This window comes from Heptranchias perlo, chromosome 10 (assembly GCF_035084215.1).
Source record: "Heptranchias perlo isolate sHepPer1 chromosome 10, sHepPer1.hap1, whole genome shotgun sequence".
Taxonomy (NCBI): Eukaryota; Metazoa; Chordata; class Chondrichthyes; order Hexanchiformes; family Hexanchidae; genus Heptranchias; species Heptranchias perlo.
The window spans coordinates 7,651,513-8,156,649 of record NC_090334.1 but is presented as its reverse complement, the minus strand read 5'-3'; the positions used below and the strand labels follow the sequence as shown (position 1 = coordinate 8,156,649).

At 43.5% G+C, this 505,137-nt stretch overlaps 5 protein-coding genes across 6 annotated transcripts in view; 3 read left to right on the top strand and 2 right to left on the bottom strand.

Moving 5' to 3' along the window:
• The first annotated feature begins 2,494 nt into the window (after nt 1–2,494).
• On the top strand, nt 2,495–96,550 carry rad51 (RAD51 recombinase). Its single transcript, XM_067990969.1, has 9 exons — nt 2,495–2,576; nt 17,932–18,069; nt 34,521–34,638; nt 71,381–71,472; nt 72,111–72,205; nt 82,808–82,921; nt 86,971–87,100; nt 91,229–91,350; nt 95,509–96,550. Exons 1-9 carry the CDS (start codon nt 2,496–2,498, stop codon nt 95,630–95,632), a joined length of 1,014 nt encoding a protein of 337 aa, XP_067847070.1. The 5' UTR covers nt 2,495; the 3' UTR covers nt 95,633–96,550.
• Nucleotides 96,551–182,396: 85,846 nt separating this feature from the next.
• Nucleotides 182,397–186,901, top strand: cyp1c2 (cytochrome P450, family 1, subfamily C, polypeptide 2). Its single transcript, XM_067991189.1, has one exon. The coding sequence runs from the start codon at nt 183,027–183,029 to the stop codon at nt 184,590–184,592; it is 1,566 nt and encodes a 521-aa protein (XP_067847290.1). The 5' UTR covers nt 182,397–183,026; the 3' UTR covers nt 184,593–186,901.
• A 10,035-nt stretch (nt 186,902–196,936) lies between these two features.
• On the bottom strand, nt 196,937–434,554 carry rmdn3 (regulator of microtubule dynamics 3). Of its 2 annotated transcripts, XM_067991187.1 has the most exons (12): nt 434,205–434,554; nt 422,595–422,781; nt 414,197–414,343; nt 401,529–401,724; nt 398,888–398,990; nt 384,175–384,235; nt 265,858–265,933; nt 249,327–249,404; nt 231,535–231,633; nt 210,207–210,260; nt 205,026–205,106; nt 196,937–204,065 (listed from the first exon to the last, which is right to left on the bottom strand). In XM_067991187.1, the coding sequence occupies exons 1-12, from the start codon at nt 434,392–434,394 to the stop codon at nt 204,009–204,011; spliced, it is 1,329 nt and encodes a 442-aa protein (XP_067847288.1). In that variant the 5' UTR covers nt 434,395–434,554; the 3' UTR covers nt 196,937–204,008. The 2 variants fall into 2 exon arrangements, with proteins under 2 accessions (XP_067847288.1, XP_067847289.1); XM_067991188.1 differs by lacking the exons at nt 196,937–204,065; nt 205,026–205,106; nt 210,207–210,260; nt 231,535–231,633 and adding an exon at nt 243,854–244,464.
• A 42,655-nt stretch (nt 434,555–477,209) lies between these two features.
• Nucleotides 477,210–493,713, top strand: gchfr (GTP cyclohydrolase I feedback regulator). The gene is made up of 3 exons (XM_067991186.1): nt 477,210–477,389; nt 484,295–484,389; nt 492,457–493,713. Exons 1-3 carry the CDS (start codon nt 477,354–477,356, stop codon nt 492,590–492,592), a joined length of 267 nt encoding a protein of 88 aa, XP_067847287.1. The 5' UTR covers nt 477,210–477,353; the 3' UTR covers nt 492,593–493,713.
• The window catches only part of dnajc17 (DnaJ (Hsp40) homolog, subfamily C, member 17), a 177,440-nt gene continuing 162,824 nt past the window's right edge, over nt 490,522–505,137 (bottom strand). Inside the window, exon 11 of the mRNA XM_067991183.1 lies at nt 490,522–497,954. Coding sequence (XP_067847284.1) covers nt 497,841–497,954 — 114 coding nt within the window. The 3' untranslated portion in view covers nt 490,522–497,840. The remainder of the gene's footprint in view (nt 497,955–505,137) is intronic.

Sequence of the window (505,137 nt, the reverse complement as noted above, 5' to 3'; positions counted from 1 at the left end):
TGGCTGTGCCGTGCACTGCTCCCCTCTCCCAGCTCAACATGAACTGTGGAGCTTGTGATGTAAAGTCAGGGCGCTCAATTCCTCCAGTGCAGTGAGAATCCTCGGTCTCCGTCCCTTTGTACCCCTTTTACGCATCAGTAGAAACAATTTTTCACTGTTTGCCCACAGTAAAGTCCCCAGGTTTCACTCAGCCCTTTACTGGCTGCTCCTCTCTCGGTGTTCCTCCCACTCACCATGTTGCTGGTGCTGCTGCTCTCAGGTCTGCAGGAAATGATGGGCACTCTGCCCACACAACCCTATTGCATTCCCCAGTTGTCTCCCTGTCCAAGGCCCAACCTCCATTTCCTTGTTGCCCTTTCTCTTCTGAGCCCCCATCCCCAAGCCTGATTCTCCAGTCTGCCTTTCTCCCCCCCCCCCCCCCCCCCCCCCCCCCCCCGTATCCCAATCTTCCTCCCCAATCTCCCGCCTCCCCCGAGTCCCGGTCTCTCGACCTCCCCTCCCTTCCCAATCTCCCTCTCATTAACCCCTCACCCCGAGTCACAATCTCCTGCCTCTTAGTCCCTGTTCACGCAGCTCTGCACACCTCCCCACTCCATGTCTCTCCACAAACCGCTCCTGTTTCCAGTCACTCCTGAGCTGTAATCTCTGTCCGTGCCGGAGCGGGTGCTACTGCAGTGCAAAGTTCAAGGGCGTGACACTCCTAGGCTGTAGAAAGCAGTGCCTTGGAGTCTTGGCATAGCACACAGTGAGCCAGATGGAACTGTTCTGAGGACTGGATGTTTGGCACCCCTGATCTAAAACATACCATGTGATTTATTTACGCTGCATTTGGGAAAAAAAACCTGCATTGATATAGCACCTTTCACAACCTCAGGATGTCTCAAAGCGCTTCACGGCCATTGAAGTACTTATGAAGTGTGGTCACTTGCAGCCAATTTGCGTACGGCAAGGCCCCACAAGCAACAATGAGTTAGATGACCAAATAATCTGCCACAGTAGTATTGTTTAAGTGTTGGCCAGGACGTGGGAGAACTCCCCTGCTCTTCGAATAGGACCATGGGATCTTTTACTCCACCTGTGAGTGCAAATGGGGCATCGGTTTAACATCTTATCCAAGAGAAGGCATCTGTGACAATATAGCACTCTCAGTGCTGCACTGAAGTGTCAGCCAAGATTACATGCTCAAGTCTTTGGAGTGGGGCTTAAACCCACCATCTTCTAAGTCTGAAGTGAGGGTGCCACCTCTGAGCCATTGCTGAAGTTAATATAGAATAGGTTGTAGAATTAATTTTTATGTATTTTGTGTATACTAGGAGCAATTTTCTTCAATATTTCAAAATAGTTCAACTGTTGTGTGTAAAAGAATACATTCAAAGTAGGAGGAAAATATTTGAACATTACTACAACCACTACCATCACCACTTTAGGATGTTTTTCTGTGCTGTAGGCGCTGTATAAATGCAAGTTATTTTGGAAATATGGGTACATTATCTCATATGGCTGTTTGCTAAACAAGATCCATCAATTTGAAATAGTTTAAACAGCTTTAAATGATGAAAATAATTGGTAAGGTAGATAGGAATGATTTTTCCCTCTAGTAGTTGAATCTAGAGCAAGAGGACTTAATCTTAAACTTCGAACTAATCCGTTTAAATTCAACTCCAAATTTTTAAAAGGAGATAGATATTTGGGAGAGAGGGTTGCAAATTGGGATTGAAGATGCTTTTGGTAACACAATGGCCAAGCAGGCATGGATGAGCTGAATACCATACTTCGGAAGATGTGTTGGTTATAGGGCTATTTTCATACAGTTGCTCTTCATTCCAATTGACTGATTCCATTAGTTTTCTAATGACCAAGCTTAGACGAACAGATCTGTAATTGCAGCTGTGGTTCTGCTGTCTTTCTTGAATGAGAACATTTCCCTGTTTTCCAGCTGTTGGAACCTCCCCACTGTTCCTCAACATGAGTCAATGCTTCATGAATCTCTGTTGAACTTATCTAGAATTTCTGCACCAATAATATCAGTCATAAAGCGCACACAATGTGTGTTTCAAGTTGGACGGTATCTGGTTAGTGACCTCCCGGTGAGGACTTGCAAGTAGTAATGATTTAGCATGTTTATTATCTCCACATTCTCATTTTTAATTTCCAGTGCATCCCTTAGGTTTTTGATTCCTCCCTGACCACCTCATTCCATGTCATGATACAGTGCAGTGAAATTACTAATGAAGTCCAAAAAGCATTATTTGTTTTGAGTAGGTCTGGTAGTGGTACGTTTACATTAATAACTCATTTTATTTGAGATTGCTTATAATACTCCTACTACTCTGTCTCTCTTTTTTTGTATCAATTGTTTTGAGTTGAAAGTAAACTTGGTTTGGTACAGGGGATGGTTTGTGGAAACAATTTGATCTGATAGAACTGCTGAAATGATGGTGCTGTCTCCATAATTCTTTGACCGTTATAATTTTATTTAACTTTGTAGTACCAAAATGGCAATGCAAGCACGAACTGAGGAAAATGCTGCAGTTGAAGAGGAAAGCTTTGGGCCACAACCTATATCTCGTTTGGAGGTAAGTTTTTTTTTAAACAATCTTGAGATTGTTGGAAGGAGATTAAATTTGACCCTATTTTTTTCTATCCCACGTACGTCAGTTGCATTTCTCTTCTTGTAGTTGGGTAAGTTTTGCTCATGGCTCTGTCCTTCAGGTGGATCTATCTAATTCTTCAGTCAGTGTTCTCATTTAAGATTTCAGTAAAGTGTAATGGTGGGCATGTGACATTTTCCTACTATGTCCACTTAAGTGTGGTAAAGCGCTCAGGAGTTCAATTTAAAACTGCACTCTGCCTTTCCAAGTTTTGGAGAGCATCTTGAGCTGTGTTACACAAGGATGAAGTACTGGTAATTATAAATTTGAAAAATTCACTCAAACCTCCAACCCTTTTTTTTTGTGTGGCCCCAACTGTCATGACACCTCTGCTGATGTCATTGTGATAAACTGTTCCTCCACTTCTGTCTTTGAAGCCCCTGTTTCAACAAATCAGTCACTGCTTCTTGTGCTCTGGGACAATCCCCATCTTTGCTCCTATGTCAGGCAGTCACAAACTCAAATGTAACTGGTGCACAACTGGTGTAGGCGTCTATTGCCAAATTTGACTCGACCATATCAAGCATTATTGTGCTATGCTCTCTTCAACCAAATCCACCTACCACTTTAGGATCATACTGGAAGGCAAAGTCGACCCAAGGCGGCTTCTCTCCATGTCTAACTGCCTCCTCAAATCCCTTTTCTCCTGTCCTTCCAATCTTTACCTGCAATACTAAGTGCAAAGGGGCCATGGAATTCATCGTGATTGAAACCATTTTTGCAACTGCTTCTGCCACCTTCTTCCTCCCCATTTCAGCCTTGTTCCTCTGGCACTCTGCAGTTTCTCTCCCATTTCCCCATTGCTCTCTCCACACATCTTTTTCATGAGACCCACCTCCAGCTTTCTTGATCACTCAACCTCCCCAACCCTGTGAGAACCTATTGTGGCTCTTATTGTTAATGGGTTCCTTTGCTCAGGCATTGTCCCTACCATTTTGAAAAGTGCCATCACCCCCTTCTCAATAAACCTACCTTTGACCTATTTCTAACTGCCACCGCTTCTTTAGCTTCTCTCTTTTCTACGGTTCTCAAACATGCTATCAACTCCCAATTGCCCATCTGCCTTCAGGCCTTCGCTCTGCACTTGTCCAATTGATGGATAACAACAACTGTAATTTAAATAACATCCTTCATGTGGAAAAGCATCCCAAGGTATTCTACAGGGATGTGAGGAATATGGGCACTGAGCCACAGGAGAGATTTGGAGGGGTGACCAAAAGCTTGGTCAGGGATGTAGGTTTTAAGAAGGCAATGAAGATAGAGGGGTTGAGGGGGGATTTAAGAAGGGAATTCCAGACTGGGGACTTCGGCTTCTAAAAGTGCAGTCACCAATTATTGGACAAAACAGGAGCAGATGTCGGAGGAAAAGAGTTTGGGGTGGGGGGGTGGTTGTTGGACAGGAGGTTATGGAGATGGGGAAACGGGTGAGGTCATGGAGGGACTTAAAGATGAGGGCAGGAATTAAAAAAATTATGATAGGGCTGGAAGCCGCATGTTGATCAGTGAGGGAGGGTGCGGGGGGTGCTGCATGGGTAAGTTGGACTTGGCTTAGGATGGGATATGAACAGCAGCATTTTGGGAGAACTGGAGTTTATGGATGATGGAGGGTGAGTTGCTGGCAAGGAGAGCATTGGAGTAATTGAATCTGGAGGTGACAAAGGCATTCATGAGGGTTTCAACAGCGGATGGGTTGAGCTGGGATGGAGGCAGTTCAGTGTTGTGGAGATAGGTGGCACATGGAGAAGAAATGGGGCTGGAAACTTAACTTGAGGTCAAACTGGATGCTGAAGTTGCGAACAATCAGTTGAGTAGAGGAGACTGAAAAGGAAGAGGCATGGATGGCAATAATTGGCTAACATAGAAACATAGAAAATAAGAGCAAGAGTAGGCCATTCGGCCCTTTGGGCCTGCTCTGCCATTCAAAATGATCATGGGTGATTGTCTAACTCAGTACCCTGTTCCTGCTTTTTCCCCATATCCCTTGACTCCTTTAGCATTAAGAAATATATCTATCTCCTTCTTGAATACATCTAATGACTTGGCCTCCACTGCCTTCTGTGGTAGAGAATTCCACAGGTTCACCACCCTGAGTGAAGAAATTTCTCCTCATCTCAGTTCTAAATGGCATACCCCATATCCTGAGACACTGACCCCTGGCTCTGGACTCCCCAGCGATCGGGAACATCCTCCCTGCATCTAGTCTGTCCAGTCCTGTTAGAATTTTATATGTTTCGATGCGATCAGATCTCATTCTTCTAAACTCTAGTGAATATAGGCCTAGTCGACCCAATCTCTCCTCATATGTCAGTCCTGCCATCCCAGGAATCAGTCTGGTAAACCTTTGTTGCACTCCCTCCATGGCAAGGACATCCTTCCTCAGATAAGGAGACCAAAACTGCACACAATACTCCAGATGTGGTCTCTCCAAGGCCCTGTATAACTGCAGTAAGACATCCCTGTTCCTGTACTCAAATCCTCTTGCAATAAGGCCAACATTTTTTTTATTCGTTCATGGGATGTGGGCGTTGCTGGCGAGGCCGGCATTTATTGCCCATCCCTAATTGCCCTTGAGAAGGTGGTGGTGAGCCGCCGCCTTGAACCGCTGCAGTCCGTGCAGGTGCAGTTCACCTTCCTAACTGCTTGCTGCACCTGAATGCTCGCTTTCAGCGACTGGTGTACAAGGACACCCAGGTCCCGTTGCACCTCCCCTTTTCCCAATCTATCACTATTCAGATAATCTGCCTTTGTCTTTACCAGAAAAGTGGATAACCTCACATTTATCCACGTTATACTGCATCTGCCATGTTCTTGCCCACTCACCCAACTTGTCTAAATCACATTGGAGCCTCTTTGCATCCTCCTTACAGCTCATCCAAATCATTGATATATATTGTGAATAGCTGGGGCCCAAGCACTGATTCCTGTGGTACCCCACTAGTCACTGCCTGCCACCTGGAAAAAGAACCCTTTATTCCTACTCTCTGTTTCCTGTCTGTCAACCATTCTCAATCCATGCCAGTATATTCCCTCCAATCCCATGTGCTTTACTTTTGCACACTAACCTCTTGTGCGGGACCTTATCAAAAGCCTTCTGAAAATCCAAATACACCACATCCACTGGTTCTTCCCTATCTATTCTACTAGTTACCTCCTCAAAAAAAACTCCAGTAGAGGAGAGGGGGTGGATCCATTGTTCTTGGTCCCCAGCACAAATTCTGTACGCTCACCATCGACTACATCCCTCCCTCCCCAACTGTGTGCAGTTTTGGTCTCCTTATTTAACATAATTGCTTTGGAGGCGGTTCAGAGAAGGTTCACTCGACTGATTCCTGGGATGAGGGGGTTATCTCATGAGGAAAGGTTGGACAAGTTGGGCCTGTATACACTGGAGTTTAGAAGAATGAGAGGTGATCTTATTGAAACATATAAGATCCTGAGGGGACTTGGAGGGGTAGATGCTGAGGGGAGGTTTCCCCTTTTGGGAGAGACTAGGACTAGGAGCCACAGTTTAAAAATAAGGGGTTTCCCATTTAAGACTGGGATAAGGAGAATTTTTTTTCTCTCAGGAGGGTTGTGAGTGTGTGGAACTCCTTTCCCCAGAGAGCGGTGGAGGCAGGGTCATTGAATATTTTAAGGCTGAGTTAGATAGATTCCTGATTAACAAGGGAGTCAAAGGTTGTGGTAGGTAGATGGGAAAGTAGGGTAGAGGTCACAATCAGATCAGCCATGATCTTATCAAATGGCAGAGCAGGCTCAAGGGGCCGAATGGCCTACTCCTGCACTTAATTCGTATGCTCGTATGTACATATGTTCATAACTGCTGTATCGGGCCCCTTCATGTGGTAGGTTCTCATTGACTCAAGTTGTTAGTAATTTCCATTCTGTATTTATCTATTTCAGCCTGTTCATTTAAATTATGTGCTGCTTGTATTTGCTAAAGACTTTAAATGCTGATCATTGCATTGTAGGGGCTGTCTGGAGATAACAAATGAACTGATCTTAAGGCTGCGAGACATTGCTGGCTCAGAATGGTTTGTCCAAATATGTTATGACTTTAAAAGATTCATTTTATGCTTTCTGAGGCATTAATCGTAGTATGTTACAACACAGAAGGAGGCCATTTGACCCATCTTGCCTGTACCGGCTCTTTCCCTATAGCCCTCCAATTTTTTTTCCTTAAAGTATTTATCCAATTCCCTTTTGAAAGTTATTATTGAATCTGCTTCCACCACCCTTTCAGGCAGTGCATTCCAGATCATTACAACTCTTTTTAAAAAAAATAAATAAATTTCCTCATGTCGCCTCTGGATCTTTTGCCGATCACCTTAAATCTGTGTCTTCTGGTTACCGACCCTTCTGCCGCTGGAAGCAGTTTCTCCTTATTTACTCTATCAAAGCTGTTCATGATTTTGAACACCTCTATCAAATCTTCCCATAACCTTCTCTGTTCTAAGGAGAACAACCCTAGCTTCTCTGATCTCTTCATACAACTGAAGTCCATCATCACTGGTACCATTCTAGTAAATCTCTTCTGTTCTCTCTCTAAGATCTTGACATCCTTCCTAAAGTGTGGTGCCCAGAATTGAACACAATACTCCAATTGAAGGCTAATCAGTGTTTTATAAAGGTTTAGCATAACTTCCTTGCTTTTGTACTCTATGCCTCTATCAACTTGTCCTGCCACCTTCAAAGATTTGTGTACATACACCCCCAGGTCTCTCTGTTCCTGTACCCCCTTTAAAATTGTACCATTTAATTTATATTGCCTCTCCTCTTTCCAAAATGTATCACTTCACTTCTGTGTAAATTCCATCTGCCTTGTGTCTGCTCATTTCACCAGTCTGTCTATGTCCTCCTGAAGTCTGTTACTATCCTCCACATTGTTTGCCTCGTTTACGAGTTTCGTGTCATCTGAAAACTTTGAAATTATACCATGTATACCCAAGTCCAGGCCATTAATATATATCAAACAGTCCTAATGCTGACCCCTATGGAATACCACTGTCTACTTTCCTCCAGTCTGAAAAACAACTGTTCACCACTGCTCTCTGCTTTCTATCCCTTAGCCAATTTTGTATCCATGCTGTCACTGACCCTACAATCCCATGGGCGTTAATTTTGCTTACAAGTCGATTATGTGGTACTTTATCAAATGCCTTTCGAAAGTCCATATATACATCAACTGCACTACCCTCATCAACCCTCTCCATTACTTCATCAAAGAACTCAATCAAGTTAATTAAAAATCCATTAACAAAGACATAAGATTCTAAAAAAGATAATTTTAATTTTAAAAAAATATTAATGAAAATAGTCTGACTAAGGAGCTAAATTAACAAATAAAAATGCTATCACTTACCTGGGGCATTGACAGAATGTAAAGCATGGACTGAGAAAATGCTGTTCAGTCCATTGTATATCATTCAGTGATTGAGCTCAGTAAGTCCTGCTAGCTAGTTACTCCAAAGATAATCAGGGCTCGCTGAATAACCCTCTCCCCAATCAATTTGTTGATTTTTCGGTATTTTGTTTAATGAAGATTATCGATCATAATTCTTTCAAACTTTTGAAAGAAATACTGATGGGGTGACTTGTTTTTTGCCACATCTTTTCCTAGTCTCTACCCAAATCCTCTTTTTGATGGTTTGTTGGAGGGAATGGTTTTTCGGCTAGGCATAAAATTGAAATGGTTCCTGTTCATCATGGTCACGTCTGCTGTAAATTGCCACTAAAGCCCATATTGAAAATCTCTACCCCTTTGTGGGTATTTTTGATTAGATTTCTAATGTATTTACACAGTGTGCTGTGAACTGGTCTTTCGTGCTACTCATTTGAGCTGCGGTTTCAGGAGTGCTGTTGACAGCACAAAGTTAATTTGTTCCACCTGCAGGATAATGGACTGACTTCCTGACTGATTACTAGGAATTTCAGACGTTTGCATTGGAACTATTGTAATAAGAAAATTAATGTTGTTGAAATTTTTAAGTAACCTTGGGGTTAGAGTGCCAATTTGTATGGACTGTTAATCCTAAAGTCTCCAGAGTACCTAGCAGCAGAAGGTTTAACGTATCTTAAAAGATAAAGCCTCAATGCATCTGTAGAATCATATCTAATTACATGAATGTAATTGAATGTTTAATTTTGTAGACATAGCCATTTTGGCTCATTTTAAGTTTGTGAACTTTGTGTAATTTGGACTTGTCACTGAATAACAGTTTTTAGTTCAGAGTCGAGGGTGTAATTTAGAATGTTTGGAAGATTTTGTCTTTAAGTTGAAAATCGGTGCTTGGAGGATTTAAAATCCCCCCCAGGAAGGTAAATTCAGGATGAAAAATAATAATTAGTGTGTGGAGGGGACTTTTGCAAAATTACTTAATCCATAAGAAAATTAAATTTAGTCAGTGTTCCAAATCCCTACCTATTTAACTAATAGTTCTAGGATAACTGCCCCTATACAAATCTAACTAATTCTGGGATATGTATCCAAGTACTTAACTCTGCCTCTCTGCATAAAATCTATTTTGCCAGGAAATAAGGGAGCACCAACAGTGTAGTCCCTCTTCTGTCAATAGGTTATATTATGAGGTGGCATTTAACGATGAATAAATGGTAACCTGAGAATGTAATTGTCAAGTTATTAGGTTTATACTCTAGATACTTCCCCCTCATTCAGCTTCACCAATCACCCCCATAAGTAGACCCCGTCTCTCATATAATCCAGAATGGATCTTTATCTGTCCTGCATTTAGGTAAGTGATTACAAGACCCAGAAGTTGTAACAGATTTTTTTTTCTAGACATAGGCTACTATAAAGTAGCCTCTTTTTGAAAGATAGACCAAGACCAAGGGTCAGCTTTGGACCAATGAATGAAAAGTAAACAGTGTAACACTAAAGTGTACATCACTATAAAACAACAGTAACAACTTTCATTTATGTAGTGCCAAATAGTAAATTGCACACATTAAAGCATTTACAAATTTGGGTCTGGTGTAGATACCTTGGGTTCAGTGATGTAAATTGCTCCCATAAGTGGATCTCACACCCTTTGTGCCTTTATAGACTCTCGCTGCCCAAAATCTACTGATACGACAGCATAACTCTGTGTGACAATAGTGTCCCCTTGTGATAGGAACCAGATATTCCTATCTTTCACACATGCCCCACATGCCTCCCCAATCCTTTCGAAGGCAGACTAAGAAGACATTGAGTAGGATTAGGCCAGATACAAATAATTAAGTTGCTTTATTTCACAAACAGCAAGGAACATGGAGAACAATGAATTGAGTCTAATCATAACTAATCAGTTAAACTCATCTTTGTATAATACAAAATAAGGAACAGGGTACACTTCCTCACATCAATTTTCTTGTTTGACTTAAACAAAATAACTATTAATGACCTTCCCGCCGCCGCCTTTTGAGTCTGGCCAAAACATGTCCTCGTAGTCTTCTGTTTAAAATTTGACTGACTTTGCAGCCTTTGTTGGACCTGACTGTTGGTGAGTGTTTTGGTCTTTTTTTTAATCTCAGTATTCACAGTCAGAAGGGGAAGTTTGCCTGACACCCAAGGCTGGGTGCCCAGGACCAGAGACTTCCCAGCATGATAGCTGTGAGATGTTTACTGAGAGAGGCTAATGAATTGCTTATTATTACAACTTCAATATCTATTGCAGTAGCATGTTAACCACCTTTCATCTTACTTTTTATAAAAGTAACTGCTAAAAATCCAAAACTTTAAAATTAACTTTTTTTCCAAAAATGGAAATGGAAAAATGGTCAAAGAAGAGATTTGTTACAAAAATTAAGGCATGTATTACAGGGAAATACGATATGCCTAGGAGGTAGAGATAGCTATAGGACTGAAAGCAAGTAGTAAGGGTAAATAGATTTTTTAGATTGTTTGGGTATGGTTAGTGGTATGACCCAGGGATCTGCTGGGACCTCTTGTTTTTCATCAATATAAATGACTTGGATATGGGCACGAGGAACAATATTGAAGTTTGCTGATGCCAAATTAGGGAGTATAGCAGCGGGAAGAAGCATGCAGGAGCATATAATTTAGTGGAGTTGGCAGGTAGGTGACAGGTGTAGAGAAATGTGAAGTTGTACATTTTTGAGGGGAAGGACAAAGTGAAAGGAAGTAAAGCTTAAATGGTAAACTCAATGTTTGAACCCTTCCAATCAAGTTTCCGCCCCTGCCATAGTACTGAAATGGCCCTTATTGAAGTCACAAGTGACATCCTATGTGATGTGACCATGGTAAACTATCCCATCTCATCCTTCTTGACCTGTCTGCAGCCTTCAACACGGTTGACCACACCATCCTCCTCCAACACCTCTCCTCCGTTGTCCAGTTGGGGGGGACTGCCCTCGCCTGGTTCCATTTCTGTCTATCCAGTCGTAGCCAGAGAATCTCCTGCAATGGCTTCTCTTCCCGTTCCTGCTCCCCCATTACCTCTGGAGTTCCCCAGGGATCTATCCTTGGCCCCCTACTATTTCTCATCAACACGTTGTCCCTCAGCGACATCATCCGAAAACACGTCCGGTTCCATGTGTGCGCTGACGACACCTCGCTCTACCTCACCACCACCTGTTTTGACCTCTCCATTGCCTCTGATTTGTCACGTTGCTTGTCCCACATCCAGTATTGGATGAGCAGAAATTTTCTCCAATTAAATATTGGGGAGACCGAAGCCACGAACCCCGTTCTCCAGACATCGACTCAATTCCTCTTTCTGGCTGCTGTCTGACGCTGAACCAGACTGTTTGCAGCCTTGGCGTCCTATTTGATCCTGAGCTGAGCTTCCGATTCATATCTTCTCCATCGCCAAGACCGCTTAACATTGTCTAACTCCGCCCCTGCCTCAGCTCATCTGCTGCTGAAAACCTCATCCATGCCTTCATTACCTCTAGAGTGGACCATTCTAATGCTCTCCTGACTGGCCTCCAACCTTGCACATGCCGTAAACTTGAGCTCATTCAAAACTCTGCTGCTCGTTTCCTAACTCGCACCAAATCCCGTTCACTCATCACCCCTGTGCTCGCTGACCTACATTGGCTCCCGGTCTGGCAACACCTCTATTTCTGATTTTGTTTTCATATCCCTCCATGGCCTTGCCCCTATCTCAAACCTCCTCCAGCCCTAAAATCCTCTGAGATCTCTGTGGTCCTCCAATTCAGGCCTCTTGCACATCCCTGATTTTCATCGCTCCACCATTGGTGGCTGTGCCTCCAGCTGCCTAGGCCCCAAGCTCTGGAATTCCTTCTCTTAAACCCCTTTGCCCCTCTACCTCTCTCTCCTCCTTTAAGACGCTTCTTAAAACCTACCTGTTTATAAAGGCTTTTGGTCATGTCCTAATATCTGCTTATGTGGCTCAGTGTCAAATTTTGTTTCTTAATGCTCCTGTGAAGCGCCTTGGGACGTTTTACTACATTAAAGGCGCTATATAAATAAAAGTTGTCGCAAAAATAAATAAAATACAAACACTGAAAATAATGAAATTACAGAAAATGATGGAATTACACAGAAGGTCAGTCAGCATCTTTTAAAGAGAAAAGATATGTTAACATTTTGTTATCCTCCATCAGAGCTGAAAACCAGATGATAAGGAACCATTTTAGTAGAAAGGAAAGAAACAGACAAAAAAAGAGTAGGGGGAAATAATAGATAATCCAGTGATAGAGAGGGACTTAATGGGTTGAATGACCTGCAAATACTCAGTAGAAGACTGTTGGATGATATAAAAGATCATTGGTGGAATGAGGGAAAGATATATTAAAAGAATAAAAACGAGCAAATAATTGAGGGTGAAAAGATGTGGGAGAGGCCCACACAAACAAAAGGGCTAGAAAATAGGGGAAATAAGATAGCGGTAAAAGAAACTGCAAATGTAGATCTGCAACGAAAACCAAAAATGCTGGAAAAACAGTCCTGGGAAGAGAAAATCAGTGAAATATCAGGGGTGCAGATCCCCCACTACCTTCAAAACCACCCCTGCTGTAAAGAAAATATATAGCTGCAGTCTGAAGTTACTACGGTCAATGTTCAGGCGATAGAGTTGTAGAGTTTTAGAATCAGGAGAATGATGAGGTAGTGTTCCTGAAGCTTGAGTTGAGTTCAGTTAAATCAGTGTAGGAGACCAAAGGCAGAGATCAGAGTGGGGATGGGGAGTTAAAGTGATGAGCCATTGGGCAGTCAGGGTTACATTTGCAGTCAGAACTGAGGTGTTCAGCACAGTATTTGGTCTTGCCAATGTAGAGGAGACATTACAGTGAGCAGTGAAAAAACTATACTAGATTGGAAGATATACACACAAATTGTTTCATGTGGATGAAATATTTAGTTCCTGGGTAGTGGTGTGAGAGGGGGCCAATAAAAGGTCTGTGACAGGGTAAATCCATTACCTAACTTGTGTGCATTTAGTTTTTCCGGGCTATTTGCTGTCTGAGTGACGCCCTCCTTTGGGAAGGAGAGAACTTGCAATTGTTCAGGTGGCTGCCGAATGATGCTATCAGCCTGGACAAAAAGAAGGCAATTGCTTCTTCCCCAGCTGCACAGGAAGATGCCAGAGGAAGGACAGCTGGATGTAAGTGTGGTGGAACAATGAGATGTTTGTGTTTAGTAGAATCATGTTGAAACTGATGGAAGATGATCTGGTGAATTCAGGGGCTTATAAGGTGGAACATGAGACCATGTGAGAGACAGGAGGGGGTGTGAGAGCAGAGGCTTAGGAAATGGAATGGACCCAGTTAAGGTTCCTGTCGACTCACTTTGCTTTCCAGAAGGACTGTTCATTTTACTCTTGTGGTGTAGAAACCTCAGCTGAGGAAAAAGGACAATATTTTAGAAACACTGGTCTGGAAAGTTGAGTCATCCCTGTAGATGAGATGTAGAAAAGGAAGCTGGGTGGGAAGAAACATAATCCATGTAGGATTTGGATTGGAAGATGGTGTTTTCCATATCCTGTTAAAAGACAGGCACAGTTGGTACATATGCGGGTTCAGCAACTTTTATGTGGTGGAAGTGAGTGGAATTGAAAGAGATATTGTTCAAGGGTTGAAGTTGTTAAAGCAAGTTCAGTCAAGCGGTCGTGGATGGGAACTGGTTGGACTGCTTTTCAAGGAAGAAGCGGAGGGCCCGGATGAATGATTACGTCCATGGTGAAAAGGAGACAATTAGTAAAATCATAAAAGCAGCAGAGGGGTCACAGATGTAGGTGGGGTAGGGACTGGGCAAAGCAGGGATGGGAAGAGTAGAGTTAAGAAGACAAAATTAGTTTAGTAGGGTGGGGATAGGCTGAAACAGTAAGATCTCAGAGGTAGTGGAAATCTGGAACTCGCTCTAAAAGGCTGGATCAGTTGAAATTTTAGAGCCTGAGCCGATGAGGGTGAGCCTGAGCCGATGAGGGTGAGCCTGAGCCGATGAGGGTGAGCCTGAGCCGATGAGGGTGAGCCTGAGCCGATGAGGGTGAGCCTGAGCCGATGAGGGTGAGCCTGAGCCGATGAGGGTGAGCCTGAGCCGATGAGGGTGAGCCTGAGCCGATGAGGGTGAGCCTGAGCCGATGAGGGTGAGCCTGAGCCGATGAGGGTGAGCCTGAGCCGATGAGGGTGAGCCTGAGCCGATGAGGGTGAGCCTGAGCCGATGAGGGTGAGCCTGAGCCGATGAGGGTGAGCCTGAGCCGATGAGGGTGAGCCTGAGCCGATGAGGGTGAGCCTGAGCCGATGAGGGTGAGCCTGAGCCGATGAGGGTGAGCCTGAGCCGATGAGGGTGAGCCTGAGCCGAGCTAGGTAAATGGAGTTGCGATACAGATCAGCCATGATCTAATAGAATGATGGAACAGCTCAAGACGTTGAATGGCCTACTCCTGTTTCTATGTTCCTGAGGTGAGATCAGTAATAGTCGGGAAAATCATGGCTGGTGGTCACTAATGGAGTCATGGTCCAGGGGATGTAAAGATTCTTTAAAAGTGGAGGGACAGAGAGAACTAAAGTGAAGTTGCATATATCTTTAAAAGTGGGAGAATAGCTAGAAAAGGTCATAAAGGCAAATGGTGTTCTAGGTTTTATACATTGGGCAATGATCGTGAAAGCAAGAAATTATGCTAAATTTGTACAAGACTTGATCTGGCCACAGTGGGAGTATTACGTGTAGTTCTAAGCATCCCATTATAAAAAGGCTGTTGGGGCCACAGAGAGGCTATGGTGAAATCACCAAAATCACTCTAGCAAGCAGAGGTTGTAGTTAAAAAGAAAAAAAAAACAAAGGCATTGCACTTACATAGCACCTTTCACTACCTCAGGACATCCCAAACTGCTTTAGAACCAATGAAGTATTTTTGAAGTGTTTGAGGGATAAATGTTGGCCAGGACGCTGGGAGAATCATAGAATGATGCAGCACAGAAGGAGGCCATTCAGCCCATCATACCTGTGCAGGCTCTTTGAAAGAGCTATCCAATTATTCTTATAACCCACAAATTTTTCTCCTTCAAGTATTTACCCTTTTGAAAGTTACTATTGAATCTGCTTTCACCACCATTTCAGGCAGTGCATTCCAGATCATCATATGCTGTATTTAAAAAAAAATTCTCATCTCGCCTCTGGTTCTTCTGCCAATTACTTTAAATCTGTGTCCTCTGGTTACTGACCCTTCTGCCACTGGAAACAGTTTCTCCTTATTTATTATATCAATTCCCTTCATGATTTTGAACACTCCTATCAAATCACCCCTTAACCTTCCCTGCTTTAAGGAACTCCCCTGTTCTTCGAATAGTGCCGTGTGATCTTTTACCTGAGAGGGCAGATGAGACCTTGGTTTAACATCTCGTCCAAAAACGGCACCTCCCACAGTGCAGCACTCCCTCAGCACTGCACTGAAGTGTCAGCTTAGATTATGTGTTCAAATCTCTGGCGTGGGACTAGAACCTGCAACCGTCTAATTTGGAGGTGAGACTGCTACCACTGAGCCGTGGCTGACACCTTGAAGACTTTTTTTTTTCACTAGAACAGAACAGCTTAAGGGGGTATCTAATAGTTTTTTCAAGATTATGTAAGGTTTTGCGAGGGTAAATAGTGAATAATTATTTCCACTGGCTGGCAAATCAGTAACACAGGCAGAGTTAGAACTATTACTAGAAGAATGAAGGGAGGGAATACTTTAATGCAAGTGGCTGTTGAGGCAGACACTATTACATGATTTAAAAAGATTTGTATAAGTATTTGTAAAGGAAGAATAAAGAAGGATATAGGGAAAGAGTTTGAAAATGGAAGAGTAGATGGCTTCAGTTTAACAGCTAGCCTTCTCCTATGGTGTAATTTATATGATTCTGTAAGTGCAGTTTTTTTTACTGTCGCTTATTGGTATCAAAATGCCAAATAAGCCTAGTAACAATACAGCTGATGTTCCTCCTGCATGTGAGCCTCTGTATACAGAAGTTCAAACACAAAACTGTGGAAAGGCTTGTTTTTTCAGGCCGTTGTTCTCCCAGTAGCCGCCAGGGTCAATTTTATGAGACATCTGTTTCAGATTTACAGGATAATGTTTGGAGAACGCTGGGAGCATTTCAATGTTGTGTGCTTTGAGTTAGGATTTATAATGTGCTGACATGGAGGTCAATTTTGTGTGCCGTTTCAAAATAAATATACGGATGAACAAAAGAAAATATTTGGGCAATATAAAGCCATAATGTACTGTTGATCAATGTTGGATTATATATGAAATACAATGTATTGAAATTCCAAGGACTGTTGAGTGAGAAGTAGCAGCAATGGTGAATTCTTGCTCTCCTGTAGAAATGTTGAGATTTGACTGTGTAGTGAAATGATGCTTCACAATGAAATTTAGTTCAATTCTTACCCAAATAATGTCAGATGGTGATGTTGAGATATATTTAGGGTTAAAGAAATTCATAGTGGATTTATTTTATTTATAATTGCTTAGGGCAGCAGCTTGATCCTCACATAGAGGGACTCCTCACGGTGCTTTATGGAACTGGGAGGTAGATGATGACCAGGCAATGGGAAAGATATGAATGGTTGGTGGGGGTGGGGTTGGGTGGCGTAAGAATGGTTGAATAGAGAAGCTTTCGGGAGGTTTTTGAAGGAGGGGAGAGGTTAAAAAGGTGATGCAAATAGATGCCTTTTTTATGACTCATCTATGTGCATTTATAAGACTGATATCCCTGTAGGGAATGGCATTGGATTTGTAGTTTCTTTTGTATGCTTGCTTCCCCCCCCCCCCCCCCCCCCACCCCACCACCACCAGCCTTCAACAACACCAACGTATTACATAATGCATTTAACTTGGTAAAAATGTCCCAAGGTTCTTCACTGGAGCGTTATTAGACAAAATTTGATACCGAGACACATAAGAGATATTAGGACAGGTGACAAAAAAACTTGGTCAAAGAGGCAGGTTTTAAGGAGTGTCTTAAAGGAGGAGAGTGAGGTAGAGAGGTTTAGAGGGGGAATTCTAGAGGGATGTGAACATAAGGATGAGAATTTTAAAATAGAGGTGATGCTTGACCGGGAGCCATTGTAGGTCAGCGAGCATAGGGGTGATGGGTGAACGGGACTTGATGCGAGTTAGGATACAGATAGTAAAGCTTTGGATGAGCAGGGTGGAAGGTGGGAGCATTGGAATAGTGGAGTCTGGAGGTAACGAAGGCATGGATGAGGGTTTCAGCAGCAGATGGGCTGAGGCAGGGATGGAGATGGGCAATATTACGGGGGTGGAAGTAGCCGGTCTTGGTGTTGGAGAGGATATGGGAGTCAGAAGCTCAGCTTGTGATCAAATAGGATGCCGAGATTGTGAAGGGTCTGGTTCAGTCTCAAACAATGACCATAGAGGGTGATGAAATCGGAGGCTAGGGGACTGGGACTGAAGACAGTGGCTTTGGTCTTCCCAATATTTAATTGGACGAAATTTCTGCTTATCAATATTGGATGTCGGACAAACGGCGTGACAAATCAGAAGCAGTGGAGTTGCTTTTTGATTCTTTAGGTTCACTTTCTATCCTAAAGTTTCTTAACTTGAGAATCTGACCTTTTTTAAAAACGGAGTGAATGTGACTGGGGATGACCGTCCGTTTTTTTGATGACTCGCATGCGCAGGGCTCCTCTGCCCGTTTTATTTTCTGATCCCCAAAGCACTACAGGACGTAGTAGTGCTATATAACTGTAAGTAGTTGCTTTTATTATGTGCATTGCGATTCAGCTTTAACTTGTAGTTAATGGATTTTAAAGATAGATCTAAAATTGAACTGACTTTGCTTTTATTCTCAGCAAGGTGGGATCAGTGCTAATGATGTGAAAAAGCTGGAAGAGGCTGGTTTCCACACAGTGGAGGCAGTGGCCTATGCCCCAAAGAAGGAACTGCTAAATATCAAGGGCATCAGTGAAGCTAAAGCAGAGAAGATACTGGTAAGAGTGGAACAAAGCCCTGTATCCATTTCAAAATATGTTTTTTTTATATAAAAGAAGTGAGGCTTGAAAGGACTTGCTGCCCACCTGTTCCTCCCTGAATACTGTCTAATAATTTTGTGTACAGCTAAAAAGAAAAGGAAGTTCTGGATTTATATGCCAGCTATTTTTGTAAAGTTTTCAGCTCACATACTGACATTGAAACAAACTTAATTAAGTTGGACATAGCCTTAGTATCAATAGGGAATTCAGGAGAAACTTTACCCCAAGAGTGGCTAGAATGTGGAACTTGCTACCACAAGGATTAGTTGAGGTGACTAGCATAGATGCATTTAAGGAGAAGCTAGATAAACACATGAGGGAGAAAGGAATAGAAGGATATGTTGATAGGGTGAGATGAAGAAGGGTGAGACGAGGCTCCTGTGGAGCATAACAACCGGCATGGACCTGTTGGGCCGAATGGCCTGTTTCTGTGTTGTACATTCTATGTAATATTGAACCCACACAACTAAGACAATCACTTAACGTTTACATTTTTGTACTCCCAATGCCTTCCTTTTTTGCCATTGCACTCTCCTTTCACGCACTCCTATTTTTAAGTGTGTGTGTAATATATATATCTCTATCTATCGATCTTTGCCTAAGATTTGCATACAGAAAACACAGTGAAAAGCCTGATTAACAAACACATGATTTACTACAAAATATGAACTGTAAAAGTGTGAACATGGTCTGAATTACCTTAGTGTAAAGCCATTTGAGCGTGCATAAGCATGACTTATCAATATTTGGTCTTGCTCTGCAAATTTAGATTTTATAATTAAACTTATCCAGCAGTTTGTCCATCCTCTTTGACTTAAGAGAAGAGTCTTTGCAACTGGATATGTTATCTGTAATTTACTGTTTTAGTTGTAACAAACAAAAAAAAATGTAATTGGAATAGCATAAAATTTTAACTTCCTCTTTATAGTCTGCCCCTCCAATCACCAGCTATGTCCAATTTAATGTTTCACCATTTACATTGCTTGCATCTCCAGAAGAGCAGGTGCTGTGCATACATGGATAAACTGGAGGCTGCATGTCTTGAGTAACAGCGTGGATCTCTGTGCCTGCAACATTAGCATTGGACTTTTCACATTTATTTGCACACATGTTGAAATTAAGGGAAGTGAAGCGAGAAGACCCAAAGAACAAGTATTCAATGTTAATGCTAAGCTCTTTAGGTGAGTGGGAGAATAGAAGATAATCTGCTCATTATATTTTGTTTCTTGAGGTAATGGGGCTTCCTCTGGGGGGACAAAAAGCCACCAGATCTTAACATGTTGTACTCGGTAATCAATCCTACTGATTCAGGCTTGTTGAAATATAAGGTATCCTTAATTCGATTGCAGTCATCTTCTCCAAACAGAATCACTCTGAAATGGATGCCGCAAAAGACTCAGCAGAAATACAGTTCATATTAGGAGACCTCAAATTGGTGGCATTGGTTATTGGGTATAGCATGTCAACATCTATTGGCCTTCTGAAACCCCAGAGTGAACTACTTTATTTCAGGAGGGAGAATGAAGAGGTACAAACGTGGGTTCACCTTCAGGCTCTGGAAACAGCTTCTCATACAGATTTTTGTCTATTTCTCTGACCTTGATTTAATATTTGAATGGAGCGGGAGGCACTTCACAGGGTTACAGCTTCAGAGAGCAGGATACCCTTCTTAGGTTACCCCTCACATAGCAACTCCGTGCAATCTGTTGGATTGAATGATAGCTGTCGTACTTTCTCATCAGATAGTGAACCCCAATGCTAAATTCATTTAAATGCCATGCCTTGATTAGTCATATTATAAGAGCCTTCCGCTCCAGCCTCAACTAACTTGATGTTATCAAAGTATCAAAGAGGGGTATGTCCTGAAGTAAAACATTCTAAATCTGCAAATGCAATTAGGCAGCAATCTCAATTTGTGAAAATTATTGTCCTTTACATTTCAGTAGCAAAACAAAGGCAGTTCCAGACGGACCAGGATAGACTGAGAGGGTTTCAATGTTATGGGCATCTGATTCAGGGTATCTCTGTTTGAAAAGGGTGACTGCAGTCAGGCGAGGGGTACCTTGTGTTTCAGCAAATCTAAATCAGCGGAATTGGTTACTGGGTTCCGAGATCTAGTGGCTTTCTGGCGTGCCTCTTCACTCTATGATCCAGAGTTCTAACAGTCATGAGTAACCAAAGAAGCAGAGTTAGTGGGGGAAAAAAATCTGTTGTTCTTTGCTCTTCATGAGATATGTAATGGTGTGCAATGGAAAACTGTTGAACAAAATTGCAGATGATTTTGAATTTTTTTAACATGGGGGAATGAAGAATGGAGGGCTGCTTCTGTGAACACTGCAATTAAGTACTTTTTAATGCTTGGTATAAAGTAATTTAAGTTTTGACTGGTGTCCACTTTTGGGTGGAATTTGAAACAAATAGATGTGTTTTTGGTAAGAGAGCAAATATTGATTATCCTCCTGGGGGGGGGGGGGAAAGAAGGTGTGGTCTCGTGATCAAGGTCCTTCCATGGTGGAAGGTTGAAACCATGTCAACCCTCTGTAGTAGATTTCATAATCCAATATTTGAGCCAGGCAAGTCTGCTATAGCTGTTGCTCAATCAGCTGGCTCATTAACAGGATCAGGAATGTTAGATTGGTCACAGAGAGCTGTGATTCCTCCCATCTGTTCCTCGATAACCCCGCAAACCACTGCCCCAACAGGTAGGATAGTCCTGGCTTGACGAGCGTTGGGAAGCTCATCACTTCTCTTTGCTGTTAGGCTACATCGTCTTAGCTGGTTAAACTCAAGTATTAGCTCTGTGTGCACTTGGGTTTGAGGGGTGTTGACTTGAGCCTTGGCTCTTGCTAACCTGTGTCTGAAGTGTCTGGACTTGGGCAAGAGAGTGGGTGCAAATAGGAATTTAACTAATGCGGATTTCCTAGTAGCTTGGCTTGGAGAGTCCTAAATATAATGGGTTTCTGAGTGCATCAGACACCTGGCTGGCCGAAACACACATTCTGAAGAGAGGGCTATGGTGGGAAAGTAGATAGATGGGGTTGATGTATGAAAAAGTTATAGAATTGTTGGGCCCTAGGGTCCTTTCCTATTGCTAAAAAATCTTGTACCCTTGTGCCTTTTCCCCCCAACAAATCACTTCTGGCCCATTGCTGCCACAGAACAGACACTTGAGTTCTTATTTGCTTTGATTCCTACTTGAACCAATGAAATAGAGAGAACTTGCATTTATATAACTCCTTTTCACATGCTAATGGTTTCCCAAAATGCTTCAGAGCCAGTGAAATAATTTTGAAGTGTAGCCACTGTTTTAGAGGCAAACACGATAACCAATTTGTGCACAGCAAGGTCCCACAAACACAGCAATGAGATAAACGAGCAGTTATCTGTTCTTGGTGCAGGATAAATGTTGTCCAGAACACCTGAAGAAATCCCCTGCTGTTCAAATAGTGCCATGTGATTTTTCTTTTTACATCCACTTGAGAGGGGAGCCTGGGGATTAAAGTCTCATCTGATAGTTCAACACTCCCTCAGTACTGTACTGAAGTGTCGGCCTAGGTTATGTGCTCAAGCCTCTGGAGTAGGGTTTGAACCCACAACCTTCTGACTCAGAGGTGAGTGCTACCACTGAACTAAAGGCTGACACTTGGTGCCAATAGAACATCTACACACCGGAAGCAGCAACGACGACTTGCATTTATATAGTGCCATTAACGTAATGAAATGTCTCACCGAGCCACATATGGAGATATTAGGACAGGTGTGAAGTAGATTTTAATGACCGACTTGAAGAGAGAGAGGTAGAAAGGCAGAGAGGTTTATGAAGGGAATTCCAGAGCTTAGGGCCTAGATAACCGAAGGCGCTATTGCCAATGGTGGGGCGAAGAAAATCGGGGATGCACGAGACCAGAATTGGAGAATGCAGAGTTCCTGGAGAGATTGAGGTGGAGGAGGTTACAGGGATAGGGAGTGGTGAAGCTGTGGAGGGATTTTAATAAGGATGAGAATTTCAAATTTGAGGTATTGCCAGACCAAGAGCCAATGTAGGACGGGGATGATTGGCGAACAGGAATTGAGTGCGAGTTGGGATACGGGCGTCACTTTTGGATGAGCTGAAGTTTAGAGGGTGGAGGATGGGAGGCTGGCCAGGAGAACATTGAAATAGTCGAGTCTCGAGGTAATACAAGCATGGATGAGGGTTTCAGCAACAGATGGGCAGGGGTGGAGTTGGGGGATATCAGAGGTGGAAGTAGGTGGCCCTCGGTGATAGAGGATATGGGGTCGAAAGCTCAGCTGAAGGTCAAGTATAACGCCGAGGTTGCGAACACTATAATTTAGCCTCAGACAGTGGCTGGGGAGGGGGATGAAATCAGTTGGTACGGAACAGTTTGTGGTGGGGGCTGAAGATGATGGCTTCGGTCTTCCCAGTATTTTAATTGGTGGAAATGTCCATTCATCCAGTGGACACGCAGCATGCCAAATCATAGGCGTTGGTGGGGGTGAGGTAGAACTGGTTGTTGTCAGCGTACATGTGGAACGTGACGTGTTTTCGGATGATGTTGCTGAGGGGCAACGTGTAGATGAGAAATAGGGGGCCAAAGTTAGATCCTTGGGGCCTCCAACAGTGCGGGAATGGGAAGAGAAACCATTGCAGGAGATTCTCTGGATAGACGAGTGGAACCGGCGAGGGTAGTCCCACTCAGCTGGACAACGGAGAAGTGTTGGGGGAGGATGATGTGGTTAGCCATGTCATAGGCTGCAGACCGGTCGAGAAGGATGAGGAGGAATGGTTTACCACTGTCACAGTCACGTAGGATGTCATTTGTGACTTTGATAAGGGCCGTTTCAGTGCTGTGATAAGGGCAGAAACCTGATTGGAGAGGTTCAAACATGGTGTGGGAAAGATGAGCACAGATTTGGAGAGGAGAGAGAGGTTGGAGATAGGGTGCTAGTTTGCAAGGGCAGAGAGGTCATGGGTGAGTTTTTTGAAGAGAGGGGTGATGACAGCAGATTTGAAAGGAAGGGGGACAGTACCAGAGGAGAGGGAACCGTTTACAATATGAGCTAACATGAGGGCCAGGAAAAGAAGTTGAGTGGTCAGCAGTTTAGTGGGAATAGGGTTGGGAGAGCAAGAGATGGGTCTCATGGACAAGACAAGCTCGGAGTGGGCGTGAGGGGAGATAGGAGAGAAACTAGAGAAAGATGCGAGTTAAGAACTAGGGCAGGGAGATGGGGCAACACAATATTGCCTTCATTGCTTTCCTCTAACTTGTGGTTTCATGGATGCTTGCACTGAATCAATTGTTAGTGGCAGTAAGTGGCCATTATTGGTGGGTTGCACAGTTCAGTTGTGGGACGTTATACGTGGTTTCGTAGACCGACCGAAATGTTTTAAATATGAATTCTGTCTTTTGTGTTCTAAATGGATGATGCTACTTGTGAATTTGTTGAATGTTTTCCACAAGTCAAGGGTTACTGCACAATTCTTGAATGATGAATACAGGCCTCCATCAATAGCAGAATAAACATAATATTCAGTAACTCCGTATGTGAGTATTGTGAGGCGTGGTTAAATTTAAACAAACTTCTGTGGTTTGTCTGGGTTGTTTTTTGCAAGTTACAAAATATGTATTAACGTCCAGGAATGCCTAGCTTGTTCCTCACAGTGGTGCTCATCCTTCCATCAATTGGTGTGTTTCTCCCAAATGGTATACAGAGATAATGTTTGCACATGTGTGCTGGTTATTACGGCTTCACCTTGGTGGGGTGGTTTGTGTTTGTTTAATTTAGATGCTTTCTATATAATTTTGGAGGTTCTAAAATTTGTAGGGCAGCTGTGTAGCATCATTGGGTTTTCTAATTTGCTGATGGTGAGATTGGTTCCAGTTGACTTGTTGCCTGACTAATTTTTATTCCAAATTTCTCTCCTCCCCCTCTCTTGAAAATGTTGATTCTCACTAGAATATGGTTTGAAAGGACTTCATTTTTCAGGGCGAGGCAATAAATGGAGCCTGGCCAGCACCCTGTGAATATTTTTTTAAAGATGTGTACCTGGGCTGTGTGTGTTGACAGGCTATTTAGATATGTCTCTGAATGGCTGCGATGCCCATGTGATTCTTTTTTTATTGGGTACCAATGCACATGCACTTTCCAGCAGAGATCGTTGGTTAGACACGAGAGGGGTAATTTTGACTCTGTGCGATTAGTGTAAAACAGGTGATAGCGAATCAGCAGCCCACTTTACATCTCTCCTCCTTTTTATTTCCATTGGAGAGATGTAATACGGGCTGCCGATTTGCTCTCCCCCATTTTACAGTACCTCACTAACTCAATTACACCCAGGCGTGAAAACTACGAATGATTTATTTAATTTTCCCCTGTCTAGTCTAGGGGTACTCATGCCAGTTATAGCACTGAAACTGTTGTCATCTGGGGCAATTAACTTGAATGTTTGAAACATTATATTTTGTGTGCATGAGATGGGAATGTATTATGTTGTCTGGAACTTGTAAAAATTTAGAATAATTTTTTTAAAATTTACTAAATTGTGATGAGTTTGAAATTTTGAGATTCTTTTCGTGACAGGAATTTTGATTGGTTTACTGGTCCCATTACAAGTTTCCACTGACTCATGTAGGTTGAAAGATTTCGGCCCTTGTTATATCTTTAGGGCTGTTTCTGGGAATACGTGCTGGTTGACCCGAGATGCATGTTAAACTCTTGCTAGGTGCAAAGCATTGAACAATTCCATGTGCTAGCTACCTGCAGCAAGTTAAGTTTCCAAGTCATTTCATTTTCATGTGATGTCCCATTGTAGCTCCCCTATGACTCAGAAAATGGTACTTGGAATGTGTCAAAGTACGTTTATTTCTTTTTATGTTTCATTTCCTCTGATTAAAGTTTATTTTTTCTTGTACTGATGTAATATGTATCCTGTAGAAAATTAATGTTTGCAAGCTAGGATCTCCTGATGATTCAGGCAATCTGTCAAGAGTAGGTGAACCATACCAACCAGCTTTGATATGCCTGGTCAGGGCTGAGTTAATGGATCTCGGGTGGACTGCTGTATGAACATGACAATATTACTGGGATAGGATGGGGAAAGTTAACCATAGTTTGTTTCTGATTGCTACATATCAATCCCTGCTGGAAGCATTTGCAGTGGACATTTGGGGAGGACAGAATCGGGCTTGGTTGTGATGCCCCGAATCAAGCAGCCTGCTGACACTCACTGTCTAGACTTGCACGTGAATGATGAACACCCCTGGGAAAGGGGTAGAGGGGAAGAAGGGGAAAAACAAATGAAAAAGGATTCAGGAACTGTCCCTCTAGATTGGAAAATTGCACATGTCACTCCGCTTTTTAAGAAAGGAGAGAGAGGGAAACCGGGGAATTATAGACCAGTTAGCCTAACATCTGTTGTGGGGAAAATGCTGGAGTCTATAATTAAGGATAGGGTGACTGAACACCTCGAATTTTCAGTTAATCAGAGAGAGCCAGCATGGATTTGTGAAAGGTAGGTTGTGCCTGACAAACCTGATTGAATTTTTTGAAGAGGTGACTAAAGTAGTGGACAGGGGAATGTCAATGGATGTTATTTATATGGACTTCCAGAAGGCATTTGATAAGGTCCCACATAAGAGACTGTTAGCTAAGTTAGAAGCCCATGGAATCGAGGGAAAAGTACGGACTTGGTTAGGAAGTTGGCTGAGCGAAAGGCGACAGAGAGTAGGGATAATGGGTAGGTACTCACATTGGCAGGATGTGACTAGTGGAGTCCCGCAGGGATCTGTCTTGGGGCCTCAATTATTCACAATATTTATTAACGACTTAGATGAAGGCATAGAAAGTCTCATATCTAAGTTTGCCGATGACACAAAGATTGGTGGCATTGTAAGCAGAGTAGATGAAAACATAAAATTACAAAGGGATATTGATAGATTAGGTGAATGGGCAAAACTGTGGTAAATGGAATTCAATGTTGACAAATGTGAGGTCATCCACTTTGGATCAAAAAAGGATAGAACAGGGTACTTTCTAAATGGTTAAAAAGTTAAAAACAGTGGATGTCCAAAGGGACTTAGGGGTTCAGGTACATAGATCATTGAAGTGTCATGAACAGGTGCAGAAAATAATCAATAAGGCTAATGGAATGCTGGCCTTTATATCGAGAGGACTAGAGTACAAGGGGGCAGAAGTTATGCTGGAGCTATTCAAAACCCTGGTTAGACCGCACCTGGAGTACTGTGAGCAGTTCTGGGCACCGCACCTTCGGAAGGACATATTGGCCTTGGAGGGAGTGCAGCGTAGTTTACTAGAATGATACCCGGACTTCAAGGGTTAAGTTACGAGAAGAGATTACACAAATTGGGGTTGTATTCTCTAGAGTTTCGAAGGTTAAGGGATGATCTGATCGAAGTTTATAAGATATTAAGGGGAACAGATAGGGTGGATAGAGAGAAACTATTTCCGCTGGTTGGGGATTTTAGGAGTCGAGGGCACAGTCTAAAAATTAGAGCCAGACCTTTCAGGAGCGAGATTAGAAAACACTTCTACACACAAAGGGTGGTAGAAGTTTGGAACTGTCTTCTGCAAACGGCAATTGATACTAGCTCAATTGCTAAATTTAAATGTGAGATAGATAGCTTTTTGGCAACCAAAGGTATTAAGGGATATGGGCCAAAGGCAGGTATATGGAGTTAGATCACAGATCAGCCATGATCTTATCAAATGGCAGAGCAGGCAAGAGGGGTTGAATGGCCTACTCCTGTTCCTATGTTCCTATGAAGATATTGGGAGCTTGCTTTGTGTTTTTCAGCATACAGAGCTGTAATTTTAAAAAAAAAACAATTTTGTCATCTGGTTATGGGCATCTTGCCAATGGCACTAATTATAGGAAATGCCAGTAATACTTGTTGCATCATTTTAATAAAAAAGACCACATACCTTAACTTAAAAATGCTAATCACTGGAGTTGAAGTGGAAGTTATTATCGAGCTGTGTGGGTTCCTGTGCAAAGCTGACTGGAATTAGTGTATAATGCAAAAGCTTCTCTATTCACAGCAGTAATGTCCAACCATATGTTGAAGAAAGATCCAGTATATTTTTTGAAAGGCTACCTGCAGTTCATCTTGTCTGTGGATCAGGGCATTAGAGATTGCAACTCTATGGGGAAAGGGGAGTGAGACGACAACCTGAACTTCTACCTGATTCTGATGTAGTTGTGTTGGTTTGCTGGGAAAGAAGAGAAGCTGGGAGTAAGTTTTCTCGAACCATACCTATCTGTATAAAAATTATGCATGTGGTGTGCACTACCTATCCCCAAATGTTAATTTCTGTAAACTTTTTTTCTATGTCTACATTTATCATGGAAACTTCCTATGTGAACATTTTATAATGGAAATCCTAAGGAAACATTTTAGAATGGGTAAAATCCGATGTTAACATTTCACATCACATTCTATTGATGAACAAGTCAAATCACTCAATTTTTTTTGAAAACATTTTCATCACTTTTTTTCCTTAATGAAATTTCTAATGTCTGGAATAAGATTTTTACACTTGGAATCCCAGAAGGTACAGCACAGAAGGAGGCCATCATAAACTGGAGCCATCCACTCTTTTCTCTCATTTCCCAACTCTTTCCCCATGTCCATTTATATTCTTCCTTTACAAATACTTATCTAATTCACTTTTAAATGATGTTACAGCTTCTGCCTCAGCAGCTACTTATGGTAAAGTATTCCATGTTCTAATAACTCTGTGTAAAGATTTTTTTCTGACCCCTAGTAATATTACTGACTCTGCCCCCATGTTGCTGGTACCCTCTCAATTTTTCATAATCTTGAAAAATTCTATTAGATACCCCCTAAACATTTTCTTTTCTGGTGAAGACTCCTCAATTTTTCCAAGTCGTTTTCAACTAGAGCCTCTTCTAGTTTAATTTGTGATTCTTCACCGTATCCTTTCCTTGGCTCGAACAGCCTTTTTATAAGGGGATGCTTAGAACTGTGTGTAATACGCCCACTGTAACCTGACCAATGTCTTGTACAAATTCAGCATCACTTTCTTAATTTCCCGATCATTGTGTAAAAGTCCAGAATCCCATTTGCTTTTATGGCCTTTTCAAGCTGCTCTTCCACTTTTGAAGGTCTGTGCATCCGCACTTTGGTTATTTCCATTCCTCCATTTTTAAAGAATTTTACCATCCCTCTGGACCACGACTTGACAAATAAACTCCAAGCCATCATTTTCCAGACTATTGTCGATATCTCCCCTTCCCCAGATTATCCTTCCCTCCACTGCCTTTAACCCGGCATAGCCTGCTTCTACCTCCTTCTTAAGGTACATGAACAGAACTGTCCTGGCACACCAACTGTCCCTATCCCACCAAACTAATTTTGTCTTGACTCTATTCTTCCTGTCCCCGCCTTGTCCAGTCCCAAATCACCGACATTGGTGACTTCTTTTCTGATTTCAGATTCCACAGTCCCAATTGTCTCCGTGGATATGTACCGTCCCTCACCAGGATGGTCTCTAGGCCCTGCACTACTTCCTCGAAAAGCTGACAATCAGTACCCATTCACTACCCTTCTATGCTTGGCTGAATTTAGAATCATAGAAGGAGCTATTCGACCCATCGAGCCCATGTTGGCTCTTTGTAAGAGCAATCCAGTTAGTCCCATTCCCCCGCTCTTTCCCCATAACCCTGCAAATTTTTTCCCTTCAAGTATTTATACAATTCCTTTTTGAAAGCCACGATTGAATCTGCTTTCACCAACCTTCCAGGCAGCGCATTCCAGATTATGACTACTCGCTTCGTAAAAAGGTTTTTCCTCATGTCATAGAGTCATAGAGTCATAGAGTACGGATAGAGGCCCTTCGGCCCATCGTGTCCGCGCCGGCCACGATGGGCCGAAGGTTCTTTTGCCAATCACCATAAATCTGTGTCCTCTGGTTCTCAACCCTTCTGCCAATGGGAACAGTTTCATTTGTGCTTGTCTTTTAAATCCACTCACTTCCTCCGCATAAAAGGTGTCACTGAGAGCCTGCATGTTTCCATCTGTGCCTATCTTTTTACAGAATGTATGCGAAGCACTCTGTTCCAATCCTAGTCATATCTCTTCCTGGATTCTCCCTCTGTTACATTGTTGGTGCAGGTTTCTCCTCACTTTGATCTTGAAAATTTCATTGGGTGAAAATTGCAAATATAGCTATTCATCACCTTGACATGATCTTCCCTTCTCAGACTTCTCTCTCTCTCCATCAGTGATAATAGGCTTTTAACATAGACCTATTAAAAGCCTCCTGATTCCTACAGTTACCTGGATTATGCTTCTTCCCCCTCATCTTGCTGTAGAGAATCCATCCCTTTCTCCATCTCCATCTAACTGCACTTTTGCCACTAAAATAAAAAAAAGTTAATTATTTCACAATAACATGATTAATCTTATCCATTTAATTCTCTTTTGTCTATCTTATATGAAGGCCACAGCTTCTTCTAAAAGACTGGGCTTTGATTTGATATTTTTGCCCAGATAGATGGCTGGGTTACCTGAAGACTGATCCTGTAGTCTGAGGATGTGCTTTCTGCATAATTTCACAGACTGAGTCAGTAGCAGTTAGCTAGCCAAATGATAAAACACTTCTCTCTGTCTCTAACCAAATCTTTTTTGCAAAATTATTTCAAGTAAATCTAGAGACCAAATTTCAAGAACTTTATTCTGGTAAAATTTATAGCAGAGGTTGTATTTGTATGAGTGAGAGAAAAATTGACAAACTATACAGACTACATCTTTTGCAGCTTTTGTTAGTTTTGGTTTTGAATGATCATTACTCTGTAAACTTCAGAGAGTGCATTTAGCTGAAGATAGTGTCTTTCTTCATCCTAATTTGTATTTTTAAAAATAACATAAATGAGCTGAATTTGGAAAACTAACAAAGCCTCTAGTTATCACCTGTTTTGTTAATTTTAAAAAATGGCAACTTTCTAATTACTGACACCAGTGAGACATGAGAGAAAATACATACACTTCCAGGAACAAATCTCAAAAGTAAAGTTGGCAGATCTCTTTAGAAAGTTGCAAATCAGTGCTGCGAAAACTGGTATGTCTGTACCCTCCCCCCTCTTTGTTGACAGACACCAGGAATCCACTTGTACAAGGGAATATGGGGTTGGGTCACAAGTTCTGCTGAACCCCAAGTTTCCCTCCACAATGATGACAGAACAAAGGATCTCCTCATGCATCCAGACAGCAGCTGCCCCATTGCAGTACCCTCCTCCCCCAAGTACCACCATACCCCGTGACTCTGTTCTCTTCTCTCTCTCTCTTCCCCCCCCCCCCCCCCCCCAAACTAATGTTACCTACAATGGCTACCCTAGTGCTGCTAAAAAGCGGGCACCGTACACAGTTTGGGATATTTTGCATACCATCATGTAAGATGACAGTATAGGACAAGAAATAAAAACTGAATTTGACTTATTCAGTCAATTTAAATTAGTGACCCAGAAAATACATAAGTGTATTGCATGGAATAACACCCCTATCATTATAAAATAACATATTCTCTAACTCTGAACAACGCCACAGGAGATCTGCTTGTCTATTTTGGGAGAAAAGTCTTGCTCCTGGTACATATCGATCACACTTGGATGTTTCACTTGCAAAATTATCTTTAAGAGTGAATAAGAGCCAGTCATTTTCCACTGGTACTTGTGACTTGGGAAGGAGCCAGCAGCTGCTGATCAACAGAAACAATTATGTGCTAATTCTAATAATCCTCAAGAAACTTAGCTGGTACATATCCTCCCCCCTTATTTTGGTGGGGGAAATGTAGGTGCTAATATTTTCACAATAAGGATAACATGTTATTACTGTTTATGCAGCTGAGTTTGTGATATCCTAAATACTTCACGAGTGGTTTGAGAATTGGTTGGTTATTATGTTGATTTGATTGTTGCTGGGACTTCGTGTGAGGTGCCCACAACTGGAATGCAGACCTGATTCTGTTGGCGGCATTTGTATCATGCTTGAGCTCTGGACAATTCTTCAATTTGCCACTTCATTTTGTTTCATGATTCCTCATCACTTCCTTTCTCCTTCCCAGCACTCGAGCTCAGATCTTCCAAATCATGCATGGGGATGTCATTTGTCTACATCCCTATGAAGTTGTAAAATTTATGGAACGGATAGCCCAATGTTTAGCATTTCATGGAAAATACAATACAAATTTAATTAGTAAACAGCCCTGTGGGTTTACTTTAGAGGTCTAAAGTTAGGGTCAGCTTGGTTCAGTGGTAGCACTTTTGCCCGAGTCAGAAGGTTGTTGGGTTCAAGCCCCGCTCCAGGACTTGAGCAGATAATCTAGGTTAACCCTTGAGTGCAACAACAACTTGCATTTATATAGTGCCTTTAACATAGGAATACGTTCCAAGGTGTTACACAAAAGCATAATCAGACAAAAATTGACACCGAGCCAAAGGAGGAGATATTAGGAGGGGTGACTGAAAATTTGGTCAAAGAGGTACCGGTACTGAGGGAGTGCTGTCAGGTGCTGTCTTCCTGATGACTTGTTAAACTGAGATTTCCACCCCCCCCCCCCCCCCCCCACCTGTTCAACTAGACATAAAAGGTACCATTGCATTTTTTCGGTTTTCCCAGTATTCTGGTCAGCATTCATCCCTCAACCAATGCTATCAAAATATCACATTGAACGATATTTTCCTTATCTCTACTCACTTCCTCCAAATAAAAGGTGTCGCTATGGGATACCACATGGGTCGTAGCTATGCCTGCCTTTTTGTGGGATACGTAGGACATTCTTTGTTCCAGCCCTACACAGGACCCCTCCCTCACCTCTTTTTCCGGTACATTGATGACTATCGGTGCCGCGTCCTGCTCTTGCTGTGAACTGAAGATGTCATTAACTTTGCTACTAACTTCCACCTCAACTTTACCTTCACATGGCCCATCTCCAATTCTTCCCTTCCTCGACTTCTCTATCTCCATTTCTGGGGATAGGCTGCCAATCAATGTCCACCAACTCCCACAGCTACCTTGAATATACTTCCTCCCACCCCACTTCCTGAAAGGACTCTGTTCCATTCTTTCAGTTTCTCTATCTCCGTCACATCTGTTCTGATGCCACCTTTCACACCAATGCTTCTGAAATGTCTTCCTTTTTCCTCAGCCGAGGATTCCCCATCACCCAGGTCGACCGGGCCCTCCACCACGTCTATCCCATTTCCTGCACTTCCACCCTCACCCATTCCCCTCCCTTCCAGAATCATGAAGGGCTTCCCCATGTCCTCACCTTCCACCCCACTAGTCTCCACATTCAAAAGATCATCCTCTGCAATTTCTGCCACCTCCAGCGCGATGCCACCACCAAACACATCTTCCCCATCTCTCCCCTTTCAGTAGTCCGAAGGGACCATTCCCTCTGACACCCTGGTCCACTCTTCCATCACCCCCAACACCTGCTTCCCTTCCCCCTGCACCTTCCCATGCAAGCGTAGAAGATGCAAACCTTTCACTTTCTCCCTTACCACCATCCTGGGCCCCAAACACTCCTTCTGAGTGAAACAGCGATTTATGTACTACTTCCAACTTAGCATACCGTATTCTCTACTCAGTGCCATCTCCTCTACGTTGGGGAGACCAAACGCCAATTGGGTGATTGCTTTGCTGAACATTTCCGTTCAGTCTGCAAGCGTGACCCTGAGCTTCCGGTCACTTGCATCTTTAATTCTCCATCCCACTCCTCTGTCCTCTGCCTCCTCCACTGTTCCATTGAAGCTCAACGCAAGCTCGAGGAACAGCACCTCATCTTTCAACTAGCCACTTTACAGCCTTCTGGCCACAACATTTGAGTTCAACAACTTTAGATCTTAATCACTGCTCCCATTCTGCAACCATTTAAACCTCTTCTGGACCCATATTCTGTTTCCATATTTGTCCTGTTATGCCTTGCACCATCATCCCTTTTGTCATTTAAACATTCCTGTCCTCCACCCTATCACAAACCTTTCCCTTCTGTTCTTTTCCTTGGCTCTGTACTTACATAAAAGCTGTTCATCACCAGCATCTTCCAGTTCTGATGAAAAGTGAAACGTTAATTCGATTTCTCCCCATAAATGCTGCCTGACCTGCTGAGTGTTTGCAGCATTTCTGTTTTTATTTTAGATTAATCATAGAGCACAGGAGGAGGTTGTTCAACCCATCGTGCCTGTGCTGACTCTTTGAAAGAGCTATGCAATTAGTTCCACTCCCCTGCTCTTTCCCAATGGTCTTGCAATTTTCTCCCCTTTAAGTATTTATCCAATTCCCTTTTGAAAGTTACTATTGAATCACCCTTTCAGGCAGTGCATTCCAGATCATAACAACTCGCTGCATTTTTAAAAAAAAATTCTCCTTATCTCCCCCATGGTTCTTTTGCTAATGACCGTAAATCTGTGTCCTCTGGTTACTGACCCTCCTGCCAGTGGAAACAGTTTCTCCCTATTTATTTTGTCAAAGCCCCTCATAATTTTGAACACCTGTTAAATCTCCCCTTAGCCTTCTCTGCTCTAAGGAGAACAATCCCAGCTGGTCTAGTCAACTGGTTGTTCACCTCATTGTTGTTAGTGAGACCTTACGGTGTGCAGTTAGACTGTCTTGTTTGCCTACAAAGAGCAACCATGACTACACTTTTAAAGTAATTCCCTGGCTGTGAAGTGCTTTGTGGCATCCTAAGGACATGAAAGATGCTATTTTTTTCTTGTTACAAAATATAGGCAAGAACTATTCATGCTTTCTCCTTTAACAAACCAAAGCCTTGTCACTTCTAGCCTAGAGCTCTGACTCCAACTTGGGTTTTCTGTGATATTTGTCCCTGATCTAAAAATGCACTCTGAGCAAAAATGACCTATTTTGTGACTTAGGAATATTTTGAACATCCCAAGTATAGTAAAACCTCTGTTTACAGTCCAATGGACATGTTGCGTTCCAAGCAGGCAGCTCTTGGAAATCCTATAAATCTTGTTTGAGAGTGATGCTATATTAGTCTGGCTCTAGTACATTTAATAAATGCATGATCATATTAACAAAGTAGGCTAAGTACACCTAAGGGCAGAACATCATTGCTAAAACCAATATTTTATCAGATTTTAGTCTTTGAATCCAATATTGGGCTCCTGAAAACTTGGATATAGAAATCTAGTTTCTGGATTTATTTGTGATCCGAAGGGTATTTCTGTGCCCATGGCAGTTAATCTTTGCTGAGGATGGTAGAGTTTGTGCACTTTAGTATTTATAAAGGTGAGATTTTTAGCTTTTATTAACACTTCATTATAAACCTTGTGGTTGAATTTGAATGTCCTCCCATATTGCGCACCTGTTCGCTTGTCACATCTTTGCTTTCTTTTCCTTTAGGCTGAAGCAGCTAAACTTGTGCCGATGGGCTTTACTACAGCTACGGAGTTCCATCAGAGGCGCTCAGAAATCATCCAGATCACAACGGGATCTAAAGAACTTGATAAACTTCTACAAGGTGTATATTGCAACTTTATTTTAAAGCTTCTGTGCATTGGGGGTAGTAAGGGGAGAGACACTGAATTGTGGGTTTGTCCATTCTCTGATTTCAGAAAGGAGGATCATGCATGATTCACTTGATGGAGTTCTTTGAGGTGGTGACAGATATGTTGGAGGGGGGAAGTGCAGTGGATATGGTGTACATGGGCTTTCAGAAAGCCTTTGATAAACTACCACACAAGAAAGTATTGGAGATGATCAAGGAGTATGGAAGTAGAGGAAGGGTAGCAAATTGGATTTAAAAACTGATTGGAAGCATGGTCACAGATTAGGAATTAAGGGGAATTTATCAGAGTTTGGAAATTTATAGCAGTGTCCCACAGAGTTGTGTTCTGGGATTGCTTCTGCCACGATGTACATCAATGATTTGGATATAAAGCTAGAGGGAGTGGTCAAATTTGCAGATGAAATCCCGTCTTCGCACTGAGGACACCATCCAACGTGTTGTGTGGCACTACCACCGTGCTAAATGGGATAGATTCAGAACAGATCTAGCAGCTCAAAACTGGGCATCCATGAGGCGCTGTGGGCCATCAGCAGCAGCAGAATTGTATTCCAGCACAATCTGTAACCTCATGGCCCGGCATATTCCTCACTCTACCATTACCAACAAGCCAGGGGATCAACCCTGGTTCAATGAGGAGTGTAGAAGAGCATGCCAGGAGCAGCACCAGGCGTACCTAAAAATGAGGTGCCAACCTGGTGAAGCTACAACTCAGGACTACATGCATGCTAAACAGCGGAAGCAACATGCTACAGACAGAGCTAAGCGATTCCACAACCAACGGATCAGATCAAAGCTCTGCAGTCCTGCCACATCCAGTCGTGAATGGTGGTGGACAATTAAACAACTAACGGGAGGAGGAGGCTCTGCAAACATCCCCATTCTCAATGATGGCGGAGTCCAGCACGTGAGTGCAAAAGACAAGGCTGAAGCGTTTGCAACCATCTTCAGCCAGAAGTGCCGAGTGGATAATCCATCTCAGCCTCCTCCCGATATCCCCACCATCACGGAAGCCAGTCTTCGGCCAATTCGATTCACTCCACGTGATATCAAGAAACGGCTGAGTGCACTGGATACAGCAAAGGCTATGGGCCCCGACAACATCCCAACTGTAGTGCTGAAGACTTGTGCTCCAGAACTAGCTGCGCCTCTAGCCAAGCTGTTCCAGTACAGCTACAACACTGGCATCCACCCGACAATGTGGAAAATTGCCCAGGTATGTCCTGTCCACAAAAAGCAGGACAAATCCAATCCGGCCAATTACCGCCCCATCAGTCTACTCTCAATCATCAGCAAAGTGATGGAAGGTGTCGTCGACAGTGCTATCAAGCGGCACTTACTCACCAATAACCTGCTCACCGATGCTCAGTTTGGGTTCCGCCAGGATCACTCGGCTCCAGACCTCATTACAGCCTTGGTCCAAACATGGACAAAAGAGCTGAATTCCAGAGGTGAGGTGAGAGTGACTGCCCTTGACATCAAGGCAGCATTTGACCGAGTGTGGCACCAAGGAGCCCGAGTAAAATTGAAGTCAATGGGAATCAGGGGGAAAACTCTCCAGTGGCTGGAGTCATACCAAGCACAAAGGAAGATGGTAGTGGTTGTTGGAGGCCAATCATCTCAGCCCCAGGGCATTGCTGCAGGAGTTCCTCAGGGCAGTGTCCTTGGCCCAACCATCTTCAGCTGCTTCATCAATGACCTTCCCTCCATCATAAGGTCAGAAATGGGGATGTTCGCTGATGACTGCACAGTGATCAGTTCCATTCGCAACCCCTCAGATAATGAAGCAGTCCGAGCCTGCATGCAGCAAGACCTGGACAACATCCAGGCTTGGGCTGATAAGTGGCAAGTAACATTCGCGCCAGATAAGTGCCAGGCAATGACCATCTCCAACAAGAGAGAGTCTAACCACCTCCCCTTGACATTTAACGGCATTACCATCGCCAAATCCCCCACCATCAACATCCTGGGGGTCACCATTGACCAGAAACTTAACTGGACCAGCCATATAAATACTGTGGCTACAAGAGCAGGTCAGAGGCTGGGTATTCTGCGGCGAGTGACTCACCTCCTGACTCCCCAAAGCCTTTCCACCATCTACAAGGCACAAGTCAGGAGTGTGATGGAATACTCTCCACTTGCCTGGATGAGTGCAGCTCCAACAACACTCAAGAAGCTCGACACCATCCAAGATAAAGCAGCCCGCTTGATTGGCACCCCATCCACCACCCTAAACATTCACTCCCTTCACCACCGGCGCACTGTGGCTGCAGTGTGCACCATCCACAGGATGCACTGCAGCAACTCGCCAAGGCTTCTTCGACAGCACCTCCCAAACCCGCGACCTCTACCACCTAGAAGGACAAGGGCAGCAGGCGCATGGGAACAACACCACCTGCACGTTCCCCTCCAAGTCACACACCATCCCGACTTGGAAATATATCGCCGTTCCTTCATTGTCGCTGGGTCAAAATCCTGGAACTCCCTTCCTAACAGCACTGTGGGAGAACAGTCACCACACGGACTGCAGCGGTTCAAGAAGGCGGCTCACCACCACCTTCTCGAGGGCAATTAGGGATGGGCAATAAATGCCGGCCTTGCCAGCGACGCCCACATCTCGTGAACGAATAAAAAAAAAAAATGATACTACAAAGGCGTAGTAAATAATTCCGTGAACCAATGGAAGCAACAAGGAGATATTGATAAGATGGTGGAATGTGCAAAAAAAGTGGCAGATGGAATTCAATTTCGGTAGAGAAAAAATAAGTTACAATTATACTTTGAATGGAGGAGGCCCATCATTTCAAGAGACTCCTTACCCTAAGGTGCTAGACGGACAGCTGGTCTTCTCCTGTCCAATGTCTTCCTATGTTTGTATGTAAGGTTGGGTGACAAAGGAATTTGGGGTTCAGACTCAAAAGACATTACAAGCAGCACCTCAAGTGGATAAGACCAATTTAAAAAATAACAAATGGACTACTTTATGGCAACTGGTATAGAATGTAAAAGTCAGGATGTAATGGTAAATCTATTTCAACCATAGTAAGACTACAGTTGGAGTACTGAGAGGTTTTTGGATCTGCATTATTGGAAAGATGTTGAGGCAATAGAAAGGGTACAGCACAAATTCACTAGGATGCTGTGTGGTATGAGGAAATATGAATGCGAATAAAAACTTGGAAAATTGGTGCTGTTTTTGATGGAACAGAGAATATCATGGTGATTTAATAGAGGTGTTGGAAGTTATGAAGGAATGGGAGAGGGTACATTGAAACTGACAGCTTTTAGTGTTGGTGGATGAAGGAAAGAGGGGTAAAGGGATATGGAAATAGGGCAGGCACATGGGATTGGGATTATTGCTTGTGTGGAGGATAAACACCGACCGGCTGGACCAAACAGCTTGTTTCTGTGTTGGATTATCTATGTAATTCTTCTCACTCCTGAGATCCAGGTCCAAGTATTACCCAGATGGCTGATCTCTTTCTGGTAGCTGTAAGTGTCTTGTGTGAATTGAGTTTGGGCGGTCTTAGTATAGTCCCTTATCATAAAACACTGATTAAAAATTTGTGTTAAATTGAAAATCTCATAGAGATGCTGTAAGGATTGTTGACGTGGGAAATGGAATGTTACAATGGTGTAGGTAGGGGTTGTTTAGTGTCTAGGGTTGAAGTACAGGGCAGAGTGATGGAAGCTTTACTATTTATCTAGGTCAATTGTAACATGAAGAGAAGATCCAAAAAATTATTTCTAAGTAAAACTTCTGTTTCAATTCAGAATAATGGAGTTGTTAAAAAATGTTGTTTAGCTGTGAGTATTGTAGCACTACTGGAGTTGGAAGAGTTAAGGCATGTGGTTAAATTACAGTACACTTTACTCTCTCCTGAATCAGAAGGTGGGTTCGAGTCCCACTCCAGGGACTTAAGCACTTCATTGCAGTACTGAGTGAGTGCTACACAGTCGGGGGTGCAGTCTTTCAGATGAGACGTTAAACCGAGGTCCCATTTGCCCCCTCAGGTGGATGTAAAAGATCCCATAGCACTATTTCAAAGTCGAGCAGGAGAGTTCTCACTGGTGTCCTGGCCAACATTTATCCCTCAACCAACATCACTTTTTTTTAAAAAAACAGATTATCTGGTCATTATCACATTGTGGGAGCTTGCTGTGTGCAAGTTGGTTGTCGCGTTTCCTACATTGCAACAGTGATTACACTTCAAAAGTACTTCATTGGTTGTAAAGCGCTTTGGGGCGTCTTGAGGTTGTGAAAGGTGCTGTATAAATGCCATTTCTTTTTTTTTCTGTATATAGTTTATGTACTACTTGACCAGAAGTGCTTTGTGCTTATGCATAGTGGGATGGGGCAACATTCTATAGCACTAATATTGTTTGCCTTGATGAGCTTCAAATCTCACCAAAAATTTAGGAAAATTAAGAGTGCTTATAAGCTTTTGTTGTTTAGCTGCTTGTAGAGAGGTCTTTTTATGTTGTGCATTTTAAGGTTTACAGGTATTGACATCCAGAAGGCTTTAAAATGTTAATATTCTTATTGGTTTGTACATCTGGTTTTCTGTGGATTCTGGATCAATGCACAAATGGAATACAAACCAGTAAGTTACAGAAGGCCCTTGCTTAGGATTCAAATAAAATCTTAACAGATTGTTGTAATTTACTTCAATATGTTTTAGTGTAGTACTTTATAGCAAGCTTTAAATTTTTTGTACCAGCAGTTGGGAAGTTTTAAATGGAGGTGCAAGCATGATTGTAATATTTGGTTAATTGCTTTTCGAACAAATTGTTTGGGCTGGTAGAATTGTGATTGATTTCTTCTCGTGACGCTATGATTTAAGTAGTTGCAGCAGGAAATTTGATGTACTGCTTTTAAATCACCATTTGAATATTCACATGCAGTGTATTAATCCTAATATGGGTATCTTGCTTTTTTTTTAAACAGCTGGAAAATGCAAAATTTCTCATTTTAATATTGCATTTGTAATTGTTATTCGGGACACTGTACACAAACAGTCTCAAGTAAATATTGTACCTATAAATATCATTTGTAACAAACTTACAAAAATAACAATGCATGGAACATGGGTTCAATTATCCCAAATTTTTATATTTGGAAATTATAGGCTGAATTTTAAATGACTTTATGCTCAGATCTTGAGCCATGTCGGTTCATTTGCCTGACTCCTTACTGATGTTTATGCTCCAGTGGGTTTGGGTGGGGGAGAGGGGGTGGTGGTGTGAAGAGTGGAGGAGGAGGAGAAGTAGAAAGAAAGAAAAGTAAGGACACAACATTTTGATTACAGCAAGTAAAGAGTAGCCTTTCTTCCACCAATGCTTACCACATATTTGATTGTGGTTGAAGGAACATGCCTGTTCCGCCACATAAGACATTACTTGTGCTGGCATGCGGGCTACATAAAGAGTGCACATGTTCATCCTTCTAACTGCTTGCTGACTTACATTGGCTCCCGATCCAGCAACGACTTGATTTTAAAATTCTCATCCTTGTTTTCAGATCCCGCCATGAACTCGCCCCTCCCTATCTCTGTAACCTCCTCCAGCCTTACAACCCTCTGAGATCATAGAATCATACAAAATTTGTGGCACAGAGGGAGGCCATTTGGCCCATCTTGTCCACACCGGCAGAAAATGAGACACCCAGCCTAATCCCACTTTCCAGCACTTGATCCGTCGCCTTGTAGGTCACGGCACTTCAGGTGCACAGCCAGGTACTTTTTAAATGAGTTGAGGGTTTCTGCCTCTACCATCCTTTTAGGCAGTGAGTTCCAAACCCCTACCACCCTCTGGGTGAAAACATTTTTCCTCAGCTCCCCCTCTAATCCTTCTACCAATCACTTTAAATCTATGTCCCCTGGTTATTGACCTCTCTGCTGAGGGAAATAGGTCCTTCCCACCCATTCTATCTCGGCCCCTCATAATTTTGTGCACCTCAATCAAATCACCCCTCAGCCTTCCCTGTTCCAAAGAAAACAACCCCAGCCTGTCCAATCTTTCCTCATAGCTAAAGTTTGCCAGTCCTGGCAACAACCTCGTAAATCTCCTCTGTACCCTCTCTGGTGCAATTATATCCTTCCTGTAATGTGGTGACCAGAACTGTACACAGTACTCAAACTGTGGCCCAGCCAGTGTTTTATACAGTTCCAGTATAACCTCCCTGCTCTTATATTCTATGCCTCGGCTAATAAAGGAAATTATTCCATATGCCGCCTTAACCACCTTATCTACCTGTCCTGCTACCTTCAGGGATCTGTGGGCATGCACTCCAAGGTCCCTCACTTCCTCTACACCTTTCAGTATCCTCCCATTTATTGTGTGCTCCCTTGCCTTGTTTGCCCTCCCGAAATGTATTAACTCACATTTCTCCAGATTGAATTCCATTTGCCACTTTTCTGCCCACCTGACCAGTCCATTGATATCTTCCTGCAGTCTACAGCTTTCCTCCTCACTATCAACCACACGGCCAATTTTTGTATCACCTGATCTCTGCACTCCTCCAATTCTGGCCACTTGCATGTCTTCGATTTTAATAGCTCCACCATTGGTGGCTGTGCCTTCAGCTGCCTAGGCCTTAACCTACTGAATTCCCTCCGTATACCTCTCTCTCCTCCTTTTAAGATGCACCTTAAAATCTACCTCTTTGACCAAGCTTTTGGTCATCTGTCCTAATATCTCCTTATGTGGCTCAGTGTCATATTTTGTTTAACGCTCCTGTGAAGCACCTTGGGATGTTTTACTATGTTAAAGACGCTATATAAATGCAAGTTGTTGTTGCCTAAATAGATTTTTTTTTTAAAAGAGCGTTTGGGCACATAAAATATAACTAGCTGCCAAACTGACTGCAGAATATCTAATCACATACAAGTGTCTATTTTGCAGATTTCAGTCAAGATGACTAAATTACCTAATTCATAATTTTCCGATTTAAATGTGTATTTGGAGTGCGATTTTAAGTAAGAGCATCCTAGTTTTTAGTTTTATGCTGATTCGAACCAAAATGTGGGGTAGTTCACTTTGAGGCAATAATAATTGCAACTACCAAATAGTTTTCTGCATCGTATGGGGCTACTATCTCCACAGGTGCCAAAGCCCGCATCCCTGCCGTCTACATAGAGAATCTGTAGCTTTTTGTACAACCGGATTTAAAGTTTATTTAAATAGGCCTTTCCAATAAATCCAGCTGGAGACTTTTGTATTGAAACCTTCCATATGACTGCTCTGTAGTTTTAAAATTGTACAATGTTCTAATGGATTAAATTTTTAGATTTCATATTTATTTCCAATTTGAGTGATGTTTCAAAAATAAGCAGCATTTTATTTATGCAATTTTAGTTGAGGCTAATTTTGTGGTTCTACTTCCAATTTGTTTTCCAGTGAATGCATATGCAAAGCACAATGGTTGCATGTAGCTTTGTAGAAAGTTCGAATCATAGAAAGTTACGGCACAGAAGGTGGCCATTTGGCCCATCGTGTCTGTGCCGGCCATTGTTTATTGAAACAACTAAGCATTTTCAAAATTCGCCCTCCCCATTCCCAAACTTCCTTGATTTTGTCAATGCTGCTTTTAACTGTTCTCCAGGTGTTTCACCCATTCTCTTGGTTCTGCTTGCCAGGTAAAAATAATCTTGTACCTCCAATTGGAATGACATTTTTGTTTCTGCGTTCTGTTAGTCGATCAAGGCTTGCATGATCATCTTCTCTTGGTTTACTTATCTTCAAATTCATTAGATGCTAGAATCCTGCTTCAAGGCATGTAACGGAATTATGAATCTTTCCATATGACTTAACCCCAAGAGTAAACTATCTCATAACTTGTGTACCAGTTTCTCGTTTCATGAAAATTTGACGATAGCACCAGAACTATCTCCCAGTTGGACCTGTATGTCACTGACAATTCTGCTGCGATTAATCATTCCATTCTAAGTTTGATGAAGTTATTTACAACCCACAGGATTTTATCAAGTGTTTTGGGTTAAATGTTTCCACAAATAAAACACAGTAATGCTTTTGCGACTTGAGCTTCAACCATGCTAGAAGTAATGTCTAGGATAATTTTTTTTACACTGCTAAGCTTTTGCAGAAATCCACAATTGCCAGCTTTGGTGCTAGGGCAGTTGTTTTCAAACTTTTCTTTGGTTGGGACCACTTTAAAGTATTGGCACACTCTCAAGGACCTGTTCTGACATCTGAAAGTTACTCAAAGGATAACTGTGGTGTCATTAAGAAAAGGTTTTTGTTATTATACAGCAACAGAAATAACATTTGTAAATTAACATATGTAAAAATACATTTTCGATGAGATAGATGGAGATCTTGTGAGCTGAGGGACTTGCTGGTTTGAAAGCCTATGATATATATTTTGCAGTCAGTGGCCCAGCTTCACAGATGTGCCTGGTTTAGGATCCTAGCCTGTTGTGTTTAGAGTGCAAATGTCTTGTAGGAGTCCACAATTCAGCCTTGATGTAGGGGGTTATAGTATACTGCAGTCCAAGTGATACTACTTTGTAGGTATGTCTGGCTCAGTATATCAGATTTTTGCTTAATCTGCAACCTAGGCCCCAAGAAATACCATTTACAGCAACAATGAACCAATGACGTAGGAAGGAAAAGGGTTGGAGCAGTCAGGAGTTTCAGGAGCTAGGGAGGAAGTTAAAGCGCAGGACATCAAAGGTAGTGATCTCTGGATTATTCCCAGTGCCACTAGTGAGTTTAGGAATAACTGGATAAGACAAGTTAATGTGTGGCTGGAGAAATGGTGCTGAAGGGAGGGCTTCAGATTCCTGGGGTATTGGGACTAGTTCTGGGACAGGAGGGATCTTTTCAAGATGGATGGGTTGCACCTTAACAGAGCTAGGACTAATGTCCTTGCGGGGAGGTTAACTAGAGCTGTGGGGGAGGATTTAAAGTAATTTGCCAGGGGGGTGGGCATGAAACATTAGAAAGGAGAAACAAGATATGCAGATGACTGGGAGAGAATAACACTAGAGTAAAGAATAGTTAATAGAAGGGATCGGACAGGACAAATGCGAGGCAGTTGAAGACTGGTTTGGAGTCCATGTGCGTAAATGCATATAGTGTGGTAAATAAGGTTGGTGAACTGCAGGCACAAGTCACCACATGGGACTATGAAACAGAGTCCTGGCTCAAAGAAGGGGTGGATTGGGGACTTAATATACCTGGCTACAAGGTATTCAGGAAAGATAGGGAAGGAAAGAAAGGAGGCGGTTGGCTGTATTGATCAAAAAACTATTAAAGCACTGGAAAAGGACGATGTCGTTGAGGGGTCAAAGACAGAAGCTATTTGGTTAGAATTAAGGAACAATTGACCCAGATACACTACTGGGCGTATACTGTATTTCCTTCCCACTATTTGGTGGCCTAGAGGAGCAAATTTGCAGATAAATTACAGAAAGATGCAAGAACTATAAGAATAGTGATAATGGAGGACTTCAATTATCCCAATATGGACTGGGATAGTAACTGTGTGTGTGTAAAGGGCAAAGAAGGTGAGGAATTCCTAAAATGTATAAGAGAACTTTTTTCACCAGTGTGTTTCCAGCCCAATGAGGCAGGAAGCAGTGCTAGATCTAGTTCTGGGGAATGAAGTGGAGCATGTTTTAGTGGGGGAGCATTTGGGGAACAGTGATCATAATATCATTAGGTTTAGAATAGTTATGGAAAAGGACAAGGAACAATCAAGTGTAAAAATACTTAACTGAAGGAGGGCTAATTTCATTGAGTTAAAAAAGGACCTTTTCCTGGTGGATTGGAATCAACAGTTGGTAGGTCAAACAGTAATTGAACAATGGGAGGCCTTCAAAGAGGAGATGATTCGGGTGCAGAGTCGACACGTTCCCACGGAAAAGAAGGACATCCGAAGCTCAAGCTCCCTGGCCTAAAGATACAGAGATTAAAATGAATCAGAAAAAAGAGGCTCGTGACAAATGTAAGGTTCATAACACAGTAGAGAACCAAGCTCTCATTCTTCTAAACTCCAGTGAGTATAGGGCTATTCTGCTCAATCTTTCCTCATAAGACAACCCTTCCATGCCCGGAATCAACTTCGTGAACCTTCTCTGAACCGCCTCCAATGCAAGTATATCCTTCCTTAAATAAGGGCACCAAAACTGTACGCAGTACTCTAGATGTGGTCTCACTAGCACCCTGTACAGTTGTAGCAAGACTTCCCTGCTTTTATACTCCATCCCCCTAAAAATAAAGGCCAATATTCCATTTGCCTTCCCAATTACCTGCTGCACCTGTATGCTAACTTTTGGTGTTTCACATATGACGACACCCAAATCCCTCTGTACCACAGCATTCTGTAGTCTTCGTTTTATATAATATTTTGCTTTTTTATCCTTACTAAAGTGGATGACTTCACATTTTCCCACATCATACTCCATCTGCCAAATTTTTGCCCACTCGCTTAACCTATCTATACTCCTTTGCAAACACTTGTCCTCCTCACAACTTACTTTTCCACCTACCTTTGTATCATCAGCAAATTTGGCCACAGTACACTCGTTTCCTTCATCCAAGTCATTGATACAGATTGTAAATAGTTGAGGCCCCAGCACTGATCCCTGTGGCACCCCACTAGTTACAGATGGCCATCCTAAAAATGACCCCTTTATCCCCACTCTGTTTTCCATTAATTAGCCAATCCTCTATCCCTGCTAATATATTACCCCCAATACCATGAGCTCTTACCTTGTGCAGTTACCTTTTATGTGGAACCTTATTGAATGCCTTTTGGAAATCAAAATACACTATATCTATTGGTTCCCCTTTGCCCACCTTGCTCGTTACTTCCTCAGAGAACTCTAATAAATTTGTCAAACACGATTTTCCTTTCAAAAACAATGTTGACTCTCCTTGATTTTTTTTGAGTTTCTAAATGTCCTGCTATTACTTCCTTAATAATCGATTCTAGCATTTTCCCAATGATGGGTGTTAGGCTAATTGGCCTATAGTTACCTGCTTTCTGTCTCCCTCCTTGAATAGGGGCGTTACATTTGCAGTTTTCCAATCTGCTGGGACCTTTCCAGAATCTAGTGAATTTTGGAAGATTACAACCAATGCATCCACTATCTCTGTAGCCCCTTCTTTTAAGACCCTCGGATACAAGCCATCAGGTCCAGGGGACTTGTCAGCCTGCAGACCCATTAGTTTGCCTGGTACTTTTTTTCTAGTGATAATTGTTTTTAGATCCTCCCTCCCCTTTGCCCCTTGATTATCTACTATTATTGGTATGCTTTTAGTGTCTTCTATTGTGAAGACAGATACAAAATATCTGTTCAATGTCTCTGCCATTTCCTTGTTTTCAATTATTATTTCCCCAGTCTCATCCTCTAAGGATACTTACTTTAGCTATTCTCTTCCTTTTTATATTGTAAAAGCTGTTACTGTCAGTTTTTATATTTCCTGCTAGTTTACTCTCATATTTCATTTTCGAAGCGCAAGTATGTAAAAGATTGGCAGTACTCAACGTAGGAAAGTCACCCGGTCCAGATGAGGTGCATCCTAGGTTACTGAGGGAAGTAAGGGTAGAAATTGCAGAGGCTCTGGCCACAATCTTCTAATCCTCCTTAGATATGGGGGTGGTGCCAGTGGTCTGAAGAATTGCACCCTAATTGGGAAAAAAGGGGGAGGGATAAACCCGGCAATTATAGGCCAGTCAGCCTATCGGTGGTGGGGAAACTTAGAGACAATAATCTGGGACAAAATTAATTGGCACTTGGAAAAGTATGGGCTAATAAATGAAAGTCAGCACGGATGTGTTGAAGGAACATCATGTTTGACTAACTTGATTGAGTCCTTTGATGAAGTAACGGAGAAAGTTGATGGTAATTCGGTTGATGTTATTTATATGGAGTTTCAAAAGGCATTTGTTAAAGTATCACATAGACTTGTTAGCAAAATTAAAACTCATGGGATTAAAGGGACAGTGGCAGCGTGGATACAAAATTGGCTAAGGGGCAGAAAGCAGTGGTGAACGGTTGTTTTTCAGACTGGAGGGAAGTATACAGTGGTGTTCCTCAGTGGTTGGTATTAGGACCATTGCCCTTTTTGATATATATATTAATGATCTGGGCTTGGGCATACAGGGTATAATTTCAAAGTTTGCAGATGACTCAATTTGGAAATGAGGTAAAGAATGTGGAGGATAGTAACAGACTTCAGGAGGACATAGACAGACTGTTGAAATGGGCAGACACATGGCAGATGAAATTTAACGCAGAGAAGTATGAACTGATACATTTTGGTGGGAAGAATGAGGTGAGGCAATATAAACTGGTACAATTTTAAAGGGGGTGCAGGAACAGAGAGACCTGGAGGTGTACATACACAAGTCTTTGAAGGTGGCAGGAGAAGTTTGAGAAGGCTGTTAAAACCCAGGATCCCATATGCTTTTTTTATGAACAGAGGCATGACCCTGCAACTTCCCTTCCTGGCTCCCATGTTAGCTAATATTGTTAACTGTTCCCTCTCCTCACCCTCTCCCCTTCAAATCTGCCATCATCACACCCCTCCTCAAAAAAAAACTCACCTTTGATCCCTGTGTCCTTGCAAACTACCACCCCTCTCATCTCCAACTTCCCTTTCCACTCCGAAGCCCTTGAACGTGTTGTCGTCTCCCAAATCCGTGCCCATCTTTCCTGCAACTCCATGTTTGAATCCCTCCAATCGGGTTTCCGCCCCTGCCACAGTACTGACACGGCCCTTATCAAAGTCACAAATGACATCCTATGTGACTGTGACCATGGTAAACTATCCCTCCTCGTCCTTCTTGGCCTGCCTGCAGCCTTTGACACGGTTGACCGTGCCTCTCCTCCGTCGTGCAGCTGGGTTGGACTGCGCTCGCCTGGTTCCATTCTTATCTATCCAGTCATAGCCAGAGAATCATCTGCAATGGCTTCTCTTCCCGCTGCTGTACTGTTACCTCTGGAATCCTCCAAGGATCTATCCTTGGCTCCTTCCTATTTCTCATCTGCATGCTGCCCCTAAGTGACATCATCCGAAAACACGTCAGATTCCACAAGTACGCTGACAACACCCAGCTCTACGTCTCAACCATGTCTCTCATTTGTCTCATTGCTTATCTGGTGAGCAAGAATTTCCTCCAACTAAATATTGGGAAGACCGAAGCCATTGTCTTTGGTCCCTGTTCTCCAGCCACCGACTCCATTCCTCTCCCTGGCCACTATTTAGGGCTGAACCAGACCGATCGCAACTTTGGTGTCCTGTTTGACGAGATGAGCTTCTGACCCCATATCCGCTCCATCATCAAGACCGCCTACTTTCACCTTTGTAATATCGCCCGCCTCCGCCCCGGCCTCAGCTCATCTGCAGCTGAAACCCTCTTAGGAACATAGGAACAGGAATAGGTCATTTAGTCCCTTGTGCCTGCTCCGCCATTTGATAAGATCATGGCTGATCTGTGATCTAACTCCATATACCTGCCTTTGGCCCATATCCCTTAATACCTTTGGTTGCCAAAAAGCTATCTATCTCAGATTTAAATTTAGCAATTGAGCTAGCATCAATTGCCGTTTGCGGAAGAGAGTTCCAAACTTCTACAACCCTTTGTGTGTAGAAGTGTTTTCTAATCTCACTCCTGAAAGGTCTGGCTCTAATTTTTAGACTGTGCCCCCTACTCCTAGAATCCCCAACCAGCGGAAATAGTTTCTCTCTCCACCCTATCTGTTCCCCTTAATATCTTATAAACTTCAATCAGATCACCCCTTAACCTTTGAAACTCCAGAGAATACAACCCCAATTTGTGTAATCTCGCCTCGTAACTTAACCCTTGAAGTCCGGGTATCATTCTAGTAAACTTACGTTGCACTCCCTCCAAGGCCAATATGTCCTTCCGAAGGTGCGGTGCCCAGAACTGCTCACAGTACTCCAGGTGCGGTCTAACCAGGGTTTTGTATAGCTGCAGCATAACTTCTGCCCCCTTGTACTTTAGATATAAAGGCCAGCATTCCATTTGCCTTCTTGATTATTTTCTACACCTGTTCATGACACTTCAATGATCTATGTACCTGAACCCCTAAGTCCCATTGGACATCCACTGTTTTTAACTTTTTACCATTTAGAAAGTACCCTGTTCTATCCTTTTTTAATCCAAAGTGGATGACCTCTCATTTGTCAACATTGAATTCCATTTACCACAATTTTGCCCATTCACCTAATCTATCAATATCGCTTTGTAATTTTATGTTTTCATCTACTCTGCTTACAATGCCACCAATCTTTGTGTCATCGGCAAACTTAGATATGAGACTTTCTATGCCTTCATCTAAGTCGTTAATAAATATTGTGAATAATTGAGGCCCCAAGACAGATCCCTGCGGGACTCCACTAGTCACATCCTGCCAATGTGAGTACCTACCCATTATCCCTACTCTCTGTCGCCTTTCGCTCAGCCAACTTCCTAACCAAGTCCATACTTTTCCCTCGATTCCATGGGCTTCTATCTTAGCTAACAGTCTCTTATGTGGGACCTTATCAAATGCCTTCTGGAAGTCCATATAAATAACATCCATTGACATTCCCCTGTCCATTACTTTAGTCACCTCTTCAAAAAATTCAGTCAGGTTTGTCAGGAAAGACCTACCTTTCACAAATCCATGCTGGCTCTCTCTGATTAACTAACTGAAAATTCGAGGTGTTCAGTCACCCTATCCTTAATTACAGACTCCAGCATTTTCCCCACAACAGATGTTAGGCTAACTGGTCTATAATTCCCCGGTTTCCCTCTCTCTCCTTTCTTAAGAAGCGGAGTGATATGTGCAATTTTCCAATCTGGAGGGACAGTTCCTGAATCTAGAGAACTTAGAAAGATTATAGTTAGGGCATCTGCAATGTGCTCACCTACTTCCTTTAAAACCCTGGGATGGAAACCATCTGGTCCTGGGGATTTGTCACTCTAGTGCTATTATTTTCTTCATTACTGTTGCTTTACTTATGTTAATTTTATCAAGTCCCTGTCCCCGATTCAATATAAGTTTTCTTGGGATTTCCGGCATGCTATCCTCTCTTTCTACTGTAAATACTGACACACAGTAATTGTTCAACATGTCCGCCATTTCCCCGTCGTCAATGGCAATATCCCCACTTTCAGTTTTTAAAGGGCCAACACTGCTCTTGACCACCCTCTTTTTCCTAATACAACTATATAAGTTCTTCGTATTGGTTTTGATATCCCTTGCAAGTTTCTTTTCATACTCTCTTTTTGTAGCCCTCACTATCTGTTTTGTGACCCTTTGTTGATCTTTGTATCTTTCCCATTCGCCAGGATCTGTGCCATTTTTTGCCTTTTTGCATGCCCTTTCCTTATGTCTTATACTGTCCCTTACCTCTTTAGTTGTCCATGGCTTTTTTTTTGGCAAGTAGAGTTCTTGCCCCTCGGGTATAAACCGATTCTGTATCACGTTAAATGTTTCTTTAAACATTTCCCACTGATCATCAGTCGTTTTACCCATTAACAGATTTGCCCAGTTTACGGTGGACAGTCTCTGTCTCATCCCATTGAAGTCGGCCTTACCCAAGTCTAGAATCTTAGCAGCTGATTCACTTTTTTCCCTTTCAAACACTACATTGAACTCGATCATGTTATGACCACTATTGGATAGATGTTCACGCACAGTTAAGCCGTTAACTAAATCTGGTTCATTACTCATTACTAAATCTAGTATGGCTTGCCCCCCTTGTTGCCTCTAGGACATACTGCTGTAGAAAACTTTCATGCCAGTCTGAAGGTAACTGTTCTCCTGGCTAGCCTTCCATCTTCCACCTTCCATAAACTGAGCTCATCCAAAACTCTGCTGCCCGTAGCCTAACTCTCACCAAGGCCTGTTTTCCCATCACCTGTGTACTCGCTGACCGCCATTTGTCTCCCGGTCTGGAAACACTTGGATTTTAAAATTCTCATCCTTGTTTTCAGATCCCTCCATGGCCTCGCCCCACCCTATCTCTGTAACCTCCTCCAGCCCTACAAACTTCCAAGATATCTGCGCTCCTCCAATTCTTGCCTCCTGCACATCCCTGATTTTAATCGCTGCACCATCGGTGGCTGTGCCTTCAGCTGCCTAGACCCTAAGCTCTGGAATTCCCTCCCTAAACCTCTTCGCCTATCTACCTGTCTCTCCTCCTTTAGGACGCTCCTTTAAACCTACCTCTTTGACCGAGCTTTTGGTCACCTGTCCTAATACCTCCTTATGTGGCTCGGTACCAAATTTTGTTCGATAACGCTCCCGTGAAGCGCCTTGGAACGTTTTACTACGTTAAAAATGCTATATAAATGCAAGTTGTTGTAGTAGAATACCAAAGCAAGGAAGTTATGCTAAACCCTTATAAAATACTGGTTAGGCCTCAGCTGGAGTATTGAGTTCAATTCTGGGCACCACACTTTCGGAAGTATAGACCTTAGAGAGGGTGCAGAAGAGATTTACTGGAATGGTACCAGGGATGAGGGATTTCAGTTATGTGGAGACGAGTAGATGGACTTGTTCTTCTTGGATCAGGGAAGGTTAAGAGGGGCTTTGATAGAGGTGTTCAAAATCATGACTGGTCTTGACAGAGTAAATAAGGAGAAACTGTTTCCAGTGGCAGAAAAATCGGTAACCAGAGGACACAGATTTAAGGTGATTGATGAAAGATCCAGAGGAGACATGAGGAAACATTTTTTTACGCAGCGAGTTGTTATGATCTGGAATGCACTGCCTGAAAGGGTGGTGGAAGCCGATTCAGTAGTAACTTTCAAAAGGGAATCGGATAAATACTTGAAGGAAAAAAATTTGCAGGGCTATTGGGAAAGAGCTGGGGAGTGGGACTAATTGGATAATTCTTGCAAAGAGCCAGCACGATGGGCCGAGTGGCCTCTTTCTGTGCTGTAACATACTATGACAACAAATCTTAATAACCTTAGTGGATACTATGCTGGAAGGCTTTTAAGAGACCAAAGAAAGTTTTGAAAAAAAACTTTGGCTCCGAAAGGCAGCCTGTTTTCATTTATGGCTCAACATATTGGCATTTGTAAAGGCAAAGCCATTTAATGCCAGAGGCTGCTTCACAATTGGGTTTAAGAGATGCAGGCTGGGAGAACAGCTGACAGTTTTTTGGAGGCTGCTGCTGTTGCCACCACCCCCTCCATCACCATCTCCCTGTAACTGACTTGACTTAGTATTTTCTCTACCTGCCAATTTGCATGCAAGTGAGAATTTGATGTGTAGGATGGGTTGATGAGGGAGACTTGTTATTGCAGCCTTTTAATTATTTAAAGAAATGCCAAACGTAAAACTCTGACTTTGTTATGGACTCCCAGACAATTGTCCGGCAGGTTTATTGGGTATACAGTGCATGACTCTTAGCGAGCCCCTGCTCCGCCAATTACTTCCCAGTTCCGAAAGATTTGAGTTGACACCAATTTGTTAGTGACAAGTACTTCATTGCAACGAACGATTTAATGCACTTAATATTTAAGCAGCAGTTTACAGAATGGAAACTGGAGGTATTACCCACTTCCACACTGGGTAGAGCTTGTGCCTTGGCCTTTCGTCTCTCACTGTCCTCTCAGCCCCCATCCCTTGGATCCTGCAGATCCTACCTTCTGCAGACTTCAGACTACACAGGCCAGAATTTACATCTGCCCGGACAAGTCTAGTCTACCCTGAACCTTTGTTTGAGCTGTATCTTTATACGCTGTTAGCTGAAGATCATGTGATACGCTGACTTAACATCATCAATTTGATGAGGAGGCCAGACTTAACCATCAACTTGCTGAAAAGGTCCTGGCTGACGGTGCCAACTTAACATCAACTTGCTGAGGAGGCCTGATTTAGACTCCTCAATTTTGATGAGATTAGGCTGTTAATAGTTAAGTGTTCTAGACAGTGGCAAGGCACTTAATGTTACCCTTATTTCTTTTGGGGAATGCAGCTTGCCCTTTTCACAACATGCTAGATTTTTCTTGTGGGGTTTAAATACATGTTGTCCAAGCTAACTACTTTAATATACTGAATAAATGTGGTTACCTAAAATAAATGTGGTTAATACAAACGTATGATTAATATAATACATGTGGTTATATATTAAATGCATTTCATGACTACATACATTGCGTAAAACAATTCTTTGATACTGGTTACGTTTTTAGTACACAATGGCATAGTCTTAACAGGTTGCAAGTATAAGTCATCTTTTTGCTCTGGATTGACCCAAGTTTGGGCTTCAAAATTGTTGGGGTAGGAGGAGGGAAAAGAAAGCCTTTAATTCCATATATTTTGAATTTCACCATAACCACTGGGATATGTTTGGTAAGGATGTGGCTTTCAAAGTCTCTGGCCCCGATATTAACGGGAAGCTGGGGAGGGTTTGGGGGAGGCTGAAATTGGCCAAAGAAACTGGCAAGGCTGGAAATGTGGTGGCCCTGCTGATCTTCATGGCAAGGCTGGCTCCCATCCGGCAGCCAGCTAAATTGACAGCCTGGCAGGTGGGAGGGAACACTTGAAGTAGGAGGCCACACCCGAGGACCTGTGGCGACGGTCCTTGGCCCTGGGAAGGGGGCACTAGCTCTCGGCGGCGATCGGGAGGGCTGGGGGCAGGCTGTCCATCAGGAGGGCTGAGCTGGCGATTGGGGGGTGGGTTGGGAAGCTGAAGGCACTTTGGGGCGCCCTGAAGTCGTGAAAGGCGGTATATAAATACAAGTTCGTTCTTATAATCTCACAATAGCATATGATTTCATGTAAAATATAGTGAGAACAAATCATAGAATCATGCAGCAGAGAAGGAGGCCATTCGGCCCATGTCTGTGCCAGCTCTTTGAAAGAACTATCCAGTTAGTGCCACTCATTTGCGTTTTCTCCATAGCCCTACAAATTTCTCCTTTTTGAAGTGTATATCCAATGTATTCTGTTCATAAACATTACCAAGATCTATGGCATATACAGTAGTTTATTACCCATTGACATTTGTGGTATATGAATATCTTTGCAAACTTCTTTTGTAATTAACAGAAAATGCTGGAGAAGCTCAGCAAGTCAGGCAGCATCTCTGGGGAAAGAAATAGTTAATGTTTCAGGTCAAAGACCTTTCGTCAGAACTTCGACCTGAAACGTTGACTCTGTTTCTTTCTCCACAGATGCTGCCTGACTTGCTGAGCTTCTCCAGCATTTTCTGTTTTTATTTCAGATTTCCAGCATCCAGCAGTATTTTGCTTTTTCTTTTGCAATTAAGTTGTTTTCAGAGTTTGTACGGAGTCACTTAGGGCAAGCGTCACTGAGATTGAAATGGCTGAATTGTCTTTGTGTCGTTTGAATCCTCTATTTGGGGCTGATTCCCCTCACCCATTTCCCATCTGTATCCTATGACTGCAGTGGGATAATTCTGCTGTAATTAGTAATCAAGTGAGGAAAAATAGTAATATGCATAGAAAAATGCATTTGCAATGAATAGAAGGGCGCAGGTTACATTTTGAAATCAGTAAAGACGTGATGTCTTTTTTGAGTTCACGTTGGCAATTATATAGGGCTGTGCAGTCTGCCACCAAGATTTTAAGATATAGGATTCTATGTTGTCTGAATGGGCTACCACAGCTCTTATGAAAGATGTCAACACATAAGGTTATTCTCCAGGATTCTTTTAAATTTTACATGGAGGATAACAAATAACTGGGATTGTTACCAGGCTGCAACATTGATGGGGTTCAAATAAATGAGTCTAAACCACGGGAACAAAGTTTGCAAGTTAATGAATATTGTCCAAACCCAGAGCACGTTTCACCCGTGAAAAGTTTTGATATTTGTTAATTTTATGTTTTTTTTCTTTAATCATTTTCAGTTTAAGTTTATTTTAAAATTATTATTTCTCCCCACTGCTGCTGCTGGCCCCTCTGTTAATGAATGAATATTGCTATGTGGCTTTGTACCACATGACTGCAGTAGGGGGATTTTACAAGATTTGATGGTAGACCAGTCACTGACCAAGGTTTACTGTGCTATAATACATGTGTACTAGGAAACTCTTTGTTTTGTTAGATTATTCACAAAAATGTGTATACCTTCCGAACTCTCCAATTCACTGGATCTTTTGTTTAGGGTGGCCAAACCCCACCTCGGTGATTTCATGATGATTAATGTCTCCTTCAACTTTCCCGAAAGTGCAGTTATTTTACTGTTTGCCATGGCTTTGTAATTAGAACACACAACTTTGATATGAGTCACTTCATTTTTTCCTCTTTCCTCCCCTCTCCACATGTATGTCTCCACACTGGAATGGGAGGGTAAGTTTTGTTCTTGTGTGAATATTTTGCTGCAAATATTTGGTTTACTGTATTGGTTATATTTTTTGTGAAGTGAGTTGGGGACTTGATTGAGAGTAGTATGTTTTAATTTCTTCAAAATGAATGTGGTTGTTATCCATTTTGATTGTGAGGTGATGAAAAACCACTGAAGTAGGAATTTTATGTTTCTTGAAATTAATACTTTTGGAGTGGGAGTTAGAAGGGGTGTTTACATAAGAATGGGGAGGATCTTGAAATTTGTGGGCAGAAGCTCATGGAATGGTGTATACTTATTTTTTTCAGGAATATCTGAGGGTTTTTTTTGTTTTTGCTGGAAAATGCACTTGGCAAAGAAGGAAAGGGTATTTCAAAATGTGTAATTTCATGGATGGTTTGTCTTTTTTCAGAAACAGCCATGTAATTTTCATGTACTGTAGATCCTTCCAACTCAAAGAATGGAATGAAGATTTTTGAATAAATCACTAGAGTTTGGGTCAAATTTAATTACAAAGACACATTTATTGTACAGTGTGGTAACCAATGTTTCTTCCCAGGATGTCATCTTTGGAACAGTTTGATGGGAAGCTCCCTATTTTGTTAGATGTATTTGGTCAAAATTCAGCTGCATGGTCACTGGCAGCATTAAAATCATATTCATGAAAAGGCATCATCCAACATACTAAACAATACAAATCACAAGGTCCCAGGTTCAATCCTCAGCCTATGCTGAGTTGGCTGATCTTAGGGCAGCAGTTGGGAGACTATAGTAAGCCTCGTTATTGCTGTGCTTAATGAAATTCAACCTGATTGCTGTTCATTGACTTCTGCTGCAAACTATACATGTATGGACCTAGAGCCAGATCTGCTGCAATGCCTTAGGCTGCAAGTGTCTGCAAGCTAGTCAATACTATGTTCATATTAAAAGCCACTGGACCAAAATGCTACAACATTGTTGCTGCCTGTGGAACCATGTCACCATAAGAGGCCAGTGCCTTTAGGTGGGAAAAATTAAACCAAATGTGTATATTCACATAATAATAGGACCAGTATCTCATTACCTGGAGGGATGGGAAGAGGCAGCTTGTGCACTGTTTCATTGTTTGCTTTTTATCTCAGTACAGTACCATTTGAACAGTTTTACTTGGCGATAGAGGGAAAACACTTGTAAGATTGAAGAGTTCCACTCTACAATCTTGCACTCTACATTTAAATTGGCTGACTGGTGTACGGTTCATGAAAACACAATGAAGTTCCTTGCAGTAACTTTAATAAAATGTTCAGTGGAGTTTATGGAATACGATTGAGATGTAGTCTTCTGGGATCGGCTTAGAGAATTTTTTTTTGCTTTTCCTGGTCCAACTGCTGCTTTCACCCTTCTATTTGAGATAGTGAACAAATACCAGTCCATTTGGCGGAGAAGAATTCCATGCTTCATGCTTCCCCTTCTGTCATATCTTGATACTATGTCTTAATTCAGTCATGCCTGCCATTCTGCCATCTTAAAAGCTTGCTCATCATACCTGTCAGCTCAATCAGTCTGAAGCAACTTGAGCCAACCTATTTGTATCTTAAATGCACTATTAAAGCTGCTAGATCCAACTTTATTGAAAAGCATTAACTGCTGTCTTCCTGCCCCTCCAGCTGTCACTTGTTCCCTTGTAACATGTTTTTGTCATTTGTGTAGTGCCTCCTTTTTCACTTCTCTTGCAGTCTGGTGGTTCATGGCTGCCTCAAGGAAAACTGACCTTTTTGAGTTACTTTTCTCCTCCAATTCCAATCCTGATGATTGTAGTAAAGAACTTCTCTCCATGCTGTTTGACCAGATTATTAACTATCTAGACCTGGAATTTCTGTGGTGTTCTACTGATCATCTGCTACAATTGCAGTGGAATCCTGAAGGAACACATTTTCTGGCCATTAACACTCCAGGGGTTCCACCGCTTTGCAAGAGGACCCCCATCGAAATTCTACATGCCGGACTTGAAGAACTCTAGTCCCAAAGGCATGAAGACCGTGTGCCTTTGAGCATTTCCCTCTTGCCACCTCGTCAATCTTGCTTCAAGTCCAACTTTCCTTCTACTCGGAAGTTTGCTTGTGTTCACCCGGTTATTAAAAAAGGTGATTCTTGCTCTTCAAACTACTATTGTATTACCCTTGCACCCGAACTGTCTAAAGTTATTGAAGCAACTGTTAACTCTCAAATTATCCATCACCGTAGAAGACCTGGCCTGATCCACATCACCAGCAAAGGTGTCAAACCTGACCATTTCATTGCTTATCTTGTCGCTCGTTTGAACACTTCAGTGAATTATCTGTCATTGCCTTGAGCTTCTCCAAAGCCTTTGATACAGTCTGGCATGGTGTACATCTCAACAAGTTATCATATAGCAGCACCCCCCCCCCCCCCCACCCCCGGCTAAAGCTATGCTCTGAGTTTCTTCTCTGATCGTTTCATCCGTAGCTGATTGCTCATACTATAATTCTTTGCAAATTTTTTCCTCTCTGCCCCCTTTTTCTTCTCATGCTGCCTACCCCCAACTTTGTCCCTATTTTATCAATACTGCAATCATTAGTGCTCCTCTGAATTTTCCTCATTTGTTCTTCAAGCACCAAAAATGCTGTCATACATGCCATTTCTCTTTCAGCGAAAGTTTAAAAACCAAGACACACTTCAGTGCTTTACTCTTTTTTTTCCCCCATGGCCATAATAATATGGAACTCATTACCTCCCATTTCTTTCCTTTCACAAAGCTTGGCACCACCTAATTGCTCTTTTTGATTTTTACCTACATTTAAAATTCTTTTCAACCTTAGGGGTGTCATATACTAAGGATCTTGGCCTTTCATCCTGAATTTTCAATTTAAAAAAAAATCACTGGGCTTATTTACTGCAGTGGCACCAATATGCTATGGGAATATGGCACTTGAGCTAATACGCTTTACCGTGTCATTATACATCTTGTGCTCTTAATTCATGACCTCAAATTACTACCACCAGTGCTTCACAGCTCAAAATACACTCTCTAGACACAAGTTGTGAACAGAACCTATAATCCATTTGTACTGATGGGTGTTTGCCCATAATTTAAGATGGCATGATATAAAAAAAAATTGAGATGCTCAGAGTTATGTTTTTATTGAAATCACTGACAATGTTGGTATTAATCAAGCAAGCACCTGATGAGGGGTTTGTTACGTAATACTACTGCAGTCTTTTGTACTACATACATGGTTTGTGTTACCATTTTTGAAGAACTATGTATTGTAATTTATACAATGTTTTTTAAAAAAAACTTTTGCCCAATTTCTTATAAGCAAAGCAATGGTTCCAAGAGGCTAACAGTCACAGGTACAGTCATGGTGATTTTTTGGAAATAGTAGAAATAATCCTGTGTCCTCATGCTTAGATAGGAAGAAAAACAAGATGACCAGGAATCTGTTAAAACAATAGGTCTTTTCCTGCACAGTTACCACCAACATTTGGTGAAAAATGGCAGTAAAATCAATCCTGGTAAATATGTTCTCCGACCCCTCACATGGTCTAGTAAGATTAGTGAAACACAGATTGATGACTGGGAAAGTCTTTGGGCATATTTGTTGGTAATTGGTTAATAAGAGGTCAGCCATTTAGAACAGACGAGGAAAAATTTCTTCACTGAGATTGTGAATCTTTGGAATTCTCTGCCCCCGAGGGCTGTGGATGCTCAGTCATTGAGTATATTCAAGACTGAGATTAACACATTTTTGGACACTAAGGGAATCAAGGGATATGGGGAAACGGCAGGAAGTGAAGTTGAGGTAGAAAATCAGCCATCGAGCTTCTTGTGTTGTTGGAGGTGCACCCATCCAAGCAAGTGGAAAGTATTTTGTTATGCTCCTGATTTGTGCCTTTATAGATGGAGAGACTTTGGGGAGTCATAAGGTGATCCACTAGCTGCATAATACCCAGCTACTGACCTCCTCTAGTAACCATGGCATTATGTGGCTGTTCCAGTTGAGTTTCTGGTCAATGGGGAGCACCAGGATATTGATGGTGGGGACTCAGTGATAATGCCATTGAAGTGGTTAGGCTCTTCCTTGTTGGAGATGGTCATTGCCTGGCACTTGTGTGGCTCCAATGTTACTTGCCATTCATCAGCCCAAGCCTGGGTGTTGTCTAGGCCTTGCTGCACGCAGGCTTGGACTGCTTCCTTATCTGAGGAATTGCGAATGGAGCTGAACGCTGCAGTCATCAGTGTGGAAAATTGCCCAGGTATGTCCTGTCCACAAAAAGCAGGACAAATCCAATCCGGCCAATTACCGCTCTCAATCATCAACAAAGTGATGGAAAGTATCGTCGACAGTGCTATCAAGTGGCACTTACTCACCAATAACCTGCTCACCGATGCTCAGTTTGGGTTCCACCAGGACCACTCTGCTCCAGACCTCATTACAGTCTTGGTCCAAACATGGACAAAAGAGCCAAATTCCAGAGATGAGGTGAGAGTGACTGCCCGTGACATCAATGCAGCATTTGACCGAGTGTGGCACCAAGGAGCCCTAATAAAATTGAAGCCAATGGGAATCAGGGAGAAAACTCTCCAGTGGCTGGAGTCATACCTAGCACAAAGGAAGATGGTAGTGGTTGTTGGAGGCCGATCATCTCAGCCCCAGGACATTGCTGCAGGAGTTTTTCAGGGCAGTGTCCGAGGCTTCATCAATGACCTTCCCTCCATCATAAGGTCAGAAATAGGGATATTCGCTGATGATTGCAGTGTGGCAAGTAACATTCTTGCCAGGCAATGACCATCTCCAACAAGAGAGAGTCTAACCAACTCCCCTTGACATTCAACGGCATTACCATCGCTGAATCCCCCACCATCAACATCCTGGGGGTCACCATTGACCAGAAACTTAATTGGACCAGCCACATAAATACTGTGGCTACAAGAGCAGGTCAGAGGCTGGGTATTCTGTGGCGAGTGACTCACCTCCTGACTCCCGAAAGCCTTTCCACCATCTACAAGGCACAAGTCAGGAGAGTGATAGAATTCTGTCCACTTGCCTGGATGAGTGCAGCTCCAACAACACTCAAGAAGCTCGACACCATCCAGGACAAAACAGTCCGCTTGATTGGCTCCCCATCCACCACCCTAAACGTTCACTCCCTTCACCACCGGCGCACTGTGGCTGCAGTGTGTACCATCCACAGGATGCACTGCAGCAACTCGCCAAGGCTTCTTCGACAGCACCTCCCAAACCCGCGACCTGTACCACCTAGAAGGACGAGGAGCAGGCACATGAGAACAACACCACCTGCACTTTCCCTCCAAGTCACACACCATCCCGACTTGGAAATATATCGCCGTTCCTTCATAGTTGCTGGGTCAAAATCCTGGAACTCCCTTCCTAACAGCACTGTGGGAGAACCTTCACCACACGGACTGCAACAGTTCAAGGCGGCTCACCACCACCATCTCGAGCAGTTAGGGATAGGCAATAAATGATGGCCTTTCCAGCAACGCCCACATCCCATGAACAAATAATTTTTTTAAAAGCCCAAATTCTGACCTTCATGATGAAGTAGCTGAAAACGATTAGCCGTGAGGAACTTCTGCAGCGATGTCCTGGGCTTGAGACGATTGGCCTGCAATGACCGCAACCACCTTTTTGTGCCAGATATGACTCCAGCCACTAGAGATTTTCCCCCTTTATCCCATTGACTTCGGTTTTACCAGGGCTTCTTGCTGCCACCCGGTCGAATGCTGCCTTAATGTCAAGGGCAGTCACACTCACCCCATGTCTCGTGAAAATTTGGAGTAGGCTGATGGGGCGGTAATTGGCCGGGTTGGATTTCTGCTTTTTGTGGACAGGACATACCTGGACAATTTTACACAGTTGGGTAGATGCCAGTAGTGCTGCTTAGCTAAGGACATGTCTAGTTCTGGAGTAAAGGTCTTCAGTACTGCAGCCAAGATGTTGTCAGGGCCTGTAACCTTGTCAGTGTCCTGTGCACTTAGCTGTTTCTTGATGTCATTTGGAGTGAATCAAATTGGCTGAAGACTGGTATCTGTGATGGTGGGGACATCAGGATGAGGCTGAGAAGGATCCAATCGTCACTTCTGGCTGTAGATGTTTGTAAATGCTGCAGCCTTGTCTTTTGCACTCACGTATTGGGCTCTGCCATTGTTGAGGAAGGGGACTTTCCCGTTAGTTGCTTAATTGTCCTCCACCGTTCATGGCAGGATGTGTTGCTTGTGCAATCACTTAGTTCTGTCGACAGCATGTTGCTTTTTCTGTTTAGCATGCATGTAGTCCTGTGCTGTACCTTCATCAGGTTCGTCAGCTCATTTTTCAGGTATGCCTGGTGCTTCTCTCTGCATGCTCTTCTACCTCATTGAACCCGGATTGGTCACTCAGCTTGATGGTGATGTAGGAGTGAGGGATACGCCAGGCCATTAGGTTACAGATTGTGGTGGGATACAATTCTACTCCTGCTGATTAAGAAAATATTCTCATTTGTTTTTCTTGGATGCAAAGTGCATGACATTGCACTTCCCCACACGGAACTCTATCTGCCACAATTTTCCCCACTCACTTAATCTGTGTCGGGGTGGGGGGGGGAGGGGAAGAAGAGAGCAGAATAGAAAGGTTGCAGTCATACGAGATTCGATAATTAGGGAGATAGATAGTGTCCTCTTCGTCGCCACCAGGTCCCTTCTGAATACTTGGTGGCCTACTTGATGCAAGGGGAAAGGATTTGTCTGAGCAACTGGAGAGGAAGTTGGAAAGGGAGGGTGAAGATCCAGTTGTCGTGGTCCATGTTGGGACCAAGTGACACAGGGAAGAAAAGGGAGGAGGTCTTGCTAAGACAATATCAGAAGTTAGGAACTAAATTTTTTTTTTTGAAGTGGTCCTCACTGATGGTAATCTCGGGATTACTATCCGAACCACCTGCTAATTTGCATATGGATAGACAAACCAGGAAGGTGAATGCAAGGCAAAAGGAGTGGTGTGGGAAAGAGGGGTTCCATTTCACAGGACACTGGCACCAGTACCAGGACAAGAAAGAGCTGTACCACTGGGGCGGGCTCCACTTGAACCAGCATGGGACAAGTGTCCTAGCGAAATGGATAAATGGGGCTGTGGGTAGGACATTAAACTGGTAAGACGGTGGGGGGAGGGACCTGGTGAAAATGACAAGTCTGAAGATAAAAGAAATAGATGAGAGTAAAGGTCAAACCAAGGTAAGGAATGAGGGTAACATAAACAATCAGGGAACAAATACAGTTATAGAACAGAAGTACAAAATGACTTAAAAATAAAGTGAGAGGAACAATTATTAAAAGCAAATTAAATTGCCTGCACAGCAACGTGCACAGCATCCAAATCAAAACGGGGGAATTAGAAACAATAATTCGTAGCGAGGAGCCAAATGTAGTAGAGACAACTGAAACATGGAGAACAGGATTGTCAGTTACATCCTGCAATATTTAACTTATTTAGAAAGGATAGGAAAGGAAAAAGGGAGGGGGGTGGGGTAGCTGTACTAATTAGAGATAACATAATGGCAATAGAAAAAGGGACATAAGTAATATAGAAACAGAATCCATATGGATTGAGGTAAAGGTTAAGAAGGGATCGATTATGTTAATAGATATAGTCCACAGACCACCTAATGGCAGGGAAGTGGGGGAAGATATATAGGAGCAGGAGTAGGCCATTTGGCCCTTCGAACCTGCCTATATATAGGTAAATCTATGAAATGAGTTTTAAAAAAAAATTGAATAATAATCATAGGAGATTTTAACTACCCCCAAATGAACTGGCAAGAGGAGGTAGGGAAAGGGGAATGGAGTTTTTACAGTGTGTACAGGATTCCTTTCTTACACAGTATGTGAGAAGCCCAACGAGAGAGGAATCACTGCTGGATTTAGTAGTGGGGAAATGAACCAGAGCAGATAAGGGAAGTAAGTGTTGGGGAACACCTAGGCAAAAGCGATCATAACATAATGTGGTTTAAAATAATAATTGAGAGAGACACATGTAAGGCAAAGACCAAAGTAATGGAGCAAAAAAGCTAATTTTGAGGGGATGAGAATAGAACTAGAAGGCAAACTGGAAAACATTTTTGACAGACAAGGAGGTGGAACAGCAGTGGGAAATATTTAAAACGGTGATTAAGAGTTCAGGAGAAATGTATTCCTCTTTTTAAAAAAAACACAATAATGCAACACCATGGATGAATAATAAGGAGGATAAATTGAAACTTAAAAAAAGGCATACACTAAGTACATGGACAATAAAGGAGAGGATGACAAAAGGGAATATGAAGAGATTAGGAAAGAAGTCAAAAAAACAATTAGGAACTGCAAAATTAAATTGTCAAGGACTATAAAAATAAATAGTAAATTATTCTATAGACACATAAATAACAGAAGGAAAATCAGGATTGGGAGAGGGCCACTAAGGAATGCACAAGAAAAACTCGCAGGTAATGACAGCGAAATTGCAGAAATAGTGAATAGTTACTTTGCCTCAGTATTTACCAGGGAGACAAACAAGGCATGACATTAGAAGAAGTGATCAAAAAAGACATAGACATTTAAGATAGAAAGGGGTGAGATAATTGATCAATCAGCAACGTAGGCCCTAAGCTCTGGAATTCCCTCCCTAAACCTCTCCGCCTCTCTACCTCTCTCTCCTCCTTTAAGACACTCCCTAAAACCTACCTCACCTGTTCTAATATCGCATTACATGGCTCAGTGTCAAATTTTGTTTGATAACACTCCTGTGAAGCGCCTAGGGACGTTTTTACTACATTAAAGGCATTATATAAATGTAAGTTGTGTTGTTAAAACCCCTGGTCCAGATGGATTGCATCCGCGCATATTAAAAGGAGTTAGGGAAGAGACAGCAGAGGCACTACTACATGTTTATAAAAATTCATTAGACAAGGGACTAGTGCCATAGGACTGGCGGACAGCTAATGCTATTTCTATATTTAAAAAGGTTAGATAGAAAAAGTCCAGGGAACTATAGAGCAGTTTTTTTTTATTCGTTCATGGGATGTGGGCGTCGCTGGCAAGGCCAGCATTTATTGCCCATCCCTAATTGCCCTTGAGAAGGTGATGGTGAGCTGCCTTCTTGAACCGCTGCAGTCCGTGTGGTGACTGTTCTCCCACAGTGCTGTTAGGAAGGGAGTTCCGGGATTTTGACCCAGGAACGGCGATATATTTCCAAGTCGGGATGGTGTGTGACTTGGAGGGAAACGTGCAGGTGGTGTTCCCATGTGCCTGCTGCTTTTGTCCTTCCAGGTGGTAGAGGTCGCGGGTTTGGGAGGTGCTGTTGAAGAAGCCTTGGCGAGTTGCTGCAGTGCATCCTGTGGATGGTACACGCTGCAGCCACAGTACGCCGGTGGTGAAGGGAGTGAATGTTTAGGGTGGTGGATGGGGTGCCAATCAAGCGGGCTGCTTTATCTTGGATGGTGTCGAGCTTCTTGAGTGCTGTTGGAGCTGCACTCATCCAAGCAAGTGGAGAGTATTCCATCACTCTCCTGACTTGTGCCTTGTAGATGGTGGAAAGGCTTTGGGGAGTCAGGAGGTGAGTCACTCGCCGCAGAATACCCAGCCTCTGACCTGCTCTCGTAGCCACAGTATTTATATGGCTGGTCCAGTTAAGTTTCTGGTCATTGTTGACCCCAAGGATGTTGATGGGGGATTCAGCGATGGTAATGCCGTTGAATGTCATGGGGAGGTGGTTAGACTCTCTCTTGTTGGAGATGGTCATTGCCTGGCACTTATCTGGCGCGAATGTTACTTGCCACTTATGAGCCCAAGCCTGGATGTTGTCCAGGTCTTGCTGCATGAGGGCTCGGACTGGCTCATTATTTGAGGGGTTGCGAATGGAACTGAACACTGTGCAATCATCAGTGAACATCCCCATTTCTGACCTTATGATGGAGGGAAGGTCTTGATGAAGCAGCTGAAGATGGTTGTGCCTAGGACACTGCCTTGAGGAACCCCTGCAGCAATGTCCTGGGGCTGAGATGATTCGCCTCCAAAAACCACCACCATCTTCCTTTGTGCTAGGTATGACTCCAGCCACTGGAGAATTTTCTCCCTGATTCCCATTGACTTCAATTTTACTAGGGCTCCTTGGTGCCATGCTCTGTCAAATGCTGCCTTGATGTCAAGGGCAGTCACTCTCACCTCACCTCTGGAATTCAGCTCTTTTGTTCATGTTTGGACCAAGGCTGTAATGAGGTCTGGAGCCGAGTGGCCCTGGCGGAACCCAAACTGAGCACCGGTGAGCAGCTTATTGGTGAGTAAGTGCCGCTTGATAGCACTGTCGACGACACCTTCCATCACTTTGCTGATGATTGAGAGTAGACTGATGGGGTGGTAATTGGCCGGATTGGATTTGTCCTGCTTTTTGTGGGCAGGACATACCTGGGCAATTTTCCACATTGTCTGGTAGATGCCAGTGTTGTAGCTGTACTGCAACAGCTTGGCTAGAGGCGCAGCTAGTTCTGGAGCACAAGGCTTCAGCACTACAGCCAGGATGTTGTTGGGGCCCATAGCCTTTACTAAGTTAGCGTAACTGGTAAGAAAGATAATGGAATCTTTACTCAAAGATGTATTGGAAAAACAACTAGAAAACGGAAATATAATAAAGACTAGTCAGCATAGATTTTAGAAGGGAAAGAAAGTCATGCTTGACCAACCTTATCGAATTCTTTGAAGAAGTAACAGAGCAGACGAGGGTAATGCAGTAGATGTAATATATTTGGATTATCAAAAGGCCTTCGATAAGATACTGCATTGTAGATTCATGGGGCTCTATTTTAGCACCCGCTATCGGGTGCGTTCCTGGGGTGGGGGGGGGGGCTCCAAAAATCGGGGGATTCCGGAGCGGGTCGGGAGCCTGGGTCCAACCCGCCCACTTCCGGGTTCCCCAAAGACGGGCCAACGTTCGTGCACAGCCCCCGCATGTGGGATTCCCGCAGGCAATTAAAGCGGTGGGACGCCACTTGACAGTATTTATCTTGCTATTTCAGGTCGTTAACAGACCTGATTAAGGGAATATTTCAGGAGGGGTGGGATTTTAAAAACAACTGGGACTGTTTCCCATACTGGGCAAACAGCCCCAGTTGAAATGGACATGTTGCAGCTATCAGCCTGCAAAGGTCCATTTGACGGGTGTGGGGGAGACGCTCACTCATTGCAGGAGGCCACTCTGTCACTTTGGACAAAGTTTGGCCTCCACCACCCTCCTCCTAACAATCAAATTCACAAACTTGCACACTTACCCCGGGGTCCAGACACATGTACCTACCTTGCGGACCCCCTCAGATGTTCATCTTCAGGATGGGGGCCTCCGTAGCTGCAGTCATGACCTCCTCGGAGGGCGAACAGCATCACCAGCCTCGCCGGCCACGCCGTCTACCTCTAACACTTGGAGCTCCACAACACAGTGCTGTGACACATCCACCTGCACAGCAGGAGGGAGGGCAACCGCAGAGAGAGATGCGTCGCAGAGGGCACTACCCTCGCCACAAGGTCCACAGACCGAGGCTCAGCTTCCTGGACCTCTCTGAGCAGCAGTGCACACAGAGGCTCAGAGTCACTCAACATAGTCGTGGACATTTGCAGCCTCCTTCATGCCGAGCTGCTCCCGGCTGGCCCGAGCACCATCTTCTTGCCTGTCGCTGTCAAATTCACCACTGCCCTCAACAACTTCTCCGCATCCTTCCAGGGTGCCACCGGGGACATCGCCGATGTCTCTCAGTCGTCTGCACAAAAGAGCCCTGCAAATACACCTACACCCACCCTGCAGTGACACAATGGGTGGCATCAGGTGTGGGTCTTCATTGTGATCCTTAGGAAAGGGCATTATTGCACAAACCAGACAAGATTCGCAAAAACGTGGCAGTAGTGGTGCCAATATAATATGTAATGTGAGTTGCTCAGAAATATAAGTAAAAACCATGACAAACCCTCAAACACCCTTGTGCATCCCCTTCATGCTCACGACACATTTGCCTTACGCTTCCTACTGCACATATGTGATGCATGCCCTGTGGCTGCAGCACAGGTAGTGGCAGGTTGAGTGAGGCTGACTGTGAAAGAGATGCAAGAAGGGGAGTAGGGAAAAACCGGGGAACTACAGGCCAGTGAGCCTAACATCAGTGGTAGGAAAATTATTGGAAAAAATTCTGAAGGACAAAATTAGTCTCCACTTGGAGAAGCAAGGATTAATCAGGGATAGTCAACATGGCTTTGTCAAGGGAAGATCATGTCTGACTAATTTGATTGAATTTTTTGAGGGGGTGACTAGGCGTGTGGATGAGGGTAACGCAGTGGATGTGGTATACATGGATTTCAGTAAGGCCTTCGATAAAGTCCCCCACAGGAGACTGGTCAAGAAGGTACGAGCCCATGGAATCCAGGGTGCCTTGGCACTTTGGATACAAAACTGGCTTAGTGGCAGAGTGGCATTATTGTTCAATATGTATAAATGCACTTTGGATACAAAACTGGCTTACTGGCTTAGTGGCATTATTGTTCAATATGTATAAATGCACTTTGGATACAAAACTGGCTTACTGGCTTAGTGGCATTATTGTTCAATATGTATAAATGCGTAGGCTTCAAGGAGATCTTGAAACATTTGCCTGAGGAAGGAGAAAATCTCCGAAAGCTTGTGAATTTAAAATAAAATTGCTGGACTATAACTTGGTGTTGTAAAATTGTTTACAATTAGTGGCAGAAGGCAGAGGGTGATGGTCGAAGGTTGTTTTTGTGACTGGAAGCCTGTGGCCAGTGGGGTACCACAGGGATCGGTGCTGGGTCCCTTGCTGTTTGTGGTCTACATTAATGACTTGGATATGAATGTAAAAGGTATGATCAGTAAGTTCGCTGATGATACAAAAATTGGTAGGGTGGTAAATAGCGAGGAGGATAGCCTCAGTCTGCAGGACGATATAGATGGGTTGGTCAGATGGGCGGAACAGTGGCAAATGGAATTTAACCCGGAAAAGTGCGAGGTGATGCACTTTGGAGGGACTAACAAGGCAAGGGAATACACAATGAATGGGAGGACCCTTGGCAAGACAGAGGGTCAGAGGGATCTTAGTGTGCAAGTTCACAGATCCCTGAAGGCGGCGGAACAGGTAGATAAGGTGGTAAAGAAGGCATATGGGATACTTGCCTTTATTAGCCGAGGCATAGAATATAAGAGCAAGGAGGTTATGATGGAGCTGTATAAAACACTGGTTAGGCCACAGCTGGAGTACTGTGTGCAGTTCTGGTCGCCACACTACAGGAAGGATGTGATCGCTTTGGAGAGGGTGCAGAGGAGATTCACCAGGATGTTACCAGGGCTGGAGCGCTTCAGCTATGAAGAGAGACTGGGAAGATTGGGTTTGTTTTCCTTGGAGCAGAGGAGGCTGAGGGGGGACATGATTGAGGTGTACAAAATTATGAGGGGCACAGATAGGATGGATACTAAGGAGCTTTTTCCCTTCGTTGAGGGTTCTATAACAAGGGGACATAGATTCAAGGTAAAAGGCGGGAGGTTTAGAGGGGATTTGAGAAAGAACTTTTTCACCCAGAGGGTGGTTGGAGTCTGGAACTCACTGCCTGAAAGGGTTGTGGAGGCAGGAACCCTCACAACATTCAAGAAGCATTTGGATGAGCACTTGAAATGCCATAGCATACAAGGCTACGGACCAAATGCTGGAATATGGGATTAGAGTAGACAGGGCTGATGGCCGGCGCGGACACGATGGGCCGAAGGGCCTCTATCCGTGCTGTATAACTCTATGACTCTGAGATAGAGCCATGAGATTGTATGAGGATTGGGTTGAATGGTAGTGGCAGGATGAGTACTGGCGAGGTGAGCAAGTGCAGGTAAGATGAGAATGAGGTTTGAGTGGGTGTGAGGAGTGATGTGACAGAGTAGTGTTGGCAGTGCAGAAGGAGATGTGGGGTGGGGGTGGTGATGTGGTCGACGGAGTGTAAGGGAATGAGTAAGTGTACTCACTTTGGCTGACCTACTTAGGTCATTGCAGCGCCTCCTGCACTGTATGCAGGTGGGTGATATGTTGGTGGTGCAGGTGACCTCCGCCACCTCGAGCCAGGCCTTGGTGGCAGAGGCAGGCCGCTTCCTCCCGCCCGCCGGGGGGGGAAGATCTCTGTCTTCCCCCTCCTCCTCCTCACCCCATCCAATTCCCCCTCCTCCTCCTCACCCCATCCAATGATACCTGGAGTGAGGCATCATTAACCTGGGAGCAACCTTCCCCCTGAGTTGTTCCATGCTGTATTTTTCCCTATTTGTTGCAGCATCAGTCAGTGGAGGACTGCCCCTTTAAATAGAACTCCTCCAGCTGACAGACCATACTGCGCATGCGCAGTCCGCCTGACGCGCAGCTCAGCAGTGGGGAACCCGGAAGACTAGGTAAGTGGATCCAATTAGGCTGCGATTGCGTTCGGGGCAGACTGATTTCGCCGGGCGCGCTACCCAGTCGCCCCCCCCCCCCCCCCCCCCGCCGCGAACCCGCAGCGCTGGTAATATAGAGCCCATGGAGTCAGCGACAGGTAGCAGAGTGGATAGCAAGCTGCCTACAAAATAGAAAAGAGATTGTCGGGGTTAAGGGTAGCTACTCAGACTGGCAAAAAGGTGGGAAATGGTGTTCCACAGGGATCGGTGCTGGGACCACTGTTGTTCACAATTTACATTAACGATTTGGAATCTGAAGTACAATTTCAAAATTTGAGTGACTCCAAATTGGGGGGCATAGTTAATATGAAGGGAAAATGCAAGAAGACATTAATAAGCTTGCAGAATGGGTGTGTAATTGGCAAATGAATTTCAATATATATGTGTGAGGTGGTGCATTTTGGTAGGAAAAATAAGGAAGCCATATACTGATTGGATAATAGTCTAAATGGGGTAGAGGAGCAAAGGGATCTCTGGGTGCAGATACACAAATCACTAAAAGTAGCAACGCTAGTTAATAAGGCCATAATAAAACAAACTAAGCACTGGGGTTCATTTCTAGAGGGATAGAATTGAAAAGCAGAGAAGTTATGTTAAACTTATATAGAACCTTGGATAGACCACTCTTGAAGTACTATGAACAATTCTGGTCTCCATATTATAAAAAGTTAGAGGCATTGGAGTAGGTGCAAAAAAGATTCACAAGGATGATACCAGAACTGAAAGGGTATACTTATAAGGAACGGCTGAACATGCTGGGGCTCTTTTCTCGAGAAAAGAGAAGGCTGAGGGGTGACCTGATAGTGGTCTTTAAGATAATGAAAGGGTTTGATAGGGTAGATGTAGAGAAAATGTTTCCACATGTGGGGGAGTCCAAAACTAGAGGTCATAAATATGAGATAATAAATCGAATAGGGAATTCAGGAGAAACATCTTTACCCAAAGAGTGGTATGAGTATGGAACACGTTACCACAAGGAGTAGTTGATGCAAATAGCATAGATGCATTTAAAGGGAAGTTGGATCAGCAGACGAGGGAGAAAGGAATAGAAGAGTATGCTGATAGTTAGATAAAGTAGGGAGGGAGGAGGTTCGTGTAGAGCATAGACCAGCTGGGTTGAATGGTCTGTTTCTGTGTTGTAGACTCTATGTAACTCCTAACTTAGTGTCATCTGCAAAGTTGGATATACAACTCTCAATTCCTTCATCCAAGTCATTGATATATGTGGTGAAAAGCTGAGGCCCCAGTACAAATCACTGAGGAACACCTTTTGTAACATCCTGCCAATCAGAGTACATTCCCCTTATTCATGTGGAAGCGGATCTCATGTCTGTTGATGATGCTGCCTCGTGGCAACATGTCGATGAGGAAAAAGCGGAGACCAAGGATGGATCCTTGGTGGACTCTGGGAGTGACTGTGCAGAGGCGGGAGGAGAAGCCATTGCTGGAAAAAGCTCACTGTCTAGGTTTACATATGGAGAGTGGCAACTTTGGCGAGGTACTATTGCATGACTGGTATTTGTGGAACTGTAAACTAGCACGAACCAGTAGAGGAGAGATGGTAAAGGCAGCTGCGTTTCTCATGAACGCTTTGTAGTTCTGTCACTCAGGTCTTATTTTCTTTTTCAGATTTTATTTTGCGCTCTCTCCATTTTCATCTCTGCACATAACAGATGCAGGTAATCTGTTTTGGAGCTACCTATCAGCAAAAACAAAAAGCCATTTATATACATTTGCTATACCATTTTGGATTCCTCAAGCACTGTCATAATGCACAATTAGCGGTTTGAAAATGGATTCCAATTTTTTTTAAACGAGAAATGAATGTGATTTGGTCCTTTCTGGATCAAGATCTTGTTTGTATCGAGACTGTGATACTATGATTTGTGCTTTGTGTTGCAGGTGGAATTGAGACAGGTTCAATCACTGAGATGTTTGGAGAGTTTCGCACTGGGAAGACCCAGCTCTGTCACACACTGGCAGTGACGTGTCAGGTACCTAATGCATACATTTTTAAATTCCTCATTTGACCACCTTGATAAAATGACTTCATCTTTCTCAATTATCCTGCCTATTAAGATTGCCACCTCTTTTCCCCCACCTCCACGAAGCATTGTATTTGATTTGACATATTTTAGGTTGCGAACAGTTGGCCAACATCTATCCTTTTCTTTCTGCCAGTGCCACTCTGAGCCTGCATATCTGCTGTACTCAGCTTATTTATAATGTTTACTTTAAAAGAAAGTGCCTGCTCTCTGGGTAGGTGTTTCTACTCCACTTGACATTTGCTAAGGACCTGCTCATAATGATATCTCTCTTTATGGGGCGAAATCTGCCAGTATCCTCATGGGAAATCCAGAGATTTTGTTTTATAACATTACTACCCAAATAGTTGCAGAGCATTGTATATAGCCTGTGCCTCTGCCATTCCAGACTAACTATGGAGGCACTAGTATCTCATGGCAGTGACACCTTGTTCAGTGTGGAATACCATTGCAGTGGAGCAGCCCTCTTCAGTACCTCCCAGTTAAAGGTAGTTACAAGGAGATGGAGGCTGTTGATGGTAAGGGAGAAAATCTTTTTCTACTTTGTTGATAGCTTATTCATTTTCCCCCTTTTTATTGACTTGCAGTTACCGATTGACCGTGGTGGTGGAGAGGGAAAAGCTATGTACATTGATACTGAAGGTACATTCCGCCCAGAACGCCTTCTTGCTGTTGCTGAAAGGTTTGTATTGCAGCTGTAATTGTTTTCAAATCTATTAGAATTTAGCAGTCATCGAATTAGGGCCATCACATGAGATTGGATGAATTTTCTGAGTTAATAGTCTTATCATTATGCTCCCCCATATTCCTTGTTAAATTAGTCAGTACCAGAGCAGCACATAAGAAATGTTACAGGTCAGTTTTGGCCTCATTACTTGCAGTCTATATTGTGCCTTGGAGTAATGAGACACACCAGAACTCATGAGATGCACCGTCCCAATACCCCAGGCTCTGTTCTGATCAAGACATTGGGCCCGATTTTAGCACCCGGTCCCGGGTGCGTTCTCGGCGGGGGGGGGGGCCTCTAAAATCCAGGTTTCGAGGAGCGGGACCGGATCGCGCCTCGATCCCGCCCACTTCCGGGTTGCGCGCTGACGTGCGGGGGTGCGTGCGTTGGCCCCGCTGGTGGGAATTCCGCAGGCAATTAAAGCCAGCGGGGTTCCACTTGAGTGTATTTATCTTGGTATTTCAGGTCATTAAATGACCTGATTGAGCTGTTTATTTAACAGGTGTGGGATTTTACAGTGAAATGAGACTGTTTCCCATACTGGGGGAAACACTCACTCTCAACAGACGTGTTGCAGCCAGCAGCCTGTGGCAGCTGCCAAGGTGCATTCCACAGGTGGGGGGGGAGAGCCTTCACCAACGCAGGAGGACACTCCGTAACATTGGGCAACGCCTGCCCTCCACCACCCTCCTCCAAGCAAGAAGATTCACCGGCGTGGAAGTCCAACCCCTGTGCGAGGACACACTTTTCTAGCGTGCACAACCCCGCAAACCTACACCTGCCAGATGGGTGCTGCGTTGACATCCTCGGAGGACGAACAGCATGACCAGCCTCAGCAGCCTCGCAGTCCACGCCGTCCGCCTCAGAGACGTGCATCCCCACAACATGGTGCTGCGGCACATCCACCTGCAGAGCAGGATGGAGGGCATCCGCAGAGAGAGATGCGTCGCAGGAGGCACTACCCTCCGCACAGGGTCTACAGACCGAGGCTCAGCTTCATGGACCTCTCTGAGCAGCAGTGCATACGGAGGCTCAGAGTCACTCGCCAGGTCGTCGCCGACATCTGCAGCCTCCTCAATGACGAGCTGCTCCCAGATGGACCAAACAGCATCTTCTTACCCGTTGCCGTCAAAGTCACCACTGCCCTCAACTTCTTCGCCTCCGGATCCTTCCAGGGTGCCACGGGGGACATCACCGGGGTCTGTCAGTCGTCTGCACACAAGTGCATAAGGCAGGTCACCGATGGGTTGTTCCGCAGGGCCTCGACCTACATCAACTTCGCCATGGATGAGCGCAGCCAGACGGAGAGGGCGGTTGGATTCCATGCTGTGGCTGGCTTCCCACGGGTGCAGGGTGTAATCGATTGCACCCAGATAGCAATACGGGCACCTCCACATGAGCCAGGGCTGTTTATCAACAGGAAAGGGTATCACTCCATGAACGCCCAGCTCATTTGTGACCACCGCCAGAGATTCCTGCACGTGTGCGCCAGATACCCTGGCAGCTGCCACGATGCCTTCGTCCTCAGGGAGTCCACCGTCCCGCCCCTCTTCCACGCACCCAACACCGGCAACGGCTGGCTCCTCGGCGACAAGGGATATCCCCTGCACACGTGGCTTATGACACCTCTGAGGAACCCCATTACCGAGCCACAGCGTCGGTATAATGACAGCCACATTGCTACCAGGTCTACAATTGAGCAGGCTATAGGGCTGCTCAAGATGCGCTTCAGGTGCCTTGATCGTTCCGGGGGAGCACTCCAATACACGCCATTCAGAGTGGGACGAATTATAGTTGTCTGCTGTGCCCTGCATAACATGGCACTACAGAGAGGGGTGCCGCTGGAGGAGGCCCCATGCACACCTGCCACCCACATTGAGGACGACAATGAGGAGGAGGAGGAGGAGGAAGAGGGAGAGGAGGAGGAACGACCCATGCGCCGAACACCGGCTCACCTGCGTGCTCGTCAGGCCAGGGAGGCACTCATATGCCAACGGTTCTCCTAACATCACACTGTGTGAGGCGTTCACATGTCATAACGTGCACAGACGAGGGTCCATACAGGCTCCCTCCACAGAAGAGTGGTGCCTGTACACCTGCACCCACTGGATTATGCCCAATGGGTGGGACGGGGTGGTCGTCGTCATGATGAGGCGCACGGAAGGGACATATTGCACAAGCTGCAGAATTATGGACAAGAGGTGGCAGCATTGGTGAGAAAAAGTGAGTTTATTTTGTGGTGACATTCAAAGAGTGGAAATTTTTTTTAAAAATTGGACAAACACCCTGGTGCAATCTCTGTGTGCTCACAGAACTTTAGGCGTTCGTTTTCGGGACCCCCTACGTGGTGCTACCCCTGTGGCTCCAGCAGAGGTGGTGGCAGGTTGCTCCTGTTCGTGCCCTGACCGGGTAGATGCTTTGGGCCGACGCCCCCTGGGTTTCGGTGCCCGTGAGGGCACCTCCACAGACTGCTCCTCCTGCACCTGTGCAGGGGCAGACTCGGCCACCTGGAGAGGATGGACTATTGCGGGCACTGGTTGAGAGGGGGGCAACGGGTGAGACTTGGGGGCGCCTTGAGTAGCGTCCACACTTCCATTTCCCCGTTCACCATCTTCCCTCTCATGGCCAAGGCCCACATCACCCCTTCCACCCTGCTGGACGGCAGTTTGGATGACGTGGGTGAGACCTTGCAAGGCCACCTCCAATGTATCTGTCAACCTGTTGATGGCGGCAGAATGTTGTTCACCCTGAATCCGAACAGCCGTTGTGAGGGCCTGGATGGACTCATTGGTGAGCTGTGCGTGACACTCGAGGGAGGCTAGCCTGTCCTCCACCGCAGACGTTCCCACACCTACCCGCGACACTATCTCAGAGATGCCTTCACGTCCCTGCGACACTATCTCGGCGATACCCTCCTGCACCTGTGCCACCATTCCCCTCATGCAGGAGTTGGACTCCTCCATCCTCCGTGCGATTGTGGAGAGTGCGCGTGGCACCTCTCCCAGTACCTCAGCAATGTTCTGGTGCCCCTCGACGACTCTCCTTTTGACAGGTGGCCCCCTGGGTTCAGCATCTGGGTCCGGCTGAGCAAAGCCTGGAGAAGAGTGCTCCCACCGACGCGGACCCTCCGCGGCTGACCCTGCCACCAGGGTCTGCTCATGCTCACGTGTGCGCGGTGACTCACCATGTGCAATCCCAACTAGCTGAGGGGGGGGACCCACCGAGGTGTGTGTATCTGCGCTCGTGGATGCAAGGCTCATGTGTGACGATGCACCCTCCGAGACGGGCATGTCCTCTGAGGAATCGCCCTCAACCGAGACGTCGATCGCAGACGGTCCTGCAAGAGAACAGAGGGAAATATCAGGCATGTGACCAAATGTGGCGGTGCGGCATATGCCATGTGATGCTAAGATCATTCACGATCATGAGTGATGAGTGCCAGCTTTCCCTCACCGGCCGTTTCGCCAGAACCAGACTCGCCATCCGCCATCGACAGGCAATGCGACGTGCGGCTGATCTCCAGTGCCTCGACCTCGGCGTCTGTCAGGGCCACCTCGTGTGGCGGGCCCCCTCCGGTGCGTGCCCTATCGCGTGCGTTCCTGGCCCTCTTCTCCTGTGAGGGCAAAACACAAAAACGTTATTGAGTGATGATTACAATGTGAGACGCTTCAAGCATTGGTGTGATTGGGTTGAGCGTGTGCCAGATGGATGGGAGGATGCGTGTGCCACATGGCCATCCCATTGTATGGGCATTGGGGTGTGTGGTAGTGGTCGAGTGGGGACAGGGACGGTGGGTACGTGCAGGCACTGTGAGGCTGATAGTTGGGTGGCTGTGAGGATTGGTGCGGGAGCGCAGTGCTGTCAGTGGAGATGGGGTTGTGAGGTGTTTGAGGTGATGTGGAAGACGGAGTGACGCAGAGTGTGTTAGTGTACTCACTTTTCCGGACCTGGTGAGGTCATTGAATCTCTTGCGGCACTGAATCCAAGTGCGGGTGGTGTTTCCCCTGCTTGTGACCTCCGCGGCCACCTCCTCCCATGCCCTCTTGGTGGCGCTGGCAGGGCACCTCCTTCCATCCGTGGGGAACAGCGTCTCCCTCCTCATGCAGACCCCGTCCAGCAGCACCTGGAGGGCGTGGTCCGTGAAACGGGGAGCAGCCTTACCCCTGTGCTCCTCCATCCTTGATGGAGTGTAGTTTGTGGCTGGAGGGGCTTTGGTGGACTGCCCCTTTAAATAGAGCGCAACCATCGCTCAGACGTCAATGCGCAGGCCGCCGGCACGCAGCTGAGAAGCGCGGAACCCGTAACTGCCGGCTAATTACATCAATCATCCCGCGATCGCGTGCGCAACGCACTCAATTTGGCCGGCGCGTTTTCCTCGAGCCCGCCTGACCACCCGCTGCCAACCCGCACCCCTGGTAAAATCGGGCCCATTATCTCTGTTCCCAGGGACAGCTAACCATAATGAATGTCCTAAATGTACTGAGCCACGGTAAGGGTTAGGAGAGATGATGGAAATTCTGGTGGAAAATAGGTATTGAGTAGAGGGCCGTAGCAAGGCAGAGAGGTTTATGAAGTTGCAGAGTTGGGCCAAAGTTGCTGACTGCTCTGCCACCAATGGACCAGCAGGGGAGTACTGGCGGCAAGAGTCAGAGGACTGAAGGACACTGGACGAAGTTGCAGAATTAGGTCCATGAAGGGATTCGTAAGCAAAGACATTGATTTTTGGATTCCATGCGTTGGGGGACGGGTCCAGTGGAAGTTGGGAATGATAAGGGTGATCAATAAATAGAACTTACTGCAGGACAGGATGTGGATGGTGTATCTTGGGTAAGTCGTAGGTTATGATGGGTGGAACTCTGTCGGAGGGCTTTGAAGGGGGTAATATTCTGGCATGGGTGGAGGATTGGTTATCTAACAGGAAGCAGAGAGTTGGGATAAATGGTTCGTTCTCGGACTGGCAACCAGTAGCCAATGGTGTTCCGCAGGGGTCGGTGCTGGGTCCCCAACTCTTTACAATCTATATTAACGATTTGGAGGAGGGGACCGAGCGTAACATATCAAAGTTTGCAGATGATACAAAGATGGGAGGGAAAGTAGAGAGTGAGGAGGACATAAAAAACCTACAAGGAGATATAGACAGGCTGGGTGAGTGGGCGGAGATTTGGCAGATGCAATACAATATTGGAAAATGTACGGTTATGCACTTTGGCAGGAAAAATCAGAGAGCAAGTTAATATCTTAAAGGCGAGAAACTGGAAAGTACTGCAGTACAAAGGGATCTGGGGGTCCTAGTGCAAGAAAATCAAAAAGTTAGTATGCAGGTGCAGCAGGTGATCAAGAAGGCCAACGGAATGTTGGCTTTTATTGCTCGGGGGATAGAATATAAAAACAGGGAGGTATTGCTGCAGTTATATAAGGTATTGGTGAGACCGCACCTGGAATACTGCATACAGTTTTGGTGTCCATACTTAAGAAAAGACATACTTGCTCTCGAGGCAGTACAAAGAAGGTTCACTCGGTTAATCCCGGGGATGAGGGGGCGGACATATGAGGAGAGGTTGAGTAGATTGGGACTCTACTCATTGGAGTTCAGAAGAATGAGAGGCGATCTTATTGAAACATATAAGATTGTGAAGGGGCTTGATCGGGTGGATGCGGTAAGGATGTTCCCAAGGATGGGTGAAACTAGAACTAGGGGGCATAATCTTAGAATAAGGGGCTGCTCTTTCAAAACTGAGATGAGGAGAAACTTCTTCACTCGGAGGGTAGTAGGTCTGTGGAATTTTCTGCCCCAGGAAACTGTGGAAGCTACATCATTGAATAAATTTAAAACAGAAATAGACAGTTTCCTAGAAGTGAAGGGAATTAGGGGTTATGGGGAGCGGGCAGGAAATTGGACATGAATTTCGATTTGAGATTAGGATCAGATCAGCCATGATCTTATTGAATGGCGGAGCAGGCTTGAGGGGCCGATTGGCCTACTCCTGCTCCTATTTCTTATGTTCTTATGAAGAAGTCAATTTTGGGGTATTGCAAGATGGATAAGAGTTTCAGCTGTGGTGGGGGTGAGGGAGGGGTGGAGGTAAGCAGTCTTGGTGTTAGATCAGATGTGATATTTGAAGCTCAGTTCTGTGTTGAACGGAACCAGCTGGTTCAGCCTGAAGAAACAGCTGCTGAGGTGGGATGGAGTTGGCATAAGGGTATGGAGTTTTTGGTGGGAGGTGAATAAGATGGATTTGGTTTTCCCAGTGTTCAATTGGAGAAGGTTCTGGTGCATCCGCAATTTGATGTCCGGTAGTCTGACAATCCGGATGGAGAAGTAAAACTGAATGCTGTCAGCATACACAGAGACTTCCCCTCCCCCCACCCCCCCCCCCCCCCACCCCTGCCTGTGGACAATGTCTATGGAGCACATGTAAATTAAGAGAACGAGGAAGCTCAGATGGAACCTTGAGGTACTCTAGGGGTTACCATCCTAGATTAGGAGAAGCCATTACTGGAAATGTGCTGGTTGCACGAGTAAGACTGGAACCAAGCACGGGTAATTCTCTGGAGGTGGGCCACAGAAGAGGAGGAGGAGATAGAGGGTTTGTACATTTTAAGGTTGAGAAGATAAGCAGGGATTACATGCCATGGTCATATTCACAGAGGATGTCATTAGTGACAGGGCCGTCTCAATGCTGTGGGCATGGTGAAAGTGGGATTCAGAAAGGGAATTTTGGGAGAAAGATGCATATGCTGATTGGTGATGATATATTCTAGGAACTTGGAAAGGAATGGAAGGCTAGTTGTGAGGGATTGAGGCTATGATTTTGAGAACAATATGTTGGTTTTGAAGAGGTGGGGTTGGTGTCGACTAAGAAAGTCATTCACGATGTAATATTGGGCCAAGGAAAGGAAGTTGAATGGTTAAAATTGTGTTGACAAGGTTGAAGGAGCAGGAGGTGGGTCTCGTCCTAGGAAATGAGCCTGGGGAGGATTGTGGTGCAGTTTAAGTGAGGCAGGTTTGGGGCTGGGGGGTGGAAGAGGGGTGGAAGGGGAGGCAGTGGCTCTTCCTGGGAGCATGACTCTACATTGCTGCATTTGTTTTAGTCTCTGGCCATGAGGATTGGATTTAATGTTATTTCTGCTGGTTGTATTTGTGTTTAAGGCCTGGCTTTAAATTTCATTTTGTGGTGAGGCTTTTCTTGCCTCTGCTGCTTAGGACAAATGCAGTAAGAGGTTTCAAAAAAGGGAAAAGCACTTCCATATTGACAAGCAGCATCATGTTTGTTACTTTAAATCCCTTAAGTTCTGCTTGGGCTAGTATAAGCGGACAGACTAGAATTTTTGTTTGGAGGAGAGGATACAGTGGCAACAAGAGTTTGGAACCAGAACTCAGGCTTTTTTTCTTTGAATCCACTGGTCCTTAGAATCTTCAACAGAAAAGGATAATGTGTGTATTAGCTAGGTATTGAATAGGAGATCGGCCTTTTCAATTGTCTTTGCCCAGCCAATGGAGATTGGATATGTCATGTCTTTCATGCAGCTCCAAGCTGCTTTGTAAATGTCAGAGATGAGGTTCATTGGTGAGCAATTCCACTGCAAATCATACACAACTATATTTTAGTAATTATTTTCACAGCACACATGCCTTCCAATTATATTCAGGACCAGCATTGTTGTGGCTGCTGAGTCTCAGCGTGTGCAGTTAGAGGAGGCGCTAAAGTTGCATGACATTTATATGGGTGAGGAGGTTGACAGTAGCGTGTAATTTGCAACATCAGTTTCTGGAAATGTATTATATATACAGACGAGGACAATCCTTTCCTGATCGGAGACTTAGTGGAGTAGATAAACAATATATTTTAATGTTCACACTATTGTGGAGAAGATTGAGTTGGTTAAAATCTGGGCAGTGTAAACTTAAAATTGGAATTTTCCTATGCATGGAAGGGAAAGAAAATTCTTTGCTTTTGGTGAATAAATAAAGGCGGCGAGTGGGAGCTAGGAAAATGTAGCATTGCAATTAGGTCATGTCTAAAAATTCTGCTGGAAATGCAAAACTCCTGGATAAATCAAATTAATATTGAATCTAACAAATGTCAAATTTAGGGCCAGGATGTTTGAGAAGAGGAAAAAATGGCTGGTTTGATAATTTCTCCCAAAATTTGACTTTAATACTTCAGTCAGCAATAAACTTTTTTGTTTTTATGTTGAACTTTAGCAACAATATGAAGCCAAGTGCTGAATTCCAAATCTAATCTTCCTCTCTTTCTTTCAATCCTCCAAATATCAAATCTGTACTCTGCCGAGGAGTGTGAACTGTAAAGTTCTTTTAAATCTCAGATTTGGGTGAAGCCTTGTTGCATATTTACTAATGCTTAATTTTTGGACTGCTGGCAGCACTACCAATTTTCAGTCTGCCTGGGCTGACCACTGTTTTTAAAGTTTGCAGTTCACTCACAATGCGATGTTGAAACAATCACTAATGTTGCAGTAATAAGGCCACTCTGATGTAATGAACAGCTTTGTTTATATTAATCCAACATTAAAAACATTTTATAAGAAAACTATAACGAAATAAAAATTCTGGCATTTTCCTATTCTCTTCCCCATTTTCTCTCTCTCTCTCTCTCTCTCTCGCTCATCTACCCCATTTCTAATTTACCGTGTTTTGTCTATCTTTCAATTTTTTTTCTTTAAATTTTTTAAAAACTCTAGTGGATCTTCTGTGGCATTGCAAACAGTCAAGATCAACTGTAGTGTTCAGGTGAAGCCGGATTAGAGGACGGGTGTTAATTGGCCCACAGTCTGCAGATGTAATTCCATCCCTATTTTAAAGTCATACATTCTATCCTTAGTTTTATATTACCTTCAGAAATTCCTATGTCCACATCAATAATGCAAACTGTATGTAAACTTGTCACACTGTAATCGCCCCATTCTTGTCAGTGGTGGCACTGCATTGCCTCTATTGGGGAGAATAGTGTAATTATAGCGTGACAAGTTTACAATGGCAGTTTCCATTATAAATGTGGACATAGGCACTTATAATAGAAAAAAAGTTGATGGGAAGTGCACATGGTCTATTGGGTTCCGATGTCTGATTTGGGAAGTGAAGTTTCTAATTAGCTGAAATTATAGGAAGGATATAAAAGCAATTGAAAGGTGCAGCATAACTTCACTAGGATGGTATGCGGGATATGGGGTTACTATTATGTAGGGAGACTTGAGAAGTTGGAGCTTTTCTGTTGGAGAAGAGAAGGTTACGGTGTGATCTGATAGAGGTATAAATACTGATGGATTATTTACACCGGTTAGTGAGATAATAACGAGGGCACAGAAAGGAGTAGAGTTTAATTAAATGATTTTCAGGGCTCACAGAAAAAGGAAGAATCCTATCCTGAACGGACAAACCGCAGTAGTAACATGGACTTCAGAATCCTGTTTCTCGGCTAGTTTTGAACCCATGTGGATTTTTGATCTTGCCTCCTTCCAGGTTGTTTTTGCCAGACCTTCAATTCTCTTCCCCTTTTCCTCCACCTCCCACAAGTCTTTGAGATCTTCCTTTTGTCCCTTTTACTTACCTACCTACCTACCCACTCAGTCCACTCGTGCCTCTGACTTTGCCTGCACTGTCCTCCCAGTGAGGGAGAGCTGGGCCAGTGCCATTGAATCAAGGCTGCCAAATTTGTAGCATCACTATGTACCTCAGACAGTTTTATATGGATTTATCCCGCAATTGAGAGCACAGTAACTTGAAGGTGCTGCGAGTGAGTTATGTAGGTCCCATTTACAAGTATGATAAATTCCATATGCTTCACTAGTCCATGGGTTATGGATGTATTAATCTCGGTTATATTGTACATGCGGCGAGTGTTTAAATGCTTCTGATTGCTGCAGAGAATTTTGTCCACTATCTTGTACATCCCATTATTTAAGGTTGGAGTTGGAAAGTGTGCAAGGTACAGTGCCAGCAATAATACTTCATAACCATGGAACAAATTTTAATTTGTAGTTCCTTGACTTTTTGTTGGTCTAAATGTTAACAAAGATGTCAATATTTCTGCCTGGCACCAGACTTGTTGCTAATCTCTAGTAACGGAAACACTTAATGCCTCAGCCATTTCTGCGCCCAGCTTTAAAAATAAATATATTTTACAGTGCCAGTGAATCATTAAGATGGAAATACAGATTAATTATTAAAATTATTTTTAAGCATTGATGGGAACTGAGTGGAGTAGGAAAGTCATAGAGATCTACACACTAATTAACTTGTGCAATTATTGTAAAATAGTGCTCTGCAAAACTTTAACCAGTGATTTTTGTAATGGAGAAAATAAATCCAAAAATACAGTGTGCTGGTATCGCTAATGGCTTTAATGTGAAGTAGCTGGCATAAAGTTTTATTACAAGAAGCTGTAAATGACACTTGCAGGCCATAAAAACACGTATGAAGGTGTGTGCCAGTTTTTGCAATATGCAAGTTCATCAATTTAGTGACTGCTCACATTGCGATAATACTGCTCTTGTTTATCTTATGTGAGTCTAAGCCTTATTTCTTACATCTTTCAGGTACAACCTTTCAGGAAGTGATGTCCTGGACAATGTTGCATATGCTCGAGGTTTCAACACCGATCACCAGACCCAGCTATTATACCAAGCATCTGCCATGATGACAGAATCCAGGTACCAACTTTTACAATATAAATTGTTCAGTGAATACTTTCATTCAGACCATTTAAAATCTCAGTTACTGAAGTGGAGTTCACTTCATTAATTACCATTAGCTTTTATGACCTAGTAGTAATCTTAGCCTATTAACTGTATTGGAGTTGCTGTTACTCAAGTTAATTACACATGGAAGATCGCATATTCTACCAGGGAAAGCATATTCAAATATTTACCACGTGGATCAGGTTTACATTTAAACTTTATTCTACACATAAATCACTCTCCTGTTTCAGGATCCCTTTTTGTTCACATGAGAAATAAGTCCATATAAATCTTAGAGTAGATATGTTTTAAATATGGTAGTTGTTATGACTGGAATTGAGTGAGTATGGCAGTTGGGTCTTTCACCTGAATTTGAATCCGGTGCAGATTGGTGAAATGAAAGTCTCCACTAAATTGCTGGCTTTAATTGTCCTATACGAACCTTTCTTAACCCAGGTCCCAGTGAGTCCAGGTCTACCATATAGTGAGTGCAAAAGACAAGGCTGAAGCGTTTGCAACTATCTTCAGCTAGAAGTGCCGAGTGGATGATCCATCTCGGCCTCCTCCTGATATCTCCACTATCACAGAAACCAGTCTTCAGCCAATTCAGTTCTCTCCACGTGATATCAATAAACGGCTGAGTGCACTGGATACAGCAAAGGCTATGGGCCCCGACAACATCCCGGCTGTAGTGCTGAAGACTTTTGCTCCAGAACTAGCCGTGCCTCTGGCCAAACTGTTCCAGTACTGCTACAACACTGGTATCTACCTGACAATGTGGAAAATTGCCCAGGTATGTCTTGTCCCACAAAAAGGTGGACAAATCCAGTCTGGCCAATTACCGCCCTATCAGTCTGCTCTCAATCATCAGCAAAGTGATGGAAGGTGTCGTCGATAGTGCTATCAAGCGGCACTTACTCACTAATAACCTGCTCACCGATGCTCAATTTGGGTTCTGCCAGGACCACTTGGCTCCAGACCTCATTACAGCCTTGGTCCAAACATAGACAAAAGAGCTGAATTCCAGAGGTGAGGTGAGAGTGACTGCCCTTGACATCAAGGCAGCATTTGACCGAGTGTGGCACTAAGGAGCCCTAGTGAAATTGCAGTCAATGGGAATCGGGGGGAAAACTCTCCAGTGGCTGGAGTCATACCTAGCACTAAGGAAGGTGGAAGTGGTTGTTGGAGGCCAATCATCTGAGCCCCAGATCATTGCTGCAGGAGTTTCTCAGGACAGTGTCCTAAGCCCAACCATCTTCAGCTGCTTCACCTATGACCTTCTCTCCATCATAAGGTCAGAAATGGGGATGTTTGCTGATGATTGCAGAGTGTTCAATTCCATTCGCAACCCCTCAGATAATGAAGCAGTCCCTGCCCGCATGGAGCAAGACCTGGACAATATCCAGGCTTGGGCCGATAAGTGGAAAGTAACATTCGTGCCAGGCAATGACCATCTCCAATAAGCGAGAGTCTAACCACCTCCCCTTGACATTCAACAGCATTACCATCGCCGAATCCCCCACCATCAACATCCTGGGGGTCACCATTGACCAGAAACTTAACTGGACCAGCCACATAAATACTGTGGCTACAAGAGCAGGTCAGAGGCTGGGTATTCTGCGGCGAGTGACTCACCTCCTGACTCCCCAAAGCCTTTCCACCATCTACAAGGCACAAGTCAGGAGCGTGATGGAATACTCTCCACTTGCCTGGATGAGTGCAGCTCCAACAACACTCGAAGCTCGACACAATCCAAGACACAACAGTCCGCTTGATTAGCATCCCATCCACCACCCTAAACATTCACTCCCTTCACCGGCACACCGTGGCTGCAGTCTGTGCCATTTACAAGATGCACTGCAGCAACTTATCAAGGCTTCTTCGACAGCACCTCCCAAACCCGCGACCTCTACCAGCTAGAAGGACAAGAGCAGCAGGCAAATGGGAACAACACCACCTGCACGTTCCCCTCCAAGTCACACACCATCCCGACTTTAAATATATCGCCGTTCCTTCATAGTTGCTGGGTCAAAATCCTGGAACTCCCTACCTAGCAGCATTGTGGAAGAACCTTCACCACACGGACTGCAGCGGTTCAAGAAGGCAGCTCACCACCATCTTCTCGAGGGCAATTAGGGATGGGCAATAAATGTTGGCCTTGCCAGCGACACCCACATCCCATGAACGAATATTAAAAAAATCTCCATAATTTGGCACAAATATTCAATAAATTTCAGACAGAAAACATAAAATAGCTAGTACAGGAAATTATCAATATTCACGCAGTAGCAGATGCTCTTTTGAGGTTAGGATCAAGGTGCATTGATGCTTTACTTTGCATCTGTCTGCAGTGTATCTCACTTGGAAGTATTTGAAATTGAAAATGGGTGCCACGTTAAAAATGTTTTATTGGCCAGTGCTGGATTGCTCATGAAAATGTATTCCCATCCTCTCCTGTCCTTGCACTCCCCTGAAAATAAGAGTCTTGAAACTCATTGATGGATTGTTAATTCTGAGTGAGTGAATAGAAAATCAGTTTATATGTTGGAACTCTGGTTTAGATCAAGTCTAACAGGAATTAATTACTAGTAGGAGGAACAGTGGGGTGTATAGTAACATTTACATTGCATGACAGGAAGAAGGGAAACTTAGTTTCAAGTTAATGGCTGCTTGTGAGCTCCTGTTTTGGAGAAGTTGACCGGCAGTAAACTATTGTATTATATTCAAAGTGCAGCTACAGTTCGGCAGACCGTTATCAATAGTGCTCTCGGACTCTGCACAGAGACTTCTCAAAAGTAATCTTCTGCACCTCTCTCCTTTTAATTATTTGCTCATCAAGGTGAGTGGTGTTTGTATTGGGCAGTGGAACACATTGCCATTTCAGGCATCTAGTGTCAGCATCAAACACTCCCAGGTCAGGTATAGCACGGCCAGCTGCAGAGTAAAGAATTGAAACTGAAAACTTAGAGGGGGACCTGGGAGTGATGGTAGACTCATTACGTTGTATGTCTAGACAATGTGGTGAAGCAACCAAAGCTAATAACATACCAGATATGCAACTAGAGGAGTAGAGTACAAGTCTCCAGCACTTAAGTAAGACTTAAAATGCACTGGTCAGACTTCAATTGGAATACTGTGTTCAATTCTGTGCAACATGCCACAAAAACATATTTTTGGAGAGGGAACAGAGAAGAACTACAAAACTGATCCTGTCTAAAGGACATGTACCATGAGGAAGGATTAGAGAAAATGAGGGAAATTGGATGTATACTTGAAAAAGAAAAAATTGTAGGGCTATGGGGAAAGAGTAGGGGAGTGGGACTAATTGGATAGCTTTTTCAAAGAGCCAGCCGGGGCATGAAGGGCTGAATAATTCTATGAAATTTGAGATCTGTAGTCTAGAAAGAAGGCATTCAAGGGGAGGGGGTGGGTCATCCCAGTGCAGTATATACAATATTAAATGGTAGCCATGATGTGGAGATGCCGGTGATGGACTGGGGTTGACGATTGTAAACAATTTTACAACACCAAGTTATAGTCCAACAATTTTATTTGAAATTCACAAGCTTTCGGAGGCTTCCTCCTTCCTCAGGTGAATGTTGTGGAGTCACCTGAGGAAGGAGGAAGCCTCCGAAAGCTTGTGAATTTCAAATAAAATTGTTGGACTATAACTTGGTGTTGTAAAATTGTTTACAAATATTAAATGGTATATACAAGGCAGACCCAGAAAATTACCTGAAGTGAGTGGAATAGGATCAAAAGACATAATTTCAAATGAATGAAATGCAAGCTTTTTTACTTGAAGGATGATAAATACTTTGAATAATTTCCAGACCGGGCAGTGGAGGCCAAAACCAGTGCATTCAGAATGCAGCTGGATAAGAAAATTAGAATGCTACAGATATGAATTTTGATGGGGAAATTAGCTTTTCCTTGACTACTTTTCTCCTTTTTATTGTCAAGAGTTCTGCTATGGTTGCTGAATGCAATTTTTAAAATAAAATCATCTTCCCACTTTGTAGATATGCCTTGTTAATTGTGGACAGTGCAACAGCCTTGTACAGGACAGACTACTCTGGGAGAGGCGAACTTTCGGCTAGGCAGATGCATCTTGCACGGTTTCTACGAATGTTGTTGCGTCTGGCAGATGAGGTAAGAAATAGTGCGTTATTAGGTGGGATCAAAATAAAAGAGAATACAAGAAGGCCTAAGAGAGGTTTATAGTGCATGTGTGTAAACTCATGAAGCATAGTAAACAAGGTTGTTGAGTTGCAGGCACAATTAGCCACATGGGAATATGTTGTCGTGGTGATAACGGAGACCTGGCTCAAATAAGGACAGGATTGGGTACTAAATATTCCTGGGTACAAGGTATTCAGGAAAGATAGGGAAGGAAAAAAAGGAAGGAGGGGGTTGGCAGTGGGAGAATAGGGAGAATATTGCAATGTCGGAAAGAGGGGATGTCCTGGAAGGTTCAAGGTCACAATCTATTTGGTTAGAGTTAAGAAACAATAGAGGTGCCATTACACTAGGTGTATTCTATAGGCCACTAACTAGTGGGAAAAGATATAAAGGAGCAAATTTGCAGAGAAATTAGAGAGGAGGCGCAAGAGCCATAGAATTGTGGTAATGGTGGGCTTCAACTATCCTAATATAGACTGAGATATTAATAGTGTAAGAGGAAAAGAGGGCGAGGAATTTCTGAAGTGTGTTCAGGAGAACTTTCATGACCAGTACGTTCCCGGCCCAACGAGGAAGGAGGCATTGCTGGATCTAGTTCTGGGGAATGAGGTGGGCCAAGTGGAGCAAGTATCAGTGTGGGGGGGAGCATTTAGGAAACAGTGATCATAGTATCATAAGGTTTAGATTAGCTGTGGAAAAGGACAAGGAGCAATCTAGAGTAAAAATACTCAGTTGGGGGAGGGCCAATTTCAGTGGGATGAGAACGGATCTGGCCCGGGTAAATTGGAATCAAAGATTGGCAGGCAAAACTGTAATTGAACAATAGGCGGCATTTAAATAAGTGATGGTTCAGGTACAGTCTAGGTACATTCCCACGAGGGGGAGAGCAACTCAAGCCAGAGCTCCCTGGATGACTAAAGAGATGGAGAGTAAGATGAAGCTTAAAACAAAAAAGGGGTGTATGACAGATGTCAGGGTGATAATACAAGTGAGAACCAGGTTGAATATAGAAAGCTCAGAGGGGAAATAAAAAAAAAAAGAAATGAGGGGCAAAGAGAGTGAGAATAGACTGCCAGCTAACATAAAAGGGAATCCAAAAGTCTTCTATAGGCATATAAACAGTAAACGGGTAGTAAGAGGAAGGCTGGGGCCGACCAGGGACCAAAAAGGAGATCTACTCATGGAGGCAGAGGGCATGGCTGAGGTACTAAATGAGTACTTTGCATCTGTTTTTACCAAGGAAGAAGATGCTGCCAAAGTCACAGTAAAGGAAGATGTAGTTGAGATATTGGATGGGCTAAAAATTGATAGAGGCAATCGGAAGGCTAGCTGTAAATAAAGTAGATAAGTCACCCGGTCAGGATGGGACGCATCCTAGGTTGCTGAGATAAGTAAGGATGGAAATTGCGGATGTACTGGCCATAATCTTCCAATCATCCTTAGATACGGGGGTGGTGTCAGAGGACTGGAGAATTGCAAATGTTAAATCCTTGTTCAAAAAAGGGTGTACGGATAAACCCAGCAACTAGAGGCCAGTCAGTTTAACCTCTGGTGGAGAAACTTTTAGAAACGATAATCGGGGACAAAGTTAAGTCACTTGGACAAGTGTGGATTAATTAAGGAAAGCCAGCATGCATTTGTTAAAGGCAAATCATGTTTAACTAACTTAATTGAGTTTTTTGATGAGTTAGCAGAGAGGGTCGATGAGGGCAATGCGATTGATGTGTACATGGACTTCCAAAAGACGTTTGATAAAGTGCCGCACTATAGACTTATCATAAAAGTTGAAACCCATAGAATAAAAGGGGCAGTGGCAGCATGGATACGAAATTGGCTAAGTGACAGGAAACAGTAGTGGTGAACGGTTGTTTTTCAGACTGGAGGGAGGTATATAGTGATGTTCCCCAGGGGTCAGTACTAGGACCATTATTATTATTATATATTAATGACTTGGACTTGGGTGTACAAGGCACAATTTCAAAATTTGCAGATGACCCAAAACTTGGAAGGGTAGTGAACAGTGAGGAGGATAGTCATAGACTTCAAGCAGACAGGCTGGTGGAATGGTCGGACACGTGGCAGATGAAATTTAACGCAGAAAAGTGTGATGTGATACATTTTGGTAGGGAAAGCAAGGAGAAGCAATATAAACTAAAGGGTACAATTCTAAAAGGAATAGAGAGATCTGGGGGTATATGTGCACAAATCTTTGAAGGTGGCAGGGCAAGTTGAGAAAGCTGTTTAAAAAAATGTGATCCTGGGCTTTATAAATAGAGGCATAGAGTACAAAAGTATGAAAGTCATGATGAACCTTTATAAAACACTGGTTCGGCCACAACTGGAGTATTGTGTCCAGTTCTGGGCACTGCACTTTCGGAAGGCCCTAGAGAGGGTGCAGAAGACATTTACTCGAATGGTTCCAGGGATGAAGATCTTTAGTTACATGGATAGACTGGAGAAGCTGGGGTTGTTCTCCTTGGAACAGGGACGGTCGAGGAGATTTGATAGAGGTATTCAAAATCATGAAGGGCCTAGACAGAGTAGATAGAGAGAAACAGTTTCCATTGGTGGAAGGGTCAAGAACCAGAGGACATAAATTTAAGGTGATTGGCAAAAGAACCAAAGGCAACATGAGGAGAAACTTTTTCACACAGCGAGTGCTTAAGATCTGGAATGCACTGCCTGAGGGGGTGGTGGAGGCAGATTCAATCGTGGCTTTCAAAAGAGAATTGAATAAGTACTTGAAGGGAAAAAATGTTCAGGGCTACGGGGAAAGGGCGGGGCTGTGGGACGAGCTGGATTGCTCTTGCAGAGGGCCAGTGCGGACTCGCTGGGTCGCATGGCCTCCTTCCGTGCTGTAACCTTTCTATGATTCTACGACCGAGGTTGGTAGGGATCAAGTTGATCTTGATATTTTGTGGGGGTGGAGGGATAGGCAGAGAATGTTTGTAGGAATGGGTGGGAACAGAAAAGTGCAGCATAACTTTGCTTTGAGTTGGGAATCAGTGCTAGCCAGCTTGCTAACATTTTGTGTGAATGTTAGCCTTTCAGGGGGCAACTTGTGGATGTTGGGAATTCCCAATATATGGAATCTAAATGTTTGAAAAATGGAAAATATTCCAGTGTTCAGAATCTTTTCCCTACACCATTTTTTTTTGTTTCTTGTTGGGGAAAAATTCCATGAATGTTCTCCAGAACCATAAGCATTTACGGCACAGAAGGAGGCCATTTGATCCATTGTGTCTGCAGCAGCTCTTTCCTAGACAATTCAAAACAATCCTACTGCCCTGCACTCTCCCCTGTATCTTCCTATGCTTCAAATATTTCTCCACTTTTCACCTGTGATACAATGATCTCTGCCTCAGCTAATCCCACTGGCATACTCCAACTATTCCGCATAAAAACATTTGCTCAACCTCTCTGCTTACTCTGTGATAGTTGACCCTCATCCAAAGGAAATGGCCTTGCCCCAGTTACCCCATCGAAACTCTTCAGAATTTTAAATCTTCTGTTTTTTTGTTTAAGTGAAGGACAATTGCTTGGGTATACTCAAGGGATTTGATTGCTAAATTGCAAGAACCAAGTTATTAATTTGTACAGGCCATCCAAAAACACGCTTTATAGGTTTGTACAGGTGCATTTGACCATTGGGTTTTGCAATAGTTTGCAATACAACGTAGTGGGAGGAAGATTTTTTTTTGATGCAAGATTGGTACTAGACCAAGAGCACTGAGAAGTGCGTTTTTACTGAAAATTCACTAGCCCTGCTTTCCTGCAGTTCAAGTCGGCACACTTGCAGTCAGCGGGTCAGCTATGCAATGTGTTTGTAGTGCCTGAATCCATTGCCAATTTAATGGAACTCACTCTTTTTAAATACAGATCTGTGCTACAGGGTTCTGTAATTTTGTGTTAATGGCTCTGCTGGCAAAAACATTTTTGTTTACTTTGGCTTTCTGAAATGTTAATATCTCCATTGTGCATAAATTTGGTGGACCCAAAAGAGACATGGAAACTGAGAGAATATTGTGATTTCTATAAATTGTATTAAAATTGGAGTGGTGCACATCACATCTTAACATGAACTTATTTTTCTTCTAGTTTGGGGTAGCTGTGGTAATAACTAACCAGGTTGTGGCCCAGGTCGATGGAGCAGCAATGTTTTCTGCTGATCCGAAAAAGCCAATTGGTGGAAACATCATTGCTCATGCATCTACAACGAGGTAAGATGGAATTATAAGATGGTAATCAATTTACAAAAAAAGCACATCCTCTTTTTCAGTGAATGCTATGTTCACGGACAGACAGATTTGTTTGAGCAGAGCTGATAGGACATTTGGCTGTTTGCCTGTGCCAAACAATTTAAAAATGAAGTTTCACTAGTCTCTAGATGGTAGAGTTTACTCTGATTTAAAGCTTGCTTTGCACTGGTTGCAGTTAGAATGCAACTTGCAAAGTCAAAGTGGTATGAGATTATCATAAAATTGTCCTTCCAATTATTAATTTCAATTATTTGACCAATCTTCTCCCATTGTTTCTCCTCCATTCCTGGAACCATTGGGACTACCTTGCTGAGATATGGTTCCATGGATGTCAGTCGCCCTCTGATACCTCACCCAAGTGGCCATTCTTCATGCGTGAGCCTTAATGCTGAATATCGGCAGACGATTTCGCAATAGGGGATAACACTTGATCCTGTTGCTTGATAACTGCTGGATGGTGATTTAGGTGGAAACTTTAAAAATCTTTTAAAACTTTTTTTTTGACACATTAAATTGCGTTGCAACAGCTGCAAACTCAAAGGGACAAAAAAGAAAAACTAGAAATGAAAGAAGAGGTCAACGGCTCTATATGTATAGAATAGCAATGTTGCAACAATAAACTGAAGTACAGGTTCATAACAGTCAAACACCTGAGGCAGGATTCTGCTGATGAACAGTGAAGTACAAATATCATAAAAACTAGGAAGAGGAAAAATTGAATGTTTTGACCAGCACTAATCTGAAGAGGCCTATTAAGCTCTGCTATAGACAAAAGTGGCTGTATCCCAGGACAGCAAATCATGGAGTTTACACCAGGAAAGATCTTAAAGATTTTCAGGCTCTAATCAGGGGGCACCAGTATTTGGGGCAGATAAGTGGTTATGAAGGATACGCCAGAGGGTAACAAGTAAGTGCAGCTAGGTAATGCTTTGGGCAAGACCTCCCCTGCCCTCCATCTCTCCCTCATGTTGTGATATTTGGGGTAAGAGTATAGACTGCTCTGAAACCTCACCATTGCTAAGTCTAGTCCCTGGAGAAGACCCAAAGGTCATCTGAGCATGATCTTGTGCAATCTGCCACTTCCTTATGTGCAACAACTCATAATACGAAACCATTCATGAATAAAATTAGATGTAGAAGCATAGGATACATAATTCAATCTGAGTCACCTTTTTATAATTGCTTCCATACCAAGCACGATAGCACCAGTGCCCCTCTCCAGAGAACTGGAAGACAACGGTGCTATTAACAGGAAGCCAATTAAATGTCCCATTTAATAATCCAGTGGAATTACATAAGTAGATCCGAGATATAATGCAGAGGGTTGCAGGCGCTGGATACCTATGATGGACTTGACTTGCATTGTTAGGGCTCAGTATGACCAGACTAAGGAACACGTTCAGAAGCTATGAGTGGTAGCGAACTAGTGTGATCTGCCTGTAAATGCCTATAAATGACTTCATTACCAATTAAACCAAAAATTTAATTACAGAACAGATGAGGTACACTAGGATTTTTGTGACTCCCTAGTGCTGTTATCTAGTTGTTGCAAAAAAGATTATTCACTATGGGCAGAGATTCCAGGAACTGCCTAAGAAACGGTAAAACATATTGTTTAAGACCCATGCCACTTGTGTTTTGTTTTGGTAATGTTTATTATCTACCCTTTGAGAAATCTGGCATGCAAAGGGTCAGAGTTTCATTGTGGGATTAATTGTACCTTTGGGTATTATTACGTGCTGTGGCCCTGTTCTGCATTAAACATGTCCCCATCTTGCTATGACCTTTCTGTTTCCTCTTCCCCTTCTCCACCTCCTGCAGCTCATGCTTCTATGAATGTGACAGAAGCACACACTCCCTCATGATAATTAAATGTTTTCCTCACCCAGTAAACTATTGGAACTGTAACTGATGCATTTCATCACAGCACTATTTTGGTGCTTGTGTTCACTTGTTGCAGATGTCTGTCTGAATTGTAATGCAGTTTTGTATAGCATAAACCTTCTGTGTTTTTTCTCTTTCTTGAAGCACTATGTAGTGTCCCCATTCAAGCAGTTTGACCTGTCCTCAAGCTGTAATCAGTGCCAGTATGAAACCAACTGCCAGAAAGTGCACAACACGATCAACTATGATTGAACTGTCACATTTTCAGCGTTGAAGTGCCAGGCCTTCACCTGACGCTTCCCAGTGAAAATGCAGCCGCGATTGGTAATGCAATGTGTGGAGAGCTGTGGACAAGAATCAGCCTCCTACTACTTCATGGTATAGTGTTTGGTGATTTGAACCTGCTGTTCAACACCCATTTTAAGTTTTAGTGAATGGAGTATTTGCAGTGGAATGCAAATGAGAAGGACTTTGTGACTCTGTTTATCAGGGCTACCCCGTCAACCTCTCCCTTGCCTCTCCATTTCCAAGTTCTTGATCTCGATGAGGCTATCTAACTTACCATCCATTACTCCTTGTCATAACCTCTGCTGTTGACCTACTAAGTAGTGTGTTTGCACCAAATCAGCCACCACCTGCCCCTCATTGCCATCATCTGCTGGCACAGGGTCAATTTTCATAAGAATGCTAATGACTGCTCCGCCGTTCTACTCCTTCTCCTTGACTACCTCCATGCTGTCAGACTTTATGTCCAACATTATCGTGGATCAGTCACAACTTCCTCAAACTGAATATCAGGAAGACTGAAATCGTTGTTTTTGTCGTCTGCGACAAACTCTGTTTCCTTGGTACTGTCTTCACTTCTCTCCTGGCCCCCATCAGCCAGACCATGTCAAACTGTGTCCACCTGTTCAACCAATCCATTACCAAGACTGCTTATTTCCAACTCTGCAACATTGTCTGCTTCCACTCATCAAAGCCCATCTGCCACTGAGATGCTTACCTATGCTTTTGGCGCTCTCTAAACTCTCTCTCTCTAATGTCTTCCATGCTGGCTTCCCATCTTCTACCCTCCACAAACTCCAGAAGTTCCTAAAGGCAGCTGCCTAGAACCTATCCTGCACCAAGTCCAGCTCACCCATAATGCCCCCCCCCCCCAATGCCCCCTCCCCAGACCCACATTGGTTCCCAGTCCCCCAAAGCAAATTTAAAGTCCTTGTCTTCAGATCCTTTGTGGCCTTTCCCCACTTTATTTCTGCAACTTCCTTTCGGTTTATATCTCCTGTCGCACCCTTTGGTCCTCCAACTTTGGCCTTTTTCTATTCCCCCTTCCCTTTGTCCCACCGTTTTATGGAAGAGCCTTCAGCTGCCTTGTTCCCACTCTCTGGAACTCTCTTCTGAAACCCCCTCAGCTTCTCCCCTCTCCACCCTCCCAAAAAAATCTTTTCAAAACTCATCTTTTCAACCAGGCTTTTGGTTAACCCTCCGTGTTCATTTACTTATCTTTTTTTACTTTTTTCTCCCTCCTCTGCCTTTGGAACATTTTCTACTTTAAAGGCAGTATACAAATGCATTTTGTGTTCTCTCAAGACATCATCACTTAACCACATCAGGACCATCCAGCTCGAAAGCTTCACTGTCTCACTGGGGAACCTGGGACTGACAACATTCATGCTCTTGTTTCTTGCCAGTTTCTTCTCCTCTTGAAAACACTCACATCTTGTTAAGGAATGTGCACTTTGGTATTTTATTAGTATTCATTTACTATTACCTAAATATCGATATATTGACAGATAGTCCACCATCGAAGTTGAGCCTGATCTTGTCCTCAACTGATATCCACATGTGGATTTCCAGCAAAGGTTGCTGGATAACGATGGGAGCAGGGACCCTGGCTGATATTCCTCTACCCAACTTTACATGGCTGAGGCCAATTGTAGCGTCCTTCTGTTTCTCTGATTGATTGAAAGCTAACTCGGCATCTATTAGGAATTGAACCTGGAACCGTCATGGTTCCAATGGCTCAGCTGCTCACTGAATTAACTAGCTGACCCATTGGAGGACCATTTTAAGCTGCTTTTTTGAAGCAATAGGAACTAAATATTCTTGTAAATAGAGAATAAAGAGTGACGAAAAGGTGTTGCCTAGATTCTTTACAAGTGACAAAGACTTTAATGGTAGGGACAACTGCCAGATAATTGCACATTGTCTACGTTTTCTTTATTTTTCTTTCAGGTTGTACTTGAGGAAAGGCCGAGGTGAAACACGAATCTGTAAGATTTACGACTCTCCCTGCCTGCCCGAGGCAGAGGCTATGTTTGCTATCAATCCCGACGGGGTTGGGGATGCTAAAGATTAAATGTGAATGACCCTTCCTCGTCTTGTACTGGAAGCTACTGACAGCAAGCAAACATCCCCTGGACAATCAGTAATGCTATGTGCCGACTTCACGCTAACCTGCTGAGTGTTGTACGGGCGTGGAACTTTAGAAGGCTTTCAGCTTCAGGGAATAAAGCCCCACTCAATTGCTATCTGATGTTTCGGACAGATCTAATATTAAATTGGGGGGGCCGTAGGGAGGATTGATTTATTCTGACCCCATGTGTATAGTGTTTGGATGAGGTGAAAGGGGGTGGAGCAAACTACGTTGAACAGAGATTCATTGAGTGTTTGTGTTAAATTATTTCCAGATTGACTAGCTGCAGTTTCAATGGCGGTAACTTGAGTCTCTGCTGTGATGGATCACCACTGTGGAAGCCATTGGTAGCAAACTGGAAAATCTGTTGAACGCATAAGGAATGATAGCTGGTACTGCATGTAAGGCTATTTGGGTTTCTGAGCATTATAGATGAGAAGTACCCTTTTGGAGATGGGAGAGAGAATGAACCACATAGCAACCATGGAACATCCATAGCAAATTGGCTCACATGCCTATCCTAATTGTGGGTCACTGAATCTATCTGCTGCAATAAACAGACTGATAGAAAGCAGGTGTTCTCTCTTTTGGCTTTGTTTCTTTGATTTGTTTTAAGTAACAAGAGATCTGTTGAGGGTGTAGAATGGGTACACCAAGTGCATAATTTTGTTAAACTGGGTAACAATGAAAACACATACTAATTTAACAGAGGAATTTGTAATGCTTCTGTTTCTTTTTAGTGTACCCTTAACAGGTTGCCGTTTACCTTCCTTTTATAAGCAAGGCTAAAAAAAAATTCTTGAATGATGGAAAACTTGAAATTCAGAGAAATAAACTATTTTGACAATTAATTTCTTTAAATCTGTGCAGTTTTTACTTCGTTCAAATATGCTCTTCAAGCTGAGGGATGTTGTGATGCAGAGTGAAGCAATTTCTCTTTCAGCCACATAGTATTTCCGGTCAGGATAGCATGGTTCTGCAGAGTAAAGCTTCCTCCACTTTTCCCCATTAAAGTGTCTCAGTCCCAGCCATTGAAGAGTGCCCTTAACTCTAACTGTGCATTTATCCTCTAACTGTGACATTTATCCATGTCCCACATCAGCCAAACTGTGATTTCTGAGTGAGGTGGTCAATTGAAGGACAGTTTTGTGCCTTGTATCCATGCCACCTAGGAACTGGATTGCAATTGCTCAAATTCATTTCACTTGAGACCCTTGCAACAAGCAGATACAAGATGATTCATCCCATCAGACTGAGCAGGAATTAAAACCAGATCCCAAAGGTGAAAGACCAGTGCCTAATCTGTTTCAACAATTTGTATAGATTTAGCAATGGGCCATTTTCATTTGGTAGAATCTACTCTTAAGTATTTTGATCATTTTCTGCTGATCAGATTGATTTGTTCAGACAGACACATTGACATATTGCAGTGCTCTATGCTCTTTTGCAATTGGTCATTTGTGTCTTCTGCAGAGGAGTGGTCTTGTTGAGATAAATCTTACCTTTTGGCTTTTGGCATACTCAGTGGACAGCTGACAATACAGGTGTACTTGCACAGAATTTAGAGCACAGAAACAGGCCATTCGACCCAACTGGCTCAGGCCAGCGTTTATGCTCCACACGAGCTTCCTCCCACTCACCTTCATCTGGGATGAGAGGGTTGTCCTAATGAAAGATTGATTAGAATGGGCCTATATTCTCTGGAGTTTAGAAGAATGAGAGGTGATCTAAGAGGGCTTGACAAGGTAGATGCTGGGAGGATGTTTCCCCTATTAGGGGACATCGTCTCAGGATAAGGGATCAGACATTTAGGACTGAGATGAGGAGGAATTTCTGCACTCAGGGTCGTGACTATTTGGAATTCTCTACCCCAGAGGGCTGTGGATGCTCAGTCGTTGAGTGTATTCAAGACTGAGATAGATAGATTTCTGCACTCTAGGGGAAGCAAGGGATATTGGGATCGGGCGGAAAAGTGGAGTTGAGGTCGAAGATCAGCCATGATCTTATTGAATGGCGGAGCAGACTTGAGGAGCCGTATGGCCTACTCCTGCTCCTATTTCTTATGTTCTAACCCGATCAGCGCATCCTTTTCTCCTCGTGCTTATCTAGCTTCCCCTTAAATGCTATTTGCCTCAACTACTCCTTGTAGTAGTGAGTTCCACAATCTTACCACTCTTTGGGCAAAGAAGTTCTCCTGAATTCCCCATTGGATTTATTGGTGACTCTAGTGCCTCTATATCCATTTTATAATATGGAGATCAAAACTGTGCATAGTACTCCAAGTGTGGTCTAACTAAGGTTTAATACAAGTTTAACATCTCTGCTTTTCAATTCTATCCTTCTAGAAATGAACTCCAGTGATTTGTTTGCTTTTTTTTCAAATGGCCTTATTAACTTACGTTGCTACTTCTAGTGATTTGTATATCTGCACCCCTAGATCCCTTTGCTCCTCTATCCTATTTAGACTCTTTATTTCCCAAGCATTATCTATTTTCAGTTGCAAAATGGGTGCGGTAGTATAGTGGTTATGTTACTGGACTAGTAATCCAGAGGCCTGGATTAATAATCTGGAGATTGAGTTTAAATCCCACCAGGGCAGTTTGTGAATTTGAATTCAATTTTTTTTAAAAATTAAATATATCCGGAATAAATAGCTGGTATCAGTAAAGGTGACCCTGAAGCTATTGGATTGTCGTAAAAGCCTAACTGTTTCACTAATGTCCTTTAGGGAAGGTAACCTGCCGTCCTTACCCTGTCCGACCTACATGTGACTCTAGATCCACAGCAATGTGGTTGATTCTTAACTGCCCTTTGATATGGCCTAGCAAGCCACCCAGTTGTATCAAACCACTACAAAGAAGTATAAGAAGAAAACTTGGCTTCGACCTAGGCATTGGATTCGGACGTGACTAAGGGTGAATGGCCTCCTCCTGTGCTGTACCTATTATGATACTCTCTGGGGACTTGTGTCAAAGTTGGAGAGCTGTCCCACAGATTAGTCAAGCAATAGCCTGACATAGTCATGCTCACAGAATCATATATATCAGCTAACATTCCAGACTCCTCCATCACCATCCCTGAGTATGTCCTGTCCCACCAGCAGGATAGACACACCAGAGGAGGGCACAGTGGTATACTGTCAGGGGAGGAGTGGCCCTGGGAGTCCTCAACGTTGACTCCGGACCCCATGAAGTCTTGTGGCATCAGGTTAAACGTGGGCAAGGAAATCTGCTGATTATCATCTACCTCCCTCCCTTAGCTGATGAATCAGTACTCCTCCATATTGGACACCGCTCAGAGGAAGCACTGAGGGTAGCAAGGGCACAGAATGTACTCCTGGGTGGGGGACGTCAATGTCCATCATTGGAGCAGGAGAGAACAGGCAGTGGCAGAACATCACGAGAGGTCCGAGGAGTGGGAGAGGACAGGCAGCGGCAGAACGTCGGGAGAGGTCCGAGGAGCGTCGGGTCTGCAACAAACAGGAAATGATGGTCAAAAAGTGATGTCACAACACAAAGAAGGAGTGGTGAGGGTAAGCCAGTGAAATTATTTAATTTATAGATTAGTGTTTTTAGTGGTTGGCATTTTACGAACATAAGAAATCGAATCATATAAGGTTACAGGACGGAAGGAGGCCATTCAGCCCATCAAGTCCGCACTGGCTCTATGCATGAGCAGTCCAGCTAGTCCCACTCCCCTGCCCTATCCCCTTAGCCCTGCACATTTTTTTGTTTCAAGTACTTATCCAGGTCCCTTTTGAAGGCCATGATTGAATCTGCCTCCACCACCCCCTCGGGCAGTGCAATCCAGATCCTAACCACTCGCTATGTAAAAACTTTTTTCTTCATATCATCTTTGATTCTTTTGCCAATCACCTTAAATCTGTGCCCTCTGGTTCTTGACCCTTCCACCCATGGGAACAGTTTCTCTCTATCCACTCTGTCTAGACCTTTCATGATTTTGAACAACTCTATCAAATCTCCTCGCAACTTTCTCTGTTCCAAGGAGAACAATCCCAGCCTCTCCATTCTATCTACGTAATTTAAGTCCCTCATCCCTGGCATCATTCTGGTAAATCTCCTCTGCACCCCCTCTAAGGCCTTCACATCCTTCCTAAAGTGCAGTGCCCAGAACTCGATACAATACTCGAGTTGTGGCCGAACCAATGTTTTATAAAGGTTCATCATGACTTCCTTGCTTTTGTACTCTGTGCCTCTATTTATAAAGCCCAGGATCCATTATGCTTTTTTATCCACTTTCTCAACCTGCCCTGCCACCTTCAGCAATTTGTGCACATATACCCCCTGGTTCCTCCACCCCTTTTAGAATTGTGCCCTCTAGTTTATATTGCCTCCTCATTTTTTGTACCGAAATGCATCACCTCGCATTTTTCCGCATTAAACTTCATCTGCGACATGTCCGCCCATGCCACCAGAGTGTCTATAATCTTCTTGAAGTCTATTACTATCCTCCTCACGATTCACTACCCTTCCAAGTTTTGTGTCATCTGCAAGTCCAAGTACTCCCAAGTCCAAGTCATTAATATATATCAAGAAAAGCAGTGGTCCGAGCACCGACTCCTGGGGAACACCACTGTACAACTCCCTCCAGTCCTTAAAAAAAACAACCGCTCACCACTACTCTGTTTCCTGTCATTTAGCCAATTCTGTATCAGTGTGGCTATTGTCCTCTTTATTCCATAGGCTGCAATCTTAATAGCAAGCCTACCATGTGGCACTTTATCAAACACTTTTTGAAAATCCATATACACCACATCAACTGCATTGCCCCCATCTACCCTCTCTGTTACCTCATCAAAAAACTCTATCAAGTTGATCAAACATGATTTGCCTTTAACAAGTCCGTGCTGGCTTTCCCTAATCAATCCACACTCGTCCATGTGACTGTTAATTCTGTCCCGGATTATCGTTTCCAAAAGTTTCCTCACCACTGAGGTTAAACTGACTGGCCTCTAGTTGCTGGGTTTATCTTTAGTACCTTTTTTGAACAAGGGTGTAACATTTGCAATTCTCCAGTCCTCTGGCACCACCCCCGTATCCAAGGATGTCTGGAAGATTATGGCCAGTACCTCTGCAATTTCCACCCTTAGTTCCCTCAGCATCCCATCCCATTAGGGTGCATCCCATCCGGACCAGGTGACTTATCTATTTTAAGTACAGCTAGCTATTTTAGTACCTTTTCTTTCTCAATTTTTAGCCCATCCAGTATCTTAATTATATCTTCCTTTGCCGAGACTCTGGCAGCATCTTCCTTGGTAAAGACCACTGCAAAGTACTCATTTAATACCTCAGCCATGCCCACTGCCTCCATGAGTAGATCTCCTTTTTGGTCCCTAATCAGCCCCACCCCTCCTATTATTACTTGTTTACTGTTAACATGTCTTTATAAGATTTTTGGATTCCCTTTTATGTTGGTCGCTAGTCTATTCTCATGCTCTCTCTTTGCCCCTCCTATTTCCTTTTTCACTTCCCCTCTGAACTTTCTATATTCTACCTGGTTCTCACTTGTGTTATCAACCTGACACCTGTCATATGCCGCTTTTTTCCGCTTCATCTTATTCTCTATCTCCTTTGTCATCCAGGGAGCTCTGGCTTGAGTTGCTCTACCTTTCTCCCTTGTTGGAATGTAGCTTGTCTGTACCCGAATCATCTCTTTAAAGGCCGCCCACTGTTCAATTACAGTTTTGCCTGCCAATCTATGATTCCAGTTTACCTGGGCTTGGTCTGTTCTGATCCCACTGAAATTGGTGCTCCTCCAATTGAGTATTTTTACTTCAGAATGGACAGAGTCTTTTTCCATAGCTATTCTATAACCTTATGAAACTATGATCGCTGCTCCCTAAATGCTCTCCCACTGACATTTACTCCACTTGGCCTGTCTCATTCCCTGGAACCAAATCCAGCAATGCGTCCTTCCTCATTTGACCGGAAACGTACTGGTTGAGAAAGTTATCCTGAGCACATTTCAAAAATAGGAGCATGAGTAAGCCAAACGGCCCCTCGAGCCTGCTCCGCCATTCAATAAGATCATGGCTGATCTTCAACCTCAACTCCACTTTCCCACCCTACACTCATATCCCTTGATTCCCCTGGAACCCAAGAATCTATCGATCTCAGCCTTGAATATACTGAACAACTGAGCATCCACGGCTATCTGGGGTAGAGAATTCCAAAGAGTCACAAACCTCTGAGTGAAGAAATTCCTCCTAATCTCAGTCTTAAATGGCTGACCCCTTATCTTGATATTGCCTCCTAGTTCTAGACAATCCAGCTAGGGGAAACAACCTCTCAGCATCTACCCTGTCAAGCCCCCTCAGAATCTTATATGTTTCAATGAGATCACCTCTCATTCTTCTAAACTCCAAGAATATAGGCCCATTCTACTCAATCTCTCCTCGTAGGGCAACCCTCTCATCCCAGGAATCAATCTAGTGAACCTTCATTAGAATCATAGAATCATAGAAGTTTACAACATGGAAACAGGCCCTTCGGCCCAACATGTCCATGTCGCCCAGTTTATACCACTAAGCTAGTCCCAATTGCCTGCACTTGGCCCATATCCCTCTATACCCATCTTACCCATGTAACTGTCCAAATGCTTTTTAAAAGACAAAATTGTACCCGCCTCTACTACTGCCTCTGGCAGCTCGTTCCAGACACTCACCACCCTTTGAGTGAAAAAATTGCCCCTCTGGACCCTTTTTTATCTCTCCCCTCTCACCTTAAATCTATGCCCCCTCGTTATAGACTCCCCTACCTTTGGGAAAAGATTTTGACTATCTACCTTATCTATGCCCCTCATTATTTTATAGACTTCTATAAGATCACCCCTCAACCTCCTACTCTCCAGGGAAAAAAGTCCCAGTCGATCTAACCTCTCCCTATAAGTCAAACCATCAAGTCCCGGCAGCATCCTAGTAAATCTTTTCTGCACTCTTTCTAGTTTAATAATATCCTTTCTATAATAGGGTGACCAGAACTGTACACAGTATTCCAAGTGTGGCCTTACTAATGTCTTGTACAACTTCAACAAGACATCCCAACTCCTGTATTCAATGTTCTGACCAATGAAACCAAGCAAGCTGAATGCCTTCTTCACCACCCTATCCACCTGTGACTCCACTTTCAAGGAGCTATGAACCTGTACTCCTCAATCTCTTTGTTCTATAACTCTCCCCAACGCCCTACCATTAACGGAGTAGGTCCTGGCCCGATTTGATCTCCCAAAATGCATCACCTCACATTTATCTAAATTAAACTCCATCTGCCATTCACTGGCCCAATTTATCAAGATCCCGTTGCAATCCTAGATAACCTTCTTCACTGTCCACGATGCCACCAATCTTGGTGTCATCTGCAAACTTACTAACCATGCCTCCTAAATTCTCATCCAAATCATTAATATAAATAACAAATAACAGCGGACCCAGCACCGATCCCTGAGGCACACCGCTGGTCACAGGCCTCCAATTTGAAAAGCAACCCTCTACACCCACCCTCTGTCTTCTGTCGTCAAGCCAATGTTGTATCCAATTGGCTACCTCACCTTGGATCCCGTGAGATTTAACCTTATGTAACAACCTACCATGCGGTACCTTGTCAAAGGCTTTGCTAAAGTCCATTTAGACCACGTCTACTGCACAGCCCTCATCTATCTTCTTGGTTACCCCTTCAAAAAACTCAATCAAATTCGTGAGACATGATTTTCCTCTCAAAACCATGCTGATTGTTCCTAATCAGTCCCTGCCTCTCCAAATGCCCGTAGATCCTGTCTCTCAGAATACCCTCTAACAACTTACCCACTACAGATGTCAGGCTTTTCCCTGCCGCCCTTCTTAAACAAAGGTACAACATTTGCTACCCTCCAATCTTCAGGCACCTCACCTGTAGCGGTGGATGATTCAAATATCTCTGCTAGGGGACCCACAATTTCCTCCCTAACCTCCCATAACGTCCTGGGATACATTTCATCAGGTCCCGGAGATTTATCTACCTTGATGCGCGTTAAGACTTCCAGCACCTCCCTCTCTGTAATATGTACACTCCTCAAGACATCACTATTTATTTCTCCAAGTTCCCTAACATCCATGCCTTTCTCAACCGTAAATACCGATGCGAAATATTCATTTAGGATCTCACCCATCTCTTGTGGTTCTACTTTCTCCCTAGTTACTCTTTTGCCCTTTATGTATTTGTAGAAGCTCTTTGGATTCACCTTTGCCTTATCTGCCAAAGCAATCTCATGTCCCCTTTTTGCCCTCCTGATTTCTCTCTTAACTCTACTCCGGCAATCTCTATACTCTTCAAGGGATCCACTTGATCCCAGCTCCCTATGCATGTCATATGCCTCCTTCTTCTTTTTGACTAGGGCCTCAATCTCCCGAGTCATCCAAGGTTCCCTACTTCTACCAGCCTTGCCCTTTACTTTATAAGGAATGTGCTTACCCTGAACCCTGGTTAACACACTTTTGAAAGCCTCCCACTTACCAGACGTCCCTTTGCCTGCCAACAGACTCTCCCAATCAACTTCTGAAAGTTCCTGTCTAATACCATCAAAATTGGCCTTTCCCCAATTTAGAATTTTAACTTTTGGGCCAGACCTATCCTTCTCCATAGCTATCTTAAAACTAATGGAATTATGATCACTGGTCCCAAAGTGATCCCTCACTAACACTTCTGTCACCTGCCCTTCCTTATTTCCCAAGAGGAGGTCAAGTTTTGCCCCCTCTCTAGTCGGGCCATCCACATACTGAATGAGAAATTCCTCCTGAATACACTCAACAAATTTCTCTCCATCCAAGCCCCTAATGCTATGGCTGTCCCAGTCAATGTTGGGAAAGTTAAAGTCCCCTACTATTACCACCCTATTTTTCTTGCAGCTGTCTGTAATCTCCTTACATATTTGCTCCTCAATTTCCCGTTGACTATTTGGGGGTCTGTAGTACAATCATTGGACCGCCTCTAAGGCAACTATACCCTTCCTTAGATAAGGAGACCAAAACTGTGCACAGTATTCCAAGTGTGGTCTCACCAAAGCCTTGTACAATTATAGCAAGACTTCCTTACTCTTGTACTCCAACCCCCTTGCAATAAAGGCCAACATGCCATTTGCTTTCCTAATTGCTTGCTGTACCTGCATGTTAACTTCCTGTGTTTCTTGCACGAGGGCACCCAGATCTCTCTGAAAACCAACATTTATTAGTTTCTCACCATTTAAAAAATATTCTGCTTGTCTATTCTTCCCACCAAAATGAATAACCTCACATTTCCCCACATTATACTCCATCTGCCATCTTTTTGCCCACCCACTTAACCTGCCTATATCCCTTTGCAGACTCCTTGTGTCCTCGCAGCTTACTTTCCCACCTACCTTTATATCATCAGCAAACTTGGATACATTACACTCGGTCCCTTCATCTAAGTCATTAATATAGATTGTCCACAAAAAGCAGGACAAATTCAATCCGGCCAATTACCGCCCCATCAGTCTACTCTCAATCATCAGCAAAGTGATGGAAGGTGTCGTCAACAGTGCTATCAAGCGGCACTTACTCACCAATAACCTGCTCACTGATGCTCAATTTGTGTTCTGCCAGGACGACTCAGCTCCAGACCTCATTACAACCATGGTCCAAACGTGGACAAAAGAGCTGAATTCCAGAGGTGAGGTGAGAGTGACTGTCCTTGACATCAAGGCAGCTTTTGACAGAGTGTGGCACCAAGGAGCCCTAGTAAAATTGAAGTCAATGGAAATCGGTGGGAAAACTTTCCAGTGGCTGGAGTCGTACCTAGCACAAAGGAAAGATGGTAGTGGTTGTTGGAGGCCAATCATCTCAGCCCCAGGACATTGCTGCAGGAGTTCCTCAGGGCAGTGTCCTAGGCCCAACCATCTTCAGCTGCTTCATCAATGACCTTCCCTCCATCATAAGGTCAGAAATGGGGATGTTCGCTGATGATTGCACAGTGTTCAGTTCCATTCGCAAACCCTCAGATAACTAAGCAGTCCGTGCCCGCATGCAGCAAGACCTGGACAACATCCAGGCTTGGGCTGATATGTGGCAAGTAACATTCGCGCCAGACAAGTGCCAGGCAATGACCATCTCCAACAAGAGAGAGTCTAACCTCCTCCCCTTGATATTCAACGGCATTACCATCGCCGAATCCCCCACCGTCCTGGAGGTCACCATTGACCAGAAACCTAACTGTTCCAGCCATATAAATACTGTGGCTAGAAGAGCAGGTCAGAGGCTGGGTATTCTGCGGCGAGTGACTCACCTCCTGACTCCCCAAAGCCTTTCCACCATCTACAAGGCACAAGTCAGGAGTGTGATGGAATACTCTCCACTTGCCTGGATGAGTGCAGCTCCAACAACACTCAAGAAGCGCGACACCATCCAGGACAAAGCAGCCCGCTTGATTGGCACCCCATCCACCACCCTAAACATTCACTCCCTTCACCACCGGCGCACAGTGGCTGCAGTGTGTACCATCCACAGGATGCACTGCAGCAACTCACCAAGGCTTCTTCGACAGCACCTCCCAAACCCGCGACCTCTACTACCTAGAAGGACAAGGGCAGCAGGCACATGGGAACAACACCACCTGCACGTTCCCCTCCAAGTCACACACCATCCCGACTTGGAAATATATCGCCGTTCCTTCATCGTCGCTGGGTTAAAATCCTGGAACTTCCTAACAGCACTGTGGGAGAACATTCACCACACGGACTGCAGCGGTTCAAGAAGGTGGCTTATCACCACCTTCTCGAGGGCAATTAGGGATGGGCAATAAATGCTGGCCTTACCGGTGATTCCCACATCCCACGAACGAATTTTTAAAAAAAGCCAAAAGTTGTGCTCCATGTTGGAACCAATGACAGGAAAGAAATGGGTTGAGGAAAAAGAATAAAGAGCAGGATCTCAAAGGTGGTAATCTCTGGATTACTCCCAGTGCCATGTGCTGGTGAGTACAGAAACAGAAAGATAGTGCATGTGATTGCGTGGCTGGAGAAGTGATGCAGGAGGGAGGGCTTCAGATTCCTGGGGCATTGGGACCAGTTCTGGGGCAGGAGGGACCTGTACAAGCCGGACGGCTTGCACCTGAACAGGGCTAGGACCAATGTCCTTGTGGGGAGGTTAACTAGTGCTGTGGGGGAGGGTTTAAACTAATGTGGCAGAGGGAACCAAGACATAGCAGCAGAGAGGAGAGACAAATTGCAAAGAAAACTAGCAGGGACAAATAGCAACAGAGTAAAGAATAGTGTAGAAAGAGCAGTAATTAGATGGAGAAAAATATCAAAGCAAACTAGCGTGGTGTTGGAATGCATGTCTGTTAATGCAAGGAGTGTTACAAATAAGGTTGATGAGCTGCAGGCACAAGTTGCCACAGGGCATTATGAAACACTGGCTACAACAGAGACCTGGCTTAAAGATGGGCAGGAATGGGAACTAAACACTCTTGTCTACAATGTATTCAGAAGAGATAGGGAAGAAAAAAAGCAAGGGGGGGGGGGGGTGGCGGTGGGTGTTGGCAGTATTGATCAAGGATAATATTACAGTTCTGTAGAGGGACGATATACCAGGGGGTTCAAAGACTGAATCGATTTGTGTTCCTTAACTACAACCAAAAGGAGCTTTTATGTTGCTGGGTTTTTACTATAGACCCCCAAATAGTGAGAAGGAGATAGAGGAGTAAATCTGTAGGCAAATTTTAGAGAAATATAAAAATAATAGAGCAGTAATTTTAGGGGATTTCAATTACCCTAAATAGACTGGAGAAAAAACAGAGTAAAGGGCAAGGAGGGTGAAGAATTCCTAAAATGTGTACAGGAGAACTTTCTTAATCAGTGTGTTTCTAGCCCAACGAGGAAGGAAACAATGCTGGATCTAGTTCTGGGGAATGAAGTGGAGTGTGTTTCAATGCGCGAACATCTTGGTAATAGTGATCATAATATAATTAGGTTTAAAGTAGGTACGGAAAAGGACAAAGAAAAATCAACGGAGAAAATGCCCAACTGGACAACAGCTAATTTCAGTGATTTGAGAAGGGATCGAGCACAGGTGGACTGGAAACACAGATTGGCCAAGAAAACAGTAAATAAGCAATGACAGGCCTTGAAGGTGGAGATAGTTCAGGTACAAACCAAGCATATTCCCACAAGAAGGAAAGATAGGGCATCCATAGCTAAAGCTCCCTGGATGACAAGGGAAATAGAGGTTAAAATAAAACAAAAAGGAGGTTTATGACAAATGTCAGGTACAGAATACAGTTGGAAACCAGGCAGAATACAGAAAGTACAGGGGGAAATTGAGAGGATAGAAGAATGGCAAAGAGAGAATATGAGAAAAGATTAGGGGTAACATAAAATGGGACCCAAAAGTCTTTTATAAACATATAAAAAGAAAAAGGTTAGTTCAAGAAATGGTGGGGCCGATTCGGGTCAAAGAAGGAAACCTTGTGGAGGCAGAGGGCATGACTTTGCATCTGTCTTCACAAAAGAAGAGGATAAAGTTAATGTTGCAGTAGAGGAGGAGGGAGTAGAGAGATTTGGATAAGATAAAAATAGATAGAAAGAAGCTGCTAAATAGGTTGGCATCACTCACAGTTAACAAGTCACCCGGTCCAGATGGGATGCATCCTAGATTGCTGAGGGAAGCAAGGGTGGAGATAGCAGAAGCTCTGACCACAATCTTTCAATCTGCCTTGGATATGGGAGTGGTGCAAGAGGGCTGGAGGATTGCAAATGTTACACCCCTATTTGAAAAAGGGAAGGGGGATAAACCTGGTAATTGTGCCAATCAGTCTAACGTCAGTGGTGGGAAAACCATTAGAGACCATTGTCAAGGACAAAATTAATTCTCACTTGGAGAAGCACGGATTAATAAGGGACAGCCAGCGCGAATTTGTTAAAGGCACATCATGTCTGACTAACCTGATTGAGTTCTTTGATGAAGTATCAGAGAGAGTTGATGAAGGTAGTGCAGGATATGTTGTGTATATATGGACTTTCAAAAGGCACTTGATAAAGTACCACGTAACAGATTTATTCAGAAAACAGAAGCACAAGGGATTAAAAGGGCAGTGGTAACTTGGATACCTAATTGGCTAAGGGATAGGAGGCAGAGAATAGTAGTGAATGGATGTTTTTCTGACTGGAGAGAAGTATGTAATGGGGTCCCCCAGGGATTGGTATTAGGACCATTGCTTTTCTTGTTATATATAAATGACCTGGACTTGGGTATCGGGAGTATAATTTTGAAGTTTGCAGTTGATACAAAACTTGGAAACATAGTAAAATAGTAGCAGACTTCAGGAGGACATAGACAGACTGAAATGGATAAACTCATGGTAGATGAAATTTAATGCAGTTAAGTGTGAAGTGATGCACTTTGGGAGGAACAACATGGAGAGGTAGTATAATCTAAATGGTACTATTTTGAAGGGGGTGCAAGAGCAGAGGGACCTGGAGGTGCATGTTCACAAATCATTGAAGGTGGCAGGTCAAGTTGATAAAGTGGTTAAGAAAGCGAATGGGATATTTGGCTTTGTAAATAGGGGCATTGAAGGAAACAAGGAAGTGACGCTAAACCTTTACAAATCACTGGTTAAGCCTCAGCTGGAGTATTGTGTACAACTCTGGGCACCACACTTTAGGAAGGATGTCAAGGCCTTGGAGAGGATGCAGAGGAGGTTTACCGGGATGATACCAATGACGAGGGACTTCAGTTCTGTGGAGAGATTGGAGAAGCTGGGATTGTTCTCCTTACAGCAGAGAAGGTTAAGGGGAGACCTGATACTTACTGGTATTCAAAATAATGAGGGGTTGTGATAGAGCAAATTGGGAGAAGTTGTTTCCTCTGGCAAGTAGGTCAGTAACCAGAGATCAGAGATTTAAAATAATTGGCAAAAGAACTAGAGGGGAAATGAAGAGAAATGTTTTCACACACAGGATTGTTAAGATCTGGAACGCACTACCTGAAAGGTGGTGGATGCAGATACCATGGGAACTTTCAAAAGATAATTGGACATGTACTTGAAGAGGACTAATTTTCAGGGTTATGGGGAAAAAGCTGGGGTGTGGGATTAAATTGGACAGCTCTTTCAAAGAATTGGTACAGGATCCATGGGCCAAATGGCTTCCTTCTGTGCAGCAAGATTTTATGATTCTAGGAACCCATTTGATATAGTGTTGGTTTATTTGGTTAAATTTACTCATGCTTGCAATAATTGCATGGTCAAATACTGCTTTTTTTTAAAAAAACTTTTTTGTTTCCCAAATGAATGCTTTTGTTTTCTATAGTGTTTTGTGGAAAGGCTGCTAAACATGTTTTTTTCATTATTTATAACTGTGACTTTCTGGTTTGGCACATTGTGTGAAGTTATTAGATGTTAGATGCTATAATATACTGAAATGCAATTTCCAGGGGCTGAGCAAAATATTGAGCTAAATATTTATTTTGATTACCCAAATAGTCGACTGAATTCCCTATTGTCATATTAGTATTGGTATTCATCTTGTTAGATGTGCTTTAGCAAGTATGTTTAAGATATGTTGTATTATTTATGCTATGAAACTGATTTCTGTTATGTGTGATAAGTAACACTGTTGAAAATAATATGCAGCAATACTGCCAAGTGACTTATTTACAGTTCTTTCTACAGGTAAAAAATGCTGTTAGAACTGGCTGGTTTGGTTATCACTTTCTTTCCCTGGAGTTTCTGATGTTTGCATTTTAAAATGTTCTTCATCTTTATGAATTGGTGGAGCAATTTTTTTTTTACAAATGAATGTCTTGCATTGAAAGTGTATTACTGGATTGCTTACCTCTGACCATGGTGCGTGGCATTTTCAGGTTCTCCTTCTGCTTCCCCGTCACTCAGTCTTTTTTTAAAAAAAAAACAATTTGTGAAATGCAACAAAATTGGCCACAATCCTAACATGACATTGACCATCTGCAGTATATTTGTGCATGCATATCGAGGTGAGGCATTCCAATGGCAGACCTGTGCACCCGTTCCCCACAATACACCACAATTCCACAATGTTGAGCAGCGTGACTTCACCAACACAACATCTAGTTTTTCCGCTCTCCGGTAATCTTGTAGCTGCTCAGGTTCACATGAAACAGGAACACACTGGCATTTTAAACCTGAATGTCTGTGATGGTGTTATCCGAAAGTAATATAGTCTCAATTAACATTATGTTACATTGGATTGCTGTGCACTGGTGCAGAGAAATGCCACTTTGGACATTTGTATTTCAATTGAAAATGAGTGCATCTCAGTTTGTGCTACTTTGAAATTATAATTTGCCGTCACATCCATCTCCATTTTCCCTAAATAGTACTTAATGCAATTAGGGGGCAAATGCAAGGGTGGTAGGTTTACTAGGGAGCAAGGCAAAGAGCGGAAAAGCTTTGAGTTATCAAGGAGGTGTAAAATTAAATATAATGCCTAATCACATACCTTGTTTTATGTTTCACTTGCACTTAACTGACAATTTAAGTCTTACTTCACTTTCTTACCATAAAGTAGCCATTGACAAAGAATGCTATTCCATGAGAATGTCACCATTATACTAATTTGAATAGCTTTTCCACAAATGAAGCTTTAGAATTGCTGATTTTAAATTGCTAATAAAGTAATGTACAGTGCAAAAATGATGATTCAGCAGGATTCACAACATTGAAGCCCCAATACACAGCGCCACAGAATGGTCGGTCATCGTCTGAGTTCCTGTTCTCAGCTCTGTAGAAGTGCCGCGTGGCCTTCCCATAGGGATAAAGGGAAGTGGGGGAGATGGGATTGAGGGAGTTGTTTCAGGTCACTTTCAAGTACTTCCTGGCAACTGGCTTCAGAGTGGCATTGACAGACCTGCCTTCTCAATGCAAATGAGATGTTTTGTGGGCAACTAAAGAAGGGAGAAAAATACTTCAAAAGGAGGGAGTCGCACCTTTCCAAACTAAAAGCGCTTGTCCAAACAGGTGAGTGTTACTTTTTATCCTTAAAAAATGTTTGATATATGTGTAGCGTCTGAGATAATTTAGTTGTAATAGTTTAATTTTTTTAGCATTTTGCCTGGAATAATTAATTATAAACTGGATACTTATTGGAACATTTATAAATGCATTCTGTACCTAAAGACCCATATATATCCATTTGCTGCAATTTAAACTGCATATATTTGAATACTTGTATCTTTTAGAGGTTCTTTCCTAATTTTTCCATGACTATGGAAGATCACTAATCAGGAATTTAAACACCAAAAATTTTCTAGTGTCCTGAGGATTTAAATCCTAGTGTAGATTAATACAACTAATGTGTTCCCTGTCAACATACTGCCAGATCAGTTCAGTATAAGCTGGAAGATGTTATGCTAAACCTGTATAGTGCCTGGTCAGACCATACCTTGAGTGCTGTGTTCAGTTTTGGTCACCAAGCAGAAGTATACAAAGAAATTAAGTTGCGTAAATAAGGTAAATCTGGAGCACTACTTTAGGGTATACCAAGCTACTAGTACAACAGGTCATAGGTTAAAACTCAGAAGAGGGCACTTTTGGGCACATATTGGGAAGAAATTCACTGAAATAGTGATCAACACTTGGAATAGTCTTCTGGGTAGAATAGTGGAGGTAAAAACCTTGTTAAATTCAGAATACAGTTGCATTGAGAATGCAGTTAGATGACCAGATGTGTTTTGGAAAAGGAACCAGAGCAGATAAGAGAAGTAAGGGTTGGGGAGCATCTAGGCAGTAACAATCACAACATAATAAGATTTAAGGTAATGATTGTCTTACTTTTGACTCTCTCAAAGACCAAAGTAATAGATTGGAAAAAGGGGGATGAGGATGGAACTAGGAAAGGTAAACTAGAAAAAAAATATTGACAAACAAAGAGATAGAACAGCCGTGGGAAATATTTTAAAAGTGATCAATAGAGTTCAGGTAAAGTATATTCCGCTAAAAAAAAACAAATTAGCCAAAAATGAGACACCATGGATGAATAAAGAGATAAGGGTAAAATTGAAACTAAAGAAAAAGGCATACACTAAGTACATAGTCAATAAAGGAGAGGATGATAAAAGTAAATACGAAGAGGTTAGGAAAGAAAGGATTCGATGGGCCGTATGGCCTCCTTCCATGCTATAACCTTCTAAGTCAAAAAAACAATTAGGAAGGCAAGGAGGAATTATGAAATGAAATTATCAAAGAATATAGAAAGAAATAGTAAATATTCTACAGACACGCAAATAAAAGATAAATTAAAATAAGGATAGGGCCACTAAGGGATACTCGAGATTAACTCACAGGTAATGACAGTGAAATAGGAATGACTGTTGTTCACCATTTTTATAATTCCTCTCGTTCTTTTGCCAATTATTTTAAATCTATAACCTCTGTTTACCAACCCACTTGCCAGAGGAAACGGTTTCTCCCGATTTGCTCTATCAAAACCCCTCATTATTTTGAATACCTCTATTAGATCTCCCCATAACTTTCTCTGCTCTAAGGAGAACAATTCCAGCTTTTCCAATCTCTCCACATAACTGAAGTTCCTCATCCCTGGTAAACCTCCTATGTATCCTCTCCAAGGTCTTGATATCATTTCTAATCTGTGGTGCCCAGCATTGTATACAATACTCCAGCTGAGGCCTAACCACTGATTTTAAAGGTTTAGCATCACTTTCTTGTTTTTGTATTCAATGCCCCTATTTACAAAACCTATTATCCCATAAGCCTTCTTAACTGCCTTATCAACTTGCCCTTCCACCTTCAAAGATTTGTGAATATGTACTCCCAGGTCCCTCTGCTCTTGCACCCTCCTCAAAATAGTACCATTTAGATTATACGGCCTCTCCATGTTGTTCCTCCCAAAGTGTATCACTTCACACTTATCTGCATTAAATTGCATCTGCCACGTGCTTGCCCATTTCACCAGTCTGTCTATGTCCTCCTGAAGTCTGCTACTATTCTCTATTAGTGACTACTAATAGTCACTATTTACTACGTTGCCAGGTTTTGTGTCATCCGCAAATTTTGAAATTGTACTCCCTATACCCAAGTCCAGGTCATTTATATATAACAAGAAAAACAATGGTCGTAATATCAATCCTTGGCGGACCCCACTGCATACTTCTCTCCAGTCAGAAAAACATCTGTTCACCACGACTCTCTGCCTCCTAGCCCATAGCCAATTACATATCCTAGATACCACCGTCCCTTTAATCCAATGTGCTTGGATTTTCTGAGCCTTTTGAAAGTTCATATATACAGCATCTACTGCACTACCTTCATCAACTCTCTCTGATACTTCATCAAAGAATTCAATCAGGTTAGTCAGACATGATTTGCCTTTAACAAATCCATGCTGGCTGTCCCTTATTAACCCATACTTCTCCAAGTGAGAATTAATTTTGTCCTTGACGATGGTCTCTAGTAGTTTCCCCACCACTGATGTTAGACTGGCCTGCAGTTACCAGGTTTATCTCTCCCCTTTTTTGAATGGGGTGGAACACTTGCACTCCTCCAGGCCTCTTGCACCACTGCCATATCCCAGGAGGATTGAAAGATTGTGGTCAGATCTTCTGCTATCTCCGCCCTTGCTTCCCTCAGTGACCTAGGACACATCTCACCTGGACTGGGTGACTTGTTTTTAACCCATCCAATATGTCTACTTCCTCCTTTACTGCACTAATAACTTCATCTTCATTGTGAAGATAGATGCAAAGTATTCGTTCAGTACCTCAATCATGCACTCTGCCTCCACAAGAAGATTTCCTTCTTTGTCCCTAATCGGCCCAAACTGTCACTTTTTATATGTTTATAAATGATTTTTGGGTGCCCTTTTATGTTACCCACTAATCTTTTCTCATGTTCTCTCTTTGTCCTTCTTATATCCTTCTTCAATTTCCCCCTGCACTCTGTATTCTGCCTGTTTTTTTACTGTATTCTGTACCTGACATTTTTTCTGTTTAATTTTAACCTCTATTTCCATTGTCATCCAGAGAGCTCTAGCTTTGGATGCCCTTTCTTTCCCCCTTATGGGAATATGCTTGGTTTGTACCCGAACTATCTCCGCATCCCGTCTTCCACCTTCCATAAACTTGAGCTCATCCAGAATTCTGCTGCCCATATCCTGACTTGCACCAAGTCCCGTTCACCCATCACCCCTGTGCTCGCTGACCTATATTGGCTCCCGGTCCGGCAACGCCTAGATTTTAAAATTCTCATCCTTGTGTTCAAATCCCTCCATGGCCTCTCCCATCCTATCTGTAGCCTCCTTCAGCCCTGTGAGATCTCCGCATTCCTCCAATTCTGGCCTTTCGTGCATCCCCGATTTCCTTTGCCCCTCCATTGGCGGCCGTGCCTTTAGCTGCCTAGACTCTAAGCGCCAGAATCCCTCGCCAAACCTCTCCGCTTCTCTACCTCTCTCTCCTCCTTTAAGACACTTGTTAAAATCTACCTGTTTGACCAAGCTTTTGTCCTAATATCTCCTTATATGGCTCTGTGTCAAATTTTGTCTAATAACGCTCCTGTGAAGGGCCGTGGGACATTTTACTACGATAAAGACGCTATATAAATTCAAGTACTTGTTGTACCATTCTAGAAAATCACCTGCAACCTCTCCAAGGCCTTGACATCCTTCCAAAATGTGGTGCCCAGAATTGAACGCAATACTGCAGCTGAGGCCAACTTTATAATGGTTTAGCATAACTTCCTTGCTTTTTTACTCTCTTCCTCTGTTCATAAAGCCAAGGATCCCATGTACTTTTTTTAACAGCTTTATCAACTTATCATACATGTGGAAACCGACCCCATTTCTTCAGATTATATCGTCAATGGGCAGCATATAGATGAGGAAGAGGAGAGTCTCAGGATAGATCCTTGGGGACCTGCAGAGATAACTGTGTGACACAGGAAGAGAAGCTCGAGATATAGATGCTCTGGCTGGGGAAGAGTGGAACCAATTAATGGTGGTCCCACTGAGCTGAACAATGGAGGAGAGGTGTTGGAGGAAAACGGTGTGGTTAACCTTGTATGGATGCTGCAGAGAGGCTGAGGGGGACGAGCAGAAAAACACTGGGGAAAATAGCTGTATAATTTTTAAAAGGCAATATCTCAATTTATATGATAGAAACGACCATTGTAGGACCTTATCTCTTTTAAAGAGTTAATGTTTCCTACAGGACTCAACAACCATCGCATGATTAGATAATTAATCAGAACAGTTGTCTGACTGATTTTACAGCACTTAATATTGTTTCAATATTGAACCTTGATATATTGGATGCTGAGTTGGAGAGCTCACTGATTTTGCCATTAACCCATGGTTTAACCAATATGCCTATCCTCAAAAACATTTTTTGATGTTTTGTTGCCTTCCAGCAATCTAATCTGATCTAAGCAGATGATGCGTTGAAGCTGTGTTTGATCCTATTAATCTGGTCTGTGGGCACCACGTAACCTGTTCCTCAGTTGGTCAGTGAGCCTCACAAATCTGTCTCTCATACTCATCCAGTAGTCTAATTAGTCCATGGCAGGCATATGACCCAGGGAAATGGAGATGTGCCATATTTTTAAACTCTTTTTGAACAGTAATAGTAACTGCTGTTCCACTGTGCGACTTTTTGGCCCCATTCCTGCCTCAGCCTTACTGGCCTGGTGCTCCAAAGTTTTATTTCTTTGGCCTCCTCATTTTCTCCTGGCTCACTCTACTGCTTGATATGTTCCTGCCAGTTATAAGTTGGTCCTGGATTTTCCCCAAATGTTTTAGCTCCACTTTCAGCCCAGATGCATCCTCTGCCTTCTGAGTGCTCCAGCAGGTTTGTAACCCCAGTCTTCCTGCTCTCCGCAGCTCCTCCCAAGAAGGCACCAGCAGTCACCTTGCCTGACTCTTTCATTCTTCAGGCCTACTCACACTTGAAGTTCCCCAAGCCTAGTCCCTGCTGCCGCCGTAGCCTTCCTGCTCCCTTCCAGTCTTGTGTCCACCTTCTCCCGCCCATCCTCATGGTTCTCATTGGAAATGTTAGAGGCGTGGCTTCAAATCTACCATAATAGGAAGACCATCCAGCCGGTAGTTCAGGTTCATTTCAAGCCAGTCCAACAGAGGTTGACTACTCCCTCGCCCATTCTCTTCTAATCCCCCTGCTCTCCCAGTCCAAGACACACCATATTTCCTCCAACCTGCAGTTCACAAGATGGGTTCTCAGCCCCTCTTCACCACAAATCCAATCCGGCCAATTGCCGCCCCATCAGTCTACTCTCAATCATCAGCAAAGTGATGGAAGGTGTCGTCAACAGTGCTATCAAGCGGCACTTACCAATAACCTGCTCACCAGTTTGGGTTCTGCCAGGACCACCCGGCTCCAGACCTCATTACACCCTTGGTCCAAACATGGACAAAAGAGCTGAATTCCAGAGGTGAGGTGAGAGTGACTGCCCTTGACATCAAGGCAGCATTTGACCGAGTGTGGCACCAAGGAGCCCTAGTAAAATTGGAGACAATGGGAATAAGGAGGAAAACTCTCCAGTGGCTGAAGTCATACCTAGCACAAAGGAAGATGGTAGTGGTTGTTGGAGGCCAATCATCTCAGCCCCAGAACATTGCTGCAGGAGTTCCTCAGGGCAGTGTCCTTGGCCCAACCATCTTCAGCTGCTTCATCAATGACCTGCCCTCCATTATAACGTCAGAAATGGGGATGTTCGCTGATGATTGCAGAGTGTTCAGTTCCATTCGCAACCCCTCAAATAATGAAGCAGTCCGAGCCCACATGCAGCAAGACCTGGACAACATCCAGGCTTGGGCTCATAAGTGGCAAGTAACATTCGCGCCAGATAAGTGCCAGGCAATGACCATCTCCAACAAGAGAGAGAGTCTAACCACCTCCCCTTGACATTCAACGGCATTACCATCGCCAAATCCCCCACCAACAACATCCTGAGGGTCACCATTGACCAGAAACTTAACTGGACCAGCCATATAAATACTGTGGCTACGAGAGCAGGTCAGAGGCTGGGTATTCTGCAGCGAGTGATTCACCTCCTGACTCCCCAAAGCCTTTCCACCATCTACAAGGCACAAGTCAGGAGTGTGATGGAATACTCTCCATTTGCCTGGATGAGTGAAGCTCCAACAACACTCAAGAAGCGCGACACCATCCAAGATAAAGCAGCCCGCTTGATTGGCACCCCATCCACCACCCTAAACATTCACTCCCTTCACCACCGACGCACAGTGGCTGCAGTGTGCACCATCCACTGGATGCACCGCAGCAACTCGTCAACTCTTCTTCGACAGCACCTCCCAAACCCGCGACCTCTACCACCTAGAAGGACAAGAGCAGCAGGCACATGGGAACAACACCACCTGCACGTTCCCCTCCAACTCACACACCATCCTGACTTGGAAATATATTGCTGTTCCTTCATCATCGCTTGGTCAAAATCCTGGAACTCCCTTCCTAACAGCACAGTGGGAGAACAGTCACGACATGGACTGCAGCGATTCAAGAAGGCAGCTCACCACCACCTTCTCAAGGGCAATTAGGGATGGGCAATAAATGCCGGCCTCGCCAGCGACGCCCACATCCCATGAACGAATAAAAAAAAACATCAATGTACACGCCTCTTGCATTTTGCTTTAAATAAATGTGCACTTAATTTTGTTGGGCTTTTTCTACAAAGTGAGACCAACAAGTGCTAAATGCTAGAATTTTTTTATACTTTGAATACATTGCGCACAGTAAATATATATTAATCTGCGAGAATGCTACAGGAGATTAAAGCATAAATGGCCAACAGATGTTGTGCAAGTCAAATACAGCTCTTTAACAACAACAACTTGCATTTATATAGTGCCTTTAACGTAGTGAAACGTCCCAATGCGCTTCACAGGAGCGATTATCAAACAAAATTTAACACGGAGCCACATCAGGAGATATTAGGACAGGAGACCAAAAGCTTGGTCAAAGAGGTAGGTTTTAAGGAGCGTCTTAAAGGAGGAGAGAGAGGCGCAGAGGTTTAGGGAGGGAATTCCAGAGCTTAGGGCCTAGGCAGCTGAAGGCATAGCCACCAATGGTGAAGCGATGAAAATCGGGGATGCGCAAGAGGCAAGAATTGGAGGAGTGCAGACATCTTGGAGGGTTGTCTGGCTGGAGGAGGTTACAGAGTTAGGGAGGGGCGACGCCATGGAGGGATTTGAAAATCAGGATGAGAATCGAGGTGTTGCCGAACCGGAAGCAAATGTAGGTCAGCGAGCAGAGCAGAGGAGTGATGGATGAATGGGACTTGGTGCAAGTCAGAATACGGGCAGCAGAGTTTTGGATGAGCTCAGGTTTATGGAGGGTGCCAGGACAGCATTGGAATAGTCAAGTCTAGAGGTAACAAAGGCATGAATGAGAGTTTCAGCAACAGATGAGCTGAGGCAGGGGTGGAGGCGGGTGATGTTATGGAGGTGGAAGTAGGCAGTTTTGCTGATGGAGAGGATATGGGATCAGAAGCCCATCTCAGGGTCAAATAGGACGCCACGGTTGCAAACGGTCTGGTTCAGCTTCAGACAATGGCCAGGGACAGGGATGAAGTCGGTGGATAGAGAATGGAGTTTGCGGCGGGGACAGAAGACAATGGCTTCGGTCTTCCCAATATTTAGTTGGCGGAAATTTTTGCTCATCCAGTACTGGATGTCGGACAAGCAGTGTGACAAATCAGAGACAGTGGAGAGGTTGAAGGAGGTGGTTGTGAGGTAGAGCTGGGTGTCATCAGGGTACATGTGGAACCTGACGCTGTGTTTTCGAATGATGTCGCCGAGGGGCAGCATGTAGATGAGAAATAGGAGGGGCCAAGGATCGATACTTGGGGGACTCCGGAGGTAACAGTGTAGCAGCGGGAAGAGAAGCCATTACAAGAGATTCTCTGGCTTCGACTTGATAGATAAGAATGGAACCAGGCAAGCGCAGTCCCACCCAACTGGATGACTGAGGAGAGGCGTTGAAGGAGGATGGTTTGGTCAACTGTGTGAAAGGCTGCAGACAGGTCGAAAAGGATGAGGAGGGATAGTTTACCACGGTCACAGTCACATAGGATGTCATTTGTGACTTTGATAAGGGCCGTTTCAGTACTGTGGCAGGGGCAGAAACCCGATTGGAGGGATTCAAACGTGGAGTTGCGGGAAAGGTGGGCACGGATTTGGGAGACGACAACACGTTCAAGGACTTTGGAGAGGAAAGGGAGGCTGGAAATGGAGCGATAGTTTGCAAGGACAGAGGGGTCAAGGGTGTTTTTTTTTGAGGAGAGGTGTGATGACAGCAGATTTGAAGGGGAGCGGGACAGTGCCTGAGGAGAGGTAACCATTAACAATATCAGCTAACATGGGGGCCAGGAAGGGAAGTTGGGTGGTCAGTAGTTTGGTGGGAATAGGGTCGAGGGAGCAGGAGTGACTAAAGTATGGGCCTTAACACCATTCTAAACTAGACCAGTCGGCAGAGATTGAAATCAGTCACAGCTAGTCTTTGCCTTAGAGACATGAGCAAGATTAGCGGGCCTTATGACAGCCAATGGATGTGCAAACTTGATTGGCAGCTGTGACGGCACAATGTGCAGTGTGGGTGAGTTCATTTGTTTACTAAACAGATAAGTAAATGTGTATTGTTGTCATAGAACTCCGACATTGTGCTATTTCTCCAAAGCAACTAATTGTGCTCATCTAACTGCTTAGTCAATGAATGAATGAACTGTCCCAGACGGCACCATTTGTGCCATTTCCTTATCCGCCAAAAGGACAGTATTAGATACCTTTTCCAAAATATTGAATAGTAAGTTGCCCCCTCCTTTCCTGCTGAGGTGCACCTCTGTAATTTAAAAGGATAACCAAAAAAAAAATGTTGTTTACTTAAGATTAATTTCAGGCCTAAAAATAGTCTTCAGTGTTTTGTGCTTAAATGAGTGTCCAATGAGTTTTAAAATATGTATTGGTGAAGCTGTTAAGTGACTCACTGTTTTGTGGTTTAATTCATTCATGGGATGTAGGTGTTGCTGGTAAGGCCGGCATTCACTGCCCATCCCTAATTTCCCTTGAGAAGGTGGTGGTGAGCCGCCGCCTTGAACTGCTGCAGTCCATGTGGTGAAGGTACTCCCACAGTGCTGTTAGGTAGGAAGTCCCAGGATTTTGACCCAGCAACGATGAAGGAACGGCGATATATTTCTAGGTGGTAACGGCTGTGGGTTTGGGAAGTGCTGTCGCAGAAGCCTTGGTGAGTTGCTGCAGTGCATCTTGTAGATGGTACACACTGCAGCCACGGTGCGCCGGTGGTGAGTGAATGTTTAGGGTGGTGGATGGGGTGCCAATCAAGCGGGATGCTCTGTCCTGGATGGTGTCGAGCTTCTTGAGTGTTGTTGGAGCTTCACTCATCCAGGCAAGTGGAGAGTATTCCATCACACTCCTGATTTGTGCCTTGTAGATGGTGGAAAGGCTTTGGGGAGTCAGGAGGTGAGTCACTCACCACAGAAAACCCAGCCTTTGACCTGCTCTTGTAGCCACAGTATTTATGTGGCTGGTCAAGTTAAGTTTCTGGTCAATGGTGACCCCCAGGATGTTGGTGGTGGGGGAATTTGACTATGATAATTCCGTTGAATGTCAAGGGAAGGTGGTTAGACTCTCTCTTATTGGAGATGGTCATTGCCTGGCACATATGTGGCACAAATGTTACTTGCCACTTATCAGCTCAATCCTGAATGTTGTCCAGGTGTTGTTCCATGCGGGCATGGACTGCTTCATTATTTGAGCGGTTGTGAATGGAACTGAACACTGCAATCATCGGCGAACAGTCCCACTTCTGACTTTATGATGGAGAGAAGGTCATTGATGAAGCAGCTGAAGATGGTTGGGCCTAGGACACTGCCCTGAGGAACTCCTGCAGCAATGTCCTGGGGCTGAGATGATTGGCTTCCAACAATCACTACTCTCTTCCTTGGTGCTAGGTATGACTCCAGCCAAAGTAGAATTTTTCTCCTGATTCCCATTGACTTCAATTTTACTAGGGCTCCTTGATGCCACACTCGGTCAAATGCTACCCTGATGTCAAGGGCAGTCACTCTCGCCTCACCTCTGGAATTCAGCTCTTTTGTCCATGTTTGGACCAAGGCTGTAATGAGGTTTGGAGCCGAGTGGTCCTGGCGGAACCCAAACTGAGCATCGGTGAGCAGGTTATTGGTGAGTAAGTGCCACTTGATAGAGCTGTTGACGACACCTTCCATCACTGATGATTGAGAGTAGACTGATGGGGCGGTAATTGGCCAGATTGGATTTGTTCTGCTCTTTGTGGACAGGACATACCTGGGCAATTGTCAGGTCGATGCCAGTGTTGTAGCTGTTCTGGAACAGCTTGGTTTGCATTAGATGACTCTTAATTACTGAGCTCACTGAATTCAGACTCCATCTCTCATTTTGCTTAAATGATTCAAACCCAGATGTAGGATATCTATCATCCATCGTCTGGAACGGATTACAAAATGCACTAAACAGGCAGGATACTTGTGAACTGGGGAGAAATATGACCTCCTTTGCTATTAGCATTAACTTATTGCTACAGTTTGATTATCTGGCTCTTGAGCTCTGAAAGGTTATGTATTCCTAAACTGCTGTGTAAGCTCAGATCTTTTATATCATTTGGTTCATCGATTCCTGCAAGATATTGTCATGCCAGAAGTACTAACAGCGAGAGCAAATTTTACAAGTAGAATGGATGTCAAAATTGACCTTGACTTTTAACTTGTATATTTTTGTATGAGTTCCCAATAAAAATTTCTCTTTAATTCAAGAACAGTTTTATTTCCTGAGCATGTCTAGCTGACATGCTCCACTGAATATGCAACGCAGGGTATAAATACTGTTTCTTTCCCCTCTAATACCTCTAATATCCAGACCAGATGGATGGATGCCCTTTCCCTCTTTTTCTGCTGACTTCAAATGACTGCTTTGCGTGAGCCGCATTGTCAGACTTGGTTCAGTGGGTAGCACTCTCGCCTCTGAGTCAGAGGGTCCTGGGTTCAAGTCCCACTCCATAGATTTTAGCACGTCATCTAGACTGACACTTCAGTGCAGTACTGAGGGAGTGCTGCACTATCGGAGGTTCCGTCTTTCAAATTTGTTAAACCAAGGTCCTGTCTGCCCTCTCAGGTGGACGTAAAAGATCCCACGGCATTATTCAAAGAAGAGCAGGGGAGATCTCCCCGGTGTCCCGGCCAATATTTATCCCTCAACCAACATCACTAAGAGAAATGATCTGGTCATTATCTCATTGCTGTTTGTGGGACCTTGCTGTGCACAAACTGGCTGCTGCGTTTCCTACATTACAACAGTGACTACACTTCAAAATTACTTCATTGGCTGTAAAGCGCTTTGGGATGTACTGAGGGCGTGAAAGACGTCATATAACTGCAAGTTTGATCTTTCAGATGGGATATGTAACCTTTCTAAAAGAAGAAAACTGACAGACTGGGTGTTGTGGTTGAAATATGGCCCTGAATTTCCTTAGACCTACTGTTGCTGTACCACCATAACTTCGTCAGAAATGCAGTGGCAGAAAGTCTGAGGCCATATTTTTCCCCGCATTTCATATGGCTGCTGCTGTGTAAATGGGACTGGATGTGCAATTTTGTGGAGTCCAACCCCATTTATATTTCCAAAACCCCATGAAATCAGTTTGGTTCATGATCACAAAGTACAGACGGGAACCCAGCTAGTTCATCCTTATGTAGAATCCTACAATTTCCCTGTCCCTCTCACTGCATTTAAATGCCTCTTGAAAACTCCAAACTTTTGGCCTCTACTATCCTACCTGAAGACCATTCCAGCTATTAATCACTGTGTGTGAAGAAGTACTTCACATCAATTTTGAACTTACCTTTTACCAGCTTGTACCCATGTCCTACAATTATAGCTTAACTTGAAACAATGCTCCAGATTAACCTTTTTTATGCCACTTAGTATCTTACATGTCACCTCTCATTTGGTTCCTTTCAAGGATGAAGAGTCCAAGTTCTTCTAATTATTCCTCCAAACTCATTCCTCTAATACTCGGGTTGAATATTCAAACAGATTTCTTTTTTGAGTGAAGAAATTGGTATGTGCACACGGATAGGAAGTGCTTTGCTCTTGTGAACAACGGTTTATGAGAGCGTTGAAAGAGACGTGAGAGATCAATCAATTATCTTTATCCATCAAGGTTAGTCCCACATTCCACAATAGGGTTTACTGTGGACATTGTCAACTGCAGGATTTTTAAGCATTGATTCCTCCTCTGACCATACTGCATGTGCTGTCGTTATAGGAAAATATCATTCAATCAGATTACCACCCTGCACTTACTGATTTTCCAGAGTATGGACTGGTACAAGAGGCCAGCCTGTTTATCTGAACTCCCTCCGGAGATGTGATGTGTGCTCTGTTGGTTTCTATTTGCAGTGGGCTGTTTTTTTTCCTCTTAACTTTTGTGGGAGGAAAGTCTATTGGTAAAAATCAAATCAAAAGTTGAAAAAGAAAAGTAGCACTATGAAGTCTTGGGAAATAACTGCTGAGTTACAAATCCAGTCCTGCTACAGGTTTAGTAAATCCAAACATTTGTTTCGCTTTGTGAATTGTAGTATTTAGGGTATGTGGAAACTTGCTAAATCGAAACCCCCACCACACAGAAGGCTGAAGGATGCAATGTTAGGCTCCATGCTGTTACCTGGGACTTGAAGAGCAATTAAGTAGCAAGACATGTCTTTATTCACCACTCACATCACATAATTCTGACTTCATCATCCTTATGTGAGTGTTAGCTTGGATCAGTTGGTAGCATTCTGTCCTCTGAGTCAGAAGGTCATGGGTTCAAACCCCACTCTGGGAATTGATGACATTATCTTGGCTGACACTTCAATGCAGTATTAAGAGTGTTCCAGTAATTTAGTAAAAGGATGTAAAAGATCGCATGCAACTATTGAAGAAAAGCAGGAGTTCTCCCATGTTGTGGCCAAAATTCCACCCTAAACCAACATCATCAAAAACAGATTAACTGGTCATTCATCTCATTTGCTGTTTGTGGGATTTTGCTGCTTACAACTTGGCTCTTGTGCTTGACTAAATAACCACAGAAATTGCAAAAGTCATTGGGTGTGAAATGCTTTGGGATGTGCTGAGGGACATGTTGACATGTATAATTGCAAGTTCTATTTTTCAGAATCATCTCATCCTGCTGTTAATTCACCTTCGTGATCTGTATCGAAGTCAATTGGTGTATATGGCAATAAGTGGAGATATTTAGGTGTGATTTACTAATTATTTGAGTTGGGGAGAGAATATGCAACACAAGTTTTTTTTTTGTCTAATTATTCCACTCCCCCAATTTTTTTTCTTAACTTCACTTCTGTTGAACGTGATTATTTACTATATGGGCTTGGTTCCACAGGCAATGACACCCATCCATCCAGTGCCTCACTGAAAAATGTGTTAGTCAGCTGTTCAACTGTGGGTGGCCATTGCGGTCAAACCCAACCTCCTTAAACTCAACATCTACATTTGAGCATTTTGAGCTGGAATTGCTTGATTGAGCCCAACTGCAGTGCCCTCAGTGCGATTGATTAACACTGGACCGATTACTGATTATAGGACCCATCCAGTTTCAGTTAATAAAAAATTGATACTTTTTTTTATATGAACCTGTTGGCACTGGAATATTGAAACAGAGCTGCTGTGTTAAGATTTCCTTTGTCTTAGCTTGAGAACTGTCTGAAGTATATACCTCTGTCTAGAGACATTGCCTGTCAATAACTAGTGGAGTCAGTTAACTTCATTTTTAAAAGGAAATAATTGATGGCTGAGTCATGGGGCAGTACATAAGCTGGGATTTGAATCTAATAAAGTTATATCTTGTTTGTCCAGGCTTTTTGTTGAAGCTGATCATTCTGCTGGTTTCTGTTATTTCTGGTCTATCACTGCAAGAATTAATTTGAAATAGAATAGCTTTTGGATTAATTGTGAAAGATATCCTTTTATCTTCTATGTGCAAGCTTAGACATCAAAAAAGAGCCTCAACCAGGCTGTTGTCCCAAGTTCTTCAGTTTCCCTATGTTGCTATGCAGCCATATGTCTTGGGGGACTATGAGATGCTTCATGAGGTTAATTTCATAGTAAAACTTTTCATCAAGGACTAAGGTTCAGAAGTTACTGAAGAGACCTGCTATTGTTTTGGCACAGTGGTAGCACATACGGTATTTGTTTATCTACTGGTTTATTCTCACTTCTGCATTATTTTACTAATTACAATAAATTCAAATTGGTATTTTAGCCTGTACCGTCAATGTGGTGGTTGCTCCAATTTTGAGGGATGAGGCATATACAGAGGTATCCTGTACTATTTCCCATGTATACTCCTAATGGCATGAGGGTTCATTGTTCACAGTGTGGTCTATTATCCCAGATATCTCCTGTATGAGCTCATTTCAGTTCATAGGAAGGATGAACTTGGCTGTAGAAGTTGACTTTTACAGAAACCACGGATTATACGGACCTTCCATCTGGCAATAAATCCAAGTCCCAGAGATGAAAGGCTGTTGTACTCAACTTACAGACACACAGAGCCCTAATTTTTTTCCAAAATCAAAATATATATATGTAATATGTATTTTCTATGTGGTGCATGTTTTGTCAATCATACTTTGGATGTCACATTTTTGTATATGCAAACTTTGTGTCAAACTTTAAGAAAAGTATTAGAGAGAGAACGAAAGCCAGTCATTTGCAATCTACAGAAACATTTCCAGCAACAGAAGATACCGTATTGATCCAGGAGTTTGAATTACTTTCTCATGCCCCAGTTACTACAAAGATAGGCATTCTATTTTAAATACATTCATCCAGACTATTTCAAACAATGTGAACAGTAAAGATGCCAGGACTTCTCTTCGTTTCCCATTTAGCCAATTTACTGAATCCTCTTTTATCTTGGTGCTTTCTCTTTAGTGTCTGCTCACTCATGAGAGGTTATTAAATGTCTTCTGAGAGTCTGCTTGTTCACCAATTTTGTTACATCCTTAAAGAGCACCAATAAATGTCATGGGCATGACCTGCCTATGGTAAATTTATATTGCTTTGGAATTATTGCCTTTTCTTATTAAATAAACTTGAATTGCTCCTAACAACAGACACCAATATTATTCCTACTATGGATGTCAAGCTAACAGGTTCATATTTCCAACCTTTTTATTAAAAAAAACTAGAACATTTGTTATTTTCCAATCATCTGGTAATTGCTCAGCATTAAATATTTATACTGCTGGTCCCAGTCACAATATTTGATGCCCCGGGCTGGCTGCTTTTTGTAATGGTTTCACTACATTACACAATCAGTTACAGAATACCTTAGGATTACCATTAGAGCTCAAGAACGTAAGAAATAGGAGCTGCAGTAGGCCGTACGGCCCCTCGAACCTGCTCCGCCATTCAGTAAGGATCATGGCTGATCTTCGACCTCAACTCCACTTTCCCGCCCGATCCCCATATCCCTTGATTCCCTTAGAGTCCAAAAATCTATCGATCTCAGTCTTGAATATATGCAACGACTGAGCATCCACAGCCCTCTGGGATGGAGAATTCCAAAGATTCACAACCATCTGAGTGAAGAAATTTCTCCTCATCTCTGTCTTAAATGGCTGCCCCCTTATCCTGAGACCATGCCCCCTAGACTCTCCAGCCAGGGGAAGCAGCCTCTCAGAATCTTATAGGTTTCAATGAGATCACCTCTCATTCTTCTAAACTCCAGAGAATATAGGCCCATTCTACTCCATCTCTCCTCATAGGACAACCCTCCCATCCCAGGAATCAATCTAGTGAATCTTCATTGCACCGCCTCTAAGGCAAGTATATCCTTCCTTAGGTAAGGAGACCATAACTGTGCACAGTACTCCAGGTGTGGTCTCACCAAAGCCCTGTACAATTGCAGTAAGACTTCCTTACTCTTGTACTCCAAACCCCTTGCAATAAAGGCCAACATACCATTTGCTTCCTAACTGCTTACTGTACCTGCATGTTAACTTTCTGTGTTTCATGTACAAGGATACCCAGATCCCTCTGAACACCAACATTTAATAGTTTCTCACCATTTAAAAAAATTCTGTTTTTCTATTCTTCCTATCAAAGTGAATAATCTCACATTTGCAGACTTTTTGTGTCCTCCTCACAGCTTACTTTCCCACCTAGCTTTGTATCGTCAGCAAACTTGGATACATTACACTTCGTCCCTTCATCTAAGTCATTAATATAGATTGTAAATAGCTGAGGCCCAAGCACTGATCCTTGCGGCACCCCACTAGTTACAGCCTGCCAACCTGAAAATGACCCATTTATCCCTACTCCTTGTTTTCTGTCCGTTAACCAATCCTCTTTCCATGCAAATATATTACCCCCAATCTTGTGTAACAACCTTTTGTGTGGCACCTCACCGAATGCCTTTTGAAAATCCAAATATGCCACATCCACTGGTTCCCCTTTATCTACCCTGCTAGTTACACCCTCAAAATAGATTTGTCAAACATGAATTCCCTTTCATGTTGACTCTGCCTAATCATATTATGAAGTGCCCCGTTACCACGTCCTTAATAATGGATTCCAGCATTTTCCCAACTACAGATGTCAGGCTAACTGGCCTGTAATTCCCTGTTTTCTCTCCCTCCTTTCTTGAATAGCGGGGTTACATTTGCTACCTTCCAATTCTAGAATCTAGGGAATTTTGGAAGATCACAACCAATGCATCCATTATCTCTGCAGCCACCTCTTTTAAAAACCCTCGTATGTAGGCCATCGGGTCCAGAGGATTTGTCGGCTTTTAGTCCCGTTAATTTCTCTCGTACTTTTTCTTTACTAATACTAATTACTTTAAGTTCCTCACTCTCATTAGACTCTTGGTTCCCCAATATTTCTGGTATGTTTTTTGTGTCTTCTACTGTGAAGACAGATACAAAATATTTGTTTAACGTCTCTGCCATTTCCTTAGTCCCCATTATAATTTCTCCTGTCTCAGCCTCTGGTGCAAGTATAGGTTAGGTAAGGTCTGTAATAGTAGGTGCTTCATTCCATCCAAGAGCCTTTTAAAAATAAAGTTTTAATGTAATTCTGTACAAACTGAACATTTTTTTTAGGTACACCTATTCAGGAAATTTGTGAACAAAATTTTTTGGGCTCTAAACTAGCTAATTGGAGCTCCTGCTGTGAGAGGGTTCAGTGAGTCTTGTAATTTATGTTTTATAGAAAGAACCTCGCTGCATAGTACATACCTGTAGGTTGTGGCCTTGCATGCACTGTAAACTGTATTACATTTTAAACCTTCTATGCTAGGTGAAGCTGTATATTTGTTTTGTTATAGGAATATAGATTGGCTATGTCTTTGTCATCTCCAGACTCGACTATTCCAATCCTTTCTTGGCCGACCTCTTATCCTCCACCCTCTGTAAACTTCAGCCCAAAATTCTGCTGTCTGTATCCAATGCTGCGCCAAGTCCAGCGAGGTACCAGCAGTGGCAGAGTGAGTGGACCTGAGCGGCAACAGAGCGGCAGTGGGCCCATAAAGAGCGGGGGAGGAGGCCAGAGGTACGAGCGGCGGCAGAGCGGAGCGGACCTGAGCAGGGGGAGGAGCGGAGAGTAGGTTTTTTTTAAGCTGTTGGTGTGGCACTGTATCAGGTAGAATTTCTCTCACTGAGTCTCCAGTCATCAGCATCTTGAACAGATCATTTCTCATCTTCCAGGCCTGAATGGCTGCAATGTCCAAGCTCAGTATAAGTATGCCTCATAAACATGTCGTTCCAGCCACGACGCAAACATCAGTCCTCCTCAGTGACCCTGAAAAAACTCATTCCCAACAGCAGTTACCTCCGAATTCTTATTTTTTGTGTCTATGAAACACTGCAAAATATATTTCCTTTTTTCTCCAAAAATTAGTGTTGTTTGTAAATATTCTGCCTGGTTGTATGGTTAACACTGGGAATTGCAGTACCATAAAGCAGGGTGAAACTCCAATGATGCATCTACCTCACAATATTTATCAACAATAGAAATCCCCAATACTTAAGGCTCAAATGAAATTTCCACCTCCAAACCCTGGGCCCAGAGGGACAAGGCCATACCAGGCAGACTTCTGCCTGAGATTTTTTCTTTTCACTGTCTTTTTTTATTCAGAGAAACAAATACACATGCATGTTTTGTGATGTCACTGTAAACAGGAGGACATGGCACATTGAGCTGTTGGTACAGGTAAGTACGTGGTCAAGGTGGCTTGATAGCCTCTGGTTTGGCTAGATCAGAGGGATTGAAAATAGTAGCTGCAAAAAAAGGGGATCTCACATGGTTGGGTTTGTGGGCCCAGTCAAATGGAAGAAAATCTTTGTTGGACTGTGGCATTGTTCAACGGTGGAGGGCAGTCTGGATGTATTTGGGAGAGATATCTGGGCTGTCCAAGAAAGGACTCCAGATTCCCGAGTTCCAGGCAGAGCCTGCGTATTACCTATTTTGACTAGCATTGGCCCCTCTGGTGTTTTACTCCCATGTGAGAGCAGGAAGGACTTTACTGCATCACTATGAGAGAATACTTCTTGTTACAATTGATAGTGACAGATGCACTGGATCTCATTGAAACTTGTAATTTTAAATGACTAATTTTGTGGGTACATTTTAATTTTAGCATGGAATATTTAATTTTTGTAACTTCTTTTATATCTTATAGATGTTTAAATTGCTACAAAAATCAAGACAGTGGCTGGAACCGCATTGGGGAAAATAAATTGGTTCAAATTGCAGTGTTTGAATTGGCTGCTTTTCTGTGGCATCTGTCTTCATCTATATTTTATCTGATCAGTATGGTTAAAGTTTCTTATTTGAATCAATCAGAAAAATCTGTTGCTTGATATTTTTTCCTTTCTATGGACATATTTAATGTGTGACCCTTACACATTTTACGAGCGGTGTGTTTTCTGCAGGACCTTTATATGGACATTAACATTTCAGATGTGAACCCTTCGTCGGAACTGGAAGATACGTAAGTCCAGGTCTGGAAAGGAGGGGAGAGCAGCAGACAAGTCAAGATTCAAGTATGCTACCTCCTATAACAAGGGAACAGGTCATGGGTTGAATCTTTTTGAACACATGAGTTTAAGTTTCTTCGATTGAAAACTACACTTACTTTCAGCTTGCAGAGTGGGTGAACTACAAGTCCTTATTGTAGATCAGCTGTATTTGGCATTCTGACAACACCGTGCTTAGGACTCAGCTGAAGTTTTTATCTAAGATGCCTTCTGGTTCCATGTTGGTTAAGCAATCATCCCGTTGTTTTACCCACCATCCCACAAATTAGAACTGGAATGTTGCTTCCAGTATGTAGATGCTTGCATAGTTCTGTAATTATGTCTCAGTCATGCAGCAATTTAGGAAGTCTCAACAGTCATTCATGTCATAGAATTACACAGCACAGGAGGCGGCAATTCGGTCCATCGTTTGAAAGAGCTATCCATCATGTCCTGAGATGCGAAGATCCAAGGCAAACTACTGATTAAGCAGTGTTAAGCGAAATGGATGGTGAGTGCAGCCTACTCTGTTACCAGGGAAGAAACTCCGAGGGCAGGGTATATGTGCTTCATGGCTGCTTCCTGGGCTTAAGTTTAAAATATTGTTAATAAGGATTGTAAGATATTCTCGAGAACCTTCCACAAGTTCAATAGCGATGAGGAAGGCCATTCAGCCTAACTAGGCTCACCCATCCAGAATGAAGCTTCCTTTAACCTCTTTCCCCTCCCACACCCCACAAAAATCTTTCCAGAATCTGCATCTTAAATGATTCCAGAGCTTCTTCCTCTAGTATCCTACCCAGAAGTCTGTTCCATGTGTTGATAACTGTGTGAAGAACTTGGTCCTGACGGTAGTTCTGAATTTGCCTTTCATTAGTTCTGCCTCTTCAGCTCCGTCAACCTCCTTTCCCTTCATCCACACAAATTATTGGACTTCCACTTGCTCTGTTTCCACCTCATAATAGACCTGCAGCTTGTCCATGTTTTTACAGTGTACTTCTGACTGTTAAGTCAATAAACAAAACTCAAAAATGTTTTTTAAATACACTATAGCCTTATGTACAGAGCCACACAGTTATAGTGCAGTAAGGAGAGACAGCAGGCAGACTGGCTCACACACCATTAACCTTGGCTTCAGCTAGCTGTAACCCCTGACCTGCCCACCTCCCAAGTGAAGTGGTGACTAATTCCCATGGATAAATATGCATTTTGGGACATGTTTGTATTATTTCCGGATTACATCCTCATAAATCATTACTTACAGTGCTGATTGATGCTGAAGGACTACCCTTCTGCAACTGGAAAAATATCAGATTTTTCAGCAGGACGATGAGATTCATCTGCTACATTACATTGATATATTACATCATATGAGTGTTTCACCCCACAGGAGTTGGAATAGTTTCAACAAATATGGGCAGCTTGTTTAAAGGGGGTATTTTTTGAGATTGGTATATTCTGGGCAAAAGTAGGGTGATTTTTAGAGACCTGGATATGCCAAAATTTGGTAACATAAAAGAGGCATCCAAGAGAAAACATATGATTTTTGGTCAGTGTCAATTATGGGCACTGATATAGAGCATTGGCTCAGAATAAGGTAAAAATTGAAGGAGCTTGAGAATCCTTAGGCTTAGGGACCCTAAAAGAATGCTGACATTACCCCTTGCGAAATAGTTCAAGACCACTGTATTGCAACATGCTGAGGGTGGAACAATAGCATTCATTATAAAGTATCCTGTTATGTCCTAACAGTGCAGGTGACTTGATAAGACATTGTGCAACTGGAACATTCTGTGGTTTGGAGATGATTGTCTGGTTGAATTGTTTACTGGACATTGTGCAACTGGAACAGGTTAATGATTACCTTGACCTTTAAGTCATAGAGTCATACAGCACGGATAGAGGCCCTTCGGCCCATCGTGTCCGCGCCGGCCATCAAGCCCTGTCTACTGTAATCCCATATTCCAGCATTTGGTCCGTAGCCTTGTATGCTATGGCATTTCAAGTGCTCATCCAAATGCTTCTTGAATGTTGAGGGTTCCTGCCTCCACAACCCTTTCAGGCAGTGAGTTCCAGACTCCAACCACCCTCTGGGTGAAAAAGTTCTTTCTCAAATCCCCTCTAAACCTCCCGCCTTTTACCTTGAATCTATGTCCCCTTGTTATAGAACCCTCAACGAAGGGAAAAAGCTCCTTAGTATCCATCCTATCTGTGCCCCTCATAATTTTGTACACCTCAATCATGTCCCCCCTCAGCCTCCTCTGCTCCAAGGAAAACAAACCCAATCCTCCCAGTGATTTGAACCAGGGCATGACTTGTGTACATGTACCACTTATGATTGGCTCCTGATAATCTGCTGTTATGCTAATATTCTAGCTGTAAATGTATAAGAATGCAACACATTGAATGTAAATTTGCTTTTCTCTGCTGGATTCAACGGACTCCGGTAGGAGTCACTGGGGTGCACGAGAGTAAAGCCCCGCGGAAAATAAAGATGTTTTTAATTCTGAGGGTGTGTTCGAGTCAGTGTTTGCTGAACCAGACTGAGGGAAAAGAACCCAGATCAACAAGCTAAGAGATATGACTAGTGCATATGAACATGACTAGATTAATATTTATTTACATAAAACTAAATATTTGACATGATTTTCAACAAAATTACAGTGGAATTCTGAAATGTACGTCAGGGAATTTTTTTTTGGCTGTGTAGCTCCCTCTCGAGCTGGATCCTGGCCATAATAGGATTGTCAGTTCGACCAAAGAAATCAGCTTTTTATCAGTCTAATTTTTTTTAATGCAGCCTTTGTTAAATTTGCACCAGGAGACTGTGGGTAGTGTCCTGTCCTTTGTTAAATTTGAACCAGGAGACTGTGGGCAGTGTCCTGTCCTTTGTTAAATTTGCACCAGGAGACTGTGGGCAGTGTCCTGTCCTTTGTTAAATTTGCACCAGGAGACTGTGGGCAGTGTCCTGTCCTTTGTTAAATTTGAACCAGGAGACTGTGGGCAGTGTCCTGTCCTTTGTTAAATTTGAACCAGGAGACTGTGGGCAGTGTCCTGTCCTTTAACTTCTGCAATTTTTTTTTAAACTTGAGAAACCAAGATCAAAGGCCAATGACATAATGCAGGACACCACCAAGTCCTGAAAAAAAGTAAAAGAGAAGAGACAGAAATCAGGAAGAAATAATCTGATGATGCCAAGCTTGGGCTTCATGACTGTTGGAATGAAAATCTCCTGTCTCTCAGCTGGCTACAAGAATTATACGTGACTGGTTTAGAGTAGTCCCAATCTAGTTCCTAGTGGGTGGTGACTGATAACACAGCACAACCCATAATTTGGCGCTATTTGTATTTATTCATTATTATCACAGGACACAAGGTTAGCTGGTGCGGGGAATGGAAAGCATTGCACTGGTGAAGTAATAGCTCCCTTCCTGGGGTCATAACTTCTCAGCCATATAGGACAAGCAACAATATGTATTCCATTCTACATCACTGACATTGCTTCACCTTATTGTATGGAGAATTCAACTCCAAAAATACATTAATTATTTACTGCAATGCTAGGATACGTATCATTGTTGTGTGTTGACCTAATAATTCTGCATGTTACTGGAACAACTTGCTTGGTTATGGAGTGACAGAGCCCAGGCTTGTGCTGACGATTCTCCACATGGTGAGTTTCTGGTGTCAGTTGAGCCATTCGAGGGTGACAGTAAGCAGATTGTAAGAGGCTTTAGTTCGCCCCCACCAGCCCTCCCATCCTTTACTCATGAGCAAGAGAAAAAAATGAGAGTGCGTGTCAACCCCGGTTGACTCTTGCATGCCTCCTCACAACTAGTTACAGATAGTATTGGCAGAGACCAGGAACAGCTTGTCTTGGTCAGGAATGGAGTGTGGTGGCGGGGGAGTGGACTCAATGACGGGGAGAAAAAAAATGCTTAAAAACAAGAATAGGTTTTACAGTGTAGGAGATTAGATATTGTGTAGACCCTTAGTCATCAATATACCTCATGTTGCTGTGCAAAAATGGGAGAATCCTTTGTAAAGCCATATCAGCTGTAAATCAAGAGTTCTGTAATGTGTTTTGATTTTTCAATGCGGTTGAACGTTTGCTGTACCTGAAGGCATGTTTCTTTTTTAACAAGTATTAGTTTAAATTATATTTTGTGTTTTCTGTGTTCTAACTACTGATACTTTAAAGTTACAGCTGCTTGAAAGTTCTGAACATCCTTACACTCCTAAGGTGCCAAGATAACTTAAATTCTACTGCTTGTCCTTGTGGCTATCAGTGTGAGTTTTATCTGTTCTTGATTGGGGCATAAGGTGGGACTACCCTATGCAAACGTGATAGCCCCTTGGAGGGGAGTTCATTTCGGTGCAGTCCCCCTTATAGTGTAGTATAGAACACAGAGTGGTGGTCGTGATGTCACAGGGAGGACTGCTACTCATTTTCCTGACTTCTCTGTAGACTGGATGGGGAGAATGTGTAGAAGGTAAGAGTTCCTGAATCCAAGCATTGGATGGCAGAGAGAATATAGAGGATAAGAGTCCGTGAATCCAAGACTGAACATTATAAATTACAACATTAACCGTTAGCGTGCTGGCAACTTTGTTCTGCCTGAGGTAATTTGTTTAAGGTTTGAACTCTCACATTGGCCCAAAAAAAACCCTTAATTTGGATTTTTGTGTGTCTGTTACTTTATGTTTAGGGGGGGGGGCCACAGGTTCAAACTAGTAAAAGACTAATTTGGGACAGATGTGAGGCAGTCTTCTCCCTAAGGTTGTTGTGTCCTTGAATCACAAATCTATCTTATATAAAAGTCTTGCATCAAGCACTTTCTTTGTCCAATGTCACGCTATTAAATTCCATAACTCATGGAAATTTCAGTGTCACACTTGCGCTTGATTGGTTGAAATTTCATCTTCACAAAACAGTGACAAATCACAAATGAATAGGTATGGAACATAGCAATCAACATGTAGCAAGCAGGAACAAAAACCTTTCAGAAAGCTTCCAATCAACCACTGGCAGCCAGCAGAAATGACCGATATCCAGGAGCAGAAAGCAAAACAAGGCTATTGTTCAAAGTTCAAAATACTTTTGAAAGTCCTTTCAGCTGCCATCTTGTTTTCTCCAGTAAGCTGAGGATTTACTACTACAAATAATGGCTAGGAATTTCCTTCAAGCTGTTCCCTCTCCGCCGGTGTAACTTCGCCAGAAGTGCAACAAAAATCCTGTTTTATAACATAGAGGTGAAGAAAAATACTAAATTTACAAAAAAATGTTTAAACTTAATCATAAAACAGCATTTGCTCTATTTGAAATGTGTCTAATAGTATCTTTCATTGGATGTTGCTGAGAAGTGTGTGGGTTGAGTTGATAGGATTTGCAGATAATATTTCTTCTGACAGAGAGTAAAACTGGCCGTTCACACTGTGTCAGGACTTGCTGCTTGTAAGCCTACCCCGCACCCCCCCCCCAACTCCTGTAACTCAGTGGAGAATTATTGGAAATGGAGCAGAACAATTTTTAGGAGCAGTAAAAGTAGTTATTTTTTAGTAGGACCCACGGCGAAGAATCACTGAAGAGACTACACGATAACATCAACAAGTTCCATCTCACCATCAAGCTCACCATGGACTACTCCTCAGAATCGGTTTCTTTCTTGGACACACGAATCTCCATCAAAGACGGGCACCTCACTCTACCGCAAGCCCACGGACAACCTCACGATGCTCCACTTTTCCAGCTTCCACCCTAACCACGTCAAAGAGGCCATCCCCTATGGACAGGCCCTGCGAAAACACAGGATCTGCTCAGACGAGGAGGAACGCGATGGATACCTACAGACGCTGAAAGACGCCCTCGTAAGAATGGGATATGACGCTCGACTCGTCGATCGACAGTTCCGACGGGCCACAGCGAAAAATCGCATAGACCTCCTTAGAAGACTAACACGGGACGCAACCAACAGAGTACCCTTCGTCGTCCAGTACTTCCCCGGAGCGGAGAAACTACGCCATGTTCTCCGCAGCCTTCAACATGTCATCGATAACTACGAACCTCGCTGAGGCCATCCCCACACCTCCACTACTCGCCTTCAAACAGCCACCCAACCTCAAACAGACCATTGTTCGCAGCAAATTACCCAGCTTTCAGGAGAACAACGTCCACAACACCACACAACCCTGCCACGGCAACCTCTGCAAGACATGCCAGATCATCAACACGGATACCACCATCACACGAGAGGACACCACCCACCAGGTACATGGTTCATACTCCTGTGACTCGGCCAACGTTGTCTACCTCATACGTTGCAGGAAAGGATGCCCCGGAGCATGGTACATTGGCGAGACCATGCAGACACTGCGACAACGGATGAACGGACACCGCGCAACAATCGCCGGACAGGAGGGTTCCCTCCCAGTCGGGGAACACTTCAGCAGTCAAGGACATTCAGCCACCGATCTTCGGGTAAGCGTTCTCCAAGGCGGCCTTCGAGACACACGACAACGCAAAATCGTCGAGCAGAAATTGATAGCCAAGTTCCGCATCCATGAGGACGGCCTCAACCGGGATCTTGGGTTCATGTCACGCTACACGTAAACCCACCAGCAAATAAAAGTTATCTGTTTTTAATACAACTGATCATTCTCTGTCTTTCTCTTCCTTTTGGATGTTTCTCCCTCTCTCTCTCTGTCTTTTGTTCTGGCCGTTTGTATATTCGGTGGTCCTGTAGGTAACACCTCTCTGTCTGAGCACTTTGATTGCCTTGACAACGGGCAGTTGGAAAGATTATCTGTAATCACCAGGTATTGTTCTCTGACTATAAATGCGAAACGTTCAAGGAATCCCACTCACTCACCTGATGAAGGAGGTAATCTCCGAAAGCTTGTGATTTTCAAATAAAACTGTTGGACTATAACCTGGTGTTGTAAGATTCTTTACATTATTCAACCCCAGTCCATCACCGGCATCTCCACATCATTATTTTTTAGTATAACACCAAAACAAGATATATGATCTCCAACTTTCCTGAAAAAAGTGTAATTGTTTATTTAGCAAATACAGCATGTTATGGCCAACAAATAAAACTTTGCAATTTGTATTGTTTAAGCTTTATTTTTTAAATGTAATCTAAATAACCACAGGTGAATTTCTTTTATCAACAGGGAGAACTCAAAAATGACCAACAATCAAAATGATTAATGTAAACAGTGCAAATTCTAGAACGATAACATTTATTAAAATTTGGGAGGAGGTCCTGAGTAAAAGTCCTTACTTTAGATATGTTTATTTAAGCAGAACCTTTTAGTAACATTAAATGCTGTTGCAGTGGTAATTGGTTTTTAAAAAAACACAGCTACAAATGAGCTTAATCTTGAGTTTTATATATTGCCTGATCTTCACTATGAAAATTCATGCAGGAATCCAAAGAGCTGCTCCTTTAAGTTACTTGAGGAAATGAATTTATTATTTATTTATTTAATTAAATGTGATATTTATTTATCTACCTACAGTGGGTAAGGAAAACACTATTTTACAGGAACTAATCAAACAGCACTTATGGTGCTTTCTGTGAGGAGGCCTCTTATAAACTTATTTCCATATTCTCTCAATGGAAATGCACACGCTCCTTGACCTTTGATTCACTGTAGCAAAGCCACAGGAAATCTATGTCTTTCTATACATATATATTTTTATACATATGGCACCACATCCATCCATCTGCATAAACACCCACTCCCTCTACTACTGGTTGTTAATTGTATCCATATGATTTATATCAATTAGTGTTAATTGTATTCAGGTGGTATCAATTGGGGACTCTCCTATCCATTTATATGAGAGCTTATCTAAGGTTTGGAGAAGGTAATGTTGAGCTCTGTGAATAAAGGCTTGGAAGCAACTGAAGACCAGGCTCTAGTATTCTATTCACCACCTGGGTATCCAATTTATTACACAGGTGCACCGTGGCTGCAGTATGTACTATCTACAGGATGCACTACAACTCATCAAAGCTTCTTTGACAGCACCTCCCAAACCCACGACTTCCACCATGTAGAAGGACAAGGGCAGCAGGTGCATGGGAACACCATCACCTCTAAGTAACACACCATCCTGACTCGGACATATATCGCCGTTCCTTCATCATCACTGGGTCAAAATTCTAGAACCCCCTACTTAACAGCGCTGTGGGAGCACCTTCACCACATGGACTGCAGAGGTTCAAGAAGAAGGCCCATCACTGCCTTCTCTAGGGCAACTAGGGATGGTCAATAAATACTCCCCTCCCAAGAATGAATTTTTAAAAATTGTACATATAGGGTGTATAAGAATCACACTCTAGACATCAAGCTTTGTTCAATACAAAACAGTCTTAAAATGCTGGGTGCTTCTGATCTGCAGCATGGAACTGATGAGTGCATACCATTCTGCTAAGTTCCCTGATCAAAAAATAATTAACTTCTCACCTGAATGTATGTTTAACAATTATATTTTGTGGCCATAAAGGAACACGGCTTCACCTTAGCAGAAAAATACATGGTATAAGACTCCTGCCCTTACAATCAGTGCATCACCCAACTTACTGTAAGCATTCGACCGCAGATCCACTGATGTTCTTAAAATATTTTAGCAGATCTCCTGTGGCAGTGCTCACCACGGTGAGTTGAAAGAGTGTGATGGGGGAAAAGATAACGGGTAAAGTGTTGCAGGATGTAAGTGCAACACTTACAGGAAATGTGCACAATACGCCAAACTTTTAATATTATAGATAGAAGTAGGGGATATAGTTTTGCATAGGAATGATGGGTTTAGTTGGTACATCTCATTTTTAAAAGCGGCATGCTATTGTAATCCAGTGACCAGACTGCCAACAATCCGCTTTGAAAGCTGTGTAGATGAAAGAATGACTATTGGTTAGGACTGTGGTATAGATATTGAGGGAGTATCTGGTTTATCAAACAGATGTTGGTAGCTACAGTGTATTTTCTGAAGAGTTGGAATTGTTTGGCATAGTGGGAATGCCCCTTAGTAGCGTGATGTGATGAGCCCTAGCCAACGTGCAAAGTTCATCAACATCGGGGAAAACTTTTCACACATTGAAAAATGGAGATGATTTGAGAACCCCTGCCATCTGCAGCTGCAGAATTGAAGTTACGGGATCTTTGCCCCATTAACACAACAGAAAGATTTGAAGATTTTATGTGCTTAGGGATCACAGCTATGGCAACAGTACATTGAAGGATGTGCAGCAAGTTCCCATAGCTCTGAATCTCAATGTGTCACTTTTGCTTATTCACTGTAACTGTGGTCATCACAGGTGCTTTGTGGATAGGAGCCAAGAGTTTGACTGTTGGGAGAAGTAGGGTTGCCAACTCTAGTTGGACGTATTCCTGGAGGATTCATCGCATGACCTCCTGCTTCCAACTGCTCCGCCCAGTCAAACAGCCTTTTATCCCCATCTCCAATATTTTAATAAATCATAAATGAAAGTGTTCAAAAAATTTTTTTAAAAACACAATTTTTTTTAATGCTCCTATGATTTTGCTCACAGCAGTGCCCAGGAGATTAATCTTTAATTCCTGGAGACTCCAGGACAATCCTGGAGGGTTGGCAACCCTAGGGTTAAGCGGTTGCTGGATGGCTGAAAAGAACAAAGTTCTAGGCTCAGTGAACCTACAGTGGTGGGTTGTAACAACCAATTAAAAACACAAAATCTATAAACCCTTTAACTAAAGAGATTTTTTTCATATCTTACGGAGCTATTTTCTGTTGCACCACTAGACTATATAGTTGTATATATTTTTAATACATAACTTAATGAGTTTAATATTATTTCCATAAGTTTACTGGTATAGACAAGGCCATAGGCTATTGTGATGAGCCATGATATCTCAGAAATTTGACCTTGATGGTGGCTGGGACCAAAAACAAAAAGACCTGGATAAATTATATTGGGACAAGTCGCAGCTTTCTCACAACCTAATATTTGCCCCTCAGACTGTTCAGTAGTGGTGGTTGACTCTGCCTTTGAACGGTGTATAAAGGATAGAATTCCAGATGCTGGGAGAGTGTGTGTGAAGCCCCACTTCTGGTACTTTGTTCAGATTGCTAGGATCAATACAGGATGTTGAGGTGAAGCTGCATCAGCTCTTGTTCCTGCACTGCAGGTGGAGAACTGGTCTAAGTACAGAATGACTGTTGTGCTGCTAGATGACTCGCAGGCCAGCTATGTTCCGCTGGTTTTATAGACCAGTCCACTGAGCTGCATGGCTTTGGACCATACTGATATCCAGGAGGTGCCAAATAGATTACAATGAATAAAATAAACTTTTAAAACCCTGAAGTTGTTGTTCAAGATGAATTGGGCCGAGAATTCCCCTTTCCATTTGTTTTTTTCCAGCCAGTTGTTTATCCACATATAGTTCAATTAGAATTACTAAGCCAATGAGCTGAATGGAGAAATGGATGGGTAACACTGGGCAATCTTTCCCAACAGTTACTGACTTTAATGCTCTTGGCGCTGAAGGACCGAATGATCCTTAACTACCCTTTTTCTCACTATATCCCTTTTTCTCAAACTCCCTTCATCATCTCTTGAATCAATTTTATATTGTCTGCTTCAATGGCTTTCCTGGTAACTTACTCCATAGGTCCATTACCTCATGGGTCTAAAAGTTCCATTGGACATTCTTACTCATTTTTCATGTGTGTCTCCTGGTATTTGAATTGAAGGAGGAAAAATCAGAGGGAAAGTAGTGCAACTCAAGTCTGAGATCGCTAGATTTTTGTTAGGTAAGGGTTTCAAGGGATATGGAGCAACAGCGGGAAAATGGAGTTGAGGTGCAGATCAACCACTATCTAATAGAATGGCGGAGCAGGCTCAAGGCACTGAATGGCCTATTCCTGTTCCTCTGCTAGTAACTCCTGTCCGAAACTGAAAGTGACATAGGCAAAGGGCTTGGGGGCAGCTTGGCCATGAAAAGTGGGAAAACAAATTTCTCTTGAAGATCAAAGAGTCTTTATTATGCTCACTTTTAACGCTTGTCGTCTTGAAACCATCCATTTCTTATACTTCAGACAGTTAGAAACTCTTAATTTACTTCTGACATGTCATAATCAATGAGCATCAACCTCACATCCTAGATACACTGTGTTTTATTTGGCATTCAGGCCAGTTATCTTTAGACCTCATTTAAACTTTTACCCAGCATTGTCTCAGAATTCAATCTTGAATCTTGTGGCTGAAATTCTTTCTGCTTCTGCAATTCTTGGAGATAAAACGCAGTGTTAACTGCTTAGATATTTCCAGAACTCTAGTATACTGCACCAATAGGTCTGAGACATTTGCATAGACCCATACAGTTATTTATTTTATTTGGTGATCAAACTTTTATATAATGCACCCCAATGACTCGGTCTGTAAAGGCACTGCCTGGCCAGTATTAAGCCATATAGACCTGGAATGCTCCAGATTTGATACTTGGTCTGTGCTGAGAAAGCTGATCTCAACCAGGGTGGCAATGAGGAATTGTATTTAGCCTTCATGTCCTAGGATAGGGAAGAGAAAAGAAGTCAGCCAGAGTTCATGTGCAGAAATTGGGCAAGGGCAGGTTTGGTGATGATGCCCTCCATGGTCTAACAGACGGACAAGACACGTGGATGAGTCTCACGTGAAGAATGGCCATTTGGGCAAGTTGCTGGAGGGCATCTGGCACCTTTGGAGCTGTGTCTTGGGTCTAAACAGCACCTTCAGGACAGGAGCAGGGGTAGCAGCTTTACACAATGATTCCTGTTTGTGAAATGTACATCTTTGCACAGTGGACGGACAGATCGATAGCCATCAGATTCCAGTCTTCCATGGCTACCTCTTGGGCCAATGCAAATGGAGTTGGTCTAGATTCCATTTGTACAATGCCAATAAGGAATAATCTTTATGCCTTTTACTAAACAACACGAGGACTTAAGTTCTAAAGACCTTGGGTTTTAATATAATTCTGAATGACCTAACCTCTACTGTTGTACACTCCTGCAGATGTAAGGGGCAATGAGCAAATTAGGAAGAATGTAAGATTACCTGTGATACAGTCTTCCTCGTGTTTGCAATGTGGTTTATCTTTGCTATACATCTCACCAATGACTCTAGCTTCGATTGCAGTGTTAGATCGGAGTATTTCATTATTTTCTCTCCACCCCCACAATTTCCTCCCCTCTTCTCAAAGCAGTGACTTTTTCTGGGATACAGTTGGGCGGGTGGCAGCCCACTAAATTGCCGTTCTTCACGTGTGAGTATTGATGGTGAGCTTTGGCAGGCCGTTTTACCAGGAGGGGCCTAGGAGCAACGGAAAAAATTGCAGGGCTATGGGGAGAGAGTAGGGGAGTGGGACTAATTGGATAGCTTTTTCAAAGAGCTGGCACAGGCATGATGGGCTAAATGGCCTCCTGCTGTACTGTAAGGTTCTGTGAATGCAGCTGAGTCTAAATTTAGAAGAAAAATTAGTATTAGCTGGGACCAAACTCTGGTTCCAAAGACAAAAAGACTATATAATGACTCAGTCCCTACTCTGCATGTAATGAAGCCGTTCCACTCGGACTGACTTGGGAAGCAGAAGAATACGATAAAGGACTGACAGTAAATCTGAAGGTCTAACCCAATTATTCTCATTGTCAAATTACAAGTTGACCGCCGTGAGATCAGGTTGGAAACAATAAACATGACTGCACGTTGCTAGTGTCAATGAATCCACTCAGACTTTAGTTCAGCTTAGCGTACGTGTTTGTCTATCATAAACTGAAATTTAAAATAAATAGCTAAATCCTCTCCCCAGCTGCAGGCTGTCACCCTTCACACTGCACTTTCCTTTCCTCCCGTCTTTGCAGGCAGCTGTTTCATGTGATTTTAATGGATGCAAAGTCTCCTGACTGGAAAATTGGAAAGCATAATATCCCCAAGTTGACGCAAAATGGTCAGTGGTTCACTCCGCCCAGACCCAGACCAGTTTGTTCCTGTACTCGTTTACCATTGCAATGCAGCCAGGCTGCCAATGCTGTGCTGTTTCCCCTCACCTTCTATCCTTTTCTGTTGACTCCATGGTCCGATTTTGTTTTCTGAATTGTGGTTCATGGCGATATGACCATCTGGACAGTTTTGGTGCCAGTAGCCAACCCTCAGTACAGAATTAGTGCATCTACCAGCACGCCTTCATATGAGTGTCCCTTCTCAGTACCACTCTCACATCAGATGGGACATGGGGCTTCCATCCCCACCAAAACCCATGCTCCCCTCTCTACTGTCGGTACAAATTCTGAGCTGTTCACTATGCAATAATATCCCCTTGATGGATATACTGGACCTTTCCCAGCAGCTGCTTATATCATAGAATTACAAATAGTTAGGGGAACAGACAGGCGATTCTGCGGCCGCAGGTTTGAGTCCAGGATGGTATGTTGTCTCCATGGTGCCAGGGTCAAGGATGTCATTGAGCGGCTGCAGAACATTCTGAAGGGGGAGGGTGAACAGCCAGAGGTCATGGTCTGTATCGGTACCAACGATATAGGTAGAAAGAGGAATGAGATCCTGCAAGAACATTTTAGGGAGTTAGGAAAGAGATTGAGAAGCAGGACCTCAAAGGGAGTACTCTCCGGATTACTCCCAGTTCCATGCACTGGTGAGTATAGAAATAGGAGGATAGAGCAGATGAATGCATGGCTGGTGAGATGGTGCAGGAGGGAGGACTTTAGATTCCTGGGGCATTGGGACCAGTTCTGGGGGAAGTGGGACCTGTACAGGACGGACGGGTTTCACCTCAACAGAACTGAGACCAATGTCCTTGCGGGGAGGTTCGCTAGTGCTATCGGGGAGGGTTTAAACTAATTTGGCAGGGGGATGGGCACCAGGATGTAGCATTGGAAAGGAGAAACAAGGTGCACAAAGGATTGGGAGAGACAGATAGCACTAGAGCAAGAAATTGTATGGGATTAGATGGGATCAGATTAAGAGAGAGTACAAGAAGGTCTAGGATAGGTTTACAGTGCATGTGTGTAAACCCATGAAGCATGGTAAACAAGGTTGGTGAGCTGCAGGCACAATTTGCCACGTGGGAATATGGTGTTGTGGTGATAACAGAGCCCTGGCTCAAAAAAGAGCAGGATTGGATACTAAATATTCTTGGATACAAGGTATTCAGGAAAGATAGGGAAGGAAAGAAAGGAGGGGGAGGGGGGTGGCAGTATTGATTAAGGAGAATATTGCAGTGCTGGAGAGAGAGGATGTCCTGGAGTGGTCACGGACAGAATCTATTTGATTCGAGTTAAGAAACAATAGAGGTGCCATTACACTACTGGGTGTATTCTATAGGCCACCAATCAGTGGGAAGAATATGGAGTAGCAAATTTGCAGGGAAATTACAGAGAGGTGCAAGAGCCATAGAGTAGTGATAATGAGGGACTTCAACTATCCTAATATAGACTGAGATAGTAATAGTGTAAAGGGTGAAGAGGGGGAGGAATTTTTGAAGTGTGTTCAGGATAACTTTCTTGATCGTTACATTTCCGGCCCAATGAGGAAGGAAGCATTACTGGATCTGGTTCTGGGAAATGAGATGGAGCAAGTGTCAGTGGGGGAACATTTAGGGAACAACGATCATAGTATAATAAGGTTCAGATTAGCTATGGAAAAGGACAAGGACCACTCTAAAGTAATAATTCTCAATTTGAGGAAGGCCAATTTCAGTGGGATGAGAACGGATCTGGCCCGGGTAAATTAGAATCAAAGATTGGCAGGCTAAACTGTAATTGAACAATGGACGGCCTTTAAAGAGGAAATGATTTGGGTACAGTCTAGGTACATTCCCACAAGGGAGAAACGTAGGGCAACTAAAGCCAGAGCTCCCTGGATGACAAAAGAGATAGAGAGTAAGATGAAACAGAAAACGTGTATGACAGATGTCAGGTTGATAATATAAGTGAGAACCAGGCTGAATATAGAAAGTTCAGAGAGGAAGCGAAAAAGGAAATCAGAGGGGCAAAGAGAGAGTGAGAATAGACTGACAGTTAACATAAAAGGGAATCTAAAAGTCTTCTACAGGCATGTAAATAGTAAACGGGTAGTAAGAGGAGGGGTGGGACCAATTAGGGACCAAAAAGGAGATCTACGCATGGAGGCAGAGAGCATGGCTGAGGTAATAAATTAGTACTTTGCATCTGTCTTTACCAAGGAAGAAGATGCTGCCAAAGTCAAGGTAAAAGAGGAGGTAGTTGAGATACTAGATGGGCTAAAAATTGATAAAGAGGAGGTACTAGAAAGGCTGGCTGTACTTTGGTCCAGATGGGATGCGTCCTAAGTTGCTGAGGGAAGTAAGAGTGGAAATTGTGGAAGTACTGGCCATAATCTTCCAAACATCCTTAGATATGGGGGTGGTGCCAAAGGACTGGAGAATTGTAAATGTTACACCCTTGTTCAAAAAAGAATGTAAGGATAAACCCAGCAACTACAGGCCGGTAAGTTTAACCTAGCTAGTGGGGAAACTTTTAGAAACGATAATCCTGGACAAAATTAACAGTCACTGGACAAGTGTGGATTAATTAAGGAAAGCCAGTACGAATTTGTTAAAGGCAAATCGTGTTTAACTAACTTGATTGAGTTTTTTGATGAGGTAACAGAGAGGGTCGATGAGGGCAATGCGGTTTATCAAACGCCTTTTGTGTACATGGACATTCAAAAGGTGTTTGATAAAGTGCCGCATAATAGGCTTGTAATCAAAGTCGAAGCCCATGGAATAAAAGGGGCAGTGGCAGCATGGATACGAAATTGGCTAAGTGACAGGAAACAGAGAGTAGTGGTGAACGGTTGTTTTTCGGACTGAAGGGAGGTATACAGTGGTGTTCCCCAGGGGTCAGTACTAGGACCATTGCTTTTCTTGATATACATTAATGACTTGGACTTGGGTGTACAGGCACAATTTCAAAAACTTGGAAATGTAGTGAACAGTGAGGAGTATAGCGATAGACTTCAAGAGGACATAGACAGGCTGGTGGCATGGGCGGACACATGGCAAATGAAATTTAATGCAGAAAAGTGTGAAGTGATACATTTTGGTAGGAAGAACAGAAGAGGCAATATTAACTGAAGAGTACAATTCTAAAAGGGGTGCAGGAACAAAGAGAACTAGGGGTATATGTGCACAAATCCTTGAAGGTGGCAGGGCAGGTTGAGAAAGCGGTTAAGAAAGCATACAGGACCCTGGGCTTTATAAATAGAGGCATAGAGTACAAAAGCAAGGGAGTCATGATGAACCTTTATAAAACACTGGTTCAGCCACAACTGGAGTATTGTGTCCAATTCTGGGCACCGCACTTTCGGGAAGATGTGAAGGCCTTAGAGAGGGTGCAGAAGAGATTTACTAGAATGATTCCAGGGATGGGGGACTTTAGTTACGTGGATAGACTGGAGAGGCTGGGATTGTTCTCCTTAGAGCAGAGAAGGTTGAGAGGAGATTTGATAGAGATATTCAAAATCATGAAGAGTCTAGACAGATAGAGAGAAACTGTTCCTATTGGCGGATGGGTCAAGAACCAGAGGACGCAGATTTAAGGTGATTGGCAAAAGAACCAAAGGTGACATGAGGAAAAACTTTTTCACGCAGCGAGTGGTTATGATCTGCCTGAGGGGGTGGTGGAGGCAGATTCAATTGTGGCTTTCAAAAAGGAATTGGATAAGTACTTGAAGGGAAAACATTTGCAGGGCTATGGGGATAGGGTGGGGGAGTTGGACTTTTTTTTTTATTCGTTCACGGGATGTGGGCGTCGCTGGCGAGGCCAGCATTTATTGCCCATTCCTAATTGCCCTCGAGAAGGTGGTGGTGAGCCGCCTTCTTGAACCGCTGCAGTCCGTGTGGTGACGGTTCTCCCACAGTGCTGGATTTCTCTTGCAGAGAGCTGGCACGACTCGATGGGCCAAATGGCCTCCTTCTGTGCTGTATCAAAATAAAAACTGGGTCGGGTACTGCCAGTACCCCTGCCATTGCTCTTTTGCCAGCTCCATTGCTTCATTGTAAATGCAGCTCTGGTAACTTACCACCATGTCTTTGGTCACATGCATAGAGGTAAAAACCCTTCATTAACACTAGTGATGCGTTATTTACCAAGTCGGCAGGAATATCCCTAAATTACGAAGGTATGAAATTGACGGGCAAGAAAAGACCAGCTGGTCCATCAAGCCTACCCCACACCATGAAGGCCAGACCATTGGGGCTAAACACTTCTTCCCACCCCCGCAGCCATGTAATCTCCTGGGAGAGGCAAAAAAAACGGAAAAAACCCAGGGCCGGTAAGGGTAAAAATACACTGGAAAATTCCTCTCCAACCCCCTCAGGCGATCAAAACCAGTCCAGGAGATCACATGGACCAAGTGTTATCTATGAAGACACTTACCATCTATATGATGTGATCTCTGCCCCAGTCAGGAACCAGTCCAGCTCTCTCTTGAAGGCAGCAGAGAGTCAACTCCCACCACACCAGCTGGCAAAGTATTCCAGAGGCTCACTAGTCTCCGGGAAAAGAAGAACCGCCCAACATCCAGTCTATTCCTACTCTTCCAGAGTTTAAACTCATGTCCCCTGGTCCTCCCCATCTGTTAAACTGGAATAATCTCTCAATAGAGACACTATCCAGCCCTTTAATTATTTTATAGACCTCTATCAGGTCACCGCTACGCCTACGCTGCTCTAAAGTAAATAATTGTAAACAATTTTACAACACCAAGTTATAGTCCAACAAATTTATTTTTAATTCCACAAGCTTTCGGAGGCTTCCTCCTTCGTCAGGTGAACGGTATGGACTGCCAAGGTCCTTAAGCCTATCTGAGTAGCTGAGGTTCTTTAAGCTGGGAATCATTCTTGTAGCTCTCCTCTGGCCCTTTTCCAAGGCCACTATATCACTCAGCATGTAGGGGGACCAAAACTGGTCACAGTACTCGAGATGCAGTCTGACCAGTGACCTGTATGGTGTCAAAATGGTGTCCATTGATTTATACTGAATGGTTCTATTAATACAACCCAATACCCTGTTAGCTTTAGCTACAGTTTCTCTACATTGGTCATGTACCTTTAGTAATCTTTCAACTCCTGCAGTATTGTTCCATGCAAATGATACGTGTATTGGCCCTACCAACATGCATGACAATTGCACAGATTTTGGTGTCATCTGTAAACTTACTTACCATACTCCCAACACCACTGTCGAGGTCATTAATAAAGACCATGAAGAGTAGCAAGCCCAGTACCGATCCCTGGGGGACACCACTAGTAACATGTCTCCAAACTGAATCATATCCGTTAACTACAACTTTTTGGCTGCGGGATTGGAGCCAATTGATAATCGAGTGTTTCAAATTTCTATTGATACCATAAGATTCTACCTTGTGAAGTAACCCAGTGTGAGGGACCTTATCAAAGGCTTTCTGAAAGTCCAAGTAGACAATGTCTACCGCATTGCCCTCCTCCACTACCCTAGTGACTACAACCACAACCTCTGACTCAGGCAAGAGTGCTACCAACTGAGGCGAGGCAATTTTAGCTCGGTCCATTGGAATACTATACCATGGAGTGAAGGGGATGTGGTTTGAATAATCAAAGTTCCTGGTACAATGTTCAGATCACAATTCCATGAGGATGGTAGACACAATCTTGCTCCAAAATGAATCCTTGATGGAGGGTGCTGTCCACAGCAAAAAAATACATGTTCTGCAAAATGGAAATAGACACAATTTTTGTTAATGACTGATGGAAATTATGAGCCACAGACTCTGATCTCACACAACGGGGTATCTTGACTCTCACAAAGCTGCCCAGCAGCTGCTGAAAATCCCCGTAAAAGGACAAAGCTCCTTCTGCTGGTCATGTCAGCTGTCTGGAGAGTCAATGTTTTATATCTAGCATTCCTCCACACTTGGAATCCAAGGTAGAGTCTCTCTCAGTTTGGCAGGAGTTTGTGCTTCCCACACACTCAGTTTTAAACATCTTCCACGCTCTATTCATCCTTCTCTAACAGCGCTGCCCTGTCAAGGTCCATGACATGGTTGCACTCCTCTGCGTGAGAAAGCCTGCTGCATTCTTGTCTGATAGTTTTCGGAGACTGTTATTTCTCTGCTATCAGCCATGCTGTTGACATTTGCAATTCACTGTCAGATTATAAAACGCTTCCCAGGCGACTACAGTTTTTAAGAATCTCAACAAGTATGTCAGTCTGGTTTTCTTTTCTTAACTCCCTCTCGCCCCCCCCCCTCCTTAGTTACTTTCCTGTAATGCCTTTCCCCTGTGCTCCCCAGACACTCAGACTGTAAAGCAGACAGACGGTTTCCATAGATAACATCACAGGTGCTCCTTAATTATCCGGCCAGGAAGAGTGATTGAGCAATTCGGGAAGAGATCCCTATCTGCTTCTCCCTGGATGTTGTTGGTTTGCTCCCTTCCCTCTTAGATGATCTTATGGAGACCCCCATCCATTAAATGGTGACCTTGGCTCAGTGGTAGCACTCTGGCCTCTGAGTCAGGAGGTCAAGGGTTCAAGCCCCACTCCTGAGACTGAGGGAGTGCTGCACTGTCGGAGTTTCCGTCTTTTGGAAGAGACGATAAACCGAGGCCCCGTCTGTCCTCTCAGGTGGATGTGAAAGATCCCACGGCACTGTTTCGAAGAAAAGCAGGGGAGTTCTCCCTGGTGTCCTGGGCAATATTTATCCCTCAACCAACATCATTAAAACCGATTATCTGGTCATTATCTCATTGCTGTTTGTGGGATCTTGCTGTGCGCAAATTGGCCGCCGGGTTTACTACATTACAACAGTGACTACACTTCAAAAGTATTTCATTGGCTATAAAACGCCTTGGAACGTCCTAAGGTCATGAAAGATGCTATAGAAAGTCTGTCTTTTTTCTATCAGGACCATTAACACACTGTTGTAGCTAAGGCACTCCCACTTATTCATTTCCCAAAGGAATCTAGAGTGACGTATGTTTTCATGTGTGAAATCTAGACTGCGAAAATAGTATTTACTAAATTTTTAATTGGTGTTTTTTAATTAACCTTACATTCTCATGGGAGGGGAAGTAATTTCTGATCTGAAATCAGCCTAGATTGATGGAAACACGGCTGCCCTAATCATGTTATTGTGCAGTATGTAATTTTTTATGTGTTTCATTCCTCAGTCTTGATATTCCTCACACCTTGTTGCGCACAAAATGAACCAACCCCAAAATCACAGAAGTGCACCAGGAGGCCCCAGATCCATCCTGATCTCAGCTGGAGTGTCAGTGGGAAAGTCACAGTTGGCCTGGGTGTGGGAGGGAAGCCTCTCATCCTTGAGGTTTATGCAAAGGAACTATGTAAAGGAGGACAGACCTGTGCTGAACGGTGATGGCCCACCTTGACATTGACTGACTGGGCTTAAAAAAGAGAATAGTCACTTGGGCAAAGTGGCAACTGGGGGAATGTACCTCTGTAAAGGTCAGTGCCTTCAGGTGAGGAATGTACCTCTGTAAAGGTTAGTGCCTTCAGGTGAGGAATGTAAAATAAAGGCCATACTTAACTCTCAATCTGTCAAAAACAAACATTCTTACAAATTGAAAAGTACAGCTCTAGATTTATATTCACTTTAAGTGCACAGAAGGTAATTGTGGTTTCTGTATTACACAAGCCCTTTAAATTAGTACCATCTGCTTAGTTAGTGCGTGGTTCAGGCAGAGATTTGCAAGTGGTGACGTTCAGTAACTGCTCCTCGATTAAATAAGACAAATGGGAGGTGGCCCACAGTGAAGCAGGCAAAATATCTGACCGGGGGGGAGTTAAGGAAGACAGCGGTGCCCCTAGGCACTGCAACCCGAGGAGTGTTACTAGCGTGAAGCCTGCAGTGAGAACACCTGCGGGCACTGAATAACCAGTGCTGGACTGGAACCCCAGAGCACAGAGAGGTTACCTGATAAGTTACATGTGTATAACACGGTCTAACCAGTAATCATCCCTCAACAGCCAGCAAGAAGAGATTCACACAGGCTGTTTCTACTGACTCTTTAAATCCTTTTTGTTTCCTGTCCCGTTTTATCCCCTCAAGAACAACTTGCATTTATATAGCACCTTTACATAGTAAAACGTCCCAAGGCACTTCACAGGAGCGATTATCAGACAAAAATTGATATCGAACCAAAGAAGGAGACATTGGGACAGGTGACCAAACGTTTGATTAAAGAGGTAGGTTTTAAGGAGCGTCTTAAAGGAGGAAAGAGAGTTAGAGAGGCGGAGAGGCTTAGGGAGGGAATTCCAGAGCTTAGGGTCTAGGCAGCTGAAGGCACGTCCGCCAATGGTGGAGTGATGGAAATCGGGGATGAGCAAGAGGCCAGAATTGCAAGACCGCAGAGATCTCGGAGGGTTGTACGGCTGGAGGAGATTACAGAGATAGGGAGGGGTAAGGCCATGGACACTGAAACCCTCTTTTACATCCTTCCTCTCCACAACCTGCCCAGTCTTTAAGTGTGAGCCTGGACCATTGGTCTTGGGAGTGTATTTGTCTCTCGGAACATTGGCGGTCATCCCAACTGGAAGATGCATGTGTTGATGGGTGAGGCCAGGATCGATTCTGGCTATGATGCCCGGCATGGTTTGATAGCTCACCCAAAACTCAGCCGTGCATGTTCATACAGGAAGAAAATCCCACTTGGGTAAAGGAGCAAAGGGCTGCCTGTAACCATGGGACCGTATCCCAGCACCTTCAAGAGAAGAGTGTAAGAAAGACACAATGGGATTAAATTGTAAACTGGTTCTTTTTAACAGGGTCATGATTTTCTTTTCCAGTCAGGGCACAGAGGAAAGCTTTCCCTCCAAGAGGCTGAGAGAGAAAGGTCATTCTAAATGACCGACCCACCTCAGTTAACCAATGGTGTGCACGTGGCTCCTCTCCAGAGGCATTGAAGCTGTCCAGGGAGGAGGGAAGAAACTCACTTCCCAGAGGTCTGAAGGCAAATGGCCAGAAATAAGAAGTAATGCAGCGAGCGATGGATCACTCAGAGGCTGTTTGGATTCTTGTGGTGTTCCCTTACAGACCAGCCCAAACAACTGGAAGGCTGACCACGAAGGACAGGCAGCACTGAACAGGAGGATTTGATTTTATCTAGCCATGGGTTTTCTTTTTCCTACTGCTCTCCTTCTCAGCTGGAAGTGTGGAGTCCTTCCTGGGCACGGTCGTACAGGCACCAAGTGGCCATGTATAAATGAGAGTAGACAGTGAGCAGCACAGACTACTCAATCATGGAGGTCACCACAGCCGAGCCCAACCCTGTTTTCCTCTAACATCACCATGAAGCTTTTGGGTATGGTACCGCAGTGGTTAGGTTACTAGACTAGTAACTCCAGAGAGTATGAGTTCAAATCTCACTGTGGCAGTTTGAGAATTTGAATTCAGTTTTTTAAAAATCTGGAATTTTTTTAAAAAGCTGGTATCAGTAAAAGTGACCATGAAACTGCCAGAATGTCATTAAAAACTCAACTGGTTCACTGATGTCTTTTAGGGAAGGAATCCTGCCGTCCTTACCCCGTCTAGCTGATATGTGACTCCAGTCCCACACCAATGTGGTTGACTCTGAAGTGGCCTAGCAAGCCACTCAGTTATGTCAAGCTAGAAAGAATAACAGCATCATGAGAGCACCTTTACCACATGGAGTGCAGCTCTTCAAGAAGAAGGCCAATCATCACCTTCTCAGAGCAAGTAGGGATAGGGTAATAAATGCCAGCCTTGCCAGCGCTGCCCACATCCTGATAATGAATGATTGAAAAAAACCTCCTCTTGCAGCAGGCTCATGGGATATCGATCAGAACCAGGAACTTTTGGTCTGTATGGATCATCTACTTGCTGCCTTAACCAGCTGAGTCAGTGGGGGTGGCCTATGGTTATCCTTGCTTTAACAATAAAGTACAGAATTACATGGGTTTAGAATTCACTAGCTGGTAAATTCATGATCTTGGCCAAGCTGTCTGGTGGGAGTTGGGGGGGATGGGTAAATAGGAACATAGGAATTGCTAAACTAAAGAGACCACGTTCCCCTTCTACCATCCTGATAGTCCCATGTTACAACGATAATGGAGTTGTTGACTAATCGTAGCAATCAATCTCTATCAATTAGTCTACAACAGACCCAGACATGAGGTGAGGAAAACCCCCAGTAGGGGAGAGCTTTGGGAACCATAGGTCCAAAATCACCTGTTCCTCCCAAGCACTTACAACATGTCATGTCTCAAATTACTCATAAGAACATAAGAAATAGGAGCAGGAGTAGGCCAATCGGCCCCTCGAGCCTGCTCCGCCATTCAATAAGATCATGGCTGATCTGATCCTAACCTCAAATCTAAATTCATGTCCAATTTCCTGCCCGCTCCCCGTAACCCCTAATTCCCTTTACTTCGAGGAAACTGTCTATTTTTGTTTTAAATTTATTTAATGATGTAGCTTCCACAGCTTCCTGGGGCAGCAAATTCCACAGACCTACTACCCTCTGAGTGAAGAAGTTTCTCCTCATCTCAGTTTTGAAAGAGCAGCCCCTTATTCTAAGATTATGCCCCCTCGTTCTAGTTTCACCCATCCTTGGGAACATCCTTACCGCATCCACCCGATCAAGCCCCTTCACAATCTTATACGTTTCAATAAGATCGCCTCTCATTCTTCTGAGCTCCAATGAGTAGAGTCCCAATCTACTCAACCTCTCCTCATATGTCCACCCCCTCATCCCCGGGATTAACCGAGTGAACCTTCTTTGTACTGCCTCGAGAGCAAGTATGTCTTTTCTTAAGTATGGACACCAAAACTGTATGCAGTATTCCAGGTACGGTCTCACCAATACCTTATATAACTGCAGCAATACCTCCCTGTTTTTATATTCTATCCCCCTAGCAATAAAAGCCAACATTCCGTTGGCCTTCTTGATCACCTGCTGCACCTGCATACTAACTTTTTGATTTTCTTGCACGAGGACCCTCAGATCCCTTTGTACTGCAGTACTTTCCAGTTTCTCGCCATTAAGATAATAACTTGCTCTCCGATTTTTCCTGCCAAAGTGCATAACCTCACATTTTCCAATATTGTATTGCATCTGCCAAATCTCCGCCCACTCACCCAGCCTGTCTATATCCCCTTGTAGGTTTTTTATGTCCTCCTCACTCTCTACTTTCCCTCCCATCTTTGTATCATCTGCAAACTTTGATATGTTACACTCGGTCCCCTCCTCCAAATCGTTAATATAGATTGTAAAGAGTTGGGGACCCAGCACCAACCCCTGCGGAACACCACTGGCTACTGGTTGCCAGTCCGAGAATGTACCATTTATCCCAACTCTCTGCTTCCTGTTAGATAACCAATCCTCCACCCATGCCAGAATATTACCCCCAATCCAGTGATTCTTTATCTTGAGCAATAATCTTTTATGTGGCACTTTGTCGAATGCCTTCTGGAAGTCTAAATACACTACGTCCACTGGTTCCCCTTTATCCACCCTGTACGTTATATCCTCAAAGAACTCAAGCAAATTTGTCAGACATGACTTCCCCTTCGTAAAGCCATGCTGACTTTGTCCTATTAAATTATGTTTATCCAAATGTTCCGCTACTGTCTCCTTAATAATAGACTCCAAAATTTTACCCACCACAGATGTTAAGCTAACTGGTCTATAATTTCCAGCCTTCTGCCTACTACCCTTTTTAAATAAGGGTGTTACATTAGCAGTTTTCCAATCTGCCGGGACCTTTGCCGAGTCCAGAGAATTTTGGAAAATTATTACCAAAGCATCCATAATCCCTACTGCCACTTCCCTCAAGACCCTGGGATGTAAGCCATCAGGTCCAGGGGATTTATCCGCCTTGAGTCCCATTAATTTACTGAGTACCAATTCCTTAGTGATTTTAATCATATTTAGCTCCTCACCCCCCAGAGCCCCCTGTTTGTCCAGTGTTGGGATATTCTTAGTGTCCTCTACCGTAAAGACTGAAACAAAATATTTGTTCAGCATTTTTGCCATCTCCATGTTTCCCACCATTAATTTCCCGGTCTCATCCTCTAAGGGACCTACGTTTGCCTTAGCCACCCTTTTTCTTTTTATATAACTGTAGAAACTCTTGCTATCTGTTTTTATATTTTTTGCAAATTTATTTTCATAATCTAACTTCCCTTTCTTAATCAATCCTTTCGTTACTTTTTGCTGTCTTTTGAAGACTTCCCAATCTTCTATCCTCCCACTAAGCTTGGCTACCTTATATGTCCTTGTTTTTAGTCGGATACTATCCTTAATTTCTTTACTTAGCCACGGATGGCTGTCATTTCTTTTACACCCTTTTTTCCTCAGTGGAATATATATTTTTTGAAAGTTGTAAAATATATTATATCCCAAAATGTTATTTTCTGAAAGAAATCTATCTACTTTTCATTTGAATGAATCAATACTAATTATTTCCACCTTCTCCCTAGGGAGCCTGTTCCATAGATTGACCACTCACTCACTGAAATATTGTTCCCGCAGATTAGTTATGAATCTACCCCCTTCAAGCACAGGCCGTGTCCTCTGGGTCTACTGTTCTGAACAAGGTGGAATGCCACAGTAAAGGTGTGAAAATTGAATGATATGCTCATTCACACCACATTCGTGCTTCTCCCACTGGCTGGTTGCCGAACGGCATAGGAGCAGCCAAAGGCACAGGTCACATGCTATCCTTTCCCCTCTGGGCACTGGCTTCACTTGGTTTGGCCATTTTTCATTTTTTTTTCTGATCTTGCCGTCTTTAAACTTTCTACCAACTTATTACCGACCACCCCAAAATTCCGACCTGGGCCAAAGCTTAAATGAAGTAGATCCCCTGGTTGGGAGACTGGAAAGTGGGACAGTGCCTGGATTCCACCCTATTAGCATCCTACAATGTGTCAGCCTTGGTTCAGTGGGTAGCACTCCGGCATCTCAGTCAGAAGGTTGTGGGTTCAAGTCCCACTCCAGAGACTTGAGCACAAAATTTAGACTGACTTTCCAGTGCAGTACTGAGGGAGTGCTGCACTGTCGGAGGTGCTGTCTTTTGGATGAGACATTATATCATAGCCCTGTCTGCCCTCTCAGGTGGACGTAAAAGATCCCATGGCACTATTTTGAAGAGCAGGGGAGTTCTCCCCAACGTTTTGGCCAATATTTATCTCTCAACCAACACCACTTAAAAAGAGTATCTGGACATTATCTCATTGCCGTTTGTGCGAGCTTGCTGTGTGCAAATTGGCTGCCATGTTTCCTACATTACAACAGTGACTACATATCAAAAACACTTCATTGGCTGTAAAGCACTTTGGGATGTCCTGAGGATTTGAAAGCCGCTATATAAATGCAAGTCTTCCTTCTTCCTATTACAAATGTTTTCTGGGGGGTGGGGGGGGAGGCGGAATTGGTGAATCTTCTGCCTGCCCACCCCCAATGTCAAGGGTGTTGGGGGAGTTCCCGGGCTTGCCCAGAATTCTGCCCAGCACGCCCTTTAAAGAGCTCATCCAAAACTCTGCTGCCCGTATCCGAACTCGCACCAAGTCTCGTTCACACATCACCCCCGTGCTCATTGACCGACATTGGCTCCCAGTCCACCAACACCTCGATTTTAAAATTCTCATCCTCATGTTCAATCCCTCCATGGCCTCGCCCCTCCCTATCTCTGTAACCTCCTCCTGCCCTACCACCTTCCAAGAACTCAGTGTTGCTCCAACTCTGGCTTCTTGCACGTCCCACCCTTACCAGTGCGATGCACACACCTTGCGTATTCCTGACCCCTAATTTGGGACAGAGTCTGTGTCTCTCTGCTCAGGCAGACTTAGGGTCCCCACTTTTATTTCAACACTAGAAGATAAGCTGAAGCAGTATTTCAGGGCCCTGGAGTTTAAATTCCCTCCCAAACTGCCTGTTCCGTTCTCTTACTTCTCCCCTTCCTCCTGAAAATTAGTTTATAGTCTACTTCTGATGACTTGAAGGCATTTTTTTGCATTAAATATAAGGCTGCATACCATGACACCACAAGTCCCAGCCAGAGTGGAGATGATTGGGTAATTCCTCTGTCAATCACGCCTGGAGACCGCACTGCTGTAAGTGACTGAGATTGATTTTAATGCACATAATTTGTATTATATAACCATCCTCCGCTCACTGCAATTGGTGGAGAAATAATCCTGCTTTTATCGAGAGACTCTACTGTGGTTTCAGTCATGAGTTCTGTTTGGTGTAGTTCGTAGAGATTCTGTTTGAATAGACTCTGCTTGCTCTATGCTGAGTAAATAGATTCTCTTCGCTGTAAAATTCATTGTTTTCTGTAAAATAAACTCTGCTCTAAAATATACGGTTTTCAGTAAAATGACTGTTTGCTGTAAGTCCCATCCTGCCTTCAACTCGTGGACTGACTCGGTGCGACTCGTGGACTGACTCGGGGCGACTCCTGGACTGACTCGGGGTGACTCGTGGACTGACTCGGTGCGACTCGTGGACTGACTCGGTGCGACTCGTGGACTGACTCGGGGTAACTCGTGGACTGACTCGGGGTAACTCGTGGACTGACTCGGTGTAACTCGTGGACTGACTCGGGGTAACTCATGGACTGACTCGGACTGACACAGTCATTGACTGACACGTCGATGTTAATACTCATTGCATTAAAAAAAAGTTAAATTAACTAAGCAGCATGAATAACGCAGCAAGGCGGGAATTTAGTGCTTTGAAAAATGAGGGATCAATCATTTGAATTAAGAGCAGTAGATTATCAATTCCCAGTCTCTTCCTGCTTTTCTGTCCCCCTCACTCATTCCAACAATACTTAGCTGAACCCAGAAGCTTTCTCTTCTACGTGCTTCGCCAATAAGAATTTGTTCCATTCACACCATCTGGCTGCTCTGCGCAGTGCAAGTCCCACCAAAGACACGCTCTTACTCAACTCTGTGCCAAGCATTTCCAGATGAAGAGCTGTTAGATAAACAGAGGAATGAATTCCTGTTGTCAGGCTGACAGCCGTCACCCTGACTCATCGCCAGCTCTTAAAGGAGTCAGCAGAAAAGTACTCCAGAGGAGAACCTACCAGCATCCGATTGCAGTCTGGGGCTTGACCTATCGGGATCCATGGCTAGTTTCTGTGCCAATTCAGTAATGTTACATGAATTACATAGAATGTACAACATATATTCAGGCCATTCGGCCCAACCGGTCCCTGCTGGTGTTTATGCTCTACATGAGTATCCTCCCTCCCTACTTCATCTCACCCTATCTGCAAATCCTTCTATTCCTTTCTCCCTCATGTGTTTATCTAGCCTCCCCTTAAAGGCATCTGTACTATTCACCTCAACCACTCCTTGTGGTAGCAAGTTCCACATTCTAATACTCTGGGTAAAGAAGTTTCTTCTTGGATTTATTAGTGACTCTCTTATATTTATGGCATCTACTTTTGGACTCCCCCACAAGTGAAAACATCTTCACTCTGACTACCCTATCAAGCCCTTCATAATTTTAAAGACCTCTATTAGGCTACCCCTCAGTCTCCTTTTATCTAGAGAAAAGACCCCCAGCTTGTTCAGTCTTTGGTGATAGTCATAACCCCTCAGTTCTGGGATCATCTTGTAAATCTTTTTTTGCACCTTCTCCAGTGCCTCTATATCCCTTTTGTAATATTCAGACCAGAACTGTGCACAGTACATCAAGTGTAGTCTAACCAAGGTTGTATACAAGTTTTGAGAGTTCAGGAGAACTCTTGTTTTGTGATTGACCCCCTGTTGCGATTTTCTTTTGTTTTGGGAGAAGAATGAGATCTGTTTTCCTCTCTCGACCCTTCCTGTCTTGATGTTTCTGTTCTTGCTGCGGTTCAGTTCCTTTCCCATACATTGTCTGCGTACCTCACTCATCACGCACAGCGGGTGTCAGCTGAATATTTGGCTGTTCCAAGGTGTCGTAGCTGAGCGTGCCACCATGCTCTCACATGCACTTTCCAGGAGGGGTCACTCGGTGCCGATCAGACATGGGAGCTCTGGTTAACTCCTCCGCCCTGAGGTTAAGTGTATTTACTCCTATTGGCAGCCTAAGTGAGATCAATTACCTCAGCAGAAACCAGGATTCGAAGCTGGGGTTTTCTATTCTATATAACTCAGTATGACACTCATCCACTGAGCTATATATCCCCCTCTTTTCTCTTTATCTCCTCTATGTAACATAATATTTTCAACAAATGCTGCGCACACAAAATGTGCTAAGCAGAGGCCTGAGAGTTGAAATATTTCAACTAGTTAGCATTGGCAAACAAGAAGGGATATTGTGTCTCTAATGAGGTGCCACCGATCTCAGTTCAACCTTTTGGGTTACTTGCAGAAAGCACAGGCCGAGTTGAAACTGTTACTCACTGGAATGACAAACGGCACAAAGCTGACTATGAGGGAAACTATTAGTCAGTTTGTTGAAGTGTTATCCAATTAATTACACCTCTTTGATGCAAAGGACGAGAGCTGCACGGAATGGAATCCTCGAGGAATAAAGCTGGGCTATTGCTGGGGATACTGCGAGGAATCCTGGCTTTTCTACATCTTATCAATTGTTGTTTATTTTTAAAAAGGTTATTTCCTATATATCCTCTGCTCTTTCAGACTTAGATTAACTGCCGTTTTCCTGTTAGAGGGTATTTGTATTTGTTTAAATTGTCACCTTTCCAAAAATGTTGGCCCCCAAATTCCAAAGGTTTGACAGTCTATAAATCCTCAAAATCTATCAGATAGGTCAACGAATCATAGAATCTTACAGCATGGAAGGAGAACCATTCAGCCCATCATGCTTGTGTCAGCTCTTTGAAAGAGCTCTCCAATTAATCCCACTCCCAGCTCTTTCCCCATAGCCCTGCAAGTTTTTCCTTTTTAAGTATTTATCCAATTCCCTTTTGAAAGTTACAATTGAATCTGCTTCCACCGCCCTTTCAGGCAGCGCATTCCAGATCAGAACAACTTGCTGCGTAAAAAAATTTCTCCACATCTCGCCTCTGGTTCTTTTCCCAATTATCATAAATCGATCTCCTCTGGTTACTGACCCCCCTGCTAGTGGAAACAGTTTCTCCCTATTTACTCTGTCAAAACCCCTCGTAATTATAAACACCTCTGTTAAGTCTTGAGCAGATGGTGGTGATGGCCCTTCTTCTTTAATTGAGTGGCTCACTCATCCATTCAGAGGGAATTAAAGGTCAACATGTTATGTGGAGTCACATCTAGGCCAGACCGGGTAAGGACGGCAGGTTTCCTTCCCTAAAGGGCATTAGTGAACCAGTTGGTTTTTTATGACAATCCGACAGCTTCATGGTCACTTTTACTGAGACCAGCTTTTTTGTTATTTCCAGATTTTTTTAACTGAATTCAAATTCTCAAACTGCCATGGTGGGATTTGAACTCATATTCTCTGCATTATTAGTCTAGGCCTTGGGATTACTAGGCCAGTAACAGAATCGCTATACCACCGTACCCCAAATATACACCTACTGTAAAGGGACACGGAAAGTTGCACACAGCTGCCCTTCAGCAGCAGAATAATACATTGGCCATTACATGGTGTCATCCTCTTGTATTTAAACAGCATGTGATCTGATTTACCACCAGCAATGGGAGATCTGCTAGTACTAAGTCTTGATATCTGGTGAGTTCTGTCACACTCCAAAGTGTTATACTATGTTAGTGATACAAAACAATCTTTTTTTAAAAATCCAGGCATTTCCAATCTCCCGGGAAAAAGAAATTAACTTCCAACTAAATTCAGGGGTCACACTTCTTTTTAAGTGTATAAAGCTACAACAACCTTTCTGGCCTCAAGATCTGCTGAAAGCAACTAACCTCTACTTGACCTTAAGTAAATACAGCAAATACACTTTGTGGCCTTAACTAGAGACACTGTTACATATAGATGCACTTTAGCAGCAGAATAAATATGGAAAAACTTGCATTTATATGGGGCCTTTCACAACCTCAGGACGTCCCAAAGCGCTGTGCAGCCAATGAAATACTTTTGAAGTATAGTCACTGTTGTAAGTGTAGGAGACGCAGCAGTCAATTTGTACACAGCAAGCTCCCACAAACAGATAATCTGTTTCTTTTATAGTTCGTTGAGGTTAGTTGAGGGATAAATGTTGGCCAGGACAGCAGGAGGAATCCGTTGCTTTTCTTTGAATAGTGTTATGGGATTATTTATGTCCACCTGAGAGGGCAGACGGGGCCTCAGTTTACATCTCACCCAAAAGACGGCACCTCTGGCAGTACAGCACGCCCTCAGTACTGCACTGGCGTGTCAGCCTAGATTACGTGCTCAAGCCTCTGGAGTGCAACCATCCTGGTCCAATCCTGCAGCCTTCCTTTAAATGGATTTGCATTATTTGAAAGGACTGATATTAGTGAGGAGCTGGATGGGGGAGAGGTGCGGATGTTACAATGACGATGCACACACTCTGAGGGTTTATTTGGACTGGGCACCAGTGATTTCACCACAAAAGTTGCTTCTTTCTCAAAGCAAAGGTATGGGAACCTCCTTCTTTACAGGGTAGTTTGTGGTTGTGTTGCTGTTGGGATTTTGTCAAGTTTACACAAAGAATGGATCACAAATCCACCAGAGAGACCAACACACATTGTGCTGTCCACTTGTTGATCAGACAAGACCTGAGAGGATTCCTGGCCATGGATCAAGAAAGAGTCTTTGCAATCCCACGGTAAGGCTGACCCAATCACTCTTGTATATTATCAGGCACCGGGTCTTGGTGTATGCCCACTGTGGTGCGATAAAGCAGCAGGGAATCACCTGTAGCACTAGCTCATCAAAAGCTAAAATAAAATCACTGAGGTCTGTGCTCAAAAATGTGGTCTTAGTACTTGAACAGTGCAGCTGGAACTCAGTGCTCACATAAAACAGGAACTGAATGGTTAGTCCGTTCAGCCGTTCCTCGTCTTTAAAGGGCTTTGAAGTTGCAGGTAGCTGAATGTTGAGCCAGAAATGTCATGATTTATTTCATGGTGTCCTTACCAACTTGGCTCAGTGGGTGGCGCTCTCACTGCTGATGTCAGAATGTTGTGGGTTCAAATCCCACTCCAGAGACTTGAACACAAAATCTAGGCGAGCATTTCAGCCCAGTACTGAGGGAGTCCTGCACTGGTGGAGGTGTTGTCTTTAGGATGAGATGTTAAACCGAGGCCCCGTCTGCCCTCTTTGGTGGATGTGAAAGATCCCATGGCACTATTTTGAAGAAGAGCACAGGTGTTCCCCCCAGGTGTTCTGGCCAATATTCATCCCTCAACCAACCTCACTAAAACTGGTCATTATCACATAGCTTTTGTTCGCTGGTGGGCTTACGTGTAGCGTGACATGAACCCAACTTCCCGGTTGAGGCCGTCCTCATGGGTGCGGAACTTGGCTATCAATTTCTGCTCGACGATTTTGCGTTGTCGTGTGTCTCGAAGGCCGCCTTGGAGTACGCTTACCCGAAGGTCAGTGGCTGAATGTCCCTGACTGCTGAAGTGTTCCCCGACTGGGAGGGAAACCTCCTGTCTGGCGATTGTTGCGCGGTGTCCGTTCATCCGTTGTCGCAGCGTTTGCATGGTCTCGCCAATGTACCATGCTCTGGGGCATCCTTTCCTGCAACGTGTGAGGTAGACAACGTTGGCCAAGTCACAGGAGTATGAACCGTGCACCTGGTGGGTGGTGTCCTCTCGTGTGATGGTGGTATCTGTGTCGATGATCTGGCATGTCTTGCAGAGGTTACCGTGGCAGGGTTGTGTGGTGAGGTGTGGTTCCGCACCCATGAGGACGGCCTCAACCGGGATCTTGGGTTCATGTCACGCTACACGTAACCCCACCAGCGAACAAAAGCTATCTGTTTTTAATATAACGGGTCATTTGCTGGCTTTCTCTGCCTTCCGGATGTTTCTGCCTCTCTCTCTCTCTTTTTTTTTTTTGTTGACTGTATATTCGGGGGCTCTGTAGGTAACACCTCTCTGTCTGAACACAGTGATTGCCTTGGCAACGGGCAGTTGCAAACACTATCTGTAATCACCATGTATTGTTCTGTGATTTATAAATGCGTAGGCTTCGAGGAGTTCCTGACATTTACCTGAGGAAGGAGGAAGCCTCCGAAAGCTTGTAAATTTCAAATAAAATCGTTGGACTATAACTTGGTGTTGTAAAATTGTTTACAATTGTCAACCCCAGTCCATCACCGGCATCTCCACATCATGGCTACACTTCATTGGTTGCAAAGCATTTCAGGACATCCTGAGGTTGTGAAAGGCGCTATAGAAATGCAAGTCTTGCTTTTTTTCCCCTGTGCTGCAGGTATTCTGGCCAATCCTGAGCTTTAATATGTATGTAGTTTGTTGTGAGAGAGAATTGAAGAATGAAAATTAGCGATCAAAAAGCATTGCTTCGTTTCCCCAATCCCCTCACCCCGCCCCCCGCCCCGCAAAAAGAAATCGTTAATTTGGGAGAACTACTGGTTTCAAATAAAAAAATTGGAAGATTGGGAATTCTGTTGCAAGAATCAGAACATTGAAATTACAGTCAAAAAAAGATTGCTGTGTTTTATCCAGCCCCCAGAAAATACACCACCACATTTGGGGAAATAATATACAATTCCTGCTTTCCAAGGAAGCAAAGGGCTTGGAGTCGAAGTACACGTAATAATAAAATACTGAACTGAGGAACTTCGATTGACTGGATTCCCGAGAGTGTGAATCTCATGAAGATTGTGATGATCAATATGGAACCTCACTGCAAAACCGCTGACAGAACCCAGACAAACCTGATCACTCAAAAAGAGCCCTGAATATTGGCCTATGACAAGTAATTACACTGAAAGTGCCGGGGAGAACTGACTTGTCATAACTTAAGCCGCAGGTTAACCCAATAATCCATTATTTGTACAGCGGAGAATTAGAGCAAAAATTGTAGGGGTTTGTAAGCATTGTGGGTATATATTGCTTCTCTCTTTGCCAAATCTGATTGTAAAATCATTTCTAAGTTGTAACAGGGACAGAGACCCTCTTCCCAATTCACCCTGATATTTTTCTTTCCCCCCATAAACAGCAATGAAATCAATGTCCAGATCATCTGTTTTTGGTGTTGGTTGAGGGATAAATATTGGCCAGGGCACCGGGGAGAACTCCCCTGCTCTTCTTTGACTAGCACTGTGGGATCTTTTACATCCAAGTGACATCTCATCCGAAGGACGGATTCTCCGACAGTGCAGCACTCTCTCAGTACAGCACCGAAGTGTCAGCCTGGATTTCCTGCTCAAGCCTCTGAAGTGAGACTTAAACCCACAACTTTCTGACTTAGAGGCAAGAGTGCGACCACTGAGCCATGGCTGACACCTCACTCAGTAAACAACTCTGCAGTATGTGGGTACAGGAGATTTCAGGAGACTGAGCGAAGCATTGATAAAAGTGATGACTACAACTTTAATGATGGATGATATTCAATGGCGGTTCCTACTTCAGTTTGTGATAATAGAGAGAACTGTCCCCCTAATTGATAATGGTGAATAGCGAATAATCGGGAGTCCCCAAATGTTGATCTTACATGTTAGTAAAGCAAAAACCTGGGTTTGGGAATGAACATAAGCACAATACAAATTGAATTTAACCCTTCTTGGGTTGTGAAGTTAATTTCAGTCAGACAGGAGACATTGGTACCATGAGGTGACTTTTCCTGTAAAACTTTGTACACAAATAATCTGTCAGATAATCGGCGCCGAAAGAAAGAAAGAGTCTGTATTTCTGTCATCCCTTTCACAACCTCAAGACGTCCCAAAGCACTTTACTAACCAATGGAGTACTTTTTGAAGTGTAGTCACTGTTGTAATGTAGGAAATACGGCAGCCAATTTGCGCACAGCAAGATCCAACAAACAGCAATGTGATAATAACCAGATAATCTGTTTCAGTTATATTGGTTGAAATTGTCCAGTACACCGGGGAGATCTCCCCTGCTCTTCTTCGAATATTGCCGTGGGAGGGCAGACGGGGCCTTGGTTTAATGTCTCATCCGAAAGACGGCACCTCCGACAGTGCAGAACTCCCTTAGTCCTTGCATTGAAGTGGCTGCCTGGATTTTGTGCTCAAGTTCTAGTGGAATACAGGGTTAAATTTGGCTTAAGAGAATCTGGCTCAGAGGTCACCGCACACAGTTTGCAGAGATCCTGATCCTCCGCTCCGGATCCTCCGCTCCCGATCCTGATCCTCCGCTCCGGATCCTCCGCTCCGGATCCTCCGCTCCCGATCCTCCGCTCCTGATCCTGATCCTCCGCTCCTGATCCTCCGCTCCGGATCCTCCGCTCCCGATCCTCCGCTCCTGATCCTGATCCTCCGCTCCCGATCCTCCGCTCCCGATCCCGATCCTCCGCTCCTGATCCCGATCCTCCGCTCCCGATCCTCCGCTCCTGATCCCGATCCTCCGCTCCCGATCCTCCGCTCCTGATCCTGATCCTCCGCTCCTGATCCTCCGCTCCTGATCCCGATCCTCCGCTCCTGATCCTCCGCTCCTGATCCTGATCCTCCGCTCCCGATCCTCCGCTCCCGATCCTCCGCTCCCGATCCTCCGCTCCTGATCCTCCGCTCCCGATCCTCCGCTCCTGATCCTGATCCTCCTCTCCTGATTCTCCACTCCCGTTCTGCTCCTGATCCTCCGCTCCTGATCCTCCTCTCCTGATTCTCCACTCCCGTTCTGCTCCTGATTCTCCGCTCCTGATCCTCCTCTCCTGATCCTCCGCTCCTGATCCTCCGCTCCTGATTCTCCGCTCCTGATTCTCCGCTCCTGATTCTCCGCTCCTGATCCTCCTCTCCTGATTCTCCACTCCCGTTCTGCTCCTGATCCTCCGCTCCCGATCCTCCGCTCCGGATCCTCTGCTCCTGATTCTCCGCTCCTGATCCTCCGCTCCTGATCCTCCTCTCCTGATCCTCCGCTCCCGATCCTCCGCTCCTGATCCTGATCCTCCACTCCTGATCCTCCGCTCCGGATCCTCCGCTCCTCATTCTCCGCTCCTGATCCTCCGCTCCCGATCCTCCGCTCCTGATCCTGATTCTCCGCTCCTGATTCTCCACTCCCGATCCTCCGCTCCCGATCCTCCTCTCCTGATTCTCCGCTCCTGATTTTTTGCTGTGTGCTCACACTGAACGAGACTCTACACTGGGATTCCTACAGTCGCTCAGAAAAGAAATATGGGAGTTGAGACGAATCGAGGCACGGGAGCTGCTTAACTTTGCTTAGGGCATGATTTGTGCAGGGAATAGAATCAATTACTGGGAAGTCTGACAAAAAGTAACAATCTCCAGGCATGTTTCTAAATACAGGAGGCAGTTTTGGGGCAATTCACCATAGGCACAAAATGACAATTTGAGAACGGGGAGTGACGTACACACTACATTGGGAACTGGGAGTGATGTACACACTACATTGAGAACGGGGAGTGACGTACACACTACATTGAGAACGGGGAGTGACGTACACACTACATTGAGAACGGGGAGTGACGTACACACTACATTGAGAACGGGGAGTGACGTACACACTACATTGAGAACGGGGAGTGACGTACACACTACATTGAGAACTGGGAGTGACGTACACACTACATTGAGAACGGGGAGTGACGTACACACTACATTGAGAACGGGGAGTGACGTACACACTACATTGAGAACGGGGAGTGACGTACACACTACATTGAGAACGGGGAGTGACGTACACACTACATTGAGAACTGGGAGTGACGTACACACTACATTGAGAACGGGGAGTGACGTACACACTACATTGAGAACGGGGAGTGACGTACACACTACATTGAGAACGGGGAGTGACGTACACACTACATTGAGAACGGGGAGTGATGGACACACTACATTGTATAGAATATGAAGGGCTTTTCATTTACAGTCTCTTTTTCTTACAGTCCTTAGAAACTTTTCACAAATTTTTTTCAGCAATATAATCCAGGTAAAAGTCAAACTTAAAATGTGGAACTCGCTACCACATGGAGTAGTTGAGGCGAATAGCATAGTGCATTTCAGGGGAAGTACCGGCATAAACCAGTTGGACCGAATGGCCTGTTTCTGTGCTATAAATTCTATGTAAAAAGAAAAATGAAAGGAGCATTTTGTTGATGAAAGTTGAGGATGAAAGTTAGTTACAATCAGCCTGAAAATTACACTGTGTAATATTATTATTGTACCAATGCTTCATATGTTCATATCAAATTCATCTCTCCATTGAATGGAGAGTTAGCCCATTTGTTGAGAAGTTTCCAGGGCTCTCCCAGTCGATCGATGGAACAAGCTGCCAGCTGGTGTAGTGAGTGCGGATTCGCTGCGATCATTCGGAAGGGAGCTGGCTGTGGCCGACATCACTACATATTTTAAAATAGCAGATTGTTTTATATTTTCATTCTTGGGATGTTGGCGACACTGGCAAGGCCAGCATTTATTGCCCATCCCTAATTGCCCTCGAGAAGGTGGTAGTGAGCCGCCTTCTTGAACCGCTGCAGTCCGTGTGGTGAAGGTTCTCCCATAGTGCTGTTAGGAAGAGAGTTCCAGGATTTTGACCCAGCGACGATGAAGGAACGGCGATATATTTCCAAGTCGGGATGGTGTGTGACTTGGAGGGGAACGTGCAGGTGGTGTTGTTCCCATGTACCTGCTGCTCTTGTCCTTCCAGGTGGTAGAGGTCGTGGGTTTGGGAGGTGCTGTCGAAGAAGCCTTGGCGAGTTGCTGCAGTGCATCCTGTGGATGGTACACACTGCAGCCACAGTGCGCCGGTGGTGAAGGGAGTGAATGTTTAGGGTGGTGGATGAGGTGCCAATCAAGCGGGCTGCTTTGTCTTGGATGGTGTTGAGTTTCTTGAGTGTTGTTGGAGCTGCACTCATCCAGGCAAGTGGAGAGTATTCCATCACACTCCTGACTTGTGCCTTGTAGATGGTGGAGAATCAGCAGGTGAGCCATTTGCTGCAGAATACCCAGCCTCTGACCTCTAGTAGCTACGGCATTTATGTGACTGGTCCAGTTGAGTTTCTGGTCAATGATGTACCAATGAGGAGATTGTCCGTTACAGGACCCCGATTTACATGTATCCAGGAGGCTTCTGCCTGAATCACGCGGGCTCCTCAATCAGCGGCGTTAAAACAGCCGCAGGGCAGTAAAGGAGTGGGAAGTGTAACGATTGGATTTTAATGCCCTTTTCACCCGGTTTGTGCTGAGTGGAGGGAGTGAGAATTCCTTCTGTGATTTCTGTGACATGCTGGTTTCTCAAAATTGAGCTGCTTTTATTTTTTAGAGAGCTCATTTTAAAGTGTTAATCAGTCGATGAGGTCACTGACACTCGCGTGTAGTGTGAAATCTGGTACTGGAGGAAGGAAGGAATTTGAGTGTCCAGATGTTTTGGTTGTAAGATGTTTGGTAAAGAGTGATGTCAGACAGGAATGAGGTTTTGGAATCTTGTTGCACATTAAAATGGCTGTTTGCTAGTTGTGAAAGTTTAATAGGGAAATGTAGAGAAAATGTTTCCGCTTCTGGGGGAGACCAGAACTAGGGGTCAAAAATATGAGATAGTCACTACTAAATCCAATAGGGAATTCAGGAGAAACTTCTTTACCCAGAGATTGGTCAGTATGTGGAACCTGCTACCACAAGGAGTGGTTGAGGTGACTAGCATAGATGTCTTTAAGGGGAAGCTGGATAAACCCATGAAGGAGAAAGGAATAGAAGGATATAAGGATATGCTGATAGGGTGAGATGAAGAGGGAGGGCAGAGGCCCGGGTGGAGCTGTTGGCTGTTTCTGTGCTGTACATTCGATGTAATTTTATGTAATATTTTGAGTTCTGGTTCCACAACTAAATATCTCGTCTTTGTAGCTTTAATGGCCAATCCCGTTAGATGATGCTGGATTCCCGCATTAATGGAAAAATGAAGGTTTCTTTGTTTTTGGTTCTTCCTGGATCTTTGAAGGTTTTAGAGGGCCGATTGTAAATCCCCCACCCTCTCCCCCCACCTCCAACCTGACAGGACCGGTGCTGGTGGGGGTTAAGATGACAGGGTGGGTTTCACATCACGTTCCTGACGTGTTCCCTCTCGTCATCCACCCCCCCCCCACCATAATTTACATCACTTCAGGCACAGGAAGGTCACCCGTGTATGACCCACCAACAATTACAAGTGGCAGCAAGGATCCAAGAGAGAGCAGCAGGGGTTACTGGGGTTACCGAGGGGTCACAGAGAGAGCAGGAGGGGTTACTGGGGTTACCGAGGGGTCACAGAGAGAGCAGGAGGGGTTACTGGGGTTACCGAGGGGGTCACAGAGAGAGCAGGAGGGGTTACTGGGGTTACCGAGGGGTCACAGAGCAAGCAGGAGGGGTTACTGAGGGGTCACAGAGAGAGCAGGCGGGTTACTGGGGTTACTGAGGGGTCACAGAGAGAGCAGGCGGGGTTACTGGGGTTACCAAGGGGTCAGAGAGAGAGCAGCAGGGGTTACTGGGGTTACTGAGGGGTCACAGAGAGAGCAGCAGGGGTTACTGGGGTTACTGAGGGGTCACAGAGAGAGCAGGAGGGGTCACTGGGGTTACCAAGGGGTCACAGAGAGAGCAGCAGGGGTTACTGGGTTACTGAGGGGTCACAGAGAGTGCAGAAGGGGTTACTGAGGGGTCACAGAGAGAGCAGGAGGGGTTACTGGGGTTACCGAGGGGTCACAGAGAGAGCAGGAGGGGTTACTGGGGTTACCGAGGGGTCACAGAGCAAGCAGGAGGGGTTACTGAGGGGTCACAGAGAGAGCAGGCGGGTTACTGGGGTTACTGAGGGGTCACAGAGAGAGCAGGCGGGGTTACTGGGTTACTGAGGGGTCACAGAGAGTGCAGAAGGGGTTACTGAGGGGTCACAGAGAGAGCAGGCGGGGTTACTGGGGTTACCAAGGGGTCAGAGAGAGAGCAGCAGGGGCTACTGGGGTTACTGAGGGGTCACAGAGAGAACAGACGGGGTTATTGGGGTTACCGAGGGTCACGGACAGCAGGAGGGGATGGGTTTGGGTTACTGAGGGGTCAGAGAGAGAGCAGGAGGGGTCGGGCTGAGAGAGTGGGCAGCACTCTCTGTTAACATCAGCATAAGAATGTAAGGATTTGCAATTTAAAATGTCCAAATTTGCAAAAAGAAATAGCTGTTTGACAGGAGGCCGGGTCCAATTCCCGCCTCCTGCGCTCCAACCAGTGATTTCTTTTCTATCAGGACCTCCCTGGTACCCCGGGGAGTACCCAGAATTCACCCTGTCGGAATCCCGGCTGTGAACCCACCTCTCACCACATGGTGGTGCTGTCCCACAGAACAACAGGGGATTCCCTCGGTTTCAGCCCATTGATTGGGAACGAGTTGCTGGTCCAGGAGCTCGCTCTGATTCTCAAACTGGTGCTGGTCCTGAGCTCTCCATCTCTGTCAGTGCGGCTGGGCACAGGTTAGCTGCTTCCCCGCGGAGAGGCAGGGAAAATACCCACAGGTGCTACTTCCATTTAAAAGTCAATAATTACAAAGATTTACAATAGAGATAGCCTTCAAAAAAGGATTCAGATTGTGACTCCCTTCTTTAATAGGGACCCTGATGGAGAGACTCCCCTCTTTAAAATGGACCCTGATGGAGAGACTCCCCTCTTTAATAGGGACCCTGATGGAGAGACTCCCCTCTTTAATAGGGACCCTGATGGAGAGACTCCCCTCTTTAATAGGGACCCTGATGGAGAGACTCCCCTCTTTAATAGGGACCCTGATGGAGAGACTCCCCTCTTTAAAATGGACCCTGTGGAGAGACTCCCCACTTTAAAAGGGACCCTGATGGAGAGACTCCCCTCTCTGTACAGAAATGATTACATAGGAACAGGAGGAGGCTATTCAGCCCCTCGAGCCTGTTCCGCCATTCAATGAGATCATGGCTGATCTGTATCCTAACTCCATCTACCCGCCTTGGCTCCATATCCTTTAATGCCCTTGGCTAGCAAAAAAAATCTGTCAATCTCAGATTTAAAATTATTAATTGAACTAGCACCTACTGCTTTTTGTGGGAGAGTGTTCCACATTTCTACCACCCTTTGCATGAAGAAGTGTTTCTTAACTTCTCTCCTAAATGGCCTGACTCTGATTTTAAGGTTATGTTCCCTTGTCCTAGATTCCCCCATCAGTGAAAAAAGTTTGTCTCTAACTATTCCTAACAATTCCTTTCAAAATCTTCTCTTGCAGTGATTCTTCAGCATAGTTTTCAAGTCTGAAACTTGGTACAACAAAGGGTGTCCAAGTTCACTTTAATGTGAAGGAGGGACTGAAGCCAAACTTGTTTAAGCCCAGGAATGGATATCAGTGAATAAGATCACATGGAGTGTCAGAGGATAATTGAAAAAATCAACCACAGTGACTATGACGAGTTTTGATAGAGTAGATAGGGTGAAACTGCTTCTACTGGCAGGAGGGTCGCTAACCAGAGGACACAGATTTAAAATAATTGGAAAAAGAACCAGGGGAAAATGAGGAGAATTTTTTTATGCAGTGAGTTGTGATGACCTGGAATGCACTGCCTGAAAGGGCGGTGGAAGCAGATTCAATAATAACTTTCAAAAGGGAATTGGATAAATACTTGAAGGGGAAAATTTGCAGGGCAATGGGGAAAGAGCAGGAGGAGTGGGACTAACTGGATAGCTCTTTCAAAGAACTGGCACAGGCACGATGGGCCAAATGGCCTCCTTCTGTGCTGTATCATTCTATGATACAATGATTCTATTCTATGACTGGGCAAGCCCAATTGTACCCGTGGTAGAACCTGAACAGAATGGTTTGGAAACCATTTCTGAAAGTGAAAGCACTAAAACCAATAGCAAAGAGAGTCTGGTTTGTGGCTTCAAAAAAGAACAGTGGAAATTGTTCAATCCAGAGGGCAAGAAGTGACATGACCGGGAATTTCTCCTTAGGTTCCAGTTCATTCCCGACAGTATCCAGAAACCAAATGGTTTGCCAGAAATCAGCGCTCTAGTTCTTGACCAGGTGAACCAGACCAAACTAATGACAAGACCTTTGGACCCCTCACCAATGCTGTTCAGGGGCCCAGACTTCATGCCAACCTACGCAGATTTCGGAAGGCGGTCACAAGTTCCTGATCCTAAAATCCAAAAAAACACGGGAACTGTTTCAAAGAGTGAGAAACACCCTCAACAAGCTCATACCACATGTTTCATCAGTTAAAGAAGCAGGTTCAGGAGTTGACAATTGATACTCAGGAAGTAACGGTTACCAGCTCCTCAGAATGGTTTAGATCATAAAATCTTACAGCACAGAAAGAGACCATTCAGCCCATCGTGCCTGTGCCGGCTCTCTGAAAGAGCTACCAATTAACCCCACTCCCCTACTCTTTCCCCATAGCCCTGCAAATTTTTCCTTGACAAGTATTTATCCAATTCCCTTTTGAAAGTTACTATTGAATCTGCTTCCACCGTCCTGTTGGGCAGTGCATTCCAGATCATCACAACTCTCTACGTAAATAAAATTGTCCTCATCTCACCTCTGGCTCTTTTGCCAATGACCTTAAATCTGTGTCCTTTGGTTACCGACCCTCCTACCAGTGGAAACAGTTTCACCCTAATTACCCTATCAAAAGCCTTCATGATTTTGAACACCTCTATTAAATCTCCCCTTAACCTTTTAAAAAGATGTTTTGCCTATTCCCACGTGTAAGGAACCAACTACCTCCCAGGATATTGTGAACTCTCCAGTAGCGTCTCTGTGAATGTTGTGAACCCTGGCAGTGTTGAAACCGAACCTGAGGTGGTCCCATTTACTGCTCCTGTTATTAATCCCACCTCGCCCATTGTCAGTCCTACTCCAAGATATCGTCAAAAGTCAAGGAAGCCTCCAAATCATTTCGACTTACAGATAGTTAGAGTGTAGTGATTTTCATTAAGATTCTAGTGTTGGCAAAACCCATCTTTCCTGTGTGCGACTGGGAGAGCGCTATGGTTATTTTTTTGATCATGTCAGCGGAAGATGTTGAATAATGATAATATTCATAATAATAATAAAAATCATGAGAGGTTTTGATAGAGAAGATGCGGAGAAACTGTTTCCACTGCAGGAGGCTCGGTAATCAGAGGACACAGATTTAAGGTCATTGGCAAAAGAACCTGTGGGTTGAGAAATTTTTTCACGTAGTGAGTTGTGATGACCTGGAATGCACAGCCTGAAAGGGTGGTGGAAACAGATTCAATAATAACTTTCAAAAGGGAATTGGATAAATACTTGAAGAGGAGAAAATTTGCAGGGACAGAGCAGGGGGGATGGGACTAATTGGATAGACAAATGGCCTCCTACTGAGCTGTAAGATTCTATGATTTTATGTAGTTGCTGAATGTCTTTACTGAATGATTTTTTTAGCTGTTACCCAGGCTCATTCTTGGAAATGATTATCTTCACCCAGTAATTCTGAGGGGCGGGGGTGGGGATGGGGGTGGGAGTGGGAGTGGGGGTGGGGGCGGGGGCGGGGGCGGGGGCGGGAGCGGGAGCGGGGGCGGGGGCGGGGGCGGGGGTGGGGGTGGGAGTGGGGGTGGGGGTGGGGGTGAGAGTGGGAGTGGGGGTGGGAGTGGGAGTGGGAGTGGGGGTGGGGGTGGGAGTGGGAGTGGGGGTGGGGGTGGGAGTGGGGGTGGGAGTGGAGGTGGGAGTGGGGGTGGGAGTGGGGAGTGGGAGTGGGGGTGGGGGTGGGAGTGGGGGTGGGAGTGGGGGTGGGAGTGGGGGTGGGAGTGGGAGGTGTTGTATTGCGGGGGAGGGTTAAAGGTGATATGTATGGTGTGGGCATATTATTAACTGAACACTAGATGCCCCCCCCCGATGGGAGTAGCAATTACACTCCTCATATTAATTTATTATTCTTTGGCAGAATATTCTAGCGGGTCTGGAAATAAAGGCAGTTAGTTATTAACACAGTAATTATAGCAGTTATTCGAACGTAACAGTAACAAAATCGCAGTAACTCACAATTCCTGAGCGTCCAGTTTTAATCAGTGCCAACGCCCAATCACCTCACACATAATCTTTTGAAGTATCTCACGCAAAGAACAGGTTATCCCCAAAAGCACGGAGCCCACAGAGACTCGAGCAAAGAAGGACTCAGCACTGATGCAGGTCAATCTTGATAAGTTGTTATTCTTTGATTGTGTTGAAAAATAAGTGTCAGGCATCCAAAAGCCAAACGAAGGGGCAGTTTATTGTGATACCCTTTTGTGTTCCTGTAAGAGCCTTGTGGCACAGCAGTTAAATAATCTTCACTGCCGGTGGTACTGCATGGCACATGGGTACCAACTGCCGCACCTCAGTCACCGCCTTCCTCGTGATCTTGAACCTCTTGCTTTACCCTTTGGTGACTGTGTTATGGGACATCCACTGCCTAATTGCTCCTGTGCTCTCTGCTATCCTTTTCCCTCTTGCTGCACTGTGATATCTCTGCCAATGGCCATTAGACCCATGCTCTCAGGCATAAACTATCATTCAATTCTCTCACTGTTCGATATGGTTCAAGATATTAAGTCCTTGAAGACAGTTCCCCCAATTATTTTTTCAACACCTTCTATCTACATGTAACTGAAGTGTCAGCCTTGACTCAGCGGGTAGCATCCTTGTCTCTGAATTAGCAGTTCTTGGGTTCAAGTCCCACTCCAGAGACTTGAGCACATAATCTAGGTGGACACTTCAGTAATGCTGAGGGAGTGCTGCACTGTCGGAGGTGCTGTCTTTCGGATTAGGTGTTAAATTGAGTTTAATTCTAAGTTTAAGTCTATCCTCTCAGGTGAATGTAAAAGATCTCACGGCACTATTCAAATAAGTACAGTGGAGTTCTCCCAGTGTCCTGGCAAACCTTTATCCCTCAACCAACATCACTAAAACTGATGATCTAGTTATTTATCTCGTTGCTGTTTGTGAGACCTTTCTTTGTTCAAATTGGCTGCTGTGTTTGTCTGCATAACAACAGCAACTACACTTCAAAAGTATTTTGTTGGCTGTGAATTGCTTTGGGACGTCCTGAGAATGTGAAAGGTGCTATATAAATGCAAGTTCTTTCTCCTTTTACTTGTCTCACACACGTCCATCTGAAACACACCAGATTTAATACCTTCTTACAGGGGCAAAACACTGTTAAAAATAAAGGAAAATCCAGGCCTTAAACTTGCAAATCATAGAATCGTAGAAAGGTTACAGCACGGAAGGAGGCCATTCGGCCCACCAAGTCCATGCCGGCAATCCAGCTAGTCCCACTCCCCCGCACTATCGCCATAGCCTTGCAAATTTTTTCCCTTCAAGTACTTATCCAGTTCCCTTTTGAAAGCCATGATTGAATCTGCCTCCACCACCCCCTCAGGCAGTGCATTCCAGATCCTAACCACTCGCTGTGTAAAACAATTTATCATCATCTCGCCTTTGGTTCTTTTGTCAATCATCTTAAATCTACGTCCTCTGGTTCTTGACTTCCACCAATGGGAACAGTTTCTCTCTATCTACCCTGTCCAGACCCTTCATGATTTTGAATACCTCTATCAAATCCCCTCTTAACCTTCTCTGCTCTAAGGAGAACAAACCCAGCTTCTCCAGTCTATCCACGTAACTGAAGTCCCTCATCTCTGGAATCATTCTAGTAAATCTCTTCTGCACCCTCTCTAAGGCCTTCACATCTTTCCTAAAGTGCGGAGCCCAGAACTGGACACAATACTCCAGTTGTGGCCGAACCAATGTTTTATAAAGGTTCATCATGACTTCCTTACTTTTGTACTCTATGCCTCTATTTATAAAGCCCAGGTCCCCATATGCTTACTTAACCGTTTTCTCAACCTGCCCTACCACCTTCAACAATTTGTGCACATATACCCCAAAATCCCTCTGTTCCTGCACCCCTTTTAGAATTGTACCCTCTAGTTTATATTGCCTCTCCTCGTTCTTCCTACTGAAATGTATCACTTCACACTTTTCTGTGTTGAATTTCATCTGCCACATGTCCGCCCATTCCACCAGCCTGTCTATATCCTCTTGAAATCTATCACTATCCTCCTCACTGTTTACTACCCTTCCAAGTTTTTCAAATATTTTTCAATCTGCAAGGTTCCCTGTTCGAACACTAATTAAACTCTGATTGCTATGAGCCTATGGTCGCTTAACAGTTAGACTTTGTGGCCTTAAAGGAACTGGTGGGGGAATCCAGAACAAGGGGGCACAATCTTAAAATTTAAGCTAGGCCAATTAGGAGTGAAATCAGGAAGCACTTCTTCACATAAAGGATAGTGGAAAGTTTGAACTCTCTCTTCCAAAAGGCTGTGGATGGTGGGTGACAATTGGAGATTTTTATTAGACAAGGGATACGGAGCAAAGGATAAATGGAGTTGAGGTACAGATCAGCCGTGATTTAATTGAATGGTGGGACAGGCTCAAGGAGCTGAACAGCCTACTCCTGTTTCTATATTCTAGATCTTGCTTTAGTATTGCACATTACGTGGTATAAAACTCCTGTCCGAATCAATTATTAAATCAGTCAACTTGCCATGAGCAATGCCACGGGAGATCTTCTCGCTTAAATAAAAATATTCAATATAAGCAATAGAAATGGAGAGAAAATAAACAAATGGGCAATTAAGTTAATCACAATAACTGAGAAGTTTTTGGACCCCATAAAGACTCTTTGAGTAAATTTGAAGCCTGCTATATTCCTGAGGCATCACAGACCGTAAAGGTCCACACCTTTAGTCTTTGGTTTGTGCTGTTAGCTGATCTCAGCTGTTTGTGATCGGCCTCAATATCACAGCTAAGCTGCTGCGCAGTGACTCCTGCTAGGATGTGTGTGTGTGTGTGTGTGTGTGTACACACTTGGTGCAGTTAGGATCGGACTTGGGCCACAGTTGAATAGCCTGCAGCCCAACCACCGCCCAGGTTCATGCACTGGGAATGGCGAGTTGGCAGACAACACTGGTGGAATGTTATCTTCGCCGGAGTCATTGCCTTCAGGAGCAGCAGGGAAAAAACTGGGATGGAGGGGGCGGGGGAAAGGAGGAAGTCATGATGGTGACACTGCTGATTAAAGCTTTGGAGCTAATACAATTTGTAACCCTTTTAATTATTGATTTAAAAGTTTACAATTTGTATTAGAATCAAAATTATTGATAAAGAGTAGTGAGAAGGAAATCAAACCCATCCTCAGATTATTACACTTACACACATATACACACACATATACACACACAGACACACACAGACACACATATACACACACAGACACACATATACACACACAGACACACACAGACACACACAGACACATATATACACACACATATACACACACAGACACACACACAGACACACACAGACACATATATACACACACATATACACACACATACACACACAGACACATATATACACACTTAGACACACATATACACACACACAGACACACATATACACACACATATACACACACAGACACACATATACACACACACAGACACACATATACACACACATATACACACACAGACACACATATACACACACATATACACACACAGACACACACATACACACACAAAAACACATACTCACTTACCCATACACACATATATACACACATACATAAAAACACACACATACACACTTACACATACACATATTTACATACACATACACACGCATGCATACACACATATACACACACATACACACACTCACATTCTCACACACACACATATTCACACTCACACACATTTATTTATATATAAAATGTATTGGAAGGTTACAAAATAACCACTGGGGATTTTAGAGACATTCTTTTTCCAGAACTAGTTCCTCGCTAGTTTTTCTTGTGGGCTTATTTTGTTTGCCTTTCCAAATTGTGTTCATGTTATAAGACCCTTCGGGGACTCAGAAATAAGTAGAAGCTGGACAACGAACCATCTGATGGAACGAGCAGACTGCCGTGTCACCCCCAGAGAGAGAGAGAAATTGAAGCAATAATGGATGTGCGTGTGTGCATCTTTGCCAAGTTGAGGAGAAGCTGGACTGTGCAGGGACAAGACTAAAAGTCAAGTCCATCAATCTCGCGACCTGTCTTCAGTCTTGCCAAGGCTGCACACACACACATTCATCTCTGCTAAACTCCAGTCCCACCTTAAACATTATTCATTCCCATCTCGCATTCACATTATTCCCTTTTTTAAAAAAGTTACTTTCTCCCTTTTTCCCCTGTTAGCCTTTCCTCAGTCTGTACACTGCCCATGTCTTCCCTCAGCAGTGCCCTTAAACTACCCATTGAGAGGTGCTCCAGAGAAGCTCAGGGACATCAGCCCCTCTGGTTTTGCCTCCCTTCCTATGTGGAGATGCTGGACTTCTACTTAGCACCTTCCTATTGTGATGTGTCTGGAGATCAGGAGTTACGTGGCATTAGGGATCATGGACACAAGCTCATTGCTCTGCAGCACCACATTCCTCCGACTACAATACATTGAGTCATTTTTAGTTCGTATTTTTCCTGTAAATGTTTGATTAATTTTGCTCTGCTTCCCATCTTCTGATTCATTTCTCAGACAGAGTGGGCTCTGCACTGATGCAGAAAAGGAAGTAACCACCTCCTCGCTTACGAACATACGAATTAAGAGCAGGAGTAGGCCATTCGGCCCCTCGAGCCTGCTCTGCCATTTGATGAGATCATGGCTGATCTTATTGTGACCTCTACCCTACTTTCCCGTCTACCTACCACAACCTTCGACTCCCTTGTTAATCAGGAATCTATCGAACTCAGCCTTAAAATATTCAATGACCCTGCCTCCACCGCTCTCTGGGGAAGGGAGTTCCACACTCACAACTCTCAGAGAGAAAAAATTTCACCTCATCTCCGTCTTAAAAGGGAGACCCCTTATTTTTAAACTGTGACCCCTAGTCCTAGTCTCTCCCAGAAGGGGAAACATCTTCTCAGTATCTACCCCTTCAAGTCCCTCTAGCCTCTCCCAATGCTGCCCTGCATCCAGCAACTGGATAGTGTGTGGCAGCAGCTCAGGTTGACTGGCATTAGGATTTACCCTTGGTTTCCCAGGGGGATGTGGTGGGCACTGCTTGGCACCGCTCACTTCCCACCCATGATGGCACAGTTGAGATTAGGAACCAATCACATGTGGAATCCCAATTGTGACCACGGGCTACATGCAAGTGTTTTTTTTTGGGTTAAATTTTGTGCTCATAAAGGTGCTCGGTGTTAATTCTGGAAAATGAAACTGTTCCAGCATCAGATCAGGTGCAGAATAAAACCCCCTGTAATCTGCTCCAAAAATGTGCCCTAACCCCGACCTCAGACTAGTGTTCCCTACTGCACCAGTGTGACATTGTCCACACTAGTCGTCATTGTGGCCGAACTAAGCAAGATTGCCAATTTAACGCTGAATTAAGGAGAGTTCTATGCTTTGCATCAATGCCCATCAGGAACTGGGCGGAGACAGTTCTCAAAATCATTTGTACAGCCAGCAGAGAGTGAGTCAATGGAGAGTGTCTGACCAACTAATCTACCTCTATGCAACTTTTCCTTTTTAGCAAAAAGACCTAGGCAGTTGTGCTTGATGAATGGCCAACTCCTATTCCTACATTACTTCAAGGTGGTTCCCCCTCTTACCCCGATGAGGTTCTCCCCATCTGCATTTCTATAGCACAATTCACAATCTCAGGATGTCCCAAAGTGCTTTACAGCCAATGAAGTACTTTTGAAGTGTAGTCACTGTTGTAATGTAAGAAATGTGGCAGCCAATTTTTGCACAGCAAGATCCCACAAACAGCAATTAAACAAATGACCAGATAATCTATATTTAATGATGTTGGTTGAGGGATGAATATTGACCAGAACACCAGGGAGAACTCCCCTGCTCTTCTTCAAATATTGCCATGGGGTCTTATACGTCCACCAGAGAGGGCGGACGGGGCCTTAGTTTAGCATCTCATCCGAAAGATGCCACCACCGACAGTGCAGCGCTCCCTCAGTACTGTACTGGGAGTGTCAGCCTGGATTATGTGTTCAAGTCTCTGGAGCGGGACTTCTGACTCAGAGGCGAGACTGCCACCCACTGAGCCACAGATGACACCTTGTTGCTAATTATCTACACCAAAAAAAGAGATTTGCCCCACCAGGCCAGCCCTATCTCTTCGGGACATAGGAACAGATGGAGGCCATTCAGCCTCTCGAGCCTGTTCCGCCATTCAATTTGATCAAGGTTGATCTGTACCTCAAATCCATTTACCCACCAATCAGCAGTCAAAAGTCAAATTATAATGTAAGTTAAGGAAATTGGTGGATCAGAGAGTTAAAAGCTGTACTTTTACCTCAGGTCTAAAGAAAGTGTGGCATTTATACACCACATCCTGCATTAACACCCAGAGTGCTTCATATACAATGATACAATTGTTTTCCAGTGCTGTCACTGTTATGTAGGTGAACACAATAACTCGAAGGTTTATGGACAGATTGTGTTGGGAGTAAAAAGAAAAATGGCAAATGCTGAAAATCTGAAATAAAACCAGAAAATGCTGGAACTGCTAAACACCTCCGTCTGCAGATTAGCATCTGGGGTTCGACCCTTGGTCAGAACTGATCGGGATGGGGAGAGGGTGCTCTTCTCTCCTGTGTTTGCTAAAGGTCTGAGTTCCTACTTCAGACAAAACCCTTCAAACCAGGCAACCAGGATCCCCAGATCTACCTCTCCAATAAGTCAATGGCAGCAGGCTGGTTAAATGCCAGTAGCTCTCTCTCTCTCTCTCTGCAGCTTCAGAACTTCGAGTACAGAATCTGCAAGATGTCATCTGTCGTTTGGTTAGTAACACTCTCGCCTCTGAGTCAGAAGGTATCGGTTCAAGTCCACACTCCAGCAAAATCTAGGCTCACATTTCAGTGCAGGCTGAGGGAGTGCTGCTCTGTCAGAGGTGCCATTTTTCAGATGAGATGTTGGTGGACATAAAAGATCCCATGGCACTATTTTGATGAAGGGCAGGGGGGGTCCTGGCCAACATTTATCCCTCAACCAACACCTAAAACAGATGATCTGGCCATTATCACATTGCTGTTTGTGGGAGCTTGCTGTGCGCAAATTGGCTGTCACGTTTCCTACATTACAACAGTGACTACACTCCACAAATACTTCATTGGTTGTAAACGCTTTGGGGCGTCTTGAGGTCGTAAAAGGCGCTATAAAAATGCAAGTTCTTTCTTACAAGAACTGCCTGTAACTAACTCCAGCTACTTTAGGAAATGCGTTAAACATCATTGTAAACTGACAGTTCTGGGTCGCATTGTAGGCTATTTCTTGCATAATGAATATATCTCGCACATGATGGTCATTTTTTTCTACCTAGTCTTTATTTTGAAACATTTAAGGGTGAAGAGGGCTGGTGTATGGTTCGTACTAATGTTGCCGCTTTAAGGTGATTCTTAGGCTGGCGTTGCCTCTTTAAGAGGAGGTACCGCTCTCCCTCTCTCGGGAATCAGAGCCAAAAAAGATCACGCTTATCTTGGGGGAGAAAGGGGAATTTTCTCTCCTTCGTTTTAATAATGGATTTAGCAACCCAATAGCCGTTTATTCCCATTGGTTTGACATCACGTAACAGGATGAATGAAGTTAGACAGTTTGAAAGGGAGGGAAATCCGCGGGTCCCCGCACTCTTTAAATGGCAAGAAAAAGCCCAGACGGAATCCAGAGCGGCTCGGAGCGGAGCACTGACCGGCTCGGGGAGAGGGACCTGACCCGGGGAGAGTCCTTCCAGCTCAAGGCAAGCCGGCCCCTGCAACAGCCGCAGGGACAACAGAGAATTCTGCAAAAAGATCGAAACAGCAGCAAAACAAGAAGGGAAAAGGGAGCAAATGAGTGGAAAACAACTATAATATTCCCATAAAGAAAGGATCAGAGTCAGGGAAGAAGTGCAGAGACTGGGCAATCGTCTCCAAAGCGTTCCAGAGGACCTGGAGCTGCAGGTCGGTGTGTAAAAGAGTTTGAGATTTGAGCAAGAGACTGAGACAAGGTGAGATCGAGACATTTGCAAGAGAGTGAGAGCCCAGCAGAGGACCTGCACCAAGAAGCTGATCTCCAGCCAGCCCTGGGACCCTCCCCTGAACCCGAACCCATGGATCCTGTGCTGGGACTGGCTGAGGAATGGAGGCTCCAGGTGCAGCCCGCTTTGCTGCTCTCCTTGGTCCTCCTCGTCTGCCTGGAAGCCTGTAGATGGCTGAGGCACTGGAGGCGGGGGCCGAGGACACTCCCGGGCCCCTTCCCTTGGCCGCTGGTGGGCAATGCCATGCAGTTGGGCAGCTCGCCCCACCTGACCTTCACGAAGATGGCCCGGCGCTACGGCGACCTCTTCCAGATCCGCCTGGGTCTCCACGACATCGTGGTGCTGAACGGGGAGGCCACCATCAGGAAGGCTCTGCTCAAACACAACGTCCAGTTCGCCGGCCGACCTAACTTCGCCTCCTTCCGCCTGGTGTCGGGAGGCAAGAGCATGGCTTTCGGCAGGTACAGCAGCCAATGGAAGGTCCACCGGCGCCTGGCCCACTCCACCGTCCGGGCTTTCTCCACGGCCAACACCCAGACCAAGCGGCTCTTCGAGCAGCATGTGGTGGGCGAGGCTTGCGACCTGATCCAGGTCTTCCTGATGTTGGGGGCAAACGGCCGCCACTTCGAGCCGTCCCAGGAGCTGACCGTGGCCACGGCCAATGTCATGTGCGCCCTGTGCTTCGGCCGGCGCTACAGCCACGATGACCTGGAGTTCAAGAAGCTCCTGGGCAGGAACGACAAGTTCGGCCAGACGGTGGGAGCCGGCAGCCTGGTGGACGCCATGCCCTGGCTCCAGGCTTTCCCCAACCCCGTCAGGAGCGTCTACCAGGACTTTAAAGAGCTCAACCGCGAGTTCTTCGAGTTTGTCAGCAGCAAGATCGTCCAACACCGGGAGACCTTCCAAGCCGGTACCACCAGGGACATGAGCGACGCCTTCATAGATGTGATAGAGCATGGGAAGGTGGACGAGGATGGGCTCACCAAGGAACACGTTGAAGGGTCGGTCACCGACATCCTGGGAGCCGGCCAGGACACCACGTCCACAGCCCTGAACTGGATCCTTTTCCACCTGATCCAATACCCGCACCTCCAGACCAAACTCCAGGAGGACATTGACAAGGTGGTGGGCAGGGAGAGGCTCCCTGGAGCCGAGGACAAAGCCCGCCTGCCTTATCTCGATGCTTTTATCTACGAGATCATGAGATTCACCAGCTTCGTCCCAATGACCATCCCCCATGCCACCACTTCCCATGTGGACATCAACGGCTACCACATCCCCAAAGACACGGTGGTCTTCATCAACCAGTGGTCTGTCAACCACGACCAACACAAGTGGAAGGACCCCGGGACATTTGACCCGACCAGGTTCCTGAATGAGGACGGGAGCATCAACAGGGACTTGACGAGCAGTGTGATGATCTTCTCGGTGGGCAAGAGGAGATGTATCGGCGAGCAGCTGTCCAAACTCCAGATATTCCTCTTCACGGCGATCCTAGTCCACCAATGCATCTTTGAGGCGAATCCTTCAGAAGAACTGAGCATGGACTGTTCTTATGGGCTGACCATCAAACCGGTGTCCTTCACCGTGTTGGTCAGACTGAGGGACAAGTACCGCGGGATAGTATCACCAGCATAAAGACAGAGAGATAGAGAGAGATTGAAGAGATGGAGAAAACGGAGTGTCCTCCAGACAGCAACAGAGGAATGAGGACTTACCAGACCAATATATCACGATTGCTACTTGACAATTCACCAAATACAACTTCTCACATTTGGAAGAACATTAATCCACATTTAGCCTTGTTCCTAGCTGTCAGTATTGGAATATGCTGTTTATCAGGCTAGCTAGAAATGTATTTTTAAGTAAATTATGGGATATGTTTGATACGAGTCACTTAAATTACACTTAGAGAGAGATTCTGCGTTAACCGGCCAAACGCCCCCTTTAAATTAGCGAACAAAGGAATTTCATTCCTGCGGGTCCCGGTATTATTGATGCGAATATCACAGGGACCCGGGCTCACTCCGAAATGTTCAAAAAATATCGAAACACATTTTCAAACCTCTCCTGACTCGCTGTGATTTCCGAACACACGGGGAGGCGTGAGGGAGCGAGGGGGCCCCCTAAACATTCAACAGCCCTGTTGCCTTTTCATAAATCGTAAACAGTTCATTTAAAAATTAAAGTTAAATAGTATTAAAAAAAAAGCATATTGTATTTTTTTAAAGTAACATTTTTGTAGTGCCCGTTATATTGGAAGCACGCAAGCTACTGAGCTCGAACTGTGATCCCGGTCATCAGACACCAGCTTAAAGCCCACACTGACAATTTTGCTGTGTTTTGTGGCCACGTATTCCCGAGTGTTTCCCTCTTCAGTCACTCTGTTCCGGCTTGGAGTGAATAGACAGCATGACAACTCTGAGAGGCCGATGCTGCCTTATATTTCTGTTCCTTCTGCTTTAGTTCTGTGGGTGGGGATGAGGCGAGTCCCAGAGTTTTGGTGGAGATGTTTTTGGATGTTCTTCGGGGTAGTGAGAGGAGTGGTGAGGGCAATTCTACTGCCCATCTTGCTCTGTGCTGGGTGATGCTTCAGTTTGCACTCACACTGGATGAGGGACATAACTAATTACTCTTTGAAGACTGCTTGATCTCCCGATCCTTGGTTCACCTGAAATTCATACTGAATCTTTCAGCTATCTCCAGGTGAGCCTGCTGAGCTGTCTTTAACACCATATTTTTTTTTTAAAATGTTTAACCTTAAAGAGTTGATGGGACAGCCAGTTGAAGGCCAGTGAGCAGAATGCTGCTCGCTCGATTGGGGAATGGTGAGGGTGGGCTAGTCGAACTCTGCCTGTGTGCTCCTTACCTGTACTGCAGTCATCCCGATAACCAGCAAATGACCTACACAGAAGTCCAGGAAAAGAGAAACAAAACAGCAGCTGTCAGCACCTCAGCCCTGCCATTGCTCTCTATGTACAGCCTTTGAATGTGTATACATATATAAGGATAAAATATGTATACATATATAAGGATGAAATGCGTATAGATATAAAAAGGTAAAGTGAAAATGTGGAAATTGAAATGAAACCTGAAAATGCTGGGGAAAGCCCATCAGCACCTGAAAAAAGGCAAGTTTTTCAGTGTTAACCCTTTGTCAGAGCTCCAATTCTGACGACAGACTGAAATCCTAACCTATTTTATTCCTCTCTTTTCAGATGCTGACAGACCTGTTGTGTATTGCCAGCATTTTCTGTTTTCACATACACATACACACAAATACACCCCCCACCCCAGTTGCTGTGATGTATTTGACCCTATTGGACGCTGTGAAGTCAATACAACAGAAATGTAACTAATCATTAAGATGTGAAGACGAGCAAGGTATAATTGGACCACATAGAATCATAGAAAGGTCACAGCACTGAAGGAGGCCATTCAGTCCATCGAGTCTGCGCTGACTCCATGCAAGAGCAATCCAGCTAGTCCCACTCCCCCGCCCTATCCCCATGGCCCTGCATATTTCTTCCTTTCAAGTACTTATCCAGGTCCCTTTTGAAGGCCATGATTGAATCTGACTCCACCACCCCCTCGGGCAGTGCATTCCAGATCCTAACCACTCGCTGTATAAAAAAGTTTTTTCTCATGTCACCTCTGGTTCTTTTGCCAATCACCTTAAATCTACGTCCTCTGGTTCTTGACCCTTGCCTTCTTGCTTCTCTGCCTCCTGAAAACCTGGTTAATTTGTGTTTTGTTTGCTCCACTCTGCATTTAGTCACAATGCCTCCTGAATACTGCACCAGATTGATGTTATACACTATGTATATGTTTCATATAATTGACTGTCACTGTACGTGACCATACGTGTAAATTATTCTACTAATTAATGTATTCCACTGTATTACTGCCACCGTGAATATTAATAACACAAATGTATTTTTATATCACATTCCTGAGAGTTGGTCTGATTTTTTTAAGTGTATTTCTTGGCCTGACAGTATTCTACAGTAAATAACTGCTATTTAATGTTTTTCTGTCATTGACTATAATCAGCACCCTCCCCTGATAGTTTAGAGGGTCAGTAGTTTGGAGGGGTCCAAAGTTTGGTGGGTCAGTAGTTTGGTGGGTCAATAGTTTGGGGGATCATTAACTTGGAGGGTCAATAGTTTGGGAGTTCAGTAGTTTGGGGGGTCAGTAGTTTGGTGGGTCAATAGTTTGGGGGATCATTAACTTGGAGGGTCAATAGTTTGGGGGGTCAGTAGTTTGGTGGGTCAATAGTTTGGGGGATCATTAATTTGGAGGGTCAATAGTTTGGGAGTTCAGAAGTTTGGGGGGTCAGTAGTTTGGTGGGTCAATAGTTTGGGGGGTCAGTAGTTCAGGGAGGTCAGTTGTTTGGTGGGCCAATAGTTTGGGGGATCATTAACTTGGCGGGTCAGTGGTTTGGTGGGTCAATAGTGTGGAGGGTCAATAGTTTGACAGGTCAATAGATTGGAGGGTCAGTGGTTTAATGGGTCAATGGTTTGTGCGTCAGTAGTTTGGAGGGTCAACAGTTTGGGGGTTTAATGGTTTGCAGGTTCAATAATTTGGGCATTCAATGGTTTGGGGTCGATTGTTTGGAGGGCCAATGGTTATTTTTTTTTATTCGTTCATGGGATGTGGGCGTCGCTGGCAAGGCCAGCATTTATTGCCCATCCCTAATTGCTCTTGGGAAGGTGGTGGTGAGCCACCTTCTTGAACCGCTGCACTCCGTGTGGTGAAGGTTCTCCTATGTTGTTAGGTAGGGACTTCCAGGATTTTGACCCAGCGACGATGAAGATTGGTCAATAGTTTGGGCGTTTAATGGTTTGGGTCAATAGTTTGGTGAGTCAGTGGTGGAGAGTCAGTAGTTCGTGGGTTCAATAATTTGGGGGTTTAATAGTTCGGTGGGTCAATGGTTTGGTGGTTCGATAGGTTGATAGTTTGGTGGGTCAATAGTTTGTCAATGGTTTAGTGGTTTGATAGTTTGGCAAGTCAATGGTTTGGTGGATCAGTGTCTTGGTGGGTTGTTGTAGCCCTGCTGTGGTCCTGAGCAATATGGTCACAGACTGGTTTCCTGATGAGTTGGCTGATCTCAGTTGGGTGGCAGTATTGGTGCTATAATTGGGCTCAGTGTTTCTGCCCTGCAGAAAGTGGCCAGGATTCCTGTTTCTTATTGCCACCCAGTGTGCCCAAGCTCACTTGTGTAGTTGTCATGTGAGGTCAGAATGTGGCTCAGATGTCAGGCCCCCACCCCAGCTCACATTTACTGTGAAGGTTTGTACGTGAAGAGTAGCCTCATTTGACTGAGGTAAAAAAAGTGGCCCCTGGAACTGTAACCAGGCAAGAGTCAGTGCCTTCAGTACACCAGGAAACATATTATCTGGTACAGCAATAACCTGGTATTACTATAACAACAGTCACGGAACACCGTGTGTCTGCAGGTCTGATATCATTCATCGCCCTCATTTCATTCGTCAAATGTCACGGAATGTTCCAGCACAGAAACAGGCCATTCGGTCCATTAAGTCTGCACCTATGTTTTTCTCAACATTCTCGTCTAATCCCACTCTCCCCCTCACTCCCCCCCTCACTCCCCTTTAATATTCCTCTTTCTCAGGCAACTACCTAATTCTTTTAAAAAGTTATTTATGGGATGTGCTTCAGTGACGGTCTGCGGCAGAGAATTCCACATTCAAACCATCTTCTGCCTAAATTAATTTTCCGCACATCCTCTTTAATTCTTTTTGTCATTATCTTGCAGACCAGTGGAAACAATTTGTCTAACTTCTCCAGTATCTCTTCATATCTACAATCCCTCATCCCTGGTAAGAACCTACTGAATCTATACTGCACCTTTTTTATTGCTTTTAAGCTGTGCCTGTAATAGGGTGCACAGTACTCCAAATTCAGCTTAACTAAGGTCCTATACAAATTCATGATGTGGAGATGCCGGTGATGGACTGGGGTGTACAAATGTAAGGAATCTTACAACACCAGGTTATAGTCCAACAGTTTTATTTGAAAATCACAAGCTTTCGGAGGCTTTCTCCTTCGTCAGGTGAGTGTCGAGATTCATTGAAAATTACCACATATATAGTCATAGAACAATGCCCGGTGATTACAGATAATCTTTCCAACTGCCCGTTATCAAGGCCATCAAATGAATAGTGTTCAGGCAGAGAAACCTTAGATGCCCCAGACAAATTCAACATTACCTCCTTGCTTTTGTATCCAAGAAACAAACCCATTTGTTTCATTTAATGACCTATAATTGAGCTGCCACCTTTAATGACCCATGTCTCCACACACCAAAGTCCGTCTGCTCCCCTATTATTAAAATCTAAACATTTCCTTTTCCTATTCTTACCAACAAATTGGAATACTTGGTATTTTTCTGCATTGAACTGCACCTGCCACTTACCTGCCCACCCTGCTAGCCTATGTCTTTCCCTAGTCTTTTCACAGTCACCTTCGCAAGTTGCCATACCCTCAATTTGGTGCCATTGACAAATTTTGATGTTATTCCGAGTTCCTAAACTCAGATCATTCATGTATAAATTGATAAACCAAAGTTTCACACTCCCCAACTCTGTAACCTCCTCCAGCCCTACAACCCTCCGTTCCTCCAATTCTGGCTTCTTGTGCAACCCCGACTCCCTTAGCTCCACCATTGGCGGCTGTGTTTTCAGCTGCCTAGGCCCTAAGCTCTGAAAATCCACCCCAATCTCCAAACCGCTCCATCTCCCTACATTTCTCCTCCTTTAAAACACACCTTAAAACTTACCTTTTTGACAAAGCTTTTGGTCACCTGTCCTAATATTTCCTTATGTGGCTCAGTGACAAATTTTATTTGATAATCGCTCCTATGAAGCACCTTGGGATGTTTTACATTATTAAAGGCGCTCTATAAATGCAAGTTGTTGCTGTTGTTTTTGTGTGGCTGTCAGATGGGTTTGGAGGCCAATCATCTCAGCCCCAGGACATCATTGCAGGAGTTCCTCAGGGCAGTGTCCTTGGCCCAACCATCTTCAGCTGCTTCATTAATGACCTTCCCTCCATCATAAGGTCAGAAGTGGAGATGTTCGCTGATGATTGCACAGTGTTCAGTTCCATTCACAACCCCTCAGACAATGAAACAGTCCGAGCCCGCATGCAGCAAGACCTGGACAACATCCAGGCTTGGGCTGATAAATGGCAAGTAACATTTGTGCCAGAAAGGACCATCTTCAACAAGAGAGAGTCTAACCACCTCCCCATGACATTCAACGGCATTACCATCGCCGAATTCCCCCACCAGAAACTTAACTGGACCAGCACATAGATACTGTGGCTACAAGAGCAGGTCAGAGGCTGGGTATTCTGCGGCGAGTGACTCACCTCCTGACTCCCCAAAGCGTTTCCACCATCTACAAGGCACAAGTCAGGAGTGTGATGGAATACTCTCCACTTGCCTGGATGAGTGCAGCTCCAACAATACTCAAGAAGCTCAACACCATCCAGGACAAAGCAGCCCACTTGAATGGCACCCCATCCACCACCCTAAACATTCACTTCCTCCACCACCAGCACCATGGCTGCAGTGTGTACCATCTATAAGATACATTGCAGCAACTCGCCAAGGCTTCTTCGACAGCACCTCCCAAACCCGCGATCTCTACCACCTGGAAGGACAAGGGCAGCAGGCAAATGGGAACAACACCACCTGCATGTTCCCCTCCAAGTCACACACCATCCCGACTTGGAAATATATCGCCGTTCCTTCATCGTCGCTGGGTCAAAATCCTGGAACTCCCTTCCTAACAGCACTGTGGGAGAACCTTCACCACATGGACTGCAGCGGTTCAAGGCGGCTGCTCACCACCACCTTCTCAAGGGCAATTAGGGATGGGCAATAAAATGTTGGCCTTGCCAGCGATGCCCACATCCCATGAACGAATAAAAAAAAGTGACTACAGTTCAAATTGACTGTAAAGCTAATGAAGCAGTATTGATCAGGTGACATCAAGCCTGGGTTTAAAAACGGTCGTTAATTGGAGGAGGGGTGAAGCAGTTCACAAAAATACACAAAGACATTAACTCTTATACTACATCTTGCACTTTATTACAAAACGTATATCCTTTGAATTGTCAGAAGGTACATGTTCCGACTAGCCTTAGTCGGACTTGTTGCCCTAAATGCCTGTTTGAATGGGATGTTTTTTTGAATGTGTAGTGTGAGATCTGGACAGTTGGGGGCAGCAGCGGCCTGTAATACAGACAGCTGTCAGATAAGGAAGGATGGTGAAGAGGGAGTGCTGATATCTGGGTGTGAGGCCACATTACAGCATCTATCAGATTCTAAGCTACCATAGCCAATGAGATACGGCACAGAGCAGAGACAAAAAAAATCTGCCAGCAAAAGAAAAACTTGATTACATTTTGCATTTTGTTACATTTTGACTGCTGGCATGAGGCCATTCAAGTTCCAGAATGACCTTGCCCCTTCAATTTCGTTAGCCCAAAAATATTTGATTTGAAGAGGGGCTCTCCCCACCAGAACCCCATTAAACATGGGTTCTCCCCACCAGAACCCCATTAAACATGGGTTCTCCCCACCAGAACCCCATTAAACATAGATTCTCACCATAACGACCTTTTAAAACCCAGGGGGCTATATTTTCCTCCACTACTCCATCCCGAATCATGCAGGATTGTGGGGGAAGCAATGTGAAAATGGTGTGGTGAGATGGACCACAGACAGCTGGACCCCCCCACCATCACGAGTCAATGTCAGAAGAGGGAGGGCCCAGGCTCTCAGACCATCCTGTTCCTATCTGACCTTCTTACCAGTGCTCCCTGGGACTGCCTGGGCAGTGGTGATCATCGCCCCAATGTTTGCAAATGGAGGGAAAGAGTGTAGCAGAGGCCTCCTCTCTCTCTCTCCTCTTCGACACCCTAAAACTGCACTTTCTAAGACATTTTCTTGGCCAACACCTTAAAGCATCTTCCCTTTTCCTCTCTGTAGCTCCTTTGCCACTTTTAAATAACCTTTTCTGGGTCTGCAGCACTGCTGGTATTTCCCTCCCTCACAGTGGCAGGCTCTCTCAGTGGAAGTGATCACACTGGATGCCCAGCCCTGCTTGACAATTGACCACTGTTCCAAGAAAATGGGCTAGGGTTAAAGCGGGATCAAAGGAACAGTCCTCACCTGTCGCAGGCAGGACAATCCTGCCCAGGGTTTCCCTATCAGCACCAATTAGCCCTATTCTGGAAACATGAGCACGTAACCTAGGCATTGACTGAGATCAGGTCAGTGGGGAACCCCTGGAAAGAACGAGCACTGTCTTGTATTGGCACACTGTCAGTTATGTCATAAATTATCCCAGACCATACATGTGAAACAATTTCCTATAGAAAAGGGGGAGAATTGAAGGGTGAGGTGGATGCTTTAATTGCTAGCTGAGGAGTGGTACTGGCAGATGCTACCTGGCTGCGCACCGTCAGCTGGACTAGATGTTCAATGGGGTATTTACCATATAAAATGGAGGGGGAATTTAAAATGGGTAGACCAGAGAAAATATAAATGGTTTTAAAAATGGTCAGCGGATAATGCACTTATTGGTGTTAAACTGATCTACACACATGCTGAGTTCCCTGATCTCAGCCAAGGTGGCAGTACGGGTTGCTACAGCTGTCCTCGGCGCTTTGGGCTGGGGGAGGAAAACTGATGGACAATGGACACTGGGCCCATAGCATGGGCTGGTCTATGATGACCTCCCCCACTCCCCATGGAACTACCCCATCTGGCAGTTAATGCTTTCAGCACAGAGGAATGTTCAGTTGCACATCGATACCATAAAGCTGGTGCTTATAGAACCTCATTCCATTCGCTAGCATCTCCTCGAGGAAGGCTGGTTTGGTCAAAAATTAAACGGAAGTGGATTAAAACCCAGTTTGTGCAAGCAGGGACCAAAACTTAGCACCGCAACAAATCCCCAGTCACTATATTGGGCCGGATCTTGCTGGAGCAGGACATCTCCCGGCGTGCCCCGTTAGACTTTTTTTCTGCACCCTTCAGCTCAAAAATGTTTTGAACTGTAACTTGTTGGAAATGTGAGCTGATAACAGCGCGGCGAGGGCAACTAGGCAACTGGGACATCAGTGAGACCAACAGTCTAGCTCCTCAACCAGTGAGATTTAAGGATTGAGAAAGAAACAGAGGAACGATGGAGAAGGAGGGTGATTTAGAGTCAAATCAGGGTACAAAAAGAGAAATAAAGAGGGAAAGATTGGTTTGAGAGAGAGAGTGAAAACGAGACAAAGAAAAATTGTAAAAATTAAAAATTTGACATTTTTAAAACCTTTAACAACAATTTATTACATGCAGGAATTAGATTGAACAGTTTAAATTGTTCAATTTCTGGGCAAGAAGCTGATTGGCATTGCATTAACAATTATCACATTGTTAATTACCAGACTTAACTTTCTGTAGTGAGCTTAATGGGTAATTAATGTGCAAATCCAGCAAGTTCTTAAAAATAACAGGGAGGCTAAGGGAGAGATGCCATTTGTGTGAAGCAAATGGTGGAGCAGCGTAACTCACCCCGCAACTCACGGCCTATCTCTTAATCCCCTGTGCTGACCGATTTACACATTAATAACGGTGTGCGTCGTTAATGCACTGGTATTTTTCTAGTGAGATCCGGCTGAGTTACAGGCGAACGTGTAGATCTCTGGGTGGCTGGGGGCAGGTTGAGGTTCCCAAGAGGGTTGACCTGCAGAGTAATATATGGGAGTAACGCAGACAGGATAACCTATACTGTGCCCACCATCCTGGAGAAACTTTCCTGTGAAAGCAACTCTGCTATTAATCAGGACTGAGACCTGCTCCAGTCTCTGGCTGCTCGAACTCCAATAATAAAAAAAGGAAACAGAAGTGTTATTTGTTTTATTACTCATTCACTGCACTGATTGCGCCCATAAAATAGTTACTATTTTGCAGGTCCAGGAACAATGGTTTATTTTAGAACCAGTTTTGGAAACAGGCTTTCAAAGTACATTCTGTGCTGGCGAATGTGATTACTTACACGATTTCAATATTTTTCTTGTTTTTTCATTGCTGTCTAACCTCCACACATCCTTTTTGGAGCAGGGGTGGGCTGAGGGGGAAGAGAGCGTACTGGACATGCTGTGTCTTCTAGTCTCTGGTGAGAACTAAACAGCCCACTTGTGTCTTGTGGGTTGTCAATTGGACATGTACTGAATGGCTGAAAAATAGGGTCAGAGGCCACATCTGCTGACTACGCCAGTCAGCCTCAACTGAGCACGGCACTTGGCATAAAGTCCATTATTAATACACTCTGAATAACAGAGTAAAACTCAAAACAATTCCTAAATATCATCTGATGCCTAAGGTGTCTTAATATATACTAAAACAGGCCGTTGTGTGTATTATTCCCCCCCAAAAATTACAGAGATAAAAACAAAGAACACTGGGAATCAGACAAAAAGAGAAAATGCACACAGCAGGTCAGCAGCATCTGTACAGAGAAAAGATAAGCTAAGGTTTGGTAGTAATCCTCCCTTCTGAGTATTTGAGGCTATGGTTTCAAGACCCACTCTGGACTTGAGCACATAATCTAGGCTGACACTTCAGTGCAGTACTGAGGGAGTCCTGCATTGTTGGGTGTGCAATCTTTTGTGTAAGACATTAAATCGAGGCTCTGCCTGCTCAGGTGGATGTAAAAGATCCTATGTTACTATTTGAAAAAGAGAAGGGGAGTTCTCCCAGTGTCCTAGCCAATACTTATCTCAACTACACCACCAAAACCAATTAACTAGCTGTTCATCTGACTTGCTGCTTGTGGGACCTTGCTGTGCGCAAATTGGCTGCTGAATTTGCCTATATAACAGTGACTGCAATTCAAAAGTAACTCGTCGGCCATGTAACGCTTTGGGATGTCCCGAGGATGTGAAAGGTGTTATATAAATGCAACTTCTTTCTTGCATTAGAACTGTGGGGCAGACTGGGGAACACCATTGTAGGTCTCAGCAAAACAAAGAGGACAGAAGACCTACTTCTTTTCCAGGGATCAAACCTAGCGCATACGGTTCAACTCCACAGGCACTTACCCACTTCTGTGGGTCTCTTAATAAACTTACACCGGGAACTTCCTCAGGGGTTCTCCTGATCAGCAATTGTAACTTCGGTGGAAAATAGACGGAATAAACGGGAATCCCGCTGAAGTTATGGCAGCCATTTGGAAGATCCCCAAGGAAATTCCCGGCATTTGGTTCAAAGGTAAAACAAATGTTGCATCTACTTTTCTAGTTTTATTGGTGAGATGGGCTCCCCTCTTTTCACTCCACCTTGTTCCTTTTGACAGAACGATCAGGCTGAGACTGTGTAACAGCAGAAGCACCATCCAGGCATAAATTGAATGTTATAACATTTGTCACAATTGTCTGCCACCCTTTTCTTCTCTCAGTTTTCTCCCCTGCCATTCTTAAATCCTGAAGTTGACTCAGGTTTTATAGATGCCAATATCCATTCTTCACATCTGAACTTGTCAGCAGGATATTTGATTCTATTTCATCCAGCCTCCACACATGCACTTCTTAAAAAAAAAAGTAAAACTCAGGATATTGGGATTGCTGGCAAGGCTGGCATTTATTGCTCATTGTTAGTTGCCCTCAGTAGTGGTTCAATACAACTGAGTGTCTTGCTAAGCCACTTCTGAGGACAGTTGAGACTCTACCACAATTAAGTTTAGGGCAGGTTTCCTAAAGGACATTACTGAACCCCTGCTCTTTTATGACAATCCGACAGCTTCATGATCACTTCCACAAGCTTTTTAGTTCAAATTCTCAAACTGCCATGGTGGGATTTGAACTTATGCTCTCTGGATTACCAGTCCAGTAACATAACCACTACATTATTCCACAGGGGCTGCTGGATGGTAATCAGGAGCAGAGATCCTGATCCTCGATTGTCCTGGCCCCTGCCCTCAGGGGCACTGTGGCCAATTAACCTCTCTATTGCCACCCTGGCTAAGACCACCTAATTTAGCATAGCCCAGGGACGGAGCCTGAGACTCTTGTGGTCTGTGTGCAATGCCTGAACTGGAGGGGATGGTCAGAACTTAAAAGCTTGTTGCTCGGTAGTTGCACTATCAGTGGTCAGGAGGCTCCAGGGTAAAAATTGGACTTTGTTGCACCTGGCGTATGAGCATAAAACGGGCACAAGACCTAATGTCGGGGCCAAGCCTCCTGCGCTACAAGGATACCTGAAAAACATCTGACATGAAATCAGGTCAGACCATTTTGCGGGCATCTTTGGCGGCACCAAAAACAGGGGTTACGTCCCTTAAATATGTAAATAAGGGGCCTAACGCATATTTTAGATCCCTAACAGAAATTCAACGGCGATGAGTGAGACAGGCATCATGCCTGTCCCATTCAGGATTCTTATGCGGCCGTCAACTTAAGTTGGGTTTTGAGATTTTAAAATAATAAACCTTCCTGTGGAGCCGGAAGGACCAGGAGTTCTTTCCCCGACTCCACTGTCGTCACTATCATCCCTTTCCACCACTGCCAGCTCCACTCCCCCATCCTGGGACTTACCTTTGGGTCGCTACTGGTAAGGCAAACGACCAGACATTCATGCTCCTCAAATGCATGACAGGCACCGGCAGCTCGTGCATAAAATGTTAATGAGGTCTGAGGCCCAATTTCGAGCCGTCCTCGGGCCTCTCGCACACATGTCTGGGCCTGAAATTGGGCAGAGGCCAATTTTCAAAGTTCCATGTTGGTGATGCAGGACAATGTTCATACTGAAGGACTATCAAGTTAGATGTGATCAAGTTTATCAAATGATAATTCAGTGTACTTCCAGGAAATAACAAAGTTATAATCGTGGATTAGGGAAAACCAAGACAAAAGTATCAGAAAAAGTTGTGTTACCTGTTGATAAAGTAACTACACCTCAGACCTGTGAGATATTTATTGAATATATTGGGGATATTAATGGGAGACTGGTTAAATGTTTCTACTCCATTAACAAGGCTGACTGTAAATGAGATATACGACAGCAGTAAAGTGACAATCTTATTCATTTCAGTACGCAAGATTTTAATCGTGTATGTTAATTAGTGTTACTGTGCAGGAGAGGTGGAAGTTATTGCCACTGAGGGTGGGACAGGCAGGATATTCTCAGGGGATTATGTTAGCGAGGGCTGCGTTTGCTGCTGTTATTAAACTAGCTGTGTGGAGGGCTTTGTGTGAGCCCTTCGCTCACTAATCATAGACCCCATTAGATGCATTTTTGTGTGTTCAGGAAACTGAAGGATTTGGTGGTCAAGTTGTATAATACAAAAGAAAATCTATGTGCAAAAATTAGACATTTGGGGATAAGATGTGTCATTTTTCCTTTGTGGTTAAAAAGAACAGAGAGCAGGCACATGATGCCATGAAACTTTACGAGCAAGTATTAGGAAATTTGGGTGCCAGTTGGTGAGGAAATGCTCTTCCTGCTCCCTCAACACTTAGATTTTTTTAAAAAACAGGCTTTTTCCAACTGAACGAAAATAGTCTCAATTTAGTAGCACCAGTTAGTGAGGACATCATACAATAAAAATACACACACACACAAAAAGCACAGGCATTTCTTTTAAATACAATTTAAAAAAAAGGACCAAACAACTTGGATGAATATAAAAGAATCACAAAAAACATTCTTGCTAACGGTGGAATGTAAATTACTGTACAAAAAAATATAGCTTTTTAAAACGAAAAATTTGATCAAGATTTGATTCGGTTGAGACGAATGTTCCAGTTTCAACTGCAAATAAAAACATTGTGTTTAAACAGTGGCTAGAAGCAATCTCCATTTGGACATGATCTGGTGACTGGCTGAGGATATTAATATGCAACCTGTTGCTTCATCATCAGAGAACTAAATGTTTTAATTAAAAGAAAACAGAAAGGTAGAGATTCTGTGCTTGAAAGAGAAGGGGCTAAGTAATTCAATAGCGTTAAATAGAAGGTGACGTGCTCACCACCGCCTTCAGAGTTACTTCATTTTTTTAAAAACTGAATGCCAGAATCTATCTGGTAGATTAGTAGTCAGGGATGGGGATCTCATGATGTGCTGCAATCTGTACAGGATGATCATTGTTCCGAGAACTCTATAAACCGAGTGATGGGTTACACAGCAGTGCTTTAAAAAAGTGCATTACAAGCTGAACAATGTCAGTACTGTCACCAACATATTGCACTACAGCCAATACCCACCAGTAATTCATCCCAATACTGCTCTGTCCAGGCACAACTCACGTTTGGAAGAACAGAATCGATAATTGTGCTGCTGCGTGTTTGTCACAGTATAAGTGGACAGAGTGTGGAAATTTCACCAACATCCCCACCCCCCCAGTTTATTGAAATGCCAGTGACAGCACTCAATGTATTAGAAAGTGGAACATCTACAGCTGCAATTATTATGTACTCACTTCCTAAGATTCAAAAACTGGAAATTCAAAATACTTGGTGCTAATTTTAACTCTTGCAAAACAAAAACAAGAGACTGCATGATGCAAACATACCTCATAAGAGTTTAGAAGATTCCATCACAATGCTACTGAATAAGCAGAGTGTTATCCACTGCCTCTTGTGTGTATGATCAGTTCTGCTCTCAGTTAATTCGAGTTTTAGAACCCCTCTGGGTCCTAATGCAGCAGCTTTACAATGACAGCAGTCAATGTATCAAGATTGTGCCCTTCTAACCAGAGTCAGAATCTACCCTGCAGTCCTGGGCAACAGCATTGCATTACTTGGCCCTGAACATGACTAATACCCGAGCTCCTCACTATTATCTCATGTGTTTGGCACTGAGCAGCAGTTGCTTGTTAGATGGCAGATAAAGACACTTTATTAAGACTAATTTAATCAACTGTGACCAGTCGTCATTCAAGATTTTATCAATTGTAATTTTCACTTTTATTTATCTCCTCCATTTCACAAATTAGCTTCTCCTAACTTCTAAAATTCTCTCCTCCATTCCTCCCCACACCACAGCACTCTCTAGTCTTGGGTGGCCTTACGTTGGAAGATAAGATGGTGTCACATGTGGACTTGGTCTGAAGTTCCCTACCCTTGTTGCTGCTTGTTCCCTCCCTCCCTCCATTGGCTCACCTTGTGGGGGACCTTTGAAGGAGAATCTCTGTTGTACTACCCTGTGGGACAGTGTAGCAACATGTCACTGCGCTTCATTTTAACAAGATGGAATGTGCTAGTACAGTTTGTCGAATCATCGGAACCCCTCACCATGTCACTGCCTTGTGACACACAGCATAACGGCTGTTATCAGAGGCATCACCCATTACAAGGAGAGCTCCATGTGTTTCCATATAGAAGAAGCATTCCCTGAACCACGCACTGACAGCTAGACCACAGAGAGTTGGCTTGAAACACTTTGGAACAATTGCCGCTTTGAGTGCATTATCAATCTACACCCCCTCGTCCAAAGGGCTGTTTCTCTTATACCATATATCAAAGATAACTGCATCTATCGTCTAGAATATTAACTCATCTGCCACACAGACACATAGCAACCTTTTTGGTATATAGAAAGACGTTAGCTGGCTTGCTGTATGGATAAAGGCCCCACATTTCAACACTGGACCTAGTAATTTGCAACTCAGTCTGTTCCCCTTTCATGATTTAACTCCTCCCTGTCCCCAATGATGCTGATTCTCCTAATGTGTCTGTCACTCTCAGAGTGATATCCCTCAGCTGCTGACTGTGTCTACTACTCCAGTTTGATATACCTTTGTGACACCGTCACGTTCAGTTTCTGTACACAATCTAGATTCCATGTGTTCTGCACCCACTGACATTAATCAAACTTGTTCTAATAGAAAAATTTATGTGTGAGAAATGTTATCTTCAAACTTTACACGGGAAAGTTTGTGGTTAGTTTGGCTGTGGGCTTTGGGCCTGTTTAGCTCAAAACAGTCGAGACATCTGAACCAATGCCAGTATTCTGATCACTGAGGTTCAGGCACCAAGAGGAATGAAAACTTTGTGTTTAAAACTGTAAAAATTAAATCCCAATGACTCCTTTCACAAATACCTTGCACTCTCCCTTGCCACCCTCTCACCCACATCTGACCACCGATCCCAGTACCATTGGACCAGACTCTCTCTCTGGTACAGTAAGCTTTTTGTAGTACACACCAAACCAACTGACCCACGTGCAGTTCAGAAGGTGGTGCCAAGATCTATTCTCGGAAGGTTCTTGTCCTTCGAGTTAATGCTTCTTGAGATCCAGTGACATTTCTTCCTGCTCTTAAAATTAACAGAACAATTCAATGGTTTGAACACGCATGGGACAATCTTCTGAGTTAATGCTGCTGGTGGGAATCTCTCCCACTGGCTGCGTATTATCGGGAACCAAGGGCGCGCTACCCTTGATTTTACAGCTACTAAAATTAATGGTTGGAAAATTGTGCGCAGCGTGTCCACGGATTCCTGATATGCATGACCTCCTGGCAACACGAACTTGGGAACTGCCTGCTACAGTGCCACAGAGTAATAGGACTTGCAGTTATGCCTCAGCTCATGTGCAGAAAATGTGGGAGAGGAGTTAAAACGGAGGGCCGTGCTTGCCCACAGTATGTTGTTTCTCTGCCTCTTCTCTCCTCCAGTAGTTTTTAGCTCATTCAAGTGACATTGACTTTAGAGGCACTGGTAGAAACCTAACAGCAGGTAGCTTAGCCATTCAAATGAGTCGGAAATATAAAAGGGACAAGTGCCTGTTCAAATCAAAAATATAAACAATTATATTAGTGATAGTGAGCTGTACAGAGGTTTGCTGCCCTGCTCATTTCCCACTATTTTCAGTGGGAGAGAATTTGAAGATTCGTATTATATGTAGGATGCTGGTAGGTCTATAATATTACATATACCAGTATATCTCCTGTGGCCTTGCTCACAGGATAAGCAGAGAGTTAGGAGAAAACAAGAGCGCAGGGTTGAGGCAGGGAATATGTAGCGGTCAAGTGTTGAGGCTCATAAGACAGAAGGTGGCATGAGAAGAGGACACGGAACAGGGGGACGGGTCAGGGATAAAGTGGACAGCTGGTCAGACTCGAGGGTGCAGAGCGAGTGACTAGCAAGGCTCAAAGCCTCTCAGGAAGGAGGTCCAGGAGGTGAGCAGTAGGGAAGTTGAGGGTGCCCAGGAGGGAAAGACAAACAGTGGTGGTGATCAGAGGGTTGCAAATATGTTGTTGGGCCTTAGCGAGAAAGAAAAACAACTTTATATGGGACCTTTCACAGTAAGTTATTACTTTGCTACTTGTTTTCCATGGTTGGTAGGTCACTGTGTAGATTTAGGCAGTGAAGAGGAGCTCAACATTCTTTCTCCTTGTATCTGACTGGTTCACTGTATTCTACAGTTAATAACCTCCCAACCACAAAAGTCAAAATGTTTTTTTTAATGTTATCTGTTGGGTTGTTTTTCACACTGGAAACACTGCAACAATTAGAAAGCTGGGGTATGAAGACTATACTGAACCAATCAGAAAGCTCTTACACGAGATTTCAGAGACAAAAATATGTAGATAACTAAGATCATAGAAGCTGTAATCCAAATTAGGAGTTTTTGTTTATGTTACCAGAAAGTGGAAGGTAAAGGCAGCCTTCCACTCCCTCTCCAGCAATAATTATTTCAGTAATGAGTTCTGGTGGAGTTTTCAAACTAGGTGGGCAAACAATGCTGCCGAACATGGAGCTGGGAGAGACGTGATGTGGTTAATATCATCATATAAACAGCAGCCACTGAGAGTTAAAACTGCTGCATGTTAGATGAAAAGTTATAATAAAGCTGTTATTTGCAGTAAATTAATATAAAGGTAATCGTGTGTTTTGGGACCACGGGAGAGATAAATTGAACATGCCCTGAAATTTAATACGTCGGATGGATTTTCTGATTGTCTACTTTCCCTCAATTGATGAGCATTTTTGGCTGCTGTTCATGATATCATGAATTATTCTTTGAAAACTCAAAGTGCCTTTGTAGTATTGCAAAATGTGCATGTTGTCTATTCTTTCCCCATCAGGCAACAGAGGTGTCAGTTACTGATACAGCAGCAGAATTTCTCATTCAGTATAAATGCTGTTGGTGACAGTGCAGATTGATGTTGGGCCTGCTGCTGAAGTGTTTCGCTGTAGATTTAGTACCTGTGTAACATGTGCGTGAGAGGGTGTACTTGTGCTTGGCGAGCTGGGCAGCCCTGTTGGGAGAGGAGCTCCCTTGTCAATGGAACTCCTAACATTCCCCCCCTTAAAAACTAAGTAAGTTGCGGTCCAGGCCTTATTGAGAACAATTTCAGATGGTAAAGCAATTTAAAATGAAAACAATCAATAGATTCCTGTTCCCGCATGACAGGAGCCCAAGAAAACCCAATCAGCTGCTTGTTTAAGTACAAGGGCCCTGACCTTGTGTGCTTATATGACTCAAACATGGCCTACAGAGCAAAGCAGCTGCTCTGCGTCTGTGTGACCACTTTATCTGCCAATACAGCTCCTGCCAGTGCTTGTAAATGAAAACAGTGCCTTTGGTGGGTAGAAAAGCATTACTAAGCTACTCTCTGCACTGAGTTATTTGCTAACTTGCCAATATTATGTGACAGATGCAGGTTTGAACAGCTGCAAAGGGCATTTAATACATGCCACATTTCAAATATACTTGAAGTGTAAACAGAAATCTTTCTCCCAGCTCAAGGTAACAGCCACTGAGAATTTATCTGATTCTCCATCGTGGAATTGAGACAGATGGCAGAATTCTGGCCCTGTCTCAGCCAGGAACAATTTACTGTGCTAACATGCTATGATATCAAGATTGGACAATGGTAATAAGACAGTCTTACACTTAAGTCAAATTTAGATATAGTAGCACGAGTTCTTGCTACGAAATGCCAGAATACACATCTCTCTTCCATCTGTGCCAACTTTCTCCCTTCCTCTCCTGAAGGTATTGACTCGGGCAGTTCCATGAGTGCCCCTTCCATACCACACTTAAATGGCAAATCTTCACAAATGCGTCTATATGGTAAAAGCTGGCAAGCCAAGGGCAGACATGGTCTGATCCTGATCCTGTTCTCACCGGATGTCCACATGCATGCACACTTCCAGCAGTGATCAATAGCGTAGACATTAACTGACTTTTCCTCTCCTTAGCCCAGGGCCTTGAAGGCCAATTGTCGCATTGCCACTGCTGCTGGATCTGAGCTCAGTTAATGCAACAGAGCGAGAATCAAACCTGGCTCATTCTGCTCTGAATGACTGCTATACACTCACTTCGCCAAATGGCCATTGGGTAGGTTCCATCTCAATATTAATGTTTATGTGATCTCACTGCTGAGCCAAAGGGAGCACACACCAAACATACATAGTCACTTTGTTAGTCACAAAGGTGCACAAGCACTATAAATGGCGGTGAGGTAAGTACACTAATAATACAAACTCTCAAAGTCACAGAGACTTCTGAAACACCTCTTCTGTGGCTTTGGAAACTTGTAAGCAGTATACCCTTGAAAATAGATAATGTCTTCATTATAACTGTGTGTACATGTTATGTACATATATCTAAATAAATAGCAGGAAACACCCTTAAAATTAGCCCACTTGAAGCACTTGTTGAAAGAATGTGAATAGGAGCCATGGAAAATTACATTTTTTACATAAAGGAGGCAAGTCACACTCTTCACACGGAATGGGAAGTCTCTGCTGCCAAAGAAAAATAAAACTATCAACTCATTGGGATCCAATGTCTATCTCCTCTAATGTAAGGATTTGAGAAAAGAGTGGCCCTTTTTGGGATTTGGAAAAAATTCTCAACCTCTGACCAAGCTAACATGATTTATGATATTTGTGGTTATTCAGTGACAGAATAAAATACCACAATAGCTGGAGAGGTTGGATTTAAAGTTGAACTTGTTTACATAACACAAGGACGTTCTGCAAAGACCCTCTCGCTCCTTCTGGTTAACAGGGCAGTGCTTAGCTGCGGACGAGGACATTTAGCATTTCTTCCAGCTCCTTCTGCGCATCTGTGTCCTAGATGAAGAGAAAGAATAGGCCTGTGATATATGGAGACAAGCAAAGGTATGTGTTAGAGTGACAGGAGACTGACTACCTTTCAGAAAATTTACACATAGCCAAGAGACAGGAGGGAGCCAGCAGAGGGCAGGCGCTTCCTCACAGGGGTAGGATGGTACTTGGGAGACTGGAAACTTCAAGACAACCTCGCATTAGCTGGATCCACCTCTCCTTCCCCCCACCACCCCACCTTATGGAGTTATAACACAGTGGATACTTGCAGCCCTTCAGTTTCAGGCCACTCTTTATGTAAGCCCGATTCTGCAATTTAGCCAGTTATTTGCCCATCCAGTAGGAATGGGTGGAAAATCACAACTGAGCTGTTCTTGTCCTCGCCCATGTCTACACATGCACACTCTTCCAGCAGAAGTTACTGGAAAGTGATCAGGAAGGGTTAGCTTGTCTGATTTTTCCTCCTCTTGGACACTGATGTTGGTTATAGTGCCCCTAATTCAAGGTGAGATCAGCTAACCAGGCACAGACCAAGCCTGGCCTGTATGGCTCAGTACCACATTTTGTTCGAATCCCATTTTAAATGTACACTTCTCTTGCTTAGGTCCATGGCAAGCATCATTCCTTGGGCAGGAGCCCCTTCTCTGGGCCTCTGCCAGCGTCCCTCTAGAAAAGATGAGAATGTGGAAGGGATGCTCAATATCACTGGTACGGCACAATGAAAAATAATAGTGGAGTGTTCAAGGAAAGATACATTAGTATTTCAAAACTGGTTTCTATATAGAACTTTAAAATGAAGTCCAAAGTTGCAAAACTGTCCAGAAAAGCTTTACTATGAAATTAAGATGGGCCTGTATTGGCACAACTCATCTGTAAATAAGAATTTCTGCCCATCTCAATAGCATGAAGACTTTTTAAAGAGTTTCACACAAACAGGATGCTAATACTGTGCTGAATTATTCTTACCTCTTTAGATTTGATAGGGAACTTAGATGCTAAGTCCAACCAATGTAGGGCAATTGCATTGTTCCCAAGATCCCTGTAGCACTGTGAATACCAGAACAGCGGCATGTTAAAGATGCATCAAGTAGAATGGACTTCTTGAGAATGCTAGGGCTAAAATTGCAGCCTGTATTTTTTGAATACCCATACATCTTAAGGGAGTTGATAAATAAGTGAACAAGCCAGACATCAGAGTATGAAAAAAAAAGGAATGCTGGAATAGAAACAGAAAATGTTGGAAATACGCAACAGATCAGTCAGCATCTGAGGAGAGTACAGACAGGTTTGGGGCGTGCAACCATCAGCAGATGAAGAGTGCACACCCAAAATGCTATAACCTGTCTTTTCTCTTTACAGATGCTGACTGATCTACTGTGCATTTCTAGCGTTTTCTGTTTTTATTTTTGGCAAATGTGAATTTGCTTTTACTTCAGTGGGTACTTTTAATAATAGCCTGTAAAATGTAAAATTATGTCAGTTCCTTGATATACTGTAATAGGGGAAATCATCAGTGCACAGTAAGGGTTTTTAATCTAAGGAAGGGGACATGCTGTGTATGATCTTATAGGACTTTGTGAGGAACTCACTGGCATTACCAAACCCAAAATACGTAACTGGATATTCTAGGCTTTCCCTGTATTACATGAATCGAGAAACAGGATGGTCAAAAATGCCATTAATTATGTGATACAATTTCTGGCTTCATGCTCGCTCTCAAGGCTTCTCATTTGCTCCACTGGGTTCAGTCACATACTCACGTCCCTTATATTGCCCCTAGTGAAACAGAGCAATTCCGATTTCTGGCACCATTTGGACAACCTCACTGGTTCGCACTCTTCGGAGACAATCCAGATTGGTATCTGATGTAGCTCTGGCTGGTCAGCTGTCTGCTGCCAGCTTGTGGGAAACTAGTTCACTGAAATTTCCAGCCCTGTTCCTCTGCACTGGTCTGTGGCCCAAACATAAGTCTAACTGAATTCATTTTAGTGATACATACGTGAGATGAGCTATTGTGTCCTCACTGCTGCGATTGACCAACACTGGCATTCTTTGAAGAACAGTTAAATCCCAGTATCTTCAATATATTACTGTACTAAAGCTTCTCTTGGATTAAATATTTTGATCATTTAGAAACATAGGAACAGGAGTAGGCCATTCAGCCCCTCGTGCCTGCTCCGCCATTTGATAAGATCATGGCTGATCTGTGATCTAACTCCATATACCTTGCCTTTGGCCCATATTCCTTAATATCTTTGGTTGCCAAAAAGCTATCTATCTCACATTTAAGTTTAGCAATTGAGCTAGTATCAATTGCCATTTGCGGAAGAGAGTTCCAAACTTCTACCACCCTTTGTGTGTAGAAATGTTTTCTAATCTATCTCCTGAAAGGTCTGGCTCTAATTTTTAGACCGAGCCCCCTATTCCGAGAATCCCCAACCAGCGGAAATAGTTTCTCTCTATCCACCCTATCCATTCCCCTTAATATCTTATAAACTTCGATCAGATCACTCCATAACCTTCTAAACTCTGGAGAATACAACCCCAATTTGTGTAATCTCTCCTCGTAACTTAACCCTTGAAGTCCGGATATCATTCTAGTAAACCTACGCTGCACTCCCTCCAAGGCCAATATGTCCTTCCGAAGGTGCGGTGCCCAGAACTGCTCACAGTACTCCAGGTGCGGTCTAACCAGGGTTTTGTCTCTTATTTCCCTAAGCCAAGTACTCAATTATTTAGGCCCCCATTACCTCTTTTAGACAGGAATGTTGACAGCCCAGCCTAGCCTGATCCCCGTCCTTGCCCAGTATCCACATATGCACACTTTCCAGAAGGAGTCATTAGGTAAAAAGAACTAGCACCTCAGGACATCCCAAAGTGCTTCACAGCCAATTAAATACTTTTGAAGTGCAGTCACTGTTGTAATGTAAGGAAACACTGGGGGGAAAATTGGATAGGAGCCATTTTTGGGCACAGGTAGCGTGATGTGCTATTACCCCATGCCCAATGACACCTGTGCAGGTAGGACTCAAGTTTGGGCCCACCCGAGGACTTACCTGCAATCAGCGTTCCTTTCCAGGCCCTGCACGTGGAATGAATGCAATTCGCACTTTCCACCAGCAGAGAGAGCGCAATCTCTTAAAGGGAGTATGTTTCTTAGAAATCTCTTAAAGGTAGCTGGTACCCGTTATTTGCTGAAAATAACAGTCTACTCTCTGTACGGAATCTGAACGGAGATCAGACATTGCATATGTAAAACACAGATGCAGGTCCCGTCCCTATGTTTACACACTGATCGGTTATGTTCAAACATTGAATAAAGGTTGTGCATTACTAAATCCCACATCCTCCAATCTGCACGCCAGACCTCACCGATCTGAGTTGGTACCAGGCCTGCGAGAGTGCATGCACCAAGGTTCTCTGCTGATGCACTAGAGACCTTGGGTGCAAGAGATGGACAGAAGGAGGGGCATCCTATATCCGCGGGGGGTGTGGGGGGCAAGAGGCCCTCCAGACATATACTCAAAAGGCAGTGGGAAGCAGCGGGGGACAAAGTCAATGCCAGGCCCACGGCATCATGAACATGGATGCAGTGCAGGAACAAGTTCAATGCTTTGACATGAGTGGTCAAGGCGAGTGAGGTCAACTGTCAAGTGGTGTCTCCTACCAACTGCACCATGCACTACACACCCCATCACCCACATACCAATAAACTCTTTCCATCAGTACTCAACTCTTACCACCAGATGCTTCCTCTCACCCTTACACATTACCACTGTTTCAATCCTCCCACCCACAACTCACAGGCCACACACATTGGCAGCTATTCAACCATGACAGGCACATCACCCAGACACACGTTCCGCTTTCTTGCAGGAGAAGGTGGCGCATATCAAGAGGCAGCAAGTGGCAGTGGCATTTAGCCCCTCGAGCCTGTTCCGCCATTCAATGAGATCATGTTGGACCAGTGACTTAACTCCATATAGCTGCCTTAGCCCCATATCCCTTAATACCCTTGGTTCACAGAAATCTATCAATCTCAGATTTAACATTCACAATTGAGCTAGCATCAACTGCCATCTGCAGAACAGCGTTCCAAACGTCTCCCACCCTTTGCATGTAGAAGCATTTCCTAACTTCACTCCTGCTTGTCCTGGCTCCAAATGTTAGGTCAAGTCTCTGCGTATTCAAATCTAGGAGACCTCCAAAAACAGTTACAAATATCTCCACAGCCAGAAGCAACTAACCTGTAAATCCTACATAGTCCCTTATGGGGGTCCTCCAGGCACTCTAAGACATGTTCAGATGGTCGGGGTTAAGACTGTGTGTTGAGTTGAGCGTTAGACACCATTTTGGGACTTATCACTTTAAATCAGCGTTGCACACTGATTGAAGCCATTTTCGCCCTACCTTACATGATTCCAGCATTCGTTATCTGCGTCTGCGCTAACTCCTATACCAAGATGGCCTCTGGCGCACGTCATGCTGGAAACGTGCGTGCGCCGAAACAACGGTCGCTACACGGCCCAATTTAGCGCCCACAGCAGCCAATTTGCACACCTAAGGTCCCACAAACAGCAATCAGATAAACAACCAGATAATCTGTTTTGGAGATGCTGGTTGAGGGATAAACGTTGTTCAGGACACTGGGAGAACTCCTCTGCCTTTCTTTGAATAGCGCCATAAGATTTTTTATGTGTATCTGTTAGGGCAGGTGGGGTCTTTGTTTAACATCATCCAAAACACAGCATATCCCTCAGTACTGCACTGAAGTGTCAGCCCAGATTAAGTATTCTGAAGTGGGACTTGAACCCATGACCTTCTGACTCAGAGATGAGAGTGCAATCACTGAACCAAGGTTGGCATTTAGTGATCAGGAGTGACAACTCTGGCTGATCTTTGTATCTCCATGAGTCTGGGGTGATGAGGCCAAATGCAGTGCCCCTTCCACTGCCCGACAGCAACAGTACTATCGTTTGAAGAACAGTTAAACCCAGGCAACAAAGACATTGGTTTCACTATATTACTGGACAAACATTTTTCTCCAAGTAACAATTTGTTACTGTTTAGAATTGTGTAAAGAAAAGTAATGGGGTGGGGCATGTGCATAGTAACAGGGAATTTAGAATTATGGTATGCACTTTGTCCCATGCATACAAGCAAACATTATTCACAATATGGTTTTCATGATTCAGGGCACCTTGCCAAGTCTCAAAAACATATTTCTTATATAAAGAGAGTTCTATGGTACTTGATGAGATAACTCAGCACATACTGAAGATCGAACCTGGGACCTTCCTCCAGTGCAGAACTGAGGGAGCTCTGCACTGTCGAAGGTGCCATCCTTCGGATGAGATGTTAAACTGAGGCCCTGTCTGCCCTCTCAGGTGAGTGCAAAAGATCCCATAAGACTATTTCGAAGAAGAGTAGGGGAGTTCTTTCCAATGTCCTGGCCAATATTTATCCCTTAACCACTAAGTCAAATTATCTGGCCATTATCTCATTGCTGTTTGTGAGGCCTAACTGTGCGTGAATGGCTGCCATGTTTCCGACATTAGAACAGTGACTACACTTTTTTCCTGGTCTGTATGTCTCCAATGCAGAATGACTGAAGAAGATTTTGCCACCGATGGGACACAGAAGTGAGAGTGCTCAGGAACATCATTCACCTATAGCTCCTGCAGGAAAAAAAAAGCCACCACGGAAACTTAGGAAGGTAATGGAAAGGGGAGGACAAGATGACCTCCCGCAGGCAACCCCTGTCGCTCCTGTAAAACCAGAATGTGTGTTAGAAGGATGCAGGTAAGGATGGCATGGTTAGCTTTGCTTCCTTCTTACAAACTTAGTCTGGTGAAACAGAGAAGGCCTGGTATATACATTACTTAAAAACTCTAATGACAACCAACACCTGGTTAGGAAACTACTGCTGTAACCAGGATAGGTCCATGAAACCTCAATTATCATTATTAATACGGTGTTGTAGCTCTTGATCAGGTAGCTTTTAGTTCCTTTACTTTGGATGCAGTTGTATCTGTTCAGTTTCTATAAGTGAAAGGCAGTAATTTTGTGCCTTAGTCAGCTGGCACCCTATAGTTCCTTGGGTTACTCAACTAGTAACTCTACCCAAGAATTTGGCAGCTAGATTACCTTTGCAATGTAGACCGTGTTGGATTTGCTGTAACCTGGACGCAATTCTTCAGCCTGTAAAACAGATGGTAGCAATAACAACACCTGTTTACTAACAATGGCTGGTCTTACATGGATTGTGACTATAACTTTTTTTTGGTGATGAATTTAAGCTCATTAAAATTAAAAATGTCAGAAGGGAACAGTTTTCATTTTTTGCACCTTGTATGAACATCAAGTAATCCCAGGACAAGAATCACATGAGTAAGATGTAGATGATGCTCAAACATAGAAACATAGAAAATAGGAGCAAGAGTAGGCCATTCGGCCCTTTGGGCCTGCTCTGCCATTCAAAATGATCATGGGTGATTGTCTAACTCAGTACCCTGTTCCCGCTTTTTCCCCATATCCCTTGATCCCTTTAGCATTAAGAATTATATCTATCTCCTTCTTGAATACATCTAATGACTTGGCCTCCACTGCCTTCTGTGGTACAGAACTCCACAGGTTCACCACCCAGAGTGAAGAAATTTCTCCTCATCTCAGTTCTAAATGGCATACCCCGTATCCTGAGATACTGACCCCCGGCTCTGGACTCCCCAGCGATCGGGAACATCCTCCCTGCATCTAGTCTGTCCAGTCCTGTTAGAATTTTATATGTTTCGATGAGATCACCTCTCATTCTTCTAAACTCCAGTGGATACAGGCCTAATCGACCCAATCTCTCCTCATATGTCAGTCCTGCCATCCCAGGAATCAGTCTGGTAAACCTTCGTTGCACTCCCTCCATGGCAAGGACATCCTTCCTCAGTAAGGAGACCAAAACTGCACACAATACTCCAGATGTAGTCTCACCAAGGCCCTGTATAACTGCAGTAAGACAACCCTGTTCCTGTACTCAAATCCTCTTGCAATGAAGGCTAACATACCATTCGCCTTCCTAACTGCTTGCTGCACCTGAATGCTCGCTTTCAGCGACTGGTGTACAAAGACATCCAGATCTCGTTGCACCTCCCCTTTTCCCAATCTATCACCATTCAGATAATAATCTGCCTTTCTGTTTTTACAACCAAAGTGGATAACCTCACATTTATCCACGTTATACTGCATCTGCCATGTTCTTGCCCACTCACCCAACTTGTCTAAATCACATCGGAGCCTCTTTGCATCCTCCTCACAGCTCACATTCCACCCCAGCTTTGTGTCGTCTGCAAACTTGGAAGTGTTACATTTAGTTCCCTCATCCAAATCATTGATATATATTGTGAATAGCTGGGGCCCAAGCACTAATCCCTGCGGTACCCCACTAGTCACTGCCTGCCATCCAGAAAAAGACCGTTTATTCCTACTCTCTGTTTCCTGTCTGTCAACCAATTCTCAATCCATGCCAGTATATGCCCCCAATCCCATGTGCCTTAATTTTGCACACTAACCTCTTGCGTGGGAGCAACAAGAGTACGGTAGCATAGTGGTTATGTTACTGGACTAGTAATCCAAAGGCCTGGACTAATAATCTGGAGTCGTGAGTTCAAATCCTGCCACGGCAACTGGGGAATTTAAATTCAATTAATTAAAAATAAAATCTGGAATTAAAATACTAGTATCAGTAACGGTGGCCATGAAACTACCGGATTGTCGTAAAAATCCATCTGGTTCACTAATGTCCTTTAGGGAAGGAAACCTGCCGTCCTTACCTGGTCTGGCCTATATGTGACTCCAGACCCACAGCAATGTGGTTGATTCTTAATTGCCCTCTGAAATGGCCTAGCAAGCCACTCAGTGGTAAAATCTTGCTTAAAAAAAGTCATAATAAGAATAAAACCGGATGGACCACCCGGCATCGGACCATTAGGCACCGGACATGACAAAGGCAAACCAAGCCCTGAAGACCCTGCAAAGTCCTCCTCACGAACATCTGGGGACTTGTGCCAAAATTGGGAGAGCTGTCCCACAGACTAGTCAAGCAACAGCCTGACATAGCCATACTCACAGAATCATACCTTTCAGCCAACGTCCCAGACTCTTCCATCACCATCCCTGGGTATGTCCTGTCCCACCAGCAGGACAGACCCACCAGACGTGGCGGTACAGTGATACACAGTCAGGAGGGAGTGGCCCTGGGAGTCCTCAACATTGATTCCGGACCCCATGAAATCTCATGGCATCAGGCCAAACATGGGCAAGGTAACCTCCTGCTGATTACCACCTACTGCCCTCCCTCAGCTGATGAATCAGTCCTCCTCCATGTTGATCACCACTTGGAGGAAGCACTGAGGGTAGCAAGGGCACAGAATGTACTCTGGGTGGGGGACTTCAATGTCCATCACCAAGAGTGGCTCGGTAGCACCACTACTGACTGAGTCCTGAAGGACATAGCTGCCAGACTGGGCCTGTGGCAGGTGGTGAGCGAACCAACACGAGGGAAAAACTTACTTGACCTCGTCCTCACCAATCTACCTGTCGCAAATGCATCTATCCATGACAGTATTGGTAGAAATGACCACCGCACAGTCCTGGTGGAGACGAAGTCCCGTCTTCGCACTGAGGATACCATACAACGTGTTGTGTGGCACTACCATCGTGCTAAATGAGATAGATTCAGAACAGATCGAGCAGCTCAAAACTGGGCATCCATGAGGTGCTGTGGGTTATCAGCAGCAGCAGAATTGTATTCCAGCACAATCTGTAACTTCATGGCCCAGCATATTCTTCACTCTACCATTACCAACAAGCCAGGGGATCAACCCTGGTTCAATGAGGAGTGTAGAAGAGCATGCCAGGAGCAGTACCAGGCGTACCTAAAAATGAGGTGCCAACCTGGTGAAGCTACAACTCAGGACTACATGCATGCTAAAAAGCGGAAGCAACATGCTATAGACAGAGCTAAGCGATTCCACAACCAATGGATCAGATCAAAGCTCTGCAGTCCTGCCACATCCAGTCGTGATTGGTGGTGGATAATTAAACAACTAACGGGAGGAGGAGGCTCTGTCAACATCCCCATCTTCAATGATGGTGGTGTCCAGCACATTAGTGCAAAAGACAAGGCTGAAGCATTTGCAACCATCTTCAGCCAGAGTGGATGATCCATCTCAGCCTCCTCCCAATAACCCCACCATCACAGAAGCCAGTCTTCAGCCAATTCGATTCATTCCACGTGATATCAAGAAATGGCTGACTGCACTGGATACAGCAAAGGCTATGGGCCCTGCCAACATCCTGGCTCTGGTGCTGAAGACTTGTGCTCCAGAACTAGCTGCGCCTCTAGCCGAGCTGTTTCAGTACAGCCACAACACTGGCATCTACCCAACAATGTGGAAAATTGCCCAGGTATGTTCTGTCCACAAAAAGCAGGACAAATCCAATCCGGCCAATTACTGCCCCATCAGTCTACTCTCAATCACCAGCAAAGTGATGGAAGGTGTCAGCGACAGTGCTATCAAGCGGCACTTACTAATTACCTGCTCAGTTTGGGTTCCGCCAGGACCACTCGGCTCCAGACCTCATTACAGCCTTGGTCCAAACATGGACAAAAGAGCTGAATTCCAGAGGTGAGGGGAGAGTGACTGCCCTTGACATCAAGGCAGCATTTGATCGAGTGTGGCACCAAGGACCCCCTAGAAAAATTGAAGTCAATTGGAATCAGGGGGAAAACTATCCAGTGGCTGGAGTCATACCTAGCACGAAGGAAGATGGTAGTGGTTGTTGGAGGTCAATCATCTCTGTCCCAGGACATTGCTGCAGGAGTTCCTCAGGGCAGTGTCCTAGGCCCAACCATCTTCAGCTGCTTCATCAATGACCTTCCCCTCAGATAATGAAGCAGTCCAAGCCCGCATGCAGCAAGACGTGGACAACATCCAGGCTTGGGCTGATAAGTGTAAGTAACATTCGGGCCACACAAGTGCCAGGCAATGACCATCTCTAACAAGAGAGAGTCTAACCACCTCCCCTTGACATTCAATGGCATGACCATCACCGAATCCCCCACCATCAACATCCTGGGGTCGCCATTGACCAGAAACTTAACTGGACCAGCCATATAAATACTGTGGCTACAAGAGCAGGTCAGAGGCTGGGTATACTGCAGTGAGTGACTCATCTCCTGATTCCCCAACGCCTTTCCACCATCTTCAAGGCACAAGTCAGGAGTGTGATGGAATACTCTCCACTTGCCTGTATGAGTGCAGCTCCAACAACACTCAAGAAGCTCGACACCATCCAGGACAAAGCAGCCCGCTTGATTGGCACCCCATCCACCCACCCTAAACGTTCACTCCCTTCACCACTGGCGCACTGTGGCTGCAGTGTGTACCATCCACAGGATGCACTGCAGCAACTCGCCAAGACGTCTTCGACAGCATCTCCCAAACCCGCGACCTCTACCACCTAGAAGGACAAGAGCAGCAGGCTCATGGGAACACCATCTGCACGTTCCCCTCCAAGTCACACACCATCTCGACTTGGAAATATATCGCCGTTACTTCATCGTCGCTGGGTCAAAATCCTGGAACTCCCTTCCGAACAGCACTGTGGGAGAACCTTCACCACACAGACCGCAGCGGTTCAATAAGGTGGTTCACCACCACCTTCTCAGGGGCAATTCAGGATGGGCAATGAATGCTGGCCTCGCCAGCGACGCCCACATCCCATGAACGATTGAAAAAAAAATCTTATCAAAAGCCTTCTGAAAATCCAAATACACCACATCCACTGGTTCTCCCCTATCTATTCTACTAGTTACATCCTCAAAAAACTCCGGTAGATTTGTTAAGCATGATTTCCCTTTCATAAACCCATGCTGACTTTGTCCATTCCCGTTAATGCCTTTCAAGTGTTCTGTTATCACACCTTTTATAATAGACTCTAGCATTTTCCCCACTACTGATGTTAGGCTAACTGGTCTGTAATTCTCTGTATTTTCTCTCCCTCCTTTTTTAAATAGTGGGGTTACATTTGCCACCCTCCAATCTGTTGGAACTGTTCCAGAATTTTGGAAGATGATCACCAATGTATCCACTATTTCCAGGGCCACTTCCTTTAGTACTCTGGGATGTAGATTATCAGGCCCTGGGGATTTGTCAGCCTTTAGCCCCATTAATTTTCCGAGCACTATTTTTTTAAATTAATACTGGTTTCCTTCAGTTCCTCCCTCTCACTAGTCCTTTGGTTCTTGAATATACTTTATCTCCAATCTCAGAAGGACACCAATGGACATTTTTCATTTCCCCTTCAGCCTCTGAATTCATAGTATCATAGTAATATCATGGTATGTTACAGAACAGAAGGAGTCCATTCAGCCCACTGTGCCTCTTTGAAAGAATTATCCAATTAGTCCCATTCCCTTGCTCTTTTCCAATAGCCCTGTAATTTTTTTTCCTTCAAGTATTTATCCAATTCCCTTTTGAAAGTTATTATTGAATCTGTTTCCACCACCCTTTCAGGCAGTGCATTCCAGATTGTAACAACTCGCTGCTTAAAAAAATATTTCCTCATGTCGCCTCTGGTTCTTTTGCCAATCACCTTAAATCTGTGTCCTCTGGTTACCGACCCTTCTGCCACTGGAAACAATTTCTCCTTATTTACTCTATCAAAACCCTTCATGGTTTTGAACACCTCTATCAAATCTCGTCTTAAACTTCTCTGCTCTAAGGAGAACAACCCCAGCTTCTCCAGTCTCTCCACATAACTGAAGTCCTTCATCACTGGTATCATTCTCGTAAATCTCTTCTGCACCCCCTCTAAGGCCTTGACATCCTTCCTAAAGTGTGGTGCCCAGAATAGAACTCAATACTCCAGCTGATACCTAACCAGTGTTTTATAAATGTTCAGCATAACTTCCTTGCTTTTGTACTCTTTGCCGCTGTTAATAAAGCCCAGGATCCAATATGCTTTTTTAACAGCCTTCTCAACTTGTCCTGCCACCTTCAAAGATTTGTGTATATGTAACCCCAGGTCTCTCTGTTCCTGCACCCCCTTTAAAATCGTACCATTTAGTTTATATTGCCTCTCCTCATTCTTCCTACCAAAATGCATCACTTCACACTTCTGTGCGTTAAATATCATCTGCCATGTGTCTGCCCGTTTCCCTAGTCTGTCTATGTGTCTTCCTGAAGTCTGTTACTATCCACCACATTGTTTACTACATCTGAGTTTCGTGTCATCTGCAAACTTTGAAATTATATCCTGTATACCCAAGTCCAGGTCATTAATATGTATCAAAAAGAGCAATGGTCCTAATATACCGACCCTGGGGAACACCACTGCACACTTCCCTCAAGTCTGAAAAACAACCGGTCACCACTACTCTGCTTTCTGTCCCGTAGCCAATTTTATATCCACGCTGCCATTGTCCCTTTAATCCCATGGACTTCAATTTTGCTAACAAGTCTATAATGTGGTACTTTATTAAATGCCTTTTGATAGTCCATATATACACCATCAACCTCACTACCCTCATCAACTCTCTCCGTTACTTCATCGAAGAACTCAATCAAGTAAGTCAAACACGATTTCCTTTAACAAATCAGTGCTGACTTTCATTTATTAGCCCATACTTTTCCAAGTGCCAATTAATTTTGTCCCGGATTATTGTCTCCAGAAGTTTCCTCACCACCGACGATAGATTGTCTGCCAGGTTTAACCCTCTCCCCTTTTTTGAACAAGAGTCTAACATCTGGAATCCTCCAGTCCTCTGACAGCGTCCCTATATCTAAGGAGGACTGGAAGATTGCGGCCAGAGCCTCCGACAATTTTCATCCTTACTTTCTCCAGTAACCTAGGATGCATCCCATCTGGACCGGGTGACATTCCTACTTTGAGCACTGCCACCCATTAAGTACCTCCTATTTTTATCCTATTTTTATCCTATCCAATATCGCTACTACCTTCTCTTTTACTGCTACATTAGTAGCATCCTCTTCTCTAGTGAAGACCGACGTGAAGCATTCATTGAGTACCTCAGCCATACCCTCTGGCTCACAAGATGATCTACTTTTTTGTCCCTAATCGGCCCCACCCTTGCTTTGACTACCCTTTTACTATTTATATGTTCATAAAAGACTTTTGGGTTCCCTTTTATGTTAGCCGTTAATCTATTCTCATATTCTCTCTTTGTTCCTCTTATTCTCTTTTTTGTATCTCTTCTGTACTTTCTGTATTTAGCTTGGTTCTCTACTGTATTAGGAACCTTACATTTGTCATAAGCCATTTGTCATGATTAGGCACTTTACAAACTTCCAGACTCAACATTGATTTCAATTAACTTCAGATCATAACCACTGCTTCCATTTTTTTGGACAGCAGGTGCTGGTAATGGTTCTGCTGATTACAACTTCCTTTGTTTCTTTTCTTGCCCATTAACAACGCTCCTTGCCTTGCACCTTCATCCCTTTTGTCATTTAATTATCTGCCCTCCACGCTATCCCAGACCTTCCCTTTTGTTCTTTCCTCCCCTCCCCTTCCTCCCTCCCCTTTTGCCTGGCTCTGTACTTGCTTGAAAACGGTTAAATCTATAACTTCTTCCAGTTCTGACAAAAGGTTATCGACCTGAAATGTTAACTCTGTTTCTTTCTCCACAGATGCTGCCCGACTTGCTGAGTACTTCCAGCATTTTCTGTTTTTATTTCAGAATTCCAGCATCCGCAGTATTTGCTTTTGATTCGTCATAAGCCGCCGTTATCTGTTTCATTTTAATCTCTATATCTATAGTCGTCCAGGGAGCTCTATCTTTGGATGCCCTTTCTTTTCCCCTCTTGGGAATGTGTCTACTCTGAACCCGAACCATCTCCTCCTTGAACGCCTCCCATTGTTCAATTACTGTTTTGCCTATCAATTTTTGATGCCAATCCACTAGGTTAAGATCCCTTTTTAACTCACTGAAATTTGCCTTCTCCAGTTAAGTATTTTTACACTTGATTGTTCATTGTCCTTTTCCATAACTATTCTAAACCTAATGATATTATGATCACTGTTCCCCAAATGCTCCCCCACTGAAACATGTTCTGTTTGCCCCACCTCTTTCCCCAGAACTAGATCCAGCACTGCTTCCTTCCTCATTGGGCTGGAAACACACTTAACGAGAAAATTCTCTTGTATACATTTCAGGAATTCCTCCCCTTCTTTGCCCTTTACACTGTTACTATCCCAGTCTATATTGGGATAATTGAAGTCTCCCATTATCACTATTCTATAATTCTTGCATCTTTCCATAATTTGCCTGGAAATTTGCTCCCCTATATCCTTCCTACTATTTGGTAGCCTACAATATACACCTAGTACCATAATAGCTCCTCTGTTGTTCCTTAAATAGATTCTGCTATTAACCATTCAACAACATTATCCCTTTCCAGTGCTAGGAACATAGGAACAGGAGTAGGCCATTCAGCCCCTCGTGCCTGCTCCGCCATTTGATAAGATCATGGCTGATCTGTGATCTAGCTCCATATACCTGCCTTTGGCCCATATCCCTTAATACCTTTGGTTGCCAAAAAGCTATCCATTTCACATTTAAATTTAGCAATTGAGCTAGTATCAACTGCCATTTGCGGAAGAGAGTTCCAAACTTCTACCACCCTTTGTGTGTAGAAATGTTTTCTAATCTCACTCCTGAAAGGTCTGGCTCTAATTTTTAGACTGTGCCCCCTACTCCTAGAATCCCCAACCAGCAGAAATAGTTTCTCTCCATCCATCCTATCCGTTCCCCTTAATATCTTAGAAACTTCGATCAGATCACCCCTTAACCTTCGAAACTCTAGAGAATACAACTCCAATTTGTGTAATCTCTCCTCGTAACTTAATCCTTGAAGTCCGGGTATCATTCTAGTAAACCTACGCTGCACTCCCTCCAAGGCCAATATGTCCATCCGAAGGTGCAGTGCCCAGAAGTGCTCACAGTACTCCAGGTGCGGTCTAACCAGGTTTTGTATAGCTGCAGCATAACTTCTGCCCCCTTGTACTCTAGTCCTCCAGATATAAAGGCCAGCATTCCATTAGCCTTCTTGATTATTTTCTGCACCTGTTCATGACACTTCAATGATCTATGTTCCTGGACGTCCACTGTTTTTAACTTTTCACCATTTAGAAAGTACCCTGTTCTATCCTTTTTTGATCGAAAGTGGATGACCTCACATTTGTCTACATTGAATTCCATTTGCCACAGTTTTGCCCATTCACCTAATCTATCAATATCCCTTTGTAATTTTATGTTTTCATCTACACTACTTACAATGCCACCAATCTTTGTGTCAAAGGCAAACTTAGATATGAAACTTTCTATGCCTTCATCTAAGTTGTTAATAAATATTGTGAATAATTGAGGCCCCAAGACAGATCCCTGCGGGACTCCACTAGTCACATCCTGCCAATGTGAGTACCTTCCCATTATCCCTACTCTCTGTCGCCTTTCGCTCAGCCAACTTCCTAACCAAGTCCGTACTTTTCCCTCGATTCCATGGGCTTCTAACTTAACTAACAGTCTCTTATGTGGGACCTTATCAAATGCCTTCTGGAAGTCCATATAAATAACATCCATTGACATTCCCCTGTCCACTACTTTAGTCACCTCTTCAAAAAATTCAATTAGGTTTGTCAGGCACGACCTACCTTTCACAAATCCACGCTGGCTCTCCCTGATTAACTGAAAATTCTCGAGGTGTTCAGTCACCCTATCCTTAATTATAGACTCCAGCAATTTCCCCACAACAGATGTTAGGCTAACTGGTCTATAATTCCCCGGTTTCCCTCTCTCTCCTTTCTTAAAAAGCGGAGTGACATGTGCAATTTTCCAATCGAGAGGGACAGTTCCTGAATCTAGAGAACTTTGAAAGATTATAGTTAGGGCATCTGCAATCTGCTCACCTACTTCCTTTAAAACCCTGGGATGGAAACCATCTGGTCCTGGGGATTTGTCACTCTGTAATAGTTTTGATTATGGTGGATAAATTAAATAGAGGGGCTGGAGGGCTCAGGTGGGGCGAAGTTTAGACGTTTAGATTGATAGAGAAAAGACAAGGAAGTAGTACAGGAAAGTGATGGGGGTAATGATAAACAGAGTGTGTCAGGAAGGGACTGAGCGTACAAACATAAGAGTCCACCAGCAAATGGGGCTGGGGTAGGAAAGAATGGTAAAAAGACAAAATTAAAGGTTCTTTATCTGAATGCGCACAGCATTCGGAATAAGATAGATGAATTGACAGCTCAAATAGCAACAAATGGGTATGATCTCGTGGTCATTACACAGACATGGTTGCAAAGTGACCAAGTTTGGGAGCTATATATTCAGGGTTATTTCGGAAGGATGGGAAAAAAGGTAAAGGTGGTGGGGTAGCTCTGTTAATAAAGGATGAAATTGGTATAATAGTGAGAAATGATCTTGGCTCAGAAGATCAAGATGTCGAATCAATTTTGGGTGGAGGTAAGAAATAGCAAGGGAAAGAAATCACTGGTGGGAGGATTATATAGGCCCCCTAACAGTAGCTACACTGTAGGACAAAATATTAATCAGGAAATAAGGGGGACTTGTAAAAAACGGTAATGCAATAATCATGGGTGATTTTAACTTTCACATAGATTGGACAAATCAAATTGGCAAAAATAGCCCCGAGGAGGAGTTCACAGAATGTATTAGGGACTATTTCTTAGACCAATACGTCGGGGAACCAATCAGGGAACAGGCCATTTTGGATCTGGTAATGGGTAACAAAACAGGATTAATTAATGATCTCAAAGTAAAGGATCCCTTGGGAAGCAGTGATCATAACATGATAGAATTTCACATCCAGTTTGAGAGCGAGGATCTTGGGTCTGAAACCACTGTATTAAACTTAAATAAGGGCAATTATAAAGGAATGAGGGTGGAATTGGCTAAAGGGAACTGGGTAAACAGATTAGATGGTATGATGGTGGATAAGCAGTGGCAAACATTTAAAAAGATATTTTATGACTCACAACAAAAATATATCCCTGTGAGGAGGAAGGACTCCACAAAAAGGGTGAACCAACCATGGCTAACTAAGGAAGTCAAGGATGGTATTAGGTTAAAAGAAAAGGCATATAACATGGCAAAGATTACTGGTAAGCCCGAAGATTGGGAAATCTCTAAAAACCAGCAAAGGATGACTAAAAGAATAATAAAGAGGGAGAAAATAAATTGAGAGTAAACGAGCAAGAAATATAAAAACTAACAGTAAAAGCTTCTACAAGTACATAAAAAGGAAGAGGGTAGCTAAAGTAAACATTGGTCCCTTAGAGGATTAGACTGGGGAAATAATAATGGAAAACAAGGAAATGGCAGAGGAATTGAACAGATATTTTGTATCTGTCTTCACAGTAGAAGACACTAATAATATACCAATAATAATAGGAAATCAAGGAGCAAAGGGGAGGGAGGAACTAAAAACAATCACTATCACTAGAGAAAAAGTACTAGGTAAACTAATGGGTCTAAAGGCTGACAAGTCCCCTGGATCTGATGGCTTGCATCCGAGGGTCTTAAAGGAAGTGTATACAGAGATAGTGGATGCATTGGTTGTAATCTTCCAGAATTCACTAGATTCTGGAAAGGTCCCAGCAGATTGGAAAACCGCAAACGTAACACCCCTATTCAAGAAGGGAGTGAGACAAAAAGCAGGTAACTATAGACCAGTTAGCCTAACATCTGTCATTGGGAAAATGCTAGAATCCATTATTAAGGAAGTCGTAGCAGGACATTTGGAGACTCATAATACAATCAAGGAGAGTCAACATGGTTTTAAGAAGGGGAAATCATGTCTGACAAATTTATTAGAGTTCTTTGAGGAAGTAACGGGCAGGGAGGATAAAGGGGAACCAATGGATGCAGAATATTTGGATTTCCAAAAGGCATTCGATAAGGTGCCACATAAAAGATTACTGCGCAAGATAAGAGCTCATGGTGTTGGAGATAATATACTGGCGTGGATAGAGGATTGGCTAACTAACAGAAAACAAAGAGTCGGGATAAAAGGTCATTTTCAAAATGGCAATCTGTAACTAGTGGGGTGCCGGAGGGCTCAGAGCTGGAGACTCAACTATTTACAATATATATCAATGACTTGGATGAAGGAACAGAGTGTCTTGTGGCCAAATTTGCTGATGATACAAAGATAGGTGGAAAAGCAAGTTGCGACGAGGACACAAAGTGACTGCAAAGGGATATTGACAGGTTAAGCGAATGGGCAAAAATTTGGCAGATGGAATATAATGTGGGAAAACGTGAAGTCATCCACTTTGGGAGGAAAAATAAAAAAGCAAAATATTATTTGATTGGAGAAATACTACAAAATGCTGCAGTACAGAGGAATCTGGGTGTCCTCGTACATGAAACACAAAAAGTCAACATACAGGTGCAGCAAGTAATCCGGAAGGCAAACGGAATATTGGCCTTTATTTCTAGGGGGATGGAGTATAAAAGCAGGGAAGTCACGCTACAACTGTACAGGGTGCTGGTGAGACCACACCTGGAGTACTGCATACAGTTCTGGTGCCCTCATTTAAGGAAGGACATACTTGCATTGGAGGCAGTTCAGAGAAGTTCACTAGGTTGATTCCGGGTATGGAAGGGTTGTCTTCTGAGGAAAGATTGAACAGGTTGGGTCTATACTCATTGGAGTTTAGAAGAATGAGAGGAGATCTTATTGAAACATACAAGATTCTGAGGGGACTCGATTGGATAGATGCTGAGAGGATGTCAGCCCTCATGGGGGAATCTAAAACTAGGCAGCATAGTCTAATAAGTGGTCGCCCGTTTAAGACGCAAATGAGGAGGAATTTCTTCTCCCAGAGGGTCGTGAATCTTTGGAATTCTTTACCCCAAAAAGCTGTGAAGGCTGAGTCATTGAATACATTCAAGGCTGAGTTGGACAAATTTTTCATCAGCAAGGGATATAAAGGATATGGGGAAAAGGCGGGAAAGTGGAGTTGATGTAAAAATCAGATCAGCCATGATCTCATTGAATGGTGGAGCAGGCTCAAGGGGCCGAATGGCCTACTCCTGCTCCTATCTCTTATGGTCATGGTCTTTCTTTGATCAATACTGCCACCTCCCCCTCCTTTTTTTCCTTCCCTATCTTTCCTGAATACCCTGTAGCCAGGAATATTAAGTACCCAATCCTCCTCTTCTTTGAGCCAGGTCTCTGTTATTGCCACTATATCGTGGGCCTGGACTAATAATCTGGAGTTATGAGTTCCAATCCTGCCATGGCAGCTGGGGGATTTTAATTTAATTAATTAAATAAAATCTATAATAAAAGAAAACTAGTATCAGTAATGGTGGCCATGAAACTACCGGATTGTCGTAAAAACCCATCTGGTTCACCAATGTCCTTTAGGGAAGGAAGCCTGCCGTCCTTACCTGGTCTGGCCTATATGTGACTCCAGGCCCACAGCAATGTGGTTGATTCTTAATCGCACTCTGAAATGGCCAAGCAAGCCACTCAGTTGTACAATCTCGCTACCAAAGTCATAACAAGAATAAAACTGGACGGACCACCCGGCATCGGACCACAAGGCACCAGATACAACAAAGGCAAACCAAGCCCAGTCGACGCTACAAAGTCCTCCTCACAAACATCTGGGGACTTGTGCCAAAATTGGGAGAGCTGTCCCACAGACTAGTCAAGCAACAAGCCTGGCATAGCCATACTCACAGAATCATACCTTTCAGCCAACGTCCCAGACTCTTCCATCACCATCCCTGGGTATGTCCTGACCCACCGGCAGGACAGACGCACCAGAGGTGGCGGTACAGTGATACACAGTCAGGAAGGAGTGGGCCTGGGAGTCGGCAACATTGATTCCGGACCCTATGAAATCTCATGGCGTCAGGTCAAACATGGGCAAGGAAACCTCCTTACCACCTACCGCCCTCCTTCAGCTGATGAATCAGTCCTCCTCCATGTTGAACACCACTTGGAGGAAGCACTGAGGGTAGCAAGGGCACAGAATGTACTCTGGGTGAGGGACTTCAAGGTCCATCACCAAGAGTGGCTCGGTAGCACCACTACTGACCGAGCTGGCCGAGTCCTGAAGGACATAGCTGCCAGACTGCGGCAGTTGATGAGCGAACCAACATGAGGGAAAAACCTACTTGATCTCATCCTCACCAATCTACATGTTGCAGATGCATCTGTCCATGACAGCATTGGCAGGTGTGACCACCGCACAGTCCTCGTGGAGACGAAGTTCCGTCTTCGCACTGAGGACACCATCCAATGTGTTGTGTGGCACTATCATCGTGCTAAATGGGATAGATTCAGAACAGATCTAGCAGCTCAAAACTGGGCATCCATGAGGCGCTGTGGGCCATCAGCAGCAGCAAAATTGTATTCCAGCACAATCTGTAAACTCATGGCCCGGCATATTCCTCACTCTACCATTACCAACAAGCCAGGGGATCAACTCTGATTCAATGAAGAGTGTAGAAGAGCATGCCTGGAACAGTACCAGGCATACCAAAAAATGAGGTGCCAACCTGGTGAAGCTACAACACAGGACTACATGCATGCTAAACAGCGGAAGCAACATGCTACAGACAGAGCTACGCAATTCCAAAACCAACGGATCAGATCAAAGCTCTGCAGTCCTGCCACATCCAGTTGTGAATGGTGGTGGACAATTAAACAACTAAGGGGAGGAGGAGGCTCTGTTAACTTCCCCACCCTCAATAATAGCAGAGTCCAGCACGTGAGTGCAAAAGACAAGGCTGAAGCGTTTGCAACCATCTTCAGCCAGAAGTGCCGAGTGGATGATCCATCTCGGCCTCCTCCCGATATCCCCACCATCACAGAAGCCAGTCTTCAGCCAATTCGATTCACTCCACGTGTTATCAAGAAACGGCTGAGTGCACTGGATACAGCAAAGGCTCTGGGCCCCGACAACATCCTGGCTGTAGTGCTGAAGACTTGTGCTCCTGAACTAGCTGCGCCTCTAGCCAAGCTGTTCCAGTACAACTACAACACTTGCATCTACCCGACAATGTGGAAAATTGCCCAGGTATGTCCTGTCCACAAAAAGCAGGACAAATCCCAATCCGGCCAATTACCGTCCCATCAGTCTACTCTCAATCATCAGCAAAGTGATGGAAGGTGTCGTCGACAGTGCTATCAAGCGGCACTTATTCACCAATAACCTGCTCACCGATGCTCAGTTTGGGTTCCACCAGGACCACTCGGCTCCAGACCTCATTACAGCCTTGGTCCAAACATGGACAAATGAGCTGAATTCCAGAGGTGAGGGGAGAGTGACTGCACTTGACATCAAGGCAGCATTTGACCGAGTGTGGCACCAAGGACCCCCTGGAAAAATTGAAGTCAATGGGAATCAGGGGGAAAACTCTCCAGTGGCTGGAGTCATACCAAGCACAAAGGAAGATGGTAGTGGTTGTTGGAGGCCAATCATCTCAGCCTCAGGACATTGCTGCAGGAGTTCCTCAGGGCAGTGTCCAAGGCTCAACCACCTTCAGCTGCTTCATCAATGACCTTCCCTCCATCATAAGGTCAGAAATAGGGATGTTCGCTAATGATTGCACAGTGTTCAGTTCCATTCGCAACCCCTCAGATAATGAAGCAGTCTGTGCCCGCATGCAGCAAGACCTGGACAACATCCAGGCTTGGGCTGATAAGTGGCAAGTAACATTCACGCCAGACAAGTGCCTGGCAATGACCATCTCCAACAAGAGAGTCTAACCACCTCCCCTTGACAGTCAATGGCATTACCATCGCCAAATCCTCCACCATCAACATCCTGTGGGTCACCATTGACCAGAAACTTAACTGGTCCAGCCATATAAATACTGTGGCGACACGAGCAGGTCAGAGGCTGCGTATTCTGTGGCGAGTGACTCACCTCCTGACTCCCCAAAGCCTTTCCACCATCTACAAGGCACAAGTCAGGAGTGTGATGGAATACTCTCCACTTGCCTGGATGAGTGAAGCTCCAACAACATTCAAGAAGCTCAACACCATCCAGGACAAAGCAGCCCGCTTGATTGGCACCCCATCCACCACCCTAAACATTCACTCCCTTCACCACTGGCGCACTGTGGCTGCAGTGTGTACCATCCACAGGATGCACTGCAGCAACTCGCCGAGGCTTCTTCGACAGCACCTCCCAAAACCGCGACCGTTACCACCTAGAAGGACAAGAGCAGCCGGCACATGGGAACAACACCATCTGCACGTTCCCCTCCAAGTCACACACCATCCCGACTTGGAAATAAATCGCCGCTCCTTCATCGTCGCTGGGTCAAAATCCTGGAACTCCCTACCTAACAGCACTGTGGGAGAACCTTCAACACACGGATTGCAGTGGTTCAAGAAAGCGGCTCACCACCACCTTCTCAAGGGCAATAAGGGATGGGCAATAAATGCTGGCCTTGCCAGCAACGCCCATATCTCAGGAACGAATAAAAAAAAAAGTCCTATTTGGCGACTTGTGCTTACAGCTTTGTGGTGGAGACCCATATCCAATAGGAGACTTCCCAAACTCATTTCATTTTGGACACTTGCAGCTTAATGGAAATGAAACATCTATATGGTTAATCTGGGATGGATTTAAACCCAGTCTCATTGGTGGAAAGCAAATTAGCGTATTCTAAACGCACTGTGCCACCCAGTCCCAAAGGGTGGAAAGTGTGTACTTTTATAATTTAGCTTAATTCTACATTTTATTTTTCCTGCATTTACATTTTCTCCCTTATTGTGTTTGGTAAAGATGCTAAAGCAACACTGATCCCTCTAACAGGAGGGAGAACAAACATGGAACAACTTTATTGGTTCATACCAGTGGTGGCAGTATTGTCCAAGTGCTGAGTAGTGTCAGAACTTCATAAGAGTGAAAAATTTGAAGTTCACATTAACAAGTGACTTAGTAATAGTCCAAAAGGGTCAGTAAGTGATTGGCATTTAGAGAATGCATTAATAGAACGTCATCTGTGTTTTAGGCCTTAGCTTGAGTACTGCATACAGTTCTGGTCACCACATTACAGGAAAGATCTGATTGCACTAGAGAGGGTACAGAGGAGATTTATGAGGATGTTGCCAGGGCTGGAGAATTTTAGCTATGAGAAAAGGTTGGATAGGCTGGGGAAGTTTTCTTTGGAACAAAGGAGGCTGAGGGGAGATTTAATTGAGGTGTATAAAATTATCACAGGACTAGATAGAGTGGATAGGGAGGATCTATTTCCCTTAGCAGAGCGGTCAGTGATCGGGGGCATAGATTTAAAGTAATTGGTAGAAGGATTAGAGGGGAGCTGAGGATAAATTTTTTCACCCAGAGGATGGTGGGAATCTGGAACTCACTGCCTGAAAAGGTGGTAGAGGCAGAAACCCTCAACTCATTTAAAAAGTACTTGGATGAGCACTTGAAGTGCCATAACCAACAAGGCTACAGACCAAGTGCTGGAAAGTGGGATTAAGCTGGATAGCTCTTTTTCAGCTGGCACGGACACGATGGGCCAAATGGTCTCCTTCTGTGCCGTAATTTTCTATGATTCTATGATCTGTCAGTTGCCAGATGGTCTTCATTAAAATCGTGCTGGCAGATGAGAGTGCCTGGCATTAAACCTGCATCTTAAACAAAGAGCATCTTAGCACCAAGTAACGCACGTAGTGACTTAAGTGACTGGATGGATAATGGGAGAGTCTGGTATTGTGGACCCATAGGCCAGGGAATAGGCCGAAAAATGTTGTAAGAATATACAGTTACAACAGTAAATTTGTGGGACTTGAGATTTTCACTGGTTCCAGGCCAAGGATACAGACTCTTGGTATTTGAAAAGGAAGAATATGAAGGGATATGGGGAAAAGGCAGGGAAATGGAATTAGTCTCAACAGCACCGGTTGAAGAACTAACACTGGTACGGTCTTGCAAAATCACAGACTATTAAACAAATTGGAAACAAACTAGGGTGTAGTAAAGATTAAAGAAGTTGATTTGACTCAATTAAGTCTAATGGAAATATGAATACATATAGGCCACTCAGCCCTCAAGCCTGCTCCGCTATTCAATTAGGTCATGGCTGATCTGCAGCTCAACTCCATTTACCTGCCTTAGCTCTACATCCCTTGATACCCTTACCTAACAAAAATCTATCGATTTCAGTCTTGGAAGCTCAATTTGTCCCAGCAACCGCAGCCTTTTGGGGGAGAGAATTCCAGATTTCTACTACCCTTGAAGTGAAAAAGTACTTCCCAATTTCCCACCTAAACGTCCTAGTTCTCATTTTAAGATCATGTCCCCTCGTTCTTGATTCCTCCGTCAGTGGAAATAGTTTCGCAGTATCTACCCTATCAAATCATTTTAACATTTTAAACACCTCGATCAGATCACACTTCAATCTTCTATACTCAAGGGAATAAAAGACAGAACTGAACATAGTACTCCAGATGAGGTCTGACCCAGGCTCTATACAAATGAAGCATAACGCCCCTTTGTAATCCAGCCCCCTTGAAATAAAGGCCAACATTCCATTAGCCTTTTTGATAGCATTTTGTACCGGTCTATTTTAAATTATTTCTGTACTTTGACTCCCAAATCTCATTGCTCATCTACAGTTCCTAGTATCTCACCATTTAGAAAATTTTCCAATTTATCTTTCTTTGGTTCAAAGTGGATGACCTCACATTTGCCCACATTAAACTCCATCTGCCATAGTTTTGCCCGCTCACTTAATCCATCTATGTCCCTTTTCAACTTACTGCACTGCTTGCTATCCATCCTAATTTAGTGTCATCTGCAAATTTGGATATACAATTCTCTATTCCTTTGTCCAAGTCATTAACAGATATGGTTAAAAGTTGAGGCTCCAGAACAGAACCCTGGGGACACCACTTGTCACATCCTACCATAGAAACATAGAAAATAGGAGCAAGAGTAGGCCATTCGGCCCTTCGGGCCTGCTCTGCCATTCAAAATGATCATGGCTGATTGTCTAATTCAGTACCCTGTTCCCGCTTTTTCCCCATATCCCTTGATCCCTTTAGCATTAAGAAATATATCTATCTCCTTCTTGAATACATCTAATGACTTGGCCTCCACTGCCTTCTGTGATAGAGAATTCCACAGGTTCACCACCCTCTGAGTGAAGAAATTTCTCCTCATCTCAGTTCTAAATGGCATACCCCGTATCCTGAGACTGTGACCCCTGGCTCTGGACTCCCCAGCGATCGGGAACATCCTCCCTGCACCTAGTCTGTCTAGTCCTGTTAGAATTTTATATGTTTCGATGAGATCGCCTCTCCAGCTCCAACAACATTCAAGAATCTCGACACCATCCAGGACAAAGCAGCCCACTTGATTGGCACCCCATCCACCACCCTAAACATTCACTCCCTTCACCACTGGCGCACTGTGGCTGCAGTGTGTACCATCCACAGGATGCACTGCAGCAACTCGCCGAGGCTTCTTCGACAGCACCTCCCAAAACCGCGACCGTTACCACCTAGAAGGACAAGAGCAGCCGGCACATGGGAACAACACCATCTGCACGTTCCCCTCCAAGTCACACACCATCCCGACTTGGAAATAAATCGCCGCTCCTTCATCGTCGCTGGGTCAAAATCCTGGAACTCCCTACCTAACAGCACTGTGGGAGAACCTTCAACACACGGATTGCAGTGGTTCAAGGAGGCGGCTCACCCACCACCTTCTCAAGGGCAATTAGGGATGGGCAATAAATGCCGGCCTCGCCAGCGATGCCCACATCCCATGAACGAATAAAAAAAAATTCTTCTAAACTCTAGTGAATATAGGCCTAGTCGACCCAATCTCTCCTCATACGTCAGACCCGCCATCCCTGGAATCAGTCTGGTAAACCTTTGTTGCACTCCCTCCATGGCAAGGACATCCTTCCTCAGATAAGGTGACCAAGACTGCACACAATACTCCAGATGTGATCTCACCAAGGCCCTGTATAACTACAGTAAGACATCCCTGCTCCTGTACTCGAATCCTCTTGCAAAGAAGGCCAACATATCATTCGCCTTCCTAACTGCTCGCTGTACTTGAATGCTCGTTTTCAGCGACTGGTGTACAAGTACACCCAGGTCTCGTTGCACCTCCCCTTTTCCCAATCGATCACCATTCAGATTACATACCTTTTATCCCCACTCTCTTACTCCTACCTCCAAAGCAATTGCCAACCCAGGTCAAAAGGCTACCTCCAATTCCATATGCTCTTATGTTTGCCAATAATCATTTGCTAGGAACCTTATCAAATGCCTTCTGGAAGTCCATATAGAGAACATCCATAGACACTCATTTGTCTATCTTATTAGTGACCTTCTCAAAAAATTCAACTAGATTAGTCAGACATGACTTACCTTTAACAAAGATATGCCGACTCTCTCTGATCAGCTCATATTTGGTCAAATGCTCAGTCACACTATCCTTAATGACAGATCCTAGTAGCTTCCCCAAACTGATGTTAGGTTTCTCTCAAATACCCTTCTTAGATAATGAAGTGACATTAGCAATTTTCCAGACTAACGGCACAATTTCTGAATCAAGATTATAATTAACATCTTGCAATTTACTCACTCACTTCTTTCAATATCCTGGGATGGAAACCATCAGCTCCTGGAGATTTATCTATCTTAAGTCCCATTATTTTCCCCATTACCTTTTAAAAAAAAACTAATATTGAATACAGTAAGTTCCTCCCTTTGCTTTATTTTTAGTTTCTGTTCTATCACTGGTATTTTATCCTCTTCTTCTACTGTGAAAACTGGTACAAAGTATTCATTTAATAAAACTGCGATTACCATGTTATCTATTACTATATCACCTGCGTCTGTCTTTAATGGGCCCAAATCTCCCTTGGCCACTGTTTTACTCTTAATATCGTATGCTGCACTATTGTAGCTCCCTACTTTCCACTAGATGATGCTAGTTGTTCACACACCATCCAATGACAAGAATAATTTACCTCCGATGTGCATTAGTGTCTGGTCTAGACGGAGGTTGTTTGCCTTAGACCTTCAATATTTTGACACTATGACCCCGATGTTTACGGGGAGGTGAGGAGGGAGCGGGGGAGCATGTTTGCAGGAGTGGGGGCAGGTAACCCGGAAATCCTGGGAACGCAGAGGTCCTACCAATTTTAACGGAGGGAGAGAGATCGCCCGGTGGGGGGGGGGGGGGGGGGGGGGTTGGCAGATAGCGGGTTAGGTTGACGGGCTGGGGGGGAAGCACTCCTGCTACTCCTGGACAATAATGCCCTTGGCTTTTGGCTCAGATGTTTGGAATTTTTTCAACAGTTTTTTCACATCAGTACCTGCACGTTATTACCATAGATACAATATAGAAACTTTGACACTTGATTCAAACCAGATCTCACCTTTAAAAAGTTTTTCAGAGCCTCAGCAATGGTGGAACTTGGAGGTGTTCCAAAGAAAGCTGCGGCTGCCTTCTTTTCGATCCAACTTATTTGTGCTACCTGCAAAAGAAAATTAAAGTGTTTGTAAAATTATATAATGCGATATACATATATAATGTAAACAGTTCACTTATTTTATAAGGCAATCTGTGGCACATTTAACACAAAACTGAACTGCTGAAATGGGAAATTCTTTCAAAAACATGTATGGAATGGATGTAAGAGTTAATATTGCTGTGAATTAAATATAACTTTTTCTCATGTACTCGGGTCTTTGAAACTCCAGTTCATGACTCCATGGAAATGTGTCGGTTATATTTTCACACTCTGCATGGCCAAAGCAGTAGGCACTAAAGGTTGCATAGCTAAAGTGGAGTAAGCTAAGAGCTCTTTAAGAGAAATTTTCTATGCAATGTCTTTATAATTTGTCTTGTACTCCCATTAATGCCTGGTTCTTAAACTTCTACATATTGTTTAATGTGTAAATTTATATTACAGTGACTTACATTGGCTCCCGGTCCAGCAATGCCTCGATTTTAAAATTCTTATCCTTTTTTTCAAATCCCTCCATGGCCTCGCCCCTCCCTATCTCTGTAACCTCCTCCTGCCCTACAACCCTCCGAGATCTCTGCACTCCTCTAATTCTGGCCTCTTACTCATCTCCAATGTTCATCGCTCCACCATTGGTGGCCATGCCTTCAGCTGCCTAGACGCTAATGTGTCCTTTAGTTTTTGATAAATAGGTTGGACTATAATGGGGCAGATGTTTCCACATAAATCTAGAATCAATGCAATTCCGCAGACAAGACTTCTTGGAGGGGTAATCTCACACAGTTTGGGTTTGGCACTTTAAAGAGTGCCCAGGGCTTCCCTTTGACAATTTGGACACTTTTTAAGTCGACCTGGAGTAAATTGAATTGTGCAGACACTGCTGCCTATGCTCTCTAAATGGTGAAATTTTAACTGCTGGGAGAGAAGCTCTGTGCAAGCTTGTAATCACACATGGACTGGAGAACAGTAGTTTCAGGAAGGCAATGTAGACTGCATACTGTCAGCTCAGACTGCCACAGCTCAAGCCTCAGGAGGGCACTCCCTATTGCAGCAGTGTCATTTTTTCCCCCGAATCTACCACACCAGCCATTTTACCTTTCTGAGTCTGCTAATTTATGAGCGGCTTCATCCTACGGAGTTGAGATCACCAGGAACCAGGAGAATGCTGTAAACTAAGTACTCACTTAAGACCCTTACAGTCAGCAAAGAGAGACTTCCATCCTATCGGTTTGGGCTGGACTGAATCCCAGGTGAAAGAACAACTTGTCAACAATTTACATAATGGAGAACAGCATGGCGAGCTCTTTGTCTCAGTAGGCTATCAAAGGGAAAGGACAAGCAGAAATGAAACACTTTTCCAAAGAGAAGTGGTGGCTGGAAACAATGGGGGGCAAGTTAACTCTAGCAGTTTAGTTTGGTTTGGTTCAGGCAGGCCTGGGAACAGCGAGTGCTATAGGGAGAATCCGAAGAGGATAATAATTTCAAGTCAATGAATGAGGCAAAAAAACGAAAAACAACAGTGAAATTAAACTGAACACTTGCTCCAAATAAGGGAATACCACTTTGTAATAAACATTTTTTTGTTAAAACAAGAATAAACAGCATGACCCGTCAGAGTACGTTGGATTGGCTGCTCCAGCTCGAGAGTGCCCTTGCTCAGAGTTCTTATTATTTTGATTTAAAGTTTCAGCAAGGATCTCCCAGTGTGTTATTACATCAGAGTTCGAGAATGGACAATTCAGGCTGGGCAGCTCCAGATACTTGGACCAATTTCGGCAATTTGCCCATCACAGTCCACTTCTGTTCCACATCAGCCCTACCACAGTGACAGGCAGCAGTATAATAAAACACTAATTGCTTTTAATGACCTCTTTTCACTCAGGGTAAAGTAGCTCACTCTACAGCTTTAAAACCACATTTTTGGTAAAATTTCAAATCTTAGTTGTACCACAGAAAGCAATTCTGTAAAATAATGAATACTTGTTCTGCAATCTTACATAAATAAAAAAAATTCCACACAAGGTCTAAAGGGCAAATGTCACATCCGTTTGTTTTCTAAATTTTATTGAAAAGAAATGAACAGTACGTTATGTTGTATTATATTTTAATATGCTAATACAAAGTTTCTCCTCTTTTCTCTTGCAGACACTTGCCCAAGTAGCCATTCTTCACATATGGTGCCAGACAGTGTTAGTAGTGCATCAGACCTTGGGAAGGGGCTAAAAAGAAACATTGAAGAAATTCAATGGTCCAGCTTGTAATTTATAACAGATTATGGACACCATTCTGGAGGGAAAATAATATGTCCCTCTGTATTGTACTGAAAACTGGACCCTGACAAAGATGCTTTCGGAACATGCAGTGCAAGAATGATGTTGGGGATTAGTTTGGAAGACCGAACGAGCAGCTCCATAAAATGAGGAATGGCAACCTGCATTCAGTAACAGAGCGTGCTGTGTAAAAAGACTGACGGGTAAGGTACGTGTGCGGCATGGCTGAAGATTGTATCCTCGAATGGTGATAAATGGGTTCTGGCTGTGAAAACACCACATGGGAGCTGAGCCTGTATGAATTTGTATAGGAAGATATTAATGGTATGACAACAGTGGGCTGGCAGAGGGAGAATGTAATGGTGAAATCTGTAGTATCTATAGCTCGCTTGGAAAAGATAGCTGACTGAATATTCTTCTGTTTGTCATTAGTAAGTTTCATGACCAGCTCGATACCCAACCCGTCAATTCTCACTAAGTTTAGTAACTTATTTTTGATCACATTGCTGTAAAAATAAAGAAATAAATAAATAAAAACAGAAGGAACTTGTATTTATGAAGTACCTCATCACATCATTCAAATATCCCAAAACCTTCACTTAGAAGTGCAGTCACTATTCTTATGTAGGCAAATGCAGCAGCCTTTTTGCATTCAAGGCCACACAAACGCCTCTGAGATGAATGACCAGTTAGTCTATTTCAGGTTGTTTGTTAAGGGATGAATACCAGGTCACAGGGAGAACTTTTCTTCAGGGCAGCGGAGCATCGCAGGAGGGGCCCGGCGTGAATTTAAACATCGTGGGGGGGCCCGGAGTGAATTTAAACATCGCGGGGAACCCGAGCAGAGAATCGTGGGACTCATTTACACTGATTAGAGGTCAGCGAGGGCTTCATATCTCCCCGAGTGTGCCTGCTGATTGCCAGTGTAGATGAGGAGAGTTTTTGCTCCAATTTGTTCCTGACATAAACTGAACACTTTGGGGTAGGTTTCACAATGAGACAAATTCTGAGGCAGTCTTTTTGCTGCTTTCCCACTGTCTCCTTTGCGTATCTTAGCCTCAACTTAAGCTGTGCCAAAAAAAGAAAAAAGGTACCCACACATCTAGCCTCTGTGTGTAAACACAGCTAAATCATTTTTTAAATATCCATTAAGCTGCCCTTGTGACATGCAGCGAAAATGGGGCAGTTCAGTTAACCCCTCTATGGAGTTGCACACTGAGTCCTGACAATCAAAGCAATGATTAAATAAAGTTAGAGAACTCTATAATATTATGCTTGGTTGGAGTCCAACATACCTCATAAGTTATTTTACATTGCATCATCCTAATACGTGACAGTTTTGATGCCAAGATACTTAACAACTTGGTGCTTTACATAATTGAGATCTCCAAATCAGAAAAAAACGCCTGTGTTAATGGTTTTAGAGTAACCTTTACCCTGTGATGGCAATTAGCAGCTGCTTTTATTTCATTCAAACCCTCAGGAGATCTTTTATCCAATTCCTTTTCTACAGAAAGGTAATGACACAAGCGTCTCAGTGAAAATGGATACCATAAGAAATCAAAGCACACAAGCTGTTCAGAGAAATACACGTACGTACATCTTTGGCCCTTTTTCTCATCTCCTACTCTTCCAAAAACATCAAATGTGGCTGGAGTATAATTCCATGGGCGCTGGTCACCAGTCAGTACCACACCAAGTGACAATTCTGCATGCGTGAGCCTAAGCAGTGAATACTGGCAGGATATTCGGTTGTCAAGGACCCCACAGCCAAACCCAATACTGTCTTCACCTGATGTCCACACATTCACTTTCCAGCAGGTGGCACCAAATAGCAATCAGAAGGGGGCTGTCCCTGGCTGATCTTCCCTTCCCTGGCCCAGTGGTTCTGAAATCCCCTCTGCCGTTCCAACCGAGGTCAACTACTATATATAGTAGGTAGTGTGGTGTTATGGTACTGGACCAACAAGATAGTTTTATGACCTTCAACTGGACCTATAATCAAATTACAGTTTTATTACTTTTGAAAATTCCCTCCCACTCCCATCTCTCCTAAGAACATAAGAAATAGCAGGAGTAGGCCATTCGGCCCCTCGTGTCTGCTCCCCCATTCAATAAGATTACGTCTGATCTTCAACCTCAACTCCACTTTCCCGCCCGATCCTCATATCCCTTGATTCCCTTACATTCCAAAAATCTATTGATCTCAGCCATGAATATACTTGATGTGGAGATGCCGGTGATGGACTGGGGTTAACAATTGTAAACAATTTTACAACACCAAGTTATAGTCCAACGATTTTATTTTTAATCCCACAAGCTTTCGGGGGCTTTCCCCTTCCTCAGGTGGTGTGGAAAAGACCACACCACCTGAGGAAGGGGAAAGCCCCTGAAAGCTTGTGGGATTAAAAATAAAATCGTTGGACTATAACTTGGTGTTGTAAAATTGTTTACAATGAATATACTTAGCATCCACAGCCCTCTGGGGTAGAGAATTCCAAAGATTCACAACCCTCTGAGTGAAGAAATTCCTCCTCATCTCAGTCCTAAATTCTGAGACTATGTCCCCTAGTTCTAGACTGTCCAGCCAGGGGAAACAGCCTCTCAGCATCTACCATATCAAGCACCCTTGGAATCTTATATGTTTCAATGAGATCACCTCTCATTCTTCTAAACTCCAGTGAGTAAAGGCCCATTCTACTCAACCTCTCCTCATAGGACAACCCTCTCATCCCAGGAATCAATCTAGTGAACCTTCATTGCATCGCCTCGAAGGCAAGTATTTCCTTCCTGAGGGTAAGGAGACCAAAACTGTACACAGTACTCCAGGTGTGGTCTCACTAAGGTCCTAGACAATTGTAGCAAGACTTCCTTACTCTTGTACTCCAACCCCCTTGCAATAAAGGCCAACATACCATTTGCCTTCCTAATTCCTTGATGTATCTGCATGTTAACTTTCTGTGTTTCATGTATGATGTCAGCCAAATCTCTCTGAACACCAACGTTTAATAGTTTCTCACCATTTAAAAAAAATGTTCTTCTATTCTTCCTACCAAAGGGATTAACCTCACATTCCCCCACATTATACTCCATCCGCCACCTTCTTGCCCATTCACTTAACCTGTCTATATTCCTTTGCAGACTCTGTGTCCTCCTCACTGCTTACTTTCTCACCTAGTTTTGTCTCGTCAGCAGCAAACTTGGATACATTACACTCAGTCCCTTCATCTAAGTCATTAATATAGATTGTAAATAGCTGAGGCCCAAGCACTGATCCTTGCGGCATCCCACTAGGTACAGCCTGCCAACCTGAAAATGACCTGTTTATTCCTACTCTCTCTTTTCTGTCCATTAATCAATCCTCTATCCATGCTAATATATTACCTCCAAACCCATGAGTCCTTATCTTGTATAACAACCTTTTATGTGGCACCTTATCGAATACCTTTTGAAAATCCAAATATACTACATCTACTGACTCCCCTTTATCTACTCTGCTAGTCACATCCTCAAAAAACTCTAATAAATTTGTCAAACATGATTTCCCTTTCAAAAAACCATGCTGACTCTGCCTAATCACGGGTAACAGTGCCCTGTTACCACTTCCTTAATAACGAATTCCAGCATTTTCCCGACGACCGTTGTCAGGCTAACTGGCCTGCAGTTCCCTGTTTTCTTTCTCTTTCCTTTCTTGAATAGCGTGGTTACATTTACTATCTTCCAATCCACTTCTAGAATCTAGGAAATTTTGGAAGATCACAACCAATGCATCCACTATCTCTGCAGCCACCTCTTTTAGAACCCTGGGATGTAGGTCATCAGGTCCTGGGGATTTGTCAGCTTTTAGTCCCGTTAATTTCTCTAGTACTTTTTCTTTACTAATATTAATTACTTTAAGTTCCTCACTCTCATTAGATCATTGGTTCCCCACTATTTCTGGTATGCTTTTTGTGTTTTCTACTGTGAAGATGGATACAAAATATTTGCCATTTCCTTATTCCCCATTCTAATTTCTCCTGTCTCAGCCTCTAATCTCTTCCTTTTTGTAGAAGCCCTTACAATATGTTTTTATATTTCTTGCTAGTTTACTCTCCTATTCTATTTTCTCCCTTACAATCAATTTTTTGGTCATCCTTTGCTGGTTTCTAAAACCCTCCCAATCCTCAGGCTTACTACTCTTCTTGGCAACATTATAAGCCTCTTCTTTTAATCTAATGCTATCCTTAAATTCTTCGCCTGAAGGTGCCTTCTCTTGTCCCCCCTGCATGTTGCCCAAGTGACCATTTTTCATATGCGAGTCTAGACAAGTGCTTGCAGGTAACTTGATTGTGGAGGCGGTCACAGCCCAGCCCGACTTGGTCCTCACTTGACACCCGCGTGCAACAGGAGTCGCTGAACAGCAGCAAGGACCCTGGCTGATTCTTCCCCTTCCTAGATCAGGGCGCTGAGGCCAACAGTAGCACCCCCAACTGATGAGATCCACTAACTCAGAACAGACCAAAAATCAAACCTTGGATCTTTTAAGCCCATATGGCTTAGTACCACACTAGACAATGCGTTTACTCACTAAGCTGATCAGGGAGCTCATTTTTGCCATTTAAATTTTTAAAAAGCCAATGCATATTATTGTTGCATTGAGAAAATGATAACACCTGGTGCTACAATTATAATGATTGATCACAGCAAAAGGCTATTGTTGTACCTGCAGAATATTCTTGTTTGCAAAAACATACAAGTCTCCAGTTTGAAAGCAGAGTCGTTATCAGCATGGTATATACAGGAAGAATCTTCTACCATCTCAGTGGTGCTTGAAGCTGGGAAGTTAGCAATCCCTGCACGATGGTATTAACTGGGTTCAGGAATAATCTCCCTGTGACTTGACCTAACAAGCTCTGGCACTGCCACATGTACAAGTTACACGTGCTGGATTCATGGTAATCATTGGGGATGGCATCTGGCCTTGTATCTCACCACAAAAAGACACAAGCATCAAAGGTGTCAAGCATAGAACAATGCACAAAAACGTAAGAAACAATCTAAATGTAATGAGTTGGCTTTCACTGCTGTTTGCGTTAAACAGCTGCAGGCTCCATCTGCAGTTCAAGCCTTTTAAGTTGTGTGAACTTAGTACAATTGCCAGTCTCACTCTTCAAAGACGGCAAAAAATGAGACTGAATTTTCTGTAATTCACCCTTTTATTTATCAGTTGTACTAACGCAAATGCAGCTTCTAAGTTCTATCTCAGGCATTTTTTCGTATTGTTCTCTGATTGGGAAGATATGCAGGCTAGTGCCCTGCTCCTAACCCTCCATTATGCACTTGATGAGGCCCATAAGGATTCTATGGGAGCACTTTACTCTCTGGTTTCCTCTTCTCTCCTGTGCAGAAGAACTCAGGACCTCAACTCGGGATTATCCCAATGGCTCCGCCAAGATTGAGATGTTGCCATGTGGGGAATTGTGATCTCAAACCCACATTCTACCAGTGCACTGTTTGCTAAACGTCACATGCTAGCCTACAATTTTTGTCCTTGGATATTGTCCGTCCCCTTTGTTCACTTCTATGCTAAAATGCACGACCAGTGCCGACACACAATCCAAGTGCATCCCAGTCGAGACACGACAACAAACACAAATAAATTTCAAGTTATTTTTGCTTGTTTAAAAACGCCACAAATTTGGAATGCTGGCATTTTAAACTGTGCAACAGAGCAATAAAGACCAAAACCGGAAGTGTCGATAATGTAATACAATGCTCCTAAATGCATGATTTCAAGACTCAAAACTTTTTAATATTGACTTGGTGGTAGAAGAGGAGATGAAGTGCGTCAGGTAGTGGCAGGTATTAAAAGCTTAATAATTATAGGAGGAAGAGAACGACTAAGGCAGATCATAAGTTTCAGTTTGAAGGTCCTAGGATTAAGGAGGAGACTGTGTAATGAGTCTCGATTTCAACACAGGGAGAAAAAGAGGGAAGTAGAAAGCATATTCGGAGTTTAGGAGGAACAAGAGGGGAAAGCTTATAGGAGCACTGCCTGTACTAGTGTTGGTAAAACAGTGAGACAAAATTGATTGTGATGAAGAGGTTAGAGGTAAGGGGGGGATCGCCAGTCAGTTGACAAGCTTTCTTATCTGTCCGGTTCAGGAATATGACAGAGGTGGTAGAAAACCCTCCCAAGATAGGGGAGTGGTATATGGGATGGACTTGTGGGTTTATAGAAAGTTAAGAATTGTTGAGAGGAAAACGTGTTTGGTATGAAAGAGGAAGCCGAGTTTCTTGGATGCAGCTTCAGCTGTGGGAGTTCTACTTCCAGAAGCAAAATGCTACAGTAAGAAATATTAAATTAAATATCGCTAATACAAGATCAATAACTCTTGATTAGTGAACATGGAGAGTGCTAGGTTGGTTTTTCACTCCAGAGAAATAACCTTCACAATACATTGTTACTACACCAATTAATAGAAATTGCAGTTTTAAATTTCTCATGTCTATAGGTTTTAGTGCACTGTCAAAACCAGTGTGCACGCCAGAGAAAACACAGCTGTAATCCCTAGACTCTCATGACCAGGCAGAATGATTCCGGCTACAAGCTTAAGAGCCGATCCATTACATGTCTATCCAGAATTTTTGCCCTCCGAGAACAACAAAATAATTTTACATCCTTTGAGAAATGGCTCCAAGTTTACGATTTGTCAGCTTACACAATGAAGGAGCGGAGACAAGTGGTGCTCCGTTTTATGGGCCTCTGTAGGCCCATTACAGGGATACTGTCAGTTTTCTACATTTGTATATAAATCTCAGCTAACAGTTGTAACAGTAATACAATGTAACTTTATTATATAGAGCTGCCTGAGAAATTACAGCCATTTCAACACGTATATTACTGAGGTCTTTTGGGTAAGGCTACATGCTGGAATTTAAAATAAGTTAAAAAAAAATTACACCAGAAAAGAACTCAATTCACAAATACTTTTTGTATTTTAAAAGGAAACTTAATATTTTCATTGCAGTAACGAGTAAACTTAAATTTATTTGTGCAGAAGCTGATATTTATTCAAGCTTTTACAATCTTTCAATGCAAACTTAGATTTTATCCTTTGTTTTAACTACATACATTAAAAAAGAATTTCCATTTCCATTTTTTAATTCCCTCCCACTTTATGCATGTGTCAATCCCAAGGTAACCGAGCAGGCATGTAATCTATGCCAAGACTTGTGCCGGCTTTGAACTGTAACCTGCCAAAAGTAAGTGCATGGAAGTGGCCTGGGTTGTTTTTTTCAGTTATTTGTCCTCTCTCTTCCTATAGGTAACTGCCTCATTTCCATGTGGCATTGCCTTCCAAGGGTCCAGGTGAAATTAGCAACGTCATATGGGGGAAAATTGGGTGGAGCCTGATACCCTCCTGATCCAAGTGATGGATGTCAATGTATCTTAATTTTTAATCTAATTGCTGGTGGTGTTGCTGAGTTGCACTGTTGCTTATATAATTGTATAATCTCGGTGACTCAATACAAAGAACTGAAACCTGTGTGAAAAAAAAGTAGTGTGCTGAGATGAAGTGTCACCAGCAGGGTGATCATTTGTAATGGTAATTCTTCTGTTGTGTTTCCCAGGGCCACAGATCACCTGCATACATGCGACCTGCTCCCTTTTTTCTGCCAATGGTAGTCCAAGCTGGTGCTGGGTTCGGGGTTGGGGGGGGATAAATGAGGCTACGACAGTAGCTTGGGGACCCCTTTCCCTTCAGATATCAGCCTCCACTCTGTCCCTCGCACAGCAACAACTTCCATTTATACAGTACCTCTAACATAATAAACAGCCCAAGGCATATCACAGAATAACCATACAGGAAACAGGCAATGAACCTATAGGGTTGTCGTGAGGAGAGATTGAGTAGAATGGGCCTATACTCTCTGGAGTTTAGAAGAATGAGAGGTGATGTCATTGAAACATAAGATTCTGAGGAGGCTTGACAGGGTAGATGCTGAGAGGTTGTTTCCCCTGGAGAGTCTAGAACTAGGGGGCATAATTGCAGGATAAGGGGTTGGCCATTTAAGACTGAGATGAGGAGGAATTTCTTCACTCAGGGGGTTGTGAATCTTTGGAATTCTCTACCCCAGAAGGCTGTAGGTGTTGAGTCATTGAACATATTCAAGGCTGAGATAGATAGATTTTTGGACTCTAGGGGAATCAAGGGATATGGGGATCGGGCAGGAAAGTAGAGTTGAGGTCGAAGATCAGCCATGATCAATTGAATGGCAGAACAGGCTCGAGGGGCTGTATGACCTACTCATAAAAATAAAAATTATATAGATTTTTTTTACAGCACAGAAACAGGCCAATTCGGCCCAACTGGTCTGTGCCGGTGTTTGTGCTCCACACGAACCTCCTCCCACCTTGCTTCATCTTACCCTATCAACATATCCTTCTATTCCTTCCTCCCTCACTTATCTAGGTTCTCCTTAAATGCATCTATGATATTTGCCTCAACCGCTCCATCTGGTAGCAAGTTCCACATTCTCACCCCTTTCTGAGTAAAGAAGTTTCTCCTGAATTCTTTATTGGAATAATATAGTACTCCTGCTACTATTTCTTATGTTCTTACCAGGAAAGGAGAGGTTAAGAGGGGTGACCAAGAGCTTGGTCGAAAAGATGGGTTTTGAGGATTTTTTTTTCAGAAAGAAGAGATGGAGAGGTTTAGGCAGGGAATTCAGAGAGTAGGATCCAGGCGGCTGAAGACCTTGCCACCTGTGGTGAGGCAAAGGGAGAAGTAGATACACCATACAGGGTGAAACACATTTCTCAATCACAATTCTGAGGGAACCTATTAGATTTAATTGCTGTCCTTGTTCTTTGGGATAATATGAACATTCATAAGATCGATTTTGTCACCTAAAAAAATTTGGGTGGCACTAAATTTTATATAAAGAATGGAAAGATAAATGAAAAACTGATGCACTTGAAGACAATTCCCTGGTATTTTATTGGGTGTATTTGGAAATGCCTGTTTGAATGGATGATCAAATCTGCCAACCACGGAGTTAAATGGCTGAGATTGAAGACTGTTTTCTCTGACTTTTAACTTAAAGGAACATGAAAAATACACAGTGTTCCACAATCCAATTGACGATCCAGTGCGTTCACCAAAATCTCTGTTTACTGCAGTAAGCTCTGGAAATCACGTTCATTTAACAAATGAGTTCCTTTCTATTAGTATGTACAGTTGGTGTAGCAAAAGCTGAAGTTCCGTGGATGAGCTGAGAAATTCAAATTAAAATGAGACTTTAATAAAAGGCATAGGACGAATCCAGGACTAATAAAGCAAAAGAAAATCAAGTGGAGCATAGAAATAAAGAAAAGATTAGAAAGGCAAAGAGATGGTATGAAGAAAGATTGGTAGGTTACAAAAGGAAAGAGTAAAGGATTTTATAATCACAAAAACTAGAAGAATAATTAAAGAAAGGGTAGGGCTGATTAGAGATGAAAAAGGAAATCAGTTCAGAAGGAATGGCAAGAGATGCTAAATGAGTACTATGCCTCAGTTTTCACATAAGAGTGTGGCAGTGGGAACGAAGGGTGCAAGATGGGGGAATGGAGCAATTAGATAGGTTAAGTATTGAAGTAGCACTGAAAAAACTGAAAGAACTCAATATGGAAAGGTACTGGATGTTGAGGCAAGTCAGAGAGGAAATAGTAGAGGGGCTGACTGCAATATTTCAAATATCCTTGGATATGGAAGTTGTGCCAGAGAATTGAATGTTGCCAATGTAAAATCTCTGTTCAGAAGGGGATTAAGCCAGGTAACTATAGTCAGCTTAAAATCAGTAGTGGGAAAGCTTCTAGATACCATAATACAGAATAAAATTAGTACTCACTTTAAAAGACTTGATGTGGAGATGCCGGTGATGGACTGGGGTTGACAATTGTAAACAATTTTACAACACCAAGTTATAGTCCAGCAATTTTATTTTAAATTCACAAGCTTTCGGAGGCTTCCTCCTTCGTCAGGTAAATGTTCAGGAGCTCCTTGAAGCCTACGCATTTATACATATAGAACAATACATGGTGTTTACAGACTGCCCCTGCAACTGCCCGTTGCCAAGGCAATCACCGTGTTCAGACAGAGAGGTGTCACCTGCAGAACCCCCGAATACACATTCAACAAAAAAAAACAAACAGGAAAAAAAAGAGAGAGGCAGAGACATCCGGAAGGCAGAGAAAGCCAGCAAATGACCCATTATATTAAAAACAGATAACATTTGTTCGCTGGTGGGGTAACGTGTAGCGTGACATGAACCCAAGATCCCGGTTGAGGCCGTCCTCATGGGTGCGGAACTTGGCTATCAATTTCTGCTCGACGATTTTGCGTTGTCGTGTGTCTCGAAGGCCGCCTTGGAGTACGCTTACCCGAAGGTCGGTGGATGAATGTCCATGACTGCTGAAGTGTTCCCCGACTGGGAGGGAACCCTCCTGTTTGGCGATTGTTGCGCGGTGTCCGTTCATCCGTTGTCGCAGCGTCTGCATGGTCTCGCCAGGGTCTGCTCAGACGAGGAGGAACGCGATGGACACCTACAGACGCTGAAAGACGCCCTAGTAAGAACGGGATATGACGCTCGACTCATCGATCGACAGTTCCGACGGGCCACAGCAAAAAATCGCACAGACCTCCTCAGGAGACCAACACGGGACGCAACCAACAGAGTACCCTTTGTCGTCCAGTACTTCCCCGGAGCGGAGAAACTACGCCATGTTCTCCGCAGCCTTCAACATGTCATCAATGAGGACAAACACCTCGCTATGGCCATCCCCACACCTCCACTACTCGCCTTTAAACAGCCACCCAACCTCAAACAGACCATCGTTCGCAGCAAATTACCTAGCTTTCAAGAGAACAGCGTCCACGACACCACACAACCCTGCCACGGTAACCTCTGCAAGACATGCCAGATCATCGACACAGATACCACCATCACACGAGAGGACACCACCCACCAGGTGCATGGTTCATACTCCTGTGACTCGGCCAACGTTGTCTACCTCATACGTTGCAGGAAAGGATGCCCCAGAGCATGGTACATTGGCGAGACCATGCAGACGCTGCGACAACGGATGAACGGACACCGCGCAACAATCGCCAAACAGGAGGGTTCCCTCCCAGTCGGGGAACACTTCAGCAGTCATGGACATTCATCCACCGACCTTCGGGTAAGCATACTCCAAGGCGGCCTTCGAGACACACGACAACGCAAAATCGTCGAGCAGAAATTGATAGCCAAGTTCCGCACCCATGAGGACGGCCTCAACCGGGATCTTGGGTTCATGTCACGCTACACGTTACCCCACCAGCGAACAAATGTTATCTGATTTTAATATAATGGGTCATTTGCTGGCTTTCTCTGCCTTCCGGATGTCTCTGCCTCTCTCTGTTTTTTTTTTCCTGTTTGTTTTTTTTGTTGAATGTGTATTTGGGGGTTCTGCAGGTGACACCTCTCTGTCTGAACACGGTGATTGCCTTGGCAACGGGCAGTTGCAGGGGCAGTCTGTAAACACCATGTATTGTTCTATATGTATAAATGCGTAGGCTTCAAGGAGCTCCTGAACATTTACCTGACGAAGGAGGAAGCCTCCGAAAGCTTGTGAATTTAAAATAAAATTGCTGGACTATAACTTGGTGTTGTAAAATTGTTTACAATTAAAAGACTTGGGTTAATTAAGCACAGCCAGCTTGAATTTGTAAAAGGCAAGTCATGTCTAACAAATTTAACAGAATTTTTTATTGAAGAAATAACATAGTATATTAATAAAGGAAACAGTTATGCTGTATATTTGGATTTTCAAGAGACGTTTGATAAGCACAGGAGACTTGCTGATAAAATTAAAGGGAATGTGACAGCATGGATGAGAAGTTGGTTAAAGGTCAGAAAACAGAGAGTAGTAGTTAATGGACGCTTTTCAAACTGGAGGGATGTAAACAGTGGTGTCCCCCAGGGGTCAGCATTGGGACCAGAGAAATTGGGATTCTTTTCCTTACTGCAGGGAATGTTATAAGGAGATCTGATAAAGATCTCCTTAATAAAAATTATTTCAGTTTTTGATAAAGGAGAATAGGCTGCTGGACAATACTGTGAATCACAGAAGCCCCCAATTCTGCTAGACTCTGCTCCATAGATCCTTAACCCCTGCCCGTTCCTGGTGGATTGGAAGAACTCTTCCCCAGAACTATCCTCTCCACTCCCAGATTCCAGAATTTCATCTCAGTGCTCACAAACTAGATCCCAGGCCCTTGGACCTCGCTCCCCAATGCACCCAAATGTCCTAGTGGTTCAGGAATGTTCCTAGAACAGAGCTCCCCTCCCAATGCTCCCCAACTCTGGGGCCCCAAAGCATTCCATATCCCATTACCTACAGACCCCCAGACCTTATCCCATTACCCGAGACCGTATCCCATTACCCCCAGACCTTGAGACCGTATCCCATTACCCATAGACCGTATCCCATTACCCCCAGACCGTATCCCTTTACCCCCAGACCGTATCCCATTACCCCCAGACCGTATCCCATTACCCCCAGACTGTATCCCATTACCCCCAGACCGTATCCCTTTACCCCCAGACCGTATCCCTTTACCCCCAGACCGTATCCCTTTACCCCCAGACCGTATCCCTTTACCCCCAGACCGTATCCCTTTACCCCCAGACCGTATCCCTTTACCCCCAGACCGTATCCCTTTACCCCCAGACCGTATCCCTTTACCCCCAGACCGTATCCCTTTACCCTCAGACCCCGAGACCTTGTCCTCTTACCCCCAGACCCTGAGACCAGAGACCTTGTCCTCTTACCCCCAGACCCTGAGACCAGAGACCTTGTCCTCTTACCCCCAGACCCTGAGACCAGAGACCTTGTCCTCTTACCCCCAAACCCTGAGACCAGAGACCTTATCCCATTACCCTCAGACCCCGAGACCTTATCCCATTACCCTCAGACCCCGAGACCGTATCCCATTACCCTCAGACCCCGAGACCGTATCCCATTACCCTCAGACCCCGAGACCTTATCCCATTACCCTCAGACCCCGAGACCTTATCCCATTACCCTCAGACCCCGAGACCTTATCCCATTACCCTCAGACCCCGAGACCGTATCCCATTACCCTCAGACCCCGAGACCTTATCCCATTACCCTCAGACCCCGAGACCTTATCCCATTACCCTCAGACCCCGAGACCTTATCCCATTACCCTCAGACCCCGAGACCTTATCCCATTACCCCCAGACCTTATCCCATTAACCTCAGACCCCGAGACATTGTCCCATTACCCTCAGAACCCGAGACCTTATCCCATTCCCCCCGGACCACGAGACCTTATTCCAATACTGCCAGACCCCAGGGCTCCTGCTCACTACTGCCTCCAATGCTGATAACTCAGTGTCCCTGATAATACTACATGACCCCCCGGTCCTTAGAAAACCTGCAACTGACCATGAGCGACACCACAAGAGGTTTACTGGTAAATTATGAAAATCTATCTACAAAAATAAAAATCTGGAAATATGTCATTGTTGGAGGTGAATCATAGGCAATGAGAAACAGATGGTTGCCATAGGTGGAAATCAATGACTGACCAACGTACACTGATGCAGCATGCATGCCATTAAACTGAAAGTAGGGGTTTCCCATTTTTGTTGCCAGAGTGTTAGAGCTATAATATTTGAATATAAACTGCAGTCTTGAGAATTCTACTTAAAATGTGGTTTAAACAGTGTCAAAAACCAGTAGCTTTCCCCCCTTGTTCTGGATGCAATTAGTAGGTGGTTGGTTTTGTTTCATTAGTACTGTGCACTCTGTTGACCTCTGGTGATGTTTCATCCCAGCAATATTAATAGCTACCACATTACAATAACAAGTGTCCCCAGGACCCATCAATGATGTATTTGCACTGCTACTGTGGCAATTAGCAGGATCTGGCGTTGCTCCAGAGCTGCTACAATACTCTTCACAAATATGCAGCACTCTAGGTTTATAACCCATCCGGTAAATTTATCATCGCTCAGTAAAATTAATTTTCAGATCTTCAAAAATTGTTGAGGGTTTTCCCTTGGTTAAATCATTACATTTTGAACTTTGTGATTTTTTTTGGTGTAAATGTTAAATTAATTCTATCGAATATGCAAGTATAAATAAGATGGCAGACACCAAAACACTAGATAACCTACATTGAGTGCTGTCTTCCTCATTCTTTAAATGAATATATGTCTGCACACAAATGAGTAGACTCTTATCCCAATGCCGTAGGCACCAATGGTACAGTGTCCAAACGGGTGGTGCCATACTGGTGCACTGCAAGCACATGATCTTCTCCAAGCCCTGCTGCACATAAGTTTGTTCTAGTATTGGATCTCAGGCCTTTTGAAAGGAGATGTCGGCCGGGAGATGAAGCTGATGCACATCGATAGCAAACAGTAAGAGAAACTGAAAGTTGCAGGTGGTCCAGTTCAGAAAGAAAACAAAGATAGACAGGGAGGGAGATTTTTACAAGTAGGTTCAATTACATCCAAAACAAGACTCTACATTTGGTAGGTAATCTAACATTCTTCCCTATTTGCTCAACCAACATATACAAATTTATTTATGCCATAGCAACAGCGGATGAAGAAAAACTCATGAGCAGTTTGCCATATCATGGCCAGTATTAGAAGCCAGCTGCTTAATTTCAACAAACTGAGAAATATGGGCTCTTCTCCATCTAAATCTGGTCACAAAAAAATTCTGGGCATGAGAGGAATCGGTAGAAAGGAGCAAAACTCTCTCAGCTAGGAGACTGAGAGATGACTTAGCAGGATGACTTTACATGCAGCAAAATCTCAACAGCCATTTGTTGTGGAAGATTGGACTTTTGGTAACATGTCCAAAATCAAGAACAGACGAACCATCCGTAATCCAGATAGACCTTGTACCTGCCATTGTGGCTGCCATGTCATTCTCCATGGTTATGAGGTAACAGAACAAGAGAGGCTGGTGCAAGTATTCATACATAATGGTCAAGTAAAAATCCCTCCATTTGCTTATGTACATTTTTGTTGCTGTTTTATTTGTATTTAGTGTCGATGGAAATTTTATTTTTGTGAGGACAAGAAAGAGATATCAGGAAGACTATAAGCTAAATACAGACACAATGAGCACTGCCATCTTAGAGTAGATTGCCACATTTTAGCCTATAAATACCGACGTGGCAAAAAAGAAATGGACACCTAAAACGATGTGGCATGCTGGAGATGAACAGCCTTTACTCGTATTTTTTGTGTAACACGTGATAAGATGCTTACTGACGGGGAAATATTATACTGCCAAACATAACCAGCTACTGTCAGCTACGTACACTACATGATGCACTGCAAAACACCCCTCCCCATTACGCACCACTAAAATCTTACCTCGTAGCACCATCTTCCCAACAGGTAGTATAAGGAAGCATCATCTTGCTTCAGCTGAATGGCCTTATCAATGTGCTCCTAGAAAAATATTAAGAAACAGGAGTTAGATTGTAAATTTGCTAATACTGCAGCTGAGAAGTCAGCAGAACACGGCCTGATTAGACTACAGACTAATGCAGATACATCCAAAATCTGAATATATAGTTCAGTTCAACATCCCTATTTTTGTACTTCCTTTTGCTCTAATTTTTTTTCCTCCCCATATACCCTCTGCACAAAATCTAGGCTGCAGTACTGAGGGAGTGCTCCATTGTCGGAAGTGCCGTCTCTTGTATGAGATGTTAATCCGAGGCCTTGTCTGCCTGTTAAAGTGAATGTAAAAGATCCCATGGCACTATTTGAAGAAGAGCAGGGGAGTTCTCTGCAGTGTCCTGGCCAACATTTATCCCTCAATTAACATGTCAAAAAATAGATTAACTGATCATTTATCCCACTGCTGTTTGTCAGAACTTGTGCACAAATTAGCTGCCACATTTGGATACACAACAACAGTGACTACACTTCAAAAGTAACTCATTATGAGAAGTCTTGAGGTTGTGAAAAGCCATATATAAATGCAAGTTCTATCTTTTCGTTATTTCTTTGCACATTTCCTGTCCAGCTTAAAAGGTAAGTGAATTGACCTAGAAGATTACAGTGTAGCATGAGGTTGTTCAGCCCAGTGTGTCTGTGCTGGCTCTTTGCTACAGCTGTACAAAATTAATCCTATTTCCCTGTTCTCTCCCCACAGCCCTGTATCTTTAACAGTTTCAAATATTTATCCACTAAAAAGATGCAATGGTTTCTGCCTCAGCCATTCCCTGTGGCAAGGGATTCCGTAGTTCGACAATCCACTGTGTAAAGACATTTCTCCTAACCTCTCTCATCACTGTCTCTCCTACCAGAGGTAATAGTCTTTCCCTATTTACCCTTTCAAAACTGTTCATAATTTTTTTAAACTTCTATTAAACCATCTCTTACCTTTCTCTGCTCCAGAGTTTCAGTATCTCAAGTCTCTCCACAATTATATTTTTCCATCCCTGGTATCATGTTAGTGAATCTATGATGTATGCTCTCTATTGCTTTAATTTCCTTTCTACAATGGGGTTCCCAATACTGCAAGCAGTACACTGACCTAATCAAGGTTTTGTCCAAATTTATCATTACTTCTTTACTCTTGTACTCCATGTTATTATTTATAAAATCAAAATATTACTACAACAACATCTTGCATTTATATAATGCCTTTAATGTAGAAAAACATCCCAAGGTTCTTCACAGGAGCCTAATCAGATAGAAATTGACACCAAGCCAAAGGAGGAGATATTAGGAGGGGTGACCAAAAGCTTGGTTAGAGAGGTGGGTTTTAAGGAGGAGAGTGAGGTGGAGAAGAGGAGGGATTTAGGGAAGGAATTTCAGAGGGTGGGATGTAGACAGCTGAAGGCATAACCGCCAATGTTGGGGGGAGAGGGAGGATGGGATACAGAAGAGGCCAGTCGGAGGAACAGATAGTTCTTGGGGGGGCAGGGGTTGCAGGGCTGGAGGAGGTTACAGAGATGGGGAGGGTGAGACCATGAAGGGATTTAAACACAAGCATGAAAATTTTAAATTGGAGGTGTTGAGGGACTGGGAGCCAATGTAGGTCAACAACGACAGAGGCTATAGGTGAGTGGGACTTTGTGTGGAAGAAGAGATATACAGCAGAGATTTAGATGAGCTGAAGTTTACACAGTGTGAAGGATGGGGGGCCAGCCAGGAGAGCACTTGCCTTTTTATGGCCCTAATCTACCTACACTTACATGGAATTAGGTATTTCAGTCCCTAGGTCTCTCTCCATCCAGTCCTCCTAAAAATTCTTGCGGCCAGTTGATGAGTAGTGTATGCAGAATCTTATGGGATCACCTGCCAACCTTTAAAGTGGAGAATGGATCTTCCGATTTTTCCTCCTCGTTAATGAGACTTTAGTTACATGGATAGACAGGAGAAGTTGGGGTTATTCTCCATGGAACAGAGAAGGTTAAGAGGAGATTTGATAGAGGTATTCAAATCATGAAGGGTCTAGACAGAATAGATAGAGAGAAACTGTTCCCATTGGCAGAAGGGTCAAGAACCAGAGGACATAGATTTAAGGTGACTGGCAAAAGAACCAAAGGTGACATAAGGAAAAACTTTTTTACACAGCGAGTGGTTAGGATCTGGAATGCACTGCCTGAGGGGGTGGTGGAGGCAGATTCAATCATGGCCTTCAAAAGGGAACTGGGTAAGTACTTGAAAAGAAAAAAATTGCAGGGCCACGGGATAGGGCAAGGGAGTTGGACAAGCTGGATTGCTCTTGCATAGAGCGACGCGGATTCGATGGGCCGAATGGCCTCCTTCCATGCTGTAACTTTTCTATGATTCTATGGAAAAGTAACCTTACCCTGAGGGCACAGCAATGGTTGGGAACTCACCACATCTAGTCTATGGCAACACTGCAAGGCTGATAGGGACTGTAAAAATAGGCAACAAAAAAGGAATTCGGAATCTGAATTGGGTGTACTGATTAAAAAAAGTTACTGAGCTGAAACAACAGGATTACTGAGTCACTCTAAATTATTTTACCTCTAAACACCCCAGTTTCTAACTGGATTCCTAAACCAAGAATAAATACATGGAACAATTCCCACAAACAGGCTCTCCTTGGCCATTGGCAAATGTTCTGAAGTGGCTTACGAGATTTTCTAGACATGCTACTAATTTTCTCAGATGGCCGTTTCATTGCAACCTGCATACATGTCATCACAGGGTTCATGTGGAGGAGGCTCTAACTCAGGAACTGAGTGAAAGAAAGAAAAAACAGGTTGAAAGAGAAGCCAAGAGAATTGGAAGGAAAGTGGGAGTGGGAGAGAAGAAGCAAAGTAACTGTGAAGGGAGCCAGAAGAGAACCAAGGGGAAAAAAAGCATGATTTGTAAATAGTACAAGTGTCAAACTTGGATTCTATGGTTCTATGGATTAATATATTGTGTGTGTGTGACTGGACACAAACACAAGGACAAAAACAACGTCCATTTACGCACAGGAAAGTACATAGAAAATACAGAAAAAAAATACAAGTCAGATCGGATTGTAATCTGCAAGCACTGACTATTCTCCTTCGATTCCCCTGATAAAAGAAACAGCACAGCTGACGGACGTCTCAACTTCTGAGGCAGTTATTCAGGGACACAGCCAGGCTAATAAAAAGACTTGCATTTATAAAACACCTTATTATGTATCTGAGAAACATCCCAAAGCACTTTATATATTAATATTGAAGTGTAGTCATTGTTATATAGGGAAATGCAGCAGCTAATTTGCACACAGCAGGGTCCTACAAACAGCAATGAGATGAATGAGCAATTCATCTGTTTTTGGTGGCGTTGGTTGAGGGATGCATGCTGGGATAAGTCCTTGCTTTTTTAAGCCCACCTGAGCAGGCAGACAGGGCCTTGGTTTAACATTTCATCACAAGATGGTGCATTTGACAGTGCAGCAGTCCCTCAGAACTGCACAGAAGTGTCAGCCTGGACGACATTCTCAAGTCCTGGAATGGGGTTTGAATCACAACCTCTAGCTCGAGAATGGAGTGCTACCAGCAGAGCCAAGCTGACACTTAATCAAGGATAAAGGATTAAAATCAAGGACACCCAAAATGCATGGTCTAGAAACTCCAAATGCCAGAGAACCTGCATTAGACCCTTTTCAAACTTTGTTAAATGTTCTCACATTCATTTTTATGGCATTCCTCTTGTTTTGTTTTTCTTTCACTACCTTTTCTGTTTTACACATCAAATGTTAAAAAAAAACTACTGTAGACACATCCCCAATTCAGTCTTTTACCTCAGAATTCAAAAGCAGATGTGCAGGTTAACAACATTATGGAATTAAATGGCTACAACCCAACTGGGCTGTAATCCTCAAATGAAATGAGTGAAAAAATTGAAAAAACTCAGAATAATATTTTAGGTGTTCCATACATACAGGAGGTGTACCCAAGATAACAAATGCTAACCCTGCCATCCTAATGGCATCTAAGTGAGATTGCCAATTTGGTGCCAATTAGAATAGTTTTGTCCTGAGTTTATGCCCACAGGCTGCCAAGTTTATTTCACACAGGACTCTTGTAGGAAGCAGACTTTCAACCCATCAACTGTTTATATTTATATAGCGCCCTTTACGTAGTACATGACCCAAAAGACTTCACAGAGGAGAAACAGAGGCTAAACAGTAAGTCCGAGAAGGTAAGTGAGGTGGCCCTTGAAGGTAGGGAAAGAGGTAGCAAGGTGGAAGGTTTCGGGTTAGAGTTCCAGAGGGTAAAGCTGAGATGCTATGAAGCTCTGATACTGTCAGAAGATCAAAGGAGGAAACCTGGGATGTAGGGCTGGAGGAGATTGCAGAGGCAGAGTGGGATGTTGCCGTGATTTGTGGATGTTGCCATGATTTGTAAATGAGGATGATGATTTTGAATTCAATGGACTGGGGAAATGGGGAGCCATGGGAGATTAGCAAGGACAGGGGTGATGGGTGAATAGAACTTAAATGTGGGACAGGATGCTGTCAATTTTGTATTGTTTGGAGTTTGAGGACACTGGTGAGGGTGATGGAAAAGTTGATCTGGAGGTAACAAAAGCATGTATTAGGGCTTCAGTGGCAATGGGGGCAAGGTAAAAGCGGTGTTAGAACTTAGCAGTCTTTGAGCTGAGTTTCAAACTCCACATCCTTCCCATCAGAGTCTAACAAGACACTGAGATTGCATGCCATAAAGAGTGTAGTGAGCAGTTGGGGAGATGGACAGAGTTAGGGGACAAGGGAAAGGAACTTTTGTCAAGAACTGAAGAGAATGACTTTGGTGTTGGCAGTGTTCAAGTTATAGAGAGTTCTGGTTAATCCTCGACTTGATATCAGACAAGCATCTGGTCATCAAGTCAAGGATGGAAGCAGGGAGATGCAGCTGGGTGTTTTCAGCATGCATGTGGGAGCTTCTCTCATGTCTACAGATCATGTTGACAAGGCTCAAGTCAGGGAACAGATGAAATAGGTGAAGCCATTGCTAAAGATGTAGTGGCTACATTGATGCAGGTAGGAGAGGTACCAAGAGAAGGCAGCCCCAAAGACATGGACCATGGAGGAGATGTGATATGGGGAGGTTGGATTTGGTTGACTGTGTTTAATGGCATGGAGAGGATGAGCAGGATAAAAAATAGATAGCATGCCATAGTCACTTTAAGGAGGATGTTGTTGGTACCTTCTACCACGGCAGTCTCAGAGCTTCAGTGCTGTGTCCCCTTTCTTATGTACACTAAAATATCAACAATAACTAGATTGTAGCTGCTGGGATTAGTATAATGCATTTACCTTGAACTGTAGTATCTTTGTTTTAATTCATTCTTGGGATGTGAGCACTGCTGGCTAGGCCGGCATTTATTGCCCACCCCTAGTTGCCCTGAGAAGGTGGTGGTGGGCTTTCTTCTTGAACCGCAATTTGTAGCGGCTTGAAAGAAATGAGTGGCTTCCTAAGCCACTTCAGAGAGCAGTTCAGAGTCAACCACATTGGTGTGGACTGGAGTCACATATAGAACAGACCGGGTAAAGATAGGTGGATTTTTATGCCAATCCAACAGCTTCATGGTCACAATTGCCAGTACTATTGCTTATTTCCAGATTTTCTTAAGAACTGAACTCAAATTCTCAAACTACCATTTTAGGGGTTGAACACATGATCTCTGGATTATTAATCCAGGCCTCTGGATTACTAGGCCAGTAACATAACTACTACACTACCATAGCAGCTCTACTCTCCAAGAGACAAACCAGGGAGATTGAAAGGTAGAATTGATGCTAGTCCAACTAATACCTTATTGCTAGCACTAGGAACCTTTTTTGTGTTATACAAGAGTGTAGATAAGAACATAAGAAATAGGAGCAGGAGTAGGCCATAGGCCTCTCGAGCCCTGCTCCACCATTTCAATAAGATTATGGCTGATCATCTACCTCAAACTCCACTTTCCCGCCCTATCCCCATATTTCTTGATTCCCTTAGTGTCCAAATATCATCGATCTCAGTTTTGAATATACTCAACGACTGAGCATCCACAGCCCTCTGGGGTAGAGAATTCCTAAGATTCACAACCCTTTGAGGAAAATTTTCCTCATCTTGGTCCTAAATTGCTGATCCCTTATCTCGAGACCATGAAGCCTATTTTTAGTCTCTCTTGCCAGGGGAAACAGCCTCTCAGCATTTACCCTGTCAAGCCCTCTAAGAATTTTATAAGTTTCAATGAGAGCACCTCTCATTCTTCTAAATTCCAGAGAATACAGGCCGATTCTACTCCATCTCTCCTCTCATAACCCTCTCATCCCAGGAATCAATCTAGTGAACCTTCGTTGCACCCCATCTCAGGCAAGGATATCCTTTCTTAGGTAAGGAGACCAAAACTGTACCTATATAATTGTAGCAAGACCTCCTTACTCTTATATTCCAAACCCCTTGCAATAAAGGCTAACATACCATTGGCCTTCCTAATTGCTTGCTGTATCTGCATGTTAACTTTCTGTGATTCGTGTACAAGGACACCAAAATCCTTCTGACTACCAACATTTCTTATTCTCTCACCATTTAAAAAATATTATGCTTTTCTATTCTTCCTATCAAACTGGATAATTTTACATTTTCCCACATTATACTCCATCTGTCACCTTTTCGCCCACTCACTTAACCTGCCCATATCCCTTTGCAGCGTCTTTGTGTCCTCCTCATAGCTTACTTTCGTCAGCAAAATTGGATACATTCGATCCCCTCATGTAAGTACAGGGGATCTGATAGCAGAATTTCCTTTAGCTCATTGGCTTATTGGAGCTCCATCTCTAGAGACCATGCCTGCAGTCCAGCATCACAACTTCAAGTGTCCCTATTTTATTTACATAAAAATTATGGTACCAACCATATTAAAAGGCAAAAAAAGTTGAAATCTGCCAAGACTAAAAAGTCTCATCCTTGATTCCACTGCATAAATGGTGGGCCCTACACCTTTGGTGTTTTGAACAGGCTTTGGACTAAATGACAGAATGCAAATTATTTGCAAATGAATATGTAACAAAAATGTGAATGGTTTGATAATGCTCCAGTGAAGCACCTTGGGACGTTTTACTACGTTAAAGGCACTACATAAATGCAAGTTGTTGTTGTTGATTGTAAAGTATTTTTTTCCCGAATGTCAATTTTCAATCCTTTCCATCATCATATCTGTCCTACACACTCCGTTCCCTGGGATGTGAACTCTTCTCAGAAATGCAGATTCAATTCTGGTTCCAGACTCAATAGAAAAGGTTTCTGTGGTGAGATGCAACACTGCATAGTTTTCAGCATTTTCTTTTCATCAAGTTTATATATAATGACAAAAAATAAATGATATGTTTAACACACACAGTTTTTCTTGTATCTAAACAATGAGAGTCATTGGAATCTTGGTCTGTATCTGTCCAAAGGGATGTTTCCAGTGAGAAGCCTGTGCTCGCAGGGAGCACTGGTGGGAAATCGTGGGCCCACAGTGTCTACGTTTCTGTCCATTTAAATTAATGGTTGGAAAACCAGGCACAGCAGGTCTGCAATTTCTCCACTAGCACCCCTGTGAGCACTGCTCCTCACCTGAATGTCCTATTGGGGATCAGCCCTGATGTGCTGACACAGCTTCTACAGCTGGCAGCTCAGCAAATAGAAAAGATGCTGCTGTTGCCTTCAGTCAGAATTAATGTTGGCAAGACTGTGGGAAGTTGGTCACTTCCAGGCTGTTCGTTCTGATATTAAAGACGGGGAGACAACACGTCCAATCGGCCCTGGTTTTTACATTAAACTTATCCAAATACTTACTGGAACGATTGCAGCCAAATGTGATCTGTCTTCCTAACTTTGAAATAACTCATTTGGCTGCTCCTTAACCGTTGCCACACCAGTGATTGAAATTTACCACTCTAATTAGTGCGTAATTAGACATCCTGCCACATAGACATCTGATTGCTGAGGGAATTTTCTTTAAATTGGAGTAAGTCACATTATTGTATATAGTTAAAATAAATTAAGACTTCTATACTGCCTATTATAATTTTATTTTATATGTGGGTTACAATAGCAAGTTGCGACCCTGGATGGTTTTAACATCCAGGATAAACATTCTTGCAGGAAGTGTCGCCAGCTGCATTCACTGAGGATCAGAGTTAGAGTTACTGAGCTGGAGGAGCAGCAGGAAACACTGTCACATATGGGAGACGGAGGGGTTTCTGTAACACACTTTCTAAGAGGTCACAAAATACAGTGCTTTATTCATGGCATGTTATATTCTTCTTTGTTCGGTCTTTTGCTTGGGGTACCATTGGGCTAAAAACTAATTTTAGAAAATAACCCAGTCTGTTTGATGCCCAATAGACCATGACTAGTATGGGTAATGGGGAGGCATTAGCTTGTAAATGCCTTAAGTTGAAACCCTTTTTACCTGTTTATTCAAAGTGGACTGTTACAACTAGGTGTCAACTGGATTGATGTAGCAACTAATAGGTTTGCAGTGGTCCATCCTAACATTTTTGTTAACTGGTTTGTGTTTGTGTACATTTGTAGTAAGCTATTTAAATCCAGACTTGATTTTGGGTTCTTGAGTTATCACTTCGGAGACCATTTGTGGGAAGATCAGTCATTATCTGTGAAATCCTATGACAATGTGATCCAATCAGGAGAGATGCATATTTGATTTTCTTTGTTCTCTGGTTGAACTTCAAAGGAGTTAGAAAATATATTATGGATAGGCTTGCTCCAATTCAGCAGTCCTATCAGAATACATGAGAGGGTTCGTGGATTAGTAGTGAAGCCCCCACATTAATTTATTTTCAGGGACCTTGTTTCAGATCCAGTTTTAGTGCTAAGAAGCATTATTTTATTTTATTTTCTGCATTCTGAACAGGAATATAGTTAGGTTTTGTATATTACTGCAAATCTGCAAACTATTTGATAGTTGATGACTTGACAAGAGTTTATTCTACCACCTTTCAAATTCAAGGTGATTATGTTGCAGCCTGTGATAGATCCAGTAGGCCAAATACAGTTACAAGTTTCTGTTTGGCCTTGGGGCTTGCTAAAATTATCCAGATATTGGGCGTGTAAAGGAATAGTTCAGTTTGTAGAGGGAGGGATCACTAATGGGAGTGGCTTATGGTGCTGAGCATGAGGAAAATATCCAAGGTTAAAGCCTAAAACCCAATAGTGATCACTCCAGGGGCAGACAGAGTGATAAATGATTGGAAATAGGTAGTCTGCCTTCAAGACGATAGAGAAATAAGTAGCGCAGGGCTCCCTTAAGGGCGTTGTTAGAACAGAACGTAATCTCTGCTCGGACCACCACCTTGAAACACTAATAACTAAGCACATTGTTCTTATGGGATTCCTGGCCACTTACAGTCTCATCCCACTTCCCGAATAGTGCACACTGCAAAATGGACTTGATTAAGATTGCTATTGTATATTTTGGTTTATATATCTGATCCATGGAGGGAGAATGACAGGCTGGACTCAAGACTGCTGTCAATATCATTTTGATATCACCCCTCCCTATCTCTGAAACCTCCTCCAGCCATACAACCGTTTGAGATCTATGCGCTCCTCCATTGCTGGCCTCTTGCGCACCCCGATTTTAATCGTTCCATTATTGGCATCCGTGCCTTCGGCTGCCTAGGCCCCAAGCTCAGGAATTCCCTCCCTAAACCCCTCTGCCTCTATCCACCTTTAAGACTCTCCTTAAAACCTTTGTCTTTGACCAAGCTTTTGGTCACCTGTCTTAATATCTCCTTATGTGCCTTGGTGTCAAATTTTGTCCGATAATCGCTCCTGTGAAGCACCTTCTGAATTGAAAGAGTACATATTGTGACAATCTTCCACCGTTTTACTTCAATGAAAGCTTGTTCCTAACATAGAATTTCTCAATGAAGGTTTTACACTGGTTCTAAAATTGGTTAAGTGGAGGAAACAAAAACTTACAACTACTGAGTAAGTTTATGATGTAACTTTTTACCACGTTAAAGGCGCTATATAAATACAAGTTGTTGTTGTTGATACAGAAGCAGAAGAGCTCAACTCAACTCTGTACTGATCTGAACTCAGTGAATCGGAAACACTGAAACCAAACAAACAAAATTTGGGCACAGCAGTGAAAAACTAGTTTGTGGCCATGATAGGCCAGGACTCAATAGAATTAATTTTTTTTAAAATATATATCTTCAGGCATTTTGGGGCAGTTATTCTATTCAGAACGTTGGGTGCAATTTGTCACTGAGCTCCTCATGCTGAATAGGCCAATCCACTGTTGCATAACTTACCACTGATGGTAAGTTAAAGCCATTAATCAGGCTATATTGAAATGACTTGAATTCACCACTCTAATAAGCAAAATAAAGAGTTTGACTTATAAAAATAAAATGAGTGCTACAAAAGATGAGAAACGGTAACTAAAGAGTAGGCACAAAGGAGACATTTCAGTGACACTGCATTTGTCCGAGTGAAACAATAAAACCAAATTAAATGCACCTTTTTGGAAACAAACAATTCTGTCCAATACACAGTCAGCACAATTGCTGGGCACCAGAAGAGCACAGCTTGCAACAGAGGACTTCTAAGAGCCCTGAGCACTAAATCTGCATTGCCTATAACAGCGCAGGTAAGTGCCAAACTGAGGCCTGGGTAGTAGTGTTGCAACGTTGCCTAAAACAGAGAGCACTGAAGTGGCCTGAGTAATTGTGCTTTTTAAAAAAAGTTAAAGTTTCTAAAGTTGTTACTATGACAGAAGCAGAGCTCCCTCCTGCGGCTTATTCTAAAGTTTCTGCATTAAATTTTTCTCTTGAATTTATAGCTAGGAAGCATTGCAAACTTAGAATGGAACACTATTAGCGGCTTCTGAAGAGAGGTTCTGTTGTCCTTGTCTTGGGAACCAAAGCGAAAGCAAATACACTGTCTGGAGTTACGGATATTTTCATGGGAACCTTCAGGCCCAGCCGGTCTCCGGAAGAGATGTTGCTACATGTTCAGTACATTGGGGAGTTTCTCCTGGCTTTGAAATAGTGAATATGTTGTAGTGAATAGTTAGTTGTAGCTCTAACAGATAAGCCTCAACACAAGTTTTATTCTGCAGGACACAAGCCATGTGCTTCAATTTGAGAATCCGACAAGATGCAAGAGCTCACCCTAGGTCTACTATGATGTTGCCTCCTCAAAGTATTATTTCGGTATGCAAGACCAGGATGAGGAGTGAACTGCTGCTCGTCAAATGATTGTCATGGTACCTTTGGGGATAGCGACTACAACAAAATCGCATGCAGCATGATCTGAGATTCAGAAATACCGAAGACTAGGAGCTAGCTATTTAATTTCAAAAGATTTGAGGGAATGGCTTAAGCAAATTAATTGAGCAGGAGTGAGGGGTTTGTTCAACAACATTCAGTAGAGGACACATAGAATTCTTTGAAATACATGAATAATGTTGAGCATAAAGGAGAAATACATATCTAAATGCATTTAAGTGTCAGCTTGGCTCAGTAGTACTACTTCCATCTGAGTAAGATGGTCATGGGTTCAAGCCCCACTATAGATTTGAGTTCATAATCTTGTCTGACACTCCAGTGCAGTACTGAGGAAAAGCTGTGTAATCAGAGGTGCCATCTTTCACGAGTGTTAAACTGAAGCTCTCCGCTGCCTGCTCAAGTGGACGTAAAATATCTCATGGTACTATTTGAACAAGAGCAGAGTGTTTTCGCAGTGTCCTGGTCAACATTCCTCCCTCAACCAAAACCATAAAACAGATCAACAGGTCATTCACTCATTCGCTGTTTGTGGGACTTACTGAGAGCAAATTGCCACCTTAGTCTACACAACAGTGACTGCACTTCACAAACAAATTCATTGATTGTAAAGTGCTTCAGGACATTCTGAGGACGTGATGAGGTGCCCTATAAATGCAAGTTCTTTCTTCTATCTTTCAGCAAGCATAGACAAAACAAATGAAATCATAAATTAATTAATAAATTCATCACAAGTGAAATGAAGAGGAAGAACAAACTTTACAAATCCTGCAAGGGGAAAGGAAGTAATTCATTGGGGTGGGCATAAGGACATGCAGAAACATGTGCAAAAAGTGGTCAAAGAGGCACAGAGAAACCTGGAAATGCATAGCTGCAGATGCAAACCATAACACTAAGAACATTTTTTTCGGTACTGTAACAGTAATAGTAGTTAGAGAAGAGGCAAGAACCCTATCAGATGCAAGCTAAGGATGAGTACACTAAAGGGCTAATTCTGTAATCCCAGCCCAGTGCTGCACTCACAGAGCGCATGGATCATAGAATCAGGGCTACAATGTTGATCTCAGACACACACTCCCTTCTCCACTGAGATGCTGAATCAAAGGAATACCTCTTGAATGATTACTTCCTTCAAATATTCACAATGTAACATATGAGCAACATGCCAATCAAAAACTGCAATAACTAAAGTAGAATTGACTGATCTAAATATGATAAAAATCCCATACAAAATTAAAAGGGTCAAAACAAATACTGTTTTGTTTGAGAGGTGGCATTTATTCCAAAGTACTAAGAGGGACAAGGACGAAGATTTGTAAGGCATTTATGGCCATTATATGAGAGTCGATGAATATTGAGGAGGTAGCAGTAGATTGGAAACAGGCTAATGTGGTGCCCATTTTGAAAAAGAATGACAATGCAGATTGCAGGAAACTACAGACCCATTACTCTTACTTCAATACCATAGAAAATAATGGAATTGATCAGGAGAAAACTTGCAGATTACTTGTATAATAATCTAGTAATAAGCAGTAAATATGGATTCAGAAAAGGAAGATCCCTTCTGACTAACCTCCTTTACTATTTTGAGTAAGCGATATTCCCAAGCAATTGTGGAAAACTCGATGACATAGCACTTAGACCTGCACAGTGGCGGCTGGTGACCCTTTTGACAGGTGAAGCACAGCTATACATGCCTAACCAAGCTAGTTTGTTTCCATGGTAACAGGCCCTTCCTGTGGAATCCCATCAACCACCTTATTTTTTAATATTTTATATTATAACAGTATGTTTGAAAGAGTCCGTGTAAGTGCATTACTCAAGGGATGAATTAAATACCTTTCTATGTTTAGCCACATTGGCCTTGGATTCTCTTAACATTAAAGACAGCGTATAAGTTGACAGAGGGGTCAGAACACCAGTACTAGATTCTAGCACCAAAATCCCATCCAATTTCACTGGCCATAATCCAATACTGTGGCTCAGAATTTGCTGATTACAGATTAATAATATGGAAATTAGCAACCTCCTTCTCACAACTCAGTGGCACTGACATTCGGAACTCCCTCGAGTACTCCGAAGGCCAGTACTTGAGGATGGTGAGGCTAGCATCAAGTTGCACAGTGCCACTGCATCCAGAGGGTGACCCTGAATAGGAAGCTTCAAGTGGTGGGCTGTTGAAAAGCTCAACAACTAGGTCTGTAAATATAAAATGCAAACATAATTTTAGGAAAATGTTAAAATTCATGAAATTCTTCAAACATTATTTCTTCATTTCTTTTACATGTGAACATGTACATTTTTAGTGAACAAAAATACTTTAAAATTATGATTTTACAGAGCTTATTGTTTTTTTTATATTCTTAAGAAGTAATGTAGCAAAGTTAACTGCAATTTGTGCCTATATATTTTGAAATACAAAAAACATTTTTATTTACCTTTGAAATGTCATAACCGTGGACCTTTTTATCACTTCATTATCCAGTGCCTATTTCATCTCCTTCTGCCAGTTCTCCATTCAAATCTCAGATTTAAAATTTCTAACACAGTGCCTGTTCATTCTTGTTTATGGAATGGTCTATCAAAGGTGGTACTCTGCTCTGCTGGGCTTTGCTTTCATTAATATATATTTGTACCGTGGCTTGTGCCAGTTGAAACAGGCAATTTATTTTCTTCACAAAAATGTTGCCGTTAAGTTTTTTAAATGCCTATTCAGAACACAAGGCTACGGACCAAATGCTGGAATATGGGATTAGATTAGACTGGGCTTGATGGCCGGCGCGGACACGATGGGCCGAAGGGCCTCTATCCGTGCTGTATAACTCTATGACTCTATGACTCTATAACACTACAGTATTAAATTGCAATGAAAATTACACATTAGACCAAGGGGAAAAAAATCTCATTAGTATTGCATCATAATGTATTTGCAAAGTTTAAACTTTTGTTTTATACTGAAAATCCTCCCAGGTATTAAAAATATTAAACGTGTCTGTCAGCAGCAATAAAGCCTGGATCAATAATAACTGCAGTATTGGTGGTTTTGGTGGTTTCAGGTATCAAAATACACAACAGGCTTGATAAACTTAATTGTATCGACCCCCTAGCAATTGCCTAGACTTATGTATCTGGTTTGTGCAATTACCGTTGTGATAATGCCACACCACAAAGGGTGAGTTTAAAAGTGCCTTTCCAGAGCACAGATTCTGACAAATTAATAAGTATGTACGTCTGAGCCCCGTTGTCCATGTCAAATATTGTAATTTGTGGTTTCAGGTTTTTGCCACTAGAGGTCCTCCATGAGCTAGGTAAAGAATGCTGCCTTCAGTAAAAGGAAAGAAATACCACATCATTTCAATTAATTCCACAGGTCCCTCAGAGTTGTGTCACTATTTTCTGCTTAGACTGAGCACCCCCTCCCGCCGCCACCCCAGAAAATTGAGACATATTGGAATTTGCGATGCATGGCCAATTTAGATCACGTTGGTTTCAAACAGAATTTGAGGTCAACTGAGCAGCAGCTACCATGGTTAAAGACCCAGTGCGATGGGTTTGGCAATTGCTGACTTGCTGCAATAGTGTAACTGTGAAGCCGTTATAAGGTCAACTCCAAAGTTTACCTCGAGATATTTATCTTGTAACATTTGCACCACATAAGTGCCAGGCAATGACCACCTCCCCATGACATTCAATGGCATTACCATCACTAAGTCCCCACCATCAACATCCTGGGGGTCACCATTGACCAGAAACTCAACTGGACCAGCCACATAAATGCCGCAGCTACTAGAGGAGGTCAGAGGCTGGGTATTCTGTGGCGAGTGGCTCACCTCCTGATTCCCCAAAGTCTCTCCACCACCTACAAGACACAGGAGTGTGATAGAATACTCTCCACTGGTTTGGATTGGTGCAGCTGCAACAACACTCAAGAAACTCGATACCATCCAGGACAAAGCAGTCCGCTTGATCGGCAGCCCATCCACCATCTTAAAAATCCGCTCACTCCATCACCAGTGCACCATGGCTGCAGTTTGCACTATCTCCAGGATGCACTTCAGCAACTTGCCAAGACATCTTCAGCAGCACCTCCCAAACCCACGACCTCCACCACCTAGAAGGACAAGGGCAGCAGGTGCATGGGAACACCATCACCTCTAAGTTCCCGTCCAAGGCACACACCATCCGACTTGGACATATATCGCCATTTCTTCATCGTCGCTGGGTCAAAATCCTGGAACTCCCTATCCAACAGCACTGTGGGAGTACCTTCACTGCATAGACTGCAGCAGTTCAAGAAGATGGTTCACCACTACCTTCTCAAGGGCAACTAGGGATGGGCAATAAATGCTGACCTTGCCAGCGATGCCATCTCCAGAGAATCAATTAAAAAAAGGTCAGTGATTATAATGCACTGAACAAAGTCCATCAATGCAGCATACAGTGCCTTATAAAATGTTTTAGTATGCACAATAATAGAGGTGGTGTCACTAGATTGCTTTTTTATGTCCATGAAGCAGCATAACAACAGAGTACCACGTGAGAGAGCTGTAAGCAAGGATAGGTGCTCTGTGAAATTGATTTCAACGGCTTTTAAGAGCACAAGCTGGTCCTGGAGGCATGTCTGATCTTATCAGGTGACCTAATATATATCGAATAACTCAGGTCAATTAATTAATGGTAAACACTGCAATTGAACTTCTGTAAATAACTGACAGTCTGTCTAAAGGCAGAAGTTGTGTATTAGGATTCTTTCTTGATATTCTGTACAGTCTTTCTGGACTGACTTATAATGTTCAAGTACAGCTGCACTAGCTCCTGGCTTAAGCTGTAGAAACCTCTGTGGCAGTGTTCTTGTCATAGTAATGTGTAGCATTGACAGCTTAACCACATCTCTGCGATGTTGTAATGTATAAATTCTGGCATCAAATTAACCAATCCTCACCTAGTTTACTGCTTTAATGTCTTTGGACGCTATCAAGTCCAGCAGCAATGTGTGAGTTTTGTCTGCTGCCTGCCAAACATGATTACAGTATTCTGTCACAAGGCAGAAATTGGTTTTGCAGAACACTGTTTCTACACTTGGCATGTCCAATTCCTTAATGTCCATATTGAGGATTAAGAATCTTTCAGAACTTGGCTTACCTTGAAAATAAATCCGGCCCGGATTCGATTCTGGATGGTCTCGTGGTCAGCCTGTCGGCCAGATAGAATAGCATACCTGAAACACAAAGCCACCAGGTCACATGTATTGAAAAATACAACTATATAGTACATAGCTTTCCTTTAGGTTGATTCAGTTTGTTCATTTATAGACTCTGCACATTTGGGGAGGTTGACGAGCAACCATGATCAAACAGATAACCTAGACTCTAGTTAAGAACATAAAGTTTAGTATGAGAAAATGCTATTTGCCCATGAAAGCTCATCCCACCAAAATCCTAAATCCCCTACGATAGCATCCCTAATCTCAGGCAAGTTCTAGCTTTCCCAGCAAACTGTTTCAATAATTTATCACCGAGTTACAAAATTCTTCCAATGTGTATTTTAAAACTATTTCTCACTAATCAAATTAATATCCTCTGGTCAAACTTTCCTGGGATTATATTTCATATTTTGTAAACCTCAACGTGGTCTCCTGTTAAGATCTACAACCTAGAAAGAAGACTTAAGATTTTCTAATATTTCCTCCTAGCCCGTCCCCTTTACATCTAGAATCAGTCTACTTTTCTCTGCACCGTCTCCAATACTTGTATCTGTTTTTTGTGGTGAGGTGACTAGATTCAACACAATACATCGAGAGCTGCTATAGCTAAAATACCCTTTCACCTAGATTTCGTATGCATAAAATGCCTTCAGGAAGGTATTGCCCTACAGTCCAGTTTGTTCTGCTACTTACTTTTGCATAATCAGTGTAATTTCACATCTGTGTGACATTCTGGGAATGAATAGAATACCAAACTATCGTGCATACACAAACTGTCAGACATCCCAATATTCAAGGGAACAAGCTGGCTTGCCAGATTTTTCCCAGTTGGAAAAACAACCATGAAGACAAATGTCCTGAAAGTAGTAGGAAGGCGATGCCCTTGGCAGTGTGGAAACATGCCTTCAGAAAAGGAGTAAAAATAAAACCGGAAAAAAAATGCTGGGAACATATTTGGTTTCTCAAAGTTCAACCCATCATAAGTTGGCTGAACAAATACATTTTACAGATCTGGAGAGGGAGCTCTGAGCAGCTAATCATCCGTGTTAAGGATATACATTGCGTGGATTTCTTGTAGTAGGAATTGTGCTGCCAACACCAACAAGCATTTGGTAAAGTCTCTTGGGTGCTGTTGCCAAACCAAAATTCAGAGATTTGTTTTAACACAAGAAACAGACACCATTCAATATACATTTTGTGGGGTGAAAGAAGAAAAATAATTATTGGTCACAGAAGTTACATTTCACAACAACTTATTCCAGAAAAGAACATTACGCAAAGATTACAACTATGTAAAAATAACGATGGGGCTTCTAGTTCATCACTGCAAACTAACTGGAGCTAAAGTTAAATTTGCATGACCCCGTGGTTGTTTCAATGACAGTTACGAAGTGCTGAATTTAAAACTATGGTCTAAGGATCATAAGACAGCATAATAACTTTTTAAATTTATGATCAGAGTGATCATGCTTGCTGTTTCCAAAAGAAGACCGTTACCTCAGGTCACAGATAATGGGGTGAGAATTGGTGGGGTCAATGATGAAAACAGCTGCAACTTTGCAAAGCTCTTCATAACTTACAATCTTACTGCACATGTCGCTGATGGAGTTTTTTGTGCAGCTACTTTTCAGTCAGGAGTTAAGGAAAGATATCAGTCTTGGGGAAAATTAAATTGCAACTGTCTAGACATAATTCTTCGAACATTTGATTAAAAAGATTTGCCATTTTTTGAACTTATTGCAAACTGGAGACATACTTAAAAATGAACAGAGAGCTTTAATGTGTCCTAAGATATAGGCCAAGGGTAGAAGATAATGACGGACATCTTTGAGAACACCATTAGTGGCTTTAATAATGTGCATAAGACCTTAAGGAGATAGGAGCAGGAGTAGGTCATTTCGCCCCACGAGCCTGCTCCGCCATTTAATGAGATCATGACTGATCTGATTTTTACCTCAATTCCACTTTCCCGCCCTTACCCCATATCCTTTGACTCCCTTGCTGATCAAAAATTTGTCTAACTCAGCCTTGAATGTATTCAATGACTCAGCCTCCACAGCTTTTTGGGGTAAAGAATTCCAAAGATTCACGACCCTCTGGGAGAAGAAATTCCTCCTCATTTCTGTCTTAAACGGGCGACCCCTTATTCTGAGATACTGTCCCCTAGTTTTAGATTCCCCCTTCAGAAATATGCATTGTATAGTAAAATGACACACACTAACAGTCTACTCTTCATCCAAAGTCACTTAATTCAAATTATCTGGTAATTCAATTGCAGATGTTAGCATTGCTTATTTCAAATTATTGGAAAATTCAATTTTTTTAGTTCAGAAATTACTTTGAATTATCAGTAGTCTATATATAGAATGTATAAAATACATACACTAGTCCGAAAAATGAATAAACAATATAGAGAGACACATAACATCTGTGCTAAGGCAAGCACAAACTATACAGTGATTCAACTGATACCACAATATTAATAGAGACATCATTTGGATATTAAAGAGATAGTTTCCAACAGGAATGTCAGAGCTCTGCATAGAATCACTACAGTCCAAAATAACAGTCCAAAATAACAAATGTATAACAGAACTCCTTTCTGCCTGCAAAAACATATGTGGGAGGAATAATATGGATGTTCATCGAGCTATCAAATAATGGTTGTAAAGTATAGATGTAGGAAAGGTGAATGCAGAATGACCAAGATGAATGCTAGAAGCTGTAAAAAAAAAACAAAAATGGCATTACAAGCAAACCTATTTAATTGACTGGACATACTCTCTCTCTCCCTGCAAGTGATTCATATTCATCCCACTGCATCCAATTTTTCATCTTTGCTGAGACAAGATTCTAAGGCCCACCTGAGAATACTCTGTTTTCTGACTGCTCAAGTATTTTGGTTGTCTTTTTTCCCTCTCATTTCTTTACTGGTTATTTGATCTTTCTTCCACTCGATGAATGTCTCGATCACACTGACCTTTTGATAAGTCCGTTTCAGTTCAGAACCATGTTGCAAAAACAGCTTATAATACTTGCCACATGGTGAATTAAATTTTCTCTTAGTCGTGAGTTTTCTAACTTTTTTCTTACCTCCTACCTTGTAGGCACCAACTCATACTGGGGTACAATTCTGCATTCGCTGGCAGGCCTCCAATACCCTATCTAAGGGGCCATTCTTCATGCGCAAGCCTAAACAGCAAGTGTTGGCAAGTTAATCAACTGTGGAGGATACAACAGCTGAGCCTGATCCTGATCTTGCCCGATGTGGACACAAATGCACTTTTCAGCTGGAGTCACTGAACAACGATTAGGAGCAAGAGGAATACAGATAGTGATCTGTGTATTCTGTTCTTGAACTGGTCAGACAGACTGAACTGCTCTTTTTCCACTCCTATGTCAGTACCCGGGCTTCCTTTCCCTGGCCAAGAGGTATTTTGGCCAATTGCAAACCTACAACCTTCCTGGTCTGCATGGGTTCCATTATTATCTTATTACAACTCTGAAGCATCTTGGGACGTTTTCCTATATTAAAAGGTGCTACATAAATGCAAGCTGTTGTTAGTACAGCATGGAGGGGTTCCTTTACATACTTGGCCATTCCAGTCCAATGCTGCGTAGCTAACTACTTAATCCAAGTCCTTATGTGAGAGGTTTTGGCAAAGAGGCATGCCTGCTGTGAGGTTGACTCTCCTTCAGAGTGCTCAGTGACCGTCTAGTGTAGGCTGGAGCCCTGCCTACCTGCAGCCGCTTCCCCTTTAAGCCTCATCTACCTCAGCTCGGTCTTGGATCTCGCATATGGGCTGGAGAAGCCCTTGCATTGCATATCTAGTTCTGAACCATAAAGGGGTGCAGCTTGGTCACATTTTAGTCACCATGATCTTGACATGCATTAGGACTTGGTTAAAATGGAAAAGGCCAAACCGCCATTTATCTCTTTTCAGCCCATTGCTGGAGGGCTGTGTCCTTGCTGACAACAGCTTGCATTTATGTAGCACCTTTTAATATAGGAAAACGTCCCAAGATGCTTCAGAGTTGTAATAAGATAATAATGGAACCCATGCAGACCAGGAAGGTTGTAGGTTTGCAATTGGCCAAAATACCTCATGGCCAGGGAAAGGAAGCCCGGGTACTGACATAGGAGTGGAAAAAGAGCAGTTCAGTCTGTCTGACCAGTTCAAGATCAATCAGGACTCTCAAATACTGATATGAATCAACATCAAGGATAGATGCCTTTTGTATTCACCAATAAATACCTTTGAAGCCACCACTTAACCTATGAAAGGCCAAAATACTGCATTTAAGGCATCCACCACCAGATGTCACTGGTTAACCCAACGTCCAAGATGGTGAATACAGCATACCAGATTCTCAGGTGAGCCTGCCAGCAACACATCATCATCTGCGAAGAAATATTTTCAGAAATGCCAAGAACAGAAACTGCAATGCTGTTCCTTACCATGACATATATCACATCACCGATGGGTCACATTGGTCCTCTTTCAAGAATTTTTTTAGAATTTGGTTTTAGGTATGACAACGAGGTAGGATGCAACAGACAGGAAAAACGTGCACACATACCTTGTTAAATCAATACTAGTGGATCTCCTGTGGCAATGCTCACAGTTTAGAGGATGATAGAACAGGAGTTTTATATCATGTAATACAAAATGTGAGATATAGCTGACATAGAAACATAGAAAATAGGAGCAGCAATGGGCCATTCGGCCCTTCAAGCCTGCTCCACCATTCAATATGATCATGGCTGATCCTCTATCTCAATACCATATTCCCTCTCTCTCCCCATACCCCTGGATGCCTTTTGTGTCTAGAAATCTATCTATCTCCTTCTTAAATATATTCAGTGATTTGGCCTCCACAGCCTACTGTGGTAGAGAATTCCACATGTTCACCACCCTCTGAGTGAAGAAATTTCTCCTCATCTCAGTCCTAAATGTCCTACCCTGTATTCTGAGACTGTGACCCCTTGTTCTGGACCCCCCAGCCAGGGGAAACATCCTCCCTGCATCCAGTCTGTCTAGCCCTGTCAGAATTTTATATGTTTCAATGAGATCCCCTCTCATTCTTCTAAACTCGAGTGAATACAGGCCGTGTCGACCCAATCTCTCCTCATACGACAGTCCTGCCATCCCAGGAATCAGTCTGGTGAACCTTTGTTGGACTCCCTCTATGGCAAGTATATCCTCTCTTGGGTAAGGAGACCAAAACTGCACACAATACTCCAGCTGTGGTCTCACCAAGGCCCTGTATAACTGCAGTAAGACATCCTTGCTCTTGTACTCTCATCCTCTTGCAATGAAGGCCGATATACAATTTGCCTTCCTATCTGCTTGCTGCACCTGCATGTTTGCTTTCAGTGACTGGCGTACAACAACACCATAACTTCACATTTATTCACATTATACTGCATCTGCCATGTATTTGCCCACTCACAACTTGTCTAAATCGCCTTGAAGCCTCTTTGCATCCTCCTCACAACTCACGATCCCATCTAGTTTTGCGTTGTCAGCAAACTTGGAAATATTACATTTGGTTCCCTCATCCAAATCATTGATATATAGTGTGAATAGCTGGGGCCCAAGCACTGATCCCTGCAGTGTCCCACCAGTCACTGCCTGCCACCCTGAAAAAGACCCATTTATTCCTACTCTCTGTTTCCTGTCTGTTAACCAATTTTCAATCCATGTTAGTATATTACCACCAATCGCATCTGCTTTAATTTTGCACACTAACCTCTTATGTGCGACTTTATCAAAGGCCTTCTGAAAATCCAAATAAACCACATCCACTGGTTCTCCCTTATCTATTCTACCAGTTACATCCTCAAAAAACTCCAGTATGTTTGTCAAGTATGATTTCCCTTTCATAAATCCATGTTGACTTTGTCTAATCCCATTGATATTTTCTAAGTGTCCTGTTATCACATCCTTTATAATACTCGCATTTTCCCTATAACTGATGTTAGGCTAACCTGGTATTCTCTCTCCCTCCTTTTTTTAAATAGTGGGGTTACATTTGCCACCCTCCAATCTGCAGGAACTGTTCCATAATCTATAGAATTTTAGAAGATGACAACTAATGCATCCACTATTTCCATGGCTACCTCTTTTAGTACTCTGGGATACAGATTATCAGGCCCTGGGGATTTATTGGCTTTCAGTCCCATTAATTTCTCCAGCACTTTTTTTACTAATACTAATTTCCTTTAATTCCCCCTTCTCACTAGTGCCTCGGTTCCCTAGCATTTCTGGGAAGTTATTTGTGTCCTCTTCTGTGAAGACAGAACCAAAGTATTTGTTTAGTTGCTCTGCCATTTCCTTGTTCCCCATTATAAATTCTCCCGTTTCTGACTGTAAGGGACCTACATTTGCCTTCACTAATCGTTTTCTTTTTACATACTTGTAGAAGCTTTGACAGTCAACTTTTATGTTCCTTGCAAGTTTACTCTCATATTCTATTTTCCCCCTGTTAATCAATCTCTTGGTCCTTTTTTGCTGAATTTTAAACTGCTCCCAATCCTCAGGCTTGCTACTTTTTCTGGCAACTTTATATGACTCCTCTTTGGATCTAATACTATCCTTAATTTCTTTTGTTAGCCATGGTTGGGCCGCTTTTCCTTTAGTGTTTTTGCGTCAGAAAGGAATGTATAATTGTTGCAATTCATGCATTCGTTCCTTAAATGTTAGCCATTGCCTATCCACCGTCATGCCTTTTAATGAAGCTCCCCAATCCATCATAGCCAACTCACTCCTCATACCTTCGTAGTTTCCTTTGTTTAGATTTAGGACCCTAGTTTCGGAATGGACTATTTCACTTTCCATCTTAATGAAGAATCCTACCATGTTATGGTCACCCTTCCCAAAAGGACCCCGCACAACAAGATTATTAATTAACCCCTTCTCATTGCACAATACCCAATCTAGGAGAACCTGTTCCCTGGTTGGCTCCTCAATGTACTGGTCTAAAAAACCATTGTGTACACACTCCAGGAATTCATCCTCCACAGTATTATTGCTAATTTGATTTGGCCAATCTATATGTAGATTAAAGTTACCCATGATTACTGTAGTACCCTTGTTAAATAAACAGAGCCTCAGGTCATGTAAGAGCTTAAATGTCATTAAATGTGAGAAAAAATGACAATGCACAGATTACACAACTGCTGTAGTTTTTGTTTTGAGTTCTATAAACTTCTTTAAAAAAATGTACAGGGCTGAGGGGGAGAGAGAGAGAGAGAGAGACTGCAGTCAGAGAGTGGGGGGGGGGTAGGGGAGAGAGGGAGAGGGGGATGGAGAGAGAAAGAAAGAATACAGAGGCAGAGAGAGAGAGCACTTCTTCATTTAATGTTAGTTCGATTATTTAAAAAGTTAAATTTTAAAGACAACTAATTATCTCACCTGTTTTTGTTGAAAGTTAGTAAAGATTGATGTTAATCGCTTACAACGGTGATAGTTATTCTAATTTATAACACCTATGAGGCACAGGGGGAGAAGGGAGTTGGGGAGAGAAATTGAAAGAGAGAAAAAGAGGTTGATTTCAACTTTAATTCTTGCTAACATCTTTCATTATTTTGATCATTTCACAATGTTCCTGATTAGAGGCACGGTACCATTTTTAAGATTGCAAGGCAACATAGTAGCATTGCAAGCAAACAGTATCACAAAAGGCAACAGCGTTAATAGCTCCATTATGACATCAGGTACGCAAGAGGGACAGGCTATCTTCCAACTCAGCATGGGCAAAAAGCACAGGAGATTCACTAGTCTCAGTAAACAGTCTGCATCTGCTACATTCTAAATATCACATTTTGTTTCATATGCAAAATAATCTTAAAAAGATAGAAAGGTAGTAATTGACCTCAAGCCTGAAATTTACAAACCTCTGATTGGTCTCAGCAGTTCATTTGTATCTATAATGACCTAAATTTGCTTATTAAGAGCAGTGACCTTGAACAGAAAGGCCAGGTTAGCAGCTAAACATCACAACTGTGCTCCAGACCCCAACTTTATGGGCAGTAATCACCAGGCATTGTTCTGGGATTTTAAAATGCGAAGGATTCGAAAATGTCATTTCCATACCGTTCACCTGACGAAGGAGGAAGCCTCCGAAAGTTTGTGGAATTAAAAATAAATTTGTTGGACTATAACTTGGTGTTGTAAAATTGTTTACAATTGTCAACCCCAGTCCATCACCGGCATCTCCACATCATGAAAATTGCAAGTTTGTTGATTCCTGGTTACATCAATGGAAGATGCATGTTACCCTTCCTGTTCTGTTTCACATGCCCTATGATGCCTGAGTTTTATAGTTAGTCCAATCTGTCAATGGATTGGAAATGAGAAACCAATGCGCACTTTCTTGTGGATTTACAGTTTTCCTCATTTTCCTTCTTACATCTATATACAGGTCACTTTTCTGGAAAGCGCAGCAATTCTTAGGGAAATGGCAACACCAAGTAGGCTGAACCATATTGTTCAGCAGTATAAGCCAGCTGTAGAAGGTAAAATCACAGGGCCAGGCTATGAGGAATTCACCCTGTGTAATTCTAATATTCAAACTCTGGGCTCCTATGTACTCAGAACTAGGAAGTGAAACACTCGGTGAAAGAGGAATTGAGATAGTTCAAAAAGCTTTCAGTATTTCAGGGGAACACCAGTCAAGTCAAAAAGAAGCTTCCACAGCTGGTGCTTCATTGCACCATTAAATATTGTAGTAAATATTGGCACTGGTTATCAACATCATTCCCAAGGCCTTGATGTACAAGTGGAAAATAAATTATACCAATGCATTTGGGTTAAATCATTCTGTTTCAATGAACAGTCATTTCCCATACTTTAATCTCCTCGTAGAATCACAGAATGATACAGCACAGAAGGAGGCCATTTGGCCCAACGTGCCTGTGCCAGATCTTTGAAAAAGCTATCCAATTACTCCCATTCCCCTGCTCTTTCCACATAGCCCTGTAAATTTTTGCCCTTCAAGTATTTATCCAATTCCCTTTTGAAAGTTATTGATTGCCTGAAAGGGTGTTGGAAGCAGAATCAGTGCAGTCCAGATCATAACAACTCGTTGCTTAAAAAAAAGTTCTCATCTCGCCTCTGTTTTTTTTGCCAATTACCCCAAATCTGTCCCCTGATTACCGACCCTTCTGACACAGGACACAGTTTCTCCTTATTTACTCTATCAAAACCCTTCATGATTTTGAACACCTCTATTAAATATCCCATTAAACTCTCTACTCTAAGGAGGACAACCCCAGCTTGTCTAATCTCTCCACGTAACTGAAATGCCGCATCCCTGGTATCATTCTGGTAAATCATTTCTGCACCCGCTCTAAGGCCTTGACATCCTTCCTAAAGTGTGGTTCCCAGAATTGGACACAATACTCGAGCTTCCCAGTCCAACTTGCTAACAACAGAGCAGGTCATAATCATATATACTTTTTGCAATTGCAGACAGTACTGAATCTATTGGACACAGACGCAGAGAAGACACATTATGTGCAAAGAAGTTAAAGAGTCTTAACGGACTTCTTAAAGTCCTACATGTTTACTTGGCCTTTCATTCAGGTTATGGTCATCACAGAAAAGAAATGTACCTTTAAATCTTTGTTGCAAGCATGAATATTACTATGTGAATTAAGCTGCAACAGTGAGAAGTAGCAGTTACGAGCAATATTAAAGGCACGGATTTATTCCAGTCCCATTGATCACGTTAGATCTTATCAAAAAGTACAGTGAAACCTGGACAAATGGACACCTCCAAAAAACGGACACCTGCAAAAAAAGGGACACTCATTGGCAGTAATAAATAATTTATATTGTAAAACATAAAGTTGCAGCTTGAAACAATGGACACTCGCAAATTACGAACTACAGACAGTCTTCAATGCACCAAGTCCGCTTGAAACACAGGTAAGTGGGAAGTGGCGGAGGGTGAAAAAACACGGCTTTTGTCTAATGGAGATCTCTTTACCCAGCATCCATAGTGGCAGAGAAACCATTATCTCTGGGACTGATTACTTGCACGGCTCTGTCCCAGGGATAGAGCGGTTTCCTCTGTCACTATGGATGTTACCCATTGCGCAAAAGCCGGGAACCGTATCGGGCAACATCAAATCTATCAAAAGTTGGGGGGGGGGGGGGGGGGGGCTGGAGGACAGGGAGCCTGGGGGAGGAGATGGAGGCCGGGGGAAGAGGCGGAGACTGAGGAATGGGCAGGGGGGGGAAAGAAAAAGAGATGGAGACTGGGCAATGTGGGCTCAGGAGAGAGATGGAAACTGGGGAATGGGGAGGGGGGCGTAAAATGGAGACTGGGCAATGGTGTGTGGTGGGGGGGGGGGGGAAAGAGATGGAGAGAATGGTTTCCTCTCCGCCTGCTCACTGGTGGCCTCCTGGTTCGTGGACCTTCTTGCATAACATCTGCTGGCTCGAGATACGCAACTACAGGAGACCCAACCTTTATAAGGTACATTAAATCCAATAGTATTTGTAGAAGTCATGTGATCAGATGTCACGATCTGACGTCATGAAATTTGACCTCATATGGTCAGATGTCATGTTGTCACATCGCAAGATCATGCCACCAGAGTTGGCAACCCTACTCCACTAGTATGGCAGGTACTGATGAGCTGCTAAAAGCCCCCTACCCACTCCCTGTACTTCAAACATTAGCAGCTGTAGCACACGGAGGGAGGGGGCCCCGGACAAGGGTCTGCAGGATATTAATCTCCCCCAATTTGGCTGGGCTCTCTCAAGCACTCTGGCCGTACAGCAGCCACCTTGCCCTGTACAGGCTGCCAATGTAGCAGATCCCAGGATCAGGACATCTCTCCCACAATGGAAAAGGACCCCGGGATGGCAATGAACTGGGAAACCCAATGAACAGAAAATGAACTGAAATCACATCCTGCTGGCATGGCTCCAGACTTCGGCACGGTCCTAGGTGAAGGTGAAAGATAGGAATGCTGCAGGAGATACGGCCATTCCCGGGATATTTGGCACATCTGGTTTACTGCACGTATAATGACCATTTTGAAAATAGGGACACCTGCCAATAAAGGACTCCTGATGCAAGTCCCTTAGGTGTCCCTAATTTACAGGTTTCACTGCATGAGTATCAATAATAGTAAACAAGAATATGTGTAGTATCTGCATTTCAGATGTGCTCTGTGAATCGCATTTCCACAGAGGCCATTTGAGTTTGTACCACCCCAACTCTTGGGCAAACAATACTACCTGCAGGTATTGAAAGGGTCAAGCTAGAAGGCCTGTAGGTAAAACATGATTTTTTTGATAAAACCAAGAGAACTCTATTTGAGTTCCTTTAAAAGTACTGTACAAATATAAAAGAAGTAATTCACATTGTTGAATTGCTGTGCAGGGTTTCAATGCAAACTTTCACAACATTTTCAGCTCATAGTCTACTCCAAGACAAAAAAAAATGTAGATTCAGTGCAGTGATTCTGCTCTGCAAAGGTTTGCAGTGCCAAGCTAGTTCTAGCTGTGATTCACAGGCACAACCTGCGGGCTACAAATGCTGACTCTAATTGGTTAATATAATAGTGAAACAGAAATCAAAATTCAACTGCTAATATTTTTTCAGCTTTGCATAGCGTAAGTGTGGAATGAATTTAAAAAAAATATTAAAATATTTGGAGTTTTGTACTTTCTGATCAGCACACAATCATTTGGCAGCAGTGCCTGATCCCTTAGACACATTCCTATTGGACCAACAGCACAGGAGGACTAACACTGGAACTACTCCTCTGAACATCAATCACCATTAACTTGTCCACTAAGCTGAAGCTAGCAACTGCAGAACTGACATCAGCACCATTTATAAACAGTGCATGTTATGAGGTACCAATCTCCTATCCCACTTGGTCAATGTTAATGGAAACTAGCTTTGGAAAGAAAAATCATGCATTCACCAAAGCTGTGATTTAGATGAAAAACTTCACAATCTGGTTCCCCATTCTTGGCCTACAGCCTTACACATGTATAACCCAGACACCATGACAGAGCACTTATCAACACACCTCACTGAGGAAGATCATGAAGTAGGATAATGCGGCCAAAAAAAAAATCAAATGGACACTGATGCAACTGGCAGCCATAACGATGGGCTAAAATTTGGTACATGGCCCTGGAGTCAGAAAGGCTGCTACTTGAATTCTAGCCTAGGTCTGTAGAGAGGACTAGTGTCTCAACAGGAAAGCCTCCTCCTTTATGCCATGCTGGCGACTCCCCAAAGGTTTTGCTTGCGGTTTCTGAAGGCCTCCAACATCTTCTCTCATTGGCATCAATAGAATCCATATCGATGCTTCAGTTGCAAAGGGAACAATAAAATAAGCAGCTAAGCCAGCCAGAGGACAATTCCCTGAATTATGGTCCTCAATCAGTAAGATAGAATGGTTTTGGAGGGACCTTGAGTTGTCTATGTTGCAGCCTGAAGCTGCAATTTCTTTACTCCTACAAGTAGCCTTTGAATTTTTCCCCTGGGCTCTGGTTTCGGTCTAGCTTTTGGAGCAAACTAGAATTCACATTCTTTACATTAATATCAAATTTATTAGCCATTGGGTATCTAAATTTCACATTCAAATATGAAACTTTCCTTTAGTTGAAAGCTGGCCAGAAATTTGACACATGGCCAGTAAATGTGTGCCATACAGTTGGATACAGTTAAATTACAAGCAGTCAAACATTACTGGAAGGTTAAATATATAAACAAATAGACACATGTACAGACCATATATATATATATATATATATATATATAAAAAAAGGGTTGGTGTACAGGCAATTCAAGCTGTACAAAGAGGAAAATATTCAAGTTGCCAAAAAAAATTCAACAGCGACAAGTTACTAGATCAGAACTATTTCGATTAAAATAAAGGAAGACAATGAATGTAGACAGAAAATTACTCTTCCCCCTAATCTTGATATTTAGTCATTTACAAAAAAAAAATCACTTCTCAGGAGATGCGTAAAGAGTAACTGACTAAGAGCTGTACTAAGGGGTCCCTGACCTACAAAAGTACACAAATGGGGCACAAGCTCATGTTATTTATCATTTAAACAGGGGAACCAAATCCCTAAAACTCAGGCAACGTTCAGCTTTAAACACAGTTCAGCTCCATGTCACTGGGAAGTTTCTCAGTTTAAAACACTCTGCTCTGCTCCTGTTCACATTTCATTAATGCATTTTGAAAGCATCCCTCCCTTTCCTGGGACTGTGATTTCTTCCGTGTGGTGTTCAGCGCAAAAGGCGTTGGGATGGGGGGGTGAAAGGGGGAGGGGTGAGGGAGCTTTAGCACTATTTTATTTCGCAGGAGGATGATACAGAGGATTGGGGGGGGGGGGGTGGGGGGGGGAGGTGGCGGGGAAGGAGAGGCAGGAGCCAGCGAGTCTGCACGGTTGCACAGCTGAGATCCCACTGTGCTGTATACAATACCCTGCTCTGAGGCTTGCACTTTGGCTGACTCTCTATACTGGTTCTGATCGCATTTAGTGCGCCCCATGAGCTGCCCAAATGTAAGAAATACTGCTCTCCATAGCCTTGCACCTCCAAGGTAGCAGTGCGGGTCTCTGCCAAGGTAAACATCAGCCTCCTCTTATTCAGTAACTCTTGTGTATGGCCATGTACATTAGCTGCCAGAACGGACCGCCAACAATCACAAAGCAAAAAAAATATGTTTTCTACAAAATAAATGCTCAAACATACTTGCTCCCCAAAGTGCAATAAAATTTTCAACCTCGCCATAGATACCAAATTGATTTCCGTTAACCCTTTGCAGCCCAGTACCCTAAACTTACACAAAAAAAAATCAATACTTTATATAGTGCCTTAACGTGTCTCTCAGAAACTTTTCAAAGCAATACTGTGAGGTGTAGTAACTGTTATATAGGCATATCCAGCAATCATTTGCATACAGCAAAATCCCACAAACAGTAACGAGATGAGAGTTAATCTGTTTTCTGATGCGGTTGGTTGAAGAAGAAATGCTTTCCAGGACACTTGGCTCTTCTACAAATAGTGCCACTGGAAAAGGCAGACAGGTTAACACCTCACCTGAAGGAGGGCACGTAACGATGTAGTACTCCCTCAGTAATACAACTGGAGTGTCATCCTGCTTTATGTGCTCAAGTCCTAGACTGGGGCTTGAACCCACAACACACTGACTTGGAGGTACGCATGCTACCAATAGAACCAAGTTAATACTTGACAAAGTAGTCTTGTTGTTGGTGTTAAGCAGAGGTGATGTGGAGATGCCGGTGATGGACTGGGGTTGACAATTGTAAACAATTTTACAACACCAAGTTATAGTCCAGCAATTTTATTTTAAATTCACAAGCTTTCGGAGATTTCCTCCTTCCTCAGGCAAATGTTTCAAGAGCTCCTTGAAGCCTACGCATTTATACATATAGAACAATACATGGTGTTTACAGACTGCCCCTGCAACTGCCCGTTGCCAAGGCAATCACCGTGTTCAGACAGAGAGGTGTCACCTTCAGAACCCCCGAATACACATTCAACAAAAAAACAAACAGGGAAAAAAAACAGAGAAAAAAAAACAGAGAGAGGCAGAAACATCCGGAAGGCAGAGAGAGCCAGCAAATGACCCATTATATTAAAAACAGATAACATTTGTTCGCTGGTGGGGTAACGTGTAGCGTGACATGAACCCAAGATCCCGGTTGAGGCCGTCCTCATGGGTGCGGAACTTGGCTATCAATTTCTGCTCGACGATTTTGCGTTGTCGTGTGTCTCGAAGGCCGCCTTGGAGTACGCTTACCCGAAGGTCGGTGGATGAATGTCCATGATTGCTGAAGTGTTCCCCGACTGGGAGGGAACCCTCCTGTTTGGCGATTGTTGCGCGGTGTCCGTTCATCCGTTGTCGCAGCGTCTGCATGGTCTCGCCAATGTACCATGCTCTGGGGCATCCTTTCCTGCAACGTATGAGGTAGACAACGTTGGCCGAGTCACAGGAGTATGAACCATGCACCTGGTGGGTGGTGTCCTCTCGTGTGATGGTGGTATCTGTGTCGATGATCTGGCATGTCTTGCAGAGGTTACCGTGGCAGGGTTGTGTGGCGTCGTGGACGCTGTTCTCTTGAAAGCTAGGTAGTTTGCTGCGAACGATGGTCTGTTTGAGGTTGGGTGGCTGTTTAAAGGCGAGTAGTGGAGGTGTGGGGATGGCCATAGCGAGGTGTTTGTCCTCATTGATGACATGTTGAAGGCTGCGGAGAACATGGCGTAGTTTCTCCGCTCCGGGGAAGTACTGGACGACAAAGGGTACTCTGTTGGTTGCGTCCCGTGTTAGTCTCCTGAGGAGGTCTATGCGATTTTTTGCTGTGGCCCGTCGGAACTGTCGATCGATGAGTCGAGCGTCATATCCCGTTCTTACTAGGGCGTCTTTCAGCGTCTGTAGGTGTCCATCGCGTTCCTCCTCGTCTGAGCAGACCCTGTGTATTCGCAGGGTCTGCTCAGTTCCATCCCACCATCAAGCTCACCATGGACTACTCCTCAGAATCAGTTTCTTTCTTGGACACACGAATCTCCATCAAAGACGGGCACCTCAGCACCTCACTCTACCGCAAGCCCACGGACAACCTCACGATGCTCCACTTTTCCAGCTTCCACCCTAACCACGTCAAAGAGGCCATCCCCTATGGACAGGCCCTGCGAATACACAGGGTCTGCTCAGACGAGGAGGAACGCGATGGACACCTACAGACGCTGAAAGACGCCCTAGTAAGAACGGGATATGACGCTCGACTCATCGATCGACAGTTCCGACGGGCCACAGCAAAAAATCGCATAGACCTCCTCAGGAGACTAACACGGGACGCAACCAACAGAGTACCCTTTGTCGTCCAGTACTTCCCCGGAGCGGAGAAACTACGCCATGTTCTCCGCAGCCTTCAACATGTCATCAATGAGGACAAACACCTCGCTATGGCCATCCCCACACCTCCACTACTCGCCTTTAAACAGCCACCCAACCTCAAACAGACCATCGTTCGCAGCAAACTACCTAGCTTTCAAGAGAACAGCGTCCACGACGCCACACAACCCTGCCACGGTAACCTCTGCAAGACATGCCAGATCATCGACACAGATACCACCATCACACGAGAGGACACCACCCACCAGGTGCATGGTTCATACTCCTGTGACTCGGCCAACGTTGTCTACCTCATACGTTGCAGGAAAGGATGCCCCAGAGCATGGTACATTGGCGAGACCATGCAGACGCTGCGACAACGGATGAACGGACACCGCGCAACAATCGCCAAACAGGAGGGTTCCCTCCCAGTCGGGGAACACTTCAGCAGTCATGGACATTCATCCACCGACCTTCGGGTAAGCGTACTCCAAGGCGGCCTTCGAGACACACGACAACGCAAAATCGTCGAGCAGAAATTGATAGCCAAGTTCCGCACCCATGAGGACGGCCTCAACCGGGATCTTGGGTTCATGTCACGCTACACGTTACCCCACCAGCGAACAAATGTTATCTGTTTTTAATATAATGGGTCATTTGCTGGCTCTCTCTGCCTTCCGGATGTTTCTGCCTCTCTCTGTTTTTTTTTCTCTGTTTTTTTTCCCTGTTTGTTTTTTTGTTGAATGTGTATTCGGGGGTTCTGAAGGTGACACCTCTCTGTCTGAACACGGTGATTGCCTTGGCAACGGGCAGTTGCAGGGGCAGTCTGTAAACACCATGTATTGTTCTATATGTATAAATGCGTAGGCTTCAAGGAGCTCTTGAAACATTTGCCTGAGGAAGGAGGAAATCTCCGAAAGCTTGTGAATTTAAAATAAAATTGCTGGACTATAACTTGGTGTTGTAAAATTGTTTACAATTAAGCAGAGGTGACAGAGTGCATCAAGTTAGTCGTTTACAGTGCACTCCCATGAAGCATACATAAGGATTTCTACAATCTAACAGATTTACAAAACATTTGTAAAAATGCAGTTTTTATATTTATACACAATAATAGCATTTAGGGCAGCGTTAGCTATAATCTAGATAAATTTACAAAAGATTTACCATTTGCAATAGCATGAACTGCAATTAGATGCACTTAACCACTTATATAGAAGTAAATACGTTCCATTTGTCCTCCAGATGTTTTCTTCTTATCCTCAGTTTCGTAGTTATTTTTTTACCTCCTTCCTCAGTCAAAATAGGTAAGTAAGCTAATCTCAAATCTCCATCAACATCACTCTAAATAGGCACTAACAGGAGGTGTAAGTGTACTTTGCAATAGCTTTCCGTTTGATTGTACCTCCTACTTTCCCTCCAAGGAAGGTCCTCTACCTCATTTTCAGATCCATCTCTCAGAGCTTTGCTCTAGCCTCGTGCACCCTCCACCTCTGGATTACTGCTTGTTCCACACACCACCTTTGGAGGTTCATCTTTTAGTCACTCTGCCTCTGCCCAATGGCGCACTCTCCTAAAACCATAGTGCCCTGCTATCTCTCCCTCCTTTCAAAGATCCCCTAAAAACAGATCTCTATGACTGCCCTTTCAGACTCTTCCTTAATCTTTCCTAGTGTCTTCCTCTTCTCTTTGAGAAGTGCTCTGAGGTACGAGAGACACTGTATAAAAGTAAGGTGCTTTTCCTCCTCCCAGTGATACAACCAAGATCATGATCTTGAAATGTAGAAAACCGCATAAGTACAATACACGGCATCACCCTGAAAATATGGGATTTTAATAAACAGTACACCTAGATCCAGCAGGTTGTATTGTAACATGTGTCTAATGTAAGGTGGTCTTTGAATCTCTGCAATGATCATGGTATAAACAATTGTAAACAATTTTACAACACCAAGTTATAGTCCAGCAATTTTATTTTAAATTCACAAGCTTTCGGAGGCTTCCTCCTTCCTCAGGTGAACGATGTGACTCTGCTGGTGACTGCGTTGACTGGTGTGAAATTGAACCATACAGAATGAGTCAGCTGGGACAGCGATCTGGTGCTCTAAATGGCCTCAGTGTCCTGGGTGCGCCCTGGGATGCTTTACTACATTAAAGGTGCTATATCAATGCAAGTTGTTTCCACATCGTTCACCTGAGGAAGGAGGTAGCCTCCGAAAGCTTGTGAATTTAAAATAAAATTGCTGGACTATAACTTGGTGTTGTAAAATTGTTTACAATTGTCAACCCCAGTCCATCACCGGCATCTCCACATCATGGTATAAACAGAGGAGGCATTTTTTCCTCACACAGACAGCCCAACCAAGATCGACAGAAACCCACGTTCTAGAGGAAACCCAATGCAAATGGCAGGTGACATTAGGACCTAAGTTCAGTTTCCCAGGGAAGAGTTCAGCACTCTAGTATGTCCCCAAAAAAGGCATTCAGAAAAACTATTTCAAAAGAAGGGTGCTCTCTATCATATGGCAGGCCCTCGATAATTGCTAACATAGCCTATTCTATGTCCCATTCAAACAGAACATTACAAACTGCACAATTATTAGTATCCATGATGTGGAGATGCCAGTGATGGACTGGGGTGGACAAATGTAAGGAGTCGCACAACACCAGGTTGTAGTCCAACAGCTTTATTTGAAATCACAAGCTTTCGGAGCTTTGCTCCTTCGTCAGGAAAGCTTGTGATTTCAAATAAAGCCGTTGGACTATAACCTGGTGTTGTGCGACTCCTTACAATTATTAGTATGGAATTTACAGGGCCCATAGCAGCTTCTAGAAATCGACATGTAAATTATTGCACAATCAGTCTGGAGCAATCCATCACAATTAATTAATCTCCCAGTGTAAATGCCATCACAAATCAACATGAAGTGCGCAAACAGCTGCCTCGGGCAAAACAACTATAAATACACATTGAGCTGCTCCAAATGACTCTGCTGGTGACTGCGTTGACTGGTGTGAAATTGAACCATACAGAATGAGTCAGCTGGGACAGCGATCTGGTGCTCTAAATGGCCTCAGTGTCCTGGGTGCGCCCTGGGATGCTTTACTACATTAAAGGTGCTATATCAATGCAAGTTGTTGTTGTTAAAACATAAGTAGCAGCAGGAGTAGGCCATCCGACCCCTCGAGCCTGCTTCGCCATTCAACAAGATCATGGCTGATCTTCTACCTCAATGCCATTTTCCTGCACCATCCCCATACCCCTTGATGCCTTTAATATCTAGAAATCTATCGACCTCTGTTTTGAATGTACTCAATGACTGAGCCTCCACGGCCCTCTGGCGTAGAGATTTCCAAAGAATCACCACCCTCTGAGTAAAGAAATTTCTCCTCATCTCAGTCCTAAATGGCCTACCCTTTATTCTGAGACTGTGACCCCTAGTTCTAGATTCCCCAGCCAGGGGAAACATCCTCCTTGCATCTACCCTGTCGAGCCCTGTAAGAATTTTGTATGTTTCAATGAGATCAATGTTAGGGAGTTAGAAACAAATGAATTCAGCTATGATTCCCGCTACTGATTACTGAGTACTGCTGGTAAGTGTATGCGTGTAAATGCCAAGTGAAAGGAGGGTTTGGATCTGCTGCAAAGCCATCCACAGTATCGGAACCATACCCTAGTAGAAGGCAGTGCCTTCAGGGGAGCAGGCAAGAAAACCTTTGTGGGAGAGGAAGGAACAATATTACAATAAAAACCAGGCCGAAACAACAGACCACCACATAAATAGAAACAAATATATTGTAAGAAAAAAATATATAACCAGTACCTAGGAGTAATTTGAAGCCAGTGATCTAATTGAAGCAAAGAATATTTATAAAGCATTCCAGCTTTGTTCTCATGGTTTGGAATGCAATTTGAATCCCTTGATTATTCTCCATAATCACAATGTCAATCACTGTTTATTGGGAAGACCGAAGCCATTGTCTTCGGTCCCCACCACAAATTCCGTTCCCTTACCACCGACTCCATTCCTCTACCTAGCCACTGCCTAAGGCTGAACAAGACTGTTTGCAACCTTAGCATCCTACTTGACCCCAAGATGAACTTCCGACCCCATATCTGCTCTATCACCAAGACTGCCTACTTCAACCTCCGTAACATCTCCCATCTCCGGCCCTGCCTCAGCTCATCTGCTGCTGAAACCTGTAACCATGCTTTTGTTACTTCCAGACTCGACTATTCCAATGCTCTCCTGGCCGGTCTCCCATCTTGAATCCTCCGTAAACTTGAGCTCATCCAAAACTCTGCTGCCCGTATCCTAACTTGCACCAATCCCATCACCCCATAGCTCAATGACCTACATTGGCTCCCGGTCCGCAGCACCTTGATTTTAAAATCTTTATTCTTGTTTTCAAATCCCTCCATGGCCTTGCCCCTCCCTATCTCTAACCTCCTCCAGACCTACAACCCTCCGAAATCTCTGCATTGCTCCAATTCTGGCCTCTTGCACATCCCCGATTTTAATCGCTCCACCATTAGCAGACGTGCCTTCTGCTGTATAGGCCCTAAGTTCTGGAATTCCCTCCCTAAACCTCTCCGCCTCTCTCTCCTCCTTTAAGACTCTCTTTAAACCTAACTCACCCATCCTAATATCTCCAAATGTGGCTCGGTGTCAAATTTTGTTTGATAATGCTCCTGCGAAGTGCATTGGGACTTTTTACTATGTTAAAAGCGCTATATAAATGCAAGTTATTGTAGTTGTTGTTGTGACTGATACATCCAGAATGTTGCATAAAGACACTTCAAAAATATTCCTGACAAATTGCTCATGGTTTCAACAATAAACTAAAGAATGTTTCAGATTTGAGAGGTTTGCCAGTGATATTCCTGTTTAGCCTTTATTCGACTTGTCTATTTGGTGGAAATGCAACTGTCGGTCAATAGTACAGAAGCCATACAATAATATTTTAGGTTGTTAGTCTAATGAAGGAAAACTAAGACCCAACTCTAACCCGTAACACACCAAATCAATATAGCTGTTACACTTACATGCAAATCCCTGATTTTCACTTAAAAGACCAAGTTTGTTACTTCAGAGGCAAAGAACCAAAGTGCAAAAGAAGTGTATTTAAGGCAACATTCAATCTCCAACAATTCCCACATTACAACAGTGAATATACTTCAGAAGTACTTGATTGGCTGTGAAGCGCTTTAGGACGTTCCGTGGTCGTGAAATGCAAAATTTTCTTTTAGAACCAACTCAATGCAATTTACAGCCAACTGGAAAAGACAGAAAATCAATGTGAAGCACGAGAGTGCTGAACAATCCCGGATTACTGATTACTCTCTATGGATGATTGCGTGTGTGCGTGTGTGAGCTGAGCTTTCAGTAATGCAGACACAAGAGGTCAGCCAATCTTTTTAATGAGCTACATTCATCTTTAAGTTAATCAGAATCCTGTCTAGTCACTTGGATATTTGAAACGGATATGGACAACATCACTCATTTTACAGTACCCATTTGGAATTGGAATGGGTAACTCAACTATAGGCATTCGCCACATAACATGGTGACAAGCCCGTACCATACTGCCAGCTATTAAAATCAACATGCAAACAGTGAGACTGTGGCAGCAAAACCATCCTCACAGCTAATGCGATGATTTCATTACTGCCGCAGTTAGAGTGCAAATGCAGCCTGAATCCTCAATCAACCTTTTTTTTAATTCGTTCATGGGATGTGGGTGTCGCTGGAGAGGCCAGCTTTTATTGCCCATCCCTAATTGCCCTTGAGAAGGTGGTGGTGAGCCGCCTTCTTGAACCGCTGCAGTTCGTGTGTTGAAGGTTCTCCCACAGTGCTATTAGGAAGGGAGTTCCAGGATTTTGACCCAGCGACAATGAAGGAACGGCTATATATTTCCAAGTCGGGATGGTGTGTGACTTGGAGGGGAACGTGCAGGTGGTGTTGTTCCCATGTACCTGCTGCCCTTGTCCTTCTAGGTGGTAGAGGTCGCGGGTTTGGGAGGTGCTGTCGAAGAAGCCTTGGCGAGTTGCTGCAGTGCATCCTGTGGATGGTACACACTGCAGCCACAGTGCGCCGGTGGTGAAGGGAGTGAATGTTTAGGGTGGTGGATGGGGTGCCAATCAAGCGGGCTGCTTTGTCCTGGATGACACTAGAGTGAAGTTAAGCAAGACTCCGAAAGAAAGAACTTGCATTTATACAGCGCCTTTCACGATCTCAGCATGTCCCAAAGTACTTTACAGCCAATGAAATACTTTTGAAATATTGTCACTGTTGTACTGTAAGAAACGCGGCAGACAATTTGCATACAGCAAGGTCTCATAATCAGCAATCAGATAATAACCAGGTAATCTGTTCTAGTGTTGTTGGTTGAGGGATAAATATTGGACAGTACATCGGGGAGAATTCCCCTGCTCTTCTTCAAATAGTGCCATGGGATCTTTTAGGTCCACCTGAGAGGGCAGATGGAGTCTCCGTTTAATGTCTCATCCAAAAGAGAGCAGAAGGGACCTTGATTTAATGTCTCATCCGAAAGGCAGCACCTCCGACAGTGCAGCACTCTACTGCACTGAAGTGTCAGCCTAGATTATGTGCTCATTTCTCTGGAATGGGACTTGAACCCACAACGTTCTGACTCAGAGGCAAGAGTGCTACCCACTGAGCCTTGGTTGATACGGTCTCACACTGCTTCAATTTGTTTTTTATTCATTCTCGGGATGTGGGAGTTAATAGCAAAAGTGGGCATTTATTGCCCATGCCAAGTTGCCCTGAGATGGTGATGGTGAGCCTTCTGAGTGGTTTGCTAGACCACTTAAGAGGGTAGTTAAGAGTCAACCACAATGGTGTGCGATTGGAGTCACGTATAGGCCAGACAGGTTTCCTTCACCAAAGGACATTACTGAACTAGTTGAGTTTTTACGACAATCCGACAGCTTCATGGTCACTTTTATTGATCCCAGGTTTTTAAGCTGAATTCAAATTCTCAAACTGCCATGATAGGATTTGAACTTACATTAGTACTCAAGGCCTCTTGATTACTAGTCCAATAACATAACCACTCCACAACCAAACTCTCAATAAAGGCATAACACCTGATTTATGCTCCACAGGTTTAGTGTCGGCGCAAAGCCAAAATTGCTTTGCACTGACTGTGAGCTGGTAGTGTGAATGCACTGTAGTTCAATAACTGGTGCCTTTAAAAAAGAACTATTAGGTGGGACAGCAAAATCCAGACAGAGTAACTAGTGACAATGTCTCACTAAATTGACCCTAATATTTGCTTAGAGTACAAAAGATATGAAAAATTTCTCTCTCAATTTTCGGTCCTCTCCTTACTGAGATACGGCTCCAGAGTCACACTCACTCAATTGGCCATTCTTCATGTGACCTAAACAGTGAGCAATGACAGGCTTCTTTGATTGTGAGGGAGGGGGCGGTATGGCCAATAACAGCCAAGCTCACAATGCACTTTGCAGCGAGGGTCGCTGTGAATTTTCAGGAGTGGGACCCCTGTCTCATATAGCTTTCCCATAACCTAATTTGTACTCTTAAAAGCCATGGCTCTGCAGATCATGAGTCAGATAACTGGAAAATTATAGTGAAAACGGTGGATATTTCCCCTCCTTTCTTGCAGAGAAACTGCAGGCTATTGTGAATATTAATTGGTATTCTCAGTAACGAAATCTGATAGTTTATTTTTTCTTTAAAATGTTTTACTGAATATGAAATTATTTCAGAATTAGGTCCTCCTCCCCTCCAGTTCACACTGGCACTCTCCACCCCCCCCACCCACCCCTTCCCTAGTTTACGCTGGCACTCTTCTCCCCTTCCCTAGTTCACACTTGCACTCTTCTCCCCTTCCCTAGTTCACGCTGGCACTCTTCTCCCCTTCCCTAGTTCACGCTGGCACTCTTCTCCCCTTCCCTAGTTCACGCTGGCACTCTTCTCCCCTTCCCTAGTTTGCGCTGGCACTCTTCTCCCCTTCCCTGGTTCACGCTGGCACCCTTTCCCCCCCCCTTCCCTAGTTCACGCTGGCACTCTTTTTTCCCCCCCCCCTTCCCTAGTTCACGCTGGCACTCTTTTCCCTCTCCCCACCCCCCCCTTCCCTAGTTCACGCTGACACTCTTCTGCCCTTCCCTAGTTCACGCTGGCACTCTTCTGCCCTTCCCTAGTTCACGCTGGCACTCTTCTGCCCTTCCCTAGTTCACGCTGGCACTCTTCTGCCCTTCCCTAGTTCACGCTGGCACTCTTCTGCCCTTCCCTAGTTCACGCTGGCACTCTTCTGCCCTTCCCTAGTTCACGCTGGCACTCTTCCCCCGCCTTCCCTAGTTCACACTGGCATTCTTCTGCCCATTCTTAGTTCATGATGGCATTCTTCCCCCTTTCCCTAGTTCACGCTGGCATTCTTCTGCCCTTTCTTTTTCACATTGGCATTCTTCCCCCCTACCCTCGTTCACGCTGGCATTCTTCCCCCTTTCCCTAGTTCATGCTGGCATTCTTCCCCCTTTCCCTAGTTCACGCTGGCACTCTTCTCCCCTTCCCTAGTTTGCGCTGGCACTCTTCTCCCCTTCCCTAGTTTGCGCTGGCACTCTTCTCCCCTTCCCTGGTTCACGCTGGCACTCTTTTTCCCCCCCCCTTCCCTAGTTCACGCTGGCACTCTTTTCCCTCTCCCCACCCCCCCCCCCCTTCCCTAGTTCACGCTGACACTCTTCTGCCCTTCCCTAGTTCACGCTGGCACTCTTCTGCCCTTCCCTAGTTCACGCTGGCACTCTTCTGCCCTTCCCTAGTTCACGCTGGCACTCTTCTGCCCTTCCCTAGTTCACGCTGGCACTCTTCTGCCCTTCCCTAGTTCACGCTGGCACTCTTCTGCCCTTCCCTAGTTCACGCTGGCACTCTTCTGCCCTTCCCTAGTTCACGCTGGCACTCTTCCCCCGCCTTCCCTAGTTCACACTGGCATTCTTCTGCCCATTCTTAGTTCATGATGGCATTCTTCCCCCTTTCCCTAGTTCACGCTGGCATTCTTCTGCCCTTTCTTGTTCACATTGGCATTCTTCCCCCCTACCCTCGTTCATGCTGGCATTCTTCCCCCTTTCCCTAGTTCATGCTGGCATCCTTCTCCCGCCCTCTCCTTTCTTCAGTTGACAATGATGCTTTTTTCACCCTGTTCATTCTGGCATTAACTCAATCTTACCCTCCAGTTCATATTGGTACTTTTCTCTCCTTTTCCTTCACACTTCATGCTACCACACTCCCCCCCCCCCCCACCCCCCACCCCCTGTTGCTCAAGGCTCCTACCTGATACTACTGCTGCTCCAGGTGATTGAACACTGACTATCACTGAGTAGGTACTCGTGGCTCTGCAAAACTATAGTGAGATCAGGAACTTCCATTTTCTGTGTGGAGCAAAGTTCGATCCCTGGAGCAGCAGCATCATCATCAGGAAGTTGCTGGATGGGCAGAGGATCATTCTTACCCGGCCGTGGAAGGGGGCATGTGATTTTGGTACAGCAGCACAATTTTTAGGAATTCCGTGATAAAAACACGACAGCAATTTTTCCAGTGTCACTGGTGATGGTCGCATTCAATTTTCTGCTTAAAAGTGACAGAGTTCCAGAGAACTGCAGCGTCTGGGAAACAGTTGCATGCGTAGAAGAAACGATATGTCAAGCTTCCCTCAGTGCTCTTCCGTGAAGACTTTTTGGATGGATATAGAATACTCAAGAGCAACTATGGCAATTCTCCTTTATACAAAATCGCAAATTATTAAGGGAGCGATTTTTAAGAAGTATTTTCCTCAATAATTTTGATATATTTGCACAGATGTGGGTCAAACAAAATCTGGTAATGTGTGGGAGTTAGATACTGCTATGAACAATTGGGGAAGGGGAGGAGCTGTGCAAGAGGATCCCACGGTCCGCAGCTTATTCAATAGGTTGTGGAGGCACTTTTATTGCTGTACAAACTTCAGGTTTCACCCCCCTGCCCCCACCCCATGTTTTTTAAATTTTCGCAGCGCGAGTTCAAATGCTGATCAACTGCAACACAGAATGTTGATTCCGAACTCTGAGATGGATGCAGGCAAAACATGTTGCCATGCTGTGAGGAAACTCTGCTCTTACAGCTGAGAAAATACTTGAGAATATTTGTTCAAGTAGATAAGTATTTGAGAACACCCAAGTTTCAGTCGTGTTGACAGAAGTATCACTATGAGCCTAGTATTGACGTCAAGCCTGTTCTGTTTAAATGCTTTTTTGAAACACAGCAATTAATCGGCACAGCAGGACAGCCATACAGTTTTAATGACTGCCTATCAGATTTTTTTCCTAGAAAATGGTCAAACAGCAATGCCAAGTTTTAATAAGTTGGATACAATTTCACAACTGGGGAGAAAAAGTAATAAGAATTCTGCATTTTTTCTTTTCAAAGCATCAGTAATTCAAAGGAAATCATTTGTGCAAAATTATTGAATACACACCAAAATTATCTGATACATGTACTTAACAATTCAGTACAGCACAATAAAATTAATTTGATAACACATGAAGGAGTATCCTCAAAACAGAGATCCACCACGGGCTGCCATACGTTGAATATTTCTGTATTTACACAGGTAGCATCTTCAAAGCAGAGATAAAAAGAAAAGCCACAAATGCTGGGAACACAGCGGGTTTGACAGCCTGTGAATGTTAAAAAGAGGCTATTGATTTAGGTGGAGACCCTGGCCTAAATTTTCCGGTTGGCCCCCCCGGTGATTTTTTTTGGCAGATCTGGGCAGGCATGGACAGAAACATGCTTGAGGACACACTCCACTGGGCCCCAAGCTACCCCTTTCTCTAAGGGCGTGCCCAGCAGCCTAAAAAGTGCCCATCATGGTGTATGCAAATGTAATTAAAATTAACAGAGTACTGCCTCCGCTGTTTGCCCCGAATGAACATTAGACACTCGATCCATCCTTTAGCATAACATCGTCAGAGAGGGTTCGGCGGTTCCAACAAAGAGGGGCCTCTGAAAACGATCGTGTGCACAGGCCCCATCAGCATCAGGTAAAATTCTGAAGGCAGTTCATCAACCAACCTCTTCCTTCTGCTGTGGTAGACCACTGATACCTTCTATATCAAATCTTCACTTCCCGTCTGGCAGGACTTCCCAGTGGAGGTCAAGGAGCTCATCTCCTGTATGTAAATGACCCAGGGCCAGAAATACAGGTGGATCAGGGAGCATCCCGAGGACGGGCGGAAGTCTTGCTGTGCCAGAGATACATCCCCATTGGAAAATCCAGGATCCTATGTCAGCACAGACAAAAGAGTTCCATCAGAGGGAAAGAACCATTGTCTGCTGTTGGCCCTTCCCTCTTTGTTTTGCTCTCTCGTATAAAAAGGGCTGTCCTGTTTGCCCTATGCTAATACTGATTAGTTTCTTTCTCAAACTGTCTTTTCACTCACAAGTGCTGACTGACTTCTTGTGTTCCAACATTTGGAGCTTTTACTACCTAAATTCCTACCATTTAGCTGTGAATAAGGTGTGAGAGATTCATCTATTCTAAGGGTATCAACACCTCCTCATTGCTTAGAACAGCCCCTCCAGTCCTCACCCAAGAGTAAAGATAAACCCATGAAAAGAACTGCGAACTGGAATACTGTTTTTGCAATTTTATATATCCTCACTGTTTGATCCTGTTTTCACTTGCATAATTTAATGTCAAAACTAAGGAAATATGGCTGGCTTTTTTGTACCTCTTTGGTAACTACAGTTGGAATAGAATGAATTTCTCAGCACAGCTTTTGCTGGAGAGGAGGGGAGGGGCGGGGGGGGGGGGTGGAGAATGAGAAACCATGTTTTAATTTGGTGGTATGGTGTAGAGGGATTACCTCTACATCTACACCTCATTCTTCAGATTGAGGCATCACTAACACACCTAGCTGGTTGTATTCCAAACAGCTAAAAATTGAAAAGGACAACTTCCTTTTGAGACATCATCCACACGGCCGTCACCAATTCTACTTAGTACTAATGCAGGCTTTCACATCTCCAGGATTCCAGTTCCTTTTGACGAAAATACTGAAGAGGAAGAAGGGAACAACACTGAATTATGTCTTGTCCCAAGCAAGGAAATGAGGCTTCGAGGAGACCCTGTGAAGGGTACAGTGAAGGGTCCTGGAGTTCAAAAAAAGGCAAACTTGTTGTTCTCCTTTCTCAACATCCCCCACACACTACAGGAGACTGACCAAATATTATAATTAAGAAAGGAGGGAGGTGGTTCACAAGAGCCGATATTTTGACTACTAGAATAGATCTGGCAAAATTTAAATTAGCTGATCTAATCAGTCCTGTTTCATAAACATACATGAATTACTCCATGCAGCTGCTCAAACATATTTTCAATCTAGACCTTGTTGAAACATTCCCATGATGTAAGGGAGGAACCTTACGGAGTTGCCGCTTGACCAAGTCTGAAATTTTCCTACCTGCCAGCTGATCCCAATGAATTGGTGGTTAGAAAGGATCTTGGACAGTCAACACAAAAGTTATAACCAAGAGCTGACCAACACCGATGAGCTGGCAAAGGTGAGGGCTGAGGTAGGATGGTTCAATCAAGATCGGACTCAATAGGCTACGACTCAAAAAAGCACTGGCGAATAATGGCATAAGAACTTTGCAGGCAAAAACTGCAATTGGAAAAACTTAAGCAGCTTGAAGAAACTTCAATTTTATAAGTTCAGAGAATGCAGAAAAGGATCTGGAACTGATTATACCAATAAAAGCCTGATTAACGGAGATTCAAACATTTTCTGTTATGGGAGACAACAGATCAATCTGCTGCCAACAATAATGGAAAATGAACTGATGATAGCAAACTAAAGCAGGGGCTCTTAAACAGCAGAGAATGGGAAGACCTCATGGCCACTTAAGGAATGACTTTCTTAAAGTGGTAATGCTCTAGATGATTTTTCCCCATAGGATGAAGGCCTCTGTGGAACCTGAACAAATTAGACATACTCCTCAGTTGAATCAGCCCAAGTTTTCTTAGAAATGGTCTGCATTTGTTAACAACGGCCCCTGGCCATGCATAATGTTTGGGCAGCCCCTGCATAGTATGGAGGGAATCAACTGGGCCAGTGAGCTTGTTTTCTTACTCTCTTCCCCCAACTACCATGTGGGTCCAGTGAACTCCTGCACCCATTTTCTCTCTTCCATTTTTTAAACTGCTCCACTTCAATCAATCTCCTCAGTTATTGTAATTCCGGTGACACCTTTAATACTACGATGTATCTATTGCTTCTGCAAGACAGTTTCAAGACACAAATGTAGCATTTTAATGCACTCAATTCTGATATATATGCGGCTGCAGTGTTCCCTGATTGTAGAAAATTTACATCACAGAAGGAGGCCATTCGGCCCACTGTGTCCGTGCCGGCTGAGAAACGAGCTACCCAGCCTAATCCCACTTTCCCGCATTTGGTCCGTAGCCCTGCAGGTCATGGCTCTTCAGGTGCACATCCAAGTATTTTTTTAAAATGAGTTGAGGGTTTCTGCCTCTACCACCCTCTCAGGCAGCGAGTTCCAGACCCCCACCACCCTCTGGTAGAAGGATTAGAGCGGAAATGAGGAAATTTTTTTTTCACCCAGTCACTTTAAATCTACGCCCCTGGTTATTGACCCCTCCGCTAAGGGAAATAGGTCCTTCCTATCCACTATATCTAGGCCCCTCATAATTTTGTACACCTCAATTAAATCACCCCTCAGCCTCCACTGTTCCAAGGAAAACAACCCCAGCCTATCCAATCTGTCATCATAGCTGAAATTCTCCAGTCCTGGCAACATCCTCGTAAATCTCCTCTGCACCCTCTCTAGTGCAATTACATCCTTCCTATAATTTGGTGACCAGAACTGTACACAGTACTCAAGCTGTAGCCTAACTAGTGTTTTATACAGTTCCAGCATAACATCCCTGCTTCTTTATTCTATGCCTCAGCTAATAAAGGAAAGCATTCCATATGCCTTCTTAACCACCTTATCTACCTGTCCTGCTACCATCTGGGATCTGTGGACATGCACTCCAAGGTCCCTCACTTCCTCTACACCTTTTAGTATACTCCCATTTATTGTGTATTCCCTTGTCTTGTTTGATCTCCCCAAATGCATTACCTCACACTTCTCCGGATTGAACTCCATTTGCCACTTTTCTGCCCATCTGACCAGTCCATTGATATCTTCCTGCAGTCTACAGCTTTCCTCCTCACTATCAATCACACGGCCTATCTTTGTGTCATCTGCAAATTTCTTAATCACGCCCCCTATGTTTATGTCCAAATCGTCAATGTATACCACAAAAAGTAAAGGACCTATTACCAAGCCCTGCGACACCCCACTGGAAACAGCCTTCCAGTCGCAAAAACACCCGGTGACCATCACCCTTTGCTTCCCGCCACTGAGCCAATTTTGGATCCAATTTGCCACATTCCCTTGGATCCGATGGGCCTTTACTATTTTGACCAATTTGCCACTTGGGACCTTGTCAAAAGCCTTGCTAAAATCCATGTAGATTACATAAATTGCACTACCCTCATCAATCCTCCTTGTCACCTCCTCGAAAAATTCAATCAAGTTAGTCAGACACGACCTCCTCTTAACAAATCTGTGCTGACTTTCCTTGATTAGTTCGTGCCTTTCTAATTGACAGTTTATCCTGTCCCTCAGAATTGATTCCAATAATTTGCCCACCACCGAGGTTAGGCTGACTGGCCTGTAATTACTCGGTCTATCCTTCGCTCCCTTTTTAAACAATAGTACAATATTAGCAGTCCTCCAATTCGGCACTACGCCTGTATCCAGTGAAGTTAAAAGTTAACAGCCTGGGATACATTTCATCCGGCCCTGGTGATTTATCCCCATAACACTTCCTCTCTCACTATGTTTATCCCATCCAATATTTCACACTCCTCCTCCTTAACTTCAATCCCTGTATCATCCCTCTCCTTTGTGAAGACAGATGCAAAGTATTCATTAAGAACCATACCCACATCTTCTGCCTCCTTCGATTTATTAACATTAGAAGTTTGAAAATATAATGTAATTGTGTGCCTTAGTGAATGTATGTAACGAGTTCTCCACTTCAGATTCCTGACAATATAAATTTATAAGACAAAGATTTTTTAACGACAAAACAGAAGAAAGCCTCTGTACATGCAAAGGAAGTGAATCATTCAGGATTTCATTGCGCACACGTATTTCTCACCTGCTGTCACTCTATGGCTCTGGATTCCCTCCAATCAGACACAGCCCAAGGTAATGTTTTGATATTATTTCCAGAAATGTTCTGTATGAACACAGCAGGAGAGAGAGCGAGCTATCAGGGTCTTTCTCACGAGTGAGAAATTACGGTAACTCAATACCAGCCGGTGTTTTAGTGAAAACTTCAGCATTCTCTCTCAACCAGTCAAGGGTGTGAGCCAAAGACTGCTCAACATTTCCTGAAGTAAAATTGTCAGTTCTCTCCTTGCCTTGATAACTTACCCAAGAGGGTAAAAGAAAAACAATTAAATTACATTGTCCTCCAGCACGTCTGTTACCTATCACTCTATGTCGGGGAGGGAGACACAAGATCATGGCGAGGGGCTTTGTGGGGGGGGGGCTGGTGGCACAGATTCCTTGAGGGGCCACGAGGAACAGCTCCTCCTGGCCCTCGAGAAAGCCTTCCAGAATGAATACATTTCACTTACCCTGGCCTAGCCACAATGCTGCTTCACTCCAGGTTTCACTGGCAGCTTTGGCACTATACAGATCTCCCGCGATTTGGTTAAAATTGTGTTGCGATGACGACTTTCACATTTTAATTAGGCCTCTGCCTCCCGTGTGGCCTCTGTGCTACTGGAATCCTGACAGTTCAAGTGGTGGGGGTCAGGAATGCTACGGGAACACAGCGGCTACTGCCCGGCCATCATTTTAACCAGCACCCCCCCAACCCCCTCCCGGCCAGGCTGGCTGGGTTAAAATTGGGCCTTATATTTCTTACTGGTATAAAACAGACACTAAGCACAGCTGTGGGTTATAAGTGGATGACTTGGTTGACAGGGTAACGGTGTACATTGTGATACTGAACCTGAAGATATACTGCATTACTTGACATACTACAGTGTTATAAAGTTTTCTGCCATAACAGATTATGGGTTAATACACTATTCAGTATAAATTACAGTAGCGAAGTGAGGACTAGTAAAAAAAAGTTATATTATACAATTGCAAGTAATGTTGGAAGCCTAGATAGCAAATCAAACTCTAAGGTTTCTCCAATTTGAAAATGGTATGCAGGTGACCAGTTTATACTGAGTCACACAACTTTATGTTGCACCTCCAACATTTACTTATAACATAATTTCTCTTTCTTCTCCCTTCCATAGAAGGAGGTATAATATAAAGACTAAGTTTTCTATCAATTAGTAACAATCATGGGGTCTGATTAAAGCAAGCGAGTATAGGGCTTGGTGCCAGTTGGCCACTCTCTTAACCGGTCACAAATTAATTCTGATGAAAGAATTCAGAAGCAAAAAGAAAAACATTGCTGCAATGAATTGTTTCTAATTAATTAGCCATCAGCTATCACTTTGACAAAGTTACTTTGGCGGTGCTGCCTGTGCAGATACAGCTAATACATCCATTCTGCTCAAGTGAATTCTAAAACCTAATGTCAAAACCTGATGTAGATTCCAAGACATTGCGTGTTAAGTTTTCTATTCAGCATGCATGCTAGGTGTGTAACTTTGGACTGATATACAAAAACTAGAAGCTATCAGGAAGTGTCTTAGTGAGAGCTGCTGACAGTACGGTTAAAGAAATTTCTTGTTGTTTGAGCATTGCATTTCATCAAAAATACCGGATACTCGGCACTTCCAGTGCGTGCAACCAAAAAGTGCTGTTAGTGGGCAATTTTCCCATGCGGCTGACTTCCCAATCGCTGCCACGCCACCACGGCCAGGCATCAACACAGGCCAGGTACTTTCCCAGTGGGAGAGAGCCATGCTTAGGTCACTTACACACACCTTCATAGTTGGTTTCAAAATATAAATCACTCAATTGCATAAAGAAGTCAAACTAAGTAAACAGCAGGGCAAGAAATTTCTTTCTTTTCATTAAGTCAAGCTACCTACTCGTCAAATTTGATACACTGATCCAAAATAAACTCATTATCCAAGTCACAGATCTTAAGAACCAGTTCTTTCACACTCCCTGACTGCTGTAACATGGTATTTCTATCATACGGAGACCAACACAAACAACAACAGGACTCATCATGACCAGAATGTAAAAAAAAAGTCAGTATGATTGCATTTATATAGGGCCTTCAACATAGTGAAACATCCCAAAGTGTTTCACAGGAGTGTTATCAAATAAAATTTGACACTGAACCACATAAGAGGTTATTAGGACAAGTGACCAAATGCTTGGTCAAAGAGGTAGGTTTTAAGGAATGTTTCAAAGGAAGAGAGGCGGAAAGGTTTACGGAGGGAATTCCAGAGCTTAGGGCCAAGGCAGCTGAAGGCACGGCTGCCATTGGGGGAGCGAAGAAAATCAGGGACGTGCAAGAGGCCAGAACTGGAGGAACGCAGAGATCTCGGAGGGTTGTAGGGCTGGAGGAGGTTACAGAGATAGAGATAGCAGTTGATGCAAGCTTTACGTTGTAAGCATAAAAGCTTTATTTTAAATGTACAATCCAGATAGAACTACATGCTTCTTTAGTGGAATGTTTATATAATTAAGAACAATCACAAAAAAAACTTGACATCAAATTCCTGTGTAACTGTGAACAAGAAAGTTTTCTTTAATGTTTTGCATTACATTAATCGCCCTGTAATTTTAAAACTCTGAACACACAGGGAGCAGTCTGTAACTACAGTGAATACTGATTCCCTAGAATGTAAGGTTACCCACGTACCATTAGTCTTCCCCATCTATATCAATGGCACACATGCACACGTCTTGTAATCGGGTACATCTATTGCTTCTCATATGATTATATTGGCTACACTTGAAAATGTTAACTATGCCTACTATATGTCACACTTGCACCTGTTTGATTGTCTCAAATATCATTCATAAATCACAAATGTACAAATTTGTTTTAAAAAAAGCCAGTCATTTCATGCTGACCTCAATAACCTGGTAGTTCCTCATGAAAAGCTAGGAATTTATAAGCAGCTGCCAATCTACAGCAATTTTTCCCCCAAATTCCTTCAGCAAAGCTTGAGTAAACTCAGGATGGTGTCTGTTTACAGCCCACAGGGAGTACACGAGCTCGATTACAGTTTTATTTTGCGGTCTTAAAAAGGGACAGGTAAGGTTAAACATAGAGTCAATGCAGCAGCAACCAGCATAATCCAAGGCATTCCTATTAGAGATATCAGAGTACTTCACACCTTATCCAATATTGTGGTTTTTTTGCTATAAAACGTACTAATGTACGTTGAGCAATGATATAGGAAGTCCACTAGCTGTTAGAAAGAAACCCAAATTCAACATACTAACAGGATATTGGAAAGCAAACATGTGAGAACACATTTCCCTGTGTAAAATTCATGCTGAGTGTTCAGCTAATCTTCCACACAAAGTTACATCTAAAGCTTTGTTTTTGGACCACATCGAAGATTCTTAACTGGAGACAGCAGCTCTTACTATATTTTGGTATCTCAACATAATAAAGTAAATAGCAGAGTAGCCGAGGTCAGAAAGAGAACTGTAAGGGTATGGATTAAGTATGATCAAATGGAATATGATGGCTCCTATGCTGTTGAAACCAAAGAAGTGTAATCTATGGAAAGCAACGTATCAGGGTTGTCTAGTAGGTTGTCTTTTTTATTTGATTTGTCTTGTGGAGACAGAATTATGCTGTAGTTTCCTTTAATTACCCTTGAAAGTCAGAGACAAGTTATAAAGAACTTTCCCTCTGGAGACTAAGTAGGGTTGAGTACACTATAGGGCAGATTTTACATGATCTGCAGTAAGAGGGTGATTGATGGCGTGAATAGCCTTTCTCACTCCTTGCTTTCTTATTATATGCTGAGGGCCAACATTTCATGTATACCACCTTCGGCACTGGTGCATATAAAGGGAAGATCAGGTGACGATTGAAGCAGTGGGAGAGGTATTGTTAACACTGTTCAAGCTGTTGAGGTTGGGGGTCAATTGAAAATTTCAAAACTGAGATTGATAGATTTTTGTTAGGCAAAGGTATTATGGGTTATGGAACCAAGGCGGGTAGATGAAGATAAAGTATAGATCAGCCATGATCTAATTGAATGGTGGATCAGGCTTGAGGGGCTGAATGGTCTACTCCTGCACCTAGGTATGTTCCTATAAATGCTCCTGGTATGTATATAAAAAGTTTTTTTTTTAAATGTGCCTGCCTATTAAAAATAGTTAATTTTTAAAATCTGGTTAAATTCTGCTTTGTGAACAGGTATGCGATTGTGTCATGGAGCCAAAGCTGTATTAGGCCAGATCGTGCTGGAAAAATAACTGCATGTTAATGACGCACGCCGTTATTAATGTGCAAATCGGCCAGCAAGTTCAGGGGATTAAGAGATACGCTGTGAGCTGTGAATCTCTAGATCTTGCTGGTCGATTTACGCCACTCCACCATTTGCTTCGCACAAATGGTATTTCGCCCTTAGCTTTCCCATTATTTTTAAGAACTTATGAACATACATACGAATAAAGAACAGGAGTAGGCCATTCGGCCCCTCAAGCCTGCTCTGCCATTTGATAAGATCATGGCTGATCTGATTGTGACCTCTACCCTACTTTCCCATCTACCTACTGTAGCCTTTGACTCCCTTGTTAATCAGGAATCTATCTAACTCAGCCTTAAAAATATTGAATGAACCGCCTCCACCACTCTCTGGGGAAGGGAGTTCCACACACTCACGACCCTCAGAGAAAAAATTTCTCCTCATCTCCGTCTTAAATGAGACCCCTTATTTTTAAGTCTCTCCCACAAGGGGAAACATCCCCTCAGCATCTATCCCTTCAAGTCCCCTCAGAATCTTATATGTTTCAATAAGATCACCTCTCATTCTTCTAAACTCCAGTGTGTACAGGCCCAACTTGTCCAACCTTTCCTCATAAGATAACCCCCTCATCCCAGGAATCAGTCGAGTGAACCTTCTCTGAACCGCCTCCAAAGCAATTATGTCCTTTCTTAAATAAGGAGACCAAAACTGCACACAGTATTCTAGATGTGGTCTCACCAATGCCCTGTACGACTGTAGCAAAACATCTCTACTTTTATATTCCATTCCCTTTGCAATAAATGACAACATTCTATTTGTGATTCATATACTAGGACACCCAGATCCCTCTGTACCTCAGAGTTCTGCAATCTCTCTCCATTTAAATAATAAGCTGCTTTTCTATTCCTCCTGCCAAAGTGGACAAAATCACATTTTCTGGATTTGCACATTAATTGCCCATTAAACTTGCCACAGAAAATTAATTCTGGTAATTAAGAGCATAAGTACCTTTTTAACAATGTGATAATTGTTAATGCAACACCAATCAACTTCTCTGGCCCAGAAATTGGACAATTTAAACTGTGGAGTCTTATTCCTTCAAGTAATAAATTGTTCTTAGAGATTTTTAAAATCTCAAATTCAAAAATTTTTACTTTTTTTTTTGCTTACTTTTCCTTTGTCACCTTTTTCTCTCTCTCTCAATCCAATCTTTCTTTCCCTCTCTTTAGGCCCGATATTAGGAGGGAGGCGGGTTGCCAGCGGTGGGTTGACTGGGCACGTGGGTAACCCGCCCAATAAAATCGGTGGGTTCCCCACGCGATCATAAGTAAATTGAAGCCACTTACCTTGGCTTCCGGGTTTCGCGCTGGAAAGCTGCGCAGCGGGCGGACTGCGCACCCGCATCATAGGCTGTCAGCTGAAGGAGCCCTATTTAAAGAGGCAGTCCTCCACTGACTATTGCTGCAGAATGGAGCCAAAATTACAGCATGGAGCAGCCCAGGGGGAAGGCCGGTTCCAGGTTTAATGATGCCTCACTCCAGGTCCTTCTAGATGGGGTGGGGAGGAGCGGGAGGACAGAGATCTTCTCTCCAGCGGACGGGAGGAAGTGGCCTGCCTCTGCCACCACGAAAGCCTGGCTCGAGGTGGCAAAGGAGGTCACCAGCACCACCAATATATCACGCACATGCATACAGTGCAGGAGGCGCTTCAATGACCTAAGTAGGTCAGCCGAAGTGAGTACACTTACTCATTCCCCTACACTCCGTCTGCCGCATCACTACCTCACATCTCCTTCTGCACTGCCAACATTACTCTATCAAATCACTCCTCTAACCCACTGAACCTTCATCCTCATCTTACCTGCACTTACTCACCTCGCCAGTACTCATCCCAATCCTCCTACAATCTCATGGCTCTATTTCATACTCACCCTCTGATGCATCTCTTTCACAGTCAGTCTCACCCAACCTGCCACTACCTGTGCTGCAGCCACAGGGCATGCATCACATATGTGTGGTAGGAAGGGTAAGGCAAACATGTCGTGAGCATGAAGGGGATGCACAAGGATGTTTGAGGGTTTGTCATGGTTTTACTTATATTTGATTTCTGATCAACTCACATTACATATTATATTGTTACCACTACTGCCACATCTTGGCCATTCTTGACCGGCTTGTGCAATAATGCCCTTTCCTGAGGTTCTCCATGAACACCCTTGATGCCACCCATTGGGTCACCCTACAGTGGGTGTATGTGTAGTCGCACGACTACTTTGTGAAGGTCCCTGTTGTGCAGCACTGTGTTGTGTAGCTCCACGTGACAGAGGTGGACGGCATGCCTGGCGAGGCTGGTGATGTTGCTCATCCTGCAATGGAGTGATGAATGCAGCCATGGACCTCTCCTGCCCCCATCCTGATGGTGAGAGTGAGAGGGGGTCCACAAAGTAGGTAAATGTGTTTGAACAGCAGAGTTTAGGGTATGATTTAATAATTTGGAGTGTGGAGACAACGGTATGGCAGACAAAACTTTGTCTGAGATGACAGAGTGCCCTGCTGCAATGAATGAGGGTTTACTCCGCACCTGTTAAATAGACCTTTGCAGCTGCCACTGGCTGCTGACTACAACATGTCTGTTTAAACAGGGAGTGTTTCCCCCAGCATGGGAAACACGCTCTGGGTAGTCCAAAATCCGAATCCTCCTAAAATCTCCAACCAATGAGGTCTGTAAACGACCTCAAGTACCCAGATAATGATCTTAAGTGGGATCCCAACGGCTTTGATTACTGGTGGGAGTCCTGCATGCGCACCGATTCACATCATTGGGGAACCCCAATGATGTGAATGGTGGTTTGGAGCCGGGCTCCGGACCCGCTCCAGGAATCCCCAATTTTAGGAGCTCCCCGCCACGAACGCACCCGCTTGGCCATCTGAAAATTGACTCCTTTATTTCTCTTTCTGTGCCCGATTTGACATTGAATTCACCCACTCTAATTCACCCTCCTTCTCAGTCATTTCTCAATCCTTAAATCTCATTGGTTGAGGAGCTAGACTGTTGGTCTCGCCGTTCTGAGGTCCCAGATGCCTCGTTGCCCTCACTGCGCTATTATCAGCTCACACTTCCAGCAAGTTATGGTTCAAAACATTTTTGAGCTGAAGAGTACAGAAAAAAGTCTAACTAACAGGAAACGTCACAAAATGCCCATTTCCAGCAAGATTCGGCCCATGTTTGGATGTGCTGGTGACCTGATGTAAAGAGCTTGTACTAGACATTAACAGAAGGTCTCAAGACAAACAGTGGTGATATGAAGTACAGTAAAGCATCAAGATTCTGGTCAAGGAGTCTGAATCTCCAAGTGAAGCAACATAAACCGGTTTGTTTATGAGGCAGAACTCAACACTTTTACACTTTTACTTTTTAACAAGCGATTTCCCCCCCTCGTGTTCTAAATGCATGAACTATGCTGAGCATGGTTTCACAGGCACCCTGTGCTGCCTTGTCTATGTGGATATTCTTCATGTGTGAGCCTAGACAATGAGTGTCAATAAACAAAACTACTAAACTGTAGGACCATTGTAGCAGAGTCTAATCTTGTCCTCGCCAGACGTCCACATGTGCACATTCCAACAGGAATCACTGGATAGTGTTAGGAGTGGTAGTCCTGACCCAGAGACACTGAGCTCAATTGTATCACCCTACCACCAGCCCAGCTAAAACCAGGGATTGGGATATTCCTGGTCTGTGCAGCTCAGCTTTTATTAAGTATTTGCTAGCTAAGATATTGAGGGAACTTCAGCCAACATTCTAAACATGTGTCCACTCAACATTAATAAATACATTTTGTTGTGCAAGTACCCTAATCAATTAAAGCCGTATTCATCCAGCGAATCATCTTTAAAACCCTGCCAACACATCAAAGTATTTTTGAAGGCTGGATGCCAAAATCAAAATTGCCAAATCCGTGGAGAGTTTTGGGCAGTTTTGTGCTGTCAGCTCATGGCCATCACAAATTAGATTCTGCCAATGACAAGGAGACTTTTCATCACTATGGGATGGATTCGAGCTCAGAGATTAACCAGAGGAAAGCACTGCACAGCTTGCAAAATATTTTCTGACATACCTTCCCCAGCTGAGAGTATGGGATGAAGACCTGCTTCCCAAGACATTGTCAATGCTGCACTATAACTGGTCAACCCAAGACATGTGAAAGTCATTGCTGACTCTGATTTCACCATCTGTGGGAAGTGGCAAGTCTCCACTTAGCTCCCCATAAGTGAGATCAGGAACTAGAAGAAAAAGTGCTGAAAATACTTAGCAGATTGAAAGGCGATGGGCATCTGCACAACACATTAACCGATGTTTTCTGTTGTCAGATGCTGTGCATTTCCAGCAATTTCTGTTCTGATGTCAGATTTTTTTTTTAAACTTTGATCAAGAGCTCACTCTGTGGAGAAAGTCGGGCATGAGTATCTGGAAGTAGCAATTCCTCAAAGGTTTCTTGTTAAAAAATTGTGGATAGAAAAAGGTTATATAATGCCTTTCACGCCCTCAGGACATCTCAATGCGCTTTACAGCCAATTAAGAACTTTTGAAATGCAGTCACTGTTACTATGTAGGGAACTGAGTGCCCCACAAATTCATGATCACATTGTGTGCACTGAAAATTTGCTGTTAGTGAAACATGTGCACTTGAAATGTGCTCTCAACAGAGTTACCATCAATTTTTAAAAAACAGAATTTGATCCCTATAACTCATGAGAGAAGGAAATAAAGCAGGTGCCTTTTAAGTTTTTGTTACTGTGCTCTGCTAGAACGAGAGAACAAGAATATGTACAAAAACACAGTTACTGAGTTTGCTGTTTCAATAAAAAATGGTAATCTAATCTATTTTTTAATTAATAGAGGGAAAATAAGCTATGAGGAGGATGCAAAGAGGCTGCAAAGGGATACAGACAGGTTAAGTGAGTGGGCGAGAAGGTGGCAGATGGAGTATAATGTGGGGAAATGTGAAATTATCTACTTTGGTAGGAAGAATAGAAAAGCAGAATTTTTTTTTAAAAAGGTGAGAGACTAAGAAATGTTGGTAGTCAGAGGGATTTAGGTGCCCTTGTACATGAATCACAGAAAGTTAACATGCAGGTAAAGCAAGCAATCAGGAAGGCAAATGGCATGTTAGCCTTTATTGCAAGGGGGTTGGAGTATAAGAGCAAGGAGGTCTTGCTGCAATTATATAGGGCTCTGGTGAGACCACTCCTGGAGTACTGTGTACAGTTTTGGCTTCCTTACCTAAGGAAGGATATACTTGCCTTAGAGGGGATGCAACAAAGGTTCACTAGATAGATTCCCAGGATGAGAGGGTTGCTCTATGAGGAGAGATGGAGTAGAATGGGCCTATACTCTCTGGAGTTTAGAAGAATGAGAGGTGATCTCATTGAACCTTAAAATTCTTAGAGGGCTTGACGGGGTAGATGCTGAGAGGATGTTTCCCCTGGCTGGACAGTGTAGAACTAGAGGTCATAGTCTCAAGATAAGGGGTTGGCCATTTAGGACCAAGATGAGGAAAAATTTCTTCACTCAGAGGGTTGTGAATCTTTGGAATTCTCTATCCCAGAGGGCTGTGGATGCTCAGTCGTTGAGTATATTCGAGACTGAGATCAATGGATATTTAGACACTAAGGGAATCAAGGGATATGGGGATAGGGCGAGAAAGTGGAGTTGAGGTAGAAGATTAGCCATGATCTTATTGAATGGTGCAGCAGGCTCGAGGGGCTGTATGGCCTATGCCTGCTCCTATTTCTTATGTTCTTATGTAATATAAATCCATTTTAATGCAAACCAATTTGCAGCATGTCACAACACACAGAATGGCCAATCCTCGGCAGGAATCAACAACACTGCTTGGAGACACGGAACCCAGAAGCAAAGATAATTGCCTGCAATCGAGTTGCAATTGCAGATTTAAATGCGCACGCTTGACCTCCGGTTTCCCCACGTGCAAATCCAACCACTCGCTGAGTACCCAGCTCCAAGTTAAAATCATGCCCCTTGTTTCTGTTAGTCTCCTCTTTTGACTTTATTTCTGTTAAGACTGTTAAGAGAAGCAAAGGAGGAAATAGCAGAGGCTCTGACCCCATCATTTTGCAAGTCTTTCTGGCTACAGGCGTGGTGTCGGAGAACTGGAGGGCTGCTAACGTTGTATCGTTGTTTAAGAAGGGAGAAAGGGATAGACTGAGTAATTACAGGCCAGACAGCCTAACCTCAATGCTGGGCAAATTATTGGAAACAATCCTGACAGTATAAATCGTCATTTAGGAAGGTACCGATTAATCAAGAACAGTCAGTATGGATTTGTTAAGGGAAGGTCGTGTATGACTAACTTCATTGAATTTTTTGAGGCGGTAACAAGGAGGGTCGATGAGGGTAATGGGTTTGATGTAGTCTACGTGGATTTTAGCAAGGCTTTTGACAAGGTCCTACATGGCAGACTGGTCAGAAAAGTAAAAGCCTATGGGATCCAAGGGAAAGTGGCAAGTTGGATCCAAAATTGGCTCAGTGGCAAGAAGCAAAGGGTAATGGTCAACGGGTGTTTTTGTGACTGGAAGGCTGTTTCCAGTGGGGTTCAGCAGGGCTCAGTATTAGGTCCCTTGCTTTTTGTGGTATGGATCAATGATTTAGACTTAAATGTGGGGGCACGATTAAGAAGTTTGCAGATGATACAAAAACTGGCCGTGTGGTTGATAGTGAGGAAGGAAGCTGTTGACTGCAGGAAGATATCAATGGGACTGGTCAGGTGGGCAGAAAAGTGGCAAATGGAATTCAATCAGTGAAGTGTGAGGTAATGCATTTGGGGAGGGCAAACAAGACAAGGGAATACACGATAAATGGTAGGATACTGAGAAGCGTAGAGGAACAAAAGGACCTTGGAGTGCATGTCCACAGGTCCCTGAAGGTAGCAGGACAGGTAGATAAGGTGGTTAAGACGACATACGGGACACTTTCCTTTATTAGCCAAGGCACAGAATCTAAGAGCAGGGAGATTATGTTACAACTGTAAAACACTAGTTAGGCCACAGCTGGAGCACTGCTTACAGTTCTGGTCACCACATTACAGGAAAGACATGATTGCTCTAGAGAGGGTATAGACGAGGTTTAAGAGGATGTTGCCAGGACTGAAGAATTTTAGCTATGAGGAAAGATTGGATAGGCTGGGGTTGTTTTCTTTGGAACAGAGGGGGCTGAGGGGAGATTTAATTGAGGTGAATAAAATTATGAGGGGCCTAGATAGAGTGGATAGGAAGGACCTATTTCCCTTAGGAGAGGTCAATAACCAGGGAACATAGATTTAAAGTGATTGGTAGAAGAATTTGAGGAGAATTTTTTTTACCCAGAGTGGTGGGGGTCTGGAATTTAAGCGGTACTTGAATGTGCACTTGAGATGCTGTAACCTGCAAGGCTATGGACCAAGAGCTGGAAAGTTGGATTACGTTGGATAGCTCTTTTTCGGCCAGCACCAAATGGCTTCTTTCTGTGCTGTAACTTACTATGATTCTATGATTTCAGTTCTCTTTTTTGACCCTCTTTCTCTATTGATCCATCCAGGTGACCATTGCTCTCTTCTTTCTCTCCGTGATTCTGTTATTCGCTCTGTGTCTTACTCTCCCTATCTTCATTTCTCTCTGTTAATTTGTTCCTGTGCTGCTACCCTCTGCAAGGCTGTTAGTCAACAGTGTTTATGAGAATCTGAGCCCACCGAAGATCTGACTGAGTTTTACTAAGGGCCCCATATTTGGCTGGGCCTGGACCTATAGGCCTTGCGTTAATCCGCCCCGTGGCAGAGATTTCCACAGACTTATACTATAATAGGTCAATAAGTCTTACAAACTTTACATTACTAGGTCTCAGTAGAAGAATTGAGAGTGAATTGGAGATTGGCTTAATTCAAGTTAAATTATTTGGGATACCCTTTATAGCTAGAGAGCCGTCCTCACTACCAAATAAAAACAAGAAAGGTAAGGGACAAGAAAATGTCATTCACTCCCTTTGAAGCTCATCCTGCTAGTACCCTAACTCATAGCATTCAACTTTATTCTGAACAGCTCTAGCGGTTTACCTGATTTGGTTTACTTTTGGTAAATAATCATTGTGCTATGCATTTTAACATTCTTTATTTTGTTGATTTTTTAAAAATGTATTTATTTAAACAGTGAGGATATTGCTGATAGTACTGGAGATATTACTGATGCTGACAATCTGAAGGAGCCAAATTAACATCTGTAGATTAGACACTGATGCACAGTGCTTCACCTTAAAGTGGATATATATTAAAGGCAACTACGGGCAAACACAATGTGTAAAGCTGTTCGCTGCATGTCACTCCTTTATGGGTTTTGTGTTTGTATAGTCTACTCCTGATTATCCAAAAGTCACTTACTTTAAAGTGTGCTTAAATAAAAGCACCCAGTTGCTTAATTTGAATTACTAAATAATGCAAATGTTCTAAGTGCAAAAAAGAACGTTCAATTTTCAAGAGTACTGTGTTTAAAACAATTACCTTAAAAAAAAACTGAAGAAAAAAACAAAAAAACCCAACGAATTTGCATTTATGTAGCACCTTTCACGACCTCAAAGTCTCAAAGCACTTTATAGCCAATAAAGTACTTTTTCAAGGGTAGTCACTGTTGTAATGTAGGAAATGTGGCAGCCAATTTGCATGCTGCAAGGTCCCACAAACAGCAATGAGATATGACCAGATAATTGGTTTTAGTGATGTTGGTTAAGGGATAAATATTGGCCAGACCACCGGGGAGAACTCCCCTGCTCTTCTTCGAAATATTGCCATGGGATCTTTTACGTCCACCTGAGGGGGCAGACAGGGCCTCCTCCGACAGTGCAGCACTCCCTCAGTACTGCACTGGAGCCTCAGGCTAGATTGTGTGCTCAAGTCTCTGGAGTGGGACTTGAACCCACAACCTTCTGAATCGGAAGTGAGAGTGCTACCCACTGAGCCAAGGCTGACAACACTGACAGGAGTCCTCAGTGGATGTAGAATTTTCTAATTTTGTTGGACAAATATTGGAAGAGTTATAATAGGATGAATCAAGCCTAAAGGATCCTCCTCGCAGCAGAATATTTACTTTAAAAATGTAAGGTGAAATTCTCAACAAATTAAGCAACAAGAAGCCAAGTTGGTCATCAAGACCAGTGTGATTGGCCTTGCAAATAATAAGATTTATTTTTCCATTTCTCCTCAATTTGCTACTCTTGTCTCTGAAGGCATTGAATACTTGCTAGGTATGGTTCCATGGGCTCCTGCTGAGCTTTTGCAACTCATTCAAGTAGCATTTATTCATGTGTGAGCTTTGACAGTGAGTATCAGCAGATGATTTCTGGCAGGGGTTGCTGGATAGCAAAAAGGAGAATGATTTCCCCTTCCTTAACCCAGGGACTCTCGAGGTAAATTGTTACAACCATAGTCCAACAAAACAAAACCTGCCATTTCCTTGTGTCACACAAAGGACACAACATAACACTTTTTTTCTTTAAAGGTAATTGTTTTAAATATGGACTACTCCTGAAAATTCAAAGTTGTTTGTCTTATCTAGTAATTCAAATTAAGTGACTGGAGTACAACAATACTGGAGGCTTTTTTTTTTAAAAAGCACAATTCAAATTAAGCAACTTTGAGTTAGCAGGAGTAGACTGTAAAAACAAAAAAAAAGCATAGAAGTGACTTGCAGCTAATAGCTTTTCACATGTTATGGCTGCCCTTTAACATGTCCATTTTAAGGTGAAGCACCATGCATCAATACTTACTCCCCTCATGAGTAAATTGTTACAACCATAGTCCAACAAAACAAAACCTGCCATTTCCTTGTGTCACACAAAGGACACAACATAACACTTGAAACATTTGCCTGAGGAAGGAGAAAATCTCCGAAAGCTTGTGAATTTAAAATAAAATTGCTGGACTATAACTTGGTGTTGTAAAATTGTTTACAATTGTCAACCCCAGTCCATCACCGGCATCTCCACATCATGTCCCCTCATGAGATCAGCTAGCGCAGTACATAGTTGGGATGCCAATCTGGAATCCTTCAGGTCTTTATACCTTAGGCACTCACTTGATTAAGTTGCTGAGCCATTAGGAGAGCCCTGTATAATTTTTTTTTCCAAAAAACTATTTGCTTTTAAAAGTTAAACATATGGGATTGACCTACAGCTTAGAGCTGTTTAGGGAACCTTCCTGTAAAGTTACATTCTCTGTTAATTCAGACCTCTCATACATGAACTTTTTCAAGCTGATGCTGCAGCTGCCATCAGTACCCAATGTTTAAACAAAAATATATATTTTTTAAATGGATGCAGAGGAATAAAAAGTTAATGACGACTACTTTTTCTTCAAAGTGGTAGCGAAATTTCCTTTTAAAATGGAGGTGAAAGCAGCTTTAAGCTGTATTTAATGAGGAGTATTCGATATCATTTCTCTTCCACATATTTATCAACACATGCATCAATATATTTTCCAGATGTCTAGGATGAAAACATTTCCCCTCTGCATTATATTTCCGCTTTGTACTCTTTCAGGAGGACAATGCAGGGTTACAGGGTATTGTGTTACATGTAAAAAATAATTAGGTTGGCTAAAGATGTTGATTGTAGTTTTTAAAAACAGTTCCAGGTCTCTAAACACTGCAAAATTAGGGCACTGCCACCTGAAAAATTCATATTTGGATGTTTAAATAAGTTCCAAAAATTATCAGCAGCACAGACTTATATTTAGAAAGATTTTTTTAAAAATAGTAACTGGTTCATCAGAGTTATTGGCAAGGAATTTAGCAGTGCAATTTCTTCAAATATTTCTCTCAGTAATTTACGTCCCTCGAATATACCATCCATCTGAAGTAACCCATGGGACAGCAACATTTACTGTTTAAATATAGAGCAAAACAAACAAAATAATCTTCATCAATGTTGAAAAAAACAGCCATGATGGAAGGTTACGGTAATAAAATAACCACACAATTATTTATATAGGACAGTTTTGTGTGTTTACTAGTGAAAGTTTTAATAAATATTACATGAGCAAAACAAATTCTGTCAGTAAGAGTTTTGGATGAAGAACACCTAAATTCATTAAATTTAATGTAGGAATGTGAACAGCTGCCCGAGATGGAAGCTCTCACTCACCTCCCCCCATCAGCCCTTTCTATCTAGGGTTGGATCAGAACTAAGATCCCTGTACATTCTCAAGAACTGCTAGCAGGTATAAATTAATCAAACCGACAAAAGACAAAGATTCAAGAAATCAGTTCATGATTTGTGATCAACAATGTACATCGTGGAACTGTGCATGAAAAAAAACACACGAGGCAACTTTGTAACTGAACCTGCACCTGTGATCCCAAAGCTGTCAGCATAGCGAGTGGAAGACAACATGCAATAACTGTGCCAGCAAAGGATCAAACAACTCAAAATTCTGAATAAAGACCATGGTAACTTAATGCTTAGACACTACTGGTCCAATTTTTGTGTACGCATAATGAAAGATTGGAGGGAGTTCTGGTAAGGAGCAAAGATCTATCAAAATAAATAATAAAACCATATGCCTTTGGTATGGTCACCTTCACTCGTTTACATACAATTAGGATAGCACCCAAACAGGGACAATGACCTTTTGAGGTTGCTGCTTTGTAGCAGCTAAATTAAAGCAATAGCGCTTTGTAAAAGTTAATTTATTAGCCCATGTACATTAGGTGCCATGCACATAAGAGTCGAGAAGTCTTGTGTATACTGGTCCAAAAATGCATGACAAGTAGAACAAGATTTCACTTTCACTCATGGTTCTCAATCAGCAAACTATCACAGAGAAATGCATTCTCTGATCCATTTAGCAATATACTACTTTGGAATGGATTAAGCTAGCACTCTTATTATCGAACAGCTGCCAATGTGGACAATCCTTACTTCTATCTATATAAAAAGCCAAAACTTCACAAATATTAACGAGTTAGTATTTTCTCTCCACAGATGAAGCGTGCAGTGTTAGATAAAATCCTGTTGCTGAAATTCCCCAAAAAGAATGAAACTGACAAATTGCAACCAAAGACTTTGGATGTGCCCACAGACCTGCCCTATCGAGTAGGAAACAACATCAATCTTGTGTTCATAGATTAAGGCTCACTGATACTGCAAGCAGAAATAAAGGTAGAGCAGTAAACCTTAAAAACAAGAAACTTAAGATCTTATATCATTTGTCACACAGATGAGACACGAACTTGTGAATAACAAGGAACAACCTCAAATGCGTGCTTTTGGTCCATCAATGCTCTGGATTTTACAAGCGAGGCTCGTGAACAGATATACTACTGAATATTTCTCCAACCGAATTTTCTACCACAGGCAGTGATTAATTTTTTTTTATATTCGTTCCTGGGATGTGGGCGTCGCTGGCAAGGTCAGCATTTATTGCACATCCCTAATTGCCCTTGAGAAGGTGGTGGTGAGCCGCCTTCTTGAACCTTTGCAGTCCGCATGGTGAAGGTACTCCCACAGTGCTGTTAGTTAGGGAGTTCCAGGATTTTGACCCAGCGACGATGAAGGAACGGCAATACATTTCCAATGTCGGGATGGTGTGTGACTTCGAGAGGAACATGATGGAGGGTGGTGGTGTTCCCATATGCCTGCTGCCCTTGTCCTTCTAGGTGGTAGAGGTCGTGGGTTTGGGAGTTGCTGTCGAAGAAGCCTTGGCGAATTGCTGCAGTGCATCCTGTAGATGGTACACTGCAGCCACGGTGCGCAGGTGATGAAGGGAGTGAATGTTTAGGGTGGTGGTGGGGTGCCAATCAAGCGGGCTGCTTTGTCCTGGAGGTGTCGAGCTTCTCGAGTGTTGTTGGAGCTGCACTCATCCAGACAAATGGAGTGTATTCCATCACACTCCTGACTTGTGCCTTGTAGATGGTGGAAAGGCTTTAGGGAGTCAGGAGGTGAGTCACTCGCCGCAGAATACCCAGCTCCTGACCTGCTCTTGTAACCACAGTATTTATATGGCTGGTCCAGTTAAGTTTCTGGTCAATGGTGACCCACAGGATGTTGATGGTGGGAGATTTGGCGATGGTAATGCCGTTGAATGTCAAGAGGAGGTACTTAGACTCTCTCTTGTTGGAGATGGTCATTGCCTGGCACTTGTCTGGCGCGAATGTTACTTGCCACTTATCAGCCCAAGCCTGGATGTTGTCCAGGTCTTGCGGCATGCAGTCACGGACTGCTTCATTATCTGAGGGGTTGCGAATGGAACTGAACACTGCAATCATCAGCGAACATCCCATTTCTGACCATATGATGGAGGGAAGGTCATTGATGAAGCAGCTGAAGATGGTTGGGCCAAGGACACTGCCCTGAGGAACTCCTGCAGCAATGTCCTGGAGCTGAGATGACTGGCCTCCAACAATAGAGTCATAGAGTTATACAGCACGGATAGAGGCCCTTCGGCCCATCGTGTCCGCGCCGGCCATCAGCCCTGTCTACTCTAATCCCATATTCCAGCAATCACTACCATCTTCTTTTGTGCTAGGTATGACTCCAGCCACTGGAGAGTTTTCCCCTGATTTTCATTGATTTCAATTTTACTAGGGCTCCTTGGTGCCACACTCGCTCAAATGCTGCCTTGATGTCAAGGGCAGTCACTCTCACCTCACCTCTGGAATTCAGTTCTTTTGTCCATGTTTGGACCAAGGCTGTAATGAGGTCTGGAGCCGAGTGGTCCTGGCGGAACCCAAACTGAGCATCAGTGAGCAGGTTATTGGTGAGCAAGTGTGCTTGATAGCACTGTCGACGACACCTTCCATCACTTTGCTGATGATCGAGAGTAGATTGATGGGGCGGTACTTGGCCAGATTGGATTTGTCCTGCTTTTTGTGGACAGGACATACCTGGGCAATTTTCCACATTGTCGGGTAGATGCCAGTGTTGTAGCTATACTGGAAAAGTTTGGTTAGAGGCGCGGCTAGTTCTGGAGCACAAGTCTTCAGCACTACAGCCAGGATGTTGTCGGGGCCCATAGCCTTTGCTGTATCCAGTGCACTCAGCTGGTTCTTGATATCACTTGGAGTGAATCAAATTGGCTGATATCCCCACCATCACAGAAGCCAGTTATCAGGAGGCCGAGATGGATCATCCACTCGGCCCTTCTGGCTGAAGATGGTTGCAAACGCTTCAGCCTTGTCTTTTGCACTCATGTGATGGACTCTGCCATTATTGAGGATGGGAATGTTTACAGAGCCTCCTCCTTCCGTGAGTTGTTTAATTGTCCACCACCATTCACGGCTGGATTGGGCAGGACTGCAGAGCTTCGATCTGATCCATTGGTTGTGGAATCGCTTAGCTCTGACTATAGCATGTTGCTTTCGCTGTTTAGCATGCATGTAGTCCTATGTTGTAGCTTCACCAGGTTAGCACCTCATTTTTAGGTACACCTGGTGCTGCTCCTGGCATGCTCTTCTACACTCCTCATTGAACCAGGGTTGATCCCCTGGCTTGTTGGTAATGGTAGAGTGAGAAATATGCCAGGCCATGAGGTTACAGATTGTAGTGGAATACAATTCTGCTGCTGCTAATGGCCCACAGCGCCTCATGGATGCCTAGTTTTGAGCTGCTAGATCTGTTCTGAAGTATTTGCTACAATTAACTGGCCGAGAAACCCCGAGATAGCAGTGATTGAAAATAGAGAAAGAATGCTGTGATATCACAATCCAAAAAGTTGTATTCATTACATTGGCACTAAACAAAATAAATCTCTATTTAGCATTTCAAACTTTAAGAGTCTTCTCTGGTGCTAATTAATTTTGTACAACTGAAGAAAGAAATCCTTCCATAACTAAGCAATCAAACAGAGATGCTAGGGACAGCTGTACAAGTTCTGCCCCTTTATCCATGACAACAGCTTCTATCTTTATGGAATAACTATCGGCTTGTCAGTGGACACGTTCAACAGGTCTACCTACCAAGCTTTCCTTGGTTAATATAAGGCCACCCATATTAATGTTACTGCCTCTGTTTGGATTCTTGTGAACAATATGAAGTACGAAAGAAAAAAAATCAGAGGCATACAGGCAGCCTCCGTTCAAAAAGCTGAGCAACTATCAGGGACAATCACTCAACTGACCCACGTTTTGCAGCAAAAGCTCGATATTCTCGTCCTAAAAGACTGCTGAGAGATCAGTCTTTGCATAACCCCACCTGTATAAACACCTCCAGATGATGTTCATTCATGCAGTTAAGCTATCCAGTGAGGTGTTAAGTAGAAAAAGCGATGAGGTTCTAATTGTTCTCCCACTACATCTGAATGGCAGAAGTGAAGCCCTACTTATTTTTTTGTGTACTACACTGTCATTGTGTCTTTCCTGACCCAAACTAACTTGCAAAGACTTACTCCCGGAAAAAGGGTCAGACACAATGCTAGAAGTTTGAGACTACTCAACTTTGAATCCAAATCTCTAGAAGTGGGCACTCTATCCCAAGAAGGAAGTAGCCACTGAATGAGAGAGAGAGAGCTTTGTTCTCATTGGACCACTATTTTAAAGTGCTGGGTATTTTCTGCTTGTATCTCATTCAGGGAGAGCTTAGTTGCAACAGCCTCATGAAAAGTACTGGATCCAAAATATCCATTGCTGTCAGTCCCAGAATCCTAAGCCTGAATTTATTGAATCACAGGATGATACAGCACAGAAGGAGGCCATTTAGCCCATCGTGCATGTGCCAACGCTTTGAAAGAGCTATCCAATTAGTTGCATTCCCCTGCTCTTTCCCCATAGCCCTGCAAATTTTTCCCCTTCAAGTATTTATCCAATTCCCTTTTGAAAGTTACTATTGAATCCATTTCCACCACATTTTCAGGCAGTGCATTCCAGATCATAACTCGCTGCATAAAAAAATTTCTCCTCATCTTGTCTTTGGCTCTTTTGCTAATTACCTTAAATCTGTGTCCTTTGATTACTGACCATTCTGTCACTGGAAAAAGTTTCTCCTTGTTTACTCTATCTAGACCCTTCATGATTCTGACCACCTACATTAAATCTCTCCTTAACCTTCTCTGCCTTAGGAAGAACAACCCCAGCTTCTCTAGTCTCTCCACATAGCTGAAGTCCCACATCCCTGGTACCATTCTAGTAAATCTCCTCTGCACTCTCTCTAAGGCCTTGACATCTTTCCTAAAGTGTGGTGCACAGAATTGGACACAATACTCTAACTGCGGCCTAACCAGTGATTTATAAACGTTTAGCATTGTGTTATCCTGGTATCTCCATGTGGTCTGCTACTAGTTAAATCATGCCCAGAGCCATCACAACCAAGGTTCGCTACTTGAAGAGCAGATCTTGCAATGGTTCCAGTTGGGATTTCTCTTGATTTATGAGGCAATTCAGCTTCCCCAGGATACTCACAACATGCTGGGAAGTTTCTTTAAGCGAGTAATTTCAATGGAACTTCCTTTTTATCATAATGTGAAAGTACATGCCCTTGAGATCTAGTTACCAGCCTGTCTACTAGATTTATTGCCTGTATGAGGTACAGTACCATTACAGTCCAACTTTTACATCAGAATTAGGTCTTTCAAACCAATACACACTGAACCCTTTTGGGGCCAAAGCAGTGGGAATAGACTATTGGAATTTAACCTGACTTGAGGTTATTTTCTGTATGGCATGAAAAAGCAGACATTCTGTAGCTCTAGAATTAAAAGTTTCTTGGTAGGATCACTTCGAGCATTGAAAGAAATTTAGATGCCTGAATTACAACAGGAACACATTGAAATGAAGAGACATTCTCCATCACTTAGCTACCTCCCCTTTGAAACCAGGACACATAGGCTGAAGCTTAATAGAAGGGAAATGTTCAGACAATTTAGATTGAACTATTTTACAGAAAGGTGGTGAACATGTGAAATGGACTGTCCAGAGAGGCAGTCTAGGTAGATAATGTGGAAAAATTTAAGTGATAGTTGGATAGGTATTTGAGGGGTTTTAATTTTTGGCAATGGTCAGATGGACTACAGAGCCTGTCATTTCCTAGGTAATCAGTGCCAGGAGCCGGCAGTGAGCTACAGGAAAGGTTTCCAGTGAGTCAGCAGTGACTCTGTCACATGTTCCCTAACTCTGCCAAACTTGCCAGTGGGGGACCACAGGAAGGAATATTCAAACTGCTTTGAAGTTGGTTCTTGTTTATTCATGTTCCTGGATTATGCCTTTCTCACTATTCTTGAGCTTAATTTGTTGTGCCAACATGAGAGACAACACCTTGGTATTGAACACAAAGACAATGAACTCTGTTATCACACATTCCTATGGAAGTTTTCACCCATCTCTCTCTAGTTGGGATACAAAAGGAGACAGATGTGAATGAGTATAGTCAGGACCTGCTACCCCATAACATTGTATTCAGCAAAGCAGATTGTGAGGCACTGCTCCAACAATTTGATGAAGCCTTTAGACTTTAGTTACAATATGTTGAACCTTACCAACAATACTCTTCCTCGAGTATATTTTGAAAACATACTCAGAAGAAAGCTCTTATCTTTAGAAAACTGGCTTCTTAGTATATAGTTCAGTCAGACACAACATTTAAATAGTGCCTTTGACGTAGTAAAACGTCCCAAGGCACTTCAGAGGAGCGTTATCAAACAGAATTTGGCACCGAGCCACATAAGGAGATATTAGGACTGGTGACCAAAAGCTTGGTCAAAGAGGTATGTTTTAAGGAGCATCTTAAAGAAGGAAAGAGAGGTATACAGGTGGAGGGGTTTAGGGAGGGAATTCCAGAGCTTAGGACCTAGGCAGCTGAAGGCACGGCTGCCAATGGTGGAGTGATGAAAATCGGGGATGCACAAGAGGCCAGAATTGGAGGAGTGCAGAGATCTCGGAGGTTTGTAGGACTGGAGGAGGTTACGGAGATAGGGAGGGGTGAGGCCATGGAGGGATCTGAAAACATAGATGAGAATTTTAAAATCGAGGTGTTGTCGGACCGGGAGCCAATGTTGGTCAAAGCGTACGGGGTGATGTGTGAACCGGACTTGGTGCGAGTTAGGATATGGGCATCAAAGTTTTGAATGAGCTCAAGTTTCCAGAGGGTGCAAGGTGGGAGGCCGGCCAGGAGAGCATTGGAATAGCTGAGTCTAGAGGTAACAAATGCATGGATGAGGGCTCCAGCAGCAGATTAACTGAGGCAGGGTCGGAGATTGGCGATGTTATGGAGGTTGAAGTAGGCAGTCTTGGTGATGGGAGAGGATATGGGGTCAGAAGCTCAGCTCAGGATCAAATAGGATGCCAAGGTTATGAACAGTCTAGTTCAGCCTCAGACAGTGACCAAGGAGAGGGATGGAGTCGGTGGCTAGCGAACGGTCTTTGTGGCAGGGACCGATGTCAACGGCTAGATAGCAAATAAAGAATGAAGAGCTAAAAACAGGAAATCTTGATGATACTTAGAGAAAATAATTTATCTGTGGATCAATACTTAAATTACAACTGGGAAATGGAAAATTCGAGAAAGACAAACACATTTTACTAGCATTGCCCAAACTCATTGGGTTTTCTTGTCCTGTCAGATGAGTACTGATAGAATGCTTGCTCAGCAAAGTGAATTGGACCAAATAAAATGCTGCAGTTGCTTGAAACTAGATACCCAAATACTTTACTGCAATCAACAAGACTGAGGAGTGGTGCTACAACTTGAAGAAATAACATGGTCAAAGTGTTTCATGTAAGGTATTAAAATTTTACTGACAGTTGACAGTATGTGGAACTAACTCTGTGAGACAGTAAATTTATATAATGATTTGATTTGAGCAACATGATTTTATGTTTCATTGTTAAACGTGCTACGTTGGCAGCATGCATTATCTCTGCTTAGCAACACAAAATTGATGGATTTTTCTTCCATGAGCAGAGTACCATTTTAAGCTCTAAAACGGATGCCAGACCTTTTAATAATTGTTACTAAACTTCAGTATTCTTTTTCAAAATCTCACTCAGAGGCCACAGGATTGCTGGTGTGGAAAATGGAAAAAAAGACAATGGTGCAATGGGGTTGTTTTTCTAAGGTGGGAGCTGAGGTATATTTTTGGGCAGAGTGGAACCTGACCTGGGAGTGCCTCATGCTGACAGTGGGTGTCCAAAATGCAAGTGGTATAATTCTCCAGAACGAACATCTCTCACCTTGATGGCCATTAAATTTTCAATTTTTTTTATTTGCAAGATTTATGTAGCAAAACAAAATGTTATGCACATATTTATTTGTCTGCTGTATGAATATAGAGAAAAATAAGAAAACAGCAAAGGCCCTACAGGACACCAGATAAATTACAGCTGTCTAATTTTGAAAGATGAGAAGTCTGAGATTTCAGGAATGGAGTTGACTAGGTATAGTACCGGTCAATGCCAACCTTTGATGGACTGGAGACAGCAAGAAGAGGATTCCAAAGCAAGATTCACCTCAGCTTCTCTATCAACTGAAGCCAAGGCTTCATTCAATGCAAATTGACTACTGAAATATCAGTGGAGGCAACAGTCGAGGGCTGATTTGACATGATATCTTGGCCATCATTGATTTAGTGGACGTACCCTATTGGCCCATGACGTCACAGCTACTTCAGTTCTATGTGGGACTGACATTTCAGTTGGGAGGTTTCAAAAGGCTTATTGTCTATAAGAACACTATGCAAGATAATATTTCTGCTACTAGCAGTACTACAATATATTGTACCAGTGTTTTCCTCTTCAGGTGTGTTTGTTCAGTTCTCACTCTGATTGACGGCATTTGTAATTGCCAATCCATTTGTGGATTTACTGCAGGATCATACCAGCTGACCTACACAGATGGATGTACAATGAAAAGATCTTGCGAAATTCCTTAAAAAGGCCCCTCATGCAAACTGGTAATTTGCTTGTATGAATACTCCAGGATTATTGTGATAACTGAGAACCTGTCAGATGGTGGACCCAAAGTACAGACCGAAACGCGAGCAGTCAAGCTCCAATGACCTCGCAGTGTCAAATTTTGCTATGCAGGCTGGAAGCCAACCAAAACATATTGTATGCTAATGGGACCCTGAATGTCCAACATGTGATAGGTTCCAGGAAATAGAAGGGCGCAGGGACTTATTACGGCCACCTGTGAAGTCCACCTGGGTGCCATTTATTTGCTGTTTCTGTCAATTCAGCTTATACTGAACTTCGGTCACATTGGCCTACAAAATGTTTTTCGAAAATTGAATGACTACATCAGTGCTGGGAAATAATCCCCAAACCTCAGCAGGATGTTCTGCCATCACTGGACCTTTGACGCATCAGACTTCATGACCTCAACTCCTCCGGTTTTGATTGCACAAACGCTATGTGGCATTGGTTATACTGAGCACCCCTCCCCCCTACAAATTCCCTATATCCACTGCCCAGATTACTTCGAACTCTCCTGCCAGTCGCGATCAACACAATTCCACAGCCCACACTGCCCTAAATCCCAATGCACTGCTTATTATCCCAATAACATCAGCGTGAAAATATTCCAACCTCAAACTTAAGAAATGTTCCAGTTTTCCTAATTTGGTGAGAGAATCTGACAGACAGTCATTGGCCTTTAAAAAAATATATAATTTTGTGTAAACTGTGAATTGCTAAGCACAACAGTGTGAGGTACCTGAGTGATCAGAAAAGACACAGGCATAGATATTAAAATTCATAATTTCCCATTTCTCAAAAAGGGAAAGATGGGAGTCCCAATTTAACCTATTCATTTTATCAGAAGCAAAGTATCCATAGAAAAGACTAGCTTTTGTGATTAAACTGAATTGGTGAGATCTAGAGATAAAAATAATAAAGTCTTCTAAATATGTTATGATGACTTAAAAAAAAATCTAAACCATCATGTGCTATAAACAAAATCTCTGTATAACCATTTAAGAAGTCCCCCGTCTTACCGCAGAGATATGCGATCTTTGTGCAATGCATAACGGTAGGTTCAGCTCATTAAGCTGCCCTGCACCATACAATGACGGACTCCCTTCCAGATTCAAGCTTGCACTGCACCAGCATCTTCCCATCAGCATACTTTTGTTAACCATTAAAACATTTTTGTCTGAATACTAGGTGCTGAAGATATTGTCTAAGCACAGTTACTGAGTTGGATGGTATGAAGGAACTGAATTAATATACACAGCTGAAATAATATAAATTGATAGGTTAGTGTTTGTATCTACCAATATTAGCTCAGTCTCTCCAGGCTGTTGCCTAGATATTGTTATCAGCACTTATGGAATACACAAAACCATTCAAGTAATGAGCAAGACTACAAATGAGTGTTAGGTCATCATAATTCCTTTTTAATAGCTTGAATTTTGAAAGAGGTGCTGTTGGTTGGATTCACAGCTTAATTCTATTTTGTACTCAATCTATTTAAAATAAATTCAGCTGCTACAGAAATTGCTGGTATTCTATCAACACAGCTGTGTACACAGTCAAACACTCTGTTGTAAAAGATAGTGTTTAATCATTTAGGAATTATCCTGTGATTTTCAGAGTAACCAATATCCTCAGTTGTAAACAATTTTACAACACCAAGTTATAGTCCAACAATTTTATTTGAAAATCACAAGCTTTCGGAGGCTTCCTCCTTCCTCAGGTGAATGTGGAAATGAAATCCTCGAACCTTTCGCATTTATAAATCACAGAACAATACCTGGTGATTACAGATAGTCTTTCCAACTGCCCGTTGCCAAGGCAATCAAAGTGTTCAGACAAAGAGGTGTTACCTACAGGACCACCAAATATACAAACAACCAAAAAAAAAGAGGCAGAAACATAGAAACATAGAAACATCCGGAAGGAAGAGAAAGACAGCAAATGACCCGTTATATTAAAAACAGATAAATTTTATTCGCTGATGGGGTTACGTGTAGCGTGACATGAACCCAAGATCCCGGTTGAGGCCGTCCTCATGGGTGTGGAACTTGGCTATCAATTTCTGCTCGACGACTTTGCGATGTCGTTTGTCTCAAAGGCCGCCTTGGAGTACGCTTACCCGAAGGTCGGTGGCTGAATGTCCTTGACTGCTGAAGTGTTCCCCGACTGGGAGGGAACCCTCCTGTCTGGCGATTGTTGCGCGGTGTCCATTCATCCGTTGTCGCAGCGTCTGCATGGTCTCGCCAACGTACCATGCCTCTGGGGCATCCTTTCCTGCAACGTATGAGGTAGACAATGTTGGCCGAGTCACAGGAGTATGAACCATGCACCTGGTGGATGGTGTCCTCTCGTGTGATGGTGGTATCTGTGTCGATGATCTGGCATGTCTTAGAGGTTACCGTGGCAGGGTTGTGTGGTGTCGTGGACGCTATTCTCCTGAAAGCTGGGTAATTTGCTGCGAACGATGGTCTGTTTGAGGTTGGGTGGCTGTTTAAAGGCGAGTAGTGGAGGTGTGGGGATGGCCATAGCGAGGTGTTCGTCGTCATCGATGACATGTTGAAGGCTGCGGAGAACATGGCGTAGTTTCTCTGCTCCGGGGAAGTACTGGACGATGAAGGGTACTGTTGGTTGCGTCCCGTGTTAGTCTTCTGAGGAGGTCTATGCGATTTTTCGCTGTGGCCCGTCGGAACTGTCGATCGATGAGTCGAGCATCATATCCCGTTCTTACTAGGGTGTCTTTCAGCGTCTGTAGGTGTCCATCAAGTTCCTCATCTGAGCAGACCCTGTGTATTCGCAGGGCCTGTCCATAGGGGATGGCCTCTTTGACGTGGTTAGGGTGGAAGCCGGAAAAGTGGAGCATCGTGAGGTTGTCCGTGGGCTTGCGGTAGAGTGAGGCGCTGAGGTGCCCGTCTTTGATGGAGATTCGTGTGTCCAAGAAAGAAACTGATTCTGAGGAGTAGTCCATGGTGAGCTTGATGGTGGGATGGAACTTGTTGATGTTATCGTGTAGTCTCTTTAGTGATTCTTCGCCGTGGGTCCATAGAAAGAAAATGTCGCCGATGTATCTGGTGTATAGCGTTGGTTGGAGGTCCTGTGCAGTGAAGAAGTCCTGCTCGAACTTGTGCATGAAAATGTTGGCGTATTGGGGTGCGAATTTGGTCCCCATGGCTGTTCCGTGTGTTTGGGTAAAGAACTGGTTATCGAAGGTGAAGACATTGTGATCCAGGATGAAGCGGATGAGTTGTAGGATGGCGTCTGGAGATTGGCTGTTGTTGGTGTTGAGTATTGATGCTGTCGCAGCGATGCCGTCATCGTGGGGGATACTGGTGTAGAGTGCCGAGACGTCCATAGTGGTGAGAAGTGTTCCTGGTTCAACTGGTCCGTGGGTACTGAGTTTTTGTAGGAAGTCTGTAGTGTCGCGACAGAAGCTGGGGGTTCCCTGTACGATGGGTTTCAGGATGCCCTTGATGTATCCAGAGAGGTTCTCACACAGGGTTCCGTTGCCTGATACGATAGGATGTCCGGGTGTGTTGGCTTTGTGTATCTTTGGGAGGCAATAGAAGTCTCCCACGTGGGGAGTACGTGGGATGAGAGCACGTAGGATACTTTGAAGGTCTGGATCGAAGGTCTTGATCAGTTTGTTGAGCTGGTGGGTGTGTTCTTTGGTCGGATCTGCGGGTAACCGTCTGTAGTGTTCCTGGTTGTCCAGTTGTCGGTATGCTTCTTTGCAATAGTCCGTTCTGTTCTGTATGACGATGGCTCCTCCTTTGTCCGCTGGTTTGATGACGATGTTGCGGTTGGTCTTGAGAGCGTTGATGGCGTTGCGTTGTGCTTGGGTGACATTCTGGACTGTCTTCTGAGTGCGGCTGATGAATCTGGCATTGGCGCATTTCCTGACAGCTTGAGCACACATGTCAAGCTGAGGGCAGCGACCCTCCGGAGGAGTCCAGTTTGACTCTTTCCTCTTCGGTTGCTGTACCGCGGATCCCTCTGTCTGCTGTTCCGGATCGTTGTTTGTCTCATTGGGTTCGCTGCTGAAATCTTGGGGTTTGTGGAAGAATTCCCGGAGCCTCATTCTCCTGATGAATTCATCTGTGTCCACCGCGAGACTAATGGGGTCCATTTTGGTAGTGGGGCAGAAATTGAGCCCTCGGCTGAGAACTTCGATTTCGTCTGGTTGAAGGGTGTGGTCGGACAAATTGACGATAGACTTCCCTGTGGTTGCAACTGTGGTACCAGGGGAAACTTGGTCGATGCTGGTGGTGATGCCGAGTTTCTCAAGCTTCCTGCTCTTGGTTTTCATGTAGGCAGCGTAGTTCCGTTGCCTCGTCTGTTTGGCGGTATCTCGTAGCTGGTCTGCTGTGTCCTGAGTACAGGTTGAGAGTATGGACTCTATCTTAGTTTCGAGGTTGCGGCGTCTGCTGTAGAGTTGGTGTACGAGATGGTTGCGGAGTGTGCGAGAGGTACGACGGCAGAGTCTCTCAGCGTAATCCGAGTTGTATGTGGACTTGAGTGGGTTCGTGATCTGTAGTCCTTTCGGGATCTTGTCTGCTTTCTTGCAGCTCTGTAAAAACTCGATGTCTGTGTCTATATGCGCGATCTTCTTGGATATCCTTTCCACTGTGAGCCAGCAGTTTGTGGTGTTGATGGTAGCCATGATGTGGAGATGCTGGTGATGGACTGGGGTTGACAATTGTAAACAATTTTACAACACCAAGTTATAGTCCAACAATTTTATTTGAAAATCACAAGCTTTCGGAGGCTTCCTCCTTCCTCAGGTGAATGTGGAAATGAAATCCTCGAACCTTTCGCATTTATAAATCACAGAACAACACCTGGTGATTACAGATAGTCTTTCCAACTGCCCGTTGCCAAGGCAATCAGAGTATTCAGACAGAGAGGTGTTACCTACAGGGCCACCGAATATACAAACAACCAAAAAAAAAAGAGGCAGAAACATAGAAACATCCGGAAGGAAGAGAAAGACAGCAAATGACCCGTTATATTAAAAACAGATAACTTTTGTTCGCTAGTGGGGTTACGTGTCGCGTGACATGAACCCAAGATCCCGGTTGAGGCCGTCCTCGTGGGTGCGGAACTTGGCTATCAATTTCTGCTCGACGATTTTGCGTTGTCGTGTGTCTCGAAGGCCGCCTTGGAGTACGCTTACCCGAAGGTCGGTGGCTGAATGTCCTGGACGAGACCATGCAGACGCTGCGACAACGGATGAATGGACACCGCGCAACAATCGCCAGACAGGAGGGTTCCCTCCCAGTCGGGGAACACTTCAGCAGTCAAGGACATGGAAGATCATTCAGAAATAAAAGAAGGCCCCTCGAGCCTGCTGCGCCATTCAATAAGATCATGGCTGATCTTCTACCTCAACTCCACTTTTCCGCCGTATCCCCATATCACTTGATTCCCATAGTGTCCAAATATCCATCGATCTCAGTCTTGAATATATTCAACAACTGAGCATCCTCAGCCCTCTTGAATAGAGAATTCCAAAAATTCACAACTCAGTGAAGAAATTTTTCCTCATCTCGGTCCTAATGGCGAACCACTTATCTTGAGACCATGACCCCTAGTTCTAGACTCTCCAGCCAAAGAAAATAGCCTCTCAGCATCTACTCTGTTAAACCCTCTAAGAATTGTATACGTTTCAATGACATCACCCCTCATTCTTCTAACTCCAGAGAATATAGCCCAATCTACTCTCTCTCTCTCTTTCTTTATAGGACAACCCTCTCATCCCAGGAATCAATCTAGTGAACCTTCATTGCACCCCCTCAAAAGGCAAGAATATCCTTCCTTAGGTAAGGAGACCAAAACTGTACACAGTACTCCAGGTGTGGTCTCACCAGAGACCTCCTTACTCTTGTACTCCAACTCCCTTGCAATAAAGGCTAACATACCATTGGACTTCCTAATTGCTTGCTGTTCCTGAATGTTAACTTTGTGATTAGTATACAAGGACTTCCAAATCCATCTGACTACCAGCATTCCTTAGTGTCTCACCATTTAAAAAAATATTCTGCTTTTCTATTCTTCCTACCAAAAAGTAGATAATTTCACATTTCCCCACATTATGCTCCATCTACCACCTTCTCGCCAACTCACTTAACCTGTCTATATCCCTTTGCAGCCTCTGTGTCCTCCTCACAGTTTACTTTCCCACCTAGCTTTGTATCATCAGCAAACTTGGATACATTACAATTGGTCCACTCATCTAAGTCATTGATATATATTGTAAACAGCTGAGGCCCAAGCACTGATCCTTGCGGCACCCCACTAGTTACAACCTACCAACCTGAAAATGACCTGTTTATTCCTACTCTCTGTTTTCAGTCCATTAGCCAATCCTCAATCTATGCTAATATAATCATAGAAAGATTACAGCACGGAAGGAGACCATTCGGCCCATCGAGTCCCTGCCGGCTCTATGCAAGAGCAATCCAAGCTAGTCCTACTCCCCCGCCGTATCCCCGTAGCCCTGCAAATATTTTCCTTTCAAGTACTTATCCAGTTCCCTTTTGAAAACCATGATTGAATCTGCCTCCACCAACCAGTGGCGCGTTCTAGATCCTAACCACTCGCTGTGTAAAAAAAGTTTTTCCTCATATCACCTTTGGTTCTTTTGCCAATCACCGTAAATCTACGCCTTCTGGTTCTTGACCCTTCCGCCAATGGGAACAGTTTCTCTGTTTCTACTCTGTCTAGACCCGTCATGATTTTAAATACCTCTATCAAATCTCCTCTCAACCTCCCCAGCTTCTCCAGTCTATCCACATAACTAAAATCCCTCAATAATACCCCCAATCCCACGAGCCCTAATCTTGTGTAACCTTATCAAATGCCTTTTGAAAATCCAAAATATACTACATCCACTAGTTCCCCCTTATCTACCCTGCTAGTTATACACTCAAAAAACTCAGATTTATCAAACACAATTTCCCTTTCATAAAACCGTGTTGACTCTGCCTAATCATATTATGATTTTCTAAGTGCCCTATTACTACGTCCTTAATTATAGATTCTAGCATTTTCCCTACTACTGAGGTCAGGCTAACTGGCCTATAGTTCCCTGTTTTCTCTCACTCCTTTCTTGAATAACGGGGTTACATTTGCAACCTTCCAATCCACAGGGACCTTTCTGGAATCTAGGGAATTCTGGAAGATCAAAACCAAGGATGTAGGCCTTCAGGTCCGGGGAATTTGTCGACTTTAGTCCCATTAATTTCTCCAGTACTTTTTCTTGAAGTAATTAAGATTAGTAAAGTCCCTCAATCTCATTGGATCCTTGGTTACCCACTATTTCCGGTGTTTTTTGTGTCTTCTACTATGAAGACAGATGCAAAATATTTGTTTAACGTCTCTGCCATTTCCTTATTCCCCAATTATAATTTTTCCTGTCACTGAATCTAAGGGACCCACGTTTACTTTCGCTAATCTCTTCCTTTTTACATACTTGTAGAAGCTCTTACAATCTATTCTTATATTTCTTGCTAGTTTACTCTCATTCAATTTTCTTCCTCTATCAATTTCTTGGTCTTCCTTTGCTGATTTCTAAAACCCTTCCAATCTTCAGGCTTACTATTCTTTTTGGCAACATTGTAAGCCTCTTCTTTTAATCTAATACTATCCTTAACTACTCTGGTTAACCATGGTTGAGAATTATGAATTATTTCTCTAAATGTTCACCATTGCTTATCTACCGTCATATCTTTTAATCTAATTTCCCAATCACACTCCTGATTGCTATCCAGTGTCCCCTGCTGAAAAGTGCATGCCTACGACAGTCTGGTGAGGACAGGATGGGGCACAGTTCTGATGCCCTTCACACCTCAGTGGTCAACATTCACTGTCTAGGCTCCAACATGAAGAATGGTCATTTGGGCAAAGCAAGAGGCCTGCCGGCACCATCGGAACTGTACCCCAATATGAGTCAATGTTTTCAGTAAAGCAGGAGAGAAAAGGGAGGAAAATTGAAATAAAAAGCATAAAAGCTGGTGTTATGACTAGAAAGAAAGCAGAAATGGGCCACAGGTTATCTCACAACTTCCAATCAACAGAAGACAAGGTGATAGCACAGTGAAAAGAGTTAGGTCATTATAACTTCCCCGTGCAATGGGATCCAGCATGGCTGTAAGGTAGCATATTCAACACCTTGAGAAGTAACGGTAGTCATTATACAGCTGACTAGGAGCTAAACCTGTAAGTGTTGGAGTGTAAGGTGGGCAAGCTCAGCCATTAGGCTGAAAATGTGCCAAATTACCAAGATCCTTTCTATTCTATTGCTAAATATAAAACAAGGACACCAATATATTGAAAATGCCCAGATTCTCATACTGCCTTGGGAGCATTTCTATAGATGTGAGGTTTAGTGGCCAAGGTGATATTAGATTTTGCTGGATTTTTGTTGGCTTCTCATCTTTTACATGCATTGTCAGAGTCTCACATTGATAATAGGAATCTCGCCATCCTGAACGAAAAGAACTTGGAATTAAATCACTTAAACCTCTTCCACAGCCAAACAGGCCAATGGACCAAATAATCTTCCATTACCAGTCAATGCTTTATCAGTGAAGTCCACAATTCCCTCTCCAGCCCTATCAAAACCTTAGTTTATATAGCATTTCACGGTCCTGAGCAAAATACATTATACAAAGTAAAGTCAGTCATTTTTAATGCAGACCTTGGATTGCTACCTAGGATTACTGTGACATCTGGGTTAGGTCCACCTCATACATAAGGAAAACAAGTAAAAATGCACCAAAGGTAAATTATAAAGCATTTCATCTTACAGGAACAGGAAGTAAGTCCTCAACACTGCACCAAGTATCTGCTATCCTGTTTTTAGAAGGTGCTCTCTTTGTAATTTGCCCTCGGACATTTGCCGGTGGGGGGAGCAGTGGGGACAGATGGGGAAATTCCTGCACTTAAAATAATTGTTTCAAAACATCAGTGGTACAGCACATTCATGTACAAGTCTGCATGTCTTATAAGGTGTTAGAATCCTGATTCATCTCAGAGATTCATCACTTGGTAAGTTTTCAGTATCAGTCACTCTTGTCAAAATATGAGGAATTAATCTTTAAATGGCCACTCCAAGAGCAGAATTGGCAGAAGTATGCTTACTATTTGGCTAGGGAATGGTGCAAATCACAATGGAGATATCTAAATATATAACTTAGAAATTAGTTTTTACCAAAAAAAAATTTGTAGTGAGGGTCTCCAGATTTTATTGTGATGTGCGCTATATTGCTCCTCTACTGGTGCTTGCTCATTCTGCTCAGCACCAATGTTGTCACTAGGCTTATTTATTATATTGGCACCAATAAATTATAAAGGAAGACTGCACTCAAGCCAACATGGTTAACTGTTGTATCAACACACATCTAGTGTGGTGCTCTTAGTTCATCACCTCAAATCGCTCCCACTATAAGTTAACAAATCTGTAACTGTCGCTATTTCACCTTAGTGTTATACAGCTCAAAATACTCTCTCTGGTCACAACCCAAGTTTGGAAGAGCAAAATTTAGAATGATACTGGTGTGTATTCTTCATAGTTCAAGTAGGCATGGTGACAAAATTTGACACATCCACAATTATGTTTTACTGAAATCTAGTGACACCACTGGGATCATATATAAATTAATCACTCAAATTCTACCTGGAAAAAAAGCTTTCTTTGAGAATTCAAGATGACAGTTTCAATATTGAAGGTGTCCAATGTTGGAAACATTCCCAGTCATCTCTTCGAACCAGTAAATCTCTTCTGCCCCCATTTCTACAACACCAGTCATCTCTTGGTCTCATAAAACAGATCAATATGGGGCTAATCATGTAATATTGATTCAAGCTGCACTTTCTTATATTTTCCAAGTAGTTCATAAGAAACAACAGATAGTCAACATCTGGCAATTCTATCCCCATTCTTTTGTGTTTTACATTTCCTTATATTTTGACCATGCATATACTAAAAACATTTGGGTTCCAAACTAGATGAACACATCACTTCTTTTTATAAGGGATATAAATATTCCCATCTACATATTATTGTAACCCTTGCCATTGTACACCAGCCTTCTGGAATATATCATATGCCATCACATGATCTCATCCATATAATTTTGATACAAAATAAGCTAAATAAAATCATATGTAACAAACTTGGAAATGAGGAACAAATAGCAGATCCTGTATTTGCTAGACTATTATATATCATAGCTAACCTACCCAAACTTCTTAACCTATAAATGTTGAAAAAGGGGAATTTGGGTCAGTGCTTGTGCAAGGATCATGGTTTTCTGTGGAACTAATAAAATAGTGGATTCTGCTGCATTGTCTTTCCAAGAATCAACTAATTGACTTCAGGATATACCTACTTACAGCAGTTAGAGCTTATAACCTTAAAAGGGACAGGTCAAGCATAGCTCCACACTGGCAGAATTGGGTGTTACATGATATAATGCTCATATCCTTATAAAGCAGCACATCCTCCAACTTGCTGGGAGGAACTGTGTCTGATCACGTAGGCAAAAGCACAAGTTATGCCACTGTGCACACGACAAGTTCCCACAAACAGCAATGAGATGAATGACTACTTAATCTGCTTTCGGGGTGGCCGAGGGAACTATGTTGTCGAGGACAGCAGGAGATCTCCCTGCTCTTCGAGCAGTGCTGCAGGATCTTTAACATCTACCTAAACCACTGGAGCAGGCATACAAGGCTTCTGTTTAATGTCTCATTCAAAGGACTGCACCTCCGATAATGCAGCATTTTCTCAATACCGCACTGGAGTGACTGCTTAGATTATGTTTCAAGTCCTGGAGTGAGGACTGAACCCACAATCGTCTGACTCACAGATGAGAATGCTACCAACTGAGCCAAGCTGGCGCTTAGCTTTCTAAAGCACAGTTTTATATATAAAAAAAATCCCTTCAGGAAGCAAATATTATTTTTTTTAAAACTGGCAAACGGTTCCTTTAAGTTCTCACTGAAGTAAAATCATAAAGGCCAAACTACTTTGCCAAGAAATGTTACGCATATAAAATCCAGATTCAAAACTGCCCATTTAATTATTCACTGAGCAATTTAACCTAAATGAAAACAGAAAACATTTGAACAGGTTTTCAACTAAACTGATTAGTAGAGAATATTCTCTACTACTTTTAACCCCCTTTTTATGTCTTTAAATAAAAACAGTTCGCCTGCGTCATCCACCAATACATCCTGCCCTGACTTCTGCCCGTTTTCAGTCAGCCACCGTGAGATGCGAGCGTACAATCTAGGGGAACTTGTCAGACAATCGTCTCACCCTCTGGAGAAGCCCCTGACTCCTGGTTCAGTATTTCTACCTGGCAGCATGGCCAAAGACGAGGAAGCTGGCGTATGGGAAAGCACAGTGAATTCATGACCAAGCACACCATAGCATGGACCTTCAAAGCACTGGTGGGCTGTGCCACCACCCTGCTACTTGCTTCTATTTTTGAAATGCCTGCTGTCTTGAAGTGCATGAATTGGGTGTGTCAAGTATTCAAATCTAGTAACAATTTAGATTTGGATGAAAATTCTACAGAATGGGAGTGAAAGGGAAGCTTAGCATACTGAGGTTCTGTGCTTGTATTTTTATTTTCTTGCCTTTATATACTACATTGCTTTTAAACTGCTACTTTGGCATCAGTGCCAGGCTGAAATGATCTACTTGCCAACTTCTCTAGCAGATAGTTACATTGTTGCTGATGCAAAATGAGACTGCCATTATAGTAAACTTGACTTAAATCTGCAACTCGGGTAGTAACTGACCCAAGTGCTCTGGTTTTACACACCCTGCAGTGATTACAGCAAACAGTGTAAAACACCCCGTGGCAATAAAAGCTAATAAATTACACTCTGCAATAATCACAGCAATAATGTAACAAATCCAGCAGTGATTAGGGCAGACAATGAAAAACACGCTGTAGTGATTAGAGCAGTTACACACCCCACAGAGCTTACAGCAGACAGTGTAACACACCTCACAGTGATTATAGCTGATAGTGTAACCCATTCTGCAGCACTTAGAGCAGACAGCATACCACATTCCACAGTGATTAGAGCAGATGGTATCACACACCCTGCAGTGATTACAGCTTGTTGGGTTTATGTAGGATATTGTAATTTATCTGTATTGCCACTAAGTGGAGGTATTATAGGATATTGTCATACATCCTTTACTTCTAATAAAAGTTCAAGCACTAGGAAACAACTGTAAATATCTGATAAATATGTTTTATTAAATCAAGTCAATGATATAATAAAACACAACCGCTTACATACAATGCAGATGAGATAGGTATTGATTATAACTCACTTGCAAAAGATGCTTCATCAGGAGACGGCAAGTGGTCGTCCTTGCTACTTACGCTAGCCTCAGGTAGAGTGAGGTGCTGAGGTGCCCGTCTCCATCAAAGACGGGCACCTCAGCACCTCACTCTACCGCAAGCCCACGGACAACCTCACGATGCTCCACTTTTCCAGCTTCCACCCTAACCACGTCAAAGAGGCCATCCCCTATGGACAGGCCCTGCGAATACACAGGGTCTGCTCAGACGAGGAGGAACGCGATGGACACCTACAGACGCTGAAAGACGCCCTAGTAAGAACGGGATATGACGCTCGACTCATCGATCGACAGTTCCGACGGGCCACAGCAAAAAATCGCATAGACCTCCTCAGGAGACTAACACGGGACGCAACCAACAGAGTACCCTTTGTCGTCCAGTACTTCCCCGGAGCGGAGAAACTACGCCATGTTCTCCGCAGCCTTCAACATGTCATCAATGAGGACAAACACCTCGCTATGGCCATCCCCACACCTCCACTACTCGCCTTTAAACAGCCACCCAACCTCAAACAGACCATCGTTCGCAGCAAACTACCTAGCTTTCAAGAGAACAGCGTCCACGACGCCACACAACCCTGCCACGGTAACCTCTGCAAGACATGCCAGATCATCGACACAGATACCACCATCACACGAGAGGACACCACCCACCAGGTGCATGGTTCATACTCCTGTGACTCGGCCAACGTTGTCTACCTCATACGTTGCAGGAAAGGATGCCCCAGAGCATGGTACATTGGCGAGACCATGCAGACGCTGCGACAACGGATGAACGGACACCGCGCAACAATCGCCAAACAGGAGGGTTCCCTCCCAGTCGGGGAACACTTCAGCAGTCATGGACATTCATCCACCGACCTTCGGGTAAGCGTACTCCAAGGCGGCCTTCGAGACACACGACAACGCAAAATCGTCGAGCAGAAATTGATAGCCAAGTTCCGCACCCATGAGGACGGCCTCAACCGGGATCTTGGGTTCATGTCACGCTACACGTTACCCCACCAGCGAACAAATGTTATCTGTTTTTAATATAATGGGTCATTTGCTGGCTCTCTCTGCCTTCCGGATGTTTCTGCCTCTCTCTGTTTTTTTTTTCTCTTTTTTTTCCCTGTTTGTTTTTTTGTTGAATGTGTATTCGGGGGTTCTGAAGGTGACACCTCTCTGTCTGAACACGGTGATTGCCTTGGCAACGGGCAGTTGCAGGGGCAGTCTGTAAACACCATGTATTGTTCTATATGTATAAATGCGTAGGCTTCAAGGAGCTCTTGAAACATTTGCCTGAGGAAGGAAGAAATCTCCGAAAGCTTGTGAATTTAAAATAAAATTGCTGGACTATAACTTGGTGTTGTAAAATTGTTTACAATTGTCAACCCCAGTCCATCACCGGCATCTCCACATCAGGCAGAGTAGATTGAAGTCCTCCCCCTTAGCTTCAGAATGTTGTTGCATCTTATAGGTTAAATTATGTAGGCATCACTACCTCTCTGTCTGTATGCTGTTGATACAGCTGCTATTAGCTGTTACCATTTGTTGTGTGTGCCTTTGATGTCTTATCTTTTCCCATCTTTATTGCAACAGAAACATATTCTCTGATCTACACTGGCAATCGAAATTCCTTCATCATAACACCCACCTGCTGTGATAAAAGTCTCTTTGGTACAGTTGTGTGTCTCTCTAAAGTATGTTTTAACCTAACCACTCTAGCTCAATATTATATAATTCTATATCAAATCCTTACAGAGCAGATAATGTAGAACACCCTGCAGTGATTAGAGCAGACAGTATGACACACTCTCCAATGATTACAGCAGACAGTGTAACAGATCCCGCACTGACTACAACAGATAGTGTTAAAAAATCCCGCAGTAATTACAACAGATAGTGTAACACACCCAACTGTGATTACAGAAAACTGTATAAGATACACTGCAATGATTACAGCAGTTGTGTAACACATCCCACACCTATTACTACAGATAGTGAAACATATCCCACAGTAATTACACATCCTGAATCGATTACAAGGTAGCATAACAACCCGCAGAAATTATTACAGATAGTGTAAAACGTTCCGCAGCGATTAGAGGAAACTGTATAACACACTCTGCAATGACCACAGCAGAGTAACAAATCCCACATTGATTACAGCAGAGTGTTAAACATCCCGCACTGATTACAGCAGTAGTGTGACATAACCCGAAGTAATTACAACGGTGTAATAAATCCCGCAATGATTAGAGGAAATGGCATAACACATCCTGCAATGATTACAGCGGATAGTGCGACACATCCCGCACCGATTACAGCGGATAGTGCGACACATCCCGCACCGATTACAGCGGATAGTGCGACACATCCCGCACCGATTACAGCGGATAGTGCGACACATCCCGCACCGATTACAGCGGATATTTCGACACATCCCGCACCGATTACAGCGGATAGTGCGACACATCCCGCACCGATTACAGCGGATAGTGCGACACATCCCGCACCGATTACAGCGGATAGTGCGACACATCCCGCACCGATTACAGCGGATAGTGCTACACATCCCGCACCGATTACAGCGGATAGTGCTACACATCCCGCACCGATTACAGCGGATAGTGCGACACATCCCGCACCGATTACAGCGGATAGTGCGACACATCCCGCACCGATTACAGCGGATAGTGCTACACATCCCGCACCGATTACAGCGGATAGTGCGACACATCCCGCACCGATTACAGCGGATAGTGCGACACATCCCGCACCGATTACAGCGGATAGTGCTACACATCCCGCACCGATTACAGCGGATAGTGCGACACATCCCGCACCGATTACAGCGGATAGTGCTACACATCCCGCACCGATTACAGCGGATAGTGCGACACATCCCGCATCGATTACAGCGGATAGTGCTACACATCCCGCACCGATTACAGCGGATAGTGCTACACATCCCGCACCGATTACAGCGGATAGTGCGACACATCCCGCACCGATTACAGCGGATAGTGCGACACATCCCGCACCGATTACAGCGGATAGTGCGACACATCCCGCACCGATTACAGCGGATAGTGCTACACATCCCGCACCGATTACAGCGGATAGTGCTACACATCCCGCACCGATTACAGCGGATAGTGCAACACATCCCGCACCGATTACAGCGGATAGTGCAACACATCCCGCACCGATTACAGCGGATAGTGCTACACATCCCGCACCGATTACAGCGGATAGTGCTACACATCCCGCACCGATTACAGCGGATAGTGCTACACATCCCGCACCGATTACAGCAGATAGTGTAACACATCCCGCACCGATTACAGCGGATAGTGTAACACATCCCGCAGTGATTAGGGGAAATGGTATAGCACTCTCCAATGATTACAGCAAGTAGTTTAATACATCCCGCTGTGATTACAGCGGATTGCGTAACACAACCCACACCGATTACAGCGGATAGTGTAACACATTCTGCAACGGTTACAATAGCGTACCACATCCTGCACCGGTTACAACAGATGGTGTAACACATCCCGCAGTAATTACAACAAATAGCGTGTCCCACAGTGATTACAGCAGATAGTATAACACATCCCGCAGTAATTAGAGGAAACTGTATAGCACACTCTGCAATGATTACAGCAGGTAGTGGGACACACCCCGCAGTGATTACAGCAGATAGTGTAACACATCCCGCAGTGATTACAACAATGCAACACACCCCGCAGTGATTAAAGCAGATATTGTAACACATCCTGCAGTGATTGGAGCAGAAACTGTAACATATCCCGCATGGATTACAACAGCACAGAAGCATTACAATTAGTGTAACCACACTTTCCCAACTTTATTGTTGCTAAAATAATGCTAGGTACTGCAACAGTAAATGTCATTTGAGGACAGTATAAATGAAGTTAATTGTAGAAAAATAAAATGCGTGGACCAATGAAATTACTGTAAGATCCACTGTGTAAGTCACACACAAATTTTAAGGATGCAATTTTAGTAAAAGCCCTCTAAGTTTTATTGATATATAAGCCACTCCTTATATTTGGAGGCATAAAAAGTTAATGCGGGTTGAACCTATAAGCCAGATTTTATCCTATTAAGAGAAAAGAAATTGCAAGCACCGAGAATAGTGAAAAATAAACATACTGTAGTTAGTTGCTGCAACAATAAAAATCCCCCATTGGCAGAAGAAATTGAAAATTCAGTCATCGTGGGTACCCCATTATCACAACAACTTGCATTTATTTAGCACCTTTAATATAGAAAAGCATCCTAAAGCATTTCACAGAGATGTAAGGAATAAAAACAGATGGGGAGCAAAAGAAGAGGGTATCAATAGAGGATAGGGGATTGAATAGGACACAAAGGCTGTAAACAGTCTGATTCAGCTCAAGACTGTGGCTAGGGCGGGGAATGGAGTCAGTGTCGAGGGGGATGGAGTTCATGGTCCGGGCCGAAGACAGTGGCTTTGGTCTTTCCTATGTTTAGCCATAAGAAGTTACACTCCTCCAGGACTGGATGTTGAACAAGTAGTGGCAGGGGGGGGGTCGAGAGAGGTGGTGGAGAGGCAGAGTTGGGTGTCATGGTTGTACATGTGGCAGCTGACCCCATGTCTGCAGATGTTGTTGTCAAAGGGCAGCGTATAAATGAGGAAGAGTAGGAGGCCAAAGATGGATCTTCGGGATCTCTGGAGGTGACAATGTAGGAGTGGAAAGAGAAGCCATTGCTAGAGATGCATTTATGGGGAAGCTGGATAATTACATGAGGGAGAAAGGAACAGAAGTTTATGCTGACGGGGTTAGATGAAGTAGGGAGGGAGGAGGTTTGCGTGGAGCATAAACGCCGGCATAGGCCACTTGGGCCGATTGGTCTGTTTCTGTGCTGTAAATTCTATGTAATTCTCTGTGGCTATGACTGATATTATGATTGGTAAGAGCAGAACCAAGCAAAGACAGTGCCATGAAGAAGCAGATAAGGTTGGAGGAGGATTGTGTGGTAAACCAAATACTGCAGAGAGATCGAGGAGGAAATCAAGGATTTTAACCTGTTACGTACAGGATTATAAATTCCCTGTTTTAATTATCTTCTTAGTAGTTAGGATTTCTTCACAAGGATATTTCATTAACAGGTATACATAATGCAATCCATTAAACAGGTCTTAAGAAAAGCATAATTTTTTCATAATTGTTTTTCTATATTATGTTAACTTACACAACAGCACATCTATTGATTGAAATGCTTCAGCTTAAATGGTGCATCCAGGGGCGTAGTTAATGCCTCGATGATTAAAAGCAGCTGGTCATGAGGCAGACTCCAGGAAGGTTCCTGGTTCAATCTGGTGTCTGTCTGAGGTAGCTGACTGAAGCCGGGTCAGCTGCGGTGTTGACAATGTAGGAGTACAGGTTCATAGCTCCTTGAAAGTGGAGTCACAGGTGGATAGGGTGGTGAAGAAGGCATTCAGCATGCTTGGTTTCATTGGTCAGAACATTGAATACAGGAGTTGGGATGTATTGTTGAAGTTGTACAAGACATTAGTAAGGCCACACTTGGAATACTGTGTACAGTTCTGGTCACCCTATTATAGAAAGGATATTATTAAACTAGAAAGAGTGCAGAAAAGATTTACTAGGATGCTGCCGGGACTTGATGGTTTGACTTATAGGGAGAGGTTGGATAGACTGAGACTTTTTTCCCTGGAGAGTAGGAGGTTTAGGGGTGATCTTATAGAAGTCTATAAAATAATGAGGGGCATAGATAAGGTAGATAGTCAAAATTTTTTCCCAAAGGTAGGGGAGTCTATAACGAGGGGGCATAGATTTAAGGTGAGAGGGGAGAGATACAAAAGGGTCCAGAGGGGCAATTTTTTCACTCAAAGGGTGGTGAGTGTCTGGAACGAGCTGCCTGAGGCAGTAGTAGAGGTGGGTACAATTTTGTCTTTTAAAAAGCATTTGGACAGTTACATGGGTAAGATGGGTATAGAGGGATATGGGCCAAGTGCAGGCAATTGGGACTAGCTTAGTGGTATAAACTGGGCGACATGGACATGTTGGGCCGAAGGGCCTGTTTCCATGTTGTAAACTTCTATGATTCTATAATCGGCCTTGAGCATCCCTGGGTAAGGAGCATGGTGCTTGGATGTGATTCCCTCCATGACCAAATAACCTGCCAACACCAACTGTCTTGCCTCATGAATGAAGGCTACTTGAGTGAGGTATCAATGGGCAGTCAGTGCCTGTGGAACTGTACTCTAACATGAGTCACTCCACTGAAAAAAGGAGATAAAACTGAAAAATTAAAAGAAAAACAGAGCAGCAATTAATCCTTGCCATTATGGATTTATTTCCCTACCACCTTCCATACTATCCTCTTGGCAGTCTTACATGCACTGGAAAAGTCTACTGGGCTAAGAGAGTCTACAACGGAGGCTGTATGAGAGTCACAGCTGTTCTGAATTACGTTGTCAACACAGCACAATCCCAGTAAGGGAAATATGCTTTTAGCAATATTTCAGTAGGTTCCCCTCATACAGTGGTACAGGATAAAGTCAAGGTGAAAGCAAAATTGGAAAAAAGTATTTAAATATGCTTTTAAATGCTGATTAAACTCTTTTTTGCATAGAAATTATAATATCAAAACACGTCATTTGGCCCAACCAGTCCGTGCCGGTGTTTACCCTCCATGCAAGCAGCCATGAATGAATTAAAATATTTGGACAAACACCAAAAATACTAGAGATGTGATGATGGACACAGGGTCTCCATTTTGGCAGTCCTGCATTCACACCTGTACCATCAACCCTGCTGACACGAGACTGTTTCCATGTTATATACTCATATCATAGTAGGTACAGCACAAGGAGGCCATTCAGCCGAGCGAGCCTGTGTCGGCACTTTGAAAGAGCTATCCAATTAGTTCCATTCCCCTGTTCTTTTGCCATAGACCTGCAATTTTTTTTTCTCTTCAAGTATTTAGCTAATTCCCCTTTGAAAGTTACTATTGAATCTGCTTCCACCACCCTTTCAGGCAGTGCATTCCAGATCATTACAACTCGCTGGTAAAAAATGTTTCCTTATGTCGCCTCTGGCACTTTTGCCGATCACCTTAAATCTGTGTCCTCTGGTTACTGACCCTTCAGCCACTGGAAACAGTTTCTCCTTATTTATTCTATCAAAACCATTCATGATCTTGAATACCTCTATCAAATCTCCCCTTAAACTTCTCTGTTGTAAGGAAAACAACCCCACCTTCTCCAGTCTCTCCACATAACTGAAGTCCCTCATCCCTGGTATCATCCTAGTTAAATTCGGAATATAAATTATTTGGAGATACCAGGAATTGAACCCAGGGCCTCATACAGGCAAAGCATGTGTTCTACCACTGAGCTACATGCTCACCAAAAGAGTAGTGGAAATCTGGAACACTCTTCCCCAAAAAGCTGTTGAGGCTGTGGGTCAATTGAAAATTTCAAAACTGAGATGGATAGATTTTTGTTAGGCAAGGGTATTAAGAGTTAGGGAACCAAAACGGGTAGATGGAGTTGAGGTGCAGATCAGCCATGATCTAATTAAATGGCGGAAAAGGCTTGAAGGCCTGGTTGGCCTACTCCTTTTCCTAAAAACTGGATTACAACTGAACAGACTCATTTCCTTTGGGTCATACTTGCAGTAGACACTGAAACCTGGATGGACGCACAATTACTGCGTCAAGAAACATTCTGCTTGAATCAGGATTTCTACAAAGGTTACATAAAAATTGCCAATTGGCAAAGATTTGAGGCATAGCTCACTTAATTATTCACTTAGGAGCTGAACCTAAACAAAAAAGATAAACACTTAAAGGGGAAGAAAAGTCTAGAGGGAAGATTTTCATTCAAAGTACTCCCCCATGTACTGCGAATAAAAATACAGAGGAAAAAACACATTGACTTACAAGAATCTTGTGTGGGTTTTATGTGAATTCTCTTAGCTAAGGGGAGGTTCTCCCTTCCTGAGACGCTGCTCTGTGTGGTCACCAAGAGGCCACTCTAGAACAACTCCATTGAAAATGATGGGACCTGCGACTTCAGCCCATCCAGAGAGCGAATTCAGAGCCACTAGATCTGAGAAACAAAGCGACTGACTGGATTGCTTTGCATGCTCAGCCGATATTGTGGTTCCCAAGGATTTCACAGCTCCAGATCAGCTCTCAGCTCACTGAAATCACAGCCCCTGCTATTTTCAATGGTGCTTCCCTCCATCAGTAAAGAGGTTTCTGCTGCACTTCTGCCAAAGTTACGGGGAGAAGAGGAAGCAGCTCCAAAAGACATGATACTTCTTGTCTCCTTTGTCAAGAAAGCTGATATTGCTTTTTAAAAAAATCAAGTAAGATACTTGTAAGTATTCACTATTAAATGGGGAAGTACTTTGAATTAAAACTATCCCCTCTATGTACCTCAACTTTAAAACACATTCTACACAACAAATGTTTACACTTCTAAAGTACACTGCTGATGCAGGGAAAAATATGACCATAACTTCAGTGATTTTTGTTTTGAGAAGTGAAAACTAGCTGATTATGGAACTTATTATTTTTGGACAGAATTCTTTGTTTCAATGTTGTGCTCAGATCAGATATAACTGGCGTGAATGCCTAATAGTTTGGTACTATAGGATTCTGTGCCTGCATCAGAATTTACTTATTTGCAATCTACAGTACATGACAGCAAAGAATTTTAAATTGTATTTTAAAATATTTTTTTAATACAGTCTATCCAATGCATCACAAAAATCCAAACCTAAGTCAATTATTTTTAATTTTTAACAAAAGTCCAAATTAAAATTATTTTAACATAATTCTGACAGGAAAAAAGGAAATTCTAAACAGATTTTGTAGTCACATGCCAGTTGATCCCAGTGTAGAAGTAGAACTACACCATTAACCCAGCTGGTACAATTTTGGCATTTTTACAATGGGTATTCGCCTCGAGTTTAGTGGCACTGGCCACTCCCAAAAGACGCCCACTACGAATGTGCCATTCCCTCCTTAATATCTAGATAAATGTAGCAAGACCCGGTGTCAAAAAGAACTCATTACTATACTCAAGCTTAGGAATATATCACCTGCTGATATATATAAGCTCTGGAATTCCCTCTAAACCTCTCCTCCTTTAAGACACTCCTTAAAACCTCCCTATTTCACCAAGCCTTTGGTCACCTATCTTAATATCTCCTTATGTGGCTAGGTGTCAAATTTTGTTTGATAACGCTCCTATGATGCACTTTGGGACTTTTTACTCCATTATAGGCGCTATATAAATGCAAATTGTTGTTGCCACGTGATCTCCTAAATTTCAGGAGTTGAAGAATACATACTCAATCACACTGCGGCTCTGGCTATAAACCACTAGACATATTTATTGAACTTAAGCAGGTAAATGAATAGCACTCAATACAAATAGTATAATTATAGTAATTTATAAATGTTATTAATTTCTTCAACATGTCAAAAACATCGGCATTCTTCTAGACTAACCCTCAACATTATTTCTTACATGGCTGGCTATACTAGCTTTGTATCCCTGAGGGATCCAGGTGCACTGCAGTCTTTGTGCAACAATACCCAAGCGATAGCTCCAAATTCCTTTGATAATATCTCAGAACAATGGATTGTATTTGTCACAACTATACTTAGGTAGTCAGCCATTTAAAGAATTCAAAATAGTAGCATCCCATACAATATAGTTGCCAAATACATATGTAATGAAAACAGTCCCACAGCATGCTTATAATTGAATGGAATAGCTTTACCCATTGATAACAAGAATAACTTGCATTTATATAGCGCCTTTAACAAAGTAAAATGTCCCAAGGCGCTTCACAGGTGCATAATCAGACCAAAATTGACACCAAACCAAAAGAAGGAGACACTAGGACAGGTGACCCAAAATCTTGGTCAAAGAGGTAGGTTTTAAGGACCGCGTTAAAGGAGGAGAGGCGCAGAGGGGTTTAGGGAAAGAATTCCCGAGCTTAGGGCCTAATCAGCAGAAGGCACGGCCGTCAAGCAGGGCAAAGGAAGTCAGGGATGCACAAGAGGCCAGAAATAGAGGAACGCAGAGTTCTCGAAGGGTTATGGGGCTGTAGGAGGTTATAGAGGTAGGGAAAGGTGGGACCAAGGAGGGAATTGAATACAAGGATGAGAATGTTAAATTCAAGGCGATGGTGAACCATTGCCAACGTAGGTCAGCGAGCATGGGGGTGAATGGGACTTGGTTCAAGTTAGGAAATGGGCAGCAGATTTTTGGATGAGACCAAGTTTATAGAGGGTGGAAGATGGGAGACCGGCCAGGACAGCATTGGAACAATTGAGTCTGGAGGTAACAAAAGCATGGATGTGGGTTTCAGCAGCAGATGGGCTGAGGATGGGGTGGAGACGGGCGATGTTATGGAAGCGGAAGTAGGTGGTCTTGGTGATGGAGAGGATATGGGGTCGGATGCTCAGCTCAGGGTCAAATAGGACGCCAAGGTTGCGAACAGTTTGGTCCAGCCCAAGACAGTGGCCAAGGAGGGGGATGGAATCGGTGGCTAGAGAATTGAGATGGTGGAAATGAGGGTAGAGTTCCATTAGAATGCCAGATGAGGCATGTTGATCAACACACTAATGCGGTCTAGCACGAGCTGATCAGTCACTGGGCACTGAGGTACCTGTTGGACAGAAGCCATCCATCAACGCAATGTCAGACTGAAGTATTGAATAGCACAGGATTGGTTGGTACTGTTCTTTATTTTTCATTGGATAAATTTTCCCAAGATTTTCTGGTGTCAATGGAAATTTTTTCTGTGAGTTCTGGTTGAAAATCTCAGGCAAACTTTGCATCCTATTATTTAAGACGGGGGTGGGGGGGGGGGGGGTAGGGAGAAACCAGGAATCTACAGACCTGTCAGTTTAATGTCAATTATGGGAAAGTTACTGGTATCTATCATTAGGGGGAAAGAGAGAATGACTGAACATTTGAACAAGTGTGAGCTGATTAAAAAGAGAGTCAACATGGATTTGTGAAGGGCACGTCACGTATGATTAATATAGTTGAATTTTTTGAGGAGATCACTAACAAGGTGGATTGGGTAGTGTCTATGGATATTGTCTATGCCTTCCAGAAGGCATTTGAAAAGATACTGTGCAAGAGATTATTGGCAAATATATGAGCACATGATAATTGATTGGGAGGTAGGAGGCAGAGAATAGGGATAAAGGGAGTATACTCTGATTGAAAGAATATGACAAGTGGTGTTCCCCGGGGATCAGTACTGGGGCCTCAGCTTTTCATCATATATATCATGGGATGAAGGAATAGAAAGTTTTATATACACATTTGCAGATGACACTAAGTTAGGAGGAACAGTAAGTTGTGTAGATGGGAGCAGGAAGATATAAAGGGGCAAAGACAAATTAAGTGAGTGGGCAAAACTATGGCAGATGGAGTTCAATGTGAGGAAGTGTGGATCCAAAAAAGATAAATTGTAATATTTTCTAAATGTGAGAGACTAGAAACCGTGGAGGAGCAAAGGGAAGTGTGTGTCCAGGTACACAAATCACTAAAAGCTAATGCACAGATGCAAAAAGTAATCAAAAAAGCTAATGGAATATTAGCTATTATCTCGAGGGGTTTGGAATACAAAAAGGTGAGGAAGTTATGCTTCAGTTGTACAGAGCCTTGGTCAGACCCCATCTGGAGTATTGTGTTCAGTTCTGGGCACCACACCTTAGGAAGGACATATTGGCCTTGGAGGGGGTACAGTACAGATTCATCAGAATGATATTGGGGCTAAAAGGGTTAAATTATGAGGACGGGTTTCATAAACTTAGGATGCATTCCCCTGAGTTTAGAAGATTGAAGGGTGATTTAATTGAGGTGTTTAAAGGATTCGATAAAGTAGATACGGAGAAGATATTTTATCTGGTGGGGGAATCCAGAACAAGGGGGTACAATCTTAAAATCAGAGCTCGGTCATTCAGGAGTGAAATCAGGAAGCAATTTTTCAAACAAAGGGTGGGGAAATCTGGAACTCTCTTCCCCCAAAAGCTGAGTGAATTGAAATTTTCAAGTTTGAGATTGACATTTTTTATTAGGCAAGGGTATCAAGGGATATGGATCAATGGTGGGTAAATGGAGTTGAAGTATAGATCAGCCATGATCTAATTGAATGTCGATGAACCTATTCCTGTTCCTATCGCAGTATTTTGTGCTCACTAGAAAAGCAGCAAATGCCATCATGTCTATCTGTTACATTTAGAGCAATGTTTCAACCCTTGTAATATTTCAAATAAGGGAGTTGGAAAGGGAAAATAATCCATCTGAATCAATGAAGGCCCAGTTAGTACCGGTCATAACAGCACAGAGCTCCCTGGATGACTAAAGACAGAGATTAAAATGAAACAGAAAAAGGAGGCTTATGACAAATGTAAGGTTCATAATACAGTAGAGAACAAGCTGAATACAAAAAGTACAGAGGAGATTTAACAAAGGAAATAGGAGGGACAAAGAGAGAGTATGAGAATAAATTAGCAGCTAACATAAAAGGGAACCCAAAATTCTTTTATAAACTTATAAATAGTAAAAAGGTAGTCAAAGGAAGGGTGGGGCTGATTAGGGACAAAAAAGATCTTCTTGTGGAGGCAGAAGGTATGGCTGAGGTACTAAATGAATACTTCGCATCAGTCTTCACTAAAGAGGATGCTGCCAATATAGCAGTAAAGGAAGAGGTAGTAGCGATATTGGATAGAATAAAAATGGATAAAGAGGACGTACTTAAAAGGTTGGCAATACTCAAAGTAGAAAAGTCACCCGGTCCAGATGGAATGCATCCTAGGTTACTGAGGGAAGTAAGGGTGGAAATTGCAGAGGCTCTGGCCACAATCTTCCAATCCTCCTTAGGTATGGGGGTGGAGCTAGAGGACTGGAGGATTGTAAACATTACATCCCTGTTCAAAAAAGAGACAATTAGAGGCCAGTCAGCCTAACGTTGCTGGTGAGGAAACTTGGAGACACAATAATCCGCGACAAAATTAAATAGCGCTTGGAAAAGTATGGGCTGATAAATGAAAGTCAGCGTGGATTTGTTAAAGGAAAATAGTGTTTGACTTACTTGATTGAGTTCTTTGATGAAGTAATAGAGAGGTTTGATGAGGGAAGTGTAGTTGATGTTGTGTATATGGACTTTCAAAAGGCATTTGATAAAGTACCACATAATAGACTTGTTAGCAAAATTAAAGTTCATGGGATTAAAGGGATAGTGGCATGGATACAAAATTGGCTGAGGGACAGAAAGCAGAGTAGTGGTGAATGGTTATTTTTCAGACTGGAGGGAACTATACAACGGTGTTCCCCAGGGGTCGGTATTAGGACCACTGCTATTTTTAGAGAGAGATATAATGACCTGGACTTGGGTACACATGGTATAATTTCAACATTTGTAGATGAAACGAAACTTGGAAATGTAGTAAACAATGTGGAGGATACTAACAGACTTCAGGAGGACATAGACACACTGGTGAAATGGGCAAACACATGTTGGATGAAAATTAATGCAAAGAAGTGTGAAGTAATACATTTTGGTAGGAAGAATGAGGAAAGGCAATATAAACTAAATGGTACAGTTTTAAAGGGAGTGCAGGAACAGAGAGACCTGGGGGTGTATGTACACAAATCCTTGAAGGTGGCAGGACAAGTTGAGAATGCTGTTAAAAAGGCATATGGGATCCTGGGCTTTATTAAGAGAGGCATAAAGTACAAAAGCAAGGAAGTTATACTAAACCTTTATAAAGCACTGGTTAGGCCTCAGCTGGAGCATTGTGTTCAATTCCAGGTACCACACTTTAGGGAAGAAGTCTAGGCCTTGGAAAGGGTGCAGAAGAGATGTACTAGAATGGTACCAGGGATGAGGGACTTCAGTTATGTGGTGAGACTGGAGAAGCTGGGGCTGTTCTCCTTAGAGCAGAGAAGGTTAAGAGAAGATTTGATGGTGTTCAAACTCATGAACGGTTTTGATAACAGTAAATAAGGAGAAACTGTTTCCAGTGGCAGAAAGGGTCTGTAACTAGAGGACACAGATTTAAAGGTGATTGGCAAAAAGAACCACAGACAACATGAGGAAACATTTTTTTTTAAACTCAGCGAGTTGTTAGGGTCTGGAATGCACTGCCTGAAGCAGTGGTAACTTTCAAAAGGGAATTGGATAAATACTTGAATGGAAAACATTTACAGAGCTATGGGAAAGAAGAAGGGGAGTGGGACTAATTGGATAGCTCTTTCTAAGAGCCATCACAGGCACAATGGGCCAAACTGTTTCCTTTGTGTTGTACCATACTATGATATATACCTGTTATAAAAGAAAAAAGTGATAATTGAACAATTGGCACAAAGGCAAGATGTTTTCCTGGTGACAAAAAAAAACCAAACTTAATCCATAGGTTCACGGCTCACCTTAGATACACTGAGGTCCAGCAAAGGTGAGTAATGACTTAATGACATCAAAATGGCAAGCATCTTAAAAGGGCAGTGCCTCTTGTAACCTTTCCGCAAGCAAAACACGACAAAGACACAGCCTCACTTCAGGGATGTGTGGCTGAATGCCTTTGGTAATTAAGGACCATGTATAAACATAATTAATAACTAACTTTATCTATTAACAGTATAACATTTTTGCATTTTGTGAAGTGCACGATATGTAGAGGATGCATGTTGGGGGATTGTTGGGTTCCACAAATTAAACCGTGACTAGCACTTGGCATGTAACTTACAAACTCCACAAGTGAGCAATGCTGACTGCAGCATTAGTGCTCTCTGTATAAGGCACTAGTCCCTGAGGGTATGCATTCTTGCAGTAAGAAAGATTTTTAAAAACACATTTACTTTTAAAATAGATTAAATAAATGTGCTTCATTTTCAATGGTTTCAGATTGGCAAAAGCAAATGAATGCGGCTGCGGAATGACCCACAGAGCGGTGGCATCTGAAACTGGTGAAAAAAAAAAACAGGTAACAATTTAAATTCTTCAAAGCTAAGATTTTATAGCATAAACATATTAAAAGAAACAGAACACACGCCTGGGGCAGCTAGTTTGCAAAACATTAAGCTGGCAATTGAGCAGAGATGTAACCACTGGTATCTCAAACACAAACTATAAACATTGAAGATCTTGCAGCACAAATATCCATTCTTTTTCCTTCTCCCCTTTTAAATAGAGCATAGTTGATTTAAGGTCTCCCCATGTTGCACATTCATTCCTAGCTGAGAGAGCTGGCACGCTTCCTGCTCCCAGGCTTCTGTCACACAAGGCACTGCTTTGAGATCACTTGCATTTCGATCACTCCCTGTGGGGAAGCACCTAGCCATTGTTTAGCATCTCACTCCTGGCGGTACATGCAAAATTGGGAATTTTCCATCTCCAGAATAACAAGGCAAACCACTCTCTAGAAGAGTTTATTGGAGTACCAACACGCTGTGTCACTTAATGGACTCAGATCATAGTCAGACTATTTTCCGTAGACTTGAGACATTGATATGCTTACAGGGATGTAAATGCACCGAATAGAAGTGGGATTGGCATGTCTCACTATCTTTCCAGTGCTGCTTCTGCAATGGGCCCCATGCAATGTAAATTGCCAGTTTCGTGAAGCCTGGTTAGATCCCTATGTAGAATGCACATATCCTGCCTATTTTCAGGTGCCCAGTCAAACCCCAGTTTCAAATTTACTACAATGTATTAATGGGACAGGAGGAAATATCTCTCTCATTTCCTCACTATGTACCAGCAACTCTCATTTTCCTTTTTCCACTATGCATTTCCTGTGAAATACTGGGCTGGGTTGACAAGAAAAGCATTAACAAAACAGATATCGAAGGTGTACCAAGACATTTGGGAAACAGATCCACAGTGTAATCACAATTTAGTGGAATATGCTTTCAGTGATTACCACTTGTAGTGATCATGCAGATAGAATACTCAGATCATACTTGTCAAAACCAATTTACATTAATTCTGCACATTTTGCATTAGCTGTACAGATCAGTTCCACCCCATCGTCACTTTCGGATATTGTTTAATAATGCCAATAAGCAGCCTTGTTGAACAGATGAGCCCAACACTCACAGGCACTTTAAACAGTTGAACAGTAAGCAGTTATGGAGCTTTTTCTATTAGAAGATTCAATACAGGTGTTCAAAATTATAAAGGTACATTAGATAAGGTATATTGAGAAAAACTATTTCCATTGTTAGCGAGTCGGTAACTTGAGAACATAAATTTACCACCACGAAAAGAAAAAAGGTTATAATTTTTCTTTAGGTACGGGATTGTTAAAACATGGAATGCCCTTCCAAGGTGGAAGCAGAATCCAAAATACCTTTAAAAGGGAAGTGGAGAAATATTAGAAAAGGACAATTTCAAAGGGTGGAGGGAAAGGGCAGGGGAATGGGATTAAGTAGATAACTCTTTCAGAAAGCCAGCATAAGCATAATGGGCTATTTCGCTTCCTTCTACATTGGTAAATTCTATGATTCTAGTTGATTAAACAGCTGCTCGGTATCTCCTCCTCGATGTGCAATGAAAGAATATTAGTGATTTCATTTTGCTCCATTCATCGCAGTTAATTCAAAATCTGAGTTATGAGTGGAATACTGCTCAACAATCACCCTCACTTTAAACAGCTGAGCAAGCGCTGCAAGCAGTGATGATTCAGAGCTGAAAAAGAACAGGTCAAAATAAGAACACTAATGTTCTCAGCAGCCCAACAGGAAGAAGAGGCTGAGTGGCTGTTTAATCAGTTGCTCACTGCTGAGTTCTTTAAAGTATTGTTGAGTGTTTAGTTTATTGCTCATCAGCAATAGTTATCATCAAGGATCACCTATACTTATCAGTTGCCTGCAGTTATCATTTGGGCCACTGGATTCCATAAAAGGAAGCTATGTTTGAGCTTCATTCATTGAAAGCAAAACAAAGACGGTTTTAACAAAATAAACAGGTTATGATTACGCACTAAAATGAATATAATCAATAAAAAAAAACCAAATTGGATTTTGCCTTTTTTAAAAAAAAATTGTGGTAAAAAACCCTTTTTTTTTCCATAAAAAGGGTACACATTTGCTCCCTCCCTGCGCCATTCCCAATCCAGTCATGCGTCCTGGCAAAGTTGCTCTGAAACCTAACACCGGGATGTAGGTGAAAGTGGACCAGTGTGACGCTTCCTCACTCCATTCGGTGGCATAGCAGAGACTGAGAAATTGGAAGAAAATCACAAGCAAAACCTGCGTCCAACCATTCTGTGGCACAGGATACTGGCTCTCAAGCACTGCGCCAGCATACACAATGGCATTTTAATTTAATCTGTGTCAACGAAAACAGGCAACTGTCACTTAAGTCAAAAAGAGCAAACACAAAAAGAAACCATAAAAGTACTCATTTTGCAATTATGAGTTGCAGAATGGCCAGTGGTTTCATTCATTTTTTCACATTTAACTATCACTAGTAGGAGTTTTCATCACACTTTCCACTGTAAAAAGAACCAGACCTTTCCAGTTCCAGCAGTACTCCTGTCTTTAACCAAACTCTTTAAGCATCAGGAAGCTATTTATTAAAGACTAGTGCAACGATTTTACTTAATTACTGCCAGAATTAAATACATAATTACCTAAAGGAGGTTGGTGGCCAAACAGCCTTATAATTAGTGCCAGTGCTGCAGGCGAAATGATTCAGTTCCAAATAAACAAATGCAAATCATTTAACTATTCGTCTACTCCATACCATAGGGTCAAACTTTTGGCAGTTTCACATGAATGTATGGACCTATTTAGTACCTTTGCAATAAACATTTTTTTCCCCTCTCCAATTCTCTCCCTTCAGATCTCCCTTGCCTAAGGCCTGCACCTCATCTTGCGTTCAGTTCCAAAGGCGACAGTGGTCCTCTGGCTAAGTCCTTAGTCCTTGACTGAGTGGCTATTTTTCACATGAGTGTCTGGGTGTTAAACACTGGTGCGAGACGGAGAGATCATCATAATTGTGCCTGACCCTGTCCTTCCCAAACACCAACAGATGTGCTCTTTCAGCAGAGGTCACCGAACAACAATCAGGATTGAAAACCTTGCCTGATTTTGTTCCCCACCATGGCCCAGAAACCCAGAGGAAAACTGTAGCACTCCAAACAAAAACCCTCCAACCTCAGACTGGCTAACTTAACACAAACTAACCCTTGAACCTGGAACTTTTTTGCTGTGTTGCCCAGTGTCATAACGTGTGGTGTATTTACCTAGAGATGCATCATATGGGATTAACAATTCTTCAAGAAACGGTCCAAGCATGTGTCAGATTGCTTTGGACAGCAATGGTTGGCAGCGCTGCCTCTCAGCTCAGGAAACAAGTCTGTGGGTACCTTTCATGACACAGAGTAATCTTCATTAAACTGAGACACATGAGCAAAAGGACTACTGATAACATTGGATTCCTAGAATTGGAATTTAAATTAAAAATTTAGAATGAATGAGTGAGTCAGAGAACAAGGAATTCAAATTGGCAAACCTGGGGCTGGGACGGCAGTGAACTTCTGTTCTGATATGAGTTATGTTCATAAAAATATCAAAACTACATCAAGTTATTGGCCATACTTATGCCATAATAAGCTAAAAATTGAAAATTAATTTCAGATAATGGTAACATCAGAGTTTTGTCAGAGCTGTGAGAAGCAGCACTGCCAACCACTGTTGTACAAAGCTATGACACAATTCTTGGACCATTTTCTTTAAGAATGGCTAAGCCCATACCGAGATAGTACTCACGTCTGAGTCAGAAGGTTGTGGGTTAAAGCCCCACTCCAGAGACTTGAGCACATAATCTAGACTTTAGTGCAGTCTTTCGGATGAGATGTTAAACTGAGGCCCACTCTGCCCTCTCAGGTGGATGTATAAGATTCCATTGCAATACTCATTTAAAAAAAAGCAGGGGAGTTCTCCCGGTGTCCTGGCCAATATTTATTCCTCAACATCACCTAAAACAGATGATCTGCTCATGTATTTCATTTCTGTATGGGACTTTGTTGTGCGCAAATTGGCTGCCGCGTTTCCTACATTACAACAGTGATTACGCTTCAAAAGTACTTAATTGGCTGTAAAGTGCTTTGGGACATCCTGACATCGTGAAAGGTGCTATATAAATACGAGTCTGTCTTTTTTTCTTCTCTGTTCCTTCTCCCAACATCTAATCTGTTCTACTCTTCATTGTACTGATGGGAGAAACAGGAATGTCGCATTCTCATGACAAAAGAAAATGTTATGCTTTGCACTCTGGAATGAATCTGAATCAAATGAGGAGTAACATTTAATAAACAAACATTGCTACAGTAGGTCTCTGGATTTACAGCACCACCTCTGCAGGGAATGATGATCACAGAAATGAGGACACCCAGTTTCTCTTACTTAAAACGTCCCCTCTCTGATAGGACTGTTCCATCTGCTGTTATATTTGTTTTAAAAGGGCTCTCCTTATAACACCAGGCACTTCACTGTCACAAAGTTTTGCACTCAATGGCCAGATTCAAATGCAGATCTATTCTGTTGATGCAAAGATGGATAGAGCGCTTGTACGTATAGGCGGTTATGTTATTTCTTAATTTGTCTCTACTGAGATTTGCAGTTGGTTAGAGGAGAACAAGGGGGCTGGGGGGAGGGGGGCGGAAATGGTTGAAGACCTCAGCAGTGACAAATTTGAAAACAAAATAATTGCTTCTGACCAGCATTTATAAACATGTGTAAGCATGAACTGTAGAGCCTTAGAGTTCTAGTTTAGTTTGGCTATTACAGCACTTAGTGATTTGGAGATGGTTCAAGAATACTGGCAGCTCAAATACTGAAACTGAAGCAATCCTATTCTAGACAGCGAAACGCCACAAAATCTCCCATTTCAAGTGCAGATTTTTTTTTAATTATAGCATACTGAAAGTCACACACCACAAACTGTGTTATTTTGAAAGAACTTCAGGTCAATATTCTTGATCAGTGAATCAAAATTTAAAATTGAGGGTTTTGGGCAGATTACTCTCTGCTCCTAAAAAGAGGGCCTTTGCACTAGAAACTTAGAACAAAGGCTTAACTAAATTAACACTGAGCCTTAGCATTTGTTGATAAAAGTCTATACATTTTAACATTATTACAAGTGCACGCTAACTGCACTGCACAATTGTCAAGCTGCTTGAAGCTCAAGCCCTTCTTCTTTCCTCCCCGCCCCCCCCAACCAGAAATCCAAGTGATGCTAGACTTTACTGATGGAATTATAGTTACCAAAATGCTGCAGGGAAAATTACATTCAACAACCACTTGCATTTATTTAGCACCTTTAACACAGTAAAACATTACAAGGTGCTTCACAGGAGCTTTACCAAACAAAATTTGACACCGAGCCACATGAGATATTAGGACAGGTGACCAAAAACTTGGTCAAAGAGGTAGATTTTAAGGAGCGTCAAAGGAGGAGAGAGAGTTAGAGGGGCAGAGAGGTTTAGGGAGAGAATTGTAGAGCTTAGGGCCTAGGCAGCCAATGGCACGGCCGCCAACGGTGGAGCAATGAAAATCGGGGATGCGCAAGAGGCAAGAATTGGAGAAGTACAGAGACATCGGTGGGTTGTAGGAGGTTACTGAGATAGGAAGGGGCAAGGCCATGGAGGGGTTTGAAAACAAGGATGAAAATTTTAAAATCGAGGTGTTCCCAGACCAGGAGCCAGCCAGTATGTCAGTGAGCATAGGGGTGATGGGTGAGCGGGACTTGGTGAGAGTTAGGTTGTGGCAGCAGAGTTTTGGATGAGCTCAAGTTTATGGATGGTGGAAGATGGGAGGCCGGCCAGGAGAGCATTGGAATAGTCGAGTCTAGAGGTAACAAAGGCATCGATGAGAGTTTCAGCAGCAAATGAGCTGAGGCAGGGGCAGAGACGGGCAATGTTACGGAGGAGCAGGCAGTCTTGGTGATGGAGTGGATATGTGGGCGGAAGCTAAGCTATGGGGCTTTAAAATGTAAGGAACTCATGGACTTTATGGTTTCCAAAACCAAAATCATCCACATAGCAGCCATAGCCTCCTCTGACTCACCCCCAACTCTACTCCTTACTCTCCCAACTTACCCATCTGCCCTCCAATATAACCATGTTCTCAGCCTTGTCAGCATGTTCTTCCCCATCTGAATGCTCTCTCCGAGTTCCACTCTTACCCAATTCATATGTTAATGCCAATAGCTTTTCTGCCTCTACTCATAAGGTCACCTCCGATTTACTCCTTGGCCATTCTTCACCACCTACGAACTATTCCTTTACGACATTCTGTGGAACTAGGGTCATGCATGTTGATGATATCCAGTTCTACCTCCCTGCTTCTTCCATGGACCAAATGTTTTTGGGCACACACAAGACGTGGATGAGCCAAGATGTCCTCGAGTTGAATGTCGATAAACTAAGGCTATCCTCGCTGGCTGCTCTAAGCACTTCATTACCTCTGGCCTCGATCCCATCAACTTTCCCAGCTACCAGCTCAAGCTGAGTCAGGTGATTTCAGAATACTAGTATCCTATTTGACCCTCTACTCAGCTACCTTGCTCGCATCCACTTCATTACCAAACTCTCATTCTTTGAACTCCGATCCTAATTATTCCTTTCTGCTGCTGAAGCCCTTTGTGCGTGCCTTCGTCACCTCAAGGCTTTACTATTTTTAGCCTTGACCCTCTACAAGATTCAGTTCATCCAAACTGCCGCATCCACGTGCTCACCTGCACAGAGTCAACATTCCCATCAACTCCGTCCTCTCCAAGCTCCACTGACTTCCTATGATTTCAACATTCTACTCTTGCTTTCAAATCTCTCTGTGGCCTCCCCCACTCAACTTTCCCATTATGATCTTCTTCCATCTTACGTTTCTGCATGCACCCTCCATTCTCCTAATACCCTCATCCTTCGGCCCTCCAATCCACCACTGGCAGCTGTTCCTTCAGTCACCATACTCCTGGCATCTAGAGCTCTCTATCCAATTCCTTTTACCTGGTCAACTCCCTCCCGGCTTTCAAAAATGTTTTCAAAATCCTTTCTTCAATCATGCCTTTAATTCTCCACCCTAGCCTCTCCTTTAGTTATGCTCAATGACCACTAAATCTTTTTCCTCCTTATAGTAAAATACTCAAACATCTTTCTGCATGAGGAGCACTATATAAAATGTGAGTTTCTTTTGTGCAACATATTTCTTGTGGGCTATATAAGTTGATCCCACCATCACCAATGATAGATATGTAAGCACCAGTACGTCAGTCGTGTTATACAGAGCAAAATGCTCTTGCTCGACAAAGCCCAAGTATGGAAGGACACAATCTGTAATTGTTCTGCTGGGTGTAATGTGAAAAATGGCAAATGGCAAGCATTAAAGTGCTCATGATGTCACTGATGACTAAAGAATATGAAAGGAGACATGTAACCTGTGCCACGGTTAGAAGCCCATTCCCTAATACAATGCAAGAGCAGACTGAAAATAGCTCATAATTTTAAAATATATTAAGTAGGAGAACAAAAGAATCCTCGGTCATGGAAAAAAATGGCAGTGTGGAAAATAGTTTTCTTGTAGAATTAACTTCTCTTCAAGTAAATACATTTTCAGGTGGATCCTGCTGAGTTAATACCATTTTCTCAGCACTCAGCGAGAAGAGTATCCTTTCAGTCTTTGGGGGGGGGGGGGGGGTGGTCTCTATTTAGGAAGGAGAATATGAAATGAAGGGCAACTCCATTGGAAGTGCGTATATAGGCATTTGGTGAGGATGCCATCAGGTTCAGCTACACCACAGTGGTCACAAAGCCTGTAAGCAGTTGTTATTCATGCTCACTCAGAAACAATGTTCACTCCAATGAAATAGCGTGTCCTGAGACTTGGATGCCAGGAAGCAGTCAACTCCCTCAGAAGAGAGGAGAGAATATTAGTAAGGAAGAAAAAGTGTTGCATATCACCAATGTAATATTTAAAGAAGTAATTTAAAAGGATAAAGTTCCTATAAAAACATGTAGCAGCCAAGAGGTCTCTAACATGGTGACATCAGTGCACAATCATCTATTTACACATTATTGCTTGGCCAGTGGTAGCATTGTTGCCTCAGAGGGAAAAGGATGTGGATTCAAGCCCCCGCTCCAGGACTCGAGCACCTAATCTAGGCTGACAATTCAGTGCAACGCTGAGGTAGTGCTGCATTGTCAGAGGTACTGCTTTTCAGATGAGATGTTAAATGAAGGCCCCATCTGCCTGTTCAGGTAGATTTAAAAGATCCCATGGTACTATTCAAAGATGATCAGGGAGTTCTCTCAAAATCCTGGACAACATGCATCCTTCAGCCAGCACCACCAAAAACAAGTTAACTGATCATTTATCTCATTGCTGTTTGTGGTACCTTACTGTGCACAAATTGTTGCCATTTACCTATACAACCAAGGGGTAAATGAGAGGGAGTACTGGACAAACTAATGGGACTAAAAGCCAACAAATCCCCTGGACCTGATGGCCTACATTAGAGGGTTCTAAAAGAGGTGGCTGCAGAGATAGAGGATGCATGGGTTATAATCTGCCAAAATTCTCTAGATTCTGGAACGGTCCCAGTGGATTGGTAGGTAGCAAATGTTACCCCACTATCCAAGAAGGGAGGGAGAGAAAAAAACAGGGAACTACAGGCCAGTTAGCCTGACATTGGTTGTTGGGAAAATACTGGAATCCATTATTAAGGAAGTGGTAACAGGGCACTTAGAAAATCACAATATGATTAGGCAGAGTCACATGGTTTTATGAAAGGGAAATAGTTTTTGACAAATTTATTAGAGTTTTTTGAGAATGTAACTAGCAGGGTAGATAAAGGAGAACCAGTGGATGTAATATATTTGGATTTTCAAAAGGTATTCGATAAGGTGCCAAATAAAAGGTTATTATACAAGGTAAAGGCTCATGGGATAATATAATAGCATGGATAGAGGATTGGTTAAAGGACAGAAAACAGAGTAGGGACGAACGGGTCATTCTCAGGTTGGCAGGCTGTAACTAGTAGAGTGCTGCAAGGTTCAGTGCTTGGGCCTCAGCTATTTACAATCTATATTAATGACTTAGATGAAGGGACGAGTATAACGTATCCAAGTTTACTGACAATACAAATATAGGTGGGAAAGTAAGCAGTGAGGAGGACACAAGAGTCTGCAAAGGGATATAGACAGGTTAAGTGAGTGGGCAAGAAGGTGGCAGATGGAGGATAAGTGGGGAAATGTGAGATTATTCACTTTGTTAGGAAGAATAGAAAAACAGAATATTTTTTAAATGGTGAGAAACTATTAAATGTTGGTGTTCAGAGAGACGGGTGTCCTCATACAAGAAACACAAAAAAGTTAGTTTATAGGTACAGCAAGCAATTAGGAAGGCAAATGGCATGTTGGCTTTTACTGCAAGGGGGTTGGAGTATAAGGGCAAGGAAGTCTTGCTATAGTTGTACAGGACATTGGTGAGACCTCACCTGGAGTACTGGTTACAGATTTGGTCTCCTTATCTAAGGAAGGATATACTTGCCTTAGAGATGGTGCAACGAAGGTTCACTAGATTAATTTCCGGGATGAGAGGATTGCTCAATGAAGAGAGGTTGAGTCGAATGGGCCTATTCTCTCTGGAGTTCAGAAGAATGAGAGGTGATCTCATTGAAACATAAGATTATGAGGGGGTTTGACAGGTAGATGCTGAGAGATCGTTTCCCCTGGCTAGAGAGTCTAGAACTAGAGGGCATAATCGCAGGATATGGGGTCAGCCATTCAAGACTGAGATGAGGAGGAATTTCTTCACGCAGATGGTGGTGAATCTTTGGAACTCTACCGCAGAGGGCTGTGGATGCTGAGTCATTGAATATATTCAAGGCTGAGATGGATAGATTTTTGGACTCTAGGGGAAATCGAGGGATTATGGGGATCAGGCGGGAAAGTGGAGTTGAGTTGAAGATCAGCCGTGATCTGATTCAATGGCGGAGCAGGCTTGAGGGGCTGTATGACCTACTCCTGCTCCTATTTCTTATGTTCACCACTTAAGGACATGAAAGGTGCGACATAAATACAAACCTCTTGAATCAATAACATAAGAACATCTCTTTAATAGGAACTAGCTACCTTTTGTACTGCAAAGTCGTAAAAATAAACTTCCCAATAGAAGCTGTCCTCCCACGATACATTTTGGCTAATTTCAAACACTGAACTAATTTGACCTTTGATGAGAATTATGCTACCTTACAGCACTTGGTCCATTTCAGTCTTAATGGTTTTACAGTATATTCTGTTATTTTACAAGGGAGGATCACAATTCCCTGCATTTTCTTTTCTCAAGTTACTTCCAAAAGTGAATTAGCTCTTTGCCGCAAGTTTCTGACTGCTTATCAGGAACATTCACAGAACTGAAATATTAGGAAATGAGTTCTGCAGTAAAACGCTTGTGAGAAGCTTTCGATCATAATTGAAGAGATTTGTAAAACACAGACTCCTTCCTGACTAAGTGCTGATGTTTTGGTGGAAAGACAGAAAGTACTGACCACAGCACAGCAATCAAGTAAGCTGCAATCCAGGCATTAACTATAATTTGTGTGATGAACGTAGTAACATACTGCCGTTAACAAGGGCAAAATAACAAGGTTCATTTAACTGGTTTGTTCCTTCTCAGTATATTATTAGCTGAACAACATTCACTTTATTAACTAACCACTATTAGAACTAAAAGCTAACAAATCCCCAGGTCCTGACAGACTTCATCCTAGGGTCTACTATCTCTGCAGTGGCAGGCAACGTCAACACGGTTTTGTGAAAGGGAAATCGTGTTTGACTAATTTATTAGAGTTCTTTGAGGAAGTAACAAGCAATGTGGATAAAGGGATGTGGATGTGTATACTTGGATTTTCAGACGGCTTTTGACAAGGTGCCACATCAAAGGCTAACTACACAAAATAAGAGCTCATGGTGTAGGGGGTAATATATTAGCACGGATAAAGGATTGGTTAGCTAACAGGAATCAGAGAGTAGGCATAAATGGGTCATTTTCAGGTTGGCAAGATGTAACGAGTGGAGTGCCACAGGGATCAGTGCTTGGGCCTTAACTACTCACATTCTATATCAATGACTTGGATGAAGGGACCAAATGTATGGTTGCTAAATTTGCTGATGACACAAAGTTAGATAGGAAAGTAAGTTATGAAGAGGACATAAGGAGTCTGCAAAGGGATATAGATAGGTTAAGTGAGTGGACAAAAAATTGGCAGATGGAGTATAATGTGGGAAAATGTGAACTTGTCCACTTTGGCAGGAGGAATAGAAAAGCAGTATATTATTTAAATGGAGAGAGATTGCAGAACTCTGAGGTACAGATGGATCTCGGTGTTCTGGTTCATGAATCACAAAAAGTTAGTGTGCAGGTACAGCAAGTCATTAGGAAGGCAAATGGAATGTTGTCATTTATTGCAAGGGGAATGGAATATATAAGTAGAGATGTTTTGCTACAGTTGTCAGGGCATTGGTGAGACCACATCTAGAATACTATGTGCAGTTTTGGTCTCCTTACATAATTGCTTTAGAGGAGTTTCAGAGAAGGTTCACTCGACTGATTCCTTGGATGACGGGGTTGTCTTATGAGGAAAGGTTGGACAAGTTGGGCCTGTATGCACTGGAGTTTAGATGAATGAGAGGTGATCTTATGAAACATAAGATCCTGAGGGGACTTGAAGGGGTAGATGCTGAGAGGATGTTTCCCCTTGTGGGAGAGACTAGAACTAGGGGCCACAGTTTAAAGATAAGTGGTCTCCCATTTAAGATGGAGATGAGGAGAAATCTTTTCTCTGAGGTTTGTGAGTGTGTGGAACTCCCTTGCCCAGAGAGTGGTGGAGGCAGGGTCATTGAATATTTTTAAGGCAGAGTTAGATAGATTCCTGATTAACAAGGGAGTCAAAGGTTATAGTAGGTAGATGGGAAAGTAGGGTTGAGGTCGAAATCAGATCAGCTATGATCTTATCAAATGGCAGAGCTGGCTCAGGGGGCCGAATGGCCTACTCCTGCTCTTAATTCGTATGTTCGTAAGTGAGTTTTGTTTAATGTTCCACAATATTTACTGACTGTATGATTTCAGGATACATGACCAACTCTCGATATAGCTCGACACAAACCTCGGATTTTGACATAAGGGGACAGATAAGGTTAAAATAATCATCTGGTAGGTGATAGGTTTGTGTCTGTATCCTCCACATGGAAAGCTCCTGGCCCTGATGTGCAAAAAGAGAGATATTTTAAGTGAACAAAAAAGACATATCATCTCAACTCAAAGGAGACGTGAAAGAAATGGGGCCAATCATCCCAGATATTCTCATGCACCTCTAAGCCTCTGGTTCAAGACAGGCATGGGTAGATGTTTGAGAACAGTTCTTTTGGTTGCAGAATGCTGTGCAGTTCAGGGAATATCGAGAAAGGAGGGAATATTAAATACACTTAGAGAGGTTGGGAAAAGAGGGAATAGTAATCATCCAATTTCAAATCCAAAAAGGTTGCCCATCAGAACCAGCACCTGAAGCAAAAACGTGAGATGAGTGAGGACACAAATATTGGAACATGTCTTCACTTTTTGATACTGGACAGATCCTGCTGCCAACCCAGGGGCTCAGAGATTCTTGATTTTAGAGAAACATAGAAGAAAGCAACGTCACACTTTGTCGGTGCTAGTTTTTCAATCGGAGCTATCTATTCTAATTTTACTTCCATTTTTAACAAATCAATCTACACTCTGTGTTAACAGTGCAGATATCTGAAAGATTGGAGTTGACTCCTGGGTCAACTGTTTCAGGATTCTGATGTTAATACTGCTTACAGAGAGATGAATCATTGGAACTGCACCGACAACACAATTATTTCAGGAAATTCTCAATAAGGAGTTCTTGGAAGGCAATAAGTGGAGTTATGGCTTAGGTTTGAAGGCATGAGATCTTTAAAATAACAAAGCCCTATGGCAGGACAAAGTCACTGCAGCATCATGTGTATCTGCACAAATGTGCAAAGTGGTCCAAAGGTGGGTTCACACCAGCACCCCTGCATACCACAAGTTCTCCATCTCAGCTGCATGACTGAGTTGCCAAGCAGAGCCCTAACATTTCCTCGAGTGGTGGAAAATCAGGCAGGTCACTTTTGCACCCTTGTAGCTACTGATTCGGGCAGCATTGTAAAGTCCTGAGAGTCATCTTACCACCAGCAGCAGCCACATCATGTGGGAAAACTAAAGAAAAAGGAGAGCAAGTGAGAAAGAAAGATAGTAAGAAAGAAAGTGAGAGAGGGAGAGAAAAAGAAAGCACGAGAATTTAAGTTATGAGGAAAGGTTAAAGAAGTTGCACTTGTTTTCCTTGGAAAAGAGTAGACTTTAAGCTAACAATTAAAACCAAGACCAGAGCACAAATTAAAAATGAGGAAGTCTGGAGTAAGTAGAGATGTCTGACAGAACTTTTCACCCAAATAATAATAGAATTGTGGAATGAGAAAACAGTGAACTCATAGGGGAAGGGACTTGGTGCAAAGATGGGGTTGATCTATGAAAAAGGAACAAGCTTGTGCTAAAAATTAAGTATCTTTGTCTACTATTGGCTTGGTATCTGTCCTTTTAAAATCCAGTCAAAATACTCAAGGAGTTTAAAAGCCGGCTGTAGTTTTATTCTATGTTCCCAGCCTCAGTCGAAATAAATGTTGAGGTTTGGTCATGTGTTTCTTGGGTTACAGGCTTGAAAGAGGAACCAAGCCACATAACTGAAAAATAAACAATGCTATGTGATAGGTTCAGCTATGCAAATGAATGACAATTCCTTTCTGAATTAAGTTGGCAAGGATCACCTGGCAGCTATTTCAGATGTACTTAAGCAAGTTGAATTATTCAAATCAGAGAGAAAAATTGGTTTAGAACCTCCAGGTGTTAAGTCATGCTACTGTAGCTCCCACACTGGTGATTAATATAAGAAAAGAATCACTGTGTATGTAAATAGTTAATTAAAAAGAGTAGTAAATTTAGTATAGAGAATGCCAACATTTGTCATTTTCTATTGTTAAATAAATTTGCTTGATAATCCTAATCGAGCTGATATTGTGATGCTCTGCTGCTTTTCATAGATGGGAGAAAGTTCCTGTGGTAGCAGAGGCTAAATCCAACAGCTAAAATAATTAAGAGGTTTATCTGTACATTATCCTTGGCATGTTACTCCAAGTTTAACCTTATCAAATTCTTTGAAAAATTAACAGAAAGAGTAGACAATGATAATGCAGTAGATGTAATATATTTGGATTTTCAAAACGCCTTCGATAAGGTACCACATAGTAGACTCATGACTAAAGTCAGAGAATGTGAAGTGAGGAGACAAGTAGCAGAATGGATAGCAAGTTGGCTACAAAATAGATGAGAGAGAGTAGGGGTTAAGGGTAGTTACTCAGGCTGGCAAAAGGTGGGAAGTGGTGTTCCACAAGAATCGGTGCTGGGACCGCTGTTGTTACATAAACGATTTGGACTCTGAAATCGGAATTACAATTTCAAAATTTGCAGATGATGCTAAATTGGGCGGGGGGGATATAGTTAATACTGAGGAAAACTGCGACAAAACACAAGACGACATTAATAAACTTGCAGAATGGGTGTGTAATTGGCAAATGAATTTGAATATAGATAAGTGTGAGGTGGTGCATTTTGGTACGAAAAATAAGGAGGCCACATACCCCTTGGAAAATAGGAGTAGAGGGGCAAAGAGATCTAGGCGTACAGATACACAAATCACTAAAAGTAGTGACAGAAGGCCATAAAAAAAACAAAAAGCGCTAGGATTCATTTCTAGAGGGATAGAATTGAAAAGGGAAGTTATGTTAAACATCTATGGAACTTTGGTTAGACCACACTTTGAGTACTGCGCACAGTTCTAGTCTCCATATTATAAAGAAGGATATAGAGGCACTGGAGAAGATGCAAAAAAGATTTACAAGGACGATACCAGAACTGAGAGGTTATACCATTCAGGAAAGATTGAACAGGCTAGGGCTCTTTTCTCTAGAAAAGAGAAGGCTGTAGGGTGACTTGATAGAGGTTTATAAGATTACGAAAAGGTTTGATACAGCAGACATAGAGAAGATGTTTCCATTTGTGGGGGAGACCAAAACTAGGGGCCATAAATATAAGATAGTCTAATAAATCCAAAAGGGAATTCGTGAGAAACTTCTTTACCCAGGCAGTGGAACTCACTACCAGGAGTAATTGAAGCAAATAGCTTAGATGTATTTAAGGGGAAGCTAGATAAACACATGAGGGAGAAAGGAACAGAAGGTTACATTGATAGGGTTCGATGAAGTAGGGTGGGAGGGGGCTCATGTGGAGTATAAATACTGGCATGGACCAGTTGGGCCTAATGGCCTGTTCAGATATCATAGCTAGTGAAGACACTCTCGAGGTCACTGATACAATGTTCTCAGGCAGTTGGGACTAAAACATGGAAGCCAAGAAATCTAAAGTTGAAGGTAAAAACAAAAAACAAAAATGTAATGGGGCTTATTAGCCATAATGACCTTTTCCTAAAAATGATTATCATCTTAACTTTAATCAGCAGACTACCAACAGTTACATTCTTCACAAGGAACAATGAGTCACAATCCTGCTTCTATTTCAAGGCCCTCTGTATTATGCAGAATCATGCCCATGTCAAACTGTAATTTGTGATTATTCTCAGCACTCTATTAAATTCTAACTGATACGTGGGCCCCAAACACCTCACTCTTTTCTCAACATCCTGCTCCACGTTCATCTCAACTCTTCTTGAACATGAATAATTTCTAAAATCCCAAATACTATACTGCAACATTGTATTATTTTAGAAATGCATTTTAAAGTTTTGGAAGTTGCAGTTAGCAACAAATGCAAGGCCCCATGTATTTTTACTGACAAAATTTCATGAGTCACCCACAGCCTCCCGCAACATTTCACACAGTAGGCACTTTACAGGGGACTGGTGGCCACCAAGCAGGACGCAGAAGAGAATTGGGGAAGGTGAGTGAAAGCACAGTTATAGCGGTACGTTTTTAGGAGGTAGTTGCAGGAGGGAGAGAGATGGCAAGCAAGGGAGTTTAGGTGAAGTGTTTCAGGATGCAAGGATTTGCCACTAGTAGCGCAGCCCAAAGGACGAGGGAAAGCACATTAAGCCACGGTCGGAAGAGCCAAGGATGTGTGCTGAATGTAGGGCTAGAGGAGATTGCGGAGCTAGGACAACTGAAACTACAGAGGGATTCAAAGAGAAGGTGAGGATTCTGAAACCCATATGCTGGGAGATGGAAAGCCAGTTATCTACAAATTATCTTGACTGTTTATTATAAATACAATATTCAGCTAAAGTTTACCGTCCCTCTCTCAAGCAATTTTTACTATCAAACTCAACAAGAGTTTTACACTGTACTTCTTGGCAGCGTTAGACATTCTACAGCCTCTGCAAATACAAAAGTCAGAAAGAGCGTTCTCCGCCAAATTAATCTGAGTCAGTTCAGCAAGGTCTCCAGCAGACAAGCAAGATCTGTATCTTGTCTTTTGACGGGGACACATTTTCTGCAGCAACTAAAGTCACCATACTGATGAACAACTATTGCTAAAGTAATCATACTAAATAAGTCCTCCTGATAGTAGCATTCTAAATAAGATTGGAAGAGAGACATCAAGTACTTGCTTTGAGTTTTAGAGTGACAGTGAAAGTGCCCAGAGATGTTCATAATTCTCTTATTTCTTACTATCTAAGGAGTAGCAGGTATCAGTCCATATACTCAAGCCTCATATCCAAATACAACTATATTCTCTTGCAATCTTAGTACTATAAAAGGAAAACCACCTCCCCTTTCACTGAAATAAAAGCAGAAAATACTGGAGCAGCTCAGCAAGTCAGGCAGCATCTGTGGAGAAAGAAACAGATTTAATGTTTCAGGTCGAAGACCTTTCGTCAGAACTGGAAGATGTTAAAAGAGTTAAAGTTTTTGAGCAAGTACAGAGCCAGGGAAAGGGCGGTGGGGGGGGGGTGTGGAAAAAGAGGGAGGGGAGGAGAAGAGAGGAAAGAACTAAAGGGAAGGTCTGTGATAGGATAGAGGGCACGAGTGATTAAATGACAAAAGGGATGATTGTGCAAGGCAAGGAAGGTGGTAATGGGACAGGTTAAGAAACAAAAAGACTGATCAGGAGTAGCTGTAAATGGCAGCAGCAGAACCATTACCAGTACCAGCTGACCAAAAAAAACGGGAGCAGTGGTTATGATCTGAAGTTATTGAAATCAATGTCGAGTCCAGAAGATTGTAAAGTGCCTAAATGAAAATGAGGTGCTGTTCCTCGAGCTTACGTTGAGCTTCATTGGAACAGTGTAAGAAGCAGAGGACAGACAGGTCAGAGGAGTGGGAAGGGGAATTAAAATGGCAAGTGACCAGGTCAGGGTCACACTTGCGGACAGAGCGGAGGTGTGCAGCAAAGCGATCGCCCAATCTGCATTTGGTGCAGCAGATTCCCCTTTCACTGATATTTACTAGACTGAGGAAAGCGAACATCCCATATGTTTCAGTGACTGGCTATAAATTTACAATGGCTCATCCACATATTGTGTTGCTTCCATTTGGAAGGGCATCATCACTTGTTGCTCATTTACCCATTAGGATAGATAACCCACGTACATTGAGTATGTCCCTAAACCACTATTTAACTCGGGTTGGTCGCTTTCCATTGATAATATCTATTTGATTCCAGCAACATTAACCAGTGATCAATGAAGCATTTGACCATTTCTCTCTCTCTCTAAACCTATCTCCTTCAATACAATTCCTGTCCCCAGTATATGTCCCTTTTTTTGTAAAAAAAAAGTTAATCAACTATATTAACTGCATTGTTTGGAGCAAAACATTTCTAGTTTTGCCTAAGGCTTGTTAATTTTGTACCAGTGTCATTTAATTCTACATATGAGGTAAAACAAACTACGTACATCTATACCACCCATACCTATCATTATTTTATAAACATACATCATGTCTCTCTCAATACTCTTTTTTTATAATGAAAATAAGTTCAGCTTTGAGTTTCCCCTCATGACTCAGACCCCCAAGTAGCTGAATTATGGTCTCTGAATTATTTTTCACAAATGAATATCCCTTTGGGACTCCATAAATTCTCTGAACAGGATTCAGAAAAATGTTGTGGTGAGTCAAAACTAAAGACATTATTTAATTTTTGTATTGATAATATGTTGGAGGGAAGGTATAGTGTGTAGATTTAACTAATTTCTACAGTGACCATGTGGAATAGGCTGCCCAAGGAGGTAGGTAGTGTGGAAAAATACAAGGGAAAATTGAATAGATATTTAAGGGAGTGGATGAGTGAGCAGAATTATTTTAATGGACTACAGTCATCTCCGGTCCTGTACTTTCCTAAGTTGTTCTCAGACAAAATACAGGCCTTTAGAGAAGAGGGAAAAATACAGCGAAGGCAAACAGCACCAAGAATAAAAGCATAGAAGTATGCAGAATCGAAAGGGGCCATTCAGCCCATTATATCTGTGCTGGCTCTTTGCTAGAGCAATCCAAAACTAATCTCATTGCTCTGCTTCAAATGCTTATCTACTCTTCCAAAAAAATATAATGGTCTCTGCCTCAACTACACCCTATAGCAAAGCATTCAAAGTTCCAACAACCTGTGTAAATAAATTTCTCCAAACCACTCACCTCACTGACAATTTTTAAATTAATAACTCATCATTGACTGCCAAACTAAAGAAAATAATCTGTCCCTATTCACTCATCAAAATCTTGCTTATTTTAAAAAACCTTTAAATCTCCTCTTGGCCTTCTCTACTTCAGTGGAAATAGCCCCAGTATCTCAAGCCTCTCTCATAACTATAGTTTCTTGTCCTTGGCATTATCCTGATGAATCTAGAATCATAGAAAATTTACAGAACGGAAAGAGGCCATTTGGTCCATCGTGTCCGTGCCAGCCAAAAACGAGCCACCCAGCCTAATCTCACTTTCCAGCACTTGGTCCGTAGCCTTGTAGCGTCACGGCACTTCAGGTGCACATCCAGGAACTTTTTAAAAAAAAAATGAGTTGAGGGTTTCTGCCTCTACCACCCTTTCAGGCAGTGAGTTCCAGACCCCTACTACCCTCTGGGTGAAAACATTTTTCCTCAGCTCCCCTCTAATCCTCTACCAATCACTTTAATTCTACACCCCCTGGTTATTGACCTCTGCTAAGGGAAATAGGTCCTTCCTATCCCCTGTATCTAGGTTTGCTCATAATTTTGTACACCTCAATTAAATCACCCCTCAGCCTCTTTTGTTCCAAAGAGAACAACTCCAGCCTATCCAATCTTTCCTCATAGCTAAAATCCTCTAGTCCTGGCAACATCCTTGTAAATCTCTTCTGTACCCTCTGCAGTGCAATTACATCCTTCCTGTAATATGGTGACCAGAACTGTACACAGTACTCAAGCTGTGGCCTAACTTGTGTTTTATACAGTTCCAGCATAACCTCCCTGCTCTTATATTCTATGCCCCGGCTAATAAAGGAAAGTATTGCATATGCCTTCTTAACCACCTTATCTATCAGTCCTGCTACCTTCAGGGATCTGTGGACATGCACTCCAAGGTCCCTCACTTCCTCCACACCTTTCAGTATCCTCTCATTTTTTGTGTATTCCCATGCCTTGTTTGCCCTCCCCAAATTTATTACCTCACACTTTTCCGGATTGAATTCCATTTGCCACTTTTCTGCCCACCTGACCAGTCCATTGATATCTTCCTGCAGTCTACAGCTTTCCTCCTCACTATCAACCACACAGCCAATTTTTATATCATCTGCAAACTTCTTAAGTTGAATATATATATCAACAAAAAGGAAGGGACCCAGTACTGAGCCCTGTGGAACCCTACTGGAAACAGCCTTCCAGTCACAAAAACACCCGTCGACCATTACCCTTTGCTTCCTGCTACTGAGCCAATTTTGGATCCAACTTGCCACTCTCCCTTGGATCCCATGGGCTTGTACTTTTTTGACCAGTCTGCTATGTGGGACCTTGTCAAAAGCCTTGCTAAAATCCACGTAGATTATATCAAATGCACAACCCTCATCAACCCTGCCTTGTTACCTCCTCAAAAAATTCAATCAAGTTAGTCAGACACGACCTTCCCTTAATAAATCCATGCTGACTGTCCTCGATTACTAAAGGCATGTTAGTGCAGCAATAGAGGAAATTCAGTAGATTGTATTTTGCCTTAACTTAACTTTGAAATTGCCAACAGCTTGTGGGGATCCCAGATTTCTTGGGTCAGTTGTATTTTGTTTTCAAATCAAGGCACGGTTATTAAAGTAATAAAACCAACTCAGGTGGCAGGAACAGTTTTATTACTGCAATTATTAATCCATAAAGTAAAAAAAAAGTAGAAATGAACATTTTACAAAATGGAGTACTACTACTCTTCGTCCCCCTCCCAACTCTTCCTTCTACTTCTAATATACCCCAACCCAACTTTTTAAGTGACGGTTTATCCTGTCCCTCAGAATTGATTCCAATAATTTGCCCACCACAGAGGCTAGACTGACTGGCCTGTAATTATTCGGTCTATCCCTTGCTCCCTTTTTAAACAATGGTACAACGTTAGCAGTTCTCCAATCCTCCGGCACCACGCCTGTATCCAGTGAGGAGTGGAAAATATTGGTCAAAGCCTCCATTATTTCCTCCCTTGCTTCTTTTAACAGACCGGGATTCATTTTATCCTGCCCTGGTGATTTATCTACTTTCAAAGATGCTAATCCCCTTAATACTTCCTCTCTCACTAAGTTTATCCCATCCAATATTTCACACTCCTCCTCCTTAACTACAATGTCTACATCTCCTCCTTAACTACAATGTCTGCACCTTCTCAAGGGCAATTAGGGATGGGCAATAAATGCTGGCCTCGCCAGCAACGGCCACATCCCATGAACAAATAAAAAAAAATCATCCCTCTCTTTTGTGAGGACAGACACAAAGTACTCATTAAGAACCATACCAACATCTTCCGCCTCCACATATAGGTTACCTTTTAGGTCTCTAGTAGGCCCTACTCTTTCCTTAGTTATCCTCTTGCTCTTAATGTATTTATAAAAACATCTTTGGGTTTTTCTTGATTTTACTTGCCAATATTTTTTTCATGCCCTCTCTTTGCTTTCCTAATTTCCTTTTTAATTTCACCCCTATACTTTTTAAACTCCTCTAGTCTTTCTGTGGAGATGCCGGTGATGGACTGGGGTTGACGATTGTAAACAATTTTACAACACCAAGTTATAGTCCAGCAATTTTATTTTAAATTCACAAGCTTTCGGAGGCTTCCTCCTTCCTCAGGTAAATGTTCAGGAGCTCCTCGAAGCCTACGCATTTATACATATAGAACAATACATGGTGTTTACAGAATGCCCCTGCAACTGCCCGTTGCCAAGGCAATCACCGTGTTCAGACAGAGAGGTGTCACCTGCAGAACCCCCGTTTGTTTTTTTGTTGAATGTGTATTCGGGGGTTCTGCAGGTGACACCTCTCTGTCTGAACACGGTGATTGCCTTGGCAATGGGCAGTTGCAGGGGCATTCTGTAAACACCATGTATTGTTCTATATGTATAAATGCGTAGGCTTCGAGGAGCTCCTGAACATTTACCTGAGGAAGGAGGAAGCCTCCGAAAGCTTGTGAATTTAAAATAAAATTGCTGGACTATAACTTGGTGTTGTAAAATTGTTTACAATAGTCTTTCTGTAGTATTGAGCTCTCTGTTTCTGACATAAGCTTTCCTTTTTTGCCTTATCTTACCCTGTATCCTCCTTGACATCCAGGGGGCTCTAGATTTGGCAGTCCCACCCTTTTTCTTTGTGGGAACATGTTTACTCTGCACCCCTTGAATCTTCCCTTGAATGCCTCCCACTGCTTTGACATTGACTTACCTTCGAGTAGCTGTTTCCAGTTCACTTTTGCTAAATCACTTCTTAGCTTAGTAAAATTGGCCTTTCCCCATTTGAGAACTCTAACTCCTGTTCTATCTTTGTCCTTTTCCATAACTATGCTAAAACTAACTGAATTATGATCACTACCACCAAAATGCTCTCCCCCACTGATATTCCTTCCACCTGCCCAGCCTCATTTCCTAAAACTAAATCCAGAACTGCCCCCTCTCTTGTTGGGCTTGCTACGTACCGGTTAAAAAAGTTCTCCCGGAGGCAATTTAAGAATTTTGTGTCCTCTATACCCTTCACACTGTTTTTGTCCGTTATTATTAGGGTAGTTGAAATCCCCTACCATTTTTGCACTTCAGAAATTTGCCTACATATTTGCTGCATCTCCCTCTGGCTGTTTGGGGGTCTATAGTACTCCCAGTAGTGTGACTGCCCCTTTTTTGTTCCTTAGCTCAACCTATATGGCCTCATTTGATGATCCTTCGAACATATCATCCCTCCTCACAGCTGTAATTGTTTCTTTAACCAAAATTGTCACCCCCCCCTCCTTTTTTAATCCCCTTCTCGCTCGTCTGAAAACCCTGCAACCAGAAATGTTTAGCTACATTCCTGCCCCTTTTTAAGCCATGTTTCTGTAATAGCTAGAATATCATACTGCCACGTGAGTATCTGTGCCCTCAGTTCATCTACCTTATTCACTATACTCCTTGCATTGAGGTATATACCTTTAAGCACTGCCAAACTCCCTTGCTGTTTATTTTCTAACCTTTATTTCCTCTGCTTCCTACGTCACTTACTAATTTTCTGCCTTCCAACACCAGTTTTCATTCTGTCCCATCTGAATCTACACAGGTTCCCATCCCCTTGCCAAGCTAGTTTAAACCCTCCCCAACAGCACAAGCAAACCTCCCCACAAGGATATTGGTCCCAGCCCTGTTGAGGTACAACCCATCCCATCTCCCTCAGAACCGGACCCAATGCCCCAGGAATCTAAAGCCCTCCTTCCTGCACCATCTCTCCAGCCACGCATTCATTTGCTCTATCCTCCTATTTCTATACTTACTAGCACGTGGCACCGGGAGTAATCTGGAGATTACTACTTTTGAGGTCCTGCTTCTTACTCTCCTTCCTGACTCCTTAAACTCTTTCTGCAGGACCTCATCCCTCTTTCTACCTATGTCGCTGATACAGATATGGACCACGACCTCTGGCTGTTCACCCTTCCCCTCCAGAATGTTCTGCAGCCGCTCAGTAACATCCTTGACCCCGGCACCAGGGAGGCAACATAACATCCTGGACTCACATCCGTGGTCACAGAAACGCCTGTCTGCTCCCCTGCCTCTGGCTGCACTCTACAGAGGAACCCTCCCCCTCACCAGTATTCAGATGAATACCGGTTAGAGAGCGAGATGCACTCAGGGGATTCCTGCACTACCTGCCTGGTCCTCCTCGTCTGTCTGGCGGTCACCCTGTCCCTCTCTTAAGCTGTGGGGTGACCACCTCCTGCAACGTGCTTTCCACATAGCTCTCAACCTTGCGAATGCACTAGTGACGCCAGCTGCCACTCAAGCTCCAATATCTGGAGCTTGAGCTCCTCCAGCTGACAACACTTTCTGCACCCGTGGCTGTCCTGGACATGGGAAGCTTCCTGGAGTTTCCACATGGCACAAGATCTGCATACAACGGGTGCGAGCTGCCCTGCCATGCTTCGGTTTATTAGATTATTGCTGTACGCTCTCTGGCTTTAATGTCCTTTCTATAATGGGGCTCCCAAAACTGCAAGCAATATTCCAACTGTTGCCAGTACAATTTACTCATTACTTCTATGCCCCTATGTATGGGTCCCAAAATGCCACTGGCCTTTTTATGGCTTTATCTACTCGACACATACACAAGAAATTTGAAGCCCGAGGTCTCTCTATTCATCACACCTTTTCACATTGAATTTATACTCTCATTTCTTATTTTTCCTCCCAAAATGCATTCTCTCACACTTCTCCATATTAAATTGGATCTGCTACCTGCGTGCCCCATACTGCTAACCTGATATTACCTTCCTGAAATCTTTTCCGGACCTCCTCACTGTTTGCCAAACCCCCTTCATTTGTGTCATTGCCAAATTTTGACACTGTGCTCCCTATGGCCGGTGGTAGGGACGGTGGGGGTGAGTGTGCCAGGTCATTCTGGATAAAGGAATTGTGCTGGCAGTTCTTGATTATCCCATGCATCTCTAAATAAATAATCACTAATTTCATCTTGAATTGTAAATTCTAAGAGTTTGTGCATAACTGACACAGCAGCTGTTCAGGAAGGGAGAGCAAAACGAGAACCATGAGAGGTAATGCCCTAATCCAAGCAAGCAGTCTTCACAGATATTGCCAGGACTTCCAGAAGTCTTTCAAATACTACCCTAACTCACCATCACTGGTAAGACAACTTAGGGTAGATTTGCATCTTCACCATCTGGGTGGAGCAAATTTCCCACCCTTAATAGAACCCAACTGATTTCAATGGAAGGAAAATTGGGTGGTTTCTATAAAAGGGCTTGCGATCCGCTTAGTCAGATTACCGCCCAGATGGTGAAGATGAAAACCCACCTCTCCAACTTCATTAAAAAAAAACTGCTGTCAAAAGGTTAACCAAATCCTCAGACAGTTAATAACTGGAGGGATTAACAGAATCTTGCCTGTTGAATTCACACTCTGAACTTTACGCCATGACCATCGGTTATAGCTTAAAACAGTATGCTATTTCCCTCATTCAGACTTAATAAGGCTCCTCCAGAGACTAGCTATATACTAACTGAAGGAAGTTTATGAATCCTCAGACCAAGCCAACAAAGGAAGCAGTATTCTAATTCCGATTACGTATTTGACCTTTCACAACATTCGAAAGTTTACATTTTAAATTTTGGTAACTTTTCTGTAGAGAGATCGATTTTTTTTAAAATAAAAAGGACCAATTTGTGGCTTGGAAATAGTCCTATTAACCAAATATAGTGGAGGTTTATGTGCTACCTTTATGATATTCAGTTGCTGTGAATCAACTGAAACTTTTGCTTATTAAGTGCAGCTCCCCTTTGTACAGCAGAAGGACCATAAATATTTCAATGAATACCCATCCATTCAGAGACACAGTGATTAAAGAGACATATAGAAATAATCCAGAGGCTTTTTACATCAGAATTTATTAAATTCTAGTACTTAACTAGAGCTATCAGGAGCTGAGGGAATGCCTGGCACATCAATGCATTCCTGTATTACTTTGGGGGGAGGGGGGGGGGGGCGGGGCGGGTCCCTATTGTGGACTCCGGAAAATAGCCTTATTCAGTTGAAGTCTGCAGTAACTGGAAGGAACCTTTACACCACTGTGCATTCACAGTATGAATGCTTTGTAACTCTGAAATCAAAGAGGGAAATAATCAATTAAAACACTCATGATTTGCTATGCACCTTTTCTACTACAATAATGTTTGTTGTGTACTCTACTGTATTTTAATTTTTTTTTGTGCATTGTTAATATTAAACCCTTTATAAATCATTGGTTAGGCCCCAGCTGGAGTATTGTGTTCAATTCTGGGCATTACACTTTAGGAAACAGGTCAAGGACTCAGAGAGGGTACAGAGGAGATTTAGTAGAATGGTACCAGGGATGCAGGACTTCAGTTGCGTGGATAGACTGGAGAAGCTGGGGTTGTTCTCCTTAAAGCAGAGAAGGTTAAGAGGAGATTTGATTGAGGCATTCAAAATTATGACGGGTTTTGATAAAGTGAATAAGGATAAACTGTTTCCACTGGCAGAAGGGTCGGTAACCAAAAGACACAGGTTTAAGATTATTGACAAAAAGACGTGAGGAGAAATATTTTTTATGCCATGTGTTATGATTATCTGGAATGCACTGCCTGAAAGGGTTGTGGAAGCAGGTTCAATAATAACTTTCAAAAAGGGAATTGGATAAATATTTGAAGGTGGAAAATTTGCAGGGCAATGGGAAAAGAGCAGGGGAGTGGGACTAACTGGATAGTTCTTTCAAACAGCTGGCACAGGCACGATGGCTCGAATGGCCTACTTCTGTGCTTTATCATTCTATGAAACAATCAGCATTGGAAATGCATAGACGTACAAACAATTTTAGGACCACCATCTTACTCATGAAACATACATGTGGGGAGTAGAGGAAAGAGAAAGAGAAATGGTACTATCCCATAGAATCAATGCAAACTAAAGTCAATCTGGAGACAAAGCATCAAAATCAAGGAGTGCCTTGATTTCAGATTGAATTTAGAAGTTATAGTTGTGTAACAATAATAAGAAATCAAATATTTTTCCACTTTACACTGAAACAGCACAACTTTAGATGTACCACGAACTGGAATGCTAAGGTAATTTTCCACTTTGTAACTATGATCCATCAACCCAATTTTAAATGAGCTCCCTCTTGTGCAGCTAAAATGATTTCTACTTCTCATTCACTTTAATCTTATAAGTTCAAATTCAAAGAGGAAGAGGAGGATTCAGTCAGCTGATATTAGGTGTGTGAGAAGAGAGGGGCAGTGATAGGAACTACAAGCAGTAAAGTTGATAAATATCTGTACAGTGATATTCAGTTGCTGTGAATCAACTGAAACTTTTACATATTAGGTGCAGCATAAGAGGACCCTTCCTTTCCCCCCCCCCCCCCCACAAAAATAATTCAGGATTGCATTGATAGCTCTAGTTAAGTACTAGAATTTAATTAGTAAACAGCAGCCAACACGAGTGCAGAAAGGGAAGATCTTGCCTAGCTAACCTCCTTAGATTTATTTTGGGAAAGAGTCACCCCAAGTTGACTACGGAAAGCTGTTTAATATGGTACACTTCCAAAAAGCCCTACCAAAGTTCTGCAACTTCAACTTAAAGTGGCAGGAATCCAAGGTAAAACCTGGGAATGGATAAGAAATTGACTGAACAGTAGGAAGCAGTGGGTACTTGTTAGGAGACTAACTTAAGTTTGGGAGATGTGTAGAATGGGTGTCCCAAAAATTGGTGTTGGGAGCCCTAGTTTTTCTAATTTATACCAATGACTTGGTTGCAGAAGCTCAATGCAAACTGGTCAAACTTGCAGCCAATACCAATCTAGGAGGGGCAGTCAAATTGGAGGAGGTAGACCCAAGACTACAAAATGAGTTACACAAATGTGAATGATAAGAACAGTGGCAGAGGAAATTTGATACGGACAGGTGTAAAGTACTCCAAAGAAAAAACATGCAGCACAAGTACTCATGAATGGGACTGAAATGGCTATGGGTGATAGATCTGGGGAATCTGTAGATTTGATGCATAACATGTTAATCATTATGGAGCAGTGATCAACAAAGCAAATAGAATGCCCCACTAGAGTCAGAACCTTACAGTAAAAGACTGAGCTTGATGTGCTGTGGTCAGAGCACACCTAGAGCAGTGGTTTTCAAATTTTTCTGGGTTGGAAATATCCTGTAAATATTCATGCTCTTACAGCTCCCTTGTCCTAACTTTGAAAGAGTGCCATCTATCTAAAGGAAAACAATGCCATTATTGCAGGAAGCATTTTATAACTTTCTTCTGTATTTGACATTGAGTGATAAAAAAATTTGCAACATACTGTGCAGGCTATTTCTCATCCACAGATAAACGGAAATCCGATTACTCTTCAGACTTCTTAGGAGCCCTGCACGCTAGTTTGAAAATCTATGATCTACAGTACTGTGTCCAGTTTAGGTAATGAATACACAAGGGAGACATTAAAGCCTTAGAGGTGGTGCAGGGAAGAGCCGTATGGCAGATCCTTATTGTCAGAGGAAAAGACTGGATAAATTCAGGCTTTTCAGCCTGGAAAAGAAATGACCAAGAATGGACGTAGGGTAGTAGAGAAGCAAACCCTGGAATCATTTAAGAAGCAGTTAAATGATGGACTAGGGAGGGGCTTTAGGATCTGGATTTCTGGATAAGAATGGCCTCGCTCATCTGTATCTATCTTGTAATCAATTGCTTCCTTCAACTTACAGGGGAAGCCAATTTACAGAGTTGTTATTCAAACTACATTGCCACATGTTGGCGCTTTCATGTGCCTGCAGTAGGAGGTGGAGTGTTTTAGGTATATATATCAGCAATTTTGCACCAAACTGACTCGATGAGGCATAGCAGCCAAGGAAAAAGCTGTCTTGCTGTAGTCATTGTTGTGCTGGTGTTAGTGTAAAATATCAGATGGAACATTCGGTGATCGGAACAGTCTCCCCATACAAATTAAAGGAAACAACCCAGTGATTAGACAGGATACAGATGAGGGAAGCCATTCAGCCCATCTTAGCTCATCCAGAAAGAACAGATAGTCCATCTGCATTCAGCTGCTTCTCAAATGATTCCAGGATTTGCACCTTCACTGGTTTGCACTTGTCTGTTTAGACATCAGTTCCCTCAGTTTACCACATTCCAATTCTAAACAAAAAAAATGCAACATTCATCTCCCCTCCACCCCCCAGTAGTATCTACCTAGTACTAATACCTTCCAGTCTTCTGATTCTCACCTTCTGTGCACCCCCCTTCCTCTGTTCCATTGGTGAAAGAGCCTAAAGCCAGCTCTTTCCCACTCACTGAAGTGACTCTATTAGCGCCTCAGTCTCTCTACTACTTTCTGCTTTTAAAAGCATATCCACTACCCTACCAGGTCATTCCATATGTTCTTCGTTTTGTGTGACGAGCTTTCTGACATCAGTCTAAATTTGCCTTTTGCTAATTTGAACTGTGCCTCATTGTCCTACTGCTGCAGTTTAATTTGAGATAACATTCCATATGGTTTGCTGTTTTGTACTCCAAGAGGTCACACTCGGTCATTTCTTTTCAAGGCTGAAAAGCCAGAGTTTCTCCAGTCTTTCCTCTATTTCTTCTATCAAGCCTTCGGTCACTTGTCAACTATCCCTCAAAAGGCTCGAGGTCCATTCTTCTCTTCCTTGGGATATTTACTTAACATTGTAAATGTTAAGTCGGGTGTAGAGCATGATAGAAACTTCATTCAAGCTAGACTGTGAGGAGCAGTTCAAGGATTGCATACAATTTTTCCTATGATAAATCTTTAACTGAGAGGTGGAGGAAATCAATCAGTATGGCTGGTGCAGTAAAGTAAGTGAGCTCTGACTGGAAGAATAACCAATGGCTGAGAAACTGACAGCAATTAAATGTTTGGAGCAACACAGAGAGAAAGTCATGCCCCAGTGGGATCTGCCAATCTGACTGCCAGATGATCCCATTAACTTCAAATTTGTAAAGAGGAAAACCACTCCATGGGACTTCTTGGTCTGAAAGGTCCTGTTTCCTCTTTTTTGGCTCTTCAAGACATTGTTGCAAATTTTCTTTTGCTGGAAAATACATGCTTGTGGATATAAAACCCTCCATGACAATACATTGTGTGGGAGGACCTATTATAAACTACAATTAGCAAGTAAAAAAGATAGTCTGCACACATGGTACTCAACTTTAGTTCTCGGGATGAAGTGGCAGGAATGAATGCGGGGAAATTGGTGGTTTGTTTCAGCAAGGTTATCTGAAGAGGAACAGAACTCCAGTCATAGAATCATTCCTTTTATTACTCAGCCTTGTTTCCTGAATTTTTCTCAACCATGTCTTACTGTTCTGCTTCCAGTATCCTGCACTCAATTACTGGGGGCACCTAGGTTGCTACAATTTTACTTTGATTAAGTAATGTCATTGCTGACTCACCATTCTTGTGTAAAGCCTCCCCCAGGACATCATTCCAATTATGCAGGCAAAGTTGAAGTGTGAGCTTTACACAGGAACTGCTTCATCTATTAATAAGAACTCTTAGAAGGAAAATCACATTGAGGCAATGCACAGGGTCTAAATAAATCATGGTAGTATACTCTAACCAACATATTAAAGCCGAGACACCCATTAATTAAAAATAAATGATAAACAAGCAATTGCTGAAAGGAATGAGGTTCAGCTCCTCTTTAAACTGAACAACAGACAGAAAAGCCAGACATTTTTATAGTCTGTGTCAGCATTGTACCGGCAGTTATATTTCCTCCAGGAATATGGCCAACACATTTTTTTCCAACTTCAAAGAATTTCATCATGTAGACAACCTGAATGTCATGATTTGAAGACTTAACTTTTCAAATAAAAAATTAAAACCCTAATGATTAGCACATTTTTGTCAGTAAGTAACTTTCACTATTAAATCTCATGAACAAAACTGAAAACATAACTTAAAACATTTTCACAAATTGAAGCAAAAAGCAGTCCTAAGAGACGTCGTCAGATACTAGAATCCATTAAACTTCAGGAGGACTCAAACGATTTGCAGTATTAAAGTTACTCCAACAACTATAGTGTACACCCAAGTAATGTATCAAGGTTTCAGAGAATATGACAAGAACTAACTGTGGTATATTTTCCATTTCTCCAATTTTCTCCCTTTAACCCTCTTGTTCTGATGGCAGTGACTCATGCTTGGGTCGGGCACAGTTTCACAGGCAGCAATTATCCAGTGCCCTTGCTCAGATAGCAATTCTTCATTGAGAACAGTAAGAGCTGGCAGGCTATTTGACCCCGGCAGCCATTCCAACAGAGTCCTGCCCCGTACTCACCCAATGTCTACACCAGAGTGTCCCTAAGGTTTTTTGCCGTGGGCCCCCTTCAGAGATTCATGTCCCATGTTTGCTCCTCTCGTTCTTAGAAATAACACTTTCCAATCGAGGATTTTCATCAGAATCAGTAAATATGAATCTTCAGTCCAAGTAGAAAGGGTTGTGTTTCATATTTTTCTTTCACCCAGCTTTATTTGTTCCTTCTGATCCTAACCCTAATACAACATCCTCAACTTTAAGCCTCAAAACACTATTCATTCACGATTATTGAACACCAAATGTCACATTCACATAGTTATATAGCATGCGGGAGCTAGGGGTCGCTGATGTGGGTATGCTTTGGTTCTATGCACCGATGATCTTGGGCTTTGAGGCACAAAACCAATGTGTCCTCGAACCCCTAGTAAACCCCCCCCTCCCACCCCATACGGTTTGGGAACTCTCGTCTATGCAACTGCACCTCCAACAAGACAAGATGACAATGAATACTCTGACCCCTCGCAATTTAGCCCCCTCTTTAGCCTGGGGCTACTACTGTATTTTCACTCCTGCTGCAGCTGAGACCAATTAATTCAGCACAGACTTAGGGATTGACTCTGGGGCCTTCGGGTCTGTATGTCTTTGTGTCACACTAGGAGGGGCTACCTGTACCTACCAAGGAGCTTAAGACTTTTATTTGATTGAATGGTACAGGGAAATAACGTGCCCTGTTTCCAGAATATATTAGGACAACGCATAGGTAGCAGTTCAGATGATGCCCTAATCTATTTCTCGTGGTTTATAAGATAATGCATTGCCACATTCGTCTACCCATGGCTTTATTAATATACATTTTAACAGATATCATTCACTATACTGAAAGTTTCATTTCAAATGAACAGCAGACTCCCTTACTGGGCCATATTGTACATGGGATTGATGTTGTAGGTAGTTTGATTTCGTATATATTACTGGGCTACAGCATGCTTTGTTTGTGGAATACCAAACTATATAGAAAGGGTGTGACAGAAACAGTGCATTCTGAAGTAAAACTAAAGAGGGAAACCTAAGCTGGTTTCATAGATATGTTTTTGGGTTCATGTTTCCTGGTCTGGGGACAGTGCTAATTTTGGTGCAGATGTGATGTGAAGCAGGCCACTATTGCCTATGAAACTTACAGCACTTTATTTGCATCAAAATAGTCTGCTTTACAATGCATTCTAATGCTAGACCAATTCAGCATTGTCATGCATCAATAAAAAGTTTACTAGAATATAAATTTTACATATATATAGACCAATGGATAAGTAGGCATTACAGTGCTGTAATCCAACCTATGTGCTCAAATTATACCTGAACTGCAAGAGTTAGCTTAGGGCTAAGAACTCACTCCCTGTGTTTTAAATAAAATGTTTTTTTAAAAAAAGTCTTCGACTTTCTTTTGTGCTGAATAAGGTGAGAGACGTTAGTGCTGAGGAATGGAACACTTTCAATTTCTGATATCCGGTGTCAACATCAGGCACTTTCAGGCCAGACAGAGAGCAGAGTTAGATGCAGAGTGAAGTTGCCTCTATCTGCCCAGCCTCAGAACAGCATCACCTAACCTGCACTGCTGTGATTTTTTTTCCCATTTCTCAAACAGCCACCCTGAATGAGTTTGTCAGTTTTGTGCCCATACCTACTAGACTGAGACTGCCCAAACCCCAGGTTTTAATCACAGCTGTAAACTTACTCACTCCTTTTATTTTATAGGACATATTTTAACATCTGTTGTTTACTGTTATTGAGGTGTTCAAGTGTGTCACGAGAGTTTTAATGTCTTTCAGTGATGCAATTTCAATGCTAGTAACAGGAAATAATTTGCAGATTATTACGGAAAACTGTACATACAGCATCTTGTAAACGAGAATTGCACGCAATCAGTATTTATGCCAATACGCAAGAGTCAGAAGGTTATGGATTCAAGTCCCACTCCAGAGACTTGCGCACAAAACCTAGGCTAAAACTCCAGTGCAGCAGAGAGAGCGTTGCATAGTCTGGAGGTGCCATCTTTTGGATGTGACGTTAAATTGAAGCCCGTCTGCCCTCTCAGGTGATCCCATGGCACTATTTCGAAGAAGAGCAGGGGAGGTTCCTCTCTGGTATCTTGGCCAATATTTATCCCTCAACCAACATCATTAAAATAGATTATCTGGTCATTATCTCATTGCTGTTTGTGGGACCTTGCTGAGTGCAAATTGGCTGCTGCATTTCCTATATTACAACAGTGACTACACTTCAAAAGTACTTAATTGGATGCAAAACACTTTGGGATGTTCTGAGGTTGTGTACAGCACTATATAAATTAAAGTTCTTTCTTTCAAGCTCCCGGTTTTTGAGCAGGGTTGAGGACTGCATGAAAATTGCAGTCCTGTTTGAAGACAAGTGAAATCCCCCCCCAACGTGCTCATTTTCACAGATGTAGATAATAAGAATGCAACTGACTTGCTCACTAAACAATCAATCAGTCGTAGTCCCTGACAAAAATCCCACTACAGCTAAGCGTGATGGATGCAGGCTCAAGCAAGTGACTTTGCAATGATAATGTGTAGTAAAAGAAAAGTTAAAACCATTTATATGAAAGTAAATGATTGATTACCTTTCATCTCACATTGACAGGGGTCGAAAATTCTCCTGGGGTGAAATCCAGGCCACAAAGTTAATGGAAAAATTACAGTTCACTGGTAGAAAAATTGCATTAACCACTTGAAGTGAGCAATTCCTGACAACAGGTGATGCCAGCAAATTTACATAGTGCACTGGTGGCACCTAGTGGCAGAAACCAAGTACAACTGAAAAGACAGTCACTATAGATAAAGAGAAAAAACTGCCAATGCTAGAAATCTGAAATAGAAGATAATAGAAATATACAGCTGGGTTGATAAGTATTTTAAAAGACTAAAGACGGTTAATGTTTTGGGCTTAGACCCTTTGTAAGATAAGTCCTTTAATAGGGCTGAATAAATGGGGGCAGGGTATAAAAATCAACAGACAAAATTTAAGAGTCAGGAATACCTGACTCCCATCACAGGGCAGTTGATGGGCTGAATGGCCATTAAACAGGCTTTTGGAAAAGCTAGAGAATGGCAAAAATTGATGAGACACTACCTAGACAGTTGATCAAGGCCTGAACAGATTGGCAGAAAGAAACTAGTAATGTATAGTACCTAGCATTGCCTTATCACAAGTACTGGCCCAATGTGAAGTATCAGATGTGCCTATTTTTGGTTTAACTGCGTGAGGCTCAGCACATGCTGCTGCTGCTGCTTTTTTGCTTGAGAACTGACCATCTTTGCTCGGAACAAAATTTGGCTGCACACTGTAGATCTGAATCTTAATTCTGGAAATAACCACACAGTCACAGAGGGGAAAACACTGCACTTGCCAATGAAAACGGTCAGGAATAGCAAACAACAGACTTGGGGATTGATGGGAAATGAATAAGCAACAGAGAGTGCAGTAAGTCTGCCAAGTAATTTTTAATTTTAAAATAAACTTGGACCTTGATAAGATCATATCCTTTTTCTTTTAATATAGAACTTGAACAAATAGAAATCAATCCAATTGAAGAGGGACCTGGCATGTGTGAAGTCAGATGTTCCCTGCCAGAATCATTATTCTACATTTGAAATCACACCAAATCAGATTTTTTTTTAAAAAATCCAAAATAGGGAAAAGTATTACAAAAATATGTTATGAGCACATCATGAAATATATAGATTCAAATGAATGGTAAGTGTGATAAGGTACAGTGTCTGATCAGATTGCCCGTTTCTCGTCATTAAAAGAAACAGCCATGGATCAATTACACACGTTCTACTCTTTACCTGCACTTTCGATGGTAAGCTGTAGGAAGAACTGGAACCAAAGCTCGGATGTAATGCTCAGCTACGTTCAAAATGAAACGTGTAAAGTGAACTGTCTAAACCAGCACTTTGTTTTTATGATATACATACACCTACATAACAGGAGACTGAAATGAAACACAAAATGTTGCAACTGTAGGCATCCAGAGCTGGCTGTGCTCTCAACTCTGGATAATGATCAAGTCTTATACAATAGACCAGGAGATTATTAGAAAATAGTGTTGTTGCAAACAGACTGGTTTTACATGGCTACTGACACAATATACAGCACGTATCTCAGACACTGCTGTGAATTCTCAGACTGAAATTTAAAAAACGCTTTAGTTCAGCATCAGCTTCCAATGGGATGCCGACTAAGAGTTGCTCATGGACTGATTCGCCACTGATTTCAGCTGAGCACCCCTTTCCAGCTTTTCATGAAGCTGTGGCAAAGCAATTCAAAGATTCGCTACATTCGATCTGAAACAATTATGGTATCATAAATAAATGGGGTGGGGAATAGTATTTAACTAATAGCATTTCCTTCCACAGTAAATCTTCCCTTCAAAAATGCACAACACTCACGATAGATGACACCACCATTTAAATTATTCACATGATTAGTCGTTATATTCAGCAAAACCCTTACACTAAAATCAATCATGTACTCTACCCTGTTGATCGAAAACAGGTTGTTTTTCCTCCCTGTATATGGCCATAAGAGACACACACTATACCTATGAACTGTGTAGGAATCTAGAATTTGGCAGGCTCCAGTCAGGAAGTCACTTTGTGAATCGGAGGTACTAAATGGAATTCAAACCACAGGTTATGCTTTGTCTTTTATAAAAAATGCATATTATGCAGCTGTGATCTAAACAGGGACGGAACCACTCATTAGAGGTTGATATTCATGAGTGCTGAACATGCCATTGAGTATTCTTTTTCCTAGTGTGGAGAGGTTAGTACATACCACTTGTGGCACTCTGCGTTTGAATTGTCCTGCTGAAGGCCAGCTTCTGCCTCCTTTTTCCCTAAGAGAAAAAGAAACAAGACAGCAGACATTTATCAGACGTTGTGACAGCACAGCACCAGCCAACTCACCATTCCCAAACTCATTTAATCCTGCAGAATGCGGCTGCCTCCAACAGTGGATCACACACAATGATTTGTTTGACGAAAGGAACAAATTGTTATTGCTTCATAAATAAAGGCTCCCTTTGTTTTCAATCCCACTGCTGCTAAATCACTAATGAGGTAAGACTGAACAAAATGGTAAAGTAAAACTGAAGCTGTAACAGAGCTGCAAAAGAACCCAACATTGGGTGACAATCATGTTCCTTAAAAAACTGTAAATAGTTTTAAATTCAACAAACCAAAATTACTCTTACCCCCCACCCAAAAAACAAATAGCACTCTTTAGTGGTGTTTTGCTCAAATCAAAATTTGTTGAAATCAGTTCTATTTCTTGTTTGATTTTGAAAATTTCCTAAGAGTTTGGAATTACTGCTTAGAGATGGTCAAGCTTGGAACCACAAAGCTTCCCTATTCACTGCTCCGAGACAGGATTATTATAAAATTTGATGGAGATCAGACCTTTGCATATGTTTATATATCAATGTAAAAATGGACAGGTCAAGGCAGATTCGAGCAAGAAAAGCCCAAGAAGATATGGTGTACATACAATTTTAATTACGCTGGCTAGCAATGAAACAGTTAAAACTAAAATGCTGTAGTCCTAGGTAATATCTTTAAAAGAATTTAGTAAGAATGCTTTGTTGAGATAAGCTATTCATGGTCAACCAGACTTATCTTAATCACTGTAGCTCTGGCATTGTCCTGTCTCTTAGAGAAATTAGCCTGGTGAGATAAGCCGCTCATGGCTGATCGGCCTTGTTTCCTTCCAGTCTAAACTCTTCAAGCTGACAATAACTAAATCAACCTGATCTTCCCTGAGTTTGTTATGTTGGAAAAACATCACATTTCTAGGCTCCAAGTATAAGTACAAGTGACTGTAACAGGTCAGTAGTAGAAGTAAAGCTACACATGAGAGAAGAGTAGTCGGGTTACAGACTCTACTCATGATGGGAACAGGGTAATATCGTTCTGACCACAAGGCGATAAGTAAGTGGTCCACACGTAACGTCCTCGAGACCCTGCGGGAAAAGGAAACGATGGATCCTATCAGTCGGTTCCCCGAGCAGACTGTCAATGTCATTTGGCAGAACGCCTCATCGCCAGAACTTTCAAACAAGCACCAAGGCCTAGCTTGGCTGGTGGTGAGAAGGGCCCTTCCAGTCAGATCCTTCATGCACTCCCGGACTCTCAGCCCCAACGTGCGCTGTCCCTGAGGAGGCTGCGGTGCATACGAAACAGTCACCCATCTCCTTCTAGAATGCGCCTGTGCAAAGAAGGTCTGGAGAGAGATGCAGTGGTATCTGTCCAGGTTCGTCCCGAGCAGTTCCGTAACACAGGACTCTGTGCTCTACGGGCTGTTCCCGGGGACGCACACAGAGACAGACATCAACTGCTGCTGGAAGACCATCAACTCGGTGAAAGACGCCCTTTGGTCTGCCCGAAACCTGCTGGTCTTTCAGTGCAAGGAGCTGTCCTCGACCAAGTGTTGCAGACTGGCACATTCCAAGGTCCAGGACTACGTGCTCAGGGACGCACTGAAGCTGGGTGCAGCCGCTGCAAAGGCTCTGTGGGGAAAGACAACCGTTTAGAGCCTTCCCGCCATTGTAAACAGAGGGGATGCAATCAGGGGAAAAACCCCCCTCGGGCAGAATGTAAAATTCAAATTGCTGCAATGTACCTGTAATGAATCTGTAAGCAATAATCTGTATTGAGTATAATGCAATGAGACACCCCAGAGTGTGATGAACTATAATTATGCACAATGTATTCACTGAACTGTACTTGATGTAACCTGCAAATTGTATAATCTGTATTGTGTATGTTTGGAATGTGATATGACAACTGTATTGTATGTTTTTTGCTACAAATTTTATGAATAAAGTATATTTTTTGAAAAAAAATCGTTCTGTTCTTCTAACTATCGTTCAAGCATTGTAATTGACTTAATTTGTGCTTGGTTTGATCACCTCAATAAAGAATCTCATCACCACCCATAGGTGTCAAGGTCAGATTTACTACACCCAGAAGGAAAAAATAAAGTTGAAGGCATGCCTACTCAGACATTTAATCTCCACGTGAAATGCCAACATCTTTTTTCTCGTCGGATACTGACGGCTGTGCTGTCAATTTCCAGTGTTGGCCATTTCATTCTTTTTAAAATCACTGGAAGGCACGTAACCTGGGCTACTGTTATGCTCTCTAGCAACCAAGCAAATAGCAGCATTTGCTGAAAACAGAGGAGGTGAAATCTTGTTCTCCTACGCAGGCAATGTGCAAAGGAACAGAATTTACATTTCCTATACACGGCAATGAACATACAGAATCTTATGGCCCATCGTGCTTGTGCTGGCTCTCTGAAAGGGCTATCTAATTAGTCCCACTCCCCTGCTCTTTCCCCATAGCCCTGCAAATTTTTCTTTAAGTATATATCCAATTCCCTTTTGAAAGTTACTATTGAATTTTCTTCCCCCACCCTTTCAGGCAGTGCATTCCAGATCATAACAACTCGCTGCCTTAAAAAAAACCTCTCATCTTCCCTCTGGCTCTTATGCCAATTATCCTAAATCTGCATCCTCTGGTTATAGACCTTCCTGCCAGTGGGAGCAGTTATTTCCCTATCTGCTCTATCAAAACCCTGCATAAATTTTCAACACCTCTATTAAATTCCCCTTTAACATTTAACTTTTTTGGGTTTTTTTCACCTGCATAAAATGCTGCAATTACGTTTTTTGCTTAACAGTGAAACTGGTGTGAAAATGTTATGACAGAGCAAGAGCAAGTGATAGCACCCTTGCCCGAGTCAGAAGGTTTTGGGTTCAAGTCACATCAGCACATAATCTAGGCTGACATTTCAGAAGAGTTGCCAACCCTCCCGCTTTTGGCGGGAGTCTCCCGAAATAGGCGATTCCTCTCCTGAGCACTGGCTCTAGTAGCCCGGGAAATCATTGCTTTAAATTCCACCTCCCACCCCGCCCCCGCCATGACATCACCAGCTGCTGCTCAGAGAAGCCTCCAGCTCAGTACATCACATGACCACTGTCGCAGAGAGCCGGTACCAGATAGTGTCCAGTCAGGTGGGCGCTTAGAAATCCGGGGGGGGGCGGCTCAGGGAGACACACGGGGGCCAGGGAAGTGAGGGAGACTGGGGGTCAGAGTGGGAACCAGTATTTCCTGCAGAGCCAGGAGCAGCAGCAGCAACATGGTGAGTGGGAGCAGCACTGGGAGCAGCCAGTAAAAGGGTGAGTGAAACCTGGGGACTTTATTGTTGGTAAATAGTGAAAGATTGTTTCCACTGGTGGGCAAATAAGTAACTAGGGAACAGAAACCAAGGATTCTCACTGGAAGAACCAAGGCAGGAGGAAGGTTCTTGAACGGAGGGTTATTAGACCATAGGATCCTTCAACACGTGGCCATTGAGGTAGGGAATAATACTTAATTTAAAAGGCAATGGGATAAATGTTTGAAAAGGAGGAATATAAAAAGGATCTGGGGGAAATGGGGTTACAGGAGAGAGCGCAAGCACCAGGGGCTATAATTTTTATCATTCTATGAAAACGATCCTTTATTGAGTCCGAGCCCGGGGAGTGGTTTAGAAATATTGGCGCTGAGCTGAGTTTAGGACGACATGCCCTGTGAGAATGCCCCAAACACTGAGCCCAGTGTCCTTTGTGCGATCTCTCGGTTTGGTTCAGGTCAGTCTGTGCTGGCCGGTTTTGACGTGTGAAGTCCAAGTACAGATTGGCTCTGACCCAGGCTCCCAGTTGTGAGTTGTCACCTTCACAAGGAAGGTGAGTCCAAACCAGAGTCCAAGGATATAGGGAGAGAGATGGAGTCTATTAAAAATGGCATCAACACAGGAGCCTGAACGCATGTTGTGCAGTGCAGGGGATTTCTGACTATGGTTTCGGGGTGAGTATCAGCTGGTTATCGCATTACTACTGGTTACAGGTAGGCTATCAGGGCATTACACCTATTACTACCAGTTACATATGGACTATCAATGAGTTATTGTATTACTGTTGGTTATGAGGGGAATCTGAGTACCAAAGATCCTCCCACCTCTGGTTTCCCCTCTGCAAATCTCTTCCCTGCCCTCGCCTTCCTCTCACTTTCTCCTGCTCTTGGAACTTCTCGCACAACAGCTGCTGGTGCAAAACTATGAGCAAAGATACTCAATTACAGGGGACCCAACATTTATAAAAGGTAAATGTAATAACATTTGTAGAAGCGATCTGATGTCACGTGATCATACGTCATGCAATCAGATCACATGATCAAACCTCCAGGAATGCCTCCAAGAATTGGTAACCCTACACAGTGCAGAACTGAGGGAGTACAGCATTCTCTGAGGTGCCATCATTTGGGATGAGACATTAAACAGGAGGACTGATCTGCTCTCTCAAGCGGACATAAAAGATCCCGTGGCACTATTTGAAGAACAGAAGGGGAATATTGGCCAATATTGATCCCTCAACCAACTATCATTAAGACAGATTACTGGTCATTTAACTCATTGCTATCTGTGGGACTTTGCTGTGCACAAATTAGCTGCTGCGTTTCTCCATATTGCAACCGTGACTTCTACTATCTGCTTCCACCTAGGATTAATTTTGAATTTAACCCCCTTCAAGCATAATTCTACTCCAAAGCTCCTATGTTCTTGGATGGAGTAGAATTAAATGCCAAAGTTTAAACATGTAGATATTTAAACATTTACATAGATGGCTACAGCACTAAACATTTTTGGAAAATATCGTATGGAATAAAAGTTCTGGTCCTGTGGGATTATCTATCGGATCACTAAAATTTCCAGTTCTTTGACTCAGCATTCAGCAAAGAAAATAAGATATTTGGTGTTTTTTTAATTCACTTTCCAGATAGAACTTTTTTTAAACTGCAATTACAGGCAAGTGCATGTAATTCACAAAATTAATAAAACATTTGAGCAGCAATCTATTTCAATACAAATAGATTTCACCTCAACAGAGCTGGGACCAATGTCCTCACCGGGGTGGGGGGGGGGGGGGGGGTCACTAGTGCTGTGGGGGAGGATTTGAACTAATTTGGCAGGGGGATGGGCACCAGGATGTGAAAGGAGAAACAAGGTACACAAAGGATTGGGAGAGGCAAATAGCACTACAGTAAGAAATAGTACTATATTAGGTGGGATCAGACTAAGAGATTACGAGAAGGTCGAAGGTAGGTTTAGAGTGCACGTGTGTAAATGCACGAAGCGTGGTAAATAAGGTGGGTGAGCTGCAGGGGCAAATAGCCACATGGCAATATGATGAGGCAATAACGGAGACCTGGCTCGAAAAAGGTCAGGATTGGGTACTAAATATTCCTGGGTACAAGGGGTCCAGGAAAGATAGGGAAGGAAAGAAAGGAGGGGGGTTGGCAGTATTGATTAAGGAGAATATTGCAGTGCTGCAGAGAAAGGATGTCCTTGAGGGGTCAAGGACAGAATCTATTTGGTTAGAGTCAAGAAACAATAGACTCACCGTTACACTACTGGGTGTATTCTATAGGCCACCAACTAGTGGGAAGGATATAGAGGAGCAAATTTGCAGGGAAATTACAGAGGTGCAAGAACTATAGAGTAGTGATAATTGGGGACTTCAACTATCCTATTATACTCTGGGATAGTAATAGTGTAAAGGGCAAAGAGGGGGAGGAATTCCTGAAATGTATAAAAGAGAACTTTCTGGAACAGTGTGTTCAAATCTTTGAAGGTGGCAGGACAGGTTGAGAAAGTGGTTAAAAAAGCATACGGGATCCTGGGCTTTATAAATAGATGCATAGAGTACAAAAGCAAGGAAATTATGTTGAACATTTATGAAAGACTGGTTCGGCCACAACTGCAGTATTGTGTCCAATTCTGGGCACTGCACTTTAGGAAGGATGTGAAGACCATAGAGAGGGTGCAGAAAATATTTACTAGAATGGTTCCAGGGATGAGGGACATCAGCTAAGTGGATAGACTGGAGAAGCTGGCATTGTTCTCCTTAGAGTAGAGAAGATTGAGAGGAGATTTGATAGAAGTGTTCAAAATCATGAAGGGTTTAGATAAAGTAAATAAAGAGAAACTGTTCCCATTGGCAGAAGGGTTGAGATTCAGAGGACACAGATTTAAGGTGAGTGACAGAAGAACCAAAAAGGAGTCAAGAGGAAAAACTTTTTTCATGCAGCGAGTAGTTATGATCTGGAATGCACTGCCTGAAACGATGGTGGAAGCAGATTCAATCATGGCTTTCAAAAGGAATTGGATAAATATTTGAAAGAAAAAAAAATTGCAGGGCTATGGGGAAAGAGCAGGGGAATTGGACTAACTAAATTGCTCTTACAAAGAGCTGGCACTGGCTCGATGGGCCGAATGGCCTCCTTCTGTGCTGTAACCATTCTATGATAATACCATTGGCAGATTATAAAAGTTTAAATAATAATTACTCTACCTGCAATTTTCCATATGGCAAGTTCCTGACCTCGGCTGTACTATTAGGGAAAACCGGCAGGTGGACATAAATATCAGCAGGTAAATGGCTTCTGGCTGCTCTGGTGCATTACAGAGCAAGCAGTTTCAAAGCTTTGGAGCAGATCACTTGCAGTCTGTTTTAAGTGGGGGGTGGGGGGAAAGAGGAGGGAATTGAAGAGGGTAGAAACAACTACACTTCAATTACCTTTTAAGTTAAATGAGGGTTAAAGTACTTAGAATAATTCTTTTATTTCAAAAATGTATTAGCAGTACCACTGTAGGAAGACAGGTTCAGCACCATTCCCCTTCCCTGCCCAAACAGAAGTTCTCTGAAATTAAGTCACAGGATTGCCCTTCTATTCAAATTCTTCCATCTCATTCCAGACCACTAGATGGGAGTGCTTCACGTCAGCAAGGAAAAGACAATATTTTTGAGACGAAAAAAATGCCAGACATCATCCAGCTGGTTTTGCTGACTGATCGCAGGAGAACAAACAAATATGGTGGCATCATCCAAGCCAAACTTACACTCATAACATCTAATAGATGACAACAACTGGTACCACAAAGCTGCTGCTGATAATTCTGTCCATTAGCGAGAGAGAGATGAATCGAACAGATTTTAGGGACCAGATTATACATGCATAATTTTCCATTAATTGCACATTTACTTGATCTGAGGACCAAGTGTCTCACCTCCAAAAGGGCAAAAAAAAAATCATGACTGCTTTAAATATATATTTCTCTGTTAAAATGCCTATATCACTAAATATTGATGAATCAAAGATAGCAAAAATAAGTTTTTTTTCCAAAAGCTACCAGTCACTAACCAGTAAATTCCACAAAAATTATCCATAACTTTGGTTAATTAATGTTAAAAACATTTGTAAGAAGTTTCCTTAAATAGGCGTGGCCAACTCTCTGGAGCCTCAAGTTAGAAATTTCCCCTCGATCACAGAATTTTCAATTGCTGTTGACATTATGCATAAGGGTTGTGATGCATCATGGGAATTGTAGTTCTCACTCTACCACTGTGAAAATGAAGAATTCCACAGGACTGAGGGAAACTAAAACATCCAAAGTTATGCAAAAAATATAGCTGGCATTACTTGTGTTGCAAAATAAAAACTACCTGTCTTCCACAGAATTTGCAGCACAGAAACAGGCCATTCAGCCCAACAGGTCTGTGCTGATGTTTATCCCCCTCCCACCTTACTTCATCTCACCCTATCAACATATCCTTCTATTCCTTTCTCCTTCATGTACTTATCTAGCTTCCTCTTAAATGCATTCATGCTATTCGCCTCAACCACTCCACGTTCTACATTCTAACCACTGAGTAAAGAAGTTTCTCCTGAATTTGTTATTGGATTTATTAGTGATTCTCTTATAGGCCCCTAGTTTTGGATTCCCCATAAGTGAAAACATCTTCTCTATGTCTACCCTATCAAACCCCTTCATAATTTTTAAAAACCTCCATCAGGTCACTTCTCAGTCTTTTCTAGAGAAAAGAGCCCCAGCCTGTTCAGTCTTTCCTGATAGTTGTACCCTCTTAGTGCAAAAAAGATTTACGAGACTGATCCCAAAACTGTCTCCAGTGCTTCTATATCCTTTTTGTAATATGGAGACCAGAACTGTTCACAATACTCGAAGGATGGTCTAACCAACGTTCTGTATAAGTTTAACAAAACTTCGCTGCTTTTCAATTGTATTCCTGTAGAAATGAACCCCAGCAAAGAATCTCGTAGAGCAACTTCCGGATTTGACTGCGCATGCACATTCGCCAGAAGTTACTCTTCCATTTGCCCTTAAATAAACGGTGAGCACTGTTCAGCTCTCTTATTTTTGGAGTAAACTCCGGGCCAATATCTTTCCTACCACGAACGTTAAGCTGATTTTGCTGCTACCTAGCTAAGGCCGATTGTAGCTTCCCCCAGCTGCTGCCAAGGTTGAGATCAACAGAAGAAATTAAACCTAGCCCTTTCTAGTCTTCACAGCTTTATACTATAGTGCTTTTAACACGTAGGCCATCCGAGAGTGAAGCTTTATACTTCGTTGCTGGGTAATATTCTACTCCGGGTACGTACTGCGTTTGCATACAGTCACTCCTCACAAATGTGCATGCTTGCCACTTTCTTTTAGAAAAAGAAACATTTACAGCAAAAACAAATAAGGAAATGTTTAAAGAATATAAACACAAAGTTTATCCCCAGAGCATTTGGTTTTAAGAGGTAAAACAGGAATGCTAATGGTGGAGAAATGTTCATTCAGTAGCTTGAAAAAATAATCCATTCAATCACAGGAGGAGTAACTCAACAAAGGAACCCTGTGAAAACCTAGATGTAAGCAGCTATATTGGACTGTAATGAATTGCAGGTGAACAAGGGAGAACATATTCAGTCAGTCATTCACAGTGCTGCAAAAGGACCAAGCTGCCATCAGGTAGTCAATTTTGCTTGGTAGAACATGCAGACATGGACTGGAACTGCTTCAGTATGGGAATGTTGGGGTTTCGGAGGAAATGACCCAGGCCCTTGCTCACTCTGCTCTCTCTTTCAGTACTGGACTATACTGCCTGGTCACCGTCTTAAAAAGGAAGATCTTCAACATCACTAAGACAGAATATTTGGTCATTATCACATTGCTGTTTGTAGGACCTTGTGCCAAAATTGGCTGCTGCGTTTCCTACATTACAACAATGACTACATTTCAAAAGTACCTCATTAGCTGTAAAGCACTTTGGGATGTCTCGAAGTAGTGAAAGGTGCTATATAAAATGCAAGTTTCTTTCCAAAGGGTTATCAAACCACCAGTGCTTCTTTTGGTGGGCAGATCATTTTGATCTGATTATGTCTTGAAGCTATTTTGAGAAAACAGAATTTCATTTAAGAGCTAAATTTAAACATCAATATTCTTTTCCAGTTGCTGTCAATCTGGCTATCAATACTCAAAAGTGATCGATTGAGTTTTAAAACAATAACTTACTATATCCCTCCTCCATTTCACACATCTGCAATATGACACCATCCTAGAAGCATGAATTATATTGGGAAATGGAACCAAATGGCATTTTTAGTGGTTAGAGTCAAAGAGTAAAGAAATATTCTCTTTAAATGCATTAGGGAGAAGTAAATGTGTTTTCTGTAAACTACCCTCCCATCCCCTCAAATACTTCAGCATACATCATAAATTTTTCAAAAGGACAACAGTTTCTGTCTTGTGGGGTGGAAGAGTGTTGTCCGATGGATAGCAGATCAGGAATGAATAGTGGAGACATGAGCAACAATAAAAAGAGAGTTCTGCTTGCATTAAAAGGTGGCTGTGCAGTTAGGTGTCTATAGGCATGTGACACAAAAACAAGTTGGCAATGTTAAACTCATACAAGACCTTATGTAGGCTGCAGGTGGAGTGTTTATACAGTCTGGGCACATCATTATGATGATATAAAAGCAGTGAAAATAATTGCAACATAAATTTGCTAAGATGTTACCTGGGATGAGGAGTTATAGTTATGAGATGTGAGAAATTAGGGCTTTTTTCATTAGAGCGGAGTTGGTTAAGGAGTGACCAGGTAGAGGTCTTCAAGATTATGAAGAGTTGATAGGGTAAGTACTGATAGATTGCCTTCTCGCTGAACAGTGGAAACAATGAAAAGGCATAAGTTTAAGATAATCACAAATAGAACTAAAAGGAAGGTTCAAAAACATTTCTTGAAAAATATAATGTGGAACTGTCTGCCACAGACCATTGTTGAAGCAGAGTCCATAATTTCTTTTAAAAGGTATGGGGAGCGAGCAGGAAAGTGGGTTCAGATTAGATTGCTCATGTGGAACATAACACTGGCACAGACTTGATGGGCTGAGTGGCCTCTTTCCATGCTGTAACATTCTAAGATTAGTATGGATGTGGTGAACAGCAGACTTTGAAGTACAATGCGCAAAAATGTAAACAGTTGCTTTTCTGCACAGCTAAAGATCTGACAACCATCGGTTAGGGCACAGGGAAATGGCTGGAACAGGTTGGAGACACGCTACAAATGAATGAACCAAACAGTCGATGGTAGCATGAAGAGATGAAATTAAGTTTCTGGTCAATCATATCAACAAGATGAAATTCTTTCCTGAAGAGTTCTGAAATATTATAGTGCATACTAACAGATCCAATGTATACATCAACTCTGTTCCCACTGTGAATTAGATATTCTCTCGTGATCGTCCTCATATATTCAGGATATTAAACTCTTGATTTTGATTTTCCACCATTCATGTTCTCAGTCCAATTATACTGTTACGTGCTGTTTATTTGAAAAATGGGAAGAAAGAAATTTAGATTTTTGTTTTACAAAAGCGAAATGCAACTGTGATCCTCTTGGCTGAACACATCAGCTATCTGCCTCTGGCATTAATTAGGTCACTACAGCTGAAGCCTCTTAACGAGTGTACTCCCATGGAAGCAAAATGTTCGCTGCATCCAATTATTCTTAGTAAGCAAATCCTGTGGAGCTTACTGGCAAATAATTGTTCAACAAATGGACTTATTTATATAGAAATTCCCATTAACAGTGCATTTTGCCAAATGAAAAGGAACTAGTATAACTGCAGCACCAGTCACATCAAGTCAAACGCCTTGTGCTCAGACACCAGTTCTTCGATCAACTTTGAGCACATGATTTAATTCTTTGGAAAATAAGAATAATGCACAATATATAGGGAGAGGGTTTAAAGCAGCCATTGCATTTCAGGATTCTGCTGTTGTCTATAAGACACTCTTTGTTTAGCATATTACACTTGAATTATAGAATCATAGAAAGGTTACAGCATGGAAGGAGGCCATTCAGCCTATTGAGTCCGCAACGGCTCAAAGAAAGAGCAATCCAGCTAGTCCCACTCCCCTGCCCTTTCCCCATAGCCCTGCAAATGTTTTCCCTTCAAGTACTTATCCAGTTCCCTTTTGAAGGCCATGATTGAATCTGCCTCCACCACACCCTTGGGCAGTGCATTCCAGATCCTAACCACTTGCTGTGTAAAAAAGCTTTTCCTCATGTCACCTTTGGTTCTTTTGCAAATCACCTTAAATCTATGTCCTCTGGTCCTTGACCCTCCTGCTAATGAGAACAGTTTCTCTCTATCTACTCTGTCTAGACCCTTCATGATTTTGAATACCTCTATCAAATCTCCTCGCAAAGTAGATAAGTCACCCTCCTAGGTTAAGTACAGCTAGCCTTTCAAGTACCTCTTCATCATTAATTTTTAGCCCATCCAGTATCTTAACTATATCTTCCTTTACTGTGACTCTGGCAGCATCTTCTTCCTTGGTGGAGATAGAGGCAAAGTACTCATTTAGTACCTCGGCCATCCCCTCTGCCTCCATGAGTAGATCTGCTTTATGGTCCCTAATTGGCCACACCCCTCCTCTCTACTACCCATTTATATGCCTGTAGAACACTTTTGGATTCCCGTTTATGTTGGCTGCCAGTCTATTCTCACACTCTCTTTGCCCCTCTTATTTTGTTTTTCACTTCCCCTCTGAACTTTCCATATTCTGCTTGGTTCTCACTTACTGTCCTCTGACATATTTGCAGCAAGACCTGGACAACATTCAGGCTTGGGCTGATAAGTGGCAAGTAACATTCGTGCCAGACAAGTGCCAGGCAGCGACCATCTCCAACAAGAGAGTCTAACCACCTCCTTTTGACATTCAACGGCAATACCATCGCCAAATCCCCCATCAACAACATCCTGGTGGTCACCATTGACCAGAAACTTAACTGGACCAGCCACATAAATACTGTGGCTACAAGAGCAGGTCAGAGGCTGGGTATTCTGCGGCGAGTGACTCATCTCCTGACGACCCAAAGCCTTTCCACCATCTACAAGGCACAAGTTAGGTGTGTGATGGAATACTCTCCACTTGCCTGGATGAGTGCAGCTCCAACAACACAAGAAGCTCGACACCATCCAGGACAAAGCAGCCCGCTTGATTGGCACCCCATGCACCACCCTAAACATTTACTCCCTTCACCACCGGCACACAGTGGCTGCAGTGTGTATCATCTACAGGATGCACTGCAGCAACTCGCCAAGGCTTCTTCGACAGCACCTCCCAAACCCGCGACCTCTACCACCTGGAAGGACAAGGGCAGCAGGCACATGGGAACACCACCACCTGCACGTTCCCCTCCAAGTCACATACCATCCTGACTTGGAAATATATCGCCGTTCCTTTATCGTCGCTGGGTCAAAATCCTGGAACTCCCTTCCTTACAGCAAAGTGGGAGAACCTTCGCCACACGGACTGCAGCTGTTCAAGGCGGCGGCTCACCACCACCTTCTCAAGGGCAATTAGGAATGGGCAATAAATGCTGGCCTCACCAGCGACGCCCACATCCCATGAACGAATAAAAAAAAAAGCCATCTATTATCTTGCATATGCTTCAGCTTGTATGAATAACAAATAAATGGTATAATGGAATGTAGCATCTCTCCAATTTAGTAGACTTATTGAAGAAATGCTCCTCTGATGGCTGACTTTGTCAAGACAGTAAGTAGCTGACCCATACAGACCACAAAGACCTGTGTTAAGCTGAGGCAGACAGGTCGGCAACAACTGGTCAGTTAGTCTGCCGACACGCATTGCCAAAGCTGACACCTGAACAACAGCCACTTGGGTGAGACACAGCCGGGTTACCATATCATGAGTCAGCACTTTCAGGATAGGAGGGGTGAAAATTGGAAATTAAAAAAAGTTATATTGTAGTTGGAGAACAGCAAGATTATTTATTGTTGAAAAAAATTCACCCAGATCAGGCAATTTCAATTGAAAGCTCTCCACTCAATGATGCCAGGCTCTATTGACGTTAATAACATGACACAATAAAGTTTCTGAATCCAAGTGCAATCACTGGAAGAACACACTCTCAGGAAAAGCCGTGGATGAGTCACTAAGGAATTGTGGTCTGGCAGCATTTTACTGGATTTCTGATTTACATGTAATTTACTTCATTACTGTATACATTAGGTCGAAGGTGCTAAGAAGTAAAATGAGAACACGCAAGGGTTTCTGTTAAACATATACAGACGGTAAAGTTAATCTATTTGAATAATAGACTTCCTCTAAAGAGCTCACAATCTTGCTGAGAAGGAAGACGACTATAAGGGAGCACTTTCCCACAGTCAATAAAAAGTTAGATACAAAAAAAATGCTTTAAAAGAAAATATCAATTTTTTTTATTCCAGTGAAAATTGCAATATAACCATGCGAGAAGCTCCTTCATTGGTTTGCACAAAAATCGAGGTCACCTGCTTGGCACCTCCTCTTCCCTGCCATTCACTCCCTCAGACTTACTTCCAACCCTAATCTACACTTCCCCTACACTCTGAAGTATCTTTCCCCATAGCCCTCAGTGGAGTCATTTCCTCCATGGAGAACACCACATGACTTCAAAAGACTGTGGCAATACAGGAAGTTTTACTCTCAACTCCAGGTGATACAAAACGATACAAAACAGCAATGAAAAAAAACTCCTAAAAATGTCCAAGAATGGGCTTCAAGGAACAGACTTGCAATTTTATATATCTCCATATGCAAGTCTATTGCCAGCAAATTCCTGATTAACTAATGTAAATCTTCAAAAGGTTTTGACTGTTAGCATTGATAGATTTGCATGGAAGAGAAATGGATCTATTTTAAACAATATTTTGTCTCTTGACTTGCACATTTACTATTCTTAAAATAAACAAATTAAAATACATGGCATGATGGCATTAATACTCGCTGCAGCTAATTGGTTAAAAGAACAGATGTAACAATATCATTCGACTCCCCCCTAAAGATACACACTTTCCTCCCCCACCCCCCCCCCCGCCCCCCATCCCTACCAATGTTGTCTGCTGCACTGCTCTTATCTTGAAGATGTTGTCACCTTACTGGGTTCCACAGGCCCAGATTGTCTACTGGTAACTCCCAAAACCCAGTAGTATGGCTCAGCTACTCACTATCTTAACCAACTGAGTTATTGGAAGCAGATACACGGAACCCCTTCTAATGTACAAGTTACAGCATCAAAGAACTAGCTTACCCACGTCTATATAGGACTTCTCCTCCTTTTCGTCGTTTGACATCTCCAGCATGTCACAGTATGCTCGAGCTAGTCGCCAGCAGAAGTCAGGACTCAAACTATACTGCAAAGAAGCAGAGGATATACAATAGACTTGTGCTCTGTATTTCATAAACTGATACTTTCGAAATCTCTTCCTTAACCAAGCTTTACAAGCAATTAACTGTTAAAGAACGGCCCCAACATATCTGCTCCAAAGAAGATGATTACTGGCCAATGAAACAAAGACTGTTCCATGGGCTGACAGACATTAATAGATCTGAGCTTCACCACCCAGTGTCAACACAGCACCAAGGGAAGGGTGGTACTTGGTTGAAAGAAGTCAATAGACCAACCTGCAGCACCACACGGGCTGAAAGAGGAGTTGTACAGACAAAATATAAAAAGGTAGCTGTCTGACAATTATGAATTGTGAATGTGCTGAAAGGCAGAATCAGAGAGGAAGCCAGTTTTCTTTTGCAGAATAAAATAATTAGTTTATTTGAAGGATACTCCCAGCTTACTTCCCTGCTCAATGCATTACAATACCATATGGTTTATAGAACAAATGCCATTGGTTTAACACATCCTGCATCTTATAAAATTAGGAAAACAGATTGCTGGCAGTGAATTATGAATCCAAACATATGGCTGTGCAATGGGAGTGTGAATGCCAGAAGAATCCAGGAACTGAATTACTGTCTCCTAACAAACTCTGTCTTCTATTCATTATTCTTTGTAAGCAGTGTACAGTTTATATTTTTTTAAATCAAAAGCAAAATACTGCTGATGCTGGAAACCGGAAATAAAAACAGAAAATGCTAGAAAACTCTAAGCAGGTCAGGCAGCATCTGTGGAGAGAGAAAAAGAGTTCACGCTTCAGGTCGATGACCTTTCATCGAAATTGGATGATGCTAAAGATTAACGATATGCAAGCAAGTAGAGTCAGGGAAGGTGGGGGGACTGTGGGGAGAACAGAGACAATAAAGAACAAAGGGGGAGGTCTGTGATAGGGTGGAGGGCAGGAATGATTAAGTAACAAAATGGTTTAATACAAGGGGGGGTGGTAATGGAGTAAGTATAGAAACAAAAGATGGGTCCAAAGGAGGTGTAAATGGTTACAGCAGAACCATTACCAGCACCTGCTTTTGGAGAAATGGGAATGGTGATTATGATCTGAAGTTGTTAAACAACGTTGAGACAGGAAGGTTGTAAAGTGCCTAATCAAAAGCTAAGAGCCTGCATTGAGCTTCTTTTGAACAGTGTAGGAGGCAGAGGGTGCAGCCTTGGAAACATGGATACTAAGAGTTTAGGAAAATTATTTGAATGCTTTCTACGCCCCTCCCTCCTTCCCCCATCACTCCCAGCGTGCCTTAGATCAATCACTGTTGCCCCACACTGCTATGCTTTCTCCATCAGTCAGGACAACTCGGAGCAGATTTCTCCATGGCTACTGCACATGCTTCTTTGTGTCAGACCATTTCTGACAGACTGGAATGAACAGTTTTTTCTGTTCTTGAGATGAAGTCCCCCACTACCACAAAATGCACCATCTAGTCACCCAGCTAAATGCTGCACAACACACCCAATGATGGTTAAATCCAAACCTGGATCATCATGTTAAAGTAAAAGTCCAATATTGCGTTGCTAGCATTAACAGGACAACACGTGTTCATTCGTTTTGCCACTCTAGGACCAGTACTTAAAGTGCACAAAAACAGAAAATCTGTCTGGACGTACTAGCATATTTTTACCATCTGCCTGAAGCCACCACTTGGTGTTTCACCAAATGAGAAATCTCAAGCACAAATCCATTCCACAGTGCTACTGGTTGCCTGGAGGATGCAGTATTAAAAATATAGTAGTGCTGTTGTCCTGAATGCATAGGGGTAAATATACAAAGACTTATAGAACAAAAGATCCCACATTTGATTCCTGATTTGTATTGGATCAGTGGATTTCAGCCAGAGCAACAATTGGGGTGCTATAATTGGACTCAGTGCCTCTAGTGACAAGGGACAGGGGACAGGGGACAGAAAACAACCAAGTTCACAATCCAGTGGCTTCTGCTTAAAAAGTGTGTCTGGATGGTGGGTGAGGAGAGAATTGGAATCGACTCTGTTCAGTTGTGATGTCATCTATGATTGAACAGCCTACCAACATTTGATGTCTAGGCACGTACTTGAAGAATGGCCGCTTGGGGAGATACTGGAGAGCTGCCAGGTCTCATGGGACCATTCTCCAGAAAGATTCAATGCACTTAGAAGAGGAGGAGGGAAGGAAAAAAAAGGGGCAAGAAAAAAAGCATATCATTTTGATGTCCATGAGCTGTGAAACTTACAGGAATTTTGAAAGTCTGGTGCTAAAACATTGTAAAATCGACAGTTTCATACTGGAAAGGTATAGAGCCATAGCTGCTGAAGTCAGGCTTTTGATTCACAGACTTGTATTTCAACAGCATTTGGTTAATTGCCCAGCAGTGGCAGTTCAACTATGAGTAAAAATAAAGTGTCAATACTAGTTCATGTGAGACATTGATAATCAGGAAAGTCCCATCTTTTCCGGTCAAGGGAGGAGAAGATGGGATTGAGCGTGTGGAGATAGTAAAAAAAAAAAAACTTACACTGGATTTGTTATTCAACAGCAGGTTAAATGCTTTCGCTTTGTCCTCATCCGTGCCTTTGTGCAATTTGTCCACTTCACATAAAAGATGAGCGAGTTCATCCACCTTTTCAGATGACAGGCATGAATCAACTGGTTCATTTTGAACTGCTGCTTCTTCACGGTCATAATCAGACTCTGCATTAGCTGTAGTATATCTGGAGAGAGTGAAGATGAAATACATTAACTTACGATATCATAATGCTCACTTTGCTGGTGCCATGACTGCTGCTTAAGATGCCCACCACCCCCTCCCGCCATCTCCACAAACAAAAAAGCTCACGTGGCAGAAGAATGTTAGAACTCCAAAACAATTTGCTAGAATATTGGTTCTGCAAAAAGGTTTGGAAGCATTAGGTAATTTTGACTAGGTGATAGCATTCAAAGTTTGAAACTTGAAAATTAGGAGATTTATATGGCACTTAACAGAGAGCCAGAAGTAAATTCACAAACAAACAACAAACCTGGTGAACTGATTGTTACAATCAAGTTAACTGAATGGCTGAAAAAAGAATGTCGAGGATGTTGAGAGACTTGGAGATGATGGTGTTCCCATGCTGTCCTTGACTTTCTAGGTGCTGGCGGTTGCAACTCTGGGAGGTGCTGCTGAAGAAGCAGTGATGAGTTGCTGCAGTGCATCTTGTACATAGTATACAATGCAGCCACAGTACGCTAATGGCGGAGGGAGTGGATGTTTAAGCCGGTGGAAGGGGTGCTGATCAAGCGGGCTGCTTTGTCCTGGATAGGGTCGAGCTTCTTGAATGTTGTTGGAGCTGTACCCATCCAGACAATGAGAGAGTATTCCATCACACTCCTGACTTGTGCCTTGTAGGTGGTAGAGAAACTTGAGAGTTAGGAGGCAATCCTGCTGTAGTGGCCACAGCATTTATGTGGCTGATCCAGTTCAGTTTCTGATCAATGGTGACCTCCACGACGTTGATGGTGGGGGACTCGGCAATGGTAATGCTAGTGAAATTAAGGGGAGGTTCTAATGCTCTCCCTTGTTGGAGATGGTCATTGCCTGACACTTGTGCAGCACAAATGTTACTTGCCACTTATCAGCCCTAACACAGTAAGGGGAGGGGGGGTGGGGGGGGAGGGAGAAGGGGTGGTGTTCTCAGTGCGAAGATGGGACTTGGTCTCCACAAGGACTGTGCGATGGTCACTCTTACCAATGGAAGGATGCGATAGGTAAATTGGTGAGGACACAGTCAGGTTGGGTATTCCCTTGTGTTGGTTCTCTCACCATCTGCCAAAAGCCCAGTCTGGCAGCTATGCCCTTTAGGATTCAGCCAGCTCGGTCAGTGGTAGTACTACCGACCCACTCTTAGTGATGGACATTGAAGTCCCCATCCAGAGTATATTCTGTGCCTTTGATACCTCCAAGTGGTGTTCAAAATGGAGGAATACTGATTCAACTGCTGAGGAAGGGTAATCAGCAGGAGATTTCCTTGCCCATGTTTGATCTGAAGCCATGAGGCTTCATGGGGTCCAGTGTCAACTTTGAAGGCTCCCAGGGCCACCCCCCCTGACGGAATACTACTGTGACCCCACCACCGGTGGGACAGGATATACCCAGGAAAGGTGAGGAGGAGTATGGGACGTTAGCCGATAGGTATGATTCTGTAATTATGGCTCTGACAGGCCGTTACTAGACTAATCTGAGAGACAGCTCTCCCAACTTTGACAACAGTCCCCAGATGTTAGTGAGGATTACAATGCAGGGTCGACAGGGCTGGCTGTTCCTTTGTCATGTCCTGATGTGACACCTAGGTCGCACCAGAGTGGTCTGTCCAGTTTTGTTCTTTTCTTCCTTTCTTGTGGTTTGATACAACTGAGTGGCTTCGCCAGGCCACTTCAGAGAGTAGTTAAGAGTCAATCACGTTGGCGTGGGACTGGAGTCAAGTTTAGGCCAGATCAGATAAGCATGGCAGGTTTCCTTCACTAAAGGATATTAGTGAGCCAGTTGGATTTTTTTCTACAATCAGGCAGCTTCGTGGTCACTTTTACTGGAACCAGCTTTTTATTTCCAGATTTAGTTTTTTTTTAAAAATATATAAATTGAATTCAAATTCTCAAACTGTCATGGTGGGATTTGAACTCAATCTCTGGATCACTAGTCTAACAACCACCACTATGCTACTGTACCCGGTCAATTGATTGTTTATTGCCGAGAGAAGCAAGGACCATAACTGAAGCATTTCAAAGCATCATTTGTCCATTACCAGTTTATGGTTTGTAACACCACTTTGACTATAGAGGCTAGATATGGTCATGGCATGCTACTGATCACATTTGGAACAGTATTATTACAAGTATGAAAGGTGGTTCTTGTTGCTTATGCCAGTGCTAATCATTGATTAACTAAAGCAGCTTTGTTTAGTGCTACACATTGCATTGCATCAAGTCTTCGATGTCTCCAGGTAAGATGAAGTAATTGGTGCCATATTAGGACTGCAGCACACTTAAGAACTGCTGAATTGACCTTTCTTCTTAACTGCAATCTGGCTCTGCATGTGTAGGACTGGGGTTCTTGCATGCTGCACCACAAGAAATCATCTAACGACCTCAATGTTGTAGTACTGAAGGAGCTCAGTGGCAAAAAACACCACTATTAATCCTTAAGGATGAAGAGCTATTCTTATATGAAGCATTAAAAAATATCAAAATATCCAAAAGCATGCGTGGCTGAGTTCTACAGACCAAAAGGTCGCAAGTTGATTCACAATTTGTCCTGAGTTAATGGTTCTCAATTGTGGCACTGAGATGCTACAATTTGTTTCAATGTCTCTAGGCTGCAGAAAGAGGGGTTGGAAATCAGTCAAAGTTCCTAATCAGCATCCAATATGAACAGAATTGAGCTTGATGCCCCCTCGTGATCAGAGAGCCTGCCAACACCCATTGTCTGCGCTCACAAATGAAGAACAGCCCATTCGATTCGATACTGGAGGGTGAGAAATTCTTGCTGAACAGTAGTCAGAACGAAGTGCCTTCAAGGAAGGAGAAAAATGGGGAGAAAATAGCCAAGGACAAGATATCCAGCTAGGTAAGTTCACTAGAACATTTAAAAAGTTGTTCTGCTCCTAAAAAACCTTTGGTGGACTTACCTAGCTGGAAACTACAGGCCAGTTAGCTTAACATCTGTCATAGGGAAAATGCTAGAATCTATTATTAAGGAGGTGATAGCAGGGTGGGCAAATACATGGCAGGTGCAGTATAATGTGGATAAATGTGAAGTTATCCACTTCGGAAGGAAAAACAGAAAGGCAGAGTATTATTTAAATGGTGATACTTTGGGAAATGTTGATGTACAAAAGGGACCTGGGTGTCCTTGCACACCAGTCACTGAAAGCAAACATGAAGGTGCAGCAAGCAGTTAGGAAGGCAAATGGTATGTTGGGCTTCATTGCAAGAGGATTTGAGTACAGGAGCTAAGATGTCTTACTGCAGTTATACAGGGCCTTGGTGAGACCACACCTGGAATATTGTGCGCAGTTTTGGTCTCCTTACCTAAGCAAGGATATACTTGCCATAGAGGGAATGCAGCGAAGGTTCACTAGACTGATTCCTGGGATGGCAGGACTGTCATATGAGGAGAGACTGGCTTGATCAGGCCTGTATTCACTAGAGTTTGGAAGACTGAGAGGGGATCTCATTCAAACATATAAAATTCTGATAGGGCGAGACAGACTGGATGCAGGGAGAATGTTTCCCCTGGCTGGGGGGTCTAGAATGAGGGGTCACAGTCTCCGGATATGGGGTAGGACATTTAGGACTGAGATGAGGAGAAATTTCTTCACTCAGAGGGTGGTGAACCTGTAGAACTCTCTACCACAGAAGGCTGTGGAGGCCAAGTCACTGAATATATATATTTAAGAAGGAGCTAGATAGATTTCTAAACACAAAAGGCATCAAGGGGCATGGGGAGAGACCAGGAATATGGTATTGAGATAGAAGATCAGCCATGATCACATTAAATGGCGGAGCAGGCTCAAAGGGCTGAATGGCCTACACCTGCTCCTCTTTTCTATGTTTCAATACAATCAGGCAGAATCAACACAGCTTTGTGAAAGGGAAATTGTGTTTGACTAATTTATTAGAGTTCTGTGAGGAAGTAACAAGCAATGTGGATAAACGGGATCCTGTGGATGTAATGTACTTGGATTTCCAGAAGGCATTTGACAAGGTGCCACGTCAAAGGCTACTACACAAAATAAGAGCTCATGGTGTAGGGCGTAACATTAGCATGGATAAAGGATTGGCTAGCTAACAGAAGCAGAGAGTAGGCATAAATGGGTCATTTTCAGGTTGGCAAGATGTAACGAGTAGAGTGCCACAGGGATCAGTGCTTGGGCCTCAACTATTTACAATCTATATCAATGACTTGGATGAAGGGACCAAACGTATGGTTGCTAAATTTGCTGATGACACAAAGGTAGGTAGGAAAGTAAGTTGTGAAGAGGACATAAGGAGTCTGCAAAGGGATATTGACAGGTTAAGTGAGTGGGCAAAAATTTGGCAGATGGAGTATAATGTGGGAAAATGTGAACTTGTCCACTTTGGCAGGAGGAATAGAAAAGCAGTATATTATTTAAAGAGAGAGAGATTGCAGAACTCAGGTACAGAGGGATCTGAGTGTCCTGGTACATGAATCACAAAAAGTTAGTGTGCAGGTACAGCAAGTGATTAGGAAGGCAAATGGAATGTTATTATTTATTGCAAGGGGAATGGAATATATAAGTAGAGATGTTTTGCTACAGTTGTACAGGGCATTGGTGAGACCACATCTAGAATACTGTGTGCAGTTTTGTTCTCCTTATTTAAGAAAGGACATAACTGCCTTGGAGGCGGTTCAGAGAAGGTTCACTCGACTGATTCCTGGGATAAGGGGGTTATCTTATTAGGAAAAGTTGAATAAGTTGTGCCTGTATACACTGGAATTTAGAAGAATGAGAGGAGATCTTATTGAAACATACAAGATCCTGACGGGACTGGAAGGGGTAAATGCTGAGGATGTTTCCCGTTGTGGGAAAGGCTAGAACTAGGGGTCACAGTTTAAAAATAAGGGGTCTCCCATTTAAGACGGAGTTGAGGAGAAATTTTTTCGAAGAGGGTTGTGAGTCTGCGGAACTCCCTTCCCCAGACAGCTGTGGAGGCAGAGTCATTGAATATTTTTAAGGCCGAGTTAGATAGATTCCTGATTAACAAGGGAGTCAAAGATTATAGTAGGTAGACGGGAAAGTTGGGTTGAAGTCGCAATCAGATCAGCCATGATCTTATCAAATGGCAGAGCAGGTTCGAGGGGCCGAATGGCCTACTCCTGCTTTTAATTCAAATGTCCGTAGTGTGCCCCCGGCATGCTTTGACGACCTTGAAACCAAATTGGTCTCTCATGAACTGCATGTGGTTCTGTTGCTGAGGCATGACTCTTACACGCTCCTCCCTCCATTCTCTCAGCCAATTGCAACAATTCCCTGCTCCACAAACACTGACTCTACACTCCAGCAGAGGCCTGCTGCGACTGAAAAAGGTCTACGTCTGACTTACTGTTCTCCATCTGCTCCAGAGAGTGCAATTGCTCAAGAAATGATTGACTGCAGAGATTCCACTGCCTGACATGGGTGCCCAAGGCCAAAATCAACCAGTTAACATTGTGAGTAATCCAGACACATTGTCAAGCCAAGCCAGAATGGAAGCAATACTGTGCACTCCAATATCATGCTGCATCTCTCATTACATTTACCCATGGATTCAGTAATGTTAAGAGTCACACCACAGCAACAGAAAAAAACACATGCACCTCATGAGACACTAAATGGTCATTCTTGAACTAAACCCTATTGACAAAGTCACTCTTATCACTACATCATCAATTACTGTTTTACACCATTTTCCTGTGGACAATTATTTATTCAGGCTCATTATATTTTACCTTCTATCTACCAGGTAGGGACAGACATCAAAACCCTGAAGATCAAGGGCATCAGCAGACATACTTGTGTACATTTCACAATAAACTGGGGCAACCCAGTCTCTCAAAGTCTCTCTGTTTTTCTTTGCAGCTTACCCAGCTGTCAGATGTTGTAAATGTCTAGAAAGTGACAAAGCAAGAGAACACAACTGAACATCCTGACTACACCTCAACAAATATGCAAACACTGAAGTAACTTCTCATTGGTGATAGATACTCTTCACTTAACCAATGGAACCACATCATGTATATTCCTTTAATAATGATCAGCAATAACTTTTGAATATTCAGTTCTTAAAGAATTTATTTAGGCTCACAAATGGTCTGGATCCACTGAATTTTTGGGAATGGTAAAATAACGAGTAAAAGACTCATTTCTCAGCCTGGGAAGGAAAGAACTCCTCTATTACTCCTCCTTGTGGAACTGCAACGAAGGTAAATTAACCCATCCCTTCTTCTCTCACCAGCACAAAGGAGGCAATTATGTTAGGTTTCTCTTTCCATATCAGAAATGCATTAGCTACTGACCCCAATTCATGCCAGCTCAAAGTGATTAACTTTCAGGGAATTGGCTGGTGGTGAGGAGAAGGAATGGTCATCAGTTGCAAATAGTTCCGGTACATCTATTGTTAACTGCATAAATGCTTTATACTCAAAATGAGGTGTTCCCATGATACAATTGTCAATAAAACATCAGCTGTTTCTTCGTTATTTGTTGTGGATAATAAATAACATGGCTACAATTTGCTTTAGAACTTGGCCAAAGTGGAAAGCTCTCTGCAATAAGAACAATATTCTACATAAGAACATGAGAGATCGGAGCAGGAGTAGGCCATTTGGCTCATTGAATGGCGGAGCAGGCTCAATGAGATCATGGCTGATGACTTCACATTTTCCCACATTATACTCCATCTGCCAAATTTTTGTCCACTCACTTAACCTATCTATATCCCTTTGCAGACACTGTCCTCCACACAACTTACTTTTCCACCTATCTTTGTATCAGCAGCATATTTGGCCACAGTACACTCGCTTCCTTCATTCAAGTCATTGATATGACTTGGATGATTCTCTTCAACATAATTTTACTTTCTGCTTTATTTATCGAAGGAATTCTTGAAACCTAAACTCAAAAGCAATGAAAAGAAATAAATACTTGAAATAATTGCATTTATGTGGTGTCGTATGATGTTTTAAAATATCTCAAAGCACTTCACACAATGAAGTGCAGCAATTCTTACTTAGGCGATGGTTATAATACATTTGTTTCTTTGAAGCTTGGATGATTTTGCCTTGTAGCAATCGTGCCAGAAATAGGGTCAGTGCTTAGCAAACAGAGGCTTGTCAGATGGTACTTCACCTTGGATTTCATGATTTCTCAAACCAATATTTTTTTCTACCTGCCTCAAATCCTTTAGCAGAAATCATGTTGTAAAAAAATTATGCTTAATGGGAGACACCAGAAGTAATACTTATCGCAGTAAAAAACCTTTAATCAGGACTTTACAAATTCAAAATATCTGGCAGAAAAGCAGAACACTAGAGATAGCCAATTACTACATCCACAAACCAAATGCAAAGCAAAATATTGCCCCTCTTCTGTTTGCAAAATTAGTGTCAATGAGATGTACACCAATAAAAGAACAGATCAGACATCATTGATATACTACATACCATGCAGAAAAAGAGAATATATGGTGACAGGCACTGAGCTAATAAAACTAGCATTCTGAAAACCTCCCAACTACACTAAATTGTGCCACTGGAATCATTAGAAAAGGTATGGAGAACCAAGGTTTACAGGCTAATCCAACCCATCGTGTCTGTGCCAGTTCTTTGCTAGAGCAAGCCAAAACTATCCCAATGCCCTACTCTATTTCCACATTCTGCTTCAAATGTTCATCTACTCTTCCCTTAAAAGATGCAGTGCTTGCTGCTTCAACTGTAGCAAAGTGAGCCATGTTCAACAACCCTCTGTGCAAAGAAATTTCTCCTAACCTCATTCTCTAACAATTTTAAATCGATGGTCCCTTGTCACTGATTTTTCAACCAGAGGAAATAGCCTTTCACCACTTACTGAATCAAAACCCTTCATAAATTTTAAAAACATTTTGAATCACTTCTTGTTCTCCTTCGCAGAGGAGGCCAAGTGAAAGTGTTATAGTTTAATGGTTCGAGACCTAAAATAGATTAATTGACAGCATCCTGTTAAGTTCTTCAGTAGTGATTGTGTGAAACTTACTTGAGACAACTAGGCATTAATTCTCATCCTGTTTTTCAAAGCTAGAGAGGATATTTTCAATTCTTGGTTTTTGAAAACAATGTTTTGAATACAGATTTCCTGCTCTCAACCTCATGCAAGCAAATGATTATCCAAAGCTAATAAAAAATTAAGTGATTAGAAATAGACAAACAGATTCCTATGGGTAAAGATACAGGAAAATTCATCCGTTCACTCATTCAGTGTTTCCTGTGAGTGAAGCAGCAAAACAACCATCACCGCTGCAAAATTGGATGGACTACAAATAGATGAGTGAACAGGATAATATAAGCACTGATTGGAGTCAGCTACCAATGCCAAAGGAAAGATGGAAGCACCCACTAGAGTGCACTTTCTTTTGCTCTCCATGCTGCAGGGCACCACTGTTTCTGTATGTTTCATCTTACTCCACTTTTTAAACTTTATGATGGCACAGATGCACTGTTACTGTGCCCAGCACCAGCATTAAATGACTTGTATTACGTATTGTTCCAGTACAGCTACAACACTGGCATCTACCCAACAATGTGGAAAATTGCCCAGGTATGTCATGTCCACAAAAAGCAGGACAAATCCAATCCGGCTAATCACCGCCCTATCAGTCTACTCTCAATCATCAGCAAAGTGATGGAAGGTGTCATCGACAGTGCTATCAAGCGGCACTTACTCACCAATAACCTGCTCACCGATGCTCAGTTTGGGTTCCGCCAGGACCACTCAGCTCCAGACCTCATTACAGCCTTGGTCCAAACATGGACAAAGGAGCTGAATTCCAGAGGTGAGGGGAGAGTGACTGCCCTTGACATCAAGGCAGCATTTGACCGAGTGTGGCACCAAGGAGCCCTAGTAAAATTGAAGTCAATGGGAATCAGGGGGAAAACTCTCCAGTGGCTGGAGTCATACCTAGCACAAAGAAAGATGGTAGTGGTTGTTGGAGGCCAATCATCTCAGCCCCAGGGCATTGCTGCAGGAGTTCCTCAGGGCAGTGTCCTAGGCCCAACCATCTTCAACTGCTTCATCAATGACCTTCCTTCCATCATAAGGCCAAAAGTGGGGATGTTCGCTGATGATTGCAGTGTTCAGTTCCAATCGCAACCCCTCAGATAATGAAGCAGTCCGAGCCCACATGCAGCAAGACCTGGACAACATCCAGGCTTGGGCTCAGAAGTGGCAAGTAACATTTGCGCCAGAAAAGTGCCAGGCAATAACCATCTCCAACAAGAGAGAGTCCAACCACCTCCCCTTGACATTCAACGGCATTACCATCGCCGAATCCCCCACCATCAACATCCTGGGGGGGGGGTCACCACTGGACCAGCCACATAAATACTGTGGCTACGAGAGCAGGTCAGAGGCTGGGTATTCTGCAGCAAGTGACTCACCTCCTGACTCCCCAAAGCCTTTCCACCATCTACAAGGCACAAGTGAGGAGTGTAATGGAATACTCTCCACTTGCCTGGATGAGTGCAGCTCCAACAACATTCAAAAAGCTCGACACCATCCAGGACAAAGCAGCCCGCTTGATTGGCACCCCATCCACCACCCTAAACATTCACTCCCTTCACCACCAGCACACTGTGGCTGCAGTGTGTGCCATCCACAGGATGCACTGCAGCAACTCGCCAAGGCTTCTTCGACAGCACCTCCCAAACCCGCGACCTATACCACCTAGAAGGACAAGGGCAGCAGGCGCACGGGAACACCACCACCTGCATGTTCCCCTCCAAGTCACGTACCATCCCGACTTGGAAATATATCGCCATTCCTTCATCGTCGCTGGGTCAAAATCCTGGAACTCCCTTCCTAACAGCACTGTGGGAGAACCTTCACCACACGGACTGCAGCGGTTCAAGAAGGCAGCTCACCACCACCTTCTCAAGGGCAATTAGGGATGGGCAATAAATGCTGGCCTTGCCAGCGACGCTCACATCCCATGAATGAATAAAAAAAAATAATGGACATAGGAGTTCCTCAATCAATTGCAAAATTTTGCTGTAAAGATACAGAAATGACAATTCTCAATCTTCTTGCTTTAATGTAGGGAAGCAAAGAACCAAAGACATCACCAGTCAACATCTGCAATAAGTTAACCAAAGCCAAAATTTAAAACAGAAATGGTTAGCAGCAAACTATTTCAAGGCTACAACCTAATCTCTGTGTTTAGGCTATGCCAGTGTCGATTATGGTATTGTCTGAATCCCTCAGTTAAACTTTTGTCCTGTAATCACGCAAGTCCATTATTCTGTATCCAATGAACTTTATTTCCTCAATTACACTGCAACCTGTAAATCATTCACAGGAATCCATTCTTATTGTCTGATGTTTTCTACACGTGCAAGACAGAGGGATTACGGAGTAGATTTTCAACTAGCACTGTGGACCAGCTGCCCGTTGTAGAAACCACACGATTCAAATTTCCACTGATTTCAAATGGTACCTATAAATGGCAGCTGATCTACAAAGCCAGTTTTAAACCCGAGTGACAAGTTGAAAATCTACATCTATGTTTACAAAAGCATGACTCAATAGTGCCCATGCTTAACACAGGTGTAAACTGCTCCTCACATACTCATTTGGCTGAGAAAGAAACCAAAATAACAATTTTCTCTCTGGGAGTCAGACTTTTTTTTAGTGGGGGGCGGGGGGGCGTGGGATCATTCTTTTTCTAGCCATTTTCTGTGTTCTCCTCTCCAGCAGGCATTGACTCACTTGCTGGCATAAAGATTTGCACGCACCAGTTGTCCTCCAAGCTGCGCCTGATTCTCACTCGCTTCAATGCACGAGTACTTTCCAGCAAATATCAGTGATCAGAAGCTGGAACCCTGGCGAGATTTTTCTCTTTTCAAATTTGGTGCCCTAACTGTTAAAATGACAGATCAGCTAACCCTGCCTGGACCAGGGATCAAACCTGGAACTTTCTAGTCCCTATGGCTTTGTATGCTGTGATTTACACACTAAGCTTCCAATTATTTATATATTTTTTTAGAAATAGTGAGTACTAATAATATAATTGATTTGGAGTTTGAGCCAGTCACTAGTCTAAAGTGTCAGCTGTGCTCAGTGGGTAACACTCTCACCTTTGAGTCAGAAGGTCGTGGGTTCAAGTCCCACTCCAGAGACTTGAGCACAAAAATCTAGGCTGACACTCCAGTGCAGAGGGAGTGCTGCATTTTCGGAGGTGCTGTCTTTCGGATGAGATGAGATGTTAAACTGAGGCACCATCTGCCCTCTTTGGTGGACGTAAAAGATCCCACGGCACTATTTCGAAGAAGAGCAAGGGAGTTCTCCCTGGTGCCCTGGCCAATATTTATCCCTCATCCAGCATCACTAAAAACAGATTATCTGGTCATTATCAAATTGCTTGCCCTGTGCAAATTGGCTGCCACGTTTCCTACATTACAACAGTGGCTGTACTTCAAAAATACAGCATTGGCTGTAAAGCACTTTGGGACGTCCTGAGGTTGTGAAAAGCACTATATAAATGCAAGTCTGTCTTTCTTTTAAAAAGGTACTTCAGTGGCTCTTACGTCAGCTGTGCGTGTTAATTCAGCTTCCTTAACACTGCCTGGCTCAGTAAGTTCAAAATCATTTAATTAGAACTCACTAACGAACAGAGTTCAAAACATCCCTTTTGTCATTTAATCACTCCTGCCCTCCACCCGATCACAGACCTTCCCCTTCGTCCTTTCCCACCCCTTTTCTCCGCCAATCCCCTGCCCCGGCTCTGTACTTGCTGTTAAATCTCTAACATCTTCCTGTTCTGATGAAAGATCGTTGACCTGAAGTAGTAATGCTTTCTCTCTCCATAGATGCTGCCTGACCTGCTGTGCGTTTTCCAGCATTTTCTGTTTTTATATTAGATTTCCAGCATCCGCAGTATTTTGCCTTTGTTTTAATATTCAAAACATCGGTTAGGAAAATATATTCAATGTAAGAATTCTTTGCAAGTTCATCAATAGAATTATTTCTGGAGCTCTATAGCTCCCTCTCAGTCACATCTTTCTTTCTATATCATTGGGTATGTCATTTACCTGCCAATAGAAGAGGTATGAACCACAAAATTCAAATTTAGACAACCATGATTATTGAAAGCTGAATCATTCATAGTATGAATAAACCTTCAACATGGCACAATTACTACTTTGACAATCCAGTTCATAAACCATATACTTAAAAAGAAAACACAAATATCCCACAGGTAATCGGAGGTTGAAGTTAAGGACATAGTTTAGGCAATATATTAGAGACCTTCAAAGCCCATTACACTCATGGTAGATGGCCTACATTGGGTAATTTTTGATTTCTCAGTCTTTTACCTTGAGGTTCACATATGTACAGAGAAAACATGCAAATATTTGGCACAATTTTAGATCACTTCAGCGCACAATGGTCTACTCACCCTCCTTCGCTCTCTGTTTCAGCGCTGCTCTTAGTCCCAGTGCTGGCTGTGAAATAGATGGAGTTTGATTCAACAGAATTACTTCTTTCTCTGTTAGATCCTGGTTTCTTCCTCCTGGATGCTTTTTGACTCCGCTCTAAACTTGACCTTTGTTAAACAGAACATAACTTAGTATACTCAAATTTTTTCACATTAAGATCCTACATAATAGGAACAATGTGGTCCAAATGGAGCCAACCACTTCTAATCTGCTAGATTAGCGTTTGGACAGTGGTAGCTCTTAGCTTCTTGGTAAGGACTTAATTGCTCTTCAGGGGTAAAAAAAAAAAATTCAATAATGGGAATTTTGTGGGAACAGTTTGCTTTAAATGAAGCTTCAGCATTTCAAGGCTTGAATTTTCTTTTTTTTTTAAAAAAACAACTTCTAGGCCCAGGAATGTTAGTCAAACAATACTAAATTGTATGTCACACATCAACCTCAATTCTTTTCTTTTAAAAAAATAGTTGTATCTTATTTTAAACGATTAAATAAACTCAGCAAATTCCTCTGCTTCAAGCTCTATAAAGAGATGTCGTATTCACTCTGCTCCTAGTTGCACTTTGAGTTTATCAAACAATGCTTTCATATTCATGTGACACTGGAAGAGGGATTTTCAATACAGACCTGAAATGTTCAAGCACTGCTCTTAATTTTTCTTTTAAGAGTATATTGCCAGTCCCTATTGTGCCTGCTGGAGGAAATAGAAAGCAATTTCTAATGGCTGCCCTCAAGGCATAGGAATAGGAGTAGGCCATTCAGCCAAGTTCTGCCATTCAATGAGATTGTGGCTGATCTGTATCCTAACTCCATCCACCTGCCTTGGTTCCATATCCCTTAATACCGTTAACTAGCAAAAATCTATCGATCTCAGATTTAAAGTTATTAATTGAGCTATTATAGCTAAGAAGTATTTCATAACTTCTCTAGAATGGCGTGCTCTGATTTTGTCCTAGTCTTCCCCCACCAGCAGAAAACGTTTCTCTCTATCTACCATGTCAATTCCTTTCAAAATGCTAAAAATCTCAATCAAATCATCCCTTAACTGTCTACATTTCAGGGAATACAAGCCTAGTTTATGAAATCTCTCCTCATAAATCAAACCCTTGGAGCCCTGGTAACATTCTGGTGAATCTGCGCTGCACTTCTTCGAAGGACGATATAGCCTTTCTAAGATGCGGTACCCAGAACTGCACACAGTACTCCAAATGTGGTCTAACCAGGGCTTTGTATTGCTGTAACAAAACTTCCTCCACTTTATATTCTAGCCCTGGAGATATAAAGGCTAGCATTCCATTAGCCTTTTTGATTATTTTTTGTACCTGACTACTACATTTTAATGATCTGTGTACATGGACCATTTAAAAAATACTTGGATCTGTCCTTTTTCAGTCTGAAATAGATGACCTCACACTTAACTGCATTGAAATCCTTCTGCCACAGTTTTGCCCACTCACATAATCTATCAATGTTTCTTGTAATTTTATGCTCCCGTCTACACTACCTATTATGCCACCAATCTTTGTGCCGTGGGTAAACTTAGACAACACAATAGGGAGCCATATATCCAAGTCATAAATATAGTGAGTAGTTGAGGCCCCATCACAGATCCTTGTGGGACACCACTAGTCACTTCCTTCCAATTCGAGTACATACCTATTATCCCGACTCTCTGCCTTCTACCGCATAACCAAGTCAATAATTTGCCTTCAATTCCATGAGCTTTAATTTTAGCTAACCATCTACGTGGAGCCTTATCAAATGCCTTCTGGAAGTCCACATAAACGAGACATTCCCCTATCTACTACTTTAGTTACTTCCTCAAAAAATTAAATTAGGTTTGTTAGATATGACCTACCCGTTACAAATCCATGTTGGCTCTCTGACCAGCTCAAATTTCTCCAAGCGCTCAGTCATGCTGTCCTTAATTATAGATTCCAATAACTCCCCCACAACAGATGTTAGACTAACAGGTCTATAATGTCCTGGTTTCTCTCTCAGCTTTTTTAAATAATGGAGTTACATTTGCAATTTTCCCAATCTAAAAAAGGGACAGTTCCTGAAATCGAGAGCACTTTGAAAGATTATGGCTAAAGCATCTGCAATTTCCTCACCTACTTCCTTTAAAACCCTGGGTGGAAACCATCAGGTCCTGGGGATTTATCAGTCTTTAGTAACATTATTTTTTCCTAATACTGTTCTGTTGCTTACGTTAACTCTAATGAGTTCCAGTCCTTGATTCATCATTAATTTCCCTGGAATGTTAGGTATATTATCCTCCTCTTCTACTATGAAGACTGACAAAATAATTATTCAACAATTCTGCCAAATCCTTATTTTCATTTGCAATATTACCCACATCTGTATTTAAAGAGCCCACATTTCCCTTGACTACCCCATTTCTTCTAGTATATTGTAAAAACTTGTGTTAATCTTGATATCCCTCGCAAGTTTCTTTTCGTATTCCCTTTTTGCAGCTCTTACTATCTTTTTGTCTTCCTTTGCTGACCCAGGAAAAGTCCCAAATACAGCGTGGAATATGCCTCCATCATGTTGGATGCTGTTGACAGTGAAAGTACCATGCACCTCCTATTGGCAACATAGTCAATATAAAAATGTCTGTAGTCACTAACAGAAATAGAAAGCACCAGTGGGTTAAATGTAAAAGCTTTAAATGTGCTCCACATTGAAACATGTTTGTTCTGAGAAATATGGTGAGAACTTACATGGGCAGGTGTAACATTACATACAGAGTGTTAAATACACTGGCTTTTTCAAAAAACTTAGTACAAAGCACCAGAAATTAACTAGACTCTAGGGGCCCAATATTAGGAGGGAGGCAGGATGCCAGCTTGGGGGGGGGGGGTCGACTGGGTAACCCGCCCAATAAAAAGCAGTGGGTTCCCCACACGATCATAAGTAAATTGAAGCCACTTACCTTGGCAGTCCTCCACTGACTGATGCTGCAGAAAGGGGCCAAAATTACAGCATGGAGCAGGCCCAGGGGGAAGGCTGCTCCCAGGTTTAATGATGCCTTACTCCAGGGGTGAGGAAGTGGGGGAGGACAGAGATCTTCTCCCCGGCAGACGGGAGGAAGTGGCCTGCCTCTGCCACCACGAAGGCCTGGCTCGAGGTGGCAGATGAGGTCGCCAGCACCACCAACATATCACGCACCTGCATACAGTGCAGGAGGCGCTTCAATGACCTCAGTAGGTCAGCCAAAGCGAGTACACTTACTCATTCCCCTACACTCCATCTGCCACATCACCGCCTCCACTACTTTATCACATCACTCCTCTAACCCACTGAACCCTCATCCTCATCTTACCTGCACTTACTCACCTCGCCAGTACTCATTCCACCACTACCACTCAACCCAATCCTCAAACAATCTCATGGCTCTGTCTCAAACTCACCCTCTCATGAATCTCTTTCACGGTCAGCCTCACCCAACCTGCCACTACCTGTGCTGCAGCCACAGGGCATGCATCACATATGTGTAGTAGGAAGCGTAAGGCAAATATGTCGTGAGCATGGAGGGGACGCACAAGGGTGTTTGAGGGCTTGTCATGGTTTTTAAACTTATATTTGATTTCTGATCAACTCACATTACATATTATATTGTCACCACTACTGCCACATCTTGGCCATTCTTGACTGGCTTGTGTAATAATGCCCTTTCATGAGGTTCTCCATGAACACCCTTGATGCCACCCATTGGGTCACCCTTCAGTGGGTGTATGTGTAGTTGCACGACTACTTTGTGCAGGTGCCTGTTGCACAGCACTGCGTTGTGTAACTCCACGTGGCAGAGGTGGACAGCATGCCTGGCGAGGCTGGTGATGTTGCTCGTCCTCCAAATGGAGTGATCAATGCAGCAATGGACCACCCCCCCCCCGATCCTGATAGTGAGAGTGTGAGGGGGTCCACACAGTGGGTAAATGTGTTTGGACACCAGAGTTTGGGGTATGATGTAATAATTTGGAGTGTGGAGACAATGGTGTGGCAGGCAAAACTTTGTCTGAGGTGACAGAGTGCCCTGCTGCAATGAATGAGGGTTTACCCCACACCTGTTAAATGGACCTTTGCACCTGCTACATGTCTGTTTAAAAGGGAGTGTTTCCCCCAGCATGGGAAACACGCTCTGGGTAGTCCAAAATCCAAATCCTCCTAAAATCCCCAACTAATGAGGTTTGTAAACAACCTCAAGTACCCAGATAATGATCTTAAGTGGGATCCCGCCGGCTTTGATTGCTGTTGGGAGTCCTGCACGTGTGGGCTACGTGCACACTGATTCGAGTCACTAGGGAACCCGGAAGTGGGCGGGCTGGAGCCAGGCTCCGGACCCACTCCAGGAATCCCCAATTTTAGGAGCCCCCCCCCCACCCCGCCACGAACGCACCACTTGGCCATCCGAGAATTTACTCCTAGATCTTACAGCTCAGCTGGGGAATATATTGTGCACGTGTTGATGTTCGGGAACAACATCTGTGGGTTGAAAAACTACTTTGAGGTTCAAAATAATGCAAATATTTAGCTCTTAATCACTGAACCATTTTCTTTAATGTGAACATTTAAAAAAAATATTTTCTATTTTAAGAAACAAGTGACTAAGCAGAAATTCAGTACACTCAAATTCTTCAGTGGCTAGTCTGAATCTGTGGTCTGCTGAGAGGCCGGGGGTTGGGGTGTCGGGCGAGGGTTTAAAACTCAGAACATCTAAATTCCCATCAGTATTCCAATGGAATCGGGTGACTAAACAATCCTGGCAACTCTAACAGCAATGGCTGATCTCAGCAATCAGGCATCCACTTGGAAACTGATTTTGTGTGCAGTTGGACATCATTGGTTGAGTGATAGGAGCAATATCTTAAGCAATTGTTATCCTCTAAGTTACAGAGCACTTCCTCTGCTTGGAACACTTTTCAGGCAAATCCCAAATTGCCTACACTCTTAACTTCCACAATCTGGATCCAATCTCCAGTTCCAAACTCACAAGAGGCTGACTCTGGATTAAATCTGAAAATGGCAGCTGCACAAGCCAAAAGCCAACAGAATCCTACCACCCAAGCTAGCTATTGCAAGAAAGGGTAGGAAATCATAAAAGAAAAGGTTTTATTTTAAATGACTCACCTAATGATACACCCACATCCCATTTCTTTACTAAAATACTGTACTAAAAAAATACAAAACTCATATTGGTGACTTTAGGAACTTAATCAGCAAAAAAAGCAGTTTGTTAAAATGTAACAATGAGTGAGCATTTTTTGTTACATCCTTCAATATTTATGCAAAATATCCCTCCCGTCTAATCTATTCAAAAAATATTTCTTACTGAAGTTTTAAAAACTTGTAGTAACTAGACTTTCGAACAAAGCCTTCAGCTTTGATGTATTTTCAGGCTGGGCACTGAATAACTTTGTTTCTTTCCCACGTAAAAGGGTATCTCTCTGAAAGCTGTGAACAGCAGGGTGCTGGGAGCAGCAGTTGTGCATAGAAATGCCACGTCTCAGTACCTATTCCTAAGAAACAGCACAAATTACATTCTAAAAAAAAGAGCTAATTGACTCTTAGGATAGTCAATCTGCAACATTTTTAGAAACAAGGCTTTTTTTTAAAAAAAAGATACAAAATCCCTAATTTCCCCACCCCCACTGACCCTGATTAGCACACCAACTGCAGCTCACCTATTCCCAGCCTTTCACTGATGCTGTTCTGAACCACTAGATGTGTAAGACCACCCCCACAGATGATTCTCCCACCAACTTTCCCTCACTCCAGCAAGGTGTCCACTGGGATTGCAATTGAGAACTTGGCAGGGTGAGGAAGAAGGACAAAAATCTCAAACTGGTGACCATCGGTTCTGCAACAAACTACAGAATTCAACATTTGTGGTGTCTCACAATTTACTCAGGCATTTTGCAACAATGATTCATGGTCTCCTCTAATATTTTCCATAAATGATGCTATACAATCTGTGGTGTCAATAAAAAAGGAAGATTTTGGAGAGTTGTGTTGACCTCAGTCCCACGGCACAGTGTGCCGCATGTAACTTCTGGATAGTCACCCGACGTTTATGTAAATAATACTTTTAAAATGCCCAAATTGTCCCAGTGATGGTTAGCCTTTTGTTTACCCAGTGTACACAGGCTGAAGAAGCAGTGCATAAAGCTCCATCCCTAGTCCTTCACAGGGATTTCTTGGATTGATACACATGTTGAGATGTTCCCTGGACAAACATGAGAGGCCTAGCTTTGTGATTAGAAATTCTTTTGATTCTGCTCCACTCACAACCTTGAATGCAACAAACAGCCCAACTACAGCCATGCAACACAATAGAAGATGGAATCGGAGAAACAGAGAGTCTTTGTTTTGAGTTCTAGCAGATAGTTGCGTGGTAAATGGGATACTGTGATCTCCTATTGCTTCCTTTATTGTCTTTAGGGGTCGGAGAGAAATTTCCCAGATTTTTTTCCTAAATTGGCCTCAGTTCATTCACTTCCAGGAAATTGCGTGAATGGGGAGGGGGCTGAAGATGCAAGTAGGCTGCTCCATATCAGGATGGGGTGATCTTGATTGACCTTTTTTTTCATATGCCCTTTTACTAGTGGCTAGCTCAGTCGAATTGCTAATGGCTTGGGAGTAGGTCACCTGCTTGTCCTTTTGGCTAAAGGTGGTATGTTACTTGAGAGATTTGGGTAAAAATAGAGTACTCACACGTCACAAAAAAATTAAAAACATGCACTGTAAAATAGCTCAGGAATCATCACTGTACCGTGTTAGCAACGTAGGAAGCCAATGTGGCAGCATAAGTATTAAATTAACTGAATTGATACATATGGGATCTCCCTTTTAACAATAAATAATTAAATTTAATCTAAATCTAATCAACTTTGTTTGCAATCCTTCTTCATTTGATTGCCATCAAAAGGAACTGGAGTAGGCCATTCAATTAGATCATGGCTAATCTGTATCTTAACTCCATCTACCCCCTTGGTTCCATAACCCTTAATACCCTTGCCTAACAAAAATCTATCAATCTCAGTTTTGAAATTTTCAATTTACCCAGCCTCAACAGCTTTTTGGGGAAGAGAGTTCCTGATTTCCACTACCCTTTCTGTGAAGAAGTGCTTCTTGACAATCACCCCTGAATGGCCTAGCTCTAATTTTAAGGTTATGCCCCCTTGTTCTGGACTCTCCCACCAGAGGAAAGAGTTTCTCTCTATCTACCCTATCAACTCCTTTAATCATCTTAAGCACCTCAATTAGATTACCCCTTAATCTTCTTTACTCAAGGGGGAAAAAAAGGCTAGTTTATGCAATCTGTGCTCATAATTTAACCTTTTTAGCCCAGCTATCATTCTGGTGAATCTGCACTACACCCCCCTCCAAGGCTGATATATCCTTCCTGATGCACGGTGCCTAGAACTGAATGCAGTATAGTAAATGGGGTCTAACCAGAGCTTTATACAACTGTAACATAACTTCTACCCCTTTGAGATAAAGGCCAACATTCCATTAGCCTTTTTAATTGTTCTTATACCTATCCACTAGCCTTTTAGTGATTTCTATACTTGGACCCCTAAATCTCTCTGGTCATCGACAGTTCCTAGCTTCTCATCAATTTAAAAAATACTCTGATCTATCTTTCTTAGGTGCAAAGTAGATGACCTCACTTGCCCACATTGAACTCCATCTGCCACAGTTTTGCCCACTCACTTGATCTCAATGTCCCTTTGCAACTTTCTGCACCCATCTACACTACTTACTGTGCCACCTAACTTGGTGCCATCTGCAAACTTGGATAAACAGCTTTCTATTCCTTCATCTAAGTCATTTAAAATTGTGAAAAGCTGAAACCCCAGTACAGATCCCTGGGGGACACCACTAGTCACGTCCTACCCATTATCCCTAATCTGTCTCCTACCGCCTAACCAATTCCCTATCCATGTCAATACGTTGCTTCCAATTGCATGTGTTCTTATTTTTGTTAACAGTGTCTTATGTGAAACCTTATTGAATGCTTTCTGGACATCCATATAAACAACATTCATAGACACTCCCTTATATTATCTGCTCAAAAAATTCAATTAGGTTCAGTAGACATGACTTTCTATCTTACAACTGACCTAGAAGTGCCTGGAAAGAAACAGAAGAATCTTCTGTTCATCATGATAACCAAAGTTATTTACCTTTACATGTTGCCATCACTGCTGCTTAGAAGTAGTTGCCGGGGTCATCCACACCCCAAGCCACTCAGTAAAACTTACCCATCATTACAATGTGCCATGTACACTATATGATATGAATGTATGTCAACATTTTATAACCAAGGTACAATTGCAAGAGAAAAATAATTACCTGACATCTCCGACAATCTGATCTGTCATCCCATTCAGACACTCCCGAAGTTCAACCACCTCTTCTTTCAGCTCTCTCACACATTGAAGTATAATATCTAACTGCTCCCATATCTCCAGCTGCTGGTCCCTCAGTGCTGCATAGTCGCTAGAATCCTCGGACACCTGCGTTCCACCTTCCCTCCGTGCTAACATGAAAAAAAGTAAATGTTTGAGTACAGGGTTAAATGAAATGTTAACCTTCTGACTGATGTGAGGTTACAGAAGGACTATAAACTTTATACTGCATTGACATGAGGTTTGCATTTAGCCTTGCTCCTCCATTAATCATGGAAGTGTTTCTCAGCTATTAAGTAACCCTCAAAGAATTCTGTTTTTACACATCTGTAAAAAAAATCAGACTTGGAGCATAAAACTAGAGGGCACAGGTTTAAAATTAACAAGCCTGTAAACAAGGCTAAAAAGGTTTGAAGAAACACTTCCCATCCTCCCACAGAGAAGTGAATATTTTCTATTTATTTGTTCTCAGGACATAGTTGACACTGACTTATTGCCCATCCCAAGTTGCACTAAGAAAGTGGTGCCGGGCCTTCAAATTGAATTGCTTCAGTCCTTGTGGTGAGGATGCTCTGACAATGGTGTTAGGCAACGAATTCCAGGATTTTGACCCAGCGACAATGAAGGAAAGACAATATACGTCCAAGTCAGGATGGTGTGCGACTTGGGATAGGAACTTGGAGGTGACTGTTTGCATGACGTTGCTGCCCTTGTCCTTCTTGGCGGTAGAAGTTGTAAGGGCTGGACAGAGCTGCATAAAATAAGCTTGGCAAGTTGCTGCAGTGCATTCAGTAGACAGTATACTAAAGTACAGTGCACTAGTGATAGAGGGGACGGATATTGAGTTTAGTGCCGGGGTTTTGATCAAGCAGGCTGCTTTGTCTTGAATGGTGGTGAGATTCTTGAATGTTGCAGCTGTACCCATCCAAGTGAGTGGCGAGTATCCAATCATACAGATGACTTGAGCTTTGTAGATGATGGAGACAGATTTAGAGGTCAATAGGTGAGCTATCCGTCATTGAGTACCCAGCCTCTGGCCCTCTCCTATAGCCATGGTGTTGATATAGCTGGTCGCATTCAGCTTCTGGTTAATGGCGACATCCAGGATGATGGGAGAATTTGGTGATTGTGGTTCTGTTAAATGTCAGGGGGAGGTAGCTGGGCCTTTTCTTGTGGAAGAGGTCATTGTTTGGCACCAATACAGACAAATGTTACCTGTCACTTGTCAGCCCAAGCCTGGATGTTGTTGAGGTTCTGTTGTATACTGTCATTGACTACTTCATCAGGGGAGTTGTGAATGGCACTGGAGACTATCAGCAAATAGTCCCAAAGAGAGGTGAAGATGGTTGGACCAAAGATGCAGCTCAGTAATGATAGCAGCTATGTCTGACCTCTGACAACCACAATCATTTTTCTGTTTAATAGGTATCATTCCAGCCACTGGAGGGTTTTCCCATTGATGAACAGACTGCAGCAAAAACAGCTGAAGAGGAGTCAATTAAGTATTTAAAAAGGAGCTAAATATCAGATTGAGATTGGTGGTTTCAGGCATAGGTATGTCGCCAAATGCTCCAAGGAACATCAATTCCTGTGATGTGGAGAGGGAGGAAGGTTGACTAGAAGGCAATAGGTTAGGGTTCGATAGTGGAGATGTACAATTGGATGAAATCCTGGTTTACTTTATTACCTTAGGTGATGGGGGAATATTTATGCAGAACTTTCCCTTAGGAGAAAGAACAGGTGGGTAGGCTCCACATTCTTTGTGAAGGAGCAGACTTAATCTGCTAATTGGACTGCTCATTCCACATTTTATTTTCTTAAAGTCTGCACTTGGTAAACTTTTGACAAGAATAAAGCTAGATTTAAAAGCTGGGTACTTGGGCAGACACCTCTATACATTTGAACCATTAAAAAAAAGCAGTTGTGAATCAAACTCCAAAGTTTCAATGCATCTTTAAGTTCAGTCAAAAACTGGAGTAGTGGGGGAAAAAAGTGAGACTTCAAAAAAATGCTGAAGATTGCCAGTACAAGCACACAAACAAACATGGATCATCAAAAGACAACAGGAAGTTAAGCTCCTACTGTATTTTTAGTTGGTATGAGAACCAACATTTGAAACAGTCACTGGTGGAAAACATTTTGCAATTTATTTATCACCTTTTAGACATGAATGTAAAATATGTTTAGATTTCTGCCCAGCTTTATATCATATTGGTAGAATTCACTTTTCCCAAGAAAATAATGGAGAGTGGGGTCTAAAGCATCAGCTGTAACCCTATCAACGAGTAACACAATCAACCTGTTCAAGTCTAGTGAGATAAGGTTATCTTTAAGTACCTACAGTCTTCTGTATGGTTTTACACCATGGTGACAATGAACATTGAGAGACAAGCATCAGTTCCCCCCAAATTACCTCATAATTTGACAGTTTTGTGGTCTTCACCAGATCATAGAGTGCACAGATAAGGAAAGTGGGCTCCCATAAAAAGGAGTATATTATTCAACTTAAAAAAGGAGTGATTTTGTACTTCTGTGATAACTTTGATGTCTACATGAGTTTTAACCACCTGAACAGCTGGTCCAAGTGTGAGGACAAACAAGGATCAGAATGCACCCCTGGCATGCAGTCAACTCAATATGGCTGCCAGCAAAGGTTTAATACAGAAGATGGATATCCATTAAATGACAGTGATCCAGGTCAAATTTCTATATGTGTGGGTCCATTTGATTCAGTTACAGGCTTTTTTCTGCAGGACATATATCAGCCACATGGTACCCTAGCCCTGGGACTACTGGATTCTAATGTTATTTCACGAAAATTGCTTTGCAATAAAACTGATTTGTTTTGGGTCAATTATTTCAGAGGTGATGGTCCCCAGTTTATCTTTTGAATGTGGGCTGTAAAATCTTGGTCAAAATTCTCAAGAATATATATCAGCCTATAGCTCCTACAAAATGATTAGGGCAGAAATCATTGACCATATCATTCTTTCCTCACAGAATATCTCCTGGACAGATCAGTAGCAGCAGGCTCACCACAGATAGTGCAATTTTCTTCCCCACTAGCCAAATTTTCAAAGACAAGTGCCAATCCCATTTATAATACTGGTTTCTTGCTCCATTCCTCCTAAGGCTTTCTCCTAGGTGACTGTGAATCCGCTATTTTAAAAAAAAAATCTGATCCCTGGATTTGTACGATGTTAGCAAGTCCCATCCCTAGTTCCACTGAGGTGGTGACAGGCCTTCTTTTTGAATGACAATAGTTGCGCTGATGGTGCTCCTATGATGTTCAGGAGGGAATTACAAAACTTCGACCCAGTGTTGATGAAGGAACAGTGATATATGTCTAAGTCAGGACGATGTACTCCTTGAAAGGGAAATTTGAAGGTGATGGTGTTTCTATGACATCACTGCTCATTCTGCTTGGTGGTAGAGGTCACAGGGCTGGAAGTTGTTGCTGTTGAAATAAGTTTAGTTAATTGCTAGTGCATCCTGTAGATGGTACATACAGCAATCACTGTGCTAGAGAGAGGTTGGATACAGAGTCCAATGGCTGGTGCGCTAATCAAGCGGACTGCTCGGTCCTGCATATTTGGAGCCGCTTGAATATTGTTGTGGTTGCACACATCAATTGGGTGCGGCATATTCCAGTAGACTCCTGACTTGAGCCTTGTAGATGGTGGAGGGGCTTTGAGAAGTCAGGAGATGAGCCATTTGACAAACAGCACCCAGCCTCTGCCCTGCTCCAGTAGCCACGGTATTGATATGGCTGCTCTGTGTAAGCTTCTGGTCATTGGTAACTCACTGATGGAGAAACTTGGCAATAATGGTATCGCTGAAGGTCAGGGAAGGTGGTTGGGCTTTTTCTTGTTGGAGGTGGTCATTGTCTGGCATAAATGTTACCTGCCTTTTCTCAGCCCAAGCCTGGTTGTTGTCTACGTCCTACTGTAGGCTTGCAGGAGCTGCATCATTATGAAGCAGGAGTTATGAATGGAGCTTAACATCGTGGAATTGTCAGCAAACAGCCCCATTCCTGGCCTCACAACAGAAGCTAGATCATTGTTTAATCAGCTGAAGATGGTTGGACCAAGGACACTGCCCTGAGGAACTCTTGCAGCAATGACTTGGGTTACAACGACCACCCTCTTATGTATCATTGAGATCAGTTATGTTAGACTTTTCCACCAATTAAATATTGGGAAGAGCTAAGCCACTGTCTTCGGTCCCCGCCACAAACTCCGTTCCTCTCCCTATCCACTGTCTGACGCTGAAACAGACTGCTTGCAACCATGTGGATCTATTTGACAGAGTTGAGCTTTTTTTAAAAAATTAGTTCATGGGATGTGGGCGTCACTGGCGAGGCCGGCATTTATTGCCCATCCCTAATTGCCCTTGAGAAGGTGGTGGTCAGCCGCCTTCTTGAACCGCTGCAATCCGTGTGGTGAAGGTTCTCCCACAGTGCTGTCAGGAAGGGAGTTCCAGGATTTTGACCTAGCGACAATGAAGGAATGGCGATATATTTCCAAGTCGGGATGGTGTGTGACTTGGAAGGGAACGTGCGTGGTGTTGTCCCCATATCCACTCCATCATCAAGACCACCTACTACCACCTCCAAAACAACACCCGTCTCTGCCCCTGCCTCAACCCATTCACTGCTGAAACCCTCATTAATGCCTTTGTTACCTTTAGACTTGACAATTCCAATGCTCTCCTGGCCAGTTTCCCACCTTACCCCCTCTGTAAACTTGAGCTCATCCAAAACTCTGCTGCCCATAACCTAACTCGCACCAAGCCCCTTTCACCCATCACCCCTGGGTTCGCTGACGTACATTGGTTCCCGCTCCAGCAACGTCTTGATTTTAATTTTCTCATCCTTGTTTTTAAAATCTCTCCATAGCCTTGTCCCTCCCAATCTCTAACCTCTTCCAGCCCTACAACCCTGCGAGATCTCCATACCCCACCAATTCTGGCCTCGGGCATCTCCGATCATCTTTGCTACACCATTGGCAGCTGTGCCTTTAGCTGCCTAAGCCCTAAGCCCCCTGGAATTCCCTCCCTAAACCTGTCCGCCTCTCACGTCCTTTAAGACGCTCCTTAAAACCTACCTTTTTGTGACACCTAATATTGCATGTGGCTCAATGTCAAATTTTGTTTGAAAATTGCTCCTCTGATGAGCCTTTGGACGTTTCACTATGTTAAAGGCACTATATAAATGAGTGTTGTTGTTGTAGTAGTAGGGGGCCTTGGTGCTCTACTCATTTAAATTAGTCTCAGCTCTCCTCTTGCATTTAGTTCTTGCATCCATGTCTGTATAAAGACCGTGACGAAGTCTGCAGCCAGTGGTTATGGCAGAATCCAAACTGGGTGTGGGTGAGAAGGTTATTGCTGAGTAGGTGTTGCTTCGTGGCACTTTTGATGAATTCTTCCTAACCTTTTGCTGATGACTGGGAGGAGGCCGATTGGGTGATAATTGTCTGGTAATTGCACAGGTTAGATTTATGCTTGTGTGGCTAGAGCATATCGTCTGGTAAATGCCAGTCTCATGACTCCACTGAAACAACATGTCTGTACATGCCTTTGACATCAGTGCCGAGTTCCTGCATGTGGTCCCATGAAGGAAGGCTGGCCAATGAAGGTAAGCCTGCCAAATGTTGCTACCCTGCTTCGTGTAGCTGAGCCATTTTATTCTTGAGCAGCCTCAGAGTTGTTGGTTCTGCATGAAAGCACTTTATTCATTAATACTCACGTCTCCCACAACTGTCCCGTGATTTTTGGCAATTTTCTGCTGGCCTTAATTTTACAGCCTGCAAGATAAACTTCTGGGTGCCGGTACAGTGTATCAAACTGTTCACTAACCCTTTACTTAATGTGACAAATATATGAAGTGGCTGTACAGTCAGAAATTGTTCAGTAGCGTTCTTATCAAGGCCAATGTTATTTAGTCATTGCTCAGTTCTCTTCCAGGTCTGCCCAGAGGAAGCCTGGGGGCTATGGTCTCTATAACCTAATGCGTTTTAGAATGAATTAATATTGCCAACTCAAGTAAACAATCAATTTGGGACTAGCTATTATGAACAGAGAAGAGTACGGAAGGACTCAACGGGTCAAATGGCCTCCTTCCATGCTGTAACCACTCTGATACTCTTGCATTTCTTCCCCTGTCTCTCCCAAAGAACTTTAACATCCAGGGTTCCACAAGACCAGTATCCTTCCATCTTTCTCTACACCAACAATGTCTTGGTGTCTACAAGATCTACAACTGATGGGTGATGGTAAAGACATCATCACCCATCAGTTGTAGATGTTGCTCAATGAAGGAACAAAACAGCTTTTTCAGGACCACATAACATTTCATAGCATGCAGCTGTAGTATGTGATCCAACCATTCACTTTAATTTCAGCAAAGATATGAAATCATTTTAAAAAATGAAACATTTCAAAAAGTTCCATGGGATATTTTTAAAATGTAAATTGCATCACAGATTAAGTTGAATTGTGCAATAATAGGATCGCAAGAATCATAGAAATTTAAGGCACAGAAGGCGGCCATTCGGCCCAGTGAGTCTGTGCCTGCCAAAGAAGAGCTAACCAGCCTAATTCCACTTTCCAGCACTTGGTCCATAGCCCTGTAAATTATGGCACTTCAAGTGCACATCCAAATACTTTTTAAATGCAATGAGGGTTTCTGCCTCTACCACCCTTTCAGGCGGAGAGCTCCAGACCCGTACCATCCTCTGGGTGAAAAAAATTCTCCTAGCTCCCCTCTAATCCTTCCACCAATTACTTTGAATCTATGCCCCCTGGTTATTGACCTCTTTGCTAAGGGAAATAGGTCCTTCCTATCCACACTATCTAGGCCCCTCATAATTTTATACACCTCAATTAAATCTCCCCTCAGCCTCCTCTGTTCCAAAGAGAACAACCCCAGCCTATCCAATCTTTCCTCATAGCTAAAATTCTCCAGTCCTGGCAACATCCTCGTAAATCTCCTCTGTACCATCTTCAGTGAAATCACATCTTTCCTGTAATGTGGTGATCAGAACTCTACACAGTATTCTAATTGTCACCTAATTAGTGTTATATACAGTTTTGGCATAACCTCCCTGCTCTTATATTCTATTCCTCGCTAATAAAGGAAAGTATTCCCTTAACCACATTATCTACCTGTCCTGCTACCGTCAGGGATCTGTGGACATGCACTCTAAGGTCCTTCTGTTCCTCCATACCTCTCAGTATCTTACCATTTAGTGTATTCCCTTGCCTTGTTTGCTCTCCCCAAATGCATTACCTCACACTTGTCTGGATTGAATTCCATTTGCCACTTTCTGCCCAGTCCATTGATATTTTCCTACAGTCTACAGTTTTCCTCCTCACCATCAACCACACGACCAATTTTTGTATCACCTGCAAACTTCTTAATCATGTCCCCTACATTTAAGTCTAAATCATTGATCCATACCACAAAAAGCAAGGGACCTAGTATCGAGCCCTGCTGAACCCCACTGGAAACAGCCTTCCAGTCACAAAAACACCCGTCGACCATTACCCTTTGCTTCCTGCCACTGAGCCAATTTTGGATCCAACTTGCCACTTTCCCTTGGATCCCATGGGCTTTTACTTTTTTGACCAGTCTATCACGTGACCTTGTCAAAAGCCTTGCTAAAATCCATGTAGACTACATCAAACCAGTTACCCTCATTGACATTTTTGAGGTGGTAACAAGGATGGTCGATCAGGTTAGTCAGACACGACAGTCCCTTAACAAATCTATGCTGACTGTCTTTGATTAATCTGTGCATTATATTTTTTTTAAAGAGCAAATCTGTAGTTGACTAATGAGCCCTAAAATACTAAATATGGTATTCTGCCAATTACACTGGCTCTCCTTCAATGCAATATTAAAGTGCAATAGTGGATTATTTTGTGGGAGTAGCAAGAAAGCAGCATCTAATAATACCATGAATTAATTTAAGGTCTGAATAATCTGCAACTTCAAACCATAATGAATTGTGCCACCGATCTCATAATTACCAAGAGCAACAATACAAGGTTATGTACGAAACAGGGGATCCCAACTCAACTTAAAATCCTGAATACAAAGGGTTTCCTTCCCCAGTGTCAGCTAACACAGTACCAGGTTCAAGTGTAACAAAAGTGAACGCTGATCAACAAAGAAAATAGCAGCAAATCTAGAACATGTACCCAACTTCCCAACTCAGAACTCACAGCATAAATCCGCATAACGTGTTCACGTCAAACAAGTCTTGGGTTAATGGCCAGTTTTACTCGCTGCTGCTTTCTTCTGAGGGCTGATATGCTATTCAACCTTGAGGCATCAAAGCCAACCCCGATCATGTCCTCACCATACACACTTCACAGCAGGAAGCAGGAACTCCAGCTGATTTATTTCCCCCCACTATCCTACTCCAGGAGCACTGTAGCCAACTGTAACACCCCTATGAAAATACATTCTCTTAAAAAAGTATGAGGGGAAGTTGTCTAGCAAGTTTTTGTTTTAAAAAGTAGATTTCTTTTCAAGCAAGATTTCTCATGCCATTACAAACAAAAATACATCCAGAAAAGAACCTTCTATTAGTCTATTTGTTTGTATTATATCTCCCACTAGAAATGTACCAGGGACCAGAATTTACTCAATAGTAATCTTTAAATAATTGAAAATGGTCATTAAAATAGCACGTTCAAGGCACAAATCCAGGGGTTTCAGATACCTTCGCTGGAATTTAAGCTATGCTGTTCAACTTATGTTTAGACATCACTCATCTATTGCAGACCATACAATAAATTTGTAAAAAATTGCTGTGTGAAGGGGGAAAAAGAATGTCAAATTCCCTCGGTGCACAACAATTAGTCATTTGCTCCTGTACACACAAATTGTTTTTAACACTGGCTGCTTGTTAACCGAATCACAAAATGCTTCAATAATTCATGAGTTACTGGATGATCAGAGATACAATGCATCTTGTACACAGATCACACAGTATACCGTGTATAGCATCCACCTTTTATTGCTTTCATTGTGAAGTTAAATCAACATAGCAATACTGGACATAGAAATCCTGCTCAGTGGACTGTGTACTATGTTTATGGGGAGGAAGGGGTGTCCCATCTTTACTGTCTGCCAAGAACAGCAGAGCAAGACACACTTAAAACAATATTATTCTGAGATTACAGTTAATGCATTACATCTGTAATTATCCAGTGAATGATCAACATATGGAATAAATGTTCAGAGAGTACTGGAGGCAAAAACCCTGGAATTGTTTAAGATTGCTACAGTGAGAGGGGGGATGTTAGGATCTCTCTGAATGGATGGATTAACATGGGCCACATCTTCCTCATGCATAATTGTCCTGTAATCATCTGACAGACAAAACTCAGAAAATTACTCATGTGTGAGCTACTTTCCAGCTTTAGCAAGCTAAAAAAAAATAACCAAAGCAATTTACCAGCTTTCAAGTTAACAGGAAGAAGTGGGTAGGGTACTTTTCAAATTAACAGCATTTCCCCCCCCCCCAAAATACTTCAAGCCTTTATGAGAAATATCAGGTCATATCTACTCGTTGCTAGGCCATTCTGATTATATCACTGATTGGGGGTGGGGAGCATATGCAGTGACTCCACTAATAGCAACTGAGCCGAAAACTTCAGACCAATCCGATAGTCAAGCTGGATGCCCAACCCCAGCAAAGCATGCTAACAGTCGGATACTCAAGAGTACCCAGCCAGTTGCGTGCTTTCTCAACTAGGTATTTGGCTGCTTAAAAATTCATACATGCCAGCCAGTGAGATTCTCAAGTGATATTTTGTTACAGGAGATGCTTTCCTGGGGTCAGCTGAGTCAAGATCGCATTTAAGGCCGGTCTGAAGTCTTACCTACCATCACGTTCCCATATCTCTTAAAAACTCTCCTTAAGCTGTGATTGTAGGACACATTTGAAAACTGAAGAAGCTCATCAGCATGTATGGGGCCAGGAGATCAGTGGCTAGCAACCAACAGCTAGACTTTCACCCATTCAACAGAATCCAATGGCTTGTTCCTCCTTTCAAGCCCTACTTCAGTGACTTAAACATATAATCTACACTGAAATTTCAGTGCAGTTCCTGTGACAACACAACATACCTTCAGTACTATCTTTTGAATGAGACATTAAACCAAGGCCTCGTCTACCTTCTCAGGTGGACATAAAAGAACTCATGGCACTATTTGAAGGAGAGCAGGAAAGTTCTCCTTTCCTGGCCAACATTTATCCCTAATTTAACACCTCCAAAGCAGATTATCAAGTCAATTATCACATTGCTGTTTGTGGGATCTTGCTATGCTGTCTACAGAACACCATTGACTGCACTTCAAAAGCAATTCATTGGTTGTGAAGTGCTTTAGAATGTCCCAAGGTAGTGAAAGGTGCTATGTAAATGCAAGTTCGTTCTTTCCTTCTCGCAGCCCTCTCAACAAAATAAAATTCTGCCTCTACAAGTGAAAATAACAAATAGATGACAAGATCATCAGTGAGTAATGGCCCATCATATTAGTAGAACTACTAACTCGATCATATTTATATCTCAACAAAGAATGTTATTGCAGTATTTCTGTAACTTAAAAAATTCAGTTGAAGTTATGACATTGGGTTGCTCACTTGACAAACATTGTATCTAATAGGTCCAAGGACATTGTCTACTGATTATATCACGAGTATGAAGAGAAATAAATACAAATAAATTTAGGCATTTATAAAGTACAAGTCAAAGTGAGGCAAAAAACAATTTATTGTTGTAGATGGGATTTCAATACAGATATGGCAGGCTGGTGCTAGATTGAAGGACTGGTGGTTATAGGACTGTCACTGGCATTGGTAGTGTTATGAGTAATTTGAGGTGGTGAATTGAGCGCATTAGTGATTTAAACATATTGCAAATTGGTAACAATAACAGACTTGCAATTATATAGGACTTTTCACAACCTCAGGACATCCCAAAGCACTTTACAGCCAATGATGTACTTTTTTGAAGTGTCATCACTGTTCTAATGTAGGGAATACACTAGATAAGCCAGGTGACAACACACCTTTCTTTATATAAAAAATCCCTCTCATCATCATTTACAGCTGGCATCTATTAAAATTCAGTGATTTTTGCCCATCAGTTCATGGCATTCCATTCAGCCTATATTTAAAAGGGGAAATAGTGGAAAGGGCATTCTTATGGGATAAACACCCCATGGAACAAAATGAGGGAAACAGGGTTGGGTTGAAGGGCACTATCATGGGTAAAACACCCCATGGTATAAACTAAGGGACACTGGGCAGGGAGGATTGTAGAGCATTCTGATGGGTTAAACACCAGATAGAATAAATTGTGATACTGGGGAAGGGGGGGGGAGGGGAAGGGGTAAAAGAGCATTTGCATGGGTTAAACATCCCATGGTATAAACTAAGTGACACGGGGGGGGGGGGTTGAAAGGCACTCTGATGGGTTAGACACCCCATGGTATAAATGAAGTCACACCAACAACAAGCCACCCATCTTTATCGCTCACCTGCATGGCTCCGTGCTTTTGCCCTTCTGGGTTTCAGTTCGTTCCAGGCAAACAGCTCACGTTTGGTCCGGGTGGTCCTCCTCCCCCATCCCTTACTGTAGACCAGATACAGCAGACTGAGGCCCGCCGCTGCCCCCACGCCCAGCCCCAGGCTCACCCGGGACCCACAAACACTAAGATCCCCACTCATTCTATTCTTACCGCTTGCTTAGACTCTCAAGGCTTATCCTGCATCACACAGAAATGGCGATTGTATTATCAAATACACAATGAGGGATTTAGATGAGGCACTTTGCTCTTTACAGAGTAGAGTCTACCTAAAGCTGGAAGATGCTAACTTTGCACCAGCTCTTGCTCTTTAAGCCCCTGCCCCTCCCCCGCCCCCTCTCCTCACGTGACGCGGCTCGAGCTCAGAACTCCAGGTAAATGATCGCCTTTCAAACCCCAACGGTCACTCTCGCGCTGGCTGGGCAGCAACTGACAGCTGCGGTATTGGCTTCATCACTCGGTTCTCCGGCGTCCCTGAGGCTCGGGTGAGGACTCCTCCATTCACTAGTATTTATTTATTGGGCTTTTTTTTGTCCTCGGCCGTCCCTGTCCCTCGCTCTCCTGTCATCCCTGGTACCCGCGCGCGCAAGCACACGCCCGCCTTCTGTTGTGAGGACCAACAAAACAGAACCGCCACCTTTGTACTGCCGAATAAAGAGTCCCCTCGCCCCCCCGGAACCACCAGAGCTCCGCCATCAGTTCCGGATCTCCCTGTCGCGGTACTTCCTGTCAAGTGAAGCTTTGGGAGCTTGTGATGGCGGCTCCACTCTTGCCATTTCGGAGGGAAAAAAAGGTCATTTGACATCTCCAAACATGCCTCGTGCGGATTGATTTATTTGTGACAACGGGGTGGTGGATGTTCAGTTCGTAGCACTCTCACAGTTAAGAGATTCAGCACTTGAGCACATAATACAGGCTGACATTTCAATGTTGAGGGAGCGCTGCCCTGTCAGAGGTGTCATTCTTCGTATGAGACGTTCAACGGAGGCCCTGTCTGCCTGTTCAGGTGGTTCTTCTGGATATTAAAGATCCTGTGGCACTATATGAAGAATATAGTCTATCCCGTTCTTACTAGGGCGCTGAAAGACACCTTAGTAAGAACGGGATATGATGCTCGACTCATCGATCGACAGTTCCGACGGGCCACAGCGAAAAATCGCGTAGACCTCCTCAGAAGACTAACACGGGACGCAACCAACAGAGTACCCTTCGTCGTCCAGTACTTCCCCGGAGCGGAGAAACTACGCCATGTTCTCCGCAGCCTTCAACATGTCATCAATGAGGACAAACACCTCGCTATGGCCATCCCCATACCTCCACTACTCGCCTTTAAACAGCCACCCAACCTCAAACAAACCATCGTTCGCAGCAAATTACCCAGCCTTCAGGAGAACAGCGTCCACGACACCACACAACCCTGCCACGGTAACCTCTGCAAGACATGCCAGATCATCGACACAGATACCACCATCACACGAGAGGACACCACCCACCAGGTGCACGGTTCATACTCCTGTGACTCGGCCAACGTTGTCTACCTCATATGTTGCAGGAAAGGATGCCCCGGAGCATGGTTCATTGGCGAGACCATGCAGACGCTGCGACAACGGATGAACGGACACCGCGCAACAATCGCCGAACAGGAGGGTTCTCTCCCAGTCGGGGAACACTTCAGCAGTCATGGACATTCAGCCACCGACCTTCGGGTAAGCATACTCCAAGGCGGCCTTCGAGACACACGACAACGCAAAATCGTCGAGCAGAAATTGATAGCCAAGTTCCGCACCCATGAAGACGGCCTCAACCGGGATCTTGGATTCATGTCACACTACATGTAACCCCACCAGCGAACAAATGTTATCTGTTTTTAATATAACGGATCATTGACTGTCTTCCTTATCTCTTTTTTTGTTTTTGGGGGTTTGTATATTCGGTGGCCTTTTTAGGTGACACCTTTCTGTCTGCTCACTGTGATTGCCTTGGCAACGGGCAGTAATCACCAGGCATTGTTCTGTGATCTTAAAATGCGAAGGATTTGAAAATGTTATTTCCACACCGTTCACCTGACGAAGGAGGAAGCCTCCGAAAGCTTGTGGGATTAAAAATAAAATTGTTGGACTATAACTTGGTGTTGTAAAATTGTTTACAATTGTCAACCCCAGTCCATCACCGGCATCTCCACATTATATGAAGAAGGACAAGGGATTTCTCCTGCTGTCCTGGCCAACATTCCTCCCTCAAGAACACCACCAACACAGATTAACTGGACATTCAACAACAACAACTTGCATTTATATACAAGAGGAGCGTTATCCATAAAATTTGACACCAAGCCACATATTAGCACAGGTGACCACAAGCTTGGTCAAAGAGGTAAATTTTAACAAGCATCTTTAAAGGAATAGGGAAGGAATTCCAGAGCTTAGGGCCTAGGCAGCTGAAAGCATAGCTGCTAGTGGTGGAGTGATTAAAATCGGGGATGCGGATCCCTGACCAGAACTGGACGAGCGCCAAGATCTTGGTGGATTGTAGGGTATCGTCAGCGTATATGTAGAACCTGACGTGTTTTTGGATGATGTTGCTGAGGGGCAGTATGTAGATGAGAAATAGGAGGGTTCTATAAGATGAGATATAACGCCTTTAACATAGTAAAATGTCCCAAAGAGCTTCACAGGAGCGTTATCAAACAAAATGTGACACTGCACCACATAAGGAGACATTTGGACAGGGGTCAAGGAGGTAGATTTTCAGGTACATTTAAAGGAGGATACAGAGGTGGAGAGGTTTAAGGAGGAAATTCCAGAGTTTAATGCCTAAGCAGCTGAAGGCACGGCCACCAATGATGGAGCGATGAAAATCAGGGCTGCGCAAGAGGTCAGAGTTGGAGGAGCACAGAGAGCTTGGAGGGTTGTAGGGCTGGAGGAGGTTATAGAGATAGGGAGGGAAAGGCCATGGAGGGATTTGAACACAAGGATGAGAATTCTAAATTTGATGGGCTGCCAGACGGGAGCCAATATAGGTCAGCGAGCACAGGGGTGATGGGTGAACGGAATGTGGTGCGAGGTAGGATACGGACAGCAGAGTTTTGGACAAGCTGGAAGGTGAAAGATAGGAGACTGGCAAAGAGAGCATTGGAAAGCTTCACCCCACTGATGGTGGCTGTGCCTTTAGCCACTTAGACCCCACATTCTGGTATTCCCTTCCTTAAACCCCTCTGTATCTCAACCTTCCTCCTCCTTTAAGAGCCTCCTAAAAATCAAGCTTTTGGTCACCTCTCCTAATACCTTCTTTGGCTCGGCACACATTTTTTAATGACACTTCCTTGAAGCACTTTGGGACATTTTTCTGCATTAAAGGCACTATATAAATGCAGTATATGCAGTAATTGAGTTTGGAGGTGACAAAGACATGTCTAAAGGTTTCAGCAGCGGATGGGCTGGTAGGGGCAGAAGCGGGCAATATTACAGAGGTGCAAAGAGATGGTCTTTAGGTGATGGAGAGGAAACTTAGTTTGGAGTTGAATAGGACAACAAGATTGCAAACAGTCTTATTCAACCTGAAGCATTGGCTTGGGAGGGAAGATGGAATTTGTGGCAAGGGAGCCAAGGGTGATGGCTTTGTTCTTCCTAATGCCACTGCAAGAGGTTTACGACTCAGCCAAGAGAGGTGATGGGCAGATGGAGCTGGCGTCATCAGCCTACATGTGGAAGCTGACCCCACATCAGCAGATGATGTGGCCAAGGGGCAACATGAGGTTGAGGGAGATGAGGGGTCAAGGACGGATCCTTGGGGGATTCAGGGAGCTATGGTGTAAGGGTGGGAAGAAAAACCTTTCCTAGAGATTCTGTGACTACGATTGGATAGGTGAAAGTGGAACCAAGCCAAGCTAATTCCATGGAGTAGGACAATAAAGTAGAGGTGGTGGAGAACAATAGTGTGGTTGACCATGTTAAAGGCTGCAGAGGATGAGGAGGGATAATGCACCACAGTTTCAGTCACAAGGAATGTTCATGACATGGGTTAGGGCCACTTTGGTGGTGTATGTGGATCAATAGTTATTGTTACAAACTTCGTGTCTGCACTATATATTGTCTCGGATCAGGGTCACCGGTTTCTCCCATAAGTGGGCCCTGCTTCCCTTCCCTTACAATAAGTTTACCTCTAATGCCCAGTATCTAGTCATATGATAGCATAACCCAGGGTTAGTAACAATAAAATCCCTTTGTTATGTGATTTTGAATGTGTCCCCATGTGTGTTTCTCATAAATTCCGAAAGGCAGACTGAGGAAAGCTCAGAGAGGAGATTGGGGGAGAGGGGACAAAGGATGTGAGTCAGTCATCCTGGCGGCGGTGATGGGGAGACCTTTAGAGACAGTAGGGGTAGGTAAAGGGGTACAGGGAATGGAGTTTTACAATGTGTACAGGACAACTTTCTTACCCAACAAGAGAGGAAGCACTGCTGGATCTAGTAATGGGAAACGAACCAGAACAGATAAGAGAAGTAAGTGTAGGGGACCATCTAGGCAATAGTGATCACAACATAATAAGGTTTAAGATAAAGATTGAAAAGACCATAAGGAAGACAAAGGCCAAAGTAATAAATTGGAAAAAAGCTGATTTTCAGAAGATGAGAATAGAATTAAGGAAAATAAACTGGAAAAATTTACTGATAAACAAAGAAATAAAACATCAGTAGGAAACATTTAAAACGGTGTTCAGAGGAGTCCAGGAGAAATATATCCCACTAAAAAGTAAGAACAAACTAGCCAGTAATGGATGAATAAAGAAATAAGGGCAGAATTGAAACTAATGTGGTTGATGTGTATATGGACTTTCAAAAGGCATTTGATAAAGTGCCACATAATAGGCTTGTCAGCAAAATTGAAGCCCATGGAATAAAAGGGGCAGTGGCAGCATGGACACAAAATTGGCTAAGTGACAGGAAACAGAGAATAGTGGTAAACGGTACATGTGCACAAATCTTTGAAGGTGGTAGGACAGGTTGAGAAAGCGGTTAAAAAAGCATACAGAATCCTGGGCTTTATAAATAGAGGCTTAAGAATACAAAAGCAAGGAAGTTATGTTGAACATTTATAAAACAGTGGTTCGGCCACAACTGGAGTTTTGTGTCCAATTCTGGGAAGGGGATGTGAAGGCCTTAGAGAGGGTGCAGAAAAGATTTACCAGAATGGTTCCAAGAATGAGGAACTTCAGTTATGTGGATAGACTGGAGAAGCTGGTGTTGTTCTCCTTAGAGCAGAGAAAGTTCAGAGGAGATTTGATAGAAGTGTTCAAAATCATGAATGGTTTAGGTAAAGTAAATAAAGAGAAACTGTTCCCATTGGCGGAAGGGTCGAGAACCAGAGGACACAGATTTAAGGTGATTGATAAAAGAACCAAAGGCGACATAGAAACATAGAAAATAGGAGCAAGAGTAGGCCATTCGGCCCTTCGGGCCTGCTCCACCATTCAAAATGATCATGGCTGATCGTCTAACTCAGTACCCTGTTCCCGCTTTTTCCCCATATCCCTTGATCCCTTTAGAATTAAAAAATATATCTATCTCCTTGAATACATCTAATGACTTGGCCTCCACTGCCTTTTGTGGTAGAGAATTCCACAGGTTCACCACCCTCTGAGTGAAGAAATTTCTCCTCATCTCGGTTCTAAATGGCATACCCCGTATCATGAGACTGTGACCCCTGGTTCTGGACTCCCCAGCCATCGGGAACATCCTCCCTGCATCTAGTCCTGTTAGAATTTTATATGTTTTGATGAGATCACCTCTCATTCTTCTAAACTCTAGTGAATATATGATGATGTGGAGATGCCGGTGATGGACTGGGGTGGACAAATGTAAGGAATCTTACAACACCAGGTTATAGTCCAACAATTTTATTTTAAAATCACAAGCTTTCGGAGATTGTCCCCTTCGTCAGGTGAGTAGTGAATGAGAGCTTCTCAAATCACATATCTTATATTAGGCTGGGACACCATCACACCAATCAAAAGGTGTCGTTGGTGTTCAGACAGGTTAGCCACGGAAAACAGAAGGTCCCAGTATACTAAATACACATTGTGTCAAATTATACAGACAGAGAGAAAGAGACCCAAAAGGCAGAGAGAGAGAGAATATTAAAAACAGATAACTTTTTTTTCCCCTTGCTGGTGGGGTTACGTGTATCGTGACATGAACCCAAGATCCCGGTTGAGGCGTCCTCATGGGTGCGGAACTTGGCTATCAATTTCTGCTCGATGATTTTGCGTTGTCGTGTGTCTCGAAGGCCGCCTTGGAGAACGCTTACCCGAAGATCGGTGGCTGAATGTCCTTGACTGCTAAAGTGTTCCCCGACTGGGAGGGAACCCTCCTGTCTGGCGATTGTTGCGCGGTGTCCGTTCATCCGTTGTCGCAGTGTCTGCATGGTCTCGCCAATATACCATGCTCCGGGGCATCCTTTCCTGCAACATATGAGGTAGACAACGTTGGCCGAGTCACAGGAGTATGAACCATGCACCTGGTGGGTGATGTCCTCTCGTGTGATGGTGGTATCCGTGTCGATGATCTGGCATGTCTTGCATAGGTTTCCGTGGCAGGGTTGCGTGGTGTCGTGAACGCTGTTCTCCTGAAAGCTGGGTAATTTGCTGCGAACGATGGTCTGTTTGAGGTTGGGTGGCTGTTTGAGGTTGGGTGGCTGTTTGAAGGCGAGTAGTGGAGGCATGGGGATGACCTTAGCGAGGTGTTCGTCATCATCGATGACATGTTGAAGGTTGCGGAGAACATGGCGTAGTTTCTCTGCTCCGGGGAAGTACTGGACGACGAAGGGTACTCTGTTGGTTGCGTCCTGTGTTTGTCTTCTGAGGAGGTCTATGCGATTCTTCGCTGTGGCCCGTCGGAACTGTCGATCGACAAGTCGAGCGTCATATCCCGTTCTTACGAGGGCGTCTTTCAGCGTCTGTAGGTGTCCATCGCGTTCCTCCTCGTCTGAGCAGATCCTGTGTATTCGTAGGGCCTGTCCATAGGGGATGGCCTCTTTGACGTGGTTGGGGTGGAAGCTGGAAAAGTGGAGCATCGTGAGGTTGTCCGTGGGCTTGCGGTAGAGTGAGGTGCTGTGGTGCCCGTCTTTGATGGAGATTTGTGTGTCCAAGAAAGAAACCGATTCTGAGGAATAGTCCATGGTGAGTTTGATGGTGGGATGGAACTTGTTGATGTTATCGTGTAGTCTCTTCAGTGATTCTTCGCCGTGGGTCCATAGGAAGAAAATGTCGTCGATGTATCTGGTGTATAGCGTTGGTTGGAGGTCCTGTGCAGTGAAGAAGTCGTGCTTGAACTTGTGCATGAAAATGTTGGCGTATTGGGGTGCGAATTTGGTTCCCATGGCTGTTCCGTGTGTTTGGGTAAAGAACTGGTTATCGAAGGTGAAGACATTGTGATCCAGGATGAAGCGGATGAGTTTTAGGATGGGGTCTGGAGATTGGCTGTTGTTGGTGTTGAGTACTGAGGCTGTTGCAGCGATGCCGTCATCGTGGGGGATACTGGTGTAGAGTGCCGAGACGTCCATCGTGGTGAGAAGTGTTCCCGGTTCAACTGGTCCGTGGGTGCTGAGTTTTGTAGGAAGTCTGTAGTGTCGTGACAGAAGCTGGGGGTTCCCTGTACACCAATATCCCCCACGATGACGGCATCGCTGCAACAGCCTCCACTTTTCCAGCTTCCACCCCAATCACGTCAAAGAGGCCATCCCCTATGGACAGGCCCTACGAATACACAGGATCTGCTCAGACGAGGAGGAACGCGATGGACACCTACAGATGCTGAAAGACTCGTAAGAACGGGATATGACGCTCGACTTGTCGATCGACAGTTCCGACGGGCCACAGCGAAGAATCGCATAGACCTCCTCAGAAGACAAACACGGGACGCAACCAACAGAGTACCCTTCGTCGTCCAGTACTTCCCCGGAGCGGAGAAACTACGCCATGTTCTCCGCAACCTTCAACTTGTCATCGATGACAACGAACACCTTGCTAAGGCCATCCCCATGCCTCCACTACTCGCCTTCAAACAGCCACCCAACCTCAAACAGACCATCGTTCGCAGCAAATTACCCAGCTTTCAGGAGAACAGCGTCCACGACACCACGCAAACCTGCCATGGCAACCTCTGCAAGACATGCCAGATCATCGACACGGATACCACCATCACACGAGAGGACACCACCCACCAGGTACATGGTTCATACTCCTGTGACTCGGCCAACGTTGTCTACCTCATACGTTGCAGGAAAGGATGCCCCGGAGCATGGTATATTGGCGAGACCATGCAGACACTGCGACAACGGATGAACGGACACCGCGCAACAATCGCCAGACAGGAGGGTTCCCTCCCAGTCGGGGAACACTTTAGCAGTCAAGGACATTCAGCCACCGATCTTCGGGTAAGCGTTCTCCAAGGCGGCCTTCGAGACACACGACAACGCAAAATCATCGAGCAGAAATTGATAGCCAAGTTCCGCACCCATGAGGACGGCCTCAACCGGGATCTTGGGTTCATGTCACGCTACACGTAACCCCACCAGCAAAGGGAAAAAAAAGTTATCTGTTTTTAATATTCTCTCTCTCTCTGCCTTTTGGGTCTCTTTCTCTCTGTCTGTGTAATTTGACACAATGTGTATTCAGTATACTGGGACCTTCTGTTTTCCGTGGCTAACCTGTCTGAACACCAACGACACCTTTTGATTGGTTTGATGGTGTCCCAGCCTAATATAAGATATGCGATTTGAGAAGCTCTCATTCACTACTCACCTGACGAAGGGGACAATCTCCGAAAGCTTGTGATTTTAAAATAAAATTGTTGGACTATAACCTGGTGTTGTAAGATTCCTTACTAGTGAATATAGGCCTAGTCAACCCAATCTCTCATGATATGTCAGTTCTGCCATCCCAGGAATCAGTCTGGTAAACCTTCGTTGCACTCCCTCCGTGGCAAGGACATCCTTCCTCAGATAAGGAGACCAAAACTGCACACAATACTCCAGATGTGGTCTCACCAAGGCCATGTGTAACTGCAGTACGACATCCCTGCTCCTGTACTCAAATCCTCTTGCAATGAAGGCCAACATACCATTCGCCTTCCTAACTGCTTGCTGCACCTGAATGTTCGCTTTCAGCGACTGGTGTACAAGGACACCCAGGTCTCGTTGCACCTCCCCTTTTCCCAATCTATCACCATTCAGATAATAATCTGCCTTTCTGTTTTTACCAGAAAAGTGGATAACCTCACATTTATCCACATTATACTGCATCTGCCATGTTCTTGCCCACTCACCCAACTTGTCTAAATCACATTGGAGCCTCTTTGCATCCTCCTCACAGCTCACAATCCACCCCAGCTTTGTGTCGTCTGCAAACTTGGAAATGTTACATTTAGTTCCCTCATCCAAATCATTAATATATATTGTGAATAGCTGGAGCCAAGCACTGATCCCTGCGGTACCCCACTAGTCACTGCCTGCCACCTGGAAAAAGACCCATTTATTCCTACTCTCTGTTTCCTGTCGGTCAACCAATTCTCAATCCATGCCAGTATATTCCCCCTAATCTCATGTGCTTTAATTTTGCAAACTAACCTCTTGTGGGACCTTATCAAAAGCCTTCTGAAAATCCAAATACACCACATCCACTGGCTCTCCCCTATCTATTCTACTGGTTACATCCTCAAAAAACTCCAGTAGATTTGTTAAGCATGATTTCCCTTTCATAACCCATGCTGACTTTGTCCAATCCCGGTAATGCCCTCCAAGATTCTGTTATCACATCTTTTATAATAGACTCTAGCATTTTCCCCACTACTGATGTTAGGCTAACTGGTCTGTAATTCCGTTTTTTCTCTCCCTCCTTTTTTAAATAGTGGGGTTACATTTGCCACCCTCCAATCTGTAGGAACTGTTCCAGAGTCTATAGAATTTTGGAAGATGACCACCAATGCATCCACTATTCCAGGGCCACTTCCTTTAGTACTCTGGGATGTAGATTATCAGGCCCTGGGGATTTGTCAGCCTTTAGCCCCATTAATTTCCCTAGCACTATTTTTTTTACTAATACTGGTTTCCTTCAGTTCCTCCCTATCACAAGACCCTTGGTTCCCCAACATTTCTGGCAGGTTATTTGTGTCCTCCTTTGTGAAGACAGAACCAAAGTATGTGTTTAATTGTTCTGCCATTTCTTTGTTCCCCATTATAATTTCCGCCATTTCTGACTGTAAGAGACCTACATTTGTCTTCACGAATCTTTTTCTCCAGACATATTTATAGAGACATGAGGAATAACTTTTTTACGCAGCGAGTAGTTATGATCTGGAATACACTGCCTGAAAGGGTGGTGAAAGCAGATTCAATTGTGGCTTTCAAAAAGGAATTGGATAAATACTTGAAGGGAAAAAATTTGCAGGGTTATGGGGAAAGAGCAAGGAAATGGGACTAACTGCATTGCTGTTAGAGCTGGCATGGGTTTGATGGGCCGAGTGGCCTTCTGTGCTGCAACCATTTTATGATTCTATGATAAAGAAAAAGGCATACACTAAGTACATAGTCAACAAAGGAGAGGATGACAAAAGGGAATACTAAAATGTTTGGAAAGAAGTTAGAAGAAAAAATTAGGAAGACAAAGAGAAACTACGAAATTAAATTATCAAGGAATATAAAAAGAAATAGTAAAGTAGTCTACGTACATAAATAACAAAAGAAAAATCAGGATAGGGATAGGGCCACTAAGGGATACACACAATAAACTAACTCCACAGGCAATGACAGTGAAATGGCAGAAATATTAAATACTTTGCTTCAGTATTTACCAGGGAGACTAATATGATGGGCATGGCATTAGAAGAAGAGATCAAAAAAGATATAAAGACATTTAAGATAGAAAGGGGGGATATAATTGACATACTAATCAAACTTAGAGAGGATAAAACCTCTGGTCCAGATGGATTGCATCTAGGCATATTAAAAGAAGTTTGGGAAGAGATAGCAGAGGCATTATTACAGAAATATAAAAATTCATTAGAAAAGGGAATAGTAACAGAGGACTGGTGGACAGCTAATGTGATACCTATATTTAAAAAGGAGATAGAACCCAGTTCAGGGAGCTATAGACCAATTCGCTTAATGTTGGTGGTAAGAAAGATAATGGAATCCTTACTCAAAGATGTAATAGAAAAACATCTAGAAACCAAAAATATAATAAAGAATAGTCAGCACGGATTTCAAAAGGGAAGATCGTGCTTGACCAATCTTATTGAATTCTTTGAAGAAGTAACACAAAGGGTTATCTGCACTCACTGCACTGCTCCTGTTTGCTCCACAGTCAGTTTGCTCCACGGTCAGTTTGCTTAAAATCCAAGTATGCAGTCCAAGCTACGTCATCTGATATGAAGGAACGTTTAAAGTAGAGATTAGTTGCTATTGTTGTTAATTCAAAATAATTTAACAGGGCCAAAATGGTAGGACGGCTGCCTGTTTTATTTTGGTTAACCTGCAACTTTCACATCTGGATTTAATGTGTGGTGTAAAGAGCAGCACAGAGCTCATAGGATGTTGGTTGGCCACCAATGACCTGCTGCATTCATTCTGTATTTTAAACATTTACTTCAAAAATCAACCTCAATAATGCTTGCTTAATTAGATAATATTGAGGTTGATTTTTAAAGTTTGATGTTTGTAATACAGAATCAATGTAGTCAGCCTGGTCAGTGTGTCAGCATTTGCTGATAAAAAATTATATCAGTCAAGGGCGTCTCCCTTGCCTACCCGAGTCTGGTGGCTAATGCACCAGAACAGATCTCTGCTTGCTCTCCATACCATGCCCAGTGCTATGTCTGGGATTGCAGCCTCTGTATTCCGTTGGTGGAAACTCTCATGAGAATTATTGTGGCCATTAAGCTTTCTAAAGTCCTTGTATAAAACCTTTGTTTCAGTCCAAGAGCTGTATTACAATTCTTTGACTGTTTACTCGTCCCTTTGCTAGGCTTATAAGCCAAAGCGGTGGAACCATTTTTCTGCTGAAGTTGCATTGCCTTGAATCTTGTTGTGTTCCAGATCAGATGTCCTTGAAATGTGGTTTCCCCCCTCCTCCCACTCGACGATCCTCTACTTTCATGCACAAGCTGAAACACTCCAGGCAATTGAGGGATAATTCTACAGCAGACTCCTTGGATTTGACCGAGTGTGGCACCAAGGAGCCCTAGTAAATTTGAAGTTAATGGCAATCAGGGGGAAAACTCTCCAGTGGCTGGAGTCATACCTAGCACAAAGGAAGATGGTAGTGGTTGTTGGAGGCCAATCATCTCAGTCCCAGGACAATGCTGCAGGAATTCCTCAGGGCAGTGTCCTAGGCCCAACCATCTTCAGCTGCTTCGTCAATGACCTTCCCTCCATAATAAGGTCAGAAATGGGGATGTTCGCTGATGATTGCACAGTGTTCAGTTCCATTTGCAACCCCTCAGATAATGAAGCAGTCCGTGCCCGCATGCAGCAAGACCTGGACAACATCCAGACTTGGGCTGATAAGTGCCAGGCAATGACCATCTCCAACAAGAGAGAGTCTAACCATCTCCCCTTGACATTCAATGGCATTACCATTGCCGAATCCCCCACCATCAACATCCTGGTGTCACCACTGACCAGACTGAACCAGCCACATAAATACTGTGGCTACAAGAGCAGATCAGTGGCTGGGTATTCTGTAGCGAGTGACTCACCTCCTGACTCCCCAAAGCCTTTCCACCATCTACAAGGCACAAGTCAGGAGTGTGATGGAATATTGTCCACTTGCCTGGATAAGTTCTGCTCCAACAACATTCAAAAAGCTCGACACCATCCAGGACAAAGCAGCCCGCTTGATTGGCACCCCACCCACCACCCTAAACATTCACTCCCTTCACCACTGGTGCACCGTGGCTGCAGTGTGTACCATCTACAGGATGCACTGCAGCAACTCGCCAAAGCTTCTTCGACAGCACCTCCCAAAACCGCGACCTCTACTACCTAGAAGGACAAGGGCAGCAGGCACATGGGAACAACACCTGCACTTTCCCCTCCAAGTCACTCATCATCCAGACCTGGAAATATATCGGCGTTCCTTCATCGTCGCTGGGTCAAAATCCTGGAACTCCCTACCCAACAGCACTGTGGGAGTACCTTCACCACACCACCTTCTCAAGAGCAATTAGGGATGGGCAATAAATGCTGGCCTTGCCAGCGATGCCCACATCCCATGAACGAATAAAAAAAAAATGTTGATCCCTTCAGGGACATGCTTTGTATTCCTTGGCCACAAAATCCACCATAGCACTTTGGCCATTACACTGCAATCCTGATCCAGAAGCTAGTTTTCTCAAAAAACTATTCCTAAGTAGGGAGGGGGAGGGGGAGGGGGGCAACCTAAGAAAGCGAGACAAATGATATATTTTTTTCAGGAAAACCTAGTAGTGATTTTACCTCGAACGTCACGACCTTTGGCAGCTAACTAGTACTCACTGATAAATGGAAAAAATGGCAGCCTTGGAGAAGTGGGGAAAGGGTGTTAAAGGGACAAATTCCCCAACGTTTTCCTCTATGCCTTGGATTATCCCAATATATGTGGAGGATAATAAATGAAGAATGGGATTTTGTATGACCTGTTACAGTGAATGGTATTTGTTTGGGCCACTGAAATTCTATAGGTGGGAGTGAATGGGAAATGATCACAGCACCTATCCTTGTACCATGAATTTGAAACTTTGCCTCTTTCTACTTTTGAAATTAAAGAGGCAGATGGCATCTTTTTAACCTTGAACAGACTGCTTTGCTGATGTAGATTCTGTCAACTTATATTAAGAAATAACCTACTTTTCCTGTAATCACCAATATCTAACCTTGTAATGGTAAGGACCGCATCATTGCAAATGCATTTAAATAAAGGAGTGTTGGTGATGCATCTTTGCGTTCAACTTGTCTCCAGCTATTGAGAGTTATGTTGCACTTCACTCAACACTGTACTCTGGTCCTGCTGTTGACTGATCTAGTTTGGTCAATAATCAATATTTTTCAGACTGGTTTATGTGGGACAGTCAGAAACAAGTCAATTTAAGCATTTCCTATGAAACCCTAGATATTAAAGGGTAGATCCTGACCTAATTCTCAGGTGTACATATGTTGATGAAGGGAGGAGGGAGATTCATTTGATACCTGTCCATTAATATAGGCTACATATTGGAATTTTTCAATAGAGTACTTCCAACACATTCGGTTGTTGTGCGTGATTAAATGTGCATTACTGTAAGTAGGATACTTTATAAAGGACAGATTATTGAAAAAGGTACAGCTGTGAACTTCTGTAAAGCCATTGAGAGATCAAACTGTTCAATACAATTCCCAAATTGTAGCGATTTGGATCAGGCATGGAATTACTTGGAATTTGCTATAATCAGTCAGTATGTCATTATAAAAATGTTCCATGAAACATCTTTTTTTCAAAAAAAAATCTGTTTTTTAAATTTGGCTTCATTTCACTCTGAGCAGGACACTGGTGGGATAAAACTGGTGTTGTATGCCTACCTTCATGTTCATTACTGGCCCACTGTAGTGAGCCCAGCACTTTATCAGCTTCACCAGCTGTTTTTAATGTTTCTTCTAAAATCCACTGTTAGCAGGAGTGAGCCAAAGTTTCCAGCTGGTCGTATGTCTAGATCACCAGTCTCTGACCCACTGGCACTGCTGGTTGAGCCAAGACCACAAGCTAATTTCCTGTAATTTCCCACAATTCATGCCACGTGCCATTTAAACATCACAACTGAGCTCTCTTTCCAAACTGATGACCCTTTTTCTCAGAATTACATCGCTGGTTTCAATCAGTGGAGCTTTAATTCGGTTGGTTTTAATCTTTACAGCTGCTGGCTTGATGTAGCATCATTGTTCTTTCAATTTTATAACTGACTGAGTCAAGCATCTGCTTTTAATACTGTTCTTGGGCACGAGTTCCCCCATCCCTTCTGCATATTCCCACAAGTACAAACAGATTACGAACACAGATTTTCCAATCGGGAACGTTCTTTTTTTTTGTGGGGTATAAAGTGGGCCATAGGGTTAGGGCAAATAGGGTGGAAAACCATGATCTCCACCAATTTTGTGCATCACCTGCATTTCTGGTTTGGGAAGTGATGGATGCAAGAAGGTCCTGCTGAAACAATTCAATATTTCAGCTAAGTGCCGATGAAGTCATTTAGATTGCCATACAATTTCTGAAATCCGACTGGCCTCTTTCAGTCCCCTTCAAGAGGGGCAGAGTGCTGCTCTGATAGTCCCCTGGTGTGTCACTACCGGCATAGGTGACCACCCCAACTCCGGTCCCCTAACCCTCCCCCTCCGTCAATATGTTAATGACCCTGCCTGTCCCCGGGATTTGGATCAGGGACATTTTTTTAATTTTTTTTTATTCGTTCACGGGATGTGGGCGTCGCTGGCAAGGCCGGCATTTATTGCCCATCCCTAATTGCCCTCGAGAAGGTGGTGGTGAGCCGCCTTCTTGAACCGCTGCAGTCCGTGTGGTGACGGTTCTCCCACAGTGCTGTTAGGAAGGGAGTTCCAGGATTTTGACCCAGCGACAATGAAGGAACGGCGATATATTTCCAAGTCGGGATGGTGTGTGACTTGGAGGGGAACGTGCAGGTGGTGTTGTTCCCATGCGCCTGCTGCCCTTGTCCTTCTAGGTGGTAGAGGTCGCGGGTTTGGGAGGTGCTGTCGAAGAAGCCTTGGCGAGTTGCTGCAGTGCATCCTGTGGATGGTGCACACTGCAGCCACAGTGCGCCGGTGGTGAAGGGAGTGAATGTTTAGGGTGGTGGATGGGGTGCCAATCAAGCGGGCTGCTTTATCTTGGATGGTGTCGAGCTTCTTGAGTGTTGTTGGAGCTGCACTCATCCAGGCAAGTGGAGAGTATTCCATCACACTCCTGACTTGTGCCTTGTAGATGGTGGAAAGGCTTTGGGGAGTCAGGAGGTGAGTCACTCACCGCAGAATACCCAGCCTCTGACCTGCTCTCGTAGCCACAGTATTTATATGGCTGGTCCAGTTAAGTTTCTGGTCAATGGTGACCCCCAGGATGTTGATGGTGGGGGATTCGGCGATGGTAATGCTGTTGAATGTCAAGGGGAGGTGGTTAGACTCTCTCTTGTTGGAGATGGTCATTGCCTGGCACTTATCTGGCGCGAATGTTACTTGCCACTTATGAGCCCAAGCCTGGATGTTGTCCAGGTCTTGCTGCATGCAGGCTCGGACTGCTTCATTATCTGAGGGGTTGCGAATGGAACTGAACACTGTGCAGTCATCAGCGAACATCCCCATTTCTGACCTTATGATGGAGGGAAGGTCATTGATGAAGCAGCTGAAGATGGTTGGGCCTAGGACACTGCCCTGAGGAACTCCTGCAGCAATGCCCTGGGGCTGAGATGATTGGCCTCCAACAACCACTACCATCTTCCTTTGTGCTAGGTATGACTCCAGCCACTGGAGAGTTTTCCCCCTGATTCCCATTGACTTCAATTTTTCTAGGGCTCCTTGGTGCCACACTCGGTCAAATGCTGCCTTGATGTCAAGGGCAGTCACTCTCACCTCACATGAGCAGACCAAAGCGGTGGGTGGAAGCTCCACATCTTGTCTGCATTTCTAACCTTGGGCATCCAGGGTCGGTATGAACTATCTGTATACAGAACTAAGTTAATTTAAAGACCCTGGTAAGAAGATTCTTTGCACGATTTTTCACGTGATTTCCTCTACCATTTTTCTTGGGGTTTTTTTTGTGTCCAGGAACATTTGTGGCAATTGTTGTGATGCAGCCTTTCCCCCCCACCCTCCCTCAATAGCTACAACAATGCCACAATGGATTTCCCCATGATTTTTGGAGGAAGAAGTGGAGGACCATTGGTGGGGTGCTAAGCAGGTCAGGCTGCACCAGCGGCACTCTGCATCCACCCACCAGTATTCTCACCAGAAGCTCCCTCCATTTGTTAGAAGAACAGTGCCTGCAGAGACTTTGATTTACAATGGACATTGTGACAAAGTACTGACAAGTGATCCAAGCTGATCTACAGCCAAACTCTAGCATAAGCACAGCACTGCCAGTAGCTATCAAGGTTACAATTACCCTTAACATTTAAGCGTCAGATTCATTCCAGGCTACCTCTGTGGACATCAGCAACAAACAGCTGTACATAGCTGTATAAAGCAGACGACCAATGTCCTGTTTGGTCGATTAAGCAACTTCATCTTTCCCTATGAACAGTTGACATGAGAGGGCAGTGACTCGATTCTTATCGGTCTGGGGGGGTTATAGATTGCACATACATGGCTTTACACGATTCCTCGCACAGTCCAATACCTAACTGTGAAAGGATTCCACTCTCTGAATGTTCAGCTCATTTGCAACCATCAGCACTGCATTGTGAAAGCTGATGCTTGCTTCTCAGGTACTTAGAAATCATAGAATCATAGAAAGGTTACAGCACCGAAGGAGGCCATTCAGCCCATCGAGTCCACGCCGACTCTATGCAAGAGCAATCCAGCTAGTCCCATTCCCCTGCCCTATCCCCATAGTCCTGCAAATATTTTCCTTTCAAGTACTTATCCAGTTCCCTTTCGAAGGCCATGATTGAATCTGCCTTTACCACCCTCTTGGGCAGTTCATTCTAGATCCTAACCACTCGCAGTGTAAGAAAGTTTTTCCTCATGTCACCTTTGGTTCTTTTGCCAATCACCTTAAATCACTTGTCACAGTGCCTTCATATATAAGTCAGTGCAATGTCCTACCAATGTTTGACCCACAAATACATCTCAGAGTGGCTCTTGAGCAATCAAGGTTATCCATTACAGCCATGGCTTGTGACACATACTATTTCTGATACTTCCCAGGTCATCAGCTAAACAAAGGTATAAGGAGGTGCAAGCATCCAGTATATTAGTCAATGAGCACATCGTTGGCCTGTTGAAGCTGCTTTTCAAGTGCTTGGATAGATCTTGCAATACAATCCAGCTACAGTTTCAAGGATCGAAGTATGGTTTTGAATGCTGCATGACTTCACCTTATAAAGAGGCATCCACATGAGGAAGGCAACTAAGCATAGCTGGGGGCCACCAAAAGGAGGAAGAACAGCCTGAAGAGGCTGCAGAAGATTACTCATTGCTGGCTGCAAGAGCCATTCGTCAAGCTCTCCTATAGAAGACTCCTTAACATGGAAATGTGCCCCATTGTATTAACAGCAGCACCTACTTCTTTCCCATGCCCTCATCAGATATGCCTTCACCTACAGTGCTTTGCATCTTCTGCACTGCTCACTCCATTCTTGTCACCTGATGACATATACTCCCAAACCTTTGAAAGAACACTCTCTATGCACACAACTTTAGTGCAACCAGAGTTTAATAGCCAAACAAGCCTACTGTTTGCTTTCATAGTGCGTCCCATTGTTAACAGCTGTTGTAACATGTACTTTTACAGGTATTCCTGATTGTGTACCATGTCCAGATGCAGCCTCAGTAGCAGAAGTATATAAGGCGTCTGGCTGTTGTGTGTGTATAGGAGCCGCTTGAAATGAGGTGGCCTTTGCCTACCATCAACTGTCCTGAGATGATACAGGCTGTGCCACTTCTGCTACTGTATGGGCAGCCAGGTCCTGCGTGCTTTCTGCCAGATGGGTAGGCACGGACATACTGGTGGATGTGCTGGCATCACGAGAGGCAGCATTATCATCTGAGTCTATTCCAGACATGATCCTGCTGCTGGGCACTGCCTCACCATGGCCACTGATCGATGTGACAGCAGGCCTAATGGCACCATTGAAATCAGAGAAAACCTGCCTTATGGTTCTCAAACTCAGTGGTGTTCAACCTGTGGCACTAGGACCACACGTGGCCCCCTAGCTCTGGCAATTTGGCCCTCGAGCTCCAGGTAACTCAGTCCTGGTTCTACTAATTTTTTTCTCCTGTTTGTCCTGTTTGAATTTTGTGGCCTGGAGGTTAGAAAGGGGCTGTTTTCACACTCTTTTGAACACAGAAAATTGAAGGGGAGGAAAAGATCAGATGGTCCATCAGAACTGCCCCACAGAACCGCGAAGCCTGGAGCATCATGATTTGGCACCCATTGCCACCAGTACACACACTCACCTTCCCACATCAGTCATGTAATGTCCTGGGTATAGGCTAGAAACCAGAAAAAAAACAAGACCAGTAAGGGGGAACAAAATCTGGGAAATTCTTCTCCAACCCCTTAGGCGATCAAAATTATTTCAGGAGTCTACATAGACCATGTATTCCACCTGGTATTTTACCTACCTTTTGTTACATGATCTTCTTCCCAATCAGGATCTAGTCCAACGCTCTCTTGAAGGCACGCAGAGAGTCTCTTATCTAATTGTGGACAAATTCTAAATCATAACATCAAGATTTTACCAGGACTTGCAATCTACACAAATTAATGGGAACATGGATTTAATGTTTAAATGTGGCCCCGAGGGCTCCATCGTATGCACCTACGTGATCAATGAAGACAAAGGATTGGGAACTCCTTCTAACCAATTGCCAAGCTTATTGAAGCTGGAAGAGAAATCCCATACCACTCTGCAAGCCTAATCATTTATGGCAGCAATCTGAGCATCCGTGGGAGAGGCACCCCTTTGGGTCTATGGCATGTGAGGAGGGGGGGGTCGAGGGGCTTTGCTGTAGATGTCGCTGGAGCTGCCACACACGGTGGACTGCAGTGTTGCAAAACTTATGCAAAGCTGCACATATGCGGCTGGTGGATTCCTTCACCCAAACCACCAGCTGCAGCACTCTGCTTGCCATATTTTCCAATGGGACCAGCACTTGATGTTCACTCTCCTTTTAAAAGCAGGCCCTGTGAGTTCCAGATCACCAGGCTCATCAGCTGAAGTGGGATGCAAGCTCACCTTCTAGTAGAATGGAAGGAGGCTAATGTAGTCCCCATCTTTAAAAAAGGAGACAAGACGGACCCAGGTAACTATAGGTCCATTAGTTTGACATCCGTAACAGGAAAGCTGCTTGAGGGAATCTTTAGGGATGCAATATATGATTACTTGGATAGAGAGGGACATATTTGGGACACCCAACATGGCTTCAAAAAAGGGTCATGTCTTACAAATTTAATTATATTTTTTGAAGAAGTCATCAAGATGGTAGATGAGGGAAGCCCAGTAGACTGTGTCTATTTAGACTGCCAAAATTTTTTGATAAGGTACCACACAAGAGGTTTCTCTACAAGATTGAAGCCTTTGGTATTAGTGGTAATATTTTGAGCTGGATTGAGAACTGGCTGGAAGGCCATAGGCAGAAAGTAGTTACAGATGGATTTGGATCTGTTTGGAGACCATTCACCGGTGTTGTCCTACAGGGATCATGTTGGGACTATTGCTCTTTACTATTTATATTAATGATCTAGATGTAGGTGTTGGGGGTACGATTTGCAAATTTGCAGATTATACCAAGATCTTTGTGAGTGTCAGTAGACGATGCTCGACTGCTTCAGGTGGATCGTGACAGGCAAATGAGGTTTAATTTGGAGAAGTGCAGTGTTATGCATGTGAGGAGGGCAAGTGCTCAACATACACCCTTCAGGGAAAAGCATTAAAGCAGGTGGAGAAAGAAAGCGATCTGGATGTTCTAGTGCACAGATCTCTAAAGGTTCAAGAGCAATGCCATGAAGCGATAGCTATAGCAAATAGGGTGTTGGGGTGCATTTATAGGTCAATTGACTATAAGACTAAGCATACTATTTTGTCCTTGTACAAGACCTTGGTCAGGCCTCAGTTGGGTCTTTTCCTGTCCGTCATTATTCGTATGTTTGTAAATTGATTTGGAATAGGCTAGAGTATATGAGCTGGTGCTTGGGAGGAACAGAGTAAGTGCTGGTATGTCCTGTGAAGTGCTGATGTGCTTGCATGTATTGGAACATGGCTCTGCTTCTTGTGGCGCACATAAAGAAAAGAGGAAGACATGTTACAATGATGTCCTTCTGAGCAGTTTTAACAAACAGCTTTCAGTAAGAGGAGTGAGATGGTAAAGGGCTTCAGTATAAGCTATAAAAACATAGGATAAGAAGGAAGATCAGCAGAACTTTATTAGACCCTCCTATTTCTCCATCTCCAGCACACACTATGGCTTCCTTTCCAAAGACTATAGGGTTTCCTCCTGATAGAGTTTCAGATTGAATGTTATGGGATCCTTCTCTTCTGAGTGTTATGAGCTGCCTTCTCCTGCAAACAGAGTAGAAGTGAGAAGTTCCAGTTGTCTTATAATGGATTTTAATGTTCTTTAAAACAGTGTGAGAGGGAGGTAATTATGTATATTAATGGAAGTGTTCCCCTACCTTGACTGACCTGGCACGGTCATTAAACTTTTTCCTACATTGACTACAGGGACACAGGATATCACTCATACAATTCACACTAGTGGACATCTCCTCCCCATCCCACTAAGCTGTTCTTCTTGGGGCCTGTGGCCCTCGCTGCCAAAGATTGACCCCATTTCTATTTCACTTTATCCAGGAAAATTTTATAGAGCCCATCCAAGAAACGGGTCGCTCTCTGGCCTCCTGCCTTCCAAACAGGCATCTCTTTCTTTTAACAAGTTTGTTGTGTTCCAATTTGACCAAACAGTGATTCCTACCCCTTTAGCCAACTGCAGGCTTTTAAATCCGGCAGCACGTGATTTCACCAATGGGCGAGCTCCCAGATAAGGGCATTTTCCACCTCAGGAGCTTGACCACATAATTCAAGTGACACTGACCCCCAGAAAAAGCATGTGAGGTTAGCACTCTGTGGATCGAGCAGGTGCCCCATTTCTAACCTATTTATGCCTGAGTGGAAGGACAGAAGAAACTGGCAGAACAAGATCCAAGTGTGTGTCCAGGTTCTTAGACAACACATTGTGTTAAATATCATAGCTAGTGTTACACTTAGGAGTGTTCTACAAGACAGAAAACAAAGAGGAATTCAAATGATGATGTAACCCCTGAAAGCATCACTGTTGTAACAAGTGAAATGACTCAATCTACAACAATCTTCTACATTAAATCGGTGTTCGTTATGAACAACTTTGTTGGCCAGCAATGATCACGTGACTTCTATTCATCAAAAGCAAAATACTGTGGATGCTGGAAATCTGAAATGGAAACAGAATACTGGAAAAGCTCAGGAGTGAGGCAGCATCTGCGGAGAAAGGAACAGAGTTAACATTTCAGGTCAAAGAACTTTTATCAGAACTCAGAATTTCTGATGAAAGGTCCTCGACCTGAAACGTTAACTCTGTTTCTTTCTCCACAGATGCTGCCTCACTTGCTGAGCTTTTCCAGCATTTTCTGACTTCTATTCATGTTGCTTTCCAGAGATCTCATTGCCTGCAGCTAATCTGTGACTGGCCTAATTCTTTCACGTATGATTGACAAGGGTCTGGATCAGTGATGATAAAAGCAGGCTATTTAGGGGCAGGAATTGGGCCATGGTAACCATTGTTCTTTTGATTGGCCAATGGGAATGATGGCCCAGAATTTGCTGTACCAAGGGCATCTGTCAGTGTCTGCCATTAGTTAGACTTGTCCTTGCATGTTTAGGTTTTTAAATTTTTTGTGTGGCAAGTTGCTGAAAGTGTGAGCTGATAACGTCGCAGCAAGAGAAACAGGGCAAGCAACAGGGTATCTCCTTAACTGATCAGATTGAAGGATTGAGAAATAAACAGTGCAAGGACTGAGAAGAAAGTGTAAGTTGGAATGGGTGAATTCAATGTCAAATCAGGTACAGAAAGAGAAATAAAGAGAAGGAAAGAAAGATTGGATAAGAGAGAGAAATAAGAGACAGAAAGGAAAAGTAAAAAAAATGTAAAAATACAAAATTTGACATTTTTAAAATCTCCAACAACAATTAATATCTGAAGGAATGAGACTCCACTCTTGTCAGAGTTAATTTCTAGTGCTACAGAGGTTGATTGGCAGTAATTAACACTTATCACATCGTTAAAAATGACAAGACTTAACTTTCTGTGACGAGTTTAATTTGTCTACCACGAAAATACAGCAACTTTTCGCCATTCAATGAATTTCAATGGTGAGGCAGAGAGCGAGATGTCATTTTTGTGAAGCTAATGGCAGAGCGGCGGCGCAGCTTGGACAGCAACTTTTGGATGTCCTGCCCCTCGCCTGAAGTTGCTGCACCTTTTGCGCTTAAGTAAGCGAGCGCCATTAGCCTCACCGTTATTTTGACAGCAATGTGGCTGAAGAATCTAACATGTTGTTTGGCTTTAGTGACATCACAATGACGAAATGACACTGTGGAGAATTAGTTGAGAAAAACAAACTCTTCAAAAAATTTTTATCATGGTAAAAAATATATATTGGGTGCAAAAGGTTGAACACTTCCAATTTATTGTAAAATAAACACAAGTAATACAGACCGATGAGCAATAGAATAACAGAAAATATATAGTACAACATAAATAATGTAGTAACTATACTATTTAAACATTTTTTGTCTGAGTAATGCCACAGAAGTTCAACTTTGTGCAAATATGTGAAATAATAATTTCTATGCTCTTAATTTACTTATTATTCTTTAGAACTGCAAAATTATTTCTTTATCACAATATAGAGGTAGTCTTGTGATAGTATCATTTTCCAGCAATGACTGTTATGATTGGCTCTCCCAATACTTTCTATTTGTGCTCAATGCTAATGTCAGATTCCATACACAAGCCAGTGCTCCCTGTGATCAGAAATTTGATCTTATGCTCAACATTTCTAGAATGTAGCAAGCCCAGGATGAATAATGAACCCCACTTCTATTGGTATGCACACTGGAAACAGTATGGGTTACAGTTTTCATTCAGTGTATTCCTGTTAAATTCCCAGCTTCAAATACACAGGCTATCCGTCTGTGATATAAACACAAATGTACAATATTGTCCTTCCGCCATATCAGCTTTGGCTGTCTGACTTCCTCTGGGACATTCATCTTCACCTCTGAGAATCCTGCGGTGAGCTGCAATCCATGGTTGTCCTTTTTTTGTTTCAAGCGTTGTCTTCTCATCCTAGCTTAACTAATGTTTCACGTACATGTTTTTCCATATGACTATTCTAATTTGCTTGAGGAATTAAATGATAGTTGTGAAACACTTTACAAGTTTACTTCTCTCAGGTTAAACTTTCCAACCTTCACTTAACACTTGATCCACTTGAAGACCTTCTTAAACCACCTGTCTGAACCTTCTAAATAAAAAGAAAAAGAAAAAAAGTGCAGATGCTGCCAACAAACAGCGAGTCAGTCATCATCTATCAAAAAGAACAAACAGGTTATGATGTTCTGGGTGTGTACCCATCATCAGAACTGAAGATCGAAAGATAAACAGGCATTTTTGTACGGTTAGGAGAAAAAATGGGAGAGGGAAGAAAATCATAAATCAGAGAGAGGGAGTTAATGGGTTGAACGACCTGCAAACTGCTTAATAGAAAACTGGTAGACAATATAAAAGATCATCAGTGAGGTAATGGGGAGACATAAAAGGACGGATTTGTTAAAGGGAAATCGTGTTTGAGTTCTTTGATGAAGTAACAGAGAGGGTTGGTGAGGGTAGTGCGGTTGATGTGTATATGGACTTTCAAAAGGCATTTGATAAATTACCACATAATAGACGTGTTAGCAAAATTGAAGCCCATGGGATTAAAGGGACAGTGGCAGCATGGATACGAAATTAGCTAAAGGACAGAAAGCAGAGCGTCGTGGTGAACGGTTGTGTTTCAGACTGGAGGGAAGTATACAGTGGTGCTCCCCTGGGGTCAGTATTAGGACCATTGCTCTTTCTGATATATATTAATGACCTGGACTTGGTATACAGGGTATAATTTCAAAGTTTGCAGATGACACGAAACTCAGAAATGTAGTAAACAATGTGAAGGATAGTAACAGACTTCAGGAGGACATAGACAGACTGGTGAAATGGGCAGAGACATGGCAGATGAAATTTAACGCAGAGAAGTGTGAAGTGATACATTTTGGTAAGAAGAATAAGGAGAGGCAATATAAACTAAATGGTAAAATTTTAAAGGGGGTGCAGGAACAGAGAGACTTGGGAATGTATGTACACAAATCTTTGAAGGTGGCAGGACAAGTTGAGAAAGTTGTTAAAAAGACATACGGCATCTTTGGCTTTATAAATGGAGGCATAGAGTACAAAAGCAAGGAAATTAAGCTAAACCTTGATATAATACTGGTTAAGCCTCAGCTGGAGTATTGTGTTCAGCTACAATACTGCTACAACACTGGCATCTACTCGACAAAGTGGAAAGTTGCCCAGGTATGTCCTGTCCACAAAAATCAGGACAAATCCAATCTGGCCATTTATCACCCCATCATTCTCCACTCAATCATCGGCAAAGTGATGGAAGGTGTCGTTGACATTGCTATCAAGCAGCACTTACTCACCAATAACCTGCTCACTGATGCTCAGTTTGGGTTCCAGCAGGACCACTTGGCTCCATACCTCATTACAGTCTTGGTCCAAACATGGACAAAAGAGCTGAATTCCAGAGGTGAGGTGAGAGTGATTTCCCGCGACATGAAGGAGCCTTAGTAAAATTTAAGTTAATGGGAATCAGGGGGACATTGGCTGGAATCACACCTAGCACAAAGGAAGATGGTAGTGGTTGCTGAAGGCTAATCATCTCAGCCCCAGGACATTGCTGCAGGAGTTCCTCAGGGCAGTATCCTAGGCCCAACCATCTTCAGCTGCTTCATCAATGACCTTCCCTCCATCATAAGGTCAGAAATAGGGATGTTTGCTGATGATTGCACAGTGTTCAGTTCCATTCGCAACCCCTCAAATAATGAAGCAGTCCGTGCCCGCATGCAGCAAGACCTGGACAACATTCAGGCTTGGGCACAGAATATACACTGGGTGGGGGACTTCAATGTCCATCACCAAGAGTGGCTTGGTAGCACCACTACCGACTGAGCTGGCCGAGTCCTGAAGGACATAGCTGCCAGACTGGGCCTGCGGCAGGTGGTGAGAGAACCAACACGAGAGAAAAACCTACTTGACCTCGTCCTCACCAATCTACCTGTCGCAGATGCATCTGTCCATGGTAGGAGTGACCACCGCACAGTCCTCGTGGAGACGAAGTCCGGTCTTCACACTGAGGACACTGTCCAACGTGTTGTGTGGCACTACCACCTTGCTAAATGGGATAGATTCAGAATAGATCTAGCAATTCAAAACTGGGCATCCATGAGGCACTGTGGGCCATCAGCTGTAGCAGAATTGTATTCCAAAACAATCTGTAACCTCATGGCCCGGCATATCCCTCATTCTACCATTACCAACAAGCCAGGGGATCAACCCTGGTTCAATGAGGAGTGTAGAAGAGCATGCCAGGAGCAGCATCAGGCGTACCTAAAAATGAGGTATCAACCTGGTGAAGCTACAACACAGGACTACATGCATGCTAAACAGTGAAAGCAACATGCTATAGACAGAGCAAAGCGATTCCACAACCAATGGATCAGATCAAAGCTGTGCAGTTCCGTCACACCCAGTCGTGAATGGTGGTGGAAAATTAAGCAACTAACAAGAGGAGGAGGCTCCGTGAACATCCCCATCCTCAATGATGGCAGAGCCCAGCATGTGTGAAAAAGACAAGGATGAAGCATTTGCAACCATCTTCAGCCAGAAGTGCCGAGTGGATGATCCATCACAGCCCCCTCCCAAGATCCCCACCATCACAGAAGCCAATTCGATTCACTCCACATGATATCAAGAAATGGCTGAATGCACTGGATACAGCAAAGGCTATGGGCCCCGACAACATCCCAGCTGTAGTGTTGAAGACTTGTGCTCCAGAACTAGCCGCGCCTGTAGCCAAGCTGTTCAAGTACAGCTACAACACTGGCATCTACCCAAAAAAGTAGAAAATTGCTCAGATATGTCCTGTCCACAAAAAGCAGGACAAATCCAATCCAGCCAATTACCGCCCCATCAGTCTACTCTCAATCATCAGCAAAATGATGGCAGGCGTTGTTGACAGTGCTATGAGGCAGCACTTACTCACCAATAACCTGTTCACTGACGCTCAGTTTGGGTTCCGCCAGGACCACTTGGCTCCAGACCTCATTACAGCCTTGGTCCAAACATGGACAAAAGAGCTGAATTCCAGAGGTGAGGTGAGAGTGACTGCCCTTGACATGAAGGCAGCATTTGACCGAGAGTGGCATCAAGGAGTTCTAGTAAAATTGAAGTCAATGGGAATCAGGGGGAAACCCTCCAGTGGCTGGAGTCATACCTAGCACAAAGGAAGATGGTAGTGGTTGTTGGAGGCCAATCATCTCAGCCCCAGGACATCACTGCAGGAGTTCCTCAGGGCAGTGTCCTAGGCCCAACTATCTTCAGCTGTTTCATCAATGACCTTCCCTCCATCATAAGGTCAGAAGTGGGGATGTTGGCTGATGATTGCACAGTGTTCAGTTCCATTCGCAACCCCTCAGATAATGAAGTAGGCCATGCCAGCATGCAGCAATACCTGGACAATATCCAGGCTTCGGCTGAGAAATGGCAAGTAACATTTGCGCCAGACAAGTGCCAGGCAATGTCCATCTCCAACAAGAGAGAGTCTAACCACCTCCCCTTGACATTCAACGGCATTACCATCACCGAATCCCCCACCATCAACATCCTGGGGTCACCATTGACCTGAAACTTAACTGGACCAGTCACATAAATATTGTGGCTACAAGAGCAGGTCAGAGGCTGGGTATATTGCGGCGAGTGACTCACCTCCTGACTCCCCAAAGCCTTTCCACCATCTACAAGGCTCAATTCAGGAGTGTGATGGAATACTCTCCACTTGCCTGGATGAGTGCATCTCCAACAACACTCAAGAAGCTCAACAGCATCCAGGACAAAGCAGCACACTTGATTGGCACCCCATCCCCCACCTTAAACATTCATTCCCTGCACCATTAGCGCACTGTGGCTGCAGTGTGTACCATCTATAAGACGCACAGCAGCAATTTGCCAAGGCTTCTTCGACAGCACCTCCCAAACCCGCGACCTCTACCACCTAGATGGACAAGGGCAGCAGGCGCATGGGAACAACACCACCTGCATGTTCCCCTCCGAGTTACACACCATCCTGACTTGGAAATATGTCGCCGTTCCTTCAACGTCGCTGGGTCAAAATCCTGGAACTCCCTACCTAACATCACTGTGGGAGAACCTTCACCACACGGACTGCAGCGGATCAAGAAGGCGGCTCATCACCATCTTCTCAAGGGCAATTAGAGATGGGCAATAAATGCTGGCCTTGCTAGCGACGCCCACGTCCCATGAATGAATAAAACAAAAATTCTGGGCACCATACTTTAGAAAGGATGTCAAGGCTTAGAGAGGGTGCAGAAGAGATTTACCAGAATGGTACCAGGGATGCGGGACTTCACATTACTGGAGAGACAGGAGAAGCTGGGGTTGTTCTCCTTAGAGTAGAGAAGGTTAAGAGGAGATTTGATAGAGGTGTTTAAAATCATGAATGGTTTTGATAGTGAATAAGGAGAAATTGTTTCTAGTGGCAGAAGTAACCAGAGGATACAGATTTAAGGTAACTATCAAAAGAACCAGAGGCAACATGAGGAAAATATTTTCTAAGCAGTGAGTTGTTATGATCTGGAATGCACTTACTGAAATGGGTGGTGGAAGAGATTCAATAGTAACTTTCGAAAGGGAACGGGATAAATACTTGAAGGGGAAAAATTTGCAGGACTATGGGGAAGAAGCAGGATAGTGGAAATAATTGGATAGCTCTTCTGAAGAGCTGGTACAGGCATGATGGGCTGAATGGCCTCCTTCTGTGCTGTATCAAAAAGGAGAGAAAAAAGAAGAAAAATGGGGGAAAAAACACTGCAAATGCAGAAGATATGAAATTAAAACACATATTAGGTCTACCAGTCTTGAGAAGTGAAAAAGAACAGATAAACACCATGGGCTCAGACCCTCACCATATTGTGTTCTGACAAAGGGTCTCCACCCCAAATGTCAACACACCTTACCCTTCCATAGGCACTGCTAAATCAATATCACATCACAAGGACCCACTGCTGTAAAAAAAAATGGAGGATCCAGCTTTTAAAATCAGCGTTTAGACCAAAAGACTTAAGTATTCCCAACAAAAAGCTAAGATACTGTTCCTGAAGCTTGCGTTGAGACTAAAATAGGGAGGTTAGAATGGGAAGGTGAGTTAAAGTGGTGAGGAACTGGGAGTTCAGAGTTCACACTTGCAGATAGAATGGAAATGCTCGGTGAAGCAGTTACCTAATCTGCATTTGGTCTCCCCAGTCTAGAGGAGACCACACTTTGAGCAATGAATACATTATTCTAGATTAGAGGAGGTACACATTATTGCTATCTCTAACGGAAGGAGTGTTTGGGACCCTGACTACTCTGCTACACATTTTTCAGCATTTTCTGTTTCTAAACTTTTTTTTTACTTTCATTGCTTCATTTTTCCCTCTACTTCCTCTTCTCAAAACCCTCCGACTTCTAGAGGCCAAACATGGCCTTTTCATTTCTTTTACTGGGAATTTCCTTGGGGCTTCTCCCGTTTGGCTGCCGTAACTTTAGCGGAAACCCCAGATACACCGGGTAAATTGTGTTTCCGCCGACCTTCCGTCAGCCGATCGGGAGGACCCCTAAGGAAATTCACAGCGTTTATTTTCAAAAAGCAAATACCACTTAGGTGGAAATAATTATTAATGACCAAAATGATACATTCTGTCACATGGATCCTTTTAAAGTGTCATTCAAATGGAAAACACGCAGCAGAAGTTATAATGGTTAAATTTCAAGTATTTTAATAAAGACTAGGCCTTTCATTCACAAGTTACATCATCGAATTCTCTCGGTGCCTAAACTATGACACGAAAGCCATCTTCTGACATTAATATCTTCTTAAAATCTTCTATGTTTATTTCACCGTTGTTTAAACTGACATTGTGACCTAGCAATTAACCTATTAAGTTTTCAATTTTGACTGGTTTAGCACACTGAAGAGCAAGGCCTAATTAGGAATATGTGGTGCCTCGCTGTATATGTGTGTGTGTTTTGTCTCTGCTTCTTCTAGAATTCTAATATTAACCCCTTTTACCCAGAATTCAACAGTATGACAGTCACAAATACTTCCTTGGATAGAAGAAAAGAAATCCAAAGTTACACTACTTGAATATTTATGAGTCAGTGAGGTTGTAGGCAACCTTTCCCCATACAGTGCAACACAGACAGTTCAAGTTTTTATAGAAACAAAATTTGTCTTTAAACCACGACAGTGGTTCAGAAGACATTTTTTTTAAACTGACTTTAGGAACAAGGGAACAGAAGTAGGCCATTCTGCTCTGCCATTCAGTTAGATCATGGCTGATCTTCAGCTCAACTCCATTTACCCCCCCATAGCTCTGTATCCCTTGATACCCTTACCTAACAAAAATCTAGCGATTTCAGTCTTGATAGCTCCAATTTTCCCAGCATTTGCAGCCTTTTAAGGGAGAGAATTTCAGATTTCTACCACCCTTTGTGTGGAAAAAGTACATCCTGGTTTCACTCCTAGATGGCCTAGCTCTATTTTAAGATTATGTCCCCTCATTCTTGATTCCCCATCAGTGGAAATAGTTTCTCTGTATCTACCCTATCGAATCCTTTTAACATTTTAAACACCTCGATCAGATCACCCCTTAATCTTCTATATTCAAAGGATTACAAGCCAAGTTTATGCAATCTGGCCTCATAATTTAACCCCCTAAGCCCCAGAAGCATTCTGGTGACTCTGCGCTATACCCCCTCCAAGGTCAATATATCCTTCCCGAGGTGCGGTGCACAAAATTGAACGTAATTCTCCAGATGGGGTCTGACCAACACTCTGTACAACTGAAGCATAACCACATCCCCTTTGTATTCCAGCCCATTGAGATAAAGGCCAACATTCCATTAGCCTTTTTGATTGTTTTTTGTGCCTGTATACTAGCTTTTAATGATTTGTGTACTTGAACTCCCAAATCTCTTTGGTCCTCTACCATTCCTAGTTTCTCACCATTTCAAAAATACTCAAATTTATCTTTCTTACCTCCAAAGTGGATGACCTCACACTTGCACACATTGAACTCCATCTGCCATAGTTTTGCCCACTCACTTAATCTGTCTATATCTGTTTGCAGCATCCTGCTCCCATCTGCACTACTTACTGTCCCTCCTATCTAAATTTGCAAATGAAGAGGAAAGGCCTTGCCACGATTGACATGGTCAGCAGCCAATCGTAAGGAATCCAATGGATTTAAATCACTTGGAAAAATAAACTGAAATCTTCTTCAACTTTTGTACTGAAAATAAGAAATATATTCTCAATAAATTAATTTTGTTTACTTTCTAACTGTCAACAAAGAAATCACAGCTGCTCATCATAGACGTTGTCTTAGTGAACAGTTACCAAAATTTTAAATGAATGACTTGCCTGAAATAGAGCTTTGAGAATTCAATATCCAGTTACAACGATAGCAACAACAACCTTCATTTATATGGTGCCTTTAAAATAGAAAACAGAAGTGTATTCAAACAAAAATCAACACGAGCCAAAGAAGGAGATATTAGGAGAGGTGACTAAAAGCTTGGTCAAAGAGGTGGGTTTTATGGATGGAGGCGGAGAGGTCTAGAGAAAGAATTCCAGAGCTTAGAGCCTGGACAGCTGAAGGCACGGTCGCCACTGGTATTTCTGGAAAAATCAAACATGAAGTAGACTGAGCATTACATTGCTGAAGTCAGGCTGCATTTTCATTCTCATGTGATAAAGGTTTTCATCAGCGCTTTATATTGCATCGTTTGTTATTTGTAATTATATTCTGAACTTTTTAATAAATCACCTACCAGTGTGGTGCCTTTTTAATGAAACCCAGGGCAAAAATATAAATAAACCAATATCTGCCCAAAGCAGGGAGCTGCGGATATTAAAGATCTTATCTAGTTGAGGGTGTTCAATCAATCAGTGACAGCGCACTGATCTAAACCGGCACAATATCAGGCATAAAGTTGCACAGCCTTTTAACTCTTTGAGGAACACAGCAGTATTTCTGCAAAAAAACACCAGCAGATTTTGGTTCACTCTGACAAATCTGCTCCTATCCCTATGAGAATTCTCATATTTTATAGGATTTTGGATGAAAACACAGATATTGATGCTGGGACAGTCTGATCTCCAGGATTTGAAGCGCCCGTGGAAACAATTAAAATGGCTGCTGAGATTCTCCACTTTCTCATAGGACAGTAATGTGACACCTTCTGCATTGTTTTTCCTTATGCAATGATGCAAATTGCAGCCAAACTGCAAAGGACTTGGCTTTGGGTTTGAACAGGAGTGGTGTTTGCCTTATGGGGGCTGCTCCATTTTATTAGATCATGATACTAAATGCAATCTACTTAATTTGGTGTCAAATCCAAACACGTATGATTGTCAAGGCATGTTTGCAATAAGTAATAGAAAAATAGTTGGCAAAATGATCAGGGATCAGGTATTTACCATTGCTTAGGTGGAATCCTATTCTCCATCTCATCTTTCACTGGACTGCTCGGGACCTCTGACTGGCTTGGGGCCCTGTGCGATTGCATGAGTTGCAAGTTCCTAATACCATCCCTGGGTTTGAGACAATCTCCACAAATAATTTGATGTGGAGATGCCGGTGATGGACTGGGGTTGACAATTGTAAACAATTTTACAACACCAAGTTATAGTCCAACGATTTTTATTTGAAATCTGATTTCAAATAAAAATCGTTGGACTATAACTTGGTGTTGTAAAATTGTTTACACAAATAATTTCACATTGCATTAGCTTCATACTGGCTTCAATATAACTACAACATGTTAAAGTTAAGGTTTGCAAAGTCACAGGGTGCTCTGATGGATGCCTCTGAATTGTTTGTAAAGATCTTATACAACAGGCTGCTCTACACATTAAATTAATTTACCACTGCCAGTTAGCACAGCACCTCTGTCTCACTTCCCCATCCCTGATTCCACTTTCAGCATGTTCTTCTCCATTTCACTATTCACAGTCCCAGCCTTTCCCTCTCTCTCTCCTCATTACCAGCCTATCACTCTCTATTCCTTCATTCTCAAGTCCAGCCTGGCTCCATTCCCACTCCCAGACAATCACTTTCCATTTTCCCATTCCTATTCCCAGCCTATCATAGAAACATAGAAAATAGGAGCAAGAGCAGGCCATTCGGCCCTTCGGGCCTGCTCCGCCATTCAAAATGATCATGGCTGATCGTCTAACTCAGTACCCTGTTCCCGCTTTTTCCCCATATCCCTTGATCCCTTTAGCATTAAGAAATATATCTATCTCCTTCTTGAATACATCTAATGACTTGGCCTCCACTGCCTTCTGTGGTAGAGAATTCCACAGGTTCACCACCCTCTGAGTGAAGAAATTTCTCCTCATCTCGGTTCTAAATGGCATACCCCGTATCCTGAGACTGTGACCCCTGGTTCTGGACTCCCCAGCCATCGGAAACATCCTTCCTGCATCTAGTCTGTCTAGTCCTGTTAGAATTTTATATGTTTCGATGGGATCGCCTCTCATTCTTCTAAACTCTAGTGAATATAGGCCTAGTCGACCCAATCTCTCCTCATATGTCAGTCCTGCCATCCCAGGAATCAGTATGGTAAACCTTTGTTGCATTCCCTCCGTGGCAAGGACATCCTTCCTCAGATAAGGAGACCAAAACTGCACACAATACTCCAGATGTGGTCTCACCAAGGCCCTGTATAACTGCAGTAAGACATCCCTCCCCATGTTACAATTCTATCTGTCTCTCTCCATCTCCTCATTCCCAATCCCAGCCTGTCTCCATCTCCTTATTCTCACTCTCTTTCCCTCTCCATCTCATTATTTAAAGTTTGTCTGTCTCTCTACATCTCCCCATTTCCAATCCCAGCCTGTCTCTCTCCATCTCCCCATTCTCACTCCCAGCCTGTCTCTCTCCATCTCCCCATTTCCAATCCCAGCCTGTCTCTCTCCATCTCCCCATTCTCACTCCCAGCCTGTCTCTCTCCATCTCCGCATTTCCAATCCCAGCCTGTCTCTCTCCATCTCCCCATTTCCAATCCCAGCCTGTCTCTCTCCATCTCCCCATTCTCACTCCCAGCCTGTCTCTCTCCATCTCCCCATTTCCAATCCCAGCCTGTCTCTCTCCATCTCCCCATTTCCAATCCCAGCCTGTCTCTCTCCATCTCCCCATTTCCAATCCCAGCCTGTCTCTCTCCATCTCCCCATTCTCACTCCCAGCCTGTCTCTCTCCATCTCCCCATTTCCAATCCCAGCCTGTCTCTCTCCATCTCCCCATTTCCAATCCCAGCCTGTCTCTCTCCATCTCCCCATTTCCAATCCCAGCCTGTCTCTCTCCATCTCCCCATTCTCACTCCCAGCCTTTCCCTCTTCTGTGTTGCCACTGACCCTTCCAGCACATTTCAATCTTATCCTCTCATTCCAGCCATATCTCTATCTGCTAACCCTTTTCCATTTCACCGTTGTGAGTACATTCCTAAACAGTTTTACTCTTCAGCTGGCTGTCCCATAAACTTATTTTTGATTACTTAGTGCTGTCACTGGGTAGCAAAAGGGAAAAATGTTTTTTATTCCCCAGCATTGATATCGCTCACACTGGTAAGCACAAAAATATTACCAAAATAAATATGAAATTAAAAAATAAATGTATTAAATAAACATTCAATTATAGTTCAGATCACGTCATTGATGAACATGTTGTTTCGCCAAAAATTACTGCGTCACATTAGGATTACAGTGTGGACCAAAGTTCTGTTAATTTTACAGCTTTTCCCCTTTTCAGTGTGCTGTTGCACTATAAATATTTCAACAACAACTTGCATTTATATCGCGCCTTTAATGTAGTAAAACGTCCCAAGATGCTTCACAGGAGTGATTTTCAAACAAAATTTGTTGCGAAACAGGCAAATTAATATGTTTTTATATTTTATCACCTGCTTTCTTTTTAACAGATATTTTATTATTACTTCCTATAACCTTTTATGTTCCCTGCGTATATTATCTTTATCTCTTTTTGTACTCTGACTTTTGCTCTTATCCCTTTTTTTATCTCATCTTTAGGTTATTATTATTTGCACTCGGTGCCAGTACTGAACCACATAAGGAGATATTAGGACAGTACCGAACCACATAAGGAGATATTAGGACAGGTGACCAAAAGCTTGGTCAAAGAGGTAAGTTTTCAGGAGGGTCTTACAGGAGGAGAGAGAGGTAAGAGGTGGAGAGGTTTAGGGCCGAGGCAGCTGAAGGCACGGCCGCCAGTGGTGGAGCGATGAAAATTGGGGAGAGGCAAGCGGCAAGCATTGGAGGAGCGCAGAGATCTCGGAGGGTTGTAGGGCTGGAGGAGGTTACAGAAATAGAGAGGGGCGAGGCCATGGAGGGATTTGAAATCAAGGATGAGAATTTTAAAATCGAGGTATTCCCGGCTCGGGAGCCAATGTAGGTCAGCAAGCACAGGGGTGATGGGTGAACGGGACTTGGTGCGAGTTAGGATACGGGCAGCAGAGTTTTGGATGAGCTCAAATTTAGGGAGGGTGGAAGATGGCCGGCCAGAAGAGCATTGGAATAGTCAAGTCTAGAGGTAACAAATGCATGAATGAGGGTTTCAGCAACAGATGAGCTGAGACACGGGAGGAGACGGGCGATGTTACGGAGGTGAAAGTAGGCGGCCTTGGTGATGGAGCAGATATGTGGTTAGATCTCATCTTAGGGCCAAATAGGACGCCAAGTTTGCGAACGGCCTGGGTTCAGCCTCAGACAGTGGCCAGGGAGAGGGATGGAGTCAGTTGGTGGCTAGGGAACGGAGTTTGTAGCAGGGACCAAAGACAATGGCTTCGGTCTTCCCAATATTTAGTTGGAGGAAATTTTTGCTCATCCAGTACTGGGTGTTGGACAAGCAAGTGTGACAAATTGACCTCTTACTGACATTTTGACCTCTTTTGAGGACTTTCACCAGCTGCAGTAATATTTAAATGTACTTAAAGGGTCTGGGTGTTTAAATGGCACTTTTGGTGGTAGTATCACTACCACTAATTAATAACCTAGAATTTAAAAACAAAAGCCACAGCGCCACTATGAACTATCACACTGCATCTCTCATCCCACTTCTGGCCTGTCCTCTTTGTATCTCTATTGCCATTAAAAAAAGCAGGACCTTAAGGGTTGTAATCTCCGGATAGGGATAAACAGATCAGGAAAGTGAATATGTGGCTGAAAGACTGGTGTGGGAAGGAGGGATTCCATTTCATGGGACACTGGTGCCAGTACTGAGACAGAAAGGAATGGGACCAAGGTCCTAGTGGAAAGAATAAATAGGACTGTAGAAAATACTTTAAACCAATAAAGGGGAAGGGGGAAGGGGAGGTACGATTGCAAATAATAATAACCTAAAGATGAGATAAAAGAAGGGATAAGAGCAAAAGTCAGAGTACAAAAAGAGATAAAGATAATATATATGCTGGGAACATAAAAGGTTATAGGAAGTAATAATAAAATACCTGTTAAAAATAAAGCAGGTGATAAAATATAAAAACATATTAATTTGCCTGTTTCGCAACGTGTAGAACATCAGCAACCAAAATTGTGATAGGTCAAACAGTGTGAAAAATACACCATTAGGGCATATGGGCAAGATGTGAACAGTTACCCAAAAAAGAGTTCTTTTCATAAATGTACGTAGCATAAGAAATAAAGAAATGAGTTAGAAGCTCAAATTCACCTTCAAGGGTATAATATAGTAGCCATTACACAGACCTGGCTACAAGCTGGACATGATTGGGAGCTAAATGTTCCAGCCTACAGGATCTTTAGAAAGAACAGGGAAATTGGGAAAGGAGGAGTAGCCATATTGAGTAAAGATTCAATTACAGCAGTGGAAAGAAAGAACTTCAGTAATGCTGAACAGGTAGTGGAAACAGTATGGTTAAAACAGCAAGGATGCAAGACTCTAGTAGGAGATTTTTACAGACCTCCTGACAGTATTGATATAGTGGGAGGGGTGGGTGTATAAGGGAAGCATGAAGCAGAAACAATGTGGTTATAATGGGAGATTTTAATTTTCGCATAGACTGAGGGAAGCAAAATAGCCCACGTAGTAAAGGCACTGAATTTCTAGAATGTAATCTGGAGTGTTTTCTGGAACAGTATATTTTAGAACCAAAGGGGGATAAGGCCATACTGGATTTAGTTATGAGTAACGAACCAGAATTAGTTAACAATCTGACTTTAAGGGAACATTTTGTGAATAGTGACCATAATATGATTGAATTTGATATTAGGTTTGAGAGGGAGAAGCAAGACTCACAGACCAAAGTTTTAAATTTAAGTAAGGAAAGCTGCAAAGGGATGAGAAATAAATTGACCGCAGTAAACTGGACTGAGCTGTTTATGGGTAAACCTACAGACAAAGAGTGGGGAATATTCAAAGAAGTTTTTGGTACAATACAAAACCAGTACATACCCCATAAAGGCAAAAGCTCCACTTGTGCAGTTAAGCAATTTTGGTCAACAGAGGAGGTAAGAGACAGTGTCAAACTAAAAGAAAAAGCTTACACCATTGCAAGGAAAAATGGAAGTCTAGCAGACTGGGATAGCTATAAAAAGCAACAAAGGGATACAAAGAAAGTAATAAGAAGTGCAAAGAGGGAGTATGAAAAATGTATGCAAAAATACTTGAAGGGATATCAAAACTAACAGTAAAAGTTTTTATAAATAGAGTAAGAGAAATAGAGTCGTAAGGGGCAATATGAGCCCATTAAAGACAGATGCTATGATACTTCAATGGATAATAAGGAAATGGCAAACTTATTAAATGAATACTCTGTATCCATTTTCACAGTAGGGGAAGAGGACAAAATACCAGTGGTACAAGTGAACCTAAAAATAAATCAAGGGGAGGAGCTATTAGATTTAAGTAAGAAAGTTGTAATGGAAAAAATAATGGGGCTTTACTGGGGAAGTTACTGGAATCTATTATCAGGGACAGAGTGGCTGAGCACTTGAACAAGTATGAGCTAAGCAAAGTCAGCATGGATTTGTAAAAGGTAGGTATTGTCTGCCTAATCTAATTGAATTTTTTGAGGAGGTCACTAACATGGTAGACAGGGGAGTGTCTATGGATATTGTTGATATGGATCTCCAGAAGGCATTTAACAAGCCATTATTAGCAAAAATGAGAGCACACAAAATTGGAGGCCACCTTGTGACATGGGTTGGTAATCGGTTAGGAGGCAGAAGATAGAGAGTGGGGATAATGGCAATGTACTCTGATGGCGGGATGTGACAAGTGTTGTTCCTCAGGGATCTTTACTGGGGCCTCAGCTTTTCACCACAGATATCAATGACTTTGATGAAGGAATAGAGAGTTGTTCACTCAAGTTTGCAGATGGCACTAAGATAAGAGACTGAGTAAGTTGTGCAAATGGGAGCAGGAAGTTACAAAGGGACATAGACAAATGTGGGAAAGTGTGAGGTCATCCACTCTGGATCTTTTAAAATACTTTCTTAATAGTGGAAAGATTACAATCTGTGGAGGTTTTGGAATTCCAGGTACACATCACTAAAACCTAGTCCACAAAAGTAATCAAAAAGGCTAATGGAATGTTGGTCTTTATCTCAAGTGCGTTGGAACATAAAGGGGAGGAAGTTATGCTCCAGTTGTACAGAGCCTTGGTCAGAATTCATCTGGAGTTCTGCGTTCAGTTTTGGGCTCTGAACCTCAGGAAGGATATATTGGCCTTGGAGGGGGGGCGGGGGTACAGTGCCGATTCATCAAAATGATACCAGGAATTAAGGGGTTAAATCATGAGAATGGGTTGCATAAACTTGGTTTGTATTCCCTTGAGCTCAGGGAAATGATCGCCTACGTGCAGGACAAGGAGGTGAACACCTGCCTCATCAACCTGGACCAGGAGAAAGCCTTTGACAGAAATCCCACAAGTACATGATGGACGTGCTCTCCAAAATTGGTTTTGGGGAGGGAATCCGCGATTAGATCCGACTGCTCTAGGCGGACATCCGTAGCGCAGTCCTAATCAACGGGTGAGAGTGAGCGAGCTTTCCAATCAGATCTGAAGTCAGGCAGGGCTGTCATCTCTCCGCGGTCTTGTTCGAATGTTGTATCGTTTGCCTTGTCCATCAGGAAGGATGCAGGTATCGGGGGGAGTGATGATCCCAAGCAGCAGAGGCTCTCAGGTTAAGGCCTCCCAGACGTTACCGTCTTCTGCTCCGATCAGCAGTCGGTTCACACACTGATGGGCATCTGCGACTGTTTTGAGCTAGCCTCGGGGCCGGAGTGAACCGAAGTAAAAGCGAGGCCATGTTCTTTGGCAGGCGGGAGACCCGGTCCCTTGCCCCCTTCGCCATCAGGTCCAACTACCTGAAGGTGCTGGGGATCTGGTTCGGGGGGCCCCTGGCCTGCACAAAGAACTGGGAGGAGCGGATCACCAAGGCCAAACTGAAGCTTGGTATGTGGGTGGGGCGATCCCACTCTATAACCAGCAGGAACCTGGTGATAAGGTGTGAATTACTCGTGGTGTTGCTCTACATGGCCAGTGTCTGGCCCATTCCCCACAACTCCGCTGTCACAGTCACCCGAGCTATCTTCCACTTTGTCTGGAGGTCCAAGGTAGAATGTATCCGCAGGGCCACCATGTACAAGCCCCCAGACAAAGTGGGGAAGAGCGTCCCCAACGCCACTCTGATTCTGATGGCCACCTTTGTGTGTGGCTGCCTCAGGATACATGTAGAGCCCCAGTGCGCAAACACCAAGTGTCACCACACACTGAGTTTCTACCTGTCCAACACACTGAGAAGGGCTGGGTCTGGCCATGCTGGCCGAGCAGGTGTAGGACTTCCCTTCCAGCTTGCCTGTTCCCTTCCACTCCCCGTCCTAGATGGAGAAGTTCCTGAGGCGAAACCCCTTCGACCACAAGGCTGTCAGACAGTGGTCATCACGTTCTAAGAGTCCTCCAAGAAACTGAGAGGGTGGACTCGATCAGTTTCTTCCCCAACCAGATGGTCGATGCTATTTGGCAGAATGTCTCGTCGCCGGAACTGACCAAAAGGCACCAGGATGTAGCCTGGATGGTGCTGAGAAAAGCCCTTCCAGTGTGGTCCTTCCAACACGCACGGAACCTCAGCGCCACCGCGAACTACCCTCGAGGCTGTGGCGGGGAGGAGACCATCGTCCTCCAAGGGTCTAGCGAGAAGGAGGAATTAAAGGAAATTAGTATTAGTAAAAAAAGTGCTGGAGAAATTAATGGGACTGAAAGCCGATAAATCCCCAGGACCTGATAATCTGCATCCCAGAGTACTAAAAGAGGTAGCCATGGAAATAGTGGATGCATTAGTTGTCATCTTCCGAAATTCTATAGATTATGGAACAGTTCCTGCAGATTGGAGGGTGGCAAATATAACCCCACTATTTAAAAAAGGAGGGAGAGAAAACAGGGAACTACAGACCGGTTAGCCTAATATCAGTAGTAGGGAAAATGATAGAGTCTAATATAAAGGATGTGATAACAGGACATTTAGAAAATATCAATGGCATTAGACAAAGTCAAAATGGATTTATGAAAGGGAAATCATGTTTGACAAACATACTGGAGTTTTTTGAGGATGTAACTGATAGAAAAAAAAGGGAGAACCAGTGGATGTGGTTTATTTGGATTTTCAGAAGGCCTTTGATAAAGTCCCACATAAGAGGTTAGTGTGCAAAATTAAAGCACATGGGATTGGTGGTAATATACTGGCATGGATTGAAAATTGGTTAACAGACAGGAAACAGAGAGTAGGAATAAATGGGTCTTTTTCGGGGTGGCAGGTGGTGACTAGTGGGGTACCGCAGGGATCAGAGCTTGGGCCCCAGCTATTCACAATATATATCAATGATTTGGATGAGGGAACCAAATGTAATATTTCCAAGTTTGCTGACGACACAAAACTAGGTGGGATCGTGAGGAGGATGCAAAGAGGCTTCAAGGCGATTTAGACAAGTTGAGTGAGTGGGCAAATATAAGGCAGATGCAGAATAATGTGGATAAATGTGAAGTTATCCACAGTGGGAGGAAAAACAGAAAGACAGTGTATTATTTAAATGGTGATAGATTGGGGAATGTTGATGTACAAAGGGACCTGGGTGTCCTTGTACACCAGTCACTGAAAGCAGATATGCAGGTGAAGCAAGTAGTTAGGAAGGCAAATGGTATGTTGGCCTTCATTGCAAGAGGATTTGAGTACAGGAGCAAGGATGTCTTACTGCAGTTATACATGGCCTTGGTGAGACCACACCTGGAGTATTGTGTGCAGTTTTGGTCTCCTTACTTAAGCAAAGATATACTTGCTGTAGAGGGAGTGCAGCAAAGGTTCACCAGATTGATCCCTGGGATGGCAGGAACTGTCATATGAGGAGGGATTGGGTCGACTCGGTCTGTATTCACTCGAGTTTAGAAGACTGAGAGGGGATTTCATTGAAACATATAAAATTCTGACAGGGCTAGACAGACTGGATGCAGGGAGGATGTTTCCCCTGGCCGGGGGGTCCAGAATGAGGGGTCACAGTCTCAGGATTAGGGGTAGGACATTTAGGACTGAGATGAGGAGAAATTTCTTTACTCAGAGGGTGGTGAACCTGTGAAATTCTCTACCACAGAAGGCTGTGGAGGCCAAATCACTGAATATATTTAAGAAGGAGCTAGATAGATTTCTAGGCACAAAAGGCATCAAGGGTATGGGGAGAGAGCGGGAATATGGTATTGAGATAGAGGATCAGCCATGATCATATTGAATGGTGGAGCAGGCTCGAAGGGCCAAATGGCCTACTCCTGCTCCTATTTTCTATGTTTCTTCTGATGGGTTGCCCTTTTGCGCAGAGTGTGTGGAGAGAGATGCGTTGGTATCTGTCCCAGTTCATCCCCAACAATTCGGTAACACAGGACGCTGTGCTCTACAGGCTGTTCCCCAGGACGCACACTGAGACAGATATCACTTGTGGCTGGAAGACCATCAACTCGGTGAAGGAGGCCCTTTGGCCTGCTGAAGTATGTTGGTCTTCCAGCTGTCCATGACCGAGTGTTGCCGACTGGCACACCCCAAGGTCCAGGAGTACATGCTGTGTGACGCACTGAGGTGAGGTGTGTCCTACGCAAAGGCTCTATGGGGAAAGGCCACCCCACCTTGTATTGTACACCATGAGTCATAAGAAATACTGTGTTTGAATTGTAATATTGAGATTGCTTTCTGTACGATCTGCAGTGTTTTGGTTTGAATTGTAATGGTTTGGAATTGTGATATTAACATTGATGTAATAAAGTATGTTTTGAAATTTTTTTAAAAAGTATACCCTTGAGTTTAGTAGATTGAGGGGTGATCTAATTGAGGTCTTTAAAATGATAAAGGGATTTGATAGGGTAGATACAGAAAAACTATTTACTCTGATGGGGAAGTCTGGAACAAGGGGACACAATCTTAAAATTAGAGCTAGGCCATTTAGGGGTGAAATCAGGAAGTATTTTTTCACACAAAGGATGGTGTGAATGGGACTGGGGCCAGTGACCCTGGCCACGTACAGCAACACTGCTCATTCCTCTGCTGTCGGGCAAACCCTTCCACCCAGGGCTAAATATATTTTTTCATTCAGTCTTTTTAAAACGAGATAAAATAATAAACCTGTTTGTCGCGCTGGGCGACATTTTATGAGTGCACATTCCCAGAGAGGTTGAAGTTGTGCAGTTTGAGAGCCAGTTCCAGGAGGAGGCGGCTGGCTCTTTAAGAGTTGTTGCGTGATCTCCGGCGGGGAGTGATTGGCTGCAGTCAGAATCGGCGAGGAAACTACACCGTCAGCCCCGATCCACAGGGAGACTGAGGGAGGGGGGGAAATATCAGCACCAGAGGGAGAGCTGCACAGCACCGGGCTACAAGAGGCTGTCAAAAATGCCGTACGTCCTCATCAGCACCCAGATCCGGCTGGTGAGTAAATGTCCACATTATATGGTGTGTGAGTGTGAGTGGGAGTGGGAGGGGGGTCATTTGTACTGACAGTCTCCGGGTCATCGCCATGCACTAATCCCCACTCAGTCCTCCTCTTTCAACAGCGAGATCGTGTCTGTCGCCCCCGCCGCGCCATTTAATCGCGGGGGTTAATGTGTTCCTGTAGTCCAGTGTGCAACTCGCACTTTACACCGAGGATTGGAGGATCCCGACGGAAGGAAGTGTCTGATTTGAGTCCCAGCGGTTTATTTATGCTGAAAGTGGGGAATTTCAGGAATAGTTGCAATGCGAAGTTTTGTTCTGATCCAATCAGGTCGCAAGGACTCGGGGGGGGGGGGGGGTTGGAGTGGTTAATTTCAACTGAAACTGACGGCGCAAACTGAAAAGCAGGAGCGGTCCGGGGCGGCGAGGCTGTGTCTTCTATCTCTGATCCCATGTCGTCTGACTGCTTCTCACATAGTAGATGGTCCAGAGCTTCTTGCAGCTCCAACATCGGCACAACCAAAGCCATCCAGTTTGACCTCCGTGAGAAACTCCAATTCCAACACCCCCTTCCTGACGCCCACTCAAACTGGCAGTCTGCTCGACCTTGACCTGAACTTTGCACCCGATATACAGTCCAGCATCAATGCTGCCTATTTTCATCTCTTAAATGACAGTTGCTTCTGTCTCTATCTCCCCCCTCATCCATTGCTGCTGAAATTCTCCTTCAAAACTTTATTACCTGCAGACTTGACTTTTCCAAAACACTGTGAGCTCAGACAAATAGATCCAATTCTGCACTAAGTCCTGTTTGCCTATCTTCCTTATCCCCTTTCTTTCTCTTCCATGCCTAATGGCACTGGTTTTACATCCTGCAAAATCATGCTCTGGTTGTATCTATACAAAGTCCCTTTTTATGTGGGCAGGTCATTAGTCTGGCTCACACCCTCTACCAGGAGGACCTTTCCCTATTCTTCCCACCCTTCAATGGCTCCCAGTCCCTTAGTGCAAACCTTATCCTTGTCTTCAAATCCCTCCATTGCCTCGCTCCTCCCAGCCTCTGCATCCTCCTACAGCACTATATTCCTACTTGCATCCTTCGCTCTTCCAGCTCTGCTCTACTGCACACACCCCCTTCCCTCTGCTGCACTGTTGGCAGCTGTCTCACCCTCACACTCAAACTGCTTCCCCAAAGCCCCTCCATCTTGCAATGTTTCTCGCCACCATCAAAAGCCTCCTTAAAACCTACTTATTCGACAGAGCTTTTGGCTACCTCCCTCCAGAGACATACTCAGGATTTTATATCGGGGGAGGGGGGGGGAGGGGAAGGTGTTTGGATATGAGCTTTGCCAGACCAAACAAAAATACTTCAAAAGGTCTATTTTTTCAAATAAAAATTTCACACGGTTCAAATAGAAACATTATTACTACCATTAATCTCACAATTCAAATAAAGTAAATGAAAAGAAAAAAGTCGTCAGTCAAAAAACTCTAAATCATGAAGTCCGAGACCAACGACACATAACTGGCACTATCAATAACTGCAATATCCTGGTGAACATTTTGAAGCCCAAACCCACCTAACTGGTTTTCACTGGTCGAATTATGGAACTGAATGGCCCTGAAAGAACATCCATTGTTACTGTGTTCCCATCAAATGATCCAAGGTGCCTTCTTCCGAAAGAAGGCATGGTCCGATTAAAAAAAAATCATTGAAATTTCGGGAGGGGGGGGTGGTGGTGTTTGAACCCCCTCCTCTGTCTACACCACTGTCTCCCTCCTATCTTATCAGAGCCCCCCCCCCCCAATATCAGTGCAAGTTGTTTTAATTGAAAAAAATGCTTTGATCATTCTTTTAAAAAGTGTCAAATTCTTTACCCCAGTGAAGAGTCACCACATCAAGTCTCTCTGGCAGCAGGTTTCTTGGTGATGTCATTGATTGTAATGGCACAGAGTGTTTCTTAGAGTTGGCCTACTCCAGACTGGCTCTCTAAGTCTGAAGTTGCGGCCCCTCATATAATCAGTGGAGGCGCTTCTGGACACCTTCCCATAAGGTGATGTCACTGGTGTGATCTAGCGACCAGAAAATGGCAGCTTGCCACAGGGGTAAGGAATGTGCCATTTTTAACACAATATAAAATCATTTATAGCAATATTTTTTCAGTGTACAGTGAAAGAATACTTTGAACTAAAATTACCTTCTGTGTTTTCCTTCCCTTTTAATGTACAAGTACCTCATACACTGGGCTTGACTGGTCAGTTCCAACTCTGAGGTTATACTCTGGAGCAGTGTTGGGGGAATGTTATTAAGCTTTTAATGGGCAATGTCTTCACGATGGGGTTTTCCAGGATCCGTTACAAGATTTGAAAATTTCTAGCGCTCTCCCCCCACCTTAATTGCTGCTGGCTGAAATCAACTGAGCTGGCACCGACCAAATGATGTAGCAGATTTACCCACTGACCCATCAGGAGAGCCAGCATGCTTGTAAATATAATCACCTTGTTTAAACTAAATTGTAAGTTTGTCCTGTGGTGGGTGTGAATTTCCTCACTGACTCTGACTGCAGCTAATCATAGAATAATATAGCACAGAAGGAGGCCATTGAGCCCATCATGCCTGTGCCAGCTCTTTGAAAGAGCTATCCAATTAATCCCACTCCCCAGCTCTTTCCCCTAGCCCTGCAAATTTTTCCTTTTCAAAGATATATTCAACTCTCTTTTGAAAGTTATTATTGAATCTGCTTCCACCACCCTTTCAGGCAGTGCATTCACAACAACTCGCTTTGTAAAATATTTCTCCTCGTTTCTCCCCTGGATTCTTTGCCAATCGTCTTAAATCTGTGTCCTCTGGTTACTGACCCTTCTGCCAGTGGAAACAATTTCTCCCGATCTACTTTATCAAAACTCCTCATATTAAATCTCCCCTTAACCTTCTCTGCTCTAATATTGAGAGCAGTTTTAAGAATTGGCTGTTCCAAGAGTTGCCTACCCGCAGTGTGATGGTCATATCCTTTATGAAACCTCTCTCCCCCTCCTCTGCATGATGAAGCACCTATTAAGATGAAGTTTGGAGCACGACATCTAATGAGCAACACAGACCAGGATAGTCCCAGTTTCAATTTCCAATCTTTGTTACGTTAACTGATTTCAGCAGATGTTTTATAATTTATGCCCCTGCACTGGGGAAGGGAAAAGATCAGACAGGCTTCCCACTCATGATTACTGTCCAGTGACCCCTGATGTAATTTTTTTTATATTCGTTCATGGGATGTGGGTGTCAATGTTGAGGACTCCCAGGGCCACTCCCTCCTGACTGTATATCACTGTACCGCCACCTCTGGTGGGTCTGTCCTGCTGGTGGGACAGGACATACCCAGGGATGGTGATGGAAGAGTCTGAGATGTTGGCTGAAAGGTATGATTCTGTGAGTATGGCTATGTCAGGCTGTTGCTTGACTAGTCTGTGGGACAGCTCTCCCAATTTTGGCACAAGTCCCCAAATGTTCGTGAGGAGGACTTTGCAGGGTCAACTGGGCTTGGTTTGCCTTTGTCGTGTCCAGTGCCTAGTGGTCCGATGCCGGGTGGTCCGTCCGGTTTTATTCTTCTTATGACTTTTTCTATCCTTCTGTTAGTTATGTCCCTTTTTTCTACTGCCATTATGTTATCTCTAATTAGTACAGCTACTCCATCCCTCCTTCATTCCCTATCCTTTCTGATTATATTATAACCTGTAATATTTAGTTGCCAGTCCTGTCCTCTATGTAGCCATGTTTCAGTTATTCCAACTACATCTGGTTCTTCGCTTCGGATTATTGCCTCCAGTTCCTCCATTTTATTTCAGACTCTGTGTACATTGTTGTACAGGCAGTTTAAATGGTTTTTAGTAGTTGTTCCTTTTACTTTTATATTTTTTACCTTATCATTTTTCTTATTGATCACTCCCGCTGTGTTTATTTCAGTTATTGTTTCCCAGACCTGGAGTATTTATGGTACTTCATTGGCTGTAAAGCACCGTGGGAGGTTCTGAGGTCATGAATGGTGCTCTATAAATGCATGTTCTTTCTTTCTTTCTCTCCACCCTTCTGTTTTCAGCAATTCTGCTGCCAGGATAATGTAAAACTGGTTTTAAAGGTTCTGCTGCTGGGATAAAGGATCTGGATTTCATAGTGTAGATTTAGGGAATCAGCTCACAGGTGGAATCCAAACTGAAACTGTCCGTGTAAAACCAGCTTCACATTGAGTGAAGTACTGAGGTTACAGGTCTGTCATTGGTAGAAGCAGTGATGGGAGGAAATGAGGGAATGGAGCTTTTGTTTTGTATCTTCGCACTCCTCCCTTGGAGAATAGCGTGAAGTAGTGGAACGATTCGCAGGCTGGTTAACAGTCTGACAGGCTGCGACATGAATGCTCCTTCCATAGCCATGGCCATAACCATCCATATACCAACCAATAGGGTGGTTAGTCCTATACAGTGGGAGGATTTTATGGGCTCCCACAACCCATACGATGAGGGGGGGGGGCACCCACTGGATGTCAACCAGAATTCAGAGCTCCGGGCCTAAATTTTAACCCCGCGAACGGGTGGGTTGGGGGCGGGTGGGAAGGTAAAAATTGTAAAATAACTAAAACCCGACCCCAACTCACCTCCAACCCGCCCACTTCCAGTTTTAACGGAGGCGGGTTGAGGTGCGGGCGAACAAGCTGCTCTCAGGAGGAGGGTTGGTCAGTAAAAGATTTTAAGGAGCCTGTGGGCCTCCATTTTGACAGGTTTTTTATTTTTAACTCCTGAGAGCCGGGATTCCCGGGCCTTCTGCTTCACACCATGTAAGAGGAAGTGAGAAGGCCTGGCTCCGCCTTTATTGCACTGTTTGTGGGCCCGGAGGAGCAGGAGTGCTATCCCCAGGCCCAACAAGCCTACCTGCGGCGATCCCAACCCCCACGATCTTCAACCCTCCTCACGACCTCCGACCCCCACCCCGATATCCGACCGACCCCCAAATAACTCCTGACCCCCCCCCGATGACTGACCTCCCCCTCCCCCCCCCCCCCCATGACTCGCCCCGATGACTGCCCCCCAGATGATCCCAGACCCCTCCCCTGATCTAAGACTTACCTGCTGGCATCTGCTCCCTGGCTGCTCTCCCGTCCGACTGACAACCAGCCTGTCAATCTGACTGGCCTGATGGGCGGGAAATCCACAAAAAAAAATTAAAAGACTTCCTTAGTCAAAATTGTAAGGACATCCCATACTTCGGGTTTCCCGTCAGGAAATTCCCCCTCCCCTCCTTTCCCCCCTCCCCCTCCCCCTCCCCTTCTCCCTTCACCAATTTTCTCCCCATTTCCCCTAAGGTGCTTGACTCGATCTGGGTCTGGTTCCACAGACACTGCTAGTCCTCCTATACCTCATTCACACAACCATTCTTCATGTGTGACCCAGCTACTGGGTATTGGCAGGTATTTAACAGTGAGGGGCATCACACCATACCCAATCCTGTTCTTACCGGATATTCACACAAGTGCGCTTTCCAGCTAGAGTCACTGGATATAGATGAGCAGTGGGAACGCCACCTCCTCCCACTGTCCATGGAGGCCAATTGCAGCCCAACTGATGGCCTAGCTGAGATCAGCTAAATCACCACTGACCAAGGATTGAATTTAGGACCTTCCAGCTCTCTGTGTCTCAATAGACTGGGTTACTGGGGAGCTAGCAAGTCATTTTAAGTGACTTCTTTCCCCTTGGTGGCAACTCTAAGTCATGGGAATAGATTATTTTGGTTGCTAAGATTACTGCTTACATTAGGCATGCATCATGGTTGTTGGGAGAGAACCCATGACAAAGTTTGGAGGTGGTAACAGTATGGATAACAGTGCAGGTCAGAGCAGTATATCATCAGCAAAGAGAGAAGCTCACATACTCCCAGAACATCGTAAGTCGGAAGTAGATGAGGTCATGGTTACTAATAACATCTAAGTGTGTTATTGAGGTGCCTGATGACAGTCCTATATACCAGTAGAGGTGGAGTCACCTTCCAGACATATTATAAACAGAGGCCCGACACATCACAGGCAGGATCACACATGGCCTGATCCACTAGGATATTATAAATCCATCACTCTTCCACAATGGAGGTAGAGTTTACCCATATTCCTTAGCAAGAGTGAAACTGCTCCATAGTCACCACAGATGACAGTCGGCCCACTCCCATTGAGTGTTATCAGCCTCCATTCGTATTAGAGACTATGGAGTTTGTAGGAAAGACACATGGAATCTTAGAATTTTAGACCCAGAAGGAGGCCGTTCAGCCCTTCGTTCTTGTGCCAGCCATTCCTCTTAGTCCCTTTTCTCTGACCTTTCCCGATATCCTTTCAAGTTTTTCAAATATTTATCCACTTCCCTTTTTAAAGCTGTTTTGGATCTACTTCCGCCAGTGTTTCAGGTGGGATATTCCCTGTCCTAACATCCCTCTGAGTAATTCTCCTAACCTAGGCATCTAACACAGGGTAGCGGCGGGGATGTCGGAGTGTAGGGCAGTGAGCCTCTGTTTGCGACCAACACCTAGTGATATTGTAAATACAAGAAAATACATTTACATTTGCACTCAACTGGCCTCTTCAGATCGAGGGTCCAGGAGCTGGGGCTCCTAGAAGGTGAGTTTGCAGAGACCAAGGGGGTGGAAAAAAAAGAGTGATGAGGATTCAGGGCTGTAGTAGTGGGAGGACTGGGGGGAGGCTGATGAGAAGGGGAAGGGGAAATTGTACATTTTATTGGGGTTGTCAGCTTTGTCGGTTGACGGGTATAAGGTACTCCCAACATTGCACTTTGCTGACATTTTGGGGAGGTGAGAGAAAGTGAACCAGATAAAAAACATTTTAAAAATAATACATGGCATCTTTGTTTTGCAGGAAACTGGGCCCACGATTGTAGGGGACGAGCACTCGGACAGGGAGCTTATGAACTACCTTGGAGCTGAGAAAACCAACATACTAGGAAATAATTTGTAAGTAGGGCCCACCAGAGCAGCTCAGAACAGAGCTTTTTTATGTATCATCTTCTCATGCTTTTTAATATTTTATTTTATACCCATATTTTGGCTCTTTCTATCCTGCAAACAAGATTTCTGACAAGGGCCCAGCTGAGCCCAACAATGGGCAGAGCGTGAGAGATATTGGCCTGTGGCAGGGAGACTGAGCCTCAGAATTTTTCCCCTCCGCCTGGGGTGGGGTGGGGGGGGTTGCGGAGATGGCAGTGCCAGGCTCTCTACCTCACCTGATTGCACTATTGAGATAGCATCACACTCCTACCAGTCCATGGTACAGTCCATTAGTGCCCCCCACCACTTTCTCTGCCTGTTTGCTGCCCAATTATTTATCTAGAAGATCTTTTACACGCATGTACCATTTCCCTGAGCTGCCAGCAGCAGGGTAATGTTTGGAGTGAGACTTATGATTAAATGGAGCGAGACAGATTGCAAGCTGGTTTAAATAAATGGAACCTTGCTTATTTTTTTTAGCAGTGAGATACACTAATAGATGACAGTTTGAAACCGGAATGAGAGAGGCTCGAGTCCCCTGCATTTCCAGCCGATTTAAAATGTGCTGGTCAGGTCTTCTTCCCCCCAACCACCCTCCCCGCCCCCCCCAAGGAGGAAAGTCCCAACTGAAGATCCTAATAATATGATCTCCTAACACTTGCTCACACTGGGAAGGTCAGAATATAGGTGGGGAGGAGCAGCTCAGGTCTGCCCTGGGCTAACCCAGTAAACTAGATTGCGCTGCTGAGCTAAGCCTTTTCAACATTTGTTAATTTAGTTGTCGTGCCTCCACAAACAGCCCCCTCTCCCCTGGGCTTCAAATCCATTTCCACTCTTCCCTCTGTGGATGCTACATCCTCTTAACTTCAGTCTCAGAGACAGGGCATATTGCAGGAGATCCTGGCATCCGAGCAGATGTGATGTCAGAAAACTGACAGGTAGGGAGTGGGTGGGAGAGGTGTTTGAGGCAGGTAGGAGGTGAGTGGGAGAGAGGTTTGAGGCAGGTAGGGAGTGGGTGGGAGAGAGGTTTGAGGCAGGTAGGGAGTGGGTGGAAGAGAGGTTTGAGGCAGGTAGGGAGAGGGTGAGAAAGGGATTTGAGGCAGGGAGAGGGTGGGTGAGGGGTTTGAGGCAGGTAGGGAGAGGGTGAGAGAGAGGTTTGAGGCAGGTAGGGAGTGGGTGGAAGAGAGGTTTGAGGCAGGTAGGGAGAGGGTGAGAAAGGGATTTGAGGCAGGGAGAGGGTGGGTGAGGGGTTTGAGGCAGGTAGGGAGAGGGTGAGAAAGGGGTTTAAGGCAGGTAGGGAGTTGGGGGAGAGGGGTTTGAGGTAGGTAGGGAGTAGGTGGGAGAGAGGTTTGAGGCAGGTAGGGGGAGAGGGGTTTGAGGAAGGTAAGGAATGGGTGGGTGAAGGGTTTGAGGCAGGTCGGGAGAGGGTAGGAGAGAGGTTTGAGGCAGGTAGGCAGTGGGGGGGAGATGGGTTTGTGGAAGGTAGGGAGTGGGTGGGTGAGGGGTTTGAGGCAGGTCGGGAGTGGGTAGGAGAGAGGTTTGAGGCAGGTAGGCAGTGGGGGGGAGATGGGTTTGAGGAAGGTAGGGAGTGGGTGGGTGAGGGGTTTGAGGAAGGTAGGGAGAGGGGTTTGAGGAAGGTAGGGAGAGGGTAGGAAAGGGGTTTGAGGCAGGTAAGGAGTGGATGGGAGAGAGGTTTGAGGCAGGTAGGGGGCATGCGGTTAGGGGTTTGAAGCTATTGGACAGTGTATTTAAGGCAGAGACATGGTAAAGTATGTGAGAAATGGAGACATGCAAATGGGTGCAGGGTTATTTTGAAGTAGTTAAGATGGAGACACGGCGGGAAGACCTTCAAGGCTAAGGTGGGTGGGGGACCCAGTTGAGTCCACATCACCTTCAAAATAATGGTAAATCGTTTACTCCCAACTTCAACACACCACCCTGGGAACAGTAACATACCGCCCAAAAAATTAATTTTGATTGTCATCTCGAGGCTGGAGTTAATTATTTTCTACGTATAAACAATGTAAGTACCTGGAAAGGCCACGGTCGGTGGTTGTGTAAGTTATATTTCAGCAAAGAGAGATAAATTGAACCCTCAGCCACTCTTGCACATATTAAGGATTAGGTATTAAAACAGCTAAATTTTATTTATTTTCATAAATGGAAGACACTGAATATAAGACTGCCTGGCAGCTCCACCTGGGCTCAATATAACTGATGGTGGTCGAATCAACTTCAGTTAGTCAAAGGATGCAGCTATCAGTATAAACTTTGCATTACACCGGAACATACAGCCTCTTTACTTTGATAACTGGTCAATTGTGTACAATGATTTAAGAATAAAGTTGCCCTTTTATTTCCTCCCCTTCTCTTTCTCTGGATGACATTTCCTTGCTTCCAGTAGCAGGAAACATTATGTTCAATGAAATATTAATCTTTTTCCTCATTCTTATCCCTATACCTTTCAATCCCAACTAAATCTTGAAGGAATTCAGTAACCCAGCTGTTGCTGGGAGTCTGTTCCCCGTGTCCTCTAGGAGGTGCTACAGGCCATCTATTGCATCTAAATACAACCAGTAACAAGAAAAAGGTACATGTGAGTATAAAGCCAGGAATAATGGAAGTGATTGCCTGTTGGAAATGTAATTCTGACAGAAGGCATTGATGGTGAGGTCTAAGGAGCTCCCAAACTTTAAGACAGATGCATTTCAGCTGATTGACTTTGACTGTCCATGCTCGCAGATTACCAAAACATCTAGCAGAAACCAATGCTACCAAGGATGCAGTTTTCCACAAGCAAGGAATCTCAGCCCACAGGGATTCAGAGGTTCCAAGGGAGGGTGCATGAGCTTGTGAGAAGTCGGGTTCAAACTCCAAGGATGGGCAGGTGGAAAATGAGTTGGGTCAGATTGCCAAGTCACTTTTGTGGAGAAGGTGTTCTCTCAGAGAAAGGTCACAGAAGATTGGTAGATCTGTGGTGTACATCCTGATAGAACTTAGTTTCAGCAAATATTAGAGATACTGCAGGAAATGTGGAATCTTTTTAGGAAATGGAACATGTTTTCTGGAAGAATTCAAAGGGTCCAATTTCTTCTAATTAGTATTGTACACCTCGTTAGTGGAAGACTTCCTGGAAGCCACTAATTTTCTACAATGGCAGTCACTAGATATTTAGTTGAATACCCTGCTCTCCCGCTGAGGGAGGAGACCATATAATGAGATTTGATTGGCACTATTTATTAGGCTGTTCTGACGAAAGGACTTTGACCTGAAATATTAACTCTTTCTTTCTCCACAGATGTTGCCTGACTTGCTGAGCTTCTCCAGCATTTTCTGTTTTTATTTCAGATTTCCAGCATCTGCAGTATTTTGCTTTTGATTTAATATTAGGCTGTTGGTCTCTGGGTAATCCCGAGTCTCAAACAGAAGATCTATCATTGTGAAGTGAAGTTGTCCTTTATGTAGTTGAATTAATGAAGTTAGTTACAGTGTTGGGGCAAGAAAGTGACCTAAAAGCAATGATGAATCTGATGACTGTCTGGTAAAGGCTGTGGAAATGAGTTCCTGTTTATTTATTGGTAAAGTAGACCACAACAGTGTTATTCATTCAAAGACATGGTGACTGTGAGCTAGAGCCTGAAAAGGCTCACCACCGCTCAATGTTCAAGCTGATGTATATGCCATTGATCTCCATTAGTGTCTTGTATCAATCTGTTGCATATGGGGCACTCCCAGCCTGGGAGGGGTGTCCCCCTCAATGCAATGAGACAGTGGTGGAAGTTGTAACCTGAATCTTGGGAAGACATTGTGTTGCTGGACTATGGTCAGAACCAGTGCTGAAGCCTGGCCCATCTTCAACGACTGCATTTGGTGATTAGCATGGAGATTATTGATGGATTGTGAGAAATTAGATATTCTTCAGTTGCACACTTCGACCCTTCACAGGGAGTAGATACCATGCTCTGTAGTGAGAAAGTGGTCTGTAGGTAAAGAACCACTTCTCAGATGTTGGAAAACTAGTGCCAATAAACATTAGATGGGTTTTGCTCTGGCTGAGGTTTCACTAAATTGATGATATCTTGAAAGATGAAACCTGCTGGCTTGCTGCCTTATTTCTATAGAAAGGGAACTGTGACTGTTTTGAGGTTCTCTTGATCAAAAAAAACCTGGAGATATGAAAAGTTTTACAGGGGATCAAGATGCCTTGGGCAGTGAATTGCAGTTCTAATTCTAGTTTGTATTGCAATTTGTCATTAAACTGAGGTAGTCGACATGGATTTTCTGTTAAAGTACAGAATATTCTCTCACTTCTAACTATAGACTGGAGCTATGAAGTCCTTTGGTGAGAGACATGATGGAAGGTTAGCTAGATCTGAAGAATATTCTGTGCAAAGAATCTACAGGAATTCTACTAATTGGACTCTTGTCAGAGGACAGTACAGTGTTTTTCCCACAACAGGTACTTTCTGTTGCTCTTCCTACCCTTGATAGACCACATTGCCATTGGCTTTTGGTGTAGTCCACAGGGTTCAGAAGAGCTCGCTGGAGCTCAGAGGTGGGTCATTTTGACTGTTAATGATGGTTGCTGGGAAAACTCTACCGTGCTTCCCTTGTTGTGGTCCACAAGGAAGATGGCACAGTTAAAGAGGGCCTCAGATTGGGGGGAAGGTTTTTCAGATCTCTTAACATTGTGTCTGGGCCACTCAGCATTAAAAGCATCAAACACCTTGGCAGATGGATCCAGAATATGCTCGGTAAGAAAAGAAAGATCTCACCCTTTTCCATTGCCTAACTGGAGACTGTCTTCAGTTCCTTAATAAGAGCAGCAAATGACTGTTTAGTCTCATTAGTAGTAGGGATGGGGAGCGTTCTTAATACAACCTGCCAACTGTAGAATGGTATAATTGACCAAAGAAAAACCCTTAGACATATATTCATGTTTGGGAGGAGGAGGTATGTGGGTTGAGGCTTCCTTTGGAGCAATTGGCAGGTAAACATATAGTCATTTAGATCTGTAGGCCATGTGAATATACAAGCTACTGTTATTTAGTACGCCACAACCTATGGAGATCATTTGGTAAAGCTTAGTGTACTCAGGTATGTACCTGAAGCAAGACATTGAACTCTCGGGCCCATGAGATGTCAGGTTTCCACACTGTAGGAATTGGAATCCCCTTTATTGGTTGTAGATGAAGATGCTTCACAACTGGCCAGATACTGAAGCTGTGTCCCTTGGTCACCCTTCAAATGGTTAGTCGGGAATAACCCGATTGAGATGCTTTGACTGAAGAACTGGTGGCATTTGGGAGCCTAGATTTTCTGTGGCTTGGGTCTTTAATACTGTGAAGTTCTTACAGTTGACTTTGACTGTAGTATCTCTACAGAGGAAGAACCAAACTATCAAATGAAAATGGTAGCCTGTAGGAATTAAAACAATTGATGACAGTGAAGCATATTTAGTGCTCGCCAGCATCAGACAGTGCCACAAGTGCAGAAAAACTCTGGCCACTTGATACCAAAACCCTTGATCTTGTGGGGAAACTAACTGAGGATGACTGAACCTTTTGGATACCAATGCCTCAATTGATGGTGGCAGGCACTTGCATAGTGCTGAGAGGGCAATTCCTTTGGTGTAAATAATCCTTGATGATTTTCACCCAGCCCTGAAGTTTGCCCTGTGCACACTGCCAGATAACCTAGATAGATTTGTCATGAATTAATGAGATATTATCTGCCTATAGTCTATGGTGAATGCCAATACATTTGTCAAGTATTTGAGATCAGTGTTCTATGCATGGCCCACATTTCCTTGTGTATTCGTTGTAGATTAGTAGTCTTCTAGTGCTGTTTCTTACAGTTGAAGCAGGATGCCAGAAGCATAGCTGTAGAGCTGATTTGGGAGTGAGTGGTGATGCTGAACAGTCAGGTCAGGGGCAGGGAGGGAGGGCTGGTGTGGACTTGAGTGGGAAACTGTGGCTCTTTCACTTATCCAGGATCTGACTTTCATCGGTCCTTTTTTTCATAGTAACTGCCACTTATGACAATTAATACCATGTGGTTAGAACAGACCAATTGGAGAAAAATAGGAGAAACTTTAGATTAGTAGAGACAATTTATTAATGTCAATATCTAAGAAAAACACACAATACTGCAACCTCATTGAGATTCAAACACCCAATAATTTAAAAAAATCATAAGTACAAAAACTAATAGAGGGTGAGTGTATCCCATTGATCTAAAACACATGTTGAAAATTTGACAAATGGGAACCAGAGGGAGGAGCTACTCTCTGCCACATTGGGGAAAAAGGACCGCAGCCCTGGGAGATACCTTCAAATAGCATTGGAGAGGCCATCCATGGATACCATCCACATGTCTGAATGTGTCATTTCTCTGATTGCCAACCAGGGCTGACTCCTGCGGTACGTGGAGGGTGCTAGAGAGCACAGAAACTATCAAAGTCAGCAAAAGGCCTATGAAATAAAACCAGTCTTGACTTAAGAGTTGTGGAGGGCCGGGGAGGAGGCATCCCCTCCTGATCTACAGCCCCACCAACAGTCAGCAACCAACTGCACTATACCAGAAATAGACAGTGTAACACAAAGAAACTGTCCTCGGTTCCACTTGACCAAATTGGGACTGTATTTATAAATCTTTGTTTAAGCACGCAGACATAGCGACCGTGATACAGGGATTTTTCTCCCTCTCCCCACAAAAAAACGTAATTAAATGCAGACACACAAAATGGGGCACCCAGGATAAAAAGAAGTGCAACATGGAACAATGCGGGGGAAGGATAGGAACTTTCCATTTCTTGGTAGATTGGCCAGTGTACTGGCACTTTTGCCATATTTGAACTCTTTGGCCTGAGGGTTTGAACTTTGACCCAAGCCTGCTTCTTTGCTGTTTCAGCTGAGCTCGCCCTGTGCATTCTTGATGTTTCACTCCAGCTTTCTAGTTTCTCTTTTGTTACATGTGCCTTTATAGTATGACGATGAAACATGCTTTCCCAGCCAAGGCTTGCTACCCTTGCTACTACATCCTGCGTAATCTCTGAGCTGAGCTCCACTCAATCACGTTGCTGGGAGTATTCCAGAATTTCTAGTTCCAGCTTCTTAAGCAGCCTCTGTTCCTGCAGGAGGCTTCTACTCAGGTCACGACACAAACGGAAGTCAATCCAGAGCAGTACTTGACTTTTGGAATGGCAGTAGAGTGCCATGTAGTGTGAGGTTGCTGGACATCTCTCAGTTCTTGATATATGAACGAGGGGTACTGCAGTGTCTATTCGTCCCCTGGACTTGGAATCAGATGGAGATGACGTGGCTGGGTACCAAAATGGGCAAGGTACACATTTCCCCTGAGAAATGGAGAATTTTGGGGTGGGGGCAGTTGTAGCACTGGAGTAATTAAAGAGGCAGGGATGGGTGAGGCCATAGTGGGGGAAATTTAAAGATGAGGTTGAGAATTTTAAATTTGAGGTGTTTGGGGGACAATGTAGGCCAGCAAGGATGGGTGGTGGGTGAGTGTGATGGGGCAGGATAGGATACGGGCAGCAGAGGTTTGGATAGCTGAAGTTTATGGAAGGTGTGGAATTCCTGTTTTATCAGAAGTTCATTCTAATTGGAAGAAGCATATTCTTATGAAGCATTATTACCAGAGTGTACGTGGGTAAGCTGACTGATGAAATGGTTCCATTGAATTCAATTTTGTAATTCCAGAAAGGAGGTCAGCCAGGAGAGCATTGGAATAGTTGACTCTAGAGGTGACCAATGCATTGATTAGGGCATCAGGGGTAGAAGGGCTGAGGCAGGCAATGTTAGAGGCAATCTTTGTAATGGAGGGGATATGGGGTTGGAAGCTTGGCTCGAGGTCAAATAGGATGCTGAGGTTGTGACCAGCCTGAGACAGCAGCCAAGGAGAGAGGCTCCCAGCCACTGAGTGCCTTTTTCAGCCAAAATCTCAAAGTGCATGTATTGCTTTAAAAAATAAATCAATGGGTTAATTTGTGAGATTAATTAGTGTTTGTATTCACAGTTCGGAATATCGTGTGAATGACCCTCCACGGGTGGTGCTGGACAAACTGGAGACAATTGGCTATAATGTGATCAGCATGACGGGCGTGGGGCAGACACTTGTCTGGTGTCTACACAGAGCTCTGAGAAAACCTTAGCCGAATGGAATCTCTACCATTGCATCGGTATCAGAGACAAATTATCGGATAGTGAGATGGCAGCAGAATGACCACATGTGCTGCGTAGAGACTGGCCTTGGAGAAACATTCCATTCGAAATTTCACGAAGACTGATGATTAATTAATGGCCCCACCTCCTATTTTCCCCTCCTCACTGAAAGGTGCTGAACCTTGCTTTCTTGTTGGGATGCAGTCAGCACTCTCGACCCTCACCCTATTGTCATCCTTCATGTGTGAGCCTAGATGATGAGTGTCAGCAGGTTATTGGACCATTGAGAGAAGGACCCCCAACCACACAGACCCCCACTTTGCAGGGAACACTGGATAGTGATCAGGACTAGGGTTCCTGGCTGACTTTCCCCCCTCCTAACATAGGGCATTGAGATCAATAAGCAGTAACCTAACTGCTGAGTTCAGCTAGCTCAGCACAAAGCAGTGACTGAACCCAAGAGATCCAGTAGCTCATTACCACACTGGAAGATACAGTGCAGCACCACTGATGCATTTGACAATTCAGTTTGAAATTAATGTGGTCCAACAGCAATGAGGAGACCCCCAAATCTACATAACTCTCACTCCCTCTGCCGGAGTGTCATTTCTAGTTAGTAACCGACATTGTAGCAGCAGGGAGATTGCAATAGGGAGATCATTCAGTCTCTGACCAGCGTTACATTGATAATGTAACTTGCCCCATGGCCCAGCCTGTTAAGACAATGAGTAGCTGTGCTGTTTAGACCAGGAAACTCTCTGATTCAATCCCTTGCTCTGGGCTATTAGCTGACCTAGAACGAGGAAGGCGAAAATCAACTGGAGTTCCCACTCCTACTCACCAGCCAGTGACCCATGCTGCAAGTGCAAGTCAGTGTTCTGTAAGGACAGGATTGGACTCACCCGTGATGCCTTCTGTGGTTGAATAACAACCTACACAAGAGTTACCACACTTCAAAGTCATTAATTGTATGTAAGGCACTTTGCGATGTGATAAGGTGCCATATAAATGCAAGCTTTGTTTTTTCTTTTCTACTGACATTCACTGTCCAGTTTCACACTGGAATAATGGCCACTTGGGTGAGACTATTAAATGAATGATTACTTATCTATCTGCATTGTCCATTATTTTATGTAAGTGTCACAGTGAACATTAGAACTGCACTAAACAGCTGTAAATCAGCTCATTTACAAGACTTTGATTCAAATTTCATAAATCAGGATTCTGACAAGTATAGGGCTAAATAGAAGCTGGGATTGTTCTCCTTACAGCAGAGAAGGTTTAGAGGAGATTTAATAGGGGTGCTCAAAATTTTATGGGGTTTTGATAGAAAAAATAGGGAGAAACTGTTTCCACTAGAAGGAGGGTTGGTAACCAGATAATGAAGCAGTCCGTGCTCGCATGAAGCAAGAACTGGACAACATCCAGGCTTGGGCTGATAAGTGGCAAGTAACATTCGTGCCAGGCAATGACCATCTCCAACAACAGAGAGTCTAACCACCTCCCCATGACATTCAACGTCATTACCATCGCCGAATGCCCCACCATCAACATCCTGGGGGTCACCATTGACCAGAAACTTAACTGGACCAGCCATATAAATACTGTGGCTACAAGAGCAGGTCAGAGGCCGGGTCTTCTGTGGCGAGTGATTCACCTCCTGACTCCCCAAAGCCTTTCCACCATCTACAAGGCACAAGTCAGGAGTGTGATGGAATACTCTCCACTTGCCTGGATAAGTGAAGCTCCAACAACACTCAAGAAGCTCGACACCATCCAAGACAAAGCAGCCCGCTTGATTGGCACCCCATCCACCACCCTAAACATTCACTCCCTTCACCACCGGCGCACTGAGGCTGCAGTGTGTACCATCCACAGGATGCTCTGCAGCAACTCGCCAAGGCTTCTTCAACAGAACCTCCCAAACCCACGACCTCTTACCACCTAGGACAAGGGCAGCAGGTACATGGGAACAACACCACCTGCACGGTCCCCTCCAAGTCACGTACCATCCCGACTTGGAAATATATCACCGTTCCTTCATCGTCGCTGGCTCAAAATCCTGGAACTCCCTTCCTAACAGCACTGTGGGAGAACTTTCACCACACGGACTGCAGCGGTTCAAGGCGGCTCACCACCACCTTCTCAAGGGCAATTAGTGATGGGCAATAAAAATGCTGGCCACGCCAGCGACGCCAACATCCCATGAACGAATAAATAAAAAAAAGGACACAGATTTAAGGTAATTGGCAGAAGAACCAGAGAGGAGATGAGGAGAATTTTTTTTAGGCAGCGAGTTGTTATGATCTGGAATGCACTGCCTGAAAGGGTGGTGGAAGCAGATTCAATAATAACTTTCAAAAAGGTATTGGATAAATAGTTGAAGGGAAAAATTTGCAGGACTGTGGGGAGAGAGCAGGGGAGTGGGACTAATTGGATAGCTCTTTCAAAGAGCCGGCTCAGGCACGATGGGCTGAATGGCCTCCTTCTGTGCTGTAAAATTCTAAATAAGGCAGGAAGTACAACCCTGGGCTCCACCAAGAACCATCACAGCTGGAGATTAAAGAGGTGCCCATCAGGCAAGAGCCTCAGCAGATCCATATCAATTTCCTAGCATATGATGGGGAGGAAAGAAATGTTTAAAAACAGTGAATAAAATAGAGCAGATCCTTTCTGAAGCAAAAAGTAAATTAGGAGGGATATTCAGCCCAGGGAATAAATTTTAGAATAAACATTTCCCATCAAACAGGGCTGTATGCGAGGAGTGAAAGTAGATTGCACACCGTGACACAATGGGTGTACGAGTCAGTTCCCTCCCGGCCTATGTGGGTTAGCCACCGTCCAAATGTTATTAGTACTCGCAATCTCACATTCTATCAAGTCTGACATGTGTCATGTTTCAAATTAAAAACAAATTGTATTGAACCATACAGAGAGGGCAGGTCCCAAAGGTTGATTCCAGTGAGTGTCAAGTTCGCTGATCTCCACTGGTGCAGCAATTGGGACACTAGAATTGGCTTCAGTGCCCATGAACGAGAGAGGGGACATCCAGGGTTTCTACTCCTGTTCACTACTCTGTGAATCCTGCTGAAAGGTACACGTGTATGGACTTTGGGTGAGAACAGGTAGGAGCCATGTTGTAATGCCTTCAATAGTCAAACAGTCCACTACTGTGTGTGAAATATTAAAAAGTCATATACAATCTCCATACTCGGCAGATTGTCCTGAATTACTCTCTGCTTCCCTCAAGGTGGCTGCCCCAGCATCAACTGAGCTTGTGTTCTGTAGCCATGTCCACTCTTGAGCACTTATAAATGATCTCTACCAAGAGTGATGCTTCTGCACAATCGGACATACCATTTCCTGGACAGCAAAACACATTCCTGACTGCATATGCTACACGGCCTGTAGCATTCTTAAGGACTAACAGGTAAAATTGCCATGGGAGAGAAAGGCTTTATTCAGCTCAGAGCTACGAGCTGCTGGTGACTGCATTCAGTTTTGGGCACCGTACCTCAGGAAGGATATATTGGGTCTTGGAGGGGGTGCAGCGCAGATTTACCAGAATGATACTGGAGCTAAAAAAGTTAAATTATGAGGACAGGTTTCATAGACCAGGCTTGTTTTCCCTTGAGGGTCGAAGATTAAGGAGTAATCTAATTGAGGTTTTTAAGATGACTAAAGGAGTTGATAGGGTAGATAGAGAAAAACTATTTCCTCTGGTGGGGGAGTCCAGAACAAGGGGGCATAACCTTAAAATTAGAGCTAGGCTATTCATGAGTGATGTCAAGGAGCACTTCTTCACACAAAGGGTAGTGGAAATCAGGAACTCTCTCCCCCAAAAAGCTGTTGAGGCTGGGGGTTAACTGAAAATTTCAAAACTGAGATTGATAGATTTTTGTCAGACAAGGGTATTAAGGGTTATGGAACCGAGGTGGGTAGATTGAGTTAAGATACAGATTAACCATGATCTAATTGAATGGCAGAACAGGCACGAGGGGCTGAAGTTCCTAACTTCCTATGACTGAGTACGGTGTTAAACGTCATTGAGATCTATATTTTCAATCTGATTTCTTGGTTCAGATGACACGAATACAATTGTTGACTATTGCTGGCGTGACGCTGCCTTGTAGATATTCCGAACTATCTAGTATTTTTGTATAATGGCAGGAGCATTAGTTTGGTGACGGTTAGTGTGATGGCAGAATGTGATTGAAGGATTAATAATGGAAACGGCCTCACTGAAAATTTATGGTGATGATAATCTACAGTTGATACCACGAATGCCGTCAACATTTAGAGTCAATATGCATTCCGTAATAATACTAACATTCAGTTTACACAACAGTCAATACACATCATACAGTCAGTGTTGTTATTGGATGTATTTAACATATTAGTATCAAGAACAATTGTACTTAAGCCGATACCTTTAGAGATGCACTACACTTAATTCTTCACCTCAAATTGCTTCCACCACTCCCTACACTGGTGACAGACCTGTAACCAAGTTTGGAATGACCGAAACTATAATTGTGCTGCTGGGTATTTTTCATGGTTCAAGGGGACACAGTGTGAAAGCCGTTACACTTTACTAATTCCCAGTGCCAACACTGATCCTGAGTCCAGTAATAGTGTGTTATGTGCTCACTTCTGATGAAGGGTCACTGCCAAAAGTTAACTTGTCTTTTGCCTCAGATGCTGATCAGCCTGCTGTGCATTTCTGTTTCTTATTTCAGATTTTTAACATTAACGAGCTTTGTATTTTTTTTATTATATGATATGGTTCGAGTTCTGAGGAGCGTTTTGCTAATGGTGAAAATTCATCAAAAACGTCAATGATTCATGGCTCCGTAGGTGACAAAAAATGGCTCTGACCAGACTTTTGGTATCTGGTTTAGCTCTTACAAATTTCCGGACTTGCCTGTCCGATTTAAAGCTGGATGGGTAGCAACCCAGGAGCCTGGAGGTTCAAGAGACAATAGCCTGTAGTGATTCACTGGCTGAATGCACTTCTTCCCTGTGGGACAATGTAGGCTTGGTGCTACGCCTAGGATTTCTGCATGCAAGGAATCACAGGTCTGCACATCTCCTTACAGCACCACCTAGCAGGCCCACAAGGTGATCTCCAAGCATGGACACACGCAAAGAACAAAAACTGTAGATTAATATAAAAGAGCAGTTTATTCCAGTTCAGAGGAAACCAAACGGAGTCTGAAGCACTCTCCAACGGCAAGTTTAAGAATCGTCCTCTTGTTGCTGAAGTTGTTCGATGAGCCGCTGTCTTTCTGCTGCCTGTCGCATCCGCATCATCACAAGGCTTTCATAATCCCGCTCTGTGCGTACTGAATTCTAGGGAAAAAAAGATACGTGGTCATTAATGAGCTCTGTGCATGAAACATTAACTTGTGTTACAAACTGAAGTCTATTGTAGATACCTTCTCAGGTTCAGTGGCATCAGTCGCTCCCGACAGTGGTCCGAGTATATTACTTTTGTGGGAGTTGACACATAATGCCCTATATCTGTTTGTACAATATTGTAACCCAGAGATGCAACAATAGTATCTCCTTGTGACCCAAACCAGATATTCATTTCTTCTGCACATGTATGGCTTCAATCTCTCCAAAGGCAGACCGAGCAAAGACTCGAGGCTTGACACAAAGCATTCTCGATTTCACATACATAGCAACAGTTATGATCGGATTCATTTAGTTCAATTTATACAACTTGTCCTTGTGTAACAATACATGAACAGGCTACACTTCCCCACATCAGTGAGTCACCTTTCGTGACAAACTCATTTCTAACTCGCCCAGCACTGTGTCTTTCAGCCTTTTTCTGGGCCTCAATGCTTCGAAAGAAAGAACAAACTTTCATTTATACAGTGCCATTCACGACCTCAGACTGTCCCAATGTGCTTTACAGCCAATGAAGTACTTTTTGTTGCAATGTAGGAAATACAGGATCGAATTTATACACAGCAAGGTCCCACAAACAGCAATGTGATAATGACCAGATAATCTGTTCTAGTGATGTTCGTTGAGGGATAAATGTTAGGTTCCCGGAAAACTCCCCTGCTCTTCTTCAAAAGTGCCATGGGATCTTTTACGTCCACCTGAGAGGGCAGTCAGGGCCTTGGTTTAACGTCACATGCGAAAGATGGCACCTCCAACAGTGCAGCATTCCCTGAGTACAGCACCGGAGTATCTGCCTAGATTATGTGTTCAAGTGTCTGATGGGGCTTGAACTCATAACCTCAATTACAACTAGCCACAACTGACACTCAAAAACATACTTCGCAGCTTTCTGTTTCAATAAATCTAACTGCCTACATAGCAACTTGTTCCAAAAACCTTCCTGCATGTGTCCCTGTCTCTTGTATCTTTCACGGTTCACAACAAAAAGGAATCAAAACGTTGATACAATGGGTGTGAGGTGTTACCAAGACTAGCTAACAAATTGCTTATTTACAGTCTATGAGGAAACAGCATCAAAGCTAGCTCATTACCATCTTACCTAGCAACCCTCTCCGATCCTTTTGTTTAATTTGCATACACAGACTATACCTTAAAACACATTAAATGTAACTCTGTCAGTACTGAGCTCTATCTGAAACATCAGCCGGTCAGTACTGAGCTCTCTATATGAAATCTTTCTCTGCTTTTCTCTTTCAGAGACTGAATACTGTGCATTTCTAAATTTTGCTGTTTCAGATTGCGATTGGACATCTACAAGGAGCAGGATCCCTGGCTGATCTTTCTCAGCAAAGGGAGGTTAATATCTGTGGTTGCCTCCCTCCATCCTTACTGCCTCCCTGCATGTTTACAGCCACCCTACGTCTCTACAGCCTCCCTACATATCTACTGCCCCCCTGCATCCCGACCGCCCCCCCGCATCCCGACCGCCCCCCCGCATCCCCACCGCCCCCCCCGCATCCCCACCGCCCCCCCGCATCCCGACCGCCCCCCCGCATCCCCACCGCCCCCCCGCATCCCCACCGCCCCCCCGCATCCCTACCGCCCACCCCCGCATCCCGACCGCCCCCCCCCCCCGCATCCCTACCGCCCCCCCGCATCCCTACCGCCCCCCCCCCCGCATCCCTACCGCCCCCCCCGCATCCCGACCGCCCCCCGCATCCCGACCGCCCCCCGCATCCCCACCGCCCCCCCGCATCCCCACCGCCCCCCCGCATCCCCACCGCCCACCCCCGCATCCCCACCGCCCCCCCGCATCCCCACCGCCCCCCTACCGCCCCCCCCGCATCCCCACCGCCCCCCCCCGCATCCCCACCGCCCCCCCGCATCCCCACCGCCCCCCCGCATCCCCACCGCCCCCCTACCGCCCCCCGCATCCCCACCGCCCCCCCGCATCCCCACCGCCCCCCTACCGCCCCCCGCATCCCTACCGCCCCCCCGCATCCCGACCGCCCCCCCCCCCCGCATCCCGACCGCCCCCCCACCGGCCCCCCCCGCATCCCCACCGCCCCCCCCCGCCCCCCCACCGCCCCCCCGCATCCCTACCGCCCCCCCACATCCCTACCGCCCCCCGCATCCCTACCGCCCCCCCCGCATGCCTACCGCCCCCCCCCACATCCCTACTGCCAACCCACATCTTTACTGTCCCTGCAGCTTCCCTGCATTTTTGCACTATTTTGAAGGAGAGCAGGTGAGTTCTCTCAGTGTCTTCGCCAATATTTATCCCTCAACAAACATCACCAGATTATCTGGTCATAATCTCATTGCTGTTAACGGGACTTTGCAGAGCGCAAATTGGCTGCCACATTTCCTACATTACACTTCAAAAGTAATTCATTGGCTGTAAAGCACTTTGGGAGTTCCTGATGCTGCAAAAGGCGCTATATAAATGCAAGTTCTTTCTTACAGGCAGCCTGTGAACCAAATCACTCCCAGTGTACAGGCAGCCTGTGAACCAAATCACTCCCAGTGTACAGGCAGCCTGTGAACCAAATCACTCCCAGTGTACAGGCAGCCTGTGAACCAAATCACTCCCAGTGTACAGGCAGCTTGTGAACCAAATCACTCCCAGTGTACAGGCAGCCTGTGAACCAAATCACTCCCAGTGTACAGGCAGCCTGTGAACCAAATCACTCCCAGTGTACAGGCAGCCTGTGAACCAAATCACTCCCAGTGTACAGGCAGCCTGTGAACCAAATCACTCCCAGTGTACAGGCAGCCTGTGAACCAAATCATTCCCAGTGTACAGGCTGACTGTGAACCAAATCACTCCCAGTGTACAGGCTGCCAGTGAACCAAATCACTCCCAGTGTACAGGCAGACTGTGAACCAAATCACTCCCAGTGTACAGGCAGCCTGTGAACCAAATCACTCCCAGTGTACAGGCTGACTGTGAACCAAATCACTCCCAGTGTACAGGCAGCCTGTGAACCAAATCACTCCCAGTGTACAGGCTGACTGTGAACCAAATCACTCCCAGTGTACAGGCAGCCTGTGAACCAAATCACTCCCAGTGTACAGGCTGACTGTGAACCAAATCACTCCCAGTGTACAGGCAGCCTGTGAACCAAATCACTCCCAGTGTACAGGCTGACTGTGAACCAAATCACTCCCAGTGTACAGGCAGCCTGTGAACCAAATCACTCCCAGTGTACAGGCTGACTGTGAACCAAATCACTCCCAGTGTACAGGCAGCCTGTGAACCAAATCACTCCCAGTGTACAGGCAGCCTGTGAACCAAATCACTCCCAGTGTACAGGCAGCCTGTGAACCAAATCACTCCCAGTGTACAGGCTGACTGTGAACCAAATCACTCCCAGTGTACAGGCTGACTGTGAACCAAATCACTCCCACTGTACAGGCTGACTGTGAACCAAATCACTCCCAGTGTACAGGCAGCCTGTGAACCAAATCACTCCCAGTGAACAGGCAGCCTGTGAACCAAATCACTCCCAGTGTACAGGCTGACTGTGAACCAAATCACTCCCAGTGTACAGGCTGACTGTGAACCAAATCACTCCCAGTGTACAGGCAGCTTGTGAACCAAATCACTCCCAGTGTACAGGCTGACTGTAAACCAAATCACTCCCAGTGTACAGGCAGCCTGTGAACCAAATCACTCCCAGTGTACAGGCAGCCTGTGAACCAAATCACTCCCAGTGTACAGGCAGCCTGTGAACCAAATCACTCCCAGTGTACAGGCTGACTGTGAACCAAATCACTCCCAGTGTACAGGCAGCCTGTGAACCAAATCACTCCCAGTGTACAGGCTGACTGTGAACCAAATCACTCCCAGTGTACAGGCAGCCTGTGAACCAAATCACTCCCAGTGTACAGGCAGCCTGTGAACCAAATCACTCCCAGTGTACAGGCAGCCTGTGAACCAAATCACTCCCAGTGTACAGGCTGACTGTGAACCAAATCACTCCCAGTGTACAGGCTGACTGTGAACCAAATCACTCCCAGTGTACAGGCAGCCTGTGAACCAAATCACTCCCAGTGTACAGGCAGCCTGTGAACCAAATCACTCCCAGTGTACAGGCTGACTGTGAACCAAATCACTCCCAGTGTACAGGCTGACTGTGAACCAAATCACTCCCACTGTACAGGCTGACTGTGAACCAAATCACTCCCACTGTACAGACTACCAGTGAATGAAATCATTCCCAGTGTACAGACTGTCCCCAATTCAGAACAGAACCTCACAATGTCACATCATGGGAGTTCTTTGCAAAGTGTCTGTTCCTAGGTTGGCCCGAAAAGATTTAAATACTAACAAGGGCCATCTGAGTGACATTTATAATCCAGTTATTTCCCCTTGAAACACTTAGCATGGATTGAGTTCAGTAGACATTTTCCCTTTAATGACTGACCTAACCTCCTTGCAAGGCCAATGCCTCAAAGCTCTCTTACATACTATTAACGTACACAATTAAAATTAATGACTTACCACAGTCTCTGTTCAATTAGATTTCCTCAATTATTATTCCTGTCATTGATTTTCTCAGTATGATTTGGTTTCTCCTCCCCAACCCCCAAAGTTTACTGAGCAGGTGGCCAGAGCTCTCTTCTAAGACTCGTGTCCCTCAAACATCTGCTCCCCCTTGGGTTGGGGAAGAGGACGGGAGACTCTCCATTACACACTTCTCCAAATACCTCAGCTAAGACCGAGAACTCCTGATGTATTATGCCATTCCGTGGAGCGGAAAACGGCTTGCAATTCTTTGAGATAATTATCGTTTTGTTTTAATACTTGGTCTTGAGATCTCAGCTGCATGTAATCGACACAATATACGGACCAGGCATGATGCTACTTCCCATCTGCCTGATTGGAAGGACCAACGTTGCATTCTGCTAAAGGAACCAACAATAATCAGAGCTGAAACAGCTCAGTCCAGCTTCGGCCAAAGACTCAATTGGTGTCCCCGGATGGCCGTGCACCGACCGGTGTCCCCGGATGGCCGTTGCACCGACCGGTGTCCCCTGATGGCCGTGCACCGACCGGTGTCCCCTGATGGCCGTGCACCGACCGGTGTCCCCTGATGGCCGTGCACCGACCGGTGTCCCCTGATGGCCGTGCACCGACCGGTGTCCCCTGATGGCCGTGCACCGACCGGTGTCCCCTGATGGCCGTGCACCGACCGGTGTCCCCTGATGGCCGTGCACCGACCGGTGTCCCCTGATGGCCGTGCACCGACCGGTGTCCCCTGATGGCCGTGGACCGACCGGTGTCCCCGGATGGCCGTGCACCGACCGGTGTCCCCGGATGGCCGTGCACCGACCGGTGTCCCCGGATGGCCGTGCACCGACCGGTGTCCCCGGATGGCCGTGCACCAACTGGTGCTGCACTAAGCTCCCCCCACATAACAAAACGCCCAATTTTTAAACCCCCACTCTGTATTGAATTAACATATCTGAACCCTTGCCAGTGCTACAATTGGTCAGGGTAGAAATACCAGCTCTTCTGCTCCTAAGCACTACCCAGTGGCTCCTGCTGTAAGGTGCACTGATGAGGGTAGGAATGGGTTTGTTGCAATGCCCCTCAAGGTTGAATAGTCTTACAATACACATTGTCGAGACTTACGGATGAAGAATAGCCAGATAGTAAAGAACTGGAGCACTGGCTAATGGCACCCAAGGAACCATATACTATAAGTAGTTCATGTTTTAAGTAGGGGAGCAAACTGTTCAAGAAAAAAAAGCCCTGGTTCAGCTCAGACCTGAACTTGTTACAGCTCCAGCATCACCAGCGACTTTGCGTCTGATGAAATGATGCGAGTTCATGGGGTCTGTTCTCACGTAGACTACACAACAGAGCAGTAATTATGAGTTACCAGGAATTCCTGGTTCAGACGCAGGCAATGAAACAACTTACTCTAAAAACACACAATCTGCCCTGGTGGAATGCTTCAGCTCTGAACTCCAGCACCTCATCTCACACTAACATAACAATCTGTGGGAACGCTTCACTGAAATAAAACAGGGACTACTTCACAGCGAGCTCTCCGCTACCTACATCGGGCCTCACTACACAACAATCTCAGCTCCCACAATGCATGGTATTGGCAGCAATCTCATTTTTACAATCACTCGTTTCAAAACTAACCATTTTTCAGTAAAAATAATTTGGAGATCGAATATAAATCACATTATGATCTTTTGTAGTGAGGGCTGATAGGAGTCAGACGGCCTGGGTCTACCTGGTTTGTCAGTCTATCAATAATATCATGTTGTAACTCCAGAAACCATTGCCAAACAGGAATTTATCTGAGGCAAATGTAAAATAAGCACCAGTGCCAGAGCAGCAATGATTTTCTGTTTTGTCTGTAGTCAGGAGGTTTGTTGAGGATTAAGCACAAATCCGTAGTGAGGTGTGTGTAATGTAGGTGTTTGAGATATTCAGCATTTACAGGGCGAGAGAGAGAAAAAGATATGAGAGTTAAAAGACAGAGAAAGAAAGGACAAAGAGGAATGGAGAGAGAAGAGGAAGGGGAAAGAGGAGAGGCAGAGAGATGATGGGGAGACAGAGGGAGAGAGAATTACAGAAGCGGGGGGAGAGAAAAGGGGAGGAGAGGGCGCCAGAGGGGGGAGAGTGAGCCGGGGGGGGGGGGGGGGGGGGGGTGGGGGCGGGGGGGAGAGTGAGCCGGGGTGGGGGGGGGGGGGGGGGGGGAGAGTGAGTCGGGGGGGAGAGAGTGAGTCAGGGGGGAGAGAGTGAGCCAGAGTTGGGTGGAGAGTGAGCCGGGGGGGGGTGAAAGAAAGCAAGTGAGGGAGAGAGCACCAGAGTGGGGGGGGTGAGGGAGGGGGGGCGGGGAAAGAGAGTGCCGGGGGTGGGGGGGGGGGAGAGCGCCAGAAGTGGGGAAGATGGGCGCCAGAGGGGGGAAGAGGGCGCCAGAGGGGGGGAAGAGGGTGCCAGAGGGGGGAAGAGGGCGACAGAGGGGGGAGAGGAGAGCGCCAGAGGGGGGGAAGAGAGCGCCAGAGGGGGGGGAAGAGAGCGCCAGAGGGGGGAAGAGAGCGCCAGAGGGAGGGAAGAGGGCGCCAGAGGGGGGGAAGAGGGCGCCAA

What these genes read in the sequence shown, in the direction of transcription:
- rmdn3 (XM_067991187.1), bottom strand. Translation starts at nt 434,394, where the DNA reads ATGAGTGGGGATCTTAGTGTTTGTGGGTCCCGGGTGAGCCTGGGGCTG. An exon ending in CAGATTGTCGGAGATGTCAG is followed by an intron (nt 414,344 to 422,594) that starts GTAATTATTTTT and finishes TGTTTAACAAAG; the next exon opens with GTCAAGTTTAGAGCGGAGTC. An exon ending in GAAGTCCTATATAGACGTGG is followed by an intron (nt 384,236 to 398,887) that starts GTAAGCTAGTTC and finishes TTTTTCTCTTAG; the next exon opens with GGAAAAAGGAGGCAGAAGCT.
- cyp1c2 (XM_067991189.1), top strand. Translation starts at nt 183,027, where the DNA reads ATGGATCCTGTGCTGGGACTGGCTGAGGAATGGAGGCTCCAGGTGCAG.
- gchfr (XM_067991186.1), top strand. Translation starts at nt 477,354, where the DNA reads ATGCCGTACGTCCTCATCAGCACCCAGATCCGGCTG. An exon ending in TCAGCACCCAGATCCGGCTG is followed by an intron (nt 477,390 to 484,294) that starts GTGAGTAAATGT and finishes TTTGTTTTGCAG; the next exon opens with GAAACTGGGCCCACGATTGT. An exon ending in AACATACTAGGAAATAATTT is followed by an intron (nt 484,390 to 492,456) that starts GTAAGTAGGGCC and finishes TTGTATTCACAG; the next exon opens with TTCGGAATATCGTGTGAATG.
- rad51 (XM_067990969.1), top strand. Translation starts at nt 2,496, where the DNA reads ATGGCAATGCAAGCACGAACTGAGGAAAATGCTGCAGTTGAAGAGGAA. An exon ending in CACTGGCAGTGACGTGTCAG is followed by an intron (nt 71,473 to 72,110) that starts GTACCTAATGCA and finishes ATTGACTTGCAG; the next exon opens with TTACCGATTGACCGTGGTGG. An exon ending in CTTCTTGCTGTTGCTGAAAG is followed by an intron (nt 72,206 to 82,807) that starts GTTTGTATTGCA and finishes TACATCTTTCAG; the next exon opens with GTACAACCTTTCAGGAAGTG.